This window comes from Lissotriton helveticus, chromosome 2_2, assembly GCF_964261635.1.
Source record: "Lissotriton helveticus chromosome 2_2, aLisHel1.1, whole genome shotgun sequence".
Classification (NCBI taxonomy): Eukaryota; Metazoa; Chordata; class Amphibia; order Caudata; family Salamandridae; genus Lissotriton; species Lissotriton helveticus.
Window position 1 is genome coordinate 521718318 of NC_136060.1, and position 576716 is coordinate 522295033.

A 576716-nucleotide genomic window follows, 5' to 3' on the forward strand; every position below is an offset into this window, starting at 1 on the left:
TTTCAAGGAGAAATCGTCACTCGAATATGGCGAAAATGCTTGTGCATAGTGTACTAGTCATTTTCTGTCTTTTGATACCAAAATCGTCATACTACGACAAAGTTTATTACACGAGTCCCGAATTTTCAGAACCACAAACCCTCCTTTTGCACTTACATAGGCAATTAACCTATACTCATGCTAATCTGAGTCCAGGTCTATATTCCTAAAGTCATTGAGATGTTGCTGTAACATCATCCTAGTACTTAGCTCGTCTCTTGATACAGGTTTCCTTACACATGATGTAGCACAGAGGCCACACAGTGCAGGAGCACACTGTACGCACAGACAGAACAGGAAAAGAATGGCTAAGACCATCCCAATGACCATCAGAATTTTCCATCCCCAGGCGGATATCAGTTCCCAGAACCATCCCATTAACGACCAATCTCCTTTATCCACATGAATAGATTTGGAAATCTTATGCAGTTTGGAGATGGCCTGGTACATTGTTGGAGCGTTATCTGGAATGAAAACTCAGCAACTCGATTGGATCAATTTACATACCCCACCTCGGTCTGCAAGTATGACGTCTAACGCGACCCTGTTCTGAAGGGTCATGAGACGATCCGACTGGAGCTCAGCAGTCAAGTTACTAAGGGCACCGGCAGTTTCAACCACGGTGGATTCAACCACCCTTGTCAATTGCCTTATGTTCCTGCTGTTAACCATTGGTCCCCAGAACGGCAGAAAACCCTTTACGAAGTCCCCAAATTCTTGTCCTGCAGTGTCTTCTTTACTGAAGACACCTCTAACTAGTCTTGTCTTATGGTAATCTGCCGCAGCTGTGTAGGTGGGAGGCAGCAGGAATGAAACAAAACATGTGCCCGAAAAGTCAGGGGGCAACCATGTATAGGCTCTATCATGGCAGATGAAATAGGTACCCTTAGCTGCTAAGAACGGAGGGGAAGTCTGAGATGCAAAAACATATGTTTCAGTGCAGATGCTTTTCCCTAGCTGAGCTCTGGGATTCTTGCCAGTACCTTGCAGACACAGGTGACCCTGATGGGGTACAATCCAAATCGGGGAAGATCTCTTAGCTTCCTGTTTCTCACTCAGAGTAGCTCCATAGCCGGTCACGTTCCATCCAATGTATACTAGTGTCTCATCTCTCGGGATAGTCTCGTAGGAAATATCTTCCTTAATCATGTCTACTATACCCTTAACTTGAGCACTATTCTTAGGATTGTCTGTTACAGAACGTAGGGGGTAGACTTCATGTGCATAGATAAACATTGTTCTGTATGCCCACACAGAACCATTGTGGCTAAATGGCAGGACCAGATAGGGAATACCTTTATCCGTTGTGTGAGGCATAAGACCACACACCCAAAAGTTAGTCGTGTTCATTACTAGTTGGTGTTGGTGCAAAAGCTGAACGAAGGAGTTAATAATAAACTCTAATCTCCTAGCGGATTCATGTTCAGGAAGGGGTTGAAAAGAGTGTGGGGAAACAGTAGAAGGAGGAGGTATGGGCGATGTAGTGGGTGAAAATGTCACTTGAAAAGAGAATAAAACATATCCTATTAAAAATATCATTACACTAAATAACATGAAAATGCATATTATCAAAAAGCTTTTCTTGGTCATCATTTTACACATTCTGCTTTTAAAGTTCATTTCTTTGGCAGGTCTCTCCACCTCGAAAAACTCCATCCTCTCTAATATGCTGCTCGCGATGGTTGGGTGTTCTATGCTAAGGAATGCTTCTGTCAGTCCAGGGCAACTCCCTTAGACCAACCAGAACTGTCGACCTAACGTCTTCAGCTGCACCCCAAAGACTTTGGGCAACCGGGACCCTACAGCGGAACCCGGATGGTGGTTCGAAAAACAAAAATAAAAAAAGTTTCTCAGATGGGAGAGCTGCACTTTAAAAAATAGCAAAGGAAAGGGATATCTTTTTATTAGTTCATAGTTCTCGGCCTCAGATTGTATCTTTGTTTTCCCGGTATTGTCTGGTCTTGGAACAAGAGTTCAGGTTCTGTAGTGTCCAATCGAACTGACGGTATTACAGCTGGTTGCAAAATATTGTCACTCTCTTGTTCAGTAGGTGTTCCTTTTACACGTGCATCACTGAAAGGCAGAAAACGAGGCACGGTTTCAGTCTCTGAGTCGGCGACACCCTCCTGGACCCACCGGTCGTATGGCAGAGGCAAAGGCACCCTCTTACAATGTACACCGTGGATCCAGTGCTTCTTTCCTTCCACTCGAACAGCTGATCTCGTTGAAAAAAGGACGAGGTGTGGGCCGGTCCACCTGGGCTGGTCGTTCTTTGTTCGCTGAAATTCTTGACCAGCACCCAGGATCCAGGAACGATCTGATGTCCTGGAGCTTCAGAGACCTGAGGCAGTGTATCATGCACCTGTTGGTGTAAAACACGCAATTTAGCCATCAATTTGTACAAATAGTCAAGCAAAATAGGGTGTTCAATTTCACTAAATTTTGTGGGCCTTGGCACTCCCCATATGTTGGCCGGGCGGCCAAAAACTATTTCATAAGGACTAAGTCCCACTCGCGAATGCACAGTCATTCTGGTTGATAGGAGTGCTAAGGGTAGAGCGTCAGGCCATTTAAGACCAGAGCTCGCTTGAATTTTGGCCAGTTTTAACTTTAGCGTGCCATTATAGCATTCTACTAGTCCAGCTGATTGGGGGTGATTTGCAGCGTGAAATTTCTGATGAATGCCTAGCCCTTCGCATACTTTCTTCATCACTCGACCCACAAATTCACTCCCATTATCACTCCAGACCATTCTAGGCATTCCGAATCTAGGGAAGAACTCTTTCACAAGGGCTTTAGCTGTGGATAAGGCAGTGTTGTCTTTTAGGGGGTAGGCTTCCACCCATCTTTAAAAGGCACAAACAACAACGAGTACGTATTTTAAATTGTTGCACCTCTCCATGTGGATGAAATCTAGCTGCAAAACCTCGAACGGATACGTAGGATGTGCAAAATGACCAGCTGGAGTTGGGGTTCCCCTACCAGGATTGTATTTCAGACACACCATGCAATTCTTGACCACATTCTCTGCACACTTGGGAATTCCAGCATTTTGCCATACTGGAGCCAACAACTTGCAAATCCCTTTCACACTGATGTGAGCCATTCCATGGGCCATTGTAACCACTGCAAGCACATACGCATCGGGTAACAACCATCTCTGATGCTCTGACAATTCAATCCAACAACCATTTGCATCCATTTGACCCGTTCTTTCTCTCCACACACTCAACTCTTTCTCTGTAGCTTCAGCTTGAATAGACTTCACACTCTCTATCGTATCTTCACACATTCCAACGTCACCAGTCCATCTTGCAGGGCCCGCAACATACATTCGACTCATCACATTCCTTGCTGTTTCTTTTGCGATTTCGTCAGCAAATGCATTTCCACGACCAACATCATCAGTCACCTTCTTGTGTGCGCTACATTTATCAATCGCAACTTGCAACGGCAAAGTCAGTGACTCAAGAAGCTCATTCACCAACTGACCATGCTGAATCTTAGCTCCATGCGAAGTCAGGAACCCACGTTCTTTCCACAATCGTCCAAAACTGTGAGCCACACCAAATGCATACTGGCTGTCGGTATAGATAGTCACTTTCATTCCTTTCGACAACACACACGCTCGTGGAAGTGCAATCAACTCTGCTGCTTGAGCTGAATTATGTGGGATACGTGCAGCTTCAACAATCGTATGCAAAGTCGTGACAGCATATGCTGCAGTCGTATCACCATTCGGAAGCTTGAAGCATGAACCATCCACCTATAAGGTACCATCACATTCAGCAAGAGGAGTATCCTGGAGGTCTATTCTCCCTTTTGTTTCTTTTTCTGTTCTAAGAAAACAATCATGCTGTTCTGAAGCATCTAACTCTGTTACAATTGGCAACAACGTAGCTGGGTTAAGTGTGTTGCATTGTGAGAAGTTGGCCTGATGTGCAGTGCTCACTATTCTAGTGATCACTATATATCAGTCCAAACAACCCTTATTGATGATTGGTTGTAAGTCAACCTTATAGACCAGCTATCCTAGTAGCATGGATACGAGCAGTCTAAGGCTAAGACTCTAGAGGGCGTGTTAAGCCAGCTGTTTTACCATCACATTACCCCTTGAACACCCAGTGAAAGGACACCACACAAGTGTTATGAAAATAAACAATGTATTTATTAGAATCACAACAACCCTGTACTCTTTATGAGGACAGGGTGCTAAGCACACAACAAAACTCTTACGAAAATACTTAAGTTAGCACAGTATACACAAATGCCCGAGGGGCACGAAAAACCATATACTCTAAAAGTGGAATGCGAAATTACTAGCAGGTAAGTACAGTACTAATAGGCTTTGGAATCGCTAGGACTTGACTAGGGAATCGTTAGATTACTTCTAGGAGGCCCAGGGGACTCGGGTGCAGAGTGTGCACTCTCACGCGGGATGCGGGACAAAGTCTATGGAAGCTAGAATTTACAAAGTTAGTGTTCACGGGCGAACCCGACCTGGTAGGGAGAAAACGACAGTGGATCCTGACCCTTGGATAGTGAGGCTATGCTGGGACACCGAAGTGCCGAAGTTACCTAGCCCAGGGGCTGCAGCTGCATAGGTCTCAAAAGACGTCGGGAATCCTCGTTGCCGGACCAGGAGCCTGGAAGAAAGGAGTTGCTGGCAGGCGACCAGTGAAGATTGTTCGAGTGATCCAAGCCTGGATCGAAGATAGATGACACCTGAAAGCAGAGGGGACCAAGTTCGTGACTACTAGCCAGTAGTCAGTGGGCACCAGGAGGGCACCGGATGGTAGTCACCTCGACTAGGTGAGTGGGCGACGCTGGCTCTGCAGATCTCACGGACCAGGAGGCGTTGTCGGCGACCAGGATGGAGAGGCGAGCTGTCCCACGATGGATGAAGCTGTTGGCGTCGAAGTTACCCAGGATTGGGCAACAAGCCTTGGCTAATTCAAGCCCACGCGGTGGACTCAAAATGGCGTCTGGAGTGGACCAGGAGGGTCCGTGGTGCTCCTCTTCTGGAAGGGAGCAAGGGCCAGTCTGGAGCAACCAGACCAGCAGCAGAAATGTCGTCGGGCGTCGTTCAGAAGGCCACAAGCCAGCGGGCTAGTAGCCAAACAACAAACATCAAAAAGCAGAAGGGCCCCACGCAGATCGTGGAGATGCTGGGAGGCTGCACTTCGGTGCTGGAGCTGCTCAGGGTCGGGGCTTCTCGGACCCCAAAGCACTCACCAGGAAATTACTCGGCGGGCTTGCTGTGCAGAAGTCGTGCAGTCTTGCAGATGGCCGGTCCCTCGAGGTCTCGTCGCACCCACGGTTCTCAGCTGGGCTGTAGAGGTGGGTAGAGGTCAGAGGTGCCAGGGAAGCCGGTTCTCGTCGAGCTGGGCAGTCGGATTCCGGAGGAAGGACTTGCAGCAGACCGCAGTGTTCTTAGATGGTGCCTGCGGATGCAGGGTGACTACTCCTTAGCCACAAGGGAGAATCTTGAAGAAGGAAATCTTGAAGTCCTTTCGTAGAAAGGCGTGTCTTGATTCCAAAGATGATCTGATTTGGAAGGGGGCCAGTCCCTACCTTTATCTGGGAAAAGGGGGCTGGCACGCGACTAGGTCCTGCCCTATGGGTGGGACCAGGAGGGGGGTGGTTACACCCACTTCCTTGGCGGGCTTTTCCCCAGCACAGGGTCTGGAGTGTCCCTGGAACTGGTTCAAGCCAGCCTATGCACAGTGAGCACCGGGGTGCCACGTGCAGTCACCTTCCTCTGAAGCCCTGCCTACCTACAATACACAAAATCCTGTCTGGGACGGTGCTGGCACCGCCCCTGGCAGGAAACCCTTTGTCCTTATCTCCTGCTCTGGGAGGACTCCCAGCAGCAGGAGGGCAGACTTGTGTCTCGGTGGCAGCATCCATTTTGTGGAGCTGAGGCTCTGTTTGACTTTAACCGGGGTTACAGGCTACATGCATGTCGTGTCCCTCTAGAAGGGTGGAATGCTAACCCCGTCACCAGAATTGGCGAGGGGTTAGTATTCCAATTCGTATGACACCTTACTCGACATGTTTTGATAAAGCGATACCAGAGTTGGCATTTAACCGCGAGGATTATAATGCACTTAAGAGTATATGGTATGCGATATCATGGAAACGGCTAAGGGATGGATCCCGAGAGCCGCAGACAGGCTCAGCTCATGCCAGAGCACCATCTCACACGATTCCAAGCACTCTGCCTTCAGGATTGTTAAGGCCTGCCATAGGAGTGACTGATAGGAGATCTGTGTGTCCATTTTAGGGTTAGATATAGGTATACTATATCTAAAGCAAAGGGTGATTACACCACCTTGCCCCAGCTGTCAAGCAGCCAGTTGTGTCAGATTTGGATGGCCAGCCAGGGGTGGCATAATACATGCTGCAGCCCCTGGTAGGCCCTGGGTACACCTATGCCCTGGGTACCTAAGGTACACTGTACAGGGACTGATAAGGTGACTCAGCATCCAATTGGATATGTACCTAGGGTACATGGAATCCATTTTAACAGAGAGAGCAGTGGGCCTGAGGTCCTGAATAGCAGGGCCTCAGGTCAACTAAGTCAGAAAACCAGCAAAACACCAGGCAAAAAGTTGGGGGCAACCATAGTCAGGGATCTACATTCCTACATGCATCTTTTTATGTGCACATGACTCGCTAACAATGTTAACTCGTAACCTGACAATCGAGCACTAGTTAAGTGCTGTGTCTTGGTTCTGTTTAAAAACGTGTCCACTGCATGTGGAACCATCACAATTAACGTATTATTCATCACTAAACCAGCAGACTGTCGAATAGAAACAGCTGCTGCCGCTGTAGCTCTCAAGCAACTTGGCAATGCTTTAGCTACCGGGTCCAAAGTCGACGAAAAATACGCGCATGGATGCTGCTTGTCTCCGAACAACTGTGTCAACACTGACAATGCACAACCTTCTTTCTCATGGACATACAATGTAAAGGGCTTACTGTAGTCGGGGGTACCCAACACAGGAGCCGAACATAATGCATTGCGCAATTCATAAAAACTTTTCTGACACTCTTCAGACCATGGGACGGGATTCGGTGTATCTTTACAAGTTAATGCCACCAAAGGTTTGGCCAGCAAGGAAACATTTGGTATCCATTGCCTGCAATATGATGTAATGCCCAAGAAAGCACGCACTTCTCTCTGTGTTCTTGGCACACTCAATTTCGCTATTGCCTGAATTCTTTCTGGGGTCAGTTTCCTTTCCTCCTTCGATAAGAGATGACCTAAGTAGGTCACTTCTTGTCGACAATATTGCAATTTTGAAAGAGACACTTTGTGATGCAAATCACACAAATGACGCAAAATGACAACATGGCTTCTTTACAGATTTCCTCAGTATCTGCAGCAACAAGCAAATCATCTACATACTGAATGAGGGTAGCGCCATCAGGTAAAACAATCGTATCAAGCTGTGTTTTGAAAGCCTGACTATATATCGATGGGCTTTCACAGTAGCCCTGGGGAGCGCGTTTAAAGCGGAAGCTTCGACCTCCTAAACTGAAGCTAAAAATATCCCTACTCTCCTCAGCAATCGGGATGCTGAAGAAAGTATTCTTCAAGTCAATCACCGAGAACCAGGTGGCAGAAGCTGGAATCATAGTCAATAGGGCAGTAATGTTAGGAACAACTGGAAATTGTGGCACAACTATTTTATTGACCTCTCTAAGATCAATTACGAATCTGTAAACAGGTGGCTGGGAAGGGTCAGTTTGTTTCAAAACAGGCAGAACAGGACTATTGCAAACGTTGCCTCTTGTCTCTTCAATCACATCTTTTTCAATTAAATCGTAAATGATCGCTAGCAACGCTTTTTCACCTTCACTAGAAATTTTGTATTGGGGAATTCGTGGCATTTTACCATTGGCTTTCAATGTCACAACATGTGGTGGTATTTCCAAAAGACCCACATCATTAGAACCAGTAGCCCAAAGAATATCAGGAAGAAACGACAATTATGTCGGGAGTTTGTCCTTCGACAAATACATTGGAGAAACCACTTTCTTACCCAGTGTAAGTTGTACTCCCGAAGGAGAACAATACAAAGTCGCATACAATCTTTTTAAAAGGTCCAGTCCTAACAAGTTTTCACCACAACCTGTCGTTAAAATAAGGGGTGCTTCGAATTCACAAGGTCCAACAGAAAGGGACAAAGGGTCAGAAATCGGATTTCTAACTGGGGCGCCAGAAAAACCTACTGATACATTCATTTCGCCAGACAAAGGTGCGCCAGGGAGTTTTGAGTGCATAATAGAACTCTTTGTAGCACCAGTATCCAACATAAAAGGCTCTGACACACCTGATGTAATCACCTCAACGTAAGGTCCACTCTGATCTACTGGAACTGAAACAACTCCCTCTCTTTGTCTACGGCTGTCCTAGAAATCATTACCTTCCATATGCTCATCTTCTGCATAGTAATCATCAGCATAGTACTGAGCTGTCCTACCAGATGCGTTATTCTGCTGATCAAAACTATTCATTGAATTTTGAGGCGGAAAGGGACGCGCGTTCTGGGGGAAATTTTCACGTCCTCTACCTCTAGGAGCTTGCTGAACACCTCGACCTCTTGAGCCAGAAACACCATTTCCACACTGTAACAAAATAGGGCAACTATACTTAAAATGACCCTCTTCCTTACAATACGAACACTGGTTGGGACCTACAGGGACACGTTGAGTATACTCGACTCTTTGCGAGTTCCTCTGAAACTGTTGAGGCTGCTGATAGTTATTCTGATAGTTACTCTGACCACCACTATTTTGATCACCACGTGGCGGATACGCTTGCTGTAACAGAACCTTCGTTTTTAACTCTTTAGTTTTCTTCTCTGCTCTATCTCTCTCATCTTTATCTCGATTTTCGTAATATTGTGCAGTAGCCAATATCTGTGCTGAAGAGGAAACTGCCCAAGAACTCTCCGAATCTTTTAACTTCTTACACAACTCGGGTAACAAATTATGCACAAATTTATCGACGAACAACCGTTGGCCACCTTCTGTGCTCATATCTTGACCACTGTGGTCGACAAACGTTTCTTCAAACCTGGTGAAGAAATCTGACACCGTTTCATCTTTCTTCTGCTTACACGCAGACAACTTGTCCCAATTCACACGCATCGCAGGCATTAAAGTTTTCATGTAATTAATGATCCTACCAGGGAAATCTGCTACTAAACGCTCGGGTTTAGCACCACCAACTTGTCGGGCATCTGCAGCAGTAATATTAGCCCATGTGTCACCTAACTCTTGATCATGATCTGCATGACGAATCTTTCCCCATAAAGGCTGTGTAACAACATTCCCAAACAACATGTCTATGTCGGCTAAATTCATAATGCAAGAACCTGCAGTCTGTGACAATTCCTTGTAATACCCTGCAGGATTTTTACGGGGATCAGGCAATGTCTGTTTAAGGGCCAATACTTCAGCTCGCTTCCATGGAACATGTACCCAAACACGCTGAAAATGTGCTGGTACAGCATCAATATTTCGACCCACATCAGCCTGCACTGCTTCCTTCCATACCGGAGGAACTTCTCTCATTGGGTACTGTCTTACCTTCTTTTTGACAGAGGAATCAGACTCAAACAATGATCGAGAAACACCTTCAGTCCTTAATGACAACAATGTCGCAACTGCTTTCTTAACATCTGAACCCACAATTGCGCCTTTCCCAAATTCGAACCGTACACGACACAACTCAGGCGTATTGGGCTCCAAATCATTCTCCTCTCTATCCTCACACAGAAAAGCACACATTTTCTCAAAAACGTACCTCTGCTTTGATGCTTCCCACTGATGGAAGACATCCATAACAGACTCTAGCTCATATGTTATCTGATCGGTAACCCATTTATGTGCCAAATAATTCAACGTTTCCTTCTCCCTAGAATCAGGCAGTTGGCTACGTAACTGCTTACGCTCAGAGACAGGGGTTACACTTGTTGCACCAAAGAGAGGATATAGAAGGCTAGCAACAGTGCTAGTCATTCTCTGGCGAACAGAGGGAGAAGTCGATGAAAGGACAGGCGGAAAAGCAGAATGAGTCAAGGCAGACGCAGATTCAGTGTCAGGAGGAGTACCAGGAGTGGTAGTCGTTATAGTGGTCAAAGTTATAGGAAGTAAAGGAAGAGCAGATGGCAAAGCCGGTGGCCCTTGAGGAGGCTGCATCGGAGGAATAGGAACCAACTGAAGAGCAGCTGGTAGTTGTGGAGGAGCAGGAGGTAATACAACCAAAGGTTGCGCAACTAAAGGTTGCGGAGGTGCCGTAGCATTCTGCGCATAGGGGGGTGGCGAACTCAATAAATGCGACATTAGGGGGTCTTTTTCAAGGTCTATTGCTGCATCTTGCTGAAGAGGCGGCAAAACTGGATAGCATTTATCGATTACCATTTTACGTTGCCTGTGCAACTGCTCACTCATCTGTTCTTCTTCGTTATCTTTGAACTGCATGGCAGCTTGCATTATCGAGATATCCCTTTCTCTCTTATTTTTCTTCGCTAATTTAATTTCCTTCTGTTTGGCTTCCTTACGCCATAGGCGGAAAGAGTCAAACATCGCCGGCCGGGCTTTCTTCTTGAAAAGTTTAACTTCGAGGTTATCTAAGATTTCCGTGTCAAAGCTACCATATTGGGGCCATTTTAAAACACCATCCTTTCTGGTGTATCGGATCCATACTTCATTATATGTGATGGGGCCTACTCCATGTTTCACATACAATTCATAAGTTGGAGTTCCAATCGGAGGAACCGGACACGAGTCCTCCAACCGGGAATCCCTATTACTACCACAACAAAACAAATTTCCAAGTCTGCTAAGACCAGGCATCTTCGCTCTCTAGTCTAGCTTCAAACTTCAAAGGATTATCGATTACGATATTCTCGTGAATACATGAGTCCTTCGGCTTTGGTACTTGCAAGTTCCAAATCAAAGATCCCAAGGGGATACCCAAAACTAAGAACCAACTAAGGACTGGGAGACGCTCCACTTATACTTAACTGAGATATCGATGATGTCACCAGAAGACTCGTCTATCGTTTCGCTCTACCAAACATCAAGGGTCCACATCAGGGCGATAGCCAGGGCAGCAGTCCTTCGTAGCGGGGAACCTCGCAGCAAAGTCTTTCGGACCACGTCGACATGCAGGGGTCGATGAAGTGGCGGCCTTCCTCCAGAATTTTCACACGAAGCTCCTCACAAACTTCTGGCTTGGACCGGTACCGTTGGTATCGCCCCACGTTGGGTGCCAGCTGAGGTACTGGGTTTTTCGGAACCCAGTGGTGTCAGGGTACACCCTAAGACCTCGAGTACTTTCCTGATTCAGACACAGAAACTCAGAGTCTTCTATGTGAAGTCAAGGATCGAATTTATTGGCTGCACCCAAGTAACAGGCGTCCTAGAAGTACAACGTATGTATATTCTCAGGAGACTGCTCAATCTTACAAAGCCAGTCTTCTCTTTGTATACAAAATATTATGCTTCAGGCAAATATTCTTAGATTTACAGTAGACTATTCCCATATTTTCACTACAAAGAAAAAGCAGAGTCATGATGACAAAACCCACATTTCAGTTCGTCCAGCCCACAACAAATTACATGGCAAGGCCTAACGTTTTCATCAGATATCGGTGGACCCCCATTAAAAACGGGCACCTCCTCCTCGTAAAGCAAGACATATGTAAAGAAACAGGGACAGGTGTGAGCAAGATTAGGCAGGGTGTGTGTGCGATGAAAAGGTTTATGGCTGTTGTGCCTTGATGCTATACCGCTCGGCCACTGGGAAAGGAACTGGCCGGGCAGGTTCAGCCTGGGGCAATGGTTCCAGCTTGCCCAGGTCGCAGAGAAGTCAACTAAGGTGTACGTGTCCTTTAGAATCGTGTTTGGCCTTAATCATTAGCCTATGTGAGGGCAACTCACAAAATGGCTGCCGTACACAAAATGGAACCCAAGGGTTCAGAACAAAAACTATGATTTCGAGGAGAAATCGTCACTCGAATATGGCAAAAATGCTTGTGCATAGTGTACTAGTCATTTTCGGTCTTTTGATACCAAAATCGTCATACTACGACAAAGTTTATTACACAAGTCCAGAATTTTCAGAACCACAAAACTCGCGTAGACGCGGGGCCTCCAGGGTGCCAGAAGGAGGCCCCGAGAACGCCCCTCCCTCCAGGAGTACTGAGACTGGGCCCCGTGGGCCCGATTTGGCCCTCGTTGAGCACTGAACCGGGGCGAGGGCCCCTAAAAACACTGTGAGGGCCACTCTGGAAGAGTTAACCCCTGCCTGGGGTAAAGTTATTTGCTCATGTTATTAGTGCACTGGTTATTACTGCCCTCAGTGAAATGTATTACTCCTGCATAGTGAAGTGTTATATGCCAACTGCAGTGTTCCCCTAAGTACTACTCCGGGAAATGTGTAATGCTGAGTAACATAACGTTTATTCTTTAATGAAATGGGGAAACTTCCTTAGGAAAAGGTTGGTTAATTGCCTACCAGTGAATGATGAAATGGTCTACGTTGGGCTAATGATATGCTGGTTTCTGTTACACTGAAATGCTTATTAGAACGTAATGAAATGCCCAGTTCTCTCGCGTAATGAGCTGATGCCTAATCTTCACTGAGATGTCTATGGGTACTAAATGAAATGCTTACTTACATGTAGAGATGGTTATTGGTGCTTGCTGCAATGGTTTCTGAATGACTTTATAAAGAATTTCTTGCAGGCGCTGAGTAAGAGCGGGACCATTGCAAAGCTATGGTTATTTAATATTAAATATTTATTCAGTAAAGTATTTATTGCCGAGTGATGAATCACATGTATTTTTAAAGGAAGCTACTAAGTTTTTGTTACTGTGAATTTTTGATTGCCCTGATTCTATTCTTATATAGAAGCTTATTAATTTGAATCAAACGTAATCGGTGTGGTCTATGTACTTGTGGGCACTCATTGTCTCAGTGGATGCGTGTGTTGTGCAGTCACTTAACACCTGAGCTTTCGGGTGCCTACCTGCTCGTGCCAGGCTACCCCCGGGGAACTGGTGACCCCAGTTCCTACTCTATCTATCTATCTATCTATCTATCTATCTATCTATCTATCTATCTATCTATCTATCTATCTATCTATCTATCTATCTATCTATCTATCTATCTATCTATCTATCTATCTATCTATCTATCTATCTATCTATCTATCTATCTATCTATCTATCTATCTATCAATCACCCTCACTCTATCTATCTGTCTATCTATCTATCGCCCTCACTCTATCTGTCTCTCTATCTGTCACCCTCTATCTATCTATCTATCTATCTATCTATCTATCTATCTATCTATCTATCTATCTATCTATCTATCTATCTATCTATCTATCTATCTATCTATCTATCTATCTATCTATCTATCTATCTATCTATTACCCTCACTCTATCTATCTATTACCCTCACTCTATCTATCGCCCTCCCTCTAGCTATCTATTGCCCTCCCTTTATCTATCTATCGCCCTCACTCTATCTATTTATCGCCCTCCCTCTATCTATCTATCGCCCTCACTCTATCCATCTATTGCCCTCACTCTAACGATTGCCCTCCCTCTAGCTATCTATTGCCTTCCCTCTATCTATCTATCGCCCTCACTCTATCTATCTATTGCCCTCCCTCTATCTATATATCGCACTCACTCTATCTATCTATCGCCCTTCCTCTATCTATCTATCGCCCTTACTCGATCTATTGCCCCCACTTTATCTATCTATCGCCCTTCCTTTATCGCCCTCACTCTATCTATCTATTGCCCTCACTCTATCTATTGCCCTCACTCTATCTATCTATAGCCCTCACTCTATCTATCTATTGCCCCTGCTCTATCTATCGCCCTCCCTCTATCTATCGCCCTCACTCTATCTATCTATCGCCCTACCTCTATCTATCGCCCTCTCTCTATCTATCTATCACCCTCACTCTATCTATCTATCGCCCTCACTCTATCTATCTATCGCGCTCACTCTATCTATCTATCGCCCTACCTCTATCTATCGCCTAACTCTATCTATCTATCACCCTCACTCTATCTATCCATCGCCCCCTCACTCTACCTATTTATCGCCCTACCTCTATCTATTGCCCTCACTCTATCTATCTATCACCCTCACTCTATCTATCGCACTCACTCTATCTATCGCATCACCACAGCATCACTCAGCACCACCACAGCATCCCTCAGGGGGACCACAACATCACTCAGCTCCACCACAGCATCAATCTGTGCAACCATTCAACAATAACTGGTTCAAATTTGTTCTCAATGTTTCAAGCTTAATTACAAATGTCAAAAAAAGAAGTTAATATTTCACTTCTGTTCTTGGATTTTTGTCACAATAAAATACACTGAACATAATCTTCACAAAAATTATTTACAAAAGTTTAAGCTATTGCCATTATAAATTACAATAACTTTTATTTAAGTATTAATTATTTTTAAAAAAAGCCATTGTTATTTGTAATATCAATACATCTAAGTCACATAAATACAACACATATTGCATTACAAATGCTATAGGTGTCACATTTGCAAAAGTTAAAACTCTTGGCATTGTAAATGACAAAGCTACTAATGTCGCAATTTTCAAAACCAACACATAAATAAAAAATGTGTAATTTACAATACCAATAGCTCAAACTTTCCTAATGCGAGACCTATTGCATTGCAAAGGCTTGTTGAAATAGCTAATGTCCTGGGCACCCGAACCTTCAGCGACATCCTTAATGCATGAACTCGCATACCTGCATCTGCGGCATTAAGTGATTTGTTTCGAGAGTGCAATTTTATTGTGATGGTCAAATATGATTTAATGCACAGACAGGGCTCTGCTATGCTTAATACAATGTGTAAGAACCATTTTGGCTTTGGTCACTTTTGAATCGCCTCTTACTCCCACAGTTAGGTCTGAGCTGCACATAACAGGCCTAAACTTATTAAAACCAACAATTCTACTCACAAATATTTGCAGAGATACCTCACTGTCTGCTGGCGCGTTGCAGGTGATTGATGGCTTTGGTTGTGTGGGAACAGGTTTCCCTGCCAAACTTTCCACCGAATTTGCATTGCAGGCTCTATATGTACAGAGATCTCTAGTACTCCAGCATCACTGTGTGAGAGAGCCCTCTTCAGCTGACAGAAGAGAGCAGCAGGCAGAGGTGAGACCTGGCACCATCACTCACTGAGTGTGAGAGATCCCCGCTGAGCTGACGGCAGAGAGCAGCAGGCAGAGGTGAGACCTGGCACCATCACTCAGTGAGTGTGAGAGATCCCTCCTGAGCTGACAGAAGAGAGCAGCAGGCAGAGGTGAGCCCTGACACCATCACTCACTGAGTGTGAGAGATCCCTCCTGAGCTAACAGAAGAGAGCAGCTGGCAGAGGTGAGACCTGGCACCATCACTCACTGAGTGTGAGAGATCCCTCCTGAGCTAACAGAAGAGAGCAGCAGGCAGAGGTGAGACCTGACACCATCACTCACTGAGTGTGGGAGATCCCCCCTGAGCTGACAGAAGAGAGCAGCAGGCAGAGGTGAGACTTGACACCATCACTCACTGAGTGTGGGAGATCCCTCCTGAGCTGACAGAAGAGAGCAGCAGGCAGAGGTGAGACCTGACACCATCACTCACTGAGTGTGGGAGATCCCTCCTGAGCTGACAGAAGAGAGCAACAGGCAGAGGTGAGACCTGACACCATCACTCACTGAGTGTGAGAGAGCCCTCTTCAGCTGACAGAAGAGAGCAGCAGGCAGAGGTGAGACCTGACACCATCACTCACTGAGTGTGGGAGATCCCTCCTGAGCTGACAGAAGAGAGCAGCAGGCAGAGGTGAGACCTGACACCATCACTCACTGAGTGTGAGAGATCCCTCCTGAGCTAACAGAAGAGAGCAGCAGGCAGAGGTGAGACCTGACACCATCACTCACTGAGTGTGAGAGATCCCTCCTGAGCTGACAGAAGAGAGCAGCAGGCAGAGGTGAGACCTGACACCATCACTCACTGAGTGTGGGAGATCCCTCCTGAGCTGACAGAAGAGAGCAGCAGGCAGAGGTGAGACCTGACACCATCACTCACTGAGTGTGAGAGATCCCTCCTGAGCTGACAGAAGAGAGCAGCAGGCAGAGGTGAGACCTGACACCATCACTCACTGAGTGTGAGAGATCCCTCCTGATCTGACAGAAGAGAGCAGCAGGCAGAGGTGAGACCTGTCACCATCACTCACTGAGTGTGAGAGATCCCTCCTGAGCTGACAGAAGAGAGCAGCAGGCAGAGGTGAGACCTGACACCATCACTCACTGAGTGTGAGAGAGCCCTCTTCAGCTGACAGAAGAGAGCAGCAGGCAGAGGTGAGACCTGACACCATCACTCACTGAGTGTGAGAGATCCCCCCTGAGCTTACAGCAGAGAGCAGCAGGCAGAGGTGAGACCTGACACCATCACTCACTGAGTGTGAGAGATCCCTCCTGAGCTGACAGAAGAGAGCAGCAGGCAGAGGTGAGACCTGACACCATCACTCACTGAGTGTGAGAGATCCCTCCTGAGCTGACAGAAGAGAGCAGCAGGCAGAGGTGAGACCTGACACCATCACTCACTGAGTGTGAGAGATCCCCCCTGAGCTGACGGCTGAGAGCAGCAGGCAGAGGTGAGACCTGACACCATCACTCACTGAGTGTGAGAGATCACTCCTGAGCTGACAGACGAGAGCAGCAGGCAGAGGTGAGACCTGACACCATCACTCACTGAGTGTGAGAGATCCCTCCTGAGCGGACAGAAGAGAGCAGCAGGCAGAGGTGAGCCCTGACACCATCACTCACTGAGTGTGAGAGATCCCTCCTGAGCTGACAGAAGAGAGCAGCAGGCAGAGGTGAGACCTGACACCATCACTCACTGAGTGTGAGAGATCCCTCCTGAGCTGACAGTAGAGAGCAGCAGGCAGAGGTGAGACCTGACACCATCACTCACTGAGTGTGAGAGATCCCTCCTGAGCTGACAGAAGAGAGCAGCAGGCAGAGGTGAGACCTGACACCATCACTCACTGAGTGTGAGAGATCCCCCTGAGCTGACAGAAGAGAGCAGCAGGCAGAGGTGAGACCTGACACCATCACTCACTGAGTGTGAGAGATCCCTCCTGATCTGACAGAAGAGAGCAGCAGGCAGAGGTGAGACCTGTCACCATCACTCACTGAGTGTGAGAGATCCCTCCTGAGCTGACAGAAGAGAGCAGCAGGCAGAGGTGAGACCTGACACCATCACTCACTGAGTGTGAGAGAGCCCTCTTCAGCTGACAGAAGAGAGCAGCAGGCAGAGGTGAGACCTGACACCATCACTCACTGAGTGTGAGAGATCCCCCCTGAGCTTACAGCAGAGAGCAGCAGGCAGAGGGGAGACCTGACACCATCACTCACTGAGTGTGAGAGATCCCTCCTGAGCTGACAGAAGAGAGCAGCAGGCAGAGGTGAGACCTGACACCATCACTCACTGAGTGTGAGAGATCCCTCCTGAGCTGACAGAAGAGAGCAGTAGGCAGAGGTGAGACCTGACACCATCACTCACTGAGTGTGAGAGATCCCCCCTGAGCTGACGGCTGAGAGCAGCAGGCAGAGGTGAGACCTGACACCATCACTCACTGAGTGTGAGAGATCCCTCCTGAGCTGACAGACGAGAGCAGCAGGCAGAGGTGAGACCTGACACCATCACTCACTGAGTGTGAGAGATCCCTCCTGAGCGGACAGAAGAGAGCAGCAGGCAGAGGTGAGCCCTGACACCATCACTCACTGAGTGTGAGAGATCCCTCCTGAGCTGACAGAAGAGAGCAGCAGGCAGAGGTGAGACCTGACACCATCACTCACTGAGTGTGAGAGATCCCTCCTGAGCTGACAGTAGAGAGCAGCAGGCAGAGGTGAGACCTGACACCATCACTCACTGAGTGTGAGAGATCCCTCCTGAGCTGACAGAAGAGAGCAGCAGGCAGAGGTGAGACCTGACACCATCACTCACTGAGTGTGAGAGATCCCCCTGAGCGGACAGAAGAGAGCAGCAGGCAGAGGTGAGACCTGACACCATCACTCACTGAGTGTGAGAGATCCCTCCTGAGCTGACGGCAGAGAGCAGCAGGCAGAGGTGAGACCTGACACCATCACTCACTGAGTGTGAGAGATCCCTCCTGAGCTGACGGCAGAGAGCAGCAGGCAGAGGTGAGCCCTGACACCATCACTCACTGAGTGTGAGAGATCCCTCCTGAGCTGACAGAAGAGAGCAGCGGGCAGAGGTGAGACCTGACACCATCACTCACTGAGTGTGAGAGATCCCTCCTGAGCTGACAGAAGAGAGCAGCAGGCAGAGGTGAGCCCTGACACCATCACTCACTGAGTGTGAGAGATCCCTCCTGAGCTGACGGCAGAGAGCAGCAGGCAGAGGTGAGACCTGACACCATCACTCACTGAGTGTGAGAGATCCCTCCTGAGCTGACGGCTGAGAGCAGCAGGCAGAGGTGAGACCTGACACCATCACTCACTGAGTGTGAGAGATCCCCCCTGAGCTGACAGAAGAGAGCAGCAGGCAGAGGTGAGACCTGACACCATCACTCACTGAGTGTGAGAGATCCCTCCTGAGCTGACGGCAGAGAGCAGCAGGCAGAGGTGAGACCTGACACCATCACTCACTGAGTGTGAGAGATCCCTCCTGAGCTGACAGAAGAGAGCAGCAGGCAGAGGTGAGCCCTGACACCATCACTCACTGAGTGTGAGAGATCCCTCCTGAGCTGACAGAAGAGAGCAGCAGGCAGAGGTGAGACCTGACACCATCACTCACTGAGTGTGAGAGAGCCCTCCTGAGCTGACAGAAGAGAGCAGCAGGCAGAGGTGAGACCTGACACCATCACTCACTGAGTGTGAGAGATCCCTCCTGAGCTGACAGAAGAGAGCAGCAGGCAGAGGTGAGACCTGACACCATCACTCACTGAGTGTGGGAGATCCCTCCTGAGCTGACAGAAGAGAGCAGCAGGCAGAGGTGAGACCTGGCACCATCACTCACTGAGTGTGGGAGATCCCTCCTGAGCTGACAGAAGAGAGCAGCAGGCAGAGGTGAGACCTGACACCATCACTCACTGAGTGTGAGAGATCCCCCCTGAGCTGACGGCTGAGAGCAGCAGGCAGAGGTGAGACCTGACACCATCACTCACTGAGTGTGAGAGATCCCTCCTGAGCTGACAGAAGAGAGCAGCAGGCAGAGGTGAGACCTGACACCATCACTCACTGAGTGTGAGAGAGCCCTCCTGAGCTGACAGAAGAGAGCAGCAGGCAGAGGTGAGCCCTGACACCATCACTCACTGAGTGTGAGAGATCCCTCCTGAGCTGACGGTAGAGAGCAGCAGGCAGAGGTGAGACCTGACACCATCAATCACTGAGTGTGAGAGATCCCTCCTGAGCTGACAGAAGAGAGCAGCAGGCAGAGGTGAGACCTGACACCATCACTCACTGAGTGTGAGAGAGCCCTCTTCAGCTGACAGAAGAGAGCAGCAGGCAGAGGTGAGACCTGACACCATCACTCACTGAGTGTGAGAGATCCCTCCTGAGCTGACAGAAGAGAGCAGCAGGCAGAGGTGAGCCCTGACACCATCACTCACTGAGTGTGAGAGATCCCTCCTGAGCTGACAGAAGAGAGCAGCAGGCAGAGGTGAGACCTGACACCATCACTCACTGAGTGTGAGAGATCCCCCCTGAGCTGACAGAAGAGAGCAGCAGGCAGAGGTGAGACCTGACACCATCACTCACTGAGTGTGAGAGATCCCTCCTGAGCTGACAGAAGAGAGCAGCAGGCAGAGGTGAGACCTGACACCATCACTCACTGAGTGTGAGAGATCCCTCCTGAGCTGACGGCAGAGAGCAGCAGGCAGAGGAGAGACCTGACACCATCACTCACTGAGTGTGAGAGATCCCTCCTGAGCTGACAGAAGAGAGCAGCAGGCAGAGGTGAGACCTGACACCATCACTCACTGAGTGTGAGAGATCCCTCCTGAGCTGACAGAAGAGAGCAGCAGGCAGAGGTGAGCCCTGACACCATCACTCACTGAGTGTGAGAGATCCCTCCTGAGCTGACAGAAGAGAGCAGCAGGCAGAGGTGAGACCTGGCACCATCACTCACTGAGTGTGAGAGAGCCCTCTTCAGCTGACAGAAGAGAGCAGCAGGCAGAGGTGAGACCTGACACCATCACTCACTGAGTGTGAGAGATCCCCCCTGAGCTGACAGAAGAGAGCAGCAGGCAGAGGTGAGACCTGACACCATTACTCACTGAGTGTGAGAGATCCCTCCTGAGCTGACAGAAGAGAGCAGCAGGCAGAGGTGAGACCTGACACCATCACTCACTGAGTGTGAGAGATCCCTCCTGAGCTGACGGCAGAGAGCAGCAGGCAGAGGTGAGCCCTGACACCATCACTCACTGAGTGGGAGAGATCCCTCCTGAGCTGACAGAAGAGAGCAGCAGACAGAGGTGAGCCCTGACACCATCACTCACTGAGTGTGAGAGATCCCCCCTGAGCAGACAGAAGAGAGCAGCAGGCAGAGGTGAGACCTGACACCATCACTCACTGAGTGTGAGAGATCCCTCCTGAGCTGACAGAAGAGAGCAGCAGGCAGAGGTGAGACCTGACACCATCACTCACTGAGTGTGAGAGATCCCTCCTGAGCTGACAGAAGAGAGCAGCAGGCAGAGGTGAGACCTGACACCATCACTCACTGAGTGTGAGAGATCCCTCCTGAGCTGACGGCAGAGAGCAGCAGGCAGAGGAGAGACCTGACACCATCACTCACTGAGTGTGAGAGATCCCTCCTGAGCTGACAGAAGAGAGCAGCAGGCAGAGGTGAGACCTGACACCATCACTCACTGAGTGTGAGAGATCCCTCCTGAGCTGACAGAAGAGAGCAGCAGGCAGAGGTGAGCCCTGACACCATCACTCACTGAGTGTGAGAGATCCCTCCTGAGCTGACAGAAGAGAGCAGCAGGCAGAGGTGAGACCTGGCACCATCACTCACTGAGTGTGAGAGAGCCCTCTTCAGCTTACAGAAGAGAGCAGCAGGCAGAGGTGAGACCTGACACCATCACTCACTGAGTGTGAGAGATCCCCCCTGAGCTGACAGAAGAGAGCAGCAGGCAGAGGTGAGACCTGACACCATCACTCACTGAGTGTGAGAGATCCCTCCTGAGCTGACAGAAGAGAGCAGCAGGCAGAGGTGAGACCTGACACCATCACTCACTGAGTGTGAGAGAGCCCTCCTGAGCTGACAGAAGAGAGCAGCAGGCAGAGGTGAGACCTGACACCATCACTCACTGAGTGTGAGAGATCCCTCCTGAGCTGACGGCAGAGAGCAGCAGGCAGAGGTGAGCCCTGACACCATCACTCACTGAGTGGGAGAGATCCCTCCTGAGCTGACATAAGAGAGCAGCAGGCAGAGGTGAGCCCTGACACCATCACTCACTGAGTGTGAGAGATCCCTCCTGAGCTGACAGAAGAGAGCAGCAGGCAGAGGTGAGACCTGACACCATCACTCACTGAGAGTGAGAGAGCCCTCTTCAGCTGACAGAAGAGAGCAGCGGGCAGAGGTGAGACCTGACACCATCACTCACTGAGTGTGAGAGAGCCCTCTTCAGCTGACAGAAGAGAGCAGCAGGCAGAGGTGAGACCTGACACCATCACTCACTGAGTGTGAGAGATCCCTCCTGAGCTGACAGAAGAGAGCAGCAGGCAGAGGTGAGACCTGACACCATCACTCACTGAGTGTGAGAGAGCCCTCTTCAGCTGACAGAAGAGAGCAGCAGGCAGAGGTGAGACCTGACACCATCACTCACTGAGTGTGAGAGATCCCTCCTGAGCTGACAGAAGAGAGCAGCAGGCAGAGGTGAGACCTGACACCATCACTCACTGAGTGTGAGAGATCCCTCCTGAGCTGACAGAAGAGAGCAGCAGGCAGAGGTGAGACCTGACACCATCACTCACTGAGTGTGAGAGATCCCTCCTGAGCTGACGGCAGAGAGCAGCAGGCAGAGGTGAGACCTGACACCATCACTCACTGAGTGTGAGAGAGCCCTCCTGAGCTGACAGAAGAGAGCAGCAGGCAGAGGTGAGACCTGACACCATCACTCACTGAGTGTGAGAGATCCCTCCTGAGCTGACAGAAGAGAGCAGCAGGCAGAGGTGAGACCTGACACCATCACTCACTGAGTGTGAGAGATCCCCCCTGAGCTGACAGAAGAGAGCAGCAGGCAGAGGTGAGCCCTGACACCATCACTCACTGAGTGTGAGAGATCCCTCCTGAGCTGACAGAAGAGAGCAGCAGGCAGAGGTGAGCCCTGACACCATCACTCACTGAGTGTGAGAGATCCCTCCTGAGCTGACAGAAGAGAGCAGCAGGCAGAGGTGAGTAATCCCATAGAAGGTGAGCAGAAAGGATGTAGAAAGGTTTATTCCCTTAGCAACTTTGTGAGGTTTGAATAGATTAAAAACGTGGATTTCTCAGCATAAAATCTGCCAAATGTGTATTTGTGTGAGAAATCTACAGCAAAAGGAGAAATTGTATTTTCAACAGGTGTTTTGAGAGCAACTTACATTGCAAACCCTTATTTTATGTGTAAAATAACTCCTGCAGGAACCGTTCAGGGCACTTGTTGTCATGGTAACCTACAAGAGGAATTCCTCCACCATTAGGCGTCCCATGAGCTCGCCATAATAACCTTCCCTGATATTTCCAACATGCCACACTAAGAGATTAAGACGGCTTTCCTCAGGAGGGTTTCCAGTTTGCAGCCATTTAACCTCTTGGAGAGCTGATCAGGTTCTGGCATCCATCACCCCTGACACTATCTACATAGATCATGCAATCCTCTCTAACTTCCTCACCCCACAGCACTACAGGATACTTATCTCCATAACTGGGAACACTATTGTCTTCTAGGCATACTGCCCCTCTGAACGGTGACACTGTGCCCTTGTCAGCAGTACAGCTCTGCTGAGAGAGGCCTTGCACTGTATTGGGGTCTACATGGCATTCACATATTAGTGTCTATATGGCATTCAAAAGCATCAGTGCTCCACTGCACTGTGGTTCCACTAAGGCGCATTAGTACTGCCCTCTTGTAACATGTCAGTCCCCTCCTCCATTGCACTGCGGTTCCACTAAGGCGCATTAGTACTACCCTCTTCTAGCATGTCCGTCCCCTGCTCCACTGCACTGTGGTTCCACTAAGGCGCATTAGTACTGCCCTCTTGTAACATGTCAATGCACTCCTGCATTGCACTGCGGTTCCACTAATGTACATTAGTACTGCCCTCTTTTAGCATGTCAGTCCCCTCCTGCATTGCACTGCGGTTCCACTAAGGCGCATTAGTACTGCCCTCTTTTAGCATGTCAGTCCCCTCCTGCATTGCACTGTGGTTCCACTAATGTGCATTAGTACTGCCCTCTTTTAGCATGTCAATTCGCTCCTTCATTGCACTGCGGTTCCACTAAGGTGCATTAGTACTGCCCTCTTGTAACATGTCAGTCCCCTCCTGCATTGCACTGCGGTTCCACTAAGGCACATTAGTACTGCCCTCTTGTAACATGTCAGTCCCCTCCTGCATTGCACTGCGGTTCCACTAAGGCACATTAGTACTGCCCTCTTTTAGCATGTCAATTCACTCCTGCATTGCACTGCGGTTCCACTAATGTGCATTAGTACTGCCCTCTTTTAGCATGTTAATGCACTCCTGCATTGCACTGCGGTTCCACTAAGGCGCATTAGTACTGCCTTCTTCTAACATGTCAATGCTCTCCTCCATTGCACTGCGGTTCCACTAAGGCCATTAGTACTGCCCTCTTGTAACATGTCAATGCTCTCCTCCATTGCACTGCGGTTCCACTAAGGCCATTAGTACTGCCCTCTTTTAGCATGTCAATGCTCTCCTGCATTGCACTGCGGTTCCACTAAGGCAATTAGTACTGCCCTCTTGTAACATGTCAGTCCCCTCCTCCATTGCACTGCGGTTCCACTAAGGCGCATTAGTACTGCCCTCTTTTAGCATGTCAATGCTCTCCTGCATTGCACTGCGGTTCCACTAATGTGCATTAGTACTGCCCTCTTGTAACATGTCAGTCCCCTCCTCCATTGCACTGCGGTTCAACAAAGGCGCATTAGTACTGCCCTCTTGTAACATGTCAATGCTCTCCTCCATTGCACTGCGGTTCCACTAAGGCCATTAGTACTGCCCTCTTTTAGCATGTCAATGCTCTCCTGCATTGCACTGCGGTTCCACTAAGGCAATTAGTACTGCCCTCTTGTAACATGTCAGTCCCCTCCTCCATTGCACTGCGGTTCCACTAAGGCGCATTAGTACTGCCCTCTTTTAGCATGTCAATGCTCTCCTGCATTGCACTGCGGTTCCACTAATGTGCATTAGTACTGCCCTCTTGTAACATCTTAGTCCCCTCCTGCATTGCACTGCGGTTCAACAAAGGCGCATTAGTACTGCCCTCTTGTAACATGTCAGTCCCCTCCTGCATTGCACTGTAGTTCCACTAAGGCGCATTAGTACTGCCCTCTTGTAACATGTCAATGCTCTCCTGCATTGCACTGCGGTTCCACTAAGGCACATTAGTACTGCCCTCTTGTAACATGTCAATGCTCTCCTGCATTGCACTGCGGTTCCACAAAGGCGCATTAGTACTGCCCTCTTGTAACATGTCAATGCTCTCCTGCTTTGCACTGCGGTTCCACAAAGGCGCATTAGTACTGCCCTCTTGTAACATGTCAATGCTCTCCTGCTTTGCACTGCGGTTCCACAAAGGCGCATTAGTACTGCCCTCTTGTAACATGTCAGTCCCCTCCTCCATTGCACTGCGGTTCCACAAAGGCGCATTAGTATTGCCCTCTTGTAACATGTCAGTCCCCTCCTGCATTGCACTGCGGTTCCACTAAGGCGCATTAGTACTGCCCTCTTTTAGCATGTCAATGCACTCCTGCATTGCACTGCGGTTCCACTAATGTGCATTAGTACTGCCCTCTTGTAACATGTCAATGCACTCCTCCATTGCACTGCGGTTCTACTAAGGCCATTAGTACTGCCCTCTTGTAACATGTCAGTCCCCTCCTGCATTGCACTGCGGTTCCACTAATGTGCATTAGTACTGCCCTCTTGTAACATATCAGTCCCCTCCTGCATTGCACTGTAGTTCCACTAAGGCGCATTAGTACTGCCCTCTTGTAACATGTCAATGCACTCCTCCATTGCACTGCGGTTCCACTAAGGCCATTAGTACTGCCCTCTTGTAACATGTCAGTCCCCTCCTGCATTGCACTGCGGTTCCACTAATGTGCATTAGTACTGCCCTCTTGTAACATGTCAGTCCCCTCCTGCATTGCACTGTAGTTCCACTAAGGCGCATTAGTACTGCCCTCTTTTAGCATGTCAGTCCCCTCCTGCATTGCACTGTAGTTCCACTAATGTGCATTAGTACTGCCCTCTTGTAACATGTCAATGCTCTCCTGCATTGCACTGCGGTTCCACAAAGGCGCATTAGTACTGCCCTCTTGTAACATGTCAATGCTCTCCTGCATTGCACTGCGGTTCCACAAAGGCGCATTAGTACTACCCTCTTGTAACATGTCAGTCCCCTCCTGCATTTCACTGCGGTTCCACAAAGGTGCATTAGTACTGCCCTCTTGTAACATGTCAGTCCCCTCCTCCATTGCACTGCGGTTCCACAAAGGCGCATTAGTACTGCCCTCTTGTAACATGTCAGTCCCCTCCTGCATTGCACTGCGGTTCCACTAAGGCACATTAGTACTGCCCTCTTTTAGCATGTCAATTCACTCCTGCATTGCACTGTGGTTCCACTAAGGCACATTAGTACTTCCCTCTTTTAGCATGTCAATGCACTCCTGCATTGCACTGCGGTTCCACTAATGTGCATTAGTAGTGCCTTCTTGTAACATGTCAGTCCCCTCCTGCATTGCACTGCGGTTCCACTAAGGTCCATTAGTACTGCCCTCTTGTAACATGTCAGTCCCCTCCTGCATTGCACTGCGGTTCCACTAATGTGCATTAGTACTGCCCTCTTGTAACATGTCAGTCCCCTCCTGCATTGCACTGCGGTTCCACTAAGGCGCATTAGTACTGCCCTCTTGTAACATGTCAGTCCCCTCCTGCATTGCACTGTAGTTCCACTAAGGCGCATTAGTACTGCCCTCTTGTAACATGTCAATGCTCTCCTGCATTGCACTGCGGTTCCACAAAGGCGCATTAGTACTGCCCTCTTGTAACATGTCAGTCCCCTCCTGCATTGCACTGCGGTTCCACAAAGGTGCATTAGTACTGCCCTCTTGTAACATGTCAATGCTCTCCTGCATTGCACTGCGGTTCCACAAAGGCGCATTAGTACTGCCCTCTTGTAACATGTCAGTCCCCTCCTCCATTGCACTGCGGTTCCACAAACGCGCATTAGTACTGCCCTCTTGTAACATGTCAGTCCCCTCCTCCATTGCACTGCGGTTCCACAAACGCGCATTAGTACTGCCTTCTTGTAACATGTCAGTCCCCTCCTGCATTGCACTGCGGTTCCACAAAGGTGCATTAGTACTGCCCTCTTGTAACATGTCAGTCCCCTCCTCCATTGCACTGCGGTTCCACAAACGCGCATTAGTACTGCCCTCTTGTAACATGTCAGTCCCCTCCTCCATTGCACTGCGGTTCCACTAAGGCGCATTAGTACTGCCCTCTTGTAACATGTCAATGCCCTCCTCCATTGCACTGCGGTTCCACTAAGGCGCATTAGTACTGCCCTCTTTTAGCATGTCAATGCTCTCCTGCATTGCACTGCGGTTCCACTAAGGCGCATTAGTACTGCCCTCTTGTAACATGTCAATGCACTCCTCCATTGCACTGCGGTTCCACTAAGGCGCATTAGTACTGCCCTCTTTTAGCATGTCAATGCTCTCCTGCATTGCACTGCGGTTCCACTAATGTGCATTAGTACTGCCCTCTTGTAACATGTCAATGCACTCCTCCGTTGCACTGCGGTTCGACTAATGTGCATTAGTACTGCCCTCTTGTAACATGTCAGTCCCCTCCTGCATTGCACTGCGGTTCCACTAATGTGCATTAGTACTGCCCTCTTGTAACATGTCAATGCACTCCTGCATTGCACTGCGGTTCCACTAAGGCGCATTAGTACTGCCCTCTTGTAACATGTCAATGCCCTCCTCCATTGCACTGCGGTTCCACTAAGGCGCATTAGTACTGCCCTCTTTTAGCATGTCAATGCTCTCCTGCATTGCACTGCGGTTCCACTAATGTGCATTAGTACTGCCCTCTTGTAACATGTCAATGCACTCCTCCGTTGCACTGCGGTTCGACTAATGTGCATTAGTACTGCCCTCTTGTAACATGTCAGTCCCCTCCTGCATTGCACTGCGGTTCCACTAATGTGCATTAGTACTGCCCTCTTGTAACATGTCAATGCACTCCTGCATTGCACTGCGGTTCCACTAATGTGCATTAGTACTGCCCTCTTGTAACATGTCAGTCCCCTCCTGCATTGCACTGCGCTTCCACTAATGTGCATTAGTACTGTCCTCTTGTAACATGTCAGTGCACTCCTGCATTGCACTGCGGTTCCACTAATGCGCATTAGTACTGCCCTCTTTTAGCATGTCAATGCACTCCTGCATTGCACTGCGGTTCCACTAATGTGCATTAGTACTGCCCTCTTGTAACATGTCAGTCCCCTCCTGCATTGCACTGCGGTTCCACTAATGTGCATTAGTACTGCCCTCTTTTAGCATGTCAATGCACTCCTGCAATGCACTGCGGTTCCACTAATGCGCATTAGTACTGCCCTCTTTTAGCATGTCAATGCACTCCTGCAATGCACTGCGGTTCCACTAATGTGCATTAGTGCTGCCCTCTTGTAACATGTCAGTCCCCTCCTCCATTGCACTGCGGTTCCACTAATGTGCATTAGTACTGCCCTCTTGTAACATGTCAGTCCCCTCCTCCATTGCACTGCGGTTCCACTAATGTGCATTAGTACTGCCCTCTTGTAACATGTCAGTCCCCTACTGCATTGCACTGCGGTTCCACTAAGGTGCATTAGTACTGCCCTCTTGTAACATGTCAGTCCCCTCCTGCATTGCACTGCGGTTCCACTAATGTGCATTAGTACTGCCTTCTTCTAACATGTCAGTTGTAAAAGTATTCCTATAGCAGATGTTGGAGCGTCTAGGAATTATAAAGAATAAATGCTCCCATTGCCCACTTTATTGGTACTCAATTCATCAGTCTAGCCAAAAATACAACTTGTGACACATACATAACTCAGATATCAGCAGCGAGCACCAAACCCGTGCTTTGTTGCATTAGTGCAGCAAAGCCCCACCTTAATCTTAATATACTACATGCTCTAATGCAATAAAGTGCCCTTTTATACTAGTGTATCACTGTTATTACACACCTGTCCTGACACAATGATTGAAATGTGATGGGGATGAAGAAAGGCTGTTCTTGGGGGATGCTTGTCTTCATCTGTCCATAGAAATAATGTCAGAGCTGAAATACTCACTAACAATGCAAACAATATGTGTTCATTATCAATTAGGGAGGCGGTAGGGAGACGCTGCTGCACCCGTGAGCTGTTTGTGAATATTGCCATTCATGCGTGGGCTGCGAGAATCAATAGCGGACTCATTTTAAAATTGTATACTTCATTTTTAATCAGGACAGTCCTCATTTGTTCCCCTAATACTGGCATTCTCTCCCCGCATCCGACCGCCTGGGCTCGATATTGGAGCCTGCCCGCCTCGTTCCGACTCGGCAACCAGTGCCGTAGAGCGGAGGGCGGACAGGTAAGAGCCAGGCAGCACTTCCGGTTCTGCCGGAGCTGAGGTTAGCGCTCTAGTGGCTACCTCAAACAGGTTTCTCCTGTTTGCAATGTCGGTGTCTCTCCGACAACAGTACTTTTCCACCCGACCAAAACACACTCCCGCAGGGTTTGAAGAGTTTCCTTCTAAATGTGCGTTCGCTACCCAGACACCAACACCAGGTCTGGGATTTAATTAACACCACTCAGCCGGATATATGTTTTCTCACCGAAACATGGATGAAACCCCATACAACTACAGCTATAGCAATGGGGATCCCATCCGGATATAAGATCAAACATTAGATAGAGAAATTAAAACAGGAGGTGGCCTGGCAATAATACATAAGGACTACATAAAAATCACAATAATAGAACAATATCTACACTCACAGCTAGAAATTATGTTTTTTAAAATCATTTTAACCAGCCACATCACCTGGAAAGGTGCTTTAGTCTACCGGACCCCGGGACCAAACCCCAATTTTGCGCTTACCCTCCAGGAAATCTTGGCTCCCCATCTCAAGTCCAACGAAGACTTTATTCTCCTGGGAGATTTTAACACGCATGTAGATTTGCCAATACTGTCTGAATCTACTGCTCTGATCACAGACCTTCTTAATTTAGGCCTAGCACTACAAAACCATGGACCCACCCATAAAGGAGGACATATGCTCGACTTACTCTTTTGCAACTGCGCCAAAGTAATCTGTTCCCCGGCCAAGGAGATATCATGGACAGATCATTCCATGTTAGAATTTATATTATTGACTCCAACAAGACCTGTTAAAAGTGCCCCTCTCCCCTTTATTTGGAGACGACAATGGCGCAAACTAACTGCCAATAAAGTACAGGAAGTCTGGACACATCCTGACATTCTGGCAACAGATACAGCAGACATGGCATTAGCTAAGCTTAATGCTTCCATTAAGCAAGCCATTGACATTTTAGCTCCTCTAAAGAGGCATAAGCAGTATCCTGTGTCTAAGCAAGAAAGATGGTATACTCATGAACTGAGAGTAGGAAAACAAAAATGTAGACGAGCTGAGAAGGCATGGAGGAAAAGGAAAACTGAGGATAGCCGTGTAGTTTTCCTAGATACCCAATCAGAGTACTACAAAAATATAAAGCTAGCCAGGAAACAATACCTAACGCAACAGATAGCAGAAGCGGGTAACTGCTCTAAGGAGCTCTTTAAAATTTTGCAAAATTTCATAGAACCAACTGCATGCGAGAGCTCCGACGAATTCTCGCAGGCCTTATGCGACGAAGTCTCATTATTCTTTGAGGACAAAATTAATACCATCTACGAAAGAATAGTAGCAGCTAATAATACTACAAATAAGACCGATAAATGCCCTCCTCAGATCCCGCCAATACACAATAAACTCCCTCTGATATCCTTCCCTCCGATTGACAATACAGAGCTCCTCTCCCTCTGCAGTCATATTAAATCAGGGTCTCCCAACGACCTCATTCCTGCCAAAATGGTTGGCCCTCTGATCTCTCTCCTGGGATCCCCCATACTGGAGGTGATTAACACCTCCCTTATGAAAGGTCAGGTCCCAGTAGACTGGAAAAAGGCGGTGGTGAACCCGATAAGGAAAAAAGCGGCATCTCCTTGGACGGACCTCTCCAACTTACGACCTATCTCCCTCTTACCCTACTTTGGCAAGGTTGCGGAGAGGCACGCGAACACCCATCTTTCCCAGTATCTTGAAGCGACGGAAGACCTGGACCCCTCACAATCTGGGTTCAGGCCAAACCACAGCACAGAATCAGCCCTTCAGACAGTGACCAATAACATCAAAATGGCACTGGATGATGGCAGCTCTATGATTCTGGTGCTGTTGGATCTTTCCGCCGCTTTTGATACGGTGTCTCACATGGTGCTTCTCAACCGCCTAAGGGAGGTGGGCGTGGAGGGAGGGGCTCTGGCATGGATGGAGAGCTTTCTATCTGGCCGATCCCAAGAAGTTAGGCTGGGCTCCCACAAATCCATCCATAGGGAGCTCAATAAGGGAGTGCCACAAGGCTCTTGTTCGAGCCCCACACTTTTCAACGTGTATGTGGCCCCCCTAGCCAACTTAGCAAGATCCTTCGGGTTCACCCCAGTGTCGTACGCTGATGACACCCAACTCCTTTTTCCCTTTAAAAATCTTACACCTGCAATAAAAAGATCTTTTGCAGATGGCATGAGAGCCATTGCAGAATGGATGTCATCAAACTGTCTGCAGTGTAACGTAGGGAAAACTGAGGTTATGCTGTTCGGGCAAGCGGCAGCACACTGGTCATCTGACTGGTGGCCCTTAGAGTTAGGCCCTGTCCCCATCCCCAAGAGTACGGTTAGGAACTTGGGAGTGCTACTTGATCAGCAGCTTACATTTAAAGATCATGTAAATCAAGTTGCAGGTACCTGCTTTCGGGCTATTGGGATGTTAAGACGAGTCTTCCCCTACTTACCGGACCATCACAGGAAAACGCTTGTGCAGGCTCTTGTCATCAGCAGGGCGGATTACTGTAATGGTTTGCTCCTTGGAGCAAACGAAGGACAACTTAACAAACTACAGGTAATCCAGAATACAGTAGCAAGGATTGTCCTGAACGCTCCACCAAGGACTCCCTCCTGTCCCCTGCTGATTAGACTCCACTGGCTTCCAGTGAGGACACGAGTCCAGTTTAAAACCTTATGCACCATCCACAAGAGCATGATAGGGGAAGGCCCTAAATACTTGACTGAAATCTTTCAGCCCTATATCCCTGGGCATTCTTTACGCTCTAGTAATCAGCAGTTACTGCAGGTACCAAGAGTAAAGAAGACCAGACAAGGTGGCCGTGCGCTGGCCCATGTTGGACCAGCACTCTGGAATTCGTTGCCCCTCGAACTAAGATCACTTACCAACCATCTGATCTTTCGGAAAACCCTAAAAACATACCTGTATCCCAGTAATTAGTGTCTCTCTTGCTTGCGTATCACCACCGTAACATACCTACCCAGAACACTCCCCTTGCAGCAATAGCGCGGAGATACCCCTTCGGGGGTCTATTCAGGCGCTTTACAAGAACATAAAATAAATAAATAATAAATTACTGACAATAATTCTAGTAACCTTATCTGCAGTTCACTTGCTTGCCTTGTCACCCAAATCTGACTATCCTTCATGAAGAGGTGGCCTGATGGCGCGAGCTTTGGAATGGGGGATGTGTGGCCAGGTGTACTATGTACTGGTCCTAATAAACTAGTAATTTGCGACCAGTGTTGTTGCGAGCAATAAAGAAATGTAATAATACACCTATGAACTGAAAGGACGGTTCTTAAAATTCAGAATAGTAGTCAGTCAGAACGATGAGACAGGATTGAGGTTGGTTGCAAATTGCAACTCACTGTTGTAGGAGACCATCACAGGGACAGTGGCCTGTTGGGTTCAGAAGAACACCGAATCCTTGATTTCTTTCATTGCATTTCAAAAGAACAACCTGTTTTTAATTGTTTTATTTGGTTTTGTTTAATAGTTGAATTGGAACTTACTTTTACATTCACAAAGGGGTGCCAAGGGGCCCTTTTCTTTTGGAGGATGCATTACTATCTCATTTGAGGTGATTGTAAAATAGCAATGTTTTCTGACCAAATTTCAGTTGGAAAACATTGATACATAAGATACCATGGCAACATCTGGAAGGGACGCCTACAATGATGTCATGCTATGTTATGGGCATCTTGGCGCTAGCTGGGCAGAGTGGGACCTTTAATAGAAAGGGAACAACCATGTTTGCAGAGGCTTGCTGAAAATCAGTAGACTGGGTTGTGATTTTAATTTTTTATTTATTGTTAATACATGCTATCCAACGCATTCCCTACTGTTGCACTCACTGGAGTGGGAATAGTAATTTTTACCCCTACGCTATCCAACGGATTCCCTACTGTTGCACTCACTGGAGTGGGAATAGTACATTTTACCCCTACGTTATGCAACGCTTTCCCTACTGTTGGACTCTGTGGAGTGGGAATAGTAATTTTTACCCCTACGTTATGCAACGCTTTTCCTACTGTTGCACTCACTGGAGTGGGAATATACATTTTTACCCCTACGGTATCCAACTCTTTCCCTACTGTTGCACTCTCTGGAGTGGGAATAGTAATTTTTACCCCTACGCTATCCAACGCTTTTCCTACTGTTGCACTCTCTGGAGTGGGAATAGTAATTTTTACCCTCCCACTATCCAACGCTTTCCCTACTGTTGCACTCACTGGAGTGGGAATAGTAATTTTTATCCCTACGCTATCTAACGCTTTCTCTACTCTTAAACTCACTGGAGTGGTAATAGTAAATGTTATCCTCCCGCTATCCCACGGTAAAAATATTGTATATTTTTTATTAATATTACGTTCATATATATATATATATATATATATATATATATATATATATATATATATATATATATATATATATATATATATATATATATATATATTTTACCTACTGGCGGTCGCCAGTAGGTATATATAGTTAGGATTTTTTCTCTATGGGATTTTTGAAAATTCTATGTCTAATAACTTTGGCGTTTGTGGACGGAATTGGCTGAAATTTTCAGGAAAATGGCACATTTTGTTTCTGAGCAGCCCCTGAAAATTGGGGGGGGGTTCGTCCAGGGGGGGTCGAGAAAAAAGGGGGGTCCCAAAACGTGTTTTTAACATTGAGTTTTCCATAGGGCGGTTGGCCTCACTTTTAGCCCGAACGGCTGAATGGATTTGCACGAAACTTGGCAAAATTGTAGGGACTGGTAGCCCGATGTGCCTTTTGTAGGTCTCAATATATGTGCTACAGTGGATTTTGAGAAATTAACGTTTAAAAAAAGATATATATCTGTAACAGCGGACCGGGCAGCGCTCCGGTTCGCGTACTTTTCGCGCAACGGAGCTTTGTGAAGCGAAGCTGATTGGTTCTCCGGCGTCTGTAAACATTCCAAACAGTCCGTAGCGGCCGCCATCTTGTCTCTCGGTAGGATCGAGAGACAAGAGGAGGCCAAAGCGAAGGGGCAAATGACCATAAGGGGGCATAGTAGATTCTCGCTGACCCCCTAGGTTTGATGTGGAGGTTTTAAAAGGGCCCAGCGGGGCAAAAAAAAAAAAAATAATAATAATCGAACGGCTGAATGGATTTGCACGAAACTTGGCAAAATTGTAGGGACTGGTAGCCCGATGTGCCTTTGCTAGGTCTCAATATATGTGCTCCAGTGGATTTTGAGAAATTAACGTTCAAAAAAAGATATATATCTGTAACAGCGCTCCGCTTCGCGTACTTTTCGCGTTACGGAGGTTTGCGAAGCTGATTGGTTCTTCGGCGTCTGTAAACATTCCAAACAGTCCGTAGCGGCAGCCATCTTGTCTCTCGGTAGGATCGAGAGACAAGAGGAGGCCAAAGCTAAGGGGCAAATGACCATAAGGGGGCATAGTAGATCGTCCCTGACCCCCTAGGTTTGATGTGGAGGCTTTAAAAGGGTCTCGCAGGGCAAAAAAAAATATACCGTTTTTTTATTTTTTTTGCGTGGAGTGCGCCCGGTTCGCGAACCGGGAAGCATTCTGGGGAGCGTACTTTCTTGAAAATTAGTGAAAAAAGTTAGAGTAAAATAATAATTGTGAGTGATCAGATGTAGGGTAGCTCTGAGAAGAGCTTTTGGGTTTATGGTACATTTAGGTACTTATAAGTAGGTACCAATGCACAGTCTTAAATTCAGAGTGAAAATTCTGTTGCCCTCATCTGAGAAGTGAACTCCATCTCCTCTGTAGATATCTTGCATGTAGTAACGCAAGTTATTGTTGTACAGGGAGCCCATTCCATGGTCTCTCATGTAAGCTGAAACAGATTTGTTTACATGCTTCCTCGATTTCTCAATTTGTGGACAAAATTGGTTCGACCACCTCCATTTTTGTCTTTGGCATATATTTGAATATACCAAGGCAGTCTGAGGAAAAAGTGCCATCAATTGCTCAAAGGTGTCCTTTAAAAGCATTTCCAGACCTACCCCAGTCAAAGTGCCCAAATCATTACCTCCACAGTGCACAATTAACAGGTCAGGTTTTGGCAAATGCATAAAGGTTTTCACCAATGGTATCAATTGGTGACATTTTAATCCTCTGTGGCCAAACCACTTAATTTCCACATCTTGTAAATTGAGGTTAGGTAAATTCCTGTTTTCAGCGTACCTCTGAGCCCAATAGATGTAACTATGTCCAACAATCCAGACAGAAAACATGGCGAGAGAAGGTTCTCCTGCAGTCAGATGAAGTGTGGCAATGAAATGGCAGTTGAAAAAATGAGAGTGTAAAATGAAAAAAACTGAGGAGTTTCTGTGTTAATGAAGCAGTAAGAGTGATTGGTGGATTTTGATTGCTGAAAACAGAAAGTTAGGGTGCATGGATGAGTTCGTTGAAAGATGTATTTTGAGTGGCGAAGAAAAAATCATTAAATGAAAGATTGCACTGGATATGCAGGTGCACTGAGAGTTCAGAGTTCAATTGCAACTTTGTTGTGTGAACTTGGAAACACCAGAGGTCTTGCAAGAGGTGGTTGCTATGCAGAAAAAGCAGAAAGGGGCAGAGGGGGGAAGGGTTTTGCTTTGAAAAAAAGTGAGGGAAGAGTTTTGATTGGGTGACATGAGAGATATGTGTGAGGAATTACAGCATTTCTGTGCTTTTGATAGCTGCAGACTCTGGAGTGCATACCTTTTGCTCTGCTGAAGACAAATTGGTGTGTTTCTGAGACTGTTTTGAAACTCAAAGTATTTGCTAAGGTGAGAAAAGATTTCTTTAATTTAGATAGAAAATAGTGTGCTTTAAGGAGAAAATTATGAAGAAAGTTGTGTTTTTCAAATGTTGCTTTGTCTCAAGTGTTTTACAAATAGATTTTGTTTCTTTGAGAAATTGTAATTGGAGAAAATGTGAAGTATTAGTACTGACAGGGTTTTTATGTGCATAGGAGCTGTGGAGTGTTTTCAATTTATGATTTGTAAATCGTTTTTGAGAAAAAGCAATGGTTTTAATATAAATGAGAAGGACATAATGGTGTCTGCTTCTTTATAAGGTAATTGAGAGTCTCTGATGTTATTTTTCCCATTTCAATGTAAGAAGTTTGTCTGTGGAGCAAATTGCTTGTAAATATGCTCCCACCTGTGCATGGCAAATTTAGATTTTGAATGTTTGCGTTACATAGGCATGTTAAAGGTGACTGAAACATGCTGCAAAGGCAATCAAAAAACACTTTTATGTGTCTTGAGGACATTTTAAGTCATTTCCCCATGTGCAGTGTTTTCAAATTATGAGTTGAAAATCGTTTTTGAGGTAAAGGAATGTTTTCAAAATTTATGTGCGCCATATGCCCCCAAATTTCTTTTTCAGGGGTGCAGCAGGGTGTTCTTGAGACACTCCTGCACCCTCGGAAAAATTCGTAATTTGCGATGAGGTAATTGCTAATCGCAAATTGCACCTTCATTCCTATGGGCCTCCTGCTGCATGGAAATGAATGGGTAATTTGTAATTAGCAAATAGCTCATCGCAAACTAGGAATGGTAAAGAATCGCTATTTATTCCTTAAAGTTCGCTATTTAGGAAATGCAAAAAACTTTGATGATACATATGGCGGTTCATGTCTAACAAGATAAGAAGCATAGGGATAGATTTATGATGACTGGCGCATCACCAGGGATGTGTTAGTCATTCTGTGCCGCTGTTCCGTCACCTATGGTGTGCTGCATTTACAATGCGGCGCATCATGGGGCAAAAACAGCACAGATGCGTGACGTATCTGTGCCGTAAAGGTGGCGCAGTGCTGGAGTTGTATCGCAAGTGTGATGAAGCTCCAGCAAGGCTCAGGGGTGCCCCTGTCGTAGGGTTTCTGTTCTCACACAGAACTGTGGACAGAGGATTGGAACCTCGGCGAATTAGGGTGCCCCAAAACTCACCTTAGTAATCAAAAACCCCTTAGCAAGCTAGGTACAGTGTCACATTGGATATAACAAACTCTCAATGTTTAGACAATCCAGAATATGAACTTATAGTACCTCAGGATACGTGGAACTCATGAACAGTCGGTCGTTATATATTTCTTAGAAACCAGAACATGGAGTTAAGAAGAACACATGTGTATTTGAAATGTTTATTTACTAATGCCGTCTTCTCAGGCGTAGTATCTTAGATAATACAAGTACACATATTATCAGTAGCAAAATTACCAGCACAGTTACTAGTACATAAAAAGCGAATGGTGACAGTATGTTAACATGCTGTAAATGAATAAGAGTTAGCAACACTTATAAGCAGCCGCGGGCCGTGGAGGGAGTTACGGTGGGGCAGGGAGGCGGGGAGGGGGAGGGGCAGGGTGGAGAGGGCTCCACCCTGCTCCTCCCCCTCCCCGCCTCCCTGCCCCACCGTAACTCCCTCCACGGCCCGCGGCTGCTTATATCTCACCCTCCCTAATACACATATTATATTATTTGCTAAGAAGGTCTCTTTGTGTTGGTTTAGGGCGTGCCCATACTTTAGTGTCTTAGATTTGAAGGAATCACATCAGCATACACCAGCTCTCTCTTCATGTGAACCGCATCAAGTGTTGTGTATGTGTGTTCGGCAAAGCAATATAAAACCCGCCTCATGCCCAGAATTGGCAGAAGCTGCACTTATGTTATGAGTATGAAGCCGTGGAGATCAGACCTCATAACAATTCTGTATCGTGTTGTTCTTGAAACTTCAGCACTCGCTGTACAGATATAGTTTAACAAGTAAAGCAGATAGTAGAGCAATAACATATTATTCTCATGTAAATCACGATGAACTATTAGGTTGAAAGCTAAAGCAACAACTAAGTGTCGTGTGCAGAAGTTGCAAAAAAGGAAAAATGGCGTTTAAACCGGTAATGAGTCCATGCTAACTTAACACGGTGTAAAGATATATAGGATCTACATGACACCTCCCCATGATCCGGAAACGAACTGAATAAGATAATAGAAGTGCCATCTCATGAGAGCAGATTGCAACTTTATATGTGGACGGTCCGCAAGGTAAAACATTAAAAACTAGGAAAATTTAATGCTAAAGAAAAATAAAACAGCCAACTACTTTATCGAGGCTTAAGCCAATAGGCAAGCTAAATAATAAAAACTTGACAAATAAGTCAATGACTTGTCAATGAAATGCTAGTACTCAGCATATCAAACATGAAAAAGGTCTATGACATAACTGTGTATGCAAAATAAGCTGCAACAGCCTCTAATAGGAAGTCACCGTCTTCATCCGAAAAGAGTTCAGCCATCCAATTTAAAAGCGGAAAAGAACATACGTGCTCTTCCAGCACCGGATCCTCTATCACCATCAGAGGACAGCTCGGTGGGTTTTCAAGAAAGCTCTGTTCCAAGAAAGACTGTGTTGCCGCCAGTAAATTCCAGGGACCAATTAGTCCATGGATCAATGCCACAGCCATAATACTTTCGCCAGGACAAACCAACTCGTGAGTAATGATAGGACTCATCAGCTGATTAAAGTCGACGTCAGGAGAAACCGGTCCGCAGAGACACAAATCAATGGCCCAATCGAAATCACAGGTCAGGCAGTGAAATACAGGCTGGACACAGGTGAAGTAGGAGAATCGAAAAGATAATCCATATGCCGTGCTTAATATCGCCAACGGCATTGTGCCATAATATTCAAGCATGCGATTGTGGAACAGCGTGAGCAGCTGCAGGGCGGGAGGTTGCACAGGAGGGACATCCATATTTAAAAATGTAAAAAAGCACAAGAGCGTCCGCTGGTAATGCAAGTAAAAATGGGAATCCACCAAGCACAGTGGAAAAAATAGAATGAAAGAAAGCAGGGATGATTCCAAAGATTTTCTCAAATGAAGTCACGAGACCACTGGTAACAACTTTAAAAAAGTGTGCCAGGCCCTTTGTAGAGGACGCGTTAGAGATAGTCCGAACCATCTTGCTGAAATGGAAAGGCGAATCTGTATTTAAAAGGGTCTGCACCTCTGTACGGGTGTTCGCTATGTGAAGCACGAAAGTTTCACGGGCCGAAGTCAAGGCCACCTCTCTCTGAGAAAAAAGAGCTCTTATTCTTGCCATGCCGTTGAAATATGCTCCCAAGGTTGGTATTTGTGGCCAGATTGAAAACTCCCTATGTTCATGTGTGGGAGGAAATAGAACATTTCTGCAGCAAATAACCCGTTCACTTACTGTTACGATAAAAGGAATACTTTTAATTAACCCAGAACAATCTTCATTATTGAGCATCAAATAACTACCATTTTCCAACAACTTGAACGTGGGGATGATAGCAGGAACTGGCGTGCCTTGCAACACGCAAGCCATATTTGGTCGGTGTTTGTTGCATGAACCGTGTAACTGTATGTGCCTACACATTAGTGAATGATCTGGCGTCTCAGTGCATTCCTCTCCATTCAGATAAACTTCTTGATCATCTTTGAAAATCTGTATGTGTATGGAAGCGACCAGACCTCATGAAGAAAACCACTACCTAAAGGTTAATAACGACCTATTGGTATATATTTCATACAATTTGAAAACTTATATAAAGCAAAAGGCAGTGTTATTAAACCGTGGATAAGGCACGTTGCCAAAGCAGTCAACCTTTTGGATTTATACTGGAAATGTTAAAGGAAGAATTACGGAGTAGGGCCTGTAAATCTTTAATGGACAACGAGTAAAATTACTCCAAGCATCATATTCCTGTAACTCCGGGATAGTAGGGGTGTTTAATTTTTTAGAAGTAGCCAATCCAAAGCATTTGGTCTGGGAAATTGTTTCATTCACAAACAACATATGATTTGGGATGAGACATGCACGGTGCAAAGCCTCAGTGCCTTGTACCTGCCAGGTTCGTGAACCCCAAACTGATGTAGATCCTGGATATCTTTACTCTGTGTTAAGTTAGCATGGGCTCATTACTGGTTTAAACGCCATTTTTCCTTTTTTGCAACTTCTGCACACGACACTTAGTTGTTGCTTTAGCTTTCAGCCTACCTGCGTCAAGATCTATGCCTGCTTCAAGCAGGCGCAGGGTTTTGATGTAGCTTTGTCCTATCTGATTGTAAATGCGGCACACTGTGGGTGGCAGAGCAGCGGTGCATGTTAACTGGTGCATCCCTGGGGATGTGCTAGTTAATATAAATCTGCCCCTTTACATTTAATTATGTGCAGGGGACACAGAGTCGGTGAGGTTTATCCAAGGTTAAGAAGAGATGAGTCCTGTTCAGTGAAAAATTGGAGATAGGCTTCACCTCCTCTGCTCCTCAGCATCGTTGGACATGGTTAAATAATAGCTGCAAAATGTTACTCTTGTTAAACAATTTTACTATTATAATCTCTGAGATTTGTCTCTTACTGTGCAACATCTCATTGTTGTTATCTTTCTTTAAAGATAAAGACAACATCAACATGAGCGACAATCAGCAATCAGTTGATTTCGACCTCATCATTGAACTCGTAATTGAAACATCAGTGGATGTTGATCCCTTGGATGATTTCAATCGTGAGGATGAAGAAGAACGTGATGAGGATGCAGATTTGTCAGAATTGTATGACATAGGATGGGAAGCTGACTTGCTTAAGCCTATGGAACTATAAACATTTATTTTATAAATTTATAATAAGTAAAAAGTAAATATGTAAACCGTTTAATTTAAAAATAAAGACACCTTCAAAAACAGGTTATGTGTAGTGTCTTCAATAAAATATTAAAATATGGTCATAAAATTAGATCAGATTCATATATAAAACAGGACAGGTAAAATGAATATAAATTCCATTTCTTTTCTGCTATTTCTGTATTCTAAATTTGCCATGTACAAAAAATTCTTCTATGTAAAAATGTTAAGTAGTGTGTTAAGTTTTTGATGACTGTTATTAATTTACTGTTGGGTAATAGTGGTTAATAACATTTTTTATTCTATTTTACCACAGATTCAACTGCAGATTATTTCAAGATTTTAGGATGCCAAGCAAAGAAAGAGTGAGAAAGGCTGCAAAACGTCAAAGACAGCAGGTGAATGAAAAAAAGCAGCAGTCCTCTAACAAAAAGATTTGTCAAGTCACCAAGAAAGCACCGGGAAAGAGTACAAAAACATTCATAAGAAATATATCTAGTAAAAAAAATATTACTACAGGAAATGTTTCAGTCCAGAAAAGGAGAAGCAATTCAAACGGTAAGGAAAGGCCAATGAGAAATGTTACTGCTAGAGTAAGAGATAACTCTATGCATGAAAGTAGAAGGAAACAACAGTTTAGGGACATTCGTAAACGAATGTTCCGCAACAGGATAATTGGCAATTTGTTAAAAAATATTAAGAAAGGTCAACAGAAAGTGGTTTTTTATAAGAGAAAAAAAATAGTTGAGAAAGTTATTGATCATGCATTTGAAATTAAACGTAAGTTATTTATTTTGACAATCAATAGAATTAGGAAGCTAAACAAGGCAATTTATGATTTCAAAAGAAATAGTAGATGGAAGAGAATAGTTAATCGTAGTAATTTTTGTGAAGTTTTTTCTGGAGAATGGATGCATAGTTCAAGCTCTGAGGCATTTTTTAATGAGGAGAGTTATTTCCAGGATAATGATTTGGTGCATGCAGTTGACACCAGTGGTCGAGGTTATGAAGTGAAAGATGGTTGTCCAGTTGAAAAAGAAAAACTTGTGACAACAGAGATAGAAGAGGTGTTAGGTAATGAGGTTTTAGGGAGACGTCCTAAGGGTCCTGTGTACACCTGGAAGTGTAGTAGTATTTGCAGTGTACGACAGGATTCCATCAATTTGCTTTGTGATTTTATACGGTCATTTAATAAGAAAAGTTTGAAGCAGAAAATGAAGTTGTTGCAAGAGTTAGATCCTTGCAGAGTGAGAGAAGTGATAGGTTTGCATGGTCATTCACTGGCTTGTCTTTCCAGGAGAGTATGCCAGAGTGTTTTTCATCATTTCAGGATGCTAGCAGTGCATCATAATAAAGTGAGGAAATTAGTTAGAATGTTGTATTATGCTAAGAGTCCAGCAATTATGCTTAAACAATTATGCGCTGCTCTTTTGCATGGTTCTGAAATAGATGTGAAGAATATATGTGAAGAAATTGAGTTTTGTTACTTTGGAAGTAAAGAGGAGAATGTTGAAATTGACCAAGAAGAAGAGAGTAATGTGGAAGATAGTGTACAGGTTTCCAGTACAGATAATTTCCAGAGGGAAATTGCGACGTTTGAGGTGAAATCAAGTGAGAGGCCAAATTTCACTTGTGTGTGTTGTCGACGCACTTATTATAAGAATCAGACTAAGTTAGTGGATTTATATGCAAAAAGTGAAAGGGAAAATAATAGTGAATGGAAGGATTTTACAACATACTTGATGGTAGAAAATTGTTTTGATTTGGGATTGGATCAACGTGTGTGTACTTATTGTTGTAACAAATTAAATCAAAACCAGATGCCTGCTAGAGCAGTTCATAATAATCTGGAATTGGTTGAGATTCCTTCTGAATTGAAGGATTTAAATACTTATGAATCTATTTTGATTCAAAGTATACATCCCTTTCAGGCTATTGTAAGAATGGAGCCAAAGACAGGGAAATTGCCTCCATCAGATTTACAGAGAGGATTAAAGGGAAGAGTTGTTTATTTGCCTCTAGATTTGAAGAAAAACATTAACACAATTGGAGTAGAAAAAGTGGAAGAGGAACCTCTTGTTATCTTAGTTAATGGGGTTCCGACAAAGAATAAGAAAATATGGCAAGATTTAGTAGATGTTAGGAAAGTCAAAAGGGCAACATTGTATTTGAAAAAATATAATAAATACTATAAAAATGTATATGTTGCAGAAGAGGAAGTAAGTGAGGAAGAGGATAGCGATTTGTGTGCTGGTCAAATTGAGAAAGTAGAACCCTGTACTAGTGAAGAAATATATGAACATTATAGTGTTCATCCTTTGCATTCCAAGGAAGTCATGGGGAATGCTATTGAGTTGTTTCAAATGAAACAAGCGAAAGGGAGTAGTGTTTGGGAGGAAAGTTTGGAAGCTCGGTGTTTCCCACAGCTTTTTCCAACAGGTCAGGGAGGAAGATATGATGAGCGACCTCATCAAATTCCTGCTTCTGAATACCGGACTTTGCGATTGTATGCAGGAGATCCTAGGTTTCGACAATGCATTCCTTATTTGTTTCATCTCCTGTTTGAAAGCGATCTGTCTGGACTGTCATATGCAGTGAACCACATCTTGAAAAGTGGTATACACATGCAAAACATCTCGGCAAGTGACTTTATGGATAAAGTCAATGTCCAAGACAGTATTTTGGATTCTCACCTGATTAATCTCATGGCGTGTCAGCGTGGTACTAATGAGTACTGGTACCGTCGTCATGGTGATTTACAATGTATGCTGAGGAACTTAGGAACTCCCACATGGTTCCTCACTTTGAGCTGTGCTGAGTATGGCTGGGAAGACTTACTTGAATTTCTACGAGAGGCAAATGCTAACGTAGAAAACATCGAATTCAAGACACCCGGAGAACTGTGCTCTTTGGATCCAGTCAATGTATGTAGGTACTTCAATCATAGATTTGAAGGTATGATGTCTTTCATCATGAATAAGAAGAATCCACCTCTTGGAGAGGTGTTGGATTTCTTCTGGAGGAAGGAGTACCAAGCAAGAGGTGCTCCTCATATACATATGTTGCTGTGGATCAAGGATGCACCTAAATTTGGAACAGATGCAGAAGACTCAGTGATGAGTTTCATAGAACAGTATTCTACGTGTGCTGTTCCAAACGCAAAGGAGAAAAAAAGCCTAAGAGAAAAAGTTCTACGTTTCCAAAGCCATCGATGTGGAAAGTACTGTCGTCGTAAATTCCGGAACAAAGACAAGTTCTACACCAAATGTCGTTTCGGCTTTCCACGACCGGTGATTTCTAAAGGAAGAGTGAACAGTTTGATGTCTTCGCTGCGACATAATGTGATGAAGAAATCACCTAAAAACACATACAATTTGAAGAGGAACGAAGAGTCTAAGTACATCAACGACTACAACCCGGTGATTTTGTCCATGTGGAATGCTAACATGGATATACAGTTTGTGGCTGATAACTGTATGGCTGTGGCTCGGTATGTGACATCTTACATCACCAAAAAAGAGAAGACAGAATTGAAGGATATGTGGGAGGACATTTCCCATGAAAAGAGCCTCAGCAAGAAGTTGTACAGTTTCAGTCTGAAGATGTTGTCGCATCGAGAAATCGGAGCTTACGAATGTTCTGACCGGTTGTCTTCAGCAAGTCTCTATGCCAAGTCCAGGAGTATCATTTGGGCGAGTGTTGGTCTTGCTGCAACGCGTAATCGAGTTCTGAAACCTGTGCGGGAAATTGAGTATTTGGCGGAAAAGGAGCCAAACAGTACCGACATTTTGAAGAGCAACATGTTGGATACATATTATCCAAATCGAAGCAGTCACCTCGAGAATGTTTGTCTGTATGAGGTTCTGCAAAATTACATATTCAAGAGGAACATCAAAGAAGATACTGAGAAAGGAGTGTATGCTATAATAGGAAGTGAGGGATGTCTGGTCAAGCAAAGAAAATGCCACTTGATAAACCATTGAAAATTGAGTGGCGAATCTCCTGAAAAAAAGGAGTTTTTCTATTTAGCACTTTTGCAACTTTTTAAGCCTTGGCGTGCAGAAGAGGAACTGCTTGGACATTTCCTTTGTTATGAAGACTCATTCAATGCTGCCAAGGAGACCATAGAATGTCCTGCTTTTCCCAAATATGTAGAAATGTTGAATGTGGAAATTGAGCAGGAAGCAACGATTGCAGCCGAGATTGCCAGAGACAGTTCTCAGGACAGTCAGAGTTCTGCTTCATTGAGTCAGGATCCACTAGGAGGACCTCTTATCGAAAATGAAGCTGCCACTGCTATGAATGAAGTGGAAAGAGCCATGGCACATGCTCAGGAGGATGCGGTTAACTTAGAAGAGTTGGAAAGACAACTCAATGTTGAGCAGAGGAAAATATATGACGAGATTACCATGCAAATTGATCATGGATTAAGTCATGACAAGAAAGAGTGCTCATGTACGTCGTTGAAGCCTGTCCGACTGTACGTGAGTGGAGAAGCGGGAACTGGAAAAAGTTTCCTTATTAAAGCAATTTCATGTTATTTGCAGGAAAGGACAGAGTCATCGCTGTCTTGTGTTGTCACCGCTCCAACTGGACTGGCAGCACATAACATTAAAGGGATTACTTTACATCGTTTACTGATGCTGCCAGTGGAGCATGACAACAAATTAGAATATCACAAGCTATCTGGAGATGCTTGTTTTGAAGTTTCAAGAGTCTTGAGGAAAATGAAACTTCTTATCATTGACGAAGTAAGCATGGTTTCCAATGTCATGCTTGCCTTTGTGCATTTGAGAATGCAAGAAGTTCTCAAAACAGAGTATGATGTGTTATTTGGTGGCAAACACATCATTGTTTTCGGAGATCTTCTGCAGCTGACACCAGTGAAAGGGCAACCTGTGTTCAAAATGCTCACGCATGAAGATACCAGGAAGTGCTTAGGGAGCATTGGCAACGTCAATATATGGTTAAACTTCAATTATGCTGAACCGCATGAAAATATGCGTCAGGCAAAGGATGAAGTTTACAAGACTATTCTACAAGATGTTAGAATTGGAAAAGTGACCGAGCATGGGAAAGAAGCTTTACATGCACAATTACTGACAAATTTATATCCAGACGAAGATGTTGTGCCTGAGAATATTTTTCAGAAAGTTACTGACAAAAAATCTGGAATATGTTTGATGCCAACTCTTGCAGAATGTGCCAAATTCAATAACAAAATGTTGCATTTAGAAAAGCAAGAGATTGTGAAACTGGAAGCTATTGACAGAGTAGAGCATATGGGATCAACAATTATTTTGTCTGAGAATCTGAAAACAAAATTGGATTCATTAGAGAAGAGTATATCTAAAACTGCGGGTTTTGAAAAGACTCTGAATGTGTGCTTGAACTGCCGTATAATTTTAAGAAGGAATTTACATGTTGAAAGAGGTCTGGTAAATGGATCAATGGGTAATGTTGTTGATTTTGTGAAATACAGAAATAGAGATGGAATTGAATTTTTAAAAATTAAATTTGATGGCATTGAGGAAGTACAGCTAATGGTCGTTGTTCTGCTAGATTTTTGCTTGTAAAAGACTTATATGTTCGTCGTAAGCAGTTTCCTGTTTGCTTGGCATATGCGGTGACAATCCATAAATCGCAAGGTTTAAGTGTAGACTGTGCATTGGTGAATATTGGCAGTTCTGTGTTCAAGGAGGGTATGGCATATGTGGCATTGTCACGAGTTAGAACTTTATCGGGATTGTACTTGATTGAGTGTGATGTCACAAACATTTGTGCGGATCTAGATTGTGTTAAGGAATACAATAGGTTAAGAAGAGAGTATGCGCCACATTTGCCTCAGTATCCTTTGTTTGAGAAACGTGTGGTAGGCCGGAAACGAAGAAATGTGACCAATACTGGGGAGGTTGTAGCAAAAAGACGAAAAGTTGATGAACCTGAAATTATAAGCAGAAACAAAAAGGATTCTGTTGAAGATGTTGTTGGTTTTCAATTTGAAAACAGTTCTGGTGTCAACTGCTATGCTAATGTAGTGGTTAATGTTTTGTTTTCTCTAGAAAATGTAAAAGAAGAGATTGTGGTCAATTCTGATCAAAGATTTTGCAGTTTGTTAAATTCTGTGTTAGAGAAATGTAGCACTGATAGAACAAACATAGAAAGTGTGTCTGAAATTCGAAATCTGTTAGACAGATGTTCAGGCCAAACACAATTCTCTCAAAATAGTCAGCAAGATTGTCAGGAGTTTTTAATGTATATGCTTGATGTATTGCATGATGAAGGTGTAGATGTAGATCACCTGTTTGGGCTTTCTTATCAATGGCAGCATGACTGCGAGAACTGTAGGGTATCAAGTACTACTAGTGTAGACTCAGAAAGATTTATATATTTAACTTTGCCAGACAGTAAATCAGTGTCTTTTAATAAGCTAGTAAAAGCAGCTGATCACAACATGGTGTGTAGCCAATGTAAATCTGAAATGATGTCCACATTATTTATACGAACATATGGCCAGTATGTCATTTTAATGTTCCAACGATGTAGGCCAGATGGAACAAAATTGACAACTTTAATTAAAAATTTTGTGGCTTCACAGTTGTCAATATCAGGAAGGACTTTTGTAACTGTAGCAATTATATATCATGATGGTCCTTCAATAACATCAGGACATTATACAGCTTATTTAAAGTGTAGAAATGGCTGGTCATTCTGCAATGATTCTGTTTTAATTTTCAAAAAAAAATTGCCGTATGACCTTAAAAACTCTTACCTGGTGTTTTTAAAACCAAAATTTTAGGGAAAGAATCTCGGGATGTGCTCTGAGGAATTTCAAGAAGTTCTAATGGCTCCTACACGATTTGGCCTTGAGGATAAGTGTAGTATAGAGACATAACTTCTTATCATAACACTGGACGTCATGGAGAAATACGTGCACTTTGAATGAGTTCAGAAAAACTGTTTCTTTTTATAAGCTAATTGAAGCAGCCAATCAAAACATGGAGTAGAGGGAATGTAAGTCTGCAATGCTGTCTACTGTTTTACATTGCTTTGTGATTAAAAGTGATGTAGAGAATTAAATAATTGTACTAGTCATAAAGGTAGTGTAAGTCTGCTTCATAGTAAGCAGTATCAGTGTGATAGGAAATGTAGAACATGATTGAGCAAGAAGGGGAAGATATTACTAGTCCAGGATTGTGAAAATGATCTTCAACATTTTAATTGTGAAAGTTGCGGAAATACAACATGATGGGATTGGTTTAAAAGAATTCTAAGAGTTATAAATGGCTCAGACACGATTTGGCCTTGTGGAAACGTGTGGTAGAGAGCGAGAAGTCATTTATTGTATGTAACATGTTTTTGAAAACGATGGAGGTTTTCTTTCAGAAAGTGGCGGGTTGAAAGTAATAACAGCACAACAGAGTGTAAGCTGTTCATAGGACATCCTTGGCCGTCATGGAAAGTAAGTTAACTTTAAGGAGTTCTGAATTCTGATTCGTTATGTTGTATGGGTTTTTTAAACACAATCATTTTGATTGTGTTTTTTTCCCCGCTGTTATATGATGAATACCTTCAAGTCACTGTTTTAGTGAAATTTGATACATTCTGAGAACAGCAAAAATAAACCATTTAACATGTATAAATAATTCTGTTCTGTTTACATTTATGATGTACATGTAGAACTGTGTAGGAGGCATGGAGAAGGTGAGGCTTCTGTAAGTGTCAAAGTTGTTGCATACAGTGCTTATATTGTACGTAGTCTTTTATATTTCATTACTTTCACTGTTTCTGACTGATCTAAAAAATTTTTTTTAAAAAGAACAGTAAGTATAAGGGAAGGAAACAGACAGTTATGTTAAAAGAAACACAGCTATAGGGAATAAACTAGGGATACTGTTACCCGCAATCCTCTGCTGATGATGTCATTGAGCATGTCATGAATGATGTAATATGTGACATCATCAGCAGTGGATTACGGGTAATAGTATCTCTAGTTTACTCCCCTATAGCTGTCTTTCTTTTAACATAACTGTCTGTTTCCTTCCCTTATACTTACTGTTCTTTTTTTAAAAAAAATTTTTTGGGTTCGCTTCCGGTTCGCGTACCGGGGATCGAACTGGGAAGCGAACTAAGAGAAATAGAGGTTGGCACAGTTCCAAATATTGTACCAATTTTTTAATAACGGGGAGGTAGTTCTGAAAAGAACTTTTTTTTTAATTGTTTTTGTTGTTTTATATTTTTTTTATTATATTTCTGTGATTTTTTTTTTACTTTTTTTGAATTTTTCTGAACAGTTTTATATTTTTTTTTGTTTTTTTTCGGAGGGGGCAACGAAAACGATTCATTGTAAAGGGCTCAACAGGAGCAACAAAACAAAAAAAAAGAATTTATTATTTGGGGCGTTTCGTACAAACTTGCATATGATAGTCAATAGCTCTGTTGATCAGAGTGATGCTTCTTTCTCCGTAGCAAATGAATCCACTGCAATGTACGCAGACTTGTTTTACTTCACGAAATCTTGTTTGTATATTTGGCACCATCTCCCTGCCCTCTGGTCCAGTTACTTCCGGTACAACAGATCTTCCGGCCATAATAGGGAGATTATCTAGGTCGTTACGAAAATGTGCAGCACTGTAGTTGTTAGGATGCCACCTAGTCATATGGCGATGCATTGTGTAGTTTCCGAAACTGTATTTTTTGTCGGTCCCTCTGGACAGTCTATCTTGACATATAAGGCAAGTTACGTATCTTGCATTTACTTTTTTCTGACCTTTGGGAATTTTAAAAAATTGCCAAATGAAGTTTTCTTTCCGGTGAGACGTCCTGGGCTCCTCAGGCAAAAAGTGCCTCTCTTCGTGCTCGTCGTCCTGTTCCTCTTCTTCCTCTTCTTGCTGAATTATAATTTGAGCAGGTGGTCCACTCTTCCTTGGATGTGGTGGAGGTGGTGGGGAAGCACCAGCTGAAGCTACTAAAGAAGCCATTGCTCACTGGTAACAAAGGGTCTTTCTCTCACAATGATGAAAGTCAGAGTGAGGAAAGAAGGAGGGATTATCATCATTTGGGAAAAACAATAGTTCTCAACCAATGAAAAGTGTTCATTTTATATTATATGACCTAGTCTTACATCATTAGGAAACCAAAAGTGAAATGAACCAATGAAAAGTGTTATTACCAAGTCACATGACCTGCTGTGTTTACGTTACGCGCTTTGCAGGGCCTCCCGGTTTGCTTCCAGAAACCTGTGCTTTGCGACTCGGTAAGCGTACCAGTTCACTAACGTAGCACGTCATATGACGTATCACGCGACAACGCGAAACGTCATGCGGACGGGAGGCGTGATGATGTTGTTTTCTAACGCGGCAGTTGCGGTAAAGAAACATTTACCGGCTCGCGGTCTATTTCGCGGCATCAAGGTCAGCTAACGGGAAGCTTCCCGATTCGCGAAGCGGGAACGAAGAAAAAAAAATATTTAAAAAAAAAGTTATTAATAAACATATAAAATATATTTTTGGATTTAAAGAAGAATACATTTTACAGCTACAGATATTAGCTGTTAAAAAACCAATGAAATTCACTGAAAAAACCATAGGTTATAGACCATATATAGTTAGGAATTAGCATTTACAAAACCTTGAAAATTCACTGAAAAAACCATAGGTTATAGACCATATATAGTTAGGAATTAGCATTTACAAAACCTTGAAAATTCACTGAAAAAACCATAGGTTATAGACCATATATAGTTAGGAATTAGCATTTAAAAAACCTTATTTTACTCACACAAAACCATTGAAATTCCATATATAGTTAGTTGCACTAACTATATATCGCGCACCCGCAATCCACTGCTGATCATGTCACATATTACATCATTCATGACATGGTCAGTGACATCACTGATGACATCACTGATGACATCTCAAATGACATCACTGATGACATCACTGATGACAACATCCAGTTACTGTATGTTTCTGTAAAGTTAAAATATGTCTTACATATTGAAGAATGAGTGGATGTATAAGTGTCTGGATGAAGGATTTAGTAGGTGCGTGACTGACTGTATGAGTGAGTGATTAAATGTGTCTCACTGAATGCATGGGTTAGTGACTAAACTGTCTTAATTTGTGCATCATTATGTCTGTTGTGATGTAAACTGCTGCATGTGTTGATCATTAGCTATATGAGAGGCTATATGTGTTATTAATTGGTTGCCCAAGTATTTCTATGGGAGATTGAGTTTGTGTGGGGGTGGCTGGAAGGTGTGTAACTCTGTGCATAGATGTGTGAGCAGTTTATTCACTAGGTGTATGAGTTCAAGAGTGCATGTGGAAACAGCTACATGGGCAGTTGACTGTGTGCATGAGTGTATTGATGAGTGAATGGATATCTCAATGCTACATGTCATAGTAAGTACATATGTAAAACACAGTACATGTGAGAGTTGGCATATATAAATAACTGTGCATGAGAGCCACTGAATGAGTGAGTGGTTGTATCGATCATTGTGAACTTGTATCAGGGATTGTATAAGAGAGTAAATATGTGTTAGTATATGTTTCAATAAGTAAGGTGTGTATAACTGTATAGTTGAGGAAATGGAGGTGAGATTGTTTCTTTGCATGACTGACTGGGTGTGTGAGTAACTCCATGGATGAGTGGCAGTGTGTGAGTGTCTGTATACACTGAGTGTATCTAAGGTTATATTAGAGTCTGAAGAGGTTTATCGTATTAGCACAAGAATGATGTCAAATGAGACGTCATCAGTGATGTCATCAGTGATGTCATTTGAGATGTCATCAGTGATGTCATCAGTGATGTCACTGACCATGTCATGAATGATGTAATATGTGACATGATCAGCAGTGGATTGCGGGTGCGCGATATATAGTTAGTGCAACTAACTATATATGGAATTTCAATGGTTTTGTGTGAGTAAAATAAGGTTTTTTAAATGCTAATTCCTAACTATATATGGTCTATAACCTATGGTTTTTTCAGTGAATTTTCAAGGTTTTGTAAATGCTAATTCCTAACTATATATGGTCTATAACCTATGGTTTTTTCAGTGAATTTTCAAGGTTTTGTAAATGCTAATTCCTAACTATATATGGTCTATAACCTATGGTTTTTTCAGTGAATATATATATATTACCTACTGGCGGTCGCCAGTAGGTATATATAGTTAGGATTTTTTCTCTATGGGATTTTTGAAAATTCTATGTCAAATAACTTTGGCGTTTGTGGACGGAATTGGCTGAAATTTTCAGGAAAATGGCACATTTTGTTTCTGAGCAGCCCCTGAAAATTGGGGGGGGGGGTTCGTCCAGGGGGGGTCGAGAAAAAAGGGGGGTCCCAAAACGTGTTTTTAACATTGAGTTTTCCATAGGGCGGTTGGCCTCACTTTTAGCCCGAACGGCTGAATGGATTTGCACGAAACTTGGCAAAATTGTAGGGACTGGTAGCCCGATGTGCCTTTTGTAGGTCTCAATATATGTGCTACAGTGGATTTTGAGAAATTAACGTTTAAAAAAAGATATATATCTGTAACAGCGGACCGGGCAGCGCTCCAGTACGCGTACTTTTCGCGCAACGGAGCTTTGTGAAGCGAAGCTGATTGGTTCTCCGGCGTCTGTAAACATTCCAAACAGTCCGTAGCGGCCGCCATCTTGTCTCTCGGTAGGATCGAGAGACAAGAGGAGGCCAAAGCGAAGGGGCAAATGACCATAAGGGGGCATAGTAGATCCTCGCTGACCCCCTAGGTTTGATGTGGAGGTTTTAAAAGGGCCCCGCGGGGCAAAAAAAAAAAATAATAATAATAATCGAACGGCTGAATGGATTTGCACGAAACTTGGTAAAATATTAGGGACTGGTAGCCCGATGTGCCTTTGCTAGGTCTCAATATATGTGCTCCAGTGGATTTTGAGAAATTAACGTTCAAAAAAAGATATATATCTGTAACAGCGCTCCGCTTCGCGTAACGGAGGTTTGCGAAGCTGATTGGTCATTCTGTCACTGGGCTATAGTTGGGCTACATCTGGCTGATATTTGGGCTACATTTGTTTTTTTTGTCTCTGGCGGCCATCTTTGGGCTACATTGGGCTACATTGGGCTTCATTGGGCTTCATTGGGCTACATTGGGCTACATTTGGGCTCCAACATATATATAGGCCAATGTAGCCCAATATATATTTTTCAAAGTTAATTTTCGTAAAAACCACTGGAGCATATATCTTGAGACATAGCAAAGGCACATCGGGCTACCAGTCCCTACAATTTTGCCAAGTTTCGTGGAAATCCATTCAGCCGTTCGAGCTAAAAGTGAGTCCAACCGCCCTATGGAAATGAAGGAAATGAATGGGTAATTTGTAATTAGCAAATAGCTCATCGCAAACTAGGAATGGTAAAGAATCGCTATTTATTCCTTAAAGTTCGCTATTTAGGAAATGCAAAAAACTTTGATGATACATATGGCGGTTCATCTCTAACAAGATAAGAAGCATAGGGATAGATTTATGATGACTGGCGCATCACCAGGGATGTGTTAGTCATTCTGTGCCGCTGTTCCGTCACCTATGGTGTGCTGCATTTACAATGCGGCGCATCATGGGGCAAAAACAGCACAGATGCGTGATGTATCTGTGCCGTAAAGGTGGCGCATTGCTGGAGTTGTATCGCAAGTGTGATGAAGCTCCAGCAAGGGTCGGGGGTGCCCCTGTCGCAGGGTTTCTGTTCTCACACAGAACTGTGGACAGAGGATTGGAACCTCGGCGAATTAGGGTGCCCCAAAACTCACCTTAGTAATCAAAAACCCCTTAGCAAGCTAGGTACAGTGTCACATTGGATATAACAAACTCTCAATGTTTAGACAATCCAGAATATGAACTTATAGTACCTCAGGATACGTGGAACTCATGAACAGTCGGTCGTTATATATTTCTTAGAAACCAGAACATGGAGTTAAGAAGAACACATGTGTATTTGAAATGTTTATTTACTAATGCCGTCTTCTCAGGCGTAGTATCTTAGATAATACAAGTACACATATTATCAGTAGCAAAATTACCAGCATAGTTACTAGTACATAAAAAGCGAATGGTGACAGTATGTTAACATGCTGTAAATGAATAAGAGTTAGCAACACTTATAAGCAGCCACGGGCCGTGGAGGGAGTTACGGTGGGGCAGGGAGGCGGGGAGGGGGAGGGGCAGGGTGGAGAGGGCTCCACCCTGCCCCTCCCCCTCCCCGCCTCCCTGCCCCACCGTAACTCCCTCCACGGCCCGCGGCTGCTTATATCTCACCCTCCCTAATACACATATTATATTATTTGCTAAGAAGGTCTGTTTGTGTTGGTTTAGGGCGTGCCCATACTTTAGTGTCTTAGATTTGAAGGAATCACATCAGCATACACCAGCTCTCTCTTCATGTGAACCGCATCAACTGTTGTGTATGTGTGTTCGGCAAAGCAATATAAAACCCGCCTCATGCCCAGAATTGGCAGAAGCTGCACTTATGTTATGAGTATGAAGTCGTGGAGATCAGACCTCATAACAATTCTGTATCGTGTTGTTCTTGAAACTTCAGCACTCGCTGTACAGATATAGTTTAACAAGCAAAGCAGATAGTAGAGCAATAACATATTATTCTCATGTAAACCACGATGAACTACTAGGTTGAAAGCTAAAGCAACAACTAAGTGTCGTGTGCAGAAGTTGCAAAAAAGGAAAAATGGCGTTTAAACCGGTAATGAGCCCATGCTAACTTAACACGGTGTAAAGATATCCAGGACCTAGATGACACCTCCCCATGATCCGGAAACGAACTGAATAAGATAATAGAAGTGCCATCTCATGAGAGCAGATTGCAACTTTATATGTGGACGGTCCGCAAGGTAAAACATTAAAAACTAGGAAAATTTAATGCTAAAGAAAAATAAAACAGCCAAGTACTTTATCGAGTCTTAAGCCAATAGGCAAGCTAAATAATAAAAACTTGACAAATAAGTCAATGAATTGTCAATGAAATGCTAGTACTCAGCATATCAAACATGAAAAAGGTCTATGACATAACTGTGTATGCAAAATAAGCTGCAACAGCCTCCAATAGGAAGTCACCGTCTTCATCCGAAAAGAGTTCAGCCATCCAATTTAAAAGCGGAAAAGAACATACGTGCTCTCCCAGCACCGGATCCTCTATCACCATCAGAGGACAGCTCGGTGGGTTTTCAAGAAAGCTCTGTTCCAAGAAAGACTGTGTTGCCGCCAGTAAATTCCAGGGACCAATTAGTCCATGCATCAATGCCACAGCCATAATCCTTTCGCCAGGACAAACCAACTCGTGAGTAATGATAGGAGTCATCAGCTGATTAAAGTCGACGTCAGGAGAAACCGGTCCGCAGAGACACAAATCAATGGCCCAATCGAAATCACAGGTCAGGCAGTGAAATACAGGCTGGACACAGGTGAAGTAGGAGAATCGAAAAGATAATCCATATGCCGTGCTTAATATCGCCAACGGCATTGTGCCATAATATTCTAGCATGCGATTGCGGAACAGTGTCAGCAGCTGCAGGGCGGGAGCTTGCACAGGAGGGACATCCATATTTAAAAATGTAAAAAAGCACAAGAGCGTCCGCTGGTAATGCAAGTAAAAATGGGAATCCACGAAGCACAGTGGAAAAAAATAGAATGAAAGAAAGCAGGGATGACTCCAAAGATTTTCTCAAATGAAGTCACGAGACCACTGGTAACAACTTTAAAAAAGTGCGCCAGGGCCTTTGTGGAGGACGCGTTAAAGATAGTCCGAACCATCTTGCTGAAATGGAAAAGCGAATCAGTATTGAAAAGGGTCTGCACCTCTGTACGGGTGTTCGCTATGTGAAGCACGAAGGTTTCACGGGCCGAACTCAAGGCCACCTCTCTCTGAGACAAAAGAGCTCTTATTCTTGCCATGCCGTTGAAATCTGCTCCCAAGGTTGGTATTTGTGGCCAGATTGAAAACTCCCTATGTTCATGTGTGGGAGGAAATAGAACATTTCTGCAGCAAATAACCCGTTCACTTACTGTTACGATAAAAGGAATACTTTTAATTAACCCAGAACAATCTTCATTATTGAGCATCAAATAACTACCATTTTCCAACAACTTGAACGTGGGGATGATAGCAGGAACTGGCGTGCCTTGCAACACGCAAGCCATATTTGGTCGGTGTTTGTTGCATGAACCGTGTAACTGTATGTGCCTACACATTAGTGAATGATCTGGCGTCTCAGTGCATTCCTCTCCATTCAGATAAACTTCTTGATCATCTTTGAAACATCTGTATGTGTATGGAAGCGACCAGACCTCATGGAGAAAAGCACTACCTAAAGGTTCATAACGACCTATTGGTATATATTTCATACAATTTGAAAACTTATATAAAGCAAAAGGCAGCGTTATTAAACCGTGGATAAGGCACGTTGCCAAAAAACCCGAAATCCTCTGCTGATGATGTCACTGAGCATGTCATGAATGATGTAATATGTGACAACATCAGCAGTGGATTACGGGTAATAGTATCTCTAGTTTACTCCCCTATAGCTGTCTTTCTTTTAACATAAGTGTCTGTTTCCTTCCCTTATACTTACTGTTCTTTTTTTTTAAAAAAAATTTTGGTTCACTTCCGGTTCGCGTACCGGCGAGCGAACTGGGAAGCGAACTACGAGAAATAGAGGTTGGCACAGTTCCAAATATTGTACCAATTTTTTAATAACGGGGAGGTAGTTCTGAAAAGAACTTTTTTTTTTATTGTTTTTGTTGTTTTATATTTTTTTTATTATTTTTCTGAACATTTTTTTACTTTTTTTGAATTTTTCTGAACAGTTTTATATTTTTTGGGGTTTTTCTTGCAGGGGGCAATGAAAACAATTCATTGTAAAGGGCTCAACAGGAGCAACAAAACAAAAAAAAAGTATTTATTATTTGGGGCGTTTCGTACAAACTTGCATATGATAGTCAATAGCTCTGTTGATCAGAGTGATGCTTCTTTCTCCGTAGCAAATGAATCCATTGCAATATACGCAGACGTATTTTACTTCATGAAATCTCGTTTGAATATTTGGCACCATCTACCTGCCCTCTGGTCCCGTTATTTCCGGTACAACAGATCTTCTGGCCATAATAGGGAGATTATCTAGGTCGTTACGAAACTGTGCAGCACTGTAGTTGTTAGGATGCCACCTAGTCATATGGCGATGCATTGTGTAGTTTCCGAAACTGTATTTTTTGTCGGTCCCTCTGGACAGTCTATCTTGACATATAAGGCAAGTTACGTATCTTGCATTTACTTTTTTCTGACCTTTGGGAATTTTAAAAAATTGCCAAATGAAGTTTTCTTTCCGGTGAGACGTCCTGGGCTCCTCAGGCAAAAAGTGCCTCTCTTCGTGCTCGTCGTCCTGTTCCTCTTCTTCCTCTTCTTGCTGAATTATAACTTGAGCAGGTGGTCCACTCTTCCTTGGATGTGGTGGAGGTGGTGGGGAAGCACCAGCTGAAGCTACTAAAGAAGCCATTGCTCACTGGTAACAAAGGGTCTTTCTCTCACAATGATGAAAGTCAGAGTGAGGAAAGAAGGAGGGATTTTCATCATTTGGGAAAAACAATAGTTCTCAACCAATGAAAAGTGTTCATTTTATATTATATGACCTAGTCTTACATCATTAGGAAACCAAAAGTGAAATGAACCAATGAAAAGTGTTATTACCAAGTCACATGACCTGCTGTGCTTACGTTAAGCGCTTTGCAGGGCCTCCCGGTTTGCTTCCAGAAACCTGTGCTTTGCGACTCGGTAAGCGTACCAGTTCGCTAACGTAGCACGTCATATGACATATCACGCGACAACGCGAAACGTCATGCGGACGGGAGGCGTCACGATGTTGTTTTCTAACGCGGCAGTTGCGGTAAAGAAACGTTTACCGGCTCGCGGTCTATTTCGCGGCATCAAGGTCAGCTAACGGGAAGCTTCCCGATTCGCGAAGCGGGAACGAAGAAAAAAAATATTTTAATTTTTTTTTATTAATAAACATATAAAATATATTTTTGGATTTAAAGAAGAATACATTTTACAGCTACAGATATTAGCTGTTAAAAAACCAATGAAATTCACTGAAAAAACCATAGGTTATAGACCATATATAGTTAGGAATTAGCATTTACAAAACCTTGAAAATTCACTGAAAAAACCATAGGTTATAGACCATATATAGTTAGGAATTAGCATTTAGAAAACCTTATTTTACTCACACAAAACCATTGAAATTCCATATATAGTTAGTTGCACTAACTATATATCGCGCACCCGCAATCCACTGCTGATGATGTCACATATTACATCATTCATGACATGGTCAGTGACATCACTGATGACATCACTGATGACATCTCAAATGACATCACTGATGACATCACTGATGACATCTCAAATGACATCACTGATGACATCATGACACACCAATACCAGTTACTACATACGCACTCACTGATTCCTACGTCTACACACACATTCACTCATTCACCCATACAATCACTCATACATACAGTCACTCATTATTACAACACTATCATATGCACTCATACACCTATGCAGACAGTCACACACTGCCACTCATCCATGGAGTTACTCACACACCAAGTCAGTCCTGTAAAGAATCAATCACACTTCCATTTCTTCATCTATACAGTTAAACACAGAACACCATACTTCAGTGACATCACTGATGACATCACTAATGACATCTGAAATGACATCACTGATGACATCTCAAATGACATCACTGATGACATCATGACACACCAATACCAGTTACTACATACGCACTCACTGATTCGTACGTCTACACACACATTCACTCATTCACCCATACAATTACTCATACATACAGTCAGTTATTATTAGAACACTATCATATGCACTCATACACCTAGTCAGTCCTGTGAAGAATCAATCACACTTCGATTTCCTCATCTATAGTTAAACACAGAACACCATACTTTTCACACATATACTAACACATACTTACTCTCTTATACAATCACTGATACAAGTACACATTGATATGCACAGCGTCACACACCTCCCAGCCAGCCACACACACACTCAGTCTTCCATCCATCCAGTCATTCTTCAATATGTAAAACGTATTTAAACTTTACAAAAACACACAGACACTAGATGATGTCATCAGTGATGTCATCAGTGATGTCACTGACCATGTCATGAATGATGTAATATGTGACATCATCAGCAGTGGATTGCGGGTGCGCGATATATAGTTAGTGCAACTAACTATATATGGAATTTCAATGGTTTTGTGTGAGTAAAATAAGGTTTTCTAAATGCTAATTCCTAACTATATATGGTCTATAACCTATGGTTTTTTCAGTGAATATATATATATATGTATTAAAAAATCAAATTGTATGTTTATTTTTTTAAACTTACATTAATTATTTATTAATTTTAAGGTTATTTAGTATTTTAAGTATTATTTTATTAATTTTCAATTACTTTTAAGACATTTTTAAAAAATCGATATTTTGACCAACTATATTTTTTACAACAATATTTTTGATTCAATATGTTTGTACTTACCTGTTTGGAGATAGGAATTCGATATTTTTGCATTCTATATTTTTTCCTCTATATTTTGGTTGTTCTATATTTGTGTAATCGATATTATGTCAGTGATCCCCTTCACTAGTCATGAAAGGACAGTCTATTGTTGATCAGAACATCTTAGCCACTCTTACTGCAGTGGGAAGTGGGATCCACTCTGAAGGCAACCAGGCCATGGAACAAATGGAAGGCTGGGGACCAAACAGCAGGACATTCGTCTTACTTGAATTTAGCTTCAGGCAGTTCATAGACAACCAGGAATTGACTTACCTCATGTATCTGCAGAAATTAGCCCCTGACCTGCTATCCTCAGTGTCTACCCTAACTAAAAAGTTGTATGCTTCACGTATGATGTTAGTGAGAGAATAAAGGATCTCTCCAAGTCTGCCAGACGTGTAACATAAACGTTAAATGCAACAGGACTGAGCGAGGGCTCTATGCACCCGATGAGAACTCGCCCAAAAGAACGGACTGTTCGTGGTCACTGAGAAGAGAGCGGAGCAGCTTTTAGAAGTAACAGAAATTCCAATCCTGTCCAGGCTGTTTCCTATGGACTCACTGTGTCAAAGGCTGCTGATTGGTTGAGTAGGACAAGAGTGGCTCTGCCACCCTGACCCAGAGTGACCCCAACCTCCTCTGTAGCTTTGATAAAAGCAGTCCCCATGCTGTGACCAGCACCAAAACCAAGCTGAATGCCATCAAGGAGGTTATTAGCTGAAATATTATTATAATAGATAATTATCAAAGACCCCCTGAATACAATAAATTTAGGATTCCTAGGTCAGGGAAAAACAATTAATCAATAAGTAACAACCTAGGCAATCATGATACACATTTGAAAAATTCTTTTTAAAAGTTAAAAGGAAAAAATGGGCTACCAATAAATTCAAATTATGATATTTATTTACACATATGTTTAAAAAATTAACACAAAATTATATGTACATGAAATAGACAAAAAAGCAGTAAAGCATAATGAGAAGTTTGGGAACATCATAAATAATACACAAATCATTTATACACAATTCATTTAAAACAAAACAATTGAAATGGCCTAATGGTTCTCAAATTTAAAACATTTGAAATGGCCTAATGGTTCTCAAATTTAAAACAATTGAAATGGCCTAATGGTTCTCAATGAGAACCATTAGGCCATTTCAATTGTTTTAAATGAATTGTGTATAAATGATTTGTGTATTATTTATTTATTTATTTATTTATTATATTTAAATGTGTATCATGATTGCCTAGGTTGTTACTTATTGATTAATTCATCACTTTTATAATCAGTTTGGCTTGGATGGGTAGACATGAAATCAGATTATAGTTATCAGAATCAAGAGGACTAAATAAGAGGCAGAACAGTAGCTTTTTAGGACGATGAAGGGAAAGATCCCAAATAGCACATTTGCTGAGAAATGTCAGGTGGGTGGGATATTTTGATGAACAATAACATGTATTTATTTACTTTTCCGGCATCATCGTCCGTCGAAATCCCCCCCACCCAGCCCCAGTGCCACATCGCTCTTTCCTGCACAGGCCGCAGCTGGAATGCGCACTGGACAGGGGCCACATCAGGAGCCTGGTTTAGTTGAATTAATTAGGTCAACAACATCCTCTTTAGAGTGGGGATAAAGTGATGACACATGCAGCCCGCGGTGGGCTGAGAGGGTGATTGTCAACCGCATGCGTGCGGCGGCTTTTCCCGCTGTATGCGGCGTTTTTTAAAAACGCGCATTACATGACGAGCTCAGCTCGTCATCAGCGTGCGAGCGGCACAACTCATGACGAGCTGGGCTCGTCATGAGCGGGGAAGGGGTTAATCAGAGATGGAGTGGGAGGGTAATGTAGAACAATTAATGAACACATGCTCCACTTTCTGATGAAATGTGCCAGCCAATGTACTGCGAAAGGATTGACTGGTGGCGGTAGAACAGTGCAAAGTTTCCGTTGTCAATGTTTTTACGGTACAAAATAATACGTTTGTGGAATTAGCGATGCTCTCAATTTTGCTATTAAAGTATGCAGTCTTTTCCTTAAGAATCTGAGCTTTAAATTCAGATAGAAACTTTTCATAGTTAGTTGTTTCAATTTCAGAGTAATTGAGACCCATCCCCGTCCACATAACACATTGCTAATCATTTGTCCAGTTTTAGCAGTCAGCTAAACTTTTCTGACTCCAAAAATGGGCTTAGTACATAAGAAAATTTATTTTAAGAGTTGAAAACCCTAAACGAGAGTGTTTGCATTCATTGAAACTCTAAGTACATCTGATCCAATGGTTGAATCTCTGCCTTGACTTGATATCTTGTGATTGTGGACAAATCACGCAACCTTGCATCCTGTGGCTCTGATGTGAACTTCCTGGTTCTCCGATGCCCTTGGTCCATGTTTGCGTTATATAAGCCTGTTGAATAAATACATAACTAATTTAAGTGTGACTGGGTGGTTAATTTTGTGTGAGGATAGATGACTGTTTGTTTTGGCACAATGCACAGCAAACATTGACTTAATTTTCAGTGGAAATCCTCACTCATATTCTTAACACATACTCTATTCGCAGCCGCACATCCACACCTGCCTGTGTATTGTATAGGATGCAAATATGTATCATATTAGAACATTGGAATGTTGGGAGCTCCATTGAAATCAATCGAGTGCTCTGGGCTTATAACGGCTGGTATAAGCCTGGAGCTCCAACAGTCCAATGTTTCTTTGTTCACAGCTCTGGCTGTGAACAAAGGCTTCAAGGAGCCTGAGGGGATTCCAATCCCCTCACGTTTCCAAAAGGCTTTGTTTTTTTTGTTAGAACATTCTGTCCTCTAGTGACAGAATGTTCTAATAGCCTTATAGCCCTTCGTAGTTGGGCTATACCGGCTATTAAAGTCCCTCTCCCTTGTTAAAGGCCCTCGCCTTCGGCTCGGGGCCTTTAACGCTGGAGAGGGCCTTTAATAGCCGGTATAGCCCTCTACGGCGGGCTATAAGGCTATATTAAAGTATAATGTGTTTCAGTTATTCCAGTTAGCTCATAGACTTTAGATACTTAACATTTTGGTTTATATTTATTTGTATTAATCAATCAGCCATAAAAATCCATATATACTATAGGTTCACTTTATCAGAAAATTAGTCCCAAAATCCTCTATATTCATTAAAATAGTACATTAAAAAAAACAATGAATCATGAACTCTTATGATGCACCTAGCATATTAGTAAATGTGCACACAGATGGCAGACAGCTGCAAGGGGAACAGAGGCCCATACAAGAGACAGTGGGAAAACATGTATGCATTGTGGAGTGACGAAGGAAAAAGAAGAGACAGAGCAAGAAGGAGGAGAAAGGCAGATGGATGAGAGAACAATACAGAGTGGGAGGAAGAGAAAGACTTTATTGAGGATGACAGGTGTAAACATATGCATTGCTGTGGAATTCCTAAGCAAAAATATGAATGTAGCTCTCCTGAAAGTGAGCAGTAGAACAACACAAGTAAAGAGGCTGTGCTAAAGGGCAGGAAAAACACAAGGTGGACAAGGCAAGCCATTGAATAAGAAGAAAGAAAATGAGAGCAACACTAATGCAAAACAATGCTAAGAATTTGACAGGCGTTGAAGCCACCGCAAGATCTTACTAAGCAGACAATAGGCATTTTTTAACGCAAGATATTGCCCTGTCTGGTCTACTCAATCTATAGTAGTTATTTATCAGGCAGCATACAGGTTCAGAGGTGGGTTTTAGTTGTTGGAACACTGGGTCTTATGCTTGTAGACTTCTCATTTTTTATTATGATCCCAAGGCGGTCTTTCACAAATGCCTTTCTCTGATGACATGGTGATAGCAAATAGCTGAACCTTAAGACATGCCCACAACTCTTACTGCTATATGGGCTGTGTCTTGTATATCACACATTTAGGGGCCCATTATGATGTCGGGCGGAATGCCCCTGCCAGGCTGGCGGTAGACACCGCCATCCTGGCGGGGGCAATCCGCCCGACATCCACACTCGTTTTCCCCCGCCATATTAGTATGGCGGGGGGACCTCGGGTCCCCAAAGTGAAGGAGGGGTGGGGGTAGCCCCCTGCATTTGCATATACAATGCGGTAGGCACCGCGCGGTGCCTGCCGCATTGTGTATGCAAATGCATACATGCATTTATGGCATTGTAGCGGGGGTTGCAGAGAGCACCGCCCGCCACAATGTCATAAATGCAGGATGCGGCCACCACTGTGGCGGCCGCATCCTAATACCACCCACGGGACCCCCGCCCTTATGGCGTGCGGTTCCGAGTCCCGATAGGATGGCCGGCGGACTAAGTCTGCCCGTCATCCTAATGACCCCCCTTAGTGTCAAGTTGCAAAGTAATGTAGACAACATTGCACAACCCTGTCTTGTTATAAAAGTTTACACTGCATCTCTATAACTCTTCACTCTCACATATGGTCCAATGTAGACCTAAGCGATACCAAAGGGGATGATGTTCGGAGTACTTGAACAAATCAAACACTCACCCCCAGTCAACTGATCTGGGTTTAATCCATCACCGTTCTTTAGCTTACTCCACCACCCCTGTTCAGACATGGCCATATGCAAATCAGGCTGGACTGAGGCACAGGGTCAATACTGATTTGCATTTGGCCATGTCTGAACTGCGGTGGCTTGATGAGCAAAATAACGATGGATTGAACCCAGATCTGTGACTGGGGGTGAATGTTTTGCCATTGTGCAACATTCCGTCCATCATCTTGTGTGTTTTGCCAGAGTGGACCTAGGCAGAGGAGGTGAGTGGTTATTGTAAACCTGTATATCACCTTTCTATGAAGGCTTTCACAGCTTTTCACATTTTAGACATACTGCTGTTGTTGATTGTTGTAGCTTCAGTTATTCAGGGTTTTACGTTGTCTGTGTTTTCTACTTAGATGATAAAACATATTTCTCTGCCATCCTCTGCAGAAAGAAAACTTGGACAGCAGATCATCAGACCCAGCACCATGGGACCCCGAATACTGATTTACTCTCTGGTCCTTGTACTGTCCGTCCTGGAAAGTTCCTGTTCTGGCCCAGTTGCCATTTCCAGTAAGTTATCAGACACTTTCATAATGATTAACTGTGATGTCCTGCAGTGACAGTGGTGGTCATGACTCTATTGGGCATCTCCTCCTCCCACAGCAGCGAGGCGGAGGGCATCTCAGCTTTACAAGCCGTACTATAAACAAGGGACCGTGGGCTGGGCGGTCGAGTCATTCGTTTGACGGCCTCTTGATTTTGCAAATCAATGCCACACTCCGCCCACGCTGCGTCTCTCTGCGTTCAGGGTGTCTCCATACTAAAGTGCAATCAATTGTGCACTGGCTTCGTTTCCTTAAACTCAAACTCAAACCCCCAGCCATGTAAGTGACCGACACTTCTTTTGGACAAGTGAGGGTGTTTTACTTCAGGAGAACATACTGCAGAGCAGGCTAACACAAGAACATATCACTGTACTGTCTGCACCCTGTGCACATCCTAAGATGGACATCAGCCTTGAATGTAGATATTTACGCATTAGCGACGAAATGCTCTTAGCCATGTTATCCACCTCCCATTGGATAATGTAATGTAATGGTGTCTTGTAAAGCGCCTGAATCACCCCACATGGGGTATTTCTGCGCTGTAGACCGCTGGGGAACCCGTCCTGGCTTTCCCTGTGAGATGGTCCTTTCTGGGTATCTCCAAGGTGAAACCAGGCATCCCCGGCGTCTGTGGGGGGCCGTTGTGGAGATGAGGCAAGCTTAATGCCCAGAGTTGCCGAGTGTGATCCCTGGTTAGAGTAGGCACCGAGGTGAGAATTATCGAGTCCGCTGACCCTGGTCCACGACCCTGCCGTGTCGGGAATTGAACCCTGGTCCCGGGCCATTCTCTGCTTCCGGGTCTGCCGCCTCTCACTAGTGAGCCACACCACTTCACATGGCTAAGAACTGGTGTGAGCAAGCGTTAGTTTTTGGCGATAGCGGGAATATTTCCATCGATACCCCTGCCTAGCTAATAGGCGATAGCGACGTTATCGACTGCTTTCAGTCGCTAACAGGTTGGGTACGCCCACTTTGCATGTCATTAGCGATAAATATCGCTGACATGCAAAGCGGGTCCCAAACCGCTCGCTATCGCCTAAAAGCTGTCGCTACCATCAGTTAGCGACAGCTTGCTAATAGAGCCATAGAATTATCGCGCTTAGCGGCCGAAAACGGCCACTAAGCCGGCGATAATTGCCTATCACCACCCTTGGTAAAATGCCCCACAGTCTTTAAAAGGCTCAGCGCATTGTGCCTGTCAGTGCACTCTGTGACAATTTACTTACAGCCAAGTGAACATCATGGGCATCAGAGGATTAGAAGGTCAGGACCACCAGTAGGTTGTCCCCACCTCTAACCCAAAGATTACTCCTTGTGCCAGCTGCCAGTGTGATGGTTTACATGCCATGGGGCCCAAGGTGGCACCTCTTGGGCTGAGGTAACCCAAGAGTGTTGCAACCATCTCCACCTCTCTCTCCTCCTGCTTCATGCACTTTCTACATTGGTGTGTGTTTACAACTCTGTCTTCACATGATGGTGCTCTTCCTGATTGGGACACATATAACCTTTACCGCAGCTTGCAAGAGATATTATTCGGTCCATTGCGAGAGGTTCGTTGTTTTACTTATAAGGTCATATGGTGAAGCTACTTTTCGGTATATACTCAAAGAATGTGGGCGTGTTTGCTCCTCAAAATGAACATTAATGCTGCTCTCTGTGCTCTCTGCTCTCCTCTGCCAGAATATTTAAGAACCTCTGGTTACCAGTTTGTGAGCAGCCACGCCAACAGCACAACATCCCATCATGCCCAAGTGTTCTCTGCCAATTTAGGGGCACTTTAGGATGGCGGGCGGGCTTCGCCCGCCCGCCATCCTATCGGAAATCGGGACTGCCCGCCCTAAGGGCGGGGGTCCAGCACGTCCTAAGTGCGGGGGTCCCGCACGTACCATTAGGATGTGCTTGCCACAGTGGCGGGCACATCCTGTATTTATAGTATTGTGGCGGGCGGAGCTCTCTGCTCCGCCCGCCACAATACCAAAAATGCATTGCACCATTTACATGATCAAAGCGGCAGGCACCGCTCGGTGCCTGCCGCTTTGATTATGCAAATGCAGGGGAGTACCACAGGTACCCCCGTGTGCCACCCCCCTTGGGCCTTCAGTCTGGGGGCCAGTGAACACCACCTGCCTTTCCGTGGCGGCATTGCTGCCGCGGAAAGGCATTGCACACTTGCCATTGTAATATGGCTGGCGGTGTCTCATAGACACCGCCACCATATTAATCATTTTCCGCCCCGGCCGTAATGCGACCGGGGCGGAAAAGTGGCGGGCGGTGTTTTGCTCCGCCGTGGTCCCCCCCGCCATTCTAATATGGCGGGGGGGAATACAGGGAAGGATGGCGGGCCGATTGCCCCCGCCAGGCTGGCGGTGGCTACCGCCAGCTTGGCGGGGGCAATCCGCCCGCCATCCTAATGGACCCCTTAGTGTGGAAAACACATCTGTTTGTGAGAAACACTTGCACTGCATGGCTTGAAACCTCCAGCAGGTATCTGTCAATAGAAGCATTTCACCTTTCACAGGGAAATAGCCCTCCCATTGTCTTTCTGTGTGTCTCTCACCTGTCACAGTCTATAGGACTACTTACACAAGCAATTGGGGTGTATGACAGAAATAAAGTATTTACTTCCTAGCAGGGTGAAACTGAAGAGTTTCTGTTTGGTCACTCAGAGCTGACCTAGCGCTGGTACCATTCTGAAACCACTACCTAGCAAAGGCCTTTCAAGAGCGTATATTGTGGCAGACAATATGGTCCAGGTGTGATTGAAAGGTGATGTCACTGGCCCATGCATTTAATTGTATGCGTCTTCCCTCCTTGCACCAAGGGCGTTTCAACATATGTCCACCAGCTTGTGAATAGCCACACACTTCATGCGTGTTGGGTTGCTGCCGGAACCTCAAAGGTGTTCCTAATACAACCAGGAAAAATGAAAGCTGTGAGCTCACACCAGTTTCTCATTTGAGACCTTCATTATTCCTGCGTTCTGAGCAAGCTCTCTTAGCACTTGCCTGAAATGTTATGACTAACAACTTTGGTACTCTTTGGTTTATACTCTGAAAGCTGTAGCCAAGAAAGTATTCCACAGGCCCTGCGGAAATCAAGGACATTGGCCCATTTGACCACTGCTCAGGTAGTAGAATACAATAATTATCACAGTGGAATAGACCCATCTGGAATCTGAACACTGGTGCACTGTTACTTACCCCTTTTTAAGTGAATGCATGATTAGTAACAAGCGTTGCCCATGTTAAGGTTGAACTAGTCTTTTCTTAACCCCTTGGATGGAGGGTGTTTTCCCACCGCTGTGCGGGGGGAGGGCGGCCGCGCGCTGCGCCGCTGTGCTGTTGACGAGCTCGCCTCGTCATGAGGCACAGCAGAGCTGCCCTCGTGACGAGCTGAGCTCGTCACACCACACCCGTTTTTAGAACGTTCAGCACAGCGGGGTAATTATCCCCGCATGCGAACGTTCCAACGGCTGTGACAAGCTCAGCTCAACCGTCCCTCATTACGAGCTGAGCTCGTCACACCACACCCGTTTTTAGAACGTTCAGCACAGCGGGGTAATTATCCCCGCATGCGAACGTTCCAACGGCTGTGACAAGCTCAGCTCAACCGTCCCTCATTACGAGCTGAGCTCGTCACACCACACCCGTTTTTAGAACGTTCAGCACAGCGGGGTAATTATCCCCGCATGCGAACGTTCCAACGGCTGTGACAAGCTCAGCTCAACCGTCCCTCATTACGAGCTGAGCTCGTCACACCACACCCGTTTTTAGAACGTTCAGCACAGCGGGGTAATTATCCCCGCATGCGAACGTTCCAACGGCTGTGACAAGCTCAGCTCAACCGTCCCTCATTACGAGCTGAGCTCGTCACACCACACCCGTTTTTAGAACGTTCAGCACAGCGGGGTAATTATCCCCGCGTGCGAATGTTCCAATGGCTGTGACGAGCTCAGCTCAACCGTCCCTCATTACGAGCTGAGCTCGTCAACAGCACACAAGGGGTTAAAGCACTTCTGGCCAACTATTGTGTTTTATGTATTTAGGGATAGGTAAGTGTACTGCCTGCTCACTGCAGCACTGTAAATGGAACACTGGAGTATCCTCCCTGAAGTCAATTCTTGCTGGTTATTTCTGTTGAAACTCAGTTTGTGGGGGCCTTGAGTCCTTTTCCCTAGCCAATACGGCAAAGTGGATTTGCTTGACTATTTGTAATTGTGAAAACCCATTTTTTAGGCAATTTCTCTCCCCTCCAGTAGGTAGCCTTGCCTTATCAGCTCAACTGGAAGCATTTGTGCGGTTGGAACCCTGCTGTCCCCAATACAAAAACAATAGTCAGACGTCTCCTCCTGCCAAACCGACAGAGGTATTTAATGTAGAAAATTACTTGACAGGAAAATATCTGCCAATTGAAGACAAATGCAAAGCCAATGGTCAGTCCCAGGGCAAGATTGCAAACCACCTTGCTGTATGAAAGGGAGAGGGAAGAAATGTCTTTTATTTAACGTTATATGGCAAATTCCTGCTGCCTGCCTGCACTGGTGCAAAACAGCTGCCTAGCACCAATGCAGCGTCCTTTCACCATGGTGTAAGGGTGCCTGCGTTCATTGAAGGCAGGGTTGTGTTTTTGCAGGAAGGGGTACCATCCTGCAAAAAGAATCCTCAGAGGCATTTCTCTTTCTAAGTGTGCTGCAGAGTGCGGAACAATCAGAAGGAGAAAACAACAAGGACAAATAAAGATGTTTCTCGTTGTTGCGCCACTGGTGGGGAAGTGTTAAATTCTGATGTATTCTTAGGTCCATCCAGAGATTGTGCATTCCAAGTAGTGAGTTATAACTCATCACTACTCCAGCTCACTCTGTCCTCTCTAGAAGCAAGAGTGTGGGTTAGCATCACAGTCATAGGTCAGCACATACATGTGCTTGCTGTCTGCTTTGATTGGGAAAAGGAGAAGGGGAGGTGGTCCTAGGACTTTGCAGTGAGGTAGGAGAAGGAGATAGACCCCTGTGACTTCAGCAGATGTGGGGGATGTGAGAGGGAGAGTGAGGCAGATCGCAGGTGTCTGGCGGGTTGGTGGACATTCACACGGAGGTTGATGTTTGCTGGTTCATGTGTGTAAAGCGCTTTGCAGGTGTGGGTCAGCATCTTGAATTTACCCATCTTCTAAACGGGAGCCACTGGAGCTTTGTGAGGTGTGGGGTGATGTGGGTCCTTTTGGGATGGTCAAGGATGAATCCCTCCACCGAGGTCTGTATGTTCCAACAGTTCATCTGGTGAATGAATGAATGAAGGGCATCAAGGCGCTATAGTACAGACGGGCCAACAGGCACAAACAGCATAAATACTAAGATTTACTTCACAGAGAACATCCAGGTCTTTAAGGGCTTACGAAAAAAGGAGTGAGTTTGCTGGCCCGAAAGAGAGACGCGAAGAGTGTTCCACGCCCTGGCCGCCAGAAGAGAAAAGACTCTCCCCCACATTTCGTCCTTTTGAGTCTAGGGACCACCAACACGTTTTCATTGGCTGACCTGAGATTCCCAGCGGGGACGTACCTGTGGAAGATCTTCTTTATACCCACCGGGCCCTGTCCATAAAAGGCATTATGAGTAAGGCAAAGTAGGGCCTTAAACAAAACTCTACGATCCACTGGAAGCCAATGCGGTGAACTGAGGGCAGAAGAAGCCGAGGAGCGCTTGGGGAGATCCAGTACAAGCCTAGCCGCGGCGTTTTGTACCAGCTGTAGGCGAGGTAACTGGCCCTTATCTATACCTAGTCTGGTGCTGACTGGGAGCCATTTGAAGAGCTTATGGAGCATGTGAAGCAGGCGGAAGAGACTTTCATATTGATCTTGCTGTCCAATGTTTCAGAGTGACATTTTCCTTTTAAACACTGCAAGGCAGCCAGCTAGGAAGAGTAAAACGATATTAAAGAATACAGAATACATTAGATTAAATATAATAGACGGTGGAGTGGTGCTTGAATTAGTGCCTTACAGTGGGAAAATATGTCATCGCCAGGCACTGCCCACTGTACCTGGAATTCATGGACCTTTCATCTGCCTTTGACGGTGCGAACCCATCAACAGCCTTTGACGGTGCGAACCGCTCAACAGCCTTTGACGGTGCGAACCTCTCAACAGCCTTTGATGGTGCGAACCGCTCAACAGCCTTTGACGGTGCGAACCCACGGTGCGAACCGCTCAACAGCCTTTGACGGTGCGAACCGCTCAACAGCCTTTGACGGTACGAACCCATCAACAGCCTTTGACGCTGCGAACCCATCAACAGCCTTTGACGCTGCGAACCCATCAACAGCCTTTGACGGTGCGAACCCATCAACAGCCTTTGACGGTGCGAACGGCTCAACAGCCTTTGACGGTGCAAACCGCTCAACAGCCTTTGACGGTGCGAACCGCTCAACAGCCTTTGACGCTGCGAACCCATCAACAGCCTTTGACGGTGCAAACCCATCAACAGCCTTTGACGGTGTGAACCCATCAACAGCCTTTGACGGTGCAAACCGCTCAACAGCCTTTGACGGTGCGAACCGCTCAACAGCCTTTGACGGTGCAAACCGCTCAACAGCCTTTGACGGTGCAAACCGCTCAACAGCCTTTGACGGTGCGAACCGCTCAACAGCCTTTGACGGTGCGAACCGCTCAACAGCCTTTGACGGTGCGAACCTCTCAACAGCCTTTGACGGTGTAAATCGCAATGGAAATCACCTTGAGGTTCTTAAGGTAAGTAGTCTCACTTACAAGCCTACTTGATTGATTTATTGACTGAGGGTGCTTTGGAATTGGGCTTGGATGTTCTTTGGTAAACTTCCTGTACACACTCCATGAGACGTCAATGACCAGACTGTGGCTTGGACCCAAAGGTGAACTCACTGACCCACTCAGCTTTTTCCTGGTGTCGAACAAGCGTGTGTGTTGGTGCTTCTTTCATTCTGTATATTAATGTCCTGAGCCAATTTGTACATAATGCATTCAAAGATGTACCCATAGTAGACAGTGTTGGAGTTCCAGTGTTGCTGTGCCCAGATGCAGTAGTTTCAATGGCTCCCAAGCCTGACACTCTACGCGAGTTAGTTGATTCCTTCATTCAGTATATGGCCACTTCGAATTATCTACCAACTTCAATAAATACCAGACTACAGCATGTGGCACCAAGGGGCATAGGTTTACGTCACCAACATGCATAGGTAAACACTTTCTCAGTGTGCACAATTTCCCTAATTTGGAAGTTGTGTTTGATTCTTCTGGCAGGTGGGGTTCTCATATTTCCAGTAGTATCTTAAAGCTGTAGGTTACTGCCAAACCTTCCATGGCTCTGTGGCCCTAATGCCTTGACCTCCCTCTTATTTAAAAATAATGCTCAGTGCATGCCAAAAGCCAGTTACAGTGCAGGAGTTTAGGGCTATTCAAGAAACTATTCCTTGCAGGTCAAGGACAAATTACCTATGTGGAGACTTCTGCACCTGCCACCCACCAGCTCACACTTTTTTTTATCATAGGGAGCTATGTCTGCTATATTTAGAAGATCTTACTAAACGTGCCCCTATTTTGCTATGGCTTTCGCTCTGGACCAACTCTGAGGCAACCTTGAAAAAATATATTCTTCAGGACTGTTTAGAGCAAGATAAGCGGGCTGCAATTCCATGTTTATGTTGGCTTTCCCTTAAACAATCTTGATAGTCTGGAACTATTTCACTCAGCATCCCGTACACATAAAGAGGACAGCAATTGGTAAAATCCCTTTTTATGAGAAAAAGATGATTTTGTAAGGGAACAAATTGAATGTGGCAGAACCACAGTGCAATGTTTTTTGAACCTGAAAGAAATAGATGCATGGAGCCTTCCTCACCATGGGATATGGGAAGGAAAGTTTTGCTTTGTTTCAAGGTGGGGTCATTCATACGCTGCTCAGCTTTCCCCTAGGGTTAAGTAAGGTATACCCCTTGGATGCTTGGTCATGTGTGGGCATCTCTGGCAAACCTTGCCTCACTCTATTTTGCAAATTTGTAACTAAATAGTTTCAGGTACATTTGTTAAAGAAGTGACACCAGGCTCAGTGCAAGGCGGCCCTCTGCGGTCTGACATTGTTAAGTAAGGAGGAGTTGTATTTCAGAGTTGGCTCTTTATTGAAATCAGCTGTTCATTTGGGGAACACTAAACTGTATTGAATTCCATTAATGTGTTTGTACTGTTGTGCTTGAGTACCTTGTACTTGTTCATATACATTCTGAATGATGAATAATTGCAATAATTTCATTGTATAGCTTTTTTGTACACCTCCGGCATGTGAAAACAGAAATAGAATGTTTAAGGTGGCTACCTCATTGTGTTACGTTAACATATATAGACTGTACCCAAGATGCTTATCAGCCCATTCCACAGGTCAATATTGTACAATAGTGTCTCACGAATAAACTAAATCCAATTTATCTCAAAGTAAAAATACATTAAAGAGATTGCCTATATGAATCTAACTTTCTGTATTGAATTAGGGGAACACCTGGCTCCTTACTTCAACCTCTTTTGCTGCCAAATCTATCCTAGCACATTGACATCACCAAACCATTTACTTTCAGCAGCTTGTTTGCTAAACTGTTACAACCTGATTCCTATTAGGACACTTCTTCAAACTGTGTGTATAATCCTTTGCATTGATAGCAAATGTACCTGGTATCACGGCTAAGAAATCCCTAATATTAATAATCATATTACCAATAATAATAAGATGCTAATAGTTCCACTTGGCTCTTTCTCCATTGTCATCTCCAAACGTTCTGCCTTCATCACTCGCTATTTTCAGAATTTTGTTTTTGTTGGCATTAACCAGTACTAAAGTGATTCTGCTATCTGCTCAACAAACCTAATTTGTCTACTTTTAAGTCTCTACTATATGTTAATTTTGTACCCAGGGCCTGGAAATGTAATGCTACTAGTAGGACTGAGGAACACATTGTGCTACCCACTAAATTATCACTTTAAAACAGGTCTAAGTCCTGCCGCTAAAAACCTTCCCTTTTAATATGTATATGTCCCCTTAAAGTAGGCCCTAAATAGACCACAGGATAGGATTCATTACATGAAAAAGATAGAACTTGTCCTTTTAAATTTTACACGTCATGGTAGTAAAAACTCTTCAATTGACTTTTTAACAACTGCACGCCTACCTCTGCCATAGGATGACAGTGGGTTATCTTATTACCTTTAATAATTGATAACTTTTGCTAAGGAACAGGTAGAAATATCATGTTTGGTCTCAAATCAAATGTAATTTTAAACCTCTGTATTGGTAAAGTCAGATTTTAAGCCACAGTTATGAAAAGGCCCTTTTATAGATGTGTATTTCATTTTTCTAACCATTTGATGCCTGCAGACTGTCATCTGGGCCATAGGATGAGGTGTAATTGGCAGTTGACCTTTGTTTGTTCCCTTCAGACAATAGAGCTTAGGTGCGGGCAGGATAGGCCATCCAGCCGGGATGGCTGGGGGCTGAGCTGTTCCTTGCCCCACACACATTTCAAAAGTCAGCCTCCAGAAAACTCACAAAGGAACCTAACACCAGTCTTTTGTCACTCCAGATATCTTGTAGTCTTGGTAGAGAAAAGGAGGAACTTTCCAGAACCAGTTGGGATAAGCAGGACATCATCCCTCTCTTAAAAGCAAGCACCAGATATTTATACATATTAAACTCTCAGAACAAAAGGTCAGATCATTCCTTGTACTGTGGAGGACCCCCAGAAAGACTGCCTTGTACTTCACAGGATGGCCCTGCTGCTTGAGGCCCATTTTGTATCGAAGAGGACTGTCCTGCCGCTACCAGAAAAAGCCCCCTAATGCCTGCCTTGAACCTGCAGAGGTCTGCCCTGCTGCTTGTTGGCCTACCTTCTGCCTGATCCTAGGATTGCAAGAGTGACTGCAAGGGGTAGTTGTCTTGCCTCTTGTTCTGAGCTACAGGGATCCAAAAGTTCCTACCACTTACACCCCGTACCTGGTTTCAATTTGAAGTAAGTCCTGCCCTCCAAGTGGTGCCCACTCAGTCCTGGACCCTTGGAAGTAGGGATAAAGGTACCCAAGTGGCCAAAAAACAAAACTTGGGAATGTTTTTTGCTGACAAGTCACCAGAGAAAAGACAGCAGACTGGGACCTACCTTTTTGCGAACCACCTGATGTTCATTATCAAGCTCCCTCTATTTTTTTCTACATGGCAACAAACCTGTCAATCAGCTCTTCTGTTGAGGAAAAGTAGGCCTCATGGTGCCCTAGTCGGGTACAGGCTGTAACCTCTCTGAACTTTTTCAACTTCTAGAACTTTAACGCCACCTTGTCCAGCAGCTCCCCGATGATGACGCCTCGCCCTTTGACTTCGCCAGATGCCCTGTCGCACTGATTTTACCTTCTCCGACAAAATGTCTTTTCTTTTAAGTTCAAAGTTAAGCTGAGGCCGGGTCCAATCCATCTCTTATATCTAAATACTCTCCATGGTGGTCGGCCTTAACTTTCGACTGTGCGCTACCAGATGCCCAAGGTTGGTGCTTTGATATTTTAGGCACTAAACTTCACTAACACTTTACAAATTCATAACTCCAGGTCCACTGATCAGATTTAATTCATTTAAGAGTCATTGTATTTATTAGTTTTATATATTATTCTCTATGGTTTGTAAATTTGTGTGTTATTTTCTCGAGTAATATTTTCACTATATTACTGTCTGAGTGCTGCATAAATACTTTACACGTGGGCTGTAACTTATGCCTGACTGATTTTGTGCCGGGCTACCAGAGGGTTTAGCACAGGACGATTTAGTGACCTTTGTCGTTCACCCTCACGAGGATTATGGGTACTGCTTAACCGCATCGCTGCGGTGGCTATTCCGCCGCAGCGCTAAGGGGGCAGGGCGGCCACATGCTGGTGACGGAACCGCTCCGTCATCAGCACGGCGCCACCCCAGCTGATGACGGAGCGGTTCCGTCATCAGCATCGAAAGGGTTAAGAACAGCTTACAGCCCTCTCAACCAATATCCCAAATTCTCCCCCTAATCATGGATGCAAATATTGTATCATATTGTGATAACAAATATGAGCACAGAAGCAACTGATACTTTCTAACACAAGTCATCATGTTTGTCAGTGATGTTTGGATTTGGCAACAGTACACTGCACAGTGTGTGTTGATTCCACAAAATTGTGTGTGGACCTTAAAATATGTATTTTAAAAGGCACAATACATTCCGATTACCAAATATGAATAACTAAGGTTATTTGCACGCGGCATCTGACCAATACAATATCAAAATCTGATGGACATACAAATGCCAATATTTACATTAAAATTCAAAGGGGAGTCACGATTACCAATAAAGATCCCTGGAGGCTTACTATAACACAGAAAAAAGACCCCTGAGGCTTACTATAACACAGAAAAAAGACCCCTGAGGCTTACTATAACACAGAAAAAAGACCCCTGAGGCTTACTATAACACAGAAAAAAGACCCCTGGAGGCTTACTATAACACAGAAAAAAGACCCCTGAAATCCAGAGGTGATCTTCTTCGAAAATAATTTATACAATATGTGTTTGGATTACAGCTGAACAGCACAAGGCAGTTTTATGAATTGAAGAGGTGAAGAAGCAAACACAGAATCTTTGGGTAAAAACATTGGAATGGTAGCAGAACAACTGCCAGCTGATGTCTAAAAGTCAAGACTTATTTCAAAAATACCCAAAATAGGATTTACGATGGTCAAATTTTTTTTTCTGCCAGCCTTGTGAAGTTTTGTTTTTTTGTAAATGTCGCAAAGTCTTGCTGGATGTGGCCTAATTGCTAGAGTGGGCGCCTTTGAAGGAGGGAACCCGATTTGAGTCTCCGCAAATCTCTTAATCTGCCCTTGCCTAAAAATAAATGGGCCTTATTTATGAAGGCCTTGCGCCGCCGGTACGTCACTTTTTCCCATTTTAAAAGTGACGCACCGGCGGCGCAAGGACTTCATAAATAAGGCCCAATGTGTCCATCTGTATTGCACCCTTTGGGTCGAGTTAGTGCTTTATAAAATTATAAAAAATTAAACCACAACAACATATCCAAGTAAGAAAAGAAAAGGGTTTGTAAACTCAGCAAAATTGAGGTTTTGCAATTATAAGCAGCTTCTCTGGAAAAAAATCTGACAAAGGTAGCCACAGCAGATAGGAATCTTTCTGACCCTCAGCAGCCACCTACCTCCTGCCAGCACAGTTTGTCTGCTGTAATTGAACAACCTGCTAATGATTTACCCTGTTTAACCCCTCCCACGCTTGTGACGGAACCGTTCCGTCACGCCCCACGGGTGGGCTGTGCTGGTGACGGAACAGTTCCGTCACGGACCGCTCGCAGCGCCTGCGCGGCGCGAACTCCGCACCTGCGCTGAGCATTCTATTGAGCGGGCGGGGCCGTGATGGAACCGTTCCGTCACAAGCACAGCTCACCCGTGGGGCGTGACGGAACGGTTCCGTCACAAGCGCGGGAGCGCCTCGCGGCCCCCCCGCCCCTTAGCACTGCGGCGGAATAGCCGCCGCAGTGAAAGGGTTAATTTGTCTCAACAATATCAGGATTGGTCTATTAAAATGAATTATTTGCTCTACAATTTAAATATAATATAAGTCCCTAGGATCAAAAAAGTAAACTGACTTAAACTACTTATTTACTTTTCTGGCAGTGCTGGGAGCCCCACGACAACTCTAGGACTAGTCGTCCTGGACACCTTTGCAGTTTTCTGTGCATGATTGAGGAACACATTCACGTTTTCCTATTTGCTTATGTGCATTGTCAACTTCTTTATGCAATGGCATAGTACTCTTTATGCCAATTTCCTTTGTGGAATAATTTACCTGATACTCCAGAAAGTATTGAGGTGTTTCTCTAGCCATCCCATCCTGGAAAATATTCTCACCCGGAGAGAGAGAATGGGCCATATGTACAAAATTCCCTTTTTGCATTTCCTAAATAGTGAATCCCAAGAAATCGAAAATTTAGGAAAAACAAAATGAAATGTAGAAAAATAGAGATTCCCTAATAACGAAGCCAGCTCTATGGCTATTGATTCCAACTCTTTTGGACTCACTAATAGGAAATGCTAAACCATTTGTCACTATGGGCCCATAGGTAGGAATGGTTTTGCATTTCCAAATTTGCAATTTCAGATCAGGAAATCATAAATTAAGAAATGGAAAACCAAGAGTGACTATGGGCCTAAGGCCCACCTTCATGCATCCCCCCAAAAAGTGGTGCACGTATAAAGCATACACATGTGCGTGCTACATGGCACTTTAACAAATGCATTTTAAAAGCATTTCTTTTTTTTTGTTCAGAATAATTTTATTGAATATTTAGAAGGTGACACACAAAAAACAATACCTAAATCCATAAGATAGCAATAAAATCTGATTAATTGATTAATACAAATAATCATTAAAATAGAATAAATCATTAGAGTAAGATAACATAATAGTCAATCAAGGGGAAAATAAATTCATGGGAGGGAAAAGGACATAGGGAAGAGGGGGAGAGTGCATATTAAATCATCTTATATGAAACGTAGAGTTACTATTAACATTCAAAATTGATTACATACAGAGTGTGAACCTAAAACAGAATAATAGTGAATAATTATTATTATAACAACAAATATGAATCTATAGGTAACCGGAAGGATTGATAAGAGAGCATATTATGATTAATTCCATGTAATGATAATTGTGCACCTCTTCTTGTAAAGATAATCCATGACCACCAAGCATGAACAGATAGAGACGAAGCATCGTTCCAACAAAAAGTGATTGATTTTAGAGCAGCAGAAATTAAGAAATTAAACAACTTTGCTTCAGAATCAGTAAGAGGGTAAGAAAGCACAACTGATTTACAAATTAACAATTTGTAAGAAAGAGTCTCTTGAATAGGTAATAATTTCGATATTATGGCCCAAACTTCAGACCAAAATGTCATAATAATGGGGTAATCATATAACATATGGACCCAGGATGCAATTTACAGTGCCAACAAATATCTGAAGGAAGTAACTTAGCACGATGCAGACGTATTGGGGTACACAATGAATTAAACAAAATGTATGCATTAGTTTGATAAAGAGACACCGGTAACCAACCAGAAATGCTATTGAGCCAAATAACTTTCCAAGAGTCACTGGATAGAGAAATGGAAAGCTCTGAGTTCCAAAATGTAGAAATTACATTGATATTAGTACCAATTGAGGAAACACATTTTTTGTATAATATGGAAACAGCGTTTGAAGATTTACCAATAGCATTAAGATAAATTATGAAATCAGTTGTGACCGGTTGAAGGAACTCCATTAGGAAATGAGTCTAAAATGGAGTCACATAAAAATTGATATTTAATCAAATCAGTATTAGGTAATTTAAATGTCAATTGCAATTTATCAAAAGGAAGAAAAGTATTATCACAAAAGATATCTTTAAGGTAGAAGATGCCCGCTTTAAACCATGAATTCCAGAAAGTTATATTTCTATTCAATTTAATAATAGCACTATGCCATATTGATAAATCCAATGTAAAAATTAAAGGGGAAGCAAAATTTAAATCTAAATCATTGAATATCAATCTTGAAGATTTGATTATGGACGAACGGTGTACAATAGTAGCTTTATGAGACATAGTAAGCAAGGATGGTAATGGAAAAGGATCCACAAGCGATGCTTCTATATCAAGCAAAATAGGAGGTTTAACTATAGGAGAAGCAGTAAACCTTAATGAGCTTTGTTTTAATATGAATGCTTTATGGTAAAGTAAAAAGTCAGGAACGCCAAATCCTGCATGATATTTAGGTATTTTTTAATTTTTTGTAAGCAATTCTAGGAGGTTTGCTGTTCCAGAGAAATTTAGATAATAATTTATCAATTCGTTTATAGAACGTCAGTGGAAATTGAGTGGGAATCATAGCAAGGGAAGACAAAATTTTAGGAGCAATATTCATTTTTATAGATTCCATTCTCCCCCACCAAGTAAGATGAAGGGAAGACCATCTAGTAGTTGTATTTTTAATGTAGTCAAATATAAAATTACTATTTAATTTTAACGTTGAAGGTACGGAGGAGGAAAAACAAATACCCAGGTATTTCGGTTTATTTTGTTGCCAAATAACATCATTCACAGGTAACATATCAGGGGTACACAGCATATTTAGAGGGAAAAATTCTGTTTTACTAACAATAAGTTTGTATCCAGAGACTACAAAATATTTGGCAATAATATCTAATAATAGTGGGACAGAGGAATTTGGATTACTAATAAACAATAACACATCATCCGCATATGCCAAAGTTTTGACAGTAACATTTTTAACTGTAATATCTTGAATATTATCACAATTATGAATACAATTAAGAAAAGGTTCAATGCCCAACAAAAATAAAAGTGGTGAAAGGGGACAACCTTGCCGCGTACCTCTAAATAGGGAAAATTGAGTGGAAATTTGGCCGTTGATAAATAAACGCGAGGTGGGAGCATAATACAAAGCAGAAATCATACGAATAAAAGAGGGACCAAAATTAAAGGATATTAAAGTTCTAAATAAAAATTGCCAATGAAGTTTATCAAATGCTTTTTCTGCGTCTAAAGCCATAACTACTGTGGGAACAAGAAGAGTAGAACTTTGTTCAATAACATGTAGCAGTGTTCTTGTGTTATTAGCGGAGTATCTATATTTCATGAATCCTTATTGATCAGGGTGAATAATAGAATGGAGTATAGGAGCTAATCTGGAGGCAAGGATTTTAGCATATAATTTACAGTCTTGATTTATCAAGGATATGGGACGATAATTAGAAACTAGAGTAGGATCTTTATCAGGCTTGGGGAGCACAATAATCAAAGCATCAGCAAAGGAGCCTGAAATGGTGCCAGAGGAACCAAAAAATGAAAAAAGGTGAAATAAGTAATGTAAAAGATGAGGTTGGAATTCTTTATAAAATTCGCAAGGATACCATCAGGACCAGGAGATTTTTTTTTTAAGTGATTTGATGGCTTTCAGAATTTCATCATTAGTAATAGGCATATCTAATCCAATTCTATCTAAAGGAGAAATTTGGGGTAAATCACAATTATTTAAAAAGGCATCAATTAATGAACTATCACAAAGATCCAGTTTGTTATAGAGGTTTGAATAAAAATCTAAAAATTCTTTTACAATGTCATTGTGGGATAATGCAATCTGGCCTTGGGGGCTCCGAATAGAGGTAATCTGTGTTTTATCTCTTTTAATACGTAATTATTTAGCAAGGAGTTTCCCCGACTTGTTGGAATTTAACCTGAATTTAGCATTTGATTTAGCAAGTTGAACTCCAGCTCTGTTACTGAGAATAGAATTAAATTCATATCGGAGTTTTTGAAACTTAAGTTTGTATTAGGGATCGTTGGATGACATAAAGAGTTGTTCATATTTTGCTATTTGTTTCTCTAGGGTTCTAATATTCGAGTTAAACAATTTATTTTCATGAGCCATGATAGAAATCGTTGAACCTCTAATATAAGCCTTGAAAGCATCCCATCTATTAACTATAGAAGTAGAATTTTCTGGATTGAACAAAAAATAGTCCTGAATAGCTTGTAATAATTTAGGTTTATTACGTTCATTGAGGGCAATACCAGTATTCATACGCCATCTGGATTGTTTAGTGAAAGTGGAGGAAATATTTAAAACAAAGGAAATTAAAGCATGATCTGATATATCAATATTACCAATGACCGGAGCAGTTGCAGCTTGAATAAGGGAGGAGGATATTAAAAAATAGTCAATCCTAGAATGTGAATTATGGGGGTTGGAAAAAAAGGTGAAACATTTTTCAGTAGGGAAATGAAGTCACCAAATATCAACTAGTTTGGTAGTTTGAATAAAGGATTTAAAGGCGTGAAACACTTTAGGGGGGCAAAATCTAGTTGTAGAAAGCCTATCCAACAATGGGTCAGCAATAATATTAAAATCACCCCCAACAATCATTGGAACATTTCCTAATTGTAAAACTTCAGTAGTAATAGTAGACCAGAAAGCAGGATCATCTGCTGTAGGGCCATAAATATTAAGCAGAAATAAAGTAGAGTCATGAATTTTAATTTTGGCTATTATATACCTACCCTCAGAATCTGACATTTTATGTAAAACTTGACAGTGCAACCTTTTTGCAAAGAAAATAGCAACCCCATTTTTCTTGCCATTAGCAGGAGAAGATACAATAGTGTGAACCCACTTTTTATTCATATACTAGTTCAAGTTCAAGAATTTCTATAGCGCACTACTCACCCAGAGGGTCTCAAGGCGCTTGGGGAGGGGGTTCATTATTTATCGAATAGCCAGGTTTTAAGTTCTTTTCTGAAGGAGATGTGGTTCTGTGTAAGGTGGAGGTGGGTGGGGAGCGAGTTCCAGGTCTTGGCCGCCAAGTAGGAGAAGGATCTACCTCCCTTGGTGGATCTTTGGATACGCGGAACTGCGGCGAGGCCTTGATTGGAGGATCTTAGTTGGCGAGTGGGTGTGTAGAAGGATAGTCGAGTGTTGAGGCATTCGGGCCCTAGTTTGTAGAGGGCCTTGTGTGCGTGGGTGAGGAGACGGAATGTTATTCTCTTGTTGACGGGAAGCCAGTGGAGGTCTTTCAGGTGGCCGGTAATGTGATCTTGGCGAGGGATGTCCAAAATGAGTCTTGCTGATGCGTTTTGGATGCGTTGGAGTTTTTTCTGTAATTTGGCTGTGATTCCGGCATAGAGGGTGTTTCCATAGTCTAGTCGACTCGTAACCAGTGCGTGGGTGACAGTCTTTCTTGTCTCGGCGGGGATCCAGTGGAAGATTTTTTTGAGCATACGGAGTACGTTGAAGCAGGAGGATGAGACGGCGTTGACTTGTTTGGTCATCGAGAGTGAGGAGTCTAGGATGAAGCCAAGGTTATGTGCGTGGTCTGTGGGTATGGGTGCTGAGCCCAGATCCGAAGGCCACCATGAGTCATCCCAGGCAGAGGGGGATGATTCTAGGATGAGCACTTCCGTTTTGTCTGAGTTAAGTTTTAGGCGGCTGTTTTTCATCCATATGGCTACTTCTTTCATGCCTTCGTGAAGATTGGTTTTGGTGGTGATGGGGTCTTTGGTGAGGGAAAGGATCAGCTGGGTGTCGTCAGCGTAGGAGATGATGTTGAGGTTGTGTTGACGCGCGATGGAAGCGAGAGGGCTCATGTAAACATTGAAAAGGGTGGGACTGAGTGATGAACCTTGTGGTACACCGCAGATGACTTCGGCGGCCTCGGATTTGAATGGGGGAAGTCGGACTCTCTGAGTTCTCCCAGCTAGGAACGAGATGATCCAGTCCAAGGCCTTATCTTTTATGCCAATGTTGCTGAGGCGTTGTATGAGGGTGCTGTGACTAAGCATGGGCGGATTTTGCGGATCCACGATTCACGAATTTGCGGATTCACGGATCGTGGATCCGCAAAATCCGCGGATTTTGCGGATCGGCGGATTTGGGGGCGGGGCTTCCTCGAGTGTGTGGGCGGGGCCAAACGGACGGGGCTTCCATGCGAGCGCACATGCCTCTTCTGTGTATACAAAAGGTCAGAGACCGATCAGAGCAGCAGATTAAGAGACAGAAGCCCCTGGTCACAGGAACAGCACGGGGATTGCGCACGTGAAAGCCAAATATGCAAATGCCTCTGGCCAGCATCACAGCGGATTTCCGATGGTATATTTGGGAAGAAGGCACATCTGCCCAGCCTCCCAACGCTCACGATTTTTTTTGGGCTGATGAATGAGTCACTGCATTTGCGCTTCAACTAGTTCCAGCGACCAAGTGTGTGTTACTACTATGCAATCGCGCCGAAGTGCGCAGGGGTCCCTTGAGTGAAATGTCCATCATAGTGGGTAAATGGCGGGAAGACGGGCGGGTGCACACCTCGAGTGTGTGGGTGGGGCCAAACGGACGGGGCTTCCATGCGAGCGCACATGCCCCTTGTGTGTATACAAAAGGTCAGAGACCGATCAGAGCAGCAGATTAAGAGACAGAAGCCCCTGGTCACAGGAACAGCAGGGGGATTGCGCACGTGAAAGCCAAAGATGCAAATGCCTCTGGCCAGCATCACAGCGGATTTCCCATGGTATATTTGGGAACAAGGCACACCTGCCCAGCCTCCACAACGCTCACGATTATTTTTGGGCTAATGAATGAGTCACTGAATTTAAGCTTCAACTAGGGCACATATTTATTCAAGAAGACACACCATGTAAATAATTTACGATGGCGCCTGCAAGCTGCCAGCGCCATCCTGCAAAAGTTACTTAATTAGCTTCAACAGGAAGCTCCAACTGATAAAATAAAGCAGGCGCTCGAGCCCCTGCTTTATCTTATCTGTTAGAGCTTCCTGTCGAAGCTAATTAAGTAACCATTTGAGGATGGCGCTGGCAGCTTGCCGGCGCCATCGTAAATTATGTTAGGCTTGAACTTTTGACCGCAAAATCCGCTCCGATCGCGGATTGCGGATTCTCGGTAAATTTGCGAGAGTTCGCGGATCGCGGATTTACCGAAAATCCGCAAAATCCGCGATCGGAGCGGATTTTGCGCTCATGCTTAGCTGTGACAGACGGTGTCGAAGGCGGCGGAGAGGTCAAGTAGAATGAGGGCCACTGTTTCTCCGTTATCCAGAAGCGTTCGGATGTCGTCTGTCGCTGCAATGAGGGCGGTTTCGGTGCTGTGTTTGGCTCGGAAGCCGGACTGTGAGAGATTGAGGGAGTTGTTGGATTCGAGGAAGGCGGCGAGTTGGCTATTGACGGCTTTCTCGATGACTTTGGCCGGGAATGGGAGGAGGGATATGGGGCGGTAGTTTTTAAGTTCAGAGGGGTCTGCTGTGGATTTCTTCAGGAGGGCGCTGACTTCGGCATGTTTCCAGCTTTCTGGGAAGGTAGCAGAGTTGAAGGAGCAGTTGATGACATCACAGAGATGGGGTGCGATGATGGGGTCAGCTTTGTTGAAGATGTGGGGGGGACATGGGTCGGTTGGCGATCCAGAGTGGATGGAATTCATTAGGCGGATAGTGTCTTCAGTGGTGATCGGGTTCCAGGCGCTGAGGTTGTTAGAGGGCGGTCTAGGTTCTTAGGGGGGCGGAGAGGATTGTTCGTTGGAGCTGTTTTCGAAGCTGTTATGTATGTCGGCAATTTTGTTGTAGAAGAAGGAGGATAATGAATCGCAGAGGTCTTGGGAGGGAGTGATGTCGTTTGAGGCTGCGGTGGGGTTGGTGAATTCTTTGACGATGTTGAATAGTTCCTTGCTGTTATGGACGTTGTTGTCGAGTCGATTCTTGAATGCTGATTTCTTGGTGGCTCGAATCAGCTGGTGGTGTTTGCGGGTGGCTGCCTTTAAGGTGGTCATGTTGTCGGTGGTTGGGTTTTTTCTCCAGGTTTTCTCGAGAGTACGGCAAAGCTTCTTGGATTTCTTAAGGTCATCGTTGAACCAGGGGGCCTTTTTGCAGTCTTGTTTGGTGTGATGGTTTTTCAAGGGTGCTAATTCGTCAGTGCTGTGAGTGATCCATTGTTTGAATTTGATGGGAGCTTGGTTTGGGTCCGATGAGATGGCGGGTGGGTTTTTGTTGAGTGATGTGAGGAGTTGGTCGGTGGTGATTTTGTTCCATTTTCTTCGGGGAATGGGTTGTGGGGGGTTGTGGGTCGAGGTGGTTTTGTAGCTGAAGTGAACACAACCATGGTCCGTCCAATGAAGAGTTGTGGTGCGATCGAAGGAGATGTGTTTGCTGGAGGTGAAGATTGGGTCGAGGGTGTGTCCGGCTACATGGGTGGGGGTGTCAACAAGTTGTTTGAGGCCGAGATTGGCCAAGTTGTCGAGAAGGGTGGTGGTGTTGCTGTCGTTTTTCTTTTCCAGGTGGAAGTTGAGGTCTCCTAGTAGAATGTAGTTCTCGGAGGCGAGGGCATGTGGACTGATGAAGTCAGTGATGTCTTCGCTGAATTGTTTATGGGTTCCTGGAGGCCTGTAGATGAGGGTGCCTCTGAGTGTGGTCCTAGGGTCGGTGTGGATCTGGAAGTGGAGGTGTTCGGCGGTTGTAAGGTTATCGTCGGAGCTGGTCGTGATTTTGAAGGTGTCCTTATGGACGATGGCGATGCCTCCTCCTGTTTGGACGGTGTGGTCTTTTCGGATGATCTTGTAATTTTCCGGGATGGCTAAGGCGATGTCGGGTGTTGATGATGCGTTCATCCATGTTTCGGTAAGGAAGGCGACGTCCGGTGAAGCAGTGTTGAGTAGATCCCAGAGTTCGGTGGCGTGTCTGTGGATTGAGCGGGTGTTGAGCAGGATGCACTTCAGGTGGTTAGAGTCGGTGCTGTGTTTGGGGTTAGTGGATGTGGTATGGGTCTTGATGCTGGTATATTTGCAGGAGTGGCAGGCGAAGGGACCGTGGGTACGTCCCGGGGCAGCTTCGTAGCATTGAGGTGTGCGTCCGTGGTTAAGGGCTAGGAGGGTAGCGGCGTCATACTTTATGCTGGAGGAGTGTGGTTTGTGGGGGCCAGGGGGTCTGGTGCTGGGCGCGGTCCAGGCGCGGACGGGCGTAGACGGGCTTACCTTTGGCGCACCTTCGGCGCGCATGGGGCGCGACCGCTGCGCGTGAACGCTGCGCGCAAAAGCATCTGTCATATGTGGATAGTGGAAGGGGAGGGGCGAGGGAGGATCAGCTGGGAGGCGGGATCGTGGTGGAGGGGTCGGGCTCCTATTCACAACAACAACAAAAATGGCTGGCGAATCGAAACCGGGACAGGCTGTGCACGTTACTAAACAATGCGGAGGCAATGCGAGTCAATGAGGGCACACAAAGCGAGCACCACACCACAACAGCTGAGAGTCTACTAAATTATGGCGGATGCAGCTGGGGGGGAAGTGCGAGCAGCACAGGCTTCAGGAAAAAATTATAGTAAGTTACAGGATAAATCGGCAGCAGAGTGCAGCGTGCAGCGCAGGCACCAGTAAAAATTGTAATATGCAGGGTAAATCGGCAGCAGAGTGCAGTAAGATACGATACCCAGGTGGGACCAGGGGTCGTGGGGAGCGTCCGCTTCCGAGAGTATCAGGGCAGACACAGCGCAAACAAAGGACGGAGCGAGGCAAGGCACTTAGTGGGAGGGAGGATCAGCTGGGAGGCGGGATCGTGGTGGAGGGGCCGGGCTCCTATTCACAACAACAACAAAAATGGCTAGCGAATCGAAACCGGGACAGGCTGTGCACGTTACTAAACAATGCGGAGGCAATGCGAGTCAATGAGGGCACACAAAGCGAGCACCACACCACAACAGCTGAGAGTCTACTAAATTATGGCGGATGCAGCTGGGGAGGAAGTGCGAGCAGCGCAGGCTCCAGGAAAAAATTATAGTAAGTTACAGGATAAATCGGCAGCAGAGTGCAGCGTGCAGCGCAGGCACCAGTAAAAATTGTAATATGCAGGGTAAATCGGCAGCAGAGTGCATTAAGATACGATACCCAGGTGGGACCAGGGGTCGTGGGGAGCGTCCGCTTCCGAGGGTATCAGGGCGGATACTGTAATATCTTATCATCAATATGAGTTTCTTGAACAACACAGATATCAGCTTTACAACTACCTAAGTAATCCAACATTTTTGTACGTTTGACTGGGTGTCGCAAACCTTTAACATTAAGAGAAACAATTTAAATATTGTGAACTGTAGCCATTATGAATAAGAAAAAAGGAGAAAAAGAAAGAAAATATGAAAACAAGAAGAGACGAAAAAGATCATATTTGAAATACAGAAGAAAACAGTAACTCTATAGTTAGGAACAGAAAAGGAGAAAAAGAAAATAGGGAAAGACAGACAAACAAAATACATTAAAAAAACATAGAAACGCAGACACGTTCTACAAGCATGGCCAGAACCGCTGAAGCCCGCAAAAAGAATAATAATCAAATATGTGCCGTATAACTTGCAACAAGAAGATGTCAAGTGTTAGGGTCATGGGTATCCATTGTAGGTGGACTTTGCTGATCAAGAAAGTGCCTCGATTCCTCAGGACGTTGAAAGGATTTGGAGAAGTTATCTTTCCATATGCGCATTGTAGAAGGATCAAAAAGTTCATATTTAAAACCAAGGCTTCTGAGCTGTGGATGACAAGCAGAAAACTCCTTACGGATAGTAACCGTTTCTTTTGCAAAGTCCTGGTGAATAAAAATTTTGTTACCATTCACCATTAATGATGGAATTTCTCTTGCAGCTTTCCTGATCATGACAAGATGGTGATGACGCAGTACTTTAAATATCATTTGCCGTGGTTTAGTATGTCGAGGGTTACGATGAGAAAAGATTCTATGTGCTTTATCCACTTCAAATTTTTCTGGAAACTTGAGATTTAGACGACCAGGAAGCAGAGATTCCAAATATAAACGACAACTTGAACCCTCAATTTCTTCAGGCAAATTAAAAATGGTTGTACTGTCTATTCCTATTTTCCATGTCCAAAAGGTGCGCATGCATAGGAAGAATTGTATCTACTAAAGGTGTAAAAGAGTCCACTTTATTGGTATTATCGTGTATTTTAATGGAATTGTCAGAAATTTTCATTGACAAAGAAGTCATATCTTTACGCATGCTTTTAATTTCTGAGGCAATAGTGTCAGTATTAACACGTAAAGCTTGAATTTCCTCCAAAATTAAGGAAAGAGAAGGTTCAGAGGATTCCACCACCTTAGACTTGACTGGAGGAGGAGAGACTTGTTGCCTCCTTTTATTGTTGAGTGGGTGTTTGTTATCCATTTTGAGGTAAAAAGTTCACAATTTTGTTGGTAATAATACACCAATGTGAAAATTAACCCAAAAATGTAGAGTAAATGGGCAAATATATGAAAAGAGCAGAGAAAAACTCTTCAAAACCAATTGTGCAGCAGCTGTAATGGACTGTGGGCGTGGTTAGGCCCAAGCCAGGCCCTTTCCTAAACAACACTCCTCCCCCTGATGACACAGAGCATGCAGTACCTGAGGGAAAGGCTGGGAGCAGGAACCAGGAGGCTGAAGAGAAGGTTTCTGCTGCACAAATTCACCCAAAAAACGACACAGAGGCGAAGAATCAGGTGAGGAGGCAAGCGCTCTCAATTGCGGTCGAATTCTGACACAAAATTCGTCTTTTATGAGAAAATCGGCCGATAAATTCACGGAACAGCTGCGGTGGCGGCCATCTTGCTTGACGCGCTTGCGCGTCTCCCGAAAGCATTTTTTGTTAATTGCTCATGGTTATAGCATTTCCTACATGCTCATTTTGCATTTAGGAAATCCTTAAGAAATCAGGATGCTTTGTTATTTAAGGATGGCAAAATGCAGTTTCTACTGCATAGAAATCACTTGTTGCCATTCCCTGTCTGCCTTTGTACCTATGGAAAAGCACTTTAGCATTTCTTAACAGACCAATATTGTGATTTGGTTCGTTAAGAAATTCTAAAGCCTTTCGTACATTTGGCCTAAAATCTCCACCAAAGTCGGGATGGAAACGGGTCAGAGGGGAGCTGGCCTAGGCCACAATCTTAGCTATGTGTGGTCTTAAAAATATGTGGACATTAATACAATTTTAAGACTGACCAAGCCTTGAACCTCCCACTGCCCTCCACATGTGTGGGATTCTCTTCTGCAAAACCTTGAGCTGCCAGAGTGTCATTTCAAGTGGGGTTAATAGGATGTTTGCCACATTTTCAAGGTTTGTGGTTTGAGTGATCTGTAAATCCTGACACTGTACTCCTAAATCTTTTTTAGAGTTGCAAATGGTTTTGGAAATTGGGATCAGAATGTCTACTCTGCCTATGCATGTGTATTATTTGTTGTATGTCTAAGTCTAGTATGCCTGTATGGACTGGTATTTTTTCCATGTCTGCATTATATCTGTTTACTCCTAGCATGGCCATGCCTATAAGTACATTTAAACAGTTTTTCACAGTGATGACTTAAACGTTTACAATCTCCTAGCTGCAGCATCTCGCCTTCACTGATAAATTAATGTAGGCCTGGGTTACACATCATTTTTCCAGTAGGCCCATATTTTAGTAATTTCACACCCAATCATGTAATGTGGGATGAAAGAGGCAGCCGCCACTGGGCAGGGTGTGCCCCCTGGAAGAGATTGTACCCTCTGTCGTCTCCATTACTACGTGTAAAGCCAATGGATCACTCTAGATAGTTATGTTATGTTAAAGATATATGTTTATCGCCCAGTCGCCTATGGTTTTGTGTTACTATGTAGTTTACAGAAAGGGTTAGATTTGTCCCAAATGAGGTTCTTTTGAGATGGGAAGCCGGACCCTGCTCCTGCTGTCCTCATCTGAAGTCTGCTTTTGTGGGAGAGATGAGCTGAGGAGCTAAAGATGACATATGTGGGGGCTACATGTCAGAATGAACGGGTTAACCCCTCGAAATGGACATGTGTTCCCCCAGATGATTGCTGTTGTCCCTGGTATTCTCTTAACACAATAAATGTCACTTTTTTTCTGAATCTGTTTTGTTTAGGGAGTGAGAGGAAAGTGGAATGTAAAACATCAGCTGCTAACCTCAAGGCAGCAGTGCGGAGTGTCTCCAAACCCATGGACGTGAAATTGGATGTCGAGAAGATGATGAAACCGTACGCGAACTGGGAAGAGTTCCTGATGCCCGTCCCTATCTCCATCGCGGTCCTGGCAGAGCTGGCAGCCATTGGATCATCCAGTGGTTTCAATCACAAGCAATACCCAAAGTCCTTTGATGACACCCTAGTGCAGATTTCCAAAAGTGCATGGAAATCCTTCAACACAGCAAAAAAAAATATGGATGAGATCAGGCTTCTCTCAGGGAACATGCAAAGTGCCATTAACGACCTAGTGAAGATTCTGTTCCAGCCCACTGCCACTGTCCATGCCCTGCTCCCAGGCCACCTGAGCGCTCTCCTCAGCTCGTCCAGGAAATGCACCTCCCTGGCTCAGTCTGTGGAGGCTGACTTCACTAGCGACATTCACTCAGTCCAGCAGGCGCTCAAAGCTTGCCTGACCTCCAAGAGGGGCTACGAGAAGAACTTGACCAATGTAAAGATTGCCCTGGAGCAACTCGCCATAAGAGAGGCCTCTGCCAACAGCTCTGCAAGACTGGCAGAAGAGTGCAGGAAGAAGACAGAGACACAACTCCAGGAAGCCACAGATGCCTACAAGGATGCTCTGAAGAAGGTGCCCCATGTGTGGGAAGCCATGGCTGCTAATTTTGTGGGTGGCATTCTTGACACAGTGTCCTTCACTGCAACTAAAGTTGTAAGCATGGTGATTGGTGCAGACAATCCTGCCCCTGGGTCTATGGGTACTGTTAATGCTGCTGGTCCACTCAGGCGACCGTCAACGTCTGCACCAAGTCCAATCAGATGATGGCTATCACAGACGGCCTTCGAAAACTCATAGATAGTGATGGGGAAACCATTAACATGGCAATGGTTTATGATGAGAAACAGAAAACGGTGCGGTTAATCTATCCAAAACAGCTGATAATGTCATTGATACAGAATATAGCGACAGAAGCTGAGTGTAACGCACAATCAATGATGAAGGCTGTTTTATATGCTGCTCATACTTTTTGTATAGAATTGAAACAGGCTGTATTATATAAGAGTACAGACGAGTGGTACCTGAAACATCTTGTTCAAAAGTTAATCGGAATCATTAGCAGGTCAATAAAAGTTGATTCATATTGTAAGACAGCGATTAATGCTCAGCCTTTGCAGACAAACCCACCGAATGCAGCAAGCGCTCAAGGCCCTGTCAGCATCGGCACGCACTCTGCACAAATGGCACAGACAAGAGTGGAACAAGCCACAATTCAATTAAAAAGAACTCAGGAGATGTACAAGGAATCCTTTGAGAAGGTACACAAAGAAAATGAGGAAGTAACAGACCTCCTGGATGAAATGAGGAGCTACAAACTGGAGAAGATTGATTTTGCCGTAACCATGAATATGCTCATGCAAGGCCTGGAATCTCTGGGGAAGGTGAAGGAGCAGTGGCAGAAAATGTCCCACTTCTGTCAGATGATATCCAGCCTCGTTCAGTCCTGCTTAGATACAAATGTCAATGAGTTAGTGCAGTCGGCCGAATCAGTGCAGAACATTCCCAACTATTCCACCGAGGCCTTTGTGAAGGACCTGATGTACAACCGCGCGTTTGCATCCAGCAGTGTTGCCAACTTAGTCTACATGATCTCGTCCACCTACTGCGAGGTTTCCCAACGCTACTTGATGGACCGCCTGAGCGCTTTAGGAAGACTCATCACCACGTATCCCTCAAACCTACAGGTGAAGGTTGAGCATGAGAAGCTACTACGTGGTTGTGAAGAGGCTCAAAAGTCAATCCAAGACATGGTGATTGCAACAAAAAAAAAGATTGACATGAGTATTGAGGCGAGAGTTAATGAAATCAAGTGCCAGCTGGGTGAAGCCATCCCACCCCTGTCAGCAGAAGACAAGCAGCGCATCAGTCAGGATGTAAATACAGGGGTGAATGCTGTGACAGTTGATACAGACTATTTCTAGAAATATCTATCTCCGCCTGAGAGGGCCAGCATATTCTATTTAACTCAAGTTTACCTCCTTAAGCTTTGCTTAGACGATAATCAATTGCAGTCAGTGGGTGGGAGGTGTTTCCGTTCCATTGGGTGTGGGTGACGGGCACTTTACATTTAATATGTCACATGTGATCCTCCAGATATATGTTCTCCATTGGTTTGAAATGTTGCATCATATGCCATTCTTTAGAAATGTATCTACAGTCAGATATCAAGCAATGCTAGCTCACTCATGTACACTGCAATGCCAGATACCTTTGTGCAGAAACTCAAGGTCATGTGAAGTACCTCTGCCTTGAAATCAAAGCATTGTTAAATATCTTGTTCCATGAACTACTTGGTGTGCCAAATACGTCTACTTTAGAATTAAACTGCTGCAAGATCCACCTATGCTTGAACTTGTAGATAAATAGCAAAAAATTGGGACCCCCTCTATTGAGTTCTTTTGGCCAGGGAAAAGAGTGGACAATATAAGAGAAATCAAGAGAAATTCCCCTATGGCCTTATACTTTCAAATCCGACATAGTTTAAAGTACATTACAACATGAAAATGTCCTTCTAGTCATCACAGATAACATAGATTTATATCATTTTCATTACTTTCTTTATTTTTTTTGTACAAAAAGACTTTTTTTCTTCTTTTTTGTTCGATACTTTCATCATTTCATGAATTATTTTCCAAATTTTATAAACATTTAAAAATACAATACATTATTCACATATACAAAAATAGACAAGTCCTTTTAATGAACCCTGATAACCACACATCCAAGGGCAAACACTCTCTACTCATGCATACCACATAGCATACTCCACTTAACATACAATACATTCATTCATTTCTGTGATTGAGGTAGTAGTGACTCAATACATCAGGTATCTAACAAAAAAGAAGAAGAAAAGTATTTTTGTACAAAAAAATAAAGAAAGTAATGAAAATGATATAAATCTATGTTATCTGTGATGACTAGAAGGACTTTTTCATGTTGTAATGTACTTTAAACTATGTCGGATTTGAAAGCATAAGGCCATAGGGGAATTGAACCTGTAGATAAACTCTGATATTCCGACCTTTGACCTCAAAGTACTTCTGAAGCACCTGCCTTCCTCTCACCAAGAATTCATGATTTAAAACACCCCTGCTTGAGAACATGGCCCTGCATAGTAGATGGTTTCCAGATCAAGCCCTCTGCAGACCTTTTCTGTTAGGTAGGAGTTAAACATTGTATTTTGGGTATGAACTAAGCGGGACATAGACTTCCCATACGCTGTCCATGGACAAGAACGTTATTATTGTTCAGAAGTTAGCTAAAACACGCACACCAAAGTCTTTGTTTTTATGCTAAATCATGCATGTGCTTTTGTTTCTCACTATTGTAATCTGTAAAACAATAAAGTTCCCTGCATATGAATTAATATTGTGTAGTAATCTGGACAACACAGGTGTGATGAAGTCAACGTAGCTTTATTGATGAATAGATGAAGCAGGAAATAAGGTCTCTCCACAGTCCTAAGTATCCATCAACAGTCCCACCGGGAGCAGCCTGCTCGCTGCTCAGCCCCATCCATCCAGCTGTGTCTCTGCTCCAGTCACCCAAGCATTCCACTCATGGCCCACACACCAAACATTCCACTCACACACACCAAACATTCCACACACGAAACATTCCACTCACGGCCCACACGCCAAACATTCCACTCACGGCCCACACACCAAACATTCCACTCACACACACCAAACATTCCACTCACACACACCAAACATTCCACTCACACACACCAAACATTCCACACACCAAACATTCCACTCACGGCCCACACGCCAAACATTCCACTCACGGCCCACACACCAAACATTCCACTCACGGCCCACACACCAAACATTCCACTCACACACACCAAACATTCCACACACCAAACATTCCACTCACACACACCAAACATTCCACACACCAAACATTCCACTCACACACACCAAACATTCCACACACCAAACATTCCACTCACACACACCAAACATTCCACACACCAAACATTCCACTCACGGCCCACACGCCAAACATTCCACTCACGGCCCACACACCAAACATTCCACTCACGGCCCACACACCAAACATTCCACTCACACACACCAAACATTCCACACACCAAACATTCCACTCACACACACCAAACATTCCACACACCAAACATTCCACTCACACACACCAAACATTCCACACACCAAACATTCCACTCACACACACCAAACATTCCACACACCAAACATTCCACTCACGGCCCACACGCCAAACATTCCACTCACGGCCCACACAGCAAACATTCCACTCACGGCCCACACACCAAACATTCCACTCACACACACCAAACATTCCACTCACACACACCAAACATTCCACACACCAAACATTCCACTCACGGCCCACACGCCAAACATTCCACTCACGGCCCACACACCAAACATTCCACTCACGGCCCACACACCAAACATTCCACTCACGGCCCACACACCAAACATTCCACTCACGGCCCACACGCCAAACATTCCACACACCAAACATTCCACTCACCAAACATTCCACTCACACACACCAAACAACCCACACACCAAACATTCCACTCACACACACCAAACATTCCACACACCAAACATTCCACTCACACACACCAAACATTCCACACACCAAACATTCCACTCACAGCCCACACGCCAAACATTCCACTCACGGCCCACACACCAAACATTCCACTCACGGCCCACACACCAAACATTCCACTCACACACACCAAACATTCCACTCACACACACCAAACATTCCACACACCAAACATTCCACTCACGGCCCACACGCCAAACATTCCACTCACGGCCCACACACCAAACATTCCACTCACGGCCCACACACCAAACATTCCATTCACGGCCCACACACCAAACATTCCACTCACGGCCCACACGCCAAACATTCCACACACCAAACATTCCACTCACCAAACATTCCACTCACACACACCAAACATTCCACACACCAAACATTCCACTCACGCCCCACACACCAAACCTTCCACACACAGCCCACACACCAAACCTTCCACACTCAGCCCACACCCCAAACCTTCCACTCACGCCCCACACACCAAACATTCCACTCACAGCCCACACACCAAACATTCCACTCACGGCTCACACACCAAACATTCCACTCACAGCCCACACACCAAACATTCCACTCACGGCTCACACACCAAACATTCCACTCACAGCCCACACACCAAACATTCCACTCACGGCTCACACACCAAGCATTCCACTCACGGCTCACACACCAAACATTCCACTCACGGCCCACACACCAAACATTCCACTCACGGCCCACACACCAAACATTCCACTCACGGCTCACACACCAAACATTCCACTCACAGCCCACACACCAAACATTCCACTCACGGCTCACACACCAAACATTCCACTCACAGCCCACACACCAAACATTCCACTCACGGCCCACACACCAAACATTCCACTCAGAACACTCACACAGGCTGAGCAGCCAGGGACAGGTTAACATAAGAGACATATAGTAAAAAGATAATACTACATATTCTTTTCAGTTTTATTTCTTTGGTAGGTAGGTTTTCTTATTTGCACATTTGTAGCCACATAATTATTCAGTTTATTCAATGAACACTAGCTCAATTTAAGGCTCCAAGGACTGAATGTTAAACAATTTCTAGGATAACTAAACTCACTCAAATAGTAAAACAAGTAAAACTTCTAGTTATACTGTGACTCAAAAGTCGGGTGGGCATAACTCACATAATTCCATGTATTGTATTCATGCGGAATTACCCCAAACTCTTCAATATTGTGCAGAATTATGTCACAAATGACCCCTCGCCAATAGGTATCTCACAGTATATCTCTCAGTGCCCCACCTATGGATCAGAATACCTATGGAACAGCATATTTCCGGATCAACAGCTATTGTTAATCAAAATACCTATGCAAATGCATAACATCAACATACAATATTCCTGAGATTTACAAGATAGCTGGCAAACTCCCTCGTTACCTGACATATCTAGGTTGATGAATGATTGCACATAGTTTGGTTACTCACTTAGAGTTAAAAAAAAATCAAATTAAACTAAATATAAATATTTAATGTTTTGTGTACTGTTTAAATGCTACTTAGACAACTGTAACAATGCATTAGATTCATGACATATTTTATAGCTACACTCAAAGTTAAGTTCTATGTTTTGTGCTGCTCTCTTCATTCCCACTCATCTGACACTTCAAATATGGCGCCTGCAGAATCCCGTGAGTGGTGTTGAAACAAATCATCGAGTGTCTGCCCAGAGACTATGGATGAAGACTACACTGATCACCAGTCCTCTGTCAGCCATTGGCCTAAAGGTTCCACAGTGGAGAAGTGTGGCTCAATGGTTAGAGCGGCAGACCCTGATGCAGAGTTCTGGCCAGGGACCAGGGTTCAATTCCCGCCTCGGTGGGTCTTGGACTCAATTTCCACGAACCTGATAATTCTCGCCTCGGTGCCTATTCCAATCATGGAGTCCCACTCTGCAACTCTGGGCAACAGCTTGCTTAATCTCCACAACGGCCCCCACAGCGCTAAGGATGCCTGGCCTCCACCTTGGGGGTGCCCAGGAGTGGACACCTCACAGGGAAAGCCAGGAGGGGTTCCGGTATGAGTATCAGCGCCACTAAACCGCATAGGCGACACCGCAAGGTGACCGTCTGGTGACAGTGCGCTCTATAAGTACCATGACATTTACATTTACATTTACATTTAATTGCTTAATCTCCACAACGGCCCTCACAACGCTAAGGATGCCTGGCCTCCACCTTGGGGGTGCCCAGGAGTGGACACCTCACAGGGAAAGCCAGGATGGATTCCACAGCGGTATTCGTACAAGAGCCTTGAGACCCTTGCGGGTGAGTAGTGCGCTATACAAGTATCAATTTACTCATTCAGTTACCAGATGCCTAGAAAAGGACAAAGCAACACATATGTTACTCTGCGTCAACAGGGCATTCCAAGAGTGGTACGTGGATTCCCATGCATCGACCCGCGGTGTTCGATGCAAAATGTAAATGTAAATGTAAATGTAAATGTAAATGTAGTATACTTGTAAAGCGCACAGCTGCCCCAGCAACGGGGCGTCCCGGCGCTGTATAACTCTGGGGAACCCGTCCTGGCTTTCCCTGTGGGATGGTCCCTGCTGGGAGTCCCCAAGGTGGAGCCAGGCATCCCCGGAATTGGTGGGGCCGTTGTGGAGATTAGGCAAGCTAATGCCCAGAGTTACCGAGTGTGATCCCTGATTAGAGTAAGCACCGAAGTGAGAATTATCGAGTCCGCTGACCAAGGTCCACGACCCTGCCGCGTCGGGAATCGAACCCTGGTCCCGGGCTGACTTCTGCTCTCGGGTCTGCTGCCCTATCCACTAACAATCGCAGACAAGGCTCTGGGCCAAAAAAGAACACATCTTTACTGCTGGTGTTAAAAAAAGAGAAATGCTTTTATTTTTCATACCTTTTCCCACTTGGCATGTGTGCTGCAATGTAGAACACACATCTAAAGTGGGAAATGTTTTAACACCTTCGCTGCGGCGGCAATTCTGCCGCAGCGCAGGGGGGGGTGCGCGGCGCTCCCATGCTGGTGATGGAACCGCTCCATCACGAGCCTCGGGCGCGCTGTGCTTGTGACGGAGCAGGTCCGTCACAGCCCCACCTGCTCAATAGAACACGCCGCGCAGGCGCGAAATCAGCGCCGAGCGGGCCGTGATGGAAACGCTCCGTCACCAGCACAGCGCGACCGAGGCTCGTGATGGAGCGGTTCCGTCACCAGCATGGAAGAGGTTAACGTTAGACTAAATTTAGTGTTTTTTAATGGAAGAGCCTCCTTTCAGTACAAAAGTCGTGCTGGAAATGATGCAGACACCTTTGCACAATGGTGCTACAGTGATGGAGGGTGTTAGACTGCCAGCAATGGGGAGAGAGCAGGACAGTGACATATCTTAGTGGATATGGCACTATCCTCCTTCCTCTCTCCCTCAAGTTCAAGTTAAAAATTTGTATAGCGCACAACTCACCCAGAGGGTCTCAAGGTGCTTGAGGGAGGGGGGTGTGTTACTTATCGAATATCCAGGTTTTTAGTTGTTTTCTGAAGGAGAGGTGGTTCTGTGTAAGGCGGAGGTGGGTGGGGAGAGAATTCCAGGTTTTGGCCGCTAAGTAGGAGAAGGATCTTCCACCCATGGTGGATCTTTGGATGCGTGGAATCGTGGCGAGGGCTTGATTGGACGATCGTAGTTGGCAGGTGGGGGTGTAAAAGTTCAGGCGCGTGTTGAAGTATTCGGGTCCTAGGTCGTAAAGGGCTCTGTGTGCGTGAGTGAGGAGACAGAACATTATTCTCTTGTTGATGGGGAGTCAGTGGAGGTCCCTCAGGTGGCCGGAGATGTGAGCTTGGCGGGAGATATCTAGGATGAGTCGAGCGGAGGCGCTCTGAATGCGTTGGAGTTTTTTCTATAGTTTGGCTGTGGTTCCGGCGTAAAGGGTGTTTCCGTAATCCAGTCGGCTTGTGACTAGTGCATGGGTGACCGTCTTTCTTGTTTCGGTGGGGATCCAGCGGAAGATTTTTTTGAGCATACGTAGGATGTTGAAGCATGATGATGAGACTGCGTTGACTTGTCTGGTCATCGAGAGGGAGGAGTCTAGGATGAAGCCCAGGTTACGTGCATGGTCCGTTGGTTTGGGTGCGTTTCCCAGGGCCGGTAGCCACCATGAGTCGTCCCAAGCGGAGGGGAATGATCCTAAGATGAGGACTTCCGTTTTGGCCGAGTTTAGTTTTAAACGACTGTTCTTCATCCATTCGGCTACTTCTTTCATTCCTTCGTGTAGGTTTGTTTTGGCGGTGTTAGTGTCTTTGGTGAGGGAGAGGATAAGCTGGGTGTCAGCATAGGAGATGATGTTGAGGTTGTGTTGGCGTGCGATGGCTGCAAGGGGGCTCATGTATACGTTGAAGAGGGTGGGACTGAGTGATGATCCTTGTGGAACGCCGCAGATGACTTCAGAGGCTCCCGATTTGAAAGGGGGAGGCGGACTCTCTGGGTTCTTCCGGCGAGGAACGAGATGATCCAGTCCAATGCTTTTCCTTGTATTCCAACGTTGCTGAGGCGTTGGATAAGGGTGCTATGACAGACTGTGTCGAAGGCTGCGGAGAGGTCAAGTAGGATGAGGGCAGCTGTTTCTCCGTTGTCCAGTAGAGTTCGAATGTCGTCTGTTGCTGCGATGAGGGCGGTCTCGGTGCTGTGTTTGGCTCGGAAGCCGGACTGTGAAGGGTCGAGGGAGCCGTTGGATTCTAGGAAGGCGGCGAGCTGGCTGTTGACGGTTTTCTCAATGACTTTGGCCGAGAATGGGAGGAGCGAGATGGTGCGGTAGTGCTTAAGTTCGGTGGGGTCTGCTGTAGGTTTCTTCAGGAGGGCACTGAGTTCGGCATGTTTCCAGCTTTCTGGGAAGGTGGCGGAGTTGGGGGAGCAGTTGATGACATCGCGGAGATGGGGTGCGATAATGGAGTCTGCTTTGTTGAAAATGTGGTGGGGACATGGGTCGGTTGGCGATCCTGAGTGGATGGAGTTCATCAAGCGGATGGTGTCTTCAGTGGTGATTGGGTTCCAGGCGCAAAGGTTGTTGGTGGGGGTTTTTTGTTCGGAGGTGGGTGGAGTGGGCTGGTCGCCAAAGCTGTTATGTATGTCAGCGATTTTGTTGTGGAAGAACGAGGCTAGAGAGTCGCAGAGGTCTTGAGAGGGAGTGATGTCGTTGGTTCAGGCGGTGGGGTTGGTAAACTCTCTGACGATGTTGAATAGTTCTTTGCTGTTGTGGGCGTTTTTGTGCGACAGATCTTCTTGGATTTCTTAAGGTCATCATTGAACCAGGGGTCTTTTTTTCTACCTTGTTTGATTTGATGGTTTTTCAAGGGAGCTAATTCGACAGTGCTGTGGGTGATCCATTGTGTGAGGTTGATGGCTGCTTGATTTGGGTCCAGTGATTTGGCAGGAGGGTTTTGCTGGAGCGATGTGAAGAGCTGGTCGATGGTAATTTTGTTCCAGTTTCTGCGGGGAATTGGTTGTGGGTGGTTGTGGGTCGTGGTCTTTTTGTAGTTGAAGTGAACGCAGCTGTGGTCCGTCCAATGGAGTCCTGTGGCGTGGTTGAAGGAGATGTGTTTGCTGGAGGTGAAGATTGGGTCGAGCGTGTGCCCGGCATAGTGGGTGGGTGTGTCAACAAGTTGTTTGAGTCCGAGATTGGCGAGGTTGTCCAGAAGGGTGGTGGTGTTGTATTGTATTGTATTGTATTGTATTGCGATTTGTAGAGCGCGATTGCTGCCCAATGGGCGTCCAAGCGCTAAGGCATAAGAAACAGACAGTTGCTGTCGTTTTTCTTTTCCAGGTGGAAGTTGAGGTCTCCCATTAGAATGTAGTCCTCGGAGGGGAGGGCGTGTGGGCTGATGAAGTCAGTGATGCCTTCGCTGAATTGTGTGCGGGGTCCTGGTGGCCTGTATATGAGGGTGCCACTGAGTGTGGTCTTGGGGTCGATGTGAATCTGGAAGTGAAGGTGTTCGGCAGCTGCGAGGGTGTCGTCAGAACTGGTCGTGATTCGGATGGTGTTCTTATGGACGATGGCAATGCCTCCACCTGTTTGGTTGATGCGGTCCTTTCGGATGATCTTGTAGCCGTCCGGGATGGCTATGGCGATGTCGGGCACTGATGAGGCGTTCATCCAGGTTTCGGTAAGAAATGCGACGTCGGGCGATGTGGTGTCAAGTAGGTTCCATAGTTCAGTTGCGTGTTTGTGAACTGAGCGGGTATTGAGCAGGAAACACTTCAGGTGGTTAGTTACGGAGCTCTGTTTGGAGTTTGTGGATTTGGTGTGGGTTTTGATGCAGTCGTACTTGAAGGAGTGGCAGGTGAAGGGTCCATGGGAGTGTCCTGGGGGGGCTAGGTAGCAGTCTGGGAGACGGCCGGGGTTGAGTGCTGAGAGGCTGCGGCGTCGTACGTAATGCAAGAGGGGTGGATTTTGCGGGGGCCAGGGGGTTTGGCGCTGGGCGCGGTCCAGGCACGGACGGGCGTAGACGGGCTTACCTTTGGTGCACCTTCGGCGCGCATGGGGCGCGTACCCTGCGCGTAGGCTGTTCTGGCATAAGTGGATAGTGGAGGGGGGCGAAGCCAGGGAGGAGAGCTGGGAGGCGGGAGCGGGGTGGAGAGCCGGGCTGGGAGGCACAACAAACAAACAACAAAATGGCAGCAAGCCAAAAGCGAAACAGGATTGGGGCATAACCTTAATAAACGCTATGAAATGGGCAGTGGCACCGGCACAATCAGGCACCAATAGTATAAGCAGGCAAAACGAGCAATACACAATGGAATAATAAGTAAAGAACAGTCTAGCAGTATAGCGCTACGATATCAGTATAATCAGGCACAAATAATTATAGTAAGCAGTGCGAGCAATGCGCAATAGCTCTAAATGGCAATGAGCAGTCTGTCAGTATAGCTCTACGATACCAAATTATTCAGCAGCGACCAGCGTGGGGAGCGACCGCTTCAGAGGAGCTCAGGACGGTCACATGCAATGCAGCACAGCAGATGTAGATGCTGTGTGGTGTATTGTGACATATTTGTACATTTTTGTGTGACAATTAAATCTCTCCCTAGGAACCCTTGCTCCATCGGTTCAGTTCTTGGGATGTAGGTTAATGGGAGGGCATTCCTCATTATCTGTTTTTGAACCACATCCCTACTGTCATGGGTGTGTGTTCACCCTTAGTTTCTCCTCCTTAACATTCTTTATCTATTTAGTTCACATCCAGGTTCTCGCTGTCAATACATCAGGGAAGTGATTCTGCCTCAGAATAGTGAAGGTGTCTTGCTATATGTACCAGTTCGATAGAGTTTACGTTGCCACAACAACCGCTCTGGTCAATGAGACAACATGCCACATGCAGAGAGGCAGTCTGTGTGGAGTAAGATAGGAACCATGGATATGTGAACTGGAACACACAGAGCAAAGTCTAATGAATACACATAATGCAAGGTACATTCAGGATCATTAAAATACAAGTAAATATGACTCAAGTATGAGGACCTCCGGCATGACAAAACATGGCATTTACATGCAACGCTTCCAGTATTACCTAACCCACACTCACCTAAAAAAAGGAAGCCCTTTTTAACCCCTCCCATGCTGGTGACGGAACCGCTCCGTCACCAGCCACGGACGCGCTGTGCTGATAATGGAGCGGTTCGGTCACGCCCGCTCGGCGCGCCTGCACGGCGTGGATTCCGCACCTGAGCTGGACGTTCTGTTGAGCGGGCGGGTCCGTGACGGAACCGCTCAGTCATCAGCACAGCGCACCCGAGGCTCGTGACGGAGCGGTTCCGTCACGAGCATGGGAGTGCCCCGCGGCCCCCCAGCCCCCTAGCGCTGCGGCGGAATTGCCGCCGCAGCGAAGGGGTTGAAGGGTCCATCAGAAATGTGGACTGACGCTGCTGGAATGTTGACTCTGTGGACTGCCACACTGTTAACCAGGTCCAGTGCATTTGCTCTGATGCCTAAAACATATAGAACTGGCTTACACGTAATTGGCATATTCAACTTTGCTATAAGTGAAGTAGTATATCAAGTACCAAAATACACCCATGACACGGAAAGCTAAAAGTCACCTACTTACTATAGCACTACTGTGCGATCTACTAGTGTGACAAGACAAAAATGACTCCAGGCCTACCACTGTTGCCTGGCTGTTGCAGTTTTAAAACCGAAGCCGGACCTATCAAAATGACCTTTTTGTCATATAAAACCTCCCTTATAAAAATAAATAAGCCCATACAAGGGAGAGAGCTTGCTATTTAAAAGGAGGACAATGTGGACATTTAAATTTACAGTGACTAACATCCAGTGATTCTGTTGTAGGGAGGCCGACTGGCCCGTAGAGAAGTACTGGGACGCAAAATTCTTTTATCTGATTCTTGGAATCAGCTGAAAATATGATTATAAGAGTATGTTTTAATATTTATTTAAAGCCCAACTTAATGGTGACATTCTATCTATAAGGCATTCTAAGGCAACAGACTTACAAAAAGTTGGCTTTTTTCTTCTTAAAACTCTTGGAAGTTAATTTGCATTATCCTCCAATTGTCACCCAGCTGGTCACCAGCTCTAATAAGGTGTGAAAACTACTCCCAGTGCGGAGACAATGGCATGGGTGTGCGGAAGGAGGATTAGTTGGAGTACGCCTTATTTTAAGGTGCTCTCCCCTGTCATAGGAAGATATCACAAGACACCTGATTAGGCTCTTTTCTTTCTGCTCGCAGTCAGACAGGAACCAATGTTTCCGTTACTTTTTCGTTTGGGGAAAAAGCTACCGCCAGAACTGAAAGCAGAGGAGGGACTCCTCATTACAGTTGCCACACCCCAGGATGTGCACGTAGGCTCGGTACAAAGGGAATGGTGTTCTCCATCTTGGATTTAGTGAGTGAAGGACCGGTTGGTATTGTTTGCAGAAGAGCACATAGGAACTGCTGTAACGGTTGGTAGCATCACCCTTGGCTACCTTTACCCTACTGGCATCATGACTTTGGTACATTTTGACTTTTTTTTCAAAATTATATTTGATTCCAATTTTTGCACCTTAAGTCTCAGGGACCATAGAGTTGGATCTTTCTACCCTGACTACTATCACCACTGTGGAGATGAAGACCATGTGCAAGAACTATCACCACTGTGGAGATGAAGACCATGTGCAAGAACTATCACCACTGTGGAGATGAAGACCATGTGCAAGAACTATCACCACTGTGGAGATGAAGACCATGTGCAAGAACTATCACCACTGTGGAGATGAAGACCATGTGCAAGAACTATCACCACTGTGGAGATGAAGACCATGTGCAAGAACTATCACCACTGTGGAGATGAAGACCATGTGCAAGAACTATCACCACAGTGGAGATGAAGACCATGTGCAAGTACTATCACCACTGTGGAGATGAAGACCATGTGCAAGGATTATCACCACTGTGGAGATGAAGATCATGTGCAAGAACTATCACCACTGTGGAGATGAAGACCATATGCAAGAACTATCACCACTGTGGAGATGAAGACCATATGCAAGAACTATCACCACTGTGGAGATGAAGACCATGTGCAAGAACTATCACCATTGTGGAGATGAAGACCATGTGCAAGTACTATCACCACTGTGGAGATGAAGACCATGTGCAAGAACTATCACCAAAGTGGAGATGAACACCATATGCAAGAACTATCACCATTGTGGAGATGAAGACCATGTGCAAGAGCTATCACCACTGTGGAGATGAAGACCATGTGCAAGAACTATCACCACTGTGGAGATGAAGACCATATGCAAGAACTATCACCACTGTGGAGATGAAGACCATGTGCAAGAACTATCACCACTGTGGAGATGAAGACCATGTGCAAGAACTATCACCATTGTGGAGATGAAGACCATGTGCAAGAACTATCACCACTGTGGAGATGAAGACCATGTGTAAGAACTATCACCATTGTGGAGATGAAGACCATGTGCAAGAACTATCACCACTGTGGAGATGAAGACCATGTGCAAGAACTATCACCACTGTGGAGATGAAGACCATATGCAAGAACTATCACCACTGTGGAGATGAAGACCATGTGCAAGAACTATCACCATTGTGGAGATGAAGACCATGTGCAAGAACTATCACCACTGTGGAGATGAAGACCATGTGCAAGAACTATCACCATTGTGGAGATGAAGACCATGTGCAAGAACTATCACCACTGTGGAGATGAAGACCATGTGCAAGAACTATCACCACTGTGGAGATGAAGACCATGTACAAGGAAAGAAATTGATGATGGGCCAACATGCCAGAAAGGCAGCCTATGAGAAGGCCCTCAGGTACTAGGACAAGGTTCCCCAACCTCAAATCCCCTCTTAGGATAAAGAGGGAGGAAACTCCTGCGGAAGATGGACGGGAGACAACCTGAACCAGAATGTACTCTATGGTGTACTCCCAAGAGCTTTAAGTGATGCATGAGTCCTCCTGAGCTGGTTTTCTGCCAGATGAATCTCAGTGACAAATGATCAGCAAGGAATGTGTAGGTGAAACTGGCAGCCATAGCACCGGAGGGAAAGAAGCTTGCACTTGAAGAAATTAATTGGCCTCGGAGGAGAGGAGAAGGTTAGTATAAGACTCCTGACGTTCAAGGAGGATGGTGGCAGCAATGGTGAGCGGCCTTCATTGGGGTTATACTAGGAAAAACAATGTTCACAAGGAACTCATTTCAACATTTCAATAACAACTTATGGCAATTTAATGGTTTGCCCAGCCTGATAGAAAAAACAATATACTGGTTTTATCTAATTGTTTTAGATTAGTTATATATACTCTGACAAGCTCACTGAACATCCAAGTAGTTATAGCCTATTTCACAGAAATAGGCACTTTATTTCTACAAAAGTCAACAATTTATATACATTACACATGAAAAACAATAGAAAACATTAAAAAGGTGATTCTCATAACCCCAAGTGTAGTGACCGTAACCGTATTTACAGTGAAATTCGTGACCTATTCATTTAAAGGTTATCAGTACAAAACAAAGGAACAACAAAGGACACATATAAAATGAGACAATTCTATTTGTTGTGTGTGTCTCTTTACTCTAATTCGTCGACGGCGTTTCGACCCTCTCTAGGTACCGGGTCTCATCAGGACAGTTTATCTGGGGACTAAACATAACAATGTTGACTTAATATTAATATTAATTGTAGTGGCAAAAATGTATATATATTGGAGCTTGTCCGAAAACTCAGAAAAAAGCTTACCAGTATCAACGTGTGAAGCGATGAAAATCCAACCTGTAATGATGGATTTATCTTTTAGTATAACGAAATTATTTGTTAAATTAATAAATAACAAGGTGCTCACCCTGTGTGTGGTGAATTTAACTTAATTTGCAGACACTCACGTTTCGTAGACTCGTCTTTTACTCTGAGCCAGTGGGTATATTTACATCCACTATTGCGATTAATCAACCTACAAAAATGCAAATCATCAGCTAAGGCCGAAAGTCACTGAAGGATCCTTATTAATTTAGTAAAGTTATCTTACTTGATACTGGATTTCTTCGCGGCGTGTGTCACTTATTTCTGATGTATAAGGGTGGGGGAGACGATCTCGCCGGTTTAATCAATATAAAACTCGGCCACCTACAAACAAATAATTTAGATCAGAGTCTCTACCTACACCCATATCAATTCGTTACCTCAAGAGACGATGAATGGGCTTACTTAGTAGTGGGTCGAATCAGGAACAATATCCCCTCGAGATCAGCGCGGTTGCTGCAACGCTAGTTTGCGAGCTACCCGGAAGTAGATCTCAGCCTCATTTAAGCGAGCATGGGAATTCTCGGCAAAAGCGGGCGCCATATTGCTGTGCCTTAATTAATGATGAATTGGCAATAGATGATTACGGTGATTACGATATTATTCACCACTGCGTTTTTGTATTTACAATTCCGAATGTATTCACATTAACGCTTAAAATTAAGCAATTCTCTACTATTATTGACTATCTTAATGGGAGGAAGCATGATGTAATCACATTAATCTCTGGATAATTACTCTATTAATTGTTTATATGGAATAAGGAATACTAAAGATGACAATCATGTGTCTCGCTAAATCATTGAATTTATCTTTCCGCTTTACTTATGATGTTACTCGTACTTAACTAAATATGCGGCATCCATCTTTGAATGTCCTATTGCTCAGTATAAAACAGGGGAAAAAAACACAAAGATGTTTGGGACACTGGCAAATCGTTATCCATATTTCTCATAGTATAATCCTAATTAGCACATAAGCAAAAAACAGTCTGAACAATCCCAAATCATATCCACGGTTCATAGTACAGTTTCTCAAAGGATCAGTACATAAGTTTTCATATTATACCACATCAATAGTTATCTATTGCATTGAAAACGTGTCAAAATGACATAATTACAAAACATTATGTGCATAGCGGTTTTCCATATCAGTAGTTGTCTATTGCATTATAGCATGTCATAATTGACCTATTTACAAAGGCTTTACGTGCAATGAGGATTTTCAACATTTAAAAATTTTTTTTTTAAAAATGAGTTTTTTTATATATATGTACATCTCCTTATCTCGGATGTTGCAATCCTATAGGTCTTTATGTATTCAATAGAACAGTATGTATGTGCTATTACCTTATATACAGAAGTCACTCATTAAGGACCGTTCATTTTGTTCAAAAAAATGAAACAACTGATCAGTGGAGGCTTATGAATTTGCGCCACTCCTCTAAGTTATTCAATCCAGCACGAATCGAATCACATCTGTCTATCCACTTGCATTCTAGGGATTGCAAAATGACTGACATATCTCCTCCTCTCGCAGGTAGTCTGGCTTTCTCGATGACTTGCCACTTGATATCATTGGCTGAGTGACCTTTTTCTTTATAGTGGTCCACCAAAGGAGCATTGTCTACTTCACACCTAATGCGGCTTCTATGCTGACTGATACGACATTTTACTGGTTGACTTGTCTGGCCAATATAAATCAAATCGCATGGGCACCATATGCAGTATATGACATTAGATGTAGAACAGTTCGTAAGGTCTCGAAGCTTGATTTGTACATTTCCATGTCTGAATTCATTGGTTTCAACCGCTAAATCACATGCGACACAGTTTGAACATTTATAGTGTCCCACAATGGGAGGTAAATCCCATAAAGTTTGAATAGTTGCATTTGTCTTGTATTTGCTAGTGTCAGAATGTACAAGATGGTCTCTTATATTTTTGCCTTTTTTGAAGGCAAACATCGGTGGTTCTGAACATATTTTTTGAGTGTTAAGGGTAGACCAATGTCTTTTTATTATTTTCTGTACCTGAGTGCTCACTGGACAGAACGTGGTCACACATACGTTTTTCTTGATGTTTTCTTTTTTGTTATGATTTAGGAGACACTCCCTAGGACTGAACCAGGCTCTTTTCATTGATGTTTTTACTAATCTTCTTGGATATCCACGATTTTGTAATCAGGCGCTGAGTATGTTAGCCTCTTTGAAAAAATCTTCTTTCTTTGAAGAATTGCGCCGTATTCTCAAGAATTGACCATATGGCAATCCATCTTTTAAAGCCCTCGGATGGTAGCTGTTGTATTCCAATAAAGTGTTCCTATCCGTTGGTTTTCGGTATAAGGTAACATCAAGATGGCTATTTTGACATCTGATTTTCAGATCCAAGAATGGAATCTCCTCTTTTTCTTTTTGGTAGGTAAATGACAAAGCTGTCTGGCACGTAGGTGATAAACTCGTCCAAATCCTCATCTGTGCCACTCCAAATAAAGAAAATGTCGTCTATATAGCGTCTCCAACTCCTTATGTTTGTATAAAAGGGGTTGTTCTCATTGATGACATATTTATCTTCTAGGTCCGCTACATATAGATTTGCCAGATTTGGGGCAAAAATAGCCCCCATTGACGTACCTGAGCACTGTTGATAGTACACAGAATTGAATCTGAAATAGTTTTTTGTTAAAGCAATTTCCAACAGTTCAATTATAAATCTCGTCGGAACCCTGGTCGGACGGATTCTATCATCCAAAGTCTACAAAACGTGAGTGTCTGCAAATTAAGTTAAATTCACCACACACAGGGTGAGCACCTTGTTATTTATTAATTTAACAAATAATTTAGTTATACTAAAAGATAAATCCATCATTACAGGTTGGATTTTCATCGCTTCACTCATTGATACTGGTAAGCTTTTTTCTGAGTTTTCTGACAAGCTCCAATATATATAAATTTTTGCCACTACAATTAATATTAATATTAAGTCAACATTGTTATGTTTAGTCCCCAGATAAACTGTCCTGATGAGACCCGGTACCTAGAGAGGGTCGAAACGCCGTCGACGAATTAGAGTAAAGAGACACACACAACAAATAGAATTGTCTCATTTTATATGTCTCCTTTGTTGTTCCTTTGTTTTGTACTGATAACCTTTAAATGAATAGGTCACGAATTTCACTGTAAATACGGTTACGGTCACTACACTTGGGGTTATGAGAATCACCTTTTTAATGTTTTCTATTGTTTTTCATGTGTAATGTATATAAATTGTTGACTTTTGTAGAAATAAAGTGCCTATTTCGGTGAAATAGGCTATAACTACTTGGATGTTCAGTGAGCTTGTCAGAGTATATATAACTAATCTAAAACAATTAGATAAAACCAGTATATTGTTTTTTCTATCAGGCTGGGCAAACCATTAAATTGCCATAAGTTGTTATTGAAATGTTGAAATGAGTTCCTTGTGAACATTGTTTTTCCTAGTACAACTGTACTTACCCAGTTCGCAAGGACGTATGGGTTGCTCTTGTTTTGTGTATCTTCATTGGGGTTACACACGTCTTTCTTGGCCAGTGGTCTTGTGTTTAGCTTTGTTGTGGTAGACTCCATTGATAAATGGTTTGCCTCCAATGAAAGGACAAATAAACTGAGCAGGATAGGCCAACATAACTAGGTTGTCTTATTGTGGGCAGTAATACATAAACTGGTGGGGGTTACACTCCTGGGGAATAGATCGTCCTATACTTACATGAAGGATGACCCAATGCAGAACTTTAGGCTTACACCTGATTTGTGCTAGGAGATATTTAGGGATACAAAGAAAGATTCACAACAACCCAAAGATGATTTTGTAGATGTTTCAGTGAAAACACTGGAGGGCTGGGTGAAAGACAATACATGACACATGATTATTCAAAGTTACACTAGAATCCTGTGGATTCCAAGCAGTGTGATCCCAGACAGATTGGGAAGGCAGCTGATATGTGGGTGCACACTAGTTTGCTGAAGAAGTACCAGGGGTTCATCCCAAGAAAGCGGGCACATCCCCCTTAAGGGAAAATAATGGATCACATGGATAAAAAGAAAAAGTTCTTACAAGATCCCCAAAAGTTCAACCAGAAGGGAAATTCACAGACCTTTTCTAAACCAAAGTGGGATGGGTACAAGAGGAAGAAACCCTTTGATGACTCTAAGGCTGGGGTATACCTGGACTGTCATAAGCTGGGACACAAGAATGGTGATTCTATTGGTTCCAAGAAACCCACCACTGTTGGTGCAGCCCAGGATCCTGCAACTAAGAGGTAAGACAAGAGATGCAGGAAATCAGCCACACAACCTCTATTGGATCAAAAGGAATTTGACCTCAAGGAGTAGAAATATTGCTGAAAGGTGTAGAGGATCCTGCCCAGATATATGACAGATATACTACACGAAAATTGCCTGGACCACACTTATTTTAGAGAGAAAACTTTTTAAAGGAATGGAAAAATATTTATTTAATCCAACCTGGCAATTTTATTTATTGCCAAATATTTTTTTATTTTTCGAACATTACATTATGCTGCAAATGACAAAAAGAAAACGATGCAATACAAAATTTCTCAGATTCAATACCAGAAAGCTGCCTTCTGGTGGAATAACAATTCATCAAAACAATCGAGACTCAGTAGTCCTTGAATACAATTGCACCATTGTCATTGATTGGATATTATTCCCCATACAGTAGATTAATCTCAGTTATTAATTATCTTTGCATGTATTAATGTTTTTTGTCTAAGGTATTATTTTTTGTAAGATGTTTGATGTTGAAATATGATTTATTGATGATATTGTGTATTTTTATGTATTGAATCTGAGAAATTTTGTATTGCACCGTGTTCTTTTTGTCATTTACAGCATAATGTAATGTTCGAAAAATAACAAAATATTTGGCAATAAATAAAATTGCCAGGTTGGATTAAATAAATATCTTTCCATTCCTTTAAAAAGTTTTCTCTCTAAAATAAGTGTGGTCCAGGCAATTTTCGTGTAGTATATCTAAATAGGGCCTAGCCTGAACCACGTGTATATGGGCCTATCTCCTTAGGGATACAACAGATATATGACAGGGCACGCTGACCTGCATGGGGCTGGAAGACCCGCAAAGGAGGAACTCAGACAAGCACAGCAAGAATGCCCAAAATTTGAAGGCATTCAGTGACAGGTTGGGATCCAAGAAGAGGGGATACCAGTGGATCCTGATGCATCTCCTGCGAAGCATGTGAAATAAACTGCACGGCTTTGTGCCCTAAATCTGTGACGACCAGAAGATTGGCTGACGCCCCCCCCCCAGCATTACAGGGATTTCCTCTTAAAATTAGCCAATGCTATCCACCACTTTGCTGAGAATTTACAGCAGACCAAAATCACTTTTATTGGCCCCAGATATCTGAAGAGGTGAAGGAGTTCTGTTGCTCCTGCACTAGCTGCAAGCCTGTGACAAAAAAAGGAGGGAAACCCACGGCTCATCTGATCCCCCTGCCATTGGTGGGTATGCCATTGGAGAGGGTGGGAATTGACATTGTCAAGTGCCTAGTCCCCAAGTCAGCCTCAGGACACAGTATCATCCCGGTGGTGATGGATCATGACACTAGGTACCCTGAAGCCATAACTCTGTGGAGGGTAACTGTGTCTGTGGTTTCCAGGGGTGTGCCAGATATCATTGCCCTAGAAAGGATTCCCAAAAAGGTAATAGAGTGACAAGCCTCATGCCTGCATACTTGAAGGCGAGGTGGGATGAGTATGGGATTACTTATACGTTTTCTACTCATTAACACCCCCAAATCAATGGGCTTGTGGAGAGAGTCAACAAGACCTTGAAAAAGTATGATTGTGGGGTTATATTGGCAAATTAGATGGAAGCTGGATGTCCTGCTAACATGTCTTTTATTTGCCTGTTGGCCGGTACCATGGAAAGGAGTGGGCATCAGCCTCGTTGCACTTTTGTATGAGCACCGAGTCAAGGTCCCTTAGGTCTACTCTAGGAAGGGTAGAACAAATCTCTCAAAGACCCCAAAGAGGCATTATGGTCTACATGTGGAGCCTGTTGTCGTGAGTGGTTAAGTACATCAAGAGGGCTATCAAAAACATAGTGGCCTGAAGACCACCTTGGTGAAATACCAGCTAGGCCTATAGCTGTGACTTTTGGAGTCCATTGATCCCAGAGACATCTACGATAAATGGAATGGGCACTGGAGAAGATGGAGGAGGTCACATACTTGGTGGATCTTGGTTCCCCCAAAACACACCACAGTGTGATTCATGTTAACCAATTGAAGCCACAGTTCGGCTTGTCTGTCATGACAATGTTGATGGGCCCTGATGGAGAGGAGAAGGAGGAAAGTAAACCTCTCCCAGACCTCCTGTCCCACAATTACCAAAGTGTTTCATCGAAGGAATTAGAGCTCTCTCCTACACACACAGACTAGTAGCAGAGGGACTGTCACCAAATATTGGGGCAGTTTGATAGACTGCACTCCCTGACAATGGTTACAGCTTACCTGTCAAAAATGAAATACACAGGTATTGAGGTAAGGAAAGGGTCAGCATCCAGGAGAATGTTTCCAAGATGTTGTCCCTCAGTGTGACTGAGTTATCCAGTAGTCCCTGGCCCAACCCAGGGGTGCTCCCAAGATCTATTCATCAGGGGGGACCCAAGAACTGCTGGTCCTGTTCAGCATGGATTCCAAAGGAGCTAATACCATCATCAAGACTGACACACCCAATTGTCAATGTTTGTTGACCTGTTAGAGGCTGCTAAATACTTTACTATAGTCCTAATGTATATGTTGGCAGAGAGAGAACTCTGCAATGGCATGTCGTCCCTGCAACACAGTGGTCCACACGCCTACTTTAAATGTGATTGGGCCATCGCTTGTACAAGGCAGTGACTATTATAAATAAGGGTGGGTGTAATTTGCGAAGTAGCGCAAGGCGAAGTTATGCAAAGTGCACTTCGCACTACGCGAGCTACGCGTAGCACCTCGCGAACTGCGTAGTAACCTGTTCGCACTGTGCAAGATTCTGTTTTCAATGATTGCACAGTGCGGACATGCATCCGGCACTGTGCAATCATTGAAAACGGCATCTTGCACAGTGCGAGCTGGAATTTTCTGCTGCTCGAGTAGATTTTTACTCGAGCAGCAGCTTTCTCAATGCGGACTGGTAGTTTCTCACCGTGAGTAGTCGCGAGCATACGCGACCAATCGCAATGAGAAACCTGACCTCCCCGCATTGAGAACCTCACCAGGATGTTTATTTTCCACGCTCGCGATCGGCAACTTGATGTTGCTGATCGCGTACGAGGAAAAAGTCTCGCGGGGATGTCATTTTGCTTGCTCGCGGTTGCCAACTTCACGTTGAGGACCGCGAGCAAGCAAAAAAATAACCGTTGCACTACGCTACGCGTTGTAGGCAGACAAAATATCGATTTTTAAATATCGACATACAATAATGTCGATGTTTAAATATCAATGGGACAGAATTTCGACAGTAAGTAATATCGATGTTAGTAATATCGATGTTACTAATATCGATGTTAGTAATTTCGATGATACTAATATTGATTTGTATGTGATTTTTATGTATATATGTATTTCTTTTTAATGTAATTGAATACAATTTTATTTTTTAGTACTGTAGCGGGTTGTGGGTTTATAGGGGAATAAGGTGGGTAGTAATTTAATTATACTAAATTGATTATGAATTTTTAGGAATGATAAATTATTTTAATACATTTTTATTAATTGGTAATTAATTTAAATTAATTGATTAATTGGTAATTATGTTCTGTAGCGGGTTATGGGTCTATAAGGGAATAGGGTGGGAAGTAATTTAATTATACTAAATTATTTATTATTTTATGAATTATACATTAATTTTAATTAATTGGTAATTAATTGTTATTAATTGGTAATTAATTTTAATTAATTTATTAATTGGTAAATATGTTCTGTAGCGGATTATGGGTTTATAGGGGAATAGGGTGGGAAGTAATTTAAATGTTATTAAGTAATAATTTATTTTAAATAATTGTTTTTGTTGATTATATTAATGTTAATTAATTATTAATTGGTAATTAATTTTTATTAATTGATTAATTGATAATTATGTTCTGTAGTGGGTTATGAGTTTATAGGAGAGTAGGGTGGGAAGTAATTTAAATGTAATTAAGTAATAATTTTTGTATTCATTGTGTTTGTTAGTTATTAATAGCTGGTAATTAATTATTATTAATTGGTATTTATTATTAATTTATTTTTACTTAATTATTCATTGGTAATTATGTTTTTGATAATTATGTATTGGTATTTATAAATAGTTTAGATTTATTTAATAATTAATTTTTTTAATATTTTAAAATATTAATTTATTTATAAATATGTTATTTTTAACTTCTACGCTATCCAACACTTTCCCTACTGTTGCACTCTCTGGAGTTGGAATGGTAATTGTTACCCCTACACTATCCAACACTTTCCCTACTGTTGCACTCTCTAGAGTGAGAATAGTAATTTTTACAAAGGTAGAAATCCGTCTTCAAAAGACTTTGGTGAGGTGAGGACGCTTTGGTGAGGACACACCTTTCTCTGAATCTCAATCGAGGAGACGACCTACGGATTCCCCTGCCATCGAGCTCTCCGTAGGGGGCAGGAGCTGTAGCGGTGTGGCCACTGCCGAGACCCGAACTGGACCCGCCATCGCCCCGAGCCTGCACCAGGTGCCTGATTCGCAATCCGGGCGGTGGGGGTCCTCTAGTGACCAGCGGGCTGCTTTGGGTGGATCTGGCCCTGGTGTTAAGAGAAGACTGCAAAGTGGAAAAAGCCCGGGGCAAACAACGGGACTGTGCTTCTCCGCGCTGCCGCCTGACTTTAAAATGGCTGCCACTTTGTGACTCCGGGCATTGTGTACCAGCCGATCCTGAGGTCCCTGCTTTCATCCACCTCCATGTGGGACCTGGAACTGTTGAATCTCCTGCATACACGGGGGCTCTCATCTTATTCTGGTGGCGACCCATGGTCCTTTCGAGAGGGGCGATGCCACATCCTATGGTCTCACTGAGGGAATGAACCGACTGCCATCTTAGGGGTCTTTCAAGCTACTCTCCCCAACCGCTCCTGATTAATGCACTTGTTTGAACATCTCATGAGCTCGACCTTCCCTTCCTACACGACATCAGGGGAATTGCACGGAAGGGTCTCAGAGTGGGGTCGGCTCAACCTGGGTGCAAAACTAACTCTGTCCTCGGCAAGCTTTCTGTGCTTCGTCCTTGCCTTGCAGTGACTATGGCACCCTCCTGCTCGTAATACAGTCTAGCCTCACCTCTGTTGAAAGCAAAATGGACGCCATGAACACGTGCATCGATACCCTGGCGCTCAAAAGCGACCAACATGCGGAGAGGCTAAAAGAAGCATGGCCAAGTCCAAAAAAACAGTGGCATGCAGTAAGTTTTCAGAGCCTACAGGGACACGAGAGACAACAAAGCTGCGATGTAGCCACCCCACACTGTGATTGCTCCTGAAATACTGCCTGTACCTGCCTAAAATGGCGGCCGCAACAAACCCTCCTGCGTCTCCCCTGACCTTCTCTCCCTCCTCCCCCTACCCCCTTCCCCTCTCCACTCTACTCCACTTTCCTAGTACTGACCTTTGCCCTTACCTTTCCTGGCCCTTAGTCCCCACACCGTTTATCTGTGAACTTTTCCCACGTCAATTGAGACCTAGCTATTTTGTCTGATGCCCGATGGAGCTACCTAAACTAAAGATTTCAACGCAATTGGGGTCCTGGCAATTAAAACTGCATCATCCGCATATAAAAGTGCTGGGATTGATTTAGAATCTACTCTAGGAATGTCTAGACAAGAGTTAGACAGCACTGCCCCCAAATTATTTATATACAATATAAACAAAACCAGGGCAAGAATGCACCCCTGCCTTACTCCTCTTTTTACCTTCCAAGCATTAGATAAGGAGCCATCCTCATTGTACCCTACAGAGGCAGTTAGATTAAGGTGGGACCAGTGCAAGAAACGTACTAGATTTCTATTAACAAATACCATAGCTTGGAGCTGTTTACTCTCTCAAAAGCAGAAGTTAAGTCCATAAAAGCCAGTGACATATGTCCTTTTATGGCTAGGGTATATTTACTGGTAATCATGAGTAGATTCATACACTGTTGCACTGTACCCCTGCCTTTGCGAAAACCAAACTGTAATTCTGACACCACTTCCTTTCCTTCAAACCAGGATGCTAGCAATCTAAAATAACTTTACCCAATATTTTTGGTGCAGAGTCCAAAAACAAATTGGACAATGAGATCCCGGGTCTTCCCTAGCAACTTTTTAAAAAATTGGCAATATCGCCGCTGTTGACCATGAGTGTGGTTGACCTACCCTTAAGGCCACATTGTACACTCTGGTTAAAATTTTCACACATGCACCCGGGTCTGACTTATAGAGGGTCACAGGTATTACCATCGGGACCGGGAGCTTTCCTGGTGGTCATACCCTCAATCGCTTTCTGAACCTATTTTACATCCAAAGTTAAATCGAGTTGTAAAGCACTCGGTACCCATGAAGGGCCTATGTGTTTAGTAACAACCTCAGAATATATTTGTTCAAAGTGGCTAACCCACCGGTCGGCCGGAATTTAACACTCTACCTTTGTTGTGATGTTATCTTTGAAAAAAGAGCTGTTTACCACTTTCCAAAATTTTGCACTATCGGCTTGTGCAATCGCCTGTGTTAGGTCGTCCCATGCCTGCTCCCTTAAAGCTTCCTTCCTTGATTTTAAAGCTAAATCATATGTGTTAGAAAGGCGATCCCGGGGGCGGCAGAAGATGTCTGACTGACCACCCCTAGGTCCACCTCTCCGTCGAGAAGTAGCCGCGCGCTCTCGAGAGGCCTCCTGGGTGAGGGTCCTCTCCTAGGATCGTACAGCAGAGTAACCACAACACTACAAACGGACACCACAGAAGAGGTTACGTTCTTAAGCTTTATCAAGGATAAAGGTTGCTGGTTCTCAGTGATATGTACAAGCAGATCGAGGGATCTGTAAAGTCTCGTAAAAGGGACGGGGTAGCGGGACAATCTCAAGATGGGTGTAGGAAGGGATACCCTGTGCGCAGCTCTCAATCCTTGAGCCGGAGGTTCCGAGGGGTCGAGCCGCGGCAGCGCCAGCAGGACTCGACAGATGGTCGGGAACGGAGGGGAAGCCGCGGCAGCGCCAGCAGGCTCTCAAGATCGTTCGGCAAAGGTGGGCCGCGGCAGCGCCAGCAGGCTCTCAAGATGGTTCGGCAAGGTGGGCCGCGGCAGCGCCAGCAGGCTCCCAAGATGGTTCGGCAAGGTGGCCCGCGGCAGCTCCAGCAGGCTCTCAAGATGGTTCAGCCAAGGTGGGCCGCCGCAGCGCCAGCAGGCTCCCAAGATGGTTCAGCAAAGGTGGGCCGCGGCAGCGCCAGCAGGCTTCCAAGATGGTTCAGCAAAGGTGGGCAGCGGCAGCGCCAGCAGGCTCCCAGGGTAGCTTCAGGTTACAGGGAAATGAGTTCTTCTGGTGTCGGCCGTGACAGCGTCAGCAGGGCTTTCCAGTCCAGGATACAACTGGCGTCCTACTCCGGGGCTGGCCCAGATATAGGGCTGGAGTCCTTTGATATCCGGACCCTCGCGCCTGGGGGTCAGAGGGGCCGGGAAGATGGTATCCAGACACCCAGCAGGGGGGTGGAGCCAGCGCCCAGGGAGGCCATAGGGCGATCGATACCAGGCGTCCGGGGACGGCTGGAGGCCCATCGAAACTCCCCTTCCTCCTGGATCTGTCGAGTGGCCACTCGACCACCTGGGGGGATCTTGGTGCCTCGATGTCGGGGCTTCGCTTGGGGCCTGGGCCGGGGCCTAGGCCACGTGTTCATGACGTGGGGGGGGCCCAAGATGGAGTCGGTGAGGCCTCGTGCTCAGGATGTGAGGGGCCCACGATGGAGTCAGGCCGGTGGGGTGGTCCGGGATGGTAACCGGGCCGGTAGTGTTGGGGCGTGCAGGGTCGGGCGAAAGGGGCCGGCCGAGGCTCGGTGGAGGCCCGATGTCGTCCTGGGCCCGCCATGCGGGAGGGGTAGGATCACGCCATGAGGCCGGGTCCAACACGCGTCCCCCCAGCTGAAGGCAGGGGAGAGTCACCCATCTTCTTGGGGGTTCTCCTCGCCGAGGCGGAAGAATCGGGACAGGCCGTCAGCATTGGCGTGGTAGTTGCCGGGGCGATGCTCCACAGTGAAGTCCATCCCCTGCAGGGAGATGGACTATCGCAACAGTTTCGGGTTTTCTCCCCGCATCTGCATCAACCACCGCAGGGGCCGGTGGTCGTTCTGGACCCGAAAGTGGGTGCCGAAGAGGTAGGGCCGGAGTTTCTTTAGGGCCCACACGACGGCAAAGGCTTCCCTCTCGATGGTGCTCCATCGCTGTTCTCTGGCCAGCAGCCGCCGGCTGATGAAGGCAACGGGAAGGTCGACTCCCTCATGGTTTACTTGGGAGAGGACCGCCCCAATGCCGTGCTCCGAGGCGTCGGTTTGGACCACAAACTCTCGGCTGTAGTCGGGGGCTTGGAGCACAGGGGCGGTGCACATGGCAGTCTTCAGTGTTTCGAAGACGGCTTGGCACTCGGGGTCCAGCACACCTTTTGTGGTAATCTCTTTGAGGTCAGTTCTGTGAGGGGCCCCACAATGCTCCCATAGGTTTTTATAAAGCGCCGATACTATCCAGTGAGCCCCAGGAAGGCTCGGACGGCGGTCTGGGTGACCGGGGGCTCCCAGGCCTGGATGGCGTCAATCTTTGGCTGGAGGGGAGCCACCTGGCCGCTCCCCACTTGGTGTCCCAGATAGGTCAGGGACCCTTGGCCTATCTGGCACTTGCTGGCCTTTATTGTCAGTCCGGACCGGCGGAGGGCCGTCAGGACCTCCCAGAGGTGGTTCAGGTGCGCATCCCAGTGGAGGCTGTACACCGCAATGTCGTCTAGGTAGGCGGCGCTGAACTCCTCTAGCCCGGCCAGCACCCTATTCACAAGTCTCTGGAAGGTGGCCGGGGCGTTCTTCATGCCGAAGGGCATCACCTTGAAATGGTAGTGGCCATCCGGGGTCGAGAAGGCCGATCGCTCTTGTGCTCCCGGGGTGAGACCGATCTGCCAATACCCGGCGGTGAGGTCGAAGGTGCTGAGATATTTTGCGGCACCCAGGCGATCGATCAGTTCATCCGCCCGGGGGATGGGATGGCGTCGGTCCTGGTGACGGCGTTCAGCCCCCCGGTAGTCAGCACAGAACCAGAGCGCCGGGGGTGTGCCAGGGGCGGCGGCTTTTGGGACCAGGACAACGGGACTGGCCCAGGGACTGTCGGAGGGTTCGACTACCCCTATAGCTAGCATCTTGGCCACTTCGGATTGAATGCAGGCCCGAACTCGGTCGGGCACTAGGAAAGCTCGGTGTCTTACAGGCGGGCTGTCTCCGGTGTCCACATCGTGGACACACCATCGGGTGACTCCAGGAGTGAGGGAAAAGAGATCTGCAAATTGCCCCAACAGCTTCTGGCAGTCATGGTGCTGTTCTGGGGTCAGGGTAGAGGAGAGCGTGACTCCTTCGATGGAGCCGTCTTTCTCGGTGGTGCTTATAAGATCTGGTAACGGCTCGGAGTCGTCTTCGGCTCCGTCATCGGTCGCTAGCAGCAGGCTCAGTTCAGTGCGGGCAAAGTGTGGCTTGAGCCGCCTGGCGTGTAGAACCCGGAGGGGGTTTCTGGGGGACTCCATGTCCACCAGATAGGTGACGGGCTCTTCCGCTCCACCACTTTGAAGGGCCCGTCCATTTGTCCTGGAGGGCACAAGGTTCAACCGGGGACATGACCCAAACCCGCTGGCCCGGCTCGAACTCGATGGACGAGGTGTTTTGGTCATACCAGCGCTTCATCTCCTCCTAGCTGGCCTCCAGGTTGGCCTCCGCACGTTCCCGGAACTTCCAAGTCTGGTTGCGGAGGGCCAGGAGGTACTGGTAGACATCTGGTGGAGCACCTCGGACAGCCGTCTCCCAGCCTTCCTTGACCAGGCTGAGGGGGCCTTGGGCCGGGTGCCCATACAATAGTTCAAAGGGGCTGAACCCCAGGGACTTCTGGGGTACCTCGCAATATGCAAACAGGAGGCAGGGCAGCAGGACGTTCCATTTACGTCGGAGGGGCTCTTCTAGGCCCTTGATCATCCCCTTCAGAGTTCTGTTAAACCGCTCAACAAGTCCATTCCCTTGGGGGTGATACGGGGTGGTGAACTTATATGCGACCCCGCACTGTTGCCACAGGGACCGCATATGTTTCGATATAAAGTTAGTGCCCCGATCACTCACGACTTCTCGGGGAAAGCCGACTCTGGAGAAGATCCCCATTAGGGCTCGGCCTACTACTGGGGCCGTGATTGTTCGGAGGGGGATGGCTTCAGGATAGCAGGTGGCATGGTCCACTAGAACGAGGATGAAGCGGTGCCCCTGAGAGGTGCGGGGGTCCAAGGGTCCCATGATGTCGATCCCCACTCGCTCGAAGGGTGTGGTGACCACGGGAAAAGGCTGGAGTGGAGCTTTGACTTTTCCCCGCTCTTCCTGCTGGCTGGACAAGTCGGACAGGAGCGGCAGTGATTATGCACGTCGTTGCGCATCTTCGGCCAGTAGAAATGGGTCACCAGGCGGCTGTAAGTTTTGTCCTGCCCCAGGTGCCCGGCGAGGGGCACGTCATGTGCCAAGTTCAAGAGGAAGTCTCGGAATCGGAGGGGAACGACCAGCACCCGGCTGGCCCCTAGTTCGGCAATCTTCTGCTCGCTGTAGAGAAGGTCGTGGTCCCAATAGACCCAGTGGGACCCCGATGGTTCTCCAGTGCCTTGAGTGGCGGCTTGTCGTCGGAGTCCCTCGAGGGAGGGATGGGTTTTTTGTTCCTGTCGGAATTGTTCGCGGGTGGGGCCACCTTCTTGGCGCCATTGAGCTAGTTCTGGAAGGTGGCCGAGCTCGGTGATGTCTTCTTGGCTGGGCCCCAGGGGGCCGGGTACAGGGTCAACGCCCTCGGGGACGACGGGCGGTGGAGGTGCGGGCCATTCTGGTTCCTCGGTCGGGGCATCCTCCGTCGGGGCAGAGGCTCGGGCGGACATGGAGCGGGTGGTCGCCCAGACCCACTCTGGAAGGCCTAGCAACCCCAGATGCTCTCTCCGCTCGACGCCGGCCCAGGGGGAACTTTCCAGGTCGTTTCCGAGGAGGCAGTCTACGGGGGCATCGTCCCGGACGGTCACCTTCAGTATACCCGACACCCCTCCCCATTCGAAGGGGATACGGGCCATCTAGCACAAACTCTCGGAGTTGTCCGCCGTCCGCACCGGGCACAGGACATTGGGGAGAATTTGTTCTGGGGTCACCAAGTGGCAGCGGACCGCCGTCACGCTGGCTCCACTGTCACAGAGGGCTTCGGCCCGGCGTCCATTGATGGTAACCCATTGGCGGTATTTCTGCGTGTTGCCTGGGATCGGGTCCCGGGGGATCATGTCTCGGTCACCCAGGCATGCTAAGATCATAGCTGCAGGCTCCCACTCGGCCTGTTCGGGGCCAATGTCTTCTTCCTCGCCTCCTTCGGCGCTCAGGACGGCTACCGTGATCTGGCGGCTCGGGGGACCGGTGGTGCCGGGTCTGTGGTTCATCGGGCAGAGGGGGTCATTCGCATAATGACCCTGTCGCTGGCATCGGTGGCACGTAACATTCGGGCGGGGCCCCGGTATTGCCAGGGGGACCCCTCTTTGGCCCAGGGATGGCGAAGTGAGGGTAGGGAAGGACCCCGTGGGGGCGTCTCGGCCCCTGTTCTGGCCACCTCTGCCGCCTCGTGGTCGGTGGTTCCCCGGGGATCCCCGGCCGTAGTCTCCCATCGGGCTCCGTGGGACTCGGGTGCTCACCCATCTATCAGCCTCGACAGCGAGTTTTCGTGGCTCTGTCAATTTGCTGTCGAGGAGGTGCTGCCGGAGTTCGATGAAGCAGTTGTTGGAATGATGTTCCCATATAATGAGGTCGACCAACTACTGGTAGGTGGTGACTTGGCTACCTTTGATCCACCCCTCGAGGGCTCTGCTGAAAAAGTTCACGTACTCCACCCACGTGGTACCGGGGATTTTTTTACAGTCTCGGAATCGCTGCCGGTACATTTCGGGGGTGAGTCCGTAGCGAGTGAGGAGGGCGGTTTTCATGTGTTCGTACGAGGTCATCTCGGCATCGGGAAGCTCTAGCAGAGCGTCCCTCCCTTCGTTGACGAACTTCCCCCACAGGCAGGCGCCCCAGTCCTTGAGGGGTACTCGATGGGCGGCCACGGCAACTTCATAGGCTATGAACCACTGTTGAATGTCGTCGTTTTTATAGTACTCTTTGACGACATCCTTGGGTATGTGCACCCTCGTGTCCACCGGCGGGGGCGAGGTCTTGCCCCCGGAGGTGCTGGTCTCGTTGGTTTTGGCCTTGATTTCGAGTTCCTTCAAGCCGCGCTCATGCTCGAGCATGAGTCTCTTTTCCTCGAGGTCGCTTTGCCTTCGTTTCTCCTCCAGGTCTCCTTCTAGCCGTAGTTGCTCGAGTGCTATTTTCCTTTCCGCCAGCTGCAGTTCTCCATCCAGCTGGAGTCGGGCGAGCTCCAATTCGTGGAGCCGGTTCCTCTCTCGTTCTCGGGCGTCTTCGTGGGGATCCGTGCCTAGATTTGCGGGTCTCTCCCCCACTGGTGTTGTGTCGGTCTCTGGGCTTCCGTTCGGGCCCGGGTTCTCTTCACTCTGGGGGAGGCGCGTCACCGGCGTCCACCCATGCCTGTAGGGCCGATTTAAAGTCCTCCTTGGTGCTTAGGCCAGTGGTAGCGATGCCCAGGTCTTTGCAGAATTGTTTTAATTCCTTGTGACTGTAGTCTTCCATTTTCTCTTTCTGGAATTCCGTATTCGGTCTCGTTTCTTGTGTAGTCATGGTCGCGGTGTGTCTCTCTCAGTAGTGAGGGAATCACTCTCTGTACGATCTGCGTCGGCTCAGATCCCGTCGCTTGCCACCACTGTTAGAAAGGCGATCCCGGGGGCGGCAGAAGATGTCTGACTGACCACCCCTAGGTCCACCTCTCCGTCGAGGAGTAGCCGCGCGCTCTCGAGAGGCCTCCTGGGTGAGGGTCCTCTCCTAGGATCGTACAGCAGAGTAACCACAACACTACAAACGGACACCACACAAGAGGTTAAGTTCTTAAGCTTTATCAAGGATAAAGGTTGCTGGTTTTCGGTGATATGTACAAGCAGATCGAGGGATCTGTAAAGTCTCGTAAAAGGGACGGGGTAGCGGGACAGTCTCAAGATGGGTGTAGGAAGGGATACCCTGTGCGCAGCTCTCAATCCTTGAGCCGGGGGTTCCGAGGGGTCGAGCCGCGGCAGCGCCAGCAGGACTCGACAGATGGTCGGGAACGGAGGGGAAGACGCGGCAGCGCCAGCAGGCTCTCAAGATGGTTCGGCAAAGGTGTGCGGCGGCAGCGCCAGCAGGCTCTCAAGATGGTTCGGCAAGGTGGGCCGCGGCAGCACCAGCAGGCTCCCAAGATGGTTCGGCAAGGTGGGCCGCGGCAGCGCCAGCAGGCTCTCAAGATGGTTCAGCCAAGGTGGGCCGCGGCAGCGCCAGCAGGCTCCCAAGATGGTTCAGCAAAGGTGGGCTGCGGCAGCGCCAGCAGGCTTCCAAGATGGTTCAGCAAAGGTGGGCCGCGGCAGCGCCAGCAGGCTCCCAGGGTAGCTTCAGGTTACAGGGAAATGAGTTCTTCTGGTGTCGGCCGTGACAGCGTCAGCAGGGCATTCCAGTCCAGGATACAACTGGCGTCCTACTCCGGGGCTGGCCCAGATATAGGGCTGGAGTCCTTTGATGTCCGGACCCTCGCGCCTGGGGATCAGAGGGGCCGGGAAGATGGTATCCAGACACCCAGCAGGGGGGTGGAGCCAGCACCCAGGGAGGCCGGAGGGCGATCGATACCAGGCGTCCGGGGACGGCTGGAGGCCCATCGAAACTCCCCTTCCTCCTGGATCTGTCGAGTGGCCACTCGACCACCTGGGGGGATCTTGGTGCCTCGATGTCGGGGCTTCGCTGGGGGCCTGGGCCGGGGCCGAGGCCACGTGTTCATGACGTGGGGGGGCCCAAGATGGAGTTGGCGAGGCCTCGTGCTCAGGACGTGAGGGGCCCACGATGGAGTCAGGCCGGTGGGGCGGTCCGGGATGGTAACCGGGTCGGTAGTGTTGGGGCGTGCAGGGTCGGGCGAAAGGGGCCGGCCGAGGCTCGGTGGAGGCCCAATGTCGTCCTGGGCCCGCCATGCGGGAGGGGTAGGACCACGCCATGAGGCCGGGTCCAGCATTATGCTTTTCTATGGGTTTTAATCAGTTGAGGATCTCTAGATGTGATTTTTATAGCAACCATAAGGGCTTTATGGGCTTTGGAGCAAGCAGCATTAAACCCCTTTGCCTCATTTGTTCCTCCCTTGGGGCCAGATGTAGGAGCCCAAATATCGGTCGGTAACGGCCGATTTGGGCCGTTACCGACCGGTATATTGGATTTGGCATGTAGGGGGCATCTTATTTACAGAATCTGTATATTTACCAATTTGGTAAATATACAGAATCGGTAAAATACCGAATCGGTAAATTTACCGATTCTGTAACTCAAGATGTAGGTGGCACTTCAAAGAGTGACACATGCCCTTTAGGAGTCGGTATTTACCACTCAATCCTATTGGGTGGTAAAATACCGATTTCCAGTGACATGCACATCTGTGCAAGTACACCTATGCCATGTGACACACAGACATGCCCTTAGGGCATGTGTGTGTGCCACAGGGCACACAAGCCTGCACTTGGGGTGCTACAGGGTGTCAAAGTGACACCCCGTTCCCCCTGCCAGGATTCAGTATTTACCGATTCGGTAAATATCGAATCGGTATTTCCCATTGATTCCTATGGGCTTCAAAGCCCATCGGAATCAATGGGAAATACCGATTTGGTATTTACCGAATCGGTAAATACCGAATCTTACAGATTCGGTAATTGTAAATTAAGAATTACCTACATCTGCCTCCTTCTAATTTACCGATTCATAAATACCGAATCGGTAAAATTCGGTATTTATGAGTCGGTAAATTAGAATTACCTACATCTAGCCCCTGGTCTTTTTAGTAGTTAATTTTTTACCGATTAGCTTACTTCATTTATAATAAGCCTCTAGTACTTCTATTGGCTCGCTGTGTGCATTTAGGGCACACTCAATTACCTCTTTGACCTCAGTATATAGCTCAGCTAAAAAGAGCTACGGAACAAATTTCTCCCATCATATTTTCCAATCCTAGGCTGTAGGCCGAAAGTCCCCATTTGCCAAGGTTTTTGGCTCCGCTTCCCGAAAGACCAAAAAACCTTTAGTTTCCACAATAATGGGATTATGGTTGCTAAAGCCAGTTTGAACCACCCTGACCTTCCGCATATGTGGATATAAGGGGGCTGAAATTACAACGTAATCTATAGTGGAACTGCAACCTCTACCAAATAAAGATGGTATTACCTCTGCTTTCTACCCAGGCTCTAGAAAGTGCAAATTATTATTTGCTAGTAAGCTATCAAGCCGGGTACCTTGAGTGAAGTGTTCAAAATGGACCACAGGTGGTAAAACTTCAAAAGTCTCCCCATCTAAGGGACAATTTAATTTACATCGGTGTATATTAAAATCCCGCATTATAACACATTCGTAGGGAGTATATCTCTCCTGAGCGAGTTCCTCTAAAAAGACGTCAAAAACAGTCAGATGTTCACTCTCGAAATCCCCACAAAATGAATCGTAAAAATGTACAATTACCAGAGTAACCCCACTTGAAAAAGTCAATTCTACTGCTAAAAGATGTGGGGATGGGCTAGGAAGACCCTTGATGGTACAAGATAGTTTAAGCGAAATTAGGGTAAGCAAACCACCCTTTTCTCTTCCTGCAGTCGAGGGGGATGCAGATTTGAAGAAAGGGGCAAAACCATTCATTACACAAGAGGCAAAAGTATCCCAGGTTTCTTGGAGTGCAATAATATGGGCCGCCTTTATTACCGCTGACCACTGTTCATCTTCTCTTTTTGCCTTCAAACCAGCAATATTCCAAGTCATAAAGGTGCATACCAGGGGATCTCTCACTCTATCACATGTTGATTTGGACGGATAAAACAATTGTACTCTTACTGGTTGACTTATACTAACTGTAGTCACTGCAGGGATTGGCTGTCAATCCACACTATCCAGGTCCCTTAGTGGCCCGAATCTATTTGTGAGGGGAATTAATGTGTTCATAGCGGAGCTCACTACTTGTGTTTGCAATGCCCTCCCTTGGGGCTGAACGTATCTGTTGCCCTCCAGCCTGGGGTGAAGTGGGCCTTCTGGATTAAAAAAGGAAAGAGGGAAAACCTGTATTTCCAGGGACGCAGCCGCTCACATCTGGCTCTTGCATGTGCAGGGTGGGTTACAGTAACCACAATGCAATCCCCACTCCTGTCTTTCCTTGTGATTTTCCCTACCCAACCCACTCTTCTGGCCATAATGATGTGGGGGCGAAGGATCGACCATGTCATTGTGTTTTCTCCAGCCAGAGTGTTACCTTGGGTATTAGGTCCATTGTTGTTGCTTTAGTTTTCTCCTGTAGGGGTGGAACTCGTACTTGGACAGTCACAAGCGGGGCTGACTCAGGGGGCAGGAGTAAAACACAGATCTCGGACTCACCGGGCTATTGAGTTTATCCGATCGCAGCCCACTGTGTACGTTTCCATGCATCTGTCCTATCTCCTCACGCGCAGCCCCAGGGGAATTATGTAAAGTGGGGACTGGATCAGGGGCAATTCCCTGGACCATGCCATTTTTCGGGAGGATCGGTCATTCCTTGTAGGTCTATACAACCTGAGTTTTGCATACTATCTCTCGCCAACTGATGTGACACAGTGTGTACCTTTGAATTACTAGTGTGAGTTATCAGCCCCATATTTTGTGTTTGACTGTTGCAGTCATTCTCCTTAGCCACTAACTGGCAAATTTGCCCACTTCGTACTAAACCCATACAGAACGGGGAACTAGTAATAAGACGTTCATTTGCCTGAACAACCAGTAGTTTATTTCCAAGAATCTTGGCCAGCATTTCTGCATCCATATCACTTAAAGATCATGGTTGATATGAATCACTTTGTAATGGGTGTAGCGAGGTTCTGCTCCTCTGCATTCCGACCAGGTTCCTCTAACACCATGCTGTTTTGCTATGCACATGCCCCACATCTATACTTTGAAGGCCTCCCACCGATGCAGCTTAGCCTTCTCCATGAATAATGCGTCCTGGAGTGCCATAGGTGACAGATGCCATGTGAATGTGCGCTGGCGTGAGGTGGGTATGTCAAGCACAGATTGCACTAGCAAGTGATTGGAAAGAAATATGTGATGGGAACTGAATGATGGGTTGAAATGCTACCCTGAGTGATTACCAGTGGTTAGAGTTAATGATGAACCACACTAAGTGGCACAGGGTATGCCCATATGTGGGTCCCTTGTTCACTCTGTGTTTGACATACCCATGTGCTGAGCCAATAATCTTGGTGTGCCCAGGCATCGTATGCCAGGGACATATGCTTGCCCTCAAGGAGTTGAGAGTAAGTAGTTCTCCCTAGCTCTAGCAGATCACAGGGCTGGAAAGCCATGAGGTGCTTCTGCTGAATTATCGTGTGTGGGGTTCATTGGGTGGGAGCAATCTATGTTTCTGCACTAGGCTGAAATCAGCCCCAAATGACAGTCTCAGGAGACAATGTTCCATATTTGTGGCATTCCTGTTGTAGAAAATTGGAGTTGTCTGTGTTTGGGCCATAGATATTAACAAAAGTGGCATGTTTGCCATGCATGTCTGTCTGTACTGGGTTAAAGCTGCCCCGCTGGTTGTTTTTTCTACCTCATGAGATTGAAAGGGAGCGTGTGTATCTAAAATGGAATCGCCGCGAGTGGACACTGATCTCCTGAGGCGGAAGCCGGGAGAAACGCCAGATAACTTTTAAAAATAAACTTGAATTTGATTTGATTGTTTTTACCTGCCATTTCTGCTCCCTGGGCACTTCTCCTTTTTAAAAATCGTGTTGGGCATTCCCGCGCAGCGGATCTAAACGCTGCCGCGGGTTACAATCTTCTATGCCGCCATTCCACAGAGCCCAGAGGCCACGCCCACTGTCGGGAGGCCACGCCCCATCCCCCACCGAAGCTATTTAAGCTGCGCTGATCACTAGCGCGAGACAGAGGACACTGATCTCCTGAGGCGGAAGCCGGGAGAAACGCCAGATAACTTTTAAAAATAAACTTGAATTTGATTTGATTGTTTTTACCTGCCATTTCTGCTCCATGGGCACTTCTCCTTTTTAAAAATCGTGTTGGGCATTCCCGCGCAGCGGATCTAAACGCTGCCGCGGGTTACAATCTTCTTTGCCGCCATTCCACAGAGCCCACAGGCCACGCCCACTGTCGCGAGGCCACGCCCCCTCTCCCCTATACCAATGTGCACTTCCCGGACGCGCAGCGGGCACGCCGCCGGCGTGCCAAAGGCAAGCCCATCTGCACCCGTCTGCGCCGGAACGGGCCTAGGGACGAGGCACAATGGTAAAAATCTTAGCTATTCCTCCATGGAACTTCGCTCTTTACAACACTCTTGCCTCCCTAGCCTGGATCCTGCTACATGTTCCTGCCTTATGGCTAACAACATCTGCCTCTTCCAGCCTGGCCATGCCTCCCCTGACAAAACAGCCCTAGGATCTCATCTCACCAGAAAAATCCTGATATCCAAAGACCTCACGCTCCGCTGCTTATATTTGAATATGCGGTCTATGGTAAAATACCAACTGGACATTTTTTTACTTCTTAATTCAGACAGACCAGATCTGTTATTTATTACCGAAACCTGGCTTACTCAAGACTCCCTACCGGATGTCCTTGTCGCTCTCCCGGCTGATTATTACATACTTTTAGTGAATAGAGAATCGGGAAAGCAAGGGGGTGGCATCGCTGCCATTATCCACAAGGATCATAAGTTCGTAACACTTCCTTCACTAGCCCTACCGGATACAGAAAACCTTATAATTAAAACTGACACAGACAAGGGAACTATGGTGCTGGCACTGATCTATCGCCCCCCCTAAGGTCATGCCCACCTTCCCGGTGTCCCTGAGCGAGCAAATGGCTGGCTTAGCGGTCAACTATGATAAGGTAATGCTGATCGGGGATTTAAACTACTGGTTCGATGATCCAGCGGCAGGGCCCCAGGCCATCGAACTCTCTGAGCTCCTTTCCCATCTGGATTTCTCTCAATTAGTCCTGACCCCCACCCATGAAAAAGGACACATCCTGGACCAAATTTGGTCCCATAATGTTCCTGTGTCTATCCCGGCGGCAACCCCCTGCATCTGGCCTGATCACCATATACTCCAGTTTTCCTGTACTTTAAACGGCCATTCGACAGCCTCTATCCCAGCGGGAGGGGCAGCAAGGAAATGGAGATCGCTAAACAGCCAAAATTTCTTGAATTCCCTGTCAAACTCAATCCCAGCGTTTACTCATGATATTAATCTCATGGAAAACAATCTCTCTAACTGGCTCTTGGCAGCCTGTAATGAGCATGTACCGCTCTCCAAATTCTCCATTGCCCGTCGTATGGATGCTCATAGATGGTTCACGGGAGATCTAAAGAAACAAAAATTGGAACTGCGTCAATATGAGAGGAATTGGAGACATGGGTACTCTGGTGGGGACAGAGTGTTATATACGACTGCCCGTAGGAACTATAAGAACTCCATTTTAACCGCTAAAGCAGCATTTTTCTCTGAGAAAATCCTGGATGCGCATAACAAATCAAGAGAAATTTTTAGGGTGGTGAACGACCTCTGTAACGATATAAGAACCTCCCTCCCCCCCAAGTTCCAAAGCAAGAGCTTTGTAATCTACTCAATAATTTCTTTATGGATAAGATAGCTACCATAAAAGAAAGCATACCGAAAAGTCCTAGCTCGGTTGCTACTGAGGACACCTATAGGAACCCATCTGAACTCGAGGTTATTCCCCTGATTGATCAGTCTAGGCTAGTGGAACTGATGAGTCATGTGAAGTCTTGTTCACCTAATGATTACTGCCCCCCTTACATCCTAAAGGATGTCTTCTCAGCACTTCCGCTAGGCATACTCTCCCTCTTGAATGAGTCCCTAGTACAGGGAAGGGTCCCCACTACTTTTAAAAATGCTACGTTGGTCCCGTTAATTAAAAAAGCGGGGGCCGAACCGGCTAATCTTTCTAATTACCGACCCATATCCCTTCTTCCATTTGGTGCTAAGATCTTGGAAGCCCATGTGGCAAGCTGCATCTCTAATTTAATTGAAACATCAGAGTATTTGGAGCCCAACAAAGCCGTTTTCCGCCAGGCGCACTCAACTGAAGCCGTGATTCTCACAGTTCTGGACACTATGAGGGCCAATGCCGACAGGGGTATACATCAGGCCTTGGTGCTCCTGGACCTGTCGGCAGCGTTCGACACGGTGGATCACACCATCTTACTACACCGTGTCGAACAGGCTGGTCTGCGAGGCTCGGCTCTCAGTTGGGTGAAATCATTCCTGAGCAATCAGACCCAGGCAGTCAAACTTGGGGACTTTACCGCGCCCAAATTGCTTACCACCTGTGGGGTCCCGCAAGGTTCGTCACTGTCTCCCCTCCTGTTCAATTTATATCTCAAACCCCTCTTACATTCTTTGAAGAACAGGAGGGTAACGATTTACAACCACGCTGACGACCTGCAGGTAATCTTCCCACTGGACCCTACTGACTCTGTCATGGAATTCCAGGCGACCATGCTGCACATTCAACGGTGGATGGAGTGGAACCATCTAAAACTCAAGCCAGGGAAGACGGAGTTAGTACTCCCGGGCAAAAGCTCGATTAGCTGGGGCCCCCACTACTGGCCGTTAACAATGGGATCTTCTCCCTCCCCCTCTCTCTCAGTGAAAAGTCTCAGGATCACCATCAACTCTGATCTCTCTCTTAAAGGCCAGGTGGAAGCCGTAATCTCTTCCAGCTTCCATCAACTGCGCAAAATTAGAAAAATTGCTCATTTGCTCACCCACTCTGCACTCATTCAAGTGGTACTCGCCCTGGTCTTGTCCCGATGAGATTTTTCTAATTCCATCTATTTAGGACTCCCCTTGTTCTTGTCTAAACCTTTACAAATTGTGCAAAACCAAGCTGCCAGGTTGATCTTCAAACACCGTGGTGGGAGATCGGCGAAACCATTGCTGGCTATTCTCCACTGGTTACCCGTAGCCCAACGGGTCATATTTAAAGTGGGATGTATGGTTTTTAAGGCTCTTCACGGGAAAAGCCCCATGTTCATCAATAATCTAATTGTCAAGCACGAGCCTACCCGCAATCTTCGATCTGCCCATGAATCTATGACATAATATCGACAGACAGAATATCTACCTACAAAAATATCGATACAAAAATATCGAAGTCAAAAATATCGGAGTTATATCTTCATAAAGGTAAGTACAAAAATATCGAAAATTTAATATCGTAGTACAAAAATATCGAAAGTTAAAATATCGTTTTTTTAAATGTATTAATAATACTGTAAAAATAGTTTAAAAATACATATAATTTTACAAATATTAAATAAAAACATTAAAACATATTTAGAAAATTATAACTAATACATATACATTTAAAATAAATTAAAAACGACATATTAATTAATATATATACATACTCCACATATTGCAACAGTAGGAAAATTGTTGGATAGCGTAGGGGTAAAATTTACTATTCCCACTCCAGAGGGTGCAACAGTAGGGAAAGCGTTGGATAGCGTAGGGGTTTAAATTACTATTCCCACTCCAGAGGGTGCAACAGTAGGGAAAGCGTTGGATAGCGTAGGGGTAAAAATTACTATTCCCACTCCAGAGGGTGCAACAGTAGGGAAAGCGTTGGATAGCGTAGGGGTTTAAATTACTATTCCCACTCCAGAGGGTGCAACAGTAGGGAAAGCGTTGGATAGCGTAGGGGTAAAAATTACTATTCCCACTCCAGAGGGTGCAACAGTAGGGAAAGCGTTGGATAGCGTAGGAGTTTAAATTACTATTCCCACTCCAGAGGGTGCAACAGTAGGGAAAGCGTTGGATAGTGAAGGGGTAAAAATTACTATTCCCACTCCAGAGGGTGCAACAGTAGGGAAAGCGTTGGATAGCGTAGGGGTTTAAATTACTATTCCCACTCCAGAGGGTGCAACAGTAGGGAAAGCGTTGGATAGCGTAGGGGTAACAATTACTATTCCCACTCCAAAGGGTGCGACATTAGGGAAAGCGTTGGATAGCGTAGTGGTAAAATTTACTATTCCCACTCCAGAGAGTGCAACAGTAGGGAAAGCGTTGGATAGCGTAGGGGTTTAAATTACTATTCCCACTCCAGAGGGTGCAACAGTAGGGAAAGCGTTGGATAGCGTAGGGGTAAAAATTACTATTCCCACTCCAGAGGGTGCAACAGTAGGGAAAGCGTTGGATAGCGTAGGGGTAAAAATTACTGTTCCCACTCCAGAGGGTGCAACAGTAGGGAAAGCGTTGGATAGCGTAGGGGTATAAATTACTATTCCCACTCCAAAGGGTGCGACATTAGGTAAAGCGTTGGATAGCGTAGGGGTAAAATGTACTATTCCCACTCCAGAGAGTGCAACAGTAGGGAAAGCGTTGGATAGCGTAGGGGTTAAAATTACTATTCCCCCTCCAGAGGGTGCAACAGTAGGGAAAGCGTTGGATAGCATGGGGGTAAAAATTACTTCCCACACTACTCCCCCTTTAATACACACTACACATACAAAAAAACAAAATTAATATAAATTTCTATTAATCAATTAATAACAATTAATATTAATAAATTGATGTAATTATAAATGAACTAATTAACACATATTAATTACTAATTAATTAACAATAAATACCAACAAATAAATACAATCTCTTTAATTAATTAAATTTAATTATATCACACCCTACCCCCCTATAAACACACAACCCACTACACATAAATAAATCACATCATTTAATCACGTAATATTTATTAATTACCAATTGTTTATTAATTAACAATAACAAAAACATTAAATATATTAGCACATGAACTCTAATTAATTTAATTAAATAATTAATAATATTTAATTACCAAATAATTATTAATTAACAATAACAATAAATTAAATATATTAGCACATTAACTCTAATTAATTTATTTTACTAATTAATATTATTTAATTTCCAATTAATTAATTAACAATAACAAAAATGTATATATATTAAAACATTAACTCTAATTAATGTAATTAACTAATTAATATAAATTAATTACCAATTAATCATTAATTAAAAATATTTACAAAAATATATTAATTAATTAATTATTATTAAATTACTTCCCACCCTATTCCCCTATAAACCCACAACCCGCTCTGATACTAAAACGCAAAATGTAAACCAATTTACTAATTTTCAAACATACATTACAAAACATATTTAACAAACATATAAACAAAATAATAAAATACATAACACAAAACAAAATTTAGATATTAGTAAATTTCGATATTTTCGATATTAGTAACATACATACCTTAAAAAAAACGATATTCTGTCTGTCGATATTTTGGACATCGATATTCTATACCACGGGTACTCATAGTACGGCCCGCGGGCCAACTGTGGCCCGGCAAGCCTTCCCTGGCGGCCCGCGAACCGTGCAGACATGGTAACCATGTTTAATTTTTTTTTTTTTTTAAAGTGTGTCAACAATCACCCCTGCGGCAGCGCGAGCCGGGCGATTCCCAGCATAGTCAGAGTGGGGCTGCAGGGGCCTAAGAGGTGAACAAAGCCTCATTAACATGCGAATGGTCTTTTAAAGACCTGTTAAGTGCTCGAGTGCGGCTGTGTGTGTGTGTGCCCAGAAGCTGTCTCAGGCGGGGCACACACAGGCAGGGTACACACATGGGGCCTTTTGTATTTCTACGTCATTAAAAAAATCCTGCACTTGTGTAAGGTAGCTGTTGCTCGTGTAAAGCGCTCCAATTAGGGTCGAGTTCGCGCTATATAAAAAGCTAAAAAAATGGCTTGGAAAATGTGGTAGAACAAGCAGTGCTGTGGCTGCAACGGCGGGTACATTCCACGGTGCCCATTCTGCTATGGCTGGCTGCTCCCAGATCTGTTGACATTGATTTGGCAGCGGGGCAGGGATCTTTCCGCATAGTTTGCAATAGACACCCTGGTCATCCCACACAACTTACTTTTGTTCCCTTGTGCTGTTTATGGTAGAAATGCTCAGCTCACCTCTCTCCGGTTTTTGATTGGACCATTAATCACAGTCATGGTTGTCAAGCCAAGAAAAAGGAGACATTTATGCTACTTGGAAGCCCGGCATCCTGGCGACTTCCGCTTTAACTAAGTCCGCAATTCAAACGTGAGAGTGAACTAAATCTAATCTGTAGCACTGACCCAAACTGGTCTATTTCTTCAAATGTTGCCAAAAATGTGAGAAAAATACAAAATCCATGAAAATGTATAGCTCACTTTGGAGAAGTGTGGCTCAATGGTTAGAGCGGCAAACCCTGATGCAGAGGTCTAGCCCGGGACCAGGGTTCAATTCCCCGCCTCGGCGGGTCTTGGGCTCAAAATTCCACGGACCTGATAATTCTCGCCTCGGTGCCTATTCCAATCATGGGTCCCACTCTGCAACTCTGGGCAATAGCTTGCTTAAACTCCACAACGGCCCCCACAACGCTAAGGATGCCTGGCCTCCACCTTGGGGGTGCCCAGGAGTGGACACCTCACAGGGAAAGCCAGGAGGGGTTCCACAGCGGTATTCGTACAAGCGCCTTGAGACCCTTGCGGGTGAGTAGTGCGCTATACAAGTATCAATTTACAATTTACATTTACTTTCAGATGCTCACCCACTTCAACTCCGTGAATGATGGCATCTTTTTTTACTTTAAAAGTTCATTTAAATGGGAAGATCATGAACTGCAGGATAATAAGTAAACCCATATATTAGTAAAAGAATGGTAAGATTATAAATTATAGGACAATGAATAAAAAAATATATTAATAGTATTTAGTAAAATTAGTATGTATAATGCAGTTAATAATATATGTAATCTGTTAATGAATATCGGATATGCACATTCAAAATGACATCCTAAAACTTAACTACTTTACTTGAGAGTGAAAATTCGAAACTATATCTTGTTAACTAAAGAAATATATAAGCAAATATTGTCAGGAATAAAATTAGGTCCATATTATTTATCAACTAATAAATGAATGCTTCACATCTGAGAATATTCTTTGTGCAGTTTCAGGTTCTCATCGTTCCTGCAGTGCAATAAAACCAGTAAATATTTGAAGTGACCCATTATAAATGCGGCACACACTGTTTCGACATTGGACTATGCATGGCCATGAGAAATAAAGAGTTCAACAGGTAGAATGGAACTTGAGCAAATGGAGCCACATATTCACTCTTTGGCCTCTCTGGGGCGAGAACGGAGCACATTCAGAACGCTGGTTTCTCTGATGCAATCGCATCTAAGGGGTGAGCGAGGGGAGGCAATGAGTCTGATAATTCAAGGCACCTTTCGTGACGTCACTTCCTGTCATGACGTCAGCGTTCCCCCACTTCTATTTTTCGGACTTGTACCCTGGGTCCTCCGGAGGGGCATGTGAATACGGGGAGTGAACACAGACTCACAACTCTAAATAGGTGCAGCAGCAACAATATATTATTTTCTAGCCAATTTAAAGGATATTCCGAATTAAGCTCACATGAGCAGCAATATATGTAAACTCATGCACATCTGTAGCCAATATCAAACTGCCAGTATTAAAGTTTGATTAAAACTTTGCTTTACAAATTACCTATTTGTTTTTAGAATTGCCAAAACTAGATCTTCAAGTGAAAAAGAGGATCGTTTGAACATTTAACACCAGCTATTTCTATACAGTAACTACACTGTCTAGGGCTCTTAAGTGTTTAAAAACAAACAATAAAATGCAGAGGGTGAGGGAGGGAGGTAAAGGGAGTGAAAGGGAGGGAGACAGAGGCAGACAGAGGGAGGGAGAGCGAGGGAGGGAGACAGAGGCAGGCAGAGGGAGAGCGAGGGAGGGAGACAGAGGCAGGCAGAGGGAGAGCGAGGGAGGGAGACAGAGGCAGGCAGAGGGAGAGCGAGGGAGGGAGACAGAGGAAGAGCAAGGGAGAGCGAGGGAGGGAGACAGAGGCAGACAGAGGGAGAGCGAGGGAGGGAGAGAGAGGCAGACAGAAGGAGAGCGAGGAGAAAGAGGCCGAGGGAGGGTGGCAGACAGAGGCAGAGCGAGGGAGAGCGAGGGAGGGAGACTGGCAGACAGAGGGAGAGCGAGGGAGACAGAGGGAGAGCGAGGGAGAGCAAAGGAGAGAGACGGAGGCAGGCAGAGGAAGAGCGAGAGAGGCAGAGCGAGGGAGAGCGAGGGAGGGAGGGAGACAGAGGGAGAGCAAGGGAGACAGAGGGAGAGCGAGGGAGAGAGACGGAGGCAGAGCGAGGGAGAGCGAGGGAGAGAGACGGAGGCAGACAGAGGAAGAGCGAGGGAGGGAGCGAGACAGAGGCAGAGCGAGGGAGAGCGAGGGAGGGAGGGAGACACAGGGAGAGAGCGAGGGGGAGCAAGGGAGACAGAGGGAGAGTGAGGGAGAGCGAGGGAGAGCGAGGGAGACAGCACGAGGAAGGGAGACAGAGGGAGGGAGGGAGACAGAGCGAGGGAGGGAGAGACGGAGAGAGAGGGAGACAGAGAGAGAGAGGGAGACGGAGAGAAAGGGAGACGGAGAGAAAGGGAGACAGAGGGAAGGAGGGAGACAGAGGGAAGGGGGGAGAGGGAAGGAGAGAGAAACAGGGAGAGGGAGAGGGAAACTGAGAGAGGGAGAGGGAAACTGAGAGAGGGAGAGGGAAACAGAGAGAGGGAGAGGGAAACAGAGAGAGGGAGAGGGAAACAGAGAGAGGGAGAGGGAAACAGAGAGAAGGAGACAGTCAGAGTGAGTGAGATAGTCAGAGTGAGTGAGTCAGTGAGTGAGACAGTCAGTGAGTGAGACAGAGGGAGAGAGTGAGTGAGACAGTCAGAGTGAGTGAGACAGAGGGAGAGAGAGAGACAGAGGGAGAGAGAGAGACAGAGGGAGAGAGAGAGACAGAGGGAGAGAGAGGTAGAGAGAGGGAGGGAGACTGAGAGAGAGAGACAGATAAAGAACGAGAGAGATGTGTGTATGCCCGGTCTGGTGGCTCCGTGGACGAAGGCATCCGCTGCAGGGGCCTGTCTTCAACCTCATAGTAACAGTTTTTTTGTTGCTCTAGCCCCGCCCCTCCCCCACTGACCCCGCCCCAACTGGTGCGGCCCTCAAACACAAACCACACTGTAAATTTGGCCCCCGAGAGAAAGTTTGTGAGTACCCATGTTCTATACCATCGAAATTAAAACATCGATATTATTGTATATCGATATTTTAATTTCGATATTTTGTCTCACTACCCTGCCCATCTGTCCCTTCTTACCCTTCCTCTTTTAAACGGAAGCGTCAGAGTGGGTGTCGATTTGCTTATCTTGCCCCAAAGGTGTGGAACCCTTTCCCTCTGTCGCTCAGGAAATGTACTAATCTTATGGAGTTTCGGGGAGCCTTGAAGACCTGGCTATTCAAGCAAGCTTCTGGATAGGTTATCTGCTTTTCAATCTCTCCTCACTGTCAGCGCCATGAAACCCCTGGGTGCCCGTGCGCTTAAAAAATTTAGAATAACATAACATAACATAACATGATGAATAGATAGACCAGGCTCTGCGGCTTTTCCATTTAATTGCTGTGTTTCCTGCAGTTGAAACAGTAAGGTGTTTTCCTGGGGTCCAGATGAACTTTCAACATTATCTGTTGCCGGAGGGACCATTCCACCTGGCCGCACGTCTTCTCAGTGTAGATAGCAAGTACAACTATGGGACCGATTGTTTGTAGGCCCTTTCTGTTAGGTGTAGGACTGCTCATATATTATCAAAAGTCTCATGAGTTCTGATCAATCCAGGCTGATCTGGATCTATGAAGAAAAGCATTCACTGTTCCACAGGGTTTTCAAATAGAGCAGGGAGACCGGCCTAAGGGCGTGCACTTATCTGTTGCTTTGCCTGGCTTGTGATTCAAGGCTAGAATATCCCTGTTCAAAGAATCCTTCACCCCCTTCCTACCCTAACTCCTGAAATAATGAATTGAACAACCTCTGTGGTCAAGTGATCAGTAAAAATATAATCATTTGTAGAGCATTCGTTACCCCATCAGGACCCAGCATTTGATGCAGCTGCAAGTCCTTTATACCCCTCGCAGCCCACGCCCCTCGCTGGCACCATTCTTTAAGTTAAGGCAGTCGTGGACACTCTACAAGGCGCTGGAAGTCTGCTACGTCCTGGGGGTTCTGATGTTGGCTCTGATAAAGTTGCTGATAAAAGTCCTCCGTGTTAAAAGGCCAACCTGCCTCCTTCCATGTGGCACGCGTGTGGTGTCTTTTGCCCCATGAAGAAGAACAGCCAAGTGTTTGTATGATTTATTGAATTGTCATTGAATATTGGTTTTAGTTTGGAGTAAAGCTTTAACAGATCCCTCAGCTAATAACAGATCCAGCTGGCTATCTACTCATCTCATTTCTCTAAGGAAGTGACAGATGTTTTGGCCCTGTACTACTATTTGATATTCTTGGAGTGAGTGTCTAGTTTCTAGTAAGGGGCCACATTTACGTTTAGTAAGCCTTAATGGCAATAGCTTTGCCCATACTACCACCTTAAAGAAGTCTCAAACTTTAGCTATTGGGAATCGCCCTTCTAATTAACCATAAAAGGTTTGTGTATTGGGTTCATCCCTTGACTTTCAAGTAAACCATCTTTGAGGATCACTCCAATTTCTATCTTTGGTATCTCAGTTTAACGTGATTGCACTGCCCAAAAGTGGCTAATACGAGACAAAATTCAGTAACTATGAGAAGAAAAGTGTGTCACATGGGTGACTCTATTGCTATTGTATAAAAGTGACGTGTGTCTTCTCCTGAACATAATTTAATTATTAGGATGTGAGCATAACCTGAATCCTTTGTGAATCAGGCCCCGGTAACCAGGGGTGTCAACAATTCCTTAATTAGGCATCTGGTGATAAATATGTCTACAGACTAGGGACTCAAATCAAGAATAGTGGGTCCATAGGAAATATCTACATGGTGGAAATCTAATTATTTTCCTATTCAAATCATATTTGAATAACTGTAAGAAGGGTTAGGTCATCCATGGTAGACGTTGTGTGGCTTTCACTCCACCTTGATTCTCTGTAAGCCTTACCCTCACCGCAGGGACCTCTCTGCTCCTCCAATATGGCGGCTGCATTGGGCTTCCAGTGGTGCTCATGGGGTAGGAGCACTAAGGCACGAGCCATGCAAACATAACGAGGCATAGGTTACTGTGTGAAGGCGAGATGACACATCAGAAGGAGCCCAATGTAGTGAGGACACAAGTCTATTGCCAGACACCCAAGCCACAGCTGAGAGAACACAGATCTGATGGAACTATTCATTTTACAAAAGGGGGAGAGGCAGGGGAGGAAAGACTTGGGAGATACCACACATCCCCTGTTCTTCCTACAACGTGATTGGGACAGGGAGACATTTCACAAGAAGGAGGGATGGAAAAGAGGTGAACACGCAAACATTCAGAAAAGTACAGAGTTGACTGGACATGAATTGCATTCAACTTACATGAGTACAATTGGGTTAACATTGAAATAGATGACTATGGATAGGAAAAGATTTCATTGAGATTTCTTTTGAACTGAGTATCTCCCATGTGACAGTGACCTGAGGCAGGCCTACGGGTAGGAAGAGGCTTCTTGATCTGACATAGTCTTTCAAGTATTAGGTGGTCTAATGGGCTGTGCCTACACTCTATATGGGATTTTGTCTTTGCTTGTACCTCATCACCTGGTTCTCATTATCTAGCATCCTGTTATTGTTATTACTTTCCCCAACTGGAGGCTGACTTGAATTGTCCTTTACCGCAAAGAGGGAGCTTTGCTACAATGCCCAGATTACTTATTCTTCCATCCTTCGTTTTCATGGCGCTGTGAAACAATGTTATTATGCTCATGGCCGTTTAAACTGTTTGACCCTTTGAAACACCCAACTGGACATCTTCTTCCACTCTCTCACATGAACATTAGACTCTCTGGTGTGGTGGACTTGTCATATCTTTTCTCTCTCACTTACTGAGGTTTCTTCTCACGTTGTCTCCAGGGCTGCTTGGTATGGATGTTTGCCCGACCTTCATGCCACTTGATCCACGCTAGAACGAGTTGTGAGTGTGGCTTCCTGCCTTTTAACAGTGTCTATAGGGTATCTAGTGTGGTTTAGTGCAGTGTAAGGGGAATGCTTTGAGTCTATTGAAAATATCCATTGTCTAACACAAATTGCTTGCTTTTCCTAATTGTTTTTTTTTAATGGTTTTAATGAAACCTTCAACAGTCCCGCTCATTTCAGGGTGGTATAATGCCGGACATAGGTGGATGATGCCATTTTCATCCATAAACATCTGCATTTCCTTCAAGCACAACTGTGACCCATTGTCTGTTGTGATTGTAGATGGTAGCCCTTATCATGTGTAAATTCCACTTAGAATATTTGTGATATTATTTGCGATGGTGTCTGGTACAATTTTAATTTCTCTGGAGTAGAGATCCTTGAAAACTATTATATATGGTACTGAGATTTCTCCAGATAAAGGACTAGTTATGTCCCTGGTCAGATCATTCTATGGTTTATCCAGGAGCTTGTGCATATGCGTGGGAAGCTTTCTTGCGACTAAAACGTTGTCACTTGCGTTACACAACACGCACTGTCCTATGGCCATTTCTATTTGGATGTCCATTCCAGGCCACCAGAAGTCCATCCTTGACCTTCTTTGTTTGTTTCAAAGACTCCAAAGTAGCGTTCAAGTGCCATGTTGATGAGTTTATTACGCACACCCACTGAAGAATTAGCTTGGTTGGCCTAAAAAACAGCCATCTATTTCTGACAGTTAGTTTTTAACACACCAATATGCCCTGAATTCCCTCTTGACCCTGTTCTTGTAGGGCCAACCTTCATGGACGTACTATCTCACCTGCCTGAGAATCTCGGTATCGTCAAATCTTTCTTTCCATTCGCCCTCCGCATGTACTCCATCAGATGTTATGCGGACATTTGGTATTGCTAAATCATCTTTGTCTTCCACTATCCCTTGGATTGCACTTTAATTGTTTGCAATAAGCCCAGAAAAACAATCAGCATCTTTGTTTTTTATTCTCCAGATGGATTCTACGGCAAACGTAAACTCCTGTAGATTGATGATCCATCCCCTGATATGGCCAGCGGCCGAGTCCAAGCCCTTTTCCCCAAAGATCTATTTTAATGGTTAATAATGGGATTTCTCATTGAATTCACTCCCCAGACAAAATGCTTGAATTTGTGTACAGCCCGGAATACCAATCATGTTTCCTGCTCTTTTCACTCAATTTTGCCCTTTTGCTGGACTTAGAAATCTGTACACTTTACCCTTGCTCAAGAACAATAAAGTGCTGTACTTACCCTTTAAACATGGTTAAACTGAATAAACCGCATTAATGTGGAAAATGCACCCAGGGACTGGCAGCTTGGTGCCACGTGTGGCTTACAGCACCTATCGTGCCATGCACAGCGTGGGCCTGTAAAGCACGGCAAGAGCCCTACATCTGCAGCCGGACAGTAACAGCCCAAAACACTGTTGTGAGTCCTGGAAAAGTAACCATTTGTGGCAGGTGAGAAACCCTGCTTTTAAATATTACACAGCCACCCCTAAGTAATCCTTGTTACCCACAAGGTAGTGTTTTGTATATTTAATGGTGGTTCATCTGCAGATTTAAAGGTGGCATGTTCCTCTACTGGTTTGTTCACAAAAAAGCCATTTTAACTGACATGGCTGTACCTTAATCCCTGGAAAATGCTGAAGCTTTACTCTCACTTGACAGTAAAGAGCTGCAGTAGTGAAGACAGGGCCTTGCTTGCACACATCGTTATGTTAGCATAAGCTTATTAGAAGTTAAAACGCCATTTTGCCACTTGGTAGCCTTTGCACACAACACTACATATAATTGTTGTTGTAAGTTAAACTGCTTGATTTTTCCTCGCATGAGAATGGGTTGTTTTTCACATCCCTAGATTTACACCGTGACCTTGATCTGTACACTGTGTGCAGGAGGCTTCAAGGCTACCATAACAATGTATGGGTTATTCAGGTTGATTGGCCCACGCTCTAGACACAACACACACACAGCGGCAACCAACTGAAATTCTAGTGCCTTTAATATTGCACTGCATGCATGATTCAGGCACTTGGAAGAATATCCTTTCCAGAGACAGAGAGCTTTGCTGATCCTGTGATGTGGTTCACCTCTGCTGATCTTGGAGGTATGGGGTTCCCCATTAAAGCCTAAGAGACCTTCTATTAATATATAAAACCTAGTTCCTAGCAGGGGAGGGTGGTATACAAGTCTCTGTTTCCACTATCATTGTAACATGATTTCTCCCTTTGTGTTTTATGGAATTGTAACAATGCTGATTGTTTTATTTCTAATAATATGCCTGATTATGTTAGCCAAAATACTGCATCTTAGAGCACGTCATTAAAATAAACATTTTAAACTTTACTGTGTCTATATTTACTCACGTTGTGGACTGATATGAGAATAAAAACAAACGAGTGTTCTTGATTCCCACCATTCCTGAGAGTACCCTGAGTCGCATGTTCTGGGTTGTCTAATCATTGGTAGCTTCGCTCTAGGATGGAGAGCTAATGAGACACTGATGCTAGTCGGATAGGGATTCTGGGTTCTGAGGTGAGTTTTTTGCTGCACCACAATTCACTGAGGTCCTGGTTTCCTGTGCATAGTTCTGTACATGAGCAGAATCCCCGCAACACTACAGATATCCTTGAAAGACTATTTTTTATTAATTATTAAAAACCTAATTTAATGGTGACACTTTCAGTAAACATTTACGTAAAGTAACTTTTAGAAATTATACTTTTCCTGCCCTGATATTAAACAGTGGTTCATCTGTACAATCAAAGTTGGCATGTTCATCTACTTATTAGTCCCCAAAAACCATTTAAACTGGCAGGGTTTGAAGCTTTAAAACCCCAAATTAATGGTGACATTTTTAATAAACATGTATGAGAAGTAACTTTTAAAAAGATATACTTTCCTGCTCCAGCCCTTGTTTGGCTAATTAGCATTAGCCTGTAACATCTGGGCTACCCTTGCCGTCCTGATAACGAGGCGTGAAAACTGCTCCCAAGCAAAGACAATGGGCTGTGTGTGGGATGGTGCTCTCTTCCCCTTTCAGGAAGGTCGATTACCATGGGCCTACGCACGTTATTACCTTGTAAATGACTACTGTGAGACTTGCCCTTTTACAAGTAAAGGTAAGGGGAGATCTGAGGGAGGGCTCGCTCTGCCAGGCAGGTTCAAAACCCAGTGGGAGGGAAGCTGCCCCATGAACCAGTTTGGAGTGGACACAGGGGAAGAGACTGGTCATTTCCATGGTTTCAGACCCCCCTTTAGAGGGTCATGTGGCAATCAGGAGTTACTGGTCCAACCTTGGGGGTTTGTAGGCTTTTAGTCCTTATAGCTCCGGGCCCAACCAAACATGGGCCCTGCGTAAATGGGCCGAGTACCACCCCTTTCAGCACTTGACTGTCAGTGTTAGTGCTGATGAAGCAATCCAGGGCTCTTTGAGTGGGAATTATGTGCAAGGCATACACAAGGGCAAGATTGAAAGTTCACACAGTAACAGTAACATGGTGATACACGAAATGTGCAACCAAATACCTGCTTTCCTGAAAAAAACTAAGAAGTATTTGGTGTGCTCAAAAAGCAAGGAATCAGTAGAGTAACTAATGCCCACATTCGATTAAGTTCCATGTGCTAGTATTAACATGGGTGGAATCCCTGAGTCCCTATTTCCTTTCTAGTGGGGTTGGTTACTCCGCATTCAATAATGGAGATGACTCTGGGATACGGTCCACAAAGGTCCCCCACACAGCAAAATTTTACATTTACCTTAAAAGTCAACATTGGCAGCACTCATTTGCTATGTTCATGCAAGTCTCCAGCCGGCTGGACGGCCTAGGACAGTCTTCAAATGACCCAGTTCAGGGTGAGATGTCATTGCACAGCTCCTGAGTTGATTGGTGTTTGTTTTTCTCACAGATTACTTGGCACGACGATCCAGGTTAACAGCCCTGACATCATGGTTGTGTGGTCACATGTTGGTACTCATGGTGGTGTGGTCACATGTTGGTGCTCATGGTGGTGTGGTCACATGTTGGTGCTCATGGTGGTGTGCTTACATGTTGGTGCTCATGGTGGTGCAGTCATATGTTGGTACTCATGGTGGTGCGGTCATATGTTGGTGCTCATGGTGGTGTGGTTACATGTTGGTGTTCATGGTGGTGTGGTCACATGTTGGTTTTCATGGTGGTGTGGTCATATGTTGGGACTCATGGTGGTGTGTGGTCACATGTTGGTGCTCATGGTGGTGTGGTTACATGTTGGTGCTCATGGTGGTGTGGTCACATGTTGGTGTTCATGGTGGTGTGGTCATATGTTGGTACTCATGGTGGTGTGTGGTCACATGTTGGTGTTCATAGTGGTGTGGTCATATGTTGGTACTCATGGTGGTGTGTGGTCACATGTTGGTGCTCATGGTGGTGTGGTCACATGTTGGTGTTCATGGTGGTGTGGTCATATGTTGGTACTCATGGTGGTGTGTGGTCATATGTTGGTGCTCATGGTGGTGTGGTTACATGTTGGTCTTCATGGTGGTGTGGTCACATGTTGGTTTTCATGGTGGTGTGGTCATATGTTGGGACTCATGGTGGTGTGTGGTCACATGTTGGTGCTCATGGTGGTGTGGTTACATGTTGGTGCTCATGGTGGTGTGGTCACATGTTGGTGTTCATGGTGGTGTGGTCATATGTTGGTACTCATGGTGGTGTGTGGTCACATGTTGGTGTTCATGGTGGTGTGGTCATTTGTTGGTACTCATGGTGGTGTGTGGTCATATGTTGGTGCTCATGGTGGTGTGGTCACATGTTGGTGTTCATGGTGGTGTGGTCATATGTTGCTACTCATGGTGGTGTGTGGTCACATGTTGGTGTTCATGGTGGTGTGGTCATATGTTGGTACTCATGGTGGTGTGTGGTCACATGTTGGTGCTCATGGTGGTGTGGTCACTTGTTGGTGTTCATGGTGGTGTGGCCATATGTTGGTACTCATGGTGGTGTGGTCACATGTTGGTACTCATGGTGGTGTGGTCATATGTTGGTGCTCATGGTGGTGTGGTTACATGTTGGTGTTCATGGTGGTGTGGTCACATGTTGGTTTTCATGGTGGTGTGGTCATATGTTGGGCCTCATGGTGGTGTGTGGTCACATGTTGGTGCTCATGGTGGTGTGGTTACATGTTGGTGCTCATGGTGGTGTGGTCACATGTTGGTGTTCATGGTGGTGTGGTCATATGTTGGTACTCATGGTGGTGTGTGGTCACATGTTGGTGTTCATGGTGGTGTGGTCATATGTTGGTGCTCATGGTGGTGTGGTTACATGTTGGTGCTCATGGTGGTGTGGTCACATGTTGGTGTTCATGGTGGTGTGGTCATATGTTGGTACTCATGGTGGTGTGTGGTCACATGTTGGTGTTCATGGTGGTGTGGTCATATGTTGGTACTCATGGTGGTGTGTGGTCACATGTTGGTGCTCATGGTGGTGTGGTCACATGTTGGTGTTCATGGTGGTGTGGTCATATGTTGGTACTCATGGTGGTGTGTGGTCACATGTTGGTGCTCATGGTGGTGTGGTCACGTGTTGGTGCTCATGATGGTGTAGTCATATGTTGGTGCGCATGGTGGTGTGGTCACATGTTGGTGCTCATGGTGGTGTGGTCACGTGTTGGTGCTCATGGTGGTGTGGTCACATGTTGGTGCTTATGGTGGTGTGGTTATTTGTTGATGTTCATGATGGTGTAGTCATATGTTGGTGTTCATGGTTGTGTGGTCATATGTCGGTTCTGATGGTGGTGTAGTCACGTGTTGGTGCTCATGGTGGTGTGGTTACATGTTGGTGCTCATGGTGGTGTGGTCATATGTTGGTGGCCTACTAAAGACTTCACAGACATGACAGCCTTCCATTCATAGTGCGCGCCCCTCTTGGCACACATGTGGTCTCAGGCTTGGACATACACATGGACAGTGGCCGCAGTATGCGGTACAGTTGGGAACTTGTGTAATTTCATGTATCATAATTACAGAAAATTAAGACAAAAATAGGCAGAATTATACACAATTAAGCAGAATGCACACATTTAAAGCATTGCCCAACCGGGCCATTCAGGTAAAAACTCAACTTGATTCAACTCAAGACTACCGCTTGCGTTTGGATGTAGTAAAATTACACAAACGGTCCGCTCTGCTAAAAGATCTACCTGAAATGTGTGTTGACCTCCCACTTTAAAGGGATTGCTGCTGGTGACTTTTACATTTGTGGCTTTGAGATCAAAAATGACCAGAAAGGTGCCCTATAGTAAAATAAATCCAACTGAAAGGCTGTTCATGTTAAAAAATGAGCCGTATGGTACTTACGTAATGGGGTTTAATGGTGTATTCTTGGTAATTTTGTATAACTTTTGTTATGTAAAATGACACTAATGACTCAAGTGTAATTAAAATATTGGCCACACCTACCCCTCCTAGACACACAGAGGCCATCACCATTGGTGCTTCATGCTGTCCCCCTTCCTGACACGTGGGTTCCCCTACTTTGACACAGACACAGGTGATGGCCCATGCTCCACAGTGGCCCCCTTCCTTTTTAAATTTCTTTTTTTTATTTAGCAACTTCAATGCATACAAGAATATAAAAAAGGTTACAAAAATATTTCAATAGTATACTTAGATCCATTAAGAGACACATAATACAATTCACGGACGCCGCTGTCTGGACCCAGTTACAGGTCCAAGTGTTGTTTCACCCGCTGACCCGGACTCCGCGCCCGCCACAACTACATCTTGCGGTAGCGCGCAGATGCTTCCTCCGCTGCCTACGCCTAACGCGGGCGATAACACCATATGCCCCGATACTCCTTCTATTGGGAACCCCAACTGTGACAGGGACGCTGACGGCTGTGAAGCTTGACAGCTGGACCGCAGCGGGAGTGGAAACATTGGGGGATCTATTCTCTGACGGCGCCCTCCTCCCCTTTGCCACCCTCGCTGATGACACATCTCTACCAGCTGGACAGTTCCTATTACACGCGTCCTTCACTTGCACACTGACTGCCGCCTTGGGTGACATAACACACATAATCTACTGGCTAGCACAAGCTCTTCTTCTCCATACTTAATTAGGCATCTGGTGATAAATATGTCTACAGACTAGGGACTCAAATCAAGAATAGTGGGTCCATAGGAAATATCTACATGGTGGAAATCTAATTATTTTCCTATTCAAATCATATTTGAATAACTGTAAGAAGGGTTAGGTCATCCATGGTAGACGTTGTGTGGCTTTCACTCCACCTTGATTCTCTGTAAGCCTTACCCTCACCGCAGGGACCTCTCTGCTCCTCCAATATGGCGGCTGCATTGGGCTTCCAGTGGTGCTCATGGGGTAGGAGCACTAAGGCACGAGCCATGCAAACATAACGAGGCATAGGTTACTGTGTGAAGGCGAGATGACACATCAGAAGGAGCCCAATGTAGTGAGGACACAAGTCTATTGCCAGACACCCAAGCCACAGCTGAGAGAACACAGATCTGATGGAACTATTCATTTTACAAAAGGGGGAGAGGCAGGGGAGGAAAGACTTGGGAGATACCACACATCCCCTGTTCTTCCTACAACGTGATTGGGACAGGGAGACATTTCACAAGAAGGAGGGATGGAAAAGAGGTGAACACGCAAACATTCAGAAAAGTACAGAGTTGACTGGACATGAATTGCATTCAACTTACATGAGTACAATTGGGTTAACATTGAAATAGATGACTATGGATAGGAAAAGATTTCATTGAGATTTCTTTTGAACTGAGTATCTCCCATGTGACAGTGACCTGAGGCAGGCCTACGGGTAGGAAGAGGCTTCTTGATCTGACATAGTCTTTCAAGTATTAGGTGGTCTAATGGGCTGTGCCTACACTCTATATGGGATTTTGTCTTTGCTTGTACCTCATCACCTGGTTCTCATTATCTAGCATCCTGTTATTGTTATTACTTTCCCCAACTGGAGGCTGACTTGAATTGTCCTTTACCGCAAAGAGGGAGCTTTGCTACAATGCCCAGATTACTTATTCTTCCATCCTTCGTTTTCATGGCGCTGTGAAACAATGTTATTATGCTCATGGCCGTTTAAACTGTTTGACCCTTTGAAACACCCAACTGGACATCTTCTTCCACTCTCTCACATGAACATTAGACTCTCTGGTGTGGTGGACTTGTCATATCTTTTCTCTCTCACTTACTGAGGTTTCTTCTCACGTTGTCTCCAGGGCTGCTTGGTATGGATGTTTGCCCGACCTTCATGCCACTTGATCCACGCTAGAACGAGTTGTGAGTGTGGCTTCCTGCCTTTTAACAGTGTCTATAGGGTATCTAGTGTGGTTTAGTGCAGTGTAAGGGGAATGCTTTGAGTCTATTGAAAATATCCATTGTCTAACACAAATTGCTTGCTTTTCCTAATTGTTTTTTTTTAATGGTTTTAATGAAACCTTCAACAGTCCCGCTCATTTCAGGGTGGTATAATGCCGGACATAGGTGGATGATGCCATTTTCATCCATAAACATCTGCATTTCCTTCAAGCACAACTGTGACCCATTGTCTGTTGTGATTGTAGATGGTAGCCCTTATCATGTGTAAATTCCACTTAGAATATTTGTGATATTATTTGCGATGGTGTCTGGTACAATTTTAATTTCTCTGGAGTAGAGATCCTTGAAAACTATTATATATGGTACTGAGATTTCTCCAGATAAAGGACTAGTTATGTCCCTGGTCAGATCATTCTATGGTTTATCCAGGAGCTTGTGCATATGCGTGGGAAGCTTTCTTGCGACTAAAACGTTGTCACTTGCGTTACACAACACGCACTGTCCTATGGCCATTTCTATTTGGATGTCCATTCCAGGCCACCAGAAGTCCATCCTTGACCTTCTTTGTTTGTTTCAAAGACTCCAAAGTAGCGTTCAAGTGCCATGTTGATGAGTTTATTACGCACACCCACTGAAGAATTAGCTTGGTTGGCCTAAAAAACAGCCATCTATTTCTGACAGTTAGTTTTTAACACACCAATATGCCCTGAATTCCCTCTTGACCCTGTTCTTGTAGGGCCAACCTTCATGGACGTACTATCTCACCTGCCTGAGAATCTCGGTATCGTCAAATCTTTCTTTCCATTCGCCCTCCGCATGTACTCCATCAGATGTTATGCGGACATTTGGTATTGCTAAATCATCTTTGTCTTCCACTATCCCTTGGATTGCACTTTAATTGTTTGCAATAAGCCCAGAAAAACAATCAGCATCTTTGTTTTTTATTCTCCAGATGGATTCTACGGCAAACGTAAACTCCTGTAGATTGATGATCCATCCCCTGATATGGCCAGCGGCCGAGTCCAAGCCCTTTTCCCCAAAGATCTATTTTAATGGTTAATAATGGGATTTCTCATTGAATTCACTCCCCAGACAAAATGCTTGAATTTGTGTACAGCCCGGAATACCAATCATGTTTCCTGCTCTTTTCACTCAATTTTGCCCTTTTGCTGGACTTAGAAATCTGTACACTTTACCCTTGCTCAAGAACAATAAAGTGCTGTACTTACCCTTTAAACATGGTTAAACTGAATAAACCGCATTAATGTGGAAAATGCACCCAGGGACTGGCAGCTTGGTGCCACGTGTGGCTTACAGCACCTATCGTGCCATGCACAGCGTGGGCCTGTAAAGCACGGCAACAGCCCTACATCTGCAGCCGGACAGTAACAGCCAAAAACTGTTGTCAGTCCTGGAAAAGTAACAATTTTTGGCAGGTGAGAAACCCTGCTTTTAAATATTACACAGCCACCCCTAAGTAATCCTTGTTACCCACAAGGTAGTGTTTTGTATATTTAATGGTGGTTCATCTGCAGATTTAAAGGTGGCATGTTCCTCTACTGGTTTGTTCACAAAAAAGCCATTTTAACTGACATGGCTGTACCTTAATCCCTGGAAAATGCTGAAGCTTTACTCTCACTTGACAGTAAAGAGCTGCAGTAGTGAAGACAGGGCCTTGCTTGCACACATCGTTATGTTAGCATAAGCTTATTAGAAGTTAAAACGCCATTTTGCCACTTGGTAGCCTTTGCACACAACACTACATATAATTGTTGTTGTAAGTTAAACTGCTTGATTTTTCCTCGCATGAGAATGGGTTGTTTTTCACATCCCTAGATTTACACCGTGACCTTGATCTGTACACTGTGTGCAGGAGGCTTCAAGGCTACCATAACAATGTATGGGTTATTCAGGTTGATTGGCCCACGCTCTAGACACAACACACACACAGCGGCAACCAACTGAAATTCTAGTGCCTTTAATATTGCACTGCATGCATGATTCAGGCACTTGGAAGAATATCCTTTCCAGAGACAGAGAGCTTTGCTGATCCTGTGATGTGGTTCACCTCTGCTGATCTTGGAGGTATGGGGTTCCCCATTAAAGCCTAAGAGACCTTCTATTAATATATAAAACCTAGTTCCTAGCAGGGGAGGGTGGTATACAAGTCTCTGTTTCCACTATCATTGTAACATGATTTCTCCCTTTGTGTTTTATGGAATTGTAACAATGCTGATTGTTTTATTTCTAATAATATGCCTGATTATGTTAGCCAAAATACTGCATCTTAGAGCACGTCATTAAAATAAACATTTTAAACTTTACTGTGTCTATATTTACTCACGTTGTGGACTGATATGAGAATAAAAACAAACGAGTGTTCTTGATTCCCACCATTCCTGAGAGTACCCTGAGTCGCATGTTCTGGGTTGTCTAATCATTGGTAGCTTCGCTCTAGGATGGAGAGCTAATGAGACACTGATGCTAGTCGGATAGGGATTCTGGGTTCTGAGGTGAGTTTTTTGCTGCACCACAATTCACTGAGGTCCTGGTTTCCTGTGCATAGTTCTGTACATGAGCAGAATCCCCGCAACACTACAGATATCCTTGAAAGACTATTTTTTATTAATTATTAAAAACCTAATTTAATGGTGACACTTTCAGTAAACATTTACGTAAAGTAACTTTTAGAAATTATACTTTTCCTGCCCTGATATTAAACAGTGGTTCATCTGTACAATCAAAGTTGGCATGTTCATCTACTTATTAGTCCCCAAAAACCATTTAAACTGGCAGGGTTTGAAGCTTTAAAACCCCAAATTAATGGTGACATTTTTAATAAACATGTATGAGAAGTAACTTTTAAAAAGATATACTTTCCTGCTCCAGCCCTTGTTTGGCTAATTAGCATTAGCCTGTAACATCTGGGCTACCCTTGCCGTCCTGATAACGAGGCGTGAAAACTGCTCCCAAGCAAAGACAATGGGCTGTGTGTGGGATGGTGCTCTCTTCCCCTTTCAGGAAGGTCGATTACCATGGGCCTACGCACGTTATTACCTTGTAAATGACTACTGTGAGACTTGCCCTTTTACAAGTAAAGGTAAGGGGAGATCTGAGGGAGGGCTCGCTCTGCCAGGCAGGTTCAAAACCCAGTGGGAGGGAAGCTGCCCCATGAACCAGTTTGGAGTGGACACAGGGGAAGAGACTGGTCATTTCCATGGTTTCAGACCCCCCTTTAGAGGGTCATGTGGCAATCAGGAGTTACTGGTCCAACCTTGGGGGTTTGTAGGCTTTTAGTCCTTATAGCTCCGGGCCCAACCAAACATGGGCCCTGCGTAAATGGGCCGAGTACCACCCCTTTCAGCACTTGACTGTCAGTGTTAGTGCTGATGAAGCAATCCAGGGCTCTTTGAGTGGGAATTATGTGCAAGGCATACACAAGGGCAAGATTGAAAGTTCACACAGTAACAGTAACATGGTGATACACGAAATGTGCAACCAAATACCTGCTTTCCTGAAAAAAACTAAGAAGTATTTGGTGTGCTCAAAAAGCAAGGAATCAGTAGAGTAACTAATGCCCACATTCGATTAAGTTCCATGTGCTAGTATTAACATGGGTGGAATCCCTGAGTCCCTATTTCCTTTCTAGTGGGGTTGGTTACTCCGCATTCAATAATGGAGATGACTCTGGGATACGGTCCACAAAGGTCCCCCACACAGCAAAATTTTACATTTACCTTAAAAGTCAACATTGGCAGCACTCATTTGCTATGTTCATGCAAGTCTCCAGCCGGCTGGACGGCCTAGGACAGTCTTCAAATGACCCAGTTCAGGGTGAGATGTCATTGCACAGCTCCTGAGTTGATTGGTGTTTGTTTTTCTCACAGATTACTTGGCACGACGATCCAGGTTAACAGCCCTGACATCATGGTTGTGTGGTCACATGTTGGTACTCATGGTGGTGTGGTCACATGTTGGTGCTCATGGTGGTGTGGTCACATGTTGGTGCTCATGGTGGTGTGCTTACATGTTGGTGCTCATGGTGGTGCAGTCATATGTTGGTACTCATGGTGGTGCGGTCATATGTTGGTGCTCATGGTGGTGTGGTTACATGTTGGTGTTCATGGTGGTGTGGTCACATGTTGGTTTTCATGGTGGTGTGGTCATATGTTGGGACTCATGGTGGTGTGTGGTCACATGTTGGTGCTCATGGTGGTGTGGTTACATGTTGGTGCTCATGGTGGTGTGGTCACATGTTGGTGTTCATGGTGGTGTGGTCATATGTTGGTACTCATGGTGGTGTGTGGTCACATGTTGGTGTTCATGGTGGTGTGGTCATATGTTGGTACTCATGGTGGTGTGTGGTCACATGTTGGTGCTCATGGTGGTGTGGTCACATGTTGGTGTTCATGGTGGTGTGGTCATATGTTGGTACTCATGGTGGTGTGTGGTCATATGTTGGTGCTCATGGTGGTGTGGTTACATGTTGGTCTTCATGGTGGTGTGGTCACATGTTGGTTTTCATGGTGGTGTGGTCATATGTTGGGACTCATGGTGGTGTGTGGTCACATGTTGGTGCTCATGGTGGTGTGGTTACATGTTGGTGCTCATGGTGGTGTGGTCACATGTTGGTGTTCATGGTGGTGTGGTCATATGTTGGTACTCATGGTGGTGTGTGGTCACATGTTGGTGTTCATGGTGGTGTGGTCATATGTTGGTACTCATGGTGGTGTGTGGTCATATGTTGGTGCTCATGGTGGTGTGGTCACATGTTGGTGTTCATGGTGGTGTGGTCATATGTTGCTACTCATGGTGGTGTGTGGTCACATGTTGGTGTTCATGGTGGTGTGGTCATATGTTGGTACTCATGGTGGTGTGTGGTCACATGTTGGTGCTCATGGTGGTGTGGTCACTTGTTGGTGTTCATGGTGGTGTGGCCATATGTTGGTACTCATGGTGGTGTGGTCACATGTTGGTACTCATGGTGGTGTGGTCATATGTTGGTGCTCATGGTGGTGTGGTTACATGTTGGTGTTCATGGTGGTGTGGTCACATGTTGGTTTTCATGGTGGTGTGGTCATATGTTGGGACTCATGGTGGTGTGTGGTCACATGTTGGTGCTCATGGTGGTGTGGTTACATGTTGGTGCTCATGGTGGTGTGGTCACATGTTGGTGTTCATGGTGGTGTGGTCATATGTTGGTACTCATGGTGGTGTGTGGTCACATGTTGGTGTTCATGGTGGTGTGGTCATATGTTGGTGCTCATGGTGGTGTGGTTACATGTTGGTGCTCATGGTGGTGTGGTCACATGTTGGTGTTCATGGTGGTGTGGTCATATGTTGGTACTCATGGTGGTGTGTGGTCACATGTTGGTGTTCATGGTGGTGTGGTCATATGTTGGTACTCATGGTGGTGTGTGGTCACATGTTGGTGCTCATGGTGGTGTGGTCACATGTTGGTGTTCATGGTGGTGTGGTCATATGTTGGTACTCATGGTGGTGTGTGGTCACATGTTGGTGCTCATGGTGGTGTGGTCACGTGTTGGTGCTCATGATGGTGTAGTCATATGTTGGTGCGCATGGTGGTGTGGTCACATGTTGGTGCTCATGGTGGTGTGGTCACGTGTTGGTGCTCATGGTGGTGTGGTCACATGTTGGTGCTCATGGTGGTGTGGTTATTTGTTGATGTTCATGATGGTGTAGTCATATGTTGGTGTTCATGGTTGTGTGGTCATATGTCGGTTCTGATGGTGGTGTAGTCACGTGTTGGTGCTCATGGTGGTGTGGTTACATGTTGGTGCTCATGGTGGTGTGGTCATATGTTGGTGGCCTACTAAAGACTTCACAGACATGACAGCCTTCCATTCATAGTGCGCGCCCCTCTTGGCACACATGTGGTCTCAGGCTTGGACATACACATGGACAGTGGCCGCAGTATGCGGTACAGTTGGGAACTTGTGTAATTTCATGTATCATAATTACAGAAAATTAAGACAAAAATAGGCAGAATTATACACAATTAAGCAGAATGCACACATTTAAAGCATTGCCCAACCGGGCCATTCAGGTAAAAACTCAACTTGATTCAACTCAAGACTACCGCTTGCGTTTGGATGTAGTAAAATTACACAAACGGTCCGCTCTGCTAAAAGATCTACCTGAAATGTGTGTTGACCTCCCACTTTAAAGGGATTGCTGCTGGTGACTTTTACATTTGTGGCTTTGAGATCAAAAATGACCAGAAAGGTGCCCTATAGTAAAATAAATCCAACTGAAAGGCTGTTCATGTTAAAAAATGAGCCGTATGGTACTTACGTAATGGGGTTTAATGGTGTATTCTTGGTAATTTTGTATAACTTTTGTTATGTAAAATGACACTAATGACTCAAGTGTAATTAAAATATTGGCCACACCTACCCCTCCTAGACACACAGAGGCCATCACCATTGGTGCTTCATGCTGTCCCCCTTCCTGACACGTGGGTTCCCCTACTTTGACACAGACACAGGTGATGGCCCATGCTCCACAGTGGCCCCCTTCCTTTTTAAATTTCTTTTTTTTATTTAGCAACTTCAATGCATACAAGAATATAAAAAAGGTTACAAAAATATTTCAATAGTATACTTAGATCCATTAAGAGACACATAATACAATTCACGGACGCCGCTGTCTGGACCCAGTTACAGGTCCAAGTGTTGTTTCACCCGCTGACCCGGACTCCGCGCCCGCCACAACTACATCTTGCGGTAGCGCGCAGATGCTTCCTCCGCTGCCTACGCCTAACGCGGGCGATAACACCATATGCCCCGATACTCCCTCTATTGGGAACCCCAACTGTGACAGGGACGCTGACGGCTGTGAAGCTTGACAGCTGGACCGCAGCGGGAGTGGAAACATTGGGGGATCTATTCTCTGACGGCGCCCTCCTCCCCTTTGCCACCCTCGCTGATGACACATCTCTACCAGCTGGACAGTTCCTATTACACGCGTCCTTCACTTGCACACTGACTGCCGCCTTGGGTGACATAACACACATAATCTACTGGCTAGCACAAGCTCTTCTTCTCCATACTCATTCCGCCACTGTGCAACTGAGGGAGAAATGGGTGACGGACAGAGGACAGGATTGGACGGATAAGGAGTGGGCAATGGTTCTGGTTGGCCCGGTTAATATCCCTCGTAACCCTCGTTTCAAAATTATACAACTCTACATACTACACCGCGCATACCTCACTCCGGACAAGATAAATAGATATTTCTCGGTCACAGATACTGCCTGCAACCACTGCTCCCAGATAGGAGCGGACCTCCTACACATGCTCTGGCTCTGTCCTGCCCTTCAACAATAGTGGGAGGGGGTGACCACACTACTGACACATTGCACAGACGAACAAGTGCCAAAAACTTGGGAGGCCTGCATATTGGGACTATACAAGCGTACGCGGCTGAATAAAGTCCAGGCCCGGTACTGGGATCTCGGACTCATCACACCAAGCGACTGCTTACCAAGCGGTGGAAGGCCGACACACCCCCACACATCGGACACTGGAGCCTATCGTTGGTAAACTGGGCACAAGCGGAGAGCGCTGCCCTGCGACGAGAGGAAACGGCGGGCCTTAGGAAATTTCCGATTGCACAACACGATACCTCCAATCCTTTCAACAGAAATGTGTGGAGCAGGGGATCACGTGATGAGGTGTAAGCTACGCCCACTTCCCCGCACTGAGATAGACAACACGAAGCGCGATTGCACCCAGTTGATTCCCCCTATTCCTTCTCCCCCCTCTCCAGTCCTCATGCAATATTGCAATATAGCCTATGCTGCACTGATCACTGCCAACATGAGTCCCAGGTCTTGGTTACTGTATGCTACATGCCCAGCTGTCCCGCAATGACGAGTATCTTGCCCCTCCCGCGCCCACGTCCCCACGCACTTTACTATAGCCAGGGGTCCTACCACCGACTACCTCATGAACAGCACTATCCTGCTGCAGCTGACATGCCTCTGCAGTGGAAATCCTCCCTTATGTGCTTGATATACAGGCGGGCCGCCTGATACGCCCTTCGAGCTACCCCGTCCACTGAACAGCTACTGACACATTGGCACCACACCCCCTCCCCTGACACATGGCTACTTCCATCCCACTCCCCTCCTCCCTTTCATTTGTATTTCCCAAGTTACTGGTATAAACGTTATCGACCTACTGGTCCCACCTTCCTCTGGACCAAACCCTTCAACGTTGATTATCGTACACGCTATATCATGGGGCCTTTGAGGATAACTGCCAGGGTTAATCCTACCCGAACGCCACTACGGACACCAGACACTTCCATCAGGTCAGATATGCTGTATAGTTACCCGCTAACCAACACACTTGAGAAGCTGAGCAGCCTCATCGCTCCTTGATGCTATCCCGCGCACTCCTAGAGGGCGAGCTAGTCTGTAATTCTTCCTTACGACCTGCCTGTGTTACAGCGGGCCACGGCTCACCAAATGACGTTGATGAGCGCTAGCATAGCTCTGTGTTTACGAGTTTGCATATGAAAGAGAAAAAAACCTACAGACCTACACCTATTTTTTTTTTGCATTACCGAATATTTGTACGATTGTGCAATACTGATTCAGTTTGTTATATGCCGCCGAACCCCAGGGTTGTCGGCCTAGTGGCTGTGTTCATCCAGTGCACGTGATATGATTTCAACCATACGCGGCTGGCCCAGACGGGTTGTAAGCCGAATGCTGTGTACTGTACATTTCAAATAATAAAGGTCTTAAAATATAAAAAAAAAAAAAAGAGATACATAATACAATAGAAAAATACTGATACATATAAGAGCTACAGTTTCTTGCCAAAGGGATATATCATATAAACATATTTATTTACTGTTGTTTAAATAAATAATAAATAACCTTTACACCTAGAATACGGCTAAAACCTATCTTTCCAGATGGTAATAGGTTGCCAGATTTGCAACCCACGCTGTCTAGCCTTTTTACCCTTGGCTGTATAGATTGCCATTTCTTGATTAAATATCCCCAGAAACCGAGTTATCCAAACTTGAAAGTTAGGAGAATCGGGATCTTTCCATCGGGTAGCCAAAATTAACCTATATACAGCCATACCTAGGAACAAGCATATTTCTTCTTCTTTGCTATGTCCGAGGGTATTGTCGTATCCTAACAGGAAAAGAGTTGGGGACATAGAGACTCTGTGCCCAAACACCTCTTCCCAGTATTCTGAAATTTTCAATTTAAGGTTAGTTAGATTACTACATACCACAAACGTGTGTATTAGATGGGCCGAGCCTATACCGCTCCTGGGACAATTATCATCTATTCTTTTCCCCCATGTATGTAGTTTTGCCGGTGTAAAGTATAAGCTATATCTAGTCTTATAGAGTTGGGCCTTGAGGGTTGATGTTAAAAATAGCCTAGTAGAGAGCAAAAGGACCTTATCAATGTCGACATTCGGATTGTTCAATTTTGATGACCAACGTGATTCAGTTCTCTCCAAGTCATCATGTTGTTGTTCCAGCATTAATTCATAGAGTGTGCCTATCCTAAAGATTTTGTTGCCCCCTATGAGCTCAAAAATAGGAATATTCGACATTGAGATGTTTAGGAGTTTTGTTGATAGTATGGTGTTTATTTGAATGTATTTAAAAAGGTCAGACGACGGGATGTTAAATTTTTTTGGGAGGCTGGAAAACCTGACAGCAGGCTCAGCGTCTATAAAATCTCCCACTGATACCAATCCGAGGCTTTCCCACCTCTTAGCAATATCGTCATTGACTTGCCTGGAAAGCAGAAAGGAATGCCATAATGGTGTATATTTTTTGATCTTCGAAATATCCATATGTTTAGATACTTTCTTCCATACCTTCCAAGCGCTGTTGATAATTTTAAACATGACCTTCTTGTAATAGGATGGTTCTATCTGTCTCAGCAAAAGGCCCTTTGCTTTCTCTCCTACAGCTAGCTCGTATATTGAGGGAATCCTATCCCCAGCTATAATATTACTTATTGGGTTTGTATTCAATAGGGGAAACATCCCTTGGAGGAGACTAGCCCAAATATAAAGGGTTATATTTGGCAGCCCCAGACCCCCTCTTTCCTGTGGTAGGGATAAAAGTTTCGCGGATCTCCTAATTTTGCATACCCCCAAATAAATTTAGAGATTTGTGATTCCATGGCCATTAACATATTGTCTTCAACAATTATAGGGATTGCACAGAAAAAATATAATATCTTTGGACGAGCTCGGATCCCGCACCCGCGCCGTGAGAGGTATCAACCTGTGAACACTTGGCAGCCTGCACAGCTAACCCCGAATAACCTACACTCTGCTGACGAGGAACAACTATTCCGAAACACCGGTGTCCAGAGTTGGTGCTGCAACCTTGCTACAACACAATTTTCATCGATATAGCGCACACGCTATCTAAAGACTGCATCTACCATGATGCTCCTGGGGCACACCTGCTGGTGGGTGGAGTCGGAGTGCGACCCATTTTGTACATTTATAGGCTCCCTCGAGCTTGAGCTGACGAGCTCGGATCCCGCACCCGCGCCGTGAGAGGTATCAACCTGTGAACACTTGGCAGCCTGCACAGCTAACCCCGAATAACCTACACTCTGCTGACGAGGAACAACTATTCCGAAACACCGGTGTCCAGAGTTGGTGCTGCAACCTTGCTACAACACAATTTTCATCGATATAGCGCACACGCTATCTAAAGACTGCATCTACCATGATGCTCCTGGGGCACACCTGCTGGTGGGTGGAGTCGGAGTGCGACCCATTTTGTACATTTATAGGCTCCCTCGAGCTTGAGCTGACGAGCTCGGATCCCGCACCCGCGCCGTGAGAGGTATCAACCTGTGAACACTTGGCAGCCTGCACAGCTAACCCCGAATAACCTACACTCTGCTGACGAGGAACAACTATTCCGAAACACCGGTGTCCAGAGTTGGTGCTGCAACCTTGCTACAACACACTTTTCATCGATATAGCGCACACGCTATCTAAAGACTGCATCTACCATGATGCTCCTGGGGCACACCTGCTGGTGTGTGGAGTCGGAGTGCGACCCATTTTGTACATTTATAGGCTCCCTCGAGCTTGAGCTGACGAGCTCGGATCCCGCACCCGCGCCGTGAGAGGTATCAACCTGTGAACACTTGGCAGCCTGCACAGCTAACCCCGAATAACCTACACTCTGCTGACGAGGAACAACTATTCCGAAACACCGGTGTCCAGAGTTGGTGCTGCAACCTTGCTACAACACACTTTTCATCGATATAGCGCACACGCTATCTAAAGACTGCATCTACCATGATGCTCCTGGGGCACACCTGCTGGTGGGTGGAGTCGGAGTGCGACCCATTTTGTACATTTATAGGCTCCCTCGAGCTTGAGCTGACGAGCTCGGATCCCGCACCCGCGCCGTGAGAGGTATCAACCTGTGAACACTTGGCAGCCTGCACAGCTAACCCCGAATAACCTACACTCTGCTGACGAGGAACAACTATTCCGAAACACCGGTGTCCAGAGTTGGTGCTGCAACCTTGCTACAACACACTTTTCATCGATATAGCGCACACGCTATCTAAAGACTGCATCTACCATGATGCTCCTGGGGCACACCTGCTGGTGGGTGGAGTCGGAGTGCGACCCATTTTGTACATTTATAGGCTCCCTCGAGCTTGAGCTGACGAGCTCGGATCCCGCACCCGCGCCGTGAGAGGTATCAACCTGTGAACACTTGGCAGCCTGCACAGCTAACCCCGAATAACCTACACTCTGCTGACGAGGAACAACTATTCCGAAACACCGGTGTCCAGAGTTGGTGCTGCAACCTTGCTACAACACACTTTTCATCGATATAGCGCACACGCTATCTAAAGACTGCATCTACCATGATGCTCCTGGGGCACACCTGCTGGTGGGTGGAGTCGGAGTGCGACCCATTTTGTACATCTTTGGAAAGATATTCATTTTGACAAAGTTAATCCTACCAATGATTGAAAGATATAAACTATTGACCCTCAAAAGGTCCTTTTTTATATTTTCCAACAGGGATTCGTAGTTAAGTTTGGTAATATTTTCTATCTGCGGGGATATAGAAACGCCAAGATAGACGGCGTTGGCTGCCTTTCTGGGATCATTGAATAGAGTATTATTTGTACAAATAACCACAGTTTTTTCACGGTTCAGAGAATATCCAGACATAACCCCGAAAGACTGAGTTATATTTTCGATCTCTCTGATTGCCTCAGTGGGGTTTGATGTTACTACCGCCACGTCATCGGCGTAAGCAAGTATCTTAGTTTCATGTATGCCTGTTTTAATGGGTCTTATTACGGTACTTACGAATAGCTTCAAAATCAGCGGGTTAATATAGAGGGCGAAGAGTATCGGGGAGCAGGGACACCCCTGCCTTGTACCCCTTAGAATATTAAATGATCTAGATTCTAAGCCCATCGTCTGAACTTTGGCAATTGGATCTTGATACATTGCTTGTATCGATCTGACAAAGCCGGCCCCAAAGTTGTAAAACTCCAATATTGCCCACAGATATTTCCAAGAAACTTGATCTAAAGCCTTTTTGGCATCAAGGAGGATCATAGACATCTGGTCCCCCGTCGCAGTCATGATATCGAATAGTGAAATAACCCTACGGGTATGATCCGTAGTTCCCTTTCGGGGAATAAAACCATGCTGCCACGGGGAGACCAGATGCTCTACCACCCTCCTGAGCGGATTAGCCAAGACCTTTGCATATACTTTAGAGTCTGAGTGTATCAAGGATATAGGGTGATACGAGGTGGGAAGTTCAGGGGGCTTGCCCTTCTTGGGCAATATCACTATGTTGGTCTCCTTCCAAGATACAGGTGTATTGCCATTACACTGAATACCTATACAAAGTTCTAAAATGTATGGTATAATGAGGTCTCCCAAAATTTTATAGAGGTCTAGAGGGATTCGGTCCGGACCAGCTGCTCTGCCTAAAGCAAGTTCTGCTAAAGCCACTTGTATCTCTATTTGTGTAATATCCTTATCTAAATCATCCCTGGTGACTGCATCTAAAACAGTGGCCCCCTTCCTAATGCACAGCGGTTGTTGACTTTGGTGCACACAGAGACAATGGCCTGCACTTTATGTGGACCATCCCCTTACACATGGGGCTGCCAACTTTGTCATGTGGACCAAACATCTGCAATGGTCTCAGCAGGAATGAGCGTCTCAAACATTGCTCACCGTAACCCACTTTCCAAGGTTTCTGCGGGGTCTGGCTCCCCTGCGCGCTTGGCTTCTTCTCACAGGCCCCAACGGTCTTGACAGGCAGACAGAAGGCTGGTACCCCAGGCTCAGGGAAAGTGGTCTTAACTTTCTCCATGTGCCCCTCATCCAGCAGGGAGACTAGCAGATCCTGGTCCATTGTCCTGATTCCATCAGCTAGAGGTCTTAGTGATTTTCTGGCTGATGAACAGTAATGTTTAACAATGTGTAGGACTCATGCCCCCACCATAGTTCTAGACACACATCTAGTTTAGTGTTTGGGCATTTGAGACCCAGGTTGTGGGTGCCAGCTCCTTTAAAGGGCCTCCCCTCTGCTCTGTTAAAGGGGCAGTCTGACACCAGGAGAGTGGTTCCAATTCTAATTGACCCACAAAAATCACCAAGGGAGTAACCGGGGTTGACACGTGGCTGGCAGCTTCCAATCATATATGACCCATAATGCTTCTAAGCCTCAGCTTTCCTCTTTACAAAGATTCCCTCATCCACTGTACCAGCCCAAGCATATCCCTAACAGTGAGCCCAGGTCACACTAACCAGTAACACTTCCTGAAACCAAAGTGACCTTTGAGATACACTAAGGGTGCTCTGCTTTCCTACCTTCAGGGTGTGCTCTGACTCTAACCCTTAGGAATGTCGGTAATTTACATATTCAGTCTGGAGGATGCAGTCCTCACCTCTGTGAGCCTCTCCAGGCCCTGGGATTACAAATGGAAGCCACAAGCCTCTAGGTCACACACACTCCCAGCATGTACATGCAAGTATCACACAATGATCTGAGCTACACACAATTCATTTAAAGTTGAGTTAAGCACACAGTCACGCACTGGTGAGCACCAGCCAGTGGCACAGGTATATAGGTATCTTCACACTACTGATATCTATGATAAAACAAAGTGGGTATACCACCACCGCACTCATGTCACTTAACGCCATCTATGGGCAGTAGCCCTCTACCACTATCAGGGTAGCTCTTGGTGTGCTGTAACAAGGCCACATCACTAAGACACAAGTCTGTGTCATGGCATCTGTGCATGAGCCATGTTCACCCAAAAATCATTATTCTATATTCATGCAGCTGGGCATGCGCATGAGTCACCATTCAGGGGATTTTTCTGTTCCAACACTTTATTTTTTTAATAAATGTTTTTATTTTTATTGCAGAAAGTAATTGTTGCATTCCGATGACATTAATGCTTACAATACAATATATTGATATAGCGTCCTAACATGGTGAGATTATGCCAACTATTATACCATTCACATGTCCTAATTCTTCACTCCTTAACCCAGTTTTTACCATTCCATCCTGCAGGCCTCTCCAGACAGTTCCTAATACCCGCATGCAGATCATTCTTCTCTATTCATTCCATTTCCCCCAAGACTTTGGTCCATTTGTTGGGACAACCTCTGCTCTCAAATAACACCCTCTCCACAAGCATGCACCAGTTGGGGGGCGTGGCTAGCCAGCCACGATGGCGGACGTCTGAAGCTTGAGCTCCGGTGTCGCCCAGGGACAGTCTCCTGAATTATAGCAAACAGCTGTGGCGTGGATCCTGCTGCAGGGAACCCCCAGGGAGCCCCGGTAGGCCGCTCATCGCCACTGAGGTCCGCTGTGACTCCCGCGGAAACTCTGCCCTCCGGGACAAAAGCCAGGGCCTGGAGTGAATGTGAAGCCCGATCTGGCCCAGACTGCGGGAACCGGAGGCGTTCGGTCCTGGACCTTGGGGCATCGGATGGTGCCGGCATCGACCGGAAGCTGTTGCCACGGGATGCGGAGGCCAGGGACACCTGGCTGCGGTGGCAAGACTGAACAGCGGTGCCAGACACTTTTTCCCAGAGCGACTGGGGAAGGCCTGGAGTGGCCGTCTGCACAGGGCTGACGGAGAAGTCAGACCCGCATTGCTTCTGGGAGGGTTGGGCGCGGATTTAGGTGAGAGGGGGCTCGGCTAACGGTGCTACACTGCCCACGGACCCCGAGCGGGAGGTGGATGGTGTGAAGACCGGGTATACTGGTTGGCAGACCATTTGCTCCCACTCCCCCCTGCTGGTCTTCACCCCTGTTGGTTTCCTCTTCTTGCCTGCCCCCGGTTGGACCCGGGCATCGGACTGAGGGACGTGGGGTGGTGACTGCGGGACTACTGAGGACTGGGGACTACCATTCCGGAGGGCACAGACTATACCCTGAAAGGAGAATCTCTCCCCTCCCCCCACCCCGTCCCCCGGCTCCCTAGGAGGGCTGAACTTATTGCTGGTTAATACCTGAACAGTGGGTGAGGGAGCCTAGACCAGTGCACTGCTGCTGCGGGATCACAGAGGCGTGGAGTCGCCGTCGTTTGCTATTGAACCCTATCCCGAACGGTGGGGAGTCGGACAGGCGCTGGCCTCTCCTGCCATGCTCCGAAAAGGGATGAGAACACAGGAGGACCGAGAGGGCCCGGCTGGGGTGCAGCATGCCATGTCTGCTGAGAGAGAGAGGGCCCTGTCTGGCGCCGATGGACTGAACTCCGCTGGGGACCAACAACCGGATAAATTAGATTTGACACTGAAGGATATCAGAAATTCTAGAATGGCAATGGAGCTACAGCTTGGGGCCCTCACCACCAATCTCTCCCTGTTGAAGGAAGACCATAATGAATTGGCTGGCAAGGTTAAGGATCAAGACCTTGCGCTCGCTGACCTTACCCCGACGGTGGCGGAACACACAATGTCTATCCAGCAGCTACAGCAGCAGGTCACCTCCCTGATGGACCGTGTGGAGGATGCGGAGGGCCGCAATCAACGCAATACCATCCGCGTCATTGGCCTTCCGGAGCGCAGAGAGGGAGTACACACAGCGGACTTCATGGAACAATGGTTCCGGGACCACGTCGCTGCGGAGGGTCTATCGCCACACTTCTGCATGGAGAGAGCACACCGCATCCCCACAGGGAGACCTAGGCCTGGCCGCCCACCTCGCCCTCTGATCGTGCGAATACTAAACTACCGGGACAGAGATGCCCTCCTCCAAAAGGCGAGAGAGAAATCTCTCATACAATATGAGAACTGTTGAATATCCCTTTATCTGGACTATACTAACGTAGTACAAAAACAACGTTCCTCGTATCAGGAGGTGAAAAAGAAACTTCAATAGGCCAAGTTAAAGTACGCGTTATTGTTCTCAGCTCGACTGAAGATTGTGTATGAAAAAAAGACGCACTTCTTTGAGAGCCCCACAGAGGTGGAGGAATGGCTAAAAGTAATGGGCATTAATAGCAGCCGGGATGCCACCCCGGACTCATCCACTGATGGCTCGAGGAGGGGTTCGTGACAGGCCGACAGGGATATCCAAGTCCCGGGAAGAAGATCCGAGCGATGCGGCCCGTCGCGGGAGCAGCAGAGAGAAGACCAGTTGGTAGCCATCGATATGGTGGGTAACTTTTGCAAAGATCAGGAGAAAATCAACACGGACACAGATGATAGCACGATCCACTCGGACTCAGAACATAGTGTGGTCCTGTTCCCTAGTATCACACCCAGGGCGGCAGATAATTTGCTGGACAACTAATGAGATGCAGGGTATGACCTTCAACAAACTGAGTACATGCAGACCTTTGATATCCTTTTGGTGATAAATAGATGTTTACTTGACTTGGGCACACGGGGAGGTACCGGGAGGGGGCTTGGGAACTGTATTTACCTTGATTGCAGGGGGTGGGAGCTGGGGAGGGTTTGCTCCTCGTAGTGTGAAATCCAAGATTGGGGCCACCCTGACTCGCTGCACCCCGATAGATTCATGTACCCCTTCTTCAGGGACCTCCAGTCCGTAACTAGGAATAGACTCCTGCAAATAAGGTCCCTGGGCTGGCTAACTGTAGAGCCAGCGGTACCCGATCTGGCAGTTAAGATGACTAAGGCAACACTAGGCCACCCCCCACTGGCGAATGCAATGGTGTTTTGATTATTAGATTCAAGATTTTTCTGTTCGGCCCAGCATCGTTACTTTGCTGCGCCAAGTTAGTTCTGGTCAGGGAAGGGAATGTAGCGGTCTCCCGGTTGACTCTCACAACACGTATTAAAAAAGTCCTACTAACGCTCCGAGATCAGATTAACAGGGATAATGGCTGAAGTAGCAGGATCCTATAGATTTACCACCTGGAATGTGCGTGGGCTTGGTGCAATTCAGAAAAGGCACCGGATACATGCGTTCTTATTGAGGCAACATGCGCAGATCACATTCTTGCAGGAATCCCACCTAACGGCATCAGAAGCACAGACACTGCGGAAGAGATGGAGGGGCACTATATATTCCACGTCCTACTCTGCCTTTTCCAGGGGGGCGACCATCTCGTTTTGGCATAGGACACCCTTTGTAGAGATAGAAAGGAGGGTAGACGACCAAGGGAGGTACATCATGGTAAAGGGCACGTTGGACGGCACATTGTTAGTTATTGGCAGTATATACGCCCGAACTTCGATCAAGAGGTATTTCTGGGTAAGGTGAGTCGAGCACTGTCGGATTGGGCTGATGTTCCCTGGATCCTGAGAGGAGACTGGAACATGATCCTGGACATGAGTCTGGATAGGTCGCACCCCCCTTTACAAATGGCTGGGGTAGCGAAGACGACTGAGGTGTTTGCGACTTGGGTTGCGGGATGGGGGCTAGTTGATGCATGGCGAGAGTTACATCTGACTCACAAGGAGTATTCTTACTATTCCTCTGTACACAACTTACATACACGGATAGATAGATTCCTATGCTCCGGTTGCTTAATGCCGAGGGCTGGTACCATGGATTACTTGGCCAAAACTTTCTCTGACCATAGACCACTGATACTTGACCTCCTCTGGGGTAGAGTACCATCCCCTGTGCCCACCTGGAGACTTGACCCACTGCTCTTGGAAGATGCCCGTTCCGAACATCCCTGTCCGATACTCTAAACAGTTATTTCTTGAAAAATGGGATTCCGCAACGTCCAATTTAGTGATATGGGATGCCATGAAAGTGGTAGTACGGGGTGCCACCATAGGGCAGTTGGTAAGGGCCCGACAAGAAGTCCATAAGAGACTCTGTGAAAACCCTGGAGGGGGAAGCAAGTATAGACCCTGAGAAACGGGGTGACCTACAGGCAGGGAATATCGACCACGCGGAAATACTGGAAACACTGCGGGTCATTGACCATAGAGAATACTTGCGCCGGCAACATGCCGAAGCGGACAGGTCAGGTACCTTGTTGACCCGCCTAGTGCGAGACTGTCCGGATACTCCGGCGATTACCGGGATACGCGATGGATCGGGCAGCGTAGTCCACACGCAGTCTGAGAGCAATGGGGCGTTCTATGCCCACCTGCAAGCATTGTATGCTCCTTTCCCCATGGAGGACCCAGAACAAGTGGTAGAGTTCCTACATGATATACCTTTTCCGACCCTATCTGAGGCTGTCCGGAAGGAAGTTGACGGCCCCATACCGCAGCGGGAAATCCGGGCTGCCATACGGTCCCTTAATAGAAACAAGACGCCAGGTCTAGACGGGCTACCAGTTGAGTTTTATCAGACCTACTCCGATGCTCTAGTACCTGTCCTAGAAAGGATATATAAGGTGGCGTTTGAGGAGGGTCGATTGCCCATATCAACGATGCAAGCCCTGGTCATATAGATACCCAAGCCGGGGCGGGATACACTCAAACTGACTAATTATAGACCCCTGTCTATGCTCTCAACGGAGTACAAGATCCTTAGTAGGGCCATTGCCTTACGGATCCAACCCCACCTCTCTGATTTGGTACATCCGGACCAATGTGGTTTTCTCCCGGGAAGGAGCACATGCTAGAACACGCGTCGACTTCATGCCCTTATGACTGCCACATCACAGGAATACCCCCAGGCAGGCTGCATTGCACTGGACCTGAAGCAGGCATTTGACTCCCTGCCGTGGACGTTTATGTTTGAAACGCTGCGGTGCTTTGGCTTCCCAGATTCCTTGCTGAAATGGGTAAGACTACTATACACGGACCCCTCGGCTCGTGCACGTACAGGCCGATATATTTCGGATAGCTACCCAGTATACAGAGGCACTCGACAGGGTGGTCCCCTATCTCCGATTTTGTTTGTATTAGCAGTAGAGCCCTTAGCCATACCCATCGGGCCCACGGAGAACGGAGGGGTATTTCAATAGGGGGTACACATCACCTAATATCTGTAGGAGAGTAGGGTCTGCTATCCTATGGTCACCCCAAATTTTTGCTTTTTGCTTCACTGGTTTATGACTTAATGTGGCTGTGGGCCTGCTAATCAGACCCACAGCCTGCTGTTCTCTCTCTAAATTGTAACCCATGCACTTTAGGTGCATAACGAAATTGGAACTGGTTCACCTTATTGGCCCATGTAACAGTGTACCCAGGTACCCAGGGCATAGGTGCTTCCAAGGCCTACCAGGGGCTGCAGCACGTATTGTGCCACCCCTGGCCTGGCCTCCATATTTGACACAACTGGCTGATAACTCAGCTGGGGTAAGTCGGTGTCACCACCCCTTACTTAGGTGTAGTATGCCTATACCTAACCTAAAATGGACACATATATTCCTATCAGCCACTCTTATGGAAGGCCTCATCAATCCTAGAGGCAGAGTGCTTGGAAATATGTGAGATGGTGCTCTGGCATGAGCTGAGCCTGTCTGCAGCTTTCGGAACCATGTCCTTTAGCTGTTTCATGATACTGCCATACCATATACTCTTAAGTGCATTAGAATCCTCGCGGTTAAATGCTATCTTAGGTTTGGCTTTATCAAAACATGTCGAGTAAGGTGTCATACAAATTGGAATACTACCCCCTCACCAGTTCTGGCGACGGGGGTAGCATTCCATCCTTCTAGAGGGACACGACATGTACCTAACCTGAACCCCGGTTAAAGTTAAACGGAGCCTCAGCATCACAAAATGGATGCTGCCACCGCAGACACAAGTCTGACCTCCTGTTGCTGGGAGTCCTTCCAGCGAAGGCAGCTTGGACAAAGGGTTTCCTGCCTTGGGAGGTGCTAGCACCACCCCAGACATGATTTTGTGTATTGGGTAGGACAGGGCTGAATAGAATCAGACATGCCTGGGGCACACAAGGTGTCCCTGTGCATAGGCCAGTTCAAACCGGTGCTGGGGCTTTCCAGCCCCAGTCCTGGCGCGAAACTGGACAAAGGAAAGGGGGTGTAGCCACCCCCCTTCCTGGTCCCACCCAGAGGAGGGACCTAGTAGGTGATCCGGCCCCCCAGATTCGAATAAGAGTGGGAGCTGTGTCCTGAGACTTCAGATCATCCTGAATCAACTTGAAATACAGAAGAAGACTGGACTTCGACATTCTGCTGCTCAGAAGACGGAAGAGAATCTCCCTTGTGGCCAAGGAGTGACCACCCTGTTCACACAGGCACCAACCAGCAACTCAACGTCTGCTTTGCCGCCGCCTCCCGCCGGAGCCCGAGCCCAGAGCCTGACAAGACCCAGACTCCCAGACTTCTCACCGCCCGATCCACAGTCCCTGCGAAGAAGGGACCCGTGGAGGCACCGAGAGACGTGGGACCAGACCTCTTGGAAGACCCCCGAAACGCTGACTGCTCAGCATCAGAGGTACCCTCGATGCTGTGCTTTGGGGTTTGAGAAGCCCCAACCTCGAGCAGCCCTTGCACCGAAGATCAGCCCCCCAGAATCTCCACGATCTGCGTGGGGCCCTTTTGCACTGTGCCACTCGACGCGCCTTTCCATCCACTTGCCACGCGGCTAGTGGCCATCTTGGCGACGAAACCTTCAACTTACACTGCGGGTCTGGTTGCTCCAGACTTGCCCTCGCTCCTGTAAAAAAGAGCACCCACTTTGACCTTGCTGGTCTGAGTAACAAGCCTTTTTTGACCCCTGCGTGGCTTGCATTAGCCAAGGCCTGTTTGCTTCTATCAAGTCGCCGACACCATCAACAGCGAGAAGCCTGCGTGGAACAGCTCGTGACTGACTCCTGGACGTCCTCAACCCCTGGTGTCCACGTGGCTGCAGAGAGAAGCTACACCTCGACGCCTGTTTGCACCCGACATCGCCTGGTTCCAATCTGGTTCCACGGTAGTCACTGGCTAGTGACTTTGAACATTGTCCCCTCTGCTTTCAGGTCTTCAACTCTTCAGATCCACCCTTGGATCCACCGGAACTCTTCACATCGAGCCGCCTGCAGCATCCTCAGCTCCAAGCACCATCGACCAGCGTGACGAAACCCGACACAACTTCGACCCTATGCACCCGCTTCCTGTGGGTGAGGTAACTCAGCTCCGCCGGTGTTCCCACACTGGTATACACCTCTAGGGTCTGTGTCTCAAGTTTCATTCCTCTAGGTCACTCGGAAGGTTCCTTGCTAGCTAACTTTGTACTTTTTACGCACCATAGACTTTGCATTGGTGAGTGCGTGCACTTTGATCACTGAACCCGAGTCCCGCGGGCCTTTCCCGACTTCATCACTGTTAGTCTCGAACAGCTCCAGCGATTCCCCAGGCCCTAGGCCTCTTCACTTTCTCCATAGTGGTTCTTATACCACTATCTTAGTATATGGTTTAGGTGGCCCCTAGGGCTCATCCATATTGTGCAACTTTTGTGTATTTTAAACTGTGTTTTGTTTTAACGCTTGTGCTTCTGTGCTCATGAAGAGTATCAGGGTTACTTGTAGTAATAAATCCATATATATTTTCAATATATATCTGTGTGGTGTCCTTTCATTTGGTATTCAAGGGATTGTGTATGGTAAAACAGCTTGCTTCACATGCCTTTACAGAGTTTAGCCTAAGACTGCTTAGTCCATGGTACCTCTAGGATAGCTTGTCTATAAGGTTGACTTTACAACCTGCACCATAAGGGTTGCTTGGCATGGTACAAGGTGATCACTAGAACTAGTGAGCATCATATACCAGGCCAACTTCTCACAATATCCATATACGCTGATGACATCTTACTGTATTTTCGTGACCAGGAAGAGGACCCTACGGATATGGCGGATGTTTTTCGCCAATTTGAAGAGGTGTCCGGATTAGCCATGAACCCAGGAAAATTCACTGGTTTCTACTTTGGAGACCTACCACACCCTCCCCTCCTCCAATTTGGGAGATACCAGAGCCCAGTGGCCCAGACTACGTTCAGATACCTGGGCATACAGGTGTATAGACTGCCAGAGGATCAGATTGAGGGTAATGTCAGAAGGGCCATCACCAGCCTCCTTAGCAGTGTGGGGTTTTGGACGTCCTTACCCCTATCCATTATGGGTAGAATTGCCATATCAAAGATTGTCCTGCTCCCCGCATGCTATATTATTTTGTTAATCTGCCAGTCATTCTTCCACAACAGATATTCAACACGTTGAATACGATCCTGATAAGTCTCATCTGGGGTACTCGACGCAGACGTATCAGTCTCCGAAAGCTCTAACTGGGGACGAGATCGGGAGGCCTAGGGGGGCCTGATCTTAGAGGGTATTACTACGCCAGTCAACTCCAGTGGCTCGCACGATGGGTAGCGGGTAGGAACCTACATGAAATCGATTTCACGACTGACCGGTTAGCGCGGGGAGAATTACATTCCTTGTTATTGCCCAGGGGCAGGCTCCCCCCGGATTGCCACCCCCTCTTGCGCACGGCCCTGACGTGCTGGAGGAAGGCACTGCCATACACTTCAACCACAGTGCCCTTTGCGGAGAACATTCCCCTGTTAGGTATCCCAACAACGCAGGGCAGACTTACACAGTATAGACTACGACCCTGGGCAGAAGCTGGGGTGGAAGATGTAGGCGCCTTCTTTGGGGACGACATCCTGATGGATCACGATTCCTTTTCTGAGGGCCACGGGTGCTCCCCAGAGACTTTACCTGCTACACGCTGTGGTATCCCACTACATACAACGCACCTGGGCTCCACAGAGACTTCAACCCACGAGACATGAATTGGTCCACTTGATATACCACATGTGAGCGGGTGGCCACCTAGTACGCTGGCTGTACACGGGGTTTAGGGAACACGCAGCGATCCCACTCACCACACTTAGAGACACGTGGGTACAGGACACGGGAGAGGTGATACCAGATAAGGCTTGGCAGATAGTTTATGAGCATCCCAGGAGGGTGTCGAGGAACGTTAAATTTAAATTCATACAGGCCATGGTGCTACATAGGGCGTACCTTACCACACAGAGATTACACAGAATGTTTCCCGACTCCCCCCACTGCTGTCCACGCTGCAAAGCGGGCGAAGCTGGCTTTCTGCATATGTAGTGGGCGTACAGTAACCTCCCCACAGGTCCCAGAGGATGCATTATACTGTTTGGTGGGATCTCGTAAACGTTCTAAGAAACAAAAAGCTACGTTGAAGTTCCTAGATCTGGCACTGCTGTTAGCAATAAGGGTTATAACGATGAGGTGGAAGTCACCCAGACCACCCAGGGTATCTATATGGCAGTCCGATATGATGAGATTGGGCAGAGCGGAGAGCGCAGTGTTGAGACGGGGCAAAGGAAGCATCCCATAGCGCAGGATTGGGAGGTTATGCTGTTAGAACTAGAGGAGATGGAGGTGGCAACATCGCAGGTGGAGGGGGTGTGAATGGAAGACTGATACACGGTTTGTTGGCGTGTGTAATATAGGTGAACAAACGCCTGCTAACGCACAGGTGTAGTTCCTGTAAATCATTATACGCTGTGAAAGTCTGATTTCATTACGACCGAGTGTTACATTCAGGACTAAATATGATCAGGAGACGTACGGGGATAGGGTGGGAGTTATGGGGAGGGGGAGGATCGGGGTTTGATCCTTTAGTCTGTTGGTTGCTAGACTCGATGACGTGATGCTGTAGAGTCAAAATGCAGGAGCAAGCGCTTCCATAGGAATGTAAGTTGGGAAAGAACATGGTATTCTGTACTTCTGTCTTTCTTTACTTATGACATCTGTACTATGCTGTAAGTGTACATAACTGACTTGTTTGGTTGGGGAGAAAACGAGAAAAAGACTGTACTACGTAATAAGGGTAAAATGATATGCTGATGATACTACTGTACAGTTGTGAATAAAGAGTTATAAAACAAAAAGCATGCACCAGTCCATATCCGAGCTCCATTCGCTCCGCTTAGGGGATGACGTGGCTCTCCTCAGCCTGGCGTAATTGCGCTTGGCCACCATGAACCTCAATGTCACCCAGAGACATTCTTTGCTGGTTAAGTCTGTTTCCTCCCAAATATTAGGGATGAACCACTTTGGGGAATTAGGGCCACATGTGTCAAGCTTTTTTGCCTTCGCAAACGGGCCGATTCGCTCTATGAAACCGAATCTTTTGAGATAACCTGAGACAGAATCGCAAAACGGGTTTGAGATTTACTGTTTGGAAGGAGTGTATTTAGGGCACCAATTAAATCCCAGTGCCATTGCTAATACCCACTTCATTGATCACCATTTATATCCCAGTGCTATTGCTAATGAAACTTTATTGATCACCGGTTACATCCCAGTGCCATCGCTAATATCCACTTTATTGATGACCGGTCACATCCCAGAGCCTTTGCTAATGCCAATTTATTGATCACCGGTTACATCCTAGTGCCATTGCTAATAACCACTTTATTGATCACCGGTTACATCCCAGTGCCATTGCTAATACCCACTTTATTGATCACCAGTTACATCACAGTACCATTGCTAATGCCACTTTATTGATCACCGGTTACATCCCAGTGCCATTGTTAATGCCACTTTATTGATCACCTGTTCATCCCAGTGCCATTGCTAATACATATTTAATTGATCACAGGTTACATCCGAGTGCCATTGCTAATGCCAACTTTATTGATCAACGGTCACATCCCAGTACTATTGCTAATACCCGCATTATTGATCACCGGTTACATCTCAGTGCCATTGCTAACATCAATTTATTGTTCACTGGTTATATATTCCAGTGCCATTCCATATATTCACTTTATTGACCAACGGTCACATCCCATTGTCATTGCTAATACCCACTTTCTTGATCACTGGTTACATCCCACTGACATTGCTAATGCAACTGTATTGATCACCGGTTACAATCCAGTGTCATTTCTAATATCCACTTTATTGATCACCGGTTTCATCTCAGTGCCATTGCTAACGCCTCTTTATTGATCATTGGTTATATATTCCAGTGCCATTCCAAATACCAATTTTATTGATCAACGGTCACATCCCAGTGCCATTGCTAATGCCACATTATTGATCACCAGTTACAATCCAGTGCCGCTACTAATACCCACTTTATTCAGCACCGGTTACATCCCAGTGCCATTGTTAATGCCATTTCATTGATCACTGGTTACATCCTAGTGCCATTACTAATGTTACTTTATAGTTTGATGGTTGCATCCCTGTGCCGTTGCTAATGCTCACTTTATTGATCACTGGTTACATCCCAGTGCCATTGAAAATGCCACTTTATTGATCACCGGTTACATCCCAGTGCCATTGCTAAGGCACTTTATTGATCACCGGTTACATCCCAGTTCCATTGCTAATACCCACTATATTGATCACCGATTACATCCAGTGCCATTGCTAATGGCAATTTATTGTTCAACAGTTACATCCCGGTGCCATTGCTATAACCGACTTTATTGATCACTGAATACATTTCAGTGTCATTGCTAATACCCACTTTATTGATCAACGGTTACATCCCAGTGCGATTGTTAATGCCAGTTTATTGATACCTGGTTACTTCCTAGTGCCATTGCTAATGCCCACTTTATTGATCACCGGTTACATCCCAGAGCCATTGCTAAGGCACTTTATTGATAAACGGTTACATCCCAGTTCCATTGCTAATACCCACTTTATTGATCAAAAGTTACATCCCAGTGCGATTGTTAATGCCAGTGAATTGATAACTGGTTACTTCCTAGTGCCATTGCTAATGCCCACTTTATTGATCACCGGTTACATCCCAGAGCCATTGCTAAGGCACTTTATTGATAAACGGTTACATCCCAGTTCCATTGCTAATACCCACTTTATTGATCAACAGTTACATCCCGGTGCCATTGCTAATACCGACTTTATTGATCAACGGTCACATCCCAGTGCCATTCCAAAAACCCACTTTATTGATCAAAGGTCACATCCCAGTGCCATTGCTAATGCCACATTATTGATCACCAGTTACAATCCAGTGCCATTACTAATACCCACTTTATTGATCACCGGTTTCATCTCACTGCCATTGCTAACGCCTCTTTATTGATCACTGGTTATATATTTGAGTGCCATTCCAAATACCCACTTTATTGATCAACGATCACATCACAGTGCCATTGCTAATGCCACATTATTGATCACCAGTTACAATCCAGTGCCGCTACTAATACCCACTTTATTGAGCACCGGTTACATCCCAGTGCCATTGCTAATGCCACATTATTGATCACCAGTTACAATCCAGTGCCGCTACTAATACCCATTTCATTGATCACTGGTTACATCCTAGTGCCATTACTTATGTTACTTTATAGTTTGATGGTTGCATCCCAGTGCCATTGCTAATGCCCACTTTATTGACCAGTGGTTACATCCCAGTGCCATTGATAATGCCACTTTATTGATCCCTGGTTACATCCCAGTGCCATTGCTAATACCCACTTTATTGATCACCGGTTACATCCCAGTTCCATTGCTAATACCCACTATATTGATCACCGATTACACCTAGTGCCATTGCTAATGGCAATTTATTGTTCAACAGTTACATCCCGGTGATATTGCTAATACCGACTTTATTGATCACGGGATACATTTCAGTGTTATTGCTTATACCAACTTTATTGATCAACGGTTACATCCCAGTGCGATTGTTAAAGCCAGTTTATTGATAACTGGTTACTTCCTAGTGCCATTGCTAATGCCCACTTTATTGATCACCGGTTACATCCCAGTGCCATTTATAATGCCACTTTATTGATCATCGGTTACATCCCAGTGCCATTGCTAATACACACTTTATTGATCCCCGGTTACATCCCAGAGCCATCGCTAAGGCACTTTATTGATAAACGGTTACATTGCTAATACCCACTATATTGATTACGATTACATCCAGTGCCATTGCGAATGGCACTTTATTGATCAACAGTTACATCCTGGTGCCATTGCTAATACCGACTTTATTGATCAACGGATACATTTCAGTGCCATCGTTAATGCCAGTTTATTGATCAGTGGTTACATCCCAGTGCCATTGCTAATACTCACTTTATTATTAACCGGATATATCCCAGTGCCATTGCTAATACCAACTTTATTGATCACCGGTTACATCCCAGTGCCATTGCTAATACCCACTTTATTATTCATTGGTTGCATCCCAGTGCCATGGACATAACCCACTTTATTGATCACTGGTTACATCCCAGTGCATTGCTAATACCCACTTTATCGATCACCGGTTACATCCCAGGGCAATTGCTAGTGCCCTCTTTATTGATCACTGGTTACATCCCAGTGCCAATGCTAATACCACTTTATTGATCACCAGTTACATATCAGTGCAGTTGCTAATGCCACTTTATTGATTACTGGTTACATCCCATTGCCATTGCTAAAACCCACATTATTGATCACCAGTTGCATCCCAGTGCCATTGCTAATGCCACTTTATTGATCACTGGTTACATCCCAGTGCCATTGCTAATGCCACTTTATTGATAACTGATTCCATACCAGTGCCATTGTTAATGTCACTTTCTTGATCACCAGTTCCATCCCAGTGCGTTTCCTAATACCCACTTAATTGATCACTGGTTACATCAGAGTGCCATTGCTAATGTTGACTTTATTGACCACTGGTTACATCCCAGTGCCATTGATAATGCCACTTTATTGATCACCGGTTTCATCCCAGTGCCATTGCTAATACCCACTTTATTGATCACCGGTTACATCCCAGTGCCATTGCTAATACCCACTTTATTGATCACCGGTTACATTCCAGTGCCATTGCTAATGCCCACTTTATTGACCACTGGTTACATCCCAGTGCCATTGATAATGCCACTTTATTGATCACCGGTTACATCCCAGTGCCATTGCTAATACCCACTTTATTGATCACCAGTTACATCCCAGTTCCATTGCTAATACCCACTATATTGATCACCGATTACACCCAGTGCCATTGCTAATGGCAATTTATTGTTCAACAGCTACATCCTGGTGCCATTGCTAATACCGACTTTATTGATCACCGGATACATTTCAGTGTCATTGCTTATACCAACTTTATTGATCAACAGTTACATCCCAGTGCGATTGTTAATGCCAGTTTATTGATAACTGGTTACTTCCTAGTGCCATTGCTAATGCCCACTTTATTGATCACCGGTTACATCCCAATGCCATTTATAATGCCACTTTATAGATCATCGGTTACATCCCAGTGCCATTGCTAATACACACTTTATTGATCACCGGTTACACCCCAGAGCTATTGCTAAGGCACTTTATTGATAAACGGTTACATCCCAGTTCCATTGCTAATACCCACTATATTGGTTACGATTACATCCAGTGCCATTGCTAATGGCACTTTATTGATCAACAGTTACATCTCGGTGCCATTGCTAATACCGACTTTATTGATCACCAGTTACATATCAGTGCAATTGCTAATGCCACTTTATTGATTACTGGTTACATCCCATTGCCATTGCTAATACCCACATTATTAATCACCAGTTGCATCTCAGTGCCATTGCTAATGCCACTTTATTGATCACTGGTTACATCCCAGTGCCATTGCTAATGCCACTTTATTGATCACCGATTCCATACCAGTGCCTTTCCTAATACCCACTTAATTGATCACTGGTTACATCCGAGTGCCATTGCTAATCCTGACTTTATTGACCACTGGTTACATCCCAGTGCCATTGCTAATACCCACATTATTGATCACCAGTTGCATCTCAGTGCCATTGCTAATGCCACTTTATTGATCACTGGTTACACCCCAGTGCCATTGCTAATGCCACTTTATTGATCACCGATTCCATACCAGTGCCATTGTTAATGTCACTTTCTTGATCACCAGTTCCATCCCAGTGCCTTTCCTAATATCCACTTAATTGATCACTGGTTACATCTGAGTGCCATTGCTAATGCTGACTTCATTGACCACCGGTTACATCCCAGTGCCATTGCTAATACCAACTTTATTGATCACTGGTTACATCCCAGTGCCATTGCTAACACCCACTTAATTGAACACTGGTTACATCCCAGTGCCATTGCTAGTGCCACTTTATTGATCACCGGTTACATCCTAGTGCCATTGCTAATGCCACTTTATTGATGACCGGTTACAGCCTAGTGCCATTGCTAATACCCACATTATTGATAACCAGTTACAACCCAGTGCAATTGCTAATGCCACTTTATTGTTCACCTGTTACATCCCAATGCCATTGCTAATATCCACTTTATTGATCAACGTTCCCATCCCAGTGACATTGCTAATAACCACTTTTTTGATCACCGGTTACATCCAAGTGACATTGCTAATACCCACTTTGTTGATCACCGGTTTCATTCCAATGTCAATGCTAATGCCCACTTTATTGATCACCAGTTACATCCCAGTGCCATTGCTAATGCCAATTTATTGATCATCGGTTACATCCCAGTGCTTTTGCTAATGCCAATTTATTTATCACCGGTTACATCCCATTGCCATTGTTAATGCCACTTTATTGATGACTGGTTCCATCCCAGTGCCATTGCTAATACCCAATAAATTGATCACCGGTTACATCTGAGAGCATTGCTAATGCTGACTTTATTGATCACTGGGTACATCCCAGTGCCAGCGGGAAATCAAACTTTATTGATCAACGGTCACATCCCAGTGCTATTGCTAATACCCATTTTATTGATCACCGGTTATACCTCAGTGCTATTGTTAATGCCACTTTATTGATCACTGTTATATATTCGAGTGCCATTCCAAATAGCTACTTTATCGATCACCGGTTACATCCCAGGGCAATTGCTAATGCCCTCTTTATTGATCACTGGTTACATCCCAGTGCCATTGCTAATACCACTTTATTGATAACCAGTTACATATCAGTGCAATTGCTAATGCCACTTTATTGATTACTGGTTACATCCCATTGCCATTGCTAATACCCACATTATTCCTCACCAGTTGCATCCCAGTGCCATTGCTTATCCCCACTTTATTGATCACCAGTTACATCCCAGTACCATTGTAATGGCACTTTATTGATCACTGGTTACATCCGAGTGCCATTGCTAATGCGGACTTTATTGACCACTGGTTACATCCCAGTGCCATTGATAATGCCACTTTATTGATCACCGGTATCATCCCAGTGCCATTGCTAATACCCACTTTATTGATCAACGGTTACATCCCAGTGCCATTGCTAATACCCACTTTATTTATCACCGGTTACATCCCAGTGCCATTGCTAATGCCCACTTTATTGACCACTGGTTACATCCCAGTGCCATTGATAATGCCACTTTATTGATCACCGGTTACATCCCAGTGCCATTGCTAATACCCACTTTATTGATCACCAGTTACATCCCAGTTCCATTGCTAATACCCACTATATTGATCACCGATTACACCCAGTGCCATTGCTAATGGCAATTTATTGTTTAACAGTTACATCCCGGTGCCATTACTAATACCGACTTTATTGATCACCGGATACATTTCAGTGTCATTGCTTATACCAACTTTATTGATCAACGGTTACATCCCAGTGCGATTGTTAATGCCAGTTTATTGATAACTGGTTACTTCCTAGTGCCATTGCTAATGCCCACTTTATTGATCACCTGTTACATCCCAGTGCCATTTATAATGCCACTTTATTGATCATCGGTTACATCCCAGTGCCATTGCTAATACACACTTTATTGATCACCGGTTACATCCCAGAGCCATTGCTAAGGCACTTTATTGATAAACGGTTACATCCCAGTTCCATTGCTAATACCCACTATATTGATTACGATTACATCCAGTGCCATTGCTAATGGCACTTTATTGATCAACAGTTACATCCTGGTGCCATTGCTAATACCGACTTTATTGATCAACGGATACATTTCAGTGCCATTGTTAATGCCAGTTTATTGATCACTGGTTACATCCCAGTGCCATTGCTAATACCCACTTTATTATTAACCGGATATATCCCAGTGCCATTGCTAATACCAACTTTATTGATCTCCGGTTACATCCCAGTGCCATTGCTAATACCCACTTTATTATTCATCGGTTGCATCCCAGTGCCATCGATAAAACCCAGTTTATTGATCACTGGTTACATCCCAGTGCATTGCTAATACCCACTTTATCGATCCCCGGTTACATCCCAGGGCAATTGCTAATGCCCTCTTTATTGATCACTGGTAACATCCCAGTGCCATTGCTAATACCACTTTATTGATCACCAGTTACATATCAGTGCAATTGCTAATGCCACTTTATTGATTACTGGTTACATCCCATTGCCATTGCTAATACCCACATTATTGATCACCAGTTGCATCCCAGTGCCATTGCTAATGCCACTTTATTGATCACTGGTTACATCCCAGTGCCTTTGCTAATGCCACTTTATTTATCACCGATTCCATACCAGTGCCAATGTTAATGTCACTTTCTTGATCACCAGTTCCATCCCAGTGCCTTTCCTAATACCCACTTAATTGATCACTGGTTACATCCGAGTGCCATTGCTAATGCTGACTTTATTGACCACCGGTTACATCCCAGTGCCATTGCTAATACCAACTTTATTGATCAACGTCACATCCCAGTACTATTGCTAATACCCACTTTATTAATCAACGGTCACATCTCAGTGCCATTGCTAATGCCAACTTTATTGATCACTTGTTACATCCCAGTACCATTGCTAATGCCACATTATTGATCACCAGTTACAATCCAGTGCCATTACTAATGCCCACTTTATTGACCACTGGTTACATCCCAGTGCCATTGATAATGTCAGTTTATTGATCACCAGTTACATCCCAGTGCCATTGCTAATCCCCACTTTATTGATCACCAGTTACATCCCAGTACCATTGTAAAGGCACTTTATTGATCACTGGTTACATCCCAGTTCCATTGCTAATATTCACTATATTGATCATCGATTACATACAGTGCCATTGCTAATGGCAATTTATTGATCAACAGTTACATCCCGGTGCCATTGCTAATACCGACTTTATTGACCACTGGTTACATCCCAGTGCCATTGCTAATGCCACTTTATTGATCACCGGTTACATCCCTGTGCCATTGCTAATACCCACTTTATTGATCACCGGTTACATCCAATTGCCATTGCTAAAGCACTTTATTGATAACTGGTTGCATCCTAGTTCCATTGCTGATACCCACTAAATTGATCACCGATTACATCCAATGCCATTGCTAATGGCAATTTATTGATCAATAGTTACATCCCGGTGCCATTGCTAATGCCGACTTTATTGATCACCGGATACATTTCAGTGCCATTGCTTATACCCACTTTATTGATCAACGGTAACATCCCAGTGCCATTGTTAATGCCAGTTTATTGATCACTGGTTATATCCCAGTGCCCTTGCTAATACCCACTTTATTATTCACTGGTTGCGTCCCAGTGCCATTACTAATACCCACTTATTGATAACTGGTTACATCTCAGTGCTTTTGCTAATACCCACTTGATTGGTCACCGGGTATATCCCAGTACCATCGATAAAACCCACTTTATTGATCACTGGTTACATCCCAGTGCATTGCTAATACCCACTTTATTGATCACCGGTTACATCCCAGTGCAATTGCTAATGTCCACTTTATTGATCACCGGTTACATCCCAGTGCCATTGCTAATACCACTTTATTGATCACCAGTTACCTATCAGTGCCATTGCTAATGCCAATTTATTGATCACCAGTTACATCCCAGTGCCATTGCTAATGCTAGTTTATTGATCACCAATTACATCCCAGTGCCATTTTTAATGCCACTTTATTGATCACCGGTTGCATCCTAGTGCCATTGCTAATACCCACTTAATTGATCGCCGGTTACATCCGAGTGCCATTGTTAATGCCGACTTTATTGATCACCGGTTACATCCCAGTGCCATTGCTAATACACACTTTATTGATCACCGGTTACATCCCAGAGCCATTGCTAAGGCACTTTATTGATAAACGGTTACATCCCAGTTCCATTGCTAATACCCACTATATTGATTACGATTACATCCAGTGCCATTGCTAATGGCACTTTATTGATCAACAGTTACATCTCGGTGCCATTGCTAATACCGACCTTATTGATCAACGGTTACATTTCAGTGCCATTGTTAATGCCAGTTTATTGATCACTGGTTACATCCCAGTGCCGTTACTAATACCCACTTTATTATTAACCGGATATATCCCAGTGCCATTGCTAATACCAACTTTATTGATCACCGGTTACATCCCAGTGCCATTGCTAATACCCACTTTATTATTCATTGGTTGCATCCCAGTGCCATCGATAAAACCCAGTTTATTGATCACTGGTTACATCCCAGTGCATTGCTAATACCCACTTTATCGATCACCGGTTACATCCCAGGGCAATTGCTAATGCCCTCTTTATTGATCACTGGTTACATCCCAGTGCCATTGCTAATACCACTTTATTGATCACCAGTTACATATCAGTGCAATTGCTAATGCCACTTTATTGATTACTGGTTACATCCCATTGCCATTGCTAATACCCACATTATTGATCACCAGTTGCATCCCAGTGTCATTGCTAATGCCACTTTATTGATCACCGATTCCATACCAGTGCCATTGTTAATGTCACTTTCTTGATCACCAGTTCCATCCCAGTGCCTTTCCTAATACCCACTTAATTGATCACTGGTTACATCCGAGTGCCATTGCTAATGCTGACTTTATTGACCACCGGTTACATCCCAGTGCCATTGCTAATACCCACATTATTGATCACCAGTTGCATCTCAGTGCCATTGCTAATGCCACTTTATTGATCACTGGTTACACCCCAGTGCCATTGCTAATGCCACTTTATTGATCACCGATTCCATACCAGTGCCATTGTTAATGTCACTTTCTTGATCACCAGTTCCATCCCAGTGCCTTTCCTAATATCCACTTAATTGATCACTGGTTACATCTGAGTGCCATTGCTAATGCTGACTTCATTGAACACCGGTTACATCCCAGTGCCATTGCTAATACCAACTTTATTGATGACTGGTTACATCCCAGTGCCATTGCTAACACCCACTTAATTGAACACTGGTTACATCCCAGTGCCATTGCTAGTGCCACTTTATTGATCACCGGTTACATCCTAGTGCCATTGCTAATGCCACTTTATAGATCACCGGTTACAGCCTAGTGCCATTGCTAATACCCACATTATTGATAACCAGTTACATCCCAGTGCAATTGCTAATGCCACTTTATTGTTCACCTGTTACATCCCAATGCCATTGCTAATATCCTCTTTATTGATCAACGGTCCCATCCCAGTGACATTGCTAATAACCACTTTTTTGATCACCGGTTACATCCAAGTGACATTGCTAATACCCACTTTGTTGATCACCGGTTTCATTCCAATGTCAATGCTAATACCACTTTATTGGTCACCGGTTACAATCCAGTGCCATTGCTAATATGACTTTATTGATCACCGGTTATATCTCAGTGCTATTGCTTGATCACCAGTTACATATCAGTGCCATTGCAAATACCACTTTATTGATTACTGGTTTCGTCCAAGTGCCATTGCTAATGCCCACTTTATTGATCACCAGTTACATCCCAGTGCCATTGCTAATGCCACTTTATTGATCATCGGTTACATCCCAGTGCTTTTGCCAATGCCAATTTATTTATCACCGGTTACATCCCATTGCCATTGTTAATGCCACTTTATTGATGACTGGTTCCATCCCAGTGCCATTGCTAATACCCAATAAATTGATCACCGGTTACATCTGAGAGCATTGCTAATGCTGACTTTATTGATCACTGGGTACATCCCAGTGCCAGCGGGAAATCAAACTTTATTGGTCACATCCCAGTGCTATTGCTAATACCCATTTTATTGATCACCGGTTATACCTCAGTGCTATTTTTAACGCCACTTTATTGATCACTGTTATATATTCGAGTGCCATTCCAAATAGCTACTTTATCGATCACCGGTTACATCCCCGGGCAATTGCTAATGCCCTCTTTATTGATCACTGGTTACATCCCAGTGCCATTGCTAATACCACTTTATTGATAACCAGTTACATATCAGTGCAATTGCTAATGCCACTTTATTGATTACTGGTTACATCCCATTGCCATTGCTAATACCCACATTATTCCTCACCAGTTGCATCCCAGTGCCATTGCTTATCCCCACTTTATTGATCACCAGTTACACCCAGTGCCATTGCTAATGGCAATTTATTGTTTAACAGTTACATCCCGGTGCCATTGCTAATACCGACTTTATTGATCACCGGATACATTTCAATGTCATTGCTTATACCAACTTTATTGATCAACGGTTACATCCCAGTGCGATTGTTAATGCCAGTTTATTGATAACTGGTTACTTCCTAGTGCCATTGCTAATGCCCACTTTATTGATCACCTGTTACATCCCAGTGCCATTTATAATGCCACTTTATTGATCATCGGTTACATCCCAGTGCCATTGGTAATACACACTTTATTGATCACCGGTTACATCCCAGAGCCATTGCTAAGGCACTTTATTGATAAACGGTTACATCCCAGTTCCATTGCTAATACCCACTATATTGATTACGATTACATCCAGTGCCATTGCTAATGGCACTTTATTGATAAACGGTTACATCCCAGTTCCATTGCTAATACCCACTATATTGATTACGATTACATCCCAGAGCCATTGCTAAGGCACTTTATTGATAAACGGTTACATCCCAGTTCCATTGCTAATACCCACTATATTGATTACGATTACATCCAGTGCCATTGCTAATGGCACTTTATTGATCAACAGTTACATCCTGGTGCCATTGCTAATACCGACTTTATTGATCAACGGATACATTTCAATGTCATTGCTTATACCAACTTTATTGATCAACGGTTACATCCCAGTGCGATTGTTAATGCCAGTTTATTGATAACTGGTTACTTCCTAGTGCCATTGCTAATGCCCACTTTATTGATCACCTGTTACATCCCAGTGCCATTTATAATGCCACTTTATTGATCATCGGTTACATCCCAGTGCCATTGGTAATACACACTTTATTGATCACCGGTTACATCCCAGAGCCATTGCTAAGGCACTTTATTGATAAACGGTTACATCCCAGTTCCATTGCTAATACCCACTATATTGATTACGATTACATCCAGTGCCATTGCTAATGGCACTTTATTGATCAACAGTTACATCCTGGTGCCATTGCTAATACCGACTTTATTGATCAACGGATACATTTCAGTGCCATTGTTAATGCCAGTTTATTGATCACTGGTTACATCCCAGTGCCATTGCTAATACCCACTTTATTATTAACCGGATATATCCCAGTGCCATTGCTAATACCAACTTTATTGATCTCCGGTTACATCCTAGTGCCATTGCTAATACCCACTTTATTATTCATCGGTTGCATCCCAGTGCCATCGATAAAACCCAGTTTATTGATCACTGGTTACATCCCAGTGCATTGCTAATACCCACTTTATCGATCCCGGGTTACATCCCAGGGCAATTGCTAATGCCCTCTTTATTGATCACTGGTTACATCCCAGTGCCATTGCTAATACCACTTTATTGATCACCAGTTACATATCAGTGCAATTGCTAATGCCACTTTATTGATTACTGGTTACATCCCATTGCCATTGCTAATACCCACATTATTGATCACCAGTTGTATCCCAGTGCCATTGCTAATGCCACTTTATTGATCACCAGTTACATCCCAGTGCCATTGTTAATGTCACTTTCTTGATCACCAGTTCCATCCCAGTGCCTTTCCTAATACCCACTTAATTGATCACTGGTTACATCCGAGTGCCAATGCTAATGCTGACTTTATTGACCACCGGTTACATCCCAGTGCCATTGCTAATACCAATTTTATTGATCAACGTCACATCCCAGTACTATTGCTAATACCCACTTTATTAATCAACGGTCACATCTCAGTGTCATTGCTAATGCCAACTTTATTGATCACTGGTTACATCCCAGTACCATTGCTAATGCCACATTATTGATCACCAGTTACAATCCAGTGCCATTACTAATGCCCACTTTATTGACCATTGGTTACATCCCAGTGCCATTGATAATGTCAGTTTATTGATCACCAGTTACATCCCAGTGCCATTGCTAATTCCCACTTTATTGATCACCAGTTACATCCCAGTACCATTGTAAAGGCACTTTATTGATCACTGGTTACATCCCAGTTCCATTGCTAATATTCACTATATTGATCATCGATTACATACAGTGCCATTGCTAATGGCAATTTATTGATCAACAGTTACATCCCGGTGCCATTACTAATACCGACTTTATTGACCACTGGTTACATCCCAGTGCCATTGCTAATGCCACTTTATTGATCACCGGTTACATCCCTGTGCCACTTCTAATACCCACTTTATTGATCACCGGTTACATCCAATTGCCATTGCTAAAGCACTTTATTGATAACTGGTTGCATCCTAGTTCCATTGCTGATACCCACTAAATTGATCACCGATTACATCCAGTGCCATTGCTAATGGCAATTTATTGATCAATAGTTACATCCCGGTGCCATTGCTAATGCCGACTTTATTGATCACCGGATACATTTCAGTGCCATTGCTTATACCCACTTTATTGATCAACGGTAACATCCCAGTGCCATTGTTAATGCCAGTTTATTGATCACTGGTTATATCCCAGTGCCCTTGCTAATACCCACTTTATTATTCACTGGTTGCGTCCCAGTGCCATTGCTAATACCCACTTATTGATAACTGGTTACATCTCAGTGCTTTTGCTAATACCCACTTTATTGGTCACCGGCTATATCCCAGTACCATCGATAAAACCCACTTTATTGATCACTGGTTACATCCCAGTGCATTGCTAATACCCACTTTATTGATCCCCAGTTACCTATCAGTGCCATTGCTAATGCCACTTTATTGATTACTGGTTATATACCATTGCCATTGCTAATACCCCCGTTATTGATCACCAGTTGCATCCCAGTGCCATTGCTAATGCCACTTTATTGATCACCGGTTACATCCCAGTGCCATTGCTAATGCTAGTTTATTGATCACCAATTACATACCAGTGCCATTTTTAATGCCACTTTATTGATCACCGGTTGCATCCTAGTGCCATTGCTAATACCCACTTAATTGTTCGCCGGTTACATCCGAGTGCCATTGTTAATGCCGACTTTATTGATCACCGGTTACATCCCAGTGCCATTGCTCATACCAACTTTATTGATCAACGGTTACATCTAAGTGCCATTGCACACATCACTTTATTGATCACTGGTTATAAATTACAGTGCCATTCCAAATACCCACTTTATTGATCAACGGTCACATCCTAGTGCCATTGCTAATACCCACTTTATTAATCACTGGTTACATCCCAGAGCCATTGCTAATGGCACTTTATTGATCACTGGTTACATCCCAGTGCCATTGCTAATACCACATTATTGATCACCAGTTACAATCCAGTGCCATTACAAATACCCACTTTATTGATCACCAGTTACATCCCAGTGCCATTGTTAATGTCATTTCATTGATCACTGGTTACATCCTAGTGCCATTGCTAATACCCACTTTATTGATCACCGGTTACATACCTGTGCCATTGCTAAGGCACTTTACTGATCACCGGTTACATCCTAGTTCCATTGCTAATATACCCTATATTGATCTTTGATTACATACAGTGCCATTGCTAATGGTAATTTACTGATCAACAGTTACATCCCGCTGCTATTGCTAATACCGACTTTATTGACCACTGGTTACATGCCACTGATAATGCCACTTTATTGATCACCGGTTACATCCAATTGCCATTGCTAAAGCACTTTATTGATAACCGGTTACATCCCAGTTCCATTGCTAATACCCACTATATGGATCACCGATTACATCCAGTGCCATTGCTAATTGCAATTTATTGATCAACAGTTACATCCCGGTGCCATTGCTAATACCGACTTTATTGATCAGCAGATACATTTCAGTGCCTTTGCTAATACCCACTTTATTGATCAACGGTTACATCCCAGTGCCATTGTTAATGCCAGTTTATTGATCACTGGTTACATCCCAGTGCCATTGCTAATACCCACTTTATTAATAACCGGATATATCCCAGTGCCATTGCTAATACCAACTTCATTGATCACCGGCTACATCCCAGTGCCATTGCTAATACCCACTTTATTATTCACTGGTTGTATCCCAGTGCCATCGATAAAACCCACTTTTTTGATCACTGGTTACATCCCAGTGCATTGCTAATACCCACTTTATCGCTCACCGGTTACATCCCAAGGTAACTTCTAATGCCCTCTTTATTGATCACCGGTTACATCCCTGTGCCATTGCTAATACCACTTTATTGATCACCAGTTACATATCAGTGCAATTGCTAATACCACTTTATTGATTACTGGTTACATCCAATTGCCATTGATAATACCCCCATTATTGATCACCAGTTGCATTCCAGTGCCATTGCTAATGCCACTCTATTGATCACCGGTTACATCCCTGTGCCATTGCTAATGCCACTTTATTGATCACCGATTATATACCAGTGCCATTGTTAATGTCACTTTCTTGATCACCGGTTCCATCCCAGTGCCATTGCTAATACCCACTTTATTGATCACCGGTTACATCCCAGTGCAATTGCTAATGTCCACTTTATTGATCACCGGTTACATCCCAGTGCCATTGCTAATACCACTTTATTGATCCCCAGTTACCTATGAGTGCCATTGCTAATGCCACTTTATTGATTACTGGTTATATACCATTGCCATTGCTAATACCCCCGTTATTGATCACCAGTTGCATCCCAGTGCCATTGCTAATGCCACTTTATTGATCACCGGTTACATCCCAGTGCCATTGCTAATGCTAGTTTATTGATCACCAATTACATACCAGTGCCATTTTTAATGCCACTTCATTGATCACCGGTTGCATCCTAGTGCCATTGCTAATACCCACTTAATTGATCGCCGGTTACATCTGAGTGCCATTGTTAATGCCGACTTTATTGATCACCGGTTACATCCCAGTGCCATTGCTCATACCAACTTTATTGATCAACGGTTACATCTAAGTGCCATTGCACACGTCACTTTATTGATCACTGGTTATAAATTACAGTGCCATTCCAAATACCCACTTTATTGATCAACGGTCACATCCTAGTGCCATTGCTAATACCCACTTTATTAATCACTGGTTACATCCCAGAGCCATTGCTAATGGCACTTTATTGATCACTGGTTACATCCCAGTGCCATTGCTAATACCACATTATTGATCACCAGTTACAATCCAGTGCCATTACAAATACCCACTTTATTGATCACCAGTTACATCCCAGTGCCATTGTTAATGTCATTTCATTGATCACTGGTTACATCCTAGTGCCATTGCTAATACCCACTTTATTGATCACCGGTTACATACCTGTGCCATTGCTAAGGCACTTTACTGATCACCGGTTACATCCTAGTTCCATTGCTAATATACCCTATATTGATCTTTGATTACATACAGTGCCATTGCTAATGGTAATTTACTGATCAACAGTTACATCCCGGTGCTATTGCTAATACCGACTTTATTGACCACTGGTTACATGCCACTGATAATGCCACTTTATTGATCACCGGTTACATCCAATTGCCATTGCTAAAGCACTTTATTGATAACCGGTTACATCCCAGTTCCATTGCTAATACCCACTATATGGATCACCGATTACATCCAGTGCCATTGCTAATTGCAATTTATTGATCAACAATTACATCCCGGTGCCATTGCTAATACCGACTTTATTGATCAGCAGATACATTTCAGTGCCTTTGCTAATACCCACTTTATTGATCAACGGTTACATCCCAGTGCCATTGTTAATGCCAGTTTATTGATCACTGGTTATATCCCAGTGCCCTTGCTATTACCCACTTTATTATTCACCAGTTACACCCAGTGCCATTGCTAATGGCAATTTATTGTTTAACAGTTACATCCCGGTGCCATTGCTAATACCGACTTTATTGATCACCGGATACATTTCAGTGTCATTGCTTATTCCAACTTTATTGATCAACGGTTACATCCCAGTGCGATTGTTAATGCCAGTTTATTGATAACTGGTTACTTCCTAGTGCCATTGCTAATGCCCACTTTATTGATCACCTGTTACATCCCAGTGCCATTTATAATGCCACTTTATTGATCATCGGTTACATCCCAGTGCCATTGGTAATACACACTTTATTGATCACCGGTTACATCCCAGAGCCATTGCTAAGGCACTTTATTGATAAACGGTTACATCCCAGTTCCATTGCTAATACCCACTATATTGATTACGATTACATCCAGTGCCATTGCTAATGGCACTTTATTGATCAACAGTTACATCCTGGTGCCATTGCTAATACCGACTTTATTGATCAACGGATACATTTCAGTGCCATTGTTAATGCCAGTTTATTGATCACTGGTTACATCCCAGTACCATTGCTAATGCCACATTATTGATCACCAGTTACAATCCAGTGCCATTACTAATGCCCACTTTATTGACCATTGGTTACATCCCAGTGCCATTGATAATGTCAGTTTATTGATCACCAGTTACATCCCAGTGCCATTGCTAATTCCCACTTTATTGATCACCAGTTACATCCTAGTACCATTGTAAAGGCACTTTATTGATCACTGGTTACGTCCCAGTTCCATTGCTAATATTCACTATATTGATCATCGATTACATACAGTGCCATTGCTAATGGCAATTTATTGATCAACAGTTACATCCCGGTGCCATTACTAATACCGACTTTATTGACCACTGGTTACATCCCAGTGCCATTGCTAATGCCACTTTATTGATCACCGGTTACATCCCTGTGCCATTGCTAATACCCACTTTATTGATCACCGGTTACATCCAATTGCCATTGCTAAAGCACTTTATTGATAACTGGTTGCATCCTAGTTCCATTGCTGATACCCACTAAATTGATCACCGATTACATCCAGTGCCATTGCTAATGGCAATTTATTGATCAATAGTTACATCCCGGTGCCATTGCTAATGCCGACTTTATTGATCACCGGATACATTTCAGTGCCATTGCTTATACCCACTTTATTGATCAACGGTAACATCCCAGTGCCATTGTTAATGCCAGTTTATTGATCACTGGTTATATCCCAGTGCCCTTGCTAATACCCATTTTATTATTCACTGGTTGCGTCCCAGTGCCATTGCTAATACCCACTTATTGATAACTGGTTACATCTCAGTGCTTTTGCTAATACCCACTTTATTGGTCACCGGTTATATCCCAGTACCATCGATAAAACCCACTTTATTGATCACTGGTTACATCCCAGTGCATTGCTAATACCCACTTTATTGATCACCGGTTACATCCCAGTGCAATTGCTAATGTCCACTTTATTGATCACCGGTTACATCCCAGTGCCATTGCTAATACCACTTTATTGATCCCCAGTTACCTATCAGTGCCATTGCTAATGCCACTTTATTGATTACTGGTTATATACCATTGCCATTGCTAATACCCCCGTTATTGATCACCAGTTGCATCCCAGTGCCATTGCTAATGCCACTTTATTGATCACCGGTTACATCCCAGTGCCATTGTTAATGTCATTTCATTGATCACTGGTTACATCCTAGTGCCATTGCTAATACCCACTTTATTGATCACCGGTTACATACCTGTGCCATTTATAATGCCACTTTATTGATCATCGGTTACATCCCAGTGCCATTGGTAATACACACTTTATTGATCACCGGTTACATCCCAGAGCCATTGCTAAGGCACTTTATTGATAAACGGTTACATCCCAGTTCCATTGCTAATACCCACTATATTGATTACGATTACATCCAGTGCCATTGCTAATGGCACTTTATTGATCAACAGTTACATCCTGGTGCCATTTCTAATACCGACTTTATTGATCAACGGATACATTTCAGTGCCATTGTTAATGCCAGTTTATTGATCACTGGTTACATCCCAGTGCCATTGCTAATACCCACTTTATTATTAACCGGATATATCCCAGTGCCATTGCTAATACCAACTTTATTGATCTCCGGTTACATCCCAGTGCCATTGCTAATACCCACTTTATTATTCATCGGTTGCATCCCAGTGCCATCGATAAAACCCAGTTTATTGATCACTGGTTACATCCCAGTGCATTGCTAATACCCACTTTATCGATCCCCGGTTACATCCCAGGGCAATTGCTAATGCCCTCTTTATTGATCACTGGTTACATCCCAGTGCCATTGCTACTACCACTTTATTGATCACCAGTTACATATCAGTGCAATTGCTAATGCCACTTTATTGATTACTGGTTTCATCCCATTGCCATTGCTATTACCCACATTATTGATCACCAGTTGCATCCCAGTGCCATTGCTAATGCCACTTTATTGATCACTGGTTACATCCCAGTGCCATTGCTAATGCCACTTTATTTATCACCGATTCCATACCAGTGCCATTGTTAATGTCACTTTCTTGATCACCAGTTCCATCCCAGTGCCTTTCCTAATTCCCACTTAATTGATCACTGGTTACATCCGAGTGCCATTGCTAATGCTGACTTTATTGACCACCGGTTACATCCCAGTGCGATTGCTAATACCAATTTTATTGATCAACGTCACATCCCAGTACTATTGCTAATACCCACTTTATTAATCAACGGTCAACATCTCAGTGCCATTGCTAATGCCACATTATTGATCACCAGTTACAATCCAGTGCCATTACTAATGCCCACTTTATTGACCATTGGTTACATCCCAGTGCCATTGATAATGTCAGTTTATTGATCACCAGTTACATCCCAGTGCCATTGCTAATTCCCACTTTATTGATCACCAGTTACATCCCAGTACCATTGTAAAGGCACTTTATTGATCACTGGTTACATCCCAGTTCCATTGCTAATATTCACTATATTGATCATCGATTACATACAGTGCCATTGCTAATGGCAATTTATTGATCAACAGTTACATCCCGGTGCCATTACTAATACCGACTTTATTGACCACTGGTTACATCCCAGTGCCATTGCTAATGCCACTTTATTGATCACCGGTTACATCCCTGTGCCATTGCTAATACCCACTTTATTGATCACCGGTTACATCCAATTGCCATTGCTAAAGCACTTTATTGATAACTGGTTGCATCCTAGTTCCATTGCTGATACCCACTAAATTGATCACCGATTACATCCAGTGCCATTGCTAATGGCAATTTATTGATCAATAGTTACATCCCGGTGCCATTGCCAATGCCGACTTTATTGATCACCGGATACATTTCAGTGCCATTGCTTATACCCACGTTATTGATCAACGGTAACATCCCAGTGCCATTGTTAATGCCAGTTTATTGATCACTGGTTATATCCCAGTGCCCTTGCTAATACCCACTTTATTATTCACTGGTTGCGTCCCAGTGCCATTGCTAATACCCACTTATTGATAACTGGTTACATCTCAGTGCTATTGCTAATACCCACTTTATTGGTCACCGGTTATATCCCAGTACCATCGATAAAACCCACTTTATTGATCACTGGTTACATCCCAGTGCATTGCTAATACCCACTTTATTGATCCCCAGTTACCTATCAGTGCCATTGCTAATGCCACTTTATTGATTACTGGTTATATACCATTGCCATTGCTAATACCCCCGTTATTGATCACCAGTTGCATCCCAGTGCCATTGCTAATGCCACTTTATTGATCACCGGTTACATCCCAGTGCCATTGCTAATGCTAGTTTATTGATCACCAATTACATACCAGTGCCATTTTTAATGCCACTTTATTGATCACCGGTTGCATCCTAGTGCCATTGCTAATACCCACTTAATTGTTCGCCGGTTACATCCGAGTGCCATTGTTAATGCCGACTTTATTGATCACCGGTTACATCCCAGTGCCATTGCTCATACCAACTTTATTGATCAACGGTTACATCTAAGTGCCATTGCACACATCACTTTATTGATCACTGGTTATAAATTACAGTGCCATTCCAAATACCCACTTTATTGATCAACGGTCACATCCTAGTGCCATTGCTAATACCCACTTTATTAATCACTGGTTACATCCCAGAGCCATTGCTAATGGCACTTTATTGATCACTGGTTACATCCCAGTGCCATTGCTAATACCACATTATTGATCACCAGTTACAATCCAGTGCCATTACAAATACCCACTTTATTGATCACCAGTTACATCCCAGTGCCATTGTTAATGTCATTTCATTGATCACTGGTTACATCCTAGTGCCATTGCTAATACCCACTTTATTGATCACCGGTTACATACCTGTGCCATTGCTAAGGCACTTTACTGATCACCGGTTACATCCTAGTTCCATTGCTAATATACCCTATATTGATCTTTGATTACATACAGTGCCATTGCTAATGGTAATTTACTGATCAACAGTTACATCCCGGTGCTATTGCTAATACCGACTTTATTGACCACTGGTTACATGCCACTGATAATGCCACTTTATTGATCACCAGTTACATCCAATTGCCATTGCTAAAGCACTTTATTGATAACCGGTTACATCCCAGTTCCATTGCTAATACCCACTATATGGATCACCGATTACATCCAGTGCCATTGCTAATTGCAATTTATTGATCAACAGTTACATCCCGGTGCCATTGCTAATACCGACTTCATTGATCAGCAGATACATTTCAGTGCCTTTGCTAATACCCACTTTATTGATCAACGGTTACATCCCAGTGCCATTGTTAATGCCAGTTTATTGATCACTGGTTACATCCCAGTGCCATTGCTAATACCCACTTTATTAATAACCGGATATATCCCAGTGCCATTGCTAATACCAACTTCATTGATCACCGGCTACATCCCAGTGCCATTGCTAATACCCACTTTATTATTCACTGGTTGTATCCCAGTGCCATCGATAAAACCCACTTTTTTGATCACTGGTTACATCCCAGTGCATTGCTAATACCCACTTTATCGCTCACCGGTTACATCCCAAGGTAACTTCTAATGCCCTCTTTATTGATCACCGGTTACATCCCTGTGCCATTGCTAATACCACTTTATTGATCACCAGTTACATATCAGTGCAATTGCTAATACCACTTTATTGATTACTGGTTACATCCAATTGCCATTGATAATACCCCCATTATTGATCACCAGTTGCATTCCAGTGCCATTGCTAATGCCACTCTATTGATCACCGGTTACATCCCTGTGCCATTGCTAATGCCACTTTATTGATCACCGATTATATACCAGTGCCATTGTTAATGTCACTTTCTTGATCACCGGTTCCATCCCAGTGCCATTGCTAATACCCACTTTATTGATCACCGGTTACATCCCAGTGCAATTGCTAATGTCCACTTTATTGATCACCGGTTACATCCCAGTGCCATTGCTAATACCACTTTATTGATCCCCAGTTACCTATGAGTGCCATTGCTAATGCCACTTTATTGATTACTGGTTATATACCATTGCCATTGCTAATACCCCCGTTATTGATCACCAGTTGCATCCCAGTGCCATTGCTAATGCCACTTTATTGATCACCGGTTACATCCCAGTGCCATTGCTAATGCTAGTTTATTGATCACCAATTACATACCAGTGCCATTTTTAATGCCACTTTATTGATCACCGGTTGCATCCTAGTGCCATTGCTAATACCCACTTAATTGATCGCCGGTTACATCTGAGTGCCATTGTTAATGCCGACTTTATTGATCACCGGTTACATCCCAGTGCCATTGCTCATACCAACTTTATTGATCAACGGTTACATCTAAGTGCCATTGCACACGTCACTTTATTGATCACTGGTTATAAATTACAGTGCCATTCCAAATACCCACTTTATTGATCAACGGTCACATCCTAGTGCCATTGCTAATACCCACTTTATTAATCACTGGTTACATCCCAGAGCCATTGCTAATGGCACTTTATTGATCACTGGTTACATCCCAGTGCCATTGCTAATACCACATTATTGATCACCAGTTACAATCCAGTGCCATTACAAATACCCACTTTATTGATCACCAGTTACATCCCAGTGCCATTGTTAATGTCATTTCATTGATCACTGGTTACATCCTAGTGCCATTGCTAATACCCACTTTATTGATCACCGGTTACATACCTGTGCCATTGCTAAGGCACTTTACTGATCACCGGTTACATCCTAGTTCCATTGCTAATATACCCTATATTGATCTTTGATTACATACAGTGCCATTGCTAATGGTAATTTACTGATCAACAGTTACATCCCGGTGCTATTGCTAATACCGACTTTATTGACCACTGGTTACATGCCACTGATAATGCCACTTTATTGATCACCGGTTACATCCAATTGCCATTGCTAAAGCACTTTATTGATAACCGGTTACATCCCAGTTCCATTGCTAATACCCACTATATGGATCACCGATTACATCCAGTGCCATTGCTAATTGCAATTTATTGATCAACAATTACATCCCGGTGCCATTGCTAATACCGACTTTATTGATCAGCAGATACATTTCAGTGCCTTTGCTAATACCCACTTTATTGATCAACGGTTACATCCCAGTGCCATTGTTAATGCCAGTTTATTGATCACTGGTTATATCCCAGTGCCCTTGCTATTACCCACTTTATTATTCACCAGTTACACCCAGTGCCATTGCTAATGGCAATTTATTGTTTAACAGTTACATCCCGGTGCCATTGCTAATACCGACTTTATTGATCACCGGATTCATTTCAGTGTCATTGCTTATACCAACTTTATTGATCAACGGTTACATCCCAGTGCGATTGTTAATGCCAGTTTATTGATAACTGGTTACTTCCTAGTGCCATTGCTAATGCCCACTTTATTGATCACCTGTTACATCCCAGTGCCATTTATAATGCCACTTTATTGATCATCGGTTACATCCCAGTGCTATTGGTAATACACACTTTATTGATCACCGGTTACATCACAGAGCCATTGCTAAGGCACTTTATTGATAAACGGTTACATCCCAGTTCCATTGCTAATACCCACTATATTGATTACAATTACATCCAGTGCCATTGCTAATGGCACTTTATTGATCAACAGTTACATCCTGGTGCCATTGCTAATACCGACTTTATTGATCAACGGATACATTTCAGTGCCATTGTTAATGCCAGTTTATTGATCACTGGTTACATCCCAGTACCATTGCTAATGCCACATTATTGATCACCAGTTACAATCCAGTGCCATTACTAATGCCCACTTTATTGACCATTGGTTACATCCCAGTGCCATTGATAATGTCAGTTTATTGATCACCAGTTACATCCCAGTGCCATTGCTAATTCCCACTTTATTGATCACCAATTACATCCCAGTACCATTGTAAAGGCACTTTATTGATCACTGGTTACATCCCAGTTCCATTGCTAATATTCACTATATTGATCATCGATTACATACAGTGCCATTGCTAATGGCAATTTATTGATCAACAGTTACATCCCGGTGCCATTACTAATACCGACTTTATTAACCACTGGTTACATCCCAGTGCCATTGCTAATGCCACTTTATTGATCACCGGTTACATCCCTGTGCCATTGCTAATACCCACTTTATTGATCACCGGTTACATCCAATTGCCATTGCTAAAGCACTTTATTGATAACTGGTTGCATCCTAGTTCCATTGCTGATACCCACTAAATTGATCACCGATTACATCCAGTGCCATTGCTAATGGCAATTTATTGATCAATAGTTACATCCCGGTGCCATTGCTAATGCCGACTTTATTGATCACCGGATACATTTCAGTGCCATTGCTTATACCCACTTTATTGATCAACGGTAACATCCCAGTGCCATTGTTAATGCCAGTTTAATGATCACTGGTTATATCCCAGTGCCCTTGCTAATACCCATTTTATTATTCACTGGTTGCGTCCCAGTGCCATTGCTAATACCCACTTATTGATAACTGGTTACATCTCAGTGCTTTTGCTAATACCCACTTTATTGGTCACCGGTTATATCCCAGTACCATCGATAAAACCCACTTTATTGATCACTGGTTACATCCCAGTGCATTGCTAATACCCACTTTATTGATCACCGGTTACATCCCAGTGCAATTGCTAATGTCCACTTTATTGATCACCGGTTACATCCCAGTGCCATTGCTAATACCACTTTATTGATCCCCAGTTACCTATCAGTGCCATTGCTAATGCCACTTTATTGATTACTGGTTATATACCATTGCCATTGCTAATACCCCCGTTATTGATCACCAGTTGCATCCCAGTGCCATTGCTAATGCCACTTTATTGATCACCGGTTACATCCCAGTGCCATTGCTAATGCTAGTTTATTGATCACCAATTACATACCAGTGCCATTTTTAATGCCACTTTATTGATCACCGGTTGCATCCTAATGCCATTGCTAATACCCACTTAATTGTTCGCCGGTTACATCCGAGTGCCATTGTTAATGCCGACTTTATTGATCACCGGTTACATCCCAGTGCCATTGCTCATACCAACTTTATTGATCAACGGTTACATCTAAGTGCCATTGCACACGTCACTTTATTGATCACTGGTTATAAATTACAGTGCCATTCCAAATACCCACTTTATTGATCAACGGTCACATCCTAGTGCCATTGCTAATACCCACTTTATTAATCACTGGTTACATCCCAGAGCCATTGCTAATGGCACTTTATTGATCACTGGTTACATCCCAGTGCCATTGCTAATACCACATTATTGATCACCAGTTACAATCCAGTGCCATTACAAATACCCACTTTATTGATCACCAGTTACATCCCAGTGCCATTGTTAATGTCATTTCATTGATCACTGGTTACATCCTAGTGCCATTGCTAATACCCACTTTATTGATCACCGGTTACATACCTGTGCCATTGCTAAGGCACTTTACTGATCACCGGTTACATCCTAGTTCCATTGCTAATATACCCTATATTGATCTTTGATTACATACAGTGCCATTGCTAATGGTAATTTACTGATCAACAGTTACATCCCGGTGCTATTGCTAATACCGACTTTATTGACCACTGGTTACATGCCACTGATAATGCCACTTTATTGATCACCGGTTACATCCAATTGCCATTGCTAAAGCACTTTATTGATAACCGGTTACATCCCAGTTCCATTGCTAATACCCACTATATGGATCACCGATTACATCCAGTGCCATTGCTAATTGCAATTTATTGATCAACAATTACATCCCGGTGCCATTGCTAATACCGACTTTATTGATCAGCAGATACATTTCAGTGCCTTTGCTAATACCCACTTTATTGATCAACGGTTACATCCCAGTGCCATTGTTAATGCCAGTTTATTGATCACTGGTTATATCCCAGTGCCCTTGCTATTACCCACTTTATTATTCACCAGTTACACCCAGTGCCATTGCTAATGGCAATTTATTGTTTAACAGTTACATCCCGGTGCCATTGCTAATACCGACTTTATTGATCACCGGATACATTTCAGTGTCATTGCTTATACCAACTTTATTGATCAACGGTTACATCCCAGTGCGATTGTTAATGCCAGTTTATTGATAACTGGTTACTTCCTAGTGCCATTGCTAATGCCCACTTTATTGATCACCTGTTACATCCCAGTGCCATTTATAATGCCACTTTATTGATCATCGGTTACATCCCAGTGCCATTGGTAATACACACTTTATTGATCACCGGTTACATCCCAGAGCCATTGCTAAGGCACTTTATTGATAAACGGTTACATCCCAGTTCCATTGCTAATACCCACTATATTGATTACGATTACATCCAGTGCCATTGCTAATGGCACTTTATTGATCAACAGTTACATCCTGGTGCCATTTCTAATACCGACTTTATTGATCAACGGATACATTTCAGTGCCATTGTTAATGCCAGTTTATTGATCACTGGTTACATCCCAGTGCCATTGCTAATACCCACTTTATTATTAACCGGATATATCCCAGTGCCATTGCTAATACCAACTTTATTGATCTCCGGTTACATCCCAGTGCCATTGCTAATACCCACTTTATTATTCATCGGTTGCATCCCAGTGCCATCGATAAAACCCAGTTTATTGATCACTGGTTACATCCCAGTGCATTGCTAATACCCACTTTATCGATCCCCGGTTACATCCCAGGGCAATTGCTAATGCCCTCTTTATTGATCACTGGTTACATCCCAGTGCCATTGCTACTACCACTTTATTGATCACCAGTTACATATCAGTGCAATTGCTAATGCCACTTTATTGATTACTGGTTTCATCCCATTGCCATTGCTATTACCCACATTATTGATCACCAGTTGCATCCCAGTGCCATTGCTAAGGCCACTTTATTGATCACTGGTTACATCCCAGTGCCATTGCTAATGCCACTTTATTTATCACCGATTCCATACCAGTGCCATTGTTAATGTCACTTTCTTGATCACCAGTTCCATCCCAGTGCCTTTCCTAATTCCCACTTAATTGATCACTGGTTACATCCGAGTGCCATTGCTAATGCTGACTTCATTGACCACCGGTTACATCCCAGTGCCATTGCTAATACCAATTTTATTGATCAACGTCACATCCCAGTACTATTGCTAATACCCACTTTATTAATCAACGGTCACATCTCAGTGCCATTGCTAATGCCACATTATTGATCACCAGTTACAATCCAGTGCCATTACTAATGTCCACTTTATTGACCATTGGTTACATCCCAGTGCCATTGATAATGTCAGTTTATTGATCACCAGTTACATCCCAGTGCCATTGCTAATTCCCACTTTATTGATCACCAGTTACATCCCAGTACCATTGTAAAGGCACTTTATTGATCACTGGTTACATCCCAGTTCCATTGCTAATATTCACTATATTGATCATCGATTACATACAGTGCCATTGCTAATGGCAATTTATTGATCAACAGTTACATCCCGGTGCCATTACTAATACCGACTTTATTGACCACTGGTTACATCCCAGTGCCATTGCTAATGCCACTTTATTGATCACCGGTTACATCCCTGTGCCATTGCTAATACCCACTTTATTGATCACCGGTTACATCCAATTGCCATTGCTAAAGCACTTTATTGATAACTGGTTGCATCCTAGTTCCATTGCTGATACCCACTAAATTGATCACCGATTACATCCAGTGCCATTGCTAATGGCAATTTATTGATCAATAGTTACATCCCGGTGCCATTGCCAATGCCGACTTTATTGATCACCGGATACATTTCAGTGCCATTGCTTATACCCACTTTATTGATCAACGGTAACATCCCAGTGCCATTGTTAATGCCAGTTTATTGATCACTGGTTATATCCCAGTGCCCTTGCTAATACCCACTTTATTATTCACTGGTTGCGTCCCAGTGCCATTGCTAATACCCACTTACTGATAACTGGTTACATCTCAGTGCTATTGCTAATACCCACTTTATTGGTCACCGGTTATATCCCAGTACCATCGATAAAACCCACTTTATTGATCACTGGTTACATCCCAGTGCATTGCTAATACCCACTTTATTGATCCCCAGTTACCTATCAGTGCCATTGCTAATGCCACTTTATTGATTACTGGTTATATACCATTGCCATTGCTAATACCCCCGTTATTGATCACCAGTTGCATCCCAGTGCCATTGCTAATGCCACTTTATTGATCACCGGTTACATCCCAGTGCCATTGCTAATGCTAGTTTATTGATCACCAATTACATAGCAGTGCCATTTTTAATGCCACTTTATTGATCACCGGTTGCATCCTAGTGCCATTGCTAATACCCACTTAATTGTTCGCCGGTTACATCCGAGTGCCATTGTTAATGCCGACTTTATTGATCACCGGTTACATCCCAGTGCCATTGCTCATACCAACTTTATTGATCAACGGTTACATCTAAGTGCCATTGCACACATCACTTTATTGATCACTGGTTATAAATTACAGTGCCATTCCAAATACCCACTTTATTGATCAACGGTCACATCCTAGTGCCATTGCTAATACCCACTTTATTAATCACTGGTTACATCCCAGAGCCATTGCTAATGGCACTTTATTGATCACTGGTTACATCCCAGTGCCATTGCTAATACCACATTATTGATCACCAGTTACAATCCAGTGCCATTACAAATACCCACTTTATTGATCACCAGTTACATCCCAGTGCCATTGTTAATGTCATTTCATTGATCACTGGTTACATCCTAGTGCCATTGCTAATACCCACTTTATTGATCACCGGTTACATACCTGTGCCATTGCTAAGGCACTTTACTGATCACCGGTTACATCCTAGTTCCATTGCTAATATACCCTATATTGATCTTTGATTACATACAGTGCCATTGCTAATGGTAATTTACTGATCAACAGTTACATCCCGGTGCTATTGCTAATACCGACTTTATTGACCACTGGTTACATGCCACTGATAATGCCACTTTATTGATCACCGGTTACATCCAATTGCCATTGCTAAAGCACTTTATTGATAACCGGTTACATCCCAGTTCCATTGCTAATACCCACTATATGGATCACCGATTACATCCAGTGCCATTGCTAATTGCAATTTATTGATCAACAGTTACATCCCGGTGCCATTGCTAATACCGACTTTATTGATCAGCAGATACATTTCAGTGCCTTTGCTAATACCCACTTTATTGATCAACGGTTACATCCCAGTGCCATTGTTAATGCCAGTTTATTGATCACTGGTTACATCCCAGTGCCATTGCTAATACCCACTTTATTAATAACCGGATATATCCCAGTGCCATTGCTAATACCAACTTCATTGATCACCGGCTACATTCCAGTGCCATTGCTAATACCCACTTTATTATTCACTGGTTGTATCCCAGTGCCATCGATAAAACCCACTTTTTTGATCACTGGTTACATCCCAGTGCATTGCTAATACCCACTTTATCGCTCACCGGTTACATCCCAAGGTAACTTCTAAAGCCCTCTTTATTGATCACCGGTTACATCCCTGTGCCATTGCTAATACCACTTTATTGATCACCAGTTACATATCAGTGCAATTGCTAATACCACTTTATTGATTACTGGTTACATCCAATTGCCATTGATAATACCCCCATTATTGATCACCAGTTGCATTCCAGTGCCTTTGCTAATGCCACTCTATTGATCACCGGTTACATCCCTGTGCCATTGCTAATGCCACTTTATTGATCACCGATTATATACCAGTGCCATTGTTAATGTCACTTTCTTGATCACCGGTTCCATCCCAGTGCCATTGCTAATACCCACTTAATTGATCACAGGTTACATCTGAGTGCCATTGCTAATGCTGACTTTATTGATCAACGTCACATCCCAGTACTATTGCTAATACCCACTTTATTAGTATTAAATCTTTTTATTAAGAGAAAAAATATCGCAAGAAATACAGCGGCTCGTGCTTGAAGAGGAACGGGCCTACCAATGATAATACATGCATGTAAGCAGGACTGTAGTGAGCTCCATTCATTGCGCATTATACACAGCAAGCCGCCTACAACCCAACTGGGCCGGCTGCGTTTTAAAGGCTTAGAAGCCGTCTTCGGCTGCATTGTATCATGAAACAGGAAAAAACAACCCCAACAAGTCCCCCCCACACCTCCTCCACCACCCCCCCCCGTCCACCGAGTAAGGAAACAAGCAATAGACTGACACCACTTTAAAGGGTTCCCTGGATGGCCTCTCACCACCGGACTTTCTGCTTATGTGGCTGTGTTTTGGGATCTGCGAGCGGGGTATCTGAGAGGCGCAGCAGTCGCAGGTAGCGAGGACAGCTCAGTTCCCTGAACTCTCCCGTAAGTTGGGTCAAGAAAGGCCACCAGAGGTCTGCAAACTCTACACTCTTCCCTGCCCTTGCCAATGATAGTTTCTCCATACCCAGTACTGTCCAAAGCCTATGCAGCCAACCAAGTTGTAGGGGGGGGGTTGAGCGTCCCTCCAGTGAGCCACATTATTCTGTACAGCCGCCCCCAGCGCAATCGCTATAAGCCTTCCCCTCACGGATTTCAGGGGGTAGATCAAGGTGTTAGGGAGGCCCAGCAGCACATAGGCGGGGAATCGGGGAAGTTGTGTGTCTAAGTGCATGTCTATTAAGTCTAGGATTGAGGTCCAATAAGGTTGTAAGCGTTCACAGCTCCATAATAGGTGTTCCAGTGTGCCAAGCTCCCCACACCCTCTCCAGCAGCTATCACTAACGCGAGGGTCCCAGTGGTGTAGGCGTTCAGGCATGTGGTACCAATAAGTGACCACTTTGGTCAGCGTTTCAATGAGGCCCATGTAGTAGGCTGAGTGTCTGGCTCTGTGGTATCTGCCTTCCCACTCCTTGCGTGTGAGCTCTCTCCCCAGGTCCCTCTCCCACCTGGCCCTTCCCGCTTTGTACGAGTAGATGTTGGTGAGTAGTAGGTGTTGGTAGAGGTGAGAGAGCATCTTTTTGTCGGATGTGCGCGTCAATAGCCATTTTTCGTACGGTGTGAGGAGTCGCTGCGTGCCGGGTTTATTCGACTGGTGTAGGACCCAATGAGGGACTTGCAAATAGGGCAAGCAGTCCGCCTCTGGTATGCCATAATCCTTTTTCACCTTCTGGAAGGGGAGGATACCGTTAAGGTCAAACATGTGCCCCACGCCTCTGCAGGGTGTCGTCCTCCAAACCGCGAACGCCTGAGGGTCGAGGCCGGGGGAATAGTCTGGGTTGTCGAAAAGCGATGTCATCGGGGAGGGAAACTAAGTTAGACCCCGCCGGACTGCCACTCTGTCCCATGTGTCCAGGACCGTGCTCGTGATCTGCGACGCATAAAGTTTGGGTGGCCTAAGGCGGCGCGGTAAGAACAGAACACCCTGAAGCGGCCGACCTGCCACCACCTGGTCCTGAAAGAGCCAGTGTTTACTGGACTGTAATTGGTGCCATTCCACAAGCGTGCGTAGCTGGGCTGCCTGAAAGTATAGAGTAAGGTCGGGTATTCCCACTCTGCCATGTGCGGGAGGGAGAACAGCAATCGAGTGCTTAAAGCGCGGGCGGCGACCATTCCAGATGTAACGAGCCAGGTCTGACTGCGTCTTCTGAAGCCATCCCGCCGGTGGGCGCAGAGGGAGAGTTTGGAAGACATAAAGAACCTGGGGCAGCAAGGTCATTTTGGCGGCCGCTATGCGGCCCAGCCAGGAGAGTGTGAGGTGTCTCCATCTCCTAAGTTCCTCGCTGAGACTCGAGCTGAGCCTCACGTAGTTGGCGTCTGCCGTGGCTCGCATAGTCTGCGCCAGCAGGACCCCCAGATTGGGAATGGAAGAGTCAGACCACTGCAAGTCAAATTCAGCCTTGGCCTCCGCTAGTACACCCGGTGACAGGGATATGTTCAGGGCCTCCGACTTTCCCATGTTGACTTTAAAGCCCGAGGCCAATGCAAAGGTATGAAGCTCAACAAAGAGCGCTCGAAGGGATTGCATCGGTTCCATCAGGGAGAGTAATATGTCGTCTGCGTATATACTGACTTTATGCGTGTCGCCGCCGAACGGGATACCCTCAATAAGGCTGTGCTGCCTTATACGTTGCGCTAACGGCTCCATATACAGTGCGAAAAGTAGGGGGGAAAGCGGGCAGCCCTGTCTGGTCCCCCTGCCAATCGGGAACCGTGGGGAGGTATGACCATTGACTCCGACTGTCGCAGTCTGCTGTCGATAACAGTTAAAAATACGGTTGCGGAGAGTCTCTCCCTTGCCGAACCTCTGCAGTGCCAAGTCCAGGTAAGGCCAGTGCACTCGATCGAATGCTTTCTTGGCATCGATAGTGAGGAGCATGCAGCCCGGTCTCATCCGCGACCCAGCCTCTATTAAGTGGAGGACTCGCCTAGTATTGTCACTGGTCTGCCGTTGCGGAATAAAGCCCGCCTGATCGGGTTCCACTAATTGCTGCATATACGGGGCCAGTCTACTTGTGATGATGCCCGTGTATAGCTTAAGATCGATATTTAACAAGGATATTGGCCTGTATGAGCTGCCCCGAGCGGGGTCCCGGCCTGCCTTAGGTATCACCGATATTGCGGCCTCTAGCAGGTCTGGAGGTATGGCACCCGATTGATCGAAGGTATTATATAGGTGAAGTAGTAGGGGGCTATTTGTGGGCAGAACGTTTTATAGAAGGCCGCCGAGTAGCCGTCAGGATCCGGCGATTTACCAAGTTTGAGGTGGGATATCGCCGATATCACTTCCTCTAGACCTATGGGTTGATCGAGGAACTCCGCTTGCGCTTCGTTCAAGGATGGGAGGGCAGCTCCCCGCAGGTAGTCGCGACCCGCCTGCAAATCCAATTGGTCTGCCGCATAGAGTCCAGCATAAAAGTCCCCAAAGGCAGCGGCAATAGCTACATCCTCCGTGACCGGGTCACCTTGACTAAGCTGGAGGGCCCGAATGTGTTGTCTCTGCTGCTGCTCCCGCAGCCTGCTCACCAGCAGTCTCCCGCAGCGGTCTCCTCCGGTGTAATACGCATGCCTTAGCCGCAGGGTGGCGTACTCGGCCACATCCTGGTCTAGGGCTGCTAGCATCTTCCGCTCTGCGCATAGCTGGCGCCACGCTCGGGCTGCCCCCGTGCGTTGATGCATTTGTTCCAGCTCCGCCACGCGTTGGGCGATTTCGGCCCTCTTTTGTGCGCGTTTTCTGTTATTGGCTGTGGTCAGTGAGATAAATTTGCCTCGGAGGACCGCCTTGAGCGCCGCCCATTGAGTGGCTTTGGTGGTGTCTTCATTAGCATTGTGAGTGAGGAATTGGCAGAGGGTTGCCTTGATCCGCTCGATTACGGCCGGACTCTGTAGTAAGCCGTCTCGCAAGCGCCAATGCCGCTGGGGGCCAGGCGTGGTTGGCATCAGAAAGGACACCACCACCGGAGAGTGGTCTGACAGGGAGGCCGGAAGTATCTCGACATCTCGTGTGCGAATCGCTAATTGGGAGGAGCACAGAAAGTAATCGAGTCTTGCGTAGGTTTTATGGGCCGCTGAGTAGTGAGTGTATGCTGTGGCCTGCGGATGCGTATGTCTCCATAAATCGATCAGGCCCAGGTCTGCAAGGCGAGTCTGACCCATCATGGACAGTGCCCCCACTTGGCCAGATCGTTGACTAGAACGGTCAGCTGTGTTGTGAAATACTAGGTTAAGGTTGCCTCCCAACAATAAGTGTGGATGCGTGTTGGCTGTGGCCGCCTCTAAGGCCCTATGTAAGAATGCCTCCTGACCGTCATTGGGTGCGTATATGGAGCCTATCAGTAGTGTCTGCCCCGCTACGAGAAAGCGATGGACCAGCAACCTGCCTTTGATTTCTGCCTCCTTTTGTAGGACTCGTCCCCCAAAGGATTTTGCCACCAGGATCGCTACTCCAGCCACTTTCCTGCTCGCAGAGGAGAAAAATTGCCATGGGAAGAAACAGGATTTAAGTCTATGGTGATCTTTGGGTAGTAGGTGCGTCTCCTGCAGGAGGCAAATGTCTGCCCTTGAGTGTTCCAGGAGAGAGAGAATCGCCTTGCGCTTGACTGGGTTATTAAGCCCTCTCACGTTAAGTGTGAGAACAGTCAATGGACGTGTCATCTTAAGCAGTCAGGTGGAGCGGCTGCGTGTCGCGCTCGGTTCGTTGTGGTGAAAAGAGAAAAACAACCCCGCACAGCACTCGTGGACAAGGAAGACCCCCCACCCGCTCTTCCCACCCCCCCTCTTCCCCCTCTTCCTCACCAACCCCCGCCAACCCCTCTCCCAAGTCCCACCCGGGTCCCCCCTAACCCCAACAAGGAACTCCAGAAGAACCACAAACCCCAAACTAGAGATCATTGTCCCGGTCCTGTGCAGTCTCTCTCTGCAGGTCCGTGGTATCATGTCGAAATGGGAAAACGTGTAACCGAGGCAGCATCAGTGGCCCCCTGCCCCGTCCCTCCTGGCCCCTTGCTAGGAGGAGGCATTCATTCACACCCCCCATTAGTAGCATATCATGTCCCAGCGGACGTGTCCTTGGCAACCTCCTGGACTGCTGCCACGTGCTCTTGAGCTATGGTTGCAGAGTCTGGCTTGCGGATGTTTTTGTGAGTTTGCCGCAGCCTCACTTGGTGCCAGCCGTCTCCGGTTCTGGTCTGGGAGGGTGTCGGGGAGGACCGTCTGGATGAGCTCGCCTCACTATCCTCTGCCTCCAAGGTGATACCCAGCAGTGCACAAGTGTCCCGTAGGGATCAAAGTTGACGGAGGACCCCCTCCCATTTAAAGATGAGTCTGAAGGGGTGGCCCCAGGAGTAAGGGATTGCTTTGTCTCTCAAGAAGGCTGTGACCACCCTAAACGATCTCCTTTTCTGTAGTGTGATGGCCGACAGGTCTTGATATAGCGCCACCGCATAGCCACGGAACTTGAAGAATACGCTCCTTCAGTGGGTAGTCAGGCAAGAAGGCCAGGATGTCAGGCGGTGGGGCCGAAGCCCGGCGTGCTATGCCCACCCTGTGTGCTCGGTCTATCCGGACTTTGAAGTCCTCCTGCACCCCCAATTTGCTCCGGAACAGCTCCTTCAGAAAGGCCGTCATGTCACCCCCCTGTGAGTTAGATGGCACTCCCCGGACTCGTATATTATTGCGACGGGAGCGGTTCTCAAGGTCCTCGTTGTGCGCCTGTAGGTCTGTTTGCTGGTCCTGCAGCCGAAGGATCTCCTGTTGTAGGAGTTTGATCTCCCCGCTCCTGTTGCCCACTGATTCCTCCACCTCCGCCCCATGCTCACCCAGTCCGTCGACGTCACGCCTGAGCTCCCTGTGCTCCCCTGCCATCTCTTGTTTAAGAGTTTGGAAATCCTCCCTGAGAGCGCTGAAGAGCGTTTCCATGAAGGCCCTCGTGATGGGGATCTCACCTTCCGGTTGTGTCCTAGGTTTCTCCAGCGGTTGACCCTGCTCTGGGCTCTTCGCCCCTTTGGGGGTGCACCTGGTTAGCATGTCGGTGATCGTCCGTCCTCCCTTGCGATTCGACATGGCGCGACTTATGGCCACTCTCGAAATCCACACGTACGTCGGTATAGGAAGGCCCGTTGCGCAGGAGGAGCGGCCGGTGGGGTCCCGCTGTAGACTCCCGTTCGGGGCGAGTCCAGGCCTGGAGGAGGCGTGCAGCCCGGCGCGGGGTGGTCGTCCGTTTTATATTGTCCAGCTCCGTGGGCTTCACCTAGTGTGCCTTGTTGTCTCCAAGTGTGGCTCCTGTTTCTGACTTGGGGTTCTGTCGCCTCCCCAGGGCCCCCCTCCCGAAACCGGGCTGGCGCAGTCGCTCTTGTGGCTTCCAGGGTCGCTTCGCAGGTATCCCGCCTTTGTGGCTACCGTTGGGCCTTCTGTGTGTCCCAGGGTCCACGCACTCTTGTGTTACGGGGTCTGGAGTCAGGCAGGCCTCGCTAGGCCTCGCGCCGGGGGCTCGATTCCCGCCCCCCGATTTGGTGCGGCCCTCGAGGGCAGAGCCACCACTCCACCTAATGCGGCCTCGCCTCTCAGCCTCCCCCGGGTCTTCCCTACAGCCGACACTGATTCACGTAATTGTGTCTCGCCCGATTCTGGCTTCTTGTGGTGCCACAGGCCTGACTCCGAAGGACCCCCGTTGCGCCTCTCGCCGGGGGTACGATCGAGAGGCCCCCCGAGTCCACCCCGCCTTGCTCCTCACTTCGCTCCACTTTGGTCTTTGGTCCTTGGAGGTGCTCTTGGGCCCTTTGCGTGTCTTGGGGTCCGCGCCCCAGTTGCGTCTCTGGATCCGGCGCTGGGCAGGCCGCAGTAGGCCTCACGCCGGGGACTCGATTTTTGCCCCCCAAGTCCGTGCAGCCCTCGGGGATAAAGCTCACGACTCCACCCCTGTGTCTCTGGGGGGCCCAGTGCGGCCTCGCTCTTCAGTCGCCCCCAAGCTCTGCCCCAGATAGTACCTGAACCTCCAGGCCTTGCGCCGCCCGACACCGGTTTCCCGCGGTGCTGCAGGCCGATCCTGGGTGGGCCCGCCACTCCTCCCACCGGGGGCACGATCAGCAAGCCCCCCCCCGGGTCCACCCTTCTTCAGCTCCTCACCTCTACAGTGGCCACCTCTGGCAGACGCTTCACTGCGTTGGACAACCGCGGCACCGGCCATCGGAGGATCCGCTTGCGTAGGCCCGAGCCGGGGGCTAAATTAGCGGCGTCGGCACCAGGCCGGTTCCGATGGGCCGGAATCGGCTGGACTCAGTTTCGCTAACCCCTGGTTCCGTCTCAGCCCTGGTTGGGTTGTGGCCACTTGGGGGGGGTAGCGCTCATCTGGGCCCCAGGTAGCTCGGGGTTCTGAAGCAGCCCGCCAGTAGGCCGCCGGAGAGCTCGGTCGTCCCCCCGGCGTCTCCCCGGTCCGCGCCGACTGTTGCTCCTGGGGCGGATCTCAGCAATCCCACCGACCCCGATCGGGTCGTCGCTCGACTGCGGCCACAGGGTCGCCGCTTGCCAGGCCGGCGGGGGGCTCAGCTATGTATAAGGGGCACTGATGGGGATCGGGACGGGGAGCCTCTTGTCTACACGTCCGCTCCGGCCGCCATCTTGGCCACGCCCCCTAATACCCACTTTATTGATATCCGGTTACTTGTCAGTGCCATTGCAAATGCCACTTTATTGATCACTGGTTATATATCACAGTGCCATTCTAAATACCCACTTTATTGATCAACGGTCCCATCCCAGTGCCATTACTAATACCCACTTTATTGATCACTGGTTACATCCCAGTGCCATTGTTAATGCCACTTTATTGATCACTGGTTACATACCAGTGCCATTGCTAACACCCACTTTATTATTCACCGGTTGCATCCCAGTGCCATTGCTAATACTCACTTAATTGAACACTGGTTACATCCCAGTGCCATTGCTAATGCCACTTTATTGATCACCGGTTACATCCTAGTGCCATTGCCAATACCCACTTCATTGATCACCGGTTACATCCCAGTGCCATTGCCAATGCCACTTTTTTGATCACCGGTTACAGCCTAGTGCCATTGCTAATACCCACATAATTAATAACCAGTTACATCCCAGGGCCATTGCTAATGCCACTTTATTGTTCACCGGTTACATCGCAGTGCCATTGCTAATGCCAGTTTATTGATCACCAAAAAAATCCCAGTGCCATTGTTAATGCCGACTTTATTCATCACCGGTTACATCCCAGTGCCATTGCTAAAACCAACTTTATTGATCACCGGTTACATCTCAGTGCCATTGCAAACGCCACTTTATTGATCCCTGGTTATATATTACAGTGCCATTCCAAATAACCACTTTATTGATCAACGGTCACATCCCAGTGCCATTGCTAATACCCACTTTATTTATCACTGGTTACATCCCAGAGCCATTGCTAATGCAACTTTATTGATTACTGGTTATATACCATTGCCATTGCTAAACCCTCGTTATTGATCACCAGTTGCATCCCAGTGCCATTGCTAATGCCACTTTATTGATCACCGGTTCCATCCCAGTGCCTTTGCTAATACCCACTTAATTGATCACCGGTTGCATCCGAGTGCCATTGTTAATGCCGACTTTATTGATCACTGGTTACATCCCAGTGCCATTGCTAATACCAATTTATTGATCACCGTTTACATCTCAGTGCCATTGCAAACGCCACTTTATTGATCCCTGGTTATATATTACAGTGCCATTCCAAATAACCACTTCATTGATCAACGGTCACATCCCAGTGCCATTGCTAATACCCACTTTATTTATCACTGGTTACATCCCAGAGCCGTTGCTAATACCCACTTTATTATTCACCTATTGCATCCCAGTGCCATTGCTAATGCAACTTCATTGGTCTCCGGGTCCATCCCAGCGCCATTGCTAATGCCACTTTATTGATCACCGATTACATCCCAGTGCCATTGCTAATGCCACTTTTTTGATCACCAGTTACATCCTAGTGCCAGTGTTAATGCCACTGTATTGAACACCAGTTAAAGCCTAGTTCCATTGCTAATACCCACTTTATTGATAACCAGTTACATCCCAGTGCCATTGCTAATGCCACTCTACTGATCACCGGCTACTTCCCAGTGCCATTGCTAATGCCACTTTATTGATCACCGGTTACATTCCAGTGCCATTGTTAATGCCATTTTATTGATCACCGGTTACATCCCAGAGTGACTGCTAATATCCACTTTAATGATCACCGGTTACATCCAAATGCCATTGCTAGTGTCACTTTATTGATCACCGGTTACATCCCAGTGCCATTGCTAATACCAACTTTATTGATCAATAGTCTTATCCCAGTGCCATTGCTAATATGTTCTTATTGATAACTGGTTACATTTCAGTGCTTTTGCTAATACCCACTTTATTGGTCACCGGTTACATCCTGGTGCCATCGATAAAACCCACTTTATTGATCACTGGTTACATCCCAGTGCATTGCTAAAACCCACTTTACTGATAGCCAGTTACATCCCAGTGCCATTGCTAATGCCACTTTATTGATCACCGGCTACTTCCCATGTGCCATTGCTAATGCCATTTTATTGATTACCGGTTACATCCCAGTGCCACTGCTAATATCCACTTTATTGATCAACAGTCATATCCCAGTGCCATTGCTAATATGTACTTATTGATAACTTGTTACATTTTAGTGCTTTTGCTAATACCCACTTTATTGGTCACCAGTTACATCCCAGTGCCATCGATAAAACCTACTTTATTGATCACTGGTTACATCCTAGTGCATTGCTAATACCCACTTTTTTCATCACCGGTTACATCCCAGTGCCATTGCGAATGCCACTTTATTTATCACTGGTTACATATCAGTGCCATTGCTAATGCCACTTTATTGATCACTGGTTAAATCCCAGTGCCATTGCTACTACCCAAGTTATTGATCACTGGCTACATCCCAGTGCCATTGTTAATGCCACTTTATTGATCACCGTTTACTTCCCAGTACCATTGCTAAGGCACTTTATTGATAACCGGTTACATCCCAGTTCCATTGCTAATACTCACTATATTGATCACCGATTATATCCAGTGCCATTGCTAATGGCACTTTATTGATCAACAGTTACATTCTGGTGCCATTGCTAATACCGACTTTATGGATTACCGGATACATTCCAGTGCCATTGCTAATACCCACTTTATTATTTACCGGTTGCATCCCAGTGCCATTGCTAATACCCACTTTATTGATCAACGGTCATATCCCAGTGCCATTGCTAATACCTAAATATTGATAACTGGTTACATCTCAGTGCTTTTACTAATACCACTTTATTGGTCACGGTTACCTACCAGTGCCATCGATAAAACCCAATTTATTGATCACTGGTTACATCGCAGTGCATTGCTAATACCCACTTTATTGATCACCGGTTACATCCCAGTGCCATCGCTATTGCCCACTTTATTATTCACTGGTTGCAACCCAGTGCCATTGCTAATACCCACTTATTGATAACTGGTTACATCTCGGTGCTTTTGCTAATACCTACTTTATTGGTCACCGCTTACATCCCAGTGCCATCGATAAAACCCACTTTATTGATCACCGGTTACATCCCAGTGCCATTGCTATTGCCCACTTTATGAATCACCGGTTACATCCCAGAGCCATTGGTAATGCCACTTTATTGATCACAGATTACATCCCAGTGCCATTGCTAATACCACTTACTTTATCACCAGTTACATATCAGTGCCATTGCTAATGCCACTTTATTGATCACCGGTTACATCCCAGTGCCATTGTTAATGTCATTTCATTGATCACTGGTTACATCCCAGTGCCATTGATAATGTCACTTTATTGATCACTGGTTACATCCCAGTGCCATTGCTAATACCCACTTTATTGATCACCGGTTACATCCCAGTGCCATTGCTAAGGCACTTTATTGATCACCGGTTACATCCCAGTTCCATTGCTAATATACACTATATTGATCATCGATTACATACAGTGCCATTGCTAATGGCAATTTATTGATCAACAGTTACATCCCAGTGCCATTGCTAATACCGACTTTATTGACCACTGGTTACATCCCAGTGCCATTGATAATGCCACTTTATTGATCACTGGCTACATCCCGTGCCATTGTTAATGCCACTTTATTGATCACCGTTTACATCCCAGTGCCATTGCTAAGGCACTTTATTGATAACCGGTTACATCCCAGTTCCATTGCTAATACCCACTATATTGATCACCGATTACATCCTTAATGATCACCGGTTACATCCCTGTGCCATTGCTAATACCCACTATATTGATCACCAGTTACATCCAATTGCCATTGCTAAAGCACTTTATTGATAACCGGTTACATCCCAGTTCCATTGCTAATACCCACTAAATTGATCACCGATTACATCCAGTGCCATTGCTAATGGCAATTTATTGATCAACAGTTACATCCCGGTGCCATTGCTAATGCCGACTTCATTGATCACCGGATACATTTCAGTGCCATTGCTAATACCCACTTTATTGATCAACGGTTACATCCCAGTGCCATTGTTAATGCCAGTTTATTGATCACTGGTTATATCCCAGTGCCCTTGCTATTACCCACTTTATTATTCACTGGTTGCATCCCATTGCCATTGCTAATACCCACTTATTGATAACTGGTTACATCCCAGTGCATTGCTAATCCCCACTTTATTAATCACCGGTTACATCCCAGTGCAATTGCTAATGCCCACTTTATTGATCACCGGTTACATCCCAGTGCCATTGCTAATACCACTTTGTTGATCACCAGTTACATATCAGTGCCATTGCTAATGCCACTTTATTGATTACTGGTTATATACCATTGCAATTGCTAATAACCCTGTTATTGATCACCAGTTGCATCCCAGTGCCATTGCTAATACCACTTTATTGATCACTGGTTACATCCCAGTGCCATTGCTAATGCCAGTTTATTGATCACCAATTACATCCTAGTGCCATTGTTAATGCCACTTTATTGATCACCGGTTCTATCCTAGTGCCTTTGCTAAAACGCACTTTATTGATCACCGGTTACATCCCTGTGCCATTGCTAATACCAACTTTATTGATCACCGGTTACATCTCAGTGCCATTGCAAACGCCACTTTATTGATCACTGGTTATATATTACAGTGCCATTTCAAATACCCACTTTATTGATCAACGGTCACATCCCAGTGCCATTGCTATTACCCACTTTATTTATCACTGGTTACATCCCAGAGCCATTGCTAATGCCCCTTTATTGATCACTGGTTACATCCTAGTGCCATTGCTAATACCCACTGTATTATTCACCGGTTGCATCCCAGTGCCATTGCTAATGCCACTTTATTGATCACCGGTTACATCCCAGTGCCATTGTTAATGCCACTTTATTGATCACCGGTTACATCGCAGTGCCATTGCTTATTCACACTTTATTGATCACAGGTTACATTCCAGTGCCATTGCTTATACCACTTTATTTATCACCAGTAATATCTGAGTGCCATTGCTAATAGCATTTTATTGATTACCGGTTACATATCAGTGCTATTGCTAATACCACTTTATTGGTCACTGGTTACATCCCAGTACCATTGCTAACGCCACTTTATTGATCAATGGTCACATCCCAGTACCATTGATAATCCCATTTTTTTGATAACTGGTTATAATCCAGTGCCATTGCTAATACCCACTTTATTGATCACCGATAACATCCCAGTGCCATTGTTAATGCCACTTTATTGATTACAGGTTACATCCCAGTTCCAGTACTAATACCCACTTTATTGATCACCGGTTACATCCCAGTCCCATTACTAATGCCACTTTATTGATCACCGGTTCCATCCCATTGCCATTGCTACAACCCACTTTATTGATCACCGGTTACATCCCAGTGCCATTGCTAATATCCACTTTATTGATCATCAATACAACCACATGCCATTGCTAGTGCCACTTTATCGATCACCGGTAGCATCCCAGTGCCATTGCTAATACCCACTTAATTGATCACCGGTTACATTCCAGTGCCTTTGCTAATACCCACTTTACTGAACACTGGTTACATTCCAGTACCATTGCTAAGACCCACTTTATTGCTCAAAGGTCACATCCCAGTGCCATTGCTTATATCACTTTGTTGATCACCAGTTATATCTGAGTGCCATTGCCAAAAGCATTTAATTGATTACTGGTTACCTATCAGTGTCATTGCTAATACCACTTTATTGATCACTGGTTACATCCCAGTGCCATTGCTAATACCCACTTTATTGATCAATGGTTACATTCCAGTACCATTGCTAAGACCCACTTTATTGCTCAAAGGTCACATCCCAGTGCCATTGCTAATACCCACTTTAATGATCACCAATTACAGCCCAGTGCCGTTGCCAATCCCACTTTATTGATCACCGGTTACAATCCAGTGCCGTTGCTAATACCCACTGTATTGATCACCGTTAACATCCCAGTGCCATTGTTAATGCTACTTTATTGATCACAGGTTACAACCCAGTTCCAGTGCTAATACCCACTTTATTGATCACCAGTTACATCCCAGTGCCATTGCTAATGTCGGCTTTATTAATCATTGGTTCCATCCCAGTGCCATTGTTAATGCCACTTTATTGATCACCAGTCACATCCCAGTGCCATTGCTAAAACCCATTTTTTTTATCACCGGTTACATCCCAGTGCCATTGCGATTGCCACTTTATTGATCACCGGTTTCATCCCAGTGCCATTGCTAATACCACTTTATTGATCACAAGTTACATCCCACTGTCATTGCTGATACCCACTTTATTCATCACATGTTACATTCCAGTACCATTGCTAATACCACTTTATTGATCACCTGTTACATTCCAGTGTCATTGCTAATACCCACTTTATTGATCAACGGTCACATCCCAGTGCCATTGCTAATATCCACTTTATTGATCCATGGTTACATCCCACTATCATTGCTAATGCCATTTCATTGAACACAGGTTACATCCCAGTGCCATTGCTAATGCCCACTTTATTGATCACCGGTTACATCCCAGTACAATTGCTAATGCCATTTTATAGTTTGATGTTTACATCCCAGTGCCATTGATAATGCCAGTTTATTGTTCACTGGTTACATCCCAGTGCCATTGCGAATACCCACTTAATTGATCATCGGTTACATCCCAATGCCATTGATAATGCCACTTTATTGATCACCTGTTACGTCCCAGTGCCATTGATAATATCCACTTTATAGATCACCGGATACATCCCAGTGCCATTGCTACAGCACTTTATTGATCAACAGTTACATCCCGGTGCCATTTCAAATACTGACTTTATTGATCACCGGATACATTTCAGTGCCATTGCTAATACCCACTTTATTATTCACCGGTTGCATCCCAGTGCCATTGCTAATACCCACTGTTATTGATCACTGGTTACATCCCAGTGCCAGTGCTAATACCCACTTTATCGATCACCGGTTACATCCCAGTGCCATTGCGAGTGCCACTTTATGGATCACCGGTTACATCCCAGTGCCATTGCTAATACCCACTTTATTGATCAACGGTCATATCCCAGTGCCATTGCCAATACCTACTTATTGATAACTGTTTACATCTCAGTGCTTTTGCTAATACCCACTTTATTGTTTACCGGTTACATCCCAGTGCCATCGATAAAACCCACTTTATTGATCACTGGTTACATCCCAGTGCATTTCTAATACCCACTTTATTGATCACCGGTTACATCCCAGTGCCATTGCTATTGCCCACTTTATGTATCACCGGTTACATCCCAGTGCCATTGTTAATGCCACTTTATTGATCATCGGTTACATCCCAGTGCCATTGCTAATGCCACTTTATTGATCACCAGTTACATATAAGTGCCATTGCCAATGCCACTTTATTGATCACCGGCTGCATCCCAGTGTCATTGCTACAACCTACTTCATTGATCACCGGTTACATCCTAGTGCCACTGCTAATATCCACTTTATTGATCACCGGTTACATCCCAATGCAATTGCTAGTGCCACTTTACTGATCACCGGTTACATCCCAATGCCATTGCTAATGCCACTTTATTGAACACTGGTTACATTCCAGTGCCATTGTTAATACCCACTTTACTGAACACTGGTTACATTCCTGTGCCATTGATAATGCCACTTTATTGATCAACGGTCACATCCCAGTGCCATTGCTAATACCCACTTTATTGATCAACGGTTGCATCCCACTGCCATTGATAATGCCATTTCATTGATCACTGGTTACATCCCAGTGCCATTGCTAATGCCCACTTTATTGATCACTGGTTACATCCCAGTGCAATTGCTAATGCCATTTTATTGTTAGATGGTTACATCCCAGTGCCATTGATAATGCCAGTTTATTGATCGCTGGTTACATCCCAGTGCATTGCTTATATCCACTTTATTGATCACCGCTTACATCCCAATGCCATTGCTAGTGCCACTTTATTGATAACCGGTTACATCCCAGTTCCATTCCTAATACCCACTATATTGATCACCGATTACATCCAGTGCCATTGCTAAGGGCACTTTATTGATCAACAGTTACATCCCGGTGCCATTGCTAATACCGACTCTATTGATCACCGGATACATTTCAGTGCCATTGCTAATACCCACTTTATTATTCACCGGTTGCATCCCAGAGCCATTGCTAATACCCACTTTACTGATCACTGGTTACATGCCAGTGTCATTGCTAATACCCACTTTATTGATCAACGGTCATATCCATATGACATTGCTAATACCTACTTATTGATAACTGGTTACATCTCAATGATTTTAATAATACCCACTTTATTGGTCACCGGTTTCATCCCAGTGCCATCGATAAAACCCACTTTATTAATCACTGGTTACATCCCAGTGCATTGCTAATACATACTTTATTGATCACTGATTACATCCCAGTGCCATTGCTATTGCCCACTTTATTGATCACCTGTTACATCCCAGTGCCATTGTTAATGCCACTTTATTGATCACCGGTTACATCCCAGTGCCATTGCTAATGTCACTTTATTGATCACCGGCTACATCCCAGTGCCATTGCTAATGCCACTCTATTGATCACCGGTTACATCCCAGTGCCATTGTTAATATCCACTTTATTGATCACCAGTTACATCCCAATGCCCTTGCTAGTGACACTTTATTGATAACAGGTTACATCCCACTTCCATTGGTAATACCCACTATATTGATCACCGATTACATCCAGTGCCATTGCTAATGGCACTTTATTGATCAACAGTTATATCCCGGTGCCATTGCTAATACCGACTTTATTGATCACCGGATACATTTCAGGGCCATTGCTAATATCCGCTTTATTATTCACCGGTTGCATCCCAGTGCCATTGCTAATACCTACTTTATTGATCACTGGTTACATCCCAATGCCATTGCTAATACCTACTTATTGATAACTGGTTACATCTCAGTGCTTTTACTAATGCCCACTTTATTGTTAACCGGTTACATCCCAGTGCCATCGATAAAACCCACTTTATTGATCACTGGTTACCCCCAGTGCATTGCTAATGCACACTTTATTGATCACCGGTTACATCCCAGTGCCATTGCTATTGCCCACTTTATTGATCATCTGTTACATCCCAGTGCCATTGTTAATGCCACTTTATTGATCACCTCTTACATCCCAGTGCCATTGCTAATGTCACTTTATTGATCACCGGCTACATCTCAGTGCCATTGCTAATGCCACTTTATTGATCACCTGTTACATCCCAGTGCCATTGGTAATGCCACTTTATTGATCACCGGTTCCATTCCAGTGCCATTGCTACAACACAGTTCATTGATCACAGGTTACATCCAAGTGCCATTGCTAATACCCACTTTATTGATCAACTGTCATATCCCAGTGCCATTGCTAATACCTTCTTATTGATAACTGGTTACATCTCAGTGCTTTTGCTAATACCCACTTTATTGGTCACCGGTTACATCCCAGTGCCATCGATAAAACCCACTTTATTGATCACTGATTACATCCCAGTGCATTGCTAATTCCCATTTTATTGATCACCGGTTACATCCCAGTGCCATTGGTATTGACCACTTTATTGATCACCAGTTACATCCCAGTACCATTGTTAATGCCACTTTATTGATCAACGGTTACATCCCAGTGCCATTGCTAATGCCACTTTATTGATCACTGGTTACATATCAGTGCCATTGTTAATGCCACTTTATTGATCACTGGTTACATCCCAGTGCCATTGCTACTACCTACGTTATTGATCACCAGTTACATCCCAGTACCATTGCTAATCCCACTTTATTGATCACAGGCTACATCCCAGTGCCATTGCTAATGCCACTTTATTGATCACCGGTTACATCCCAGTGCCATTCCTAATACCCACTTATTGATCACTGGTTACATCCCGGAGCCATTGCTAATTCCCACTTCATTGATCACCGGTTACATCCCAGTTCCATTGCTAATGCCACTGTATTTATCACCGGTCACGTCCCAGTGCCATTGCTTATACCCACGTTATTGATTACCGGTTACATCCTAGTACGATTGCTAATTCCTCTTTATTGATCACAGGCTACATCCCAGTGCCATTGCTAGTGCCACTTTATTGATCACCGGTTATATCCAAGTGCCATTGCTAATACCCACTTTATTGATCACCAGTTATATTCGAGTGATCACCGGTTACATCCCAGTGTCATTGATAAAACCCACTTTATTGATCAACAGTCACATTCCAGTACCATTGCTAATTCCCACTTTATGGATCACCGGTTACATCCCAGTACCATTGCTATTGCCCACTTTATTGATCACGGGTTACATCCCAGTACCATTGTTAATGCCACTCTATTGATCACCGGTTACTTCCCAGTGCCATTGCTAATGCCACTTTATTGATCACTGGTTACATCCCAGTGCCATTGCTAATACCCACGTTATTGATTACCGGTTACATCCTAGTACGATTGCTAATTCCTCTTTATTGATCACAGGCTACATCCCAGTGCCATTGCTAGTGCCACTTTATTGATCACCGGTTATATCCAAGTGCCATTGCTAATACCCACTTTATTGATCACCGGTTACATCCCAGTGCCATTGCTAGTGCCACTTTACTGATCACCGGTTACATCCCAATGCCATTGCTAATACCCACTTAATTGATCACCGGTTACATTCCAGTGCCATTGCTAATACCCACTTTACTGAACACTGGTTACATTCCTGTGCCATTGATAATGCCACTTTATTGATCACCGGTTACATCCCAGTGCCATTGCTAATACCCACTTACTTGATCAACGGTCTCATCCCAGTGCCATTGCTAATATCCACTTTATTGATCAAAGGTTACATCCCACTGCCATTGTTTTTTTTTGTTATATTTCTTTTTATTGAAACTTTTAACAACATAAACAAGAAAAAAACAACAAGGCAGTACAATCAATCGAATGGCGAAGCGTCCTGCGGGGGGGAAGCATGTGAACATAATACAAACAGTGACATTGCAGGATGGGAGGAAAGAGGAACTTAGCGAGTCCAGAGACAATCCAAGCAACACAATAGGAGGAATGTCGGGTCAACGGGAAGGAGGGTCTGCCACTAAATGCGTGAAGGGAGGCGTGCAGATGTCTCCCCGATAGGAGTTCCATCGACCCCAAATCTTGCCCCACTTACGGGGCCTTCCACGCGCAACATACACCATCTTCTCTCTGAACATGCACCAGTCCATATTTTCCTTCCAGGCCAAGACTGTGGGCAGCCACTGAGAGCCCCACAACTGGGCGATGTCCCTTTTTGCGATCATATTACCTAGGGTCACCCACTGGGTCTGGGCCAAATCATAGTCATTGGGTTCCCAAACATTCAGCAAACATCGTCTAGCTTCAGGTAACAACGCGACACCCGTGACCTCTTCCATAACTGCATGCACTCGATTCCAGAAACGAACTACCACCGGGCACTCCCAGAGTATATGGAGAAAAGTGCCCAAGAGGCCGCAGCCACACCTGCACAGTCCATCCAAAGCATAACCCATACTGACCAATCGTGGACCGGTGACATAAATCCTATGGAGAATCTTAAGCTGTACAACCCGAGGCGGGCCGGAATTGCAATCTCCTTCGGAGAGGATATGGCCGACAGCCAATCCTCATCATCCAACTCCGAGCCATCACCGGTCCAAGCCTCCCTGAGTCGCTGTAAGAGGTCGATCCTATTGTTTATCAGCTTCTTGTAAATAAGCAAAATCGTACTGTCGGGAACTTGTCCGTCCAGCACCCGATCCTCAAGCGGCAAAGCCTCCGGAACAATAGTGCTCGGGAGAAAAACCGCCATCAACGCGTGTCGGATCTGAGCATACCTAAAAAACTCCTTGTCACTCAAGTCATACTCCAGTCTTAGTTCCTCAAAGGTTTTGACCCAATCCTTAGTCCATACATCAGTCACCTTGCCTATACCAATAACATCCCACCTATCAAAACCTTTCATCTTCCACAGGGAGCCTAGCCTCTCGGAGGCATAGAGAGGGGTTGCGCACGTGAGTCTGTCCTTCCATCCCATTGCATCGTTAGCACGATGCCATACCTGCACCGCTATCTTGGTGGGGCCAGTGAGCGTCCTCCCAGCGGATTTCGTATAAAGCGCCCTATTGTAGTCCCCACCAGGCAGCAACCATCTGTCCATTTCGAACGCGGGGTTAGAAGCGGGGTCATACATGCAGTGGTTAATCGCCCCCAGCTGGGAGGCCCAGTAATAGCGCTTAATATCCGGGAGAGCTATTCTACCGTCATACCAAGGAAGTGTTAACTTGACAAGGGCTATGCGGGACCGCCCACCCCATATCAGCCGTCTCTGTAAGCTTTCGACCTCTCGAAAGTAACTAGTCGGGATGGTATCAAAAGTATTCTGGAGGGCATAGAGAAATCGGGGCAATGACATCATCTTAAATAATGCCGCCCGCCCGAGCGGGGACAGTGGGAGTCTACACCACGCCTCAACATCGGACCGCAGGCGCCGAAGTGGCGGCAACAGGTTACGTTCGAAGCAGACAGCAGGATCCAAGGTAATAAATACCCCCAAGTATTTGAAACCAGCCTGTACCACCTGTATCGGGCACCCACGCGGCAAGAGAGGAGAATCTCCCGAAAGAACGTACACGCAGGACTTGGACCAGTTGATCACAAGGCCAGAGTTTTTACCGAAGGAGGTCAATACATCGAATAGCACTATTAGCGACTGTCGAGGAGAGGTGAGGTATAGCAGGATGTCGTCCACATATAGCGACACTCTATCCTCAAAATCGAGGGGCCAACGTATACCCTTCATTGATGGCTCCCACCTCAGCCAAGCCGCCATGGGTTCCAAAGCAAGGGCAAAAAGAAGCGGGGACAGCGGGCACCCCTGGCGAGTACCCCTCCCGAGCGAAAACGAGCCAGAGACACGACCATTAACGACCACCTGAGCCAAGGGGTCTTGGTATAGTAGCTTCACCCAACTGACAAAAACTGGGCCAAAACCAAACTTGGCGAGAACGGCCCAAAGATATGGCCTTTCCAGCGTATCAAACGCCAATGTGGCGTCCAAAGAGGCCAAAATGGCCGATTCACGCAGTGAGGACGCTCTCGCAAGGGCGCCATGTAGACGCCGAAGGTTAAGTGCCGTGTTTCGGTGCGGAATGAACCCGGACTGATCCGGATGGATCAGGTGCGCAGACAACAGTTACCAGGCAATTCGCAAGCACTTTTGCAAGGATCTTAGGCTCGGCGTTCAAGAGAGAGTTGGGCCTGTACGACGCACAGCGATCCCGGGGCTTCCCCTCCTTATGGATCACAACAATAGATGCAAGTCGTTGGTCATAAGGGAGGGTACCAGCTTCTAGCGACTCCAAAAACATAGAGCGAAGATGTGGTGCTATTTTATCTGGACGTAGCTTATAAAGTTCGATGGGAAGTCCGTTCGGACCCGTGGCCTTCCCGGACCTCACAGAGCGAACCGCGGCTGCGACCTCTTCAACGGAGAGCGTCGCGTCCATCAGCTCCATATCCAAGTCTGACAAGCGGGGCAAAGCGATATCCCTGAGGAGCAGGTGCGAGTCCTGCTCCGGCCTATCCGACACTGGGGAGTAAACAGTTTGAAAATACTCGGAAAAGCACTCCACAATCTCAACTGGGTCAGTCACTCTCACACCATCCGCCTTCTCAATCAAGGGAACCACAGGACTAGCCCTCTCCCTCTTATCCAACCAGGCAATCAACTTTCCGGCCTTGTCACCCACGTCATACAAACGGCCTTGCTGCTCCCTGCTCAGCACCTTCGCAGCATCAGTGACCAATGCTCTATATTCAGTTTGTTTGAGGCTGAGAAGGTGCAACCTGTCCTGAGTAACATCAGACTCCAAGCCTCTTTCTATATCTGCTATCTCAGTTTCAAGCCGGACCACTGCCTCGCTCCTACGCCTCTTAGCGCTATTGATTAACGATAAAGCATGACCGCGGATGACGGTCTTATAAGCTTCCCATAGCGAGACAGACGATGACACAGACCCCACATTATCCATAAAATAATGGTCCAGTGATTTGATCAGTTCCGTTTGGATCTTAGGGTCACGGAGATACCAAGGGTTGATCGGGGCTACCCGGCCCTCAGTCCCCAGCCCAGTTTCCATTACAAGCCATAAGGGGGAGTGATCTGAAATGCCCCTAGCCAAGTGTCTGATTTCTTTAACCAACTGTGTTGCGGGCATCAGGATATAGTCTAGTCTCGAGAGGCTACCGTGTGCACCTGAGTGAAAGGTGTATTGCAATTGTCCAGGGTGTAGTAGCCTCCAGCAGTCTATCAATCCCAGAGTGTCGAGAAAGCCACCCAACCAAGACTGGGACCTCCCAAGATCCCTGGGAGGGTAGCAATCGCTATCACCGGAGACCACCGAGTTAAAGTCGCCTCCTACAACAAGAATGCCTTCCGGGAGCCCCAATACCACCTTCCCCAAATCAGCGAAGGTTGTAGCCTGAAGGCCAGGCGGGACATAAACGGAAAGCAAAGAGATGACTTTCCCCTCCCATCTTCCAATAATGGCGGCATAACGCCACCTGTCGTCGAGAGTGACAGCGTCGATCTCAAGGGGGAGGGAAGCCCTGACCAGGATACCCGCCACCCTAGAGCCAGTGGTGAAGCCGGAGTGCGCAAGGAGACGGTAGCCCCTACGATTCATAGCGTGACATGTATTCCCAATCAAGTGTGTCTCTTGCAACAGTACAATATCAGGGGAGAGACGTCTCAGGAGCTGTAATACCACACCACGTTTTATCCTGTCCCCCAACCCGTTAGCATTCCAACATAGCAGTTTTAGCCCCCTAACCCCATCCCAAACAAGATAGCAGCATCCACCCCACATTAGGCGCGACAGCCAATTCCAAAAATCCATCAATATAGTGTCTTGAAATAAACCATACAAAAAAACTATTTCCCCCCCGACCCCCAGCCAACCCCAAAAATGATACCCTCCTCCCTGCACCCCTGCGTTAGACTCGAAGGCCCCCCCAACTTGCAGTGTGCCTGTCGCCCTAGCAAATAACTAATCTACAAAAAGAAACCCCCGAGGAGGAAGAGACCCACGTCCCCCGCCACCCCGGAGACCAGGTCAATTTAAGCGAAGGAAAGGATCCGCAAACCACAGCTGAAAGGTCTATATGAAGTCCATCGGATCAAATCCCAGTACTATTCCTGTTCCACCGGACCACCTTCGGCTCCACCAGAATGTCCAGAATGTTCCTGCCGCCCGGGCAGCGAGTCGAGCCAGTCACTTGCAGCCTCAGGGTGATCAAAGAAGAAAGTTCGATCTGCATGCACCACACGTAGCCGGGCTGGAAACAGCATTGCATATTTCATGTCCATGTCTCTCAATCGCCTCTTCACTCCCTGAAACCCCATCCTCTGTTTCTGCACCAACTGAGTGAAGTCTGGGTAGAAACTCACCATCGTGTTCTCAAATTTCGTGGGGCCACCCAAACGCAACGCCTGCAGGATAGCGTCCCGATCACGGAAATTGAATATCCTTGCGATTATGGGCTGCGGGGTAGCACCCAACTTGGGTTTACCACCCGGCACTCTGTGGGCCCGCTCCACCGCAAAGAATTTACTGAGGCCTTTGGGTGCTAGATGGTTGACGATGAGGTCCTCCACGACGAGGTCGATGTTTAAGGCGTCGGAATTTTCAGGGACACCCACAATACGGACGTTGTTTCGTCTAGAACGACTTTCAAAATCCTCCAGACGACGGGAAAAGAAATCATTGGAGGTCCGTAAATTACGGACCTCCATCTGTAGGCCGGAGACATCTGTCGTGAGGCTAGAAGTCTTCAAGTCCAGGGATTTAACTTTTTCATTTCTTTTAGCTAAATCCGCCCTGATCAAGTTGACCTCAATCGCCATTGTATCCAGTTTTTGTGCCAGGGTTTCATACTGCTCACCAATTGAGGTCTTCATACTCGCAATGGCGCCCATGACATCGTGGAGAGTAAGGTCATCGTCCGCCGTAGAATCATCTCCCTTGTCAGCAGGATGCTTGCCCGCTCCACCGGGGGATCCCTTAGGATGGGTGTATCGACCCATAACATTAGTTTGTACGGAGCCCCCACGGTGAACAGACTTGGTCTTTCGCTTTTCAACCTCGTGCTTGCCGGCCATCTTGGAAGCGAGGTCCTAAAGGGGACCCTGAGATCTGGTGAAAATGGCGACGTCAAAGTCACTCACAGATGTTCATCCAACGGGCAGTATGTCTCACGTCCCACACCAAGCGTTGATGCACGGGCCCGGCCCCGAAGTAGGACCACTGAGTAAAGCCGACCTCAAGTGGAGGGACAAGTCCGCGGCTCAGAAGGGTCCGGACCAAAAACGAAACCGAAACTGAAAGCCACGTCCAGGGTCGATAGCCGGATCAGGGGCAGCCGCTGTTGTTCAATTACCGCCCAGGCAGATATCAACTCAAGCCCGGGGCAGATCCGTGGAACAGGCCAGGAAAGTTCAGATCGTCATAAAATCGGTTCCCGTGGACCAAATCGATTTTTGAAAACAGCTAGCAGATCAGCCGGGTTGCATCTTCAATAATCCATCGTCAGAGTCAGGACTATAGTCAGGATAAGTGCCGGAGGTGGCGAAGGTCCTGGAGCCTTGTGCTCACGCGACCATCTCGGTTGCGCGCGAAGCTCCTCCCCCACTGCCATTGTTAAAGCCATTTCATTGATCACTGGTTACAGCCCAGTGCCATTGCTAATGCCCACTTTATTGATCACCGGTTACATCCCAGTGAAATTGCTAATGCCATTTTATAGTTAGATGGTTACATCCCAGTGCCATTGCCAGTGCCATTGATAATGCCAGTTTATTGATCACTGGTACATCCCAGTGCCATTGCTAATACCCACTTAATTGATCATCAGTTACATCCCAGTGCCATTGATAATGCCACTTTATTGATCACCGGTTACGTCCCAGTGCATTGCTAATATCCACTTTATTGATCACCAGTTACATCCCAATGTCACTGCTAGTGACACTTTATTTACATCCCACTTCCATTGCTAATACCCACTATATTGATCACCGATTACATCCAGTGCCATTGCTAATGGCACTTTATTGATCAGCAGTTACATCCCAGTGCCATTGCTAATACCCACTTTATTGATCAACGGTCATATCCCAGTGCCATTGCTAATACCTACTTATTGATAACTGGTTACATCTCAGTGCTTTTACTAATACCCACTTTATTGGTCACCAGTTACATCCCAGTGCCATCGATAAAACCCACTTTATTGATCACTGGTTACATCCCAGTGCATTGCTAATACCCACTTTATTGATCACCGGTTACATCCCAGTGCCATTGCTAATACCCATTTTATTGATCACTGGTTACATCCCAGTGCATTGCTAATACCCACTTTATTGATCACCGGTTACACCCCAGTGCATTGCTAATACCCACTTTATTGATCACCGGTTACATCCCAGTGCCATTGCTAATGCCACTTTATTGATTGTGTTGCATTCTTATTAATTTCATCTCTCTCTGGGAGAGATTGAGGTAATGTTTACTCTAATCGTAGTGTCTGGCAATATTAATATTGGTCTACGATGAGATGTGGTATTGAGTTTGAAATGAATGTTATTTAATATTCAAGGCAGTGGGAGTTGACTGCGTGAAGAAAATCGTATTCCAAGCAATACATTTTAAAAATAAAAAACGGATGACATTATGGTACCGAAGGAGTGTCCCTGCGAGTTCTGCTTAATTCAGAATAAAGTGGCCTTTTTCAGAAATTGTAGTTTGCCTGGAGTCTGTGTCTCCCCCCGGCGTTCCATTAGTGCAGCAGGAGCAGTGGCACCGGACACAGAGGCCTAGATTGCTGTTGTATGTCACAGTTAAAACAGAGGATAGGGGCCCTCTCGTTGTCACTGCTGCTGGGCACGAGGCTCCGATGGTGAATACCCACTGTTAATATTATTAATATAATTATTATTATTATTATTGTACAGGAGCGCTGCAGTTTACTCCGGTTGGGACAACCTCTGACCTCAGCTCCCACGTTCATCTTTCTTTCGCAGTGAGATGTTCCTGTTCAAATCCAATCACTCTCAGTTTCAGAAAGATTGAAAGACACATTTGTTCAACTTGCTTTTAGATAAAGCTGTTTGTTTTTATTGAATAGAATTGCCCTTTTCAGCAGCTTCAAGTATTTTGACTTTATTGTGATTTCAAAATATCATGAAAAAGAAACAATTCCTCACACACCCATGGTTAGCCTTTGTGTGATTACTGCAGAGAAGTGCGTCTTCCGTACCCCAGGCAGATGTACGGATATATTTTCTCTTTAAAGGTGGCGGTGTGGGTGTAGATGTGCTGCTGTCCATCGGCGTTGTAGAAAGACACCAGCCCCTCCTCGTAGTCCACGAAGATGCCCACTTTGTAAATCCTGCCAGGATTCCTGTACACTCTGTTCGTTTCATCGGTAACAGTATACTCTGTCAACCCCTGGGTGAGGACCCAGAAGCCCTGCTGGGGGACATTAGGGACCAGGACGGCCGTGTTGACGGATGCGCTGGCCACCCCCAGCCTCCAGTGGTCCTGCTGCAGAGACGCATCCGGGACACTCACTACTGTGTCTGTGTTCACCTGCCAGTACCACTTCCCAGAGATGACCCCCGTGGCCCCCCGGACACAGCGCTCCCGGTCGAAGCTGCGGACGTCCTTCCCGTCACTGCTGATGAGGAGGGTCGCGTCTGCAGCCTTCGGATCCACCGACAGGGACGCTGCGGAGACAGAGAACAGCGTCAGGACACTCACCAGACGTGTCAACACTTCCGAGAATGCGCAGAGGAAAATAGATTAAAAACTAAGAGGCTCATTTATGAAAAGTGACGCGAGGGCTCATAAATAAGCCCCTAAGCGGCTGAATCCCCTTGCTCCATCGATGCGTCACTTTTAATATGGAAAAAAGTAACACCAACGGCGCAAGAGGCTGTAGCAGCGCGGCACCGCAAGCCCTTTGGCTGTGCCATGCTGCAGCACTTGCAGAGCACAGGAAAGCAACATATTTACAAGAATATATCACATTCCTATGCTCTCCCCTGCGCTAGCGCTGGCACCCTTGCTCCATGGTGCAAGGATGCCTGCGTCGTGAGGAGATTGTTTTTATGCAGGAAGGGGCATCTTCCTGCACAAAAACAATCACAAAAGGCTTTTTCCTCTTTCAATGCGTGCTGTAGAATGCAGCATGCATTGAAAGAGGAAAAAACGAGGAAAACTGAAAACATTTCTCCTCGTTGCACCTCGCTACGCCACCCCAAGGGTGGCGTAGCATTCACACGCATCTCCAGATTTACAATTTCTCGTAAATCTTGAGATGTGTCTTGTTCCATGGGTGTTCCGTGGGAACTCCCACAGCAACACCCATGGAACGCCCCTTCCACGCACTGTGCTGCGTGTGAAGGGGCCATATTTACAAGGAGAGGAAAAGTCACGCAGGGTGGCTTTTCCTGTCCTTGTAAATATGCAGGAGCCCCCAGCGCCATCGCTACATCACGAAAAGTGATGTACTGATGGCGCAGGGGGCTTGTACATCTGTCCCCAAGTCTCTAAAGGCACCTGACAATGACTTGTCACGCACATTAACTGATGACTTCAACATCTGAAGTGTGAGAGAGGGACAAACCAATTCAGATGAGCATAGATCACTGGTGCAGCAGGTGCAGTGGCCCCAGGCCTGACCAGCAATACCGCACCTGTGCAAGTGCAGTTGGCCAGCAGAGCACCTATCAATGATTCAGCAGGTGCAGTGGCACCGGGACAGACTGGCGATGCCTCGTCTGTACTAGTGCAGTGTGAGCAGCGGCATACCTATCAAAGATTCAAGGGGTGCAGTGGCACCGGGCCCAGCTGGCCGCGCTTGAGTAGTGTGAGCAGCGGCATACCTATCAAAGATTCAAGGGGTGCAGTGGCACCGGGCCCAGCTGGCCGCGCTTGAGTAGGGTGAGCAGCGGCATACCTTTCAAAGATTCATGGGGTGCAGTGGCACCGGGCCCAGCTGGCCATGCTTGAGTATGGTGAGCAGCGGCATACCTATCAAAGATTCATGGGGTGCAGTGGCACCGGGCCCAGCTGGCCATGCTTGAATAGGGTGAGCAGCGGCATACCTATCAAAGATTCATGGGGTGCAGTGGCACCGGGCCCAGCTGGCCATGCTTGAGTAGTGTGAGCAGCGGCATACCTATCAAAGATTCAAGGGGTGCAGTGGCACCGGGCCCAGCTGGCCGCGCATGTGCAGTGTGAGCAGAGGCGTAGGTCTCAATGGTGTAGCAGGTGCAGTGGCACCGGGCCCAGCTGGCCATGCTTGAGTAGTGTGAGCAGCGGCATACCTATCAAAGATTCATGGGGTGCAGTGGCACCGGGCCCAGCTGGCCATGCTTGAGTAGTGTGAGCAGCGGCATACCTATCAAAGATTCATGGGGTGCAGTGGCACCGGGCCCAGCTGGCCATGCTTGAGTAGTGTGAGCAGCGGCATACCTATCAAAGATTCATGGGGTGCAGTGCCACCGGGCCCAGCTGGCCATGCTTGAGTAGTGTGAGCAGCGGCATACCTATCAAAGATTCAAGGGGTGCAGTGGCACCGGGCCCAGCTGGCCGCGCATGTGCAGTGTGAGCAGCGGCATACCTATCAAAGATTCAGGAGGTGCAGTGGCACCGGGCCCAGCTGGCCGCGCTTGAGTATGGTGAGCAGCGGCATACCTATCAAAGATTCAGGAGGTGCAGTGGCACCGGGCCCAGCTGGCCGCGCTTGAGTATGGAGAGCAGCGGCATACCTATCAAAGATTCAAGGGGTGCAGTGGCACCGGGCCCAGCTGGCCGCGCTTGTGCAGTGTGAGCAGAGGCGTAGGTCTCAATGGTGTAGCAGGTGCAGTGGCACCGGGCCCAGCTGGCCATGCTTGAGTAGGGTGAGCAGCGGCATACCTATCAAAGATTCAAGGGGTGCAGTGGCACCGGGCCCAGCTGGCCGCGCTTGTGCAGTGTGAGCAGAGGCGTAGGTCTCAATGGTGTAGCAGGTGCAGTGGCACCGGGCCCAGCTGGCCATGCTTGAGTAGGGTGAGCAGCGGCATACCTATCAAAGATTCAAGGGGTGCAGTGGCACCGGGCCCAGCTGGCCATGCTTGAGTAGTGTGAGAGGAGGCGTAGGTCTCAATGGTGTAGCAGGTGCAGTGGCCCCCGGGCCTGACCAGTGATGCTGCGCCTGTACTAGCACAGTGTGAGCATAGGTGTACCTTTCAATGAATCAGTGGGTGCAGTGGCACCGGGCCGGACCAGCAATGCCACGCCTGCACTAGTAAAGTGTGAGTGACAGCGCACCTATCAATGAATCAGCGGGTGCAGTGGGCCCAGCCGGCTATGTTTGTGCAATGTGAGCAGAGGCGTAGGTTTCAATGGTGCAGCCAGTGCAGTAGCACCGGTCCCTCCCGGCCGCGCTCTTGTACTAGTGCAGTGGGAAAAGAGGGGCAGCAATCAATGGTGAGGAAAGTGCAGTGGCACCAGTGGTGATTCCTTCGTGGGAGCAGAGGATCTTTGCACCCCGCATTGCTGGGCAGAAAGTGTTGAAAATAAAATGGTAATAAAATTATTTTATTGCCATTTTAGTTTTGATTGCCATCAAACAGAGTACAATGGCAGGGCGGGGCCTGTGCGCCACTACTGCCAATGATTGACAGCTGTGAGGAGTGCCCACGTAGGTTTGAACTGAGCATGCTGGTTTAGATGTCAACCTTGCTACAGCCAAACTGACATGTGCGATTCAAACATCTCCATCCCGGCTGTCTTGAATAGTTGGGTTGGAGAGCAGACACAGGCCTACAGTGCCTTTCGGAGCATGGAGCCAGCCTGCTCCAGCCAAACGAGCCTCCTTACTCATGCTGCTTAACAGCATGAGAACAGTGTCTTGATTGGATGAGAGAGTTGCCTGTGGGCTTCCGCTCGGAGGACGTGCTGTAGAACAATAAGGACTTGCTTCAGAACATCAAGTGTAAGGTAAGAGATTTATTTAATGTATGTATATAATAATATACATATTATTGTGTATATTAGTATGTGTATTTGTTATGCGTATATTTTTTGCACTCCTCCAATGTGATTTGCCACCAAATTCCCACGAGTGGCCCGCGGACCAGCCAGTAGCTCTCTTATCCTAACGCCAGTACCGCATGAGTTAGACACATGTTAAACGTCTGGACAAACCTACAAACAGGTCTGTGCTAACATCAGAGACAAGTTATACTAAGGTACTGTAGTATGTTTATCTAGGTACCTGTATCGATATTCCTATTCCTGGCCCTTGTCCAGTTATAAATCAATAATATCCCTACAACGGCACAGAAACCCGTTTCATAAATTAGTCATAGCACATGCTGTCACATTAAGCAAGCACTATTCCTCCAGCCCCCTAGAAAGCACACGAGTTCTTAAACAAATCCAAGCCTCGAGCAACCTGGGAAATCCCCGCCTGCTATGTTTTGATTTCGTCCGAGAACTCCTGAGAAGCACTGTAAGAACGACCAGTTCTTAGTGACATCTTTATTGACGTCTTATGTCCATCCTTACGTCAAACCCAGCACCTCTCAGGTATAAATATACCAACGTTGCCCTAAGCAAGCACACGGTGGTGATGAACCTGGAGCAGCGACTACTTGCCGGAGAGCCCAGCTGATGAGAGCCCACGGACGCTGCCCCTCCCTTTTTGACACGCTGAGAGAGACGCTGTCTTTTCTCCTGCCGAGAAATCCAGCTTCCAGCGTTTCCAGCTCGCCTTCGCGGGTGACTGGGATATTGAGTTCTGAGAGAGAGATACCAGCCCTCCTGCCTTCAAACCCCAGGAACTGAACTGACTAAACCCTTACAGAGAATTCTTGAGTCAGATTCTTGGCAAACCAAACTTAACTTAAACTACTACTTACTTACTCCCTCCCATGTATTAGGCTTCGGTCAGGTACACCGGGGCAGGCGTAGTTAGAAGCACCAGTTAAGTACGATTAGTCAATGTATATATGTATGTATCTATTGTATCCATTTTAAAGTATCATATGGCTAAGAAACCATATGCATGCTTTTACAGTATTATTTCATAATCCTGATTTTACTATATGCATTTTACTTAACCCTAAGTATTGCAATTTTAGCAATTCATTTCTCTTGTATGAGAAAAGAGACTGATCAATAAATAACACCTTTTATTGAAAACGCCCGTATCTTCTTTTCTCTACAATCTGGTGAAACTAAGTATGCACGTATTGACTGAGTAAAATAGCTGTCTTTTGTTTTCACACGACTCTAGAGATATACTCTTAATCAGGGAGAGCAAAGTTGTCATGTTCTATGGTTGTAAGAAACTAAATCCCTTCTTGTCTATCCAGGGAGGTTAAACTCCTCCTTGCCTAAGTTTCTAGTGAACTCTGAGCTAGCTGGCACACAAAACGTAAGTCTAATATAGTCAGTAGAAGACCTAGTTAACCTCTGTCCTACGTCTATACTACTGAAGATATTATTCCAATGCGCAGAGCCTATTGGGAATATAGGAACTACACTACATGGCGCCCAACGGTTTGGTAAGGCGATAAATCTAACGCAAGACATTAGAGTAACTCAGTCGTGCTTTTTCACACAGACCCTTTCTCCCGTAAATACTCCAAAGACGTCTGGAGTGGGTCAAAGGTTCGCTGAAACTTAGTAGGAAGAGATTTCTATGTATAGTTTTTGGTTTATTCAACGTTGAAGGATACAGTGTTCCAAAATATTGTGCACCTAATCTTTGTTTCCTTGGAAACCTGATCTGCAACAAAAAAAACTTCCTGTCAGTAAAATGTCAGACAACGAAGAAGAAAGGGAGGCAGCTAGAATAGCAGCTCAACTCCTAGCGGATGACACAAGTCTCCTACAGACAGACCCAAATGCAATACTCATCCCGGTCAACATAAAAAAAACTATAACTTTAAAACTTATAGAGAATGGACTGACATCAAGAGGTGGTACAGTCATATTCGTAATTGAGGCACATGAATATCGGCAGACAGAGGCATTCTATTCATGGATAAACTTTCCAGCAGCAAACGCTGTCACACACGACTTCCACTATTACAAAATAGAGGAACCTCCGAATGAGTACACTCCTTTCGAGGAGGTGGAAATACCATTAAAATACCAAGAGCATCTGCTCTGGTTTAAAGGCCCCCTAAAACATAATATTCACATCACCAGGCTCGGTCCAGTAGGTAGACCAGGAGCAATGTGGCCGGTTCTAGCCAACTACACATCACATCCTGACATTAATAGAATGTCAAGCGAAGAACTCTTAGTTAAAATAAATGAATTAACACAGGCATATAGAGACTTGGTTCAATTTGCAACTGAGGATATAACTTTCCTCCAGAAGTTGAAAGAAACAGATATAGCAGAACAGCCATTTGAACTTGCCAGAATCATAGAAAAATCCTATGAAGAACTAGGAAGAGATAGTTTGGGTGGGAAACCGGTAAAACCCCAACTAACTGAAAATCCTGAAAAAATATTTATTAAAAATAATCTAAACACTCCAAAAAAGAGCTGGGATGGAAATAAACAATCCACTCCCAAAGAAAAAAGATTCCAGTCCAGAGGAAGGTCTCCTCGGCAGAGAGAGGGATCTCCGGACCAAGGACACAAGTCTCCCAAGAGGGAGCCAACTGAGAAAAGATACAACCTTAGAAATAGGGATAATTTGAAGAAACCTGATAGATATCAAGATATTGATACACGTCCCTCTCGATCTTTTCAGACTTCCTCGCAGAAATCGGAAAGAAGAGGACGGTCAGAACACAGGGGAGAGCACGTCAAGTCCAAAGACAAGGAACCTGCTCATCAAAGTAAAAAATTACAATGTCCAAAAAAGAAGGTAGCCAGTATTAAAGTAATCAAACATGCCGAGGATACTGAGGACACAGCTGAAAAACGGAGAATGAGCTCAGACAATGCTAGACAGCGCAGCAGAAGTGAGCATAGCTCGCAAGATCCTGAGGAATCATCTGGAGACAGTGGACACGAATGAATACATTCAAGTGGAAACTGCAAACACCAGAGCTAGCAAACCTCATAAAATATACGAAATAACATTACGTATAGAGGGAGATAAGACTAGGAAAATAAGGGGTCTATTTTGGGATAAGCTCTCCAAAGGCTATGACATCCTTTTAGCTGAAAAAGACTGGCCACCGGAGTTTGTCAGGGAGTGCCCTCATGGCGAAGAAATGATTATGCCTGCCTTCTCAAATCATATTCCAATTCATAAAAAATATACACTTGCAAGAAAGTGGGCAGTAGCCCAAGCTCCTGCATTATATAAAAACCATGTTGGATGGGATGAGGACTCTCCTCCTCACAAAATCCAGTTAAAATCTCAACCAACTGCACAGAGGCAGTACCCAATTAAGCAAGAAGCTAAAAAACAGGTCAGGGAGATCTTAGCTCAACTTGAATACCAGGGGGTGATTGAAACTTGCACCTCACAAATGGACAATCCTTTGTTTCCTGTCTCCAAGACAGACGATTCATATCGTCTAGTTTTGGACTACAGACATCTAAACTCATGTTGCAAAACTTTTGCAGTACAAAACTCACACAGTGCAGCACTAATGAATAACATAGTGCGCAAAAAATACAAAACAACATTAGACATCTCTAATGGATGCTTTTGTCAAAATATAGCACCTGAAAGCAGATATTTGACAGCGTTCTCAATAAATGGCTCGCAGAAAAATTTCTGTCGTTTGCCACAGGGGTTCAAGAACAGCCCAGGATTATTCTCAGCGAGAGTAACAGAGTTACTACAAATGTATGAAGATGAGGCATTATCTTATGTCGATGACATCTATATAACAGAGGATGACTTGGATACTCACTTGAAAAGAGTGAACACCATAATACTTGGGTTCGCAGCAGAGGGTTACAAATTCAACTTTAAGAAGTCACGAATTGCCCATCTAACTGTCCTGTTTTTAGGATATGAATTATCAAGTGAAGGCAAAAGCCTGGCTGACAATTTCTTAGAGAAATGTGCTGTAATCCAAGCACCAAGAACGCTGAAAAACTTACAATTAATTCTAGGTTTCCTGAATTTCGGAAGAACTTACATTCTAAATTATGCAGAGAGGGTTAAACGTCTCTATGACCTAATAAAACCAGATTTTAAAACAATCAATTGGACTCAAAAACACACAGAAATTTTTAGATCATTGCAAACAGACATGCTAGCTAAAACAAAACTGCAAACACGCGATAACACACGCAACCTTGTGATTCGAGTCATCCCAGGAAGATGCGGATTCACATACCTAACCTCTAATGAGGGAGAAACGGTACCAATAGCATACAAATCACATTTGTACACAGAAGCTGAAAAAACATTCAGTATTAAGGAAAACATTGTACATGCAGTTCAAACAGCTATAGCAAAAGAAAGAGCCCAGGCCCAAGGCAGATGGATTACTGTGTTAACAGCAGAATCAGCCTTTGAGGCATTAACAAGCCCGTGTAATCTACCGTGGCATTAAATCCAAAATGGATACAATGGGAAAATTCTCTTGCTACAGACAAAGTAAAATACTATTTTGACCCGAACATGAAAAAATTTAAAAATCTAGAATATGAAAGAGAATATCCTCTGCCAATCGACATTCTGCCCATACAACAGTACGCCTGTGTAATATATACAGACGGACATGCACAACCCTCAGTTTGGGGAAAGCAAGCCTATAACGCCACATGCGAGATTGTAAAAAACGTGTGGCGCGGAGGTAATTTGAGACCTCTGGTAACAAAATCACACTCTGTGGAAAACAATTCAGAACAACAAACTGAAATAATAGCGTTAAAAATGGCGCTGGATAATGCAGATCGCGAATTCCCGACACTAATAGTGTGCGATTCGCATTACTGCGTCAAATCATACAATAACGACTTGCAGATATGGGTTGAAAACGATTACAAAGATGACAAAGGTGACACAATCAAGCAAAAATCGCTTTGGGAACAAGTAGTTCTTTTACAGAAAGAACTACCAAAGACTCACGTGACACATTCACTGAGTCATCAGCGTGATGGCGTTCACGTTGCAGGGAATTCATTGTCTGAGACAGCCACAGCGGAAGCCACAAAGCCGGCTTCCATAGCTACAAAAAAGCGTTCAGAAAAATACATTGACGGGGAAACAATGCTGGCGGTGAAAACGTCATCAAAAGGCGACTGCTCAGCACTACCCATCAACTATCCAGTCAATTATACATACATAATCGATGCAAACTCCGTTCCTTTTGCTCAAATCCCTGGAGTGGGGGATAGAGTAATTCCAAACACGAACAGGAGAGTCTTGTTAATAGCAGACGCACATATGGGTGACGGTCTTGAACACCTTAAGATTAAGGAATCTGTGGAAGAATTACAATCAATATACTGGTGGCCAGGAATGAGCCTGCAACATCACAAATTTGCAAGAAACTGCCCAGACTGCAACAGAGATCGCAGTGGTGAACGGGACGGTGTATTGCCATGGCCTTTCGCTTAAGATAGGATTAGGCTATCGACATACAATACCCAATAGGAATAAGCGTCATATTAACATATAGAGATTAGTCTCACTTAAAATGTAGACCCCAGCTCTCGGCTGACATTTGAACTGTTATAAAAAGATTTGCGAGTCTATAGTCGCATATACGCAATAGGCATGCTACATTCTGACCTGTGTCCTGCATTCAGCTCTTGAGCTTATGTGGGGGCCATGGCCAGCATGGGCATTGCATTGCGGGACTCTTATCACTTCCTTCCTGAGGGAAACAGGATGGTGTAAAGAAAAAAACAAGGGATAAAGCAATCTATAACGGCAAAGGTATTAGGTTCGGGGGCTGGGTGGGTCAAACATTTAATAAGTGTCCAACGTAGTCTTAATAATCTGCCAAGAAATTCTCTAAAAGGTTTCAGTCCGTACGAACTATTGTTCGGGACTAGAATGCTAATCCAGGACCTCGATGGTCAAACTTCAGTGGTGAAAGAAAAATGCTTTTATATCAGATCGTTTGGCTATTTTACAGGACTTAAATGAAACAAGAAAAGACCTGAGCAACATAAAGTTGAAACAACAGCCAACAGCCACTGAAGAGAAACCACCTGTCCCAGCAAGGCCTGTCTGGATTCCAAAGATCGGGGATCTGGTCAGAGAGAAAATCGCGGTGAAGAAGGAATTTGGGCCTTCTTACAGAAAAACAGTACCTATCTTAGCTGTCAACGGAACAAGATCAGTTGTACTACCGCCCCTTGCTGGTAAAAAGGAGAACCAAGTTGAATCCATCGACCTGGTTAAACCACAATCATGTGGCCAATAATAAGTAGTAGGCAAGTGGACTCCCAAGAAGTAGCAGAACACCAAAGTTTGCTACAAATCAAGAGGTTCAAACTGAGAGACTAATCACATTTGATAAACCTACAGTGAATCAACAAGGACTATGCAACAAAGCCATGGAACTTATGCCTCTTGAAACCCAAATCACAACTACTCGTCAAGAAACACCTGTCTACAACGATGTAGCCACAGACTATGCTGATGAAACAAAGAAAATTCCAAAAGCAAAAAGAAATCCAGAAGCAATTGAAACAATTGACAGAACTGTATCAGGCTACTTCATCAACTTCGATGACTTTTCTGAGGATCCGAGCAAACCTGAGGAACAGCTGACAACATCAAAGACTTTTAAAGACAAAGTAAAAGAACTCTTTCATCAACTCAAAGCAACCTATCTGATTTCTCCATGGATTGAATTTTGGGTGGCGCAAGGTGTATTTGTCCTAATGCTTTGGCTCATCATGGTAATATGCTTGGGACATTTCATTGAAGGAAAATATGTTACAATGGACACAGCAAGTCAGAATATCAACTTGGTCCTGAAACCACACAAGTCTTCACACATCGAGAAAAGAGAACTTTCTTCAGTAAACTTCACAGCCAATCCTATACCCGGTGGGGTAGCATGGGACAAAACTGATTACGATATATATGGCCCGGTCGAGCTCTTGAAGTATCCTCATCAATTTAAGGTTTCATTAAGTGACTTTGTAAAACCGAGCACATTCTCTGATGATTGGGACTTTGAAAGTAATAATGATATGATGTCAGACCTAGTTATGTCAGCTAAATTTACTGAACATGATTATTTACAGGGTTCATCTAATTATGACCAGATGTACTGTTACAACCACTATGCTAACCATTATTTGCATAAATCTGCTCAACCTAGAAATGTTTTTAATTATAATCAATGGGAACATTGTGCAACTCCACCAAAAGGCAGTTCAAAAACATTTTATGATACATTTTCATACTTCTCAGGGTTTAACACAAGTAATGCAGAAACATTTTATTTCAAAATGTTAAATAAGACAGGAATGAAAACCATGCTTACAAACACAAAATTAATCTATTCAGAAACATTTGGTTTTGATTTCTGGAACAATAATATTGAAACAAAAACAATCTGGGGTACAAAAGATTGGCAGGTCCAAGGTATAGAATCATTATTTAGAGCCTGCATGATCCCAGAACAAATTATATTCTCGAATGACACAATTCAACAGACAACCTGTCTTGGCCTAGCCAAAATTAAAAATTTAAACAAACCGTCTATTCCAAAGCCAACACATGAAAGTAATAGCACTACAGATGTTGAGATAGACGTATCCCATATTTTAAACCATAACAGAACACATCCTGATTGGAAAAAATGGTTGATCTGGCCCACTGACACAAATAACTGTCAAGATAGATTCCTGAACAAAATACAGGGGTTCACATTGACCAGGCCAGACCCTAGATACTCCCAGAGACAACATCCAGGGATTGTAACAACATACAGGGTAGGAAAACTCTGCCTCGAATGGCTACAAACATCCACACTGGCTGAAATTAAGCAACACTTGACTTTACTTGAAGAAGGTGCTGACTTGTGTGATTTCATTATGGGACCACGCAAACAGCGTCAAAAACGTTTCATAGCGGCCTCTATATATGCAGCTTACAACGAAGCTTGGAAAGAAACTCAAATTGAGACAGCAGCAAAGAAAATACGGTAAATTGACCGTGTTAATTTGGAAAAATCCCTTTCTGTTGTGGACAATGGGTTAATGACTCTGTCTTCCAGAATATATTCACTGGACAGTATTGTATCATCTGCAATCGATATAATAGAACAAGACTTACTAATGCTACAACATGGTCAGTCTCAATTGTGTTCTATTGTACAGCTTGGCTGGACGTTACAAAATCTGCGTTCAGGCTACGTGCCTTGGCGTTTAATCAACACAACGTCATTATTCACTATCTTTAACCTTACTGATACACAAATCAGCTTGGCACAAAAGGGAGCAGAATATACAATTCTGAGCATTGAAAGACTTGAGAGATTACCATTGACAATGTCAGAACGACCTGTCATTGAATGGATAATACACGGAATCATAACTATTACGATAACAACTTTCCAATTTCGATACTGCCAAAAGTATATACAGGCAGGCCAGTATGAAAGGTTGGGTAAAGGATACATTAGGTCAACATGGAAATTACCTTATACACACACATGTCATAGTGAAAAAGGACAGAGTGTATTTCTCAGTGGTAATAATTGTGAAAAATCACTAAGTGGTATACTTCTGTGTCAGGGCATAAATTTGCATGGGGCCTGTGAGGGGACTTCAAATAACCTTTCATGTCACCAGCTCGGCACACCTGCAACTCGAATAGAGCCATACTTTAGACGGCTTTCTAACGGGAGCTACATTCTAATTGTGGATCACAGATGTTGTGGCTTGCTGCCAGGTAAAACCTATCTGGTAAGCGTGAGTTCCATGGTCACTTGCTGTGAGCGAGTATTGTTTCCAAATGACGCTCCAGACAGGGAGGGAAAAATGTGGCCCAGTTTGAATATCTCTTCTATTCGAATTGATACTTTAAGCAGAATGAAGACTGTGCTTCTACAGACGCCAGTGCACTTGACGTCATCAAAAGAAATGTATGATCTCCAAGTTGCAAGGACAATGACAGAGATACATGCATTATTATCAACAAATTGCCCCCTACACTTCGCAGAAATGCTAAACGAAATCTTAAACATTTCTGATACGAATGGTATCGCGAGTGTATTTAAGACCGTTTTTTCGGGACTGTTAACACCATTCAAAACAGTCCTGGGTATTTTTCCTAATTTTGTCCATTCTGTCTTTGGCGGACTTCCACTCCTGTTGGGACTCGTAGCAGGCATCTTATTTTTGCTACTCCTGCTTCGTTATGGCAAGCCATGTCACAGACAAGACTCCAGCATCAATGGAAGAAACGATCCTAGCTATACGCTATCGGGACCGCATAACTAAAGTCCTTGGATTAGCCCGGCTAAGAGATCTGAATATGACCTGGTTTCTTTCATTCAGACCCATATGGCAGAATTGTATCTTACCTGTGTTAAGATGTATGCTGGGCGGCGAAGAATGCGTGTTGGACATCTGTCTTACACTACATTCAGAAGTACCATTGGATACAGATACTTTGTTAGGTCCAGTAAAGGCTCATGCATCGTGTTATCCCCAGAGGTTACCTATCCTGATGACGGCATTCGTGGAGACTTCACCACTGCGATTGAAGGGTAGTGAAGTACAAGATGAGAGCAGCATCAACCAGGTACGACCTTCTGTAAGCAATGCTGATCAAAACATCATTGAAAGCGATCATGTGCGCGACTGCATGGTAGCGACATTCTCCAACTTGGTCGAACTTTCACCTGAAGCAGTAGACTGTTTTTTTGAAAGTCTGTCTGAAATTATGTTTTCCCCCGAACAAAAGGAATAACTTTAAGCAAACGAGCACACAGTGTTCCCTGAACTCTGAATTTGGCCTTCAGCTTTGAAAAACAAAGCTACTGAGACTAGTTGGAACTATTTTTTCTTCTTGACCTGAAAACGAAAACTTTTTTCCAATTCCAAAATATTTACCTTTTTTTTTGGAACTCATCTTCTGCTTAAAGTAAAGCTATTCTTAGAGAACAGAGCTTCTATTTTTAGGAACTCTAGAGACAATACATTACCTCAGCCTCTATCATATTTACAAATAACTGTATTTATATGTGAGGGAGTGGACTCGCATTTTTTTTCTGTATTAAGAGCCATTTCATGTGTAATTTTCGCAAATCATTCTTGCTGATATAAATGTGCATCTTTTTGAATGATTACACTGCTTGAAAGCATACAGTACCTATACTCATTTTCGTGTATTTCGCATATGCCATTTCAGATGCAAAAAATGTATTTTGGGGTGGTTCGGTATACACATGCACTATTAGATATGTTTACTATTGCTTAGGTTAGTAATTATGGACATGAATGCGTGGAGTGGGTGTAGTATGTTTATCTAGGTACCTGTATCGATATTCCTATTCCTGGCCCTTGTCCGGTTATAAATCAATAATATCCCTACAACGGCACAGAAACCCGTTTCATAAATTAGTCATAGCCCATGCTGTCACATTAAGCAAGCACTATTCCTACCAGCCCCCTAGAAAGCACACCGAGTTCTTAAACAAATCCAAGCCTCGAGCAACCTGGGAAATCCCCGCCTGCTATGTTTTGATTTCGTCCGAGAACTCCTGAGAAGCACTGTAAGAACGACCAGTTCTTAGTGACATCTTTATTGACGTCTTATGTCCATCCTTACGTCAAACCCAGCACCTCTCAGGTATAAATATACCAACGTTGCCCTAAGCAAACACACGGTGGTGATGAACCTGGAGCAGCGACTACTTGCCGGAGAGCTCAGCTGATGAGAGCCCACGTACGCTGCCCCTCCCTTTTTGACGCGCTGAGAGAGACGCTGTCTTTTCTCCTGCCGAGAAATCCAGCTTCCAGCGTTTCCAGCTCGCCTTCGCGGGTGACTGGGATATCCAGTTCTGAGAGAGAGATACCAGCCCTCCTGCCTTCAAATCCCCAGGTACTGAACTGACTAAACCCTTACAGAGAATTCTTGAGTCAGATTCTTGGCAAAACAAACTTAACTTAAACTGCTACTTACATACTCCCTCCCATGTATTAGGCTTAGGTCAGGTACACCGGGGTAGGCGTAGTTAGAAGCACCAGTTGAGTATGATTAGTCAATGTATATATGTATGTATCTATTTTATCCATTTTAAAGTATCATATGGCTAACAAACCATATCCATGCTTTTACAGTATTATTTCATAATCCTGCTTTTAATATATGCATTTTACTTAACCCTAAGTATTGCAATTGTAGCGATTCATTTCTCTTGTATGAGAAAAGAGACTGATCAATAAATAACACCTTTTATTGAAAACGCCATTCTCTTCTTTTCTCTACAATCTGGTGAGACTAAGTATGCACGTATTGACTGAGTAAAATAGCTGTCTTTTGTTTTCACACGACTCTAGAGATATACTCTTGATCAGGGAGAGCAAAGTTGTCATGTTCTATGGTTGTCAGAAGCTAAATCCCTTCTTGTCTATCCAGGGAGGTTAAACTCCTCCTTGCCTATTCGAGAAAGTTTCTAGTGAACTCTGAGCTAGCTGGCACACAAAACTTTAAGTCTAATATCGTCAGTAGAAGACCTAGTTAACCTCAGTCCTACGTCTATACTATTGAAGATATTATTCCAATGCGCAGAGCCTATTGGGAATATAGGAACTACACTACAGTGCATGTGCAGCAGGTTAGAGTGGTAATGTGTGGGCAGATGTACCTCAAGTCTCATGATACTGTCCTGCAAGTGGATTATATGCATTTGTGGCTAGAACCCCACTCGAGTTGCCGTGGTGAAAAAGATGCCACCCCCCCTTCTGGCCTATAGACTGGTCTCTCTAGACATGGAGAGTTTGTAATACTGCTCTTCTGTGTAACAAGTCTCACATATTTTTGTGCAAACTGTACCTGGTAGGGAGGGGACTAAAGATTTATATTGAAGGATGTGAAACAACTTATAGACGTACCTCTGAAGACTGTTGGGTTAAAAGCACGCCTCACTGCAAAGATAAAAGAAAAACATAAGAAGATATTATTTTTTACATTGTTCCTTGGTTTTATGCTGGTAATATAAACATTAATCAGCTGTATTCTTACGGTCTCCTGCACCACCGTCCTTCCAGGGAGGAATTAATGTATTTACCACCCTGCCCACCCGAGATCGAAAGGAAAAAAATACGCATCCAGTGGTGTAAGGAAACCATGGGGCCACACATAAAAAACTCGGTCACCCATCTGTGCCCCACCGATCTAAGGAAGCATTACTATATTTACCATGTTTACCTCCCACGTCTACCTCTCATAACATCAACAATGAAAAGCGAGCGCGCTGCCAAGTCATTTATTAATTCCTTAGAGATGTCCTTCATACTAAGGGGCTTATTTATGACAGGCTGACGCCACCTTTCACTGACGCTCCAGTGACGCAGGCCTCTCGATCATATCTATGAGGCGATGCAAAGACTCTGCATGGGTTACGTGGCCTCGTAGATATGGAGTAAGACTAAGCAGTGCCGGCCGCTACCTTGCCTTACTCTGAACCAAGGAGGCCTATCATGGCCATTACAGTGGGTTTCCCCCACGCAGCACCCATGGATTCTGACGCTGCTCCAGATTTACTTAATCACGTAACCCTGGGGCTGCACCAACATCTGACTCCTCCCCAGAGCAGGTGTAACAAGGAGAAATATGTTAATTTCTTATTGTTCCTTTTTCCATGTGAAAGAGAAAAACACCTCTTGGGATTCTTTCTTGTGCAGGGAGTTGACCCTTCCTACACCAAAACAATCCTGCCTGCAGCAGGGGCACCCTTGAGCCACAGTGCCAGCCTGCCTACTTTGGCACTGTGGAGTAAATTGCGCACTAACACAGGGGGAAAGGCCACCAATGCACAGTATTTCGTAAATACGGTGCATTCCTGCCCTTTCACATTAGTGTAGGGCAGCGCAGCAAGAAGATGTGCAGCACTGCCCCGTGCCAATTCCCCATAAATGAGGCCCTCAGAGGGTAAAACATCGTTAAGGTTTTATTAAAAGTCCTCTCGCCCACCAACCTAGTTGCTTGCATGCTTCATTATTGGAATCCCACCGAGGCACCTAGCGTATCCAGGGTGCTTGAACGCCTGATCATAGTGGAGGGGGGGGTTTCAGCTGGGGAGGTTGGTTATCTCACAAAAGGAAATGGGGAATTAAAATATTCTTTGGGTTACCCAGCGATGTGATATATTTTTTATAGTGGCAACCTTTGAAAAGTGTTGGAAGCAGTGGTGGACGTGTTCCGAGAAACTCTCACTCCTCAATGAGGGTCTACATGTTTTACAATAATGTCTTCCAACACACCTAGGGGCTTATTTGCAAGCACAGTGCACCACTAGATCATCACTTTAATGACGTTCCAGTGGCAAATGAGCCCGTAGATATGGTGTGAGGCAACACAGCATAAGTCACTGCGTTGCCTTACACTGTGAGGGGGACGCGTGCCATGGGCATTACGGTGAGTGCTCCCATGTAACACCCGTGGCATTTGACACATTCACAGATTTTTTTTAAAGTCTTTTTATTAAACATAAACAGGCTTCAGTTTAATACCCATATACAAGAGACATTTAAGGAGAGATAGCCGAGACAATTTCACAGTTCTTAAAATGTATCCTGTCGGCGACCCCCACCATGAGACACCCACACTCCCCACCGCAAACCCTAGCATCCTGTCCCCCACATCAACACATATCAGTTCACAGGGCTCGCATCAAAGTTCTCTATATTCGGCTCATGCACTCCAGATCTTTTCTCCTTTAGGAGGGCAGCCCCGGCTCTGGTCGATAACGCGCTCCGCCCCACAGCACCAGTCCAGGTCTCTTTTCCAGGCTGTAAGAGTAGGTGCTGTCTCTGCTCCCTATGCTCTGGCAATGTTTCTATTGGCTACCCCACTCACAAGGGCCAGCCAGGCCTTCGACCACTGTGGCCACGTCTTTTCTCCAGTCACCCCCAGGATGAGCCACCTTGGGTCACTCGGGTCACTCTCGCCCACTACAATTCCCAGATTTACAACATGCTTTAAACTAGGGTGTGTTTCAAAAGCCTGCGCCTCACCAAGGGTGGTGTAAGGGTCTCTGTGAAGGAAGGTGTCTCTTGCTCTACAAAAACAACTTGATTTCAACACAGACATCCTTGCACCATGACAGTCATTGTGCACCAGCTCTGCAAAAGAGGACAGGAATGTGGTGTAACTCAGAACTCTGAGCAGCTTCTGCAAGCTTCTCTAACACAGAACATTGACACTATGAGCAGCACCTGTACAAGTCTCTCACTTAACAGACACCAGAGGAGGAGGAAGAGCGCTGCAAACATCCCTCACACTAGGTATACACCATGGGAAGCAGGCAGCAATGACACCCACCTTTCAAGAGAGGAGCAGTACAGGTGCTATCTTTAAGAGCCCCTCTCACCAAAGCAGGTGGCTGCCACAGCAGCAGAGTAACCTTAATTCTGTAAACAGGGGATCCATGTTCAGTGTGAAGGAATAAATGTGCACAGCTGCCAAAAGCAACAAGTACAGGGTGAGTCTCAGACTGTCATGGATTCTTATCCAAAATCTGGAGTCCTATCCATGTAGGAAAATGCCCCTTGATAACATGGTGACCCCCACTGCTTGCCTGGTATTTGATGTGATTTTGACTGGACGTGCACTGGGTCCTGCTAATCAGGTCCCCGGTGCCAGATCTCTTTCACAAAACTGTACAGTTATTTTCCTCAATTGGCAAAACCTTTAGTACTCTCTGGAAGTCCCTAGTAAATAGTACCCCAGACACGTAGGGCATGAGGTACTAAAGAAGGGGTTCTCAGCGATGCGGCACAAATGGTGCCATCTTAAGGGACCAATCACCAAATGCACGCCAGACAAACATTTGCAGGCTGCGTGTTTTGATACATACAAAAGTAAAAACATACCATGACACACGTCCCTGTGTGCCATGTCCCCTAACTTTGCATTTAGTATTCGTGAATCACCCCTCCAGCAGGCCTTACAATCCTAAGGCACGCTGTTTTTTATTACATGTGATAGAATACATGCATGAGCAGATATGTCCCTCTGCTGTTCAGTTCCATTAATGCCAATGCACGTGATCAGGGAAGCCATTTTAGAATGTGCTGGACACTGGTGAAAAGGAATAACCCCAGCTACACGATGGCTTCACTGACAAGAGGGATGTTTGGTATCAAACATCTGCATTAACAAACCCACTCTGATTCCGCATTCCCAAGCAGACGAACTTCAAATAAGATGCCACTTTTGAACTGTGAAACCTGGCTTGCTTCACAGGGGATGAAGCCTCCCACTGGGGTCTAGATACCTTTGTCAACTGAATAGACGGGAGAGTTAACTAGTCAGGTAGACTTGCAAACCAACAGGTTAGTACAATCCCTAAGGGGGCCTCACTCACTCGGGTGATTGACTCTCGTACACTCACCCACTCCTACGGCCGTTCATTGTGAGTGGTCGAGAGCGCTGATGCGTGGCTGCGATGCCGGCGGCCCCCACTCCAGCTCCTGCCCACACCATCCCTACCCCTGTTTCTGCACCAGGGAGTATATCTGGAGGCGGGCCGGGCCGGGCCAGGCCGAGCTGGGCCTACGGCCAGTACTGCAGCTTGCATCAGAGCCAACAGGGGGCAGCAGAGCAGCTGAGGCATCTCACAGGCAGGCAGGCAGGCAGGCAGGCAGAGTGTTGGAGCAGGCGGGAGGTGCCACAGGTCTCACAGGATCCGACGACTCACAGCGACCCACAACATCCTGGAGCGCCAGAGAGTCATTATCCTACACAGCAAAAAGGAGAGGTGAGAGTCTGGGGGGAGGTGTGAGAAGAGAGGGGGCGAGTATCAACCTCCACCTCAGATTGTAAACATTAATAACTTTCACCTTTCATCGTTCAGCGCAACCAGCACCACCAGAACCACCAGAATCTCAGCATTTTTGCACCTTTAATGCTGGCAACTGCCTCTCAAAGTCACATTTATAGATACAGCCTACAGTTCAAGAAATCACAAGCCCCTACTGACAGCCCTTCAGAAGTAAAACAAGCTGAGCACAAGCAGAGGTATAGTTAACCCACTTTAGCACCAATATAAACAAGGAAAATAAGAAAACAAAAAAACAAATAAAATAGATCAAATCAGTTGACGATCTGGCAAAGAGAACCAGCTAAGAGAATCTTGAGGTCTATTCAGAGGCAAAACAGTTTTGACAAGTCAGTCAAACAAGTCAAAACAAGTCGCAATAAATATCACCCTTCGGGAAGCAGGAAAGCAGGTTAAAACGACAAATTAAAACGACAAAGCCAAAAGAAAAAACTCTAACCATGCCTAAAAGGCGATCATGAGGTCTCGTAGAGAAAGAAAGTCTCTAATAAACCTAAGACCACAGGAAAGAAAAAAGGAAAAACGAAGGGGATAGTGGGGAAAGCAGTTAAGGGAGCAGCCCACCTGGGCTTGACCCAGACATGCACAAAACAAAACGTGGGAAGCTAGAAAGAATAAAAGGCACACCAGAGGACAATAAGGCCAATGAGACCCTGATCTTCCCTCAAAGTATCCCCGCCAAAACTCAAACTCCAAAAACCTCAACTGCACAAGAAAGGACATAATTATTAAAAAAAGGAACAGATACAGGCAAAGGCAGATACAACAGCTAATTTGAGCCCAGGCCCTGACATCCAAGACATCCAAGATCGAATAAGTATAAAGAGCCCATAACAGACGAGAAATCTCTGCTTATTTCAGCCTAGGATATACACTAAGTTTTCCTTTCTAAAAGACCCAGGGACCATAATATTTTCCAAAACTGGTGAAATAAAAATGTTGCAATCTCCTTTGCAAACAAGAAGCCCAGACACATCCTCGCAACCCTTAATAAAAACTCAGACAAAAGGAACAAATGAAATAAACCAAATTGTTGCATTAATCCATTCAGAAGAATCTCCCCAAACCAAAGTAAGAGGAAATATCAGTAGGAGTCCAAAACAACTTCAACACAATCTACTGGAAAAAGAAGAAAAAGACAAGTCAGAAACAACCAGCGGGTTCACCAAAAAAAAGAGAATGGAAATATTAGTCAAGAAGTCCAAAAAAGGGCCACTGAAATTGAGCAAATTGAGCAAAAACAAGAGCAAATGCAGGTGTCGCAGGAAGTTGCCGCGGGCTCTCTGCTCACCACAGACAACTTCCAACAGTCCGTTCAGTGTCCAAAGGCTGCTGTTGCAAGATCAGAGCCTGCTTTTCCTGAATCGGAACAGCTGGGTGGGTCAAAAATTGGACCAGACTCAAAATTTCATCAAACACTCTGCCAGGCAGAGGAGATTCAAACTGCCTCTCTAACTCATAAAGCATCGCGACAACTTAATCCGATTAAAGCGACAGACTCTAGATTTCACCAGGCCACCCTCAGTAAAATAATCAAGCAGGAAGAACAAAAATCAAGGGATCAAAAACTGACACACACAATCTCTACCGCTCAACAATTGTTAATTAACCAACCGCAAATCCTAACACCCCAGAAGACTCCGGCAAATCTCGGGACAGCACAACGCCAGAAAAGAGTCAGGCGCGTCTTCAAGAAAGTAACCATAAGTTCAATGGCGATATGTCTTTCTTAGCATCTCAAGAATGGGAGGAAGTAGCAGCGTCGTACAGCCACGACCCAAAAATTCTAACAAATAGTGCAAAAACAGAGACTAAAGAAAAAAGCCATAAGACCCAGGATTCGATTTGGGCAACACTACTGAGCAAATATGCAATATTCAACGGCGGCACTGTATGATCAATCCCATAAAATGGATCTTCAGCTAATAGTACTTCAAGCTTTAGCCGATTTCACATCAGGGATTCACGGGAAATTAGCCGACTTGAACTGGCTAATAAACGAGGGCAAGAGGCAGCCCTCGAGGACAGGTTACAACAACAAGACTGCACTTGCACTCCAATAGTGGACAAACTACTCACGCTTCCATTATTACTGGGTGACTTACTTTACGTCATGAAACCAAAAAATTAAACCCAGAATACAGTGAGTGATGACACATCCATTTACGGGGAAACAGAACCAGAACCCGAAGCTTCAGAGACAATAAAAACACCCGTAGATCCCGCCTTAGGCGGGAGAGGGATCGAGCAGGATAATAAAAAGGAATCACCCAAAAAATATTCAACAACATTGAACATCCATCATGCAGTGCTGTAACATAATGTCACATGACTTCTTTAACTTAACCCCTTCCCTGCGCCACAAATTCTGCTGCGGCGCCGGAGGATTGGCGGGTGAGCGCCCTGCTTCGGTGCTCATGATGGCTCCATGCCGTCATGAGTCACGGGCGGCATGTGCTCATGATGGCGTGGTTTCGTCATGACCACGCCCGCTCATTAATTCGCCCGCACAGGTGGGGAATTAGTGGCGCGTGGGAGGGGCGGAGGCAGCATGACGGCTCCACGCCTTCATGAGCACACGCCGCCTGTGGCTCATGACGGCGTGTGGTTGTCATGAGCACACAAGGGGTTAAGCATTCGCATTCAATGTTGTAATGTTACTCGCCTGTCAAAAAAGGCTCAACATCAGAAACTCGTCAGGGTGCAAGTATGCAGATTTGGAAATAAATTCCTGGAAGTGATTCAGAATTGGGCTTTGGCATATCTTTCTTCCTAAATTAAGTTTATTTGTTATATTTGATAAAATATATATTAAATCTCATTTTCTTCTTTTTCATTATTATTACTATTTTATATATTTAATATGTACTATTTTATATACGTAAATATTTATGTATATTTAAAAAACAATATTTAATACAACGATATTAATGATGTCAATATTGTTTTCTCAGTATTTTAGAAGTTGCCAATATAAGTGTACGGTGGCGATATTTTTGGCCGTGATATTTTTGTCACAATATTTCTGACCTCGATATTTTGAGGTTCGATACCAATATACACCCACATATTGGATGGGGATGAATGCACTGAAGATTATCACCAAGACAACAGAGGTTCTGATTGTGGCTCATGATAAGTTGGTCCGCTCGTGGCCATCATATTGGGGTCTTTTCCCCTTTCTGAAACTGTTGTTGAGGATTTGTGGGGTTACTTAATTGAGGTCCTTTACCTGCAATTCTGAATCAGGATAGTTGTTCACCTCTCATCTGAGAATAGAATTTCCCATTCCTTCCTTTAGAAGGTGAGAAATTTCAGCACAGACCTCAATTCCATTCTAGAAATGGTAATTACAAAATTATGTACTGGGGAGGGCCTAAGACAGAGATCGTGTGGCTTTAACTACTTCATATTCCAGACTCCTACTACTGCTTGAAGGCGTCACTGCACTAGCTTCTGTGAACAAACAAATTATTCAAGGCCTTTCTGCATGAACCATCAGGTGGGGAACAAAAATGGACCAAGTTCTTTACAGTGAGTCAAAACCGGTCCCAGGATGCTTGTTTCTGGTTCAGGGAAGACCTGGATTGGCAGTTTGGTCTGGACTGTTCCCATGAGGCACAGGGTAAAGACTGATTTGCATATAGCTGGGTCTGAACTGAGGTGGCTGAGTGAGCTAAAGAACGATGATGGATTCAACGCAGATCTGTGACTGGGGTTGAGTGTCTGAAAAGTTTCAGCGTTCTGTCCATCATCTCCTTGTGTTTGCACATGTGTGACGCAAACCTCTAAGTCCGTTTTTTTAAAGCAATGCAAAGCCACTTTGTGTGGCTCTGAGTGACTTCAAAAATCAGGAGTAGTGAAACACGCACAAATCGCTGCATTGTATTACCCAGCCCTGAGTTTGCATTCTTTGGGCATTACGTGGGTGCTCCCCCTCTTTTTATGTGTGTTGCAGAATGCGGGACACGTAGAAAGAGGAATATGCCTCCCAGCACCTCCCGGCACTAAAACAATTCTTCGATATGTGCTGAAGAATTAAAAAAATATTTCTCTTCATTATGCCTGCTCTTGGCGCTGCCCGGGGTCTACATCATTAAGTAAAAATCTATGGGTGCTGCGTGGGAAAGAGACACTGCAATGCCCATGAAACGCCTCCTTGACACAGAGTTTGGTGGAAATAACACATGTATTGGTTACTTACTTTGAATTGACGCTTCTTTCTTCCATGATGTCTTCAGCATCATCTTTATATTTCCTTTCTCATGACATTGATTGAGTTCTTGAATCAAAACATGCCTAGAGCCTGCTGTTGCTTTTCAATATAGAATAAAAAAACAATCTAAGTTTGAAAAAAACTAATTAGTTCCAACTCTTGGTTGTGCCTTGAGATGGACACATCTTTTCCTTATAACCCATACTGAAGGGACAGAAGTGATAGGGACTGATGCTAGATTTAAGTTTTCTACATATAGGGTTGTTGCACCAGTTCTCCTTCTGCTTATGTTGACTTCACAGGCTTTGCAATCTCTGAAGGACATCGCTAGACTCTCCAGCTCCTAATAAATACAATTCAGTTTGCCAATTTACTTTTCTGTATCAAGTAAGAAGAATATTTTCTTGTTTCATTAACTTTTCTTATGATTTTCGATAGTAATGTGTTGTTGTTATGAATTGTGCATTTTTTGATTTATCCAACTCTACTTTTTCAATTAGTTTGTGACATTTGATGGAGTTGAAGGATTGTTGTTGGCTTCTCTTACCACTGCACTGCACTCCAGCATCGCTCCTCTCCGTGCAGCTGTTGAATTCCCAGGAACCATGTGGACAATCGAAGAGAGACGTTTCTGCTCCTGTGCACCTGACGTCACTCATCCACACAGGTAAGACGCCATTTCTGTATATAGCATTTATTGTTTGTGCTTTGGTTGCTGATCCACAGTTCAGTTGTCTACAGACCACCTCGGCATCCTTCATGTCCCATTGGTTATTACAGACTGTCCCCCAGTGGTTCGCATGTTTGATCTCCACCCTCCCGCTGCAGGCGTCACCGGAATTCACCAACCGGACAGCATCAGCTCCCCCTGTGAGCAAAGGACCAGAAAGAACAGGTTAGAATAATTGCAAAGGAATCTAATGTGTGAGAACAATTGTCATCAATTCTTTTGAATATCCATGTGCCGCCATTGTTTTCTCGTTGTGACTACTGTGGCATGTGCACACCCAAAAGCTAGTGCTCATAATCAACTCTGAACTCTTTCAGGCTAGCCAGCTGACTTCAGGATGTGTATATAGTAACATTTGGCATAGCTTATCATGTCTCGGTTTACTCACCTGGTGTCTAAAACTTGACGCAGTGTGAGTTATAAAGGGGTTGCCCTGTAAACTCAAGGACCTGGGGTCTTAGATAAGTACGAAGGAAAAGCGGTCCGAGTTAACAATATGATGTATACACGAGTATTCACTTTATACCAAAAAACACCACATATAATTCAATTCAATGGAATATGACTGATGCAATATTCTTAATCAAATTGCATTTATTATCCACAAGAAAATATTCATTGAAATCTCAAGGAATTCATCATAGTATAATTGATAGTAAATCTTTCAATGTAATTGTGAATTCATTACATTCAAATAGTGCTCTCAGTGAAGTTGGGAAAGGAAGTGAAAAGGTATGTGAGGGACTGGGTAAAGGTAGTGTGACATTAAAACATCACAGTAAATTCAAATACGCCTTTACAATCAAGGTAGTATTAATGTTCCCAGATACATCACACATAGGTAAAAATATATTCATTGCTTCAGATCCTATGGTGTGTCAGGTTGGCGTAGTCTACGTTTCGACCCCTTGTGTACTGAAGGGTTAGTGTGGCCTCATGTTCGGGTCTTCATCAGGACATAGTGGAGAGCCTGTGAAGTAAGGCGGAAGGTATTACCAATGGCCTGCGTGGTGAATTGGTTAATCAATTAAGATAGAAAATGTAGGAGATACCTACATGGGAGTGACGGTCAATCTATGTTCCGTCCCGGTGAGGGGCTGTGATGCTCCTAGAAATTCTGAAACATACAAAGAATAAAGAAGATTCCTCAAAGGGATGTCCTGACTGGGCAGGCAAGAAAGCATATTTATGGGAGGGACACTTACTGGGGAGTGCGTCCTCATGCAGCAGCATAGGACGTTGGGTCGTGCGGTCATTTCTTAGTGTTCGCCGAGTTGATCTGGCATCATTCTAGAGATAGAATACTTAATGAGGTACTGGGATTCGGAAATGGGGCATAAAAATTGCAGCCTCGTGTGGTTCACAAAAGGTCCGAAGCATGCATTCTGTGATTAACAGCCAAACATGCACATATAATAGCATAATCAAAAGTGGTTTGGAAATGAGTGGGCCGATGGGGTATTTGGAAAGCAGTCATAAGGGGTTCACAAAGTAACAATCATTTGTAAGCGCTAGGGCTCCGGTGAAAAAACATCTGATCTGCGATATCGTGCCACAGTGTGTTATCATGTGAAAAAGGTCGATATAAAAAGTGCCGGTCTAATCGATAGTCCTCGAGTGTGATGGAGTATGTGCTCACAGCTCAATGTTAAACCTTATTGCCCGTTGGTTGTACAAGGCGGACCGTTATTGAAATACCTGTGTGGCGTCTGCGTTAGTCCGTCAGTACAGCACAAGTCCTCGGGTGGTCTAAGGCTCCTCCCGGTGCCGCAGCTCAGTGCTAGGTGACTAGGGGCTCGGCACCCATCAGCCAATCCGAGGCTGAATTGCACGAACACCACATTGTCGTGCCCGAGTCATCAAGGGAGTGTGTTTAAAGGTGCCGTATATCCTCTAAGGGATATAATGGTCTAAATCGGTGCTTGGGTAGGGGATGTCATTGCTGCCACAATTCCTACGGGTGGTCTGGTAAGGGCAAAGACAATTTGTTTGCCTCGTATATCACTCGTCGGGAATGTGATCTAAATGATTGATTAACAGTCATGTAAAAAACAATCCATGCATGGTGAATTCGAAACACTCCATGTACGTTATGCAACAGCGTTACCAGGGTCTGTACCATATCAGTGTCTTATATTGGCAAAGTACAGATTCTCAATTGACATGACAATTGTTATATCGAGTCATATTGCATACAGACGTCCCTCATAAGGTGGTATTCACGATCTGATTGCATATTATGTCGAGAACGTGATCTGAATACCTATTATTTAGAAAAAACATTTCATGATGATGAATCGAAACAATTCATGTGTATTCTACATCAGCTTTACAAAGGTCTATACAGTATGAGTGTTTAATTATAAACAAAATTCATTAAACCCTCTCAGATTCTGTACTAACTTGACAATCAGTATGTCGAATCACATTGCATACAGACGTCCCTCATAAGGTGGTATTCACGATCTGGTTGTACATTTTGTCCAATAAACGGATGATATTAATACATACATACTAAATTGGCATTTGACAAATGACTTTAATATGCATGGGATGCACGTGCTAGTGATATGTACAGTCCAATAGGTTTATGGTTGATCTGCATTCTCTTATACAGTAAATGTTCAGTCTATATGGAATAGGCAGTAAACTGACACCCCCTAGTTGTTCATAATATGGTTTAGGGTCCCTAGGTCTGTGTATGGGGAGGTCATTCGGGTTCTAAGCCTGCCATCTGGGCAAAATTGGCATCTAGTTCAATCAGACCACTGGAGATGGTCTTGAATTTGTGCATCCATTTGCATTCCCTGATGTTGAGAATAGAGTTCAGATTTCCACCCCTTGGCCCCAAGGTGGTTTTTTCTAAGATGACCCATCTGATAGATTCGGGAGTGTGGTTTTTGTTCATGAAGTGTTCCACCAGTGGGGCTCCTGCTGTTTGGCAGCGGACTCTGCTGCAGTGTTGAAAAATGCGTTTTTTTACCTTCTGTTTGGTTTGACCAATGTACATCAATTCACACGGGCACAGAATGGCATATATTACTCCGCTGGTATTGCAATTCGTGAAGGACTTCAGGTTGATGGTCAGGTTGTTGTGTGTGATTTGTTTGGTTTCCCAACAGGTTGGGCAAGCTTCACCAACTTTTCTGATTCTTCATATAGTGGTGACAGTGAAAACGAGCCTACCGGACCAGAAAACTACCCAAATCAAGACCAATGGTACCAGCCACCTCAAGACCACATGAGCGGTCTCCAACAACCTTTTTTAGGCGATGCCCAGAGGAGACCGCCAAGAGGCAGAGGCCGAGGAGGGTCCTGGAACAACCGCCCCACCCATACAGCACACAGATCTGTCCCGGAGAAGGAGCCGATAAATGGGTGAGCCCACTTTGGAATGAGAGGGGGTTTGGACAAGTTTGCAAAGAATCCAAGACAACAGAGCACATTGCATACCCGAGCAGTGACATTCTGCATGACCCTTTATGAATCCTCCAGTCTGTCAGGAATGAATGGACAGAAATCACCAGCTTGTGGAGAAGTCCCATGAATGAGCTCAGAGAATTGGTGAAGACACAGGGCAGATTTAAGGCTGAAGAATTATATATACAGAAAGCACCACAAAATGTACAGGTAGTGTAAAACTAAATATAGGAAGGACATTGTATTCAATTAGAAATCTTCTCATTTACTCAATTGGTTGTGGTGATTATAGTTACTCTCTAGCCGAGTTTCCTGGTTGTATGACTTACATTTTGAAGGCTCGACTCTTGCATTTATTCCAATGTAGTTGAGTAGCTAATGCCTTAAAGAGGCCCACATATCTCATCCGCGATTATGAAGACAGTACCAGTGCATCCTGCTCCAAATGCTTCGCTTACTATGTAGAGCTTGTGGGGGGTTCCCAAACGGAATCCGCCTGACCTCCATGACAAGTTGTTCTGAATCCTCCTACTCAGATCCCTGCTTTGCCCTCAGCATTGTGTCATGTGACTGGGGCAGCCCTCAGGCCTCCACGGGTCTCACAGAATGTGGTCAGAAGAGACAAAGCTTTGGGCTTCATCTTGAAGACTACAGGGTTGCCTGAAAACCCTGTAACCCAAGAAAGAGCTCTCCGGGATGAGCCTGTGGGAATTATTTCACCCCTAAGAGATAGCTTTGCTGTCAGATGCCTGAAACTAGTCCTCTGTAACCAGAATAATCTCTCTCCTGGCTTAGAACTACACAATTCTGAGTCCCCTGAATAAAATCACTAGGTGGACAAAAACTATTTTACTTTCTAATCTTGTGTGTGGGGTGACATTCTGGTTTGACTTCTGTGTCTTTATAATTTGTATAGGTTTAAATGCCAGGGCCCCAAATTAGGTCCGTGCCGAGGCCTAGGATTGTTTAAAATGATCATGGTGACAGGTTTATTATGTTCTTCAGCAGGGCTTTAAGTGGGATGATAAAAACTGGGGTGGGGAGGGGGGTCTCTCAAAGGGGCGTGGCGGATGTCATTGAGGCTCTGGCTTAAAATACCTAAGCTAAAAGCCTGTGCTAAGCAGAGCGTCTCCGCCCGACTGGCATTTTGATGCTTCTGTCATTGCATCCAGATACATGGGGGGCAGATTTACAAGCCGCTTGCGCCTCTTTTGAGCCACCGTTGAGTCACTTTTGTGACGCAGCGGCAGCGCAAAAGATGTGCCATGGTGCGGGCTATTTACAACGTGACGCATCTGGGAGATGCGTCACGTTGTAAAGCCCTGCGCCACATGTAGGCATTCCGGTGGAGGGGGGGGGACGTTCCGGCGCAGGAACGCCTCCTAAAAGTGGCTGAGTGTATCTACAAGATTTCACTCAGTCACTTTTGAGCCCATGCTGCGTCAAAACCCTGCGCCTGCTTGAAGCAGGCGTAAGGCTTGACGCAGCATTGGAAGAGCAGGCACCTTAGAGTATTGCTGGAGCTGCGTCACGGTTGCGACGCAACTCCAGCAATGCGCCGCCTTTACGGCACAGATGCGTCACGCATCTGTGCCAATTTTGCACAATGGTGCGCCGCATTGTAAATGCGGCGCATCATGGGTGGCGGAAGTGGCGCACAAATACTGGTGCATCCCTGCTGATATGCAGGGATGCCCCAGTAATTGTAAATATGCCCCATAATACAGCAAGTAACATTATACCTACAAGAAGCCAGCACTATTGGCTTTGTCAATGGATGATAGTTACATAAGATAAATAAGCAACAGCTACGGCTTCGTAGTATATAATATTGAAAATGCTTTAGTTCTGAAATGATGAGACTGTGAAAGAACGATAACGAGGATCTTTGAAGCTGCATTAAACCCTTCCGTGCGGCCGCGATTCCCCCCGTGTGCTGCCGCCGAACGAACAGGGCGGGGCCGTGACGAACCCCAACCGTCATCAGCACACGAGCACCATGGAGCGTGACGGCTGGGGTTCGTCACCAGCATGGAAGGGGTTAAAGGCAGTGAAGGGTGGCACAGCTGCAGAGTCCTGAGGGTGAGGGCACAAATGGAGAGCCCAATAGGGGCCCGTCTCAGTGCATGCTTTGTAGAACTACACCAGCAGGACCCGCCCCACTTCAAGCCCTGTTCCTCAGCAGAACAAGACTGAGTGTGGGACAGCAAACGCCTTCCATTGCTGCCCTTGTGCCACCCCTTCTGTGTAACGTTGATGCTGACTAACATTACCCACTATACAAAAGCCCAATCACTTGGCATTGGCCGTTCCTGTTTTTAAATGCGTTTGTTCCACAGCTCGGCGATAACTATGAGTCTGGCAAGGAAGTCTGTGAGAGTCCCAGAGATGATGGACTCAACCCGGGGGAAGAAAGGCAGGATTTATTTCACTGCACAACCAACGCGCTGCGATTTGACACGCATCTATGTGCAAGGAGGCGCATGAAGGTGGACGTCACTGCATCTCCCTCTAGAGGGCGCTGTGGGGCCCTGTGCTCAATGGCATCGTTTACAAGCCGCGACTGAATACACAAAGCGCTTCCGGTTGATTTGGAGAAATAGCAGACAAACACAAACATAAAAAGAAGGGGAGACACTGTGGGTATTCTGATTTATGTACTGATAGGCAATTTTCTGAAGCATGCACGTCCTTTTCTTCATGGTTGATGCTCACCGGGCTCCAGCCAGATGGAGCAAGAAGTGTCCCCACCCGCTGAGCTATGCTCACTTCTATTTAGATATAGAATGGAATGGGAAGTTTCTCCGCGCCCTGTGCTGGCATTATAGTAGCATGGGAGTCGGTGGTTTGAATCTCGAAAGTATGTGCAGCAACTAATATGTTACACTTTTTAGCTTAGCGAGCACATAGGCAGCGTGTTACTCTGCTGCTTAGCACAAGGCTTAGAAGATATTTTCAAGCTGTATCTTGTCGAACTTGATTATTTTTAAAAAATTGTATTTGTTTTTTAATACTCTGTACTTGCATCATTTTAAAACTCACGAAATTGCAGACAGCATACTTGTCGCTGACCCGCAATCACTTCCAGCACATTTTCGCTCGGTACCTGCCGATCTAGGGCAAGGCACCGAGCACCAGGGACTTTAGTGGCGGCCATCTTAGGGCGGGACAGAGCGGTGAGAGCGCTCTAGTCTCCGGCATAAAAGGAAACAGTCCCACTCCGCGCTAGCGGACGCGTTTAGCGGACGCGCCTCGTCTACGCCGGAGTCCAGCCTGAGTCGGCCCGTCTGTGCCCGTCCGGGCCAGGCCGGGACACAGGGCACAGATCTCTGCCCCACCCTTTTCAGGTATGCTAACATGTGAGCAACTTAGGGCGTTTCGCCCCATCAGCCATGATAAATGTATAACATTGACACGCTATTAGCTGGAATACAAACTTGTCCCAAGTGTACCCTCTCTTTGACAAATCATCAGCCTTATCCTGATACTCCCCACGGTACAATTCACAAACCCTACTGTCTGGGAAAGAGTCCCGGTGATTTTACATTCTACCTGGTAAATTGTCGTTCATTACCACAACATAAACTAGACATCTTCCATCTTTTAATGGAGGAAAAGCCCAGCGCGATATTTTTAACGGAGACTTGGCTACATGATGGTGCAGGTCCAGATGTTGCAACTGCCCACCCCCCGAGTTATGCTATTGCAAGGAGGGACCGTGCTGACCAACTAGGAGGGGGCATTGCCATTATTCACAGTAGAGATCTTGTGTGTAATTTTGAACCTGCAGACATTCCTAGCTGCGAAGCGGCATCATTTAAAATTACCCTCAGTCCCAACTTTACTTTCTCTGGCCTACTTATCTACCGCCCGCCAGGAAGTAATCCCTTATGGTCAGATAACTTGGTAAACTACATCTTACCTCACCATTTGAACGCCCAAAACTTTACAGTACTTGGAGATCTAAATCTTCATTTAGAAGACGACAATAACAAGATCTGTAAAAATCTAATTGATGACTTTATGGCCTTAGACATGACACTACGCAATAAGGGCCCTACCCACAAAGCTGGACATTTGTTAGACCCTATCATATCTAACATGAGAGAACTATTATGGCTGAACACCACTCCCATTTGCTGGTCAGACCATTTCCTCACACTTTTCTCTATCTCACTTAAACCTGCCAAACGCCCTTCCACGATTCCCTCTGAAACTTTTAGGAGAAATTGGAAACCCCCCCCGCCCCCTGGTATACAGAGGCCCTCAAGAAAGAAAAATCTACATGTAAGACCCTGGAGAGGCAATGGCGTAAGAAATATGAACTGCATCAAAAAGAGGTTTATCGCAAGGCCAGAAATAGCTACCACTCGGCCTGCATGAAAGCCAAAGCATGCTATGTCACTACTACTATTAACACGGCCGTAAATAAATCCCAGACCCTCTTCAACGCTGTAAAAGAGCTGGCTGGAGAGAATTCAAGGGCGGAGGTTAACCCTCTCAATACTCAGCAGTGCCAGGACCTGGCGTCTTTTTTCATTGAAAAGATTGAGAATATTGTCTCTAACATCAACGGAAACAGTATCAACACACACAAGCAAGACAACACCCCCCAAGTCCCCAGAGGAAGTTGTCGCCTTGAAGCTTGGCCCCCCATTAACTTGGACAAACTGAAGGAACTATTAAAATCTATCAAATCGGGTTACCCACGTGACCCCATTCCTATCAGTATCATTTGTCAGCTGGAGGACTCCGCCATGACTTCCATAGCAGAGATACTTAACGCCTCCATAGAACAGGCCACAGTTCCTGCTTTATGGAAACATGCTATGGTCAGTCCACTGCTCAAAAAGCCGGCCGCCGACCCCACGATATTGGCCAACTATCGCCCAATATCGTTACTTCCTGCTTTTTCCAAAATCTTGGAGAGGCATATTCATAAGGCTCTTTCAACTTATGTGGAAAACAATGACTTGCTTCATTCGTCCCAATCTGGTTTTAGGAGTGGTTACTCCACCGAGACTGCCCTGCTCGGGGTCACAGAAAAGATCAGGGAGCTTATGGATGATGGCCAAATGGTAGCACTGGTCCTGTCGGACCTCAGTGCGGCCTTTGACACCATTTCTCACTCCAGACTGCTTGCCAGGTTGGAGGAGAATGGTGTCGAGGGCAGGGCACTAGAGTGGATTAGATCATACTTATCCCTCCGCACCTTTCAGATCGCCTCTTCCTCGGCATGTTCCGATGTATTCTACTCCCCCCATGGTGTACCACAGGGATCTATCCTGAGTCCACTATTTTTCAACTTGTACCTACGACCACTTGCTGACCTTGCAGAAAATTATGATCTTACCTTAATGACCTATGCAGACGACTCTCAAATTCTGTTTTCACTCTCTAAATCTGATCCGTCTGCTCCATCTACACTAAAAATAGGCCTTCACGAGGTATTTAGTTGGATGTCGGCTAACCAACTTAAACTAAACGGGGAGAAAACCGAGATCCTCCTCCTAGGGAATAGTAAAGATCTTTGGAGTGATCCCCACTGGCCGGCGTCGTTAGGTAAGCTCCCGCCACCAGCCTCCCAGGTCAGAAACCTTGGCGTCATCATAGATGACAGTTTATCTATGACACAGCAAGCCAACAAAGTGGCAGGCATGTGCTTCACCATTCTTAGATGGCTACGCAAAATTGTCTGGATGTTACCACCTACTACCCAGAAGACCGTAGTCAATGCCTTAGTTACATCTCGGCTTGACTACGGTAACATCCTGTACCTGGGTTCAAACAAAGCAGTAATAAGACGCTTGCAACTCGTGCAAAACGCTGCTGCCAGACTGCTTTGCAGAATCCCTAGATCCGCCAGGATCACCAAACATCTTAGGGACCTGCATTGGCTCAGGGTAGAAAATCGGATCCGCTTTAAAACCCTGAACTATTTGTTTAAAATCAAAGCTGGCACTGCCCCCAGGTACCTACAAGATCTTGCTAAGCCTTACCTCCCCAATCGCAGCCTCCGTTCATGTACAGCAGCGAACTTCGCGGTGCCTAGGTACAAACGGGCTAGAATGGGCGGGAGATCCTTCTCATATCTGGGTCCAACTCTCTGGAACACATTGCCCATCCATATACGCAAGGAAGAAAACCATATGAGATTCAGGAAAAGAGTTAAAACTTGGTTGTTCGACAAATAATTGCCTGTTGATTGCTCTCTCTCTAGTTGTGTCATGTGCTTTGCTATTCCGGCGCCGGGAAACCCTTTGTGGGTAGCTGCGCGCCTTATAAGTGCTATAAAATAAATAAATAAACACTTCAGTGCTGAGACTGGTACCGCCTCAGCCAGAACCTGTGGGCATATTACCAAGGGCCCCTATCGCCGCTTTAGCTGGACTTTTTCCTGCTAAAGCGACGATAATTTGACACCAGTTAGCGACAGCTAGTAGGAGATAGCGACCATCTTGGGCCCCGCTTTGCATGTCAGTGATATTTATCACTAATGACATGCAAAGTGGGCGTGCCAAGATGTTAGCGACTGGAAACAGTTGCTAACATCGCTATCTCCTATTACCAACTTTTGGAGATATTCGCGCTAAGCGCGAATATCTCCAAAAACTAACACCTGCCCTGAGCAGTTCTTAGCCATGTTATCCAATGGGAGGTGGATAACATGGCTAAGAGCATTAGCTCGGTAATGTGTGAATATCGCTGTATTTCCAGCGATATTCACGCATTACGAATGATTTTTATTGTTTCTGAGATAAACCTTGATGATACAAAGGTATCTCAGCAATACAAATCGTCGTACCGTGGCGATAAAATTATTCCCGCTAACCCTGCTTATCGATAAATATCGCTATTTCTAAGTAATATGCCCCCTGGTGCCTAGTGTAAGCGACTAGAACAGACTGCTTGGTAATGGATGGGCTGGTGAATTACGGTGGCCAGAGATAACATCTAATCATATGTTGAAGGCAACATTAATCAAGGAGCTGCAACTTGAGGCCTTTCAGGGTATCCCACGAACAACCCCGCGGTGTCAACACCCCGCCTAGCAGAACCAGCCCGCGAACACTCAGTATCTCCGGGAAGGAGCGCCTTCCACTGCTATCAAGGTTGATGGTCTCTATGGACCGAAGGACAATGACCACACATGTCAATCAAAACAAGAACCACTCCTCTGCTGCAGCACACAGGCCCATACGAGCCCAAAACAGACTACATTACTAGCTGCATTCTCAAACATGAGTCAGTTCGTAAATCTCCGTATATAAAACATGGCTGCTGCTAAAGAAAATAATTCAATACAAATTCAATGTTTTGCACATGCAAGTGAATTTGAGCTTCACCATTTCAGAAATGTACATCTGGGAAATGCTGTTCTAACATTACACAAAGGCTGTTTGCACCAACAGCACAAAATTCCCTGACGCAGACAGCACAAATACGAGATGTGCATCAAGCATGCGCACTTTCCTAACAGGTTGGGGCAAGGCAACATAAGAGGAAGCAATGCAAGCTTCCCTCTCAGGCAGGAACATATCACGGTCTGCAGTATTTCTTTAATGTTTTTTTATGCAGAAGACCAGTATAGCACCGCGACAGTGCACGCTTTGCCAACACGCATCGACACGTTAGCATGGGCAGAATGACTGCAAGGTTTCTTGAGACAAATTTCGGTGAGTAGGATAAGCTACCCTCACTAGTAACCACAGAGGAGAATGCGGGTTGAAAACAGCTAAAGCTATGGCAGAATTAGAATATCCACAAAATAAATGTGCAAGCATTTAAATCTCAACGAGAACCATTTACGTAATTCATGATTACAAAATAGATGTAGAAGTACTTCTAAAGCATGAATGTGTCTGGCGAAGCAATGGAGCAACGAAGGTCAGGAGCCCAAGGTACAGTTTACATGGGTGACCAACAAGGAAGGTGGCATTATTTAGTGAACAAAGGCTTTCTGGGGCATCTTCTGAACCGCAGGATTTGAGCAGTTTTTAGGTCAGTCTGGATGCTGCTCCAGACCCCTGCAGATGCTGCTCCAGACCCCTGCAGATGCTGCTTCAGACCCCTGCAGATGCTGCTCCAGACCCCTGCAGATGCTGCTCCAGACCCCTGCAGATGCTGCTCCAGACCCATGCAGATGCTGCTCCAGACCCCTGCAGATGCTGCTCCAGACCCCTGCAGATGCTGCTCCAGACCCCTGCAGATGCTGCTTCAGACCCCTGCAGATGCTGCTCCAGACCCCTGCAGATGCTGCTCCAGACCCCTGCAGATCCTGCTTCAGACCCCTGCTGTGGAGGGCAGCGTTCCAGTATTTTGACCCAGAGTCTCCTGGTCTCCAATGTGTCAATGTGTTGGCTTCCTGCGTGAGCTGTCCACCTGAGGTTGCCAAGGTCTGGTCTAGGTGTGCAGGGATGTTGTTTCTGAAGTCCTTTCAAGTGATGCATGATGGTTTTAAACATGATGCCGCTCCACGGCTTGAGCCAGAATGGCTACTTCAGGGAGGGGTTGCCTGTTTTCTATATGCCAAAGAGGAGACCTGCAGCAGTATTCATGATTAGTTTAACATAGCTGCCCCTGCCCCTTGCCGAGGTTTCAGATTGTTGGGTGTGACATTTTTACAATTTCAGTGAAATTATGAGTGACATTTCAACTTCCATGACTGACACTTTCTTGCAAGCAAACATCAAGCAATGAAGAGGAGGGAAACACAGAAATATCAAACATTACACCCATTGGAGCATGGAGAAACTCTAAGAAGATCTTGCAACTGCTGCAGAGCACCAGGAGAGTGAGGCACACATTACAGCCAGCCAGGACACTGTATTAGACGTGACTATAGAGCTGCTTGCTCAACCCTAATAAAAGTGATTACCAGCACTGCTGGGCTGTGTCTGCCTCAGTGGGCGCCCCGATACCTGCTGCCCAACCCCGCAGCACCAGATGACGGCAGCAGGCGGCTGCCACAGAGCGACCACAGACACCAGGCTCCACTCTACCTGACGCCGATGCACTGAAGGTTGGATCAGCACCAGGTGGGCACTGCGCGCCAGATCTACAGTTACAGGCTGCACTGACCAGGGCTGCCTGAAGCTCCAGAGCTCTCCTGGTCCTAAGAGGAGTTATCTCAGGCCAGTTCCAATCCCTAGGAATCACTGTGCGCCCCCAGTCCGCGTCCCACCCAGTGTGGGTGCTGCCAGATGGCATCAGGCTGACCACTGCTTAGAAGAGGTAGCTGCATCTGATACCTGTTCTGCACCGTGTGATCATTGCCCTGACTGACCAGATACAGCGCAGAGCCAGTGGTATCAGGCGAACACCATTGGCGCTGCGAGGCGCTAGCAGGGACCAATGTGAAAGTATTCAGAAAGCCACCTCTGTAGACTTTGATGCGAAGTGACGAATACAGGCGCAGAGATGCTCGTATTCAGCAAATGGAGCAATATAGGTGTGACTGTGTGCGCATTATCAGGTATATAGTACCAGGCCATGTAGCGCTCCTGTATTGTATTCAGGGGCGGATGCTGTTCCTCCGTCTTTGGCTTTTAGGTATGATGATCAGCTTGGCTTTCTGGAGTATCCGAAGCTGTTATTGTGTCTGTTACTCAACAAAATGAATGCTTTTACCGTGTTACGGCGTGTAGTGTCACTATAAAAACAATCACCGAGGTTACTCCCTTCCCAAGCATAGCAAGACATGTCCAGGATTTGTCATCCCCGTGTGCAATGTAAGAAGGAGCCGAATCAACGCCTGCTCCTTGTGCACATTTACTCTGCAACTTATTTACAACGTGACGCATCTAGGGAGAAGCATCACGTTGTAAAGCCCTGCACCACATTAAACCTGCGTCAGGCCACCATATCCTTTGTTTTGACTTACATCTTCAACACTTAGGGGCCGATTAGGATGGCGGTTTTTCCGCATCCTGCGGGCCGGCAGAAGTGTCCGCCGGCCTGGAGGATGCGGAAAAACCGCGGCGGAGACTCCAAAGACCCACCGCCAAATTAGGATGGCTGGTGGGTCTGGAATTCCGTCCGCCGATTTTCCGCCGCGGTCGGCTTCCGACCGCGGCGGAAAAGCTATAACATGGCAGGCGGTGTCTATGAGACACCGTCCGCCATATTATGATGTTTGTGTAAATATGCTTTTCCACGGCGGCTTTTCCGCCATGGAAAAGCATACGGACATTCACTTTGGGGGCCCGTTGCGGGCCCCCTGGGTGAATGGGGGGTGGGGGGTGCACATGGGGGGTACCTATGGTACCCCCCTGCATTTGCGTACACAAAGCAGCAGGCACCGTGCGGTGCCTGCCGCTTTGTGCATGTAAATGCAACACATGCATTTTTAACATTGCGGCGGGTGCAGCTTGAAGCTGCACCCGCCGCAATGTAAAAAATAGAGGATGTGACCGCCACCCTGGCGGTCACATCCTAATTGCCATGGAGGGACCGCCGCTGCCCATGCGGACGGTCCCTCCTATCCAGGGGTGGCGGACGGACGCAAGTCCGTCCGCCATCCTAATCGGCCCCTGAGTATATAATACCACGTCCTGTGTTGTAACTTGACCTTGCCGTCCATTCACCAATCACTTTCCCCACACCCCTGGTGTCACTTCATGTTTAGTTCCCATTTTCTTACAAACGAGATCTCACACCCTGGTGGGAGATCTATCACTTCGCACCCTGAAGCTGTGGTGCGACACCTCTGGGTCACACGGTTTCACAGTGTGCACCCATTGTGATATGCTTTACAAAATACACTCATAAGTTATGAGTCTTGTTTCTGTCATTTCGAGCCCTGAAGAAGTCTCGGGTTTACTCCCCAAAGACGGAACATGTGTTGGCTGGACTTTGTGATGTTTCCGGAATAAAAAGGGATCAAAAGAACATTTGCATTGAGACTAGACTTGTTTGGCTTTCTACTTTGGATCGGATTTTCCAAACCACACAAACATGTGTGCACAGGATTTGACTGCTTTGCATTTCAGATCTTGTGGTCCTCATTGGAGGGTTTTAGGGGTTTCACCCTCACCTGTTGCATCGTTTCACTTCTGTACTAATTGACGAATAACGACACACTGAAGGGGCTATAATATCCGGTGTTAATCAATACCCCAATCTAGTTACATACATTCTAATTACGCTAGAGTAACCAGAGTAATTTCAGTAATTACGCATTACCTTGTGATGCAAAATTACGCACATGATGCTATTACTCTGGCTTGAGTAATAAAGAGTGATTTGGGAAAGAATTCCTGCTGCAGGAGCACAGGACAACAAACTAAGAAAGAGCGAGTAGTTGCTGGCTACAGCTCTACGTGCCCTGTAGCGTATTAGCACAAAATGAATTCACTGGTGCATTTTTAATGCAAGGATACATTTTACAGTAAGAAAATAGCTCCAAATGCTGGATTAAGCTTCTCTCATTATTATGCACAATTTCAAGTAATTTTGCAGAAATTAGAGAGAATTACAGCACTTTTGCCCACCCTTGCTTGTAACAGGCCCAGATCTATCTATTAATTTCTACCATGAACTCTTAGGAGGGACAATTAGCCATCTCCCTGCTCCCCCTCCCCCAATGTTTCTACCCGATCATGAAAGGGGACATAGTGGTCAACCCAGACAAGAAAACAAAAACACCCCAACTCCCAATTCCTGAAGGGGGCCACATACCTTGCCTCTCAATGTAGTAAGCATGGGAAACACTTTGCGATTTCCTGGTTAGGCAGCCCTTTGTCTTCACCCACTTCAATATCAATGCAATGTCCCCCTCCAACTTGAAACAGAGTATTATGAAATAAGGAGCAGCTTGTTATCAGCAAAAGTACAGAGCTCACCAGATTTAACCAGGCACGACTCTGTGGTTGAGAAAGAAAAGGGGAACAGTAAACAAAAACAAACAGTATCCTGAAGTCATATGATCTGTTCAGCGGCCATAGAAGTAAGATTGGGCCACCTCTAAAGGCTGCCATTGAATCCTTGGCATCTGTAAGATCCTCTCCTGAAGGGGAAGCCTCTTTGTCACTTGGGGGTCTCACTTCAGGGCTATCCTGTGATTCTTCTTCCTTTACTTCTTTTGCTGTTCTCTAGTGGTTTGCTCTGAGGTGGATTTATTGCACATTCTCTTAAATGCTGTGTGACTGCCCTTCTGGGTTTGTCCTCCAGCATCGGAGTCCAGATGGACATTTGGTCAATGCTCCCCTTTCGACTCGAGCCAAGTCCAGATCTCACTTGGGGTGGTGAAGTATCTAGTGATACTGCCCTCCAGTATGTGGAGCTTGGCCAAGAGCGTCAATGAATAGCGTAGGTTCACTTGTTGTCGTCGTTTATTGACCTCCAGGAACAATTTGTGTCTCTTTCTGGACCTCAGTCCAGCTGCGGCCCGTGCAGGTGAGAGCGGTGGGGAGGTGGGGCCCTGTAGGGGGATTTTCAACGGGCGACGACCATGGAAAATTAAAATAAATAATTAATTTTCCCTCGTCAGTGTCCATTGAAATCCCTCCAGGCACCACCATCCCACCACTCTGACCTGCACGGCCACGGCTGCCTCAGTCATTAAATCGCAAGGTATGTGCACTTTGCACTTCTCAACATTACAGGATCCCTTGCTGTGAGAGACCCTGGAGGATTCAGTTTCTATCCCAGTACTTATATAGCCGTGCAACCCCAGGCCTGGGAGTGGCCCTAGGTTGCCCCAGGTAGTGGTGATTATCTAGAGACCCGGTATGCTTGCTCTATGGAGAAGAACCTGGATTGATTACTGGTTAGCACTGTTGTGGTGCCTTTTTCCAGGTAAAAATCTGTGCTGGGGCCCTCTACTCTCTCCGGTTCCCTAACATGTGTGCATTATTTCTACAAAAGCGACCATCGGATCGCCTGCTATATCCACTTTCAGCACCTGAGTTTGTGTCTGCAATCACTTGCACTGAAGGTCTCATGGTTGTTATTGCAGATTCATTGATTGCCACATGATGTTCCAACAGTTGTCTGTGATCCACTCTCAATAACCCTAGTTCCAGGGCCACACATCTATTTTTTTGCTCCAACGTAGACTTAACATCCAATAAGGCTTGCAGGATAGCCTCAAATCTGCAATGTGTTCTTTAAGGCAACTGCATCAGTAGTTGAGGGTGAGTCATTCACCTCCATCACAACCGGATCACTGTCCCCCTGTGCCCGCCTCTTCGGGACCCTTAGGCTTGCCCATGATTGCTCAGGAACCCAATGAGGCCATCACTTGACTGTTCTCAAATCAGTCCGCCAAATATGGGGGGGGCAGCTAAGGTCAGTGCTCACAATGATTCTGTGGAGGCAAGTATTACTAGCAGCTCTTAGTTTCCCCATGAGTTCAACTTTTCGTTGTGGCTCCAGTTTGAGGCCCAGGATGCATGTTGCAATATATTGCTGCACTCACATTCTGCATACAGGCTTTATGCGAGCAAAGAGGAGCTTGGTCAATTCAGGTATCAATAGGAGGAGGGGGTTTTCTGCTCACCCAATAAGCCAGAGGGGAGTTGCAAGCCCATGGCCACAGCCACATCACAGCCCACCTGAATGGCCTGCACTGGCTCCCCGTCAACAAGAGGTTCACCTTCAAGCTTCTCACCCACGTTCACAAAGGACTCCACTACGCTGGACCAGAATACCTCAATGAACGACTCACCTTCTACACCCCAAACCCCCAGCTGCACTCCACCGACCTCGCCACCGTCCCCCGCATCCGACAAATGACCACCGGCTGCAGATCTTTCTCCCACCTCGCCACCAAGACGTGGAACACCCTCCCCCTCTGCCTACGACAGACCCAGGACATGCTGACCTTCAGGAGACTTCTCAAGACCTGGCTGTTTAAGCAGTAGCAGCACCCTCGCCCGCCCAACACATTGAGATCCTCACGGGTGAGTAGTGTGCTCCACAAATGGACTGATTGATTGATTGATTGATGGCCAACAGAGGCAGTACAATGCAAACTCCTGGTCACTAACCGGCCCTGATATGGCTCCGATTGCACCTCTCCTCTCTCAGGTCTCAGTAGGCAGCCTCGCTGTCCTCTTGTCGGTGTGGTGGGCTGAGGAGTTGTAGGAAAGTGCCCTTTTTGGATGGTCATCCCCCCACTTTTTGCCCCATTGCTAATGTCTATGACTTTTAAAGAGCACTGGAGCCTGCTGACCAGGCCCCAGGGTGAGTGTTTCCTCCCTAAAACCAGTATGTGTGAATTGACAATCCCAATTGGCAAAGACGTTACACCTGTTATAAGTCCCTGGTATATCATACCCGTGGTACCCATGGCATGGGTGGTAAAGGGGTCCCTACTGCTTCCATTACTGTTTGTGCCAGCCTGAGTGACCCAAGTCAACTCCCTACCGCAGGCCTGCCACTGGAGACGCAGGAACACTGTAAACTACTCTGTTTCGAATTTGCTCTCACGGTGTGTGACAAAGTCAATGCATCGCTTTTAATGAATGTCAGTCACCCCTAAGGAAGGCCCTGGATCCCAGGAGGCAGGGTGCATTATATTAAAGGCTTGGGCATGTAAGTGCACGTATATATGTCCCTATAGTGGCCTTTACCATTAACGCACACTATAAGTGATGGTAGGCAGACCAGAGCATACCATGGAGCTGCACCCTGGCGGACCTGGGGCTGGTAGCTCCATCATGATGCTGCCTAAAAATGGTTAGTTTGGTTTCAACCAGCGTGCCTTCTGCACCCTGACCTTAATATTGTGCGATGGGGGATTCAGCGTACACGCAGGTGGTTAGCTTAGAGATTGCCCATCTGGTTTCCCCTGTGCTCTGAATGGCTTGCTGCTATCAAGACAGGATACTGACCAGGAATGGGGTCACATATCCTCCCTCCCTGGTGGGCTCATGAAGTGGCAGGGGTCAGGAGCATAGGCCTGAGCAGGAATGAGTTCACATATCCTCCCTCCCTGGTGGGCTTGTGAAGTGGCACATCAAGGTGGTGAGCTTCAAAGGCTGCCCAGCCTCTGATATGCATCCAGGCTTTCTCCCAGAGGAGTAAACAGCTCTCCTACTGCCCCAGGCACATTTGCACCTGGGCACTTGGGAAAGTTAGGTAGCCTTCAGGTAAACACCCCGGGAAGGTTACCCACATCTCTAGGGTGGGCTGCCTGGCTTTACCCTGAGGAAGAGTTCTGCCATTTTTAAAAGTGGTAGAAATACTGGTTTCTGGTTAGAAAAGGTGACCTACAACCCCAGATATGATCCTCTCAGGTGTGGATTACCTGCAGGGACAAGCAGCCTATTGGCCACTAGCTCGTATATCCCTAACCTCTCTTAAATCTAGGATTTAAGTGACCCCCCAATACCAGAACCTCAAATATGACCCAACTGCATCAAAGAGGACACCTGAAGAGACCCGTGTTGAGGTCAACAGGACTTTTCACAAAGCAAAAGAGGGATACTCTGTCCCTGTGGCAACACACCTGGAACTGCCTCACCAAGACATGTCCTAAACAATCTCTTGGATCCCTGAGGCATTGGAACCCCTGTGACACCTTTGAACAAGGGGCTCTAGTCCCCTGCAAACTCCAGGTAAAACAACTCTCCGGATCAGAAAAATGGCTTGCCATCAGGCCCTCAGATAGTCTAGTGCATTGTGGGAACTATAGTCCTGCCTTTCCCAACGTTTTAGACAGTTTCTGTGTTCCCTGGGACCACAGGACATCGAAGAAAACATGTGATCCAGGCTTGTTCGTTGCCAGTTACTCGATGCTGCCCCAAGAAGGAACTCCATCATACATTCGTCTGACATCAGCAGTGGCCCCACTATTTTGTTTTTACATCTTGTTCTCAGCAGCAATATCTAAGTGGTAAAGGGAGCTCTCAAGCGGCCCCTGTTCAGCACCAAGGACAGCCAGGACACCTCTGCACCGGGGCTCTACGGGCCAATTAAAACTGAACCGACTTTTGTGGCTTTACCCAGAAAGGGTTCCAAGCAGCTCGACCTGCAAGCAACCAATTTTTTCTAGTGGCTTCTCCCATTGACCACAATGATAAAGTTTCACTGAATTATTTTGCACTGTTTTTATATTGCTTCTAAAATCCATAACATGTAATACATGTATGCCATCCTATTTTTTAAAATCTAAATTAAGATAAAAAATACAATTGATTTTAATTTTTTTTAGTCTGATTTCTATCGAGTCATGTCAATGACTTGTTGTCCATGTTGATACTCTGAAATGCTTAACACTCGTTCCTCCAGTAATCCCTAACTGCTCTTTGCCACACTACCAGCACTGAGCTAAGGATGTATTAATGTTAATCCAAGGACCTTCTTTGGGGTCTGTGAGAGTATTACACAATACTTCACCTTCCTACAGGAGGGCTGACTCCTCTGGAGTGTCATCCACGTAAGGCGTCCGTGCACCCACAGCAAAGGGTTTGCAGCTGCATCTTTCCCCGGCCCGCTTATCAATAGTGCCCGCTGCTGCAGATTCAGCTGCCGGCCTCACCGCTCTTTTGTGGTCTGCTCTTTCTTTTCTGATGGCTGCATCATTCCCTGTCCCGGCAGCAAAAAGAGGAGCAACATACAGCAGGGGGAGAGATAATAGCTACATGATGATATATGTGGGGGAATCTTGTAACTCACTCGTCTGCGATCTTGACATGCTCCCAATGCACTGAATAGTTCTGAGATTCTTCTGGTACCACACGTTGCACACAACAGATCTTTTCTGTGGTGCCAATCACTTGAGTTACTCATTAGCACCTTTAGATCTCATGTGTTACTGCTCACTATACATATGTGTTATGAGTATGTTGTAACTCTACTTCACATTCTGTCCATAACTGTTCATTTGTGGTTGTCATGGGTGTTGCTCTACACTCTCCACTTCCGCTCTTCACTTCAGTGGACACTTTAAGATGCAATGCCTTGAATTTGCTGTGAAAAAAGTATACAAAGCAGTGTCTTGCACGGCAAAGTTTTACACAGGGACGGATCCTCCACAAGGGTGGAGGAGAGTCGCCCCTCTGCTTTCTCGTAGTACGAGAAAGCCAAAATATAAAATGATAATACCTTTTAGTTATAACCATTTTAATGTGTTATGCCCATTGCGGGAGGGTGGGACTGCGCTGCTCTTTAAGTCATGCAAACTCTGCCCTTCTCCATGCAGGCTGCATTGCATGGAGATCATGGCCACCCCATTAGCCCCTGACTGGGTGCCGTCCTGATCAATCGATGGACAGCAGAAAGGATGGTTTTTTTTTTAATTATGACCCCCTGCCCTTATGACACCCCTTCCTGCGTGACCCCCCCACACACCTGCCCCACCACCTGCGAGCCATCCCGGCCGCGAACGGTTTTACACTGCAACAGGGAGGAGTTTTGTATTTATTTTATGTATTTACTGAAGCAGCAAACCTTGAAAGATGGTACCCCCTCCCAAGAGAGGTGTAACAATGAGAAACATCTTCAATTCTCCTCATTCCTTCCTCTTGCGTTCTGCAGCAGACATAGAAAGAGGAGTATGTCTCTCAGGATTTTGTTTTGTGCAAGAAGTTATCCCTGCCTGTAACGTAGGCACAATGAGCGAACAGAAGTACACCATATCTTAGTGGAGAGTGTTCTCTCTATCACTCCAGCAGTGCAGGACGTTGCCTTGCTGCGTTGCATTGTGTTATGTTGCACTGCGTGAAATGTTAGTGAATCCAGGCCTGGATTTGTGCCTAGGTGGCAATGGCCGTTCTGGCTGTGGTCTCCACAGTACTTTAGAGCAGGACTTAAAAGTGCATTCACCAGGTATCTTGTTTGACTTTTGTACTGATGTGAACCTCAAAGCAACTGAACTATAATTCATGTAATTATTCGTTAGAAGCCCTGACTACAAGCTCGATGTGCGTGGAATGCATTAGAGGCCTGTGAGAAGTTGGCCTGGCATAGGCTGTCCAGTGGAACTTACTGTATTTAAGCTTGTATTATATGTACCTCTGGTACCTTTAGTGGTTTTCAAAGGATCAAACACTTGGGATTATCTGGTAAAACAATGGTAAGCAGGAATACCACACGCTGCACACCAATGTAAGAAGTTAGCCTGGCATATGCTGTCCACTATTCTAGTGGGCACCTTGCACTAGTCTAAACGACCCTTATTGATGGTAGGTTTAAAGACAACCTTTATAGAAAGCTATCCTAGTGGTAGCTGTGGAGAGCAGCCTTCAGGCTAAGTCTTGAAGGAATGTGAAGCAGCTTGTTTTACCAGTCTATAATCTTGTGAATGTCCAAATGAAAGAAGAACCACACCAGGTATATTACCTACTGGCGGTCGCCAGTAGGTATATATAGTTAGGATTTTTTCTCTATGGGATTTTTGAAAATTCTATGTCTAATAACTTTGGCGTTTGTGGACGGAATTGGCTGAAATTTTCTGGAAAATGGAACATTTTGTTTCTGAGCAGCCCCTGAAGATTTGGGGGGGGGTTCGTCAAGGGGGGGCCGAGAAAAAAGGGGGGTTCCAAAACTTGTTTTTAACATTGAGTTTTCCAGAGGGCGGTTGGCCTCACTTTTAGCCCGAACGGCTGAATGGATTTGCACGAAACTTGGCAAAATTGTAGGGACTGGTAGCCCGATGTGCCTTTTGTAGGTCTCAATATATGTGCTCCAGTGGATTTTGAGAAATTAACGTTTAAAAAAAGATATATATCTGTAACAGCGGACCGGGCAGCGCCCCGGTTCGCGGACCGGGGCGCGTACCGGAACTTCGCGTAGCGAAGCTGATTGGCTCTCCGGTGTCTGTCAACATTCTAAACAGTCCGGAGCGGCCGCCATCTTGTCTCTCGGTAGGATTGAGAGACAAGAGGAGGCCAAAACAAAGGGGGAAATGACCATAAGGGGGCATAGTAGATCCTCCCTGACCCCCTAGGTTTAATGTGGAGGCTTTAAAAGGGCCCCGCGTGGGTAGCGCCCGGTCCGCGAACCGGGAAGCGTTCTGGGCAGCGTATTGCAATGAAAAATGAATGATAGCCTTTTCAAATGCTGTATGTTAATTGATTGTTGGTTTTGTTGATTATTTTTTATTTTCTTTATTTTTTAAGCATTTTTTTTTATTGTGATTGTGTTTCATAATTTATTAAACTTTCTAACATTTCATTGTCAGAAATTTCATAATTATCATTGAATATACATTGTAGTCTCTGAGGGTGTAAAATGTCCTCATTTTCAAGGAGGTTATCTACTGCTTGTACACATTGCAGTAGTTCTTTGTCCCAAGTTTCATCGAAAAATTCAATATCATTTTCATCAATGATTTCTTGGCTGCTCTCTTGCAGGACAATTTGAAATTCAACTTTCTGTTCGCCTTCCATTTTGCCTGAAATTTAGATTAAAAAAATATATATTAGTAGAGATAGGGCACTGTTGGGATTAATTTTAGATAGGCAGTTTTTATCAGTGAATTTATCTTTGGGCAGTGTATAGTATCAGAGTGGAAGTAGGAATATAAAAAAGTGTATGTGATTTAACGTAAGTAAATTCATAATTATACAAGAGAAGCCTAACTCCATCCATAACTATAACAGAGAAGTCTATCTAAATCTATAACTACTACAGAGGGATAGTATATAACTATCAGAAAAAGTTTACCATATTAACTTATAGTGCACAATATACTTCAGTTTTAAAAATAAAAACTTACCTTTAGAAAGAAGTTGAAGGAATTAGTGAAAATACTATTGAAATGTACACCAAGAAGTAGTAGTCAAAATGGCTGTGTTTTCTTCTCTTCCTTTATATATATTCAGGTATATAACCAATGAAATGTCAGGTAAAAAAAGTAGAAAATGAAAGTAACATATTAATTGGTTGTCAATTCCAACACTTCAGATGTGTTTTGTGAAGTAATTTACCTCAGGGTATTTAGAGAGGTCTACAGGCTAAATGGCTAAATGGAATTCCAATCAAATTTGTGAAAATGGTAGGGATTGGTATGTAGTATGAGCTAATCTATATTTGGTGAAATTGTCTCCAGTGGCTTTTCTGTGAACTACTTTCCCACCTTTTTTGATGGTGCGCTTCCCAGGGAGCGACCCGGTACGCGAACCGTTGAGCGCCCCGGTTCGCGAACCTTAAGCGTTACGGGAGTCCACCATTTTGTGTTTCGGTCGAATTAAGATACAAAATGGAGGGCAAATAATGTTCAGAATGGGTAGAAGGGGGCACGGTAGACTTATCTTGACCCCCTAGGTTTTGTGAGGGTGGCTGAGGAGGCTTATATGTGCGGAAATTTTTTTTTTTTTTTTTTTTAAATTTCGCGAGGTTAGCTCCCGGTTCGCGTACCGGGTAGCGCCCCAGGGAGCGTACTTTGTTGAAAATTAGTGAAAAATGTTAGAGTAAAATAATAATTGTGAGTGATCAGATGTAGGGTAGCTCTGAGAAGAGCTTTTGGGTTTATGGTACATTTAGGTACTTATAAGTAGGTACCAATGCACAGTCTTAAATTCAGAGTGAAAATTCTGTTGCCCTCATCTGAGAAGTGAACTCCATCTCCTCTGTAGATATCTTGCATGTAGTAACGCAAGTTATTGTTGTACATGGAGCCCATTCCATGGTCTCTCATGTAAGCTGAAACAGATTTGTTTACATGCTTCCTCGACTTCTCAATTTGTGGACAAAATTGGTTTGACCACCTCCATTTCTGTCTTTGGCATATATTTGAATATACCAAGGCAGTCTGAGGAAAAAGTGCCATCAATTGCTCAAAGGTGTCCTTTAAAAGCATTTCCAGACCTACCCCAGTCAAAGTGCCCAAATCATTACCTCCACAGTGCACAATTAACAGGTCAGGTTTTTGGCAAATGCATAAAGGTTTTCACCAATGGTATCAATTGGTGACATTTTAATCCTCTGTGGCCAAACCACTTAATTTCCACATCTTGTAAATTGAGGTTAGGTAATTTTCTGTTCTCAGCATACCTGTGAGCCCAGTGAATATAACTATGTCCAACAATCCAGACAGAAAACATGGTGAGAGGAGGTTCTCCTGCAGTCAGATGAAGTGTGGCAATGAAATGGCAGTTGAAAAAATGAGAGTGTAAAATGAAAAAAAAACTGTGGAGTTTCTGTGTTCATGAAGCAGTAACAGTGATTGGTGGATTTTGATTGCTGAAAACAGAAAGTTAGGGTGCATGGATGTGTTCTTTGAAAGATGTATTTTGAGTGGTCAATAAAAAATCATTAAATGAAAGATTGCAGTGGATACGCAGGTGCACTGAGAGTTCAGAGTTCAATTGCAACATTGTTGTGTGAACTTGCAAACACCAGAGGTCTTCCAAGAGGTGGTTGCTATGCAGAAAAGGCATGAGATGACAGAGGGGGGAAGGGTTTTCATTTGAAAAAAAGTGAGGGAAGAGTTTTGATTGGGTGACATGAGAGATATGTGTGAAGAATTACAGCATTTCTGTGCTTTTGATAGCTGCAGACTCTGGAGTGCATACCTTTTGCTCTGCTGAAGACAAATTGGTGTGTTTCTGAGACTGTTTTCAAACTTAAAGTATTTGCTAAGGTGAGAAAATATTTCTTTAATTTAGATAGAGAATAGTGTGCTTTAAGGAGAAAATTATGAATTATGTGGCGCAAATTGCTTGTAAATATGCTCCCACCTGTGCATGGAAAATTTAGATTTTGAATGTTTGTGTTACATAGCCATGTTAAAAGTGATACAAAAATGCTGCAAAGGCAATCAAAAAACGCTTTTATGTGTCTTAAGGACATTTTAAGTAATTTTCCCATGTGCAGTGTTTTGAAATTATGATTTGAAAATCGTTTTTGGGGAAAAGGAATTGTTTTTAAATTTATGACAAGGACATAATGGTGTATGCTTCTTTATACGGCAATTGACTGTCCCTGATGTTATTTTTCCCATTTTAATGTAAGACTTTTCTCTGTGGCGCAAATTGCTTGTAAATATGGTCCCACCTGTGCATGGCAAATTTAGATTTTAAATGTTTGTGTTACATAGCCATGTTAAAAGTGACCCAACCATGCTGGAAAGGCAATCAAAAAACACTTTCATGTGTCTTAAGGACATTTTAAGTCATTTCCTCATGTGCAGTGTTTTCAAATTATGATTTGAAAATCGTTTTTGGGGAAAAGGAATGGTTTGTACATTTATGACAAGGACATAATGGTGTATGATTCTTTATAAGGCATTTCAGTGTCTCTGATGTCATTTTTCACATATTACATTAAAAGACCTTTCCCCGTGGAGCACATTCCTTGTAAATATGCTCCCACCTGTGCATGGTAAATTTAGATTTTGACTGTTTGAGTTACATAGCCATGTTAAAAGTGACCCAAAAACTTGCAAAGGCTTTCAAAAAACACTTTCATGTGTCTTAAGGACATTTTAAGTAATTTCCCTGTGGGCAGTGTTTTCAAATTATGAATTGAAAATCGTTTTTGAGGTAATGGAATGTTGTTAAAATTTATGTGCGCCATATGCCCCCAAATTTATTTTTCAGGGGTGCAGCAGAGTGTTCTTGAGACACCCCTGCACCTTTGGAAAAATTCCTAATTTGCGATGAGCTAATTGCTAATCGCAAATTGCACCTTCATTCATATGGGCATCCTGGCCCATGGAAATGAATGGGTAATTTGCAATTAGCAATTTGCTCATCGCAAATTTGGAATGGTAAAGAATCGCTATTTATTCCTTAAAATTCGCTATTTTGGAAATGCAAAATAGTTATATGATACATATGGCGGTTGATGTCTAACAAGATAAGAAGCTTAGGGATACATTTATGATGACTGGCGCAATGAAGTGGACATCACTTACTTCATTGGTAGAGCTTTACATGTATTATGTCCTCTGTATTCTTCATCAAGCGTAACTTTAATCTGCAATCCTGAGTAGGCCTCACCTTAAACAAACCTCTGGATAGGCCACACCTTATCGTCATCATGAATTAATCATTTAAAATGCTAGGGACAGATTTATGATAGGTGTATGCCTCTTTTGCGCCACTTACAAAACACTGTCCATGGGGAAATGACTTAAAATGTCCTTAAGACACATGAATGTGTTTTTTTAAAGCGTTTGCAATTTTTTTGGGTCACTTTTAACATGGCTATGTGACTCAAACAGTCAAAATCTAAATTCACCATGCACAGGTGGGAGCATATTTACAAGGAATGTGCTCCATGGGGAAAGGTCTTATAATGTAATATGGGAAAAATGACATCAGAGACACTGAAATGCCTTATAGAGAAGCATACACCATTATGTCCTTGTCATAAATTTGCAAACCATTACTTTTCCCCAAAAACGATTTTCAAATCATAATTTGAAAACACTGCACATGTGGAAATGACTTAAAATGTCCTTAATTCAAAATTTGCTATTCCTTATTTTGCGATTGCACTGAAGGATTTGCAAATTTTGCGATTCCTTAAATGCAATGTATCAAACAAAAAATATGTAAAAAATGACATTAAGGATTTGGAAACTACCACCAACTTCTAGTTTGTGGTAATTTGCGAATTCTTTTCAAAAAGCATTTTTTTCCAAAAAACAAAAGGTGCCATATGACGCCAATACATGTCCTTAGGGCATGTATGTGCGCCATATGCCCCCAAATTTCTTTTTCAGGGGTGCAGCAGGGTGTTCTTGAGATACCCCTGCACCCTTGGAAAAATTCCTAATTTGCGATGAGCTAATTGCTAATCGCAAATTGCACCTTCATTCCTATGGGCCTCCTAGCCCATGGAAATGAATGGGTAATTTGCAATTAGCAATTTGCTCATTGCAAATTAGGAATGGTAAAGAATTGCTATTTATTCCTTAAAATTCGCTATTTAGGAAATGCAAAATAGTTTGATGGTACATATGTTGGTTCATCTGTAACAAGATAAGAAGCTTAGGGATACATTTATGATGACTGGCGAAATAAAGTGCAAATCACTTACTTCATTGATAGGCCTTTACATGTATTATCTCCTCTGTATTCTTCATCAAGCATAACTTTAATCTGCAATCCTGAGTAGGCCTCACCTTAAACAAACCTCTGGATAGGCCACACCTTATCGTCATCATGAATTAATCATTTAAAATGCTAGGGACAGATTTATGATAGGTGTATGCCTCTTTTGCGCCATTTACAAAACACTGTCCCCGGGAAATGACTTAAAATGTCCTTAAGACACATGAATGTGTTTTTTTAAAGCGTTTCCAATTTTTTTGGGTCACTTTTAACATGGCTATGTGACTCAAACAGTCAAAATCTAAATTCACCATGCACAGGTGGGAGCATATTTACAAGGAATGTGCTCCATGGGGAAAGGTCTTATAATGTAATATGGGAAAAATGACATCAGAGACACTGAAATGCCTTATAGAGAAGCATACACCATTATGTCCTTGTCATAAATTTACAAACCATTCCTTTTCCCCAAAAACGATTTTCAAATCATAATTCGAAAACACTGCACATGTGGAAATTACTTAAAATGTCCTTAATTCAAAATTTGCTATTCCTTATTTTGCGATTGCACTGAAGGATTTGCAAATTTTGTGATTACTTAAATGCAATGTATCAAACAAAAAATATGTAAAAAATAACATTAAGGATTTGGAAACTACCACCAACTTCTAGTTTGTGGTAATTTGCAAATTCTTTTCAAAAAGCATTTTTTTCCAAAAAACAAAAGGTGCCATATGACGCCAATACATGTCCTTAGGGCATGTATGTGCGCCATATGCCCCCAAATTTCTTTTTCAGGGGTGCAGCAGGGTGTTCTTGACATACCCCTTAACCCTTGAAAAAATTCCTAATTTGTGATGAGCTAATTGCTAATCGCAAATTGCACCTTCATTCCTATGAGCCTCCTAGCCCATGGAAATGAATGGGTAATTTGCAATTAGCAATTTGCTCATTGCAAATTAGGAATGTTAAAGAATTGCTATTTATTCCTTAAAATTCGCTATTTAGGAAATGCAAAATAGTTTGATGGTACATATGGTGGTTCATCTGTAACAAGATAAGAAGCTTAGGGATACATTTATGATGACTGGCGAAATAAAGTGCACATTACTTACTTCATTGGTAGGCCTTTACATGTATTATCTCCTCTGTATTCTTCATCAAGCGTAACTTTAATCTGCAATCCTGAGTAGGCCTCACCTTAAACAAACCTCTGGATAGGCCACACCTTATCGTCATCCTGGATTAATCATTTAAAATGCTAGGGACAGATTTATGATAGGTGTATGCCTCTTTTGCGCCACTGTGCGTCACTTTTATGATGCAGCGGCGGTGCAAAAGATTTGCTATGAGGCGACAAAATTACAAATTGATGCATTTAGGCAGATATGTCATGGTGTAAAAAAAACGTACCACATGAAACCGATGCAGCAGTGATGCAAAAGATGCACCATGTTGCAAGACAGGCCTCACTTGGGGCCATATGTATCAAGCTAATTAGCATTCGCAAAGATCAAAATTCTGCGAATTTCGGCCTTTGCGAATGCTAATTAGACAAATGGTATGTATCAAACAAGTTTGATGCAAAATAAGGAATAGCAAAATTTGCTATTCCTTATTTTGCGATTGCACTGAAGGATTTGCAAATTTTGCGATTACTTAAATGCAATGTATCAAACAAAAAATATGTAAAAAATGACATTAAGGATTTGGAAACTACCACCAACTTCTAGTTGGTGGTAATTTGTGAATTCTTTTCAAAAAGCTTTTTTTCCAAAAAACAAAAGGTGCCATATGACGCCCATACATGCCCTTAGGGCATGTATGTGTGCCATATGCCCCCAAATTTCTTTTTCAGGGGTGCAGCAGGGTGTTCTTGAGACACCCCTGCACCCTTGGAATAATTCCTAATTTGTGATGAGCAAATTGCTAATCGCAAATTAAACCTTCATTCCTATGGGCCTCCTGGCCCATGGAAATGAATGGGTAACTTGCAATTAGCAATTTGCTCATTGCAAATTAGGAATGGTAAAGAATTGCTATTTATTCCTTAAAATTTGCTATTTAGGAAATGCAAAATAGTTTGATGGTACATATGGCGGTTCATCTGTAACAAGATAAGAAGCTTAGGGATAGATTTATGATGACTGGTGCATCACCAGGGATGTGCCAGTCATCCTGCGCCGCTGTTCCGCCACCCATGGTGTGCTGCATTTACAATGTGGGGCATCATGGGGCAAAAATGGCACAGATGCGTGACGTATCTGTGCTGTAAAGGTAGTGATTGCTGGAGTTGTATCGCAAGTGCGATGCAGCTCAAGCAAGGCTCAGGGGTGCCCCATCTCCACAATGTTGCGTCAAGACCTATGCCTGCTTAAAGCAGGCGCAGGGTTTTGACGCAGCTTTCTCCTATCTGATTGTAAATACGGCACACCATGGGTGGCAGAGCAGCGGTGCACGTTAACTGGTGCATGCCTGGGGATGTGCCATTTAACATAAATCTGCCCCTTTACATTTAAGTATGTGCAGGGGACACAGAGTTGGTGAGGCTTATCCAAGGTTAAGAAGAGATGAGTCCTGTTCACTGAAAAATTAGACATAGGCTTCACCTGCTCAGCATCGCTGGACATGGCTAAATAATAGCTGCAAAATGTTACTCTTGTTAAACAATTTTACTATTATAATCTCTGAGATTTGTCTCTTACTCTGCAACATCTCATTGTTGTTATCTTTCTTTAAAGATAAAGACAACATCAACATGAGCGACAATCTGCAATCAGTTGATTTTGACCTCATCATTGAACTCGTAATTGAAACATCAGTGGATGTTGATCCCTTGGATGATTTAAATCCTGAGGATGAAGAAGAGCGTGATAAGGATGCAGATTTGTCCGAATTATATGACATAGGGTGGGAAGCTGACCTGCTTGAGCCTATGGAACTATAAACATTTATTTTTAAAATTTATAATAAATAAAAAGTAAAAAAGTAAACCGTTTAATTTAAAAATAAAGACACCTTCAAAAACAGGTTATGTGTAGTGTCTTCAATAAAATATTAAAATATGCTCATAAAATTAGATCAGATTCACATATAAAATAGCACAGGTAACATAAATATAAATGTCATTTCTTTTCTGCTATTTCTGTATTGTAAATTTGCCAAGGACTAAAAAATCTTCTATTTAAAATGTCAAGTAGTGTGTTAAGTTTTTGATCACTGTTATTGATTTACTGTTTGATAATAGTGGTTAATAACATTTTTTATTATATTTTACCACAGATTCAACTGCAGATCATTTCAAGATTTCACCATGCCAACAATAGAAAGACAGAGAAAGGCTGCAAAACGTCAAAGACAGCAGGTGAAACAAAATAAGCAGCAGTCCTCTAACAAAAAGATTTGTCAAGTCACGAAGAAAGCACCGGGTAAGAGCACAAAATATTTCATAAGAAATATGTGTAGTAAAAAAAATATTACTACAGAAAATGTTTCAGTCCAGAAAAAGAGAAGTAATTCAAATGGAAAGGAAAGGCCAATCAAAAATGTTACTGCTAGAGCAAGAGATAACTCTGTGCATGATAGTAGAAGGAAACAACAGTTTAGGGACATTCGTAAACGAATGTTCCGCAACAGGATAATTGGCAATTTGTTAAAAAATATTAAGAAAGGTCAACAGAAAGTGGTTTTTTATAAGAGAAAAAAAATAGTTGAGAAAGTTATTGATCAGGCATTTGAAATTAAACGTAAGGTATTTATTTTGATAATCAATAGAATTAGGAAGCTAAACAAGGCAATTTATGATTTCAAAAGAAATAGTAGATGGAAGAGAATAGTTAATCGTAGTAATTTTTGTGAAGTTTTTTCTGGAGAATGGATGCATAGTTCAAGCTGTGAGGCATTTTTTAATGAGGAGAGTTATTTCCAGGATAATGATTTGGTGCATGCAGTTGACACCAGTGGTCGAGCTTATGAAGTGAAAGATGGTTGTCCAGTTGAAAAAGAAAAACTTGTGACAACAGAGGCAAAAGAGGTGTTAGGTAATGAGGTTTTAGGAAGACGTGCTAAGGGTCCTGTGTACACCTGGAAGTGTAGTAGTATTTGCAGTGTGCGACAGGATTCCATCAATTTGCTTTGTGATTTTGTACGGTCATTTAATAAGAAAAGTTTGAAGCAGAAAATAAGGTTGTTGCAAGAATTAGATCCTTGCAGAGTGAGAGAAGTGACAGGTTTGCATGGTCATTCACTGGCTTGTCTTTCCAGGAGAGTATGCCAGAGTGTTTTTCATCATTTCAGGATGCTAGCAGTGCATCATAATAAAGTGAGGAAATTAGTTAGAATGTTGTATTATGCTAAGAGTCCAGCAATTATGCTTAAACAATTATGCGCTGCTCTTTTGCATGGTTCTGAAATAGATGTGAAGAATATATGTGAAGAAATTGAGTTTTGTTACTTTGGAAGTAAAGAGGAGAATGTTGAAATTGACCCAGAAGAAGAGGGTAATGTGGAAGATAGTGTACAGGTTTCCAGTACAGATAATTTCCAGAGGGAAATTGCGACGTTTCAGGTCAAATCAAGTGAGAGGCCTAATTTCACTTGTGTGTGTTGTCGACGCACTTATTATAAGAATCAGACTAAGTTAGTGGATTTATATGCAAAAAGTGAAAGGGAAAATAATAATGAATGGAAGGATTTCGCAACATACTTGATGGTAGAAAATTGTTTTGATTTGGTATTGGATCAACGTGTGTGTACTTATTGTTGTAATAAATTAAATCAAAACCAGATGCCTGCTAGAGCAGTTCATAATAATCTGGAATTGGTTGAGATTCCTTCTGAATTGAAGGATTTAAATACTTATGAATCTATTTTGATTCAAAGTATCCATCCCTTTCAGGCTATTGTAAGAATGGAGCCAAAGACAGGGAAATTGCCTCCATCAGATTTACAGAGAGGATTAAAGGGAAGAGTTGTTTATTTGCCTCTAGATTTGAAGAAAAACATTAACACAATTGGAGTAGAAAAAGTGGAAGAGGAACCTCTGGTTATCTTAGTTAATGGGGTTCCGACAAAGAATAAGAAAATATGGCAAGATTTAGTAGATGTTAGGAAAGTTAAAAAGGCAACATTGTATTTGAAAAAATATAATAAATACTACAAGAATGTATATGTTGCAGAAGAGGAAGAAAGTGAGGAAGAGGATAGCGATTTGTGTGCTGGTCAAATTGAGAAAGTAGAACCCTCTACTAGTGAAGAAATATATGAACATTATAGTGTTCATCCTTTGCATTCCAAGGAAGTCATGGGGAATGCTATTGAGTTGTTTCAAATGAAACAAGCCAAAGGAAGTCCCATTAGTGTTTGGGAGGAAAGTTTGGAAGCTCGGTGTTTCCCACAGCTTTTTCCAACAGGTCAGGGAGGAAGATATGATGAGCGACCTCATCAAATTCCTGCTTCTGAATACCGGACTTTGCGATTGTATGCAGGAGATGCTAGGTTTCGACAATGCATTCCCTATTTGTTTCATCTCCTGTTTGAAAGCGATCTGTCTGGACTGTCATATGCAGTGAACCACATCTTGAAAAGTGGTATACACATGCAAAACATCTCGGCAAGTGACTTTATGGATAAAGTCAATGTCCAAGACAGTATTTTGGATTCTCACCTGATTAATCTCACTGGTACCGTTGTCATGGTGATTTAAAATGTATGCTGAGGAACTTAGGTACTCCCACATGGTTCCTCACTCTGAGCTGTGCCGAGTATGGCTGGGAAGACTTACTTGAATTTCTACGAGAGGCAAATGCTAACGTAGATAACATCGAATTCAAGACACCCGGAGAACTGTGCTCTTTGGATCCAGTCAATGTATGTAGGTACTTCAATCATAGATTTGAAGCTATGATGTCTTTCATCATGAATAAGAAGAATCCACCTCTTGGAGAGGTGTTGGATTTCTTCTGGAGAAAGGAGTACCAAGCAAGAGGTGCTCCTCATATACATATGTTGCTGTGGATCAAGGATGCACCTAAATTTGGAACGGATCCAGAAGACTCAGTGATGAGTTTCATCCAACAGTATTCTACGTGTGCTGTTCCAAACGCAAAGGAGAAGAAAAGCCTAAGAGAAAAAGTTCTGCGTTTCCAAAGCCATCGATGTGGAAAGTACTGCCGTCGTAAATTCCGAAACAAGGACAAGTTCTACACCAAATATCGTTTCGGCTTTCCACGACCGGTGATTTCTAAAGGAAGAGTAAACAGTTTGATGTCTTCGCTGCGACATAATGTCATGAAGAAATCACCTAAAAACACATACAATTTGAAGAGGAACGAAGAGTCCAAGTACATCAACGACTACAACCCGGTGATTTTGTCCATGTGGAATGCTAACATGGATATACAGTTTGTGGCTGATAACTGTATGGCTGTGGCTCGGTATGTGACGTCTTACATCACCAAAAAAGAGAAGACAGAATTGAAGGATATGTGGGAGGACATTTCCCATGAAAAGAGCCTCAGCAAGAAGTTGTACAGTTTCAGTCTGAAGATGTTGTCGCATCGAGAAATTGGAGCTTACGAATGCTCTGACCGGTTGTCTTCAGCAAGTCTCTATGCCAAGTCCAGGAGTATCGTTTGGGCGAGTCTTGGTCTTGCTGCAACGCGTAATCGAGTTCTGAAACCTGTGCGGGAAATTGAGTATTTGGCGGAAAAGGAGCCAAACAGTACCAACATTTTGAAGACCAACATGTTGGATACATATTATCCAAATAGAAGCAGTCACCTCGACAATGTTTGTCTGTATGAGGTTCTTCAAAATTACATATTCAAGAGGAACATCAAAGAAGATACTGAGAAAGGAGTGTATGCTGTAATAGGAAGTGAGGGATGTCTGGTCAAGCAAAGAAAATGCCACTTGGTAAACCATCGAAAATTGAGTGGCGAATCTCCTGAAAAAAAGGAGTTTTTCTATTTAGCACTTTTGCAACTTTTCAAGCCTTGGCGTGCAGAAGAGGAACTGCTTGGAGATTTCCTCTGTTATGAAGACTCTTTCAATGCCGCCAAGGAGACCATAGAATGTCCTGCTTTTCCCAAATATGTAGAAATGTTGAATGCGGAAATTGAGCAGGAAGCAACGATTGCAGCCGAGATTGCCAGAGACAGTTCTCAGGACAGTCAGAGTTCTGCTTCATTGAGTCAGGATCCACTAGGAGGACCTGTTATCGAAAATGAAGCTGCCACTGCCATGAATGAAGTGGAAAGAGCCATGGCACATGCTCAGGAAGATGCGGTTAACTTAGAAGAGTTGGAAAGACAACTCAACGTTGAGCAGAGGAAAATATATGACGAAGTTACCATGCAAATTGATCATGGATTAAGTCATGACAAGAAAGAGTGCTCATGTACATCGTTGAAGCCTGTCCGACTGTACGTGAGTGGAGAAGCGGGACCTGGAAAAAGTTTCCTCATTAAAGCAATTTCATGCTATTTGCAGGAAAGGACAGAGTCATCGCTGTCTTGTGTTGTCACCGCTCCAACTGGACTGGCAGCACATAACATTAAAGGGATTACTTTACATCGTTTACTGATGCTGCCAGTGGAGCATTTCAACAAATTACAATATCACAAGCTATCTGGAGATGCTTGTTTTGAAGTTTCAAGAATCTTGAGGAAAATGAAACTTCTTATCATTGACGAAGTAAGCATGGTTTCCAATGTCATGCTTGCCTTTGTGCATTTGAGAATGCAAGAAGTTCTCAAAACAGAGTATGATGTGTTATTTGGTGGCAAACACATCATTGTTTTCGGAGATCTTTTGCAGCTGACACCAGTGAAAGGGCAACCTGTGTTCAAAATGCTCACGCATGAAGATACCAGGAAGTGCCTAGGCAGCATTGGCAACGTCAATATATGGTTAAACTTCAATTATGCTGAACTGCATGAAAATATGCGTCAGGCGAAGGATGAAGTTTACAAGACTATTCTACAAGATGTTAGAATTGGAAAAGTTACCGAGCATGGGAAAGAAGCTTTACATGCACGATTACTGTCAAATTTATATCCAGAACAAGATGTTGTGCCTGAGAATATTTTTCAGAAAATTACTGATAAGAAATCTGGAATATGTTTGATGCCAACTCTTGCAGAATGTGCCAAATTCAATAACAAAATGTTGCATTTAGAAAAGCAAGAGATTGTGAAACTGGAAGCAATTGACAGAGTAGAGCATATGGGATCAACAAATATTTTGTCTGAGAATCTGAAAACAAAATTGGATTCATTAGAGAAGAGTATATCTAAAACTGCAGGTTTTGAAAAGACTCTGAATGTGTGCTTGAACTGCCGTATAATTTTAAGAAGGAATTTACATGTTGAAAGAGGTCTGGTAAATGGATCAATGGGTAATGTTGTTGATTTTGTAAAATACAGAAATAGAGATGGAATTGAATTTTTAAAAATTAAATTTGATGGCATTGAGGAAGTACAGCTAATTGGTCGTTGCTCTGCTAGATTTTTGCTTGTAAAAGACTTATATGTTCGCCGTAAGCAGTTTCCTGTTTGCTTGGCATATGCGGTGACAATCCATAAATCGCAAGGTTTAAGTGTAGACTGTGCATTGGTGAATATTGGCAGTTCTGTGTTCAAGGAGGGTATGGCATATGTGGCATTGTCACGAGTTAGAACTTTATCGGGATTGTACTTGATTGAGTGTGATGTCACAAACATTTGTGCGGATCTAGATTGTGTTAAGGAATACAATAGGTTAAGAAGAGAGTATGCGCCACATTTGCCTCAGTATCCTTTGTTTGAGAAACGTGTGGTAGGCCGGAAATGAAGAAATGTGACCAATACTGGGGAGGTTGTAGTAAAAAGCCGAAAAGTCGATGAACCTAAAATTACAAGCAGAAACAAAAAGGATTCTGTAGAAGATGTTGTTGGTTTTCAATTTGAAAACAGTTCTGGTGTCAACTGCTATGCTAATGTAGTGGTTAATGTTTTGCTTTCTCTAGAAAATGTAAAAGAAGAGATTGTGGTCAATTCTGATCAAAGATTTTGCAGTTTGTTAAATTCTGTGTTAGAGAAATGTAGCACTGATAGAACAAACATAGAAAGTGTGTCTGAAATTCGAAATCTGTTAGACAGATGTTCAGGCCAAACACAATTCTCTCAAAATATTCAGCAAGATTGTCAGGAGTTTTTAATGTATATGCTTGATGTATTGCATGCTGAAGGTGTAGATGTAGATCAGCTGTTTGGGCTTTCTTATCAATGGCAGCATGACTGCGAGAACTGTATGGTATCAAGTACTACTAGTGTAGACTCAGAAAGATTTATATATTTAACTTTGCCAGACAGTAAATCAGTCTCCTTTAATAAGCTAGTAAAAGCAGCTGATCACAACATGGAGTGTAGCCAATGTAAATCTGAAATGATGTCCACATTATTTATACGAACATATGGCCAGTATGTCATTTTAATGTTCCAACGATGTAGGCCTGATGGAACAAAATTGACAACTTTAATTAAAAATTTTGTAGCTTCGCAGTTGTCAATATCAGGAAGGACTTTTGTAACTGCAGCAATTATATATCATGACGGCCCTTCAATAACATCAGGACATTACACAGCTTATTTAAAGTCTAGAAATGGCTGGTCATTCTGCAACGATTCTGTTTTAATTTTCAAAAAAAAATTGCCGTATGACCTTAAAAACTCTTACCTGGTGTTTTTAAAACCAAAATTTTAGGGAAATAATCTCGGGATGTGCTCTGTGGAATTTCAAGAAGTTCTAATGGCTCCTACACAATTTGGCCTTGAGGATAAGTGTAGTTCAGAGACATAACTTCTAACCATAAGACTGGACGTCATGGAGAAATAAGTGCACTTTGAATGAGTTCAGAAAAACTATTTCTTTTTATAAGCTAATTGAAGCAGCCAATCAAAACATAGAGTAGAGGGAATGTAAGTCTGCAATGCTGTCTACTGTTTTACATTGCTTTGTGAATAAAAGTGATGTAGAGAATTAAATAATTGTACTAGTCATAGAGGTAGTGTAAGTCTGCTTCATAGTAAGCAGTATCAGTGTCATAGGAAATGTAGAACATGACTGAGCAAAAAGGGGAAGATATTACTATTCTAGGATTGTGAAAATGATCTTCAACATTTTAATTCTGAAAGTTGCAGAAATGCCAAATGACGGGATTGGCTTACAAGAAATCCAAGAGTTATAAATGGCTCTGACGAGATTTGGCCTTGTGGAAACTTGTGGTAGAGAGCAAGAAGTTATTTATTGCATGTAACATGTTTTTAAAAACGATGGAGGTTTTCTTTCAGAAAGTGGCGGGCTGAAAGTAATAACAGCACAACAGAGTGTAAGCTGTTCATAGGACATCCTTTGACGTCATGGAAAGTAAGTTAACTTTAAGGAGTTCTGAATTCTGATTTGTTATGTTGCATGGGTTTTTTAAACACAATCATTTTGATTGTGTTTTTTTTTCCCCGCTGTTATATGATGAATACCTTCAAGTCACTGTTTTTAGTGAATTTTGATACATTCTGAGAACAGCAAAAATAAACCATTTAACATGTATAATTAATTCTGTACTGTTTGCATTTATGATGTATATGTAGAACTGTGTAGGAGGCATGGAGAAGGTGAGGCTTCTGTAAGTGTCAAAGTTGTTGCATGCAGTGCTGCACTTCTGCGTATTCTTTCATATGCTGGACTACATCTGCACAATGAGATACCTAAGCAAAGGAAACACAAGTGATGTGATTGTGAAATGAGCAAAATAAATTGCACGTATTTCATTTACATCACCTGTGTTTCCTATCATTACGAATCACATTGTGCAGATCAAGTTTAGGTCTGTCCAGGGAAACATAGGAGGTTTGGACTTTGTTCAAGAGTGCAGTGGACATGACTCACTTCATTGGTAGACCTTCACATGTATTATGTCCTCTGTTCTCTTCAACAACTCGAAATTTCATCTGCAACCCTGAGTAGGCCTCACCTCAAACAAACCTCTGGATAGGACACATCTTATTGGCATCCTGAAGTAATCATTTAAAATTTTAGTGTCTTGCGACACTTTTCTGAGACAACAGCAATGCAAAAGATGCACCATGTTTTAAGATAGGCCTCACTTCATCTGCATCAAGATACTGTTAGTTTAAAATGTATATCTTTAGGACTGTGTAGGGGGCCTGGAGAAGCAGAAGCTTCTGTAAGTGTCAAAGTTGTTGAAAAACTGTTTGTCCTTCAATCTTTTCCCTTGTCTTTTGTAATTTTTAAATACATGTTTTAATATTTTTCAAATGTTTGTTCTCTCTTTCACAGATTGAAAGTATAAAAACAAAAAGTGAGTAATTTAACGACAATTATAAGGTAAATGTTTTGTACTCTTTTCGTTACATTTCTATCACATTTAACTTCTATTAGTTCCACTGCTTCATTTCTTTAACCCTCAGTTTCCTGCCTTTGCTACTTTCCTCATTCCTTTCTCTATTACCTACTTACTCAACTCCTTCCACTCTTTTTCTCAGTCCCTCTCTTCTCATAGTTCCTCACTCTTGTTCACTCACTCCGTCTCTATTACTCTTAGTGTCTTTGACTGATCACTCTATCACTACTTGTTCATAATGCTTTCTCTGTGTAGTTGAAGCACACTAAGGGGCATATTATGAACACAGCCAATAAAATTATTGCTCTTTTTATTGGCAGAAAACTGGTGCAAAAGTGGTTTTAGCGGCAGTTTTCTGCCGCAAAAGCAGCTTTAGCGACACATTTCTGCCAATAAAAGCTGCAAAACTTTTATTGCCTATGTTGATGATATGGCTCTATGTTACTTACATTTCTTTGCTGTTTCAATTAATCTTTTTCTGTTATTTTTTGTTTTCTGTTTTCTATTTTTTCTCTCTGTTATTCCTCATGTTTTAATCTTATTTTGAACATTCACTCACATTCTCCAAGAAACTCTTCTTTGTTAATGTTATACTCTCTTTTTTTTTCTTTCACTTCGTTATCTATTTTGTTTTTCACAATTATACCCTCTTCCGTCTTTTCTTCGGTAAATAGATCTATTAAACAGTATCTCTTCTTTACTCCCTATAGCTGTCTTTCTTTTAACATCACTCTCTGTTTACTTTCCTTATACTTACTCTTTTTAAAAAAAAAAAAAATTTTTGGTTAGCTCCCGGTCCGCGTACTGGGAAGCTAACCGGGAAGCGAACCAAAAGAAATAGAGCTTTCCAGAGTGCTAAACATTCTAGCAATTTTTTTTGAAAGGGAAGGTAGTTCTGAAAAGAACTTTTTTTTAAATATTTTTGTTGTTTTATATATTATTTTTTTTTGAACATTTTTTGTATTTTTTGAACGATTTTATATTTTTTGGGTTTTTTTTTGGGGGGGCGGAAACAACAAAAAACAGGCATTGAAAAGGGCTCAACAGGAGCAAAAAAAAAATTACTGGGGGCGGTTAGGGCAATTATGGTGTTCATACGCCAGGTTTATAACATTTATGCTCATGTTGCCCAAAATTTTCTTGTATATTTGGCACAGTTTCCCGTGCCTCTGCTGGTGTCAATGAAATGGGTATTCTTGATCTGGCCACAGGAGTTGATCTTGGATTTTCCTGCAAATCCCGTATTTCCGCCCGGCTATAATTGAGTGGATGCTTCCTTGTCATGTGCATGTGCATTGTATGATTTCCGTAACTATATTTCTTATCCGTCCCTCTGGATAATTTTTCTTTACAGATGAGGCAGGTGACATACCTCGCATTGACTTTTTTTTGGCCAGGAGGGATCGAATAAAACTGCCAGATGAAACTGGCTTTCTTATGTGAAACCCGGGGCACCTCTTCTAAGAACTGTGGTTCTTCTCCCTCCTCTTCATCCATTTCTTCCTCTTCCTCCTCAGTGTTGGTCATGACCTGGGGAGGTGGTCCTCTCTTCCCATGAGGAGGTGGAGGTGGTGGTGGGGGTGCACCAGCTGAAGCTACCAATGAAGCCATTTCTGATATAGTAGTAAAGGTCTTCCTCTCACAATGATGAAAGTCAGAGTGAGGAAAGAAGGAGGGGTTTTCATCATTTGGGAAAAACAATACTTCTCAACCAATGAAAAGTGTTATTTTTAGGTCACCTGACCTAGCCTTACATCATTATGAAACCAAAAGTGAAATGAACCAATGAAAAGTTTTATTAACAAGTCACATGACCTCTCACGCTCATGTTACGCGCTGCGGAACGCGCCCCGGTTAGCTTCCGGGTCGCTGCGCTTCGCGCCTCGGTCCGCGCCCCGGGGCACTTCCGGGTGCGCTAACGCGGTACGTCACAAGACGCATTACGCGGCAACGCGATACGTCGCGCTTTCGCGACGTGCCGCGGATCGCTTCCGGGGAGCTGCGTTTCGCGTCTCGGTCCGCGCCCCGGGGCACTTCCGGGTGCGCTAACGCAGTACGTCATAAGACGCATTACGCGGCAACGCGATACCGTCACTATGTTGATTTCTTACCGGTTCGCGGACCGGGTCGCGGCATCAATTTGAGCTAACGGGAAGCTTTCCGGTTCGCGGACCGGGAGCGAAACAAAAAAAATAATTTAAAAAAATTATTAATAAACATATAAAATATATTTTTGGATTTAAAGAAGAATACATTTTACAGCTATAGATATTAGCTTTTAAAAAACCAATGAAATTCACTGAAAAAACCATAGGTTATAGACCATATATAGTTAGGAATTAGCATTTACAAAACCTTGAAAATTCACTGAAAAAACCATAGGTTATACACCATATATAGTTAGGAATTAGCATTCAAAAAACCTTATTTTACTCACACAAAACCAATGAAATTCCATATATAGTTAGTTGTACTAACTATATATCGCGCACCCGCAATCCACTGCTGATCATGTCACATATTACATCATTCATGACATGGTCAGTGACATCACTGATGACATCACTGATGACATCTCAAATGACATCACTGATGACATCACTGATGACATCTCAAATGACATCACTGATGACATCACTGATGACAACATCCAGTGACTGTATTTTTCTGTAAAGTTAAAATATGTCTTGAGTGGATGTATAAGTGTCTGGATGAAGGATTTAGTAGGTGCATGACTGACTGTATGAGTGAGTGATTAAATGTGTCTCACTGAGTGCATGGGTTAGTGACTAAACTGTCTTAATTTGTGCATCATTATGTCTGTTGTTCTGTAAACTGCTGCATGTGTTGATCAGTAGCTATATGAGTAACTATATGGGTTATTGATTGGTTGCCCAAGTATTTGTATGGGCGACTGAGTGTGTGTGTGGGTGGCTGGGAGGTGTATGACTCTGTGCATAGATGTGTAAGCAGTTGATTCACTAGATGTATGGGTTCAAAAGTGCATGTGGAAACAGCTGTATGGGCGGTTGACTGTGTGCATGAGTGTATTGGTGAGTGAATGGATATCTCAGTGTTACATGTCAAAGTAAGTACATATGTAAAACACAGTACATGTGAGAGTTGACATATATAAATAACTGTGCATAAGAGCCAGTGAATGTGTGAGTGGCTGTATGGATCATTGTGAACTTGTATCAGGGATTGTATAAGAGAGTAAATATGTTTTAGTATATGTTTGAATAAGTAAGGTGTGTATAACTGTATAGTTGAGAAAATGGAGGTATGATTGATTTTTGCATGACTGACTAGGTGTGTGAGTAACTCCATGGATGAGTGACAGTCTGTGAGTGTCTGTTTACACTGAGTGTATCTAAGGTTATATTAGAGTCTGAAGAGGTTAATTGTATTATCACATGAATGATGTCATCAGTGATGTGATCAGTAATGTCAAATGAGATGTCATCAGTGATGTCATTTGAGATGTTATCAGTGATGTCATTTGAGATGTCATCAGTGATGTCATCAGTGATGTCATTTGAGATGTCATCAGTGATGTCATCAGTGATGTCATTTGAGATGTCATCAGTGATGTCATCAGTGATGTCACTGACCATGTCATGAATGATGTAATATGTGACATGATCAGCAGTGGATTGCGGGTGCGCGATATATAGTTAGTACAACTAACTATATATGGAATTTCATTGGTTTTGTGTGAGTAAAATAAGGTTTTTTGAATGCTAATTCCTAACTATATATGGTGTATAACCTATGTTTTTTTCAGTGAATTTTCAAGGTTTTGTAAATGCTAATTCCTAACTATATATGGTCTATAACCTATGGTTTTTTCAGTGAATATATATATATATATAAAATATATATATTTATTCTAACCACATTCCTCTAGACTTTAGGAGGCTAGAGGCAAAAGTACACTCAGTAAAGTTAATTAGCACACAGTAAATTAGCACAATATATACGTTGAGCCCTAGGAGCATACCAAACCATATATTAGGTAAGTGGTATAAGAACCACGACTGACATAGATACAAGACCTAGAGCTTTTAGAACCACTGGGGCCACCGGGAACCACCCAAGGTAGTGAAACAGGGGACCCACGGGGGACGCGTTCAGTGTCTAAACACAGCCGCGAATAACCATTAACTTCTATGGGGAAAGTCGCGTTTGTAATTTTGAAGAAAAAGGACACTTAGAAGAGGACCTTGAGCAAACCCCTTTAGAACTAGGGGGTTCTAGAGTAAACACCCACAGGAGCACCAGAGTACTTGTGTTACCTCACCCAGGGAAGCCGGGTGCATAGGTGTCTTTTCGTGTCGGGTTTCGTTGTCAACTTCAATGGAGAGCTGGTGCAAAGTGCTGCTGGCGTCCAAGTGGAAAATGTCCGGGTGGATCCTAGCCTGGATCTGAGATGTAAAGAACCTGCAAGCAGAGGGTACAGAGTCTGGGTCACTAGCCAGTGACCAGGAAGGCAATGAGCAGGTGCCCACCAATGTCGGGTGCTTGCAGGTGAAGAGGGTGAAGCTTGACTCATCAGCCATGAGGACCAGGAGGCGTCAATGATGACCAGGGGCTGGATTCGAGCTGTCCCACAAAGGATGTCGAGTGCTGCAGTGTCGGATTCAGGATGGAACCCAACAAGCCTTGGCAACATCAACCCACGCAGAAACCAAAGATTGGCTTCGGTGCAGACCAGCAAGGCCTTAGGGACTCACCCTTTGGAGGGGAGTCAGGGCATCTAGAGCAACCGGGAAAGTCCAAATTAAAGAAGAGTTACCATCGGGGGAACCCACTAGTCGACGGACCAGGGATCGCGAAGGGGCCTCAAGCAGAAATGCTAGAAGCAGACTAACGGAACACTCGTGTAGTGTAGGCCCACAGTCTTCAGTGTAGATGGTGCTCAGGGCTTGGAATACAAGTAGCCCAATGCACAACTCCAGAACATCTTGAGAAGTGGATGCACTATCAAATGTGCATATTGTCCAGGAGTTCCGGTTCCATGTCACTCGTGAGGGCTGCGGGTCTCAGCTTTGCTGGGATCTCGTGTAGGCCTCTGCAATGTCTGGAAGTCCATGTCTTCAGTTGCAGATACTTCAGGGTCTGGTGGGAGCCTCAGAAATGCAGACTGGCAAGATGCTTCTTGGTGCCTGTTTGAATTCTTCCATCTTCTAGTCGAAATAGAATGTCGAAGTTCCAGGATATATGTTGCAGAGTTTCATCCAGGTGTAATCTAAAGTCCTAAGGACTGGGTTCTTATACTTATATTAAGTTTAGGGGTTGGACTTACTCCAGGGTCCCACCTATGGAAGGACCCAGGGAGGGGGTGGTTACACCCCTTTCCCATTGTCCAGTTTTGTGCCAGAGCAGTGGCTGAGTGCCCCTGCAACCAGTTTGAACTGGGGTATGCACAGGGACACCAAGTGTGCCGCAGCAATGTCTGAAAAGCATTCACTCAATGCACCCACCCAGCCCCAATACACTAAAGCTTGTCTGGGGAGCTGGTTACACCTCCCTGTGACAGGAAACCTATTGTCCAGGCCTCCCCTGCCGGAGTTTCGTCCAGCAGCAGGAGGTCAGACCCGTGTCTGTGGCTGCAGAATCCATTTTGTGATGCTCGGGTTCTTTTAAACTATTACCGATCAGACCAGTGTGTACATGTCTTTCCCTCTAGAAGGGTGGAATTCTACCTCTGCCTCCTGGACTGGCGGGGGTGAGATTCCAAAGTGTTTGACACCAAAAGCATCATGTTGCGATGAAGTCATTCCAAAGTTAGCATTTACCATGAGGTTATAATGCACATTCCTGCCCCGAGGAGCCTTGCTGTTGCGGGAGCGGAAAGGACCCTCTATCACTTCCAAGGCGTGAGGGAAATGGCCAGCATCAATCTGTAATTCCGCCGTGAGGGTAACGGCTGCCACTAGGAACTACATCCCCCATAAGCCCCGGGAAGGTCGCCGAGGGTGATGCGCTAAACGGGCCAGCCGCCACCTACTTGTTCGGTGAGGCCCCACGCACCGCGGGACGCGCGCGGTCGGCGCACGGGCTAAGCCCGGGCAAAGGGCGGGCCGTCTGTGGCCGTCAGGGGCCAGAAGAGGCCGGGCTGGGCCGATTCCCTTGGCTGGCCAATACAGGGACTGAGGAGACCGAACTGGACTTAAGAACATTGGTAAAGTTTTAATTCATCAATCAATAATCATATCCATGCCAACTCCTAATTGTTGATTCATAGTATGTTTACAAGCTTTTCTTATTTGTATTTTAATTAGTTTTATACCATATTCTGTATTGACTATTTTTCTATTCTTGGTGTGTAACTTTTGATCAGAACTATGGGCAAAACTATTCCTCCAATCACACGTCCCAACACATGACAAACAGCTGGCTCATCAACGCCACTCCCAAGCCTAACCGTAATCGATACAATGCTCCAAAAGACTATAGGGGTGGTAGCCTCAGTCATAGAAAATACTGAAAGGCGTCTTTCGTTGACACCTGCTATGCCTACTAACACACCACCTGGGAATGCTTCCCTAGCCACAGTTAACTCTCCTGATTCGCTGCTAGCAACTTCCTTTGCGGATCTTCCATGCGCCCAGATAGAGTCAGAGGTAGCCTCTAGTAGCAATCCCCCACTCCCTCAGGCTTGCCAGGTAGCTAACAAGCCACCTAATATCTGCCCTAGGAAACAAAGCCTAAACTACAAAAAAAGGCTATCAGGCCGAACTCACCTGCCCCAGGTACTTCACAGCCAGGTGAAGGGGTTCCTTTCACAACCCTAGCTCCCCCACTGTGGGCTACCCATCTAATAATTGATCTGCAAGCCCATCTGGAACAACTCATCAAATCTCAGTTTATGAGAGTAGAATTGATAAAGTTGTTTCCATGCTAAATACTAAAAGTGGAGCCCCCCCAGCCAACGCCCACCAGGATTATTCCCCCGATTATGGACATAGGTAAAGCTAAACTGGCAATCCAAGACCAAAGCCAAGGTGTAGGTACTCGACCTGAGAATCGGGAACAAGGGCCAGGTTCTTTTCCTATGACTAATTGCCCTGCTGGACCTACTAATTGTTGCCCAGCCAACCGCCCAAGTAGACAATCAAGTATAGTGGGTCCTTCCACAAGCATCTCGACACCAACCCTATCAGGTTCGAATAAACAGCTGCCAACCCGAGGAAAGGTACCGCATAAATCTACATTCAACCCGCCAGTTATCACCCCTAAACAACCAATACCCTCCATCCAGCTACCCCCAGAGGCTTCTCCCTATGTGGTGGTACTAACTGGAGTTCCGCCACTGGTCGAGGATCGAGGTGAAACGTACACAGAGTTAAAGAATAAAATCATATTCTGGTTGAACAAATGCAGACCATTAACGTACTCGGGTCAAGGGGAAATATTATTTGCCAGAAGAGTTGGTTGGATAGGGAATACTCGAAAAGATATTGGTGGGGATTGTGTGATCATTAATTTTAGAGATCCTGGTGTGGTTAACCACATACTAGAATGGGGCGGTCCCTGTCATCAAGGCCCTATTACCCCCTTCACTTAGGGCACTTCTATCCACTGGAAAGGCCTCCTGGTGGCTCAGGAGCATCCTACTACCATAATGTCAGCGAGAGGTTCATATATAATATCCCTGTGGAAAATATATTTAGTACCTTGAACAATGTGGACTGACTAGACTCCTCCCCCCGGCACAGCAATAATAACAACAACAATAATATTGATTGTACTCTAGCCGAGTGACCGGAGGTGAAGTCTGGTGTAAGGCTAGGGGAGGACCACCCTCAAACCGCAGGAGGGGAAGCATCAGTTGACCTATTGTCGCCCCTATCCTCTGTAAATCCCCAAGACCGCAGCCAAGGAGTTGGGAGCGGGACATCTAATGAAGAAGGTACCCCTTGTACTTCGTTGCCTCTGCCCGCCACAGCTATCTCCACAAGTAGCTCTGTTATAGGGTCTTGGAATGACTATATCATGGTCAACGTCGAATTGTGGTCCCAAATTATGCCCTTCTCTATTATTGAGAGAATAGATAGTGACCACAATCTCCTCTCCCTAGAACTCTATTTAGCACTGGGAACTAAACCTGGAGTGGGGGAAAAAGATCTTTATTCAAACCCCAATTTAATCATAGAGGCAGGCGGCAGACGGATTAAATGGGCTAAGTTTGTACTGGCCCCGGATGAAGTATCTGAAATTTACCAATTAGTCGCCACGTCCCTAGAAGAGGCTTTCTCACTGCCGGTTACCTATGATTGCCCTTATTTCTGGGCATTGGAACGTATTCACTCTATTTTAATAACCTCCCTAGCTGATTATTTCTACACCCTAGCTCACGGGAGGGCCCGGCCTAGAACTCAGGAGAAGTGATTTAATAAATCTTGTAGGGAGGCTAAAAGTGCCCTTGTTAGGGAGGTTAAAACTGGCTCAGTTGAGAGCATAAGAGGGGCCAGACTCGCTTATAAAACTATAACAGCTGAGTCTAAATCAGCATGGGAGGCCCGCAGATGGGATAATATAAAAGATGCCCTTGATGGACGGGACTATAGGGCATTTTGGAACCTGGTTAGATCAGGCTCGCTTTAGGGGTCGAGTGCCATAACACCTAATCTGCGTGAAGATGTATGGATAGCGCACTTTAAACCTCTTTTTGCGCATACCACTACTGTGACTATAGCAGATTCATGTGTATCTGCTTCAGACAGAAAGGTCACTACTGACCCAGACTACTACCCGATAACCCTGCAGGAGACTCAGGGCGCCCTCAAAAGCCTGGCCACAGGGAAAGCCCCCGGATTGGATCACATACCGGGAGACCTGTTCCTGAGTGAGTTGAAGGTTTGGGTTCCCTACATGTGTCTATACTTCAATGCCATACTTTTGGGTATGGAAATTCCTCCAACCTGGATGGGTGCCGAGATCATTCCCATCCATAAAAAGGCTTCCCCCTTGGATCCGGCCAACTACCGCCCCATTAATCTTATTGACGTCTTGCAGAAATTAATGGCCCGCATTTTTCTATCTAGGTTACAGTGTTGGATGGACGAACATCACATCCTGACCTTCCTGCAAGCGGGCTTTCATGCCAAGGTCTCCACCATCGACCAACTGTTTAGACTACAGATGGTGGTCTGGAAGACGGTGACTCTGGGGGCTGGTAGCTTGTTTCCGATCTTGGTAGATCTTCGATCTGCATTTGACCTGGTCCAGAGGGAGAAGCTATGGGCCATTTTGTTGGAGATGGGAGCTCCAGCCTATCTGTGCAATCTATTTAAATGACTACATCAGGGCACTTATGCAAGAGTGAGGTACGGGAGGAATGGGGAGCTCTCTGCCGCTTCTCGGGTTGAAAAGGGAGTGAGGCAGGGGTGAGTGTTGGCCCCCACGCTCTTCTCGCTTTTTCTTAATGGGTTGATCAAATATCTATTGGACGCGCTGGACTTAGATTCTCCCAGCTTGGCTGCCCGGAAGATGCCAGCCCTGATGTTTGCTGATGATACCCTTCTGTTATCAAAATCATCAACAGGTATTTAGCAAACATTGGAGGCTTTTTGTTCTTTCTGTAGATTAAGGAATTTAGAGATCAACCTGTCCATACCCAAATTTATGTTTTTTAACTCTAAACTCCCTAATTGTCCCCTTTCTCACATGGACGGCACGGCCGTTGAAAGAGTCTCTATCTTTGAATATCTAGGGGTAATCCTGAATGATAAGATGGAATGGGGGCCCCACATAGCCAGGGCAGATATGAAGTTGGCTCAAGCAGCGGGAGGTATCCTAAAGGTACATAACGAGTGCAAATCTAAAATCTTGGGACCTCCAATAGAAATATTTAAAACACAAGCTGGAGGTGGGGCGCTCTATGGCGTAGAACTCTGGGGCCACGCCAACACTTCTTCGCTCTCAATTTCTGAGAATAGTTATATTAGGCATATGTTGAAACTCCCACAGAGCACACCGCTGATCCCGCTACGTCTCGACCTGGGTCTGGTTCCAATTCACGAAGTTATCCCCAATCGACCCTTATTGTACTGGAGGAGACTTTGGTCTACACCTGAGTTATTATCCTATCGGGAGGAACTTAGTTACCTACTGAGGTTAAGGGGTGTGCGAAAAATACCTTGGCTAAAGCATGTTAAAGACCTATGCTTGGCCCTGGGACAGGGAGATCTGTGGCTCGCCCCTGCAGCCGCTTCTGTTATTATCCCGAAGAGGGTGCTGGTCACAGCAATTAAACATCTCCGATGAGATCAGATGGCATTAAGACCATCCCATGGCAGGTTGACAAGTAGTTTCCTCGAAGCCAAGGACAGGTACTTCTTTGAGAATCTCTTGGACGATATCCAGCCCCCACTGGCGAAGAAATTGTATGTCCAATTTAGACATGGATCTCTCCCAGTGAGGGCAGTCACAAACAAGTGGACAATGGCTCACCATGCATCCAGTCTATATCCGGGGTGTGAACACGCCGAAGAGACAGATCTGCACGTTCTGCTCTTCTGCCCTTCATACTCGACAACTAGAGCCAAATGGATCCTACAATTATGCAAGTCCAGAGGTTTCAGGGACAACAAGGTTGTGTATAGACTGCTGAAATGGTACACAGACATAATTTCGATTACACAATTCTCGACAGACAAAATATCGAGTTAAAAATATAGACCAGACAAAATATCGACCAGACACAATATCGACTACAAAAATATCGATTCTATCGATATTAATAGCCAAAATATTGAATCAAAAATATAGACTAGACATAATAATGAGAAGATAGAATATAGACAACAAAAATATGTAAAATTAGGTAAGTGTTTTATATTTTGTAATAATTGTGTAATATGAATCTGTAGCAGGTTGTGGGTTTATAGGGGAATAGGGTGGGAAGTAATTTAAATATAAGTATATAAATATGTAATATAATAGTAATTGTTAATTAATTAATAATTGTTAATAATTAAATTATAATTGGTAATTAATGATAATTGAATAATTGATAAATAATTACTTTTTATTATATTATTTTTTTAGCGGGTTGTGGGTTTATAGGGGAATAGGGTGGGAAGTAATTTAAATTTAATTAATTAAATATGTAAATTAATAACAATTGTTCATTAATTATTATTTGGTAAATAATTAAAATATAATTGGTAATTATAAATATTTAAAGAATAAATAAATAATAATTAGTAAATTAATGTCTGTAGTGGGTTGTGAGTTTATAGGGGGATAGGGTGGGGAGTAATTTAATAATAACTAATTAAATATGTTAATTAATTAAATGTGTTAATTAATTAATAATTGACCATTAAATAAAATTTACTTCGTAAATAAAAGTAATTGTTTTTGGAAATTACATTTAAGTTTTGGGTTTTTGGGTAAAGGGGTATTTTTAGGGTTCAGGGTCAGTTTTTAGTTTTTGGGTAAAGGGGTATTTTTAGGGTTCAGGGTCAGTTTTTAGTTTCTGGGTAAAGGGGAATTTTTAGGGTTCAGGGTCAGTTTTTAGTTTTTGGGTAAAGGGGTATTTTTAGGGTTCAGGGTCAGTTTTTAGTTTTTGGGTAAAGGGGTATTTTTAGGGTTCAGGGTCAGTTTTTAGTTTTTGGGTAAAGGGGTATTTTTAGGGTGCAGGGTCAGTTTTTAGTTTCTGGGTAAAGGGGTATTTTTAGGGTTCAGGGTCAGTTTTTAGTTTTTGGGTAAAGTGGTATTTTTAGGGTTCAGGGTCAGTTTTTAGTTTTTGGGTAAAGGGGTATTTTTAGGGTTCAGGGTCAATTTTTGGGTTTTGGGTAAAGGGGTATTTTTAGGGTTCAGGGTCAGTTTTTAGTTTTTGGGTAAAGGAGTATTTTTAGGGTTCAGGGTCAGTTTTTAGTTTTTGGGTAAAGGGGTATTTTTAGGGTTCAGGGTCAGTTTTTAGTTTCTGGGTAAAGGGGTATTTTTAGGGTTCAGGGTCAGTTTTTAGTTTTTGGGTAAAGGGACATTTTTAGGGTTCAGGGTCAGTTTGGGGTTTTTGGGGTATAGGGGTACAGTGTAAAAATAAAGTAAAATTAAATTAATTTAATGACATTAAATTAAATTAAATTATATTATATTAATATGTTTATTTAATAATATGTTTATTACCTACTGGCGGTCGCCAGTAGGTATATATAGTTAGGATTTTTTCTCTATGGGTTTTTTGAAAATTCTATGTCTAATAACTTTGGCGTTTGTGGACGGAATTGGCTGAAATTTTCAGGAAAATGGCACATTTTGTTTCTGAGCAGCCCTTGAAAATTTGGGGGGGGTTCGTCCAGTGGGGGCCGAGAAAAAAGGGGGGTCCCAAAACGTGTTTTTAACATTGAGTTTTCCATAGGGCGGTTGGCCTCACTTTTAGCCCGAACGGCTGAATGGATTTGCACGAAACTTGGCAAAATTGTAGGGACTGGTAGCCCGATGTGCCTTTTGTAGGTCTCAATATATGTGCTCCAGTGGATTTTGAGAAATTAACGTTTAAAAAAAGATATATATCTGTAACAGCGGACCGGTTAGCGCTCTGGTTCGCGGACTTTTCGCGCAACGGAGCTTTGTGAAGCGAAGCTGATTGGTTCTCCGGCGTCTGTCAACATTCCAAACAGTCCGTAGCGGCCGCCATCTTGTCTCTCGGTAGGATCGAGAGACAAGAGGAGGTCAAAACAAAGGGGGAAATAACTATAAGGGGGCATAGTAGATCCTCGCTGACCCCCTAGGTTTGATGTGGAGGTTTTAAAAGGGCCCCGCGGGGCAAAAAAAAATAATAAAAATAATAATTGAACGGCTGAATGGATTTGCACGAAACTTGGCAAAATATTAGGGACTGGTAGCCCGATGTGCCTTTGCTAGGTCTCAATATATGTGCTCCAGTGGATTTTGAGAAATTAACGTTCAAAAAAAGATATATATCTGTAACAGCGCTCCGCTTCGCGTAACGGAGGTTTGCGAAGCTGATTGGTCATTCTGTCACTGGGCTATAGTTGGGCTACATCTGGCTGATATTTGGGCTACATTTGTTTTTTTGTGTGTCTGGCGGCCATCTTTGGGCTACATTGGGCTACATTGGGCTTCATTGGGCTACATTCGGCTAATTAGCAAATAGCTCATCGCAAACTAGGAATGGTAAAGAATCGCTATTTATTCCTTAAAGTTCGCTATTTAGGAAATGCAAATAACTTTGATGATACATATGGCGGTTCATCTCTAACAAGATAAGAAGCATAGGGATAGATTTATGATGACTGGCGCATCACCAGGGATGTGTTAGTCATTCTGTGCCGCTGTTCCGTCACCTATGGTGTGCTGCATTTACAATGCGGCGCATCACGGGGCAAAAACAGCACAGATGCGTGATGTATCTGTGCCGTAAAGGTGGCGCATTGCTGGAGTTGTATCGCAAGTGTGATGAAGGTCCAGCAAGGGTCGGGGGTGCCCCTGTCGCAGGGTTTCTGTTCTCACACAGAACTGTGGACAGAGGATTGGAACCTCGGCGAATTAGGGTGTCCCAAAACTCACGTTAGTAATCAAAAACTATTTAGCAAGCTAGGTACAGTGTCACATTGGATATAACAAACTCTCAATGTTTAGACAATCCATAATATGAACTTATAGTACCTCAGGATACGTGGAACTCATGAACAGTCGGTCGTTATATATTTCTTAGAAACCAGAACATGGAGTTAAGAAGAACACATGTGTATTTGAAATGTTTATTTACTAATGCCGTCTTCTCAGGCGTAGTACCTTAGATAATAAAAGTACACATATTATCAGTAGCAAAATTACCAGCATAGTTACTAGTACATAAAAAGTGAATGGTGATAGTATGTTAACATGCTGTAAATGAATAAGAGTTAGCAACACTTATAAGCAGCCGCGGGCCGTGGAGGGAGTTACGGTGAGGCAGGGAGGCGGGGAGGGGGAGAAGCAGGGTGGAGAATACAAGTACACATATTATCAGTAGCAAAATTACCAGCATAGTTACTAGTACATAAAAAGCGAATGGTGACAGTATGTTAACATGCTGTAAATGAATAAGAGTTAGCAACACTTATAAGCAGCCGCGGGCCGTGGAGGGAGTTACGGTGGGGCAGGGAGGCGGGGAGGGGGAGGGGCAAGGTAGAGAGGGCTCCACCCTGCTTCTCCCCCTCCCCGCCTCCCTGCCTCACCGTAACTCCCTCCACGGCCCGCGGCTGCTTATATCTCACCCTCCCTAATACACATATTATATTATTTGCTAAGAAGGTCTCTTTGTGTTGGTTTAGGGCGTGCCCATACTTTAGTGTCTTAGATTTGAAGGAATCACATCAGCATACACCAGCTCTCTCTTCATGTGAACCGCATCAACTGTTGTGTATGTGTGTTCGGCAAAGCAATATAAAACCCGCCTCATGCCCAGAATTGGCAGAAGTTGCACTTATGTTATGAGTATGAAGTCGTGGAGATCAGACCTCATAACAATTCTGTATCGTGTTGTTCTTGAAACTTTAGCACTCGCTGTACAGATATAGTTTAACAAGTAAAGCAGATAGTAGACCAATAACATATTATTCTCATGTAAACCACGATGAACTACTAGGTGGAAAGCTAAAGCAACAACTAAATGTCGTGTGCAGAAGTTGCAAAAAAGGAAAAATGGCGTTTAAACCGGTAATGAGCCCATGCTAACTTAACACGGTGTAAAGATATCCAGGACCTAGATGACACCTCCTCATGATCCGGAAACGAACTGAATAAGATAATAGAAGTGCCATCTCATGAGAGCAGATTGCAAGTTTATATGTGGACGGTCCGCAAGGTAAAGCATTAAAAACTAGGAAAATTCAATGCTAAAGAAAAATAAAACAGCCAAGTACTTTATCGAGTCTTAAGCCAATAGGCAAGGTAAATAATAAAAACTTGACAATTAAGTCAATGAATTGTCAATGAAATGCTAGTACTCAGCATATGAAACATGAAAAAGGTCTATGACATAACTGTGTATGCAAAATAAGCTGCAACAGCCTCCAACAGGAAGTCACCGTCTTCATCCGAAAACAGTTCAGCCATCCAATTTAAAAGCGGAAAAGAACATACGTGCTCTCCCAGCACCGGATCCTCTATCACCATCAGAGGACAGCTCGGTGGGTTTTCAAGAAAGCTGTGTTCCAAGAAAGACTGTGCTGCCGCCAGTAAATTCCAGGGACCAAGTAGTCCATGCATCAATGCCACAGCCATAATCCTTTCGCCAGGACAAATCAACTCGTGAGTAATGATAGGAGTCATCAGCTGATTAAAGTCGACGTCAGGAGAAACCGGTCCGCAGAGACACAAATCAATGGCCCAATCGAAATCACAGGTCAGGCAGTGAAATACAGGCTGGACACAGGTGAAGTAGGAGAACCGAAAAGATAATCCATATGCCGTGCTTAATATCGCCAACGGCATTGTGCCATAATATTCTAGCATGCGATTGCGGAACAGTGTCAGCAGCTGCAGGGTCGGAGGTTGCATAGGAGGGACATCCATATTTAAAAATGTAAAAAAGCACAAGAGCGTCCGCTGGTAATGCAAGTAAAAATGCAATCCACGAACCAGAGTGGAGAAAATGGAATGAAAGGGAGCAGGGATGACTCCAAAGATTTTCTCAAATGAAGTCACGAGACCACTGGTAACAACTTTAAAAAAGTGTGCCAGGGATTTTGTGGAGGATGCGTTAAAGATAGTCGGAAACATGTTGCTGAAATTGAAAGGCAAACCTGTGTACGGGTGTTCGCTATGTGAAGTACGAAAGTTTCACGGGCCGAACTCAAGGCCACCTCTCTCTGAGACAAAAGAGCTCTTATTCTTGTCATGCCGTTGAAACGTGTCCCAAGGTTGGTATTTGTGGCCAGATTGAAAACTCCCTATGTTCATGTGTGGGAGGAAATAGAACATTTCTGCAGCAAATAACCCGTTCACTTACTGTTACGATAAAAGGAATACTTTTAATTAACTCAGAACAATCTTCATTATTGAGCATCAAATAACTACCATTTTCCAACAACTTGAACGTGGGGATGATAGCAGGAACTGGCGTGCCTTGCAACACGCAAGCCATATTTGGTCGGTGTTTGTTGCATGAATCGTGTAACTGTATGTGCCTACACATTAGTGAATGATCTGGCGTCTCAGTGCATTCCTCTCCATTCAGATAAACTTCTTGATCATCTTTGAAACATCTGTATGTGTATGGAAGCGACCAGACCTCATGAACAAAAGCACTACCTAAAGGTTCATAAAGACCTATTGGTATATATTTCATACAATTTGAAAACTTATATAAAGCAAAAGGCAGCGTTATTAAACCGTGGATAAGGCATGTTGCCAAAAAACCCGCAATCCTCTGCTGATGATGTCACTGAGCATGTCATGAATGATGTAATATGTGACATCATCAGTAGTGGATTATGGGTAATAGTATCTCTAGTTTACTCCCCTATAGCTGTCTTTCTTTTAACATAAGTGTGTGTTTCCTTCCCTTATACTTACTGTTTTTGGTTCGCTTCCAGTTCGCGTACCAGCGAGCGAACTAGGAAGCGAACTAAGAGAAATAGAGGTTGGCACAGTTCCAAATATTGTACCAATTTTTTAATAACGGGGAGGTAGTTCTGAAAAGAACTTTTTTTTTTATTTTTCTGAACATTTTTTTAATGTTTTTGAATTTTTCGGAACAGTTTTATATTTTTTTGGGTTTTTCTTGGAGGGGGCAATGAAAACGATTCATTGTAAAGGGCTCAACAGGAGCAACAAAACAAAAAAAAGAAGTATTTATTATTTTGGGCGTTTCGGACAAACTTGCATATGATAGTCAATAGCTCTGTTGATCAGAGTGATGCTTCTTTCTCCGTAGGAAATGAATCCATCGCAAAATACGCAGGTGTGTTTTACTTCACCAAATCTCATTTGTATATTTGGCACCATCTCCCTGCCCTCTGGTCCCGTTACTTCCGGTACAACAGATCTTCTGGCCATAATAGGGAGATTATCTAGGTCGTTCCGAAACTGTGCAGCACTGTAGTTGTTAGGATGCCACCTAGTCATATGGCGATGCATTGTGTAGTTTCCGAAACTGTATTTTTTGTCGGTCCCTCTGGACAGTCTATCTTGACATATAAGGCAAGTTACGTATCTTGCATTTACTTTTTTCTGACCTTTGGGAATTTTAAAAAATTGCCAAATGAAGTTTTCTTTCCGGTGAGACGTCTTGGGCTGCTCAGGCAAAAACTGCCTCTCTTCGTGCTCGTCCTCCTATTCCTCTTCTTCTTCTTCTTGTTGAATTACAACTTGAGCAGGTGGTCCACTCTTCCTTGGATGTGGTGGAGGTGGTGGGGAAGCACCAGCTGAAGCTACTAAAGAAGCCATTGCTCAGTGATCACAAAGGGTCTTTCTCTCACAATGATGAAAGTCAGAGTGAGGAAAGAAGGAGGGATTTTCATCATTTGGGAAAAACAAGAGTTCTCAACCAATCAAAAGTGTTCATTTTAGATTATATGACCTAGTCTTACATCATTAGGAAACCAAAAGTGAAATGAACCAATGAAAAGTGTTATTACCAAGTCACATGACTTGCTGTGTTTACGTTAAGCGCTTTGCAGGGCCTCCCGGTTTGCTTCCAGAAACCTGCGCTTTGGCACTCGCTTCGCGTACCAGTTCGCTAACGTAGCACGTCATATGACGTATCACGCGACAACGTGGAACGTCATGCGGACGGGAGGCGTCACGATGTTGTTTTCTAACGCGGCACTTGCGGTAAAGAAACGTTTACCGGCTCGCGGTCTATTTCGCGGCATCAAGGTCAGCTAACGGGAAGCTTCCCGATTCGCGAAGCGGGAATGAAGAAAAAAAAATATTTAAAAAAAAAATTATTCATAAACATATAAAATATATTTTTGGATTTAAAGAAGAATACATTTTACAGCTACAGATATTAGCTGTTAAAAAAACAATGAAATTCACAGAAAAAACCATAGGTTATAGACCATATATAGTTAGGAATTAGCATTTACAAAACCTTGAAAATTCACTGAAAAAACCATAGGTTATAGACCATATATAGTTAGGAATTAGCATTTAGAAAACCTTATTTCACTCACACAAAACCATTGAAATTCCATATATAGTTAGTTGCACTAACTATATATCGCGCACCCGCAATCCACTGCTGATGATGTCACATATTACATCATTCATGACATGGTCAGTGACATCACTGATGACATCACTGATGACAACATCCAGTGATTATGTGTTTCTGTAAAGTTTAAATATGTTTTACATATTGAAGAATGAGTGGATGTATAAGTGTCTGAATGAAGGTTTTAGTAGGTGCGTGATTGACTGTATGAGTGAGTGATTAAATGCGTCTTACTAAATGCACGGGTTAGTGACTAAACTGTCTGAAAGTGTGCATCAGTATGTCTGTTGTTGTGCAAGCTGCTGCATGTGTTGATCAGTAGCTATATAAGTAGCTATATGGGTTATTGATTGGTTGCACAAGTATTTGTATGGGAGACTGAGTGTGTGTATGGCTGGCTGGGAGGTGTGTGACTCTGTGCAGATCAATGTGTACTTGTATCAGTGATTCTATAAGAGAGTAAGTATGTGTTAGTATATGTTTGAAAATGTAAGGTACTCTATGTTTAACTGTGTAGATTAGAAAATGGAAGTGTGATTGATTCTTTACAGGACTGACTAGGTGTGTGAGTAACTCCATGGATGAGTGGCAGAGTGTGAGTGTCTGTATAGGTGTATGAGTGCATATGATAGTGTTGTAAAGATGAGTGATTGTATGTATGAATGATTGTATGGGTGAATGAGTGAATGTGTGTGTAGACGTAGGAATCAGTGAATGCGTATGTAGTAACTAGTATTGGTGTGTCAATGGTTTCAAAAATTATACTCTGTATTTAACACTGGGTGTAACAGAGGTTATATTAAAGTTGAGGAGATGCATTGTATTGTCACATTAATGATATCATCATTGATGTGACCATTGATGTCAAAAGAGATATCATCAGTGATGTCATTTGAGATGTCATCAGTGATGTCATCAGTGATGTCACTGACCATGTCATGAATGATGTAATATGTGACATCATCAGCAGTGGATTGCGGGTGCGCGATATATAGTTAGTGCAACTAACTATATATGGAATTTCAATGGTTTTGTGTGAGTGAAATAAGGTTTTCTAAATGCTAATTCCTAACTATATATGGTCTATAACCTATGGTTTTTTCAGTGAATATATATATATATATATATTACCTACTGGCGGTCGCCAGTAGGTATATATAGTTAGGATTTTTTCTCTATGGGTTTTTTGAAAATTCTATGTCTAATAACTTTGGCGTTTGTGGACGGAATTGGCTGAAATTTTCAGGAAAATGGCACATTTTGTTTCTGAGCAGCCCTTGAAAATTTGGGGGGGGTTCGTCCAGTGGGGGCCGAGAAAAAAGGGGGGTCCCAAAACGTGTTTTTAACATTGAGTTTTCCATAGGGCGGTTGGCCTCACTTTTAGCCCGAACGGCTGAATGGATTTGCACGAAACTTGGCAAAATTGTAGGGACTGGTAGCCCGATGTGCCTTTTGTAGGTCTCAATATATGTGCTCCAGTGGATTTTGAGAAATTAACGTTTAAAAAAAGATATATATCTGTAACAGCGGACCGGGCAGCGTCCCAGGACGCGTACTTTTCGCGCAACGGAGCTTTGTGAAGCGAAGCTGATTGGTTCTCCGGCGTCTGTCAACATTCCAAACAGTCCGTAGCGGCCGCCATCTTGTCTCTCGGTAGGATCGAGAGACAAGAGGAGGCGAAAGCGAAGGGGCAAATGACCATAAGGGGGAATAGTAGATCCTCGCTGACCCCCTAGGTTTGATGTGGAGGTTTTAAAAGGGCCCCGCGGGGCAAAAAAAAATAATAATAATAATAATCGAACGGCTGAATGGATTTGCACGAAACTTGGTAAAATATTAGGGACTGGTAGCCCGATGTGCCTTTGCTAGGTCTCAATATATGTGCTCCAGTGGATTTTGAGAAATTAACGTTCAAAAAAAGATATATATCTGTAACAGCGCTCCGCTTCGCGTACTTTTCGCGTTACGGAGCTTTGCGAAGCTGATTGGTTCTCCGGCGTCTGTCAACATTCCAAACAGTCCGTAGCGGCCGCCATCTTGTCTCTCGGTAGGATTGAGAGACAAGAGGAGGCCAAAGCGAAGGGGGAAATGACCATAAGGGGGCATAGTAGATCCTTCCTGACCTCTTAGGTTTGATGTACCATTTTGCCAAGTTTGGTGTAATTCCGTTCAGCCATTCAGGCTGTAGACGTATGTAAATGTCCTATGGAAAATTGCATGGGGAAAACACATTTGAAAGTGTTGAAATTTAGAACCAATTAAAATGTTACTTTGGTTTTGTATTTGTGTGTGATGAAAGTTAATTGGTTATGTATATATGTCAAATGAGAGGAAACCACAGCCATTTTGTGATACTACTGTCTGAGGTACATTTGTGAGGAATTTTTGGTGGTGAATTTCTGGTGTTTGATTTACACAGTACTAACACTTCTGCTACTTTTAAAAAGGTGAGTTGTTAATTTGTAAGGGGAACTATGTTGTACACTTGAAGATAATTTGAAAAATGTTTTCTGTTATTTATTTGCAGTCCTTCTGTTATACTAAATACTTGATGAAGTTAGTTTTATATTATGTATTACTAAAAACGATAAATGAAAGTGATTATTTTTTTCTGCAATTTACAGCAAGCAATTTCAAAATAAAATGGCTCACAATGAAGAGACCGTGGCAATTTCTTTTGAATTGTCCACTACATTGATTGAAATTGAGAGCACCAATAATGAAATATTGTCACAAGGAGGACATGACTTGTATGATTCCATTAGATTGATTGAAATGGACAGCACCAAGAATGAAATATTGTCACAAGGAGATGACTTGAATGATTCCACTACATTGATTGAAATTGAGAGCACCAATAATGAAATATTGTCACAAGGAGGAGATGGCTTGTATGATTCCATTAGATTGATTGAAATGGACAGCACCAATAATGAAATATTGTCACAAGGAGGAGATGACTTGAATGATTCCACTACATTGATTGAAATTGAGAGCACCAATAATGAAATATTGTCACGAGGAGATGACTTGAATGATTCCACTACATTGATTGAAATGGACAGCACCAATAATGAAATATTGTCAGAAGGAGGAGATGACTTGAATGATTTTTTTGATCAATCTCTTGATGGCGAATTTATCGAGTGTTTGGAGACCATAGAGTTACAAGAATCATCATTGCAGACTTTTAATGAGGAGATTCCAGATGAGATGATTGAAGAGGAAATTACTGATGAGGACATGTTACTAGTTGTTTCAAATTTAGAAAATTCTGAAGAATAAATTTATATTTAGAAATCAAAAATTGTTTGAGACATTATTTATTTTTATTTTTAATTTATGAGGTTGTAGCGAAGTGATTGTAGTATAAAATGAGACTTATAGTATAGAGTGCAACATTTTTATGTTACATGGTAAGTTTACTCATATTTACTTCCCTTCTGCCACTATATTATCTCCAATGTGTATTTGACATGTCTTCTTCATCTCCGGCCTCCTTTCTCTCACTGTGTGTCTCCGATGCATCTTATCGCTGGTATTTTGTGTAATTACAGAAGAGAGTAAAATAAAATAGTTCGGAACGTGAAAAGGGGGCAAAGTAGAGTACTCCTCACCCCCTAGGCCTTTTTAGGCGGTCCCAAAAGGATCAGTTTCTGCTTTCCTGAGAGATTATGGTATGAGTTCCATATACCACAATAACTTGCATTACAACATGCAAGATATCTATCTCCTATTACCAACTTTTGGAGATATTCGCGCTAAGCGCGAATATCTCCAAAAAGTAACACCTGCCCTGAGCAGTTCTTAGCCATGTTATCCAATGGGAGGTGGATAACATGGCTAAGAGTATTAGCTCGGTAATGCATGAATATCGCTGAGTTTTTAGCGATATTCATGCATTGCGGCCGTTTATTATCGCATTTGCGATAAACCTTGATAATAGTAAGGTTTATCTTCGATAATTTCTGACGATGCTTAGTGGTAAAAAATTGGTTGGTAAGCATCGTTAGCGATAAATATCGCTTAACTTTGGTAATATGCCCCAACGTCTGTTAACGTTCGATTCGAAGGAAATGAGGAAGTGTTGAAAAACATTGTCTGCGCCATCTTGCCTTTTTTGAAATGCCACACTTTTGTCGTGCACGGCAGCCATTTTAGATGTCTTGACCAGACCCACTCTCTGCACGCTGTCGATTCGTAGCATGGCTCCTCACCCTCGCAAGCATCTTCCCCAGGCACTGGTCACCCCCGCTCTCTGTCTTATGCATGGGCAATAAACCTCCCCCCATCTGCGCTGCTCTTCCCTGAGAATCACACTGTGCCCGCCCGACACCTCCCTTTCGCCCTATTCACTACCGCACCCTGTGACACTCCTCTTCCTCTGTGTCCGATTGTCCAGGCTATCAGCTAGCCCTGCAGATGTAGTTTATGGCCCCAGCTGTAAAGAATCACCCCTCTTCAAAGGAGTTATAGTAGATCAAGGCCCACACCCGATGAGATCCGTCACACCACACGTGTTCCTACTATCTGAAAACTATCCTGTATTGTGATTGGGGAGGGGACCGAGCCTGAAGCGGAAGATTCCAGGAATGACTCTTTGTACATCAAAGTTTTTACAATTATGTGTCACATAAAAAATATATAGCACTCCAACAAAGTAGTAGGAATATAAAACTTTAATAACATATAAATATATACAACAAAACAAAAACAGTAAAAACATTTAAACAACGAAGAGACCGTGGCAATTTCTTTTGAATTATCCAATAGATTTATTGAAATTGACAGCACCAATAATGAAATATTCTTGTCAGTAGCGGTCTGTTGTGCGAATAGTTCCAAGGCAGCAGAACGCGCTGAAATCTGGATGTCACGAAGGTGATGTCTAGCAAGTTGCCGCCCAGCAAATAACGGCGTGGGGCGCCGCGGGGGTGAGTGAGTCCAGTAGGCACCACAGCTATTCTTACCGGCATTGCAGAATTACTGCTGGGGACAATGCCTGTGCTGGAGCAGGGTCACAGCAGAAACAAAAAGGATTCTGTTGAAGATGTTGTTGGTTTTCAATTTGAAAACAGTTCTGGTGTCAACTGCTATGCTAATGTAGTGGTTAATGTTTTGTTTTCTCTAGAAAATGTAAAAGAGGGGGAGGCAGTCCAAAGTTCCGTTAAAAGGGCAAAGGAAAGGATCGGTGGTTTGAACTATCAGTCAAAAAGGGGAGGGGGTGCAACAATTTTTCCTACCGGGTCACACTGTGCTTTCACCGGAAGTGAGGTCTGCAGGATTCTAGTAATTCAAAGTGAGGCTGGCGCCGACGTCCCGCGGATACAGTTTCGTCACTCCACGGGTGATCATGGCAGTCATTCCCCATCGGGGGTCGGAGACTCCCGCGGCTCCTCTAGAATCTTCAAGGTCGTGGAGGACTACGGTGGTGGAGTCAACCAGTGACCGGGCCATTTCTTTATGCTGGGCCCGCTCTTGCCAGGTCGACCGCCATTTTGAGAGTTCGGTAGCTACTGGCGATCGCGGGGTCAAATGAGCGGACGGGCTCCACCCTGCCGGGCGAGACGTTGCAGCATGGCCACAGTGGAAGAACTCTTTTCCGGGCGCCTGGACCGCTGAGGGTGCAGCTGGGAAGCCTCCACTGGGGAGGCGGGAGAGGCCTGTTCGCACCGTCTCTCCCTCCCAGTGCACCCCACGGCGTTTCGCTTGAGATTTGTTATGGCCGGACCAGGCGATGAGGACGAGGGGGGGGGGTCGGAGGCATGTGCAAGACATCCCCCCCCAGGGTTGTTGCAGCAATTATACAAGAAAGAAGAAGTGTCCCGTCCGTCTTCGGGCCGGGCTTCCGGTAGATGTCGGCCGGACGCCCCTGGCTCTGGCCCCATGAACGGGTTTCTTGGTTTATCGGCTGCAGCCGGATTCCGTCGGCCTCGGCCCCCCGACCGTTGGTGGCCGGACCGGAAGAGCATGTGGCGGGACTACCTGCAACTCTCAAGGGCCACCGCGGCCGGACTGGGAGAGAGAGGGGAGGGTCGAGGAGACATTCCCCCCCCCTGCAACTGTTCAGCGTTGTAAAGGCAATCCCCTGGCCGGGTCCCGTTGGTCTCGGCCTCTCCTCCGGCTACACCCTACGTTAGGATCTCCTGGCCGAGGCGTGGCAGCAGGACCTGCCTTATATGGGCTGCTCCCGGCTGGGCGTAGCCGGAACCCTGCCCCACCTTGGAAGTTTCCAGAGTGGGGGCGGATGTTCTACTGACTTGCATTTTCCCTAGTCTATCGATTTTTTTGGCGTGGCAGGCGGTGGGACAGCGAGGGGTGATTTGGTTTCTCTTACTGTTTTTCTGGTCTCTCACCACTGGCATATTTTAACGTTTTCTTGTTTCTAGGACATTAATAGGTTTTATCATTACGTTATGTTATCGTTTCTTTGTTCGTTGTTTAATAAAAGTTCATGTTCATCAGTGGCCTACTGATTTTCGTTTTCCTATTCTTTTCTTTCCAGGTTGTTTCATGCTAAAGTTTCTGTTAACAGGATACAGTGATCACTTCGTTATTATTGCATATGTCCTTTTCACTAGGGGTGCTCTCTGGTCGGGCCAGATGACGTATGTCTAGTAAATGGTCCGGGTGAAACAGGTGCATCAATCAGTGGGGAGTAGATAGGCATGACAGATTACAACGGGGGAGAAAGGTCCGCATTACGTACCCTTTCACTACTTGCAAAGATTTTCCTACGTTTATTTGCAAACAGGGAATACCTCCAAAAAGAACTAATTCCCAAACAGTCAATGTTCGGACAATCAATCAATCAATGAGGAATGAAATAGGTACGACGTGTTAAAGGCTTGCGTTACCTACCCTTCACTATCTGCAAAGGGAGAGAGAATATTCCTATTCTTCCTCGTTTGCAGGTAGAGAAGATCCTTAAGAGAATTAACATCGAACAATTCAATGCTCGATTGAAACAATCAACAAGGGGTACTGTGAACACAAATGAACGCCGCTTATGTACATACGCATTGCTATTTTCAACAGGTTGTTCCTAATGTTTCTATTTTAGCGAGGTCAAAAAGAGATCCCATTAGTGGCCTACTGATTTTGCTCGATTCCTTTTGTTTTTTTACACGATTTTTCGCTATCTGCAAAGACTAAACAGAGTATTGCGACTCTGTGCTTGTTTGTAAATAGAGAATGAACCAAAGAGAACAATCAATCAAATGGAGAGAGAAGCAGGCACGACGGATTACAAAGGGGGCAAAGGGCTGCGTTAACTACCCTTCACTATCTGCAAAGAGAGAGTACTCCTAATAGAAATGAGGGGTGGGGGGCAGCATTCAAAGCAGATCAGTGTGCATAAACACGAAAATGTTTTTACTTACCACGTACTTGACATTCGACAGCTTATGATATTTGCTATTAAAAAACCATTGAAATTCACTGAAAAAACCATAGGTTATAGACCATATATAGTTAGGAATTAGCATTTACAAAACCTTGAAAATTCACTGAAAAAACCATAGGTTATAGACCATATATAGTTAGGAATTAGCATTTAAAAAACCTTATTTTACTCACACAAAACCATTGAAATTCCATATATAGTTAGTTGCACTAACTATATATGGCGCACCCGCAATCCACTGCTGATCATGTCACATATTACATCATTCATGACATGGTCAGTGACATCACTGATGACATCACTGATGACATCTCAAATGACATCACTGATGACATCACTGATGACATCTCATTTGACATCATTCTTGTGCTAATACGATAAACCTCTTCAGACTCTAATATAACCTTAGATACACTCAGTGTATACAGACACTCACACACTGCCACTCATCCATGGAGTTACTCACACACCCAGTCAGTCATGCAAAGAAACAATCTCACCTCCATTTCTTCAACTATACAGTTAAACACACCTTACATATTGAAACATATACTAACACATATTTACTCTCTTATACAATCCCTGATACAAGTTCACAATGATCGATACAACCACTCACTCATTCAGTGGCTCTCATGCACAGTTATTTATATATGCCAACTCTCACATGTACTGTGTTTTACATATGTACTTACTATGACATGTAGCATTGAGATATCCATTCACTCATCAATACACTCATGCACACAGTCAACTGCCCATGTAGCTGTTTCCACATGCACTCTTGAACTCATACACCTAGTGAATAAACTGCTCACACATCTATGCATAGAGTCTCACACCTTCCAGCCACCCCCACACAAACTCAATCTCCCATAGAAATACTTGGGCAACCAATTAATAACACATATAGCCTCTCGTATAGCTAATGATCAACACATGCAGCAGTTTACAGAACAACAGACATAATGATGCACAAATTAAGACAGTTTAGTCACTAACCCATGCATTCAGTGAGACACATTTAATCACTCACTCATACAGTCAGTCATGCACCTACTAAATCCTTCATCCAGACACTTATACATCCACTCAAGACATATTTTAACTTTACAGAAAAATACAGTCACTGGATGTTGTCATCAGTGATGTCATCAGTGATGTCATTTGAGATGTCATCAGTGATGTCATCAGTGATGTCACTGACCATGTCATGAATGATGTAATATGTGACATGATCAGCAGTGGATTGCGGGTGCGCCATATATAGTTAGTGCAACTAACTATATATGGAATTTCAATGGTTTTGTGTGAGTAAAATAAGGTTTTTTAAATGCTAATTCCTAACTATATATGGTCTATAACCTATGGTTTTTTCAGTGAATTTTCAAGGTTTTGTAAATGCTAATTCCTAACTATATATGGTCTATAACCTATGGTTTTTTCAGTGAATATATATATATATATATATATATATATATATATATATATATATATATATATATATTACCTACTGGCGGTCGCCAGTAGGTATATATAGTTAGGATTTTTTCTCTATGGGTTTTTTGAAAATTCTATGTCTAATAACTTTGGCGTTTGTGGACGGAATTGGCTGAAATTGTCAGGAAAATGGCACATTTTGTTTCTGAGCAGCCCCTGAAAATGTTGGGGGGGTTCGTCAAGGGGGGGCCGAGAAAAAAGGGGGGTCCCAAAACGCGTTTTTCCCATGTTAATTTCCATAGGGCGGTTGGCCTCACTTTTAGCCCGAACGGCTGAATGGATTTGCACGAAACTTGGCAAAATTGTAGGGACTGGTAGCCCGATGTGCCTTTTGTAGGTCTCAATATATGTGCTTCAGTGGATTTTGAGAAATTAAGGTTCAAAAAAAGATATATATCTGTAACCGCGGACTGGGCATCGCTCCGCTACGCGTACTTTTCGCGCAACGGAGCTTTGTGAAGCGAAGCTGATTGGTTCTCCGGCGTCTGTCAACATTCCAAACAGTCCGTAGCGGCCGCCATCTTGTCTCTCGGTAGGATCGAGAGACAAGAGGAGGCGAAAGCGAAGGGGCAAATGACCATAATGGGGAATAGTAGATCCTCGCTGACCCCCTAGGTTTGATGTGGAGGTTTTAAAAGGGCCCCGCGGGGCAAAAAAAAAAAATAATAATAATAATCGAACGGCTGAATGGATTTGCACGAAACTTGGTAAAATATTAGGGACTGGTAGCCCGATGTGCCTTTGCTAGGTCTCAATATATGTGCTCCAGTGGATTTTGAGAAATTAACGTTCAAAAAAAGATATATATCTGTAACAGCGCTCCGCTTCACGTACTTTTCGCGTTACGGAGCTTTGCGAAGCTGATTGGTTCTCCGGCGTCTGTCAACATTCCAAACAGTCCGTAGCGGCCGCCATCTTGTCTCTCGGTAGGATTGAGAGACAAGAGGAGGCCAAAGCGAAGGGGGAAATGACCATAAGGGGGCATAGTAGATCCTTCCTGACCTCTTAGGTTTGATGTACCATTTTGCCAAGTTTGGTGTAATTCCGTTCAGCCATTCAGGCTGTAGACGTATGTAAATGTCCTATGGAAAATTGCATGGGGAAAACACATTTGAAAGTGTTGAAATTTAGAACCAATTAAAATGTTACTTTGGTTTTGTATTTGTGTGTGATGAAAGTTAATTGGTTATGTATATATGTCAAATGAGAGGAAACCACAGCCATTTTGTGATACTACTGTCTGAGGTACATTTGTGAGGAATTTTTGGTGGTGAATTTCTGGTGTTTGATTTACACAGTACTAACACTTTTCCTACTATTGAAAAGGTGAGTTGTTAATTTGTAAGGGGAACTATGTTGTACACTTGAAGATAATTTGAAAAATGTTTTCTGTTATTTATTTGCAGTCCTTCTGTTATACTAAATACTTGATAAAGTTAGTTTTATATTATGTATTACTAAAAACGATAAATGAAAGTGATTATTTTTTTCTGCAATTTACAGCAAGCAATTTCAAAATAAAATGGCTCACAATGAAGAGACCGTGGCAATTTCTTTTGAATCGTCCACTACATTGATTGAAATTGAGAGCACCAATAATGAAACATTGTCACAAGGAGGACATGACTTGTATGATTCCATTAGATTGATTGAAATGGACAGCACCAAGAATGAAATATTGTCACAAGGAGATGACTTGAATGATTCCACTACGTTGATTGAAATTGAGAGCAGCAATAATGAAATATTGTCACAAGGAGGAGATGACTTGTATGATTCCATTAGATTGATTGAAATGGACAGCACCAATAATGAAATATTGTCACAAGGAGGAGATGACTTGAATGATTCCACTACATTGATTGAAATTGAGAGCACCAATAATGAAATATTGTCACGAGGAGATGACTTGAATGATTCCACTACATTGATTGAAATTGACAGCACCAATAATGAAATATTGTCAGAAGGAGGAGATGACTTGAATGATTTTTTTGATCAATCTCTTGATGGCGAATTTATCGAGTGTTTGGAGACCATAGAGTTACAAGAATCATTATTGGAGACTTTTCATGAGGACATTGCTGATGAGGACATGTTACTAGTTCTTTCAAATTTAGAAAATTCTGAAGAATAAATTTATATTTAGAAATCAAAAATTGTTTGAGACATTATTCATTTTTATTTTTAATTTATGAGGTTGTAGCGAAGTGATTGTAGTATAAAATGAGACTTATAGTATAGAGTGCAACATTTTTATGTTACATGGTAAGTTTACTCATATTTACTTCCCTTCTGCCACTATATTATCTCCAATGTGTATTTGACATCTCTTCTTCATCTCCGGCCTCCTTTCTCTCACTGTGTGTCTCCGATGCATCTTATCGCTGCTATTTTGTGTAATTACAGAAGAGAGTAAAATAAAATAGTTCGGAACGTGAAAAGGGGGCAAAGTAGAGTACTCCTCACCCCCTAGGCCTTTTTAGGCGGTCCCAAAAGGATCAGTTTCTGCTTTCCTGAGAGATTATGGTATGAGTTCCATATACCACAATAACTTGCATTACAACATGCAAGATATCTATCTCCTATTACCAACTTTTGGAGATATTCGCGCTAAGCGCGAATATCTCCAAAAAGTAACACCTGCCCTGAGCAGTTCTTAGCCATGTTATCCAATGGGAGGTGGATAACATGGCTAAGAGCATTAGCTCGGTAATGTATGAATATCGCTGAGTTTTTAGCGATATTCATGCATTGCGGCCGTTTATTATCGCATTTGTGATAAACCTTGATAATAGCAAGGTTTATCTTCGATAATTTCTGATGATGCTTAGCGGTAAAAAATTCGTTGGTAAGCATCGTTAGCGATAAATATCGCTTAACTTTGGTAATATGCCCCAACGTCTGTTAACGTTCGATTCGAAGGAAATGAGGAAGTGTTGAAAAACATTGTCTGCGCCATCTTGCCTTTTTTGAAATGCCACACTTTTGTCGTGCACGGCAGCCATTTTAGATGTCTTGACCAGACCCACTCTCTGCACGCTGTCGATTCGTAGCATGGCTCCTCACCCTCGCAAGCATCTTCCCCAGGCACTGGTCACCCCGCTCTCTGTCTTATGCATGGGCAATAAACCTCCCCCCCATCTGCGCTGCTCTTCCCTGAGAATCACACTGTGCCCGCCCGACACCTCCCTTTCGCCCTATTCACTACCGCACCCTCTGACACTCCTCTTCCTCTGTGTCCGATTGTCCAGGCTATCAGCTAGCCCTGCAGATGTAGTTTATGGCCCCAGCTGTAAAGAATCACCCCTCTTCAAAGGAGTTATAGTAGATGAAGGCCCACACCCGATGAGATCCGTCACACCACACGTGTTCCTACTATCTGAAAACCATCCTGTATTGTGATTGGGGAGGGGACCGAGCCTGAAGCGGAAGATTCCAGGAATCACTCTTTGTACATCAAAGTTTTTACAATTATGTGTCACATTAAAAATATATAGCACTCCAACAAAGTAGTAGGAATATAAAACTTTAATAACATATAAATATATACAACAAAACAAAAACAGTAAAAACATTTAAACAACGAAGAGACCGTGGCAATTTCTTTTGAATTATCCAATAGATTTATTGAAATTGACAGCACCAATAATGAAATATTCTTGTCAGTAGCGGTCTGTTGTGCGAATAGTTCCAAGGCAGCAGAACGCGCTGAAATCTAGATGGCACGAAAGTGATGTCTAGCAAGTTGCCGCCCAGCAAATAACGGCGTGGGGCGCCGCGGGGGTGAGTGAGTCCAGTAGGCACCACAGCTATTCTTACCGGCATTGCAGAATTACTGCTGGGGACAATGCCTGTGCTGTAGCAGGGTCACAGCAGAAACAAAAAGGATTCTGTTGAAGATGTTGTTGGTTTTCAATTTGAAAACAGTTCTGGTGTCAACTGCTATGTTATTGTAGTGGTTAATGTTTTGTTTTCTCTAGAAAATGTAAAAGAGGGGGAGGCAGTCCAAAGTTCAGTTAAAAGGGCAAAGGAAAGGATCGGTGGTTTGAACTATCAGTCAAAAAGGGGAGGGGGTGCAACAATTTTTCCTACCGGGTCACACTGTGCTTTCACCGGAAGTGAGGTCTGCAGGATTCTAGTAATTCAAAGTGAGGCTGGCGCCGACGTCCCGCGGATACAGTTTCGTCACTCCACGGGTGATCATGGCAGTCATTCCCCATCGGGGGTCGGAGACTCCCCCGGCTCCTCTAGAATCTTCAAGGTCGTGGAGGACTACGGTGGTGGAGTCAACCAGTGACCGGGCCATTTCTTTATGCTGGGCCCGCTCTTGCCAGGTCGACCGCCATTTTGAGAGTTCGGTAGCTACTGGCGATCGCGGGGTCAAATGAGCGGACGGGCTCCACCCTGCCGGGCGAGACGTTGCAGCATGGCCACAGTGGAAGAACCCTTTTCCGGGCGCCTGGAGCGCTGAGGGTGCAGCTGGGAAGCCTCCACCTGGGGAGGCGGGAGAGGCCTGTTCGCACCGTCTCTCCCTCCCAGTGCACCCCACGGCGTCTCGCTTGAGATTTGTTATGGCCGGACCAGGCGATGAGGACGAGGGGGGGGGGGGGTCGGAGGCATGTGCAAGACATCCCCCCCCAGTGTTGTCGCAGCCATTATAAAAGAAAGAAGTGTCCCGTCCGTCTTCGGGCCGGGCTTCCGGTAGATGTCGGCCGGACGCCCCTGGCTCTGGCCCCATGAACGGGTTTCTTGGTTTATTGGCTGCAGCCGGATCCCGTCGGCCTCGGCCCCCCGACCGTTGGTGGCCGGACCGGAAGAGCATGTGGCGGGACTACCTGCAACTCTCAAGGGCCACCGCGGCCGGACTGGGAGAGAGAGGGGAGGGTCGAGGAGACATTCCCCCCCCCCTGCAACTGTTCAGCGTTGTAAAGGCAATCCCCTGGCCGGGTCCCGCTGGTCTCGGCCTCTCCTCCGGCTACACCCTACGTTAGGATCTCCTGGCCGAGGCGTGGCAGCAGGACCTGCCTTATATGGGCTGCTCCCGGCTGGGCGTAGCCGGAACCCTGCCCCACCTTGGAAGTTTCCAGAGTGGGGGCGGATGTTCTACTGACTTGCATTTTCCCTAGTCTATCGATTTTTTTGGCGTGGCAGGCGGTGGGACAGCGAGGGGTGATTTGGTTTCTCTTACTGTTTTTCTGGTCTCTCACCACTGGCATATTTCGAACGTTTTCTTGTTTCTAGGACATTAATAGGTTTTATCATTACGTTATGTTATCGTTTCTTTGTTCGTTGTTTAATAAAAGTTCATGTTCATCAGTGGCCTACTGATTTTCGATTTCCTATTCTTTTCTTTCCAGGTTGTTTCATGCTAAAGTTTCTGTTAACAGGATACAGTGATCACTTCGTTATTATTGCATATGTCCTTTTCACTAGGGGTGCTCTCTGGTCGGGCCAGATGACGTATGTCTAGTAAATGGTCCGGGTGAAACAGGTGCATCAATCAGTGGGGAGTAGATAGGCATGACAGATTACAACGGGGGAGAAAGGTCCGCATTACGTACCCTTTCACTACTTGCAAAGATTTTCCTACGTTTATTTGCAAACAGGGAATACCTCCAAAAAGAACTAATTCCCCAAAAGTCAATGTTCGGACAATCAATCAATCAATGAGGAATGAAATAGGTACGACGTGTTAAAGGCTTGCATTACCTACCCTTCACTATCTGCAAAGGGAGAGAGAATATTCCTATTCTTCCTCGTTTGCAGGCAGAGAAGATCCTTAAGAGAACCAACTTCGAACAATTCAATGCTCGATTCAAACAATCAACAAGGGGTACTGTGAACACAAATGAACGCCGCTTATGTACATACGCATTGCTATTTTCAACAGGTTGTTCCTAATGTTTCTATTTTAGCGAGGTCAAAAAGAGATCCCATTAGTGGCCTACTGATTTTGCTCGATTCCTTTTGTTTTTTTACACGGTTTTTCGCTATCTGCAAAGACTAAACAGAGTATTTTGACTCTGTGCTTGTTTGTAAATAGAGAATGAACCAAAGAGAACAATCAATCAAATGGAGAGAGAAGCAGGCACGACGGATTACAAAGGGGGCAAAGGGCTGCGTTAACTACCCTTCACTATCTGCAAAGAGAGAGTACTCCTAATAGAAATGAGGGGTGGGGGGCAGCATTCAAAGCAGATCAGTGTGCATAAACACGAAAATGTTTTTACTTACCACGTACTTGACATTCGACAGCTTATGATATTTGCTATTAAAAAACCATTGAAATTCACTGAAAAAACCATAGGTTATAGACCATATATAGTTAGGAATTAGCATTTACAAAACCTTGAAAATTCACTGAAAAAACCATAGGTTATAGACCATATATAGTTAGGAATTAGCATTTAAAAAACCTTATTTTACTCACACAAAACCATTGAAATTCCATATATAGTTAGTTGCACTAACTATATATCGCGCACCCGCAATCCACTGCTGATGATGTCACATATTACATCATTCATGACATGGTCAGTGACATCACTGATGACATCACTGATGACATCTCAAATGACATCACTGATGACATCACACTTGACATCAATGATCACATCACTGATGATATCATTCATGTGATAATACAATGCATCTCCTCACACTGTAATATAACCTCCGTTACACCCAGTGTTAAATAGAGAGTATCATTTTTGAAACCATTGACACACCAATACTAGTTACTACATACGCACTCACTGATTCCTATGTCTACACACACATTCACTTATACAATCATTCATACATACAATCACTCATCTTTACAACACTATCATATGCACTCATACACTTATACAGACACTCACACTCTGCCACTCATTCATGGAGTTACTCACACACCTAGTCAGTCCTGAAAAGAATCAATCACACTTCCATTTTCTCATCTATACAGTTAAACACAGAACACCTTACATTTTTGAAACATATACTAACACATAGTTACTCTCTTATAGAATCACTGATACAAGTACACATTGATCTGCACAGAGTCACACACCTCCCAGCCAGCCATACACACACTCAGTCTCCCATACAAATACTTGTGCAACCAATCAATAACCCATATAGCTACTTATATAGCTACTGATCAACACATGCAGCAGCTTGCACAACAACAGACATACTGATGCACACTTTCAGACAGTTTAGTCACTAACCCGTGCATTCAGTAAGACGCATTTAATCACTCACTCATACAGTCAATCACGCACCTACTAAAACCTTCATTCAGACACTTATACATCCACTCATTCTTCAATATGTAAAACATATTTAAACTTTACAGAAACACATAATCACTGGATGTTGTCATCAGTGATGTCATCAGTGATGTCACTGACCATGTCATGAATGATGTAATATGTGACATCATCAGCAGTGGATTGCGGGTGCGCGATATATAGTTAGTGCAACTAACTATATATGGAATTTCAATGGTTTTGTGTGAGTAAAATAAGGTTTTTTAAATGCTAATTCCTAACTATATATGGTCTATAACCTATGGTTTTTTCAGTGAATATATATATATATATATCCAAAGTAAACCACTCCTTCTGGATCCCACCGACCCATGGAAGGTGGCGCGCACGCCGGCGGAGTCAAACCGGTAGTATTCACTATTGTCCCAAAGAAGAATTCAATAAACACGCTCTCAGGAAAGAAAAGGAGTATGCCGGTCAAATGAAGTGCTGTTTAATCACAACGCGTTTCACCAAACAAATGGCTTGATCACGTGATTGTATGCTTGTTGTTCAAAGGTTAAATAACATCACCAATATGCTGAACATAAACATAGGACTGCGGCTAGGGGGCAGACATTACTGAAAGGTCAGGCATAATCAGGCAAAATGCGCGCGGTCAATGCATGGAGTAGAATACATTAAACATGATTCAACTGTACAAAATAGTAGCAACAAACTCATACTGTTGTAAACAATACTTTGCAAGAAAATAGGCTGGCAGATGAGATAACCGCTCTCATCAAATTAGAGTGGACAGTAATCCGACTTACCTAGACAAAAGTGTCGCGCTAGGTGCATCGTGCGCGTGATCAATGCATTAAATAAAATACATAGAGCGTAGCAATAAACCCAAAATGTGGTATAAAACTGCGTTGACTGACACAGACCCAATGGTGGTGAGGCAGGCGGATGCAAAAACTGCTCTCATCAAAATAAATAAAGTGGACTGAGTCAGTCCTACCTAGACACGTGGATCGTGCTGAAATCACCATGACCCCATTGTCATAATCGTGTCATTGCAACGCTGCGCAAATCCTGGCAGATAGACATCAGAAACAGTGCATCTGAAAATGCAGGGCAAGTGCCCATAGTCCAGTGATGATGCCCTTACTGTACGGAGTCATTCAGTTGCCCTCAAGTGCCGCTCTCACGTCTAACAAGCAAACCAGTGCCCCCGTGTGCAGGAAACAGGAGAAGGGGAGGAGTCCCGTGATCGTGAAATATAAGTGAAAAAGGGGCCCCTTCTCGTGTGTTTCTGTAAATAAAACAAAAAATACAAAACATAATTATATACAATTCAGCTGGACATGCTAAAAGCATAGATTTTCATTAAAAATCAGTTTCAGAGGTACTGATTATCCAGAAAGAGGATAATGCTAGGAGGAAAACACAGTTTTAAACATCACAATCATGTCATAATATGATAAGTCAGAGACACCAGAGCCCTGGTGTTAAGCGGGGAAGAAAGCATGCACATAGTTAATTCTTAAGGTGTACTGATAAATCCTCATTTTCGTTCAAACCTCCCGGGGTTTTGGTTTGGAAATCAATGATAAGTTTAGATTCCCTTTGACGCAGTTTCAGAACTCTGTTGCCCCCCCTGGGATTCTTAGTGATTTGTTCCAGGATGATGTACCTAAGATCCCGAACATTAGAGAAATGAATTTCTCTAAAATGCCGGGCCACCGGATATTTGGGATCAAAATTAGTGATCGCTCTGGTGTGTTCCAGTACCCTCTTTTTGGCCATGCACGTGGTGCTGCCAATGTACCATTTGTTACAGGTGCAAATGATTGCATAGATAACAAATGTGGAGCTGCAGGTCAAAAAAGGTTTGATATTTTTCTTGACGCCATTGTAGGTGACTTCCTTGCATGACTTGCTGTTGGCGCATGCCTTGCAGTGTCCGCAAGGATAGAAGCCATCGATACCCTCTATGTTGTTAGGGGGGTATACCGTGATGTCACTATGGACCAGCATGTCTCGTATATTCTTGCCACGTCTATACGTGATACTGGGTCTGGTGGAAAGATCTGCTCCTAGAACATTGTCACTTTTGAGAATGTCCCAATTTTTGGTAACAATTCTCTTGATTGCTTTGGCATCTGAACTGTATGTCAGAATGAGTCTAGTGGTAAAAAAAAATATCAAACCTTTTTTGACCTGCAGCTCCACATTTGTTATCTATGCAATCATTTGCACCTGTAACAAATGGTACATTGGCAGCACCACGTGCATGGCCAAAAAGAGGGTACTGGAACACACCAGAGCGATCACTAATTTTGATCCCAAATATCCGGTGGCCCGGCATTTTAGAGAAATTCATTTCTCTAATGTTCGGGATCTTAGGTACATCATCCTGGAACAAATCACTAAGAATCCCAGGGGGGGCAACAGAGTTCTGAAACTGCGTCAAAGGGAATCTAAACTTATCATTGATTTCCAAACCAAAACCCCGGGAGGTTTGAACGAAAATGAGGATTTATCAGTACACCTTAAGAATTAACTATGTGCATGCTTTCTTCCCCGCTTAACACCAGGGCTCTGGTGTCTCTGACTTATCATATTATGACATGATTGTGATGTTTAAAACTGTGTTTTCCTCCTAGCATTATCCTCTTTCTGGACAATCAGTACATCTGAAACTGATTTTTAATGAAAATCTATGCTTTTAGCATGTCCAGCTGAATTGTATATAATTATGTTTTGTATTTTTTGTTTTATTTACAGAAACACACGAGAAGGGGCCCCTTTTTCACTTATATTTCACGATCACGGGACTCCTCCCCTTCTCCTGTTTCCTGCACACGAGGGCACTGGTTTGCTTGTTAGACGTGAGAGCGGCACTTGAGGGCAACTGAATGACTCCGTACAGTAAGGGCATCATCACTGGACTATGGGCACTTGCCCTGCATTTTCAGATGCACTGTTTCTGATGTCTATCTGCCAGGATTTGCGCAGCGTTGCAATGACACGATTATGACAATGGGGTCATGGTGATTTCAGCACGATCCACGTGTCTAGGTAGGACTGACTCAGTCCACTTTATTTATTTTGATGAGAGCAGTTTTTGCATCCGCCTGCCTCACCACCATTGGGTCTGTGTCAGTCAACGCAGTTTTATACCACATTTTGGGTTTATTGCTACGCTCTATGTATTTTATTTAATGCATTGATCACGCGCACGATGCACCTAGCGCGACACTTTTGTCTAGGTAAGTCGGATTACTGTCCACTCTAATTTGATGAGAGCGGTTATCTCATCTGCCAGCCTATTTTCTTGCAAAGTATTGTTTACAACAGTATGAGTTTGTTGCTACTATTTTGTACAGTTGAATCATGTTTAATGTATTCTACTCCATGCATTGACCGCGCGCATTTTGCCTGATTATGCCTGACCTTTCAGTAATGTCTGCCCTCTAGCCGCAGTCCTATGTTTATGTTCAGCATATTGGTGATGTTATTTAACCTTTGAACAACAAGCATACAATCACGTGATCAAGCCATTTGTTTGGTTAAACGCGTTGTGATTAAACAGCACTTCATTTGACCGGCATACTCCTTTTCTTTCCTGAGAGCGTGTTTATTGAATTCTTCTTTGGGACAATATATATATATATATATATATATATATATATATATATATATATATATATATATATATATATATATATATATGTATTATTTTTGGTGATATAATTTATTTATTTATATTAATTATTTATGAATATTACATTTATTTAATAATTATTTCTAAGTTTTTATTAAATATATTTATATATATTATTTTTAACTTAATTTTAAGACATTTAAAAAAATCGATATTTTTACAGTCTATATTTTTGTAAGTCGATATTTTGGAGTCGATATTTTGGTACTTACCTGTTTGAAGATAGGCTGTCGATATTTTGTACTTCGATATTTTTGACTCGATATTTTTGTATGTCGAATTTTTTGTTTTCGAAATTCTGTCAGTGATTCTGCTGAAATACGACACCTCCCCGCTGACTGTGTTTGCCACCTCTAGAGACTTGTTCTCTATGTGGTGTTCTAGAAGAGCAAAACTCGAGCAACAAGTTGATTCTATTATATAACTGTGGCGTACTCCTTTGCATCGATTAGGGAATCTCAAATACCACTATGCGTAGGCTGCTTTCACTTGTTTTTATCATTTTTTAACATTATTTATTGTCTTAACTGTTTTACCAATGTACACTATGTATTGTTGCTCACTGGTGATCAATCGGTTGTTTTATGTAATTATGTATTTCTGCTTTTATGGTTTTTAACCGAAAAAACCTTTTTTTTTTGACTGACTGACTGATAATGCACTTAAGAGTATATGATCTGGCTACATCACAGAACAGCCTCAGGGAATAGATTCTGAAACCTGCCGAGGGGTCCTGCTCATGCATGGGCACCCTCTCACACAAAACCAAGCACTCTGCCTTCAGGATTGATAAGGCCTGCCATGAGAGTGACTTATAGGTTTATATGTGTCAGTGATTATAGGTAGATATAGATAATCTATATCTTAGTAAGGGGTGCATGCACCACCTTACCCAGGCTGCAGAAGCAGACCTGTGGTGTCATTTTGGAAGTCTTTCCAATGGTGACATAATACGTGCTTCAGCCCCTGGTAGGCCTCTGGGGTGCCTAAGCCCTTGGTACCTAAGGTACCATATACTAGGGACTCACAAGGGTAACCCAGAATCCAATCTGGAGTGTACCTAAAGTACATGCAATCAATTTAGAGAGGGAGCAGCTAGACTGGGGCCTGAATAGCAGGGTCCCAGCCAGACTAAAGTAGAGAAACAGTGAAACACCACTAAAAATTGGGGATTACCATAGTAAGCAGATCCTACTCTCCTACAAGGCCCTAACTACAAGCTTGTTGTGCGTGGAATGCATTAGCGGCCCTTACTACAAGCTTGACCTGTGTATTAATCCCTGCACTGAAGGGCCTCGGGAAGGCTTTGGTCTTGGGGTGCCCTCCCAGCAGACATCCCCAGGTTCAGTCATACTAGTTTAGGGGGTGTCCCTTCTCGGCTCTGGTGATCGTGGAGTGGAACCCCCTTCTTTTCCAGTTATGCCACACTAAAAACAAGTCATCACTCATAGAGATCCTTAAAAGAACAGAATTCACTGCGATTTCATCTGGAAATGGTGAGTGGATTACTGTGCCTTTAGAATAGCGAAGAGACACCCCTCGGAGGAGCTGTCACACTCTACAAAACCTTTCTTTCATTCATTCATTCTTGTTAACACACACACAAGAGTTATGAGTTTTGCGTCTTTATCAGGCTCACAAGCTATAAAAAAGTGCACACCCTGTTAACAGGTGAAAGGTCACACCGCGGCATGTAGAGTTTCTTGTGGTAAGCACAAAAGTGTGCACATTTCACCTCATAAACCAACAATAGACAGGTCTCAATGCATCCAATGTTAAACAACTTGGGGTCAGAGTTCACGTGTATGATAGAATCCGATGACGTTTCACTCATAATGAGGGCGTTTATCTCATCACATTCCTCCTGACAGTCACTCAGGGGTGAAGATTCACTAACTCTGATGCCGCACTGTCATCAGGATTCCTGACACCCTCAAGACCCTTGCAGGGACCCATTTTAGGGCCACTACAGAAGGCTCCTGACAGTCACTGAGGGGTGAGGGTTCACTAACGCTGCCATCCCCCTGACGTCAGGATTCCTGACACCCCAAGACACCTTTTAGGGCCCTTTTAGGGCCACTATGGTAGGATCTTGACAGTCACTCAGGTGTGAGAGTTCTCTAATTCTACAGTCTCTCTGCCTTCAGTATTCCTGACACCCCCAAGACCACTGCAGGGTCCCTTTTAGGGCCACTGGGGAAGGCTATGCATTTGAAGCTGCTTCAACCACAGCAGGGAATGTGGTCTAGAAGCCTACGGGTCTGTTTGTCAGCTCCCAGGTTACACCTCACAGGCGCAGCTCCACCCGGAGCAGGGTGAATAAAAGCTCTTTTCCGAAGATGTGCCATAGATTCAGATCAGCCGAGGTAGCCTCGCCAGCTGCACGTGTCTGACTGAAATCAACATTCAGTTGTTTCTTAGAAGACGAGTTGCAGTCACTACAAATCACTAATCTTTGTTAGGTCCAGGCGTCAAGCAGAGATTGAAAAGAAATACTTCATATAACTTCCAGTCTCCTCTCCATGCAAGAAGACAAAGCGATCCTAAACTGGAGTTCTATTCCCACCCTGGTGTTATGTTTCATATAGGTACCCTAATGTAGACCCGGGTAATATCATACACCTTCACCTACATTACCTCCCTTAAACTACACAGTAACAACCCTTTAGGTTTGAACCATTAACTAGTTCTAGTCCTGGGCGCAGACGGGGGGTTTTCCCCTGAGCAATAGTGCCCTATAACTTCATCAATAGACTCATACAGTATGAATGAATATTCAAAAGGGTTCTTGGAAACCAGGCAGAGGCTACACCACCTGGATAATATCTACGTACAAGGTTCATCCCATACGTCGTTCTCAAATCCAACAATGGCTAATACAAGAAACAAGGGACAAATAAACCCTAGATACTTTCTGTATGAATACAGCACATCTTGCTAGGGTTGGGAGAAAAGACCGAGACGTCCAGGCCGACACACTGACCAGAGACGCTGAGGCTCCTGCATGCAGATGTTCCAGCTGACAGTGGTCTAACACATCCCTCGCGAGGTGCCCAACTCGAGACCAGGATGAGGTCCCACACTCTCTCACTCCAGGAAATGAGGGTAGACTAAATCCTAGAGGTATTCTTGGCTTCACACATACACACATGCTTGATACACTTAGGTACATCTAGATAGGCATCGTAGGACTACGCACACTTTTATCATGCATTTTACATTCATGTATGTATTCATGAATATTGCAAGATGGTAGAACTGTACTATCATTTTATTTTCACTGTACTGCTAATCATATACATCTGCTACTGTCTAACGGTTGTTGCAGCACATCAATTTTACACTAGAAGAAAAACTGTGAAATAAATTCTTATTCTAACACGCCTGACTGTTTCTTCTGTGTAACTTTCTGAAACCCAATAAGTGAGCATGAGTGACTAAGCCAAAAGTAGTATAGTGTTCCATGATTCTGAGGGATCAGGGTTGTCATGTTCTGAGGTTGCCAAAAACAAACTTCTCCCAGATAATAGTAGAGTCTAGTGGCACTGTGAGCTGTCTAATGCTAACAGGATAACATTCTCGGTGGGGGTGTTCAGAGCCAGTCTGCCACCAAACCCACAGTTTATATTATCCGGAACACAAAGATCCTGTATAGGTATTATAGGAACTACACAACACTAGGACCCATCTCAGATTAAACTCAAGGTTATATGTCTTCATTTAGGAATTTAACCAGCTCTGGAGCAACCGCCTGTCTGGTTAAAAACTGAAGAGAGCGCAGAATATAGACTCTAGCCTGGAAAAGGGGAGCCTCACACTCTTTGAGCCAATCTGCTGGAAGGATGGAAGATGCTGCCATTCTCCAGCCAAGCCGCTGGAAGAATGAAAGATGCTGCCATTCTCCAGCCAAGCCGCTGGAAGAATGAAAGATGCTGCCATTCTCCAGACAAGCCGCTGGAAGAATGAAAGATGCTGCCATTCTCCAGACAAGCCGCTGGAAGGATGACAGATGCTGCCATTCTCCAGCCAAGCCGCTGGAAGGATGAAAGATGCTGCCATTCTCCAGCCCAGCCACTGGAAGGAAGGATGGAAGATGCTGCCATTCTCCAGCCAAACCACTGGAAGGATGAAAGATGTTGCCATTCTTCAGAGAAGCCACTGGAAGGATGAAAGATGCTGCCATTCTCCTGCCAAGCCACTGGAAAGATTAAATATGCAGCCATTCTCCAGCAAAGCCGCTGGAAGGATGAAAGATGCTTCCATTCTCCAGTCAAGCCACTGGAAGGAAGGATGGAAGTTGCTGCCATTCTCCAGTCAAGCCACTGGAAGGAAGGATGGAAGTTGCTTCCATTCTCCAGTCAAGCCACTGGAAGGAAGGATGGAAGTTGGTGCCATTCTCCAACCAAACCACTGGAAGGATGAAAGATGTTGCCATGCTTCAGCCCAGCCACCGGAAGGATGGAAGATGCTGCCATTCTCCAGCCAAGCAACTGGAAGGATGGAAGATGCTGCCATTCTCCAGCCAAACCACTGGAAGGATGAAAGATGTTGCCATTCTTCAGAGAAGCCACTGGAAGGATGAAAGATGCTGCCATTCTCCTGCGAAGCCACTGGAAAGATTAAATATGCAGCCATTCTCCAGCAAAGCCGCTGGAAGGATGAAAGATGCTTCCATTCTCCAGTCAAGCCACTGGAAGGAAGGATGGAAGTTGCTGCCATTCTCCAGTCAAGCCACTGGAAGGAAGGATGGAAGTTGCTTCCATTCTCCAGTCAAGCCACTGGAAGGAAGGATGGAAGTTGGTGCCATTCTCCAACCAAACCACTGGAAGGATGAAAGATGTTGCCATGCTTCAGCCCAGCCACCGGAAGGATGGAAGATGCTGCCATTCTCCAGCCAAGCAACTGGAAGGATGGAAGATGCTGCCATTCTCCAGCCAAACCACTGGAAGGATGAAAGATGTTGCCATTCTTCAGAGAAGCCACTGGAAGGATGAAAGATGCTGCCATTCTCCAGACAAGCCGCTGGAAGAATGAAAGATGCTTCCATTCTCCAGTCAAGCCACTGGAAGGAAGGATGGAAGTTGCTGCCATTCTCCAGTCAAGCCACTGGAAGGAAGGATGGAAGTTGGTGCCATTCTCCAACCAAACCACTGGAAGGATGAAAGATGTTGCCATGCTTCAGCCCAGCCACCGGAAGGATGGAAGATGCTGCCATTCTCCAGCCAAGCAACTGGAAGGATGGAAGATGCTGCCATTCTCCAGCCAAACCACTGGAAGGATGAAAGATGTTGCCATTCTTCAGAGAAGCCACTGGAAGGATGAAAGATGCTGCCATTCTCCAGACAAGCCGCTGGAAGGATGAAAGATGCTGCCATTCTCCAGCCAAGCCTCTAGAAGGATGACGGATGCAGCCATTCTCCAGCCACGCCACCGGAAGGATGAAAGATGCTGCCATTCTCCAGACAAGCCGCTGGAAGAATGAAAGATGCTGCCATTCTCCAGCCCAGCCACTGGAAGGTAGGATGGAAGATGCTGCCATTCTCCAGCCAAGCAACTGGAAGGATGGAAGATCCTGCCATTATCCAGCCAAGCAACTGGAAGGATGGAAGATGCTGCCATTCTCCAGCCAAGCAACTGGAAGGATGGAAGATGCTGCCATTCTCCAGCCAAACCACTGGAAGGATGAAAGATGTTGCCATTCTTCAGAGAAGCCACTGGAAGAATGAAAGATGCTGCCATTCTCGAGCCAAGCCACCGGAAGGATGAAAGATGCTGCCATTCTCCAGACAAGCAGCTGGAAGGATGAAAGATGCTGCCATTCTCCAGCCAAGCCGCTGGAAGGATGAAAGATGCTGTCATTCTCCAGCCAAGCAACTGGAAGGATAGAAGATGCTGCCATTCTCCAGCCAAGCAACTGGAAGGATGGAAGATGTTGCCATTCTTCAGAGAAGCCACTGGAAGGATGAAAGATGCAGCCATTCTCCTGCCAAGCCACTGGAAAGATGAAAGATGCAGCCATTCTCCAGCAAAGCCGCTGGAAGGATGACGGATGCAGCCATTCTCCAGCCAAGCCACTGGAGGGATGAAAGATGCTTCCATTCTCCAGCCAAGCCACTGGAGGGATGAAAGATGCTTCCATTCTCCAGTCAAGCCACTGGAAGGAAGGATGGAAGTTGCTGCCATTTTCCAGCCAAGCCGCTGGAAGAATGAAAGATGCTGCCATTCTCCAGTCAAGCCACTGGAAGGAATGATGGAAGTTGGTGCCATTTTCCAGCCATACCACTGGAAGGATAAAAGATGTTGCCATGCTTCAGCCCAGCCACCGGAAGGATGGAAGATATTGCCATTCTCCAGCCAAGCCACTGGAAGGATTGAAGATGCTGCCATTGTCCAGCCAAGCCACTGGAAGGATGGAAGATGCTGCCATTCTCCAGCGAAGCCGCTGGAAGGATGAAACTTGCTGTCATTCTACAGACAAGCCGCGGGAAGGATGAAAGATGCAGCCATTCTCCAGTCAAGCTACTGGAAGGATGAAAGATGCTGCCATTCTCCAGCCCAGCCACTGGAAGGAAGGATGGAAGATGCAGCCATTCTCCAGCCAAGCTGCCGGAAGGATGAAAGATGCAGCCATTCTCCAGCCAAGCCACTGGAAGGATGAAAGATGCTGCCATTCTCCAGACAAGCCGCTGGAAGGATGAAAGATGCAGCCATTCTCCAGTCAAGCCACTGGAAGGATGAAAGATGCTGCCATTCTCCAGCCAAACCAATGGAAGGATGAAAGATGCTGCCATTCTCCAGCCCAGCCACTGGAAGGAAGGATGGAAGATGCTGCCATTCTCCAGCCAAGCAACTGGAAGGATGGAAGATGCTTCCATTCTCCAGCCAAACCAATGGAAGGATGAAAGATGTTGCCATTCTTCAGAGAAGCCACTGGAAGGATGAAAGATGCAGCCATTCTCAAGCAAAGACGCTGGAAGGATGAAAGATGCTGCCATTCTCCAGACAAGCCTCTAGAGGGATGACGGATGCAGCCATTTTCCAGCCAAGCCGCTGGAAGAATGAAAGATGCTGCCATTCTCCAGCCAAGCCACTGGAAGGATGAAAGATGCTGCCATTCCCCAGACAAGCCGCGGGAAGGATGAAAGATGCAGCCATTCTCCAGTCAAGCTACTGGAAGGATGAAAGATGCTGCCATTCTCCAGCCCAGCCACTGGAAGGAAGGATGGAAGATGCAGCCATTCTCCAGCCAAGCTGCCAGAAGGATGAAAGATGCAGCCATTCTCCAGCCAAGCCACTGGAAGGATGAAAGATGCTGCCATTCTCCAGACAAGCCGCTGGAAGGATGAAAGATGCAGCCATTCTCCAGTCAAGCCACTGGAAGGATGAAAGATGCTGCCATTCTCCAGCCAAACCAATGGAAGGATGAAAGATGCTGCCATTCTCCAGCCCAGCCACTGGAAGGAAGGATGGAAGATGCTGCCATTCTCCAGCCAAGCAACTGGAAGGATGGAAGATGCTTCCATTCTCCAGCCAAACCAATGGAAGGATGAAAGATGTTGCCATTCTTCAGAGAAGCCACTGGAAGGATGAAAGATGCAGCCATTCTCAAGCAAAGACGCTGGAAGGATGAAAGATGCTGCCATTCTCCAGACAAGCCTCTAGAGGGATGACGGATGCAGCCATTTTCCAGCCAAGCCGCTGGAAGAATGAAAGATGCTGCCATTCTCCAGCCAAGCCACTGGAAGGATTGAAGATGCTGCCATTGTCCAGCCAAGCCACTGGAAGGATGGAAGATGCTGCGATTCTCCAGCCAAGCCTCTGGAAGGATGAAAGGTGCTGCCATTCTCCAGACAAGCCTCTAGAGGGATGACGGATGCAGCCATTCTCTAGCCAAGCCGCTGGAAGAATGAAAGATGCTGCCATTCTCCAGCCAAGCCACTGGAAGGATTGAAGATGCTGCCATTGTCCAGCCAAGCCACTGGAAGGATGGAAGATGCTGCGATTCTCCAGTCAAGCCACTGGAAGGAAGGATGGAAGTTGGTGCCATTCTCCAGCCAAGCCACTGGAAGGATGGAAGGTGCTGCCATTCTCCAGCCAAGCCACTGGAAGGATTGAAGATGCTGCCATTGTCCAGCCAAGCCACTGGAAGGATGGAAGATGCTGCCATTCTCCAGCCAAGCCACTGGAAGGATGAAAGATGCTGCCATTCTCCAGCCAAGCCACTGGAAGGATGAAAGATGCTGCCATTCTGCAGCCAAGCCACTGGAAGGATTGAAGATGCTGCCATTGTCCAGCCAAGCCACTGGAAGGATGGAAGATGCTGCCATTCTCCAGCGAAGCCGCTGGAAGGATGAAAGATGCTGCCATTCTTCAGTCAAGCCACTGGAAGGATGAAAGATGCTGCCTTTCTCCTGCCAAGGCAATGGAAGGATGAAAAATGCTGCCATTCTTCAGTCAAGCCACTGGAAGGATGAAAGATGCTGCATGGAGAACTCAGCCAAGCCACTGGAAGGATGAAATATGCTGTGTGGATCCCTCAGCCAAGCTGCCTGAAAAAGCATAACTGAACAACTTGTGTGATATTTGATGAAACTCTGATGCGGGAAGTTCTCCCCAGCCGCACAGATATCCCATTCAGCCAATACTCCAAGTGCTGCAGCACTCGCCATTGTGGCAGCTCCAGAACAAGCCTGGTTATGGGCCACTAAGGGACCCAGCAACTGGTCAAATTCCGGCACTAGACGTTTAGAGAGGTATAAATCCGTAGCCCAATAGAAGGGGCATTGCCCACAGTAGAATACTGATTGCACGCAAGTAAAGTAGGCAAAGAGAAAAGTTAATCCGTAACTCACGCTAAGCATTGCTAATGGCAAGCATCCAAAAACCTGTTGCATTTGATCACAGTATAGTTGCAATTGGCCTGGTCTGTGCAGTACTATAAGATGAGCAGCCATTGCGCATCAGGAACAGATGAAGCAGGATTCCACCAGCTAACGCCAGCATTAAAGGAAATCCATTAGAAAAAAATAGAATGAATAAAAGCTGATAATACTCCAAATATCGTCTGAAAGAAAGTCACAAGTCCGGATCCCACACGTTTAAAAATGTGCAAAGCCTTAAGTGTCAAACGCATTGAAAATTTGATGTATTATCTCCCCAAAATAAAGTGGGAAGTTAGTGTTCAGAAGGGACTGTATCTCGCTAGATGTCCTAGTCACCTGTAACTTGAAGGTCTTGGGAGCCAAAGTGAGGGCCACTTCTTGTTGGAATTATAGCGCTTTGTGCCTGCTCAGCTTGTTGAGATCTGTCTTCAAAGTGGGAATGGAAGGCCAAAGTGAACTATCTACACTCCCATGCAGGGGCGGAAAAAGCACATTGCTACAACAAGTTACGCGCTGGGAAACTGTTACTAAATATGGGATTCCTGCCCGTAAACAATAGCACTCTTGGTTGTTCAAAATAAGATAACTGCTGTTAGAAAGTAACATAAATGCGGGAATTATAGATGGCACTGGCGTTTCTTTTAGAAAAAAAGCTAGATTAGGCCCTGATATGTTACAAGCGCAGTGCAATTTAACGTGTTTACACACTAGGGAATGTCCTATTGTAGATTCTTTAGCATCAAAAGCAGCATAAAGATTTTAAATCAGAAAACAATGCATTTACTGCTTGCACATCCCAATCATCGGAATGTATATCCCGTGTTACCACATCACCAAAAGCGACCTGAAATATGTATGGCACCCTGAGCACCTCAGTTGGACCTTGGATTTCAAAAGCTACTTTGTCCCAAACAATGCCATCTGCAACCAGGAATGCGGAAGTGTTCACAAGAGTTTGATCACGTTTCATGAAATGGTACGATGTGTGATGGGCCAGAATTCCATCGACCAAGATCACAGAAGAGCAATCTGGGAAATACTGACCAGTGATGAGTAAAAAGAACACTTCCACAAATCTAATCGACATGAAGAGGAAAATCAGGATAAGCACCAACCAAATGTAGGTCCATGGGGGGACCAGGTAAATGTTTTTGAACAAAGAGAAGAAAACACCTAATTTAGTCAGTGGGACTGCCAAACTAGATGTCGAGTAGGATGAATCCGAAGAGAAGCTGGCATGATCTCGAAAGTAACCACTCGCAGTTCTAATAATCAGAGGGACAAAGCCGGGTCCGCCTGATGATGTCTGCGAGTGGTCAGCATTTCACTAATGAACCCATCAGTAGGATATGTATTCATGACATCCATATTGGAAGATAAAGGTCGGATGGGTGAGAGGTCAATTACTGTGTCCATCACTTCCTTAGGCACACGAGGTAAATTGGAAGATGATGACATCAGCAGATCCAATGAAATTGCGTTACATGAAACAGCAGGCGTGACGCTATTCAAAATCAGCCACATGGTGTAAATTGACATTGTCCACTGAGATGTACCTGTTGTCTTTGCAACAACGTAAATGTGGTAAAATTACTGTACGAGTAGCCTTCAGTCAAAGCACAGGAACCGGTGCACGATTTAGGAGGGACCATATTCTTTCTTGTTCCCCAGCTTTTCTCATACCAAATCCCAGATTTTGGGAAGCCAGCCGGCAACTGTAATCAGCAGTGCTGCATCAGTGGAAGAGGGTAAATGTTCAGGTGCATAACTGTCACGGGTCGTTTGTAGTTCCGTAACACAGTAGAATGATTATCTACATCAAAGATTGTGGCAGCCGCCACAACGTCTAGACCATCATGGTCTGGCACAAACATTTTAATGCCAAAGAGCATCTCGTATGGGGTCCGCCCACCCAGAGATCTTCTAGAGACATTATTAAGTGCATGTTGAACACCATACAAATAGGCCAGCCAGTTCCTGCCAGTACTTAAGACTCTAGCTGTCAAGTATTGCTTTATATCACGGTTCATTCGTTCCACAATTGAATTGCCCTCATGCCTGTATGGAGAGGAAAACGGTACCACCACCCCCATTGACTTCATTCCGTCCTTGTATGCCATAGAGGCAAACGCTGGACCTTGGTCATAATGAAAGGTGCCAGAGGCAAACATCCTGAAAAAGACACGCAAATCCCTGATGACATTTTGAGCATCAGCACTGTGTTGTGGCCAAACCCAAAGGAATCTAGTGCATGAGTCAACTTCAACAAATATATATTTATACGCAGTATCAGAAGAAAATGGACAGCAGTGATCAAGAAATACACTGCCAAGTGGTTGATTAGAAACACATAGCTGTTTTTGTTGATAATGTGGGACCGGCGATGGCTTAATTTGTTGACAAATGTCACAAGAATGTCCATAATTGTGGGTCTGTTTATATAAACCATGCCAACAGTAACGTTGCTGTAAAATAGAGACTGTTGCCAACACCCCAGCATGTGCAAAAGCCATGTCCTCGTGTGTGGCTTTGATCAAGGCAGGTCTGCAGTCCAAGTTGGGTATTTGCCGATCTTCAACCAAAGGAATCTTAGCATAAGGAACCTCTTCGGGAGTTATATAATAGGTGTATTTAGAAGGGGACAGTTTCCACCCTCGTTGCAGCTACTGCTGCCAAAATATCATTATCTATTATCTATTTTAGTCATGGATCTTCTAACTGCTGCTATGGAACACGTAACTACTCCAGATTTGGCCGCTTCATCAGCCAAAGAATTACCAAGAGCATGAGCTCCCACATGCTGATGGCCAAGAGTATGGAAAACCTGTGTGAGGGGCAGACGTTATTAAGGTCTGCCACTCAAACCCAAAGCGTCTTATGCTTAATTGCACTGCCTTTAGATTTCTTATAGTCATTTTGAGACCAAAAGAATAAGTTGTCATGGTACACATTTTATATTGAACACAGTAATAAGAATTGCACACGATACGAGTATTCACATTAGGATCAGTAAACTCACGAACAAGAGCACGCATCTCTGCCACTTGTGCCGTACAGTCTTCAAGTGCCTGAGTATGCACTATGGAATACTTAAACTCTCCATTCACAATTGAGCCAGCAACAATTGCGCAAGCTGCCAAATAAGCGTGTTTAGAACCGACGGCTGGTTGAACCGATCCATCGGTATACATGATACATTGGTATTCATCCAAAGGAAGCAAGGACAGAGGAGGATGAACATTTTCATACTGTAAGAATTCCTGTGTCTGAAGAGAAGGATGAAAGATAAACGTGAGATCAGCCGATGTCAATGATACAGCTCATTGTATCCAGCGCGTATGTAAAGCCTTAGAGCTTGGTACACTCGCCTTAGTCACTGCTTCTAAAGCAGGGAGAAGGGTGACCATAGTAATGCGTTTACCGTGTGCCAAAGAGCGTTCTTTAAGAGTCACCATCTGCACCTCTGTCAAAACTTTTTCAGTATTGGAAAATCGCATTTCAGCCGACATGTACAAATGTGATTTATATGCAATAGGTACTGTGTCTCCCTCATTGAACTTCAAATAAGTGAAACCCACCACCCCTGGAACTATTCGTATTACCAGGTTTGTGGTATTCTCACACGTCAACAAGTAGTTAGTCGCAAACAAGTCAGATTGCAACAAATGTAGGATAGAGGTATGTTCTGGAAGCCAGCTGGCAGAAGAAAATGTTGGTTGTTTCAATGCATAAAGTGGTTTGATATGCTGGACATAATCAGGAATGTATATCCTCTTGAAATTCAAAAATCCCAGACAAGTATTGAAGATTCTTCAGTGTAGAAGGGGGTTGCAATTGTGCACATTTCTCCAAGAAGTGGGGGGCTAGCCCCAGTCCTTCTTTATTGAGCTCATAGCACAAAAAAGAGCTCCGCCAAATGAGCGATGTGCGATTTTGCAAAATTATACTTGTATCCATAGTCGGTGAAGGATAACATTATATTGTCGACTTGGACTAGATGCGGCATAAGTTCATCGTCCATTAGAAAATACCATCAACGTATGAGAACGCATCTGGGTCTATGCTTTGGAAAAGACACAACGCATGCCGCAAATGCCCCGGGGCTATTATTATACCCCATAGGCAAACATATACATTGTTTCGGAAGTCCGACGGCGGTAAATGCTGTCAAGTCACGACTCTCAGGTGAGAGATTATGACTGCAGAAACCATTGGAAATGTCCAGTGTAGTTTTGTACTTTTTACGGACAAGTCTGTTCACCAGCGCAGAGCTGTGTGTATTCTGCACTGCAAAAGTGTGACAATAACTGCTCAAATTTCGGTAATCCAATACAATCCGATATGAACCGTCATGTTATGATACCGTTAAGAGAGGATTATGCATCATCGATGTAAATAGTTGAATCACTCTTTGATATTCTAACTGTGTTAGAATTTCACAAACATGAGCCTTAGCCTCAGGCTTGATTGGGTATTGCGGTTGTGGCACAAATTGTAAAGGTATCTCATGAGCCGGTCAATCGATATAAGAGCTCACTTGATTAAAATACACCGCCAGGGCAAGGGCTGCAGACCGCTCTTCTGCAAAAGCCTTGGCATGCTCCTCAGGGACGTAATGCGAAAAATTCGGAAGTATCACGTCCTCCCACCTAGAATTAGCTAACACAAAGGGTGGAGGCCAGTCTACCCCCACCAACAAAATGTCATACGAGAAGGTTAAATTTTCCCAGAAAAGTGCCTTGATCGGAAGCCGTATATCATCTTCAATTTGGAAAGTAACATCATAAAGTGTATACGGGGGGCAACCCGGGTATCATCTGTTTCCACTTTAATGAATGTATCCGTTGCTGTCACCTCCAGACAGGGACGCAGTGCCTCCTGCACTATGGTAACCTCTGCTGCGCTGTTGAGCAGAGTCACTGCCCATGCCCAGTCTCGGTGACTTGTTCTCACCTTCTGAGGTATATCTCGCTGTTAAAGCGGCAACTTTCTACCTTTGATATAGCGGTCAAAAACAAGGCAGATCCTTTTGTGTTCCTTTACCTTCAAACTGTTGAGGCTGATCTCGTCCCTGTGGTGCAAGTTTACCTTTGCCACGATCCTGGCGTTCTCCTCCACCGACTTGAGAGACTCATGTGTCCTGTAAAGAACGAGGAGAGCGCTGATCAGGTATTTTCAAGTTATAAGTACGCTCAGAGACTCAGGTATTGGTGAACCTGCAAGCTAACCTTGCTTTTGCTGTTGCTGCCCATGTTTTTTATTTTTCCAGTTCTTTTTAGGAAAGAAAAGGCACCCATCTTTATCTGTCAGGGTTTTTTGTTGTGTTTGAGATTGAGTTTGCGTTTGAGTAAAAATCTTTACTCCCAGACTATTGCAGCCAATAGGTTTATAAGCCATTGCGATAATCTTTGGTTATTTGCTTAGCTTGTTTGCATCTGGTACAGATGCCAAGTGGTTTGCCACTTGAAAGCTCACAGCATCACCCTTGACATTGGCAAGGATCATATATTAGCAACCACTTAGAACAGCCCCACCAATCTCATTCCCAACTCTACAGCCTCTTCGGCTCTGTGTTCACCTTGAACACGTTTTACCATGGAAGGGAGTATTGTCATGGAGGGAGTGCTGAAACATTTAGAATACCCAGGTGTTACAATCAGCTAATTCAGGAATTAAGCCTTTAGGCAAACTTATAGTTAATATCCTGTGTTTCTCCACCGGAGTAATGTTTGGAAAAACAGCTTCTAGTTGCCCAAATTTCTCAGCAAGCCAATAAGGTAACTCATCCTTATTCTGTGGACGCTTGCCCATCACTGAATAACACATAAACGGGCTGATGGTCACAGCACCTGGACCCACAGGTTGCGCTGCAATGCCAGGTGGTCCCACCTGGAAGATGCGTGCCATGAACTGTATAACAGCTCTATGGATGTGTATCAAAGAAGTATGTAACACGCAAAGTTCTGAAAGCGTTGCAGTTGTCAGATAACATGGGTGTGGGGTATACCCAGCCAAAACCGGCCATGTGGCCCCATCTATTGGCCTAAATGAACCAGCGTTATTGGGTGAGTAAGGGCACCATTAGACCATATTTGGTGTTGCCAAATGGTTAGCGGAACTTCGGGAGCCCTATAAGGCTGATAAACTCAAGGAAGGGGCATGTCAGTAAATTTGTGAAAAAAATTATCTGTTCCATCTACCGCCAGAAATGTGACCCAAGAATAAAATACTTCAAAGCAGTAAGCTGCATCTGCTTCTACTACAAAAATGAGTACAACACCAGTATCAGGGACTCGCACTGAGTCAAATAAGCTTTGACTGCTGCTCGATTAGGCCGGATAATATCAGCCGCTATGACAAAGAACAAAGAACGACAACCTAAAGGGCGGCAGCGCAATAATGGGTTAAGAAGAAAGAGAAGAAACCTTTTATAATTTCAAGCTTGAGAGAACCTATAAAACATCAATATAGGAGGTTACGCCGTCACAGCTGTCTCCGGAAACAGAAGTGAGGGGATTGTGGACAACACAAGCATTACTCAAGAGTCTCACAGATAAGAACCAGACCAAACATTGGGGGGGCCCTGTTGTGGGGATTCTGCACCTACACATAACTATGTGCAGGAAAACAGGACCTCGTTGTATAGGGTGTACCAACCTATCAATTTAGTACCCAAAATCCCAAAACCGACTAGCTATAATGGCTCATTCGTTCTCCTCCAAAAATCACGAAGCTACAAATGATTAGATAACCCAGAACACAACACTCCTGACTCTCTCAGGAATCGCAGTAGCAAGGCATACTCTTTCGCTCACTCACTTGTACTTGTCCACAATGAGAATAGACAGAGTCACTGTATTAGTTCAAAATGTTTATTTTAACTATCATGTTCTACAATACAGTGTACGAGCCACTACAAGCAGCAAATTGCATAATCTAAGAGTAGAATACAAAGGGGGAAGTCATTTTTATAAAGAAAAAAGGACTATAAGGCCTAACTACCCTCCCCTTGATTAGAAGACGTTTATATAAAAAAAGATCTCTGGGCTTTGACAGCAAACCCGTACCTTAAAGCCTAGATGGAAGGTTTACATCATAGGAACAGCCTAGGTCTTCTCCATGAAAAGGCTTTCTTCATGTGTGTGTTAAAATAACATGCATCCCAGTAATATCAAAGCACGTGTCTTCAGCATTGCAGCTGTGTTTAGCATGTTATGTCGAGGTGCTGGGGACTGACCAGAACAGAATAACAAGGGGCATTGTTTATCGACCTTGTACAACGTGTTCAGACTAAACTCCAGGAGCGCAGAAGAGAACCTAAAAAGCAGACGGTTCTCATGTGAAAGGCATAAACAGAGTCTCGAAAAAATAAAGTCATGTAGTAACGTGCGCAAAATCAGCATCATGGTAGCGAAGCTCATGCTAACTTAGTAATGTGGACAATGTCCCCAATGGCCATGAAACAAGATTCATTTAAGACAACATTTTTGTGGAACACAAATATTGATCACAATCCTTCTGTGGTTTTATGTTTTTTTTAACCACACCTTGGTCCTTCTTCTTGAACCCAGTTCAAACAATATGAGATCTGAGTGACCTGATTGAGTGAGATGGCTCCGCCCCTTCTCTCTGCAAGATGCCAACAATCTCTACACTCCTCTGAGTATTTCTTTTCTTTTAACAGAAATACTCCCCCTCTTCCCTGTATCCTCCCTTTTCCCTCTATCAACAACCTGCAAGTGCCAAGCTTACAGAGATGCCAAAGAAAAAGAAGAAGATGAAATGGAGGGAAGGAAGGTAGGAGGTATGGAGGGTGGGAAGGAGGGAAGGAGGGAAGTACGGAAGCAGGGGAGGGCAGAGGGAAGGTGGGATGGAGGGAGGGAAGGGCAGAGGGAAGGATGAAGAGAGGGATGGAGGGAGGGAGGATGGAGGGAAGGACAGAGGGAAGGATGGAGAGAGAGATGGAGGGAGGGTGGGGGGAAGGACAGAGGGAAGGATGAAGAGAGGGATGGAGGGAGGGTGGGATGGAAGGACAGAGGGAAGGATGGAGAGAGAGATGGAGGGAGGATGGGGGAAGGACAGAGGGAAGGATGGAGGATGGGAAGGAGGGAATGAAGGATGCAGGAGGGAAGGCAGGAAGGAGGGAGGGAGGGTGGGACGGAGGAAAGTACGGAGGCAGGGGAGTGCAGAGGGAAGGCGGGATGGAGGAAGGGAAGGGCAGAGGGAAGGTTGGAGAGAGGGATGGAGGGACGGAGGGAGGATGGAGGGAAGGACAGAGGGAAGGATATAGGGAAGGATGTAGGGAAGGGGACTGTGATGGGGAAGACTAGATCGCAGGGTAGTAAACATTGTCGCGAAGTCTTACGATCATTGCTAAGTGCTTAAAATTAAAAAAAATGCCTCAGTCGATGGTGCAAACTACACACCGACAAGAGAAATCATAAAGTCTGCTTCTAGGTGGCTCGACAGAGGGCAGGGATTGACTTGTGAAACCCTCCTTCTACCGAAGGAGTCGTAACGGTTGGGAAGATACAGAGAGCAGGAGCAAGAAGCAAGCACACAGGCAGGAAGGGAGTTTGCTAGGTCCAGAGTGCATCATTATCTGCTTGAAGATATATCATTAAGGGTCTTAATGGTTCATCCAGACCCACCTGATGAAGTGCCTCCCAACAGAGGTCACTTTTGCATTTTGACTGAAGTGAATAATGTCTTCATTATGCAATTAAGCTTATTTTACACTCAGCTTACACTCCTTACCTGCACAGGTCACTCCAGCATTCCTCCCTGTTGGACAGGTATTAAAATTCCAGCCTCGCTGGGCACATTTCCACAGGGCAGACTCATCTCCTTGGCACTGGACATTACTCATCAGAACTGGCGAAGGGCTGTTCCCAAAAGCTGAATTATACTGATAGCTTTGTACAGCTCCACATCCAAGCTGTCTGCAGACCACCGACGCGTCCTTCTGATCCCAGGAGTCGTCACAGACTTTACCCCACACCCCATTGTGCACGATCGATACTCTTCCAGCACAGAGAGAGGGGCCGTTCACTAACCAGACCTGGTCAGGACCTGGAAAGAGATTAAAAAGGCATTGAAAAGGAATGCAAACGAAAAGGAACTAAGAAAATATAACTTTTTGATCAATAATAGGGTAATCTTCAGCGACAAATGACGTGCTGAGGGAATACATCCGTCAAACATGTGAACGTTCCTTTTTCCAGTCTCTCAGCAGATGTGTTGGCAGCATCTCACACTACTCCTTCCCACATGGATGTAATCGGCCAATGGGATCCAAGGCCTGGGAGTAGAGTCCATGATCGATACATTGGGCGCCTCTTTGGACACAGCTCTACTCATCTGCATTTTACCACGGTGGCCCCAGTAATACAACCCTTCGGACAAGTACATTGGTAGTTGGACAGCGATTATTCCCTTTACACCCTCACACTTCTAAGACATCTCAACTGTGAGGTTCTAAAATATGTCCATATGGCCATGACAATAAACCTTTCTGATTGACTTTGAATGTGGAGCCAAGTAGGCTTTACACAAGTGTAAGTGTTTGCTGTCCTGCCTCTATCTTGTCTTTCAATCTTTACTCAATCCTTGGTGGATGTGTGTTCTTCAGTCCTTGACACCTGTTATGTGGAGATGAGACTGAACATCAATAGAACACTCTCACTGTGATGATTCACCCTCAATCAGCAATAAAATACACGAGACACACAACTCACCTTTAACTCCTGCCTCAAGGCTATTGCTGTATGGATGCAACACAATTCTATAAGACACGATTCAGATTTATTTATTTAAAAGTTCTAAAGCATATATATGTGCAGGGGCTTTTTATCACTAGGAGTACTGTAGGTGCATGAGAAGGTAGAGTAAGAATAAAGGTATTTTTTTTATTCTAATGCTATTCAGGAGTCTTGGGGAGGTGATGGTGGCTAGCCTCTGTGAATCCCAGAATCCTTCAGGAATGATCTGAGAATTTTGTGATGGGAACATTTCAAGTAATACTTAAGATTATGCCATTATACTGCCTCATGTAAACAACATGTCAATTTGGGTAAAAATACTCAGCTGCAAGCATGGAAACAACGTGTTTAATGTGTGGTAACAATGTGAGTGTCCTGAGCGTGAGTAACACATCTTAAATATGGTCTCCAATAAAATTACATATATGAATTATACATTATAGCTAGGAAACAGATTTAAGAAAAACTCAAAATATCTCAAAAGACATCACTGATGACATCACTGATAAAATCATTGAGGGTACGTTTTTTTAAGTGTTTATGAGTGTTAAACACATATATTAACTAATACAAACGTTAGATTAGAATACTAGCTATACTACTAATGAGTGATCCCATATCTAAGATATGTGATATGAGTGACTGCATGACTGCCTGTGTCAGTATGTGAGTGGGTGTCCGAGTGGCTGAGTGGGTGTGTGGATGGTTTTGGGGATATGTGAGTAGCTCTATGGGTGTGTAAGTAGGTATGTGTGGCTGTAAGGGTGTATATGTGTATGTTTGAGTGGCTATATGGGTGTATCAGTGGGTGTATTGGTGTGTGAGTAAGTGTGTCAGTGACTCTATGGGTGAGTGATTGGCTGTGTGAGTGGCTATATGGAGGAGTGAGTGGTTGTGCAAGAACTTGCTTCTCTGTCACTGGTTTCCTGAGTTTTTGAGTGGGTTTGTGAGATGTTGTATATGGGTATGATGGGTGTTTGAGTGGGTGTGTGAGATGTTGTATATGGGTATGATGGGTGTTTGAGTGGGTGTGTGAGATGTTGTATATGGGTATGAGTGGGTGTTTGAGTGGGAGTGTGAGATGTTGTATATGGGTATGAGTGGGTGTTTGAGTGGGTGTGTGAGATGTTGTATATGGGTATGAGTGGGTGTTTGAGTGGGAGTGTGAGATGTTGTATATGGGTATGAGTGGGTGTTTGAGTGGGAGTGTGAGATGTTGTATATGGGTATGAGTGGGTGTTTGAGTGGGTGTGTGAGATGTATATGGGTATGAGTGGGTGTTTGAGTGGGTGTGTGAGATGTTGTATATGGGTATGAGTGGGTGTTTGAGTGGGTGTGTGAGATGTTGTATATGGGTATGAGTGGGTGTTTGAGTGGGAGTGTGAGATGTTGTATATGGGTATGAGTGGGTGTTTGAGTGGGTGTGTGAGATGTTGTATATGGGTATGAGTGGGTGTTTGAGTGGGAGTGTGAGATGTTGTATATGGGTATGAGTGGGTGTTTGAGTGGGAGTGTGAGATGTTGTATATGGGTATGAGTGGGTGTTTGAGTGGGTGTGTGAGATGTATATGGGTATGAGTGGGTGTTTGAGTGGGTGTGTGAGATGTTGTATATGGGTATGAGTGGGTGTTTGAGTGGGTGTGTGAGATGTTGTATATGGGTATGAGTGGGTGTTTGAGTGGGAGTGTGAGATGTTGTATATGGGTATGAGTGGGTGTTTGAGTGGGAGTGTGAGATGTTGTATATGGGTATGAGTGGGTGTTTGAGTGGGTGTGTGAGATGTTGTATATGGGTATGAGTGGGTGTTTGAGTGGGTGTGTGAGATGTTGTATATGTGTATGAGTGGGTGTTTGAGTGGGTGTGTGAGATGTTGTATATGGGTATGAGTGGGTGTTTGAGTGGGTGTGTGAGGTGTTGTATATGGGTATGATGGGTGTTTGAGTGGGAGTGTGAGATGTTGTATATGGGTATGAGTGGGTGTTTGAGTGGGAGTGTGAGATGTTGTATATGGGTATGATGGGTGTTTGAGTGGGTGTGTGAGATGTTGTATATGGGTATGAGTGGGTGTTTGAGTGGGAGTGTGAGATGTTGTATATGGGTATGAGTGGGTGTTTGAGTGGGAGTGTGAGATGTTGTATATGGGTATGAGTGGGTGTTTGAGTGGGTGTGTGAGATGTTGTATATGGGTATGAGTGGGTGTTTGAGTGGGTGTGTGAGATGTTGTATATGGGTATGAGTGGGTGTTTGAGTGGGTGTGTGAGGTGTTGTATATGGGTATGAGTGGGTGTTTGAGTGGGTGTGTGAGATGTTGTATATGGGTATGAGTGGGTGTTTGAGTGGGTGTGTGAGATGTTGTATATGGGTATGAGTGGGTGTTTGAGTGGGTGTGTGAGATGTTGTATATGGGTATGAGTGGGTGTTTGAGTGGGTGTGTGAGATGTTGTATATGGGTATGAGTGGGTGTTTGAGTGGGTGTGTGAGGTGTTGTATATGGGTATGAGTGGGTGTTTGAGTGGGTGTGTGAGGTGTTGTATATGGGTATGAGTGGGTGTTTGAGTGGGTGTGTGAGATGTTGTATATGGGTATGAGTGGGTGTTTGAGTGGGTGTGTGAGATGTTGTATATGGGTATGAGTGGGTGTTTGAGTGGGTGTGTGAGGTGTTGTATATGGGTATGAGTGGGTGTTTGAGTGGGTGTGTGAGATGTTGTATATGGGTATGAGTGGGTGTTTGAGTGGGTGTGTGAGATGTTGTATATGGGTATGAGTGGGTGTTTGAGTGGGTGTGTGAGATGTTGTATATGGGTATGAGTGGGTGTTTGAGTGGGTGTGTGAGATGTTGTATATGGGTATGAGTGGGTGTTTGAGTGGGTGTGTGAGATGTTGTATATGGGTATGAGTGGGTGTTTGAGTGGGAGTGTGAGATGTTGTATATGGGTATGATGGGTGTTTGAGTGGGTGTGTGAGATGTTGTATATGGGTATGAGTGGGTGTGTGAGTGGGTGTGTGAGATGTTGTATATGGGTATGAGTGGGTGTGTGAGATGTTGTATATGGGTATGAGTGGGTGTTTGAGTGGGTGTGTGAGATGTTGTATATGGGTATGAGTGGGTGTTTGAGTGGGAGTGTGAGATGTTGTATATGGGTATGAGTGGGTGTTTGAGTGGGTGTGTGAGATGTTGTATATGGGTATGAGTGGGTGTTTGAGTGGGTGTGTGAGATGTTGTATATGGGTATGAGTGGGTGTTTGAGTGGGTGTGTGAGATGTTGTATATGGGTATGAGTGGGTGTTTGAGTGGGTGTGTGAGATGTTGTATATGGGTATGATGGGTGTTTGAGTGGGTGTGTGAGATGTTGTATATGGGTATGAGTGGGTGTTTGAGTGGGAGCGTGAGGTGTTGTATATGGGTATGAGTGGGTGTTTGAGTGGGTGTGTGAGGTGTTGTATATGGGTATGAGTGGGTGTTTGAGTGGGTGTGTGAGGTGTTGTATATGGGTATGAGTGGGTGTTTGAGTGGGTGTGTGAGATGTTGTATATGGGTATGAGTGGGTGTTTGAGTGGGTGTGTGAGATGTTGTATATGGGTATGAGTGGGTGTTTGAGTGGGTGTGTGAGATGTTGTATATGGGTATGAGTGGGTGTTTGAGTGGGTGTGTGAGGTGTTGTATATGGGTATGAGTGGGTGTTTGAGTGGGTGTGTGAGATGTTGTATATGGGTATGATGGGTGTTTGAGTGGGAGTGTGAGATGTTGTATATGGGTATGATGGGTGTTTGAGTGGGTGTGTGAGATGTTGTATATGGGTATGAGTGGGTGTGTGAGTGGGTGTGTGAGATGTTGTATATGGGTATGAGTGGGTGTTTGAGTGGGTGTGTGAGATGTTGTATATGGGTATGATGGGTGTTTGAGTGGGTGTGTGAGATGTTGTATATGGGTATGAGTGGGTGTTTTAGTGGGAGTGTGAGATGTTGTATATGGGTATGAGTGGGTGTTTGAGTGGGTGTGTGAGATGTTGTATATGGGTATGAGTGGGTGTTTGAGTGGGAGTGTGAGATGTTGTATATGTGTATGAGTGGGTGTTTGAGTGGGTGTGTGAGATGTTGTATATGGGTATGAGTGGGTGTTTGAGTGGGTGTGTGAGATGTTGTATATGGGTATGAGTGGGTGTTTGAGTGGGAGTGTGAGATGTTGTATATGGGTATGAGTGGGTGTTTGAGTGGGAGTGTGAGATGTTGTATATGGGTATGAGTGGGTGTTTGAGTGGGAGTGTGAGATGTTGTATATGGGTATGAGTGGGTGTTTGAGTGGGAGTGTGAGATGTTGTATATGGGTATGAGTGGGTGTTTGAGTGGGAGTGTGAGATGTTGTATATGGGTATGATGGGTGCTTGAGTGGGTGTGTGAGATGTTGTATATGGGTATGAGTGGGTGTTTGAGTGGGTGTGTGAGATGTTGTATATGGGTATGATGGGTGTTTGAGTGGGAGTGTGAGATGTTGTATATGGGTATGATGGGTGTTTGAGTGGGTGTGTGAGATGTTGTATATGGGTATGAGTGGGTGTGTGAGTGGGTGTGTGAGATGTTGTATATGGGTATGAGTGGGTGTTTGAGTGGGTGTGTGAGATGTTGTATATGGGTATGAGTGGGTGTTTGAGTGGGAGTGTGAGATGTTGTATATGGGTATGAGTGGGTGTTTGAGTGGGTGTGTGAGATGTTGTATATGGGTATGAGTGGGTGTTTGAGTGGGAGTGTGAGATGTTGTATATGGGTATGAGTGGGTGTTTGAGTGGGAGTGTGAGATGTTGTATATGGGTATGAGTGGGTGTTTGAGTGGGAGTGTGAGATGTTGTATATGGGTATGATGGGTGTTTGAGTGGGTGTGTGAGATGTTGTATATGGGTATGAGTGGGTGTTTGAGTGGGAGTGTGAGATGTTGTATATGGGTATGAGTGGGTGTTTGAGTGGGTGTATGAGATGTTGTATATGGGTATGAGTGGGTGTTTGAGTGGGAGTGTGAGATGTTGTATATGGGTATGATGGGTGTTTGAGTGGGTGTGTGAGATGTTGTATATGGGTATGAGTGGGTGTTTGAGTGGGAGTGTGAGATGTTGTATATGGGTATGAGTGGGTGTTTGAGTGGGAGTGTGAGATGTTGTATATGGGTATGAGTGGGTGTTTGAGTGGGTGTGTGAGATGTTGTATATGGGTATGAGTGGGTGTTTGAGTGGGTGTGTGAGATGTTGTATATGGGTATGAGTGGGTGTTTGAGTGGGTGTGTGAGGTGTTGTATATGGGTATGAGTGGGTGTTTGAGTGGGTGTGTGAGATGTTGTATATGGGTATGAGTGGGTGTTTGAGTGGGTGTGTGAGATGTTGTATATGGGTATGAGTGGGTGTTTGAGTGGGTGTGTGAGATGTTGTATATGGGTATGAGTGGGTGTTTGAGTGGGTGTGTGAGATGTTGTATATGGGTATGAGTGGGTGTTTGAGTGGGTGTGTGAGATGTTGTATATGGGTATGAGTGGGTGTTTGAGTGGGTGTGTGAGGTGTTGTATATGGGTATGAGTGGGTGTTTGAGTGGGTGTGTGAGGTGTTGTATATGGGTATGAGTGGGTGTTTGAGTGGGTGTGTGAGATGTTGTATATGGGTATGAGTGGGTGTTTGAGTGGGTGTGTGAGATGTTGTATATGGGTATGATGGGTGTTTGAGTGGGTGTGTGAGATGTTGTATATGGGTATGAGTGGGTGTGTGAGTGGGTGTGTGAGAGGTTGTATATGGGTATGAGTGGGTGTTTGAGTGGGTGTGTGAGATGTTGTATATGGGTATGATGGGTGTTTGAGTGGGTGTGTGAGATGTTGTATATGGGTATGAGTGGGTGTTTGAGTGGGAGTGTGAGATGTTGTATATGGGTATGAGTGGGTGTTTGAGTGGGTGTGTGAGATGTTGTATATGGGTATGAGTGGGTGTTTTAGTGGGAGTGTGAGATGTTGTATATGGGTATGATGGGTGTTTGAGTGGGTGTGTGAGATGTTGTATATGGGTATGAGTGGGTGTTTGAGTGGGAGTGTGAGATGTTGTATATGGGTATGAGTGGGTGTTTGAGTGGGAGTGTGAGATGTTGTAGTGGGTGGTTTGAGTGGGAGTGGGAGATGTTGTATATGGGTATGAGTGGGTGTTTGAGTGGGTGTGTGAGATGTTGTATATGGGTATGAGTGGGTGTTTGAGTGGGTGTGTGAGATGTTGTATATGGGTATGATGGGTGTTTGAGTGGGTGTGTGAGATGTTGTATATGGGTATGAGTGGGTGTTTGAGTGGGTGTGTGAGATGTTGTATATGGGTATGAGTGGGTGTTTGAGTGGGTGTGTGAGGTGTTGTATATGGGTATGAGTGGGTGTTTGAGTGGGTGTGTGAGATGTTGTATATGGGTATGAGTGGATGTTTGAGTGGGTGTGTGAGATGTTGTATATGGGTATGAGTGGGTGTTTGAGTGGGAGTGTGAGATGTTGTATATGGGTATGAGTGGGTGTTTGAGTGGGTCAGTGAGGTGTTGTATATGGGTATGAGTGGGTGTTTGAGTGGGTGTGTGAGATGTTGTATATGGGTATGAGTGGGTGTTTGAGTGGGTGTGTGAGATGTTGTATATGGGTATGAGTGGGTGTTTGAGTGGGTGTGTGAGATGTTGTATATGGGTATGAGTGGGTGTTTGAGTGGGTGTGTGAGATGTTGTATATGGGTATGAGTGGGTGTTTGAGTGGGTGTGTGAGATGTTGTATATGGGTATGAGTGGGTGTTTGAGTGGGAGTGTGAGATGTTGTATATGGGTATGAGTGGGTGTTTGAGTGGGTGTGTGAGATGTTGTATATGGTATGAGTGGGGTTGAGTGGGTGTGTGAGATGTTGTATATGGGTATGAGTGGGTGTTTGAGTGGGTGTGTGAGATGTTGTATATGGGTATGAGTGGGTGTTTGAGTGGGAGTGTGAGATGTTGTATATGGGTATGAGTGGGTGTTTGAGTGGGTGTGTGAGATGGTGTACATGGGTATAGTAGTGTTTGAGTGGGTATGTGAGATGTTGTATATGGGATATGAGTGGGTGTTTGAGTGGGTGTGTGAGGTGTTGTATAGGGTATGAGTGGGTGTTTGAGTGGGAGTGTGAGATGTTGTATATGGGTATGAGTGGGTGTTTGAGTGGGTGTGTGAGATGTTGTATATGGGTATGAGTGGGTGTTTGAGTGGGTGTGTGAGATGTTGTATATGGGTATGAGTGGGGTGTTTGAGTGGGTGTGTGAGGTGTTGTATATGGGTATGAGTGGGTGTTTGAGTGGGAGTGTGAGAAGTTGTATATGGTTATGAGTGGTGTTATTAGATGTTGTATATGGTATGAGTGGTGTTTGGTGGGTGTGTGAGATGTTGTATATGGGTATGAGTGGGTGTTTGAGTGGGTGTGTGAGATTGGTGTTTGAGTGATGTGTGAGGTGTTGTATATGGGTATGAGTGGGTGTTTGAGTGGGTGTGATGAGATGTTGTATATGGGTATTGAGTGGGTGTTTGAGTGGGTGTGTGAGATGTTGTATATGGGTATGATGGGTGTTTGAGTGGGTGTGTGAGATGTTAATGTATGAGGGGTTTGAGTGGGTGTGTGAGATGTTGTATATGGGTATGAGTGGGTGTTTGAGTGGGTGTGTGAGATGTTGTATATGGGTATGAGTGGGTGTTTGAGTGGGTGTGAGATGTTGTATATGGGTATGAGTGGGTGTTTGAGTGGGAGTGTGAGATGTTGTATATGGGTATGAGTGGGTGTTTGAGTGGGTATGTGAGATGTTGTATATGGTTATGAGTGGGTGTTTGAGTGGGTATGTGAGATGTTGTATATGGGTATGAGTGGATGTTTGAGTGGTTCTCTGGATGATATCATCTGTGATGTGATCAGTGATGTTAATTTAGAAACCATCAGTGATGTCACCGACAATGTCATGAGTGATTTAATATGTGAGGTCATAAACAGTGCATTACGGGTGCATCAGTTATAATTTGCTCAGTTAATTTTAACTGCTGAATCGTAATGGTTTTGTACAAGTGAAGTCTGAGCCTAATTTTAATCTTTTCTTTCTTTAGTGAATTTCTATGTTTTTTGATTTCCTAACTATAATGTCCTGTAACCTTTGGTTGTTTAAGTGAATTTCAAAGACTTAAAAACGAAATCCTATCTATGACTTGTAACGTTTGAAAGGGAGTTTGTGAGTGAGCGCATGACTGTCTCAATGGGTCTGTCATTGGGGGTGAGTTTGTCTGAGCTCGTCTGTTAGTGGGTCTGAGTGTCAATTAATCGATCAGGAGGTTTGAAGTGCACTACTCACCCGTGAGGGTCTCAAGGCGCTTGGGGGTGCACCTCCGGATCAGCTGACGAGCCAGGCCTTGAGGCTCTTCCTGAAGGTGTGCAGAGTAGGGGAGCGTCTGATGCCAACTGGAAGCTCGTTCCAGGCTTTGTCTGTGATGTAGAAGAAGGCTCTTCCACCCGCTCTGATTCTGTGAATGAGCGGGGTAACACTTACTGCCAGGGCGAGGTCGGTGGAGCAGAGGTACCTTGTGGGTGTTTAGAAGGAGCTTCTTTGATTTAGGTACTTGGGTCTGATGTTGTGGAGGGATTTGTAGGTGTGGGTCAGTAGCTTGAAGGTTACTCTTTTCTTGATGGAGAGCCAGTGGAGGACTTGCAGGTGTTTAGTGATGTGCTCATGTCGTGGGATTCGGAGGTCGAGTCTGGCTACAGTGTTCTGGATGGTCTGGAGTTTGCAAAGCAGTGATTTGTTGATGCTTATTTCCAGTCTAGGGAGGACCGAGATTGGTAGTTCGGTCTTGACTGTTCCCACGGGGTACAGGGTTGAGACTGATTTGCATATGGCTGGGTTCAAACTGGAATGGCATGGTGAGCAAAAAAACGACAGATTTAGGCCCAGATCTCTGCACTGGGGTGAATGTATGACATTGTTCCACATTTTATCCATCAACTGTTGTTATTGCGATTCCAGCTAAGAGGGCATTTCTGTAGTCCAATCTGCTAGTTATGAGTGTGTGCTTAACAGTCTTTCTGGCATCAAAGGGGAACCACTTAAAAGAATTGCAGAGGATGCGGAGAGTGTTGAAGCAGGTGGAGGAGATGGTTTTGATCTGCCAGGTCATGTTGAGGGAGGAATCTAGTATGATGCTGAGGTTTCGAGCGTGGTCAGTGGGTGTAGGGGTTGCCGACTGCAGAGGGACACCAGGAGTTGTCAAATGCAGCGGGGTAGGGTCTGAGTACTAGGACTTCTGTCTTCTCAGGGGTCATCCAAGCTGCAATGTACTTCATACCTTCTTGCAAGCTCAAACCGGTGGTTTCGGGGTCCTTCGTGAGGGAGCGGATGAGTTGTGTGTTGTCGGTGTACGATACAATGCTGGGTCCATGTTGTCTGACGATGGCGGTGAGAGGGGCCATGTAGATGTTGAAGAGCTTGGGACTGAGCAATGATCCTTGTGGTACACCGCAGTTGATCTTAGTGGGTTCAGAGAGGGAAGGCAGGAGTCTGCCCCTTTGTGTTCTGTCCTTCGAAATGCTCTGATGGCCGCTTGTTAATCTGTCCGTCATCCTAGCAAAAGGCAGGAAGACCTTTGCATACTACTAGGGTGGATGGGTCCAAGTGATTTGCACATTTGAATGTAAAGGGAGGACCATTGAGTCTCCTCTCACCACATGAGAAGAAATAACCTACTTATCATGGTCTCTATAGATTGCAACAATGCATTCACCTGCATGAAGCATTTCAGATCATCCTCCAATATAGATTTGCCAAGAAAAAGCACTTGCTTCACCTTGGCCAACCCAAGAGTTAGAATCATTTGTCCTTTATAGAAGTAGGGCCTTAGCTGGGGCTGTTTATATTTGTAAGGGCCTCTTGTGGAGTTTTAATTTCTGTGAAATGAACATTATGGTCAGAATGGACGTGCAACCCTATCTCCTGAGGCCCGGCCACAACTTAAATGGGGAGGAGTCCTGTGCCACCCCCCTCCCTTGGCCAATTTTGGCCCTGGGAAACCTAACCCTTGGTGCCTGGCCACATGTGAAACCCCTCCTCTGAGACCCAAATTCGGCCCTGTGACTCCATCCCCCAGGGACAGGCCACAAATTAAATGGTGCCCCAGTCCTACCCAGTGTTCCCAGTCTGCATTTTGAGTACTGTGGGAGGGGCCTCAAGGTGCCTACAATCACAGCCCTGCTCTGCCTCCTGTGGTGCCTGCATTGCTGTTGCACACAGAAAGCTGCTGGAAATTCCGCTCCGTGCATGCGCGATCAATAGCTTCATGTCTTTCCCTGCCCTCAAGTCTGTGGGCAGGGAAGGTGATGAAAACTCTCTGTTGAGCAAGCAAGGGCGGATTTACAGCTCCCATTTGCTGGGAGCAGAGTGTTTGCTTTTGCTTGGTGGGAGCTGTCAAAGCCCCATCCAAGCGAAAACAAACTGCTATATATATATATATTCACAGAGAAAACCATAGGTTTCAGGAGTTATACAGTTAGGAATAAGCTTTTAAAAAACCTTTGAAATTCACTCAAAAAACTATAAGTTTTAGTGGTGTTATAGTTAGCTGGACATTTCACTCATACAAAACCATTGAAATTGCTCCTATATAGTTAGTTGTACTAACTATATTTCGCGCACCCGCAATCCACTGCTGATGATGTCACATATTAGATCATTCATGACATGGTCAGTGACATCACTGATGACATCTCAAATGACATCACTGATGACATCACTGATGACATCATCCAGTGAATGTGGTTTGCTTTGTTATTTAAATATGCATTATATATATATAGCAATTTGCATTGAAGAATAAATGGATATATATAAATAAATATTTGGATGGAGGATTTAGTAGCAGTGTAATTGACTGTTTACTTGATCAATTTATAATGTCTCACTAAATATAGTGGATAGTGACTAAACTGTGTGAATATCTGTATCACTTTGTCAGTTGTTGTGTAAACTGATTCTACAGTTGGTTACTAGCTATGTGAAACTCTATATTAGTTATTGATTAGTTAACTGAGTATTTGTATGGGAGTGTGAAAGTGTGTGTGGTTCGGTGGGGGGTGTGTGACTGTCCAAAGATGTGTGAATAGTTGATTCAGTAGATATATGAAGTTAAAACTACATGTTCTAACAGTTGTTTGGGTGAGTGAATATCTTTATGGGTGTGGTAATGAGCAAATATATTTCTCAATGGTACAGGTCCAACAAACTAGAAAAATAAAAGGCAGTGTATGTGTCAGTTGTTGTATATAAATAAGTATACATAAGACACAATGATTGTGTGAGTGACTGTATGGATAACTGTATACTTGTAATAATGATTTTATAATTCACTAAGTATGACTTACCATCTAATTGAATAGAAGAAGTGGTGTTTGTATAAGTGTTTTGCTAAGTAAATATGTAAGTATGATCCATTGTTTGCATAAGTGAGTAGGATGACTTCATATGTGAATAGGATGCGTGCTGTTGTTTAATGTCGATATAGATGTATAAGTATTTTTGATAGTGTTCTATTGTTCCTTGACAGCATGTATGAGTGAATTCATAGGTAAGTGATTAGATGTGTGTATACATCTATGAATCACTGAGTGGATTTTTAGATACTTGTATTGCTGTGACAATGGATTTAAATATGATACTCTGTATTTTACAAAGAGTGATGAAAAATTGTAATAGTGTATGAAAAGGTGTATGTGATTGTCACGTGGATGATGTCATCAGTGATGTCATCAGTGATGTCATTTGAGATGTCATCAGTGATGCCACTGACCATGTCATGAATGATCTAATATGTGACATCATCAGCAGTGGATTGCGGGTGCGCGAAATATAGTTAGTACAACTAACTATAGAGGAGCAATTTCAATGGTTTTTTATGAGTAAAATGTCCAGCTAACTATAACACCACTATAACTTATAGTTTTTTGAGTGAATATATATATATATATACAGTGTTGCTGATACTTTGGGCATGGCCTGCTTGCCTCACACCTGACCTTTGGATTTTCCTTGCATTTAAGGTGAGAAAGGGAGAAGAGAGAGCCATTCAGCTCTCTTGAATAATTTTGAAATCCAGCCATATCAAATATTGCTGCTACTCCAGATTTTTGAGTGAATTTCAAAGTTTTTTTAAATGCTAATTCCTAACTATATAAGGCCTGAAACCTATGGTTTTTTCAGTGAATTTCAAAGGTTTTTTAAATGCTAATTCCTAACTATGTAAGGCCTGAAACCTATGGTTTTTTCAGTGAATTTCAAAGGTCTTTTAAATGCTAATTCCTAACTATATAAGGCCTGAAACCTATGGTGTTTTCAATGAATTCGCAAGGTTTTTTAAATGCTAATTCCTAACTATATAAGGCCTGAAACCTATGGTTTTTTCATTGAATTCGCAAGGTTTTTTATATGCTAATTCCTAACTATATAAGGCCTGAAACCTATGTTTTTTTCATTGAATTCGCAAGGTTTTTTAAATGCTAATTCCTAACTATATAAGGCCTGAAACGTATGGTGTTTTCAGTGAATTCGCAAAGTTTTTTAAATGCTAATTCCTAACTATATAAGGCCTGAAACCTATGGTTTTTTCATTGAATTCGCAAGGTTTTTTAAATGCTAATTCTATTAGTGGATAACGTTTTTATATATTAAAACGTTTTTTAAATCTCAAATGCCTGCTTTGCTAACAGAGTTTTTAAGCACAGGCTCTTTTGTCTCTGGTGGCCATCTTGGGAGACTGCATATCAGAATTTTTTTAATGAAATATAAGAGGATTTGAGAAGTCACTCAAAATGTGCCCTAATTTTTCTTTCTTCAGCACTAATCATAATTTCTATGGCAAAATGAACCCCCTCATTTTGTTCCTTTGCAAATTAAATGTTTTAAGTGTTAACACTTTATTCCAATCAAGATGACTTCAGCTGTGCCATACTTTTCTCATAAATAAGACTGTTAGCGCTGTAGTTGATCTTTAGAACACTCTGGGACAGTCTGTCATTGGGCTATAGTTGGGCTACATCTGGCTGATAATTGGGCAACATTTGTTTTTTTGTCTCTGGTGGCCATCTTTGGGCTACATTGGGATACATTGGGCTACATTGGGCTACATTTGGGCTCTAACATATATATAGCCCAATGTAGCCCAATACATATTTTTTCAAAGTAATTTTTCATAAAAACCACTGGAGCACATATCTTGAGACATAGCAAAGGCACATCGGGCTGCCAGTCCCTACAATTTTGCCAAGTTTGGTGGAAAACCATTCAGCCATTCGGGCTAAAAGTGAGTCCAACCGCCCTATGGAAATTAACATGGGGAAAACACGTTTTGGGACCCCCCCTTTTATCTCGGCCCCCGCTTGACGAATCCCCCCCAAACTTTCAGGGAAGGACCGGAGCGTCACGAGGCAAAGTTAAGGAAAATTTCAGGAAGATTCCTCAACCGGCGCCAAAGTTATTCCCAATAGAATGTTGCGATTTCCCTATGGAAAACAATCCTAACTATATATACCTACTGGCTATCGCCAGTAGGTAATATATATATATATATATATATATATGAAAACGATCTCAGCATTCTCTCACCAGGAGCCCTTGTAACGGATACCATCGGCGCAGAAGAAGAGAGGAAGACCCAGGGTGCAGGTGAGCAGCGATTTTATTCAATTACATGGAAGGCCCACCTCAGCATAACGTTTCGGCCTACCCAGAGGCCTTGGTCACATGACGCATAGGGGAGGGAAGGCAGAATTTAAAGTGCAAGTGCCATACTCATTTTAACCGTGATTGGTTGCAATAATCACATGCTCATGCTGTAAGTTTATAGACATGATAGACATACTATCAGGCTACTTGAATTACGGGCTAATCCTTGTTTCCCATTTCGATATGTGCAAACTCAGCAAAAATGTAAACAGTTTGTAATCTGAATTAGAATTAGAAAATTCTAAAATATAAAATTCAGAATAAAGATACATATAATGAGTATATTCATAGAGTATAAAATACATTTAAAAACACATACACATTATGATAATATCTATGTTTATATCTCCAAAATAGATTTCCTCAATATTAAACCGATAAAAAACTGCACATAGGTTAGAATGAATTTTAACTTCTAATCCGGCGAAAATTCAATAGTATTAATATTGCTGTGTTGCTTATATTGTAATAATTGGCGCACAATACTGTGACTATGCCATGGAGGAGATAATACCAGTTTCAATACATTATCGCAGCCTCCCATATTATTACACAAATAGTTCATATTGATGTCGTAACCTTGCTAGCCTACTCACAGTGCATTCGAAATAATCCAACGAAAGTGATAGTGCATTGTGATTAACCCAATAAAAACATTTTTTTATATTTGTTTTCTTTGATGCTAAATTCATTACACATTTGTTGCATAGCCTAATCCTAGGCTATGGTAGTATGCTGCTGTTTTTGATAGAGCGCGCGAGGCCACCCGACCAATAGTTTTCGCCGTTTCCGGCTTCAGGGCCCATATACTTTTTAAATCACCATATACATCGATCAGGTGACTTCACGAGCTCTACCAATTTGGTGTGTGTGTTCCCTGCTACCAATTCTCAGTACACCCGACTTACCATCCACCGATGCGGGTGCCTAATGACCACAATGAATCAGGGAGCTAGCTGTAAAGAAAAGCAGCAAAATACAAACCCAACCAATAACATTCAAATACTGTGTAAATGACCACGGACAACTGGAAGTTTTAAAATGTTTATCTAAAGTTCAATATTTTCTTGCATGAGGTACAGTAAAATAAGGCAATCAATGACCAAGATAACGTAAATCACATAGGCAGAAAGAAATAATGACAGAGTAATCATCAAAGTACTAATAAAATGTAACGAGAAAAGATACTTATGCAAGTCAGTATTATCTAAAACAGTGATAGACTAAGTGTGTGTGATTATAGAAGAACTTATAATGAATAACACGCTTCACTTAAGGTGAAAGGGCCTTTGAACAACCTAGGCAACGAAGTTCTAGACCATATCAGGAAATAACACACTGCTATGCAAAATATAATTTCTAACAAATGAGAAGACATAGAAATAACTTTGCAAAATTTTAAATGACTTTCAATAGTTGCGGAAAGGCATGGAAAATATCACATTTGCAATGTTGAACTTTATTGAAGCAAAAGTTAGAAATTCAGAAGGTGCAAGAATTTCAAGAGATTTCGGAGCAGTATTTACCTAGAAAGGTGTGGAAACCAAACCCTGGCCACGGGTCAGTTAAAGTCAGGAAACCCTCAAGGAAGGATACCCCTCAAAGGACAGCAGGTGCAGAATGGACACCCAGGACAGGACAGGATACCCTCGGAATAAGAGTCAGGACAGGACCTCAGGACAGGACAGCAAACCCTCAGGACAGGACCCTCTTCAGGACAGGACCGGAACCCACAGTTAGGAAGCAACGCCTGCGCTCCACCCGCTCTGCAGATATCGATCAAGACCCCGATTGGGTCAGCGAACTCCCAGCTAAGTGCCTTGCCAGCACTTTAAGGTTCAGTAAAACCTTAGTCTATGGTCAAATTCGGACAGAGTGCTCCGCAGCTCTCTGTATTTTCAGTCACCTATTGAGTGCGTTGGGTCAGTGACAGGTCAGCTAAACCAGACAAGTCGGACGGTTCACTAGGTGAACCCAGGGTAGATATACAGTTTTGGGACAGTGTACCACCCCCCAATGTTGCAAAGTGTCAGAATCCCTCAATTTCGATTGGTCCTAAGGTAGGATTTGGGTAACACACCAATCACAATATGCGATTTCAAGCCTTCATTTACATATTTTGGGACCGCCTAGCATGTTTGGGTTCCCATGAGCTAACAGTAGCACATCTATACAATGTAACATATAAGAAGCCACATTCGCTGTTCTCGCAGGGCAGAGGTGACTTTCTCAGGAGCATCTCGCCCATCACTGCCAGCTGGCTATGTTCCATCAGCCAAGGTCCCTCGTGCTGCCGAATGTCGCACAGGCGCAGAAGGGACCTCCAATATGGCTCTCCTCTCACTCAGACCCCCATTGCCCGCGGTACATGAAAAGTAAGCGAAAACAAATTAATACATAATAATGTCATTATGAAAACACATCGCAGGGTTTGTACTTTTAACTCATCATCAAGAAATAAACTTATGCAATTTAAATGTTAGCTACATTTAGACGAAATACAAGAGCAGTGGCACGAGCAGTACCACATGATAAGCACAGCTATGAATTACGCATGCGCATAACTTTCCCTCCACTTCTGCAGACGCGTCAGGACACGTGAGTGTGGCTGACGCATGCGCAGTAACTAAAATACAAGCGGCGGCCATTTTTAGAGGACATGGATTAATTTCATTAGAAATACACATAGGCAAGCGTCTCAAACTTTACTCAAACTTAATATAAACGTTAGTAAAACATACACGGGTTACCTTATTACACATAAATGAGGTTCTTGATTTCGGCAAGCCGCAAAATATGCGAAGCTTTGCTTCATCAATCCCCTCTTTGATGATATCTACTATCATCACAAATTATAATGGAACCAGATGCCAACTTTCTTTCACACTTTATAAAGTTCTATTTCTTCCAGCAACCGTTCTAGCTTTTCTCTTTCAGTTTTAGCAGGGTGAGAAGTCTTCACCTTTTTGTATATCTGATCATTCACTTCCTCTAATTCAATCTCATCCACACTTCGTTTCACCCCTCTTGCATTAACCTCGTGCTTTCTGGTGCGCTTGCGGTATTTACAGCATAAGAAAATGGAAAGTATAATAAGACCTATAATACCAATAGGCATCAGAATTTTGAATAATAAGCTTTTACCTATGCCAGCAAGCCAATGACCTACATTTGAGAGACCATCTACCAGTCTCTTCCAGGCACTATCAACCTCGAGTGGTTTGAGTTCCTTTGCCAAATTAGTAATGTTTTTCACATATCTTTTGATCTGTACACTTTTGTCCGGAATATAAGTGCAACAATGTTGCGCCTTCAACATCCGGCAGACTCCGCCCTCTTTCGCTAATAAGGTGTCAAGAGCAAGTCGATTTTGTAAAACCATTGATCTGATCGCAACCATTTCAGTATTGACCAGCAGGAATCCATGAGCTGTTTCAGTAGACAGCACATCTACTATAGTAGACAATTTGCAAATTCTGTGAGTGTTCAGAACCACTCCCACTCCAGGTATCAGTGCACTGAAAATACTACCCATAATTTCACCTATACTTTCTCTTTTACTACGCACTAAGCCATTAGTATCTTCATTGCTTCCAGCTTTCCCATTCACATGGTATATTTTCGGGAAGACAATGCCAAAGTAGCAGCTTCCATACCAGTGATCCGGCAATTTGAAATAAGCCTTGTCCCCACAAATATAATAAATTCCAGGAAACACAGGCTCTGACCCATTTTTGAAACCCCAACCTCCAATTACCTTGTAATTATGTTCGCATTCACTGGAACCAATGAAAACATTATTATAATAGCTAGTCTTCTCGCGGTGAAGACATAGCTTGCCTTTCTTTTCAAAATCCAGCAACAGAGCAGGACCCGCTCCACCAGATGAGGTGCCTTCCATGTTTTCTGCCCATTTTGGCTTTTTCTGACTTTCGTCATTAGCCTTCTTCTGAATTTTAATTCTCCTTTTCTCTGCCATGTTCAGGAACATCTTTTCCTGCTCACGCAAAGAACAAGTCAAGTTATCTCTGTGTGCGTCTGCTATGTCAATGTTCCCTATAGTCAGAAAGTAGTCTCCCATATATCTTATGGTGTCAGTTTTGGTATGTACAGGATTCAAGTTCCCACGTATAGGTAGTTCAGAAAAGATCACGTCATTGTTAGAGTAATAATACTGTAACGGTCCCCTTTTGTAAAATAAACTAGCTAAAATGCTACAGGAAATTCCATAAGTTAATGGCAGATGATGGTATGTCACGCCTTCAGCCACCGAAGTAGGTAGCTTCATGCAGACATAGCAATCCTCAATTTCCATAGTCTCTACATAGTGTATTAACAAGTTTGCGAAAACATTTAAATGTGTCCTGTTCTTCATGCCATGATAATGTAGTCCTTTCTCATCTGATGCTTCTAAGTCTCGTTTAGTTTGTCTCAATGCTCTCTCATGTCTTTCTACACTCTGTGTTGTCAGCTCTTCACTGTCAGTATTTACAACTTCAGTAGGGACAATGTTAGTATCTTTACTTACAGCAAAGGGAATGAAAATTGTTAATCCTATCCAGATAACTATCAGTACTACTATACTACATATACACACCTTGCAACACGTCTTAAAACGGCTGCAACTAGGTCTACCATTCACTGTTGAATCAGACATTTTAGCTCAGAAGGAGTCTCTTGAACCCCTCTTTGTTGCTTTACACAATTAGCTTACTTTGTGCAAATTCACGGTGGCTCGTCTTCCTCTTCAGCTGAGTACTCTGGGACAGGTTCTCCGTCACTCACGTCAGTTATATCAAGATCTTCAAGCTCCTCCAAAACCAGTGTCCATTCAGGAGACTTGTACTTTTTGTTTTGTCTTTTTATTCGCTCACTCCTTCTTTTGGAAGAGTCTTCTTCCTGCTCTGCTATTCGAGCACTTCTTCTTGCTTCTGCACGTTTTTCTTCCACTGTCTTTATTCTTAGTCTTAGTCTTTTTACAAACCTAGGCTCAAGGTTGTTTCTTTTCTTTATTCTCTTAGTTGGTACTTGGACTTCACTTTCTTTTCTTCTTCTCTTGTTCTCTTTATCTTGTGGTAATTCTTCTCCACTTTCTTCTCCTACTTCCCTTATCTGACTAGTTCCAGGGCTAGCATCAAATTCTTCTGCCTGGTTGCTAATCTGGCCTTGTTCAGGAATATTTTGTTTTTGGCTTTCAATTGTCTCTGTTTCTGTTTCTGTTTCCTGAACCCGTTTTTCTAACTCTATCTGATCCTGTTCAAGCACTTCGATCTCTTGATTTTCTTCTGCTCGAACTATTACTCTATGTCTAGTCTGTCCCTTATCCACATCAGGAGTTAATGGAGGAGTATCGAACACTTGTTCTGTATCCTGCACTTGTTCAGTATCAGGTACTTGTTCAGTCTCAGATACTTGCTCAGTATCGGATATTTGTTCAGTCTTATTCACTGGATCTGTATCAATCACGTGCTCTGTCCCTGTCTGACCTTCTCCTTCCTCAGTTTTGATTTGAATCTCAAGTGGCTGAGGTTCTTCGCCTGTGCCTTGCTTTTCCTGACTAGTCCACTCTCTACCTTCACTAAGTCGTTCTCTTGTTCTGATAGGATCTTCGGTCAGATCAATCATCGGTATCCATTCTTCTGGCCATATGCTTGGCAGCTCGTCTTCAGCTACTCCTGGCTCAGTTTCCTGGACTTCTTCAGCAGGCTGGTTTCTTGGCAGTTCGCAGTCAACTACTCCTGGGCCAACGTCTGCTGTTCCTGCAACCTGACTGGTGCTGGGCTGCTCGTTGTCAGTTGCTACTGGTCTGGCTTCTTCAGGGTCCTCTGCTGGTTGCCCTGGTTCTTCAAATCCTTTGTCTGGCAATACCTTCTGGGTGTGTCCGGCGTGGATCCACTGGGGAACACCTGCGACTTTCACTGCAGTGGTTGTCACCAGGATTACTTGGCGCTTCTTTCCCCACCTGGGTGCCAGACAGCTTGATCGAGTGTGCTTCTTTATTTTGACCCAGTCTCCTGGAACCAAGTTGTGGAGAGGAGTCGTTGGATTAAGGATGCCGTCGTCTCCAATCTGGCGAGAGATAGAACGCACTTGGTCACCCAATCTTCTGCAGTATTCAAGCACCAAATCATCAGTAATACTCAACAGTTTGCTTCCTGGCACCCATGCTTGTCTCATCACTCTTCCCATAATGATTTCATGGGGACTTAGGCCTGTCTTGCGGTCTGGAACACTTCTTAGTCCCATCAGGACCAGGGGCAGGGCCTTCACCCAGTTCATGCCAGTAGCATCTGTCAGCTTTGCTAGTCTGTTTTTGATAGTTCCATTTACTTGTTCCACTATTCCAGAAGCCTCTGGATGGTATGCACAATGAAGTTTCTGCCTTATCCCAAAGGCCTTACACAGTTCAGCCATTATTTCATTGTGGAAATGTCCACCTTGGTCTGATTCAATAATGTATGGTATTCCGAACCTAGGTATCAGCTCTTTTAGTAAACACTTTGCTACTGTCAGTGCGTCACTCTTGGGAGTAGGGTAAGCTTCTACCCATTTTGAAAATACACAAACAATGACAAGGACATATCGTTTCCCTTCACAACGGGGCATGGTGATGAAATCAACCTGTATTTTTATAAAGGGGCCCCCTGACCTCCCAATCTTGCTCAGTTCAACCATGGTCCTCTTGCCTGGGTTCATCTGTTGACATGACAGGCACCTCTGGCAGAGGGACTCTGCTACCTTCCTGAATTTCTTGCTGTACCAAGTCTGTTGAAATACCAGAATCATGGCATCCCTACCAATGTGTGATCCTTCATGTATTAATCTTGCCATTGTGCCAAGCAAGTGTCGGGGTAACACAGGCATACCAGTTGGACCTATGATGACACCATCCACACGTCTCGGTCTACATCCATCCTCTTTCCATTTCTCTCTTTCTTGCCAAGGAGCCGACTCCTGCCACTCTCTCACCTCATCCCATGTAGGCACTTCCTCAAACACCTGAAGCTGGCAGCTGGTTCCTGGCCCCCCTCGTTTTGGATTTATAATATATCGATCTTTGGCACACCATTGAGCCACTCGATCAGCATAATCGTTTCCCAGTGATACTCTGTCCATGCTCCTTTGATGAGCAGCACATTTTACCACTGCCAGTTCTTTGGGCAACTGGATGGCCTCTAAAAGGTCATGAACAACCTTTGCATTCCGAATGGGAGTACCTGAGGAAGTCATGAATTCCCTCTGCATCCATAATTGGCCAAAGTCATGCACAACGCCATAACAGTACTGACTGTCAGTATACACTGTTATGCGTAAGTCCTTCCCAATTTTGCAAGCCATTATCATGGCTATCAATTCGGCTACTTGTGCAGACTTGATGTTATATAGATAACCTGCTTGTTCAATCTTTTCGAAAGACACTACTGCATAAGCAGCACTCAAGCCTCCTAATTCATGTCTTAGACAGGAACCATCCACAAATAGTTCTTTATCATGCTCCGGCAATGGTACTTCTTTTATGTCTGGGCGTGGCTTGGTACTGAACTCTGTCAGATCAATACAATCATGTTCATCATCATCCCTACCTTCCATTTCTGAGGGGTCAGGAAGTAAGGTGGCAGGGTTCAGAATACCGCACCTAACAATGTTTACATTTGCTGCGCCCACAAGAATCCTCTCGTATTTAGTCAGCCGACTAGGGGTGAGATACTGTGTTTTAGTTCTGGTCAATAGAATTACCACTCCATGTGAAACATAAACAGTCACAGGATGTCCCATGACAATGGACTCACTCTGTTCTAAACTTGCACAGGTAGCAGCTACTGCTTTTAGACAACCTGGTAACCCAGCAGCTACTGGGTCCAGTGTGGCAGGGAAATAGGCCACAGGCCTCCTGGTTGTGCCATGTTCTTGAGTCAGGACTGACAATGCGCAATTATCGCGAGTGTCACAGAAAAGGGCAAACTCTTTTGAATAATCTGGCATTCCCAATGCAGGGGCTGTACACAGACAGTTTTTCAGTCTTGTGAAAGCCATTAGACTTTCATCATCCCACTGTACAACATCTGGCATTCCTCTCGTGGTCATTTTTATCAAGGGCCTGGCTAAGGCTGCAAATCCCAGAATCCACTGCCTGCAGTACCCTAAAACACCCAGGAACATTCTGACTTCCTTTTGAGTACGGGGCAACTGCATCTTTTGAATTATTCTCACTCTTTCTGAAGTGACTTTTCTGACACCCTTTTCTATCTGGTGTCCCAGATATTTCACTGATTTCGCACAGAACTGTAGTTTGTCAGGGGACACTTTATGCCCTTTCTCACACAGGTGATTTAGGAGAGCAATGGTGTCAATTACACAGTCCCTGTGACTTTTAGACGCCAATAGAAGGTCGTCTATGTACTGCACTAATACAGAGTTCCCAGGTAATGTCAAAGTCTCTAGACATTTCTTCAAGATCTGATTAAAGATAGAGGGGCTCTCTGTATACCCTTGAGGGACCCGGTTCCAACAATACACGTGACCCTCGAAGGCAAATGTGGAGAAGTGTGGCTCACTGGTTAGAGGAGGCAGACCTGGAAGCAGAGGTCAGCCCGGGACCAGGGTTCAATTCCCGGCTCGGCGGGGTCTTGAGTCCTAAAATGTCCATGGACTGGACAATTCTCGCTCCGGTGCCTACTCGATTCACGGGTTCACACTCTGCGACTCTGGGCAATAGCTTGCTTAATCTCCACAACGGCCCCTCGCGGCGGGATGCCTGGCTTTCACCTTGCGGATACGCTGCCGGGGTTATCTCACAGGGGAATACCAGGACGGGTTCCCTAAGCAAGCGCTTAGAAACCGCTTGGTGATTTGCGCTATATAAATTCCTGTACATTTACATTTACAATTCCTGTACAAATGAGAAAAGAAATTTGCTGTCGGGGTGCAGGGGTATCGAAAAGAATGCATGACACAAATCAATCACAGTGAACCACTCAGCATCCCAAGGAATCTGGTACAGAATTACTGCAGGGTTCGGGACAATAGGGCAGCAAGGAACTACAATCTTGTTAACCTTTCTCAGGTCCTGCACTACCCTATACTTGCCACTAGGCTTTTTGATGCCCATAATCGGTGAGTTGCATGGGCTGCTCATCACTTCTTGTATGATGTTTCCTTCCAATAATTTTTGTATCTCCAGAGTGACACCTGCTTTCACTTCAGCATTCATTCGGTAGGGCCTAGTGTTAGGATATACTGCATTGTCTTTGATGGCTATTTGTATGGGGTCCACATCTTTCATCAAACCCACATCTTTTCCAGTGAAATCCCACACCTCTGGTTTTACGGCTTCCTGTAGTTCTTGGGGCAAGTCCTGCAGGGTCAATCTTTTAAGTTCTGAGTCAGGTCTAAGCAACAATAATTTATAAATGCCGTCTTCATCTGGGGTCTGTATTTCGACACCCTTTGGTGTGCAAAAGATGGTACAGTTCATTTTACACAGCAAATCACGTCCCAGTAAATTTACTGGACTGGTGTCACAGACTACAAATCTATGCATCTGTTTAAAATTTCCAATTGAAATCTCCATTGGTTCGGTAACAGGAGTACTAATCAATTGATTAGATACACCTACTACTTGGATGTTTTCTCCCGAGAGGGGCAGGTTTGGAACGTCTACTGTTCTTACAGTAGAACGGGTAGCGCCAGTGTCCAACAGAAAGGTGACATCATTTCCGTCAACCTTTCCTTCAATATATGGTCCAGACTGGTCTACCGGCAAGGAAGCGCCAAGTACGCACTCCTCGTCCTCCCCTCTCAGGCCCCGTCAGTCCTGATCATTACAAAGGAAGGTATCATTCAGCAGATACTGCGAAGTTGCTGTATTTCTGTTCTCCCCGCTTTCCCAAACCTCTATCTCTTCATTTTCTGCCTGTCTTCCCCTGTATACCTGTTTGGGTGCTCGAGGCACCTGAACTGTTTTTACCTGGGGTTGAGTCTTTCTTGGTCTTTCTTTCTGCGTCTGTGGAATTAAATCAGGAGTTGTCTCATTAACATCGACTAATTGGGGACACTCGTTTCGCCAGTGTCCAATTTCGCCGCACTGATGGCAGGGAAATTTTTTCATAGCCTCTTCCCTGCTAAATTTGGGCCGGGGCTTTCCTCCACCCCCTCCCCCAGGACTTTTGTTCTCAGCATTTTTAACCATGTTACTCAATTGTTTTTCCTGCTGTTCTGCGAGCTTCACCTGAGCCCACATAACCTTCTCCTTAAGGGCCTTTTTCTTTTCTGCCATCTCGTCCTCGCAGTACTTAGCGTACCGCAGGACCTCATCCATTTTCTTAGTATGCCAACAGATTTTATTGTCTTTTATCCACTGACAAATCTCAGGTCTTAAACCATTTACAAACCTGTAAATAAAGTGCGTCATATCCTTCAGGTCGATGTTGTCAATACCACTGTATGTTTTAAATACCTGCAATAACCTCTCATAGAAGGAGTGCACTGTCTCGTCCCTTTCCTGTGTTGTTCTATCTATTTTTGTCCAATCAGTTTCCTTGGCGGGCACCTTTTCTTTCAAGTGCTGAATTACCTGCTCATATTTTCGCATGACTTCCTTTGATGGCTCCCCTGTGTCCTTGTCTCTGGGATACTCTTCACTGGGCCAATTTATGTTTATTTTACACTGGGTCCATAAATCTACTGGAACCACAATGTCGAAAAACCCATCCAGGTCTTTCCACAGACATTTCTGTACCTTCACGAACCTCTCCACTTGCCGGTACCAGTCAACTGGTTTCTCTCTTAATTTTGGAAAATCGTTCGTGAAGGACACAATATCCTGCCTAGACCAGGGGACATGCACATATTTCCCTCCTGGAACTTCGCGCATGGGGCATAACTGCTCAGGTTTTTCTACCTCTCTTAAAGCAAACTCGGGAGTCACTTGTCGGGAGCGAACCTCTTCCCTCTTTTTCGCCCACCTGCTTCTCCATTTTTCCACATCTCCCCATTTCTGCAGTACCCCCATTAATTCTTTAATCTGTAGCTTCTTTCCGGCCACATTCAGATGTTCTATATCCTTGTATGAGAAGTCTGCTCTGTATGGTTTCTGTAAGGGCTTGGATTTTGAGATATCTACCCCCATACTAATTGCTGTTTCGGTCAGTTTTTTATGGAGCACTCTGGTGTTCCTTGTAAAGCTTTTACATATGAACGACAATTCTTCCTCAGAGTAGGTATTCAATCGATTCAACCCCACATTTCCTGCCATTAATTCTTCTATTTCAACCCTCAGCTTGTAGAGGTCTAAAGGCTTTGTTTGCGGAGTCTGCTTTTCTAATTCACGACTCCAACTCTCAATTTCATCCGGAGTTACCAGAGAGACATTCCTAGTACCTGTTGCTGTCTCTAATTTAATTTCCTTTGCATTAAAAGGGTTATACCTCAGCTGTGTTCCCTTTGCGGTCTGTTTGTTTGGCAATTCCAAGAATGCAACTTCAGACTCGCACTCACTGGACTGATCACCTATGATGATTGGTTCCTGTCTCGGGGTTGCTATGACTGGGGTCATGACTGGAGTAATCGGATTTCCCTGACCATTTCCGTATAACGGGACCACCGGTCCAATAGTTACTGGAATAGTCAATGCCTCAGGACTGGTATTTATCTGAGAAATTTTCTGAATTATTTCTGTTCTTTGTCTAGCTAGAGCCTCTTGCTCCTTTTCCACTAGTACCCTTCTTAGAGTTGTGTCATGTAATATCTGTGGGGTCAATGGAGGAGTAAAACTCGGGGCAGTAGGCGGAGGAGTAAAACTCGGGGCAGTAGGATGCGTTTCACTTGGTCCTCCACCATAATTTGGTCCCGGGAATAAAGTTCCAGTATTAAAGGACCTGCGCTCTTCCCCATATGGAGGTTGAACAAAAGGCAGTCCTGAATTCGATGGTTTCTCTTCGCTTTCATACAAGGGTCTGGGGAAAAAAGTTTTTGTACGTGAATATTTTTCTTCCTGACTTGCGGGCACTTTGGGATATATATCCCTTGTTTCCGCCAGTTCGGGTTTCTCAGGATAGGGTAATACTTGACCACCCCCTCCCAGTCCCAGGGACCTGTCTTCTTCCTTTTGGAAGGGGCGTCGGGGAACATCTCCTACACTGGAAGGTCGGGTTCCCTCATTGTAAGGTGGCGGACTTCTGGTACAGATGTCATCTATTAGTTCATCATCTGAATCCCCTAGGGCCCCCCAATGCTTACATTTTTCAGTACTTTTCCCCCCCGCTGCAGGGTTATGACATGCCGGCATCATGGGAAACAGACCCTCAACAATCATGCTCTGCCTCCACTGTTTCATCCTTTTATCCCTGGATTCCTGTTTCTGCCTGGGGTACCACTTGGTCAAACCCTTGTCCATTCGGGGTCTTTCTCTTTCAAAAGCCTCAATCTCCCATTCCTCTAATGCCTCATACTGCGTTAGTCTCGGTCTGGGGTGCAGTTCATTCATTCGGGTTCTTAAATTAAATAAGATCCTACCATTGAAAGTACCATCTAACGGAAAAGCCAATACTCCGTCATCTTTTGTGTACTTCACCCAATTCTCCAGCCACACACAGGTATTGTACCCTCGGTCAAACATCATGAATGAGGCAGGAGTATTGGGTGCTGGGACAAGAACACCTTCCCTAGATTTAATGGGTTTGTCCGTTTTAAAATAATTTTTCACCTTATTTACAAGGGACATTTTTCTCTTGGTTCCGTACATAATATCGTATCTGTTAGCCTTCCACTGATCCCTTTCAAACCCTAGATGCCTTGGATCAGGTCGCGTCTCTGTAGTCCGCGAGTGCCACATACGACTTCTGCGCTAACTTTGTTTACAAACTACCTCCAATCAGAATGCGCTTCAGAAAATTCGTGCAACCAATGGGTGCGCGACACAAAATAAGCTCTGCCAATGGGTGCGCGGCCCCTTCGTGAGACAGTTCCCACGCTCCGGCGCTCACCCCTCCTTTACAATTTCAGCTCCGCTACCCGCCCGCTGTTTCTACCAATCCCAGCGCGGCACAGAGTGACGTCAGAGGCGCTTCTCGACTGACTCCCTCCCTTCACAAGGTAACGGAAACTTTCTTACTTTTAAAGTGCTCAGTGCTTGGTTATTTTACAACAAATACACATTCGCCACAGTGCTCAAGTGTCTAGACAGAGATAGAATTCTATTACTGCAAGTAAACTACTTCCATTTACTTTTCACTTGCTGCGGGCAGATCTCTTCCGCCTACCCTTCACTCTAGCATCGGTGAACCTGTTATTCCCCTAAACTCATCCACTTCTTTCCGGGATATGTTCCGAGTTTAAGGTTTCTCAGCGGACCCCTCTGCTTTCACGCTAGCTCCGAGGAACCTGCTACTCTTCCGATGTGACCCTTACTAGGTTACGCCACTATGGGAATTTTGCCAATGAACCCCGTTACTGTCATTTATTCACACATGTATTCAGAAAACCCTAGTTAGTGCTTCCCGGTTATCCTAACCTGCACCTAACTTTCCTCGAACCTGTGACCTCAGGACAATGGATTCTATTCACCACTTGCCCTTTCAATTCCCCGGGGAGTTCCAGACAACATATAACAATTACGAACGCATGGGTTAATACATATATCAATATAACAGTAAGAAAACAGTTTAAAACATTTCATGAATTTTCAAAGCAAACATTTCAAGTGGGTGATCAATCCTCCCGAAGTGCCTACTCTTGTAGCAGCATTGATATACTAGCAGCTTCCGACTTAACTAGCCTAACTAGTCCCTGCCTTACTCTCAACTAGTCCCTAACCATCCTCTGATCTACCAGAAAAACTGATAGAGCGCGCGAGGCCACCCGACCAATAGTTTTCGCCGTTTCCGGCTTCAGGGCCCATATACTTTTTAAATCACCATATACATCGATCAGGTGACTTCACGAGCTCTACCAATTTGGTGTGTGTGTTCCCTGCTACCAATTCTCAGTACACCCGACTTACCATCCACCGATGCGGGTGCCTAATGACCACAATGAATCAGGGAGCTAGCTGTAAAGAAAAGCAGCAAAATACAAACCCAACCAATAACATTCAGATACTGTGTAAATGACCACGGACAACTGGAAGTTTTAAAATGTTTATCTAAAGTTCAATATTTTCTTGCATGAGGTACAGTAAAATAAGGCAATCAATGACCAAGATAACGTAAATCACATAGGCAGAAAGAAATAATGACAGAGTAATCATCAAAGTACTAATAAAATGTAACGAGAAAAGATACTTATGCAAGTCAGTATTATCTAAAACAGTGATAGACTAAGTGTGTGTGATTATAGAAGAACTTATAATGAATAACACGCTTCACTTAAGGTGAAAGGGCCTTTGAACAACCTAGGCAACGAAGTTCTAGACCATATCAGGAAATAACACACTGCTATGCAAAATATAATTTCTAACAAATGAGAAGACATAGAAATAACTTTGCAAAATTTTAAATGACTTTCAATAGTTGCGGAAAGGCATGGAAAATATCACATTTGCAATGTTGAACTTTATTGAAGCAAAAGTTAGAAATTCAGAAGGTGCAAGAATTTCAAGAGATTTCGGAGCAGTATTTACCTAGAAAGGTGTGGAAACCAAACCCTGGCCACGGGTCAGTTAAAGTCAGGAAACCCTCAAGGAAGGATACCCCTCAAAGGACAGCAGGTGCAGAATGGACACCCAGGACAGGACAGGATACCCTCGGAATAAGAGTCAGGACAGGACCTCAGGACAGGACAGCAAACCCTCAGGACAGGACCCTCTTCAGGACAGGACCGGAACCCACAGTTAGGAAGCAACGCCTGCGCTCCACCCGCTCTGCAGATATCGATCAAGACCCCGATTGGGTCAGCGAACTCCCAGCTAAGTGCCTTGCCAGCACTTTAAGGTTCAGTAAAACCTTAGTCTATGGTCAAATTCGGACAGAGTGCTCCGCAGCTCTCTGTATTTTCAGTCACCTATTGAGTGCGTTGGGTCAGTGACAGGTCAGCTAAACCAGACAAGTCGGACGGTTCACTAGGTGAACCCAGGGTAGATATACAGTTTTGGGACAGTGTACCACCCCCCAATGTTGCAAAGTGTCAGAATCCCTCAATTTCGATTGGTCCTAAGGTAGGATTTGGGTAACACACCAATCACAATATGCGATTTCAAGCCTTCATTTACATATTTTGGGACCGCCTAGCATGTTTGGGTTCCCATGAGCTAACAGTAGCACATCTATACAATGTAACATATAAGAAGCCACATTCGCTGTTCTCGCAGGGCAGAGGTGACTTTCTCAGGAGCATCTCGCCCATCACTGCCAGCTGGCTATGTTCCATCAGCCAAGGTCCCTCGTGCTGCCGAATGTCGCACAGGCGCAGAAGGGACCTCCAATATGGCTCTCCTCTCACTCAGACCCCCATTGCCCGCGGTACATGAAAAGTAAGCGAAAACAAATTAATACATAATAATGTCATTATGAAAACACATCGCAGGGTTTGTACTTTTAACTCATCATCAAGAAATAAACTTATGCAATTTAAATGTTAGCTACATTTAGACGAAATACAAGAGCAGTGGCACGAGCAGTACCACATGATAAGCACAGCTATGAATTACGCATGCGCATAACTTTCCCTCCACTTCTGCAGACGCGTCAGGACACGTGAGTGTGGCTGACGCATGCGCAGTAACTAAAATACAAGCGGCGGCCATTTTTAGAGGACATGGATTAATTTCATTAGAAATACACATAGGCAAGCGTCTCAAACTTTACTCAAACTTAATATAAACGTTAGTAAAACATACACGGGTTACCTTATTACACATAAATGAGGTTCTTGATTTCGGCAAGCCGCAAAATATGCGAAGCTTTGCTTCATCATTTTCACATTGCTAATCAGACATAGGGCCTATGATGTGATAACAGTCTGATAACCCTATGCACACTGAACTGAGATCTGCTGTATATCAAATCCATTCTTACTGATTCATGATCTGTATTGCATTAATAAGCGTGACATGAGGTTCAGAGGCAAGAGTAAAAATCCTCTGTGGAGTTAAGACCCCCAGGTGTCTTGCTGTCCATCTCTAGGATGTACCTTGTCTCCAACATGTTATGTTATGTTATTTATTTTCTTCTATAGCGCACGGCTACTCCGAAGAGCATCCCGGCGCTTTGGCGAAGAGAGCTAGGTACAGAGTAACAACACAACAGCTAAAAACTGAGAAGAGACCACAAGAACACTGTTCAGCAAAAAGCCATGTTTTTAGTTCTTTCCTGAAAGCTAAAAGGCTATTAGCCTTTCTTAAGAACAAAGGTAGCTCATTCCAGCCCCGCGGAGCAAGATACCGGAAAGACCGACCTCCGATTCTGGAACGCTTGATGATAGGCACAACCACTTTGGCCAAAGAAGCTGAGCGCAAAACCCGACTAGGCAGGTAAAAAGAAAGACATTTCCCTATGTACTTGGGACCTATATCATGAAGGGCTTTAAAAACCAAGGTCAGGCTTTTAAATAAAATTCTCTTAGAGATGGGTAGCCAATGTAGTGCTTTGAGTAACTCAGTGGCACTGGCCCGTCTCGGGAGCCCAAAGATAGCTCGAGCCACAGAATTCTGCACCGCGTTAGTACTGCACAATCGCCTGACTCAGAGCATCTCTCCATATGGTATGCTCTGAATCAGATGGACGGGGTGATGGCTACTGGCATGAAGCACAGTGTTCCCTGCCGTTGGCTTTCCATAAAGCTTGGTCTGTAGTTTACCTTCATTGATCTCAATGGTCATGTCCAGAAAGTGTACACAAGACTGACTAATGTCTGAAGTGAAAGCCAAGTTGTATCATTTTGATTAAGTGTAGCGACAAATTGTTCAGCTTCTGTTAATGAACCACGCCAGATTAAGAACACATCGTCTATATAACGATACCAATGAACAATAGACCTCGCAGCAATATCAGCGTGCACACCATAGAGGACCTGCCTCTCCCAATAGCCCATATGCAAACAGGCATAACTGGGAGAGAAGCAGGCCCCCATGGCTACCCCCCTGATCTGCTGGTAGCACTGGTTATTGAACATAAAGAAATTGTGATTCAAACAAAAGGTTATCATGAACAAAATCATCCTATTGTGTTCAGACATGATGATAGGTCTAGATCCCAGATAGAATTCAATCGCACTGATACCGTCCCGATGCACAATACTGGTGTACAAAGATGTTACATCTAAAGTTATTAACCACCAGTTTGGATCCCATTGTATGTCTCTAACTTTGCGTAGGAAGGCATTGGAATCTTGGACAAATGATGGTAAGTTTTGCACATGTTCTTGCAAAAATGAGTCCACATAAATTGTTGTATTTTCCAATAAACCACCGCAAGCTGCAATGATGAGTCTCCCAGGAGGTTTGGCTGAATCCTTGTGGATTTTTGGGATCAGATATAAGACAGGTGTGATGGGGTGGTAATTTTTTAGGAATTTTAGTTCATCTATGCTAATCAGACCATAAGACCGCCACACCATTAATAAGGAATAGAAGTCTGTCTGAGCTTTTCTTATCACTCCCACATCACAATGTCTGTAGAAGTCAGGGTTGTTCAATTGTAGGAGGGCTTCATCCAAATAAAGTTGCCTTGGCCAAAGCACAATATTGCCTCCTTTGTCTGACTGTCTAACAATGATGTTGTCATCTTGTTGAATCTTTTTAACCAGTTTCATGTATTGGTCGTTCTGTTGGTATTTGTGTTGCTTAGTTTCAAGCATTTTAGAATATAGCGCCTTGATTTCTTTAGTAGTTGCCTCATGGAATATATCAATGTTGTCATTTATCATAACAGGCGTATAGGTGGATCGTGGTTTGAAGTTAGTAAGACTCCCTACGCTGGTGAGAGGCTGTTCAGGGGTACTGTGCGAGATTGATTGTTCACGTCTAAGGGACTCCATGTCATGAAGCAAAGGGGCATCGCGCACCAAGAGCCCTTGGTTACTTGTCTCCACTCTCACCCCAATTGTCCGTGTTTTGCTCCCAGCAAAATATTTTTGAAGCTTCAATTTGCGGACAAATTTGAATAAATCTATCCTGATATTAACATAATTGAAGTCACTGGGAGGACAATAGGACAGTCCCATCGACAGAATGCGCAACTCAGATGCTGAAAATTTGGTATTAGTCAGATTTATCACAGAAAGAGCAGAACCTGAGTTACTTATTTCTTGTTCAACCGCCTGTTGAAGTTTTTCTTTTTTTGCTGATTTTTTCCTTGAGTTGGCTTGTTGGCGCTGGTAGCGTTTGGCGTTGCGGTTTTTGATTTTTGGTGCGCTGGTATCCTGGGGCGAAGTGTCTCGCGTCTGTCTTTGCGTAGACACTCCACCTCTTGGGCCAGTGAAAACCGGGTAAACCCCAGCCGGGGTTCCGTTTGTGAAGTGTTAGAATCCGTGTCGCTATTCACACTAGAGCTGAGATTAGATTCAGAACTTTCCTCTTGTTGAACTACATTGAACATATCTTTGGAGGTAGATGGTTGAGAGGGAGGGACAGGCTTGAACACTTTGCAGGCTTTTATAACATCATATTTTTTCGTGAACGTAAAAATACGCCCCTCAGCATAGTCAGCCTTATCACGTTGAAACTTATAAGTTTTCCTCTTTCTGATCATGTCCTCCTCTTTCTGTAGCCTTACCATCATTTCACTCCTTAATTTGGTACACTCCTCAATCTCCTCCGTGCACATAGTTTCAATTTCTGAATTCATTTCCTCAATCTTAGCTTGAGTCTTCACTCGGTCATTGTCCCCATAGCGTACCAGTATTTGCACAAGCAGGCGGGAGTTGTCATATATATATATATATATATATATATATATATATGTAGTATATATATATATATGTTCACTGAAAAAAACATAGGTTTCACACATGTTATAGTTAGCTGGACATTTCACTCATACAAAACCATTGAAATTCCCCCGTTATAGTTAGTTCAGCTAACTATAACTCGCGCACCTGCAATGCGCTGCTGATGACGTCACATATTACATCACTCATGACATGGTCAGTGACATCACTCATGACATCACTGATGACATCTCAAATGACATCACTGATGACATCATCCAGTGAATGTGTGGCTTTCTGAAAAATAAATATTTTTTATATATGTATATCTAAAGTTCGATGGAAGAATAAATAGGTAAATAAGTGTCTAAATGGATGTTTTTTTGTAAAATTGATTATATAACTGACTTATTAAGTGTATCTTAGTGAATACATGTATTAGTGAGTAATGTTTAAATATGTAAATATCTGTATCAGTGTCTCACTTTGTGTATAAGTGGCTGTATGGATTGGTGAGTAGCTACATGAGTGTGTAAATGGGTTATTAGTTTGTTTTTTGAGTATCGGTATGAGTGTCTGTATGGTTCGGTGGGGGATATTACTTAGCGTATAGATGCATGAATGAGTGACTCACTGTTAGTATGTGTTTTGAAGACAGCATGTGTGCAGAACTGCATGGGTGGATGAGTGTGTGTATGGGTGTGTTAGTGAGTAAATGACTGTCTCAATAGTGTCTTTATGAGTAACTACATATGTTTTAAACTAGTATATGTGAGTTTTGATGTATATAATGTGAGAGTGAGAGTTTAAAAGGGTTCCTGTATAAATAAGGATGTGTTTCTTTAATTGATTTTTAAGAGCGTAAGTATGTGTACGTTTCTGTAGAAGAAGGTGTAGTGGTGTGTGTATAGCTCTGAATGTGTGAGTATGTGTGTGAGTAACTCTATGGATGAGTGTAGGTGTGTAACAGGATTTATAGGTGTATGAATACATATGATGAGTGAGTACATGTATGAGTGACGATATAGAACTGTTGGTGAATGAGTGAATGTGTAGGTAGATTTTGGAATTACTGAATAGGTTGTTCTAACTGGTATTGGTATCTCCATTGTTTTGAAATGTTTAGTTAATATTTTTGAATGTGTGTATCAAGGGTTATATTACACTGAGAGGAGGTCTGCCACTCTTTCACAAGGATATCATCAGTGATGTCATAAGTGATGTCATCAGTGATGTCATTTGAGATGTCATCAGTGATGTCATGAGTGATGTCACTGACCATGTCATGAGTGATGTAATATGTGACGTCATCAGCAGTGCATTGCGGTCGCGTGAGTTATAGTTAGCTGAACTCACTATAATGGGGGAATTTCAATGGTTCTGTATGAGTGAAATGTCCAGCTAACTATAACGTGTTCAGTGAATTTCTAATGTTTTTTAAATGCTGATTGCTAACTATAACGTGGCTGAAACCTATGGTTTTTTCAGTGAATTTCAAAGGTTTTGTAAATGATAATTTTTAAATGAACTAATTATTATATTTCTTTCTTTTTATACAAATTTCTTACATTTTTATTAAACATATTTATATTTATTTTATTTTTTAAGTTATATTTCATATTCTTAATGTAAAATAATAACAAAAATACATGAAAACTTTTTTTATTAGGTAATTTTTTTTACAATATATTAAAATTAAATTCTATATCATTTCTTAATAATTTTTTTGTTTTGGGTAATCGCACCTTACGTGTACCGTGTTCGCACCATACTTTGTACGGTAAATCGCCCTCTGCGCGTACCCGCGCATACGATACTGGTACGCTTTGACGTTGCGCGTCGCATCAACGATTCCGCGTGTCGTCAAGTACAGCACCCCGTACGCGCACACCGCGAAAGTTTCTAATAGTTCAAAAACATATATTTATGTTTTTAATGCACATATTAAGGGAAGACATTATCTGGGATAATCATGAAACAAGTTTTTTTAACTTTTAATAAGCGTATATTACTATTAAAAGCAATTACGCAAATCACGGCGATACCTCGTACGTAGTCTCATCGTAAGAGCACTGTAAACGCAGCGTAAGAGCTCCGTAAGTGCACCGTGAGCATACACAAAGCCATGTGACTTTAAAAGAAGAGATTTGATTGGTTCATAACACATCCTATTCCAACTGTTGAAAGACCCCTCCCATTTTAATCATTCTACTTTGACTTCCACAGGAGAAGGATCTGTTCTGTAGATATCTAGCCATTTGGAAGAAGTAACCACCATGACTGCACGGGATGACTCTTCTTCAGAATATTCCTATTTCGTACCTGAGCAGCCTCATAAAAAGCAAAAGGAAGCAATAAACTGGACATTTTCTACATTTCCCCAAGACCAAAAAAAGTCAATGTTGCCAAGGTGACCTGCAAAATTTGTGAGGTTACTCTTTCAAGAGGTGACCCGACCAAGAAATACTCTTTCAGCACTGCAAGCATGGTGCGCCATGTCAAGACGCTACATCCAAATAATTACGCTAGAGCTGAAACTAGAAGATTGCAGGAGAACCAGGGATCTGCTCTTCCCAGTACATCCAGTGCAGCACCACCACCACCACCGAGCAGTATGGTTGCAAATATAGAACGTGAATTTGGAGACCTGACTATTTGTTGTAAGATTTGCAACGAAATACTGAGCTATGGAGAACAATCCATTGAAGTTATTCTCCGCAAGAAAAGGAACCACCGTTGTTCTCGTCAAATTATTTTTTTTACTGTTTTGTTGATGTTCCACACGTTTTTGGGTTCTAGTTTCATTTTTTTTGTTTGAGAAAAAAGCAGTTCTTCTCAGAACTACCTCCACTGGTCAAAGAAAGAGCTATATTTTTATGATAGTGTGTAAAAATGTGACTGAATATATGGTGAATGTGAAAGTGCAGAACTACAGCATAAATCTATAAGGTGTTTACCTATAGTATACTGTAGTACCTCCGAAGCACTTGAATGTAACATATGCATATACATATGTTATAAATCTATGCTTCAATTTGCACTGCTGATGGAACTGCCTGGGTGAATTGGTATGTGTTAAGAGCGGATTTACAATCCCCTTGTGCCTCTTTTACACATCTGTTGCGTCACTTGTATGATGCAGCGGTGGTGCAAAAGATGTGCCATGGTGTGTGGTATTTACAATGAGATGCATATGGAAGGTGCATCACATTGTAAAGCCCTGCACCAGAAGGAGGCTTTCCAACGTACAGGGGAGGGTGTAGGTGTTCTGGCCCAGGAACGCCTCCTTAAAGTAACTGAATGAAATCTATAAGATTTCATTCAGTCACTTTTAGGCTTATGCTGCGTCAATAACCCTGCATCTGCTTGAAACAGGTGTAATGATTGACACAGCTTTTTAAGCATAGGGCCCCAAGAGCATTGCTGGAGCTGCGTTGTGCTTGCAACGCAAGTCAAACAATGCGCCACATAAACACCACAAATACATCACATATCTGTGCCGTTTTTGCCCCATAATACACCACATTATAAATACAGTGCATCCATTGTGGTGATGTCACAGTGCACAGTAACTGGTATATCTCTGCGGATGTACCACTTATTGTACATCTGCTGATGCTGATTACTGTTTGAATGTAGTGAATGGATTACTACACACTGATCAATGAGTCACTACAAAACTATAACAGGAATGACAGAGTGTTTCGTGGAAGTGTAAGAATAAAGACTGGGGAATTGAACATATAAAAGGTAAATTTGTAGGTGCATAGAACAGTGCATGCATAGTCTATAGGGGTTTGAAGCAGTCCATGCTCTAAGGCCCACTTTCACCATGAGGACTTAGGTACTAGCTAAATGATTACAATTCTGCAAGGAGAGTGTGTGGCTGAATGTATAGCAGCTTCACTTTTACAACAGTGTATAGAAAAGCACATACTGCTGTATGGTTCACTACAATACTGAAACAGTAGTGTGAGAGTGTTTAGTGAAAGTGTAATGATACAGACTAGCCAATTGAACGTATAAAAGGCAAGTTTGCTGGTGTACAAAACAGTGAATGCATAGTCTATAGCGATTTGAACCAGTCTATGCCCTAAGTGGAGAAGTGTGGCTCAATGGTTAGAGCGGCAGACCCTGATGCAGAGGTCTAGCCCGGGACCAGGGTTCAGTTCCCCGCCTCGGGGGGTCTTGTGCTCAAAAATTCAACGGACCTGATAATTCTCGCCTCGGTGCCTATTCCAATCATGGAGTCCCACTCTGCAACTCTGGGCAATAGCTTGCTTAATCTCCACAACGGCCCCCACAACGCTAAGGATGCCTGGCCTCCACCTTGGGGGTTCCCAGGAGTGGACACCTCACAGGGTAAGCCAGGATGGGTTCCACAGTGGTATTTGTACAAGTGCCTTGAGACCATTGCGGGTGAGTAGTGCGCTATACAAGTATCAAGTTACATTTTTTACATTTACTTTGGTGGATGACTACTTGGAAACCGACTGAATGTTTACAGTTCTACAAAGAGATTGCATAGCTGAATATATAGCACCTTCACTTTTAGAACAGTACATACATAAGAACATACTGATGTATAACTCACTACAATACTAAAATAGTAGTAGTAACATGTTTGGAGGAAGTGTCAGGATACAGACTGTTCAATTCAAAGTTTAAAAGTCAAGTTTCCAGAAGTTTAGAAAAGTGCATTTATTATGTATAGCACTTTGAAGCAGTCCATATCCATAGGCCTACTTTGTTGCATGACTACTTGGATAGTGGCATGATGATTACACTTCTCCAAGGAGAGTGTAGAGTTGAATATATAACAGCTACACTTTTTCTACAGTGTGCAGACAAGCATATATTGCTATATGGCTCACTACAATACTTTAACAGTAGTGGCAAATTGATTGGACAGAGTATAAGGATAGGGACTGGGTAATTACAATTTTAAAAGACAAGTTTTCAGGTGCATAGAAGAGTACATGCATAGTAAACCGGAGTGTGAAGCAGTCCATATACTAAGGCCTACTTTACTACATGAATATTTGAGTACTGTCTGGATGATAAGACTTCTGCAAGCAGTGTCAAGCTGAATGTGTAATTGCTAAGGGTGGGCGTAATTCGCGAAGTAGCGCTACGCAAAGCTACGTGAAGTGCACTTCGCACTGCGCAAACTTCACGTAGCACTACGCGAGCTGCGTAGTAGCATGTTCGCACTGTGCAAGATGCGTTTCCAATGATTGCACAGTGCGGACAAGCACCCGGCACTGTGCAAGCATTGAAAATGGCATCTTGCACAGTGCGAGCTGTAGTTTTTTGCTGCTCGAGTAGATTATTACTCGAGCGGCAGCTTTCTCAACGCGAACAGGTAGTTTTTCTTTGAGAGCGGTCGCGAGCATGCGCAACCACTCACAATGAGAAACCTGACCTCCTCGCGTTGAGAATCTCGCCGGGATGTCATTTTGCCTGCTCGCGGTCGCGAAAATGACGTTCAGGACCGCTAACAAGCAAAAAATGAGCGCTGCACTACGCATGTTCGTACTGTGCTACGTGCAGCTCGCGTAGTGCGAAGTTGCGAAAACTTCGCAAACTCCGCGAGCGTAGGGTAGTGCTTCGCCCAGGGTTAGTAATTGCTTCACATTTAGAACAGTGTATAGATAAGTACAGCACTGTTGGAGTGTTTGCTTTCAGTGTAATGATATAGGGGTGCCGCTCTGAAACCTGCTTTGCTGTTTTTGCTGCCGGACCTCTTCCATCACTGGCCTTGCCCCCTCCCCCCCCCCGGACCTTCATTACTGCCTCACGGCGCCCGCTCCACGGGTGCCGCCCTGATACCTGCTTTGCTGCTTTTGCTGCCGGACTTCTGCTCCTGATTGCAAGGAGACTTGGGGCCATTTCTACTTGACCTTTCACGGCCCCCGCTTCGCGGGCGCCGTTCATAGTACTCCTGGGCATTTTCCAAACAGCGCCAAGGGACTGCGAGGCCCAGCAGGCCACTGGACGCTCACCTGCCGCCTCTTACCTCACTGGCCACGCCCCCCCCTGGGAGGGCTATAAATACACAATCACAATAACGCGTCGCGCGCGCGGGCTAAGATGACTTGGTTAGATGACTTAAACATTCGATGCAAAACTAACTACGCCCCAGTGGAGTCACCCAAACCTGCTAGAAGTCTTAGTATACTACCAGAAATTGACAGATCCTTGGAACCCCCGTCATTATCCAATAAATCCAGCATCAAAAACATTCAAAATATTGCACCTCCTCAGGCTAAAACCGCTAAAAGGAAATGCAGCGGTGATAAACATTGCGGAAACAAATCAAAACTTCAAAAGCTATGCTTAAGCCCCACATCTCTAATCACTAATCCCCCAAAGGCCCCTGAGGTTATTAAGAACCCAGACGGCATAGCATCTCCTACCCATTTGAATTTATTATCCCTAATTGAACAACTTGTCAGCTCTATTATAGCACCGCTGATAACAAAAATTAACACACTAGGGGATAGGCTGACTGGTATTGAAGAATCCATTAAGTCCAACTTGCTAGTCAATAAATGCACTGTAATATCTAAGTGTCCCAAGGTATCCGCCACACCCACAGCGCCCAAACCAATCAAACAGGACAAAAGGGTCCAAACACAACCATTATTTTCTAGTGGGCCAAATGAACCCAAAATCTCTTCTAAAGACGTTACTCCCCAGCCTACCGTCCCTAGAGCAGGGTATAATAAAGCCACCTCTATACAGCTACCACCGGAGGCCGCCCCATATGTGTGTGTTCTCGCGAGAGCACCGGCTCTTACACCTGGGAAGACTGAGAGACAATGTGACCTATTGAACAAAGTCACATTTTGGCTGGGAAAAAATAGACCCCTGCCACCTAGTTTAAATGGAGCAATAATCAGTGTAACAAGGGTGGGTTGGTTGGGTTTCCTTCCCAAAGACATCATTGGTGACCTGATACTTGTTAGATTTAGGAGTAGAAACATTGTCCCTTACTTGCAAACCTTGCCGCCTCAAGATGGAGACGGCCCAATATCCGTTTGGGATTTACATGACTTTTATCCTAGAACGTCACCCATCCTCCCACTTAGAACAAAGCCAGTTCAGAACTTGTTAATAGGCAGAGGAACCTTTGTACCGTGTGGTAGAAATTTTCCTACTTTTCCCCAACATGAATCATTGTATAACAGCACAAGGTATTGACAGCCCTACTAATTGTTGTGTGTTTTTAATGGTAAAACTGTTAAAGCTGAATTCGGTGTTATTGAATGAATGTATGTTTTAATCATGTATGTTTTTAACTGTACGCTTTTATGATTTGAAAACAAAATCGAATAAAGCTATAAGTAAGATATAGAGTGTAGAATTGAAGGTATAAAAGACAAGTGTGCAGGTGCATAGAAGACTGCATGCATAGTCTATTGGGGTTTAAAGCACTCCATGGCCTAAAGCCTACTTTGCTCTATAATTACTTGGGTTCTGACTGTATAATTACAGTTATCCAATAAGTCCACTAATAAACCTTTTGGCCCCCCCGTTGGAAGTTTACAAATCGCAAGCTAGGGGTGCCATCATGTATGGGAGAGAACCCTGGGGACACTGCAATAGATCTGAAGTCACCAGGATAGAGAACACATTTCTAAGACAGCTTCTAGGACTCCCACCTAGTACCCCGCTCCTTCCTCTAAGACTGGACCTGGGGATCAGATCAATTGATGAAGAGCTAGCACTAAAACCTCTTAGGTTCTGGCGTAGGCTCTGGGTGACACCAGAGCTGATAAATTATAGACAGGAACCTAAAGAAATATTGACTTATCCTAGTGCTCTGAAAAGTCCTTGGCTTATTTTCATCAAGAACGAGTTTATGAGGCTAGGCGTTCCTGCACTATGGGTTGACCCAGAGAGGGAATGTAAAGCTACTTCACGATCTATGCTTGCGACTATCTATCGTTCTGATAAACTTAATGCAGCACTGTGTAATCCTCAAATTGGCTCCGTCACTGCCTCTTTCTTGCATGTGAAAGACCACTATTTTTTCGAGCCCTTTTTAGATGTCATATACCCAACATTAGCTAAAAAACTGTATGTTCAATTGGAGCATTGGTGTTCTACCCCGTCGAGTTTTTACTAGCAAGTGCTTACCCCTTGCTCTGAAGAATTGCCCAGCCTGCAATTCTGAGACTGAAACTGAACTACATGTCTTCTTTTTTTTCCCGGAAAATGACAAATCGAGGAGGTATTGGCTCGTACCTCTGTGTAACAATCTGGGCTTTTGTCATTGTACGCAAGCACTTAGAGTGTTAAAGCATGACTCAACTGATTTTATTGTATTTGCTGTTTCGCAATATTTGGCACAGGCGCAGAAACTTTGTTGAAGGAGTTCAAGTGTAAATACATATATATTCATGTGTAATGCCACCGTGGCATTTGACTGGAATGACAGCCAAAGGTTTTTTCCTGTACTTTTTAATAATTCTCTTTATACATACCATTTTAACTGGGTTTACATATATATGAATTATCATCAATTGTGCCCATTTGGAAAAAGTTTTAGAAATCCTTTTTGAAATAACTAATTTATTCTGTCATCGATGTGTACTTCGTATTTATATGTTTTTAGTATACTTTTTATGGTATTTTTACCGAAATATAGTTTTTTTGATGATGAATTACAGTTCTGCAAAGAGACGGCATGACTGAATTTATAAGAGCTTCATTTTTAGCACAATGCATAGATAAGGACATTCTGATGAATACCTCAGTACAATACTGAATCAGCAATGACAGAGTGTTTGCTGGCAGTGTAAGGATAGAGACTTGTTGAAGGTATAAAACGCACGTTTGTCGGTACATAGAACAGTGCGTGCATAGTCAAAAGAGGTTTTAAGCAGTCCATGCCTTAAGGCCCACTTTACCTCATGAGCACTTGGGTCCTGGCTGAATGACTAGAATTCTGCAAGGAAACTGTCTGGCTGAATGTATAGCAGCTTCACTTTTAGAATAGTTTATAGATAAGCACATAGTGCTGTATGGCTCAATATAATACTGAAACAGTAGTGTGATGGTGTTTGCTGGAAGTGTAAGGATACAGACTGGGAAATTGAAGGTATAAAAACAAGTTTACCAGTGCATACAAGACTGCATGTAAAGTGTATAGGAGTTTGAAGCAGTCTATGCCCTAAGGCCTATTTTAATGCATGAGTAATTAGATACTGAGGGGATAATTACAGTTCTGCAAAGAAAATCCCTCACCCAATTTATAACAGCTTCAGTTTTACCACAGTACATACACAAGGAAATACTGCTGAATGGCTCACTACAATATTGAAACAATAGAGTGAGAGTGATTGCTGAAAGTCTAATGATACAGACTGGGGAATTGAAGGTATAAAAAACAAGTTTGCAGGTACATAGAAGACTGCATGCATAGTCTATACAGGAGTAAAACAGTCCATGGCCTAAGGCCTACTTTGCTCCATGATTACTTGGGTACTGACTGGATAATTACAGTTCTGCAAGGAGAGTGTCTGTCTGAATTTAAAATAGCTTCATTTTTAGCACAGTGAATAGATAAGGGCATTCTGCTGAATAGCTCAGTACAATACGGAATCAGCAATCACAGAGACTTTGCTGGAAGTGAAAGGATACAGACTGGGAAATAAAAGCTATAAAAGACAAGTTTGCTGGTGCATAGAAGAGTGCATACATAATCTATAGGGGTTTGAAGCAGTCCATGCCCTAAGGCCCACTTTGCAGCATGAGTACTTGGGTACTAGCTGAATGATTACAATTCTGCAAGAAGAGTCTCTCAAACCATTATTATTATTATATAATAATAAATGTATTCTTGTAACATTTCATAATTTAATAATAATTTGTGAGGTTACTCTTTCAAGAGGTGACCCGACCAAGAAATACTCTTTCAGCACTGCAAGCATGGTGCGCCATGTCAAGACGCTACATCCAAATAATTACGCTAGAGCTGAAACTAGAAGATTGCAGGAGGACCAGGGATCTGCTCTTCCCAGTACATCCAGTGCAGCACCACCACCACCACCGAGCAGTATGGTTGCAAATATAGAACCTGAATTTGGAAACCTGACTATTTGTTGTAAGATTTGCAACGAAATACTGAGCTATGGAGAACAATCCATTGAACTTATTCTCCGCAAGAAAAGGAACCATCGTTGTTCTCGCAAAACATTTTTTTTTACTGTTTTGTTGATGTTCCACACGTTTTTGGGTTCTAGTTTCATTTTTTTTTTGTTTAAAAAAAGAAAATCTTTTTTAAAAAAATACAAAAAAATAGAAAACTACAAAGACAAAAAAACAGTTCTTCTCAGAACTACCTCGACTGGTCAAAGAAAGAGCTATATTTTTATGATAGTGTGTAAAAATTTGAATATATGGTGAAAGTGAAAGTGCAGAACTATAAGGAAGTGCTACAGCATAAATCTATAAGGTGTTTACCTATAGTATACCGTAGTACCTCCGAAGCACTTGAATGTAACATATGCATATAACTATGTTACAAATCTATGCTTCAATTTGCACTGCTGGTGGACCTGCCTGGGTGAATTGGTATGTGTCAAGAGCGGTTTTACAATCCCCTTGTGCCTCTTTTACACATCTGTTGCGTCACTTTTGTGATGCAGCGGTGGTGCAAAAGATGTGCCATGGTGTGTGGTATTTACAATAAGATGCATATGGAAGGTGCATCACATTGTAAAGCCCTGCACCAGAAGGAGGCTTTCCAACGAACAGGGGAGGGTGGAGGTGTTCTGGCGCTGGAACGCCTTCTAAAAGTAGCGGAGTGAAATCTATAAGATTTCATTCAGTCACTTTTAAGCTTATGCTGCGTCAATAACCCTGCATCTGCTTGAAACAGGTGTGATGATTGACACAGCTTTCTAAGCATAGGGCCCCAAGAGCATTGCTGGAGCTGCGTTGTGCTTGCAACGCAAGTCAAACAATGCACCACCTACACACCACAAATACATCACATATCTGTGCCGTTTTTGTCCCATAATACACCACATTGTAAATACAGTGCATCCATTGTGGTGATGTCACAGTGCACAATAACTGGCATATCTCTGCGGATGTACCACTTATTGTACATCTGCTGATTACTGTTTGAATGTAGTGAATGGATTACTACACATTGATCAATGAGTCACTACAAAACTATAACAGGAATGACAGAGTGTTTGGTGGAAGTGTAAGAATAAACACTGGGGAATTGAACATATAAAAGGTAAATTTGCAGGTGCATAGAACACTGCATGCATAGTCTATAGGGGTTTGAAGCACTCCATGCTCTAAGGCCCACTTTCACCATGAGGACTTAGGTACTAGCTGAATGATTACAATTCTGCAAGGAGAGTGCGTGGCTGAATGTATAGCAGCTTCACTTTTACAACAGTGTATAGAAAAGCACATACTGCAGTATGGTTCACTACAATACTGAAACAGTAGTGTGAGAGTGTTTAGGGAAAGTGTAATGATACAGACTAGCCAATTGAACGTATAAAAGGCAAGTTTGCTGGTGTACAAAACAGTGAATGCATAGTCTATAGCGATTTGAACCAGTCTATGCCCTAAGTGGAGGAGTGCGGCTCAATGGTTAGAGCGGCAGACCCTGATGCAGAGGTCTAGCCCGGGACCAGGGTTCAGTTCCCCGCCTCGGCGAGTATTGGGCTAAAAAATTCCACGGACCAGATAATTCTCGCCTCGGTGCCTATTCCAATCATGGGTCCCACTCTGCAACTCTGGGCAATAGCTTGCTTAATCTCCACAACGGCCCCCACAATGCTAAGGATGCCTGGCCTCCACCTTGGGGGTGCCCAGGAGTGGACACCTCACAGGGAAAGCCAGGATGGGTTCCACAGTGGTATTCGTACAAGCGCCTTGAGACCCTTGCGGGTGAGTAGTGCGCTATACAAGTATCAATTTACATTTTTTACATTTACTTTGGTGCATGACTACTTGGAAACCGACTGAATGTTTACACTTCTACAAAGAGATTGTCTAGCTGAATATATAGCACCTTCACTTTTAGAACAGTACATACATAAGAACATACTGCTCTATGACTCACTACAATACTAAAATAGTAGTGGTAAAATGTTTGGAGGAAGTGTCAGGATAGAGACTGTTCAATTCAAAGTTTAAAAGTCAAGTTTCCAGATGTTTAGAAAAGTGCATTTATTATGTATAGCACTTTGAAGCAGTCCATATCCATAGGCCTACTTTTATGCATGACTACTTGGATAGTGGAAGAATGATTACACTTCTCCAAGGAGAGTGTAGAGTTGAATATATAACAGCTACACTTTTTCTACAATGTACAGACAAGCATATATTGCTATATGGCTCACTACAATACTGAAACAGTCGTGGCAAAGTGTTTGGACAGAGTATAAGGATAGGGACTGGGTAATTACAATTTTAAAAGACAAGTTTTCAGGTGCATAGAAGAGTACATGCATAGTAAACCGGAGTTTGAAGCAGTCCATATACTAAGGCCTACTTTACTACATGAATATTTGAGTACTGTCTGGATGATAAGACTTCTGCAAGCAGTGTCAAGCTGAATGTGTAATTGCTTCACTTTTAGAACAGTGTATAGATAAGTACAGCAATGTCAGAGTGTTTGCTGTCAGTATAATGATATAGAGTGTGGAATTGAAGGTATAAAAGACAAGTGTGCAGGTGCATAGAAGACTGCATGCATAGTCTATAGGGGTTTAAAGCACTCCATGGCCTAAAGCCTACTTTGCTCTATAATTACTTGGGTTCTGACTGTATAATTACAGTTTTCCAATAAGTCCACTAATAAACCTGTTGGCCCACCATTGGAAGTTTACAAATCGCAAGCTAGGGGTGCCATCATGTATGGGGAGAACCCTGGGGACACTGCAATAGATCTGAAGTCACCAGGATAGAGAACACATTTCTAAGACAGCTTCTAGGACTCCCACCCAGTACCCCGCCCCTTCCTCTAATGCTGGACCTGGGGATCAGATCAATTGATGAAGAGCTAGCACTAAAACCTCTTAGGATCTGGCGTAGGCTCTGGGTGACACCAGAGCTGATAAATTATAGACAGGAACCTAAAGAAATATTGACTTATCCTAGTGCTCTGAAAAGTCCTTGGCTTATTTTCATCAAGAACGAGTTTATGAGGCTAGGCGTTCCTGCACTATGGGTTGACCCAGAGAGGGAATGTAAAGCTACTTCACGATCTATGCTTGCGACTATCTATCGTTCTGATAAACTTAATGCAGCACTGTGTAATCCTCAAATTGGCTCCGTCACTGCCTCTTTCTTGCATGTGAAAGACCACTATTTTTTCGAACCCTTTTTAGATGTCATATACCCAACATTAGCTAAAAAACTTGTATGTTCAATTGAGGCATGGTGTTCTACCCCGTCGAGTTTTTACTAGCAAGTGCTTACCCCTTGCTCTGAAGAATTGCCCAGCCTGCAATTCTGAGACTGAAACTGAAGTACATGTCTTCTTTTCTTCCCGGAAAATGACAAATCGAGGAGGTATTGGCTCGTACCTCTGTGTAAAAATCTGGGCTTTTGTCATTGTACGCAAGCACTTAGAGTGTTAAAGCATGACTCAACTGATTTTATTGTATTTGCTGTTTTTCGCAATATTTGGCAGCTATTTGGCACAGGCGCAGAAACTTTGTTGAATGAGTTCGAGTGTAAATACATATATTCATGTGTAATGCCACCGTGGCATTTGACTGGAATGTCAGCCAAAGGTTTTTTCCTGTACTTTTTAATAATTCTCTTTATACATACCATTTTAACTGGGTTTACATATATATGAATTATCATCAATTGTGCCCATTTGGAAAAAGTTTTAGAAATCCTTTTTGAAATAACTAATTTATTCTGTCATCGATGTGTACTTCGTATTTATATGTTTTTAGTATACTTTTTATGGTATTTTTACCGAAATATAGTTTTCTTGATGATGAATTACAGTTCTGCAAAGAGACGGCATGACTGAATTTATAAGAGCTTCATTTTTAGCACAATGCATAGATAAGGACATTCTGATGAATACCTCAGTACAATACTGAATCAGCAATGACAGAGTGTTTGCTGGCAGTGTAAGGATAGAGACTTGTTGAAGGTATAAAACGCACGTTTGTCGGTACATAGAACAGTGCGTGCATAGTCAAAAGAGGTTTTAAGCAGTCCATGCCTTAAGGCCCACTTTACCTCATGAGCACTTGGGTCCTGGCTGAATGACTAGAATTCTGCAAGGAAACTGTCTGGCTGAATGTATAGCAGCTTCACTTTTAGAATAGTTTATAGATAAGCACATAGTGCTGTATGGCTCAATATAATACTGAAACAGTAGTGTGATGGTGTTTGCTGGAAGTGTAAGGATACAGACTGGGAAATTGAAGGTATAAAAACAAGTTTACCAGTGCATACAAGACTGCATGTAAAGTGTATAGGAGTTTGAAGCAGTCTATGCCCTAAGGCCTATTTTAATGCATGAGTAATTAGATACTGAGGGGATAATTACAGTTCTGCAAAGAAAATCCCTCACCCAATTTATAACAGCTTCAGTTTTACCACAGTACATACACAAGGAAATACTGCTGAATGGCTCACTACAATATTGAAACAATAGAGTGAGAGTGATTGCTGAAAGTCTAATGATACAGACTGGGGAATTGAAGGTATAAAAAACAAGTTTGCAGGTACATAGAAGACTGCATGCATAGTCTATACAGGAGTAAAACAGTCCATGGCCTAAGGCCTACTTTGCTCCATGATTACTTGGGTACTGACTGGATAATTACAGTTCTGCAAGGAGAGTGTCTGTCTGAATTTAAAATAGCTTCATTTTTAGCACAGTGAATAGATAAGGGCATTCTGCTGAATAGCTCAGTACAATACGGAATCAGCAATCACAGAGACTTTGCTGGAAGTGAAAGGATACAGACTGGGAAATAAAAGCTATAAAAGACAAGTTTGCTGGTGCATAGAAGAGTGCATACATAATCTATAGGGGTTTGAAGCAGTCCATGCCCTAAGGCCCACTTTGCAGCATGAGTACTTGGGTACTAGCTGAATGATTACAATTCTGCAAGAAGAGTCTCTCAAACCATTATTATTATTATATAATATTAAATGTATTCTTGTAACATTTCATAATTTAATAGAGCTTCTAAAATAATTTCATCAGGTATTTCATTTTCTTGATTATCAATTTCAAAAGTCATATGATCAAACTCAATGTCCTCTGATGCTTGCACAAAATCAGCATCCAAGGTTTCATCTAAAAAATCACAGCTGATATCTGTAGTACTTATATTTTCATCTTCATTCTCGCTGCCCATGAAAGGTATATTTAGCTCTTCTATAAGAGTATTACTAATTTCGAAACCGTCTTCTATATTGTGCTGTTCTTCTACCATAGTGAATTTTTGATGTTGTAGATCCTTGTACAAAAACATTAACACTTCATTTTATCATTTTTCCTATTACATAATACAAAACTAGCTTTATCAACTATTTTGCCCTTTAAAAAATATTATGCAAATACCATTCTCAACTACTTTATAAGATTATATAAATAAAATTACTTATATGAATTTTTAGTTATAACATTTCCTTATATTTTCAAACCAGTCACTCCTTATCACTATAGGAAAAAAACTAAGGCTATTATAATAAAATGCAGTACTAAAAAAACTACAATATGTTTATTCACCTTACCAGTTCCAAAGTAGTAGATGTGTTGTAGTAAAATGCAAAGAATACGGGTACACTCAGTATATATATTTTAATTTCTTCAAATGTGTTTAAAAGATACAAACCACCTTTACAAACTTATGTACTCCATCTACGTTCTGTTACTTCAGCTCTGTAGAAGTACATCCCATCGATCATTTTTGACAGTTACTTATACTTACCTTCAAAAGGATCTCGCCTCCCTCTCTAAGATCCTTCCTGTAGACTGGCCCGACCATCACCTTATCCTCTTCAAATTAAATGGTCCCAGTATATACCCGACCCCCACAGGCAATTTACCGATGAAACCTACTCGTAAACTTCACCTCATTCCACCGGGAGAATTGGAATCCACCATTAACTCTCGCTTACTTCTCCCCCCTCTCTCACATACCACCAACGACCTTACAGACCACTACAACAATTCGATTCGTGATGCCCTGGATCAAATTGCCCCTATTAAACACAAACAAGAAAAAAACATCCCACCAAAATCCTGATTCAACTCGGAGCTTAACATGGAAAGACAGGCACTAAGGCATTCAGAACGTACCTGGCGGAATCATCCCACCACGGTCAATGAAAAAGCCTCCTGTCTTCGCATGCAGCTAGATCATGCTAGAAACCGACCCAGAGAACTCTTTAACATTGTTAAAAAACAAACCTCCACTGGCGCTCCCAAAATACTAGCCACTATTGAAAGATGTGAAGAAATAGCAAGATTCTACTCCAACAATGTCAACGCGATCGAACTTTCCTTTGCTGCCACCCCTCTCTCACCTCATCCTCGCCTCAAACATCACCTCCTCCCTAACATTCATAGCTCTAGCTCGCTCTCTTCTCCCCCGTTTCACGGCATCTTCCACCACTCGCAATATCCCCCCTCCCAGACTCCTCTCTCACACACCACCATACTAAAAGCATTGCCTCATGGAGCGAATTCTCCCCTGTCTCTGAAACAGCTATCATCAATATCATCTCTAAACTCAAACCATCCTCCCACACTAAAGACCCTCGCGCCTGGTCCAAGAATTCAAAAACACCATTGCACTGCTTTGGACCAACATCATCAACTTCTCTCTCTCAACGGGTTGTGTTCCTACCTCCCTTCAATTAGGTCAAATCATGCCCATCATCAGAAACTCCACCGCCGACCCCAATGACCTCAACAACCTTCGCCCCATCTCTAACCTTCCCTTCCTCTCTAAAGCCTTGGAAAAATGTGTCCTTTCCCAACTTGATAACCATATAATCGCTTTCAATCTCCTTGACACGCTCCAGTCAGGTTTCAGAAAAGGATGCAGTACTAAAACCGCCATGCTCAATATTTCTGATGACATTCACCGCTCTCTGGACAGAGGTGAATCCTCTCTGCTAATCCTCCTTGACCTTTCGGCAGCATTCGATACTGTACACCATCCCACCCTCCTTAACACCCTTAAAATTTGCTTTGGTGTTGAAGAAACCGTACTCAATTGGTTCTCCTCATTCCTTCAAAACAGATCCCAACAAGTTAAGCTCAGTCAATGCCTCTCCAAACCCCAACCGGTCTCTCTTGGCGTTCCCCAAGGCTCTCTCCTCTCCCCCACACTATTCAACCTATTCATGAAACCACTCACCCTCATTCTCAAAGATGCCAAAATATCCTACTACCTCTATGCCGACGACACCCAACTCTACTACAAGATCAAATCCCACAATGACATCCTTCACCTTAACGGCACCTTGAGTAAAGTCCAAGCATGGTTCCACCTCAACCACCTCAAACTGAACCCTAAGAAAACTGAAATCACCCTATTCAGTCCCAAGAGCAACTCCCTCCCTATTCAACTCTGAATCAATGATAACACAGCACTCAACTGCCCCCTGTCCACCTCAAACTCTGTCAAATCCCTAGGCATCAGTATTGATCTAAACCTGAACCTCATCCCACATATTAAAAATGCTAGCAAAAGTGCCCTTTTCACCCTTCATCACCTCAAAAAACTAAAACCTTTTATTCCTGCCGATGACTTCAGAATCATTGTCCAATCTCTTGTCCTGTCCAAAATTGATTATGGTAACGTAACACTCGCCGGCACCCCAAAAATCCACCTGGCACCGATTAAATGTGTTCTCAACCTCGCTGCCAGACTTATGTCCGACTGTAAAAAATTCGACCACATCTCTCCTGTCCTTAAAAACCTCAACTGGCTCCCAATCGAAGGTAGATCCACATACAAAATTGCATGTATTACGTACAAAGCTCTTCACCTTAACACCCCCTCTTATCTGGCTGACAAACTACAAAAAGCTGGATGCTCTAGGTCCCTTAGGAGCACAAACTCCCTGGTCCTAATCCCGCCCAAACTCAAATGAAAAAAAAGCCCAATCCCGAGCATTCTTGGGTAATGCCTCTACGATCTGGAACTCTCTCCCCAAAGATCTCTGTTGCAACCCCTCCAACCCTCTCTTCAAAAAAAGACTCAAATCGCTTCTTCTCGACAAATACTGGGGCACCTAAAGTCTCTGTAAAGTCTCTGATTCGAATGCTGCCCAACTTCTACCCCCTGCTTTTCCGATCACCTCTCCACTTTCCTCTCCTCTCTAACCTCCTCTCCGCCGGTTTCTCATCCCCTTTTTCTCCTACTCTCTATACCTTCCACCTTCTTTGGATTCTCCCTGCCTTCCCTCCCCACTCTTATCCTCCTTGGTTATTAGCACGCGGCTATGCCGTCATACCTGGCTACCTCCTTTCCATGTGAATGTTATGTTTTGAATTTTCATGATTAATGCACATTGTTATCTATTTCGTGTATGTATATCGATCTTGTAAAGCGCTCTGATACCCTCGGGTCCAGTAGCGCTATATAAAACTCTTGAAATAAGAAATAAATAAGGAATAAGAAAATAATAAATTAAAAAATATATATATTGTAAAATTAGCATCTGTAGAAGTAAAAAAAAAATAGTTACAATATATCTTTTACAGCACAAAATAATTTGTAAAGCATTTTATTTGCCTTTTTTGCTGTTCTCAGAATATATTGAATTTCACTAGAAACAGTGAGTTCAATAGTACTCATCACATAACAGCGGGCAAAAAAATCAAAAGGATTATCTTAAAAAAACATTCAACATTCTCAATAAGAATCTAAAAAATAGAAATAAGACATATGTTAAATGTTTTTTTCTAAGACCAATTTCTTATGTAACTATGAGGTATGTCAAAACACTATCATTAATTTTCATACTCTGTAAATAATGTTACTTACAAATATATGCTGACAAAATATACAACAAAAAGTCCTTAATGGTTTCAGATACTTTCCCTCATGGCCAAATCGTATGTGTGAAATTCTTAGTTTGAAAGTTGTTCAATAGTAATTCTGAGCGTCTGCCTCCCAGCCTTCTGATCCAAAACCACTGACATCATTTGCACCGTCCCCCAATGCTCATCCCTCAGCCCGACGCTATTCAACATCTCCATGGCCACCCTCACACAAGTGGCCCGCAATCACAACCTCAACATCATCTCCTAAGCCGACGACACCCAGCTCATCCTCTTCCTCACCAAGGAGCCACATACCACAAAAACCAACCTCCATGACACAATTGAGGACATCACCAACTGCATAAGGAGCAGCTCTCTAAACCTGAACTCGCACAACATGGAGGTACTCAGCCACAGACCCACCACCTCAGCCTCGGAAGACTCCTACTGGCCAACTACACTGTGAACAGTACCAATACCTACTGACCATGTACATAACCTACGATTCATCCTCAACTCCTCCCTCTCCATGTATAAGCAAGTCTACAGCATCTCCTCATACTGCTATAACACCCTCCACATGCTCCGCAACATTTACAAGTGGATCCTAACCAAAAGAAGAAGAACAGTAACACAGGCCCTCATCAGCAGCAGACTCCACTGTGGCACCACACTCTATACAGGAATTCCAGCCAAACACCTACAACAACTACAACAAATCCAAAACACCTCCACCTGACTGATCTTCAATGTCCCCTGCTGCAGCCACATCACCCACGACCTGATACACCTACACTGCCTTAACATCAACAAGAGGATCACCTTCAAGCTCCTCACCCTGACTTACAAAATACTCTACAAGACCAGACTAATCTACCTTAACAGCAGTATTCCTGAAAGGCCAAATTTTGTTGTTAACATTTTGCCTTTAAAAATATTAGGTAAGAATTTGGTAACTCTTTATTCAAACGTTGCTTAAAAACGAATTGACTATCATTACAATGTATCCAACCTTTCAGACATTTTAAATAAACAGTGTAATGTCCAGATGTTGTAGAAGGTCCATCATGAAAAATAATTGCAACAGCTACAAAGGTTCTTCCTGATATTGATAGTTGAGTAGCTGCAACAATTTTTATTAAAGTTTCCAAATTTCTTCCATCAGCTCTCCAACGTTGCAGCATTAAGATTAAATACTTTCCATATGTTTGTATAAATAATGTTGATGACATTTCTGATTTACATTGGCTGCACTCCATGGTTTGACTTGCTACTCTAACTAGATTGTTAAAAGACACTGATTCACAGTCTGGTAAAGTCAAATGTATGAATCTTTCAGTGTCTATGTTAGTGCTACATGTAAACAAAAAATGTTCACAGTCATGTTGCCATTTATAAGAAAGGCCAAAAAGGTTTTCAATATCTATACCTTCTTCTTCCAATACACCAAGCATAAACATTACAAATTCCTGACAATCTTGCTGAATATTCTGCGTAAATTGAGTAGAACCAGAACATATGTCCAAAACATTTCCAATATCAGAAACACTTTATATTTTACTTTTATCACTACTACATTTCTCATAAACAGAATACAACAATGAACAGAATCTTTCGTCCCGATTTTCAACATTTTGCTGTTGCAAACTTTCAGGAAAAAAAACAAGATTAACAACTACATTAGCATAGCAGTTGACACCACAACTATTTTCAAACCGATAACCAACATTCCCTTCAACAATGTCCTTTTTCTTTTTGCTTGCAGGCGCAACTTCATCTTGTTTTTTTTCTTTCTCTACAGTTTCACTACAGATATTCTCAAATCTTCTTTTTCTACCTACCACATGCTTTTCAAATACTGGATATTGACCTAGATTGGGTGCATATTCTCTTCTTAACCTATTATACTCTTTCACACAATTTGCATCTGCACTAACCTTTGCCTCATCAAAATCAATCAAGTACAATCCAGATAAAGTTCTCACTCGAGACAAAGCAACATATGTCATACCCTCTTTAAACACGGTACTTCCAATATTCACTAAAGCGCTATCTACACTTAAACCTTGAGATTTATGAAAGGTCACCGCATATGCCAAAGAAATAGGAAACTGTTTTCTGCGTACATACAAATCTTTTACAAGCAAAAACTGAGCTGAACAGCGACTAAATTGTTGTACTTCAGCAATTTCATCAAATTTGATTTTCAATAATTCAATCCATCTCTATTTACATAATTAACAAAATCAACAATTTTACCCATTGCTCTATTTACTAAACCTTATTCCACATTCAAATTACGTCTTAAAATTACCCAACAGTTTACACTTGCATACAAATTCTTTTCTAAACCAGCAGTTTTACTTATCGATTTCTCTAAAGAATCCAATTTCATCTTCAAATTTTCAGTCAACATAATAGTGATTCCTTCATGTTCTATTTTACCAATAGCTTCAAATTTGATAATTTCTTCATTTTCCAACTTTAAAATTCCTTCATTGAATATAGAACATTCATGCAGTGTTGGCATTAAGCAGATTACAGATTTGTTTTCTGCAATTCTCAAATATATTTTCTCAGAAACAATATTTTCATTTGGAAACAAATTGGGAAGTAATCGTCTGTGTAAAGCTTGTTTGCCATGTTCTGTTACTTTTCCAATTCTTATATCTTGAAGAATATTTCCGTAATCTGCATCATTTTCCTGACGTATATTTGTAATAAGTTCCTTATATTGAAAAATGACCAAATGTTAACATTTCCAATAGTCCCCAAAGACTTTCTGGTATCTTCATGTGCCAGTCTTTTAAACACTGGTTGTCCTTTTACAGGAGTAAGTTGTAGTAAATCTCCCAAAACTATGACGTGTTTTCCTTCAAATAATACGTCATTCTCTGTTTTAAGAATTTGCTGCATTCTTAAATGCACAAAGGCAAGCAGTAAGTTTGATACCATGCTTACCTCATCAATAATGAGAAGTTTTATTTTCTTCAAGACTCTTGAAACTTCACAACAAGCTTCTCCATATAGCTTGTGGAATACCAATGTGTTTTCATGCTCTACTGGTAGCATTAATAAACGATGTAAAGTAATTCCTTTAATATTGTGTGCCGCCAACCCAGTTGGAGCAGTGACAACACAAGACAAATGAGACTCCGTTGTTTTGTGTAGATAAGTTGTAATTACTTTAATTAAAAGAAGTTTTCCTGCTCCAGCTTGCCCACTCAAGTACATTCTGATAGGTTGAAACGATGAGCAAGAGCACACTTTCTTTTCATGAAGTAATCCATGGTTAATCTGTTCTCTCCCTTGCTCATATATTTCTTTCTGCTCAACATTTAGTTGTTCTTCCAAGTTTCCTAAGGTTTTTTTACATCTTCTTGAGCTTGATACATTGCTGTTTCCACCTCTTCCATAGCTGTTGCTGCTTCATTTTGAATAATTGGTTCTCCTAATGGATCCTGACTTAACGGAGCAGAAGTTTGACTGTCTTGAGAACTGTCTCTAGCAATCTCAGCTGCAATTGTAGCTTCTTGCTCAATTTCGTCATTCAACATTTTCACATAATTAGCAAAAACAGGGCATTCTATAGTATCTTTACATGCGTTGAAGGAATCTTCATAGCTCTTGAAATCTCCAAGTAATTCCAATACTGAACGCCATGGCTTGAAAAGTTGCAAAAGAGCTAAATAGTAAAATTCCCTTTTTTCAAGTGTTTCGCAACTCAGTTTACGGTGATTAATCAAATGTCATTTTCTTTGTTTCACCAAACATCCTTCAGAACCAATCACGGCATATATACCATTATTGATGTTTTCTGTAATATTCCATTTAAAAATATAGTTTTGCAGCACTTCATAGAGAAAATGTTCTCAAGATGATGACTTCTATTTGGATAATATGTATCCAACGTATTTGTTTTCACAGTATCTGTACTTTCTGACTCGTTTTCAGCTAAATATTCAATTTCTTGTATAGATTTAAATACTCGGTTTCGTGTTGCAGCAAGACCTAGACTCACCCAAATGATTCTTCTAGATTTGGAGTATAGACTTGCAGATGATAAGCGATCCGAGCATTCATACGCTCCAATTTCTCAATGAGATAACATCTTCAAACTGTAAGTATATAATTTCTTACTTAGCCTCTTCTCGTGGGAAATCTCTTCCCACATTTCCTTCAATTCCGTCTTTTCTGATTTTGTTATGTACGATGTTACATATCGAGCAACAGCAATGGAATTGTCCGCAACATATTGAATATCCATATTGGAATTCCACATGGACAAAATGACTGGGTTATAGTCATTTATGTATTTTGACTCTTCATTTCTTCTTAAGTTGTAGGTATTTTTTGGAGACTTTCTTGTGATATTATGGTGCAAAGGTGACATAAAACTGTTTACTCTTCCTTTCGATATTACAGGACGTGGAAATCCAAAACGGCATTTGGTGTAGAATTTGTCCTTAGATTTGTACTTTCGACTACAGTATTTCCCACAGCGATGGTTTTGGAATGGTAAGACTTGTTGTCTTAAGTCCTTATCTTGTGTACTTTTGGGTATATCACATGTAGCATATTCTTCAATAAAAGACAACACAGTATCATCTGAGTCTGTTCCAAATTTGGCAGCATCTTTGATCCATATTAGCATATGTATGTGAGGAACACATCTTGCTTGATACTCCTTTCTCCAAAAGAAGTCCAGAACCTCTCCAAGAGGAGGATTTATTTTTTATTGGTGATAAAAGACATCATAGCTTCAAATCTATGATTTAAATACCTGCATACATTAACTGGATCCAAAGCGTACAATTCTCCAGGTGTCTTGTATTCAATATTTAGTATATTTGGATTTGCCTCTCGAAGAAATTGAAGTAAATCATCCCAAGCATATTCAGCACAGCTTGGAGTAAGGAACCATGTCGGAGTTCCTAAGCTCCTTGGCATACATTTAAGTTCTCCATGACTACGGTACCAGTACTCATTAGTACCACGATGACATGCCATGAGATTAATTAGCTGAGATTCCAAAACATTATCTTTCTGGTGTACTTTATCCATAAATTCCTTTGCCGAAACATTTTGCAGATGTACACTTGTTTTCAATATATGGTTTACTGCATAAGAAATTCCGGACAAATCACTCTCAAACAAAAGATGAAACAAATACGGAATACATTGTCGAAATCTTGGAGCTTCTGCATACAATCTTTATGTCCAGTATTCATATGCAGGAATCTGCAAAGGTCGGTCATCATATCGTCCTCCTTTTCCTGTGGAAAACAAATGAGGGAAACAACGATCTTCCGAGCTTTTTTTCCCCGTACACTAATGGGACTTCCCTTTGCTTCTTTCATTTGGAATAACTCTATAGTATTCCCCATCACTTCTTTAGAATGAAGTGGATGAACACTGTAATGTTCGTAGATTTCTTCAGTTCTGGACACATCCATTTTTTCAATTTGTACAGATGGCAAGTCACTATCTTCTTCTACAGTTATTTCTTCTTCTCTCACAAACACATTTTTATAATATTGATTATTTTTTTACCTGATACAACGTTGCCTTTTTCACTTTCCTAACATCCACTAATTCCTTCCAGATTTTCTTACTGTTAGTAGGAACGCCATTAACAAGAATAACTAAAGGTTCATCTTCTACTTTTTCTACACCAATTGTTTCAATACTTTTCTTTAAATCTAGAGGCAAATATACAACTCTTCCCTTTAATCCTCTCTGTAAATCTGAAGGAGGCAATTTCCCTGTCTTAGGCTCCATACAAACAATAGCCTGAAAAGGATGCACACATTGAATAAGAATAGACTCATAAGTATTTAAATCCATCAGTTCAGAAGGAATATTTACCAACTCATGATTATTATGCGGAGCTCTAGCAGGCATTTTGTACTCATCTAATTTCTTATAACAATATTTACAAATACGCTGATCAGAACTCAAATCAAAACAATTCTCTACCAACAAATAAGTTGCAAATTCCATTCACTCAGTATTATTTTCCTTTTCACATTTTAAATACAGATCAACAGTCCTGGTCTGATTTTTATAATGAGTATGTCGACAACAAATTCAAGAATAATTTGGTTTTTCACCTGAAATCACCTTGAACTTTGTAATTTCTTGCTCAAATCTTTCTGTACTACAATGTTGTACATTCTCTTCTAAATTTCCTTCTATTAACGTATCAATTTCTGCTCTGTCTTCTTCAGGACCAAAGTAACTAAACTGAATTTCATCACAAACGTTCATTACATCTGATATAGATCCACGCAAAAGAGCACTGCTCAACTTTTTTAACATTAGTGCTGGACTTTTTGCATAATACATCCTTCTGACTAATTTCCTCATTTCAGCATGATGTACTGCTAACATCCTGAAATGGTTAAAAATACTTCGACATACTTTTTTAGAAAGACAAGCCAGAGAATGACCTTGCAAACCAGTGTTTTCTCTCACTCTGCAAGGGTCTAATTCTTGCAACATCTTAATCTTTTGTTTAACACTTTTCTTAGTATTGTTAAGTAAGAAATTGCGTAAGAGATCAATAGATTCCTGCTGTACACTACAAATACTACTGCAATTCCAAGTGTACACTGGAGCTTTAGGACTTCTTCCTAAAACTTCATTAGCTAACACCTCTTCTACATTTCTAGGAACAATTTTTTCTTTCTCATTGGGACAACCATTGTTAACCTCATAAGTAGGACCAGTAGTGTCAACTGCAAGCAACAAATCATTACTCTGAAGATAACTCTCGTCATTAAAAAAAAACTCAGAAAAATTACTTCTGTTAATTACTCTTCTCCACTTACTTTTGGCCTCCATTAAATGGATTGGTTTATCTAGTGATAGAATTCTATTAATTACTAAAACACACAGTTTTTTTTTTCAATTCAAAAGCTTTCTCAACTACATTTTCAATACATTTCTTCTTCTTATAAAATGCTGTTTTTTTTTACAATTCTTTACTACCTTAGTCAAATTCGATACAACTCTATTATAGAACATCTTCTTCCTTATTTCCTTATATTGGTTTTTCCTCCTTTTACTATACACGGTTTTTTCACAAGATGATTTTCTATGGTTCTTCTCTTTTCTCTTAGTTGCAAATACACTAATACTATTTTTGACTTTGTGCACACTACTCTTAGTGTTTAACAATTTTCGCAGAAAAGTCTAAGGGGCAGATTTAAAAGCCCCTTGTGCCTCATTTACGCCGCCGTTGCGTCACTTTTGTGACGCAGCGGCGGCGCAAATCCTGCTCCATGGTGCGGGGGTACTTACAATGTGAAGCATCTGGGAGATGCATCACGTTGTAATGCCCTGCGCCACAAGTAAAGCAATGAATAATGGTTCTCTCAGACTGAAATACACAGTTATATAGTATTCCTTCTTGTACTATTCCTGTCATCTGTTCCCTTACAGGGTACATAGAAACTGGTGTTTGTGCCACTCTATACACAGTACACTGAACCGAAACAAAAGAGAAACAAAGTAAAGTTTTTAGTCATATACTTTCATGTTATTCAAGATAGTCATTAAAATACATAATTAGCTGTCCAAACAAACATTAAAACAAATAAACAAAAATGACGGTTTGCGTGCCACACTCAGTAACATTTAAAACAACCATATAACACGGTCAATTCACAAATAATTGTTAAAGAGTGTCAGCTGAAAATACAATAGTCCCATAGGTTAATTCATTTATTCTACTAGGACTAAGAATAAATGAATTAACCTATGGGACTATTGACCGTGTTATATGGTTGTTTTAAATGTTACTGAGTTTTGCAGGAGAGATTATGAAGAGTAGGGGAACTATGCAAAAAGAAAGGCAAGTATGAAGAGAAAAGAGAAGTATAAGGAGAGAGGAGAATATAAGAAAAGGGAGGTAGTATAATCAGAGAGGAAGGAGTAAGAGGATAGAATAGGGAGTATGACAAGAGTGTAGAAAATATAAAAAAGGGGCAAATATAATTCCTTAATCTATACAGAGACACAGTGTGATATTAGACAAAAAATATGACACCATGCATTTTACCAAAACACATTTACAACTGTAAAACGTTTAAGTGACTATACAAATTCCATGTATATAACTACTAAATTTCAGTGGACAACCCTGACTCATTTTGCAAATACATTTCCAATTTGCTGCATTATGTTTTGCCAACATTACATCCAAAAATGTGACACAATAGAACAAGAAAGAGGCCCAAGGGGCTTGTAAATCTGCCCAAGAGTGTATGCAGCGGTCTATGTATACTGACTGGGGAATTATTAAGAGGGAGGATTAAGAGGACAGGGGAGGGAGTATAAAAAGAAGGGGGAGTATTAGGAGACAGAGGAGACAATGAGGACAGAGAGGACTAAGAGGACAGGAGAGACTTTGAGAACAAGCAGCACTATGAGGAAAGACAGGTGAGAATAAGGAAAGAGGGGAAATATCAGAAGAGAGGGGACAGTATAAGCAGAGAGAGGTAGACTGTGAGGAGAGACAGGAGAGATTATTGAAAAAGGGGCAAGTATAATTCCTTAATGTACACAGACGCTCAGTGTGATTCTAGACAAAAAATTTAAAAGCATACATTTTACCAAAACACATTTACTACACTAAAACATTTAAGTGCCTGAACACATTCCATGTATATAACCACAACATTTCAGTGGAAAATCCTGGCTCATTTTGCAAATACATTTCCAATTTGCGGCTTTATTTTTTGCCAACATTACATTTGGGATTAAGTCGAGTTGGCCTAACGGCTAGGGCGCTCGACCTCGGACCTGGGGATCTGGGTTCGAGTCTCGGTAACGACGCCAATACCTCCTGTGATTCTGGGCAAATCACTTAATCTCCCCATGCCTATAAATATGAAAGCGTGTCCTCATGTAACGTAACTGGAAAATATGTAAAGCGCTCTGATACCTGATTCTCTTCTGGTCTATTTCGCGCTATAATAAACTCTGCAAAAAAAAAAAACTGTCCTCTATTGCAGTCAAGACCTTAGGGAAGGAGATAGGGGAGGTGCCCAACTCCATGATGCAACATGTCCCCGGGACTTAGAACCTTCTACATTGTTAATCTGGTGGGGCTATATATAAAAGATTTGATATGATCACTATTATCAACATAGGGCTCAAACAATTACTGTAGTGTATCTATGAGCAAGGGGCATATTCTCAACAGCCAGCGATAATTATCACTGGCCGTGCTTAGTGATCATTTTGTTATCGCGGGCTATCTCTGGAATTTATCGCCCTGGGTGCGCGTTATTCATCGGTCACTTGGCTCCTTCGCACGTGTCTGGTCCCCACCTCTTCTGACATTCTGCTATTGTGTGGCTGAGGTGCCATGCTGTTGATGGCTAATGTACATGGCTGGGCCACGTTCTCACAGTGAGTTATGCTGTCGTGTTTGATGGATGTGCATGTTGTATGTGAGCTTGTAACGTGCATTTCCTGTGTTGTGAGTTGCATGATTGTGGAGTTGAGGTGTGTGGTGTGTGATCATTTGGTATTTGGCCAATGAGCAGTGCATTTCCGTGGGTGCCATCCTGGTGGCGCAGGTTGATGATGGACTGTCGGAGGTGTATGCATCATGCACACTGTCTGGGTGGTTGGCGGCGACGCTGCGGAGATTCCCCGGTGGTCTACTCGTACCAGCACATTGGTGGGATATGTGCACTCTCTGTTGCGCCTATATTATGCACTGTTGCCAGGGGGCACAAGTGGGACTTGTGTGCAGTCAATTGCCCTTGAACAGTGCAGGAATTCAGCTGTGCCTTGCTTGGTTTCTGGCTGTTCGAGCACAGTGTGGGGGATAAATTAGTACTGGGGTACCAAGCTGATGGTGTCATGATTGGATTGGCCTGACTGTTTGACTCCGCCGACTCAGCAGTTGTTGGCTGGAGGGTCCCAAAGGCTAACAGGTGCATCATGGCCAGCAGCTTTGTCTGGCGTAGGATGTTGGTTGTCCGTGTGTTGGTACCGTCAGCTGGTGGCCAATGGTGGGCAGGATGCAGAGGTAGGTTGTCCCTTTGAGCCTGTACTGGGCAATGACATTCTCTGGTGTTGAGTTTGTGAGGTTGGTGCATTTTCTGGGGTCGCTGTGTTTGTCTGCGCTGCCTCAGTGTTGGTACGGGGGGTGGTGGGTGTCTGGGGGGTCCTGGGGTTTTGGCGGTGGGTGTTGTTGCCCTTTTGGATGTCCGGCCTGCATGGTCAGTGGGTCCATGGTGTCGGTTCTTCAGGTGTGGCTGTGGGATGGGCTCCCTTTTGTGGTGCAGGATTGGTCCGACTTTGCACCAGGCCAGAGCAGATGTTAGTTTCCAGATGCTAACACGCCTTATCGCATGTTTTGTGGTCGTATCGCCGATCTGATTGGTCGTTGAGAATGTTGGGGTGTTGTTGCGGCTTTTTATATGGGAATGGTTACTCTGCATCTCATTAGCGATAGTTCCCGGGGTCGTCTGTGGCGATGTTTTTCTGCGGCTGCTGTCGCGGGTAAACTGGTGCTATGGGCTGTTAGCACCAGCTTGTGAATGGGGTGATACATTTATTGCAACTTTGACTGTAATAAAGTGCTGGTAACTCGGCGATGACTCCTTGAGAATATTTCCCATTGAGTAGTCCTCCAGTGTAAGACCTTTGCAAAGGTCTGATGTAGAGTTGATAATCCAGATTTCAGTGTTAGATGAAATATCTAACTTAAAATCCAGAATAATTACTTTAAGAGAGGTTGCATTTCGAAAAGATGATCATCCATTAATAAAAGTCTATATATCATAAAGATATGACTGGACACGAAGGGAGGAAGAGGAAAAGAAAGTGGAATTATTTCAACATTCGGACCTAGATCCCTTAGGGTTGATATATCTCCTTCATCAACCCCATAGAGATGGCCAATTTTTGCAGAATCTGAGTCTGGGGTCTTAAATGCAAAAACTTTTAATATAACCTTCACTTTTTGAATCTATAGAGTATGCCCACTATTAGCAAAGATATTACAAACCAGTTTTTAGAAGGAAAACAACATGTTTCAAGAGGGCACAAAATGGAAGGACAATAACCGGGAGAGTCAGATCTTTATTGCCAACTGAATAACTTTCCTCCTGGTTAGAATTCGGGTAGTGGAAGAGAATGAAGAGTTTGTGTAGAACAAACCCAAGAAACACAAATGTGACACACCAAAAGTGTACTATGTGCTCCAATAGGTTTCCACCCACATTTTGACTAAATGTCTGATTTGTCTGAATTACTTTGTGGGATCTGACAAGATTCTTACCTGTGCACTGTACGGACGCATCCCTTTTATTAGCACAAGATGTGTCTGGGTTGGAGCTATAGGAACACTTAAACACGCTGGACTCATCTCCTCTGCAGCCCACATTGGATATTCTAGGAAACCTGTTTGGGGGGACTCCAAAGACAGACCCTCGAGGTGCGGAGGTTGGCACTCCACACCCCAGCTGTCTGCAGACCACTGCGGCATCGTTCATATCCCAATTCAAGTCACAAATTGTTCCTTCTAGGTAATTTATGGTAACCAGCACAACCCCGGTACAAGGATCCGCAGCATTAGAGAGGCGAACAACATCTGAATCAACTGCAAAGAAACAGAGCGAAATTAAACGTTTACTATATTTCAAACCATAAATGTACATATTAAGTGCAACTCCCAGCACAGTGCCCTCATATCAATCTCACCCAATCACAGGGAGGAAGGGAGGAGGGTGAGAGAGAAAATGAAAGAGACACAGAAAGATAAAGATAGAGCAAGAGGTAGAGAGGGGAAGAAAGGGTGAAAGGGAAAACAAGAGTAAGCAGGAGAAAAAATAGAGTGAGACCAAGAAAGAAAGAGAAAGAATGAGAGAAAGTGGGGAGAGAACAAAGAAAGAGACAAAGAGAAAGGATGAGAGAAGATGGGGTGAGAACAAGATAGGGGCTTTGAGAGAACAGGTAAGATAGAGAGATGGATATGGAGTAAGAGAGAGGTAGAGAGAGATACAGGGACCAAGAGAGGGAGGAATAAAGGGAAATTAAGAACACAAGAGCAGGGTTTTTTAAATGCAAATTTGTAACTATAACGTCCCTGAAACCTATTTTTTTCTTTCTAGTGAATTTCAAAGGTTTTTTAAATGCTAATTTCTAATTATAATCTTCTTTAAACCTATAGTTTTTTCAGTGATTTTAAATTATCACTTTATTATGAACCTAGTGAAAACAGCCGATATCCCCATTTTTTTCAGTAATAGCTTCCACACAAAAAAATGTGTCACACATGAGAACAACAACTAACGGTAATACATACTTAGCGCCAAAGGTACTTCTAACTCAGTGCACTGTAAGTTATCACCACATGGCGTTATTGAGGCAGAATTCAATAGACAAAAACACATTGATCCGAGTGCGTTTCCCCCGAATCATCCATCATCACAGGGTACGTACACACTGAGCGAGAAAGTTATAACTAGCTTAGTGCACCATTAGTCATTGGAAGGAAGAGTGAACAGTTTTATGTCAGAAGTGAGGCATACTAGCACTCAAAAATCACCCAAAATACTTATAATATTAAAAGAACAGAAGAATCGAAGTACATTAATGATTTCAATCCGGTGATTTTGAAGATGTGGACATACAATATGTTGCAGATAACTCAATTGCTGCTGCTCGATATGTCACATCATATATTACCAAGTCTGAGAAGACAGAATTGAATGAAATGTGGGAGGAAATATCACAGGAGAAGACACTTAGCAAAATATTGTACAGCTTCAGCTTGAAGATGCTTTCACATCGAGAAATTGGATCCTACGAATGACCCTAAAACCTACATATTTCAACAGTGTATTCCATAAATGTTTCATTTTTTGTTCCATAAACCTACTCTGCGGTCAGAAGAGCTCGCAATTTAAATTGAGACATGTTTTATTGATTACAGAGAGAATTGTACTCTATGTCCTCGAACTTTGTCCATAGGAAGTGACAAAAAAATTCCTTGATGTCTGTGCTGACTACTGCACCCGAGAGGTGGAGAACGTTACAATGCCAGATGTGATGTGGCTGGGATCGAACTTGCACCTTTCTTTATAGCTGGACAAAGTTACCAATAAATTATCACTGAAATTACAAATACATCTATGGAGTGGTCTCTACAACCCTTTATGATAAAATATTTTGTGTATAATTTCACATTTGGTGTCCGACCTCGTTTCTTCTCCCTCAGCATTAGGCACTATGGGGCTTATTTATGAGCCCCAGCGTCACTTTTGCGCCACCGGTGCATCATCTTTTTGTGACGCACCAGTGACGTAAAATGCGCCATGTTGCGCCATATTTACAAAGTGACACATCTAGGAAGGAGGGGGAGTGTCGCAAGGAGGGCGAACTGAGAAGTGGCGCATCGCTGTTATCAGGCAGCGATGCGCCACTTCTCGTAAATGAGGCCCTATATTTTTACTGCCACCACTTGAGCTGGTCTCCACCCACCTGGCTGTCGCCTCCAACTCAGCAGAGCTCCCTTACTGAGCTACCCACATTTACTTTATCTTTTCTAGGACTCTCATGGCCACAAGCCTTTTGAGCTCATCATCTACCTATTTCATTCTCATCTCATGTGCCGAGATCAATCGTTTTCTCTTCCAATGCATACGCATTCTTGCTGACCTCTGCCTTTGCATGGAGCCTCATGACCTCCAACTCATGATCTCAGGCCCTTTACCTTTTCTCTAAATCCTCTGGAAAAAAATTCCTGGAAGAATGATTGCCACAGAGGCTGCTCTCCCAATAGGCAAATCCTGGGATCTGTAGATGCTCTCTGGTACACCGCCAACTGCATCATCTGTCTCCCCAGCTTCTCTGGCCTCCCACCAGGCACTCAAGGCCTTCTGCAGCTCCTCTTCTAATGGGGCATCCAAAGTTTTAGCAAAATCGCTTGTGCAGCTTTACTTTGTAGGTATGCAACATGTCAACGCTAAACTCTAATTCTGCTTCTTCTGCTGGTTAGCAATTAGCAACATGGAGCGTGGATGCTTCCAGGGTCACATAAAAAATAAAACCAACATTAAAACACAGTATTTGGTTGCATAGTTGTCTGCACTAAACTAGTGAGGTACACCTATCACTGGGGGTCAAGTACAAATACAACATCAAATCATCACTGCTGACCAACAATGTGGCAGAGATAGGTAGCTTTGTCAAAATAGGGACCCTTGCTTCTAGTCAGGGTAAGGGGGACACATACTTTAGATAACCCCTACCCAGCTCCTGGGTAGCTTGGTAGGAGCTGACAGGCTTATCCCAAAGGCAATGTGTAAAGTACTTGTACTCAAAATACACAGTAATATAGTGATAATACCAGAAATGGACACCACACAATTTAGAAAAATAAAGTATCTATCTAAACTCAACAAGACCAAAATGACAATAAAATAAAACATAGAGGTAACAAAAATATGAATTTTAGATAGTTACAGCAAAAATAAAGGTTGTAGAAAACAAATAGCTCTACCTGGAACTATTACAACATTGTGACAGCAATAAATCCACCGTACGACACCGACCGCGAGGAGTGCAGCATAAGGTACGGTGTCATACACACCCCAAACCAAACAGTACAGTGGAAGCTAATTCTATGAAAATATAAGGCATCGTAGAGGTGTGGCGTCAGTGCCGAGGTCAAAGCCGGCTACCTGACGGCCACGGGGGAGGCAAGGCATCATTTCCGTGAGGACGCAAAATGTCATGTCCAGGACAGGGGAAGATGGTTGCATCAGCATTGAGGCATCAGTTCCAGTGACGATGCAAAGTCAGCAATTTTTTGGGAGTCACCCTCAGCAGTTATGGGCACCATGATAACAGGATGCAAGCGCTGTCAATGAGGGACTTGGTGTGAGCACTGGCAAACTGCAGGCATCCGCAGGTATTGAATTGCGTTGGAGCTGTGGTGCGGGCCAGGCGGTGCATCGTGTACTATACGAGTGGTGCCTTTGTAGTGTAGCTCCTATTTTCCCAATAGGCTCTGCGCATTGGAATAGTACCTACAGCAGTAAAGGCCTAGACCAGACGTTAACTAGGTCTACTACTGTCGATACTAGACTTAATTTTTGGGTTTGCCAGCTAAGCTCAGAGTTCGCTAGAAACTTTCTCGAATGTTCAAGGAAGGATTAACTCCCCTGATTAGACAAGAAGGGATTTAGTTTCTGACAACCATAGAACATGACAACTTTGCTCTCCCCTAATCAAGAGTCAATCTCAAGAGTCGTGTGAGCACAAGGCAATTATTTTACTCAGTCAGTACGTGCATTCTTAGTCTCATCAGAGTGTAGAGAAAAGGAAGAGACGGGCGTGTTCAATAAAAGATGTTATTTATTGATCAGTCTCTTTTCTCGTACAAGAGAAATGGATCGATATTATTGCAATACTTATAGTTAAGTAAAGTGCATACATTAAAAGCAATAGTATAAAATAATACTGTAAAAACATTGATATGGTTTCTGAGCCATATGATGTTTAAAATGATTAAAATATATTTACATACACATATACATTTGACTAAACGCACTCAACTGGTGTTTCTAAATACGCCTACCCCGTGTACCTGACCTAAGTCTAATACGTGGGCGGGAATAGAAAGTTACAGTTTAAGTTAAGTTTGTTTTTGCCAAGTGAATAACTAAAGAATTCTCTAGGAGGGGTTATTCAGTTCTGTACCTGGAATTTAGGATGAATGAGGAATGGTATCTCTTTCTCTGCTCTCGATATTCCAGGCTGCCTGCGAGGGCTGCCCGGAAGCGCCGGTGCTGGGTCTCTCGGCTTGAGATAGCAGCGCGTCTCTCAGCGCGTCAGGAAGGCGGGGCTGTTGCCTGCGGGGTCTGCTTCTGCTCTTGGCTTCGGCAAGTATGGCTGCTCCGTCTTGTCACCACGCGTGTGTTTGCATAGGGCAAGGTCGGCAATATTTATACCTTAAAGGTGCCGAGATTGACGTAAGGATGGACATAGGTACGTCAATAAAGATGTCATACGACTTGCTCGTTAGCACATTCTTTACTAAAGTTCTCTGTGAAATCAAAACAATGGCCGCACGGATTATCCAGGTTGTCATAGGTTTGATTTGTTATGAGAACGTCGTATGCCTTATCAGGGGCTGGAGGAATGTCGCTTGTCTAATTAGATCTCAAGCGTTATGACCTAATCAGATAACACGTTCCTGTGCCGTAGTGTGACTGCGTCAGATAACGGTATCTGCATCATGGGGGTTTTCTTGCCTCATGGGCTGACTGTTAGTTAACTTGATAGTTAGTTTAACCAGAATAGGGTCAGGAATAGGGGGATCGATTCAGAACCTATAGAAATACACGACACCCACTCCACGCTAACTATGGTCATATCTACTAATCTATGCATAGTATAACATAGTACAACATACTATAGAGTATAGTGTATACCTTACCACCCCAAAATACATAAATGCATTTTGAAATTTTCAAATATACTGAAAAATTGCAGTCATATATATTGTATGCACTTAAGCTATGAATTAAATGCAAAAGTAAACACGCATTTTATGCATTATTGCTTGTTGGTATATGAGAAATACACATGAAATGGCTCTTAATATGGCTATACAGAAAAAAAGTCGAAACCATTTCATCACATAAAATATATTGTGAACATACCAGCGGGCAGCTAAAGTCTATATAAAGTCTATAAAGTATCTAAAAAAAATAGAAATCTTAGTTCTCTTGGAATAGTTTCTTACTTTAAGCAGAAGATCAGTGTCCCGGGGAAAAATATATAGAAAAATATTTTAAGGGTTTGCTGAAAAAAGTTGCTGTCCGTGAACTGGATTGTAATTGTTCATGTGACTTTATTGTTAAAGTTGAAGGCCGAATTCAGGGAACGCCGTGTGCGAGTTTACTCAAAAGTCTCTATTTCTGTTCCGGAGAGAACATCATATCATTCAGGCTTTCGAAAAAACTGTCAACAGCTTCATGGGAAAGTTCCTCTAAGTCGGAAATAGGGGTAACCATGCATTCATGCGCATGATTGTCTCCATTGACATTCTGATTTGCATTGCTGACAGAAGGTCGTACCTGTTCGATGCTGCTTTCATCTTGAACTTCACTACTCTTCAATCGCAGTGGTGAAGATTCCAGGAATGCCGTCATCAGAATTGGCAGCCTTTGAGGGCAGCACAGTGCGTGAACCTTGGTAGGAACCAACAGTGTATCTGCATCCACCGGCGCATCCGATTGTAGCGTCAGACAGGTGTCTAACACGCATTCTTCTCCGCATAGCAGACACCTTAGTACAGGTAAAACACACCTTTGCCACATTGGTCGAAATGATAGAAACCAAGTCATGTTCAGGTCTCTAAGCCGGGAGAGTCCCAGGATTTTTGATATCCGGTCCCGGTATCCAATGGCTAGGATCGTTTCTTCCATTGTCGTCAGAGTTTGGTCTGTGACATGGGTTGCCATAACGAAAAATAAGGACTAGGAATATGATTCCTGCAATTAGTCCCAGGATCAGGGGAAGTCCGCCAAAAATCGAATGGACGAAATCTGGAAAAATACCCAGTATGGCTTTGAATGGTGTTAATGCCATCGAAAATACTGTCTTAAATACCTTTGAGACCCCAGTGGTATCAGAAATATTTAAGATTTCGCTCAGGATTTCCGCGAAATGTACGGGGGAATTGGTTGATAATAATGTATGTATCTCTGCAGTCGTCCTTGCGACTTGTAGATCATACGTTTCTTTTGATGACGTGAGCCTTGTAGGCGTCTGAAGAAGCACTGTTTTCATTCTGCTTAAAGTGTCTATTCGAATAGAAGTAATTTTCAAACTGGGCCATGCCCTCGCCTCCCTGTCTGGAAAGGAGCTGGGGAACAAAGAACGTCCACAGCACTTGACCTTCGCCGTCGTAGTGACGAGATAAGGAGTCCCGGGCATAAGACTACAACATCTGCGGTCTACAATAAGAATGTAACTCCCATTATAGAGTCTTTGAAAGAATGGTTCTATTTCAGTTGCAGGTGCGCCTTGCTGGTGACATGAAAGGTTGTATGAATTCCCTTCACAGGCTCCGTGCAAACTAATACCGTTACACAGAAGCGTGCCGCTTAGTGACATAGCACAATTGTTGCCACTAAGAAACACTTTCTGTCCTTTGTTACTGACACATGCATGTGAATAGGGCAGGTTCCAAGTTGTTTTAAGGTACCCCTTTCCCAATTTCTCGTACATGCCAGCCTGTATATATTTTTGGCAGTATTGAAACCTGAAGGTTGAGATTGGAATATTTATGATTCCGTGGATTATCCATTCACTGACAGGTCGTTCTGACATTGTCATTGGTAATCTTTCTAGTTTTTCAATGCTCAAGATTGTATAATCAGCACCCTTCTGCGCCATACCGATTTGTCTATCAGTAAGGTTAAAGATTTGGAATAGTGACGTAGTGTTGATTAAACGCCAAGGCACATAGCCTGAACGCAGATTTTGTAACGTCCAGCCAAGCTGTACAATAGAACGCAATTGTGACTGACCATGTTGTAATAACAGTAAGTCTTGCGATAATATATCGATTGCTGAAGACACAATGCTGTCCAATGAAAAAATTCTGGAGGACAGAGTCATTAACCCATTGTCCACTACAGAAAGTGATTTTTCCAAATTAATACGGTCAATTTCCCGTATTCTTTCTGCTGTCTCAATTTGAGTAACCTTCCAGGCCTCATTGTATGCTGCATATACAGAGGCTGCTATGAAGCGCTTTTGACGCTGTTTGCGTGGTCCCATTATGAAATCACGCAAGTCAGCACCATCAGTAAGTAAAGTTAGGTGTTGCTTAATTTCAGGCAGTGTGGAAGTTTGTAGCCATTGAAGGCATAATTTGCCCACACTGTAGGTTGTTATTATCCCTGGGTGATGTCTTTGGGGATATCTAGGGTCTGGCCTGGTCATTTTGAAACCCTGTGTTTTATTCAGGAATCTATCTTGACAGTTATTTGTATCTGTGGGCCAGATCAACCATTGTTTCCAATCAGGATGTGTTCTGTTTTGGTTAAGTATATGGTTTATGTCTATTTCTTCATCTGTATCAGAGTTATTGCTAAACTTTGTTGGCTTTGGAATAGACAGGTTATTTAAATCTTTGATTTTGGCTAAGCCAAGACAGGTGGTTTGTTGAACAGTGTCATTTAAAAATATCATTTGTTCTGGGATCATGCAGGCTCTAAACAAAGCTTCTAAACCCTGTACTTGCCATTCTTTTGTGCCCCAAACACTTTTCAAATCAACATTTTTGTCCCAATAATCGAATCCAAAAGTATTCATTTTTTCAAAGAATGAATCAGAATAAATCAATTTTGTGTTGGTTATCATGGTTTTGGTCCCTGTCTTGTTTGACAATTTATAATAAAATGTTTCAGCATTACTAGTGTTAAAACCTTGAAAGTATGAATATTTGTCATAAACGGTTCTAGAGCTCCCTTTTGGAGGTGTAGCACAATGTTCCCATTGATTAAAATTTAAAACATTTCTAGGTTGTGCAGATTTATGCAAGAAATGGTTACCATAGTGGTTATAGCAATACATACTATCATAATTTGTAGAACCTTGCAAATAATCATGTTTTGTAAATTTAGCAGACATTACTAAGTCAGACATCATATTGTTTATACTTTCAAAGTCCCAATCATCAGCAAATGAGTTTGGTTTTGCAAAGTCACTCAAAGAGATCTTAATTTGGTGTGGATATTTCAGGATCTCGACCGGACCATAAATTTCATAGTCAGTGTTGTCCCAGGCTACCCCACCAGGTATTGGAATTGCTGTGAAGTTGGCTGAAGAAAGTTCTGAAGAAAGTTCTCGTTTCTCGACGTGTGAAGATGTGTGTGGTTTGAGGACCAAGTTGATGTTCTGACTTGCTGTGTCCATTTTAGCATATTTTCCCTCAATGAAGCGTCCCAAGGTAAATACCATGATGAGCCAAAGTATGAGGATAAATGCACCAAAACCCACCCAAAATTCAATCCATGGAGAAATCAGATATGTTTCTTTTAGTTGTTTCAAAAGTTCCTTTGCTTTGTCTTTAAAGGATTTTGGTGATGGCTGTGTCTTTTGTTCGCTGAAGCCGTCAGAGGAATCATCGAAGTTGATGAAGTAACCAGATGCAGTTCTATCAATTGTTCCAATTGGTTCAGGATTTTTGTTTCTTGCATTTTCACTTGGTACTTCTGTATAGATTGGTGTGTCTCTGCTAAATGTCTTTATTTGGGTTTTCAGAGGTCTTAGTTCTATTGCATTGTTGCATAGTCCTTGTTGTTCTTCTGTTGGCGTTTCGAATGTGATGAGCCTCTTTGATAGGACCTCTGTACTGGTAGCAAACCTTGGTGTTCTGCTACTTATTGGGAGTCCACTTGGCCTACCGTTGGTTATCGGCCACATGTTGTGGTTTTACCAGGTCGATGGATACAACTCGGTTCTCCTTTTTTCCAGCAAGTGGCGGTAGTACAACTGATCTTGTCCCGTTGACAGACAATACAGGAACTGCTTTTCTGTAAGAAGGCCCAAATTCCTTCTTTACCGCGATCTTCTCCCTGACTAGATCCCCGACTTTTGGAATCCAGACAGGTCTTGCTGGGACAGGTGGTGAATCTTCAGTGGTCGTTGGCTGTTGTTTCAACTGTATGTTGCTCAGGTCTTTTCTTGTTTTGTTTAAGTCCTGCAAAATAGCCAAACGGTCTTTGACATCAAAGCTTTTTTCTGTTACCACTGAAGTCTGACTATCAAGGTCAGAGATCAACATCCTAGTTCCGAATAATAATTCGTACGGACTGAATCCCTTCAGAGAATTTCTTGGCAAGTTATTTAGACTACGTTGGACACTTATTAGATGTTTGACCCACCCAGCTCCCGAACCTAATATCCTTTCTATTATAGATTGCTTTCTGTCTTGGTTTTTTCTTTACACCATCCCATACCCTCAGGAAGGAAGTGAGAAGATTCCCGCTGGGCTGTGCTCATTTGGCCATTCTTTCCCCCCCCCAGGCTGGATTGCCTGAGAAAAAGAAAAAAATGGTCGAACGTAGCATGCTCTTAGCGTATATGCCATTTAGACTCGCAAATCTTGTATAACAGTCCGGACGTCAGCCGAGTGCTGTTGATCTATATTATAAGTGGAAACTAGCCTGTATATGTTAATCGCAAGCCATTCTTTTTGTTGGTAATATTATCCGCCTTGCTACGACGAGGTATTAAACTGCTTCTCTCCCCACTGCGATCTCTGTTGCAGTTTGGGCAGTTTTTTACAAACATGGTGTAGTGCAGGCTCATGCCTGGCCACCAGTACCGTGATTGTAATTCTTCCAGAGAATCTTTTAATTTATGGTGTCTGAGACCCTCGCCCATGTGTGCGTCTGCGATTAACAAGTTTCTCCTGTCCATGTTTGGAATCACTCTATCCCCCACTCCAGGGATTCGAGCAAAAGGAATGGAGTTTGCATCTATGATGTATGTGTAATTGAGTGGATAGTTGATCGGTAACGCTGAGCAGTCGCCTTTTGATGACGTTTTCACCGCCAGCAATGTTTCGCCGTCAATGTATTTTAATGTACGCTTTTTTCGATCTACGGGAGCCGGTTTACTGGCTGCCGCTGCGGCTGTCTCAGCCAATGAATTCCCCACAACGTGAACGCCATCACGTTGATGACTCAGTGAGTGAGTCACGTGAGTCTTTGGTAGTTCTTTCTTCAAAAGAGCTACTTGTTCCCAGAGAAGTCTCTGCTTTATTGGTGCACCTGTGTCATCTTTGTAACCGTTCTGAATCCATGTCTGCAAATCCTTGTTATATGCTTTGACGCAGAAATATGAATCTGACACTATAAGTGTCGGGAATTCGCGATCCGCATTATCTAGCGCCATTTTCAAAGCTATTATTTCAGTTTGTAGTTCTGAATTAGTTTCTACTGAGTGTGATTTTGTTAATAGAGGTCTTAGTTTACCTCCGTGCCACACTTCTTTTGTAATCTCACATGTGGGATTGTATGCATGTTCTCCCCAAACGGAGGGTTGAGCATGTCCGTCTGTATAGATTACACAGGCGTAATGTCGTAGAGGCAGAATGTCGATTGGTAGAGGATACGTCTTTTCATATTTTAGATTTTTTAACTCTTCTAGTTCTGGATCAAAGAAGTAATATACTTTGTCCGTTGTGATTGAATTTACCCATTGTAACCATTCTGGATCCAATGTTGTTGTTGGTAAATTACACGGTGTTGTTAATGCCTCAAAGGCTGATTCAGCTGTTCTGACTGTGATATGTCTACCGTCAGCTATGTCTTTTTCTCTAGCTATTGCGGTTTGAACTGCTTGAACAATTTTTCCTTTGTTGTTGAATCTCTGTTCAGCTTTTGTGTACAAATGTGATTTGAATGCAATTGGTACCTTATCTCCCTCATTAGAGGTTAGGTATGTGAATCCGCATCTCCCTGGGATGACTCGGATCACAAGGTTGCGTGTATTATCACGGGTTTCTAATTTTGTTTTAATTAGCATGTCTGTTTGTAAGGATCTCAAAATTTCTGTGTGTGTTTGAGTCCAACTGGATCTTTTAAAATCTGGTTTAATTAGATCGTAAAGGGGTTTGACCCTTTCTGCGTAATTTGCAATGTAAGTTCTTCCGAAATTTAGGAAGCCTAGAATTGACTGTAGGTTTTTTAGTGTTTTAGGAGCTTGGATTACGGCACATTTCTCTAGGAAATTGTCTGCCAGGCTTTTGCCTTCACTTGATAACTCATATCCTAAGAATAGGACTGTCAGATGGGCAATTCTGGACTTTTTGAAGTTGAATTTGTAACCCTCTGCAGCGAAACCAAGTATTATGGTGTTCACTCTTTTCAAGTGAGTCTCCAAGTCATCATCTGTTAAGTAAATGTCATCGACATAAGATAATGCTTCATCATCATATAGTTGTAGTAATTCTGTTACTCTCGCTGAGAATACCCCCGGGCTGTTCTTGTACCCCTGGGCTAACCGACAGAATTGTTTTTGAGTGCCATTTACTGAGAAAGCTGTTAAATATCTGCTCTCTGGTGCTATGTTTTGACAAAAGAATCCGTTGGAGATGTCCAAGGTAGTTTTGTATTTTTTGCGCACTATGTTATTCATTAGTGCAGCACTGTGTGAGTTTTGCACTGCAAAAGTTTTGCAACATGTGTTAAGGTGTCGGTAATCCAAAACTAGACGGTACGAATTGTCTGGTTTGGAGACCGGAAACAAAGGATTGTTCATTTGTGAGGTGCAAGTTTCAATCACCCCCTGGTATTCTAGCTGATCTAGTATTTCATTTACTTGTTTTTTAGCTTCTTGCTTAATTGGGTACTGCCTTTGTGCAGTTGGTTGTGATTTTAACTGGACTTTGTGAGGAGGAGAATCCTCATCCCATCCTACATGATTTTTATATAAAGCAGGTGCTAAGGCCACTGCCCACTTTCTAGCAAGTGTGTATTTTTTATGAATCGGTATTTGATTCGAGAAGGCAGGCATAATTACTTCTTCGCCATGAGGGCACTCCCTGACAAACTCTGGTGGCCAGTCTTTTTCAGCTAGAAGTATGTCATAACCCTTTGAGAGGTTATCCCAAAATAGTCCCCTTATTTTCCTAGTCTTATCTCCCTCTATACGTAATGTTATCTCGTATATTTTGTGGGGCTTGCTAACTCTGGTATCTGCAGTTTCCACTTGAAGATATTCATTCGTGTCCACTGTCTCCAGATGATCCATCAGGACTTTGCGAGCTATGCTCACCTCTGCTGCGCTGTCTAGCATTGTCTGAGCCCATTCTCCGTTTTTCAGTTGTGTCCTCAGTATTCTCGGCATTGTTAACTACCTTGATACTGGCTACCTTCTTTTTTGGAAATTGTGATTTCTTTTTCAGTTGAGCAGGTTCCTTGTCTTTGGACTTGGCGTGCTCTTCTGATCGTCCTCTTCTTTCCGATTTCTGCGAGGAAGTCTGAAAAGATTGAGAGGGACGTGTATCAATGTCTTGATATCTATCAGGTTTTTTAATATTATCCCTATTTCTAAGGTTATATCTATTCCCAGAGGGTTCACTCTGAGGTGACCTTTGTCTCGGGTTTGGAGATTTCTCTCTTCGCCTAGGAGACCTTCCTCTGGACTGGAATTTCTTTTCTTTAGGATTGGATTGTTTGTTTCCATCCCAGTTCTTTTTTGGTGAATTATTATTATTAAAAAATATTTTTTCTGGACTTGTAGTCAGTTGCGGTTTTACTGGTATTCCACCTAGACTATCTCTGCCTAGTTCTTCATAGGATTTTTCTATGATTCTGGCAATTTCAGCTGGTTGGTCTGCTATATCTGTCTCTTTTAACCTCTGGCGGATCGCCACGTTTGCTTCTTCACCCTTTATGTTGGCTAGTAATATAGCCGAGACCTGCTTGAAGTCTTTTAGTAATTTCATACCAAGAGTTAAAGCAGGTTCTGGACCGTATTCATCTTGAATTTGTTTTAGCACATCTGGTATTACCGAAATGGATGGAACACCGTGCGTTTTCGTGTAGATGGAAGCAAAGACTGTACCCCAAGTGTCACAGTCCTCAATGTGTGGTGCGATTCCCATTGGGAGACATATAGTCAGAATTCTGTGTTTTTCTAATGGGGTGGTGTCAGGAAACACCGCCTCTATTTGGGTAATTTTCTGTGCCAACCAGAATGGTATCTGTTCCCGTTTAGCTGGAACTTTACCTAGGCAGGATTGGATGTTCTGTGGTGTAATTTTATTTGTGTTCCCCTGGTGAGGGGTCAGCTGTGGAAGTTTAATCGCTGGCTGAATTGTTGAAGTCCGCATTACATACTGAACTAATTGTCTGTGAATTTTTAGTAGTTGTTTTAGCTGTATTAACAGCTCTGCTGCAGGCATTCTTTCGATGTCTGGATATGGTGTGTATCCGGCTAGGACCGGCCACGTTGCTCCTGGTCTTCCTAAAGGACCGAGCCTTGTAATGTGATTATTATGTTTTAGGGCGCCATCAAATAAGAGCAAATGCTCTTGGAATTTGAGTGGTACTTCCACTTCCTCGAAAGGAGTGTACTCATTAGGAGGTTCCTCTACTTTGTAATAGTGGAAGTACTTTGTTATAGTATTAGCTGCTGGAAAATGTATCCATGTATAGTATACCTCTGTCTGCCGATATTCGTGTGCCTCGATTACGAATATGACTGTGCCACCTCTAGGTGTCAGTCCATTTTCTATAAGTTTTAAGGTTATAGATCTCCTTTTGGCGACCGGAATGAGTATTATATCCGCGTCTGCTGCTTGCATGGTAGCATCAGCATCTGCTATTTCAGTAGCTAATCTAGTAACCTCTCGTTCTTCATCGCTGTCCATTTTGCTGACAGGATGGTATTATGTTTATTTGCAGATCAGGTTTCTTTATGGAAACAGAGATTAGATGCACAATATTTTGGAACTGTTTTATCCTTCAACGTTGACTAGACCAAGAACCATACATAGGAGTTCCCTCCTGCGAGGTTTTGGAGGATATTATAACCTTTCACCCACTCCAGACGTCTTTGGAGTATTTGGGAAAAGGGGTCTGAGTGAGAAAGCACGACTGAGTTACTCTAAACGCCTTACGTTAGTTTTATCGCCCTTTCCAAACGCGTTGGGCGCCATGTAGTGTAGCTCCTATTTTCCCAATAGGCTCTGCGCATTGGAATAGTACCTACAGCAGTAAAGGCCTAGACCAGATGTTAACTAGGTCTACTACTGTCGATACTAGACTTAATTTTTGGGTTTGCCAGCTAAGCTCAGAGTTCGCTAGAAACTTTCTCGAATGTTCAAGGAAGGATTAACTCCCCTGATTAGACAAGAAGGGATTTAGTTTCTGACAACCATAGAACATGACAACTTTGCTCTCCCCTAATCAAGAGTCAATCTCAAGAGTCGTGTGAGCACAAGGCAATTATTTTACTCAGTCAGTACGTGCATTCTTAGTCTCATCAGAGTGTAGAGAAAAGGAAGAGACGGGCGTGTTCAATAAAAGATGTTATTTATTGATCAGTCTCTTTTCTCGTACAAGAGAAATGGATCGATATTATTGCAATACTTATAGTTAAGTAAAGTGCATACATTAAAAGCAATAGTATAAAATAATACTGTAAAAACATTGATATGGTTTCTGAGCCATATGATGTTTAAAATGATTAAAATATATTTACATACACATATACATTTGACTAAACGCACTCAACTGGTGTTTCTAAATACGCCTACCCCGTGTACCTGACCTAAGTCTAATACGTGGGCGGGAATAGAAAGTTACAGTTTAAGTTAAGTTTGTTTTTGCCAAGTGAATAACTAAAGAATTCTCTAGGAGGGGTTATTCAGTTCTGTACCTGGAATTTAGGATGAATGAGGAATGGTATCTCTTTCTCTGCTCTCGATATTCCAGGCTGCCTGCGAGGGCTGCCCGGAAGCGCCGGTGCTGGGTCTCTCGGCTTGAGATAGCAGCGCGTCTCTCAGCGCGTCAGGAAGGCGGGGCTGTTGCCTGCGGGGTCTGCTTCTGCTCTTGGCTTCGGCAAGTATGGCTGCTCCGTCTTGTCACCACGCGTGTGTTTGCATAGGGCAAGGTCGGCAATATTTATACCTTAAAGGTGCCGAGATTGACGTAAGGATGGACATAGGTACGTCAATAAAGATGTCATACGACTTGCTCGTTAGCACATTCTTTACTAAAGTTCTCTGTGAAATCAAAACAATGGCCGCACGGATTATCCAGGTTGTCATAGGTTTGATTTGTTATGAGAACGTCGTATGCCTTATCAGGGGCTGGAGGAATGTCGCTTGTCTAATTAGATCTCAAGCGTTATGACCTAATCAGATAACACGTTCCTGTGCCGTAGTGTGACTGCGTCAGATAACGGTATCTGCATCATGGGGGTTTTCTTGCCTCATGGGCTGACTGTTAGTTAACTTGATAGTTAGTTTAACCAGAATAGGGTCAGGAATAGGGGGATCGATTCAGAACCTATAGAAATACACGACACCTTAGGCCTTGGTACAGGTCACAGCGCCATCTCTGATGGTGCCGGTCACAGGTTTGCTTACTTCTCTTAGGTTTCTTCCAGGTGCCAACAGCTGGAACAACCTCCAGAGGCCTAAAACTGGAATAGGCAACTCTCAGCAATAGAGTACAAGGGGAGGCTAAGCACATCACATTTTGACAACGGACCCTTGCAATAGCAAATGGAACTTTGATACCAAATTCTTGCCAGCCCTGCCAGGATGGGCTATGTTGCGTGTGAGTTTCAGTAGCACCATAAATACATTAAAGCCATCCTGTGATGCGAGAAACTAAGTACAACACACTTTGATAACTGACCCTTGCAGGCCCTGCATGGAGGGACTACACTGCGCTGGACATGAGTAGGCATACCGGGGCCCGGGCCAAGACCGGGCCAAGACGGGCCCGTCTTAGCCTGTCATAAAACGGAAGACCCCTTGCGGCCCTTGTGTAGAGGGGGACATTGTGAGTCTTAATACAAAAATATATCCATATATTATTTCAAATCTATCTCCTCCTGTTGGTGGGGGAGCAATCTCTGATTAAATACTTTTACTGTTTGTTTTGTAGCTTTTCTAGTGCACGGTGAATGTTGAATGATTTTATTAATATCATTCAGCCTTGTGAACTCGTAACATTTCGTATTAAGTATTGGCTGGAATTTGGCATATAACCCTTAGCTTAAGGAGTGATTCACCATCATTGACCTAGTTTTATCAAATAGACGCTGTGGGACCTGAAAGTGCTGTGACCAAAAAAGTGAGAACTAAAGTATAACAAGATCTAGTCCTCTTTTGTTGGCTCGTAAAATGGGAAATTGAAAGGCAGCTACTCTGCCAAAGCCTGCCAGGGGTCTACACCTGCCATTAATACCTTACTGGGGCAATTGGAGCTATTGAAAAGCAGATTACCTCTGTGAAGGAGACCCTGAATTTAGAAAAATGGGGGGCAGAGTTGACGTTGAGTAGTGGGGCCACAGTTGGAAAGGTGGTCGTGAATGTCAGATCGAAGTTTCAAATAGTAAATTACCTCTAAATGGCTGTGTCCAAAATGTGTCTGATCATATATTTGTTAGTGACCAGGAATGTGATTCCCAACCACCATCAAAGCACCCCAGAAATATTCACTTATTTACCTCTTGAGACAGCTATATAGTGACGCAAAAGCAAGGGTTCATTATGGGACCAGCGGGGAGTGTACTTCTATGTTCAAAATATGGGGAGGGGTAAGACAAGGATGTGTCTTGGCACCTTTTTTATTTACATTGTATATCTATAAATCAGGTCACGTCCTGGTGAATCAGTCCCAGGACCTGCCACATATTGATAAGCGTCCCAAACACGCCCTACTGTATGCGGACAGCGCTGTTTTGCTGTCAAAAATGCAATTGGTGCTTCAAACGGTTGTGACTAGTTTCTCCATGTTTACGCATAACTTGGGCCTTAGAGTGAACACCTCTAAAACTTTATCATGATTGTTTTGTTTAAAAAAAAATGTATTGAGAGTTTTATCTTCCATGGTACAGCATTATGCATTTGCAAGTCAGACGTTATGTCAGGTGCACACAGGCAGTCAGGCAATATAAGCACAGCATGTAGCATCCATCTCATTATACATCACATATGTCAAGTAAGAAACATCCCATTGTACATAGTACATACTCCTCTAGTGATCTAGTGTGAGATGTAGTGGGCTGACTAAAGCTGGGTGCCTGAATATGTGGGTTTCTGCAACGGTGCGGGTTGATATGTAGACCCCCACTCCATTCTGGTGTACCTCACTGACTAATGCCCATGTGTGTGCTCCCAATATGTAGGCGCCTACTCTTCGGTGCCAAAGGGTAAACATGAAACTGTGAACTGAGGGTGTGGTGGGAGGGGGTTAGGAGGAATCTGGGGAGCTTACAGAAAAAGGTATGGTGTGATAAGTATTTGCTTTATGGTTTTCACAGTTCGTCCGCAAGGTGTCTACGGCGTCAGAGTCGGGAGGAGAAGGAAATCTACAGGGGGACTGTATTTCCCATCAGTAGTCAGGGTGCTAGTCTAGTGGGTTCCCAATGCATGATCGGCCTTTCATTTGGTTCAGCTATTGCGCTGTGGTAGGTGTTTCCGCTATCAGGGCCAGGGGTGGGGTTTGGGACTGGGATGGTGTGTCCCTGGGTGAATCGTCTTGTGTTGTCTCTTGCGTGAACTGGAACAGGAGTTGTGCCCATTCCGTAGAGATGGGATGTTTTTGAATCCCCTTCACCGCCTCATCTCTCAATATGGCTTCTTCCTCCGCACCCCATTTTTTTGCCCCCTATCTAGATTGCCTCTGAGGGTCCTGCCAGTGAACTCCAATACATGGCTATCCCCCGTTTTGCCAGGAGTTAGGCTAAGGACGCAAATCTGCACTGCACATTTTCTGGCTTCCGCCTGCGGAAGACCCCATGGCACATGCCTCCCATGAGGTAATGTGCATGAGGTGGACCATCGCCTCTAGAACCCGATGTATCCTACGCCAATGCGGCTGGAGCATGGGACAGTCCCAGAACATGTGTTTGAAGTTTGCTTCGGGTGTTTGGCATCTGGGGCATGCAAAATGCGTGCCCGGGTAGAATCGATGGAGCTTATGCGGTGTTAGGTATGCGCGGTGTAGAATATTGAATTGTATGTTTTTGAATCACGCGTTCCGTGGAGACTTTCTTTGGGTACTCTAAGGGTTTTTCCCCTTCTTGGTCACCGAGCACTCAACCTATCTTGTCTTCCCATTTGTGGCGTAGGGCCTGTAGAGGGGCCGTAATCAGTTCCCTTATTGCTTTATAGTGCCAGGCAACTAGGTGTCTGCCTCTGCCCATACAGAGGATTGCATGTAGCACTGGGTGCATCGGTGGTACTCCTCAGTAAGATCCCAGTATTGTTGTGCTCTGTCTACTAGCCATCTGTGCACCAGGAATTGCCCCGGGCATAGGTTTTCAGTTGCCCGTCCTCAACCAGAGTCTCTATTTCTGTCACCTCATGCTCCGTCCATATCCCTCAGCACTGGACATCCTTTGTGAGACAGCTCACATCTGGTTCCTGGTCATCCTCAACATCTCATGGGCCTCGGGGCTGCTGGGTAAAGCATTCCTTCTTCTCAGCTGAAGCACCCGACATCGGTGAGCATTCGTCTCCTGAGCTCCTGGTCACTCAGAAGTGACCAAGACTCTGTCCTCTCTGCTTTCAGGTTCCTTCCTTCCAGAATCCAGGCTTGGATTCCAAAGGACCCTTTTCACCTTCACAGCAGCAGTACTTCTTCACCGCCCTCTATTGAGAATGACTGGATTTTCCTACGCCACTTCAGACCTTTGCACCCGGTTCCTCTGAGATAGGTAACTCGGGTACTACAGTATCGGCGGGTGGGGTGGCTCTTCAAACTCTTAAGTTCCAAAGGGTTTGCCCAAAGTCCTCCTAGAAGGGTCCTTAAACTTTAACTTTCCAACCACGACTTTCTCATAGAGTTTTACGGAGTGCGCGGTGGTGTTTCCCCACTGCACCCGTCCTCCATGGGTTCCCTGTGTCATCACCTTGGGTGATTCTTTGGGGTACCAGCAATTCTACATGCACTAGGCACTGTCGCTAGTCAAGTTGTGATTGTGATATCACTATTTTTGTATATGGTTTGGTCTCCCCCCGGGAGTCCACTGTGTATTGTGCTACTTAGAACTGTTCTACTGATCTCGTATTGTGTGCTTTGTGTTCTATCCTTGTGTAGAGGATAGTAGAGAGTGTTATATTAATAAATACATATTTTGATATAACTACTGTGTGATTCTCCCCGAAAGCTGCTCTCCACAGCTAACAATAGGATAGCTTTCTAAAGGTTATCTTTGACCTCATACATCATAAGGGTCATTTGGACTGGTGCAAGATGCCCACTTCAATTAGTGGACAGCATATACCAGGCCAACTATCCACAGCCAGACCCAACCTCGACAGGGCCAATTTAAGCCTTATGCATGTCCCCTTCTTTGGGGTTGGGAATATGCCCAACAGACACTGCTTTATAGCGACTTCTATTGGTATTGCTAGACCAGAGTGGAAAGTCTGTACCACTTGGTTCCGGTACTGCTGCAACCGTATGCAAGTCCATGTCATATGGAGGAATGTATAAACAATGGTTCTGTCGGGTATGTACATAACTGTTTTAGATCATATATAGATCTCTGATTTCTTTAATAGCAGTGCATCATCATATTCCACATCAGATGAAGTTATTTACCTAGACTAATACATATAGTACCAAAACCAAACCAAAAGAAGTTTTTAATCACCCAGTCAACTTAATCGTTACTTTCTTCTTATTTTGACCCAATCATAAATGCATAGAAAATCAATCTTTACATAATATTTTGCAATAAACGGCGCAGCAAAAACAAGTGAGTGAATTGTGACAATTCGTGCATAAGTGACAACGTGCAATTTACACAAGTGATTGAACAAAGGGGATAAGGGTAGGAATCAGTTCAATAGGTCAGACATTTTGTAAATTCAAAAGTCATATAGTCCAGTGTGCTTGATTATTTAGCTTTTTTATCCTGGATTCAATTAACTGGTCCTATGTTTTAAAGTCGTCGACGTTTCGACCCTAATAACGCCTGATTTGCAGGTCTGTACGGGTCTTCCTCAGGACAGGAACATGGGTAAGGGAGTAAGCGCCCAATAGTCTAGTAGTAGACTAATTTTCAGACTGTCTTGATTCGAATTTTCATCAGATTGGGTTACATCAGATTATTCCAGATGAATTATTTCCGGATAATCAAGCTCATGTTACTCAGCGTGATTCTCTCGTAGGAAAGAGGTTCCAAAAACAGTTTCTTGACGTTCAAGTATGCTTTTATTCAGCAATCTTGTTCTTGATTAATTATTCATTTCTTTAATAGATTTCATATATTCATTCCATATTTAACACTTTGGCACTGTCCTTTGTAAACATCCAATGCATTTCGAGGCATGTCCGCCCCTTCATCAGGGAAAGGATACTAAAATAAAGTAGAATGGGTTGTTGTAAGTGGTGGTGTAAATGGGTGGGGTCTTCGTGCTGTGGGAACTAGGCGTGATAGGGGGGAAGGTGGTGGGAACATGTGATGTTATGGGTTCACCTTAGAAAATCCCCAACCTGTGAGAAGGGTGGGGAAGTGTATGAAATAATGCTTACGTGCGCTGGATTTCTAACGCTTCGTGAAATCTGCAAGCAAGATGTACGTGAGTCAAAAAATTACACAGGGCCCTGGGTGGTTTCAATCAATAGACCTATCGTGCAGTGTGGCTGCCGATGTGTCGAAAAACTAACCTGGTCACAAGTGGTCGTGAGTCGTAAGGGTTCCGTACTTCATCGCCGGTCAGAACGGGGACGTCTACTGCCGCGTTTGATCATTAGATCATGTGAGGTTATGGCGGTCACGTGATCATAGAAAGTGACGAAAGCCTAAGTGGAATGGTGTTAGGTGGTCTGTTAGTTGGGAAATAGTGCAACAGGAGTAATAAATACGACGCGGTGTCTAGGTAGGAGTACATGAGCTTGTAAAGAATATTTTTGAACATTACATAATGCATAAACAGTGAAAATTAAAAATGGAAAATAAAAAAATGAAAAAATATAAACGAATATAAATTAACTGTGTAAGGTGGATACACACTATGGTGCTCCAGTTATAGCATTAATAACATTAGTCATATTTATAGGTAGCAAGAGAGTGCAATTCTGTCGTTCAGCCCAAATGGCTTCTGGGTAGATAGTCTCTGGATCCAGGTGTTTTCACGTTGAAGGAGATATTTGGTATTGTCTCTACCTTCCATTTTCGTGATCGTTTCAAGTATAATGAATTTCAGTTGGGAAATGTTGTGTTTTTGTTCTTGAAAATGAGTGGCTACGGACGATTTACTATTTTTTAGTCGGATGTTCGACTTATGTTCTGTCAGCCTAGTCTTCATTTTTCGTTCCGTTTTGCCAACGTAGAGTTTTCCACACGGACATTTCAGGGCATAGATGAGATTACTTGAATCGCATGTAGCATTAACTTGTAGTTTTATTGGGTTACCTCTCATTGGGTGGTTGATTACATTTCCTTTTATAATGCTATTGCAATTCCCGCAATTTAAGCATGGTTTAGTGCCAGTATAATTTGTCGTTGGAGTATGTTTGTACTGAACAAGTTCACCTATATTGCGTGCTCTAGTAAATGCGAATAGAGGAGTTTCCTTGAATATTTGGTTGAAATCAGGTTCCAGATTTAACAATGGCCAATGTTGGTATATTATTCTTTTGAATTTGGAACTCGCTGTTGAATATTTTGAAACTGCCACTATGCGGGTTTGTTGTTTTTTGATTCTCGGTTGCAAAAGTTTTAATCTGTCTGTCTTAAGAATTTTACTTGTGGACTCCTTAATGATTTCCGATGGGTATCCTCTTTGGTGGAATTTGTGACCAACTTGTGTTATTCTTTGTATAGATTTGTTAGGGTCAGATGTAATTCTTTTGGCTCGTGCCATTTGAGTAAATGGAAGATGTTTTTTCAGGTTGGGTTCATGAAAGCTTGTGAAATGAAGCATATTGTTCCTGTCTGTAGGTTTAGTAAACAAGTCTGTTTCAAATCCTTGTTGGTTGACAGAAACTTTAACATCCAAAAAGTTGACACTAGTATCAGATATTTCCCAGGTGAGTTGGATCCTTTCGTCGATTGAGTTGAATACAGTTAACAAGATTAGAAGTTTTTCTTTGGTGTTTTTCCAGACGATAAAAATATCGTCAATGTATCTGGTAAGTACTACTAGATTGTCCGTCCATTCGGTTTTGGAGAAAATGTGGGTCTCTTCAAATTGTTGCATAAAAATATTGGCATATACAGGTGCCGCCGAATTGCCCATTGCCATGCCAGCCAATTGTAGATACCAGGTATCTTGGTATTTAAAATAGCTTTGGTAGAGGGTGAATAGCATAAGTTCCATCAGGAATGTTTGGAATTGAGTTTCTATGGTGGAATCTAGCAGGGTTTTTTCAATTGCTTCTATGCCCAAGGAGTGTGGTATGGACGTATATAGTGAGCGTACATCAGCTGTACATAGGATCAGTTTGTCCTCCGGATTGATGTCAAGGTTGTTCAATTTTGAAATGAAGTCAGTTGTGTCTTTCGTATATGTCCTCATTGATTGTACTGCGGGTTGGAGATATTTGTCTATTAGTTGTCCAACTGGTTCATGGATGCTTCCACATGTGGAAACTATTGGTCTCATGGGAGGGTCCATTAGGTTTTTATGAATTTTCGGCACCATTCTAAGGGTGGGGCTCTTCGGATTCGATTTGGTTAGGAAGTTCTTGGTTCTTTCGTTGATGGTACCCTGTTCATGTGCCTTCTCTAGAATGGTTGTCAAAGTTTTCATAAATTCCGCGGTGGGGTTGTTGTCCAGTTTCATATATATGTTAGTGTCTGTAATATGTTCCATGACCTTTGAATCATACATACTTTGGTCCATAATAACTAGTGCTCCCCCCCTTGTCAGCTTTCATACATTTAATCTGATCATTTGATGATATCCTTTTCAAAGTATCTCCATCTTTTTGCGTGATGTTTTTATTGCATTTCTTGCCGTGCTTGATGTTGAGTAGGTCTTGTTTGACTCTGTTTTTGAATAGGTCTAGTGTTTTGTGACTTACGGGCGGTTGGAATGTGCTCTGTGGTCGTAATCCTAGTAATTGATCAGGTTCCTCTTTGGATTGTTGAGGTATAACGTTATCAAAAAAGTGGCGTAGCCGTAATTTACGCATAAGTTTGAAGAAATCTACTTCCAGTTCCAAGTTATCTGTGTGGGTAGTAGGTACAAATGATGTGCCTTTTTGTAAAAGTCTTTCTTCGTGTTCAGTAAGTTTGTACTTGCTGATGTTAATGACCAGTTGGTCTATGTTTGTGTCTTCTTGGGTTTCTTGTCCTTGGTGGTTCTCGTTGTACTCCTCGTGATCGGTGGTTCTTTCTCCCTCTCTTTTTCTTTTTCTTTTGTTCTGTCCTCTCCGGGGTCGCCTCTTTGTGCCTGGCCCTGTTCTAAAAAAGGATTTCGTTCTGTGACTTGACTGGTGGTTGGTTGCTGTGCTTGATCTGTATCTGTGTTAATTTTTGTGGGTTGGGCTCTTCTTGATCTTTGGGAATTGTCACTGCCTGATGACGATGTTTCTGTCTGTGAGTTATATGGTTTGTTCCTTCTTTTCTGGGCGTATATTTCCGCCCAAGTATATACCTCTCCAAGTCTGTAGTCGAGGGTATCCCTCTTATATTTACGAATTTTACGTTCGTTTATGTCATTAGTGTGTTTCTCCATTTGTGCTTTTATATCCTCTAGGATGGTGTTCAAATCTTCCTCGGAGAGCATTTTTGATAGTTCTGTAGTTGTTTCTGTGATTTCGATAGACAGTTCCTCCAGTATTCCAGATAGTTCCTCGATAATTAAAAGGATAAGATCCAAGGAGCATTTATTCAAAATTTCATACCACTTCTCCTGAAATTTCTTCGAGTTTTTACACAGCGATGGTTTGAGGGCGATCCTTAGGCCCATAGGTATACGTTGGTTACGATGGTATTTAACCAGGGTGCTAGCATGTAGCTGTTGGTTGATGCGTCTCTTGCTTAAGTATATTAATTATCTAATATGTTGTTCTTTGGAGCGGGTGGTGGTTTCCTGTGCGTTTTCCTCCCTGATTAGTTCATAGATTCGGTCAGCTTCATCTGATTTAAACGCGAATGTCGAGGCTCTAGCCTCCGTGCTTTTAGCAATATCCTCGTAGGTGTTCATGGTAGTTTATGGGCGTGCTATCTGTCCTGGACACGGAAATGTAGAACTAAGCAAATGGACTAGATGCACAGCACAGTTCAATGTGTGTTAGTTAAATTTTAGGGTGCTGCCCCAGTATCGTCGCGTGTCCCGCGGCGTGAATCTGTAAACTGAAGGGTAGTGAGATCAGTGGATCACTGATCCCATCCTGTGGCGCACACACGCGTTCCTCTCGTAGGAAAGAGGTTCCAAAAACAGTTTCTTGACGTTCAAGTATGCTTGTATTCAGCAATCTTGTTCTTGATTAATTATTCATTTCTTTAATAGATTTCATATATTCATTCCATATTTAACACTTTGGCACTGTCCTTTGTAAACATCCAATGCATTTCGAGGCATGTCCGCCCCTTCATCAGGAAAAGGATACTAAAATAAAGTAGAATGGGTTGTTGTAAGTGGTGGTGTAAACGGGTGGGGTCTTCGTGCTGTGGGAACTAGGCGTCGTAGGGGGGAAGGTGGTGGGAACGTGATGTTATGGGTTCACCTTAGAAAATCCCCAACCTGTGAGAAGGGTGGGGAAGTGTATGAAATAATGCTTACGTGCGCCGGATTTCTAACGCTTCGTGAAATCTGCAAGCAAGATGTACGTGAGTCAAAAAATTACACAGAGCCCTGGGTGGTTTCAATCAATAGACCTATCGTGCAGTGTGGCTGCCGATGTGTCGAAAAACTAACCTGGTCACAAGTGGTCGTGAGTCGTAAGGGTTCCGTACTTCATCGCCGGTCAGAACGGGGACGTCTACTGCCGCGTTTGATCATTAGATCATGTGAGGTTATGGCGGTCACGTGATCATAGAAAGTGACGAAAGCCTAAGTGGAATGGTGTTAGGTGGTCTGTTAGTTGGGAAATAGTGCAACAGGGGTAAAAAATACGACACGGTGTCTAGGTAGGAGTACATGAGCTTGTAAAGAATATTTTTGAACATTACATAATGCATAAACAGTGAAAATTAAAAATGGAAAAAAAAAATGAAAAAATATAAACGAATATAAATTAACTGTGTAAGGTGGAAAGTATGTATGATTCAAAGGTCATGGAACATATTACAGACACTAACATATATATGAAACTGGACAGCAACCCCAACGCGGAATTTATGAAAACTTTGACAACCATTCTAGAGAAGGCACATGAACAGGGTACCATCAACGAAATAACCAAGAACTTCCTAACCAAATCGAATCCGAAGAGCCCTACCCTTAGAATGGTGCCGAAAATTCATAAAAACCTAATGGACCCTCCCATGAGACCAATAGTCTCCACATGTGGAAGCATCCATGAACCAGTTGGACAACTAATAGACAAATATCTCCAACCCGCAGTACAATCAATGAGGACATATACGAAAGACACAACTGACTTCATTTCAAAATTGAACAACCTTGACATCAATCCGGAGGACAAACTGATCCTATGTACAGCTGATGTACGCTCACTATATACGTCCATACCACACTCCTTGGGCATAGAATCAATTGAAAAAACCCTGCTAGATTCCACCATAGAAACTCAATTCCAAACATTCCTGATGGAACCTATGCTATTCACCCTCTACCAAAGCTATTTTAAATACCAAGATACCTGGTATCTACAATTGGCTGGCATGGCAATGGGCAATTCGGCGGCACCTGTATATGCCAATATTTTTATGCAACAATTTGAAGAGACCCACATTTTCTCCAAAACCGAATGGACGGACAATCTAGTACTACTTACCAGATACAGTGACGATATTTTTATCGTCTGGAAAAACACCAAAGAAAAACTTCTAAACTTGTTAACTGAATTCAACACAATCGACAAAAGGATCCAACTCACCTGGGAAATATCTGAAACAAGTGTCAACTTTTTGGATGTTAAAGTTTCTGTCAACCAACAAGGATTTGAAACAGACTTGTTTACTAAACCTACAGACAGGAACAATATGCTTCATTTCACAAGCTTTCATGAACCCAACCTGAAAAAACATCTTCCATTTTCTCAAATTGCACGAGCCAAAAGAATTACATCTGACCCTAACAAATCTATACAAAGAATAACACAAGTTGGTCACAAATTCCACCAAAGAGGATACCCATCGGAAATCATTAAGGAGTCCACAAGTAAAATTCTTAAGACAGACAGATTAAAACTTTTGCAACCGAGAATCAAAAAACAACAAACCCGCATAGTGGCAGTTTCAAAATATTCAACAGCGAGTTCCAAATTCAAAAGAATAATATACCAACATTGGCCATTGTTAAATCTGGAACCTGATTTCAACCAAATATTCAAGGAAACTCCTCTATTCGCATTTACTAGAGCACGCAATATAGGTGAACTTGTTCAGTACAAACATACTCCAACGACAAATTATACTGGCACTAAACCATGCTTAAATTGCGGGAATTGCAATAGCATTATAAAAGGAAATGTAATCAACCACCCAATGAGAGGTAACCCAATAAAACTACAAGTTAATTCTACATGCGATTCAAGTAATCTCATCTATGCCCTGAAATGTCCGTGTGGAAAACTCTACGTTGGCAAAACGGAACGAAAAATGAAGACTAGGCTGACAGAACATAAGTCGAGCATCCGACTAAAAAATAGTAAATCGTCCGTAGCCACTCATTTTCAAGAACAAAAACACAACATTTCCCAACTGAAATTCATTATACTTGAAACGATCACGAAAATGGAAGGTAGAGACAATACCAAATATCTCCTTCAACGTGAAAACACCTGGATCCAGAGACTATCTACCCAGAAGCCATTTGGGCTGAACGACAGAATTGAACTCTCTTGCTACCTATAAATATGACTAATGTTATTAATGCTATAACTGGAGCACCATAGTGATACCTGTGTGTATCCACCTTACACAGTTAATTTATATTCGTTTATATTTTTTCATTTTTTTATTTTCCATTTTTAATTTTCACTGTTTATGCATTATGTAATGTTCAAAAATATTCTTTACAAGCTCATGTACTCCTACTTAGACACCGCGTCGTATTTTTTACCCCTGTTGAACTATTTCCCAACTAACAGACCACCTAGCACCATTCCACTTGGGCTTTCGTCACTTTCTATGATCACGTGACCGCCATAACCTCACATGATCTAATGATCAAACGCGGCAGTAGACGTCCCCGTTCTGACCGGCGATGAAGTACGGAACCCTTACGACTCACGACCACTTGTGACCAGGTTAGTTTTTCGACACATCGGCAGCCACACTGCACGATAGGTCTATTGATTGAAACCACCCAGGGCTCTGTGTAATTTTTTGACTCACGTACATCTTGCTTGCAGATTTCACGAAGCGTTAGAAATCCGGCGCACGTAAGCATTATTTCATACACTTCCCCACCCTTCTCACAGGTTGGGGATTTTCTAAGGTGAACCCATAACATCACATGTTCCCACCACCTTCCCCCCTACCACGCCTAGTTTCCACAGCACGAAGACCCCATCCGTTTACACCACCACTTACAACAACCCATTCTACTTTATTTTAGTATCCTTTCCCTGATGAAGGGGCAGACATGCCTCGAAATGCATTGGATGTTTACAAAGGACAGTGCCAAAGTGTTAAATATGGAATGAATATATGAAATCTATTAAAGAAATGAATAATTAATCAAGAACAAGATTGCTGAATAAAAGCATACTTGAACGTCAAGAAACTGTTTTTGGAACCTCTTTCCTACGAGAGGAACGCGTGTGTGCGCCACAGGATGGGATCAGTGATCCACTGATCTCACTACCCTTCAGTTTACAGATTCACGCTGCGGGACACGTGACGATACTGGGGCAGCACCCTAAAATTTAACTAACACACATTGAACTGTGCTGTGCATCTAGTCCATTTGCTTACTTAACTCAGCGTTATTCGCCATCTCTTTACACCTTAGTTTATTTGGATTTTAATCGATCATCAACCGTCGAATCAACTTCGGTGTCTGTTGGTATCTCTCATCTCAATTATTCAGTCGCATCGTATTAGGTGATCTCCTTTTGGCGTTCCCCGATTTGCTCTCGATCTGCGTCCTCCTCATGAACATGAAGAGAAATCTCTCAATCTGCGTCCTCCTCATGAGGAGAAATCTCTCGATCGAGAAATCAGAAAACTAGTATGCGTGTCAAATGTGGATTTCTGGATACTGCTGAAAGAATTCTGCAAGACATACAGGCAACAAGGTAACATCACCATTTTTAGCACAGCCACCCTTCCCATAACAGATAGCCGGAGCTTGTTCCAGAATTGTATCGACTTTTCAAGTCCCGCAAGGACCCTACCCATATTTGGCTTATATTGAGCATCTGGCAAATGTGCTACCTGAATGTCCAGACATCTAGAATGGTCTGCCTCCCAAGTCAGTCCCACCTCAGGAGGGTCCAAAGGTGCCCCCCTCGTGAGGGCAGCCAGCAGGAACAGTATTGATTTCCAATGATTGATGTAGAGACCAGAGGCAGCACCAAAGGAGGCCAGCGTCTCCAGATGTATCGCCTCCTCCAGCTGTCTAATGCATAGGAGCTCATGTTTTGCCTACAATCAAATCACATGTGTGTGGCCATCTACAACTACACCCCGCGGTGCATTGTCACTCCTCAGTCTCACAGCCAGGGGTTCCATCACCAGTGCAGAAAGCAGTGGTGATAGAGGGCACCCCTGTTACGTGCCTCGTTCAATTTTTATAATCTTCTATACCTGACCTCCATTTCGCACTCTAGCTCTCGGCTTTTTGTAAAGCAGTTTGACGGACACAATATGTTCCTGTCCAAAACCCATTCTTCTCAGCACCTCCCATAGATATTCCCACCGCAGCGTATCAAAAGCTTTTTCAATATCCAGGGCAACAACTGTCAACCGGATGTCACTGTTTGACACTGAATGAAAGACATGAGACAACCGACATGTATTCATGTGCATACCCCTTCCAGGTATGAACCCACACTGATCTTCATGAAGCAGTGAGGTCACAACTCCGCTCAATATTTTGGCCAGGACTTTAGAGAGCAATTTAGCATCTACCCCCAGGGTGGATAAAGGTCTATATGAACCCGGGTCCTCTATGTTCTGGCCAATCTTAGGTAGCATGATTATCAGAGCCTCCCTCATGGACCGCGGTAGACACCCATCCTGTTTAGCCTCCTGTAAGGTTTCTAGTTGGCATGGAAGGAAAACGTCAGCCTACATCTGGTAGAATTCCATAGGAATTCCATCTGGTCCTGGTGACTTAAGCCAGGCTATGACCCGCAATGCCTCCTGCAGTTCCTATAGGCAGATCGCTGCCTCCAAATCTTCCTTCTGCTCTCCCGTGAGGTGTGATAGGGGGACACCTGGGAGATACCCCCCTATCTACAGGCAGTTCCGTCTCTGGGATTTCACTATATATTTCCAAAAGGGGTGGAATAGCACCTGGTTAATACCTGCCTGGGTAGTCGCCATATCGCCGCCAGGGCAGGGCAATGTCAATATAAGTGGGGGTGGGCACTCCTGCTTCTAAAAAAACAACAACGGTCTCTCAGATCGATCACCCTCTCTATGTACAAGTTGGTGATATTCCTGGAGAACTAAACAGTCCAACCTATCCCAAATCTCTCCGACCCAGTGTTGTGCCTGCAGGAGTGAGCCACGATCCTGTCCTAACACTCTCTCCCCCTGTTGTATCGTAGCCAGCATACCCTCGGCAGTTGCCAATTCAATCTCTTCCTGGTGCCACTCACCCTGGACAAACGGTCCCCTCTGGTAACCACCTTGAATGCATCCCATTCCACACCCCTAGCACTGGTGGTCAACCAATTAGAGGTGAAAGAACCCGCAATTACCTCTCTGAGCTCCTCTTTAAATAACAGATCGTGTAGTTTTGTCGGATGCAAATGCCATAGCGGAGCTCTCGGCCTATGGCTCTCTGGTACCCACTCCAACAATACCAGAGCATGGTCGATAGAAAATGGCCCAACATCGTAGTCCATGCTACCGCACCACATGCCTCCCGAGAGAGAAGAAAATGGTTGACTCTGCTATACACCTCACGGGCCGGCGTATTACAAGTATAGCCTTGGTTACTCATGTTTGTTTAGCGCCATTTATCCACACAGTTTAACCTACTCATCACCTCACTCACGGAGTTAAACATGTGGGGTCTTGTATGTTGTTTTGGTGGCTGTTTATCCAATAAGCCATCCAACAAGCAAATAAAATCACCTGCCCATATTAGTGGGGTCCCAATATACGGAAGGAGCAGACTCTCTGTGGCACCAAAGAAATCACCATTATCTGTGTTGGGGATAATACATACCTACACATCAGCTCTCCATACACAATTACATATCTGCCCTCCATGTCTGCCAAATAGTTGTGTAATTTGAACGGAACCTGTTGGGCCACCCAGATAGCCACTACCCTAGCATAAGTGGAGTAGGTAGATGCGACCAACTGCCCTCGCCATTTCTTTTGAAGTTTTTGTGTCTCAGCGTGTAATAAATGTGTTTCCTGTCGCATAGTGATATGGGCGCCCTGACGCCGCAGATATGTTTGTATTCTATAGCACTTAACAAACGAGTTTAGCCCCCTTACATTCCATGTTATAATTTCGCATTGTCCCATGCCATCCAGCCCATACCTGTCCTATTCAATGTGTGTACGGCCTGTGTACTGCTCTCAATGCTGCTAGAGAGAACCTAAAACAGAACATTCAAACCAACCCTCTCCCCGGGTAGACACTGTAAGAACAAAATGTGCATCTCCGCATGATCTTCAGACTCCTACCTCCCGCCCTTATACACTATCAATAAACAAACGCTGTCCATGATATCAATAACTCTCCTTAAGAAAAACATTAATAATACACATAATCTCTTAATACATTTCCCAACTCTCATCTCAATAGTACTCTTACCTCATGCAATCATCCGATATGTACCTGTTACCAAGGCCGGGGACGGCACCCTCCAAACACAAACTGCATCCAACAGGTGCACCACCCCAACCCTGGTCATCGCTCTCACCCCTCCACTCACCTAACAACACCAAGCACTCACACAATCATATCTATTACCAAAACAAAAAATAAAGAATTTAAAAACAATACTACATGATAACTAAGACAAAATTAGACAAAGAAAAAGGAGAGCGGAAGAAGAAAAGGAAAAGAAAGCAAAGGCGTTGTCCACCCGTTAATCTCTATATCTGTCCCAGGTCAGCGCTCCATTTGTCAAGGTGCAGGAGGGAAGCATCGTGTGACACAGCACATCATTCAAGGGGGGTATCGCGTCCATGGCACAATCCCCATGTGTAGACAATTTTCCATCAATTCTAGCATCACCTTTGATTGATTCAGGAACATCCCATCTGCGGGGTATCTTCGACCATGTCTCCAGTACTGGTCTCTGAGCCTGTGGCCGGTATCATCTCCACCAGTGCCCGAGTGGCCTCTTGTTCAGCCTGTTGCACCAGTTGGTCTAGTCAGGAAGACCTACTGCCCTCGGCACTAGAATCTGCTCTTTCCAGCTCCAAGGAGCCATCCCCATGTACCACCACCTGTTGTGTGGATCTGGAGGGTTTCTGGGACTCCCTGCGACAGCTACCACAATTTCCTTCTCTGTGCTTGACTGTGGATCTCCCCACCTGTGCGGCATCCACTCATCACCATGTACCTCCAACCAATCCCAAGCTGCATCCGGGGTTGCGTATAATCCGTATGTAGAACCTTCAGCTTTGCAGGGTAAAGCAGCATATATTGTAGATTCATGGCTCGCATCTTTTGTTTCACTCCGATAAAGGATGTCCTCTGCTACTGAACCAAACAAGTGTAATCTGGGAATATATGGATCTTTTGATTACTGAAGGCAGGGTCTCCTTCATGCATGGCCGCTTTAAAAACGGAATCTCTATCCTTAAAGTTGAAGATTTTTGTTATTAGAGTCCTGGGTTGAGCCCCCGTTGCGGCGGCGCCATAGGTGCCCGGTGTGCCCGCTCCACAATAAAGATCGAGGAGAGCTCTGCTGTGGGGAGTGCCTCCTTGACCCATTTCTCCAAAGATGTTTCCGGCTCTTTTCCTGCCACACCCTCGGGGAATCCTACGAAACACAGATTATATCTGCGGGAGCGCCCTTCAGCATCTTTGACCCGGCGCTCCAGAGCTACCATCTTGTGTGAGAGTTCAGTCACAGTTGCCTTTAGTGTAGCAATTTTGGTCTGTATCTCACTGACCGTCTGCTCCATAGCCAACGAGCAGTCTGCCGCAGTGCGGAGGTCAGCACGCAACAATCCAACATCCGTTGCTACTGCATCTATTTTTGCCTGGACAGTCATGCTAGAGGCTTCAATTTCTGCAAGAATATGTGCCCTTGTAGGCTCAGGCCAATCCGCGTTAGCCCTAGTCTGCACCACTTGTATCTGATCAGCTCTCGGAAGGGTCCCCTGCACCGTATAGTGGTCCATTTTCGTCTTCTACTCCGCCTTGCAGGTCTATCTTTGCCCATAGCGCGGCTCTCCTCCAAACACCAGAGGGAGGCGGATGGCCGCCCAGCACCCTAATTCTACATGGGAGAGGTGGGCCTTATTCCCTTTTAACATACTTTATTGCCCATGTGTGCAAACACTCTTAATGAGGTAGGGGCTCTGAGTCACCTGCGGGAGGAGTAGCAGAATTGGGGGCCACCTCCGCCCTATATGTGAACTAACACCACTAATGGAACTACCGGTGTCAACCTCCTTTTGATGTCTAAATTGTATTAACTGTATACCTTATAAGTGTGCCCAGGACTTGCTTGTGACCGCCCAATAACCTGTCCCGCCTGCAGCAGGTAGCCGCTCGACCCCTCGAATTTTTGTGTTTATTCCTCCACACAGCCGGATACCTCATTTAGGAGAATACAGACCCGGTCAGGCAGGATAATTCAGGATTATTGCATGGGCGGCAGCGGAGCTCATTAAATAGCGACCACTCTAGTCGCCATCGTGGTCATGCCCCCATGTTGGACACATTAAGTTAAAGTCCAAGTCGGGTAGGTATATACAGTGACGTGTTCAATCCTCAGATGTGATCAAAACATTTTAAGATGTAATCATGTATTCATCAATTTGTGCTTTATTTATATATTCACTGAAAAAACCATAGGTTTTAGGGAAAGTTATAGTTAGTGGGACATTGCATTCGTACAAAACCTGTGAAATTGCCCCGTTATAGTTAGTAAAGCTAACTATAACTCGCGCCCCCACAATGCACTGCTGATGACGTCACATATTACATCACTCATGACATGGTCAGTGACATCCCTGATGACATCACTGATGACATCTCAAATGACATCGCTGATGACATCATCCAGTGACTGTACATTTTTGTAAAGTTTAAAAATGTTTAATATATATAGGGAAAAGCATATTGAAGAATGAGTGGGTGTATAAGTGTCTGAATGGATGTTTTACTAGGTGCGTGACTGACTCTATAAGTGAGTGATTAAACATATCTTACTGAATACATGGGTTAGTGACTAAACTGTGTGAATCTCTGTATCCGCCTGTCTGTTAGTGTGTGAGGCAGCATGGGTTTGTGAATAACTACATAAGTGTCTATCACCTAGATTCATCAACGGCATGTTTTGCGAGTCTGTAATAGCGATTATTAAGGAATCGCTATTACAGACTTGAAAAATGGGATTCTTGTAGAAATCGCAATATTTATTGCGATTCCTACAAGTTCCTTATTTGCGATTAGCTAATTGCTAATCGCAAATGAGGAATAACTCCCCATTCATTCCTAAAGGCTGATAGGAATGAATGGGGAGTCATTCCTTATTTGCGATTAGCAATTTGCTAATCGCAAATAAGGATGCGATTTCAAGGGTGCCAGGGGTGTCCAAAGGACACCCTGTAGCACCCCTGAAATGAAAATGTAGACTGATGTTTCGCACACATATGTCCAAAGGACATGTGTGCGTGTGACATACAACTTAGAAAAATGCACTAAAGTGCGTTTTTCTAAGTTTTCGCTATTCACCACGAAGTCAGACTTAGCGGTAAATAGCGGACAAAAATTGCGAATTCGCAATTCCAAAATGGTTCATGAATTGCATTTAAGAAATCTCAAATAGAGATTCCTTAAATGAAATTCCTCGCTATTTAGCGATTTCGCAATTAGCGATTTTTGCATTTGGGATGATGAATCCCAAATGCAAAAATTGTGCTCGCAAAGGGCCAGATTCTCAGAATCTGGCCCTTTGCGAGCCCATTTTTCAATGATGAATCTAGCTGTATATGTGTTATTTATTGGTTGTCTGAGTATCTGTATGGGTGCCTGAGTGTTTGTGTGGGTGGGGTGTGTGTGACTCTGTGCATAGATATGTGAGGGGGTGATTCATTGTGTGCATAGTTTGAAGTGTGCATCTGTGATGGACTGTATGGGTGGGTGAGTGTATGTAAGGGTGTTTTGTGTGAATGTATATCTCAGCTGTACATGTATGAGTAACTACATATATGAAAGGCAGTATATATGTGTGTTAGAGTATATAAATGGCTATAAGGGGGAGTGTGTGATTGTGAGAGTGGCTGCATGGATGAGTGTTTGCTTGTATCAGTTATTGTATAACAACGTAAGAATGTGCTAGTATTTGTATGAGTACGTGAGCTGGTGTGTGTATAACTGTATAGGTGAGTAAATGGGAGTGTGATTAATTATTTGCATGACTGACTAGGTGTGTGAGTACCTCTATGGATGAGTGGCGGTGTGTGAGTGTCTATATAGGTGTATGAGTGCATATGATATCCGTGTACTGTGTGACCATAAGTATGAGTGAGTGGATGTGTGTGTAGACCTAAGAATCAGTGAGTGGGTATGTAGTTATTGGTGTTGAAGTGCCTATGGTTTTGAGAATGGCAGTCTGTAATTTAGAGTGGGTGTATCTAAAGTTATATTAGGGTGTGAGAAGATGCATGAAATTATCACATGGATGGTATCATCAGTGATTTCATTTGAGTTGTCATCAGTGATGTCATCAGTGATGTCACTGACCATGTCATGAGTGATGTAATATGTGACGTCATCAGCAGTGCATTGCGAGGGTGTGAGTTATAATTAGCTGAACTAACTATAACGGGGCAATTTCATGGGTTTTGTACGAGTGCAATGTCCAACTAACTATAACTTTCCCTAAAACCTATGTTTTTTTCTGTGAATTTCTAAGGTTTTTTAAATGCTAATTTCTAACTATAACGTGCCTGAAACCTATGTTTTGTTCAGTGAATTTCAAAGGTTTTTCAAATGCTAGTTTCTAACTATGCCTACAGAGGTAGGGCATGTGAAGTAAAAAACGCACAGAAAGAAGCAAAAGAAATACAGAAAGAAGCAACAGAAGTCCACAAAGACAAAGAAAAGTGCAGGAAGAAGCAAGACATGTGCAGAAAGAACCAACAGAGGAGCAGAAAGAGGCCTTGTTGCAAAATCATCCTGTGTTCGCAACTTTTTTAGACGGGTACTGGTGGTAACTGACTCTGACTAACCATGCCTAGAGCCAGTGCTGTGCTAAAAGACACTTCGAATACAGTGAAAACACCTACATACACTAGGGAACACTATTTGTTGGGGTATCCTGTGATTAGCATTACCTCCTCTGTAAGGCCCTAGTACATAATAGGGCAGGGGGGTTAAAACTACCTCTAAGTCAGAGGTGCAGAAAGGCCCCGCCCCCTCCCTTCACCACTGTGCAAATGCGCCCTGTGGCACATTTTAATTGGGGGGATAAAGTCCCCTTGAATCCTGAGTGTCCCTGGGGTCCAACTAGCCCACCTGAGACCTCCAGTATGGGCCACAGAGCTGCATTGCAGAGAGGTGTAACAAGGGGCGTGGCCTGGACCACCACTCTGCAACGCAGGCCTCTGGTGCTTTTTGGACGTACCAGATGGTCTAGTTGTCCCCCAGGGGCACTCAGGATTGAAAAGGAATTAATTCCCCAACCTAAAACGTGCCACAGGGCATGTTTGCACACATGTCACCTCAGGCCCGCCCCCTCCAAGCAACCCTCTGCAAACGTGCCCTGTGGCACATTTTAAGTTGGGGGATTAAGACCCCTTCAATACTGGGGGTACCTGGTGGCCAACTAGCCCACCAGGGACCTCCAGTAAACGCTACAGGGCTGCGTTGCAGAGAGGAGTAAAAAGGGGCGTGGCCTGGACCACCTCTCTGCAACGCAGATGGCATAATAAACTCAGTCACATTGTTTCACTTGTATGTCTGCTAATAAAACACATTTCAGCGCAAATTCTATTCCCGTTTCAAGACAGCAACATTTAATTATTCCCAAATAAATTAAGAAACATTTGAAATATTCCAGCTTCAGATATATTTAACAAGAGCAAATAGAAATATACTCACCGACTAAATGCCATCATTCAAAATATTATTCTCCCCACACCCCTTCTACAGGAGCTCAAGCTTTAACATCCTGTTTATTATTATTTGGTCTACATTGCAGTGCATCCAGGCAGCTGTGGTGGGGAGGAAGGGGTTAAGTACAAGGAGGTGAACTCCTGTGCCAGTGGCTGCGGTGCCCAGTGTCTCTGGTGAGGGCACACAGTGGTGGCCATAGACGCCCCTGCAGGAGTGCGCCCGGCGCAGAGGCTGCCGGGAGTTTACAGTATGGACAGGTACAGTTCACACAGCGGCTAGAAGACTGCAGCCAGACTCCTCCGCCCTCACTGGCACATTCTTGGGGCTGTGAAATGGCCGTTCAACTCTTCTTTTTTTTTGGGCTTCTTAATCTGAATCTCCTGTTTCCCCACAGAAGTCCTGATAAGTCAGTAGCAGGCCGGGCACCCACCTCCCTCCCTCCCTCCCACACACACCCACCTCTCAGGCCGCCCCTTCCATTGGGATGACGTCAGAGGCATTCACCCTCCCCTCCTCTTTATCATGTGTCATGAGACACAAAGCGCCCTGAGGCGACAGAGCTCTGTGATTCGTGCACCTTTGGAGCCAGCATTGGACCCTGCTCTTCCCGGCGGGGGCTCATTGACGCTTCTACAATAATAGATGAGATTTTGTTTCTCCTTTGCCTGGAGAGCACATCAAAGTTGCTTGCTCACCTTTTTTTTGGCTCTTCTATAAGCGGACGTGGGTAGAAAAGCTTCTTTTGATCTCCATTTTGCAAAGGACTTGGCTTTTCTCCTGCTGAAAGAAAGGGACCGTCCTTGAATGGATTCCGCCTCCTCCACATGTGCTTCTGTACTTAAGATACTTTCTTCAAACACACAGAGATTATTATTTAAACAAACAAGGAACCAGGCGGCGTCGGGCTTCTTGGTGAACAGTTGTGGAGCTGTTTTGGGGACGCAGGAGTCTGTTCCTTGGAAGACAGAGGTTGGTACTTGCTGTGTGTGGGTGGTTGCTTGCAGCTGCTGTGAGTTCGCTAGTGCGGTTACTGTTGGCTCTCGCTCTGTAACCTTGAAAACCTAAGGACAGATTTACAAGCCCCATGCGCCGCCGGTGCATCACGTTGCGCGACGCACCGGTGGCGCAGACTGCTAAGGGATATTTACAAGCACAGGTAAAGTCACCCAGCATGACTTAACCTGTGCTTGGAAATATCGCCCCTGTTCACGCAACGCTTTATGTGTTAGGGGCGGGACATAGGCTTTGCTGTGGGTGTTCCCACGCAACACCCATGTCCACTGATGCATTTCTAGATTTACGAGAAATCGTGAACATGGAAATGCGCCAGTTTGCTGCGCCACCATAGGAGTGGTGTAGCCAAGCGAAACACTGCACCCCTAGGTACTGGAGCAGGCGGCGGCTCTCTTGTGGCTGGCATTCGCGGGCGGTCGGAACTGTGGGGACTCACCTTGCTAACATTTAGCTGCCATGTTGTGATTGGCCAAGCGGCTGCCAGCCAATCACCTCCGAGATATGATACCACGGTCCTGGTCCCGCCCCGTTCTCTGGCGGAAAGCATCGGCGCTCCAGAATGTTCGCGGCAAAGGGTTTATCACTTCCTGGCAACACGTGAGCCATTGCTGTATTGACTCACTTTCCCCGTTTCCAACATTTCAGAGGTTCGGCATACAATACGGCCCTCTGAGTTTTTGGACAATTTACCTCTCCATATGTACCGATTCTCAGGTGCACAAATGACATTCTAGATTTGTTCCTTTCCTTTTACAATTTTAACTTGTATACTGTGAGCCTTCTGTTTGCGTTATATCATTTTCTTTTCTTTTTACTCTAGTATTTTGTGCCCTTCTTGCATGCCGTTTTTGACACTTTTGTATCTTTAAGCCCAACTACTAACCTTGTTTCTGTTGCCTTTTTTCACTCTGCTGGCCTTTCTCGTTTCGGGATACTTTTTGGTGTATTTAATCTCTTACTTGGGGATTTCAGCTGGGCACCAGCTGCAGCTTTGGTCTAGGTGAGCGTATCATACTACTTTATTTATTTATTTATTTATAGGTTTGTATAGCGCTAGAATCACTCCTACAGGAGTATCTCTGCGCTTTTGACCAGGGATCAGCAGCATATTAACAGTGAGGGGATGACTTAGACTTCATTTTTAAAAATAACTGTTTTTAAAAGTTTGCGGAAAGTCAGATGTTCTTTACATTGTCTTAAGGCCAAAGGTAACTTGTTCCACAACTTAGGGCCAGTAACAGACAAGGCTCTGCCTCCATGTCTTACTTTTTTTATGTGGGGGACCACCAGAAGAAGATTACTACTAGATCTAAGAGACCGTACTGGAGCATAAGGAATAAATTTCCGTTCCAGATAGATAGGTCCCTCTGAGTTTAGACATTTGTGGATCAAACAACATATTTTAAATTTGACCCTCTGTCGTATTGGAAGCCAGTGTAGGCGGTTCAGGAGAGGTTTAGAAGCAGTTCTCGGAGGGGCATTCAGAACTAGGCGAGCCGCCGTGTTCTGGATCACCTGCAGCTTATCCAACACACCCTCATTGGCTGATAATAGTAAACCGTTACAGTAGTCAATCCGGCTGAGGATCAACGCTTGAACAAGCGTTTTCCTTACTGCGTCGGGTAAAAGCGGGAAGACCTTACGGAGAAGTCCAATGGTGTGGAAGCAGATCCCTGATATGTAATTGGTGTGCTGTTTAAATGACAGGTCATGATCGAGTCTGACTCCCAGATTCTTCACAACCTGTTTAGGTTCAGGGACTGCTCCAAGCTCCGACGGCCACCATTCGGGAGTCCAGAGTATTTTCGCGTCTCCAAATAACATGATCTCAGTCTTGGTGACATTGCATTGGAGGTAGTTGGTAGCCATCCATTTTGCCACCTCTTTCATGCCTGTCAAAAAGTAGTTTCTGACCTCAGTGGTGAGAGTTTTAAAGGGGAACAGGAGCTGTGTGTCATCAGCGTAAGATATGGGAATAAAGCCATATCTACGCAAAACTCCTGCCAGGGGTGCCACATAGATATTAAAGAGAGTAGGGCTCAAGCATGAGCCCTGTGGCACCCCTTTAGATATCTCTGTTTCCACTGAGCGGTGTGCACCCATGGTGACTCTCTGGGTGCGACCAGTCAGAAAACTCTTTAGCCAGTCAAGAGCCTTGTTCTGGATGCCAGCGTTCGACAACCGTTGCGTCAGGATGGTATGAGACACGGTGTCGAACGCTGCTGATAGGTCTAATAGCACCAGGATGACTGAAAGGCCCTTGTCCTGGTAGGCATGGAGATCATCAGTAACAGACAAGAGAGTGGATTCTGTACTGTACTTGGGGCGGAAACCCGATTGGGATTCATCCAGGGCTTTTACCCGTTCCACATGTGCTGATAGGTGGTGGTTAACATGTTTCTCTATAATTTTTCCCACAAAAGGTAGCAGGGAAATGGGCCTAAGATTAGTCAGGTCAGACCACAATAGGGCAGTATTCTTCCTTATGGGTCTGACAAGCGCCCTTTTCCAATTTTTGGGGACAGCACCTGAGATGAGTGAAATATTTACCAGTTCACAGATCGTTGGACATAGAAGTTCATTAAGTGTGGGCATTAGTTTGGCAGGTATAGTATCCTCAGGACTGCCGCTTTTAATTTGTTTTAAAAGATCCGATGTTCCTTTCAAGGATATCGGGGGAAAGACATCCAGGGAATGTGTAGCAGGTGTGCATTCTACAGGATCAAGGGAAGATTCTGTAGTGGTCAATGAGGCTTGGTTGGTCAAGATAATTTTTTCATAAATTGTGTTGATCTTATTAGTGAAGAAGCATGAAGTGTCTTCACACAGTTGTTGAGAAGTCATATCAGGGGCTTCACAAGCTTGAGGTTTGACAAAAGTCTGTAAGATCTGAAAGAGAACTCTTGGAGAATTTCCGGCCTCTTGTATTTGGGATGCAATGTAAGATTTCCTAGCACCACGGATTTCTTTGTGATATGAAGATAGAGCACACCAATATTTTTCCTTATCCTCCACAAGATGCGAGGTTCTCCATCTCTTTTCCAATTTTCTAGCCCCTTGTTTCAAGGTTCTCAAGTGATCGGAAAACCAAACTTCATGTTTTTTCCCAGGCCTAGATTTAAAAGTCTTTACAGGAGCAATTTTGTCGATGACTTTCCTAGTTTCTCCTTCGAATTTAGCAAGGGCAGTATCAATATTGTCCGAAGGTAGAAAACTAGGAGGGATGAATTTCTCTCCAAAAGTAGAAGGGGTGACTTTATGCCACTGTCTCCGGGTACCGGGCAGGGTGTTAGAGTGGGACAGATTGGGTGCCTGAAGAGGAGTGGTAAATTCCACAATGAAGTGGTCAGTCCAAGTCACCTGAGTAGCGGGTGGGCATGATGCAAGCTGGACATTAGCGAACACTAAATCCAAAGTGTGGCCTGCTCGATGAGTAGGTCCACTATTTCTCAATATTAGACCCAGAGAGGATAGATCTGTTAATAGTGTTTGTGCCTCATTACAATCTGGAATTTCAGCGTGAACGTTAAAATCACCACCTAAAATGAACTCCCCGTCATTAATGACGTAAGGAGCCAATAGTTCGAGTAAAATATTAGTAAAATTCCTGTAAGGACCTGGGGGCCTATAAACTAAGGCGCCTCTATAGTGTCCTTTAGGAGATACCTGAATTTTAAAAATCATTATTTCGATTTCCGCGGAACTAAGTTCCTCTAAGATAGTGACTCTCAGATCTTCTTTGTAAACCACCGCGATTCCACCACCAATTTTGATCGGGCGGTCCAGTCTCAGTATTTTATAGCTGCAAGGGATAGCGAGAGTTATATCCGGGGTGCAATGTGGTTTAAGCCACGTTTCTGTCAGATAACACACTTCCGGTTGGTAAGAAGATATCATATCCCAAACTTCAGTGGTATGCTTAGAAAGGGATCTGACATTACACACGATATTTTTCCTCCCCGGCGAAGGGGTATTAATAACTGGCATAGGCATAGTTGCCCTGATACGAGGGTTATACATATTGATAGGCCTAGTCCCTTCAGTAGTAAATTGGGATTGACAAATCCGACATGAAAATGGGCCTTCTACCTGTATCTGACACATGCAGGCAGCGCCTAATGGTCGTAAGTTCTTTAGGCAGCGCAGCGTCTTGGGGGAGAATGTTATATGTCTTGGAAGATTATGTAATAATAAACCAGGATCAGCCATGGCCCCTTGGCCCGTTCTGCCGCGGACGGGCGCAGACGGGCAGGTCTTTGGCTGGTCTTCGGCGTGTCTGAGGCGCCCCCTGCGCGCAATCGCTGCGCGCTTAGACCCGACGAGTGGCTTAATAGCCCCAGGTGCTGCAAGGCTAAAGCGCTAACCGCTCGCTACTACAGCGGGAACAGGAAGTGTACTACACAGGCTCGTACCTGTCCCGCCCTCCGCTCTACGGTATTGGATACCGAGTCGGACCGGGGCGGGCAGGCGATATCACAGAGCAATGTGTGTTTGTTTAAGATTTTTGAGCCCCTGACAGCGCCTAACGCCTAGGGAGAGCGTCTGAGCCCAGGTAAAATGTATTATAATTAGTACATCAACTATAACACAAGTAAAATAGAATTAAACTTTCAGTCAGTTTAAAATCATCAAGATTCAATAATGTTTAAAAATGTAGATTCTGGCTTAGCGTTTCAATCACCACATCAGCAGTACATTCCGCTTTACCTTGCGTCAAGCGGGGTCGGCCGACACTGCCACTGCCAGCCTTACCGCAAGCTGCCTCGCCTCCTCACCGCCTTAATAGCCCCAGGTGCTGCAAGGCTAGAGCGCTAACCGCTCGCTACTACAGCGGGAACAGGAAGTGTACTACACAGGCTCGTACCTGTCCCGCCCTCCGCTCTACGGTATTGGATACCGAGTCGGACCGGGGCGGGCAGGCGATATCACAGAGCAATGTGTGTTTGTTTAAGATTTTTGAGCCCCTGACAGCGCCTAACGCCTAGGGAGAGCGTCTGAGCCCAGGTAAAATGTATTATAATTAGTACATCAACTATAACACAAGTAAAATAGAATTAAACTTTCAGTCAGTTTAAAATCATCAAGATTCAATAATGTTTAAAAATGTAGATTCTGGCTTAGCGTTTCAATCACCACATCAGCAGTACATTCCGCTTTACCTTGCGTCAAGCGGGGTCGGCCGACACTGCCACTGCCAGCCTTACCGCAAGCTGCCTCGCCTCCTCACCGCCTTAATAGCCCCAGGTGCTGCAAGGCTAGAGCGCTAACCGCTCGCTACTACAGCGGGAACAGGAAGTGTACTACACAGGCTCGTACCTGTCCCGCCCTCCGCTCTACGGTATTGGATACCGAGTCGGACCGGGGCGGGCAGGCGATATCACAGAGCAATGTGTGTTTGTTTAAGATTTTTGAGCCCCTGACAGCGCCTAACGCCTAGGGAGAGCGTCTGAGCCCAGGTAAAATGTATTATAATTAGTACATCAACTATAACACAAGTAAAATAGAATTAAACTTTCAGTCAGTTTAAAATCATCAAGATTAAATAATGTTTAAAAATGTAGATTCTGGCTTAGTGTTTCAATCACCACATCAGCAGTACATTCCGCTTTACCTTGCGTCAAGCGGGGTTGGCCGACACTGCCACTGCCAGCCTTACCGCAAGCTGCCTCGCCTCCTCACCGCCTTAATAGCCCCAGGTGCTGCAAGGCTAGAGCGCTAACCGCTCGCTACAACAGCGGGAACAGGAAGTTTACTACACAGGCTCGTACCTGTCCCGCCCTCCGCTCTACGGTATTGGATACCGAGTCGGACCGGGGCGGGCAGGCGATATCACAGAGCAATGTGTGTTTGTTTAAGATTTTTGAGCCCCTGACAGCGCCTAACGCCTACGGAGAGCGTCTGAGCCCAGGTAAAATGTATTATAATTAGTACATCAACTATAACACAAGTAAAATAGAATTAAACTTTCAGTCAGTTTAAAATCATCAAGATTCAATAATGTTTAAAAATGTAGATTCTGGCTTAGCGTTTCAATCACCACATCAGCAGTACATTCCGCTTTACCTTGCGTCAAGCGGGGTCGGCCGACACTGCCACTGCCAGCCTTACCGCAAGCTGCCTCGCCTCCTCACCGCCTTAATAGCCCCAGGTGCTGCAAGGCTAGAGCGCTAACCGCTCGCTACTACAGCGGGAACAGGAAGTGTACTACACAGGCTCGTACCTGTCCCGCCCTCCGCTCTACGGTATTGGATACCGAGTCGGACCGCGGCGGGCAGGCGATATCACAGAGCAATGTGTGTTTGTTTAAGATTTTTGAGCCCCTGACAGCGCCTAACGCCTAGGGAGAGCGTCTGAGCCCAGGTAAAATGTATTATAATTAGTACATCAACTATAACACAAGTAAAATAGAATTAAACTTTCAGTCAGTTTAAAATCATCAAGATTCAATAATGTTTAAAAATGTAGATTCTGGCTTAGCGTTTCAATCACCACATCAGCAGTACATTCCGCTTTACCTTGCGTCAAGCGGGGTCGGCCGACACTGCCACTGCCAGCCTTACCGCCTACTGATGTTCAGAAAAATCTTGCTTTACTATACCCACCATTGCCCCGTCGCTTGATGCTCAGGATATTTGACCGCTCTGTTGTGAAGTATGTAATGTATTTCTGAACGCCCTGCATTCTAATCAAGGCTAGAAAATCTTGCTAATAGGTCTCACCACCATCACGTGTCGGCAGCACAACACACTGACTACAAGCATTGGCATAGCCAATAGGTCTCGACTTTGGGACCTTATAAGTGTTTAACCATGCAACTGTGAAGGAGTGCCATCTCGCGAGTTTCATTCGAGGGAGTTCTGGGGGTCTCTGGATGCTTCTGGGGGTTTGAGCGGCATCCCCCGGTGATCGATGTTATGTTATGTTATGTTAACATTATTTATACCGCGCTCGGTCACCGGACGGTTTCATGGCGCTCATAACAAATGCGGAGGGCAGGAACATGTATTATAATAAGTTATTTTATGTCATTGCAATATAATGTAGTGTTATTCTGTTATGGTAAGTCATAATGTGTTATGCAATATTACGTCACACCAGCATTTCTGACCTCACTGTCCTAGCGTCATTCAGCACTTGTTCGGATTTTTTTGGTGTCCTGCAGAGGACATGAGGTGACAAATACTTTTGCGTCACAAAACTAACAATACAAAGATACACACAGTAGATCCTGACTTTACTCTTGCACTAAAAGCTGTACATGTGCAAATCATCAGCCAGTGTCATTGACCTGCCAGACAAAAAGCAATTACCACAGTCCAGGCACAGCAACGCAGATGCCCTCAGGGCAAGAAGCAGGAACACAATGTACCCCAACATTTGAAGATCTGAAAGAGAGGGCGCACATTGGCAAAGTTAGTGAGAATGTCGCAGTTTGCACCTGCGTCTTAGCGACTCTCGATTGGTGAAGTCATATATTGAATAATTGTGGCTATCATTCATATCAAGGTGCACACTGCTCATATTCACTGCTGTAGTCTCACAGCCCCCCATTCCTACAATCTCTTTCTTATTGAGTTCAATACCCGATACTGACTGCCTCTAATCACCTGTACCCAGTGCTTACTTTGTTAAAATAAATAAGCTCTGGGGCCCTCATCAGGAGGACACCCCAGCGGGCACCACTCATTGCCAGAGGAGCAGCCAATGGCAGCACATGCACAACTGCCAGCCATCACACTGTGACAATTCAAACTGCTCAAGGCCCCTAAAGCAAGGAGAATGGCTTGGGAGGCAGGTATTAGTAGTTTTAATGTCTATTTGATTAATAAAAAAAACTCTTGTTGTGTTCATCTCTATATTACACAAACATGTGACAGCTGCCATAAGTACCGGTGTTGACAATTAAGCGCTGGTGCCAAGCACAGGAAACCACTGGCTCAAATTAAGCACATCGTGTACCCCATGTTCACTGCCTTTAGTGTCTTGTATCCCTTACTCACCGTCACTAACCTCCTTTCCCATACACACTGTCTTTAATCTCCTTTTCCAAACACACTGTCTGTAATCTCCTTTCCCATACACACTGTCGTAATAACCTTTCCCAAACACACTGACTGTAATATCTTTTCCGAAAAACACATTGTTTGTAATCTCCTTTCCCATACACAGTCTGTAATCTCCTTTCCCAAACACACTGTCGTAATCTCCTTTCCCAAACACAGTCTGTAATCTCCTTTTCCAAACACACTGTCGTAATCTCCTTTCCCAAACACAGTCTGTAATCTCCTTTCCCAAACACAGTCTGTAAACTCCTTTCCCAAACACACTGCCTGTAATCTCCTTTCCCAAACACACTGTCTGTAATCTCCTTTCCCATACACCCTGTCTGTAATCTCCTTTCCCATACACACAGTCCGTAATCTCCTTTCCCAAACACACTGTCTGTAATCTCCTTTACCATACACCCTGTCTGTAATCTCCTTTCCCATACACACTGTATGTAATCTCCTTTCCCAAACACACAGTCTGTAATCTCCTTTCCCATACACACTGTATGTAATCTCCTTTCCCAAACACACTGTCTGTAATCACCTTTCCCAAACACACTGTCTGTAATCTCCTTTCCCATACACACTGTATGTAATCTCCTTTCCCAAACACACAGTCTGTAATCTCCTTTCCCATACACACTGTCTGTACTCTCCTTTCCCAAACACACAGTCTGTAATCTCCTTTCCCCAAACACACTGTCTGTAATCTCCTTTCCCAAACACACTGTCTGTAATCACCTTTCCCAAACACACTGTCTGTAATCACCTTTCTCAAACACACTGTCTGTAATCTCCTTTCTCAAACACACTGTCTGTAATCTCCTTTCCCAAACACACTGTCTGTAATCACCTTTCCCAAACACACTGTCTGTAATCACCTTTCTCAAACACACTGTCTGTAATCTCCTTTCTCAAACACACTGTCTGTAATCTCCTTTCCCAAACACACTGTCTGTAATCTCCTTTCCCATCCTCACTAGCTGTAATCTCCTTTCCCAAACACACTGTCTGTAATCTCCTTTCCCAAACACACTGTCTGTAATCTCCTTCCCCAAACACACTGTCTGTAATCTCCTTTCCCAAACACACTGTCTTTAATCTCCTTTCCCATACACAGTCTGTAATCTCCTTTCCCAAACACACTGTCTGTAATCTCCTTTCCCAAACACAGTCTGTAATCTCCTTTCCCAAACACACTGTCTGTAATCTCCTTTCCCCAAACACACTGTCTGTAATCTTCTTTCCCATACACAGTCTGTAATCTCCTTTCCCAAAAGCACTGTCTGTAATCTCCTTTCCCAAAAGCACTGTCTGTAATCTCCTTTCCCAAACACACTGTCGTAATCTCCTTTCCCAAACACAGTCTGTAATCTCCTTTCCCAAACACACTGTCTGTAATCTCCTGTATCCCAAACACACTGTATGTAATCTCCTTTCCCAAACACACTGTCTGTAATCTCCTTTCCCAAAAGCACTGTCTGTAATCTCCTTTCCCAAACACACTGTCGTAATCTCCTTTCCCAAACACGGTCTGTAATCTCCTTTCCCAAACACACTGTCTGTAATCTCCTGTATCCCAAACACACTGTATGTAATCTCCTTTCCCAAACACACTGTCTGTAATCTCCTTTCCCATACACCCTGTCTGTAATCTCCTTTCCCATACACACTGTATGTAATCTCCTTTCCCAAACACACTGTCGTAATCTCCTTTCCCAAACACACTGTCTGTAATCTCCTTTACCATACACCCTGTCTGTAATCTCCTTTCCCATACACACTGTATGTAATCTCCTTTCCCAAACACACAGTCTGTAATCTCCTTTCCCCATACACACTGTATGGAATCACCTTTCCCCATACACACTGTCTGTAATCTCCTTTCCCATACACAGTCTGTAATCACCTTTCCCAAACACACTGTCTGTAATCACCTTTCCCAAACACACTGTCTGTAATCACCTTTCTCAAACACACTGTCTGTAATCTCCTTTCCCAAACACACTGTCTGTAATCTTCTTTCCCATACACAGTCTGTAATCTCCTTTCCCAAACACACTGTCTGTAATCTCCTTTCCCATCCTCACTAGCTGTAATCTCCTTTCCCAAACACACTGTCTGTAATCTCCTTTCCCAAACACACTGTCTGTAATCTCCTTCCCCAAACATACTGTCTGTAATCTCCTTTCCCAAACACACTGTCTGTAATCTTCTTTCCCATACACAGTCTGTAATCTCCTCTCCCAAACACACTGTCTGTAATCTCCTTTCCCATACACAGTCTGTAATCTCCTCTCCCAAACACACTGTCTGTAATCTCCTTCCTCAAACACACTGTCTGTAATCTCATGTATCCTAAACACACTGTCTGTAATCTCCTTTCTCAAACACACTGTATGTAATCTCCTTTCCCAAACACTCTGTCTGTAATCTCCTTTCCCAAACACACTGTCTGTAATCTCCTTTCCCAAACACACTGTCTGTAATCTCCTTCCCCAAACACACTGTCTGTAGTCTCCTTTCCTAAACACACTGTAATCTCCTTTCTCAAACACACTGTATGTAATCTCCTTTCCCAAACACTCTGTCTGTAATCTCCTTTCCCAAACACACTGTATGTAATCTCCTTTCCCATACACTCTGTCTGTAATCTCCTTTCCCATACACACATTCTGTAATCTCCTTTCCCAAACACACTGTATGTAATCTCCTTTCCTAAACACACTGTCTGTAATCTCCTTTCCCAAACACTCTGTATGTAATCTCCTTTCCCAAACACTCTGTCTGTAATCTCCTTTCCCAAACACACTGTCTGTAATCTCCTTTCCCAAACACACTGTCTGTAATCTCCTTTCCCAAACACACAGTCTGTAATCTCCTTTCCCGAACACACTGTCTGAAATCTCCTGCCTTGCCTCCACAGCTGCCCTCTGCCATCTCCTTCTTGTCGAGTTAATACTCCATATGCACTGGTATTACTCACCAGTCATATCTGGCATGTTCATCTCCTGCTTACACTGTGAAGTGTGGCACATTCTGATCATCCAGCTCTCTTCCTCGGGGTGAAACTCAATCCCTGTCTGGAGTTTTCTCTCTAATCTCTCCCAGTTCCATCTCATCCAATAGGATTGAAACACATAATACTCACTCTCAGGAGCTCCACAGGTCTGTCCGGTACCCACAGGTGTGCAGTGATGGGTGGGGGCTCTATACTTTAATTTGAGGCAGACGCCCTTATATACCTGACCCTGCACGTGGGAGGGATCTGCTGCTCCTCCAGCGTCCAATTATATTCAGTATTTGTTTTGATCCTTTGCAGCTTCATGGCTGACATCAACTCCACCCACCTACATCTGTTTGAACATGTGGAACTCATCCAAGCATTACCGAATGGGAAAAACATCTTTGGCATGCATCCATGAAGACACACACAAAGTCACACACACACAGAACCATGTGGGCATAAATAAACACACACACTCACACATAGGTGTGTGCTCATAAAAATAGATACACAAACACATCCATATAGACTCCGGCACACAGGTACATTCACAACAGGGAACCATTGTCTGTTTATCAAAATCTCTATCCATATATGTTTTTGTACAACTGTCTGTCTATTACATGTTGTTTTTAAATGTTAATGCGGAGTATATGAGAGTGTGGCTGTAGACATGACAGGAACTGTATGATTGAATTTCTTTATCAATAAAACATATTTTGTACTTTTGTAAATAATTCAGTGTTTTTTTGTTTTCAATTAATTCCGTAGTCCTTGGAAACATAACAAAGTACACATGTGTACAGACACTGAGTCACACAGCATCACATTCATATGCACCAAAGACATAAACAAATACAAACATATATATCTGTACAAATTAAAAGAATGCAATTATGTGTACACTTATGTTGCGCAATATGGACACAATGGAGACAAAGGGAGTAAATTAGACTTTGAGGGAGCCCCCCCCCTCACACAAAACTCACAGTTCTGCTTCAATGGGGGGTGGGGAGGGGACAAATGCAGGGTTTCAGCAAATTCCTGAGCTGATGGCCATCTGACACCAGAAGGCCAGGTTATAGAGACAACTGCATCCAATGCAAGCCTGTTTGTGTTTCTACTGTAGGTTTAGAGCTCACAGATTCAGAATATCATTTGAAGTCAATTTAAAAATATTTCTATTGTTTAAGCTTCTAATTCAAAATGAATTTAATAGTACTGCACAATGTTTTATTCTGTTCTATATTTAATGTAAAAAAATATAATACTTTAGATTGACACTTAACAAAAAAAATGTTTATCGTTTAATTTTTACATAAATAAACATCCTTCTTTTCCTCTATATGTGACAATGTATATATCTCTGCCCCAGCTGTGGAGTTCCATATGTTATTGTTAAAACATCAACTCAGCGGGTCTGATTCACAATGGTAAGTAACATTTTTGAGTAATTTGCACATTGAGTGCTACTTATTCACAACATCTGTGTGTAGGGTACTATTAAAAAAACAAAGGAAACAGTAGTAAGTCCAGCAGCACACATAGCTAACCATTCTCAGTGTGACGCCCTCCCATAGCAAATAACACAGGTAGGATATTAATCTGATAGTCTCTGCCCAGGATGGTTCTAGAAGGAGAGCAACAAACCTAATACAGCAATTATTCAGGACAACCATTTAACACTGGTAATTAGTGGCTTTCATCCTTCAAGTGCATTAGCAGAGGAATGGCAAATTAAAACGAATGCAGTGATAGTTGTGTATAGATTTGGAACAAATGTGTACCAGTCATGCTAGAGTGCATTTATGTGCAATTATACCGTGATGTCACATCAGGCACACTAGAAATCAGAGGGGAGGGACATTCATTGTAACTGTGAATGGGGAAAGAAGATGAGAGCAGAGACTTGCAAAGAAGCACTCTGCCAACCCTGTATACTTTTAACTACACATATATCAAACACTCAAAGCGGCACTTCAAGAATATAGTCTGCTCACTAACTTGGCGTTGACACGTTTCAGCTGCAGCCATCACCACAGGCTCTTATTGGGACTTAGGAGGTGATGTCATCCTGAGACTCTACACAATATTTCACTGATAACAATTTTACTTGATTCTCTTTTTCAATGTGCACCACGGCCTGTTGCTTAAACTGCATCTCTCTGAGTTTTGGAAAGTTATCAGACCACAAAACGTTAATTAGAAATACTGCTGCTTCTTGGTCACAATATTACCTTGACAGTGTCATGGCCTGATTCACAAGGGAGCACAGGACATCAGGATTCCATTGCATATATTCTCCCAGGCAGACCCAGAGGGAGTGGCCTGCCAGGAGCACTGTGCGTCCATCTGCAGTTTGGACCCGGGACAGAGTCCAAACACTCAGCTAATTTCAGGGTCATAGTTCGAGAGGAGGTCCAGAAGGGCCCGACCGGACTACACTTTTCTGTGTCTCTCCCTCTTAACATCTTTGAGTCACTGTAACAATAAAGACCCACTGCAGTATCCATGGGGCTGGGGGGCTGCAAGCCTGGACATGCCAAGGCCTGCCAGGGCATGGATGCCTGAGTCAAGGGCTCTGAAGGGGAGGGGCTGGGGGGCTGCAAGCCTGGACATACCAAGGCCTGCCCGGGCATGGGTGCCTGAGTCAAGGGCTCTCAAGAGGAGGGGCTGGGGGCCTGCAAGCCTGGACATACCAAGGCCTGCCAGGGCATGGATGCCTGAGTCAAGGGCTCTGAAGAGGAGGAGCTGGGGGCCTGCAAGCCTGGACATACCAAGGCCTGCCAGGGCATGGATGCCTGAGTCAAGGGCTCTGAAGAGGCAGAGGAGGGGCTGGGGGCCTGCAAGCCTGGACATACCAAGGCCTGCCAGGGCATGGATGCCTGAGTCAAGGGCTCTGAAGAGGAGGGGCTAGTGGGCGTGGATTGTCAAGCTCTTTGTTATGTTATGTTATGAGGATTTGCATAGCACACTGCCATTGGGAAGACTGTTGTGGCGCTGAGCAGGTGTGAGCCAAGCCTGGCCTAGGGCAGAAGGGGAACCTTTTGAACAGACAGGCCTTCAGCTTCTTGCAGAGCGATGGAAACCAGGATGGAATATAGCAGCTCCTTCCACTGCAGAGGAGTGTGGAAGAAAGTCTGACTGCCAGGTCTGGTGTTGCGTCTGCATGGCATTGAGAAGAACTATACCGACAAAAGAGTGGAACAGCCATGGGCTTTTCATTTAGTCCAAATTACGCATGCTTGATGTGAGGTTCCGTGACGATTTTAACCCGTGTTTTTAACATTGTCTCAAATACATGATTTTGGTATCAGTGAACCGCAAATGATCCATTTAGTATATCCTGGTGTTTTCGCTATGCTACGAGCAAGAGCACTCCTGTTACAAACACATTTCTGTTCTACCCATGGCATCCATCTTAGATTACGGCAGACATTTTGTATTCCTTGCCCTCACATAGTCAATGGACACGCAATGACCTTTTTCAATTAAGGACACATAGGCTTTAGCAGGCAATTCACCTTGCTAGTGACACGTGCACCTTAGGCAAGTAACGCTGTGACAGCATGACTCAGCAAGAGCTGCCTCCCCAGCCTGAGGCCAGTCCTGCTATGCTGGTTCTCGTGTCCGTTGGCCTGATCATGATTAGGCGGCCGAAGCTGGTAGCCTTGCCCATTTACGACCCACAAACATCTCTTATCCTACTGTTCTATCTTCTGCACCTGGCTCTGCTCCTTTCCTTCTGGGCCTTTATTAGGGGGAGGTAACGAAATTTACGATGAGGCGGTCCGGGTCTTGAATAAAAAGTTGACATGGGATTATGATGGAATAGTGGGAACCCCTCGTTCGTAATGTTTTGACATCAGATATTGTTGACGATTCCTGTGCAACGCCAAATATTTATTGTTTAAGATACAAAGGTTTTGGAATGTGCTAACATGTAAAGAATTTGCCTGAAGCCCAATATTCAGTATATAAGGAGCAACCCTCTTTGTACAAATTGAACAGGCTCCTAGATACTGCCCATGTGTAGTTTCTGTGACTTCTGTGTCCCTGCAGTAATAAACCTTTGGTCTTTGACGCCACCATCGAGAAGCCCGTGTTTCTGTTTGTTTGTGCACCGAGGCAGGTTGAACTCCGGGGTCTTCGGGTGTTATCCCTGACACCTCTGGACGGAACCAAAAAGTCCAGAACTCCAATTGGCGCCCAACGTGGGGCGACGTCATTCGGTACCGGTCCAAAAGCCTGAAGAGTTCGAGAAGCTTCGTGTGAAGATTCCAGAGGGAGGCGCCCCACTTCATCGATCCCGGCATATCGCAAAAGTGGCCCGACGGTTCTCTTCCACGAGGGTTCCCGTTCAGACGGCTGCAGTGGTTCGTTGCCTTGACCGTCGCCCTGTCTTGGACCCGAGGTGCAGTCCTTAGTACGGCGAGACGTGACGGGTTTCTCCTTGGTGACGTCTTCAGTGCCTCAGTTAAGTATTAAGTGGTTGCTAGTTGGTTACTTCATAAGGGTTGCTCCTGTTTGGATAATCCTTTTAGTTTTTGGTTTGGTTTGGTTTCGTAAGATTATCACTGGTTGTTCTGGTTAAGATAATCATTTGGTTTAGTTTGGGTATCGATACATTTGTTCGCTTTGGTAGGCCTAAGTTCTTGGTTCGAGTGCGCACCTTTTTGTTTGTGTTTTGTCTGTTGTGTGTTCCGGATTATAAAATGGTAAATCGGAAAAATTGTATGTTGTCTTGTTTTAGTTGCAACAGTGATTCCCAGTTGGAGGACTCGTGTTCGGTTCCTCCGATTGGAACTCCCCTTTATGACCTATATTGCAAATTCGGTGTGGGCCCTATCTCTTATAACGAGGTATGGATCCACTATACAGAGAAAGATGGTGTCCTTAGTTGGCCACTGCATGGTAGTTTTGAACCCCAAGTTCTTGATAATTTAGAAACGAAATTATTCAAGAAGAAAGCCCGGCCGGCAATGTTTGATTCTTTCCGTTATTGGCGAAAAGAATCTAAACAGAGAGAAATTAAAAAGTTGAAGAAAGAACAGAAAGAGCAAGAGTTGACTTTAGAACAGTCTGCTAAGCAGATGCAACTCAACGAGTCTGAGAAGGCGATGGAGGTGGCCAATAGAGAGCGTAATTTAGCGATAGACAAGGGCTATCCTGCTTTGCCATCGAGTACAGCTAAGATAGTAGAGGACCCCGAAAAGGATCCCCTGTTGTCTTACTTGTTACGATCACCCCCACCGTATGCACAGGGTGCTACGGCTCCACCTATACCGAATGTTCAATTACCGGTTGCTGGACAACCTGGTGTTCCTGCTCCTCTGAATCAAGTTCCTGTACCTCCTATGGTCAATATTAATGTTCCTTCGACACCCCCTCTTCCAGGGTTGCCGGCTTCTTTACCTATACCTGTATCGCTCACACCTGCTAGTTCACAGGCTATTTTGCCCGCTACTCCTACTGTTCCTGTTCTATCTGTTCCAACTGCTACTCTATTTACTGCTTCGGCTAATATTATGACTCCGCTTTCTGTTCGTCGGAGAATCACTGATTCTGTCTCTAATATTTTATCTCCCTTCTATAAAACTCTGATTAAGACTCCTACCTCTGACTCTGTGCAGAGACGTAGTCAGCTTCCCAGTACTGAAGAACGAGGAATATTAGATTCCACTGCTCTTAGATGGGTTTCGAAAGTTGGAAGATATAATGTACAAGATGTATTAGATACATTTATGAAATGGAACGTACCGACACAACGATATGTGTTCGATGAAATGTGCTTCCTTCTACGTGAGGAATTGGAAGAGGATGACTCTGAATCAAATAGGGAAGAATTAATTAATGTTCAGAAAGAGTTTGCTGCAGGTATGATAGTTGGTCAAAATATAAAAGAAGCGATGGAACTGATTTTAAGTTATAGGAATGACCCATCCCTTCGTTCACCGAGGGAGTTAGAGAAACGTAGTACGAAACAAAGTCGTCAATACCCAATGAGGGAGGTTCCACCAATTTGGCGTGAAGCTGTGCAAGCTAATGTAAACCTTGGTATTGCAGCCGCTCCAGCCCAATTCCAGAGAGTATGGATACATATTCCATGGAAGCGAGCTGAAGTATTAGCAGTGAAACAGGCCTTGCCAGATCCGCGTAAAAATCCTGCAGGATACTACAAAGAGTTGGCTCAGACAGTTGACGCTTGTGTATTGAATCTAGCTGACATAGATCTGTTATTTGGTAATGTAGTACCGCAACCAATTTGGGCTAAAATTCGTAAAGAGAATCATCCAGTTGCCCTAGGTGGTGATTGGGCAGCTATAATTGCAGCGGATGGTCAACAGATTGGGGGTTCTAAACCTGAACCCTTAATTGCTAATTTGCCTGGTAGAATAATCGATTTAATGAAAACCCTAATGCCAGCATTACGCGTTAACTGGGACAAATTGTCCGCGTGCAAACAGAAGAAAGACGAAAGCGTCTCCGACTTTTTCACAAGATTCGAGGAGACTTTTGTGGATCATAGTGGTCAGGATATGAGCACAGAAGGAGGCCAGAGATTATTTGTTGATAAATTTGTGCACAATCTGTGCCCGAACTTAGTGGTAAATTAAAGAATTCTGAAAGTGCGTGGGCTGTCTCTACGACTGCGCAAATACTTGCGACTGCCCAGTACTATGAAAATAGGGATAAAGAGGAGAAAGAAAAATCAGATAAAAAGACGAAAGATTTAAAAACTAAAGTTCTTTTACAGCAAGCATATCCGCCTCGCACGAATCAGACTAATACACAGCAAGGGTCATATCAAAAGACGGAGTATAATTTTCAGAGGCCACAGTACCAATGGAATCAGTGTGCTTATTGCAAAATGGAAGGCCATTATAAGACTGAGTGTCCAGTCTTAGCGCAAAATAATGCTGCGACAGCTCAGAGAGGTCGTGGTAGTTCTATACAAAACTCTAGAGGTCGAGGACGAGGTGCTATGCCTCCACAGACAAGTGATCGCCCTTCTAATCATTTCGATCAGCGAAGTGGACAATCTGCCCAACAAAATAGGTCTCAACAGTATCATGTTGAAGACTACTATGAAGCTAGTGAGGAAGTTCAGCCAAGGGAGTACTAGGACAGCCATGGACAAAGAGAGGGAGTAGTATCAGTTCCAGTAGATCAGAGTGGGCTTTATGTCGCAGTAGCAACATCAGGTATAGTCGAACCGTTTCTGTTGGATACTGGTGCAGCAAAAAGTTCTATCATGCATGCGAAACTCCCTGGCGCACCTTTGTCTGGCTTAACGAACGTTTCAGTAGGTTTTTCAGGCGCCCCTGTTCACAATCCTGTTTCTGGTCCTTTGTCTATTTCTGTTGGACCCCGCCAATTGAAAGCTCCCCTGATTTTGACGACAGGTTGTAATGAAAATCTGCTTGGTTTAGACTTATTAAAACGCCTGTACACGACATTGTACTGTTCTCCGGCAGGAGTACAGCTTACGTTGGGTAAAAGAATAATTTCTCCGATGTACTTGTCGATGGATGCGCTCCCACCAGAGCTGCGTTCTCTCCCTGATACTCTTTGGGCGACTGGTCCTAATGATGTAGGTCTTTTAGAAATTCCACCCTATGTAGTAACTTTGAAAGCAAATGCCAAACTTCCACGAATACCACAATACAAGATCTCGAGTGAAGGTGAGCGTGCGCTCCTACTGATAGTACAAGATCTGATCAAGAAAGACGTTGTAGAAGAAACTAGAGGTAATGTCTGTAATAGTCCTGTACTGCCTATTTTGAAACGAACTGACCCAACAAAACCTCCAGTATATAGGTTTGTAATTGAACTTAGAGAGGTTAATAAAATTGTGATTCCACAGTTTCCTGTGGTTCCAGACATTACTGCATTGTTAACGTTGATTCCTGCTACAGCAGCATGGTTTTCGGTTATCGACTTGAAAAATGCCTTTTTCAGCATTCCGATAGCCGAGGAAAGCAGAGATATCTTCGGTTTCTCTTTAGGAGGACGAAGCTTCAGGTTTAAACGTGCTCCACAAGGTTATTGTGAAAGCCCGTCCATTTATAGTCAAGCATTAAAAAGCCAGTTAGACTCATTTGTACTTCCTCCTGGTTCTGCTTTAGTACAATATGTCGATGATCTTCTAGTGGCTGCCGATGACAAGGAAACTTGCAAAACAGCTACAATTTCTTTATTGCATCATTTGTCAAATTTGAATCACAAGGTGTCACCTTCAAAAATGCAATACTGTTGCCAAGAAGTGACCTACCTAGGTCATCTCTTGTCAAAGGAGGGAAGGAAATTGACCCCAGAGAGAATAAAAGCAATTACACAGATGAATGTTCCTAGCACGCAGAGAGAAGTACGTGCCTTTTTAGGTATTACCTCATATTGTAGGCAATGGATCCCGAATTTTTCTCTTTTGGCAAAACCATTGGTAGCTTTGACTGGGAAAAATGTTTCGAGTCCAGTGCCATGGTCTGCCGAATGTCAGGAGAGTTTTTCTGAGTTACGAAATGCACTGTGTTCAGCTCCTGTATTGGGTACACCCGATTACAGTAAGCCATTCACGCTCTATGTATGTCCATGAGAGAGAAGGTTGTGCGTTGAGTGTTTTGACACAGAAATTTGGTGATAAACAACGCCCTTGTGCGTATTTTTCATCAACATTAGATCCGGTAGCTAGAGCGTTGCCTAGTTGTTTGAGAGCTACGGCCGCAGCTGCAGCCCCCATTCGACAATCTGCTGGTTTAGTAATGAACAACATGCTAGTGGTTATGGTTCCTCATGCTGTGGATACACTCATGAACCGAACCAAGACGCAGCACCTTACCAGTGCTAGATTATCAGGTTACGAACTGACACTGCTAGCGAGTCATATTCAGATCAAAAGATGCAATGTATTGAATCCAGCAACATTGTTGCCGACTAGTCAAGAGTCGAGTGATTCCGAACCACACGACTGTTGTTTCAGAACTGAGGAAGAAACAAAAGGACGAATTGATTTAAAAGACACTCCGTTATCAGATCCAGATGGCACGTTGTATGTTGATGGGTCTTGCTTCAAATTAGAGAATGGTGACGTGACTGCTGCCTATGCAGTAACGACTTTGAGTACGATTGTGGAGACTGCAAGAGTGAGTCAGAATTCTGCCCAGGCTGCAGAATTGATCGCGCTAACAAGAGCGTGTGTTTTAGCTAAGGGAAAGAGAGTGAATGTGTTCACAGATAGCCAGTACGCGTTCGGCGTGGCCCATAGTTTTGGCCGTTTGTGGAAAGAGAGAGGTTTCATTACGTCCCATGGGACTAAGATCCAACATGGTCAGCTAGTTAATGACTTGTTGGAATCTCTAACCTTGCCGACTGAAGTTGCGATTGTGAAATGCAGTGCTCATAAAGCAATCACGGATGATGTTGGTCGTGGGAATGCTTTTGCTGATGAGACTGCAAAACAGACAGCTAGAAATATGATGAGTAGAATGTATGTTGCAACGTCTGCAAGATGGATTTCTGAGTCTGGAATGTGTGAGGACACAGTGGAAAGCGTGAAAGAAATTCAGAAAGAGGCGACTGAGGAGGAAAAGCTTGCATGGAAAGAGAGCACGGGTAAATTGGACTCGAGTGGGTGTTGGATTGACTTGTCGGAACAACAGCGTTGGATGTTGCCTGATGCGTATGTGCTTGCAGTAGTAACGATGGCACATGGAGCAGCGCACATCAGTTCTAAAGGGATTTGTAAGATGTTGGCTCCAGTTTGGAAGAATGATGGGATTAGTAAGTGTGCAGAGAGAGTGGTGAGAAATTGTATGGTATGCTTGATGCATAATCCTGGCAAGGGAATCCCCACACCTGCAGGTCACTTCGCTCCTCCTTCCTGCCCCTTTGAAGTGATTCAGTTAGACTTCATTCATATGGATCGTTGCAACAATCTAAAGTACGTCCTAGTGGTAGTTTGTGCGTTCTCCAGATGGATCGAAGCATACCCACTGAAGGACAATACTGCTTTGTCCACTGCCAAAATCCTTCTTAAAGAATACTTCCCCAGATTCGGAATGCCACGGATTGTATGGTCAGATAACGGAAGTGAGTTCGTAGGGAAAGTTATGCAGAGTGTGTGTGCCGGCCTAGGGATTAAACAAAAGTTTCACAGTGCGAATCATCCCCAGTCCGCGGGTTTAGTTGAGGGTTACAATGGCACCCTTAAACTGAAACTTGCTAAGATACAAGCGTCCACGGGTTTGCCCTGGCCAGATGCACTGCCTTTGGCTTTGTTATCAACAAGAGCAACTGTACATTCTAGAGTAGGGCTTAGTCCATATGAAATAATTTTTGGTTGTCCTGCAAATGTTTGGGGGGTACCTAGACCGAAAGAATTTAAGCAGCTGGAATACCCAATGTTAATTGATTACCTTTTCGACTTGACTGCTAAATTGAGCCTTATTCACCAACAGGTTTTCGATGCATTGCCAAAGCCACCGGAGAGTCCAGGTCATCAGCTGAAACCTGGGGATCAAGTAGTCATTAGAAATTTTGCAAGAACGAAAAATCTTCAGCCCAGATTCGTTGGCCCCTTCCAAGTCTTATTGGCGACGAGAACTGCTATTCGTGTGGCCGGACGGAAGAATTGGATCCATACGACACACGTCAAACGTTTGCCTCTGCCACTTCCTTACGACAACTGGGTAAAGAAAGGAATCAGTGCCTCTGAAGCAGAACAAATACCCAGTTTCATCCCTTTCAGTGATGCAGAACTGATCACTGATACATCAAACTCTGGCTCTCCTCCTGAAACTGCTCTTTTGAACCCTGAACATTTGCCATCTGTACCAAAAGAACATTTGCCATCTGCAAACGTGAACATTGCAACGTCGGCTGAAAATACATTGTTTCCAGATCAGACAGCTCCTGCAAAACTGAGATACAATTTGCGACCTCGCAATATGGACAAATAAAGCAGGAAACTGCCTATTTTCACATTTGAATTTTTGATACATTGCCTCCCGCCAGGAAGTTTGCTATTATTTTTTTGTTTTAAAAATTGCCTTGCCGTCTGGGTAGCTGTAGGGTCGTGGCTGTGTGCCTAGTTGAATCTGCGGGGGTCAGACACAAGGTCGATCTTTCTGTTAGTTCTGGGAACTCCCAGGGCTGATAGAGGCATTTTCATCTACGTACACATCATCAGTGGTCACGAGCGGATTGTAGAAGATGGAGCTTCCTGAGCTGCAACGAAAGAATGTAATTTATGTTCGCAGAAATAGACTGTACAGAATACTTCACAGCAAATGCTTTCTAATGCAATGTGCAGTTACGTTTTTAATTGTTTTGATAACGTTGGTGGGTGGAATCATCTTTGGTGTGCATTTGATTTTTATGCCGGTAACTACAGTACCTCCCCTTGATCCTACTACTTCTACGGTTTCTTCCATGCATTCTTTTCACTCGTTTCCTGAACACGAACAAGCTCGACGCTCAGAATTTATTAACAATACATTTGTACAGCTCTTGCATCAACACCAACTGGTAGTTAATACTACAGACTGCTGGGTGTGTGGCTTGATACCTCACACTATGGATAAAGGCATTCCCTATCTAGTCTTGCCTTTTAGCTATAATGGATCATTTCAGGCCTTTCAGACCATTTTTTTCCTATGCCCTTGAGACCTATCCTCCGCGTCCACCACGGTCTACTAAATACAACTCAGCCAACAAAGCTTTAGTCCAGGGAATTATTGACATGATTAAAAACGTCAATAATACTCCATCTTACCCTAGAGATGAATTACGGGTGTATTTGAGTTGGAACTCTACAGAGTATCGCCTTAGTTTGGGAGAAAGCAAGCGTAAAAGCTCCACTTCAGTCTGGGTCGTGCCTCACCGAGGTCAGGTCTGTTTGCAAGGAAATGGGAGAAATCTGAGAGCTCAGCTAGGGAGGAGTGAGTGCGTTGAGACTTACGTATTTCCGTCTAACTCCTCCCCTGCCTTCCTGACTGCTAGGGGTACTTACTTCATCTGTCAAGACAGAGCATATACATGGCTGCCTGCTGACTTCTCAGGTTCATGTTATATTGCTCGATTGTTACCTCCGACATACACTGCTTCTTCAGATTATCACAAGATCAGAGTAGCAAGAGGTGTCTTCAGCAAGGAAGATACCGCTGGTCAGGAAGCCGGAGACTTCTTCAAAGGTTTCCTTCCGTTTTGGGGGCCTATGGCCAATAGTAGTAATCTACGTCAACTAACACGGGTAGTTGAATCTACTATTACAGAAACTGCGGGTGCCCTTAGTAACTTAACAGCTGAGCTTCAGGCGGATCGTCTCATGACGTTACAGAACCGAATGGTTCTAGACGTAATACTTGCAGATCGAGGTGGGGTATGCAGAATGATCCAATCAAGCTGCTGTGTTTTTATTCCCAATAATGCTCCAACCGTCTATGAAGCAATCTCTAAGCTACACAAGATTTCCGACTCTATACACGTAGACAAGGGAAACTGGTCCTTTATGGAGTGGTTTTGGACTCTGGTATCAGCGTGGGGATGGAAGGTTCTGATGGTCATTGGTGTCATCCTAGTATTTCTGTTCTCGTGCTGCCTTATTATCCAATGTGGTCCCGCTTTGTGTAGTCTCTGTGCTGCAACCTGTTTCAGAAAACCACCTGCATTTGGAGAGAAGGTACGAGACAAGATGATGATGCAACAACATGTCACTGACCTAATGAGCATAGAGTTAGACTCTGACATAGACTGAGTAATTGCCTATGTAAGGGCAAAAGGAGGGTCTGAGGTTCCGTGACGATTTTAACCCGTGTTTTTAACATTGTCGCAAATACATGATTTTGGTATCAGTGAACCGCAAATGATCCATTTAGTATATCCTGGTGTTTTCGCTATGCTACGAGCAAGAGCACTCCTGTTACAAACACATTTCTGTTCTACCCATGGCATCCATCTTAGATTACGGCAGACATTTTGTATTCCTTGCCCTCACATAGTCAATGGACACGCAATGACCTTTTTCAATTAAGGACACATAGGCTTTAGCAGGCAATTCACCTTGCTAGTGACACGTGCACCTTAGGCAAGCAACGCTGTGACAGCATGACTCAGCAAGAGCTGCCTCCCCAGCCTGAGGCCAGTCCTGCTATACTGGTTCTCGTGTCCGTTGGCCTGATCATGATTAGGCGGCCGAAGCTGGTAGCCTTGCCCATTTACGACCCACAAACATCTCTTATCCTACTGTTCTATCTTCTGCACCTGGCTCTGCTCCTTTCCTTCTGGGCCTTTATTAGGGGGAGGTAACGAAATTTACGATGAGGCGGTCCGGGTCTTGAATGAAAAGTTGACATGGGATTATGATGGAATAGTGGGAACCCCTCGTTCGTAATGTTTTGACATCAGATATTGTTGACGATTCCTGTGCAACGCCAAATATTTATTGTTTAAGATACAAAGGTTTTGGAATGTGCTAACATGTAAAGAATTTGCCTGGAGCCCAATATTCAGTATATAAGGAGCAACCCTCTTTGTACAAATTGAACAGGCTCCTAGATACTGCCCATGTGTAGTTTCTGTGACTTCTGTGTCCCTGCAGTAATAAACCTTTGGTCTTTGACGCCACCATCGAGAAGCCCGTGTTTCTGTTTGTTTGTGCACCGAGGCAGGTTGAACTCCGGGGTCTTCGGGTGTTATCCCTGACACCTCTGGACGGAACCAAAAAGTCCAGAACTCCAGATGATGGGCTTTTGGGAAAAGGAAGTTGCTTGGGCCCCAGAAAATGATCACATGACCAGCAAAATCATCTGTTGGATAAGATTTATAGACAATCTTTTTATTATCTGGGATGGGTCCACAGAGGAATTTGAAAAGTACTATCAAATCATGAATGGGAGTATGACAGGGTTAGAGTGCACATATGAAATCAACAAACAAGAAGTAACTTTCCTTGACACACACATTTATATCAAGGATAACCAGATACATTCTACCCTGCATAGAAAGTCCACAGCAACCAATGCCACACTGGAAGCCACAAGCTTTCATCAAGCATCATTAATTGCCAGCATCCCGTACGGGGAGTTCCTCCGCATAAAAAGAATTTGCAGTGAAGAAACAGAATGGCAAAAACATAGTTCACTAACGAAAAGGAGATTAAAAAACCGGAAATACAATCAAGGAAATGTGGAAAAATGCTGGAAACGGGCAGATGAGAAACCCAGAGGTGATTGCTTGAAACGTTCACTCGAGAACAAAAACAATAATGAACAAGAACCAATCAGACTCATTACAGATTACTCCGAAGGGAGTAAAACATTCATGCAAATTTTAAGAAAAAATTGGAAAATCCTACATTTGGATGATACAGTTGGGAAATTAGTTGGAAAACATCCAAGGGTAACTTATCGAAGAGCACCAAATCTCAAAGATCAACTGATTCACAGTCATTTTAAAATGAAAAAGGACAAAGGAAATGACTGGCTCAAAACGACAGGTTTTGTAAAATGTTATAGATGCAAAATGTGTCAAATTGCGAAACAAATCAAGGAAATAAATATGCAGAATAACAAGAAATGGGAAATACGTCAGCTAATCACCTGCAAAACAGACTTCACAATCTATGGAATAGAATGTCCCTGCCCACTAATGTATGTGGGAAGCACAAAAGGGGAATTGAAGAAACACATCATGGAACATGCTAGAGCAACTACGCACAAGGACAGAGCAAATGCTGTTGCCAAGCATATGGAGCAATCACACAATGCAGATTGGCTAAAACTAAAATTCTTTGGAATAGAAACGATACAGAAGAACATTCGAGGAGGTGACCGAGAAAGAATCCTAAGACAGAAGGAGTCACGTCACATCCTAAACTTCAGAACTCTGAGTCCGCATGGCCTCAACCAATCGGAGGAGTTATATACTCACCTTTGATAGACATTAATGCATATCAACCTAGAATGAGAACATGAGAGGGGAATATCGAAACATGGGAAAATGTACAAAAGATCTTTAACCCTGAGCAAATGACGTAACTCCATAAAAAGGTATAAAAAGGAATTGAATGGAAGAGAACAAATCCCACTAGAGGGATGAGAATATAAAACTGAAAAACAAAGTTGAAAAAATGATTTATTTTGGACTCATTAAAGCGTGAACATTATAAGATGAAAATAAAACTAATAATGATGTGCTCAAAGCAAAGATCAATAAACTGAAATAAGGAGTAATAATTTTCCAATGTGGAATGAAGTAAAATTCCCCTAGAGACTCTTTTTAAGTTAAAACTACAATAACCACAATGCTCGGTATCACACTACAGGAAATGATGTCACACATTGTTTTGAATGTGTTAAATGTTTGAAAAAAATGTTGGAAGTTGATCGTGAGCAAGATGCTTGTAGCATCGAAACGCGTAGATCATCTGCTTTCATGCTAAATGGATTGAAATAAATCTAATTGTGGATTTCAGAAGGTGTGCGCCTAGTTTCTTTACTGGCAAGTGAAGGAGTGTGGAATAGAAAACGGCGTGGTTCTGCCGTAAGGCTACGACCCACAATGAGCGCTTAATGGCCGGGGAACGTCGAACCAGATTGTGGAGATATATATATATATATATATGTATATGTGCATATATATTACCTACTGGCGGTCGCCGGTAGGTAGTTATAGTTAGGACCTAGTTTCCATAGGAAATCCACAACATTCTATTTGGAATAACTTTGGCGCCGGACGACAAATACAGGCGAAATTCACCAAGAAAATAGCCTGCTCCGCTCCGCTCCTTCCCTTGAAAGTTTGGGGGTCATTTGCGAAGCGGGCACTGAGAAAAAAGGGGGGGTCCCACAACGTGTTTTCCCCATGCAATTTTCCATAGGAGCCTTTACCAGGGCTACAGCCGAATGGCTGAACGTAATTACACCAAATTTGGCAAAAAGGGTAGAGTTCGGTTCGCAGATTACTGGTGTAAATCCGTTCAGTAGTTCCTGAGAAAATCAAAAGTGAAATCATAGATATATTTATAGATGAAGTACCGTACTCTGTACTGTACTCTGTACCTTCCCGAACACAAGCTGCATGGTCATTGACTGTCATCTGTCTGTCAACACTCCAAACCAGGAAGTGTTGGCAGCCATCTTGTGCCTCGGTAGAACCGAGGCACAAGTAAGCAGTGAAACAAACATGCAAAACACGCAAAGGGGTCAGGGTAGAAACACCCTGACCCCATAGGCCTGCTCAGGGGGTCCCACAAGGAACCCTAAGGCCAAAAAAAAATTGTTTTATTTTTACAAATCGCGGGGTACGCCTAGGTACGCGTACCCCGTGGAAAAAAAAACCTGGTCTGATTTTTTGTCAAATTAGCCCCCGGGGGACAAAATCCCAGGGGCATAATCAAAAAAGTGTGGGGGGGCCCCAATCCCCCCCACACTGCCCCGGGGACCGCCACCCCTGGGGCAAAGTAATTATAATAGCGGGGCCACACGGGCCCCCGAGCCCCGGGGACCAGCACCCCCGGGGCTTCATTATGAAGTATGTGGGGGCTCACAGCCCCCCCCGCAGGACTGACACCCCCGGGGCTTTATTTTTTTTTTAAATAAAAAAACATGTGTGTGTGGGGGGGCTCCCCGGGGCTCTAATACGTAAAATAGGGGGGTCAGTGACAGACCCCCCAGCCCCAGGGACCACCACCCCCTGGGGCTTTTAACAGGTGGGAGGGGGCAACGCGGCCCCCCCCCTCCTGGAGCCCTCAATGGCCCTGGGATCCGCAACCCCCCCAGGGCCGTCTCCTGCAGTGTCCCAGGGTGCCTACCCCCGGGACAATGCTGTTTGCTAAGGTAGGGCGGAAGCCTCGCGGCTCCCACCCTACCATAGCAAACTGCTTTGATTTTTGAAAGAGCGAGCAGGAAACCTCCTCTCTCTTTCAAAAATTAAAGCGTATTGCTTTTCTGCATGGGGAGCAGCATGTTAGCTGCTCCCCCTGCAGAAACGCAATGTCGGCTCCCGCAGGATGCGGGGAGCCGGCAGGGACCGTGGGGGCTTGGGGACGCCCCCACGGTCCCCAACGGAGAGGGCAGACCCCGGGGGATAGGGTCCCCGGGGCCATAAGTTGCCCAGGAGGGGGGCCATGTGGCCCCCCTCCACCATTAAAATATATATATTTTTTTAAAAGCAGGCCCCGGGGGATGGGGTACCCGGGGCCTAAAGGGGCATAGGAGGGGGGCTATGCAGCCCCCCTCCACAAAAAAAATTGAAAAGTTGGCCATGCCCCGGTGGATGGGGTGCCTGGGCCGGAATTGGCCACGGGAGGGGGGCCATGCGCCCCCTTCCCGTAAAAATAACAATAAATAATTGGGGGAGGCCCTGAGGGGTGGGGCCCCAAGGGCCAAGAAAAAGAAAAAGAAGGGTGGCTAGACATCCCCCTTCTTAAAAGTAGTTTTAAAAAAAAAAGGATCGGGAGGAGGCCACGCCCCCTCCCTGCACCTCTCTGCAAATGCACCCCCTGGCGTGTTTGCAGAGGTGGAACTATTTCCACTTGCATACTGGGAGTCCCTTTGGGCCAACTAGCCCACTAGGAGACTCCAGTATGGGCCAGGGGGCTCCCTTGCAGAGAGGTGTAATGAGGCCACGCCCCTTTTTACACTTCTCTGCAACGCAGCCCCCCCGGCGCATACTGGAGGTTCCTGGAGCCTAGTTGGCCCCCAGGGATCCCCAGTATGCAAGGGGAATTAGTTCCCTCTTTGAAAAAGCTCCAGGGGGCTGCGTTGTAGAGAGGTGTGAAAAGGGGCGTGGCCTCTGTACACCTCTCTGCAACAAAGCCCCCTGGCACATACTGGAGGTTCCTGGTGGGCTAGTTGGCCCCCACGGACCCCCAGTATGCAAGGGGACTTAATCCCCCAACTTAGAACAAGCTGCAGGGCGCGTTTGCACAGTGGTGAAGGTAGGGGGTGGGGTTTGAGGTGATGTGAGTGCAAACATGCCCTGTGGCACGTTTTATATTGGGGAATTAATTCCTCTTCAATCTAGAGGTCCCCTATGGGGCAACTAGTGCAACAGGTATCTGCAGTAAGCGCCACGGAGCTGTGTTATGGAGCTGTGCTGTGTTAAGGGGGCGTGCCCTCTGAACACCTCTCTGCAACACACCTCCCTGGCGCATCCTCGAGGTAGCTGGTGGGCTAGTTGCCTCACAGGGAACCTCAGGATTGAATAGGAATTAATTCCCCAACCTAAAACGCGCCACAGGGCGTGTTTGCACATATGTCACCTCAGGCCCCGCCCCCTTCCTTCACTATTGTGCAAAATATTCCTTTAAAATCAGCGAACTACGAATTCCAATATACTCACCTGTTATCACAAGAGACGTCAGTGCTCATCAGGGACGGGAAAACAAGGCGCCTGCAAGTTAAGCGGCAGCGCTCGTCCTCCTAAGGAGCTCCTCTTCTTCGTAACCCCTATGGTGAGAATTCTATTGAAGGATCGGTGTCAGCGTTACATGGATTGAAAGCACACTTTTAAAAGCGGAGCTTTTCTTTCCCCACCTCGTTGGATTGGTTTTGCCTCACACGGAAAGTGCCTTGGAGCTGCCGGGCGGTCTCACCCTCCCTCCCATCTGCCTCGTTGGAAGCTCGCAGCAGTGGAGTTGAGGCGTGGCCGCAGAGCGGCAGCCCGCGGCCTCCTCCGGGGTGTAGTCGGTGGCTGCAGCACAAGTGAAGGAAAGGCGGCTGGAGCCTTCCGCTCACTTTTTCCCTCAGCAGCTTTTCCGGTAGTGAATACGGGAGACTTAAGCGCATGTAGTCCAGAGAGTTTTTAAGGTGCTGCCACAAGTTTTGAATATTCATCATAGCACCCGATTCTGTCAGCTAGATACAGGTGTCTTAGCCTCTATCCCGAGTAAAGGTATAATGTCTGACCCACCAGTAAGTGTACCGGGTGTACCGGGTGTTAGCACAGATGATGCAGTGGCAGAGGCCAGAGTTCAGGGGACAGTCTCGCCCTCGGAGCAAGCTGGTCTTTCTGCTGTATCGGCTGAAACACAAGCACAGTCCCCCAAGCCTCCTGTGCAGGCACCTGTGGTGTCTTCTCCTGTAGACTCAGCTATGACTTTTAGGGGAGACAGTCAAGCAGGACCTTCTATAGAGTCCCTTCTCATATCCATGAGGGAAGACATAAAGAATGGGTTCCTGGTCTCGGCAGAGAACCAATCCGAGATTAGGGCTGCATGTGATATTCTTGAGAAGAAAGTGGACTGGCTCTATGATAGAACTGAGGTCCTGGAAGGGTCCGTGGACGCGCTTAAGGCAAGCCTGGTTTCAGCCGAGCTGCAAATCCAAACGCTGAGAAGGGAGGGGGACGCAGTTCGAGAGATAGTGGAGTCCCTAGAAAATTATTCAAGGAGGAACAATCTCCGGCTCCTGAAGGTTCCGGAAGGGAAAGAAGGTAATGATATCAAAGCCTTCGTGGTGGCACTACTAAAGGGTGCACTTAATCTGGAGGACACATCAGAAATCTTGGAAAAAAATATACAAAGGATACACAGGGACCCTTTCCGCTTAAACCCTGGGAGGGTAAAGCCAAGAAAGATACTCTTCAACTTTCTTAATTACTCAATTAGAGAAAAAATATTAAATCTGCCCCTAAAAGCTAAAACTTTGAAAGCCTTGGACTTGGATTTCCAGTTTGAGATTTGTTCAGATCTGTGTAAGACTACGTTAGATAGGCAGTGGGAACTAGGCCAGAGGATGGAAAAGTTTAGGGCAGTGGGGGCCACGGTACAAATGAGATTTCCGCTTTTTTACGGGTTATGTTTAACAACAAGATGCATAATCTTATTACCCCCTTTGAGGCCGAAGAGATGCTGGAGTCCATTAAAGATTTTTCCGAGGGGGGTAGGAAGTTGAGAAACCGAGGTAACCTGAAATTGGAAAGGTATCCTAACCAGAGGTAAAACTCTCCCCACATTGCGCGTGAGATATCAAGATTAACGTATGCCTTAAAATTTACTTTAGATCTAGATATGAGTAAACTGTGAAAAAAAAACCAGGGGAAACAAAAGAAAAAACATATATAGAAGGAAGGGAGAAAAAAAAAGGTGGGGAAAGGGAAAATAAAAATAAAAAACAAAATAACTCCTTTTCATACTTTAACACTTTAAAAGACTTATACGTTTAGACACACATGATTTACCAACACCGATTGAGTTACGGGGGGGTAGAGGAGAGGAGCCGGTTAGAGGACGTAAAACTGGCCATACATCAGGCCAATGTAAGTAGGGATGGGTTTTCCAGGGGATGGGGGGGAGGGGAAGTCATGCGGGGTGGCGGGGGTGTAAACATAAATTTTCCTCACATGCCAATGCCAGCACTATCATTTTTAAACCTTTTTCCCAGACCACATCAAGGTTATTGTCAGGGTTCCAGATATTTTGTTCAGAAAGGAATGAGATGTGTGAGGGGTGTGTGAAAACATGATGTCATTAATACAATACCTATCCTGGAATGTCAATGGCCTGCGCATGAGGAGTAGTAGGGAAAAAATACTTCGATACTTGAGAGATTCCCCAGCGCAGGTCATTGCCATCCAGGAAACACATCTCCTTAAAGTTGAGGCTGCAGCGATTTTGAAGAGACAGAAATGGATAGACACCTATGCCTGTACAGACCAATCGGCGAACATCAGAGGCGCTTTGTTTATCTTTCAAAAACGAGTAAAGGCTCAATTTGTGGAAGTAAAGGAGGACCATACGGGGAGATGGCTCCTTCTGAGGGTTCTGATGGCAGACTCAATGTACTCTCTGGTAGGATATTATGGTCCAAACCACAATGACCCTACATTTTTGGAAACTATACATGGTCATCTACTATCTTCTCAAGACCCCATAATCTGGGTAGGGAATTTTAATATTGTTTTAAACTCCAAGCTTGACAAGTCTCCCAACTCAAGAGCTTGTGTTCTCTCGAAATCTAGACAAGCTTTGAAGACAATAATGGCTCAGTTGGGGGTTGCCGACTTTTGCAGGGAAAGGGCAGGGGATAAACTAGGAGTTTCCTTTCGGAACTTCAAATATAAGCACCTGTCGAGGATAGACCTCCCGCTATTTAGCTATAGTCTTAAAGAACGGTTGGTAGACATAACATACCTCCCTTCCCACCTCTCAGATCAATCAGCCCTTATTTTCAACCTAAAAGCGGGGTCAGCAGCCCGGTCACTCTTCTTGGTCTTTTGACCGGACAATCTTATTAGAAGAGTATGTGTCCCTCCAAGTGGAGACCCAAGGCTTCCTCGAAAGTAACATAGATTCTTCTAGCAGCTACTTTGTGTGGGATGCTTTGAAGGCCTTTTGGAGGGGCTGCATTACTAGCAGAGCCTCCTTTATAAGAAGAATGTATAGGGAGAGTATTAACAAACTCAAATTTGAAATGAAGTCCATCAATCAAAACCTGGGTAATCATATAGGCGGAAGTGTAGAACAAGTAAAATTGGCCTTATTGAAAAACCAACTTGAAAACATCCTACACACTAGAATAGCTAGGAGATGGGAAGCAAGTAAATTGTCCCACTTTGAGTTTGGGGAGGCAGCACTTAAAATCCTGGCTTGGAAGATTAAAGCGAATCAAGTGCGTAACTATATTAGAGAGATAAGGGTGGAGGGGGAAGTTGCTCCCAGGGTCTCGAACTCACATATTGGGGTGGCATTTCAGGATTTCTTCCAGAAAATCTACAAGGAAGATATCAGGGAAGACCATGAAGGAACTAAAGCTTGGCTTAATAAGGTCACTCTACCTAGACTTTCACAGGACCATAGCAGGCGATTGGAGGAAGAGACTACGGAGGAAGAAGTGTGTAGTGTCATCAGTCATCTAAAGCGGGGGAAGGCGGCGGGTCCTGATGGTCTGCCAGGGGAGCTTTACCGCACCCTCTGTATGGCTATCACCCCATTTTTAATGACTATCTTTAATAACATACTGTTGGAGGGAGCGGACCCCCCAAAATCTTGGAGCAATGCGACAGTAGTCTTGATACCTAAGCCCGGGAAAAATCTGACGGAGTGCGGGTCTTATCGCCCGATCTCACTCCTCAACACAGATTATAAGATCTTTGCTACTATTCTGTCTAATAGATTGGGGGGATCATTGGCTCCATCATACACCAAGACCAGAAAGGCTTCATAAAGGGGCGCCAATTGGCAGATTTAACGCATGACTTAGTGGGGGCCATCGACATAGCGTCTACTTTTTCTCTTCCTTTGACTACCCTTACACTGGATGCAACAAAAGGCTTTGATAGAGTTAATTGGCCTACTTGGCGGTAGTGATGGATAAATTCAATTTAGGTGAGAGGTTCCGGCGAGCAATAGCACTCCTATACAAAACGTGTTTAAAGGCTATTGGATCTAATTAATTAGTAGAAACATCTTTGATCTATCTGAGTATAGGGTTTTTTGGTCTGTTTTTAAATTTATGAAATGAATTACTGTGTAATGTGCTTACCATCTTAGGGTTTTTTCCATGTATTGTACTTATTCAGAATTTTATGTATTTTCATTTGAATGTATGAAATGTTTTTACATTGTATGTTTTCAGAACATTTGTTTTTTCAGAAATTTTAACCCAGTATACTTTTGAATATATTTTAATAAAAGAGTGTTAACGCTGCATTTTAGTTTTTGGCCTGTTTCCGGAGGGTATTACATGGATCGGGTGTGTTTAAAGTGATATTACTATATATTTTTGTCTATAAGTCACTCCAGGGATATCCCTTAGACTTGTAAACTCCTATACAAAACACCAACGGCAAGACTACTCGTTAATAACTCTTTGACAGAGGCCTTTAATATAACAAAGGGCAAACGGCAGGGTTGTCCGCTTTCCCCCCATCTCTTTAATCTTTATATTGAGCCTTTTGCTTAAATGTTAAGAGAGGAGCCCAACATTCCATGGTTTAGATTTGGTGGGTGGGAAAGAAGGGTGGCACTTTACGCAGACAATATTCTTATCATGACGTCTGACCCTTCCCTTGCATTTCCCATGGTTATTAAAAGAGCGGAGGAGTTTGGGAGAATTTCGGGGTACGAAGTGATTGCCAATACAACTGACATCATGGCTTGGAATACCACCTCATCACACCTCGCTTCGACCACCTCCATGCGATATCTTGGGGTCAGAATTATTCAGGAGGTGGGTAAAATCGCAGAACATAATCTAAACCGGGTTTCAAAAGAATGCCAAAAACAACTAAAGTCTTGGGCTCATCTCCCCTTATCCATCTTGGGGAGAACAAACTTAATAAAAAGTTGGATCGGGCCTTTCTAGGTTTAAGTGCATGCAGTTGAATAGTTGGGCCCAAGCACTATATAGGAAGGGTGTCCCCCTGGGCAAAAGCAGCAACCTTGAACAACAGCTGGTGAAGTGGGTCCATGGGTCCCTTCAGCGTCTTTACTTCTCTTGAGACTGTTATGATTTTATTGATCTTCTCTTCGAAATGCATTGCTAGCTTGTTGCATAACTCTTGTGCGGCCTCAAATGTGCTTTTTACTCACTCCGGTTTGGAGAGGTTACTTACTACATTAAATAACGCCTTCGTGTTGTTGGGTGCTTGTAAAATAGTTTTAGCACAGTATGCTGCTTTAGCTTTAGCAATAGCTGCTTTATATGCACTCAGTGCATTTTTCATAATGATTTTGTCCTGTTCTCCATACCCCCTTCTCCACTTTCTTCACTATACCACGGGGCTGACGGTTTGTCCCTGCTCTTAATCTTTTTCATGGGGACCCATTTGTCCAGAGAGAGATTTATTTGCCTACAAAGATTAGAGTAGTTTTCCCCCACAGATGTACGGGTATCAACGAGGCTATTTCCATCAAAAAAGGACAGTGTTTATTTTCAAGCAGTTTGTTCCAATCCCTGCCATAACAACAGAAGCCGGACTGGGCAGTTTTGTTACTCCCTTTATTTGCAGTGTGAAGTATTAAGCACAACTGTATTAAACAGTGGTCTGTCCAGTCTCGAGGCAATATTTCTGTGATTTCTACCTCATTAAGAATGGCAAATATTAGGTCTAACAGATGACCTCCCTGGGACGTGAATTGCTGCACTAATTGCTGCAGATTTAAGGTCTTACAGGCTTGTAGGAAGTCTCTCAAGGCTGAATCTAAGGTCCCATTGTTCCATAGATTAAAGTCCCCTAAGATAAGTAGTGTGGAGTGGGTGACGGCAATGTTAAAAAGAGTATCATATAGTGCTTGACACTGAGGGCTTTATCCTCCAGGCGGTCTATTGCAGACTATGCCGGAGACTTGATGTCCTTTAGCTTCCCTAAGAGAGTAACCTAGCATTTCAATACCCTCCACTTCGTCCACGGTAAAAGGGTCGAAAGTCCATGTGTTCTGTCCAGCACTCCCACCCTTCCTCCTTTCCCAGTTAACCGAGGCTTGTGAAAAACCTTGTAGCCTGGGGGGCAAGCCAGCCCCAATTCGAGCTCAGAGTCGAGTCGCGCCCATGTTTCTGTAACCCACAGTACGTCCATGTTATAACCCTCTAGCAGGACAAAGATATCCTGATAGTGTTTTACCACCGATCGCACATTGATGAGGACACACTTGTTTTGTGTACTATCTGTGTGTGTAAACCCTCCCTCCCCGCGCACCATGCCTACATTACTCGCGTTGCTGTGCTCAATTATTGCCATGAGGTCGTCCCTCGAATAGCAAACAGTAGTATCCTTAGTGGGGAGCTGCTTTCAGCCAGCGGAGTGGCTAGCGCTAGACGCGCCTGGTGTGCGGACGGGAGAAGACAGGCTTGCCTTAGGCACGCCTTCGGTGCGCCTACTGCGTGTGCGCGTTGTGTGCTTGCATTTCCTCTGCTTAAGTAGGGAGGAGCGTGCTAGGTGAAACACTAGTATGTGGACCAAGATGGCGTGTGCTTGGTGACCCGCTCTTATAGGCGGAGTACACCGCCTCACCCTGGCTAGTCTGGTAACCGTAAAGTGTGAGTGCAGTCAAACAGCAGTTAAACGTTACTTTAAAATGAAGTTAAACACATATGCCCTGCTTTAAAAAGCCTAAAAAACATAAGGCTCTCCCCTTCTACTAAATAAAGCTATACGTGTTGCTACCAACACTGACGAATAGAAAAGCGCAGCGAGGTAATAGTTACACTCAACAGATCTAAAGATAAGATCTGGGGGGCGTGGCCAAGATGGCGGAGTGAGCGGACGTGTATCGCCTCAGCTCCTGCCAACGGCCCTGAATAGGCACCGGTACCGACACCTTTGCCCCGCAGTCAGGGGCTTTGGCCAGTCGGTCCCATCCATAGAGCGGAACGGACCCGGTGAGCGAGACAGAGACGCGGCTCGAGGCGGTGTGGGACAGCGGCGGAGTCGACGGCGCGAGGCGCTCCCTCCCCCTTCCGACCTGAGAACAAGGCCGACTCGGCGTGGGAGACGTGGCCGAGCGACGCGCCCCTTCGGCAGTGCACAAGAGCGGCCTGGGGCGGGTGTCTCCCGCGAACATCGGGAGGCGGCACTGTGGTCCACAGCGCAAGCGGGAGCCCCCGGGTGGCGACGGAACCGGGCGGTCGGCCCGCCAGACAACGGAGCAGTGATCGGACGTTGCGGGACCCATAAGGCGACGGCAGCGCAACGTAAGGCCGGAGGTGGGACCTCCATCGGGAACTGCAAGCGGCAGAGTGGTGAGTCCCGATTGGAAGCCGAGTGTGGGGACCCGGGGTGGAGGACCCCTCGGCGGACATACCGGCCCGTTGGCACAGCAGGCCCTCCAGTGCGTGCCCCTCGGCGGAGACCTGGCGGGCTGTGTCCCCCTTGGCGGAGGCTGACGGTGAGAGGTCCGGACTCATAGCTGGAGGCAGGGTCACGGACTTGGACCCTACAGGCGCAAATTTACTCTCATTTGCACCGGGAGGTGCCCGCCTTGACGCAGCACTGGGGGTGCCCTTGGTCTTAGAGGCGGCAGTTCAAGGAGAGCCTCTCGCAGTCTCTGGGGTTGGCGGCTGAGTTTTCAGAGGACAAGAGGCCCGCCCGGGCAGAGAAGTAGGCCTGGCTCGCATCGGAGCCACTGGACCACGAGACGTAGATGGACATTGCGCGGGCCCCAGCACCAAGGGAGCCCTCGCGGGGAAACAGGTGACCACACGCCGGCCTGAGGTGATCTGGCGTCACCGCGCTGCCACGGGGGAGACTTGATTTCAAGGAGGTAGCCTGCGGAGACCGTTGTACTGGCGCCACAGCTACGGACACAGCGGGATGTCGTCGGCAAGGCCTCCCAGAGGCAAAACGGTAAAGGACCTATTTGCGAAGACGCAGACCCCCCCACAGAAGGACGCGGGAGTCCCGGCACTGAAGAAGATGGACCCGGCCTCCGACAGTGGCTCCGAGCCCATCACAAAGGCATTTCTGGAGTCTCTCTTTACGTCCCTGCGGGACGACATACAGACTTTTGAAGCAGAATTCGCCAGTGAAATCCGAGAAGTGAGGCGCGAGATGGATGGCATAGGGGAGCGGGTAGCTGACCTGGAAACCAAGAGCGACGACAAAGACACGGAACTGGCGGCCCAACAGCAGGAGATTATTCGGCTGCACGATCAGCAGGTGGACCTGCAACTCCACCTGGAAGACTTGGAAAATCGCTCAAGGCGACACAACATTCGCATTCGCAATGTAGCCACGTCCGACGCCACCCGGGACGTGTTCCGCTACGCGAGGGAACTTTTCAACCGCGTGCTGGGGCGACCGTTGGACTCCCCTCTCCAGCTGGATAGAGCACACAGGACTGGACCGCCACGAGCAGGGACTGCGCCCCCCCGGACATTTTGGTATGCGTTCAGGACTATCGTACCAAGGAAGACATACTTCAGAAAGCGCGCCAGACTCCATCGATAACATTCCAGGGCACTTCCCCGAAGTTATTTCAGGACTTGGCTGCGCTTACACTCCACAAGCGCCGACTCTTCAAACCCGTCACAACCTACCTACAGCAGAACAACATCCCATACAGCTGGGGCCATCCCTTCCGTCTGGTCTTCAAGTTGGAGAACAAGCAATACCAGCTCCACTCACTATCAGAAGCTTGCACGCTGTTGGGAATTGAGAAGCCCGAAGACAAGGTTGAGGCCCAGGGATCCGCACCAAGCACGGCCGGACGACGGTCGCAGTGGAGCCATCAGAGAAGGAGGAAGTGAGTCAAGAAGCCTCCAGCGATGGAAATCGAAGCTGGTCAGCGTGCCGCAGTAGAGGCGGTAGCCACAGACGGTGGGACCGGTTCAACGGGGTGAAAGACACACTGCCAACTGATGTCATAGAAGTTCTTTCTGGCCGCATGGCCATTGGCGGGAAGGCCCTCCCGACCAGACTAGTAAGACTATCTTACACTTACTCTTGTTTTTTCTCCTTTTCATCCTCGGATGAAGGACAATGACTTTCTACGTTTGATGGGTGAGGGGGGAGGGAGGGGAGTTGGGGTTGGGGAGGGAAAATGCTCCTTGGAACATTCACGGGCAGGGGCAACAATGTGGCAAAGTTTGGGGAGAGGGGGAAGGGGGAGGTTGTTGGGCTGGTTGGTGGGGAGGAGGGAGTTGAGGGGGTGGGTGTTGGTCCATGGTCGATAGTGGAGTGGTCTGTTCGATGTCCTGGTAGGTTGGTTGTTGGTGCGGAGGTTGACGCTTGGATCCACGGGTTGGACAGATCCAGCCCAATCTCATGGCAGCGTGGGGTCCACATTCACATAGATGGTGCTGAGTGAGGTGGTTGTTCTCACGCTTAATGTGAGAGGGCTGAACAATCCGGTAAAGCGTAAAGCTGTGCTCCTGTTTCTGGAACCGTCCCAGGCAGACATCTGCCTCCTACAGGAAACACATCTACTGGCGAAAGATTGTCACCGCCTTCAGTCTAGTAAATTCCCCCTTCAATTCCATTCCTCCTGTCCAGACAAGAAGGCTGGAGTGGCAGTCCTAGTGGCGTGCAAGTTTATAGCAAAGTACTGGGTAAAATTGCCGAAATTAAGGGGCGAGTGTTGGTTAATAGGTTTGCGATTGGCGATTTGCACTACACGATTGGCTCCCTTTACGGGCCCAATGAGGGACAAGAGAAATTCCTGCATAAAGCGCTTACGGAAGCCACTGACACAGTAGACCGCCACCTTATACTAGGGGGGGACTTGAATTTAGTCTTTGATAATGTACTAGATAGGTCATGCCAGCGCACTAGCCAGGTGGGGGCGCTATCGCCAGCGGGCCTGCTCCGTTTACGGGACCTAGGGTTAGTGGACTCATGGCGCGCGCTCCACCCCGGGGAGAGGGACTACACTTACTTCTCAGCTGCACACAAAACATATGCAAGCCTAGATTATCTGCTTGTCCCCACATCTGTGCAGTCACTTATCACCAGTGTCGAGATCGTACGGCTTCACTCTCTGACCACGCGCCAGTCACTATCACCCTGTCCGGGCCGGGGGCGCCACGCTCTTATAGGGTGTGGGAACTGCGGGTATCCTTGTTACATAGGGAAGGAGCGGTTGCCAAACTCCAAGGGGCGATAAAAGACTACCTGTCCCACAATAGTAATGACGACACCACATTGGCTACTCAATGGGCGGCATTGAAGGCAGTCGTGCTGGGGGAATGTATCTCGATTTCGGCGGCCGAGAACACTGAACGCCAAGCCAAAAGGGACGAGCTTACTCTGAAAACTAGGGAACTGGAACAGATGCATAGGAGGAATGGGGCTCCAAGAATTTTGCGCCAGCTGAAGGCTGCCCGTCAGCAATTGGCGGCCTTAGATCTAGACGGGGTGGAATACGCGGCCTTACAGCTCAAACATGCATACTACACCGGTGGGGACAGGTGCGGCCGCCTTCTTGCGCACAAGTTATGCGCAATCACTCAGAAGCGGGAGGTCCGGGAATTGAAGGGAAGTGATGGTTTACCTGTCACGGGGGATCAGGCAATGGCTGGGGCCTTTAGTGCCTATTACGCCGAGCTATATAGGGCTACTGCGCCTGACCCGGAGGCAGAGATGGATTTCCTGGCGTCACTCCCACTGCCAGCTTTGACGCAAGCCCAAATTGACTGTCTGGAGAAAGACGTCCGGCCAGAGGAAGTTATCTCGGCTATCTCCCGCCTCAACACGGGCAAAGCACCTGGCCCGGACGGCTTCCCAGCGAGTTTTTATGAAACCCTCTGTGCTCAGCTGGCCCCGCTACTTTCCAGACTCTTTACCTCCTTTGCGGAAGAGGGGGCGATCCCTGGGGATCTCCTTGAGGCATCTATTGCGGTTATACCTAAGCCTGGCAAGGACCACACGCACTGTGGAGCGTGTAGGCCTATATCCCTCCTGAATGTTTACCTCAAACTCTATACAGGGATCCTTGCCGCCAGATTGGGCCCATGCATGGGGGGACTAATTAAACCGGACCAGTCGGGATTTATTCCGGAGCGACAGACCTCCGATAACACCAAGAGAGCCCTCCATCAACTGGAGAAAGCTTCCCGAACGCAAGGTGAATACATGATGCTGGCTATCGATGCCGAGAAGGCATTCGATAGAGTGCACTGGCCCTACCTGGAGAAGGTATTGATAAAGGCAGGGTTAGGACCCAAGTTGAGAACCAGAGTCATGAACTGCTATAAATATACTTCTGCCACGGTCTGAGTTAATGGCTACTCCTCACCACGATTTCAGATCGAGCGGGTCAGCAGACAAGGATGCCCGTTATCGCCCTTACTGTTTGCCCTCTATATGGAGCCGTTGGCGCAGTTGATTCGCATGGACCCAGAGGTCAAAGGGATCAAGTTTGGAGGGGATGTGCACACCATTAGTCTGTATGCTGATGACGTACTGCTGTCCCTTGCCGAACCCCGTAGCTCTCTCCCTGCTTGCCTCGACGACCTGGCCAGGTTTGGCCGAGTATCGGGCTTCAAAGTAAACATGACGAAGTCGGTGGCCCTGGACCTATCCTTCGAGCCCCACACGCGCGCCACACTTCAGGACGCATTTCCTCTGCAATGGGCCACAGAAGCGGTCCCGTACCTCGGGATACAATTATCCCCCTCTCTTCAGACCACGGTCGATATCAACTACACCCAACTGCGACAGACGGTCAGACGCGAGTTGGGACAGTGGAAATATTACCCGCTGTCATGGCTCGGCAAGGTCGCGGCGGTCAAAATGACGATTCTCCCCCAGATACTCTATATCTTCCACACTCTACCCCTCGCTCCGCCCAGGGGTTGGATTAAACTGATGCAATCCGAGCTCTCCCAATTTATTTAGAATGGGAGGAAGCCTCGTCTGAAGGCGCAGATAGCGATGCTCCCACCGGGGCATGGAGGTATCGAGATCCCGAATCTAGCCATGTACTTTCAAGCAACACAATTACGTTTCCTGGCAGAATGGGTTCGCTGGGAATCTGGGAAACACTGGCTGTTTCAAGAACAAGCGGTAGCCGGGAGAACCCTGCAAAAGATACCATTCATGCACCGGGCGCACAAACCGCCCAACTGTCGTAATTTGGCAGCATCTGAGTTAGCATTTAGCTCAGCTACACGTTCTTCTTCGTTAAGTTGGCCAAAACGTGCGGGAGCCATTTTGTATTCGTTGGCTTCCATTTTGTATGAACATGCTGCCTCGTGGTCAGCATGCCCTTTTGTCCGTTCTCGATACCATTGGTCACTCGCTCTGCCCAGCAACAGGCTATTTTTAGTACTGGTCAAGCACACACATGCGCATTGTATACTGACTGGTCATCTCTCAGGAATGTCCTTCAAAACTGACCAGTAGTGCTAAACTCCTCCCACATGTTGGCTGTGTTCCAAAAATGTCCTTAAATGTACCTAAAACTGTTCAAATTATACCGCCTATTCTTTTTATTGCTGTTAAACTGTATAAAAAAGGTCGTACACCGATGTTCGGTGTGATACTTCTTGCATTGCCGAAGGGTGCTGTAGGATTGTACCACCACCCCATGGGGTCTTAATAAATTTGTCTTTTGCATTTTCAGTTTCCGTGCCAACTTCTATTCTAAGGTGTTCATAAGTTTAGCAGAGTATGTAGACCTGAATGAACCCGACACCACAATTGGCGACCCCGAAGGGACTCATCGACGACTCGGATGCCTGAAGGAGAGGTCGCGACGAAGGATTGGAAACTCGCCATGGACGCGTACGCTGCCGTTGAGTGACCCGAGTCTTGGCACCCACGGTGTTTCTTCCTTTCCTTCTGATCTGACCTTCCAGGTGGCGCCGGTCCTCGACTGAGATCCTGATCGATTGGATTGTCGTGTAATGCCCGTTTGGCTGATTGGATTAAAGAACTTGGCAGTTGGAACCTGGACGTTTTGAGGATACTTGGTAAGCTTTGGATTGGTAAGGTAGTCTATTGACACTTACTGTGGCTTTTTGAATTTGAATTTGAATTTGTATGAGTTAGCTAACGTTTGGACCTATGATTTGACTTATATGTGGAGTGCACCTCACATAGGCAGGCATGTAGGGATATTTCTCTGACTTTGAATTTGTTTGAACAGCACACCGTGTGTAGAAGTACATTTAAGTGCCATTTGTTTAGTATTACGTTTTCGTGATATTTTGAACATGCCTGTTCTCAGCACACTCCGAGGAATGTTCTGCTTTGGAAATGGTACCACTTATCGATTAAATGAATCTCAGCCAGCTCCCCCAGAAGGAACCCCCAATCGTGATATGTATGTAAAATTTGGTCTCCCGCCAATAATGTATAGCACATTATGTCATAAATACACCAAAGCCGATCATGAATTACAATGGCCACTACATGGGTCATTTGATTTGCGAAAGGTTCAATATGTGGAGCAGTGTTTGTTTCAGCGCAGGTCTAGACAGGATATGTTTGATTGTGTGCGTAAGTGGGAGAAAGCGGTGCGAGAACGAATGAAGCGTGAGGAAGCCTTGGCGGATAAGGTGCAGCGAAAGGCTGCATCGTGACAAAGCTTTACAGCTGCAGGAGAAGGAATTGCAGGAACAGAAAGAGAGGGAGACTCGAGAACGTAATTTACAGGTTAATAGGCAGTTCCCTGTTCGACTTCCTCTTTATCCTGTCCTTACTAATGAAATAGATGATTTTTCATTATTAGATCGTTGCCCGCCTCCGTATGTTTCGCCTACAGCTCCGAACGAGGACTCAGACGAGGATAATCAAAATGAACAGCGTACCAGGTTATCTACCGATCGTATGACGGAATTGCGTTCAGTTGCTCGTAAACTTAATATAAATACTCTAAATGTCTCAGAGGTTGATAATCTTATGAGTAAATGGTCTGACAAGGAACGATTGTATTTTTTAGATCATTTTACAGATGAAGTTGTGGAGCGGTTTAGGAAACATTCTCTTGAGTTGGAACCAAAAGATATGTCAGTTGGTAGTGAGAATTTTCGTAAAGGTCTTTTTGCTCTTTCAGATGCGGATGAATTTTTCCAGCGTTTGGTTAAGCTACGGGATGAGGCGACACGGCTACGAGTGGCGAAAAAGGCATCGGATTCGTCTGCGCCTGGATCAGCAGGAGTATCAAAAGAGTGTCCTATCTTTGATACAGATAAGAGCGCTGCGGTTAATGTTAAACCTATGCGAGAAGCTGCGCCTCTATGTGTCCCTCCTAAAGGGGTAGGCACAGATGATAATAAAATGTCTGATGATGCGAAGGGGTAGTTCATATATAATTGGGTTTATACGCCATGGAATAGAGCAGATGTTATGGCGCTTAAGAATGCTTTGCCTGATCCCCGTAAAAATCCAGCAGCTTTCTATGAAGGTGTGGAGGGTGCTATTTCTTCATGTATTATGACATTAGTTGATATTGATTTGTTCTTTGGGTTAATATTGCCTCCTGATATGTGGAGGGCGATTTGAAAATTCGATGATCGAACAATTTTTGGTGCAGATTGGAAGGACATAGCTCAAGCCGATCTAGATAGGGAACCCGCGTGTAAACCATGCCAATTAACTTTAGAATTGCCAGAGGCTATTATGACTAAATTAAAAACGCTTGTCCCCCCTAAGAAAATCGATTGGACAGTATTGGCATCCTGCAAACAAAAGCCGGATGAAACGGTCTCTGATTTCTTTTCACGTTTCGAGGAAGCATTTCATGATTACAGTGGTCAATCATTAACAGAAGATACGGGCAGGCATTTGTTCGTTGATAAGTATGTGGCTAATCTCCTGCCAGAGATTGCAAAACGATTAAAGGCTAGTGAAAGTTCATGGACCACGGCAACCCATGCTTCTTTATTGACTATGGCTCAATATTATGAACGACAAGAATTGGAGGCTAAAGAAAGTAGTGATAAGAAAGCGAAAGATTTGAAGACAAAGGTGATGTTGGCTGAGGTTTACGGTGCGAGAGGAAATGATAGAGGTAGACGAGGATCGTATAATGCGTCTTCTCCCCGCTCTGATATATCTGAGGATCAGTGTGCATACTGTAAGCAGTTTGGACATTGGATTGCAGATTGTCCGGTGCTTCGTGAACAGCGTAGTCAGAGGGGTCGAGGAAGTGGAAGGTCACGGAATAGTTATTCAGGACCGAGAGGTGGAGCGAATGATCGTGGAAGGGTTGAAGAGAGGGGTCGTGGTCAGGGTGAATGTAATACTTTTGATCGGCGAAATCAATATCAGATAGCTGAAGGAGAGAATACTGAGTCTCAGGACAATAGACATGCATAGGATTGCGTAGGATGGGGTGTGGAATCGGTTGAAGTACCAGTCGATCAAAGGGGTCCATATATATCAGCACATGTTTTGGGTTCTACTGATCAGTTTCTGGTTGATACAGGAGCTACTCGTAGCGCTTTGTCCAAATACTTGGTTCCAAGGCCTCCCATGTCTGGCGAAACGATTACAGCAATAGGGTTCGATGGAACACCTTCTCTTAGCCCATTGTCTCAACCTGTTACACTTTATATCGATACATTTGCTGCCCCATGCCCGTTTTTGTTATCTCCAAACACACCAGATAATATTGTTGGATTAGATATGTTAAAACATTTTTGAGCGACAATACGCTGTGCCCCTGATGGGGTGCGGGTTATTTTAAATGAGAACTATCCAGAAATTGAGAGATTGTGCCTCCTCCAAGAGGCTGATGTGCTAGCCTCATTGCCAAAAACAGTGTGGGCCGCTTCTGACACCGATGTGGGACAGATGATTATTCCTCCAGTACGTATTACTGTAAAGGAGGGCGTAACTCTGCCACGTGTCCCACAATATAAAATTTCTCGAGAGGGTGAAATTGCATTGACACACGTTGTGGATGATTTGATTGTTGCAGGGGTGGTTGAGGAAGTCCCCTATAATGTTTGTAACAGTCCAATTCTTCCGATTCTCAAAAAAGACACAGACACTAAGATCTATCGTTTTATTATTGATTTGAGGGAAATCAATAAGATAGTAGTGCCCCAGTACCTGGTGGTATCTGACATTACCACGTTGCTCACTTTGGTTCCACCCACGGCAACTACTTTTACGGTCATTGACCTTAAGAATGCCTTTTTCTCGATTCCCATATATCCTGATAGCCAATATCTTTTTGGCTTTACATTAAATAATAAATCGTATAGATTTTGTCGAGTTCTTCAAGGCTATACAGAAAGTCCTAGCATTTACAGTGAGGCTTTAAAACTTACAGTCTGGGGTAGCGCTTATTCAATATGTAGATGATATCTTGCTTGCAGCAGACACACAGGAACAATGTGAGGAGAGCACTTTTTCGCTGCTTTCTTTCCTTGCTAAGCATAATCATAAGGTTTCAAGGAAAAAGTTACAATATTGTAGACCAAAGGTGACCTACCTCGGTCATCTTTTGTCTAAGGAGGGCCGTGCATTGACATCAGATCGAATCCAAGCAGTTCTAGATACACCAGTCCCAGGCGCGCAGAAAGATGTTCGTGCCTTCATAGGGTTGACGTCCTTTTGTAGGCAATGGATACTAGGATTTTCACATATTGTTAAACCCTTGTTAGCACTGTTGTCCAAAACTACACCGATTCCCATTGAATGGACAGATGAATGTCAGAATGCTTTTGAACACTTGAAACAAGCTCTTTGTTCTGCACCAGTGCTAGGTACCCCTGATTACACGAAGATCTTTACATTATATGTCCACGAGAAGGATGGGTGCGCATTGTCAGTCTTAGCGCAGACACACGGAGATAAACAGAGACCTTGTGCGTACTTCTCGGCGGTACTCGACCCTGTGACTCGAGGACTGCCTGGATGTTTTCGAGCAGTTGCAGCAACAGCAGTAGCTATACGACAACATGAGGGAATAGTTTTGTCACACAAATTGTTGGTGTTGGTACCCCATGCGGTAGATGCTTTATTGAATCAAACGAAAACACAGCATTTAACCAGTGCCCGCCTAACAGGATATGAATTAACACTGCTGGTGCCACACATTACACTGAAGCGATGTCCTACTCTAAACCCCGCTACTTTATTGCCATATCCTGTTGCTGAGACCCAGAAGGAAGAACAACATGATTGTGTTTTTCTGACTGAGGAACAGACAAAGGGTCGTATTGATTTACAGGATACGCCATTTCCAGATGTAGATGGGGAACTGTGGGTTGATAGGTCGTGTTTAAAGTTACCAGATGGCACGACTTCCGCAGCATATGAGATCACGACACTCAAGACAGTGGTAGAAACAGCACGAATACCGCAGAAATCGGCCCAAGCAGCTGAACTAATAGCTTTAACGAAAGCATGTGAGTTAAGTGCTGGATTATGTGTGAACATCTACACTGATAGCCGTTACGCTTTTGGACTAGTGCACGATTTTGGCCTACTCTGGAAGGAACGAGGGTTTCTGACCTCACATGGAGTGCACATTATGCATGGAGAATTGGTACGTGATCTCTTGAATGCACTATTATGTCCAAAGAAAGTGGCGATAAGTAAATGTAGTGCGCACAAGAAAGTGACAGACAAAATAGGAGCAGGAAACGCTTTTGCAGATCGCATAGCGAGAGAGACTGCCATGTTACAAAATGTCTCTCCCATGTATGTGGTGAATTCGCAAGCTGAGCGATGGCACAATGCTAGAGAAGAAATACTAGACATACAGAAATCAGCATCTGAAGCAGAACTTGCACTTTGGGCAACAGAGGGAGTGTTCGACGATGAGGGTTGCTGGCGTAGTAAAGATATGGAGAGATGGAAATTACCTGCTGCGTATTTACAAGCAATGGTTCAAATGACGCATGGGTTGGCACATGTTGGAGCTCTTGCAATTACTAAATTGCTTACACGAGTCTGGGAGCATCCTGAGATTGCTAGTACGGCCAAGAGAGTAGTACAAACCTGTCTGATTTGCTTACAGCACAATCCTGGAAAAGGGACTTATACTCCTAAAGGAGGGTTTGTTCCACCTACTGCACCATTTGAAGTACTGCAAATGGATTACATCCAGATGGAGCGCTGTAATAACCTCAAGTATGTCTTAGTGGTGGTGTTTGCCTTCAGTAAATGGATTGAGGCTTACCCCACGAAAGATAATACAGCATTAACAACAGCTAAGGTGTTACTCAAAGAGTACTTCCCGCGCTATGGTGTTTGTAAATTTTTGTGGAACGATAATGGTCCTCACTTTGTTGGGAAAGTAGTGGAGTACGTCCTGAAAGGATTGGGAATCAGGCAAAAGTTCCATGCTGTATTCCACCCGCAGTCAGCAGGTCTAGTGGAAAGATACAATGCAGCTTTGAAGCTGAAGCTAGCAAAAATCGTGGCATCTACGTCTTTGAAATGGCCGGACGCTCTGCCTTTGGCATTGCTGTCTATTAGATCAGTGCCACATTCCCGATCTGGCCTCACACCTTATGAAGTGGTGTTTGGAAGGCCTATGAATATTTGGGGAGTTCCTAGACCTCGTTTGATACATGATGTGCCTTGTATAATGATGAACGATTATTTGGCACGATTAACAAATGATTTACTTTCTATTCATCAACAGGTTCGAGAAGCGCTCCCCGACAACTCCACTGGAGTGGCTCACGATCTCCGTCCTGGTGATCATGTAATGATCCGTGTATTCGAGAGAACCAGCAGTTTGGAGCCGAGGTGGCGTGGCCCTGAACAAGTGCTGTTAGCAACGCGAACGGCTGTGCGCGTCACGAATAAAAAGCGGTGGATACATTCAACGCACTGCCGACGTGTCTCTCCGGATCTGGTGAACCCTACTGTATTGTCCGATTACCGAGACATCTTGGACGCGGAGAGGAGCCCAGCTGTTACGTCTCATGAGTCGGAGGGAGCCTTCCCGGACCACACTGTTTCTGATGGAGTGAAGTATAATCTACGCTCAAGGAAATAATTTTTTTTGTTCAAGACTGGTTAGTAACCGTTCTGAGGTTTGTGAAAACGGAAGCCGGGAATATCAAGGGGGGGGGGTCAGTTCTGTCCAGTGTAGCAACGCCCGTCTTGAATCTCGGAGAAGACACGAACGGCAGCCTCAGTCCTCAGCACTAATTTTATTTTTGAGTTTGATTTTTGAGTTTGTTCTTTGTACTATGGCACCTGTGACATTGAGAAATAGCAGAATTTTGGGTGCAGTTCTTTTTGCTACGACAATAGTGGTAATCGCAGTAATAGCTTGGACTATAGAAAGACTGTTTCCTGCACGGGAATATTTACTGCCTACCACTCCAATTCCTTCTGAACATTTCCATTTTACTTTGCCCTATCATGAAGAGAGACATAGACAGACCTATTTGAATAACAGTTTCATTCAAATTTTGCACCACACACACAATATGACCAATACATCTAATTGTTGGGTATGTGGGATGTTGCCTGGACATCAAAAGAAAGGAGGAACTCCGCTTATTCCTCTTCCTTTTATGCACAATGGTTCATGTAATGCATGGTATACTCTTCTCTTTACTTTGAGATGGCCAACAAAAGGTGGACTCCTTTTTCGACTGAATAAAGTCTGCTACAATGATCGAGATGGCTATCCACAAGCGGAAGGAACTAACTTTGAGTGGGAAGAATATCGACCGGACAATGTATCTGCACCTCATGTTTTCACTAATCAGAGACTTATAAATACGTCTAATTTACATGTGATTACTGTTATTGATACAAAAGCAGATCTCTGTATACGTAATAAAGGAACAATTCCGGTAGGGAGAAGTACATGCAATATCACTCTTACTTTTGATACGCCAAATGGTATTACTTTTGTGGCTTCACATAATACATATTTTATTTGTGGAAATAAGGGATATTATCGCCTTCCCCTTGGATGGTTAGGAACTTGTTATATATCTTTTGTACTGCCACCTGTGTTTATTGCCCCACCTATGTACCATAATGATTTTGTATTGTATCACGATTTCATACTGAATAGAGTTAAGAGAACATTAGACCTTGAAACCATAGACCAGACTGATACCTCACTACAGCAATATGTAGACTTTAATTTAGGTTTGTTTTCCTTCGTTGGTGCTGCGCTAAACAGTAGACAAATAAGGCGGCTTACACGTGTCGTGGAAGCTGTTGCTAATGAAACTGCATTTGCTTTGGGAAACATAACTGAAGAACTTCAGATTGCTAGAATCATCACATTGCAGAACCGAATGGTTCTAGATGTAGTGTTAGCAGACCGTGGGGGTGCATGCCGCATCATCGGTAGTAGTTGTTGTGTTTACGTGCCAGATAACTCACCTTCTGTGTACGAAGCTATATCCAAATTACATAAAATTGCTGCGGAAATACACCCAGAAAATGGGACATGGACATTCTCCGCGTGGTTCTGGACTCTATTTAGCACATGGGGTTGGAAATTATTAACTGCTCTATGTATAGTTATTGGAATACTGTTTTTCCTTTGTTTGTGTATTCAATGCGGTCCTACCCTGTATTCTGTATGTATTACAGCCTGTATCCCATCCAAACGAGCTATTGCCAAGCATGAGCACATGATTAATGCTGAAATGATGAAAATAATGGCCATTGATATCAATGATGAACATCCTGATTACTTTCATTATGAGGTAGCTTCAGCTAAATGCTAAAAGGGTCGTCTGTCGTAATTTGGCAGCATCTGAGTTAGCATTTAGCTCAGCTACACGTTCTTCTTCGTTAAATTGGCCAAAACGTGCGGGAGCCATTTTGTATTCGTTGGCTTCAATTTTGTATGAACATGCTGCCTCGTGGTCAGCATGCCCTTTTGTCCGTTCTCGATACCATTGGTCACTCGCTCTGCCCAGCAACAGGCTATTTTTAGTACTGGTCAAGCACACACATGCACATTGTATACTGACTGGTCATCTATCAGGAATGTCCTTCAAAACTGGCCAGTAGTGCTAAACTCCTCCCACATGTTGGCTGTGTTCCAAAAATGCCCTTATATGTACCTAAAACTGTTCAAATTATACCGCCTATTCTTTTTATTGCTGTTAAACTGTATAAAAGAGGTCGTACACCGATGTTCGGTGTGATACTTCTTGCATTGCCGAAGGGTGCTGTAGGATTGTACCACCACCCCATGGGGTCTTAATAAATTTGTCTTTTGCATTTTCAGTTTCCGTGCCAACTTCTATTCTAAGGTGTTCATAAGTTTAGCAGAGTATGTAGACCTGAATGAACCCGACACCACACAACCTCTATGCGTCGTTCATCACGCGCGTCCCGTTGGAGATCTGGGACCGGGTGGGGGTTTTGCAGGGCCTTACTACCATCCCATCGCCGCTCACTCCCCTCCTGGACAATCCCGACTTCCAGCCAGGGATGGACAAGATAGCCTTCGTAGGTTGGAAGCCGGCGGGCTGCCGTGCTCTCTGCCATATATATGGCCCTGAGGGGGCGATCTCCTTCCCACAGTTCCGTCAGGAGTTTGGTCTCCCGGAATCCGAGAGACTCCGGTATTTCCAGGTCAGACACTGGACCCTCCACCCCGCGATTAGAGCTGAAGCAGACAGGCGCTTGACGGACTTTGAACGCTGGCTGATCTCACGCACAACTAACAAGCAACTAATCTCGGATCTCTACAAGACACTCATGCTTAAGCACAGATACACCTATAGCGCGAGCAGGGCACGCTGGGAGAGGGAATTGGGGAGACCGCTCACGCATAAGGAATGGGGGGGTATATACTATAGAGCGTGACACTCGGCCTATCATATGGGGCTTACTGACACCCTTACGAAGGTGGCGACCTATTGGTACTATACCCCGGAACGCTTGTATGAAATGGATAGTAGCAAGGACCCACTGTGCTGGCGGGGTTGTGGTCAACTAGGCACCCTAACACATATTCTTTGGGAGTGCTGACTCCTGCAAGACTACTGGCAACAGGTATTGAGCGATGTTGACGCCCACTTTGACACTGAAATCCCACGCTTCCCCTCCTATGTCATTCTGGGATTGCCCAACGCCTTGACATATCCATTGAAGTCACGTAGAGGTCGCCTGATAGCCATCGCACTGGGGTCGGCGATACAGAATATCCTGGCGCACTGCGCAACTTCCCACACACCAAGGTTGGCTCCACCGCCTGTGGATGGTCCTGGGCATGGAAGGCAGGAGACGGGACCAAATATGCGGAACTCTGAAAGCCATTCCTAGCCCTCTTATTGTCTGAATTTGTAGAAGTAACCTGTCCACGGTACCTTAGGCTGTTGAGGCTGACTGATACTGCCTTGGCGAAGAAGGAAGAGGGGCCTGCTCATTAGTTGGATGGCAACCACTGGGACCTGAGGGGGAGGGCGAACATGGACCACAAGGGGAGGGGAACGGGTGGAGGGAGGCGAGTTGAGGGTAGTAGGGGGAGGAGGGAGTTGGTGGAGAGGGGGGGTAGTTTAGTGGGCTTTAAAGGAGTTTGGGTTGGGGGTGGGTATCTTGCTTACCGGGTGTGTTAAGAGATTGAAGCAGGATGCATTCCGGACACTCTGTGCAACACATTGGCAATGGGGAACAACAGGGCGAAGAAGGAGCGGAAGGCGAGCCGCCTCCCACGGTTATGCAGTATGTGTACACCTTCCAGTTGGACTTGGCGGGGAAGGATGGTTTAACGCTTGCTTTGTCCCGTTTTAAACGCGGCCGGCCCGAACCGGGTTGCAGGCGGCTTGCTGTGTATAATTACAACCCTGCACGTTATGCACTGTGACGAACTCCCCTGTGTTGCCTTGTCCTCTTGGTCAATTAGCGGGCTGTTTGACGGCCACATGCACCTGTAATGTACCTAACTTGTGTTGACATGCTCATTTCAATAAAAATATTTAATCCTAAAGATAAGATCTGATTGACTGTCACAACATCAGAGAAAAAAATATTTGTTACCTATTTTAAGGGAATGTGGTTTCTCCCAGGTTAGACCAGCCATGTTTTATCTTCAATCATTGTGTAACATTCGTATCACATTTTGTATGGCAAACTTTTTAGTGGCGATGGCTAGATCAAGATCACGCAAGACATTATAAGACTTCCCCGTATGAACTGTTTTGCATATTCCTTTTTATAATTCTGTTTTTAGCTCATATATTACGTCATATGAATTTGATTGACAAAAAACTGTTTAATTGTGTTTTACTTGTATATAAATGTTTTTTTTCTCTTTGTATGATTTTTAACTAAATCGAATAAAGATTCTTTGACTGACTGCCACAACAGAGATAGATGTGGAAGCCATTTTATGAATTGAGAACTCAGGGGCATTTTAGGAAGAACCTCGTTAGAATTATCGCAGTTTTAGCGGCTGGAAACTGCTGCTAAAACCGTGATAATGGGCTTGCTTATATGTGTTATAGAATTCCAATAGAAGCCCAGGTTAGATGTGCAGGACATCTAACCTGGGCTTCTTTTGGAATTCTATAACGCATATGAGCAAGCCCATTATCGCTGTTTTAGCGGCAGTTTCCTGCCCCTAAAATTGCCGATAATTTTAACGTGGTTCTTGTTAATATGCCCCTCAGATCCCTGTTCTATAAAACAAATTGAGGAAACATATGGAGCAGACTTTGAATACCTTGACCCCCAGAGGCCTGGTGGGGTGGTCTCAGTGGGACCCTGCCAAGGGTTAAATGCACATTTTCATTTTTTATACAGTACCTAATATTTGTGAAGGATCTGTGGAGCACAGTAAAAGTTTAGAAAAAAGGTGGGCATTTTAAAACAAATTACCCCCCAGGTGGTCCATGGCATTGTCTGTTGACAGAATGATTCTTTTTGTGGAGTGGGCTTATGGGTCCCCTCCCCAAGCCTCAAAAGGGCCCTGGGACCCACCCCCTGGGAAAGAGGCAGTGTCCTTGGCTCTCCATATCCCAGGGCAGTGTCTTGTTCCCTACCCAAGAGAGTGTGCGCACGACATTTAAATCTAATTTCCTGCTCGTAGTCCCCAGAGCAGGTAGCATAGCTTTACTCTTGCCTTGTGGGGGCAGAAATAAAAGCTGCTTCTGCCCGAGTGGAAGAAAAGTAACTCAGGTGAGCAGCAAGCAGGATCTACAATTGTCTTGGGGCTCTTGCTGTGGCCCCCAACATTTAGCAATGTTGTGAATGCCCAAGGTGGCACAGGGACACCAACAGTAAAATAATGGCCAGCTTCCTCCGGCACCCAGAATGGCTGCTGACTGCAGAATAACCAGAGACTGAGGGGACCTTGGGGCTCCCTGCAGCTCCCAAGTATAACTAGGGGCTACAGGTGGCCAATCTGCATGAGTGGTTAATTCTAAAATATAATGGCTGGTACCTGATTGCATCAGAGTCTGACGTAAAATATTCATATATATATTCACATGCAGACTAATCCTGATAGACGTGACCCTATCATGAACATTTGTTCTCACATAGGGCATGGCTGTGCTTCTATTTTTATGCAATTGCACTCACCAGAGTGCAGACATTTATCTGAATTAGCACTTGTGCTAGAGCCGGCACAGCGCGAAAACAGTAACCAGCGGATTTCCAATATATAATGTATGCACCACAACCTCGAAGAAATTCTGGATTAAATATACGCTCTTTAGAAAGTGCCGTAAATGGAGCTGTGGCCAGTGAGAGCACAGGTTTAAGATGTGCTGCCCGTGAAACCAGCATTGGCAGCCAGGCTTTTGGCTTTGTCAATGCTTGCTTTCTTTTGTCATGGTTTTCGTAAATTGTTATTGGTGGGGAAGCTGCTAGGAACTCATCAACCTAAAAATGAGCCAGCTTAAAAGCAAAAATATTTTTAGTCACAAAAAACAAATTTTGTCATAGTTCCTGACATTTAACCAAACTACTTTGTGTGTAGATGTGCTCCTTGTGAACGGAAACAAAGCTGTCACTCATGTAAAGTTAGCCCATGTCTGAAGTGGGCAAATCCATTACTATATGCTGTAATATAGGCTGTACTGGGTGGAATTAACATGTTAATGACACAATACCAGGCCATACATGCAAGTATGATACACATATAATTTTAGTGAAAAAGAGGTCTTGGCTGACACCAGACTAACTACAAACAACTACACACCACACACAATTCAGTTGGCATGTTGTGGAACTGAAGTCTCCTGGAATAAAATGATTGATCTAAAGCAAGGCAGACAATTAACTTGCAACATATATCAACTGGCCACATTCTCTGGAAATGTCCGCTTCTAAGAAACATGAGAATATTGTTCCAAACAGCTGATGTGAATGGTTCATGTGATAGTAATCAGAAGCATTGGCAGAGAGGCAAATCATCATTAACTATGGATCATCATTAACCATGGATCATCATTGTCTATGGATCATCATTGTCCATGGATCAACATTAGCTATGGATCAACATTAACCATGGATCATCATTAGCTATGGACCATCATTGTCTATGGATCATCATTGTCTATGGATCATCATTAGCTATGGATCATCATTGCCTGTAGATCATCATTGTTTATGGATCATCATTGTCTATGGATCATCATTGACTATGGATCATCAATCTATATGGATCATCATTGTCTATGGATCATCATTATCTTTGGATCATCATTGACTATGGATCATCATTAGCTCTGGATCATCATTGTCTATGGATCATCGTTAGCTATGGATCATCATTGCCTGTAGATCATCATTGTCTATGGATCATCATTGTCTATGGATCATCATTGCCTGTAGATCATCATTGTCTATGGATCATCATTGTCTATGGATCATCATTGCCTATAGATCATCATTGTCTATGGATCATCATTGTCTATGAATCATCATTGTCTATGGATCATCATAATAATAATAATAATAATATTAATAATAATCCACATTTGTAAAGCGCACAATCACCCGTAAGGGTCTCTAGGCGCTGGGGGCCGTCGGGAAGATTAAGCAAGCTATTGCCCAGAGTCACATGGTGCTGGGCTAACCTGCCGCCGGAGCCGGGGATCAAACCCTGATCCCCACATTCCAGCGTCAGTCGCCCTGGCCGCGGCGCCACACCTCTCCCATTACCTATGGATCCTCATTAACCATGGATCATCATTGTCCATGGATCAACATTAACCATGGATCATCATTAACCATGGATCATCATTATCTATGGATCATCATTTTCCATGGATCATCATTGTCCATGGATCATCATTAGCTATGGATTATCATTGTCTATGGATCATCATTAGCTATGGATTATCATTGTCTATGGATCATCATTAGCTATGGATTATCATTAGCTATGGATCATCATTGTCTATGGATCATCATTAGCTATGGATTATCATTGTCTATGGATCATCATTAGCTATGGATTATCATTGTCTATGGATCATCATTAGCTATGGATTATCATTGTCTATGGATCATCATTGTCTATAGATTATCATTAGCTATGGATTATCATTGTTTATGGATCATCATTGTCTATGGATCATCATTAGCTATGGATCATCATTGTCTATGGATCATCATTAGCTATGGATTATCATTGTCTATGGATCATCATTAGCTATGGATTATCATTGTCTATGGATCATCATTAGCTATGGATTATCATTGTCTATGGATCATCATTGTCTATAGATTATCATTAGCTATGGATTATCATTGTTTATGGATCATCATTGTTTATGGATCATCATTGTCTATGGATCATCATTGTCTATGGATCATCATTAGCTATGGATTATCATTGTCTATGGATCATCATTATCTATGGATCATCATTGTCTATGGATCATCATTAGCTATGGATCATCATTATCTATGGATCATCATTGTCTATGGATCATCATTAGCTATGGATTATGATTGTCTATGGATCATCATTAGCTATGGATTATCATTGTCTATGGATCATCATTAGCTATGGATTATCATTGTCTATGGATCATCATTGTCTATAGATTATCATTAGCTATGGATAATCATTGTTTATGGATCATCATTGTTTATGGATCATCATTGTCTATGGATCATCATTAGCTCTGGATCATCATTGTCTATGGATCATCATTGTCTATGGATCATCATTAGCTATGGATTATCATTGTCTATGGATCATCATTAGCTATGGATTATCATTGTCTATGGATCATCATTAGCTATGGATTATCATTGTCTATGGATCATCATTGTCTATAGATTATCATTAGCTATGGATTATCATTGTTTATGGATCATCATTGTCTATGGATCATCATTGTCTATGGATCATCATTAGCTATGGATTATCATTGTCTATGGATCATCATTATCTATGGATCATCATTGTCTATGGATCATCATTAGCTCTGGATCATCATTAGCTCTGGATCATCATTGTCTATGGATCATCATTAGCTCTGGATCATCATTGTCTATGGATCATCATTGTCTATGGATCATCATTAGCTCTGGATAATCATTGATTATGGATCATCATTGTCTTTGGATCATCATTGTCTATGGATCATCATTGTCTATGGATCATTATTGTCTTTGGATCATCATTAGCTATGGATCATCATTGTCTATGGATCATTATTGTCTTTGGATCATGATTGTCCATGGATCATCATTGTCTATGGATCATCATTATCTGTGGATCATCATTAGCTATGGATCATCATTAACCATGGATCTTCATTGTCTATGGATCATCATTAACCATCATTGTCCATGGATCATCATTGTCTATGGATCATCATTGTCTATGGATCATCATTAACCATGGATCATCATTGATTATGGATCATCATTAGCTATGGATCATCATTGTCTATGGATCATCATTAGCTATGGATCATCATTGTCTATGGATCATCATTAGCTATGGATTATCATTGTCTATGGATCATCATTAGCTATGGATTATCATTGTCTATGGATCATCATTGTCTATAGATTATCATTAGCTATGGATTATCATTGTTTATGGATCATCATTGTTTATGGATCATCATTGTTTATGGATCATCATTGCCTATGGATCATCATTGTTTATGGACCATCATTAGCTATAGATCATCATTGTCTATGGATCATCATTGACTATGGATCATCATTGTCTATGGATCATAATTGTCTATGGATCATCATTAGCTCTGGATCATCATTGTCTATGGATCATCATTGTCTATGGAACATCATTGTCTATGGATCATCATTAGCTCTGGATCATCATTGATTATGGATCATCATTGTCTTTGGATCATCATTGTCTATGGATCATCATTAGCTCTGGATCATCATTGTCTATGGATCATCATTGTCTGTGGATCATTATTGTCTTTGGATCATGATTGTCCATGGATCATCATTGTCTATGGATCATCATTAGCTATGGATCATCATTAGCTATGGATCATCATTGTCTATGGATCATTATTGTCTTTGGATCATGATTGTCCATGGATCATCATTGTCTATGGATCATCATTATCTGTGGATCATCATTAGCTATGGATCATCATTAACCATGGATCTTCATTGTCTATGGATCATCATTAACCATCATTGTCCATGGATCATCATTGTCTATGGATCATCATTGTCTATGGATCATCATTAACCATGGATCATCATTGATTATGGATCATCATTAGCTAAGGATCATCATTGTCTATGGATCATCATTAGCTATGGATCATCATTGTCTATGGATCATCATTAGCTATGGATTATCATTGTCTATGGATCATCATTAGCTATGGATTATCATTGTCTATGGATCATCATTGTCTATAGATTATCATTAGCTATGGATTATCATTGTTTATGGATCATCATTGTTTATGGATCATCATTGTTTATGGATCATCATTGCCTATGGATCATCATTGTTTATGGACCATCATTAGCTATAGATCATCATTGTCTATGGATCATCATTGACTATGGATCATCATTGTCTATGGATCATAATTGTCTATGGATCCTCATTAGCTCTGGATCATCATTGTCTATGGATCATCATTGTCTATGGAACATCATTGTCTATGGATCATCATTAGCTCTGGATCATCATTGATTATGGATCATCATTGTCTTTGGATCATCATTGTCTATGGATCATCATTAGCTCTGGATCATCATTGTCTATGGATCATCATTATCTATGGATCATTATTGTCTTTGGATCATCATTAGCTATGGATTATCATTGTTTATGGATCATCATTGTTTATGGATCATCATTGTTTATGGATCATCATTGTCTATGGATCATCATTGTCTATGGATCATCATTGTTTATGGATCATCATTAACCATGGATCATCATTGTCTATGGATCATCATTAGCTATGGATTATCATTGTTTATGGATCATTATTGTCTATGGATCATCATTGACTATGGATCATCAATATATATGGATCATCATTGTCTATGGATAATAATTAGCTATGGATCATCATTAGCCATGGATCATCAATATATATGGATCATCATTGTCTATGGACCATCATTAGAGCTCCCGCTTTTCCATTCAAACTGATTTTTACATACAAATACAGACGGAAAACATTTTGTTTTTTGTCTGTATTTATATATAAAAACGGGAAAATACTAACAAAACAAATGCTCCTCCTGCCTCTGTGCTACTCTGTAAAATCTGAGTCAAAGGTGCACAGGGGCGGCCAAAAGAAACGGGAACTGCTGCCCTGAAACTGCTTCAGAGACTGGCGCCCTGTCTGCAGAGACACTCCGGCACCCCTCACAGCAGTAGTTCACACAAGATAATTTTTGGAGCAGTGCAAGCAGCCGATGTCCATCCTCGGCCCCCTGCACTGCCTGCCTCCTTTCATATGCAAGCGCCTGTCCACAATAGAAACCCCCACACCTCTAGTTAAACCTGATGGCAGCAAAGCGATTAACCAAAACCGTCACAAGCGGCAAGAACAGCACTGCTTCTGTGCACTGAACCTCAGAGTGTGCAAGGAATGTCTTGTGTCTGTTACAGCTGTGCCCCGAATTCCTGCATACATGCCAACAATATAGATAGAAGAGGAAAGTGGGGGATTTAAAAAAAACAACAACATTTGGATTAATGTATTTTCCTCATTGACCTCAATTGAAATCAGGGTAATGTCAGGTGGGAGACAACCAAAATAAAGGGCTTTTTTAACAACAAAAAATCGGGACTCTCCCTCCTGACTCGCGTCTAAACTCTTCTTAATGCACCTTATTAAGTATTTGATACTAAATGTGGCTGTCCAATAGCGTGCCAGTAGGTGTCAAAATATGGTGTTCCATCATTGCCCGTTGAGGCTAGTGCTCTCTTAAATGAAGATAGCGTGTGTTTCTCAAAAGGAGTGCATATCTCAATTAACGTGAGTGAAACTTTAGTTTTCATACTTACCTTTCTATAAGTAATGATATCTGTCAGAAGTGGTTTATTTATTTATATTTTCAATTTTATATAGCGCGAACTCGAGCCGAAGGTATTGGCATGCTTTACATCAGCACCAGTTAGAATGTAATGAAAACAAGCATTTGCAATGCAATAGGCCTAGCATTTACGCGAGTTTGAGCTGTTGACATTGAAAATAACAAAGCCTTTTATTTTTGTTTTTAAAACAGAAATAAAAGGCATTGTCATTTACAACGTCAATAGCTTAAACTCGCATAAATGCGAGACCTATTGCATTGCAAATGCTTGATGTTGTATGGGAGGGTGAAGGAGGTTGATGTGGCAGGGCATGGGGGCAGAAATGCCTCCAATAACTATTAGCATAGAGCCTGGCTGCATCTGCCAGTCACTATGCATGCTGTTGGGCAGTAAGGCTGAGTGAGAGGTGAGCAAGTGAGTTAGCATTACTTCATTTTCTATTTGATGTTTATTGAAGTGCTACTTAAAAATAAAAACGAGAACAGAAATGACTGTTGCACCACCTGTGCTCTACATTTTCTCCATACTGTCCATATCAAGGCACTATTCTGTAATGATGAAGATGCAAGATTCTTTACATATTTTGGCGAATTACAATGCCTTGTGGGGTAGGTCGTCTTCTAGTGCACACTAGGAATGATCTGATATTCTCCGAGCAGACACTCTCTGATGGCTGATTGAATGTGAGTAAAAGAGGTAGTAATACCTTGACATTTTGCAAGATAGCTGCGCAAATGACACCTAATAAAAATCATGAATTCACGCATCATTTCTTAGAGGACAGGGAAGAAATTTGCTCCCAATAAGTAAAGTGCACTTAGCATAGGCTCCAATTAAAAAAAAGACAGCTATAACAACGTAGTGCAAGTGTGCATGTCAACTTAAATAAATGTGGAAAAATACTAGCTTTAGCGTTTTTTTTCCTTGGGTCAAAAAAAAATGTGGATAAATACAGGTAAAATGACCCAAAAATAAATATGGATAAATACAGACGGAAATGTGAAAAAAATAAATACCATAAAACCGGGAGCCCTAATCATCATTAACCATGGGTCATCATTAACTATGGATCATCATTGTCTATGGATCATCATTTTCTATGGATCATCATTGTCTATGGATCATCATTAGCTATGGATCATCATTAGCTATGGATCATCATTAGCTATGGATCATCATTAACCATGGATCATCATTAGCTATGGATCATCATTAACCATGGATCATTATTGTCTATGGATCATCATTGTCTTTGGATCATCATTGTCTTTGGATCATCAATGTCTATGGATCATCATTAGCTATGGATCATTATTAACGATGGATCATCATTAGCTCTGGATCATCATTGTCTATGGATCATCATTGTCTATGGATCATCATTGTCTATGGATCATCATTAGCTATGGATCATTATTAACGATGGATCATCATTGTCTATGGATCATCATTGTCTATGGATCATCATTGTCTAAGGATCATCATTAGCTCTGGATCATCATTAGCTATGAAACATCATTAGCTCTGGATCATCATTAACCATGGATCATCATTGCCTATGGATCATCATTGTCTGCGGATCATCATTGCCTATGGATCATCATTAGCTATGGATCATCATTAACCATGGATCATCATTGCCTATGGATCATCATTGTCTTTGGATCATCATTGTCTTTGGATCATCATTGTCTATGGATCATCATTGTCTCTGGATCATCATTGTCTATGGATCATCATTGTCTATGGATCATCATTGTCTATGGAGCATCATTGTCTATGGATTATCATTGTCCATGGATCATCATTAACCATGGTTCATTATCGTCTACGGATCATCATTGTCTATGGATCATCATTATCTATGGATAATCAATATATATGGATCATCATTGACTATGGATCATCAATATATAGGGATCATCATTGTCTTTGGATCATCATTAACCATGGATCATCATTGTCTATGGATCATCATTAGCTATGGATCTTCATTAGCTATGGATCATCATTAACCATGGATCATCATTATCTATGGATCATCATTGTCTATGCACCATCATTAGAGCTCCCGGTTTTCCGTTTAAACGGATTTTTACATATAAATACAGACGGAAAACATTTTGTTTTTTGTCTGTATTTATATATAAAAACGGGAAAATGCTAACAAAACAAATGCTCCTCCTGCCTCTGTGCTACTCTGTAAAATCCGAGTCAAAGGTGCACAGGGGCGGCCAAAAGAAACGGGAACTGCTGCCCTGAAACTGCTTCAGAGACTGGCGCCCTGTCTGCAGAGACACTCCAGCACCCCTCACAGCAGTAGTTCACACAAGATAATTGTTGGAGCAGTGCAAGCAGCCGATGTCCATCCTCGCCCCCCTGCACTGCCTGCCTCCTTTCATATGCAAGCGCCTGTCCACAACAGAAACCCCCACACCTCTAGCTAAACCTGATGGCAGCAAAGCAATTACCAACACCGTCACAAGCGGCAAGGTCAGCACTGCTTCTGTACACTGAACTTCAGAGAGTGCAAGGAACGTTTTGTGTCTTTTTACAGCCGTGCCTCGAATTTCTGCGAACATGCCAACAATGTAGATAGAAGATGAACGTGGGAGATTAAAAAAATTGGGTGAATGCTTTCACTATAGAATGCCCTTCAAGCACAACTTAGACAGACAGGCCCATGGATATCAGAGTTTCTGCAACAGCAAGTGGAGAAGTGTGGCTCACTGGTTAGAGGAGGCAGACCCGGACGCTGAGATCAGACCTGGGACCAGGGTTCAATTCCCGACGCAGGCAGGGTCTTGAGCCCAAATGTCCACGGACTCGATAATTCTTGCCTCGGTGCCTACTCGAATCACGGGTTCACACTCTGCGACTCTGGGCAATAGCTTGCTTAATCTCCACTAGTGCCCCCCGCGGCGGGATGCCTGGTCTTCACCTTGGGGATGGCCAGTAGGGGTAATCTCGCAGGGAAAGCCAGGATGGGTTCCCAAAGCAAGCGCTAAGAGACCTGTCGGTGATTTGGCGCTATATAAATCGAAATTAACATAACATAACATAACAATTCAAGCAGCTGATTTCAAAGGGTCTTCCATATTAAACGAGGCTTCACAGTATTACGTTGCGCTTTACAGCTTATGTCTCTACTAAAAAGCTTGGCAGCTGCTTGGCGTGCATGCACATAGCACAGAGAAAGCTGCCATTACGCCAGAGGCATGTTTGCTTGCTATCAATTCGTCTCGTTACCTGGGGGCGGAGTTTTTACAAGGGTGTTCATTTCCTCGCTCAGGAAGCTTCGATTCTAAAAGAAGGTAGATTTTCAGAAGGCAATAGATTCCATCCTCGGCCCCACACTGCCTCCTTTCATATGAAAGCGCCTGTCCACAATAGAAACCCCCACACCTCTAGCTAAACCTGATGACAGCAAAGCAAAGGAGAGGGGTTGGCCTAACGGCTAGGGCGCTCGACCTCGGACCTGGGGATCTGGGTTCGAGTCTCGGTAACAACGCCAAAAACCTCCTGTGATTCTGGGCAAATCACTTAATCTCCCCGTGCCTAAAATGAATGCGTGTCCTCATGTAACGTAACTAGTGCTATGTAAAGCGCTCTGATACCTGATTCAGTTCGGGTCTAGTTCGCGCTATGTAAAACTCTGCAAAAAAAATTAAAATTAACCAACATCGTCACAAGCGGCAAGAACAGCACTGCGTCTGTGCACTGAACCTCAGAGTGTGCAAGGAATGCCTTGTGTCTGTTACAGCTGTGCCCCGAATTCCTGCATACATGCCAACAATATAGATAGAAGATGAAAGTGGGGGATTTAAAAAAAAAACAACATTTGGATTAATGTATTTTCCTCATTGACCTCAATTGAAATCAGGGTAATGTCAGGTGGGAGACAACCAAAATAAAGGGCTTTTTTAACAACAAAAAATCGGGACTCTCCCTCCTGACTCGCGTCTAAACTCTTATTAATGCACCTTTATTAAGTATTTGATACTAAATGTGGCTGTCCAATAGCGTGCCAGTAGGTGTCAAAATATGGTGTTCCATCATTGCCGGTTGAGGCTAGTGCTCTCTTAAATGAAGATAGCGTGTGTTTCTCAAAAGGAGTGCATATCTCAATTAACGTGAGTGAAACTTTAGTTTTCATACTTACCTTTCTATAAGTAATGATATCTGTCAGAAGTGGTTTATTTATTTATATTTTCAATTTTATATAGCGCGAACTCGAGCCGAAGGTATTGGCATGCTTTACATCAGCACCAGTTAGAATGTAATGAAAACAAGCATTTGCAATGCAATAGGCCTAGCATTTACGCGAGTTTGAGCTGTTGACATTGAAAATAACAAAGCCTTTTATTTTTGTTTTTAAAACAGAAATAAAAGGCATTGTCATTTACAACGTCAATAGCTTAAACTCGCATAAATGCGAGACCTATTGCATTGCAAATGCTTGATGTTGTATGGGAGGGTGAAGGAGGTTGATGTGGCAGGGCATGGGGGCAGAAATGCCTCCAATAACTATTAGCATAGAGCCTGGCTGCATCTGCCAGTCACTATGCATGCTGTTGGGCAGTAAGGCTGAGTGAGAGGTGAGCAAGTGAGTTAGCATTACTTCATTTTCTATTTGATGTTTATTGAAGTGCTACTTAAAAATAAAAACGAGAACAGAAATGACTGTTGCACCACCTGTGCTCTACATTTTCTCCATACTGTCCATATCAAGGCACTATTCTGTAATGATGAAGATGCAAGATTCTTTACATATTTTGGCGAATTACAATGCCTTGTGGGGTAGGTCGTCTTCTAGTGCACACTAGGAATGATCTGATATTCTCCGAGCAGACACTCTCTGATGGCTGATTGAATGTGAGTAAAAGAGGTAGTAATACCTTGACATTTTGCAAGATAGCTGCGCAAATGACACCTAATAAAAATCATGAATTCACGCATCATTTCTTAGAGGACAGGGAAGAAATTTGCTCCCAATAAGTAAAGTGCACTTAGCATAGGCTCCAATTAAAAAAAAGACAGCTATAACAACGTAGGGCAAGTGTGCATGTCAACTTAAATAAATGTGGAAAAATACTAGCTTTAGCGTTTTTTTTTCCTTGGGTCAAAAAAAAATGTGGATAAATACAGGTAAAATGACCCAAAAATAAATATGGATAAATACAGACGGAAATGTGAAAAAAATAAATACCATAAAACCGGGAGCCCTAATCATCATTAACCATGGGTCATCATTAACTATGGATCATCATTGTCTATGGATCATCATTTTCTATGGATCATCATTGTCTATGGATCATCATTAGCTATGGATCATCATTAGCTATGGATCATCATTAGCTATGGATCATCATTAACCATGGATCATCATTAGCTATGGATCATCATTAACCATGGATCATTATTGTCTATGGATCATCATTGTCTTTGGATCATCATTGTCTTTGGATCATCAATGTCTATGGATCATCATTAGCTATGGATCATTATTAACGATGGATCATCATTAGCTCTGGATCATCATTGTCTATGGATCATCATTGTCTATGGATCATCATTGTCTATGGATCATCATTAGCTATGGATCATTATTAACGATGGATCATCATTGTCTATGGATCATCATTGTCTATGGATCATCATTGTCTAAGGATCATCATTAGCTCTGGATCATCATTAGCTATGAAACATCATTAGCTCTGGATCATCATTAACCATGGATCATCATTGCCTATGGATCATCATTGTCTGCGGATCATCATTGCCTATGGATCATCATTAGCTATGGATCATCATTAACCATGGATCATCATTGCCTATGGATCATCATTGTCTTTGGATCATCATTGTCTTTGGATCATCATTGTCTATGGATCATCATTGTCTCTGGATCATCATTGTCTATGGATCATCATTGTCTATGGATCATCATTGTCTATGGAGCATCATTGTCTATGGATTATCATTGTCCATGGATCATCATTAACCATGGTTCATTATCGTCTACGGATCATCATTGTCTATGGATCATCATTATCTATGGATAATCAATATATATGGATCATCATTGACTATGGATCATCAATATATAGGGATCATCATTGTCTTTGGATCATCATTAACCATGGATCATCATTGTCTATGGATCATCATTAGCTATGGATCTTCATTAGCTATGGATCATCATTAACCATGGATCATCATTATCTATGGATCATCATTGACTATGGATCATCATTGTCTATGGACCATCATTAGAGCTCCCGGTTTTCCGTTTAAACGGATTTTTACATATAAATACAGACGGAAAACATTTTGTTTTTTGTCTGTATTTATATATAAAAACGGGAAAATGCTAACAAAACAAATGCTCCTCCTGCCTCTGTGCTACTCTGTAAAATCCGAGTCAAAGGTGCACAGGGGCGGCCAAAAGAAACGGGAACTGCTGCCCTGAAACTGCTTCAGAGACTGGCGCCCTGTCTGCAGAGACACTCCAGCACCCCTCACAGCAGTAGTTCACACAAGATAATTGTTGGAGCAGTGCAAGCAGCCGATGTCCATCCTCGCCCCCCTGCACTGCCTGCCTCCTTTCATATGCAAGCGCCTGTCCACAATAGAAACCCCCACACCTCTAGCTAAACCTGATGGCAGCAAAGCAATTACCAACACCGTCACAAGTGGCAAGGTCAGCACTGCTTCTGTACACTGAACTTCAGAGAGTGCAAGGAACGTTTTGTGTCTTTTTACAGCCGTGCCTCGAATTTCTGCGAACATGCCAACAATGTAGATAGAAGATGAACGTGGGAGATTAAAAAAATTGGGTGAATGCTTTCACTATAGAATGCCCTTCAAGCACAACTTAGACAGACAGGCCCATGGATATCAGAGTTTCTGCAACAGCAAGTGGAGAAGTGTGGCTCACTGGTTAGAGGAGGCAGACCCGGACGCTGAGATCAGACCTGGGACCAGGGTTCAATTCCCGACGCAGGCAGGGTCTTGAGCCCAAATGTCCACGGACTCGATAATTCTTGCCTCGGTGCCTACTCGAATCACGGGTTCACACTCTGCGACTCTGGGCAATAGCTTGCTTAATCTCCACTAGTGCCCCCCGCGGCGGGATGCCTGGTCTTCACCTTGGGGATGGCCAGTAGGGGTAATCTCGCAGGGAAAGCCAGGATGGGTTCCCAAAGCAAGCGCTAAGAGACCTGTCGGTGATTTGGCGCTATATAAATCGAAATTAACATAACATAACATAACAATTCAAGCAGCTGATTTCAAAGGGTCTTCCATATTAAATGAGGCTTCACAGTATTACGTTGCGCTTTACAGCTTATGTCTCTACTAAAAAGCTTGGCAGCTGCTTGGCGTGCATGCACATAGCACAGAGAAAGCTGCCATTACGCCAGAGGCATGTTTGCTTGCTATCAATTCGTCTCGTTACCTGGGGGCGGAGTTTTTACAAGGGTGTTCATTTCCTCGCTCAGGAAGCTTCGATTCTAAAAGAAGGTAGATTTTCAGAAGGCAATAGATTCCATCCTCGGCCCCACACTGCCTCCTTTCATATGAAAGCGCCTGTCCACAATAGAAACCCCCACACCTCTAGCTAAACCTGATGACAGCAAAGCAAAGGAGAGGGGTTGGCCTAACGGCTAGGGCGCTCGACCTCGGACCTGGGGATCTGGGTTCGAGTCTCGGTAACAACGCCAAAAACCTCCTGTGATTCTGGGCAAATCACTTAATCTCCCCGTGCCTAAAATGAATGCGTGTCCTCATGTAACGTAACTAGTGCTATGTAAAGCGCTCTGATACCTGATTCAGTTCGGGTCTAGTTCGCGCTATGTAAAACTCTGCAAAAAAAATTAAAATTAACCAACACCGTCACAAGCGGCAAGAACAGCACTGCGTCTGTGCACTGAACCTCAGAGTGTGCAAGGAATGTCTTGTGTCTGTTACAGCTGTGCCCCGAATTCCTGCATACATGCCAACAATATAGATAGAAGATGAAAGTGGGGGATTTAAAAAAAAAAAAACATTTGATTAATGTATTTTCCTCATTGACCTCAATTGAAATCAGGGTAATGTCAGGTGGGAGACAACCAAAATAAAGGGCTTTTTTAACAACAAAAAATCGGGACTCTCCCTCCTGACTCGCGTCTAAACTCTTATTAATGCACCTTTATTAAGTATTTGATACTAAATGTGGCTGTCCAATAGCGTGCCAGTAGGTGTCAAAATATGGTGTTCCATCATTGCCGGTTGAGGCTAGTGCTCTCTTAAATGAAGATAGCGTGTGTTTCTCAAAAGGAATGCATATCTCAATTAACGTGAGTGTAACTTTAGTTTTCATACTTACCTTTCTATAAGTAATGATATCTGTCAGAAGTGGTTTATTTATTTATATTTTCAATTTTATATAGCGCGAACTCGAGCCGAAGGTATTGGCATGCTTTACATCAGCACCAGTTAGAATGTAATGAAAACAAGCATTTGCAATGCAATAGGCCTAGCATTTACGCGAGTTTGAGCTGTTGACATTGAAAATAACAAAGCCTTTTATTTTTGTTTTTAAAACAGAAATAAAAGGCATTGTCATTTACAACGTCAATAGCTTAAACTCGCATAAATGCGAGACCTATTGCATTGCAAATGCTTGATGTTGTATGGGAGGGTGAAGGAGGTTGATGTGGCAGGGCATGGGGGCAGAAATGCCTCCAATAACTATTAGCATAGAGCCTGGCTGCATCTGCCAGTGACTATGCATGCTGTTGGGCAGTAAGGCTGAGTGAGAGGTGAGCAAGTGAGTTATCATTACTTCATTTTCTATTTGATGTTTATTGAAGTGCTACTTAAAAATAAAAACGAGAACAGAAATGACTGTTGCACCACCTGTGCTCTACATTTTCTCCATAGTGTCCATATCAAACCACTCTTCTGTAATGATGAAGATGCAGGATTCTTTACATATTTTGGTGAATTACAATGCCTTGTGGGGTAGGACGTCTTCTAGTGCACACTAGGAATGATCTGATATTCTCCGAGCAGACACTCTCTGATGGCTGATTGAATGTGAGTAAAAGAGGTAGTAATACGTTGACATTTTGCAAGACAGCTGCGCAAATGACACCTAATAAAAATCATGAATTCACGCATCATTTCTTAGAGGACAGGGAAGAAATTTGCTCCCAATAAGTAAAGTGCACTTAGCATAGGCTCCAATTAAAAAAAGACAGCTATAACAACCTAGTGCAAATGTGCATGTCAACTTAAATAAATGTGGAAAAATACTAGCTTTAGCGTTTTTTTTTCTTGGGTCATAAATAAATGTGGATAAATACAGACGGAAATGTGAAAAACCGGGAGCCCTAATGATCATTAACCATGGATCATCATTAGCTGTGGATCATCATTGTCTATGGATCATCATTAACCATGGATCATCATTGTCTATGGATCATCATTGTCTATGGATCATCATTAGCTATGGATCATCATTAGCTATGGATCATGATTAACCATGGATCATCATTGTCTATGGATCATCATTGACTATGGATCATCATTCTCTATGGATCATCATTGTCTATGGATCATCATTAGCTATGGATCATCATTGTCTGTGGATCAACATTGTCTTTGGATCATCATTGTCTAAGGATCATCATTAGCTCTGGATCATCATTGTCTTTGGATCATCATTGTCTATGGATCATCATTGTCTATGGATCATCATTAGCTATGGATCATCCTTAGCTATGGATCATCATTGTCTATGGATCATCATTGTCTATGGATCATCATTAGCTATGGATCATCATTGTCTTTGGATCATCATTGTCTATGGATCATCATTGCCTATGGATCATCATTGTCTGTGGATCATCATTGCCTATGGATCATCATTAACCATGGATCATCATTGTCCATGGATCATCATTGCCTATGGATCATCATTGTCCATGGATCATCATTGTCTATGGATCATCATTGTCTTTGGATCATCATTGTCTATGGATCATAATTGTCTAAGAATCATCATTGTCTATGGATCATCATTGTCCATGGATCATCATTGTCTATGGATCATCATTAGCCATGGATCATCATTGTTTATGGATCATCATTAGCTCTGGATCATCATTAGGCATGGATCATCATTGTCTATGGATCATCATTAGCTCTGGATCATCATTAGCTCTGGATCATCATTGTCTATGGATCATCATTAGCTATGGATCATCATTAGCTATGGATCATCAATATATATGGATCATCATAGTTTATGGTTCATCATTGTTTATGGATCATCATTAGCTATGGATCATCATTAACCATGGATCATCATTAGCTATGGATCATCATTGTCTATGGATCATCATTGTCTATGGATCATCATTAGCTATGGATCATTGTAAGCTATGGATCATCATTGTCTATGGATCATCATTGTCTTTGGATCATCATTGTCTATGGATCATCATTGTCTTTGGATCATCATTGTCTTTGGATCATCATTGTCTATGGATCATCATTGTCCATGGATCATCAATAGCTCTGGATCATCATTGTCCATGGATCATCAATATATATGGATCATCATTGTTTATGGATCATAATTGTTTATGGATCATCATTATCTATGGATCATCATTGTCTTTGGATCATCATTGTTTATGGACCATCATTGTCTATGGATCATCATTAGCTATGGATCATCATTAGATATGGATCATCATTAGCTATGGATCATCTATATATATGGATCATCATTGTTTATGGATCATAATTGTTTATGGATCATCATTATCTATAGATCATCATTGTCTTTGGATCATCATTGTTTATGGATCATCATTAACCATGGATCATCATTGTCTATGGATCATCATTAGCTATGGATCATCATTAGATATGGATCATCATCAGCTATGGATCTTCAATATATATGGATCATCATTGTCTATGGATCATCATTAGCTCTTTATCATCGTTAACCATGGATCATCATTGTTTATGGATCATCGTTAACTATGGATCATCATTGTCTTTGGATCATCATTAGCCATGGATCATCATTAGCCATGGATCATCATTGTCTATGGATCATCATTTTCTATGGATCATCATTGTCTATGGATCATCATTATCTAGGGATCATCATTGTCTATGGATCATCATTGTCTATGGATCATCATTGTCTTTGGATCATCATTGTCTAAGGATCATCATTAGCTCTGGATCATCATTGTCTTTGGATCATCATTGTCTATGGATCATCATTAGCTATGGATCATCCTTAGCTATGGATCATCATTAACCATGGATCATCATTGTGTATGGATCATCATTGTTTATGGATCATCATTAGCTATGGATCATCATTGTCTATGGATCATCATTGTCTATGGATCATCATTAGCTATGGATCATCATTGTCTATGGATCATCATAGCTATGGATCATCATTGTCTTTGGATCATCATTGTCTATGGATCATCATTAGCTATGGATCATCATTGCCGGCGGATCATCATTGCCTATGGATCATCATTGTCTGTGGATCATCATTGTCTGTGGATCATCATTGCCTATGGATCATCATTGTCTATGGATCATCATTGTCTGTGGATCATCATTGTCTTTGGATCATCATTATCTATGGATCATCATTGTCTTTGGATCATCATTGTCTGTGGATCATCATTAGCTATGGATTATCATTGTCTTTGGATCATTATTGTCTATGAATCATCATTGTTAATGGATCATCGTTAGCTATGGATCATCATTAGCTCTGGATCATCATTGTCCATGGATCATCATTAGCTCTGGATCATCATTGTCCATGGATCATCATTAGATATGGATCATAATTAGATATGGATCATCATTAGCTATGGATCATCAATATATATGGATCCTCATTGTTTATGGATCATAATTGTTTATGGATCATCATTAGCTATGGATCATTGTAAGCTATGGATCATCATTGTCTATGGATCATCATTGTCTATAGATCATCATTGTCTTTGGATCATCATTGTCTATGGATCATCATTGTCTTTGGATCATCATTGTCTTTGGATCATCATTGTCTATGGATCATCATTGTCCATGGATCATCATTAGCTCTGGATCATCATTGTCCATGGATCATCAATATATATGGATCATCATTGTTTATGGATCATAATTGTTTATGGATCATCATTATCTATGGATCATCATTGTCTTTGGATCATCATTGTTTATGGACCATCATTGTCTATGGATCATCATTAGCTATGGATCATCATTAGATATGGATCATCATTAGCTATGGATCATCAATATATATGGATCATCATTGTTTATGGATCATAATTGTTTATGGATCATCATTATCTATAGATCATCATTGTCTTTGGATCATCATCATTTATGCATCATCATTAACCATGGATCATCATTGTCTATGGATCATCATTAGATATGGATCATCATTAGATATGGATCATCATTAGCTATGGATCATCAATATATATGGATCATCATTGTCTATGGATCATTATTAGCTCTTTATCATCGTTAAACATGGATCATCATTGTTTATGGATCATCGTTAACTATGGATCATCATTGTCTTTGGATCATCATTAACCATGGATCATCATTAGCCATGGATCATCATTGTCTATGGATCATCATTGTCTATGGATCATCATTGTCTATGGATCATCATTATCTAGGGATCATCATTGTCTATGGATCATCATTGTCTATGGATCATCATTGTCTTTGGATCATCATTGTCTAAGGATCATCATTAGCTCTGGATCATCATTGTCTTTGGATCATCATTGTCTATGGATCATCATTGTCTATGGATCATCATTAGCTATGGATCATCCTTAGCTATGGATCATCATTAACCATGGATCATCATTGTGTATGGATCATCATTGTCTATGGATCATCACTAGCTATGGATCATCATTGTCTATGGATCATCATTGTCTATGGATCATCATTAGCTATGGATCATCATTGTCTATGGATCATCATTAGCTATGGCTCATCATTGTCTTTGGATCATCATTGTCTATGGATCATCATTAGCTATGGATCATCATTGTCTGCGGATCATCATTGCCTATGGATCATCATTGTCTGTGGATCATCATTGTCTGTGGATCATCATTGCCTATGGATCATCATTGTCTATGGATCATCATTGTCTGTGGATCATCATTGTCTTTGGATCATCATTATCTATGGATCATCATTGTCTTTGGATCATCATTGTCTGTGGATCATCATTAGCTATGGATTATCATTGTCTTTGGATCATTATTGTCTATGAATCATCATTGTTAATGGATCATCGTTAGCTATGGATCATCATTAGCTCTGGATCATCATTGTCCATGGATCATCATTAGCTCTGGATCATCATTGTCCATGGATCATCATTAGATATGGATCATCATTAGATATGGATCATCATTAGCTATGGATCATCAATATATATGGATCATCATTGTTTATGGATCATAATTGTTTATGGATCATCATTAACCATGGATCATCATTGTTTATGGATCATCATTAGCTATGAATCATCATTGTCCATGGATCATCATTGCCTATGGATCATCTTTAGCTCTGGATCATCATTGTCTATGGATCATCATTAGCTATGGATCATTATTGTTTATGGATCATCATTGTTAATGGATCATCATTAGCTCTGGATCATCATTAACCATGGATCATCATTGTTTACGGATCATCATTAGCTATGGATCATGATTGTCTTTGGATCATCATTAACCATGGATCATCATTAACCATGGATCATCATTAGCTATGGATCATCATTGTCTATGGATCATCATTGTCTATGGATCATCATTGTCTATGGATCATCATTATCTAGGGATCATCATTGTCTATGGATCATCATTGTCTCTGGATCATCATTGTTTATGGATCATCATTATCTATGGATCATCATTGCCTATGGATCATCATTGTCTATGCATCATCATTGTCTATGGATCATCATTGTCTTTGGATCATTATTGTTTATGGATCATCATTGTCTTTGGATCATCATTGTCTTTGGATCATCATTGATTATGGATCATCATTGTTTATGGATCATCATTAGCTATGGATCATCATTAGCTATGGATCATTATTGTTTATGGATCATCATTGATTATGGATCATCATTGTTTATGTATCATCATTAGCTATGGATCATCATTAGCTATGGGTCATTATTGTTTATGGATCATCATTGATTATGGATCATCATTGTTTATGTATCATCATTGATTATGGATCATCATTGTCTATGGATCATCATTGTCTATGTTCATCATTGTCTATGGATCATCATTAGCTCTGGGTCATCATTAACAATGGATCATCACTGTCTATGGATCATCATTGTCTATGGATCATCATTGTCTGAGAATCATCATTGTCTATGGATCATCATTGTCTATGGATCATCATTGTCTAAGGATCATCATTAACAATGGATCATCACTGCCTATGGATCATCATTAGCTCTGGATCATCATTGTCTAAGGATCATCATTAACAATGGATCATCACTGCCTATGGATCATCATTAGCTCTGGATCATCATTGTCTATGAATCATCATTGTCTAAGGATCATCATTGTCTATGGATTATCATTGTCTAAGGATCATCATTAACCATGGATCATCATTGTTTATGTATCATCGTTGTCTATGGATCATCATTATCTATGGATGATCATTAGCTACGGATCATCATTAGCTCTGGATCATCATTGTTTATGGATCATTATTATCTATGGATCATCATTAACCATGGATCATCACTGTCTAAGGATCATCATTGTCTATGGATCATCATTAACCATGGATCATCACTGTCTAAGGATCATCATTGTCTATGGATCATCATTGTCTAAGGATCATCATTAGCTATGGATCATCATTAGCTATGGATCATCATTGTCTATGGATCATCATTAGCTATGGATCATCATTAGCTCTGGATCATCATTGTCTATGGATCATCATTATCTATGGATCATCATTAGCTATGGATCATCATTGTTTATGGATCATCATTAGCTATGGATCATCATTAACCATGGATCATCATTGTCTATGGTAAATACAACAGATACATTGCTGTTAATCAACTATTGCTAAAAGTAAAACAATCACAATGCCGCACATGTTTAGATGTAATTATATAATTATTGATGTATTATTAGTACTTAATTGCAAAGTTCAAGCTGGTAAATTCAAAGAGAAGGTTCATAGCTTATTGTTGCCAAAGACAAAGCAACAGCAATGAAAGTACAAAGAGAGATCAAAGTCAAAGTCAAATAAAGCTTTATTCCGATCATACAGAAAATGTCCACAAAAGCATACTATAAAATACATTAAATTTTTTTTATAATCAAGACTAGAATTTGTCCAAATAGTATATTGAAGACACAGCATTGTAACGTAGTTAAAAATATGCAGGATCTCTATACAAATATGCTTACATTAGTTCATCATTCAATTTTTCTAAGTAAGCTAAATCATCCCTTTGTTTCATTGCCAGCTTTATATAGCAAATTACTCCATTGCAGACTGAAGTTTTTTCCAAATTCCGTAAAAAATTGAAAAAGCTAGTTTATAGGAGAACAGGCTATTAACCTTAAAAAAGGACGGAGATACTTTTTCCTAATATCTATATAAAATTTACAAAATAACAGGAAGTGAAGGGATACTTTGTTTGGACCTACCATCACACGAACAGTTTGGAAGTTTAGAGCAACACTTACCCCTTTTGGGGAAGGCAAATAAATAATGTAATGTGCTCAACCTTAATCTGGCTAGGTAGAATCTATGTTGTACATTCGTCATAAAAACGAGGTATGGTTGTAGGCCCATAGCAATAGGTCCCTCAAGATAAGATATAACAGTTTTCTTAGAACTTGAAGCCTCTTCTCTTACGGCTGCTCTTGCACTTAGCAATCTCCTTTTTAATTCAACCTTACTGATATATTGCGCATCTCCTGGTTGAATATCATTCACAGTTAGATTGCATTCTTCTAGAAGGCCAATAATATAACTTAACCATGGTATTCTCTTACATCCGTCTTGGGACAAACATTCTGAAATAATATCCCTCGTACTGTGAGTTTCTTCCCTAGTCCAGACACGATGCCACAAATTTAAAGCGGCCATACTAATCGAGTTCTGTATATACGGTGTTCCGGTTTCTCTATGCAAGATTATGGATGGAGTAGCAGCCGAAACGGCTAGTAAGCGTCTTAAGAAGTTGTTTTCAAGGATCTGTAAAGGCATGGTATCCATCTGGCCCCATAGGGCCCCCCATAACAAGTCCCTGTAATTCACTTTGCTCCTCATAATTTAAGAATCTCCCGAACCGGTTTATTACCCATTTTTTGGGAGAATCCAAAAATAGCCTCCACTATTTTCACAAATTTCAGTTTGCATAGGGTTACGTGTGTGTTCCAAGTAACCTTACTATTAAAAAGAATCCCTAAGTAGGAAAATGTAAATGTTCTCTCTATTACTGTCCCGTTGATGAAATGTGATTTTGTTTTAATGTTTCCTTTACCGCAGGACATAACCAAGTTCTTACTCATGTTAATTTTTAAATGTTTCTCCATCATAAAACTTGTAAATCTATCCATCAGGGTCTGTAAGTCGTTTGCTGTCCTAGAAATTAGAACAGCAGAATCTGCTGTACAATAATAGGGGTGTGGCCCGCTTACCAATCATTGGGACATCAACCCCTAAATTTTGTAACAGAATAGCAACACCATTTATATAGAGTGAAAACATAAGCGGAGCAAGAGTGCACCCCTGTTTTATTCTGCGACTAATTTTAAAGTGCTTCGTGCATTCCCCATGTATTCCATAACGAATCTTTGCTAAAAGTGGAGCATAGATCTGAAATAAACAACCAATAATGTCCTCCGGGGCACCCATCCCTCTCAGTGTCTCCCTTAACTTTGAAAGATTCATCGAGTCGAATGCGCTTGACAAATCTACAAAGCAGAGGTGGAGGGAGCCCTCCCTTGCAAAAGTGAATTTTTCTATTATTAATTCTAAATTCAGACACTGCTCAACTGTCCCAACGCCACATCTGAAGCCATACTGAGCTACAGATAAAATATTCTTTTCAGTTACTAACCTGGCCAACAGCATTCAGCCCATGACTTTAGATGTTGAGTCAAGCAAAGATATTGGGCGGTAGCAACTAGCACTGCCTCAATCCCCCTTTTTAAAAATGGGGACTATCAAGCTCTCCGCCCATGTGGCTGGTATCACCCCATCAATTGTTGCATTAAAAAAATTAAGCAAAATGGGTACCCAAAGTTCGGTGTTATATTTAAATACATTGATTGGAACTCCATCGGGGCCTGCCGCCTTGCCACTTGCGATATTCGTAAGGGCTGTTCTAATCTCATCTTGGCTTATGCACCCTACTTTGGTTTTATTTAAAGTTATCACAGTTTTATCCTCGTTGTTTAAAATACCCTGATTGGATTCGTAAAAAATTGCCTCAAAATGAATTAACCATTCCGCAGGGGTCACTACTGTGTCAATTTTTACTGATTGGACATCTTTGAAGAAAGGTTGATCCAACGTTTTCCAAAATAAAACTGAATCTTTAAGGCCAGCGGCTGTAATCAAATTCTCCCACGCATTCTCCCTAATCTCTGATTTTCTCTGTGTGAGGGCTTCTTTGTATGATTTCCGTAATTTGCTTATCTCATCCCTATTGCGCGGGTTAGTTTTTAATGCAGACTTTAATTCTCTTTTTAATCTAGAGCATTGGTTGTCGAACCATCTTGGGGTATGTTATACAGTTGTCTTACAATTCTTTCGCAATTTATCATAAATTACAGCAGAAATACCTAGAAAAGCCTTAACTATATCTATCCTGTTTGCGCATTCATCTAGACAGGTTCTAATATAATCATTAATTTTTAACAGGATTCTATTTGTAAAAACTTCTGGATCCACGCCTGCCCATTTGATTGAAATCCCATTCTCCCCCTGTGTTTTATATCCATTTCGTGGACATACAAGTGAAGCTGTTTTCTAGTAGGGGTTCTCAAACTTATTAACACAGGATGGTGAGCACTCAATAATCTTGGGGAGACAAGACATTGAGATATAAGGGGCCTAAGGTTTATTGAAGTAATGAAGTGGTTGATACATGAGGACGATATTGCTCCTTCGAAGGTGTAGATATTGCCTCTATCCTCACGTCCACTCCCTTTTAAAAACTTCTCTGTAATTTCTAGCTTATACTTAGACATAACAAAGTTTATATTTTCACCATAATTGTTATGTGGAAAATGTACAGGGGCACTACCTTGCTCCTTTTCATAACCACATTGATTTCCCGCTATAAGATTACAAGGTTCTATATTAAAGTCTCCGGCCCAAAATAGGGAGCAGTCCTGACCTACGATCTTCATGAAGTCCATCAGCCCTTTGTCCAAGGTTATAATGACCTTGTGCCTCGATACATTAAAAATATTATTATAAAAAAATAACTATAATATCCTGCAATCCTTCTACTGAGAAAAATAAAAACTGGAAGTTTGGCGCCTTTGTGTAGAGTTTTTTTAAAATTAGTCTAGAAGACAATGAAATCAGTAGTGCTAAACCACCACTAGCCCTGCCTGACGTAGATGGGGTAGCATTTGTTGCGATTGTCTTAAAACCATTTACGAAAAACTCCTCTGTAAGCCATGTCTCCTGTATTAGAACCATGTCACAATATTCAACACTTTTTAACCAGTTTACATCCTGCAATTTATTTCTTACCTCAGCTATATTCCGGGACATTATATTCAGACATTCATACTGTGGTTGGCTAAAACAATTTGTCTCGGTCTCTGCGGTAAGCCCTCACTACCTTCAGTATTCTGACACATATTCCTCCCTGCATCCTCTGATAAATCTAACTGGATGGGAAAGTTAGTCACAGGAGACGGGGGAGACTGACTAATGAGGTTCTCCGGCAGGGTAGGACTCAAGGGATGTAGTCAATCACAACTGTCTAAATCAGACAATGGAGCAAATCCATTAACTACATTTAAAAGGGGTGGTCTCTGGGTAAATCCCTGTAATGCTCTCTTGTTGTTTGGTGCCCTAGGCGTCCACCATCCATTCTGAGCAAAATGGGGTCTATAAAAAAAACCCAATGGCAAAAGGCAAATTTTGCTAGAACTAAACTCTAAATTTATGCTCCTTAACCACTTGGCTGCTAAGGCACATGATGCACTTCCATTGACTTTCCATTGAAATCAATGGAAACTCCATGACGAGTTACCCTTGTCATTAGCACTGAAGGGGTTAAACGGTTCAACAAAAGTCCCACAACTCGCTCGTTGTTAAAGTTTGCAACAATACAGTCCCCTCTTCCTTCCTTCCTAGAATGTTCAATCCAGACACAATTCTAGCCATGATCATCTGATTACAGATGTCCATATCCCACACCCCGTCATCCTTCAGGTGAGTGAAGAACCAATGCATGGTTTTCGCTGTCAGTTGGTCAGTAGTTTCTATCTGGCCCTCCTGTAAAACTGGGACGTTGCGGAAGACCACTACCAACGGCGCGGTAGCTGGGGGAAGGTGTAAGACCTGAGGGCCCTCTAAAGCTGAGCCATGAACCATTCCCCTAAGCATCTGTTGCGACTCTTGAAGCTGAGGCCCCAATATTGAACCAGGTAATTCATCACCCCTAGGCCTCACACATGATCCACGTACTTTCCATCCCTGAACACCAGAGCTGGTCTGGGTGAAACCACCAGCGTTAACCCCCGGGTCACCCACATGTACTGTGCCAACATCATGTTTGCCCACAACATCCACATTCCTACCAGGCGCGTTTGATGTTGGAGATGTTTGACTTACTACAAGCGAGTTAGAGGAAGAAGGGTTACCAGATACCACATTAGCAGATTCACCAGGTCTACTAGCCATTACCCTTTTACTAGGTACTATGAAACCCTCCAGGTTACCAAAATTCTGCATGACCTTAAATTCAAAAGCAGTTAGTTTTTCCTCTATTTTGGACAACCTATTCAAAATTGGGGACAGAGATGATGTAATTAAAAGTTCCAATCTGGACCACATATAATCAATATTTTTTACAGAAGAATCGCCCAACACGTCTAAGTAAAAGTCCGCATATAAATTTGGCGCACTTGACTGTAGATCCACCATTACTGTGGGAGGTAAAACTACAGTTCCACCGTTTTTAATTGTCCTTTTTAATTTTTGACGGTTTCTGTTTCTGTGGACGCCCTGCCCGCTTCCTCTTTTGCGAAGGATCTGAGGTTGGTGCTGGGGGAATAACTTTACCATGGGGGGCTGATCGTGTTGCAATGCCTGGGGGTGGGGTACTTCGAATCACTCCAACCGTTTCAACAGATAGTAAAGAATTTTGTGTTCCCTGTCCGCCTTGTGATTCCAGCAAGTTATTCATGGGTAATCCAAGATTGCTTCCTATAGCAAGGGGATCAGTATCTGTAGCCAGGGAACAGTCTGGGGTGCGTCCACAAGCTCTGGCACCCAAGGCTGATCGTTTAGCTGTTTGTATATCCATAGATAGACGGCGCTCTGTCAGCGCAATCTCGTGAGCAAGAACAGAGCTGGCTCTAGTAAGGAACTGAGCAGGAGTCCCCGCAATACTGCCAGACAGCTGTACAGTTTTCCCTTTCCCCTCACACAAACTCATTCTCTCTATACTTCCCATTATGGTAAGGGAATCAAAAGAATTTACAAGATTTAACCACCCTAATTAATTACGGCTTCTCTGGAGCCAACCGTACATCAAACTTGACTGACCTTGTAGCAGGGCCGGCTTTAGGTAGGCAAGCTGTGCACCTGCACAGGGCCACCAAACCCCAGGGGCCACCACGCCAATATATATCCTTAATATATTAATCCTCTGAGGATGGATACATATTTGCGTGGTGGCCCCTGGCAGGGATTTGGCGGCCTCCAGCTATGTTCCACTTCTAAACACCCTGACCCCCTCCCCTCTTTACTGGCCTGCGCGCTCCGCCCCGCCCGGACCCCCTCTTCCGGCCCCCTACCTACGCTCCCTGCCCAGGGCCACCATCAGCCTAGAGCCGCCCCTGCTTGTAGTAGTAAACAGCTTAGAGGGTGGGCCCGGCCTGGCCCGGCCTGGTCTCGGACGAGCTCAGACAGGCCAGCCCTTGGTCCGGGCTTCGTTCGGGCTACGTCCCGCGTGCGTCCCGCGCCACGGGGCGAGAGGCTGCGCTATGAGCGCGTTGGCCCAGCCTCTCCCCCACTCATGGCAACTGTGTGGTCCTGCGGTGCACTCTGGGGATGGAGTCCACCCCAGAGTGTGCAGATGGCGATGAGATGGCGGCAATTAACCCTGGGACCCTCGTCCCACCAGGGGTTCTGTGAAGGCGAGTGCGGGCAAATTCGGGCAGGAAGAGCCACGGGCAGACTGACAGGCAAGTGGCAAAGCTTCAAAAATCCAGGAAACCAGAGAGATTTGCTGGTATAGTGCACTAACAACCTACATATAAATTAACATGTTTTATTTCCTCTAAAAACAAAGGTGATGATGAAATCTGTATAATTTAATGTAAGGTAGACAAGGTAATGAGAAATATCCTCAGAGCATTGCATTGTCATTAAAATATTTTTAATACTAACTTTACATCACTATGAATACGATTTTGGCTTCTGTAAATATGGAGGAGATGGGAAAGTGGGACATTGATTCAGACCTCTTATATTCAACGATTTGCCAATGGCCTTTTCTTAACGACATTTCTTGCATACCATCATTATCATGCTTACACTTATGTAGCACTTACGAGATGCGGGCACGTAGCACTCAGTAGATGCGGGCATGCACTTGAGCTCTGTGGAGCAGATACATTTTTTGGTCTGGCCCAGAGATATCTTTAGACATCTCAAGAGCCTTCAGTATTGAAAATAATTCCAAACAAGCATTTGTAATGCCGAAGGTCTCGGACTACTGAAAGTTTGAGCTATTGGGAGTGCGAAAAATAAAGCACCGCCAAGAGCTCAGACTTTCAGTGATGCAAGACATGTTGCATTGCAAATGCTTATTGTTTTAGGTTTCAGTTGCTTTAGTTTTTAGTTAGAATGCCTGAAGATGTTCTAAGTTATGCTTAACTACAGATTATATAATGTTGCTTTTGTGCCGAGATTAATGTTGATTTTTTCCATGAACTGACAGAACAAAGGGGGGGGGGGGCGGAGCTTGCCCGGCTGGAAAATGGCCACGCTTTCTTGGAGCTCCACTCATCTCTGAAATGAATGAATGAATGAATGAAAATTGCATTTGTATAGCGCTAGACTACCCGGAGGCCTCGCAGCGCTTGTGACTGAGTGTTCAACGCGAGCTCGGGCAGTTCAGCAGGTTTTAACAAACAAGTGCGTTTTCAGAGCTTTCCTGAAGGACATATGATTACTGTTACCTCAAAGAGATAGAGGGAGGGTGTTCCAGAGCTTAGCCGCAGTGTGGGAAAAGGAGCGGCCTCCCCAGCGGGCTTTCCTGACTCTGGTGGAAGTGGCCAGCTGGAGGGTGCAGGAACGAAGGGAGCGGGACGGGACATAAGGTGTAACCAAAGGATGAAGAATTGCGGGACCTGTACGATGAAAGGCTTTGTGTAGAATACACATGGCCTTGAATTGTACTCTTGCCACTACAGGGAACCAGTGGAGCTCCTTTAAGGCATTCCTTGCTGACTGCCAGCGGGGGAGGTTATGAAGTAAGCGGGCCGCACTGTTTTGTGTGACTTGGAGCTTCTGGGTGACGGAAATCGGAGCTCCCATATAAAGAGCATTCCCGTAGTCCAGGCGGGAGAGTATAAGGGCCTGGACCAGAACCCTCCTTGCCTGGAATGGAAGCAGAGGGAGCACCTTCCGCAACATCCTCATAAGCCCAAAACAGGTGGCGGCGGTCTTAGTAGCTTGGGTCGAGAAGTCCAAAGCTTTGTCGAGCCAGATCCCGAGGCTCTTTATTTGGGACTTAGGAATGGGAGGCGGGCCCAGACATGGTGGCCAGATGGATGCAAGGGCAGAGGGAGAAGGGTTGCCCAGTAGGATGATGTCTGTCTTCTCCCCATTAAGTTTCAAGCAGGAAGATTGCATCCATCTAGCAACAGCCTCTAGACAGGGGCCACCATTTGTTCATGATCTGGTCATAATTCCACCATGACTGCAATATAAACGCCGTCATCTGCTGCCTGAGAGCCCGCGATCCCGGACGGGCAACAAGTTGCTGTCAGCGTCGTCATTCTCGCGCATTGCGGGAGCTCGGCAGCCGCGACGTGACGCGGCCTTTGCTCCGCAACCTCAAGTTTGGTGCCGGCCGGCCCTCTTGACATCCGCGCCGGCCCCTGTTGGTGCGGCGCCTGTCCTGTGCTGCCCCTGCTGCTGAAACAAGGGCTTTGGGACGCGACCTGCTGTGTGGCCGAGTCAGGCTTATCTAGAGCTGCCTGCTGTGGTCCCATGCAGCATTGGGGCCGGCCTGCAGGGGCCCCCTTGCTGATGCCTGGCACCGCCGCACTGCATGGCTGACTGGACCTGGCATTCTCCTTTGGCAAGTGGCCATTTTGTCCCTCGGCTTGGTGGAGACGCTGGTGTGTTCGTGACGCCTGGATCTGCTGTGTAGTTCTGCCCCCTGACCACCCCCCTCATTTGACCCCTCTGCCTGCCTGACCTCTGGGTTCGGGTGCCCTGTGGCGCTCCTGGAAGTGGGCACCCATACTCTTTGTGCCCGCTGCTGTCTGGTCTGTGCCTGCCTGCCTTCAGTGGCCCATTTACGCAGCTGACCCTTTGATTTCCTCAGGTGCCATCCCTCCTGCGGTGATGAGACCCGCTGACGAGCTATGGTGAATTCTGCCTCCTGGTCTGGTGGTCCTGCGCCTCCCTCCTCCGCTCTGCGCCTACCTGCTCTACCTACTGCCATTATGGGGAAAGTTGATCGCACCCAAGCCAAACTACAATTTGAACAGCGCAAATCCCATTGTAATGAGGAAGAGGCAGAGGGACCAGATGGGGCCCCCACTGAGACTGAAGCCCCACCTGACGATCCTCTGGGGGATATCAAACAGATTATTGCATCCATGCAGCGGGCCTCACTGCTCTAGACTCAAAGATTGACACGCTGGCCTACAGAATGGATCTGGTCTCTGAGCGTGTAGATAAACATTCTGAGCACCTGGATATGGCAGAGTGGCACATCACTGAGGTAGAGGAGGCCCAGACTTATGCGGGAGATGTGCAGAAGCGGATGGAGTGAGCTCTTGTGGCTCTACACGACATGACTGAGGACTTGGAGGCCTGATCGCGCCATTTCAACCTGCGCATCACTGGCCTGATGGAGACCACAGCAACAGGGAACATGGAGCAGTTTGTAGAGCGCCTGCTGACCTCTCTTCTGGGTGCTGACACTTTCTCTCACCTAATTGTTGTTGAGAGGGCGCATCGCTCCCTCGGGCTCCAGTCCCAACCTGGCACCCCTCCCCGGCCCATCATTGGAAAACTCTTAAATTATCGGGACAGGGACGCTGCATTGCGCAAAGAACGTAAACTGGGATCCTTGAGCTATGAGGGATCGGACATTTCTCTATTCCCTGACTTCACCTTCAAAGTACAGGACCACCACATTGATTATGCCATGCTATATCCAGCACGCCTGAAGATCCTTTTTGATGGGAAGCCCAGGATTTACTCCGACCCACAATCCCTGCGAAAAGCCTTCTGCAATTGGGAAAAATGCCAAAAAACATTAGAGCAGTCAACAAGCCTCTTCCTCACAGAATGCTGCTACTGGGTCCCCGGATGATAATGACTTAGAGAATTGTGGTATCTTATCTGTGTGCTTTATACGCAAATGGTGCTCTTAGTAACGCTCTGCTCATGCGCAGTATTTCTTCCCCCTTGTGTGGTTCTCTCTTTTTTGCCTTCATGGCTGCCCGGTGTGAGTGGCCGGGTTACCACACCGGGTATTTGCTATCTCTTTATGTTTGACTCTTTGAGGTTACGGTGGGTTTGTTACTTGCAAGTGGTGTTTGAGTGGCAGCTTGGCACAGTTTGTGTGGCTGGGCAACATCCGCCCCACTGCGTTAACCGCTGATCCGCTTCCAATGGGTTTGGGATCTTAACGGGTGGTGGGTGGGTTTGCCTTTCATTTGGGTTGTCTTACTGTGTTGTTCGGGTTGGTTGAAGCTTGCCTTCGCAGAGTTGGGCTTTGCAAGGCGTGGGTGGGGGGTGGTAAGTGCTTGTGGATTATTTTTCCTTCTTTTTCTTTTAGTGATGTTCGGATCACCAATTTTGCTACTTTGTACGTGATGGGCAGATATTTCTTCCATCTTCCCCTTGCTCTATGGAGTACGTGCATGAATGGTGTCATTCTGAGCGATATAAAACTTGATGCAGTGAAGGTTGCGATTCACCTTGCTGGTGTCTGTGATCAATATGAGTGACAAACGTACTAGGTCCCACTCATCTGCTAGTCTGACTTTTGTGTAGTGGAATGCTTGAGGTCTCAATGACCAGTGCAATGTGAGGAAGATAATAGCCTATTTAAAGCGCAAGGAGGTTGATGTGGCACTGCTTCAGGAAACACACCTGCCCCCGAGTGCTGGGCTCCATGCTAGCAAAAATTTGGTGGGGGTCTCCCATGCTGGTTGCTTTACCTCCCATGCAAGGGGTGTTTTAACCTGGCTTAACCTTAAGGATGGCTTCAAAATAGCCCCTTTATTCACAGATTCTGCGGGTAGGTTCGTCATTTCCCACTGTCACAGCCCACAATGGGAGTTCCTTGTGGTCAATTCCTACGGTCCTAATAATGATGACCCGGGTTTTTATCATTCCCTTTTTGATTTACTTAAAAAACATTGTGCTTTGCCGATTTTCTGGCGGGGAGACTTTAATTGTATAATGGATACGACACTGGATCGCTCCAGAGGGCCGGCCGCCAGCTCTCTGCATCAGCGAGGACGGTGCAAGATATTGCCCTGCAGCTCCAATTGGCAGATATTTGGCGTTCTCACTCTGCGACTAGCGGGGGGTATACTCATTACTCAGCACAGTATGATATCCACATGCGTATTGATTACTGGTTTATCTCACAATTCTTACTGCCTAAGGTGCTGAATTGTACAGTTTTAGCTCGCTCTTTCTCTGATCACTGCCCGTTTATGGTTACGGTCCCTCCTCGTATTCCACCTCTGTTCTTGTGGCCGTTCCTGCCCTATTCATTACTGGACTCTATTTTTCATTCCGTGCTGCTTGAGGCTATTTCTGGATTCTTCGAGACAAATGTGAGGTCGGTTGATTCCTTTAGGACAGTGTGGGAAGCATTCAAGGTTTTCATTAGGGGTATTGCTGTTAGTAAACATGCGGGCGTACTCCGAGCTATTCACGATCGGATTGCAATGCTGGAAACTCGGCTCTCCAATATAGAATCATGCCTGCTCCTCTCTGATGACCCTGAGTTGCGAGACCTGCTTAAGACTACGTTGGTCGAATTCCATGAGGCAGCGGACAGCGAGGTCAAAGCACATGGGCAAATATGCATCCGCTTGAGCTTATGGTGAGACTGATCGGCCTGGCACAGTTCTGGCAGCAATGGCCCGCTGACGACTGGACACGCTTGATGCGGCCGAGGTAGAGGGTGATGATGGGTCGACCCTGACGCGGCCCACTGACATTAATATGCAATTCCTAACCCACTACCAGGAGCTCCACAGCTCCAAACTTGCCCCAAGCGACGACAACATCAATAATTACTTGGAATATTGGTTGGTTGATAGCTTTATTTCGATATGCAAATATCATAAAAGCATTACAGAAATATATAAAATAGCACATCGTAAAAAAAAACTGTACAAGTTAAAATTAAGTCAAATAAAAGGTTTCTGAGTTGTACAACAATAAATAATTTAAAAAGGAATTAAATTGATATAGACAGTCTTTTTATGCGAATCAACCATGCCCATTTTAGGAATTTGGACACACCACAGACTATGGGGGAGGATGTGTCAGTTCATAAAATCCGTAAAGCCACCGTATAGTGGCGAGTTCCCAGTTGCCTGCAGAGAGGTTTAAGCCAATATCTTCTTGGGCGGGTGTAATCAGGGCACTCAAAAAAGAAATGAGCCACAGTTTCTGGCCTAGTTGTACATAGTGAACAGTATGGTGATGCCTGCGTGGGTGTATTCCATCTTGAGAGCAAGTCTCCTAAGGGTAAGGTACCTACTCTAAATTTAATATAAAGTGTCCGGTCAGCAGGAATTGTAATTAGGTCCAAATAGGGCTCAAAGGCAAGAACGTCTTTTATTTTCAAGTAAGCTGCGGTGGAGTTGCAGTGACGTGGGTTACTGATGAGCTGGGCAGAGACCCACTCCCAATATAGTTTTTTCAGGGTCGCCTTTGGCGGGGCAGATTGTGTAGTCCAGCAAGACCCCAGGCCAAGGTCTCCCAGGAGATTTTTGATATCCCTCAGCCACTTAATCTTATTCCAACCACACATTCCCATCACCTCTGACAGCCCATCCGCATATGCTTTCAATTCGGGAACTCTCCACAGACGAGCCCATAAGAGGAGTGGCCGGAGGCGAGCCTGGTCCTTAACTGCTTTGCAACCCGCGTCCAAAAGCACCGGAACTGTTGGAGTGCTCATCGGAATGGCCAGGAGGTCCTTCAGAAATTTATTCTCCGCCTTGGAAAGTACCTCCAGATTACCAAGGCCCCATAAAGAGATGCCGTGACAGCTCTGGCTTTGTAAATGTCAATTACTGGAGCTACACATTGCTTGGAAGAATTACGGTACTCACTCAACAATGCTCCCCCCACCCTTTTGTGACTAAGGGTCATTTTGTTGATATGGGGTGACCAGCTCATGACATCACTCATGCGGATCCCTAAGTAATCGAATTCTGAGACTCTCTCAAGGGGAACAGAGTTTAGTACTGGAGGACGACCAAGCTTGCGTGGAGGGTGCATGATCAAGTATTTAGTTTTTTCCACGTTTATGACCAACCCTCTTTTTGAGCAAAAGTCCTGGAAGTGGTTCAAATGCTTCTGGAGGCCCTGGGGAGTTTTTGAGATAAGGAGGATGTCGTCCGCAAACAACAGGGGTGGGATTCTCACGCCCCCCAAAGAGGGGGCGTCTGCTGGTTCTTCAAGCAGGTGCTCTACCACACCATTCACGTACAGGGAAAATAGTGTGGGAGCTAAAACACATCCCTGTTGGACACCCCTATTAACCGGGATCCTATCGGTCTTTTCCCCGTTCTGGCCCCATCGCATCTGGGCATAGTTGTCATTATGTAGTTTGATGAGGAGCAGTAAGATGTAAGGGGGCTGCCCAAGACCCTGCAAGACCCTCCAGAGTTCCTCCTTAGGAACCAGGTCAAATGCAGTCTTCAGGTCTATAAAGGCCAAGTAAAGACTGCCCTTGCCCAGTTCCACCACCTTCCAGTGTAGAAGCAATAATCTAAACACTTGCCCAATAGTTCCTGTACCGGAACGAAAACCCGCCTGCAGGTCGGACAATATATGGTTTTCATCCACCCAGTGAAGAATCCGCCCCAAAATCGCCTTTCCCGCCACCTTCTGAGTAGAGTCGATGAGGCTTATTGGCCTATAGTTCCCCGGTTGGTCCCGACAACCTTTTTTAAAAATTGGGACTACCTCTGCCCCTTTCCAAGACTCAGGGTCAGGACCTCCGTCTAGGATGGCATTCAAGATAGCAGAAATCAGTGTGCCCCATTCACCCGGATAGGCTCGAAGAAGATCCCTTGGCAGCCCATCAGGACCAGCTGCTTTCAGGGGTATCAGGGATTTGATCAAGTTCGTAACCTCCCGTGCAGTAAAGGGATCAGTGGCTCTATCCAGTGCAAATGGGGGAAGGGAAAATGGGTCATCAAGTGACCCTTCTGCAGCTGAATAAAGGGCCTTAAAGTGGTTGAACCACGACTGTGCTGGGATCGTACAAGTCCTCAAGGTGTCATCAGGGCGATTCCTACTGCCCACCAGGTCCCAAAAGCCTTTAGCATCTCTCCCCCCACTTGCAGCCAGGAGATCCTGCCAAAAGTTATCCTCCCATTCCTTTTTGGCAAGTTTCAAACATTGTGAGTACAACCTTCTAGCCTCCCTAGTCCTTGTTTGGCACTTAGATTTCACTGCTTCCACGAGCAGTGTCTTGGTTACCCGGCACTTGTGGTTACACCAACCCTGTCTTTTACGTGGACGTGTCTTCCCGCCATTATGACTGAATGGGACAATAAACAGATTGCTTATGGCCTGAGTTAGACTACAAAACCGGTCGTGCAGCTCCACCGGCCCGCCCTCAAGAGAGTCCAAATTGTCTGAGGCTGTGGATAAGAGCTGAGATATGATGGACATCTTCTCAACCGAGAGCGTGAGCTTAGCCCACTTCAGCCGTCTACCACAGTTCGAGACAACTGATTCACCGAGAACAATAACGCATGTAGATGAACGCCCTATATCCTCAAACCACTCAAGAGACAAGGGAAGGGAGAGCAAGTTGTGATCGCTCTCCACGGAGGATATGATCTCCGTATCTTCCACCGAGCTCCATAGGTGGACGTCAAGCAGAATGTAGTCAATTCTTGACGTGTGGTTGGGCCTATTGTACGTATGGGCTCCCGCTTTATCAAATCTAGTCCTTCCATTGAGGGCCCTCAGGTCAAACTCCATAGTGAGAGAATTGACCTGGAGTGCCACCTTGGTCTATCTCTTAATTGGGCTAAGCTCTAAAGCCGGTATCTCCCTCCTATAGTCATTCTCCTCCAGATCTTGGGTGACTTCTGAGCCAAGAGGCTCAAAGGTGCAATTAAAGTCACCCGCGACCAGGGTACATAGCTTATATGGGGAAGATCTAAGCAGACCCTCTAAGAGAGCTATAGTGGGTGATTGTCTGCCTCCTTTTATGCCCCGCTCGTAGATATTAAAAATGTTAAGAATGACTCGACCCCTGGAATTTTTTAAGGTGATATTAAGGAGATCCGGACAGTTGGTTTGATGCTCCTCTACCCTGCAATTAAGGGAGGAAGATACCCAAATAAGGAGGCCTCCCGAGGGACGCCCCTGCCCAATTCCGAGTAAACAGCAGGTGTAAAATGGGATGAATAACCCGCCTTGTGCAGGGGCTCCCTACTCCAAGTCTCCTGGAACACGCAAATGGAGTACTCCTCCACAAGAGCATTCCAGTCAGGCAAGGCCAACTTCCTAACTAGTCCAGCCACGTGAAGGAAATCAAAAATCCCATCTCAGGGGTTTGCACTAACACCTGATCCTTTAAAGCAGCATGAAAAAGTTGGCACAGAATCTGTAATCAAGAGAAACATATTTATTAAATTACAACAAGTGAGGCCATGTCACACAGAAGCCGCAGCACTCTGTATGAGGTGGTCTGAGGACTGAAGGCCACAGTATCTCTTATATACCCTCACAGGGGCCAAAAAGGGGCAGTACAAGTACACATAAGAAGAGTTACACACATAGATGGTCATACAGAAAATGCACAGTCGACAAGTAGGAGGAGCTAACAGTTTTGCCAATGCTAGCAAGCACATCCTGACAGTTACAGAATATTAGCAGCTGCAAGCACAACTGAGCATGTGCAAAGTAGGACGAAGAGGCTAAATATACCGAGCTGAGAACAGCAAGATAGGACTGAGTACATGGTGAGCACATGGCCATCTAAAATGGCTGCCAAATACAAAATGGATTCCATAAAAAGACAAGATAGTCTCTAAATACAGGATGTCTTCTGCTAATGCTTAATCTAATCGCTGCTAAATTACGACAGACGACCCTTTCAGCATTAGCTGAAGACATTCCCATGATCCAGTAAGAACATAGAAAATATTTGTACATTAATTTTCACAATTTGTCAATATCCTAATTCATTGCTAGAGGAGCATTTTCCAGTCTAAACATTTCACTAAGGGTATCAGCAGGAATCCAAGAAAAACGGGCATTGGATCATAATAAACATACAGACAGTAGGAGAAAGCAATGGCCACTATTATAAACAGAATTATCATTTTTCTTGGCCTAAGCTAAAGCAAATCCTAAAATTATCTAGTAGACATTTTCAGGGCTCCTATGCATTTCAGTGACTATTCATTTTAAATTTCAGAATAGCTAACAGCTCATATCTAATAAAAACATTTTCCAATTGACTGTTACATTTTCCTTTTATGAGGGCTAGAACATCAAGCATATCTGGGACCAGGAGGACCACACAGGGCCATAGGAATTAGGACCAAGAGCTGCAAAGGGCTGCTCTTCAAAAATGGGACAACTAAAGGGATACATTATTGACAAAAAGAAGAAGTCCTTGGGGAAATTGAAGCCGCTGTACAACCAACCAGAGGGGGAGTCTTCTCCCTGTGTCCGTTTGAGCCTCACAGGCAGGCTCTTGTTGTTTCCACGGTGGAGCTGCACAACTCGCAACTCAAGAATCACAGTCCAGTTTCAAGGAAAAAAGTCTCTTCTTTCAGGATAGGGCAGTCACCCAACAGGCAAATGCTCTTAGCGATCCTGTCCAGTGTCTCAAACAGTGCACCACTTTTCTTCACTTCAATCTAACAGGCACCAGAGACACAGAACTTGAACCCTAATCTCAAGTCCTCCCCTATCTCCTATATTGCTCTGCTGGCGCACTGCTCATTCGTTGGGGCTACACATTTGCATCCAGTGTACCCAGGTATCTCTTGACCAACAAACAAAGGTGCAAACTTGTGTTCACTTTAGGACCAGAAATCAGAGGCCTGATTCTAGGATCTCTGAAGCAACCCTTGTTTCAGAAGGGGTCACCTCAAGCAAAACCTCCTTGCCATTCTGGTGGGTCTGTGACTCTCAGCTGGGCATGATCCACGATTTCTCCTTTCTGATTTGTGACCCCGTCTTTCGCTTAAAACAGTGGCAGGGGTACACACTTAATCACAGGGCTTCCGCCTTCACTGAGGTCCTAGTTGCCAGCAATGCTTGTGCTGGTTACCTTCACTTTGGTTTCAAGCTGCACTGGTGCTGACGCGGACTCCCCAGGCTGAATCTGATGTCCGGGCCCCTCTGGTAGTGGTTTGTACAGCAGCAAATATCTATTGGTGGACAGAACAAATTGTCTTTAGACAAGGCACAGAAACAGTCTATCAACAGAGTGTTAGAAAATACTTCCTAGTCTTGGGATGCCCCATATATTAGCAAGGCACCCAAGAACCACTTCCATCTATCTATGTGAGAGTAAAGAAAAACACAGGCTGGACCTATTGGCAAGTATACAAAAAACAATTCATTGCAGGGGATTTGCAAGCAGGTGGCCTGCAATCTTCAAAGGAGTGGCCATACACCATGGGACTATAGTGATCTAAAACAAAATACTGTCATTGTCATAGAGTACAAAGACAAAAGGTAGTAGGTAAAGCAGCACCTCTAGCCTCTCCAATTGGGTTTCCATGTGAGAGCGTACCCTCTACCATCTAAAGGTAGACAACTACATAAAAAATTCTGTTTGAGTGGATGTTTTCACACATAGTGACATTGTCTAAGGGGGTAAACAAACTTTCCTCAATTATTAAGTGTAGGTGTTCCTAAATTCCTTATCTAGAACACCTCAAAAAGAGAAATCACATAATACAGATTATCAGGGTCATATAGACTAATTGTGCGTCAGGTGGACTATATAATACAAAAGCTAATAGCAATGTAGAAACAACAGACAAGAACTAGAGTCCTGGTATTTCTATGATTAGGACACATCTGATCCCACCAAAAATTAAAGCAGCAGGGAAAAAGAACTAAAAACCAAATTAGAATAGGCATTTGAATTTGTCATACTAAATACACGTGAAAGTATCTCCTATTGAGGTGGACAACTTATCTTACTATAATCTATCACTACCCTAACAGTCAGACTAGAAAACATCAGAGTAGGCCTAAAGAAATTTTGAAAACCAGTTTGGTCATACAAAAGGGAATTACACATATTATAGAGGAACCTGATACATCACTGTAGTCTGGAAATGTAAACCTCTAAATGGTGAAAGAAAAACGAAAATAGGACTAGAACACAGCTAAAATCCCCAAAAAGCGTAATGATATTTTAGGGCTAACCCTTGTTCTGGATCCCCTGTTAGCGCTTCTTGGCTACACCAAACCTCTTAAGAAAGCAGCACGCAAATTGGTGGCAGTGGGTCTCCTACTTGCAAAGCGTCGACTAGCGATGAAATGAAATGAAATGAAATGAAAAATATATGATTTATTACTAAAAACAATCCCCAGTATTCTTTATGAATAAAGGGGCACAAGCGTTAAATCAAAAGCACTGTTTAAACATACAAGACAGTAATATGATTTTGCACTTTTTCTTACAGTCTATTGCATGATCGATTTATTTTTTTGTATGTGGTTCTTGGTGCTTGAAGCTGAAGAGGCTGCAGGCGCTGTGAAGGAGAAGTGTCCGGTGGGATCCAAGGGTGGATCAGAGTAGAAAAGTACCTGAAAGCAGAGGGGACAGAGTCTGGGTCACTCAGCAGTGACCAGGGTGGAACCAGGACAGAACCAGGCAATGTCGGGCGCAATCAGGTGGTTGTTGAGGAGCTTCTCTCCGCTGTCCCGTGGGCTCTGGGGCATCTACGACGTCCAGGAGCAGGTCACGATCTGTCCCACGCAGGCTCTCGCCGTCGGCGCTGTCGGCCTCAAGATTGGAGCAAACAACACTTGGCAAAAGCAATCCAAGCGGAACTGGAAGATTGCTTCTCACTCGGACCAGGAGGGTCCGAGTGGGGGCTCCTTTTTAGGGGAGCTGGTGCAAATCCGGAACAACCAGAATCACAAGTCGTATTTCAAGTTTCGTCGACACAGGGGCCACAAGCCGGCTGGCAAGGGACCGGGCCAACGCGTTGAGCCAAAAGAAGCAGAAGATCCCCACGCAGCACTCGTCGAGTGTAGAGGGGTGAACTTCGGTGCAAGAGTGGCTCAGGGTTGGGGCTTCTCAAACCCCGGTGTACAGCTTCGAGGGTCACTCGTGGGCTGCACGGTCAGCGTCTCATGGTCTTTCCAAGATGGCGTGCCCCACGCTTCCGGTCGCCTCCATGGGTCTCAGCTCTGCAGGGACTGTGGATCGGGCTGTAAGAAGGCAGGCAAGCTTGATCTCGTTGATCTCTGTCGCTCGAGTTCCGGCGGGAACTGCAACAAAGCAGACGTCGAGGGCTGGATGGTGCCTGTGTGCACAGGGTGGCAACTCCTTGACCACAAGGGAGATTCTTCAGTCTTCTACGTTGAGTAGGATGTCGAAGGGTCCAGAGTTTCGTTTCTTATGTTTCATCAGGATAATCTGAAGTGCATTTGCACTGCTCCCACTCTTATTCGAATCTGGGGGGCTGGATTACCTGCTAGGTCCCCTCCTATGGGTGGGACCCAGGAAGGGGGTGGTTACACCCCTTTCCTTTGATCCAGGCCGTGCTGGGTCGGGGGCTGGGGTGCCCCAGAACCGGTTTGACCGGATTATGCAAGGGGCAGCCTTGTGCTCCCCATGCAGTGTCTGGTTTCTTTCAAACCTCCCTGCTACAATCCACTATCTCCTGTCTGGGGGGGGGTGTGACACCTCCCTGCGACAGGAAACCCTTTGTCCAGGCCCCTTTGGCTGAGTTTCGGTCAGCTTCAGGGGGTCAGACTTGTGTCTGTGGCAGAAGCATCCATTTTGTGGATCTGAGGTTCTTTTAAAAATCAACCGCATTTAAGCAAAGTAACATGTCTTCTCCCTCTAGAGGGGTGGAATGCTATCCCCGTCGCCAGAACTGGCGAGGGGATAGTATTCCAAATCGTATGACACCTTACACAACATGTTTTGATAAAGCCAAACCAAAGTTGCTATATAACCGCGAGGATTATAATGCACTTAAGAGTATATGGTATGGCATTATCCTGAAACAGCTTAGGGAGTTGTTCCCGACAGCTGCAGACAGGCTCAGCTCATGCTAGAGCTCCATCTCACATTAAACCACGCACTCTGCCTCCAGGATTGATAAGGCCTTCCATAGGAGTGGCTCACAGGTTTATATGTGTCCAGATATAGGTTTAGACATAGGTATACTATATCTAAGCAAGGGGTGATTACACCACCTTGCCCCTGCTGAGTGATCAGCCAGTTGTGTCAATTTAAGAACCAGCCAGGGGTGGCAAAAGATATGCTGCAGCCCCTGGTAGGCCTTGGTGGCACCTATGCCCTGGGCACCTATAGTGCATGGTACAAGGGCTGACAAGGAGTCCATTTCCAATTGTGGTATGTACCTGGGGTACATGGAATCCATTTTACAGAGAGAGCAGATAGCCTGGGGTCCTGATTAGAAGGATCCCAGGCCAACTAAGTCAAAAACCAGCTAAACACAAGGCAAAACATCTGGCGTAACCATAGTCAGGTAGCCACCTTCCTACAGATGGGTAACAGAAAAACACCCAGCACTATCCCAGCATTTTCAAAATTTCACAACAAATCTCAAGTCAATTTCCAACCCCATTTACATTATTGAACAGTTGACAACTTTTTTGTGACAGTTTGTGCTGTGAGCACCACAAAAGCAGACTCAAAATACAGCAAACTGCAAAACACTGCCTGCAACCACCCTCTCTGTACATGTGCAAACTATAAAAGCTTCAAGGTGAACCAATCCTTGTCCCACCCTGCTCCAGTCACCTTGGGGGTGCCACAAGGGTCAGCGTTGTCCCCCACGCTCTTTAACCTGTTTATGGAGCCTCTGACAGAAATCTTAAAATCATCCAGCATTCGCTATCATACGTATGCGGACGATACCCAACTATACCTGAAGATCGCCTCCACCGAAGACATCCAGTCCCTCAATTCAGTCCTGCTGGAAACACAAAAATGGCTGGCATGCAATCACTTGAAGTGAAATGCTCTTAAAACGGGATTCCTACTGATCTCACCCCACAACCAATCCCTCGTCATGGAACAATGGTTGAATCAGCATCCCTGTATCCATCAGGACCCCCGCAGCATCTGCGCACCCAGGATCTGGAACAGCATCCCTGTATCCATCAGGACCACTCCAACACTGCTCCAATTCAAGAAAGAGTTGATGACTCACCTCTTTAAACAACACCCCATCAAAATTAATTAACCCTCCATGACCCAGCTCCCTCTCCTCTTAATCATCATGAATCTGAGACTGTTCTGATTCTAAGAAAAACAAAGTTGACATGTTAATGCGATTGTCAGAAACGAATCCCTTCTTGTATATTCGAGAAGTTTCTAGTGACCTCTGAGTTAGCTGGCACACATAAGAAATTAAGGGGCATATTACCAAGCAATAGCGATAATTATCGCTATTGCTTGGTTAGAGACAAAATTTTACCGCTGAGCTGCGGCGATTTTTATCGCAGATAAACCTTGGTATTACCAAAGTTTATCGCAAATGCGATAAAAAACGGCCGCAATGCATGAATATCGCTGAAAAGTCAGCGATATTCATGTATTACAGAGCGAATGCTCTTAGCCATGTTATCCACCTCCCATTGGATAACATGGCTAAGAACTGCTCTGGGCAGGTGTTAGCTTTTGGAGATATTCGCGCTTAGCGCGAATATCTCCAAAAGTTGGTAATAGGAGATAGCGATGTTAGCGACTGTTTCCAGTCGCTAACATCTTGGCACGCCCACTTTGCATGTCATTAGTGATAAATATCACTGACATGCAAAGCGGGGCCCAAGATGGTCACTATCTCCTACTAGCTGTCGCTAACTGGTGTTAGCGACAGCTAGGTAATAGGGAGATAATGTTATCTCCGTTTTCTTGGCTTTTAAAGCCACAAAAGCGGAGATAAACCCCCTTGATAATATGCCCCTCAGTTTAATGTACTCGATAGAGGCATACTGACCTCCGTCTTATCCCACAACTATAGTGTATATTATTCCAATGCGCAGATCCTATGAGGGAAATAAGAACTACACTACACTGCGTGGTGCTTTCCACCTTTTGCGTGCCAATGAAGGGGGGTACCAAAGGTACCCCCCAAGTGCAGCCACATGGGGGCCAGTAATGGGCCCCCACAGCCATTCACTGCATGCCTTTCCATGGCGGAGTCTCCAACTCTGACCAGTGGAAAAGCGGCGGACAGTCTTTCCGCCCGCCACGGTGCCCCTCGCTATACTAATATGGTGGGGGTGAAACAGGGTAATTTGGCTATCTGCCCACAATCCTAATAGGTCCCTTAGTCTTTCTCCATTAAACATGGTGGGCTTGCATTTGGTAGTGACTTGAAAATGTGTTAGAATTTTCTAACATGCTTCTATGGCATGTTATGTTATGTGACGTTCGTGTTGAGGAAGCTGCTGCGCGAATAGAATGTCTACTCGAGCGGCAGAAGGCAGCTGCGCCCTCGGGCGCAACTCGTACTGCCATTTGTGCTGAATTCACTGCGCAGGACAAACTCCTGGCACAAACAATCAGTGTGAGAAGCACGACTTAACAGACTCTGCTGCTGGCGGAACTTAGCGGAGTGTGGACGTGTTTTTCTGCACTTCGCGGAGTTCTGTGGAGTAAAACTCCATGAACTCTGCCCAGGTTTAACTTTAACCTTTGAGTTTTTTCAATACATTTCTAGTTTTCTTTTTACGTAAGCAAAAATCTTATTACCGTACTTAACCATAATGTTCCTTTGTTCTTTGTTTTTTTTCAGTGATTACCATACCCAACTGTAACATGAGTTTAACCTTTAGTTGCCTCAGTGAATTTGTCGATTTGTAGTATAATCAGCCAGTTGCCCCGCCCGCACACAGATCCCTGTCAACGTCCGGAGACTAACTCCTGCTGCGGGCAACCAAACCCACGCTGCAATGGCCTTGGTTGTGTGTGGCGAGAGCCTGGTTACAGTCCCTGGCCTCCTGTCAGACACTGCATCCAACCTCACCACACATGACCAACCCCACACTGTACACAGCCTTAGGCCCTGCAAGAGCAGGTCTTGGAGTAACCCTATCCGTGCCACGGGCAGCCACAATCCACTGCACACAGACTTCAGAACTGTGCATTGGGGGGTTCGCAGCAGGCCTGTGGCCAGGCCCTTCACCTCTGTCTGCTGCGGACCATCAATCTCATGCTGGTCATGGCCCTCAGCTGTGCACGGTGGTGGGTTGGCCACCTGTGGGTAGGCTGTCCCCTTCTCTTCATGTCCTTCAGCTTTGCACGGTGGTGGGTTGGCCACCTGTGGGTAGGCTGTCCCCTTCTCTTCATGTGCTTCAGCTGTGCACGGTGGTGGGTTGGCCTTCTGTGGGTAGGCTGTCCCCTTCTCTTCATGTGCTTCAGCTTTGCACGATGGTGGGTTGATCCTCTGTGGGTAGGTTGTCCCCTTCTCTTCATGTCCTTCAGCTGTGCACGGTGGTGGGTTGGTCCTCTGTGGGTAGGCTGTCCCCTTCTCTTCATGACCTTCAGCTGTGCACGGTGGTGGGTTGGTCCTCTGTAGGTAGGCTGTCCCCTTCTCTTCATGTCCTTCAGCTTTGCACGGTGGTGGGTTGATCCTCTGTGGGTAGGCTGTCCCCTTCTCTTCATGTCCTTCAGCTTTGCACGGTGGTGGGTTGGCCCCCTGTAGGTAGGCTGTCCCCTTCTCTTCATGTCCTTCAGCTGTGCACGGTGGTGGGTTGGCCGCCTGTGGGTAGGCTGTCCCCTTCTCTTCATGTCCTTCAGCTTTGCACGATGGTGGGTTGATCCTCTGTGGGTAGGTTGTCCCCTTCTCTTCATGTCCTTCAGCTTTGCACGGTGGTGGGTTGGCCCCCTGTGGGTAGGCTGTCCCCTTCTCTTCATGTCCTTCAGCTGTGCACGGTGGTGGGTTGGCCGCCTGTGGGTAGGTTGTCCCTTCAGCCCTACATAGAGGGGGTTTACAATAGGACCTTCATCCAACATTGACCAGGATGTCCAAACCAACATGCACAGCCTTTGGCTGTGAGCAGTGTGGGCTGAGCCGTAGGGAATGGCCTGTGGCCAGGCTCTGTAACCAACTCCCATGGGTGGACAACTCCTGTGGACACTCAAACCACATTGTGGTTTTTTTGTTTTTGGTTGCCATAGTAGTGCAGTGATACCCACCGCTCAAACATTACATCCATGGTATCCCGGCACGATACCTGTAAGGAAGCTTGCATGGCACTGCAGCACCATGGGTTGGAAGCAGCTCTAGCAGGAGCACTGTAGTAGCTCAGGGGATGGCCGTGCTCGGTTCCGCAAGAGAACTGAGGTACTTGTGGCACAAATGTTTTTGAAACAATGTTGTCACCTGGGTGATCCATCTGTGTCTCCCCTAAAGTGTCTGGGGATTCAGGGTGTCCCCAACAAATTTATTTTTAGGTTTCGCCCTGGCCGTAGCAACTGCGTAGCAGTTGCTCCGCCCAGGGCGAAATCTTATGTCCTACATATGGGGCTTTGGTCCCGCCTCTGTCTTCCATTGGCTAGCTCCATAAAATGAGGCTAGCCATTGGACGAGATTGGCTGTCAATCACGCTTTCCCCGTGAAAACGCGATTCGGGGGCGTTTCTGGGTCTTTTTTTAAGCCCCGCCCCTTGTTGCCGTGTGTCCCGGGCCGCGCTGTGATTGGCTGCCGGCCCGGGACACCCCCGTGACATCATTCCCCGGGCCACGCTGTGATTGGCTGTCGGCCCGGGACACCCCCATGACGTCATTTCCCGGGCCGCGCTGTAATTGGCTGCCGGCCCGGGACCTGACTTGTTCAAAGCATGTATTGAGTCACAGGAAATGTATGTCTTTTTAATTCTCTTTTATTAGAAACTGGAACTATGATGATTCTATTATGTTTAAAATTGAATAATGAACTATGGATACTATTTTTTTTTTTGTTTGTAATTTTAACTTATGAAATTATTGAGGTGTTTATTTGTATGTGCTTTTATGACTGTTTGATAAAGCAATCGAATAAAGGCTTTCTTTGACTTGATCGGCAAAACGTCATAACTTTCACATTTACGTATGGGATACTTTAGAGCCGATCATATTTGCTCAGACGCTTGTATCATCGTTTCCAATATATTGTTTGAAACTGTTAAAACAATGCTTTTCCTGATTGACAGCTTAGACACACTCCCATTTGAGCCGTCAAACTTCAACATCCCATTTGTATTCGCTATTTTGTTATTGGTTAGTTTAATAGCGAATAGAATTGCGTGGTGGCGCAGTGTGTCGGGTCACAAAAAAAATCTAACCATTCAATCACATCCTGGTTCAAAGGCACCCGGGCGCATGCGTAGGAACGACGATGAAACTATGCGCCGAACTCAGAAAATGAAAACCCTGACGTCACGGTGGACATTGTCACGTGAACAGAGGAAACAGCGGTTGACAGGTCGGCGGAAGGGTGGGGGCTTATTCGGTTGAGGTCAGGGTTCGAAACCAACATGGCTCCAGGAGACGGGTGCTGAGTATCCCTAACAGGACCACGGGACCCTGACCCGTTATGGCGCAGTGCTTACTGCACGAGTTCCTGCAGGATGCCTTCGTCCCTGCTGTGGCGGCTCTGTGCAGCGAGGAAGCGGAACGACTCACTCGCAAGAACATCCTGAGCTTCTGTGAGCTGGTGCGGCCCTTCTGCCGCTTGACAAGTGAAGGTGCGTGTCCTGTGGGATGAAGGGGGTACCGGGGTATCTATTGGAGGGGCAGGTCCACATCACTGGGCATTGAGAGAGTCAGGAGGGCGAAAAGTTGCGAAGGTTTGTATACTGTTTGAAAGCAATGTCCACACCTGACCGAAGCAGAGTATTGCCTAGGACCACGGATTGCGAAACCTCCCCCTTTTTAACAGCGATGGGGAGCTCGAGTCCTGGATTGTCACATAAATACTGGGTGAGGCTTCTGAACACAGCGTTAAACGTTTCCACGAAAGTGGTGCACGCCGAAGCTCACTGTTCCTGCCTTAGATATCAAGTTTGTTTGGGCATACGGTTATGCTGGAATTTTCCCTACTTGGCTGATTTTTTGCCGGGGAAGTTTAATTTTGAAGGTTGCAGGGGCCAGTTTATATGCTGTTACAACTCGGATTTGTTGCTTTCGAAATTGCAGAGCTGTGCGTATTTCTTTGTCTCTTATGTCCAGGCTAATTTGTTGGCAGGTTGTGTTCTTAACTTCGCTGGGTGGTATTTGAATTGTTAACACCGGTAACGCGGACCTGGAGTCCTTGGCATTGGACTGATATGCTTTGTAGACACATACCGGGGCATCCTATCTTTTCTAGTGAATGTGAGATACTCTCTATGTGCAGAGCTTTTAATTGAATTGGTGAGGAAGCTACCACTTGTAAAAAGCATTTCTCATGGGAAACTAACGCGTGTTTTTGGCTCTTGTATACTTTTGTTTTTATTCTCTGGTACCTTAACTTGCTTCAATTTCCTGGCAGCCCTTTCGGGGAGCACCCGCAGCAAGTGCTGCTCTTTTTCAATGCAGGGCACATCAACCCTGTGCCGGCTTTAGCGTTGTTGGCGCCCGGTGCGACAGTCTTTGTTGGCTCCCCCCTCAATTCAATTATTTTTATTATGATTTGGAGCTCCGAAGAGTTCCACATAAAAAACGTATACTAACAACTCCAGTTTACCAGATCACCGACACTTAGAAACAAGCTGCTAAAAACACAAAGCATCTGGAATTACAGTTTTTCATAAAATAGTACAACATTCTTAGTTACATGTGAATTTCAAGGAGGTGCAATGTGAGCACAAATTCAATTTCGGAGTCCTTTCAAACACAAAGCTAACAGAGCCGGGCAAAGCAAGGTATATCATTAGATTCTTAAACGACTTCAGCTGTGCATTTACAATGATGCTAAATATATATTTATAAAAATACATTTAGTTCAACAAGAATTAAGATGCAAAAGGATACAAAAAAAATCTAAATTTCTGTACACACTAACTAGCGGCATAAAGGGCGAGTGCTCAAGCAAGGTAACAAATGCAAAAATCCTTAAAACAATTCTGATTTTTATTCAGTCTACATGAACAAAGCCTAACAGATACAATTGTCCTGGCTAATAGATATTCAATTGTACATGACGGTTTTCATAGCAGCATACCAGGAGATGAAAGGGCAAGAGCGCCAATTAAAAAAAAACTAAAAAGTGCAACCATAACGTAGTCAATATAAAACATATCATACCATTACACACTCTAACAATTACAACCGTCTGATAAAAACAAACCGAAAGTACTACCTATCAGATTCATTACATTTTACTCCGAAGGAAACCTGTGCGACCAACTACAACTAAACAGGGCAACATAGTCCTTCTCTAAAATATATTTAAAGAGCTAGGGGCCAGATGTAGGTAATTCATATTTACCGACTCTTAAATACCGAATTTTACCGATTCGGTATTTAAGAAGTGGTAAATATGAAGGGGGGAGATGTAGGTATTTCCAGATGTGGAAATACCGAATCGTTAAGATTCGGTATTTACCGAATCTGGAAATACCGAATCTGTATTTCCTATTGATTCCTATGGGCTGTGAAGCCCATAGGAATCAATGGGCAATACCGATTCTGTAATTACAGAATCGGTAAATACCGATTTGGGGCACATGCATCATTAAGACATTTTGCACTTCTTAATTTGCGAAAAATACCGAATTGCAAATTAAGAATTGCAAAATGCTATGCATCATTTTTTTCGGTATTTATTTGTGATTCGGTAAAAATCGCAATTTTTACCGAATCCCAAATAAATACCGAATTCTTAAGTGCATTTTCGCAATTCCCATTGATTCCTATGGGCCAAAAGGCCCATAGGAGTCAATGGGAAGGCATTTACAAATTCGCAATTTGTTGATGCATTCCAAGGGTGCAGGGGGGGTCCAAAGGACTCCCCCCTGCACCCCTGAAATGCATTTGAAAGTGCATGTTTCACACACACATGTCCTAAGGACATGTGTGTCTGTAACATGACAGTTTAAAAAATGCATTTTTTTGCTTTTTGACAGATTTTCACAAATTACCACGAGGGTCAACCTCGTGGTAATTTGCACTTCCAATTTCAAAATTCGCATTTTTTTTTAAATTGATGCATTGCATTTAAGGAATCGCACAAATGCGATTCCTTAAATGCATTCGCATTTTTAAGAAATGCAAAAAAATGTGAATTCTGGAAAAGTGTTTGATGCATCCCAAAAACGTATTTAGGAAGTGCAAATGGCTGAATTTACCGATTTGCACCGTTTGCACTTCCTAAATAGGTTGATGCATGTGCCCCTTAGCAAGGGTGCAGGGGGTGTCACTTTGACACCCTCTGGCACCCCTGTTTTAGGCTTGTGTGCCATGTGGCACACAGACATGCCCTAAGGGCATGTCTGTGTGCCACATGGCACAGGTGTACATGCACAGATGTGCCTGTACACCTGCATCGGTATTTTACCATGCAATAGTATTGCATGGTAAAATACCGATTTTCAAAGCCCTGTGTCAATGTGCAACTTGGCACCTACATACCGAAAATGCATTTGCGGTAATTTTACCGACCGGTATATTTACCGATTCGGTAAAATTACCGAAAATGCCAGCTTTTTTCCCCCTACATCTCAAAATCCAATTACCGGTCGGTAACGGCCGAATTCGGCCGTTACCGACCGGTAATTGGCCACCTACATCTGGCGCTCAAAGAATTTAAGCAAATTGGTTCGGGGGGCGGGGCAGAAGACAGTTTCAGGCCTTCTCAGCTGAAGCAATGTTATACTTAAGAAAAAAAGGTCTTGGATATCGATGTAGTGAAGGTTTTAGTAGACAAATAAGATGTGATTCAAGTCCTGCACACAAGTACCACATAGATGACTAAGACTATCCTGCCTAGGAAGACCCTCCTAAGCTCCCGTTAATTTTCACAAGAGAAGCTAATTCAGCCGAGCAACAAGCTAGTTCTGTGCACTCCATGGGCGAGGTTCCCTATCACATAGGGTTGGGGCTGTTTATAAATACCCTGCCCCTTCAAAAAACTTTCTTGCCAGGTTTCATCCCTTCAGCTGTCTAACCGTGACTTACCTCTCTCGCGCGTATTTCATTTGTTTTATAATGCTACTATTACCAGTGTAGGGTGTCAGCGCTTTACATCACACATGCATTATACAGAAACAATGAATAAATACGTGTGTAAATTAGTGTACAGGACATGTTAGATAAGACAAAGAGGACTACAAGGTGTAGGAGCCAAATGTCATCCATACTGGTGGGCTGTATATTGTAAGAGTGCAATGGTCTGGAGCAGCACAAACTAATCAATCAATCAAAGCATTTAAGCAACTAAGGATTTAAAACGTAGCACATTGTTTGGGGTTTGCTTTACTAATAAGAATGTATTTCTACCCAACCAAACCCCTTTTAGCAACATCAGGAAAATAAAAGACTGGGAAAGTAACAAAGGGGCATATTACCAACGTTAAGCGATATTTATCGCTAACGATGCTTAGCAACGAATTGTTTAACGCTAAGCATCGTCAGAAATTATCGCAGATAAACCTTGCTATTATCAAGGTTTATCGCAAATGCGATAAAAAACGGCCGCAATGCATGAATATCGCTGAAAAGTCCGCGATATTCATGCTTTACCGAGCTAATGCTCTTAGCCATGTTATCCACCTCCCATTGGATAACATGGCTAAGAACTGCTCAGGGCAGGTGTTAGCTTTTGGAGATATTCGCGCTCAGCGCGAATATCTCCAAAAGTTGGCAATAGGAGATAGCGATGTTAGCGACTGTTTCCAGTCGCTAACATCTTGGCACGCCCACTTTGCATGTCGTTAGTGATAAATATCACTGACATGCAAAGTGGGGCCCAAGATGGTCGCTATCTCCTACTAGCTGTCGCTAACTGGTGTTAGCGACAGCTAGGTAATAGGGAGATAATTTTATCTCCGCTTTCTTGGCTTTTAAAGCCAAAAAAGCGGAGATAAACCCCCTCGATAATATGCCCCCAGGTTCGCACCTATTCCGTCTGTTTGCATGCAGCTCTTTACCCGCTCATAGCTCACTGTGCTATATTAGGATTGTTAGTCATAAACTGCTTGTAGCAACAGGCGCTCTATGACAAAAAACAGTAATCCATCGAGCGAACTATATAAAATGCAATTCTGCCATCTGTGTGGTACACATTCTTTACAGTTTACACATTCTTTACAATTCTTTAATTCACTTGGAGTGAGAATTTGCTGTCGTGCTGCTATAGCAAGTTTCAATAAGGGCAATACAAGATGAAGATATTTGTCACAAGTTCTAAACAAAATGCAACAAAAAACAACTTAAATGAATTTGAAGCCCACCATGTACTTTGCTGCCTGTACCAGTACTGAGAAATATTTCTGGTGACAAGTTTTTAAGAAGTCTCTTCAAATGCACTTTACGTCTTACGTGTAAAATTGTCGCTGGCACTGGTATTAAGATATCTCTCAATGACTTCCCAAGATACCTTTTACTTGTAATATTATGATAATTTTTAGCTGTGCTCTTTTTATATGCATTGGTTTTTAGTAACTATGCATTTCTGCTAAGTTTGAATTTGAAAATAAAAATGTATGTACAGCAGACACATTAACCCTCTGTGCAAATTTATTATGAGTTGAAACTGCCACAAGACAGAACTCCATCTCTCTCGCTCTCTAAAATTGCTGGACACACAAGAAACTCTGCAACATGTGCTTTTAAAGAAATAAAAGATTTAAAAGGCAGCAGCCCCAGGCCGGCGCCCAGTGCCGGTCTCACCACTGTGGTATATAAATAAATAATACCGGATCTAGGTTTTACTGGACATAGCAATAACAGATAGCTCAATAAATAAGAGTCAAGATTCGAGGTAGTAGGAGTTTGCAGGTTTAATACAGCATAAAGGACAGGAACAGGACAACCTGCACGGGAACAGGATGGCAGCGCTGCCGGGGGCAGGATCAGAATCGGCATCACATTTAATAACAGTGCACAAATATATATACTAAGACAGTTACATTACAATGAATTACGGTAGGCGGAGCAGTGGGTGTGGTCAATAGCAGTCGCGAAAGATAAGGGTGAAAATGGGTGTAACAGGGGCGTATACATAGACATGTGATGTAAACGTAACAGAATATGTCATAAATGGGGCGGAAACATGGAGGGGGCTATCTAAGGAGCCGGGACCTCTAACCTAATGGTGCGCGCAAACTGACAATGACGTGTTACTAGGAGAAGCTGGGGGCTATGAACTCTGTGCTAGGAGCAGAGACTGAAGTCTGGAGAGTCAGGGCGACATGTACCTAAACAGTATCTAGTATCTAATGTTTAGAGGACATGTTGATATAAACTAAGAGTCAGGAGGGGAGAGGCTAACGGACTCTAAGACTGGAGCATGCATTATTCTACATGTAGTGCGTGATGAAGAATATTAAATGACCATTAAATGCAGTATTTCTCTTACATGGAGACGTAAAGGCTAGACAATGACGGAAACTATTGATGCGATTCAGTAGCTTAGGAATGCAGAGAAGGAGGGCTGGACTGATAACTAGAATCATAACATACTCTTGGCAGACTCGTAGGCAGAGCCAGGCCAAGCCGGGCACTGCGAGGCAGGAAGTAAGTGAAGGGTCGAGGATACAGGTGGGGGCTGTATCGCTCCTCAGCGAGGCTCAGGAGACAGGAGCTGAATCTGGTGTCCGGGCCCTTTTGAGGCCTAGAAACGGGGACTTTACAATGAAATAACGTGCACACTGAGAAACGTGGCAACGTAACTTTACATAGGCCTGATACTCGTAGCTTTCACGAGAACTGGAAACTGGCATACTAGTGATGGACACAACTGTAATTGCGTCTTTAATCAAACATGGGGGATACATATGCATATTTAATCATGCACACATAACATAAGATGGAGGACTCGTAGGGACACAGAACATGGCAAAATTTACTTTTCCACATTCCCTCCTTGTCACTACGTTTCCATCAGGAAACATCAATATTCATGATACCATCTATCATTTCATACAGTATCATTTGCTCGTCTCGAGTTTTCTTGGAACTGGATTTAGGACGGGACTCGGGACTAGGAACACATGATGTAGCACAAATGCCGCAAATCGCAGGGCCACATTGTAAACAGAGGCAGCAACTGAATATGATCGCTACTGCAATACCCAGAAATGACAATACTTTCCATCCCCAGGCGGAAATTATATTCCAGAACCAACCGGACCATGTCCAGGTGCCTGGATCTTGGTGTAACATATGGGCAATGTTATGGAGTCTGGTAATAGCTGAATAAACAGACGGTGCGTTATTAGGAATGAAAATGCAGCGACTAGATCCGATGACTCTACAGGCCCCGCCCCTATCGGCCAGTATGACGTCAAGGACGAGACGATTCTGGAGCACGACAATTCTCATAAAGGATTGTTCTTCGGTTAAGTTACCTAGAGCAGAAGTAGTCTCAATCACTACTGCTTCAAGTGTTCTGGTTAATCTACGTATCAGTTTACTATTCACGATAGTACCTAAGTAGGGGAAGACACCTTTATTGATATCTATGTATTGTTCTAGAGCAGTTTCAGTATAATCGACAATCGGGAGATTTCTCTTGTGTCTAGTATGTACTAGGGGGGAATTCCAATGATAGTCAGGTGGGGCTAGGAAAACTGGTGGCAGTAGGAAGGCAATGTAACATGTACCCTCCCAATCGAGGGGCAGACGAACATATGCGGTCTGACCACAAACAAAATAAGAATGACGTGAAGCTTTGAAAATAGATTTCCTACTGTCACTATACTTGACAATAGTAGTACAATCACTATGGCCTACATGTACGGAACCATTATTTCGGACACATAATTCACCTTTGACTGGTAGTACTGAAATAGCAGGTAAGTCTGGAGTAGAATCAGACTGAACATTCAGGACCATGAAATTCGAAGAATAATTACCTAAATTATAAACTTCATTTTCTAGATCTAACCCTGTTCTGTGGGGAAGACCTTGCTTGTCTGGGAAACATGTACTGTTCAGAAAAGACATATCTGTTGAGGATGACGTTAACGTGGACCATGCTCCACACGAACCATTATGTGAAAATGGATAAGGAAAGAGTGGCAGAACTCCCTTCGGTGTCTGGAAAGGGGGGAGTCGACCACACACCCAACAATTTGTGGCATTGTTGGTCTGGTGTGAATAATGTAACATGCGGATAAAAGAGTTATTACGCATAGCAAGACGATAAGAAAGTTCATGAGGAGGCAGATCACTAAACGTGTGCTCTACTGTAACATTAGCAGACTTATTTACATGAGAAACTGAAAAACACCAATAACATGCATAACTGGTGCAGGAAATCATAATGCTGAAATATAGCAGAAAACATAAAATAATAGTGCAACTTCTAGAGTTCTCACTAACTCTCTCTCTGTGGGGGTCTATTATATACATGTCAGAAACCGGTCTAACCGTTTCACCTAGGGGAGGACTTAGACAATCAAACTGGCTGACTTATTTTACTAGACCTTAGTTTAAGCTTATACTCCTGTTGCGGAGTTTTCTCTAACAGGGAAGGGTTCGTAGCAATGTCTTTTGCGGGACAGTCCTTAAGAATAGTACTTTGGCAGTCTTTAAGATCCTCGGAAATGTTCTTTGAAACAGGTTTCAATCCAAAAAATCTTTTCACATGTGACAAATGGACCCAGCCCTTCCTGCCTTCCAGCTTGACGGCAGTACGGGTGGCCAGGAGGACCTGTCGGGGTTCCTTCCAGCGGGGCTCCAGCGGACTTGAACGATCAAAGTTCCTGACCAAAACCATGGATCCGGGAACGATTTCATGCGGTGCCACCTCGGTATTGTCTGGAAATGCGGCAGCAACCTGTGAACGACAAGAGTTGAGGGCAGACATCAAGGAAGCTAGGTAATCTGTCAGCATATTACTTGAAACATCGGTAATACTTCGAGGTCTAGGTGTACCCCACATGTTAGGGGGGCGGCCGAATACGACCTCATAAGGGGACAGACCTGATCTGGAATGTGCGACCATGCGCATATAAAACAAAGCGACTGGCAGAGCTACTAGCCAGTCCACACCTTTCTCTTTACATACTTTGGCGATGCGGATTTTCAGGGTCTGATTATGTCTCTCTACGAGACCGGCTGCTTCTGGATGGCGTACACAATGGAACTTCCACTGGTACCCTAACAAAAGGGAAACATGTTTCATCAACTCGGATGAGAATGGCTGGCCGTTGTCAGAATATACGACTCTAGGGAGTCCGTAGCGGGGGAAGAATTCACGAACCAACTGCTTGGCAGTGGTCGCGGCTGTGTAATCTGGGACTGGATATGCCTCTGTCCACCTGGACAAAGCGCATACCACTACAAGGACATACTTGAAACCTCGACATCGCTCCATCTGAATATAATCCATCTGGAGGACTTCAAAAGGGTGCTCAGGGGGCTGGAATCCACCTTGTTCCACCGGGACACTTTTACCTGGATTAAACTGGCAACATATCATACAAGTACGGACCTTCTGCTTGGCTGCAGCTCGTAAATGCTTGTTGAACCAAATGTTCTGGATACTGTCTAACATAGCTTTTTCTCCTAAATGTGCTGGACTATGTGCGGTATTGATAATGACTTGAACCATGGAGTCAGGGAGAAACCATGTGGCTTTACCCTTCGTTACCCATCCCTGATCTGTCTGGACCCCTCCTTGTTCGGACCATTTCTTGATTTCATCGGGAGTAGCATGTAACTGGATATCTATGACATCTTGAGTAGGGTCCTTAACTGTCATACAGGTAGTCAGATCTGGAGTGTATGTCGGTGTCTTATTAACTGGAATGTCTGGTGTCTGTGCTGTAAGCTTGGCTGTGCGATCTGCTAGATCATTACCTTGAGAAATAGTGTCAGTAACTTTCGTATGTGCTTTGCATTTCATGATAGCAATGGATGTCGGTAAGTGTATGGCATCTAACAGAGCTTGAATAAGGAGACCATGCTGAATCTTGGTTCCATGAGAAGTCATGAAACCTCTCTCCTGCCAGAGCACTCCGAAGTCGTGTACGACTCCAAATGCGTAACGTGAATCTGTGTAAACATTAACTTTCAGGTTCTTGGCGTGTATGCAGGCTTGTGTCAGAGCAACTAGCTCTGCTGCTTGAGCAGACAGGGTGTCAATACGGTGTGTTTCTATAACTTCAGTGTCAGTAGTCACTGCATACGCGGCTACTAGTTCTCCTGTACTTGTTCTCATACATGAACCATCCACATAAAGTGTCAGGTCTGGATCTGGTGATGGAATATCTGTCAGATCTTGTCTTGGCTTAGTCATAATATTAACTACTTCCACACAGTCGTGTGTGGCAGGATTTGAATTTACTGACGGTAACAGTGTGGCAGGATTTAGAACGTTGCAGCATCTGATTTCTATGTGTGGCTGGAACAGTGTCAATTCATAACCTGTTAAACGTGCAATTGTCAAGTGCTGAGTCTGTGTTCGGTTTAAAAGAACTTCCACGGAGTGTGGGACTTGTACTGTCAAGGAATGTCCTAATACTATGGAATCACTTTGTCTGATAGCTAGTGCTGTGGCTGCAACTGACTTGAGGCACGCAGGCAGAGCCTGGGCTACAGGATCTAATGTGCTCGAAAAATAAGCACAGGGCTTGTATTGTCCTGCTTGATCTTGTGTGAGAACAGATAATGCTGTACCTTCGCGTTCAGTGACAAAAAGTGTAAAAGGCTTACTGTAGTTCGGTGTTGCTAGAACTGGAGCTTGGCATAGAGCCTTCTTTAACTCATTAAAACTAAATGTATGTTCAGATGTCCAAGGGAGGACAGTCGATACGGCTGCCTCCTGTGTCGTTAACTGTATCAGTGGTTTAGCTAGAAATGCATACTGAGGAATCCATTGTCTGCAGTAAGAAGTAAGGCCAATAAAAGCACGTGCCTCCTTCTAGGTCTTGGGCTGAGGAAGACTCGCTATTAACTGGATACGGTCGGGTGTCAACTGCCTACCCCTCTTGGACAGTAAGTGGCCTAAATAGATCACTTGCTGGACACAGAATTGAAGCTTAGAAGGGGACACCTTGTGCCCCATCTCGGCAAGGAAATACAAGACTGTAAGGGATGCTCGCTCGCAAGCACGTTCAGAACGGGCTGTGATCAGTAGATCATCGACATACTGGAGCAGGGCAGTGTCAGTTGGCATGTGAATATTGTCTAGTTGTCTCTTAAGTGCTTGACTGTAAATACTTGGACTTGCTGTGAAACCTTGAGGAGCGCGTGTGAACATATAGCTCCTTCCATTTAAACAAAATCCGAAAAGAAACTGGCTGTCTGGATGAATGGGGACACTGAAGAACGCGTTCTTGAGGTCTATGACTGAAAAAAATGAGGCTTCAGAATCAATGGCTGTCAATAGGGAAGAGATATCTGGGACAACTGGGTACTGGGGAATAATACATTTATTAAGCTCTCGGAGATCAATCACTAATCGATATACTGGGGGTGCATTTGGATCAGTACGTTTCATGACTGGAATGATCGGAGAATTACATACATTGGAGTCAGTTTCTACAACTACTCCATGAGCCATGAGCTCGTCAATAATTTTGGATAAGGCTGCTACAGCCTCAGGTGGCAATCTGTACTGCCTGATTCGTGGTAACACTACACCTGGCTTGAGAGTCACACGATGGGGTGTGATTTGCATATAACCAACATCAGTTGGACCTTGTGCCCATAGATGCTGCGGAACATTGGACAATCTCGGATCAAAATCTCGTAATACATAGTGACCCTTGAAGTCATGTAGGAACAATCGTATTCCCTCGGGGGAGCAGCATATGACTGCACCTAATTCTTTCAGTGTCTTAATGCCTAACAGATTTTCTGGACATGACTTCGTAAGTAACAGATCAGTAGTGCGGGACAATGGACCTACTTCTAGAGTAACTGGCTGAGATATCTCATTTACAATAGGCTTTCCTGAAAATCCAAGGGAAACATTTCTTGAGCCTGAGAGCGGAGCCCCTGGAACTTCGGCGTGACTGATGGTGGTCCTACTTGCCCCTGTATCAATCAAAAACTTTCTGTCTTTCCCTAATACTTGACTATGAACATAGGGACCCTCTTGATCTACAGGTATCTCGATGAGAGGCAAGCCTACCTCCCTCTCTAGGCTGTTTCATGAATATGGCTGATACTCTGGATACTCAGACTGCGCATACTGGTACATCTGCTGTGTAACATGCTGTGTTGCAGCAATAGGCTGCGGTACTGGAACTGTCTGTTGTGCATTCTGTGGCTGAGAAGTCTGTGAAACTTGTTCTTGTCTAGGCGGACGTGGTCTTTCTTTAGTTTTACCGGTAGCTATATTGTGTTTCAGAACTGCACACTCGTTTATGAAATGACCTGGCTGTTTACAATAATTGCATGTCCCTTTAACGGGAGCTGTAGGATGACTGGCTTGATTCGGACCCCTCTTCTGACTGTCTTGAGGAATAGATTGTGCAACTAGTACTTTCATTTTCGTGTCTTTCATACGTTTTCTTTCATGATCTTGCTCTTCTCTGATTCTATTCTGGTGGTATTGGAGCATCTGTAACATCTGGGACGGGGTATTAGCTTGCCAGGTACTTTCGACTTTCAAAACTCGATTCTTAACTTGTGGACTTGAATTCTCGACTAATTTAGTAACAAAAAGATGAGGGTATGACTCGCTACTTGTCTTGAGGCCACTGTTTATACTAAAACATTTCTCGAATCTAGAATAAAAATCACTAGTGTCTTCGTCTTGTTTCTGTTTACAGGCTGAGATTGCATCCCAGTCTTCCTTTTTAGTGGCTAATAATCTTGGCAAAACTTGTATTAACAGTTCTGGTAATTCTTTACATTTCTCTCCTAGACCGGTACCTGGTACTCGTATCTTATCTTCAGCTTCGAGAACTGCCCAATCGATCTTTTTCTCTCCCACCTCCCATTCTTTTTCCTTGAGTTTCTCATATACCCCTGCGGGCAACAGGACCTTTAACATTTTAATAATATCTGGATACGTGTATTCTCCCATACGGAGCATGTCCTTTAATTCTCGGTGGAACCCTGCTGGATCTTTATCATGACAGGGAATTAACTTTTTCATCTCTAAGAGTTCCATCTTTGTAATCGGAGTGTAAACAAATACTCGTTGCATTTCACCATCTGTTGTCCTAACTGGGTGTACTTCTCGTAACGGATTCTGTCTGTCTATGTAAAACGGTTTACTTTCTGGAGGTGAGACATGAACAAAATGCGGGTTCAAAAACATACTATATTTGTGGCGCTGTTCTAGAATGACACTAATTAAATCGGTACCTAAACCTTTCCATCTATACTGGAGTAACTCGTTCAGGACATCGTGTAACGGACCTGGATCAGAATGTTGACCCTCATACAATGTAATGAGGTGCTGGATCATATACATACCCACCAGTCGCTGCTCGGCTGGGGGCAATTTCAGGAACATTTGTGCCACTATTTCGTCTGGAAAAGTGGTAGAATCAGTAATCCATCGGACTGCTGATCGGGCTAGTTCTTGTTCATGCATAGTACTTAATTCACTGTAACCGATTCGTGATTTCAGAATGTGATCGGTAGCTTGAAATACTTGTTCCAGAGAACCTTGTTCTGGTGCTGGATGATGTAAAACTGACTTGTGTTCTAGAAGCAAATGGCGATCTGGAAATCTAGATTTTCCTACATACGCTATTCTAGTGGGATTCTCGTCCTCTACCTCTTCAGTAGAGTCATTTTCTTTCTCGCTTACTTGTGCTGCTTTACGTTGTTCGTGTAACTTTAGTATTTCCTTACGAATTTTCTTGTACATACTCTCTATACTACTGATAGTCTTGTGTTTACCCTCGGCTATATTATCACTCCACCTTGTCAGGATTTTCATTTCGGCCTGATCTTTAGTCGGGTAATCTTGTTCTCTTATTAGACAATTAATCAGAAACTTTAATATCATGAGCTGGATCTCAGCTTTCCTTTGAGACATGGCTTCGCCAATACTTTCTGGATCATCCCCTGTACGGATGAAACGATATATTCTGTCTAGATCTCCTTTCATATCTGGTAGGGTGTCTAAATACCCGGTCACCCGTCTTACACGGATGGAATATATTACTGTACTATCATCACCTGCAACTGGATCATAGCGGCATTCAGTGAGAGCTCGTCGGATTTCTGCAACGGACTTAAATTTGGGCGTACGCTGTAACGCACATTCATGTAACTCGGCCAACGTTCTACGTTGGTGCGGTGGCGGGGTACCAGGAGGACCTCCTCCTGCGGCCCCTAAACTGGAATCGTCGACTGATACTCTTCGTACCAGCGCGGCGGGAAATTGTAATGTAGGCTGGACCGGGGGTACCGTAGCAGGTACTGCAAGAGGTGCCCCGGTGTCTAGGGGAGCAGGAATTGCCTGATTTACAGGGACTGGCGGAACAGGATTTACATATTCCGGGACTGTGTCGTCCAAATAGGACGAGATGAAAATATCAGCTGCGGTCGGTTTGTGACGTAGCTTAGTCGGAACTAGTGGTGGCGGAAAATTACTGGATGCCTCCGGGGTTGCTTTTGGCAAGCCCTCGGCAAGAAGAGGATACATACCCTTGATGAGGGCATGCCTCTGTCTGTCTGACTGTTCTGTTTTAACTCGTTCACCTATCTCGATTAGTTCCCTTTCCTGGGCTCGTTCCAAGGATTCTCTACTTAGTTCTGACTTTCTGATTTCTTTTTCGGTTCTTTTATGAGATTCTTTGCGCCATAACTCGATGGCATCTTTCTGTGACTGTCTGGCTTTCTTTTTCCATAATGCTTCTTCTACTCTCATGATGCACTCGGCATCCCACGTACCTGATACGGGCCACCTATACTTTTCCTCTAACTCTTTGGTATACTCTACCCATAAATCTAGATATAATATGGCACTTATGCCATGCTTCTGATACATAAAATGACCTGGACTGTCCCTAGGCGGGACAGGAACTGCTGCTTCTAGCAGACCTTTTCTAGTTTTTAACTGACGTAATTTCGAGAATAAGGGCATGACTGAACTGTAATCTAGACACAATACAATACACAATGAACACGATAATTACTTCACATTCATACCACGACATTAAAATACATGAAGAATATTTAAAATAACAGTTCGAACAGAATACTACCTGGAATACTGAAAACAGAATACATGAATTTTCTCGAGAACAGAACTGACTAGAACAGAAACTAGATGCACTGCTGAAACAGTACGAAACTTACCGGTCTCATAAAGAGACACGTCAGGACCCGCATCCACCGAAGTGGACACTTCGTTTTGTGGGTCTGTGTACCACCAACCCACGGACCAGAGTCAATTAGATTGACCCTGTCTAGATACTACCCCAGCAATGGTACTCACCGGGCAGCAAGAACGGAAGGCCTCGGACTGGACTGGACTGCTTCGACGCCGGACGGACGAACTTCGAACTTCTGTTACGGGTGGGCCTCCGGATACCTCGGACCTTGGACTCTCGGCTTGGGCTCTGGTCGGGACTCGCCGCGTTCCTCCACCGCCTCGTCTGGATGCTGGACCGCCACCTCCGTCTCCTCCGTGGGCCTGAGGGATACTTGAAGCAGAAATATCTGCACGTGCACGGTATGGTTCCGTCACGGCTGCAGAGGGTCAGGGGGCCGGCGTGGCTTCACCGGCGCGTGGGGAAAGGGCAAGTCCCTGTTCGGGCGCCATTATGTGGTATATAAATAAATAATACCGGATCTAGGTTTTACTGGACATAGCAATAACAGATAGCTCAATAAATAAGAGTCAAGATTCGAGGTAGTAGGAGTTTGCAGGTTTAATACAGCATAAAGGACAGGAACAGGACAACCTGCACGGGAACAGGATGGCAGCGCTGCCGGGGGCAGGATCAGAATCGGCATCACATTTAATAACAGTGCACAAATATATATACTAAGACAGTTACATTACAATGAATTACGGTAGGCGGAGCAGTGGGTGTGGTCAATAGCAGTCGCGAAAGATAAGGGTGAAAATGGGTGTAACAGGGGCGTATACATAGACATGTGATGTAAACGTAACAGAATATGTCATAAATGGGGCGGAAACATGGAGGGGGCTATCTAAGGAGCCGGGACCTCTAACCTAATGGTGCGCGCAAACTGACAATGACGTGTTACTAGGAGAAGCTGGGGGCTATGAACTCTGTGCTAGGAGCAGAGACTGAAGTCTGGAGAGTCAGGGCGACATGTACCTAAACAGTATCTAGTATCTGATGTTTAGAGAACATGTTGATATAAACTAAGAGTCAGGAGGGGAGAGGCTAACGGACTCTAAGACTGGAGCATGCATTATTCTACATGTAGTGCGTGATGAAGAATATTAAATGACCATTAAATGCAGTATTTCTCTTACATGGAGACGTAAAGGCTAGAATGACGGAAACTATTGATGCGATTCAGTAGCTTAGGAATGCAGAGAAGGGGGGCTGGACTGATAACTAGAATCATAACATACTCTTGGCAGACTCGTAGGCAGAGCCAGGCTGAGCTGGGCACTGTGAGGCAGGAAGTAAGTGAAGGGTCGAGGATACAGGTGGGGGCTGTATCGCTCCTCAGCGAGGCTCAGGAGACAGGAGCTGAATCTGGTGTCCGGGCCCTTTTGAGGCCTAGAAACGGGGACTTTACAATGAAATAATGTGCACACTGAGAAACGTGGCAACGTAACTTTACATAGGCCTGATACTCGTAGCTTTCACGAGAACTGGAAACTGGCATACTAGTGATGGACACAACTGTAATTGCGTCTTTAATCAAACATGGGGGATACATATGCATATTTAATCATGCACACATAACATAAGATGGAGGACTCGTAGGGACACAGAACATGGCAAAATTTACTTTTCCACACCACGCTAAAGCCTGCCCTGCATCATTCACAGTGGTGTAGGTGCCCACCTTCTAGGCCGAGGATGTGTTTGGGGGAACAGGGGTGACAGGTCATTAATTTTCCTATCTCTGTGTTTCTAGAGATGTCTGACTGCTGCTGCTCTGCTCTTGTGCTGGTTTTCCAAGTAGTGTTAATGTTTGCCCAATCGGGAAAACAAAGGAGAGAGTAAGGGATTGTGCCCACTCCGAGTGGACAAGAAATACTCCTGTTCCCCTGGACAAGGATATGCAAAACAAAAGATGGTGGTGAGTGAGGGGTTTATTATTAAAAAAGGATTATTTTTCCATTTTTTAGTTGACCTCCACCTGACACGTCGGAACATACTCCTTCTTTTGTTTTGCATAATGTTTGCCCAATAGCACTGAGATGCTCGCGTTTGCGTCTGAAGGGCTCTCTCTTAGGCTTTTCTACTCACAGTTGTTAAATCCTTGATCGCATACAAAGGGGAAACAAGGCAGAAAGACGGGAGCTACATTTTATTGCACATTTCACAACTCTGTGCTTTGGCATTATGATACTGGATGCCATCATCTATTTTTGTTTGCCAACTGCATGCTGCATTGGGAGGCTTGTGGTTTTGCGTTTAATAGTTTCACTATTAACCCCAAACCACAGAAAACCAAGCACTGCTTTTTTCACATATTTTGCGTGGGGTTCGCTCTTATAATGCCCTAACACAAGCATTGGCACTGTGCATCGTCTTTTCTTGTGTAGTGGAAAGTTTTCTACCAAGCTTCACAATGCAATACAACAAAGGTACAATATGGAGCAAGTAAAATGTTATTGTATGATTAATTACAATTTTACAATTACAACGCTCTTTAATACACACCCTTTAAAACATAGCAAATGAGTCTAAAATTCATAATAGTCGATTCATGCAATTTCCTCAAATACTAACACAGAAAAATACATCTTAAACATCAATACAGTCCAAAGTTTTAATTTTAAGTTTAACATAATATTTTTACTAGCCTTTAAAACGGTGTTACTTATGTGCAAATTCATCTGTATAGTGCAACATTTTTATCCCTAGCTATTTAATACTTCCAAATATTACTGGGCTTAACTCACAGGCTCGCAGGCATCCAGTTTCTTTTTTACAAGTATCACACATTTGGTAAAATTAGACTTCATTATAATGTCCATTGGCCTAAAACAAACTACCATTGCATGTATACATGTGCGAAAACCTCTGTCAATGAAGTCATTTTTCCGATATTGGTTTCCTTCTGCCGCCATTGCTGCACATATGATATGCAAACCAAATAAATAGTGTTTTCCTCCCCTAAATTGCATAATCTGCAGGGGGCCGGCATACACAATATGGAGAACAGTGGTGGAGCCTTCCATAACACAAACAATAAGTTCAGGATATGTGGCAGTAGTAGAGATCACAAGCATGTACTTTGTCTTGTGTCTCCTTTTCAGCCTTTAAGTATATGGATGAAGCAACATTGTGGTCTGTTAAACCAAACACGAGACATTATTGTACAGTGTCTATCCAGAACTACATTTTTTCCAGGTTCTCTCAAATGTAATGATCATGGGAGAAGAGACACAGGGAAGAAAAGTAATCACTTAGGGTCATACATTTTGGTCAAGCCTGGAAGCTGGGATTGAAACCAAGTTTCTTGATAAGACATTGTCAATTCAGATCCTGAATGGCTTGCAAATTCTAGGCACAGCCCATTCCCTTTTTATAACAACGACTTAGTGTTGGACTTGGGCCTTAGGGCAGGTTCACCCCTAATCTTTTTGCTTTTATTTGTGACCCTGTGTAGTGACTTTTGGGTCTTGGCGCACTTTTTCCCTGTGTCCCAGAGTGAAAGTGTGTGCGTGTAGTATGGCTGGCCTGCCCTCCCATAGGAATGCATGGGGAATGTGTGTGTCCCTGGTAGTTCCTGATGTGTGGGGAGTGCAGGCACGAGTTTGGTATGTGTGAACTCGTGAGAGCGAATGCTGCAAGATGGTGTCTGCGGCATGTATGTGTCTAGAAGGGAAGTGCTACTTCTGGACATTGATGTATGTGTGCAGTGAGGGTGCTGGAGCGTGATTGGCTGGAGCTGGCTGGCATGCCAGGCTCCAGGAAGTCTGGATGGGTCTGCGCGGTAGTGAGTGTGAGATCAGCATGAGTGACGTGTGGGAGGAGTAGATCTGTGTCCTGGATGGGCTGGGTTTTTCCCCACACAATGCTGGCTCCGCCCCCCTGTGGTTCGTCTAACGACCCAAGCCTCCCCAGTGAATAAAAGGGGTGGTTGGGCCATCAAGGGTACTCCCAAGCCAGCTGCAACTGGTTTCCCCCACCCTGCACCCTGAAGACAAAGGAATTTATGGTATAAAAATGGGGCTGTGTCCCCACAGAAGTTGTTCTCTTCCAGGATCCTTGCCAGAGGGGGCTGTTGCTGCTGCTGGGGCCAGGAGGACCGCCACTTGGCTTGTCTCCCTGCCTGGAGACCCAGTGTGCTGGCTCTGGCCCTGCCTTGCCCCCCCTGCCTGCCTCCAGACCCTTGCTGGAGCTGTACTTTGCCAGAGCGCCTGGAAGCGCTTTGTATTTGCCTTATAGCGCTGGCAGCGCTTTATTTCTGCCCCAGCGCTCACTAGCGCTTTGCTTTGCCTTCTAGCGCTGGAGGGCGCTCCTTCTTGACCTTCGGCGCTGGGAGCGTTTTATTTACGAGCCGGTGCCCACCCGGCATTAGGCCGTCTATTTTTGCCGATTTTTGAAGCCGCTGGCGAGTGCCCACCTCGCCAGGGACCTTGCCGATCTTTTTATAGTTTAACTCGAGGGAGCCCACCCCTCGGTCAAGTCTCCCCCAGCCTACGAGTGCCTAAGACGGGCCGCCGCGCTGCCCGCGGCGACCCGGAAGTACTGGCCTGACCGGCCAATCACAGCGCGGCCCGGGAGAGGCCGACCGGAAGTCCCGCCCCCGCAGCCGGGCAGGGCGAAGGAAAGCAGCCGGCCGTGTCCCCGAGGCTCCCCGAGTGGAGAGAGGAGCCCCGGGAGAAGGAGCAGAGCCTGCCACGTCTGGTCGAGGCCCCGGAGAGGTAGAGGAGCCCGCCCGCGGCACCAGAGCCGCCGCCAGACAGCCGGTGAGTGTGGCAGTGCCGGTAGCGCGAGATAGCGCTAAACGACAGAGTGAAGCCACGAGGGCTTCAAGAGAGCATTTCTTTGCGTAGAGCCGGTTGAGGCTCTTGGGGCTGTTGCCCCTGCTCTGAGTCCCCCGTGAGGGACTCCAACGTACCTGCCAGTGCAGTCTCGAGTCCTGAGAGACTCGAGGTGGGCCTTCCTTGTGTTCGAGCCCTGAGAGGCTCTTGTGCCACCCATTGTTCCTCGAGCCCGAGAGGCTCAGCGCCCATATTGTTTTTGAGCCCTGAGAGGCTCTTGAGTGCCCATCATTGTTTTAGAGCGCTGAAGCTCTTAAGGGCCATTCTATTTGATTTAGAGCCCAGAGAGAGGCTCTTGGGGGACACAGGCAGTCAGGTGGTCAGAGCCCCATGGCTCCCACTCTGTGTTTTGCCCCATTGTGTTCTTGAGCCCACGAGGCTCCAACGTTGGCCAGCAGTATTCACAACTGTCCAGCACTTAGTGGACAGTTGCTACGTTTAGGCTTTGTGTGCTGTGCTGCCTGCGCAGCTTCCCTGACATTGAGACTCAGGGCATTTCAGCCCCTTGCGAGGCCAGTTGGCCTGAGGGACAGTTCTAGTGTGGTGCTACGTTCACACTGCGCAATTTATGATTTACTGCTTATGTGATTTCTGCGCAAATGTTCTACCTGCACCTCTGAATGTGTTTTAATGTTTCATGTGCAATTGGTTGTTGTTACCTTTGCTAAAAGTGACCTGCTTAGGTAATTGTTTGTTTTATCCCCTTTGCTAAAAGTGACCTGCTTAGGTAATTGTTTGTTTTATCCCCTTTGCTAAAAGTGACCTGCTTAGAGGATTGTTTATGTCATTACCTTTGCTAAAAGTGACCTGCTTAGGTAATGCCTTGTGCTTTTATTCCCCTTTGCTAAAAGTGACCTGCTTAGAGGAATGTTGATGTTTTATTGCCTTTGCTAAATGTGACTTGCCTAGGTGATTATTTTAGGTTTCCTTCCCTTTGCTAAATGTGACTTGCTTAGGTGATAGGTTTTCCTTCCATAGGTCCTGATGTTAAGGTCCTAGTTCCCTGCGTGATTTCCCTACAGTGTTTAGGGTGGCGTATGAGGTATTTACCCTTTACCAGGAAGTCCTGGTTGTGTGCTACATGTAACTATTTTGTGTACTACATTCATTATGTTTATGTGCTAAAGTGTTATACCTACAAGTGCTATTTCTGAAAAGTGCATACCCCTGACAGTGGTCCAGGTGGCCCTGTCCTGTACATAATCCCTTGTAAATCTTGCCCGTGCCTGTTGGCACATTGTAAAGTGTGGGCTATCTAATGTGTTTTTATTATTATAATACAAAGGCTATTTTTGATATAACCTTGTGTGGAGTTTCCTTTGTGGTGGGCCTAGGGTGTTGTCGCTGGGGTGCGCGCGCAAACGCTTTACACATCGCCTCCGAGATTAGCCTTGCTGCTCGCGCCACGTTACCTAGAGGGTGAGCGGGGGTTATCTTGGTGTGTGACTCCCTTGCCCTGACTTGGAGGTGGTGGTCTCTGACTGACCTTGGCGCAAGCCTTGGCCAGCCAGAGATCCCGTTTCTAACATTGGTGGCTAGCGGTGCGGATTGGACTTGCGTTTGCGCTGTACCACAGTGGCGACAGGCCACACTACAAAACTCTGCAATTTTAGATAACCACATTTTGGGGATTATTGTTTTTTAGGGAAGTTCAGTTTTGCTTCTCCTGAAAGGTGTCATTTTGTAATTTCTGTTCAGTACATTTGTTCCCCGCCCTGCTTCCAGAGTTTGGTACGTGTGTCACTTGTGGTCAGGTTGAGAAAATCAGGGGTGGTAGAAACTGCCTTACCAGTCCGAGGAGAGGGTGTGTGTGAATGAGTGGTGTGTTACACTGGACAGAGGAGTGCAAGTTCTCTGAGATAGGAATCTTGCTGAATGTTGTAATTGTGTACTGCTGTGTAAGCTCAGACCCCCAGGTTCCCTGTGTCAAACTCTTCTTGAGAACGTCCGCCAAAATGGAGCCTGTTTTTGATCTCTGTTGTCTTTTTAGGTACAGTAGGTCAGAGCTGGTCAGATTCTGTGAAGAGGGAGGCATGGAGGTGAGTGAGTTGGATACTCAGTCCCAGCTTAGGGACAGCCTGATCCTATGGCAAAAGGGTCAGTGGGATCTTGAGCACAGTGAGAGAGATAGGGCCCGGGCCGCACGCCATGAGGGTGGGGAGTCTGTGGAGAGCCCTGAAGAATGTGAGTTGTATGATGATGACAGTGGATGGATATCAGCAGATAGTGAGGACCCCATAGATAGGGAGTCCCTTGCTGGGTCCAGTGTCAGTACCAGCGCCCCATCCCTTGTCCTGTCCCCAGAGGAGTGGTTGGATAGGAGGGAAGAGCGGGAGCATCAGCTAGCGATGGAACAGCTCAGGTTGGAGCACGCCAAGCTAGAGGCTGAGAGGGCCTTGTTCAGGGAGAAGGTAACCCTAGAGGGTAGGTTATCCCCTGAGTGCAGTTGTGGTTTTCTGGATTCCCCAGGGAGGGTGGAGTCCAGTGGTGGCAGCTTTTTTAAAATAAGTGTAGACAGTCCCACTCCCAGTTCCCCGAGTATGGTGCCTGTTTCCCTAGAAGAGGAGTATAGGTTGCAGTTCAGGGACAGTAGGAAACTGTCTCACCAGTCTTGGGAGGAGTTTACAGAGGACTGTCAGTGTGCACTGATTGAGTGGTTAGAGGTTGCCACGGAACATGATTTTGACAAACTGTTTTGTCTTATTCTCAAGGAAAAGGTGCTCAGTCATTGTCGGCCGGAGTTGCGGCAACACCTGTTGAGGTTGACCTTTGATCCTTGGGAGCTTGCAAAGGAAGCAGACCGATGGGACAGTGCGAGAGGTTCTTTAGAGTCACTAGTGAGTGATTCCAACAATAGTGGGCCAGGTGTCTTCCAGCCCAGTGTGGTGGAGGAGGGTGAGAGTAGCCCAGCTAGGTCCCAGGTTAGTGAGGAGGGTGTAGGGGCTGACTGCCTGTCTCAGTGGAGCGGGAGTGAGTGTGTGACCGAGAGTCCCCAGACGCCCGAAGCCCTGTCACAGAGCCTGGATGGTTTCTTTAGGGAACACCAGGATGGGAACATAGGCTTGCCTGTTTGTTCACTTGAGGGAGATCTCCTAGTGTGTAGAGGACCTGGAGCATCTGTAAGCGGAGCTTCTATGGTTCTAGAGTCTGGCAGTACCGCTCCGGTAGGGAGGGTACAGGAGTCCAGCAAAAAGAGTGATGGGGGAATAGTATGTGAGTCCCCAGAAGTCCTGGAGTGCCAGGCATTGGTTCCGCCAAAGGTTTTAGACCAGAGGTTGGAAGGCCAGGTTCAGGATCAGCCTGACCTGAAGGGTGGGACTACTGTAATCAGTGTCCTGACCAGTTCTTCTTCCAGATGTACCGCCCCGGTTGGGAGGGAGCAGGACTCTGGAAGGGGGTGCAGAGGGTGGGAGAGCCCACCTCTGACCCCGGTGCAACCTGAGGGGTTAAACCCTAGGTTGGGAGAATGTTGTTTAGAGGGAACCCCTCGCAGGAGGAGGAGGAACCCTAGGAGAAGAGGTAAGGGGAGGAGAGCCTTCCCTGAGACTCCTGGTCCGCCTGAGGTTGTAGACCCTAGGTTGGAGAACCAGTGGCAGTCTAGCCCTGTCTTGCAGACAGGAAGAGTGGAGCATGGCTATTATGTGCCAGGGGCTACTACCCCCCACTTTGTGAGTAGGCAGGATCCAGTGGTACCTGGATGGCCTAGGGCCTGGTCCTCGCCGATGGCAGCTGGAGAGTACCAGTGGGGTAGCCCAGTTAGTCCCTACAGTAGTTTTAGAAGGAACCCTAGGGGTTCACCGTGGCGTAAAACAGGAGGGTGTCCCTGCAGTTGCGGGCCCGCGTCCTTGTTTTATCGCCCCAAGCAGGAAAGTCCATCACGGTGGTGATTGGTCTGCCCTGCGTTTTGGCTGGAAGGGGGTCGTGTTGGACTTGGGCCTTAGGGCAGGTTCACCCCTAATCTTTTTGCTTTTATTTGTGACCCTGTGTAGTGACTTTTGGGTCTTGGCGCACTTTTTCCCTGTGTCCCAGAGTGAAAGTGCGTGCGTGTTGTATGGCTGGCCTGCCCTCCCATAGGAATGCATGGGGAATGTGTGTGTCCCTGGTAGTTCCTGATGTGTGGGGAGTGCAGGCACGAGTTTGGTATGTGTGAACTCGTGAGAGCGAATGCTGCAAGATGGCGTCTGCGGCATGTATGTGTCTAGAAGGGAAGTGCTACTTCTGGACATTGATGTATGTGTGCAGTGAGGGTGCTGGAGCGTGATTGGCTGGAGCTAGCTGGCATGCCAGGCTCCAGGAAGTCTGGATGGGTCTGCCCGGTGGTGAGTGTGAGATCAGCATGAGTGACGTGTGGGAGTAGATCTGTGTCCTGGATGGGCTGGGTTTTTCCCCACACAATGCTGGCTCCGCCCCCCTGTGGTTCGTCTAACGACCCAAGCCTCCCCAGTGAATGAAAGGGGTGGTTGGGCCATCAAGGGTACTCCCAAGCCAGCTGCAACTGGTTTCCCCCACCCTGCACCCTGAAGACAAAGGAATTTATGGTATAAAAATGGGGCTGTGTCCCCACAGAAGTTGTTCTCTTCCAGGATCCTTGCCAGAGGGGGCTGTTGCTGCTGCTGGGGCCAGGAGGACCGCCACTTGGCTTGTCTCCCTGCCTGGAGACCCAGTGTGCTGGCTCTGGCCCTGCCTTGCCCCCCCTGCCTGCCTCCAGACCCTTGCTGGAGCTGTACTTTGCCAGAGCGCCTGGAAGCGCTTTGTATTTGCCTTATAGCGCTGGCAGCGCTTTATTTCTGCCCCAGCGCTCACTAGCGCTTTGCTTTGCCTTCTAGCGCTGGAGGGCGCTCCTTCTTGACCTTCGGCGCTGGGAGCGTTTTATTTACGAGCCGGTGCCCACCCGGCATTAGGCCGTCTATTTTTGCCGATTTTTGAAGCCGCTGGCGAGTGCCCACCTCGCCAGGGACCTTGCCGATCTTTTTATAGTTGAACTCGAGGGAGCCCCCCCCCCCCGGTCAAGTCTCCCCCTGCCTATGAGTGCCTAAGACGGGCCGCCGCGCTGCCCGCGGCGACCCGGAAGTACTGGCCTGACCGGCCAATCACAGCGCGGCCCGGGAGAGGCCGACCGGAAGTCCCGCCCCCGCAGCCGGGCAGGGCGAAGGGAAGCAGCCGGCCGTGTCCCCGAGGCTCCCCGAGTGGAGAGAGGAGCCCCGGGAGAAGGAGCAGAGCCTGCCACATCTGGTCGAGGCCCCGGAGAGGTAGAGGAGCCGGCCCGCGGCACCAGAGCCGCCGCCAGACAGCCGGTGAGTGTGGCAGTGCCGGTAGCGCGAGATAGCGCTAAACGACAGAGTGAAGCCACGAGGGCTTCAAGAGAGCATTTCTTTGCGTAGAGCCGGTTGAGGCTCTTGGGGCTGTTGCCCCTGCTCTGAGTCCCCCGTGAGGGACTCCAACGTACCTGCCAGTGCAGTCTCGAGTCCTGAGAGACTCGAGGTGGGCCTTCCTTGTGTTCGAGCCCTGAGAGGCTCTTGTGCCCACCCATTGTTCCTCGAGCCCCGAGAGGCTCAGCGCCCATATTGTTTTTGAGCCCTGAGAGGCTCTTGAGTGCCCATCATTGTTTTAGAGCACTGAAGCTCTTAAGGGCCATTCTATTTGATTTAGAGCCCAGAGAAAGGCTCTTGGGGGACACAGGCAGTCAGGTGGTCAGAGCCCCATGGCTCCCACTCTGTG

The 576716-nt window shown here is 44.3% G+C and overlaps 2 protein-coding genes across 2 annotated transcripts; one reads left to right on the forward strand and one right to left on the reverse strand.

Moving 5' to 3' along the window:
- The first annotated feature begins 64302 nt into the window (after positions 1–64302).
- On the forward strand, positions 64303–92021 carry LOC144821928 (uncharacterized). The gene is given in 3 exon segments (XM_078679078.1): positions 64303–64387; positions 89967–90797; positions 90800–92021. Coding segments are annotated over 3 exon segments (2118 nt in total). The 3' UTR covers positions 92002–92021.
- Positions 92022–229596: 137575 nt separating this feature from the next.
- Positions 229597–458245, reverse strand: LOC144821929 (CD5 antigen-like). The gene is made up of 6 exons (XM_078679079.1): positions 458177–458245; positions 412827–413147; positions 348870–349184; positions 254213–254533; positions 245500–245532; positions 229597–230210 (listed from the first exon to the last, which is right to left on the reverse strand). The coding sequence occupies exons 1-6, from the start codon at positions 458241–458243 to the stop codon at positions 229714–229716; spliced, it is 1554 nt and encodes a 517-aa protein (XP_078535205.1). The 5' UTR covers positions 458244–458245; the 3' UTR covers positions 229597–229713.
- Between the last annotated feature and the right edge of the window lie 118471 nt (positions 458246–576716).

Excerpts from the sequence above, each read along its gene's own strand:
- LOC144821929 (XM_078679079.1), bottom strand. The coding sequence starts at position 458,243 with ATGTTGGGGTACATTGTGTTCCTGCTTCTTGCCCTGAGGGCATCTGCG. Across the intron at positions 349,185-412,826 it reads TGCGTCCGTACAGTGCACAG|GTCCTGACCAGGTCTGGTTA; the intron begins GTAAGAATCTTG and ends ATCTCTTTCCAG. Across the intron at positions 230,211-245,499 it reads TAACCCAACAGTCTTCAGAG|CGTCCCTGTCGGTGGATCCG; the intron begins GTACGTCTATAA and ends CTGTCTCCGCAG.